General features: G+C 38.2%; 10 protein-coding genes across 31 annotated transcripts; 6 read left to right on the forward strand and 4 right to left on the reverse strand.

Annotated features, from left to right (window-relative positions):
• Positions 1-204: 204 nt before the first annotated feature.
• Positions 205-16361, reverse strand: LOC117402460 (required for meiotic nuclear division protein 1 homolog). 5 transcript variants are annotated; one of them, XM_059024140.1, is made up of 12 exons: positions 16312-16361; positions 14155-14663; positions 13562-13670; positions 13175-13250; positions 13000-13039; positions 12317-12417; positions 11823-11929; positions 9640-9704; positions 8783-8859; positions 4651-4771; positions 4256-4372; positions 205-1702 (listed from the first exon to the last, which is right to left on the reverse strand). In XM_059024140.1, the coding sequence occupies exons 2-12, from the start codon at positions 14632-14634 to the stop codon at positions 1670-1672; spliced, it is 1326 nt and encodes a 441-aa protein (XP_058880123.1). In that variant the 5' UTR covers positions 14635-14663; positions 16312-16361; the 3' UTR covers positions 205-1669. The 5 variants fall into 5 exon arrangements, with proteins under 5 accessions (XP_058880123.1, XP_033859497.2, XP_033859495.2 ...); XM_034003606.2 differs by lacking the exon at positions 16312-16361 and adding an exon at positions 15419-15621 and having other exon boundaries at positions 14155-14273; XM_034003604.2 differs by lacking the exon at positions 16312-16361 and adding an exon at positions 15419-15621.
• LOC117402682 (coiled-coil domain-containing protein 170-like) lies at positions 15585-31033 on the forward strand. 2 transcript variants are annotated; one of them, XM_034004061.2, is made up of 14 exons: positions 15585-15671; positions 18341-18556; positions 19568-19644; positions 20039-20066; positions 21131-21259; positions 21866-22122; positions 22734-22878; positions 23763-23948; positions 24286-24603; positions 26415-26615; positions 27196-27369; positions 28089-28331; positions 28943-29179; positions 29553-31033. In XM_034004061.2, the coding sequence occupies exons 2-14, from the start codon at positions 18449-18451 to the stop codon at positions 29802-29804; spliced, it is 2355 nt and encodes a 784-aa protein (XP_033859952.2). In that variant the 5' UTR covers positions 15585-15671; positions 18341-18448; the 3' UTR covers positions 29805-31033. The 2 variants fall into 2 exon arrangements, with proteins under 2 accessions (XP_033859952.2, XP_033859953.2); XM_034004062.3 differs by lacking the exon at positions 15585-15671 and adding an exon at positions 15834-18239.
• A 1292-nt stretch (positions 31034-32325) lies between these two features.
• Positions 32326-95621, forward strand: LOC117402328 (estrogen receptor-like). Of its 5 annotated transcripts, none has more exons than XM_034003363.3 (10): positions 32326-32498; positions 37743-38192; positions 47387-47574; positions 56097-56231; positions 67548-67871; positions 82681-82819; positions 84947-85080; positions 88001-88033; positions 91740-91923; positions 92259-95621. In XM_034003363.3, the coding sequence occupies exons 2-10, from the start codon at positions 37858-37860 to the stop codon at positions 92392-92394; spliced, it is 1608 nt and encodes a 535-aa protein (XP_033859254.1). In that variant the 5' UTR covers positions 32326-32498; positions 37743-37857; the 3' UTR covers positions 92395-95621. The 5 variants fall into 5 exon arrangements, with proteins under 5 accessions (XP_033859254.1, XP_058880122.1, XP_058880120.1 ...); XM_059024139.1 differs by lacking the exon at positions 32326-32498 and having other exon boundaries at positions 37563-38192; positions 67548-67601; positions 67737-67871; XM_059024137.1 differs by lacking the exon at positions 32326-32498 and having other exon boundaries at positions 37563-38192.
• Positions 95622-97074: 1453 nt separating this feature from the next.
• LOC117402844 (nesprin-1-like) lies at positions 97075-291902 on the reverse strand. Of its 9 annotated transcripts, XM_059024130.1 has the most exons (145): positions 291617-291902; positions 283483-283839; positions 264998-265059; positions 253425-253520; positions 252926-253009; positions 249220-249312; positions 248628-248806; positions 248308-248504; positions 247692-247801; positions 244345-244452; positions 243502-243639; positions 242438-242602; positions 240370-240482; positions 239146-239314; positions 238401-238497; positions 235615-235817; positions 233785-233949; positions 233318-233470; positions 232491-232634; positions 231533-231706; positions 229983-230141; positions 228039-228203; positions 226944-227078; positions 226455-226613; positions 225753-225961; positions 225471-225579; positions 221757-221921; positions 221375-221542; positions 220702-220878; positions 218408-218548; positions 217877-218037; positions 217541-217691; positions 217001-217228; positions 216514-216612; positions 215908-216095; positions 215502-215625; positions 215079-215245; positions 214496-214649; positions 213589-214217; positions 213241-213420; positions 212855-213005; positions 212290-212448; positions 211767-211949; positions 211311-211412; positions 211007-211210; positions 210539-210746; positions 210062-210174; positions 209428-209633; positions 209065-209220; positions 208228-208519; positions 207719-207891; positions 206776-207085; positions 206393-206557; positions 205437-205796; positions 204626-204762; positions 204006-204183; positions 203556-203738; positions 203102-203245; positions 199716-199871; positions 199093-199257; positions 198032-198204; positions 197429-197582; positions 196698-196841; positions 195807-195971; positions 195126-195443; positions 194663-194818; positions 193750-193920; positions 191183-191509; positions 190731-190883; positions 189915-190082; positions 189025-189201; positions 188761-188907; positions 188326-188451; positions 187799-187975; positions 187256-187521; positions 184903-187063; positions 183871-184208; positions 183401-183545; positions 182854-183072; positions 181925-182187; positions 181168-181333; positions 179932-180087; positions 179434-179586; positions 175987-176169; positions 174780-174917; positions 174467-174652; positions 172426-172548; positions 171643-171825; positions 171047-171190; positions 169959-170156; positions 169016-169156; positions 166808-166939; positions 166082-166243; positions 162811-163005; positions 159065-159238; positions 157145-157336; positions 151714-151848; positions 151162-151262; positions 150545-150689; positions 148552-148683; positions 148286-148441; positions 147919-148128; positions 147195-147296; positions 146750-146869; positions 146322-146522; positions 145605-145778; positions 145147-145278; positions 144582-144778; positions 144090-144222; positions 142957-143139; positions 142220-142369; positions 141962-142138; positions 141522-141677; positions 141066-141221; positions 140653-140823; positions 137837-137970; positions 136495-136699; positions 135548-135730; positions 135067-135213; positions 134709-134863; positions 134408-134555; positions 133852-133946; positions 133350-133578; positions 132409-132603; positions 130364-130489; positions 129155-129310; positions 126892-127050; positions 125490-125656; positions 119357-119519; positions 117952-118139; positions 117249-117399; positions 116449-116631; positions 115734-115871; positions 115100-115291; positions 114329-114674; positions 113867-113935; positions 112315-112457; positions 110387-110513; positions 109834-110045; positions 108637-108837; positions 106586-106714; positions 106020-106232; positions 105727-105819; positions 103941-103999; positions 97075-98069 (listed from the first exon to the last, which is right to left on the reverse strand). In XM_059024130.1, exons 2-145 carry the CDS (start codon positions 283547-283549, stop codon positions 97829-97831), a joined length of 26382 nt encoding a protein of 8793 aa, XP_058880113.1. In that variant the 5' UTR covers positions 283550-283839; positions 291617-291902; the 3' UTR covers positions 97075-97828. The 9 variants fall into 9 exon arrangements, with proteins under 9 accessions (XP_058880113.1, XP_058880112.1, XP_058880111.1 ...); XM_059024129.1 differs by lacking the exons at positions 283483-283839; positions 291617-291902 and adding an exon at positions 266375-266667 and having other exon boundaries at positions 151714-151845; XM_059024128.1 differs by lacking the exons at positions 283483-283839; positions 291617-291902 and adding an exon at positions 266375-266667.
• Positions 291903-292030: 128 nt separating this feature from the next.
• LOC117402665 (myc target protein 1 homolog) lies at positions 292031-304320 on the forward strand. 2 transcript variants are annotated; one of them, XM_059024142.1, is made up of 2 exons: positions 292031-292565; positions 302726-304320. In XM_059024142.1, the coding sequence occupies exons 1-2, from the start codon at positions 292457-292459 to the stop codon at positions 303250-303252; spliced, it is 636 nt and encodes a 211-aa protein (XP_058880125.1). In that variant the 5' UTR covers positions 292031-292456; the 3' UTR covers positions 303253-304320. The 2 variants fall into 2 exon arrangements, with proteins under 2 accessions (XP_058880125.1, XP_033859926.1); XM_034004035.3 differs by lacking the exon at positions 292031-292565 and adding an exon at positions 300607-300777.
• A 12501-nt stretch (positions 304321-316821) lies between these two features.
• On the forward strand, positions 316822-398561 carry LOC117403345 (tubby-related protein 4-like). 2 transcript variants are annotated; one of them, XM_034005423.3, is made up of 15 exons: positions 316822-316884; positions 318180-319943; positions 356673-356801; positions 363576-363737; positions 365912-366092; positions 368994-369128; positions 369324-369490; positions 381370-381594; positions 382210-382444; positions 390833-390977; positions 391927-392071; positions 392414-392507; positions 392901-393044; positions 393424-396752; positions 397037-398561. In XM_034005423.3, exons 2-15 carry the CDS (start codon positions 319692-319694, stop codon positions 397151-397153), a joined length of 5460 nt encoding a protein of 1819 aa, XP_033861314.1. In that variant the 5' UTR covers positions 316822-316884; positions 318180-319691; the 3' UTR covers positions 397154-398561. The 2 variants fall into 2 exon arrangements, with proteins under 2 accessions (XP_033861314.1, XP_058880126.1); XM_059024143.1 differs by having other exon boundaries at positions 316875-316940.
• A 5792-nt stretch (positions 398562-404353) lies between these two features.
• Positions 404354-441884, forward strand: LOC117403028 (transmembrane protein 181-like). Of its 2 annotated transcripts, none has more exons than XM_034004857.3 (17): positions 404354-404563; positions 417951-418054; positions 419611-419675; positions 420179-420269; positions 422142-422263; positions 422525-422644; positions 425136-425216; positions 426317-426416; positions 426980-427110; positions 427498-427589; positions 428647-428704; positions 428952-429054; positions 429160-429211; positions 429707-429789; positions 433602-433691; positions 437763-437829; positions 438346-441884. In XM_034004857.3, the coding sequence occupies exons 1-17, from the start codon at positions 404433-404435 to the stop codon at positions 438428-438430; spliced, it is 1575 nt and encodes a 524-aa protein (XP_033860748.3). In that variant the 5' UTR covers positions 404354-404432; the 3' UTR covers positions 438431-441884. The 2 variants fall into 2 exon arrangements, with proteins under 2 accessions (XP_033860748.3, XP_033860749.3); XM_034004858.3 differs by lacking the exon at positions 404354-404563 and adding an exon at positions 412961-413084.
• A 103-nt stretch (positions 441885-441987) lies between these two features.
• LOC117403030 (dynein light chain Tctex-type 1-like) lies at positions 441988-445140 on the reverse strand. Its single transcript, XM_034004859.2, has 5 exons — positions 445010-445140; positions 443923-443964; positions 443663-443786; positions 442965-443042; positions 441988-442708 (listed from the first exon to the last, which is right to left on the reverse strand). Exons 1-5 carry the CDS (start codon positions 445076-445078, stop codon positions 442638-442640), a joined length of 384 nt encoding a protein of 127 aa, XP_033860750.1. The 5' UTR covers positions 445079-445140; the 3' UTR covers positions 441988-442637.
• Positions 445141-471057: 25917 nt separating this feature from the next.
• LOC131737219 (hormonally up-regulated neu tumor-associated kinase-like) lies at positions 471058-511467 on the reverse strand. The gene is made up of 10 exons (XM_059024780.1): positions 511459-511467; positions 510318-510392; positions 484202-484494; positions 482934-482989; positions 481730-481868; positions 480278-480405; positions 477495-477630; positions 476549-476726; positions 475400-475634; positions 471058-472567 (listed from the first exon to the last, which is right to left on the reverse strand). The coding sequence occupies exons 1-10, from the start codon at positions 511465-511467 to the stop codon at positions 471795-471797; spliced, it is 2022 nt and encodes a 673-aa protein (XP_058880763.1). The 3' UTR covers positions 471058-471794.
• A 48762-nt stretch (positions 511468-560229) lies between these two features.
• LOC117402732 (T-box transcription factor TBX18-like) lies at positions 560230-571216 on the forward strand. Of its 2 annotated transcripts, none has more exons than XM_034004153.3 (8): positions 560230-560359; positions 564508-564682; positions 565290-565391; positions 566007-566178; positions 566785-566952; positions 567243-567307; positions 568895-568989; positions 569381-571216. In XM_034004153.3, exons 2-8 carry the CDS (start codon positions 564549-564551, stop codon positions 570094-570096), a joined length of 1452 nt encoding a protein of 483 aa, XP_033860044.1. In that variant the 5' UTR covers positions 560230-560359; positions 564508-564548; the 3' UTR covers positions 570097-571216. The 2 variants fall into 2 exon arrangements, with proteins under 2 accessions (XP_033860044.1, XP_033860043.1); XM_034004152.3 differs by lacking the exon at positions 560230-560359 and adding an exon at positions 562817-563280.
• Positions 571217-576716: the final 5500 nt, after the last annotated feature.

A 576716-nucleotide genomic window follows, 5' to 3' on the forward strand; every position in this document is an offset into this window, starting at 1 on the left:
GTAAACTTAAAATTCCATAACAACATCTGATTTAGTCTTTAAAACCTACTAAAGATATATATATATATATATATATATATATATATATATATATATATATATATATATATATATAAAACCTAAAGATATATAAAGATACCTACTAAAGATATATATCTCCTAGGGTCAATTTTTTTCTGTGAATAACACAATTTAAAATAATGCTATATTTGATGGGTTTATTTCTGTAATTGTAAAACAGAACATACACAGGACATTATTGTTTGCATAACAGACTTGATAAAAGTACAGAAATTGAACATATTAACTTGTATAGTAACACTTACAGGTGGTTTCACAGACCCTAATTAGAACTGATCTTGCTCTAAAGGTAGTCCAAGACATTTACAATGGAAATGTACACAATACATCTAAAATGAAAGCTCCATTTATATACTTACCCTCAATATTAACTTGTTCTTGTAGTCAGTGTCAAAACACATTGGTTGTGTTGCTATAGCTTATAATTAGGGCTTCCAATTTTCAGTTTTAACTGATAAAATCTGATAAAACACCCCCGATACAAAAAAAATGAAATTGGTGGATAGCCAATAAACACCGGAAAACAGTGGAAAAACTGGAAATTCACTTCGCATTGACTTTACCCTTTTCCCATTAAAAAATAAAACCTACTACAAAAATAATAATAAATACATTTCCCAGTGCTGCTGGGCAATGTCCCGCCTTCTCAACTACTGAATGACAGCACATTACTACATTTCTATTCCGTTTGCTAGATTTAAAATGAGACTACAATCAGGAATGGAGGCTTGTTAGCGGGATTTAAAGCTGTATTACAGTTAATATACGGAGGATTTAAAACAGAATTCTGGCAAAATGTACAAATATGCCTACACACAAAATCCCCAATAGAATGTGCCCGTGACCATGTGGAATTCATTGTGGAAGACAGCAAAGGAAAGAAGGTACAACTTAAGTGTGCAAGTACTGTTGAGTTACTACTATACATATTTTGCTAGAAAAAAAAGCCCAAGCATTTTGGAAAGTAACCGAAAACACTAATTTCATACAGTATGTCAAAAATGAAAGCCCCGGAAAAAAAAAGATTTACATAAAACTCGAAAATAGCTAAAAGTAAGCACCGAAATATACAATTAATAAAAAAACAAAAAGCAGAAGCCCTAATTATAATCCACCTGGGAGTACACTAAACAATAACAGTGTATGTGTAACATACATACAATATCCTGTTCAGGACATAATAATAACTCAATGCAGGTGCTCATGTACAAGTTCACCAAAATCTGACAAGCTGTTAAAAATGTAAGCTGGGAATGTGTATGGGTGACTCTATGTTATGCTAGTCCTAGATAATAAATCCTCAGTGGGGAATAATTTCAGATCTAAAGTGTATTTTAGATTATTCTAGCTATTAATCAATTTCAGCAGAAATAATGTATATTTCACCAAACAGTATTTACTTTAAGGTGAATAAAAAATAAAACCTTTTTTTTTTTTTTAAATAGCTTCTTCATTTTAATGAATAAGTTAAAGTCATAAACATCACAATTCCAAAGCACTCTCTGAGTAAAACTATGTTGACCTCTGAATCACAAAAGTCATTTTTTCCACTGTTAGTGCAGCCCTTTATTAACATGTAGACTTCATTTCAGAAGAGTACTCTCGCAAGTTCAAACATCACCTGGAATAAGAAACACAAACTCAATGTTAGTATAAGGCATTTTGCTGCATGTTCCGATACTTTTTATTGTCTGTCATATGTTATGAAAGACTGAGCATAAGAATCGAGACACCAAAACAGCATTATTACCATACCACATGCCTAAGATGAATAGCGAAACACTTTGTATTTTTTTTTTTTTTTTACCAAAGATTTAAAAATTATGTCCAGAGACTGGTGCTTAAAGACTAGAGAACAGTCAGTTACTTTTATCCAGCAGGAAATACCCACTATGTTAATTATTATTACTGTATATATGGACTGCATGAAATTAAGCTGCTTTTAAAGTGGGCACCAAGATTTTAGGTTTAATGAACATCTACTGGTGGGATAATGACAAACTTAATCCAGTTGGTTGAGATTATATATGGAGGCTGATGCGTAGTGCAAACAATTGCGGCTGCAAAATCCAAATTGCCTAGCGGCCAGGCAATTATTTTGCACTGCGGCCTATGTAAGCTTAAGAGCAATGCAAATTACTGAGCATGCATGAATAACGAGCTGCGATCATGATAATGAGGGTTGCAATGAGTGCCACCTGTACATCAGGCTATTTAGCGGCCGCACTTTCAGCCCAGAGGTGAGGTGAGTTAGGAGTACAGAGAGCAGTAGGTGCTGTATCAGATTTGTGGAGGACAGAAATCAAAACAAACAAAAAATGTCAAAGGAAGGGCAGCAAAGTCCTCTTGGCAGACAGAAAAGAAATGTTTTCTGAGGAGGAGCTGAGAGTCCTTAAGGCTGAGGTGACTCAGCATGAAATTGAGTTATTTGGAAAAGCCTCAGCCAAACATCAGTTATGCTACCAAAGAGGACATCTGGTCCTGTATAGTGGAGAAAGTCAATGCTGTCTGTGTTACCAGGAGGACAGTCAACCAGATGATGACAAGGTGAAATTCAGCTATTAGGTCTAGGATGACCTGCGGAGTGAGACGATAACGGCTTACAAACGCATCCCCTGGCATCCCAAACAAAGTGACCCTGAGTTTTAATATGCAGGGTCTTCTCTGTCTTGCCCTTCTCCGAAGGTTTTCCTGCCTTTTCTCAACAAGAGCCAAGCGTTGCTGCATCAGGAAGTGTAGCGCAGCAGCCATCCTGAGGCCAATGACAGGTCTCTGGAGGTGTGTGGGTTTATATAGCTCTTAATTACTTGCTTCTACAATGGTTTGCACTTTGTAAGAGGAGGGTCAGCAATTGACCAAGTGCAAGGCAAAATCCTTACATCTCATTATAATGTTTGCACCTGCTTAGTATTCAAGGTCCCAGCCCAATTCCAGGCTCTTTTCTTCATTTGAATACACTCTCAATATCATTTAGATGGATTAATGATGGCAAAGTGCTAATTTGATAGTAGGTGCAGAACGGCAGGTGAGAACCATTCTTTACATACGCCACGATTTTGGCCGCAATATGGGTGTTTTGCAGCCACAAAGCACTTTGCACATATCCTTACATCAGCCCAATGATGTGTAAAATGCCCCTATATATGGTTACACAACACCCTGTAGAGTTTACACTAAACACATTACTCATCTTTCACTCTGGAGGGTCTGACAACGAAAGATTAGCTTATTTTCATCATTGTGTTTCCAGAACATCAACAGTCCAAAGCACCTTTGACCATTGTTCCATAGTCCAATTTCTGTGTTCTTGTGCATTTTTTAGCCTTTTAGTCTTCTTCCCCTTTTTTAACAGAGGCATTCTTACTGAAACACATCCTTTAAGTCCTGATTTCAAGAGTGACCTTCGTACTGTTGATTTGATGGACAACGACACCTGTGCCTTCTGCCAGTTCTGTTCAACGCTTGTCTTCTTTCTATTCCTTAAGGATATTAAGGATGAGAATTGCTCATCCTTGTTAGACATCTTTTTGGGTCTTCCAGTCCTGGGTTTGTCAATTACAGATGATGTTTCTCTGTACTTGTCGATTATGCTTTGGATACCACATCTTGAAAATCAAGTGATGCGACCTATTTCACTCAATGTTTTTCCTTCTTTATGCAAGTCAAGGTTGTTATAATAGTAGAAAGCACTGGTGGAGGCTTTGAGTAAATTGTTGGTGCTCACAATGCATCAGAGTAGAAAAATCCGACATGTCTAAGACGTTTGCACAGCAATGTATAAAAATAAAATACATTGAGAATAGCAAAATAACCTTTTTTTGTCACTGTCAGCCAGTTAAGTGTTCCTGCTTATAATACAGACAGTGAAGAGAATTCTAATTGTCCATTCAATTTCTAAGACTCGTACTGTACATGTACGCCTGTAATATGAAAACCTGACATGCAGGCCAGTTATTATTGTTTTATTATTATTTGTTTATTTAGCAGACATCTTTATCCAAGGTGACTTACAGAGACTAGGGTGTGTGAACTATGCATCAGCTGAACAAGGAGTTTAAGTGACTTGCTCAGGGTCACACAATGAGTCAGCCGGGATTTGAACCGGGGACCTTAGGGATACAAGCCCTTTTCTTTAACCACTGGACCACACAACCTCCTTAGTTGTAGGGCTCACCTCAATAGTAATCAGTATTACAATCATCCACTCCAGCCGCAGGCTGTGCTTCTCACTCAGGTGGTTCCTCATCAGGTCAGTCAGCTCCGTGCAGTGCTGGAGCTTTTCATTCATCACCTGAGGAGCGAATGCAACAGCCTCACTAACAACCCCACAGTCACCACAGACTGGTGAACTTCAAATGGAAAAAAACTGAAACAAGCAATTCTACATCTCACACAAAGACCTGAAACGTTTAGCACACATTCATTATTTATGTATTGTTAAACTGGTTCAAGTAAGTAATATAGGGTACAGATTTCGGACCTGGGTGACTAGAATTGGTTACCCCTTGCATTGGTAATTCAAGTTACCAGATTAAAGTGTTAACTTTGGAGCACCTTCCTTGTGTTTACCTTTACTCTGCGGTTGATGCTCAGGAATTGACAGGTTTTGTCATAGAGCTGTTCCAAGTTTTCTCTGTCCCAGTAGAAGTCAGGGGTAATCAGCAGGTCGGAGCTCAGGTTTATACAGTGCCTGCAAAACAGTGAGTTCCATCTCCACAGGAGGTCAAAAACACCACACCACCACGCCTGCACTGAAAAATGAAACTTGGCAGTCAGCTATCAAGCAAAGTTTCCATAACAGAAATAGTTAGTTAATTACTTCAGTAAACGTTTTATTTGTATAGTATTTGTACTAATATACACCAGTGCATGATTTGTTTACATCAGCCTTTTCTATCAACAATATTTAACAACATCAGTCTACCTATCTATTTCCACAATGCTATCTGAAAAAGGCGGAAACCAAAACGTTGTATCAAATCTTAGTTTTTTGACTAAATTGCTTGAATGAGTTGTTGCTGATCAGTTACTCTTGCATCTTTCACAAAATAATATATTGGTAAAAATTCAGTCTGGCTTTAGAATCACACATAGCACTGAAAATGGTTAGGATTGTAAATGATCTCCTTCTGAATGCTGATGATGGTGCTCTTTCAGTGTTGGTTATATATCAGATCGTTATCAATACGTGTCCTATGCTGGTCATAATTCTACATATACTCGTTTTGTTCATGGAGTGCCACAGGGTTCTGTCCTTGGTCCTCTTCTTTTTAACATTTGTATGCTGCCACTGGGTGATATTATTCGAAAGCATGGGGTTCAGTTCCATTCTTATGCAGATGACACACAGATCTATTTAAAAAAAAATTCGATCACTGATACAGTCCTATCTGCTTGTTTGGCAGATATTCAAACCTGGATGTCAAATATTTTTTTGAAATTGAACGCTAGTAAAACTGAGCTATTGGTTACTGGATCTAATACCCATCTTAGCTCTTTTACTGGGTTTTCATGCTCTTCTGGTGACCGCCTTGCAGATGCCTCTTTGTTAGTCTGCCGCTTAGGTGTTCAACTTGACTCAAAGCTTTTACTTGAAAAACATATCTCTTCAGTGGTAAAGACAGGGTTTTATTATTTTTAAAAAAATACCAGAGTGTTGTTTTCTGCCCCCTAGGGATGCTGAGATTCTCGTTCATGCATTTGTTACGTCTCGTTTGGATTATTGTGATGCTCTTTTTGTTAATCTTCCTGCTCGCTCTTTACATCGATTGCAGAAGGTGCAAAATGCAGCAGCAAAAGTTATTACCGGTACCAAGCGGACAGAACACATTACTTCAATCCTTTAGCATTTGCATTGGCTTTCTATCCAGTCCTGTGATTCCTTTAAAATATTATTGTTGACCTACAAGTCTTTGCACAGTCAGGGTCCTAGTTATATAACAGGCCTTCTTAGCACTTACATCGTAGTTTTAGCTGTATTGCTCCTTTTCTTTGGAACTCACTACCAACTTTCATTAGAGAATCCACAACAGTAGCCAAATTTAAAAATACCCTTAAGACACACTTATTCTCCGCCATATTTTTTTACTCTCTGACACTACTGCAGTCTGCACTGTTTATTATAATAGACTGCACTTTTATGCTGATCGATTTTATCTCTATATTTACCTATTGTATTGTATTTTATTTATTTATTTATTTATTTATGTATGCATCTATAGATTTTTTAACTGATTAATTGTTATTCATTGTGTTTTGTGATGTTGATTTGTGTTTGATTGTTTTGTTTTGTTCAGCGCCTTGAGGCACCTAGGTGTGAAAGGCACTATCATGAATTAAAGTTATTATTATTATTATTGTTGCCACTTGCAAGACCTTTCACACTGTCTTCTTGTGTAAAAATGAAGTACTGGACCACAGATCGGTTGCAAAAACAGGGCAGTGCCTGTGTATTTATTTATTTATTTATTTATTTTTTCGCACTGCAGATCCACAGCAATGCTACCAGACCTATAGTGCCGGAGGACAACACAGATCTGACGGCTCCGCTGCAGAGCCACAGGCGCCCTATCGGCCACAGGGGTCGCTGATGCGCGGTGAGCCGTGGATTCCCCTGCCGACCTAAGCCCTCCCTACCCGGGCAGCGCTCAGCCAATTGTGCGCCGCCCCCTAGGAACTCTCGGTCACGGTCAGCTGTGACATAGCCTGGATTCGAACCAGCGATCTCCAGGCTATAGAGCACATCCTGCGAGGAGCGCCTTTACTGGATGCGCCACTCGGGAGCCCCTTGTATTTATTTATTTACATAAAATAAATCAAACAAAAACAAAAACCTAACTCCTTCCAGGAGTTCTAACTAAACTTTGCAAGTCTTTAACTATCACCGGACAGCTAAGCTGTTTACCGGTCGCAAACACATACAGTATACTTTTACAAGTATATAAAAACACCTTACCTACTCTTAAGGTTCCCCACAGGTCTCTCCCCAGGCCTTAGCCTTAACACAGACAGCCTCTTCATGTGCTGCCCTGCTTATATACACCTGCCTAAATCACTAGCAGTATGTCAACTAGTTCCTAGGGTATCAATTTTAGCTGAATTAACCAAATCTCCTTACCAGATTTCTGAGAAAGGAAAAAAATACTCAGCAACGTGTTTAACTATTAAAAGTGCAAACTTTGTTCACGTGTTTCTTTAGAAAAATCTAAATATGAGGTTTTTCAGCATTGTGATGTCTAATCAATAACAATTTCAATATTTTTTAAAAGTACATCCTTACTTTAACTTTAACTCAATAGATATTATTATTATTATTATTATTATTATTAATAATAATAATAATAATAATAATAATAATAATAATAATAATAATAATAATAATAATAATATTATTATACCACACATTTTGTCACTACGTATTTGTATTTTTGAAGTTAAGGTTGAGTATATTATTTGATTTTGTATACTATTCTACACTGCTGTTTTTAAATGTGGTTAGAAATAATTTTAATTATTAGATTAAAATGAATGATGAAATTTGTCTTAAGTAAGTCACTTTCATCAGGATTAACACATTTCTTTAAAAGAAAGTAACATATTCAACCAAATCAAAGTTTAAGGGTTATTCAACCAAATAAAAACATTATTAGGGCGCAGTGAAAGGTAAGCAAATATAAAATAAAACTCGTAAGAAATGCAATGTTTTGTCATCTGTAATAAATAGCTTTATAGGAAACAGAAAACATTCTTTCCGCCAAAAAATGTCAATTCTTATAGCCTATCCTGCCACAAATGACAGACTTTCCTCATATATATATTAAAGAATGTTTTACACCGGATTAGGATTAGGACGCATTTAAAGGAGAGCAATACATTAAAACTGGTAATATATGAAATAACATGCTTTCTCACAAAAGGAGACAAAGAACTAAATAGCATTTGAAAACAAAAACTAGTAACTTCAGTAAAATTACAGTCATAACAGCAAGTTTTTACAGACAGAGCTCGCTTCCTGATTTCTCTCTGTCCACAACAAGGCAGGCTGTCTCCGCCTCCTCTACACTCCCATTGGTTAGAATCACTGCTGTCTCAGCTACCATTGGCCAGACAGAGTTGATCGCAGATGAATTTTTTACAGTTTTACAACTTAAATCGTGCAGAATTTAATTTTTTTATATAAAATTAAATCAACCAATAGAAGATCTGCATTTTCTCTGGGTCAGTCCAATCATAAGTGAGCAGAGGCGGGACATACAACGTTGAAGGTATTCTCTGTTTCAGTTGAAGGTCTTGTTAGTAAGCAATGGGAAAGTCAAAGATCTGCCCTGGTTTTGCAGCTGTCCAATCATTAGTGAGCAGAGGCGGGACATAAATATGCTAGGGTAAGCAGTGTAAGAATAGCTGAATTTCGCGCGATACTGCTAATATTATAGAGACCGTTATGGAGAATTATATTGAGAACTTTGAAGTAATATTTACAATTGCTTTTTACAAATTAAAAAAAAGGGAGGTATACATGACAAATACCCGAACTGACACAGGACGGGAAGGGATATACTTGCCACTTCCAACATTCAAATTATGAAAGGTATCCGTGGCTTACCAGTAGCTAGATAGATAGATAGATAGATAGATAGATAGATAGATTGTTTTAAGGGCAGCGTACGCAATAAGAAAAGGCATTGCCCATTTTAATTTTTACCTTAGTGCAAAGAGTTCTCCAATCTTTTGCATAACTTCTGCCCGAGACAGCTTTACTCTTTTCCCTGATTTCAGCATCTTTAAAGAGAAAGGAAAAAAATGAAAATGTAACAAGAAATTAGCAAATGGCATCAATAATAAATAATAACGCCCCTTGAAACCTGCATGCCATTACATCACTTTGTGCCTGTCCTAACATTTAAAAGCAGCTAAAGAAAATACAATCCAATCTGTTAAACAAAGTTAGGGCTTGTGTAGGTCTTGATCTCCAGCCAGCCCTTTACTCACATACAGTATATGCAGTGCATGAATACTTGTATTCACTTTAACAAAGCTAAACCATGTCTATCTTTCATTAAAAAGAGTGTTTAGAAGTATGACAAGCAGTTGGCATTTTGTATGATGGTACACCACAAATTCTGTTTAAATTAAAAATATAAAAATGTACTCTCACAAGATTAGCTGCTGGTAAGTGTAAAACACTATGTGGCAGCCTATATTGGGATCATACAACTATTTCTAGCTCGGTTTTTCAGCTGGTTGCACTGTTGGGGGTGCTCATAGCCTTGGAGCTTTTGGAGAGCACTGGAGCCTAGCAACCAATTTTGGTTCCCATGGTGATTTTCTTTTCCTAACCAAAAAACTATTATCCCCACCTTCAGGGTGTATACAGACAGAGGCAGCTCTCAGCACAGAGTGGCGTGTACTTCTTTCTCAGTACTTAATCAAAATTCCTCACAAAGATGTAGGTAGAGAAGCCCTGAATACATTCTGTATTAATTGCAGATTGTTTAAGCATTTGTTTCTGCATGAGACTTCTCCTGCAGGCAGTAGCTGTGTGTGTATCCCTGGTCTTACCTCAGGAATTGACTGAATAGACTCCACAAAGTTATCAAGCGACACCTCCCAGATTGCTAGCTTCACTATAAAACAGACCAGAAATAGTAAACAGCAGTTAAGAGTTGGGATTTCTACTGCAAAACAAAACAGAACCAACTTGAATAGATGGTTTCTCATTTCACTTCGACATAAAAAAGGAAAGCACATGCACGAGGATAAAGAACTATGTAGAGTTCATGGGGATATATGGGTGGAAAAAAACATTTTTCCTGATCTCAACTATGCTAAGCTTGAGAGTTCAAGCTTGTTATTCCTGTGGATTACTGTAAAGCCAAAGAACAAACTCTGTCAGATCCTTCCTAAAGCTCAGACTACAGCTACCATGACTGCACGCTGCACTTTTCCCAGGAGAAATCACACAAGCTTACATAGCTTACCTCTCTTTCTCTGCCCCACACACACAAAACCATGCAAATGAGAATGGTTCTATATGTGTAGGGCAGATCTTAATAACAGTGCTCTAAAAAAATACTATAATGCCAACGCTCAAGGTTATATTTTATTATTATTATTATTATTATTATTATTATTATTATTATTATTATTATTATTATTATTATTTTATTTCTTAGCAGGCAACCTTATCCAGGGCGACTTACAATTGTTACAAGATATCACATTATTTTTACATACATTTACATTATTTTTTACATACAATTACCCATTTATACAGTTGGGTTTTTACTGGAGCAATCTAGGTAAAGGACCTTGCTCACAGCAGGAGTGAGGTCAGCTGTATGGAGATCTGCTTAAATATTTAGTATTTATATTTTTTATATTTAGTATTTAAACCTTACTTAAAGAAGTGAAAATAAAACAATAAGCATAACAAAATTTAAAAACAAAATGAATAAACATATCTTTATCAAAAACCATACAGTGTGTGACATGTTTCAAAGGCCTGAGCAGTGGCCAAACTGACTCATTTCCAATGTTCTGTTTCCTCCTGGGCTGCTGCTCCTGCATTGCTGTAATGCAGAGACTTACCATCTCTATGGTTACCACAGTACTGAATATCATCAGATACCTTGAGGACACACTGGTTTAGTCTCCCAGTATGTATAATTCTGAGTAATACCAGTGCACATCCATTTAGATAAAAACAAGCTTGTTTAGAATTATACACAGCCGATAGCTGTAAGCTTTGTGCATTTCCCTTGCAACTCAAATACAACCATCTGAGCAAAAGAAGGCCGTCAAATAATAACCAAACATGGTAATATGAGGGCAGTACAGTATCTACAGTGTTGTTCAGCCTCAATTTCACTTCCAATGGCACAGTTGATGTGAAGAGGAAAAAGTTACACTGCAGATTTATCCATCTCTCAATTACAGATTATGAGGTAAAACTTACAATGCATTAAGTTTGAGAAACACGTGTCTACTTGACTTAGTTTGGTATAAATCTTACTTTATCATATGGAAGGTTCATATTTGCAGTGAGGATGTGCAGCAGAACTGGGGTCAAATACAATTGTAATTGTGTCATTTCTAATTCATTTTAATTGTAGTCGAACCTTGGAACACATGTGTAATTGTAATTGTAATTAAATATATATTGATCAATTACAGGTCAGTTATGCATTTATTTGTCATACAATCATTATTCTTGCATTTCCAACCACTTTTAGTATGCTTCTCGTGATTAATGCTTGGTTATGTACAATATTATTATTATTTGTTTATTTAGCAGACACCTTTATCCAAGGTGACTTACAGAGACTAGGATGTGTGAACTATGCATCAGCTGCAGAGTCACTTACAACTACGTCTCACTCGAAAGACGGAGCACAAGGAGGTTAAGTGACTTGCTCAGGGTCACACAATGAGTCAGTGGCTGAGGTGGGATTTGAACCAGGGACCTCCTGATTACAAGCCCTTTTCTTTAACCATTTCTTTAACCATTATTTACAGCCTCCTATAAATAGAGTAAACATGTTAATGTGAGTAGTTGTTTATATAACTTTTTAGTATATTTGTAATTATAATTGTAATTACTGCAGCATAATTGTAACAAATTGTAATTGAACAAAATAGCATTGGAATTGCAACTGATTATAATTATAACTGACCCCAGCTCTGGTTTGCAGAATAATATGTTTTAATTGTAAAAAAAAAAAAATCAGAGGAGATAAACGCACCAGACAGTGAGAGTGCATTTGAGAAGGCAAATTTCTCCAGGACTGCCTGGTAAGGTTCTAGCTCCGAGTTCAGTAGGATATCTCCGCGACATAACTTTGAGTTTCCCCTAGAAAAAAAAAAAAAAAAAAACATGTTAGATTTACCTGCTGCCATCACAATACTGTCCATCAAGGTGACTTTTTCATTTAATATGTTTCGGAGCAGGGCCAGCTGGAACTATTTTCCCTCAGAAATGAACAGAATTTGCTGATGTGCACAGTAAAGAAACTGGGTCCTTATACAAATACCAGTACAGGGTCAGTTCCTAGAATTTCCTCAAGAGGTCACTTCTGCACACGTTTCAAAAGTGCAAGTCTGAATGAGGTATTCCTATAGTAGAGAGTACTAAATGCTGCCTGAATGTAAGTTTCCATTTACCTGCTCTGTGTATAACTGGTTTTCTTGTTGAAGTGGCACTGTTATCAGAGCAGAACTGGAAGTCACAATAACTTACTCTCCTACTCTGTAGTTTATTTCCTCATTCTCCCAGTGAACCAGAGCAACTTCATAGGGCTGGATCTCATGGCTTTCCAAGATTCGCATCACATGTTTTGTCTGAGGGAAAAAAAATAAAAATAAAAACAGGAAGTCAGATTTCAGGGAAGCTTTGCTCTGGCAAATCTATATAACCTGTGATATACAGTCCAAACAGGGCTGTTCCAAAGGCTCCCCTAGACAGCCCAGCAAAGCAGCCTGTCGCCAAATGACTGATTCGAATGACTTTTTTTATTACATTTTTTTATTAAAAAAATAAAGACCAAAACACTTGCCATGTAATAGACTGCTCACTTGACAACAATGTGTAATACATTCAATCATTGATATCTTTCTTACTCTTTCTGCCAGTGCAGTACAGTGAAAAAACAAAACAGTATTATGACAACAAATTGAATCAGAAAACACGCACTCTAGGGACCTAACTAACATGTGTGTGTCATTGCATTTCATCTCATTAATTTAATTGGATGTGTTGCTGTTGGGTTATGTTTCTATGATGCATCCTTTCAGATCTATTCAGGACACATAAATATAAACAAACTACATAATTACCTCTACAGTGCTCCATAATTTGGCACTGTTACTGACATTCCATGAATTGCTGTTTTAAAATAAACAAAACACCTCTGTTAAACATACCGTTTTATCTTCTACATTCCAGAAGACGACAGACCCCTCCCTGTGTCAGTAAAGAAAAACATTATTAATAAAGTTTTGTGAATATATCACAAAAATGGTTGTGCCTAGGTAGTTAATCAATTAGTGGATTGGGAACCTCTTTAATAAACCTTTATAATAAAACGATTCGGCCTACCTGAAAAAGAAGATTATTCCATGATCGTTTGGTTTTGAAGCCATTTCAGTACAGACAACAAGTACATTTGAAGCATCTGGAATTAACACACACAAACTTAACATTACATTTCCTTTTAGAGGTGATAATACACCACTGCATTTGAAATGGGTCTATGAAGACACTCGACCAGTAACTGTGCTGAAGCTTGTGACACAGAGTTTTTATCCATACAAATGCATGACGAGCATGAGTGTTTATCATTCATTATTTAGACCAGATGAGCTGATTTCTACAATACGATACTGTTCTCTTTTGAAACATATCTTCTAATATTGGCAGCCAGCTAATGCCAGAAGGGCATTGTAAAATCACCCATTATGAAAGACATTACTACATTAAACTTACCTCTGGGCAGGTCTGTTATTTCATAAAATCCACTGGACACCAGATCATGGCACAATGTTGCCAGGTGATACTGATCTGCTGTTGCGTAAGCAATGCACTGCATCAGGTCCTGTACAAATATTAAATAAAGTAATAATCCAATGGTACAGATAATTATTTTGTAGAAATGATAATTGATTTGAAAAAAGGGAGTACTTAGTATGGCAAAAATAAATAATGAGTTTGGTAAATAATGGGAGCATTTTGCAGTAACGCTAAAATAAACGTGCATTCTTTTAAGTGGAAAAGTTTGTCAAAGAGTTTTTAAAGTTTATTTTAGTATTACAACATATACTACCACTGACTGTTTTTTTTAACTTGGTAATTTATCAGATCAAAGTCTAGTCTTATGATCTGTGGAGACAAGGCATAGGAGGTCAAAAAACATGCAACAGTTTTATGCCCAATACAATTATTTTGTTTCTAATTATTTGATAGAAAAACATTTCTTTGCATGGGGCGTTGTCAGCTGGTTAAAGGGGATGAAGTTAGGAGATGAATTCTGGAGTGCATGGCTCCACCCTTGCAAGACTCTGTATACTGCAGTCATGTACCTCTGTTTTTTCTAGAGGGGGCTGGTTAGCTCTAGATGGCTGCTTGGTCCTTGGTCCCTTTGGTGGTCTCTTCCCTGGCAGCCCTGCTTGTTTCGTAACCAGCCTGGTCCCTGTGGATGCTGAGTAAAACCGCTCCAGTAACCCTCGGTACCTTGTGGACTGGATGCACGTTTGCCATTTATCCGATAAACTAGCTGAAAAACCCCCACGAGTACATTTCTGGAGAGCGCCAGTGAATGAGTTTGGTATGGAATACCGTTGGTTTATGCTCGTCTGAGAAGAACACCTACTCACTTTGTGTAATTGTGATGTGCATTTCTGTGTTAAATGTACTGCATTACACAATGAAGGCTGGCTGAGCTTCCATTGTTGAACCTTCTGCTCGCTACAAAAAGTCAATAAGGTCTGCTTGCTCCTGGCTGTGCCCTCAGTGAAGAGCCTAATGAGGGCTCTTTTCATAGGGAAGTGTTGAAACCACATTGGGAGGACTGACACTCGAACAGCCTTACCTAAGGGATGGGGAAATATTTGAAATTAATACTGGTCAACTGCAACTATGTAAGCTTACACAAAGACCATTCTTACTGGAATATTAAAAGTATTTAAGTTAGTTGAATTTAAATACACATGCAGGTAAGAACATATTTGACAAATACAGTAGTAATACTGCCTTTTTTTAGGGGTGTCAAGTCCCTGCAAGTAAAATTTCGTACTTCATATTTAAAAATGAACTTAATATGTTCTGCTACAGTACACACTTTTTTTTTTTTTTACTTTAAAAGATGTAGCTAATCATTTAACATGCACAAAACTGCGAGAGCTTACAAAAGTACACTTTAATAAAACCTACACATTTCAATACGTTTTATATATTAACTAAAGTTGAAAGTATAATTATTCTCCTTGACGTGTCTGCTTGGAGCAAATACAAATCCCTTTTTATTAATTATATTAAAGAGAGTTGTACTTGCTCCAAAGCGGAGGTCAATCACTGAAATGTGGAGGTATATTTTCCAGTTTGACAAGGTCAAGTGATCTGTGTGCATTGTAATAAATAAGCAGGGTTATTACCACATATTGTCATTTGGTATATATCTGATGCAACTGCCTGGAAAGTACAGTTGCTAATTTACACAACAACAGTGTCTCAAGTTAATCTTCGCAAATGTCACAACCGCTGTGATCAGAATAATCAGTGTAATAAATAACGACAGACCCTGTATTGGTGAATTAATATTATAAAACCGAGTAATGGTACCGATACCTGTTTATTTCCTTGATAAAATAAGTTAGTTGCTGACCATCGCTGTCATCCTCATAAACGACCCTTTGCACCCTGCATTCCCAGTTCACATGTAGTTTGTTACTCCTGTACGTGCGTTAAACGTATTCCGCACTCATGTTATTAACAATAAAGTTGTATTGAAAGATTTCGTTTTTAACTTCCTGGTTGTAAAGATGGCTTCCAATGTTGTGATACAAGCGGGTCCCGACTCTATTTCTGCCAACTATAAAGGGTCTGTTTGCTAAATGCTTGGATTTGTATATCTTGAATGCCTACAGTTTAGGGAAAATAAAACTTGTACGGTATCTGATTTCTAAAGTGATGATTAATTCATTCATGGTTCATTCAGTCAGGAGGCTGGGGAGTCAATAACTCTGCACGACTGGATATTAATGTTTTCGCTATTGTGTTTTATGGTCATTTCTGGTGGTTGTATTTGCATAAGATTTGCTACGTATGGCTTTGTTGAATTACGCAGTTTAAAATAACTGCCATAACGATCTATTACAGACTTCAGTAATGTTAGCAAGTTTATCAACGCAAGAATAGTACTAGTAATCTGTACAATATAATTGGTCGTTTCTATCATCCAATATACCGTACACCAGTGTATACATTTATTGAGGGTATATTTTGGCTTGTACACGATTCCGGTTTTGGTTTGATAGGCAGGAAGTAATCTCAATCCAGGAACAAAAAAACCAACAACAACAACAACAAAACGATTAGCACTATTGGACTTACCCTTACCTCGAAGATATATAAAGATGTCCAATGCTGAGACAAATGTGCAGTCTCAACATATACATTATTACCCGCATTTCTACAAGTTCGTCGTTAAAAAAAAAAAAAAAGAATCCTTGGATACTTACTGGTCGTTTCTCAAAAGCCTCCCAATGATAAATAAAAAATAATACTATTAATAACTGACCATTGGTGTAATGCAATTAATTATTTTGGGTATGAAAGTCACTGTCACTTTTGAGTAACTGTAAAATTTCCCATGCTTTTCTTCTGGCTTCACACTGCACTTAATCGCCCTTGGGTGGCATGGGGGACATTTTGAGGGAGAGCAGTATTTAATTCAGATCCCCATGGTTCTGTGTGTGAATCTAGCATCATGTATTGAATGTGGTGGTTATTTTTCTACATGCATTATACAGGCAACTAACCATAAAGCAGAAAGCCATTAAGAACAGAGACTGGCAAAGTCATGGCATTGTTCTTTTAATCTGTTCGGTTCTTTGTTGATTGAGCATTAAAAGGTCAATTATTAAGTTTGAGTCCTTTCAGTACTCACCAATGCTTCCTGAACTTAATCTGGCCTCGACATTAGCTAACTGTTACCTAAGGTTTAAATTGGAATTAACTGTCCAAGTCATAATTGACGGACTAAAGTAATACAATGGAAAACCAAGATATATTCTTTAAAACCTTGCAGCCCTACCAAGTAACACTTTAAACTATGTATCTAATTTACTGGCAGATCTTAAGGTTCCTGGTGGTATTCCTTTTGATAACCAGACGATAGTTGCTGCTACAATTCAATTATACAAATAAACTGTTAACTCCCAATATTGCACTGGAAGACAGTCTATTCTCATAACTTGTTCTAAGTATACAGTTTTTCTCATTAAAGACAATTTACGTCCGTGAACACGCAGGTGATAAGCTGTACAACTGCAGCTGCATTCTTCCTAAAACAAGCTCTGTATCTAGGTGAACATGTACTGACTTTGTAATTTGCATGTAAACGTACAGGTGCATGCATTATTAAATGTTTACAGATTATTAAAATGCTGCCCCTTTGTATTTATCAAGTTTCTATCAACTTCTGTCTAGTTTTAAATAATCTGTGAAGAGTGACATCTGGGTTATTTGAATGGCAGTACACATTTAACATGTTTATCTGTGGTACACCTTTGCCATTTTACTGATAGGAAATAATTAAATGTATATGTTCATTATCACAACGAAAATAAAGGCACTTCAATTTGACAGTTATTGGTGATATGCACATGAGCATTTGAAAAACTGCACTTAAGGTTTAATTTATTACAATGTATTTATATTTTACATACACCTAATTGTTAAAAACACACTTTGACGTGTTACACTCACATTCATAACATTGTCAGGTATCTCTGGAACCCAGTCCTGATATGAATTCAGTGACGGCATCATGGGATACTGGCTCTAAACCTGGAAAGATTAAATACATGACTGCCATTTACTGGGCTTGTAACTACCACTGTCTTTTGGTAAGAGTGTCATATTATCATGTATAAATCATGTCAATTTAAAAGAGTAATAAAAGTAGGTCCAAAACTGAGAAACTTTATTTCTTGGTATAGGTAAGATTGTGATTTAACAAAACAATACAAAAATAATCATGTTTTTAACTATGGAACAAGTATGCCCCCTGCTGGTGACAATCAAAATGTTTTGGTTTTTTTAGTTTTTTTTTTTTACTGATTTTCTTCCGGATACCCAGCAGGTTTATGAAAAGGAGTGTTGAGAACAATCCTTTGGCTGTACAAATTCACAGTAAAAAGGGACGTATTTTTGTTTTTTGAACCTGCTCAATATGAAATTTCTTGATCACATTTTAATCTACAAATTACAGTGGATCACTGAGCATGAATGTCGATATTTACAAACCTCAAATCCACATGTTGCAACAAGTTGCATACTGTCTGCACACACTATGCAGCAACCAGTCGTGTGCTTTAGGACATCTGTCCCAGATGTTCTGTACCAGTAAACGGGGTATCGTGCATTCAGTGTGCAACGTGGAAAAGTAAGACCTTTTTTTTTTTTTTTAAAGCATTTAAAAGTTTTTAAGTTATTTGACTCCTCCCCAAACAACCTCTTCAACCTTCCTGTTTACATGTTGCTTAGGAACTGGACCTAACACGGCAGCGCTGCTGGCACACCATTCTAGAATACCTTGGCTTTTCCGCGAATATCACATCTTTACAACGTGATAAAACTAAATAAAATACAACAATGAGTAACCATCGTCCAGATTCAGCTTTAAAACTGATCGATGTTAGCAGAAACGATGCATTTCGATCCTTCTCCCCGACGTCTTTGAGCAACAGGGCGGTAAATGAGGTGAGTTTTCTTAACACTGATGAAATTCCCAAGCGTGTAAAACACTTGTCGTAGTTCCATTTACTCATATAGTCATGATTTAATGAAGTAAAGTTTACCCATAGAATTGTTTTTGTAATTGCATTTTTTCCCCTCAGACTTCATTAAGAACATGGGCTACATAAAGTCATATGTTTTTCTGAAAACTAAAAAAAACATACATTTAGTATGTTCAGAGATGGAAATAACCCATTCCAGGTTTTACTAGGAGCTTGGTAAGTCACAGTGTGTATAGGTAACAAGCTCAGGTGTGTCTGATTAAACTCGTCCTGAAACCAGGAATGGCTCAAACCGCTATGCAATGGGAGTCTTATTTCCATCCCTGAGCATGTTCACAGCTTAATACCGCCAAGTCATTAAAAAATAAAAGTTTAAGTCACCCAGTGATATAACTTTTATTTACCACCTTGACCTTAATGGCAAAACAGTCAGCAGAATTAAAAAAGACTAGTTCATAGTGATACTTAAAACACATTCCAAATACTGTCTTCTGACGTGTTAATAATATTACCAATGCAATTTAATAATGATCTTTGAAAATATTTGCATATCAAATGCAAGTTTCCTTCACGGTTTGTAATGTGACCCAATGCCTACTACCCTTTAAGTATATCTAGAGCACTTACTGAAAGTATTAGCAACAAGGGCTGTTCAAAATAGTCAAGTAGGCTTGTCCCTATTAATGCTTTATTGCTGGGAAACAGGGAGTTTGGATAACCACAGCACCAAGCAGTATGGTATATGGTTGACGTTAAGGGGTTAACTTTATCAACTTATACCCTCCTACTACACCTATGATAATTGACAATACCTGGCTTTGAAAGATCTGTGTGGAAATCCAAACAGTAACAGATGTGCTTTAGGATGAGCTAATCACCAGTATGTCAAACTGCTTGTAATTGTCATCGCTACCCTACTACAAACTGTAAACTTGATCTAATAAAATGGATAGTGACCGCTGTGTGTTTTTAGCTTCAGGAGCAGATAAGTGTTTTGAAGAGACAGCTGGAGGAAAAAGAAGAACTAATATTGTCTCTTACTACTGGCAGGTATTTACATTTTTAAATATATATTTTTTTAAACCCATAAAAAGTGTCCAGCTGAAAAAGATGCACATGTTCACAGATTGCTTTTTTTTTTTAGAATTGGGTCCAGTACAGTAGTTGCAATGTTGTATTATGCATTAGTTTGCACTCCATCAAACATGTGTGGCATGACACTGCTCTGTCTGGTGGTGTTTTTCTTCTTAACACTGTACCATGACACCAAGAACAAAACAAACCAAAAAAAAAACAACAACTGTACATTTCAAAAGGTTGTATGCTTTGCACTAATAATAATAATAATAATAATAATAATAATAATAATAATAATAAAAAGATTTGTACAGATGTTATTAAGTTCTATCATTTTTATATTTTATGTTATTTATTTTTCCTCTAGAAATGCAAGTAGACCTGATTATCAGAAGGTAAGTGTGCTGTTTACAGGATGATTCATTGTTTCAGCCAAATAAATATGCACCCCAAACCCCTTTCGACCAGGAGAAATTATTTAAAGGAACCTATCTCTCTGTCCATTATTGGTGCACCTTGCTAAATAAGTAGTGAATTTAATTGAGAAATCATAACTAGAACAACCCCCCCCCCCCCAAAAAAAAAAACAACCCAAAAACATCAGGTTTCACAGACCCTGATTATAACTAAACTTGGACTAGCTCACCGAACATGGTAATATTACATAGTCCAAAATGAGTGCTGATCTGTGAAACTAGTCACATTTTGTTGTCATTTGCTTAAATTAGATCCAATTCTAAACTTTAAATACAAGATACATTTTTATTATCAATTCAGACAACATCAAAGTCCACTGCTTGACATTGAATCATGTTTGCTCTGATAGCATATTCTGTGTATACAATAGCTTTCTAATGTTGTTTGTTTATATAACATTTTGAGTTGCCAGGAATCCAGAATGTTTTCATTTGTATCCACCACAAACATTCAATGACGTGTATGCATCTTCAGAAATTGTAATGATTTTTAGGACAATAGTTTATTTTTTGTCTTGGAAAAACTTAATAGTGGTAAGGCCATTCCAAACAATCACTGCTGTCCAGGTCCTCTTAGTTCTTAAAATGGCAGTTAAGTTTTTTTTTTTTGTTTTTTTTTTGCAAAGATGCATTCCAGAAATTCCAGAATGATTATAGAAAATAAGTTTTAAGATTAACAGTGCAACACTTACAGACAATTTAAAAATAGCAAAAAAACAAAAAACACCTTAGAATGCTATCACTAGAGTAGGGGGTAGCCTAACCCTGGACCAGGAACAAAATGGCCAGTTATAAAATAAGCAGTTTGGCTGAAGCACACTGAGTCTGCCCCAATGTGGCTGTGCTAGCCCTTGTTTTTAGAGATTAGCCAGTGAAAGTCCTATCTTCAGTATCAGATGGCCAAATGTTGGATACCACAAGTTATTCATGTACTGTGTCAAATGTCTGTGTATGTTTGATTTGTCTTGATTTCACTTCCATAGGAAGCACCTGATTCTTTCCTGGACATGCCTGTCACTCGGGAACACCTGAACTGCTATCGCCTGGCGGCTGAGGCAGTCCGCAGTGAGCTGGCCGCCCTGCAGGTCAAATATGAATGTGCTAGCACAGAAGTAAGATACTTTTTCTATCAGGGGTGCTGTGCCAAATGATAGAACTACTTTTTAAATTTGATGTTAGATATTCCTCTCTTGATAATAATCAAAAGGTGCAAAAAAGGTGAACTCATTAGGATTACAAAGTACTTGTCTACCATAAATTAACACTAGACATAAAATCATTTAAAATGTACATGTTCCTTATTCCAATGTAAAAAAAATAGAAACAGTATAAACAATTAAAACGAACATAGATACATTAAGGGAGTTTTAATGTTTGGTTGCTGTCGGAGTTTATAAAGTTGGTTGCTGATTTTGTGATGCACGGAGCTGGATTTTGTTGTACACTTACATTTCATTTTGAATTTCTCTTTATTCTTTGGTTTGTTGTTTAAAGCATAAAATACATTTTCCAAATGCTGACATCATTTTAAAATACTTTAATCTACTTTAGCTTTTTAAAATCAATGACACTCCAAATCCAGGTTCTAAGTGGATAAGCTATGAGATATTTCACCAGTCCATCATTCCATCTCCTTTCACCAGTACTAAAATTCAGCAAAACAAAATTACCACTTTGTATGGAAAATATATGACCCCCAGACTGGTTCTCCTTGACAGCTCCAGGAAGTTAAATCCAGGCTGGCCTCCAGAGAGGCTTCAGTCCATGAACTAAAAGGGGAGATGGAGAGCTATAAGGAGAACAATGCCAGACAAGCCTCCCTGATTAGCTCATTGAGAAAGCGTGTTCAAGAGATGGAGCAAGAGACTGGAGCCATGGCCTCTTCCAAGAACCATGCAGAAATAAGTCTACACACTGTGTCCAAGGAGAACAGTGTGCTCAAGGAGAGAGTGGAGGAGCTGGAGGGCAAGCTACGGTAAGCATATGGTGTTACTAACACCATAAGGATACAGATTATTGTTGACTTTTGAATAGCCTACCCATAAGAATAGAATGTAATCTAATTCATCCAGATTCCAATGGAATAACTATTTTTCCATTTGAAATTGATATCAATACACATATATGTTTGGATTTCCTGCTGTCTAGATTTAATATCATTGTACTTCAGCACATACAGCATTATCAGACTTCAGCTTTTACGGAAATAGTAACCGTAATATGGTAGTTGGATCCCCTGGTAGAAGTTATCAGAGAGATGGAGGTCGTCTTTAAAACACCAGTCAGGTGCCCAGGTTTATTTACTCTTATTAACACAATCACAAGCATGGTATCCTTTGACACGATTCAGTCTTCCACAAAACAGTCAAAACGAAAACACCTTAATAAATTCCAATTAACAAAAGGTTGCCATGCATAGGCAATGTGCTATTCTCCTAAAGAGGCATCCCATAGGCAGGAACACTCTCTACCTCATATTTCACAGTTTTCTTGATACAGTACCACACTGGTACTGATATGATACATGCGTGGATGTTATTACTTACATTTATAAAAACATATTTGATGTTTGATGTCCTTGATCAGAAAGTACATCAATGAATGGGATGACACAAAGCAGCAAGCTTCCAGCAGTGAGAGGAAATACAAGGAGTTTCTTGTTCAGCTTGCTAGCAGAATGGATGTTGAATGTAGAGGGAGAGATGATCCTCAGGACTTCATAGTTTCCCAGGTAACTTCATAACTGATTTATTGCCCCATTGTATTTGACTTGTATGTACTGTGTCAGGGTGAAAAGCCCTGAATGTAAAGTGTGCGTGTGTGGGAATGTAAGGTTGGCAGGGATGGGGTTAAATCTGTACCTGCCAGCAATCACACTCCCCAATTAACACTCAATTACCTAATAGGGGAATGACCACATATTTAAGGGAGGAGAAATCCTTTGTCTGGGAGTGGGTGTATGTTTGTACTAATAGTGAAGGTTCATGCCCAGCCTATAGTGCATGTTAATTTTGTTTTTTTATTATTATTTTATTTTGGCCCTTGTGCCTGTTTATTTGCTCTAGTTGTATTTGTATTTTGTTAATAAACAAGCGCAGCAGAGCTTTAAACTGCAGCTTCTTGTCTGCGAGTCTCCAGGGGGCGCTATCCCACTGCAGATTAAAGAAACACAAATAAAACATGAACAAAAAAAGGGCCAAAACAAAAGGTTGAACAAAACAAAAATATGCACCTGAACCACAAGCATACACCCAAACACCAACTCGCTCCAAACTCCCTCTCCCAGAGGAAGGATTTCTCCTCCATTAAATACATGTGGCCACTCCCCAATTAGCACTCAATTACCTAATTGGGGAATGGCCACACCTGTGATTGCTGGCAGGGATAGATTTAACTCCATCCCTGCCAACCTTACATTCCCACACACGCACACTTTACATTCTGGGCTTTCGCTCTGACACACATACATTTGAATTTTATTTATTGCAATTCTGTTTTTAAAACAATTTAACTATTTAGTGACAGAGCTGTGTAGCAAGTAAATGCATTTCTTGTCATGGCTTTGCTTATTAAACTGTGTGCATTTTCTTTGTTTTCCCTGGCTTGCATTTGCAGCTTGACAAGTTGTATAATGAAAACACTCGACAGAAATGCAGGATTGCCAGCCTGGAGGAGACTGTGGCTGCCCATGAGGTGGAGTCCAAAGCCAGCAGGGAGACTGTTATGAGACTGGTCTCTGAGGTGGGCCGGGAGCAGAGAGCTGCTGCTTCCTTCACAAAGGAAGTGGAATCTCTGCGCCAGGTACAAGCTGCTGGATGTTCTCTGCTTAATATACCAGTACAGTATTACACAGCTGAATGACTGCTCTGCATCCTATTCAGTAAGAAGAATTAGGACAGGCCATAAGAATTAGGACAAATAATAAGAGCTTGCTAAAAGCTCTCCTCCCCTCACAACTGTAATATACCAAAGTGTACTGAAGTTCTCTTTTTTAAATTGATCCTTGAACAATGCTTGAAACCCCACTGATTAAAAGGAAGTATATTGATGTAGCCATACAGCTACACATAGCTAATGCTAATGATGCTTGTTGTGCAGGGAAAATAAAGGGATATTCCTTTCTCTCTTTGTTTTTCAGGAGTTAGAAAATACGATACTGGCCAAGCGAAGCCTGGAACGTGAAAACCGAGCCCTCCAGGAGAGGCTGGAGGCCAGCAGGCGGGCCTGGGAGGCCTCAAAACTTGAGCTGGGTACCCTGGAGAAGCAGTCCAAAGAGCTGGACGGGAGTCTGCGCAGCAGTCTGTGTGAGGCCAAGTCCAACCAGAGCCTGCTGCAGGCTTTCAAGGAGGAACTGGCAGCGTTGCTGAGTGGGCGCAGCGGGACAGTGCACCCCACAGAGGAGGCCATCAAAGAGAGGATCCAGGAGATCTGCAGCAGCAGAGAGAGCCAGAAAGAGGTGCGGCTCTCCCATTGAAAACCAAATAGGCAGGAATGAAGATCACACGTAACAAACTGGGGTTGTATATAAACCAGAGAAGGTGGTAGAAGGTGGTGCTTATGTTATGTATATACAGTTGTAGTCAAAAGTTGACATACCCCAATGGAAATTTAGAGTTTCTAGAAATTTCTCGAAAACAAAGAATTTTAGGAAAAACCTTTTGTAGCAAAAGTTTTGTTTTTGTATTAGGGAAAAAAAAATTACAAGAAATGTCTAGATGTCTACAATTATTTATTTCAGCAATTGTTTTGCAAAACTCAAAAAATGCTAATTCAATGGTATTCATACCCTTTGATGCTATGATCAATATGATAATGCAGAACCTAATTCTAGAAAAGTCTAGAAAATGCTGGACTGTAGGTGAATATTCTTAGATAGTATAAAAGGGTTAGGCGTAGGATGATTGCTGTCATTACCAATAAGTCAATATGGTACAAATTAAAGAGCTATCTGAAGACCTTAGGCAGAAACTTATTTATTGTCATAAAGCTGGAGAAGGATACAAGAAGATTTGAGTATCCCAATTTCAACTATTGTTTCTATTATCAAGAAGGTTCATAAAAATCCGAGATTGACTACCAAAGATGAATTGGCTGCAAAACGGCATTTGAATGATGGATATGAGTTCTGGTCAAAGGTTTTGTGGAATGATGAAACAAAAATCGAGCTATTTGGTCAGGTCACGCTGATAGTCGTTACATTTAGAGAAAGTCTGGTGAGGCGTACAAAGAAAAGAACACCATACCTACTGTCAAGCATGGAGGTGGTAATGTCCTTCTATGGGACTGTTTTTCCTCTAATAGTACAGAAAATTTATTTCCAATACATAGTCAAATGGATTCCATAGCATGCCAAAAGATATTTGCCAATCATCTGAAACCCTCCACTACAAAACTTGGTTTAAAGCGCAGCTGGACATTCCAGCACGACAACGATCCAAAGCACACATCAAAATCTACTTCAGAATGGTTAAAGAAGAATAAAATCAATGTTCTGGAATGGCCCAGTCAAAGTCCCGATCTAAATCCGATTGAGAATCTTTCATATGAGTTGAAGAAGGCTGTGCGCAAGAGAGTCCTTGGAATTTGAATGAACTGGAACAATTTTGCGTTGAAGAATGGTCAAAAATCACTAAAGAATCATGCCAAAAGCTCATTGACAAATATTCTAATAATTTAAAAGAGGTTATTATTGCTAAAGGTGCCTGAGAGAGAGAGAGAGAGAGAGAGAGAGAGAGAGAGAGAGAGAGACAGAGAGAGACAGAGAGAGAGAGAGATCCAAAATGTCATTTGCACTATTTTTTCTAAAAGGACAAAAATATCAGTTGAACTTGCAGGACCTCAAGTAAACAACTCCGGATTTTAACTCAAGTGCAAAAACATTTTTTTTTTCCTTTTCAGAAATATGGTGCTAATGCGTAAATGGCTTTGTGCCATCATCTGTAAATGCAAAATAAAGGAAAAACATTTATTTCTTGTCCAAAATATGTTTTGGATATAATAATAATGTTACCAGTATGATGTTGATGTTGTTGATGTTACCAATAATGGTACTGTAGTTTAACTAATTCAGATACACATTAGTTAAAAGCTCCTGAACACAGTAATTTGCCATGCTTATACCACGGTTAACCATTATCTTTAATTATTATTATTTAAATTATTATTATTATTATTATTATTTTTACACTTGTCTATGTTTTACTATGGTCTGACACATCTAAAGAATCTAAAACGATCTAAAGCTGAAGGAGAGTTTTGTATTGTTAGAGCCTTTCTCAGATGGAGGTGAAGGCATCTCGACTGACTGACCAGTTGGAGAGGCAGACAGAGCTCCACGAGGCCGCACTGCAGAGAGCCCGACAAACCGAGGAGCAGCTGGGCGAGATCCAGGAGAGGCTCAGTAGCATGGAGGGAGAGCTGGTCTCTGGAGACGTGTTCCGGGATGGCCTGAGCCATGAAAAACAAAACGTAAACATGGAATATAGCTACTTACTATAGTAAAAACTGAGCTGCTTTTTATCTTTTAAGAACCTGTTTCATGTTCCTATTTACTCGTTGTTCCAGTCCTTTCGGCCGACAGTGAATACAAGGTTGAACTACCAGATGGTGACGTTTAGACCTGTTTACTGTTATTACTTTGTTGGGCAACTTTGGTCCTGCAGAACCCTTTCTCACCAAGTTTAACAAGTACAATGCAGTTGTTAACTACTTTAGGACCTGAATAGAGGTTTAAGTGTTCAACTAACAATTAAGAACATGGTTGAACAAAGACCTGGGCCAGTGTTAGAGTTGCCCATCTTTGCAGTAAGTCAGAAATGTTTAATTGACCTTAAAATTGTCTTTTTACCATTTTCTTTTTTTGGGAGTGTTTATTATTTTTTTTGGAGTGAATTTAATTTTTTGCTTTTCAGTATCTTACACCGTGAAACAAACGAATGAAGACTCTGGAGGGAACATTACGTTTTGTTCACAGACTACCACGGCTCAGAACTAGTATGCATAAATAGTGCAATTATATTGTGGTCAGTATGTTTCTTGCTTATTCTAGTATATGCGATTTCTGGACGAGCTCTCTGAGAAGATGAAGCTGGACAGAGTGGTGCGTGATCTCGGCTTTGACATGAGGCTGGATGCCATCCAGTCCCGGGCTGAGCAACTGGTCAAACTAGAGAGTAATGCCGTTGTTGAAAACAAGACTCTGGCACACAACTTGAACAGAAAGGTATGACACCTTTAGTGTGTTTCACTGTGTATTTGAATTGTACAAGGATTTCAAGTAACACCTTTCATAGAACCCTCTCAAAGACTGTAAAGCTATATATCTAATATCGATATAAAAAATGCATAGAAAAGAAAGGCATATTTAAACAAATAAAATAATGCAGGGAAAGTATAACCTTCACCCCTCTCAGAGTATAACCATGCTGAACAACAGTTTCTTACCTTGTTATAGTTTTTTTTTACACTGAATCTGGTGAAACCAAATTTTCTTGTCACAACACAACACAAGTTTACTTTCTCTGTTACAGGTAATGGGACACCACCTTAGCCTACTTGTGTTTTATCCTTTAAATGGGAAACTATGTGGGTTCAGGTGGGGTCAATTTACCTGTAACACAGGACATTAAAGAACAAAGGAATCACTTTCATTAAACTCACAGTGTAGTTTTCAAGCATGATTTAAATACACATGCCTCGTAAAAGTTTACCACGTTCAATTAGCACTGTAATTTTGCAGTGCTTTTCCCATGGTTATACTATGAATTTACATGGTTTGTCATGTTTTTAATATTCTTTTAATACACCTCTCAGGTGGGGTGGGGGGTTACAATGTTTACCTGTGCTTTACCATGCTTTCACTGGGACTTTGCTATGCTTTTACTATGGTAAACTTTTAAATGAATAGTACGTGTTCAGTGAGCCAACCGCTCTTTGCCCTAGCTAAAGACTCAAAAGGAGCAGCTGGAGAGCAAGGAGCTACACATGGAGCTGCTGAGGAAGAAGATCGCCCAGCTGGAGGAGGAGAAGCGGAGCCGCACAGCGCTGGCGGTGGAGCGCGACGAGGCCAACCTCACCGTCAGGAAGCTGCAGAAGAAGGTGGAGAGGCTGCAGAAGGAGCTGGGCGCCACCCGGCTCTTCAACACAGACCTCAAATCCAAACTCTCTGATACCAACGAGCTCAAGGTAAGTCTCACCTCTCTCCCAGGTGAAGGCTATCATGTCCCACCTGCCATCTCCAAAGCAGATTTGTTTCTGTTTTTCCTTTTTATTTGTAAAAGTCTTATTGACAAGGACATGAAAGGGAAGTGTTAAGTGGGAACTGAATTTCAAGCTGATGACTGGCTGACCATTAGTCCTCCACTCTAACCTAAAGACAATGCTGCCTAATGCAGTTTGACATGCAAACAATTTGCCGTAACTAGAGGCAGTCCAAATCTGCGGGACAATATATGCAAAAAACTACATTTCGAAGGAGACAAAACATCGGTTAATTTAACAAAACTAGAACCCAGCCACTAAGTTATACATTTCAGGTCACCATAACAGTCTGTTTATGATAATTATGATGACGATGTAGGACTGTGAATTCTGCAGATTTGGACTGCCTCAAGCCATAACCAAGGTTTGTGTTTGTTTTTAGTCAGGATAACTTCGGCTTGTTTCAGAAACTGATGTTATTACAATTGAACTGTCATTCATTACAATTGAACTGTCCAAACACAATTGTATTGTGTCACCAGTAAGGTTACAATAATAAAAATATGTGTTTTTAATCATTTGCCTTGCTTGTACAGATTAAAACCTTGGAACAGAATAAGACCATTGAGGAGATGAATAAGAGTCTGGACAAGGTAGAGAAGGTGAAGGTGAAGATGGAGAAGAGGCTGACGTCGGTGAAGTCAGCACTGGACTTCACTGAACACGAAGCCAAAGAGGAGAGGCAGCGAACCCACAGTCTCCTGGAGGCTGTCACCAGTGAACTGGCAACCCTCAAACACACCATGGGGGAGCTGGCCAAGAGGGAGAGACAGGTAAGAGGCACATACACACAGCAAGACCGGGGAAAACGTATATAGTTAGAAAATCATGGAGACAAGTGCATTGTTTACGTATGGGTAGCAATGAGGTACAAAGCAGTTAGTATGGATGTAGTATAAACATAGCAGGGTTGGAAATAAAGCTTCCATTGCGTAACACTGCTTAGCCTGGGGTTTAATGTGAGCTTAATTAGACACACCTGAACTGGTTACATGGTGGTTAATTAATTTCACAGTAAAACCTGGAATCAATCAGTCTTAATTCAATCCCTGCCATGCAGTTTAATAGTACTGAGTATTATAATCATACACCAAAAATTGCCTGTGAAAATGACAATAGCGTTATGAGGTTCTGTTTTTGTTCCAGCTGGTGGACTTCCGTCAAGTAGTGTCTCGGATGCTGGGCTTGAACGTCAGCACCCTGGCCCTCCCCGACTATGAGATCGTCAAGCGCCTGGAGAAGCTGATCCAGGGCCGCCACTCCCACGGTGTGGCCTGTCTTTGCCTGGATAACTCCCGGGAGCAACTCAACCAGGATTTCACAACCAGATACAATCATGCCAGGGGAACTCTGACCGCTCCTTCTGCTGCTGATAAATTTCACAATGCAGCCTCCTGAGGGCACCAGAGTCTTGTGCTTAGGAAATGCTGTCTAATTCCTTTCACAACATATACTTTTTCTATTTAGGTAGTTTAATTAAGGCATGATATACTGTCTTCTGTTTAGCAATTTGGGCAATAAGATTTGATTGTGTTGTGTTGTGCTGTGCAGACTGAAACCCTATAAAAATATTTCAACATAGTAGGATGAGAAATATGGAAGTTGGTCAATGTAATGATTGTACTTTAGTATAAAAACAGTATGTTATATTATAAAAGCTAGGTGATATTAAGTGCCAAAAAGGTCTGTTGTCATCTTAGGTTGGCTATAATCACACCATTGCCAAAAGTGACTCCTCCTGGCAGTTGATGGCACTATGGTTGTGAGCTTACAAATCCAGTCTAAATTTAAATCTGTTGTATTACAGAACTTTAACTTCAACAATGTTCTTTGTGTTAATAATTAAGTTGTGTATGAGCGAACATAAAATTCAATTAAGTATTGATGTATTGCTTATCAAATAATTAATACATTCCACAGTAATTAATGTCAAACACTAACACAAACCTTAGTTCATCATTAACAAGCGCTTATTTTTTTAAAGATCACTGAAAAGGTAAAGAAAAAAAGTTCAATAAAATATGCAACTAATAAACAATAATGCTCCTGTGGATATTTAACATGTGTACAGTGCCTGTGTCTCCCTTACCTGGTTCTATCTGCTCTGTCCAAACAGGCACCCGGTACATTTTCCTACAGTAGCTGGTTCTTTTTTAATATACCGGAATACATAAGCAAAGCATTATTTATCAGTGTATGAACAACAGTAGAGTCACTCGATTGTGAAATTATATTTAGTCAAATTACTGGGTGATCTCTTTGAAAATCAATACAAATCAAAACATTTATCTTTTCATTTCGTAATGTTTCATGTACGAAAAATGTAAAGATGTATTACAGGGCCATATCCACACTTTGAGGAATTATTTTGTTAAGGTTCCAACAGTTTTATATACATCTGTGACATTTATTCTAACAAAATAATGTGCCCTTAAACTGTATATTAAGTTAAACGTACAAATATTAACTGTGCAGTAAGATATATTATGGAACTCAGAATTTAACAAATAAAGGAAGACACACCTATTTCAAATCTATTTTCATTCAATTTCCTGTTCTTAATATTGCATTAGAGAACATGTTTATGGTTTCCAGAGAAAATGATGTAGTAAAGACTTTTACACTGATTCCATTGTGGTTTTTGCGGATGTTGCATGAATAGGTTTCTTACTGCTTCAATTTCCTTGAAATACAACATCCTCCCTCCTTACATTCCTGAAGCACTTTTGGGTGGGATGCAGTGAAATTATTTGATCTTGCTACAGAAGTTCAAAGTCAGGGGAAAGTAGGAGTGTATCTTTGTCGAGTGCTTTTTGCAAGCAAATTTTAAAGCAAATTAAAAATGCTACTTCAAAAATTTGTACAGCATTTTGCAATGTTTGCAATTCCTTTTTAGGTTTTTTTTTACAACTGTGTTATGCTGTGGTGTCAATAGTGATGCAGCCTAAGGAATGATGCTACAGGCAGAACACATATTAGTGGTTTGTTAACGGATCTCTGGCTGGCTTGGCAGAAACTGAAATCTCAAAGTTGGTGAGACTTGCATATTGCCACTACTTGTGTAACCCTTGCTGTGTCGATAAATAGAGAGCACAGCAGTCCCATACAGTCCTACACCTTTCAGAAAGTCAACTGTCTCCTTCCCCATAGAGTCAGAAATGTAATAAACTTCAAAGGCAGCATCTGATCATGAATTTGAATAATTAGATCAAATACAAATTTAGTTACAAGTGAAACAAGATTTCATTCATTTCACATTTAATTTGGTCAGCATCAAGGTGGTCAGCATCCATTCATTCATTTATTCATTCTTTGTTACTTCATGCATAATTCATTCCTACGCACATTAACTTAAGAAATGTTGTTTATGTGTCCAGAGAACTTGAAGGTCCAAAGTGGGCACAAATCAGTCCCACCAGCATTACAAGTTGCATGGAACTTTAAATGAGGCGCTGGAAGGGGAAAAAGATGATGGAGCAGAAGTTATAGAAAAGGGAGATAGAACTTTTTTAGGGAGAAATTACTTCACATTTAGTAGGGTATGGTTTTAGAGAAGTCAGTGGAATGGAAGTTTAATCTTGGTTATGTTTCCCAATAGCCTGAAACAGAAAAGCATTTTTTTTTCTTCTATTACACAATTCATTCTTTCTGAACAAAGCCTGCTAATGATGAATTAAATGCTGACAATCAAATCCTGCTGCAAGCTGAATGGAGGTTTCAGGGTGAAAAACTATTTGTATGAATAACCTTTGAATCGAGTGGAACATGCCATGAAACGTTGCACTGTTAGAAAATCTTATCGAAATTTGTGCTTGCGTATGTTGGCTGCCATGTCTTGCATTGACCTCATTTATTTGCAGTGTTACTATGACCTGTTATGTGACTGTCTGTATATACATAATCAAACCTTACCAGATGCTCTTTTATTTACCTGTACTATTATTGCCAAATTGGGCTCTTCTTTGATCCAGAGATACAAGGGTTTTTCACTGGAACATGCTGCAACTCAATATTAACTGAGGAAGAATCAGCGAAGCCCAGACAACCGATAAACACAGAATCCATTTTAATAAACTTAAACCATTTGACAAGGTAAGCTTTTTTTGTCCTGATTCTGTTACTCTGTTCTCTTGTTTGCTTCATGTGTACTACGTATTGTCATACAAGGGATTGTTCTTTAAGTATCAATTAAAACATTGACTGAATCCTCGAAGGTAAAAACACCCATTACAATTATGAATTCAATAAAAACAAAAACAAACTAGAAGTTGCAAGCAACTTTATGGCTTCCAAGGAGTTATTGTGAAATTTAAGCATTTTGATTGGTTGCCATCCATTGGTTTATGCACGATATATACAACTAGAGCAATGCTGAAATCTGATTAGCCCACGGCAGCCATGTTTTTTTTTTTACTGTAGCAACTCCATTTGGGCAAACTTTAAAGAAAACCATACTTGGATCATGTATGCCAAGTTTTGCTTCGATCAGATTAGCGGTTTTGGAGAAGACATTTACGTGTTAATTAGGTTATCCAACATGGCCGTCATACCACTGAACCAATCAGCTTTATTTCTTGGACATAAAGCTGCATCTTGGACAATCCCTAACCATGTATACCAAGTTTCAGAGCTCTGCGATAAGTGGTTTCCGACATGAAGATGTTTGTAAATTGTCCAAAATTTGTTGTAAAATCCAGTATGGCTGCCAAACCATGTGACCAATCGCGTTCATTCAGCTGTGGACATTAGTTCTCACTGGCGCCTACAACTCTGAAATTTCAAGTTTTAAGAGTTTGTTGGTGAAAAAAAAAATAATAATAATAATCTTAACAACAACAATAGGCTTCCCAGCCATGGGCTTGGAAGCCTAATAATGACTACTTAAAAGCCCCAACAATAAAAGACTCACTTATTTATTTATGGTTTGATAGCTTGATTGGGTGAGTTGTCCCTTTCTTAAAAAATTGCGCTAATGATGATTTTGAATAAATAGGTTTGTTCTAGCCAATGTAAATGGTACATATCAACTTATCAAATAAATATAATTATCTGATAGCTTTACACAATCTTCTGTATAGGGCCAAGTTAGAATAAATGTGTAATGTTTTTTGTTTTGTTTTTCATGGTTGTGTGAATGATCAGCTGTGTGGACTGCTTACCATGGGACAAACTTGAAATAAAATACTGTATTTTAGTGGGTTTTATCCTATTAGATTAAATAAAAATGTATTACAAATACATACTTACAATGAGAAAATGTCAAGATGACAATTCAAATGACTAGAACTCCATAGTGCATCTGTATACATGAAAAAAACAACATTTTAATAAGTGTACTGTCTGCAGAAAGGCTGCAAAAAATAGAAAACCACTTATCTTCTTTCTAAATATATTCCAGATCAGCCAAACAGAAAAGCAAACCATGGTTTGAGCAGGCATTAGGATAAACATGCTCACTGAAAAAATGTATCTCCACATCGTACGTACAAACTGTGATCATCACCATGAATTCCTGTAATACAATACTGTGGGGGGGGGTGCCCCTGCCCCTGCCCCTGTGCATATTTTTGTGTTATATGTTGCGTGTGGTGTGTTAATGTTGGTGTATAGGTATTGGTGCACGGGATATAATGGGGCTATGTAGCACGAGTGATTTAAATTATATAGTTGCATTTAGGCACAAGGATGCACAATCACTTCACGTGCAGATAAAATTACCATGTGAGCACGGGGAGTGCACAGATTAGTTCACGTGCTGGGATTCAAGTGAATAATTAATTAGTAATTGAATCCTGGCACAACTGTATATACAGATGCACGTTTAACTCACTCGGGGTTGTGTGTTCGAGAGAGGAGAACGGGAGAGAGAAAGTAGCGAGTAAACTTTAAAAAGCTAAAAATAAACAATTGCTACGCATGCCAATTTAAACTAGCACGATACTTGTTTGTATTAGTGTTTTGTCTGTCTATTTAATTTGGCCAACACACTGTTTGTTTTGTTAAGTGTGGTCTGTTTTGTTCATCCTTTTATTTTCTGTTTAATAATAAACAGCACAATTCACTCACCACTCCCAGCCAGCCTGTACACAAATACGCATGTCTGAAAAAACATTTATGTTACTAATGCTCATGTAGCATGCACACAAACATCCTATGAAGTAGGAGGCAACATCCATCAAAAGATTAGCCCAATTTATGGGGCAGCAGTGTGGAGTAGTGGTTAGGGCTCTGGACTCTTGACCAGAGGGTCGTGGGTTCAATCCCCGTGGAGGACACTGCTGCTGTACCCATGAGCAAGGTACTTTACCCAGATTGCTCCAGTAAAAACCCAGCTGTATAAATGGGTAATTGTATGTAAAAAATAATGTGTAAAAAATAATGTAATTGAATGTCAAAAAATAATTTGATATCTTGTAACAATTGTAAGTCGCCCTGGATAAGGGCGTCTGCTAAGAAATAAATAATAATAATATTAATAATAATAATAATAATAATAATTTAGTAATTACTGGTTGCTAACACTTGCATCAAAAGATTTTATAGGTTAATTAAAACTAATTAACATTTTAATGCTCCATCCACATTAGCATTTAATACAGCACTGTGAGGGAGGAGACCCTCACATTTGTCTCCGTATGTATCTGGACATTTTCTGCAAATTGTTTTTTAACTGTTTGTGTATTGTGTTGCTGAACCTTGGATCTAGTTAGGAAAATAATAAAAACAAAATTCACTTACCTGGTGTATCAGGATTGGAGGCCTGTGGTTGGGAGTGTCCTGAAAAACAAAAAGGTATAAAGGCTGTCAGTTGGTTCAGTCAGGATCTCCTTTTGTGTAGATCAGAGGGCAGTTTTGCAGCTCTATGGTTGGACTGAGTTATTGAAGTCAGTACCTGTGATTAGGTGACTATAAATAGTCATTTTTTGTGTCCACTTTTTCTTTCTTCAAATTGTTTGATATTTGGTTCAATTAGCTTTTTGTTTATCATTGTTCTTAAATAAAAATAATTGGTTTTACACCAAACTTCTCTGTGCTCTGCGTGCTTCCCTGCGAATCAACACCAGCCGCTGGCTGCACTCTCCAACACACAAAGGATTACATTTGTATTAAATTGCACCAGAGTAGGTGAATCATAATCCATTGCTGTTTCATTACTGTGTAACTCTGTCGTTGGGTCATTTCTTAAAGGGTATGCAAAGTGCATGTGAGATTTAGCAGGGATCTGTTATTTTACCTTTTATTGAAATGTATAAATCTAATGACTGTATTACCACTCCACCTTTGATGTCCATATATAGTTTTAACATTCAAAAGATTGCACCTCCAACATCAGCCTGACTCCTTGCTTCAGCACTGGTTGAGTTCTGAACATGAAGATGCACCAGTAGTTTGGATGTCTAGAGTTTCTGATAATAACACTATGACACTGATGAAACCCATAACCACTGAATCTGTTCAAAGAGGCTTCTATTGGCTCACAATGGCTCATCAAACAAATGATGTCCTGTGAGCTGGATTCCGTAGTGTTTGGTTTCTAATTGGGGTTACTTTGGGTCAGTCAGCAGGGATGTGGATGATTGGGATTGGTTGTCCAATGTGCCTGGCGGTTGATGCCAATTAAGGGGCGGGATGTTAGGGTGGTATAAAAAACATGCCAAGTGGTAAAGACGTGATGGAAGTGGGGCATGGAAAATAGGAGTGTGTGACAGAGTGATTCTGCCCACTCCAAGCAGCCTATAAGCAATGGGTCTCCTCTGCTTTTTATTAAGGATGCTGAAAAAATAAGTTACTGAGTTGGGTACCAATGCTCTACAATACACATGCTCAAAAGTACATTTTGTCATAAAAAGTAAAAACAAGAATAATTAATTTTAAAAAAACATAGTGGAAATAAAAAGCACATATGGGCATGTGCAGGGAGAAATAACATCAGTTACACTGCTCATGAGTTTAATTTTTAAAACTCATGTTTTAGTGTAATGCTTTTTCGTAAACTGAACTAGCAACATATCGGTAGAATGAAAACAGCGCTTATTTTTTATATTAGATGCCATTGTTATGAAAGAACCACTGATTAACAGATGGGAGGGTCTCTTAATCAAGGTCTTTTAGAGCTGAAACCAATCCAAGTAACAGAAAATGGAGATTCTGTGCCCAGACAATCGCAGCAGCTTTTGTTTTGTTTTCATTTCTGATAATGAGCCAAAACAGTCTTATTATGAAATATATTAAAGCCGAAATTTTGTAGATTCAGTTCACAGTACAGCTGATTCAGTCTGAATGGGAGTCAGAAATCTCTATTATTTTGCAGTGCAATTTGCAATTTGTTATGCAGTTTCACTTATTAACAGAGTGTTGCTTTTATTACTTTTATAAGGTAGGCAGTAGTTCTGGGTTTGAATCCTACCTCTCCCTGTCTTTTTTTAGTATACATTTTTTCATTAAATAACTTTTTAAACAGCCAATGCATGCCTGAAAGTCAAAACAATTATAAAACATTCAGCCAAATATACATTTTAGTGTCCATAACAAAATACACCATTCAAAAGCATACATTGCCTGTGTTAAAATTATATTTAGGGAGCGCTAGGCTCAAATGGGATGATATAAATAGAATCAATTTAGTTCAGTCTCAAGAAGAGTCAAATTAGAACAGCTGTTCTTTTAATAACCTATATACAACATACATGGTACACAAATCTGTTTTCAGAGACAGCTTCTCAATGCATAGAGGTAGCTTTTGACTGTTATATAGTACTGTGTGTACAGCTGTAAACAGCTATTTCTGGAATAGGTGTAGCCCCATTCTGTTGGGGAATTGTCTGAGAGAATGGGTTAAACCGAAGACAAAGAAGGGGGATATATTTTATACATTAATTAATCTAATGTATAAGATATATCCCCTTTAGTTTCAGGTCTGCATATTTAATTCCAGAATAAACAGGTCATTTGTGTTTTACTATGTGTACCAGTAGTAGGTTTTAGTAAAACATTCATTAAGCATAAACCTCACCAAATCACGTGTGCCAGAAGTGATATTTTAAACCAATGCTGGTATAACGCAGCCCTGCCTGGACTGTTGCCAGCAGCTTTGTAATGCATATAAGCTCAGATGAGAAGTACTTCAAGTAAAATTATTTTTTTTAAGCAGTTGCCCACTGCATGCTCATTGCCTCCTTTCACAGCAAAACCTGGCTGAAAAAAAACAAACATTGTTAGCAACAAAGACGCTCTGTACACAGTTTTTTGGGGGAAAGGATCATATTTTCCTGTTCCACTAGGTGGAAAAAAAAAAAAAAAACATGGTATTTATCTGTTTGTTCTAATCATGGCCAGGCAGCCACACAGCAAGACCTCCGGAGTACCACCGCACCACAAGATTGAAGCGAGAGAGCTGGAAGCATTCAACAGCTCACCCAGCAACCTGCCCCCTGAGAGAGCCCTGAGCAAGATGTACTTGGAAGAGAGCAGGACCAGTGCTACTGTCAACTATATGGAGAACACGTATGAGTTTGCTGTGGCTGCTTCTGCTGCTGCCCCTCTCTACAACCCCTCCAACCTGGGGTTTCACTCTGCTCCCCTGGAATCCAGCAGCTCAGCCCCCGAAGGAAACCTACATTCCCTGGGCAATGTACCAGTGAGCCCCCTTGTGTTCCTGCCATCCAACCCACAGCTTTCCCCTTTCATTCACCACCATCACCATCAAAGCCAGCAGCTACCCTACTACCTGGAGAATGAACAGGGCAGCTACCGACTAAGGGAAGCCACCCCTGAACCTATTTTCAGGTAAGCTATAGATTTAGATTTGCTTTAATTGCTGTTGGACTCTTTGTTTTGTGCTACTCATGACATATTGTGTTGCACTTTAATTTAAGTTTCTATATCACAGGAAAAAACAAACAAAAAAAAAACAGTTGTGATAAAATATTAATTGCCACTTCTTTTTTTCAGGAAAGACAGCTCAAGTCAACCCCTTTCATTATTTTCCTTATTTTGTCATCACAGTACTTAATACTGTATTACATGATTTAAAAAAAAAAATGAATTGAATGAATGAAAGATGTTAGTACCAAGTGGCTATTGTAAGACAAATGAAAGTTTGCAAAAAATGAAAGTTTCTGACATTCTGGGATATGTACTTTGGAATGTACTTTTTAATCATTGACAATTTTAGTATGATGTCTAACAAAAGTTAAACAAAAATATATATTTTTAATGTGGCTTGAAACAGAAAAGTCCCCAAAGACCAGCACTCAAGTCACATGAAAAGGCTAGAAGGAGGGTTTAATTGATGTGTTGGTATGAGTCATTTTTAAAAGGTAGAATTTGATTAGTCCTGGATTGAAATGCTTACAGTCACTGTGACTGAGAGAGCACACATGCTGTCTGGGTTTGAAAACCACAGTATTCATTTTAGGTTTATGCTTAAATAGTTACATTCACCAGCCTGATAAAAATAAATAGAGAGACAAGTAGATAGATACATTAATAAAATGTATGAAATGTATGAAATGTATGGGGGCATGAATCTTAAAGCATGGAGCACATGTAGGATATACGACCGTGGTTCAAAGATATTCTGATATTATTACAATTTTGTTTAGCTTATTTCTCACCTATACTACATCTTTAAATTCTTACTGGTAATAAACTACATTACATTTGGTGTATATGTGTAGCTTCAGAGTGGGGAGAAATAGATTTTGCAAATATTACTCATCACCATCTTTATCAAGAGCAGTCTTCTTTAGGCTAAACTAAACATCAACAAACATTTTAATAAACACTACACAGAATTTAAATTCCAAACCAATGTACAATTATAAAACATAATGTACTAGGAAGCAATTTGTTTATTACAAAAGATAGAGTAGATTGTCAAAGCTCTTTACTCCAGATTGTTATCAGCAGATTACCAAACCAAAAATAAACTGAGACATGAATTTAGCAGCTTCATTTTTTTTTGTATTCATTGCAGACATTTAAAAAAGTGTTTTGGAGTAAATAGCTTTGAGAGTCTAGTCATATGTTATATGTAGTGTTTGGCGTTTTCGGTTTTTATCTTTAAAAAAAAAAAACAGGAATTTTTCAGAGTTTATTTTACATAAATTAAAATAGGGATATAATCGTTAAAAAAAGTTTTTAATTGAAACCTCGTTAAAACTCAGGGGGGCAGGGCTGGGGGGGGGTCTCAGTATACACACTTTACATGTGCAATATGATGTGTAGCAGTTCTGATTTCTGATTATGTTTATGTCCATGGCTACGAAGAAGCAGAATCTGTGCAAGTCGAAGCCACATTTTCCCAAGTTAGCTGTTACTTTGCAAACATTTGGGCAATCGCTGTACTGACAGAAACAGTATCTACAGAAGCTATGAACATGATATCAGCACAAAACATGCCAAGTTTATTCGCCTTGAAATCATAAAAATACAATAAAATTGAAAGAACTGGGTGGAGCAAGTCATCGGAAGATGCGTCAAAAATCACACTGGACATTTCCATCAATGCGTTCCATGTTAGTTTACCAACTAAAGCACCGCCATTTTCTGTCGAATATTTACGATTAAGATGGTCGGCGTTAGGGGCTCACGAGTGGCGCATCCAGTAAAGGTGCTCCGTGTGGAGTGCAGGATGCGCGCTATAGCCCGGATGTCGCCGGTGCGAGTCCAGGTTATTCCTTTGCCGACCGAGGACAGGAGCTCCCAGGGGGGAGCGCACAATTGGCCAAGCGCTGCCCGGGGGGTGGGAGGGATAGGTCTGCCAGGGTGTCCTCGGCTCACCGCGCACCAGCGACCCCTGTGGTCTGGCCGGGCGCCTGCGGGCTTGCCAGTAAGCTGCATTGTCCTCCAATACTGTAGCTCTGGGTGGGTGCATGGTGAGTCTGCAGTGTGTAAAGCAGGCGGCAAACGGCACACGCTTCAGAGGACAGCGTGTGTTCGTCTTCGCCCCTCCTGAGTCAACGCAGGGGTGGTAGCGGTAAGTTTAATGAATGAGAATATATATGTTATTTTTTTTATTATTTGTTTATTTAGCAGACGCCTTTATCCAAGGCGACTTACAGAGACTAGGGTGTGTGAACTATGTATCAGCTGCAGAGTCACTTACAATTACATCTCACCCGAAAGATGGAGCACAAGGAGGTTAAGTGACTTGCTTAGGGTCACACAATGAGTCAGTGACTGAGGTGGGATTTGAACCAGGGACCTCCTGGTTACAAGCCCTTTTCTTTAACCACTGGACCACAATACGATTTGGTCTAGCAGCTACCATTTTTGAGGTTCTGCTATGGCGCTACGTCAAAGGAGTATAATAATATGATTTTTATTAAATAAATAAATGATGGATACTCCCTGAACGTTTATGAAATATTATTTCAATACCGTGTGTGTTTTCCTGTTTAATTTTTTTAATAAATTAATTTCTTAATACTGTATTTCGCTGACAGTTTATTGTGACATTTTAACTGAAATACTAAAAGCTGTGAGCCGGGTTGCTTAGTAACCGGTTTAGGGGTCCTTCAGAAACTGCTGCGCAAATGTCGCCTTGCTATCATCATCAACCGCACGTTTACTTCGTTTCTTATCAGCAGGGATCCTAGGAATCCGTTTCCTGTGGAATAATAGGAAAAATACAGATTTTCTATGCTGTCAGAGAATTTTTATAGTTTTACATTTACAAAAAACATGCAAAGCTTGTTTATAACCAAATCAATACACTTATTATATACAATCATAATAAAACTGCTTCTGGTGAACGAGACACCCTCACGTCACATTCATGCTGAAACAAAGCTGCAGATTACTTCAGTGTGTTTTTATTACTCAACAAGCTGTTTAAAGATGCTGAAAACAATAAAAATCACCCCTAAAGACTCAATGAGTTTGGCAATAGCCATCCAGGTGACGAAGACTAACTCGAGATATCAATCAATAAATCAATCAGTCTTTATTTTATATAGCGCCTTTCATAGTGGATCACCATCACAAAGCGCTTTACAAGATAAACTAATATAAATATTTTGTTTTGTTTTTTATTATTAGTACACAGACAGCAATACGCAAAATCTGGCACTCCTCATTACTGTATGTTTGTGCAAATGGGTTGAGGTTTAACTTGCTTTAAATAATTAATTAATTTTTGGATACTACACAGCATTTTGTGTTTTGATCGTTGCAGAGTAGTAAAGATGTAAATCTTTCTTGATTTTGTTATTTTGATAGTTATTTTATAAAGTTTTGATGTTGAGTATTTTAGTCCAGGTTTGATAGGACTACGAGATCCTAAAACACTCTTCATTACTAATATTTCAATCCAGAATAAATAGAATTCCAATTATTATTATTATTTTTAAAATCACTGTTGAAGTATTTCTATTGAAGTTTTTAAATTTCTAAATTCTGTGTGTTTACAATAACCCAAATTATAGACTGAACAGCAAAAATGAGGTCATTGGCTTAATTTCTAGGGGCTAGTAGCCACTGGCCTTAAAAAAAACAAAAATGGCCTTGTTTTATAAGTTGGCATCTTGGCATCTCTGTAAATATTATTATTCCACTTAAATAAAGGTAAAGTAAATGCCTAGGCATTTAGAAAAACACAATAGAATAATATATATTTTTTTTATATAATAGTTATGTCTTGTAATATATATATATATATATATATATATATATATATATATATATATATATATATATATATATATATACACACATATACACACATACAGTTAACATTGCAAACCATTGAATACATATAACACTAATAGTGACAGGGAATGGTGACATTTTGGGCTTCATTTACTAAGCGGTGGTAATCTGACCAGAATGAGTGGCAGTTATTTGGCTGACGCTTTTTTCCAAAGTGAGATACAATTATTTTACATACAAATTCTGGTACCCATTTATTTAATGAATTAATTAAAATACTATATACACATTACATTATGTAAAAATATAGATATGTACAGTAGGCTTAAACAGTACAGTAGTACAATCAAATGAATACCTAGCAGGCTTTTTTTTAGTCTATCCTACAAAACAAACCATACTGATGCATTGTAGGCTTCACATTGTTGTAGGATGCGTAGATAATAAAATTTTATTTTAAATTGAAACTAAATTATTTCAGCATATTTTCTTTTTATCTTAGTCTACTTACAATTAGTCCAAAATAAATCATAATGTCGCATTAACATGTTATGGCTATATCACCCCCAATCGCACACAGTTTCCGCCGCCTATACTCTCAGCTTTGCAGCAGCATTCAGTCGACTGAATTTTTGGGTCATTTTTGCCTGCGCAAAATCCTTGTCACACCTTCGTGAATAGCTCATGAATGTATGGCAGCTCATTATCTGTGTTTAACATGCTGCTTTGCATACATAAGCATTATTAATTCAATGCAAATGAGGCGGTGACGCTATTCTGCCCCTTTCATTTTACATCCGCTAAATCCTTGTTTTCGGCACGGAAATGGACAGAACTGCACACTGTAATCATGTTTTGCGTATGGTAAACGCTTCGGAAATGAGGCCCTGTGGCAAAGTGCCCCGCCCCTGTGTGCATTTGTGTGTTCTGTGTTGTATATATGCGTGCGTATGTTAATGTTGGTGTATAGATTGGTACACGGGATATAAACGGGTCTGTGTTTCACATATATTTAAAAAGTGTAGATTTGTATGTAGGCACGAGGAGGGCACAAATCACTTCACGTGCTGGTTAAATGTAATATGTGAGCACGGGGTTGCACAGAATGAATTCACGTGCTGGGATTCAAGTGAGTAATTAATTAGTAATTGAATCCCAGCACAACAGTATATATAGATGCACGTTTTAGTCACTTGTGGTTAGGTGTTCGGTGAGTGGAGAACGGGATTGGAGACGGAGGTAAATGTTAGGAAAAAGAATAATAAGAAGAGTAATAGTTAACGTGTTTTCACTCACCGTGTTTGTTCGTCTGTCTGTCCTGCACCGTCTGTTTAGTGTTTAGTCGTTTTGTATGCCTGTTTATTTTGGCGCAAGTGCCGTGTCCTGTTTTTGTACTGTTAAACCTTTTTATTTTGTTAATAAACGCTGAGTGCAGCCATTGCACTCAGCTCATTATCACAACCACTGTCTTTGTTTGAATTCCTGATTCTGGTCTGACGCCACCCACTCCGGCCGTCTTTATGACACGTGGTGTCTTCGTGGGATAGCCGCGCCTCCAAGCGTCAGACCAGGAGGGGTCTGGATTACAAAAAAAAAAAAAAAAAAAGAAAAAAAAAAAAAGTAAGAGCAAGAAGAGGGATGGGGAGAAAGAGCTGCAGGAAGCAGCAGAAGCAGCGGTCAACCCAACCAGCAGTAGCCACCCCACTGCCACCGGGTTCCCCACCGTCCCGAGAAATATGGGACTGGTTGGTGCACCCCGAGGGGAAAATGGAAGGCTGGAGAGACGGCTGCCGGGTGTTACTGCTGTGCTGAGCCTGGGCATTCCCGCACCAACTGCCCCTGGTACCCCCTCGGACAGCTACCCCAACGATGCCCCATCTGCGGAGGTGAGCACTTCGTGGCCCACTGCCCTGTCCATCAGGAGAGGGAGGAGCAGGGGTCGCCTCAGTCTCCACCACCAGCAGGGGGAGGTAGACTGCTGCTCCCACCGCCCCAACCACAACTGCAACAGCGGCCAGAGGAGCCAGAGAACCTGTTCCCCTGGTGCACCTGGTGCGGAGAGGTGGATCACCGCTGGAGGGACTGCTCCGAGGTGCCACCGAGCTGGTGCGGGCGATGTGAGGAAGGGGGACATGACTGGTCAGGATGCCCCTATGCCAGCTCGCCAGTGCCCAAGCGGAAGGAGCCCGAATGTCCTACGCCTGAGTGGGAGGAGCCTGAACGTCCTACGCCTAAGTGGGAGGAGCCCGAACGTCCTACGCCTGAGTGGGAGGAGCCCGAACGTCCTACGCCTGAGTGGGAGGAGCCCGAACGTCCTACGCCTGAGTGGGAGGAGCCCGAACGTCCACAGCCCAACAGGGAGGAGTCGGGGCGTCCACAGCCCAACAGGGAGGAGTCGGGGCGTCCACAGCCCAACAGGGAGGAGTCGGGGCGTCCGCAGCCCAACAGGGAGGAGTCGGGGCGTCCGCAGCCCAACAGGGAGGAGTCGGGGCGTCCACAGCCCAAAAGGGAGGAGTCGGTGCGTCCACAGCCCAAAGGGAGGCAAGTCGGGGCTTCCACAGCCCTGGGACCCAAGCCACCAGCAGAGGGAAAATGCCTGCTGGTTCAGCCCCAAGAGCCAGAAGGGGAGGAGTTACAGGCTCAACCCCCTGAAAATTTTTGGGGGGGAGAAGGGCAGGATGCTGGTGTCCCCCAGCAGCCTCTCGCTATGCTGCTGAAGGCAGCACGGCGTGCACATGCCCAGCCGCCACAGCAGAGGGAGCCAGCACCGCCAGGAGCAGAGGAGCTGGAGCTGCCTCTACCTCCACCACCTCCAGGAGCAGAGGAGCAGGAGCTGCCTCTGCCTCCACCACCTCCAGGAGCAGAGGAGCAGGAGCTGCCTCTGCCTCCGCCACCACCACCGCAAGGAGCAGAGGAGCAGGAGCTGCCTCTGCCTCCGCCACCACCACCGCAAGGAGCAGAGGAGCAGGAGCTGCCTCTGCCTCCACCACCACCGGGAGCAGAGGAGCAGGAGCTGCCTCTGCCTCCGCCACCTCCACCGCTTCCTCCACTAGGAGCAGAGGAGCAGGAGCTGCCTCTGCCTCCACCACCGCCAGGAACAGAGGAGCAGGAGCTGCCTCTGCCGCCACCACTTCCAGGAGCAGAGGAGCAGGAGCTGCCTCTGCCTCCACCACCGCCAGGAGCAGAGGAGCAGGAGCTGCCTCTGCCTCCACCACTTCCAGGAGCAGAGGAGAAGGAGCTGCCTCTGCCTCCACCACCTCCAGGAGCAGAGGAGCAGGAGCTGCCTCTGCCTCCACCACCTCCAGGAGCAGAGGAGCAGGAGCTGCCTCTGCCTCCACCACCGCCAGGAGCAGAGGAGCTGGAGCTGCCTCTGCCTCCGCCACCGCCAGGAGCAGAGGAGCTGGAGCTGCCTCTGCCTCCGCCACCGCCCGGAGCAGAGGAGCTGGAGCTGCCTCTGCCTCCGCCTCCGCCCGGAGCAGAGGAGCTGGAGCTGCCTCTGCCTCCGCCACCACCCGGAGCAGAGGAGCAGGAGCTGCCTCTGCTGCCCGTACCTCCGCAGGGAGTACGGTGGCCGGAGACCCAGAAAGGGGAGCTGCCGGCCACGAAGAAGGGGGACGAGGTCTGGAGACCACTTTCCCCAGCAGCAGTTTCGCTGCAGGAGTTCTTGTGGCCGGAGCCCCACAGGAGGGAGCTGCCGGCTACGAAGAAGGGGGAGGTCGGGGGACCACCTGCCCCCGCAGCTTTTTCGCTGCAGGACGGGACCAGCATGCTGTCAGCCGTGCCACTACCGGCAGGGGAGCTGACAGCATTTTCAGCCATGGGCCCACTGAAGCCTCCCTTCCCAGCCCGAGACTTTGTCCTGGACTGCTGGGTTTTTAAGGGGGGAGGTGGCCGTTGAGGCCATGTGTGCTGCGCACAAGGGGGGGTATATGTGGCAAAGTGCCCCGCCCCTGTGTGCATTTGTGTGTTCTGTGTTGTATATATGCGTGCGTATGTTAATGTTGGTGTATAGATTGGTACACGGGATATAAACGGGTCTGTGTTTCACATATATTTAAAAAGTGTAGATTTGTATGTAGGCACGAGGAGGGCACAAATCACTTCACGTGCTGGTTAAATGTAATATGTGAGCACGGGGTTGCACAGAATGAATTCACGTGCTGGGATTCAAGTGAGTAATTAATTAGTAATTGAATCCCAGCACAACAGTATATATAGATGCACGTTTTAGTCACTTGTGGTTAGGTGTTCGGTGAGTGGAGAACGGGATTGGAGACGGAGGTAAATGTTAGGAAAAAGAATAATAAGAAGAGTAATAGTTAACGTGTTTTCACTCACCGTGTTTGTTCGTCTGTCTGTCCTGCACCGTCTGTTTAGTGTTTAGTCGTTTTGTATGCCTGTTTATTTTGGCGCAAGTGCCGTGTCCTGTTTTTGTACTGTTAAACCTTTTTATTTTGTTAATAAACGCTGAGTGCAGCCATTGCACTCAGCTCATCATCACAACCACTGTCTTTGTTTGAATTCCTGATTCTGGTCTGACGCCACCCACTCCGGCCGTCTTTATGACAGGCCCTTTGTGTTGTAAAGTTTGTAAGATGCAACAAAGTGTTTTGAGATATTGTTTAAAACTGCATGGAAAAAAATGCATTTGGCTTTAAATACTTTCGGCTAATATGTAGAAAGCAACCCAATATGCAGGTGGTAACAGCTGTGCGACCTCAGTACAGTGCTAGAAAAACTGCAAAAACTAGATGGTTTTTTGTTTTGTTTATGCTGACATTGCAGCTGTGTTACATTCTGCAGATGTTTGATAGCATGCTATCAAATTTGAAGATAATTACCAGAGTGGGTCCCTGAGTGGCTCAGCTGGTAAAAGCGCAGCTGTGTGGTGTGCAGGGTGTGAAGTAGCCAGTCTTCACTGGGGATTCTGAAGGGAGCGTCGCATTGGCTGTGGCGCTGCCGTGGGTTAGTGGGGCAAAACCGTCAGGGACTGTTTCACCTCATCGTGCTACAGCAAACCCTGCTGGCCAGGCGTCCACTGAGCTCCAAAGTGAACACCTGCATGCTGGCCTTTGTCCTCCAGCGGCTGGTAGCTCGCTGACATCTGCTCTCGAGTTCCTGGGTGTAAAAGAGGAAGCTGGCTCATCCATGGGATCGGAGCCACTGAACCTTCACTTCTCCTGAGCTCTGTGGGGAATTGCTGCAGTGAGGAGAAGAATTATTTCAAACTGGGAGAAAAAGAGTATAAAATAGTTGGGAACACTAAATAAAAATAAAAAAGAAGATCATTACTAAAGTAATACTGTGTCGTTTTTGTTATGTTGCAGGCCAAATATGGGAAGCAGATATCAGGGTGTCAGGGAACAGCTCTCCAGCATGGGGCAGAAAGGCAGTCCATCCAAATTGAGCAAGGAGATGAGGTTCTGTGCGGTGTGCTGTGACTACGCCTCCGGCTACCATTATGGAGTCTGGTCCTGTGAAGGCTGCAAGGCCTTCTTTAAGAGAAGCATCCAAGGTAAAAGTGTGTTTATTACAGGAGCTGCATAATGTCTTGCCTGTCCATTTCTGTGATGTTTCATGGTTAGGATTTACTGTTTGTCTAGTAACAGGCAGTTGCTTTTAATTTCAGTATACACGAGTGATTGATCAGCTTTTCTTATATACACAGAGTAGGTTACAGCTACCTTTATTTCTATATACCATGGCAGAAGCGCATGGAAAATGTATAAAAGTAAAGTGAAAGTATAGTGAAATCAGTGTACAATGCAGATAAGCATGGTCACGTAAAATGAATGTAGTGGTGTGACAAGCAGGCTGTAGTGGATGACGTCATGCCAGAAAGAATCACAGAGACAGGCAGTACTGTGTGCAACTGAGTCGCGGTAGCGCTCAGTGTTTTAATAAACAAATAAATAAAAGGTTGAACAAAACACAGGACACGGCACTTGAGGCCAAACAGACAAACAAAACGGATTAACACTAAACAAAACAGTGGACGGACAGACGTGAGTCACGGTGTGTCAAACAAACTTATATTTACTTTTTCCTTAGTTTTACTTTTTATTTTCTCCTTCTCCACACCCATTCTCCACTCACCGAAAACACAACCCCGAGTGAATTAAATGTGCATCTATATATACAATTGTGCTGGGATTCAATTACCAATTAATTATTCACTTGAATCCCAGCACGTGAACTAATCTGTGATTTCCCCGTGTTCACATAATAAAGTACTTTAAATGCACGTGAAGTGAAGTGCAATCCCCGTGCCTAAATACAATTACACATTTTAAATAACTTGTGCTACACACACCCATTTATATCCCGTGCCGCCATATCTGTACACCAACATTAACACACAACACAGAAATGCACACAGGGGTGTGGCACATTGCCACAAGTGGTAATAGGTAAAGCATTGTAAAAACGTGGTTAAGCATGGTATAAGCATGGTAAAAATACAGGGTAACCACTAATCAAACACAAGTTATCTGTTCCAATTTAATACACTTCCACAGCAACAGCTTTTATAGAGGGATGGCCAACTGTCTGCGAGACAATGTACTGCAGGCAATGAAGGACTTGATTGAGGGCAGGTCTGGTGTTGTTGAAAAGTGAAGATTGCTCATTCTAGGGCAATTTCATGGGATTAGATTTTGTAGTATATGGAAAATCTAGGAAAAGCTCACCCACTTGAAAAAAAACAAAACAATAATTATTATATTATACCTATATTATAGTGGTGTGGTAGCGCCACTATAGTTAGAGTTGAGTTGGGTGCTCAATGTTAATTCTCTAACTTTGCACTTTAATAACTTTGGCGGGGTTTGTCGGAATTGCCTACAAATTTGCATGTTCCATTGACTTGCAATGTTGTGAAAGCGTGGAGAGTTTGATGGCGCCACCTTGTGCGGTTAACAAGACTTTTTGAAATCCTCTCAGCAAGGAATCCCACCCCTGAAGGAGTGTGCTAGTTACACAAACTGTTTACTGACTGGGTCAGAAAAACTGTGTGTAAGTGACATCAAGCCACTGTGGGATCTGTAGTTCTGGAGGAGCCTGTAAACAATGCAATCACATAGACACACGCTCCCGTTTGAACTACAGCTTGCTTTTGTTAAAACAACATGACAATACTTTCACAAATGCATCAGACCATCCAATTTAACTAGTCAGTAAAAATTAAAATAAAAAAAAAAAACTGTCAGTCAGTAATACAAGGTGAATGGCAGGCTGGTTCCATGGCCACCACAGGTCCCCCTGTTGATCACTTGAGGCTATTGCGGGCTCGATCCCAGACCACCATGAGCACCTCCTGGTGGTGACAGTGGGAGCGTGCTGCTCATATATATATATATATATATATATATATATATATATATATATATATATATATATATATATATATATATATATATATAGTAAATATGGGCTGGAGAGGAGGGCTATAGTAGAAAATTATTAACCTGACAGGGGGCTATAATGCCCAAAGCCGCAAGAGATAACAATACTCTTCCTGCGGGGCATTTAATATTTCACTATGGCTGAGTCTGCAGTACATATTTCATATATGAATCAGTCAAGAAAATAAGTGAGGCAAGGTTGGATAGTAAATGTGACTTTATATATTTTGTTTAAATATAGCTGATACAGCATACATAAATAAATATTGACATATTTATATTTTGTTTAAATATAGATGATACAGCATAAATAAATAAATAAATAAATAAATAACAGAAATAACAGAAAATGTTTTTAAAGTTCATACCATATTTCTTCATCTCCATCTGGTTTGCCAACTGTTGCATAATCCAGTTTATATCCCGCCCGTCATATTTGTTTTCGTCGAGCTGAATTTGTTTGAGTGCGAGTCTTTGAAACAAACTCAAATCAATTTTCATTGGTAGTAGTGGGGGAACAGTTTACCTAACGAACGTTGTCCGATAACCCTCAGGAAAAATGCACAAATAATAAAAAAAAAAAATCAAAAAAAAAAAATTCTATCTAGATTGTTCTATTTGCATGCCTTTTTCAACTTGTCTGTCACTATCTTTTTTTCTTTTGGAATTGGAATACTGTTGGAATGTACCTGAAGTTTATAGATAAGCTTTAAGTTCAAGTTTGTGGACGTTGTTTTTCACTTTGATAGAAGCCATGATCTGAACTATAGAGCCGGTGTATTGTTAGAAAGTGGTACATTGTCAGAATGTGGTATGCATACCACAACTTGACTCATATAATGGCAGAAAGTGGTACGATGTCATATTATGGTACACATGCAATCAGTTACAATCTGATTGTCTAAAGAGGTACATTTACCATTAATTATACATCATTTTTTTTGCAAACTGGCAACACACAATTCATTTCTCTAAAAAGAAAAAACAATTGCACAAGTAAAATAAAATGTTCAAGACCCAATGTATTGCATAATATAAATATTTGCATACTATTTTCTTAATGATGGAAAAATACATTAAAAACAACGTGAAAGACTGGTATAAATTCCAATGATAAATTCAATTAAAAACAAAACGACCGGAAACAGCATAACGTACCAGATTTAAATGGGCGCTTCCCTGCTTTTTTAGCGGTTGTTTAGGCATGTTTAGCGGTTGTTTAGGCATGTTTAGCGGTTGTTTAGGCATGCGCATGCAAGTGCAGTGCGCCGAGTACCATTTTTTTTATCACATACCTGAAAATAACACTACACAGTAAGAAATTAAAGTTACTTTCACCTCTGACTATAGCATTTACATTGACTTCAATTCGGGTAAAACCTGCCAATCAGTTTTAGACATTTCCAGAACTGTATATATACTGTGTGCTTAAATAGTAAATTTAGTATTATTTTTATTATTTGTTTTGCAAAACAAACGTTATGTTTCACTTTAATTGCATTTGAACTTTTATTAAGTCTGTGATACAATGATGCATTTATGAGATTGTGCTTCAGTTCATTTGATTTCAGATCATTTTTTTATCTTTTCTCTTTTAAAAAGTGCAAAATTCATTAAAAAAGAATACCGCAGGTACACAGCACTATGTACTGATACTGGTGTAGGAGTAAATACAGCAGCACTAATATATATATATATATATATATATATATATATATATATATATATATATAGGAATTAGAAAGAAAAGTAATACATTTTAGTTGTAATGCAGGAGCTGTATGATTATTATTTAAGTTTCTTAAATGCATTTAAGTTTTGGTTGTATGCACAATATTTTGGCTAATAAGAGATGTTGCAGGATCCTGGTCCAGACAGGAAGTTTGGAGAGTGGGGGATGTGGTGTTTTGGAGTGTCAAGCAGAAGCTAGTGTAGCTCTCGCTGTAGCGTTGCTGTTGAAAGGATAGCCCCAGGATCAACTCATCTTCCTCACAGAAGCCCTGCCTGGACCAGGAGACCATGAGTGTTTAGTTGTCTTGCTGGTTGAAGATAAAGAAACACAACGTATATTAAAGAGTTCAGCCTTGCGACTCTTATACCCCTTTCACACAAATGAGTTATGACGGCTTAGAACTGGAACGCTGCATTTTGGTCTGTGTAAATTGCCTATACTGTCACAGGTGGTTCAGAGACAGCACTGAACCATCTTAATTCCTATGTGAAATGCTATGCCAGTACTGATGCACTATAGTGGGCATGGATTGAAAGTCAACATCCCACGTGACTGCATGTATACCGGACGTGTTGGGTGTGTTTGTCGTTGGTGTTACAGGCTTCCATTTTTTTTCAAATACAGTCACTGATCAAGAATGAGGTAGTAATTGTAGTCTGGAATAAGTTAAGGAATTGTCATCTCCATGGGCTAACGAGGAGGTGAAATCACAAATAGAAAGGACTGTGCATGATGCTGTAATTTATGGGCGAATCGTTGTTGCCATGGAAACGATCTGTTGACTGAAAGGTTTGAAAGTTGTACTCACATGATCCCTTTAGCTGTGTGAAAGGGTATTTTAAAGATTATTTTATATGTCTCTGAGACGGCTCAGTGACGGCATTTGTGTGTGAAAGTGGCTTTAGAAACTACTGTAAGAAAAGAAAGGGAGAATAAACCTCTTCTGTGTTGAATTGACATGTCTGTCTTGTCCTTTCATCTAGTCAAACACTGATCTGATCTTCTTCACCATCCTGATCAAGTTGTATCCGCAGAAATAAACTTCAATATACCCCTTAAGTTACGTTGTCTAAATGCTAGTAAAGGTGGTACAGCAAATAAACCTGAGATCGAAGGGCTTGATTTTAAAATATATCCATGTCTTTTTATAATTCCTTTTGTTTTTACCGCACACGTGGAGTATTTTGTAACATATATGAAACTTAGTATGATCATATAAAATATACAATTCAAATATTTGTTCCCTTGTGGACATTTTATAGGAACTTGAATTATAAAGGAAGCACTTGTTTTGCTTATATATGATTACTGAAAGACAAATAGTAAATTCTCTAATTATGTTTTTCAGTTTTGAACATCAATGAAAAATATATTTCAATATAAGTACTTGAGAGGTGAGACACCATAGAGCTAATTTCAGGCTGCCCCACTAGAACTATTTGTTGAAATATGAAAATTGGATTTCCTTCTTTTAGTCTCCAGACATTAAAAAAAGAAAAACACATCACAACTGAAACTAAAAAATTCTGAAATGTATAAGATCAATTTCCTGCAAAGCAACAAAACAGAAAATCTTCCCCAAGGATATAAAAAAAAAAGCAGAACCTATCTAGTTTGGTATTGTCGTGACAAAACCTATATACAAAATAATATAATAAAATAATGTTTTGCCAGGATAATTACTTTGAGATGATGTCATACCATTTCCAAAGGCCCGCTGAGAGCGAACCAGCTGCTGCAGTTTGTATAAAATAGATACCTTACATATCTATTTTATACAAACTCATGATTACAAATACTTTAAGATTGTGAAAGATGTTCTTTTTGAAGTGTTTACCAAGAGTAGAAGATGCTTCTCTGAAGTCACTGTTCTAAATTTGGTTTTATACAAATGAGATGCAAAGACATTGTCAGGTGATCTTAAAGACTACACATTTATAGTATGAATTCATTTTGAGCATTTAAGCTTTAAATGCTCAAACATGTACTTAAACATGTACTTATGTATAATACTGGCATCACCACCTAATCATACCTGTACTCTACAGTACTGTGTACTAAGCATGTTGAACAATAATCAGCATTTAAAATGTTTACAAATGTACTGAATCTGTAGGCTGGGTATAGAGAAAGTTGGAATCATACACATACGTCACAGACTCCATTAACTTATAGAAAGCTGTACTCAAATCAAGTACTCTACTGGAACAATTGCACTTAAATATCCCCCTGTGTAAAGCAGGTTTAACAGACTCGTGTTTGAAGGTATGTTTTCCTGCCTTGTTGTTTCCTGGGAGTCATAATGAAAGGTAGCCAGCAGAGACTGTGAGTTTTGGAACCCATGGTGTAATTGCAGGGATGTGCTGTTAAACTGACCTTGACATGGGAAGGGAGAAGTGGTTTTTGTACCAGGCGTGTACCATTAACATTGAGAAGAGTGCTGAATCATATAATATGGCAATTTGGATCAGGGGAATATGCCACAGGCAATTAGAACACAACATTATGTGTGAAGAAACTGCCAATTCAGGCTGTCTGCTAAGAGTCAGGGACATAATGTAATTTTCCAACAATGCCTGCTTATCATTCAGATCATGCACACTTTTTTTCCACCATTTCATCACTAATAAACTTATTTTCTCTAATTTAAAGAATATCTCCAGTAGAGTCTGTCTGACTCTGTGTTCTGATTAGTACTGACACCTAGACACACAGTGCGGAGAAACCACATGGCATTTTCTTTTATTAATTCTGTATCTCTTATTGGCATTATTATTTTGCAACCCTGTCAGTTTTGATGAAGACTTTTTTGTTCTTATTCATATTTTTTTTACTTTTTACCAGTAGATTTGCAGATTTTTATATTATCTCCCTACATACGATGATGTAGATTCATATTTAAAAAAAAAAACAAAAAACACTATTTAGAGATGGTGAGCTGCTGCTTGTTAGTGCCTGTGACAGGGTAGCATCACGGCCCAGTCAGTAAGCTGCAGTTTAAGTGCTGGTGCACACATTTAACAACAAAACAAACACAAAATCAGGAACAAAATAAACTGTTCAAACAAAAGAATAAATCAATTGTAGGTTGGTCATTAGCCTTCACAACTTCTGGCTTCTTTTATACATGTGGTCACTCCCCAATTAGCACCAATTACCTACCTGGCCACACCTGTGATTGCTGGCAGGGATAGATTTAACTCCATCCCTGCCAACCTTACATTCCCGCACACACACACCATTTACAGCAGCAGGGCTTCTGCCCTGCCACAGTGCCTTATGATTTTTTGAATCGTGCACACTCCCATGGGAAAGAGGCTTTGTAATGTCTCTTTCTTTGTTATGTCCCTATTAATTCTCCCTCACTGCATTCATGCAGTTGAATAATGCGTAGGGCAACTCAATCAAATGAACTGTATTATTTAAATATTTGTATTACATTATTTTTACACAGTTTCTTGATTAGTATTTAGGTATAAAATATAAAAAAACAACTAACTAAAATACATTTACATTGCTTGATGGCACTCATGGATGGCATTCCAAACATATACTGCTGTACAGTAACATCACTTTCAGCCTCTGCCCGTTCGCTACTTGTGCCTCATACACTGATGTTTCCCTATAACCCTTTAATAAAGCATGACCCTGATTTTGACATTGTCTTCATTGCTTTCTATCAGAACTTCTGGGAATTGAGATGACAATCTCAATGGAATCTGTGGAATTTCTTGTATCACGATTCATGACAAAGGGTTTTTACCAAGTATAACAAACTTTACAACCTGTTCTTTTCAAACAAGACTAAAATCTAAGACATTTTTTCTAGGTAGCCAGAAACCCAAGGAGAATCATTGGGAATGTTGGGGGGGGAAATTCATGCTACTGTCCTGCCTTTTTGTAGAGCTGAGTTTAGTGTGACAACTTGACCTTTTCCATTATATCGCCTATGTTATGCAAATAGAGGAGCATGTGGGTTAAAACAGGTTTATCTTGTTAAACTCTAATTAGGGGGTTAGATAAACAAATGTTGAATAAGAATGTTGAATAAGCATGCTTGCTTCAGTATACAATGCGGTCATTAGCAGCTTGAAAATATTCCACATTATATCAAGCTGTAAGCGTTTCAAAACTGTTTTGCAAATCGAATATTCCAGTATGCAAACCAGACTGAGTAAAAAACCGCTCTGGTATTTGATTAGAACACCCAAAAATAGCCCATTAATACTGTTTAGTTAAATTATATTGGATAATAGCTAGATAGCAAATAACAATAATAATAATAATTAAAAAAAAAACTATATACAGTAATGCAAGTCAGGACATCCCCTACATCCTTATTGAATTCAAGAACAGCCAAAAAATAAAAATAAAAATTACTTAATGAATATGTGCAAATGTCAGAAAGAGCCTTATATGAAATACAACTGATTAGGGCGTAGAAGGTTATTATTCAAAAACTCCTTGTATTTTGTGTTTTCTAAACATATTAGGCAAATTACGAAGGGCACTGACAAAATGTCAGTGTTTTTAATGAAAAGTGTTCCTACTATAGATTTATCATTCAAATCCATTCTCATGACTTTTAGTGTATCATCTTCAGTCTAAATGATAGATAACAGCATATGAAACTTGTGCTTGCATGCTACTTGTAAAGTTAATCATTCATTGTTTATACCTGTATGTTTTTACACTTCCAACAAGAGAATTCTTTAAACAGTATCATTGATAAATAAAGCATGTCAGAAGTGAGATAAAAAGGGCTAATTGGGATTCATAGTGGAAGACAACCCAAGGTAAATATGGTACAACACAATATATTCTTTAGTACCACTGTCCCCATCAGGATTCATTGAAATGCTGGCGATGGGGATTTGCTATAGATTTTGAATGCTTCTTTAGGCCTTCTCTCCTTCATAGGACACAATGACTACATGTGCCCAGCTACAAACCAGTGCACCATCGACAAGAACCGGAGAAAGAGCTGCCAGGCATGCCGGCTGCGCAAATGTTATGAAGTCGGGATGATGAAAGGCGGTATGTAACTTGTCATTTGCACCTAGCTATTTCACTCTGTGTCATGCACAGTTGTCTTGTGTCAGGGTGTACTATAGTACATTGAGGTGTTATTTGTTAGAACGTGAGGCATTGATTTTGTGTTGTTTTGTGTTTTCCGCTATTATACGTCGCTATGCTTCGTCTGTGTATTTTATTTAACTCAATTTAAAGGCAAGCCTGTAGAAAGTTACTGATAAGCATGATATATGGAGGTTGTGGGTGTCTTGTACTCTTCTGTACCAACGTTTATGTCTTGTAATCTCTTGTAGTAATATATCTTATTAGCAGGATGTGTGTGTATGTCCATTACATGGTTTGTGAGAATTTTTATCTTCGGAAATTAAAAAGACCAAGGGAGAAAAGGTATGGGAGGATACCAAGCTATACTGGAGAGGTGTTACAAAAAGAAAGAATTGTTGAAGAATGATGTCACCACAAGTTAGGTATAAAAAGACTTATTTAGAGCTTTTTTGTTAGACCCGAGGAAGAAGAGAAACTGCAACACTCTGTTGTCTCCGAAATTGGTAAATATGCCTTCAGGGGGATAACATGTGTGGGATAACATGAGTGGGATAACATACTTAACGGTACTAGTTTCGAATGTGTCTTTGCTTACATTCTAATCCAGTGGTGCACTACTGAAATTCAGGACCGAGTTGTGCTTCGGTAGTTCAAACAATACTGTCACTGATATATGTTTTATATCAACATTAAAATGTCTGAAATACTTTTTAAATTTCGATTGTTGTTTTGATTTGGACTCTGATTTCCTTGAGAACGAATTTGGTCAAGAATTGCCAGTTACCAATCTGCCTACGGCAGCCCTAGGAGGTTCAGGCTCGGCAGCTCTAGGCGATGCAGGCTTTGCAGGCTCGGGCAGGAGTTGATCCATGGGAGGTGATGGGAGCAACAGGTAGTCTCCCTCTTGCGGTGGAGGTGGGAGCAGCAGGTAGTCTCCCTCTAGCGGTGGACGCTCGCCCCTCCTCTTGGGCACTGAAGACGTCGGCTTACCGCTCTTGGGCTGTGGATGCCTGGCCTCCCCCCTCTTGGGCTGTGGACGCTCCGGCTTTTTTAGATAAAACTGACCTGGCCAGGCTTACTGCCAGTCATTTATACTTGCACACTTCTTTTAGCAGTGGGTTGGTAAACTGAGGACCTCAGTCAGACACCAACTAGCAAGGCGTACCCCACCTGGTAAAAATCTCCTCTGTGGGAACCCAGGCAATAGCTGGAGTTTTACTGTTCTGAAGTGGGAAAAGTTCAACCCATTTAGAATAGTAGTCAATGACAGCAGTGTGGAGTAGTGGTTAGGGCTCTGGACTATTGACCAGAGGGTTGTGGGTTCAATCCCTGGTAGGGGACACTGCTGCTGTACTCTTGAGCAAGGTACTTTACCTAGATTGCTCCAGTTAAAACCCAACTGTATAAATGGGTAACTGTATGTAAAAATAATGTGATATCTTGTAACAATTGTAAGTCGCCCTGGATAAGGGCGTCTGCTAAGAAATAAATAATAATAATAATAATAATAATACTAAAAGATAGATGTTGCCTTTTTTACTTCTGGGAAAGGGTCCCATCAAATCCACTTAACTTCTCTCCAGGCTCAATGACTGTGGTGGACTACAGTAACCCTGAGGGTTAATGTTAGCTGGTTTGTATTTTTGACAAATATGGCATTCTTTCACGTTCCCATGTGTCTTTACGAATGTCAGGCCACCATGCTACTTGCAGAATTCTGCGCATGGTCTTCATGCGTCCTAAGTGTCTCCCCAACGGGTTGTCATGATAATACAACAAGAAACCCAATGTAAGTGTAGTAGGGATTACTAATTGAAATCTGTAGCCGTCATCTCGGATGGGGACCTGATGGTAGATCAAACCCTATTATACAAAACTGATATGATTGGCTTCTGCTGGGGCTCATTTCTTCATACTATTTAAAAGAACCCTGATGGTGGAATCCTTGGACTGAGCCGTAGCCAATTCAACAAGGGTCACTGGCAGGTCTGTACTGCCATCAACCCACTTTTTTACACACATGGCTGAGACTGCAACAGAAGTGCCAGGTGTGCAAGACAGGGCATCAGGCACAACATTAATGCTGCCTTTCCTGTACAGGACCGTAAAAGTAAACTGTTAAAGCCTCAGTGTCCATCTTGTCAATCGAGATGAAGTCTTTGGTATGTTAAAAGCCCAGGTCAATGCAGCATGATCACTTACCACCTGGAATTCAACTCCTTCTAGGTAGTGTCGCCACCTTCCAACAGCCCATACCACCTCTAGACATTTTTTCTTGGAAGTCAAATCATTTTTTTCTGCCCCCTGCAGCACTCTGGAAGCATAAGCAATGACATGTTCCTCTTTATCTATCTGCGCAAGCACGGCTCCGAGACCCACCTCACTTGCATCAGTATAGACCCGAAAGGTCTTAAAAAGTTCTGGGTGAGTGTGACAGAGATTGAATGATTCTGGGTGTTAGATCTCCTTCCCGACCTGCGAGGGTGCTGTGTAAAGGGAACAGAGTACCCTGGACTAAATGGCATGAGTTTATTCCCAGGGTTAGGTGGAAGTCGGCCATCTAGAAAGGGGGTGGAGCTATGGTACACAAACTCAATGACCCGGACAGGAAACGGCATGGCATCCGCAGATTGGAGGAGCGGATGTGCTCGTTAACCAAGGGGTCATGGGTGAGGGTATAAAAAGGGGATGTAATAAATTGATCTGTTCCTTTGTAAATGGCTAGAGAAAACCTAAAAGGAGAATGGTGAAAAACGTGAGTGTTGTGTTTGTTTCGTACTGTCTTGCTAAAAACTGTTTGTTTGTTGTTTAGACTACTAACACGATCCGGAGCTGTAGCCAAAGGCCAGCACCAAACCGGACACCAACACTTCCCTTGTTTCATGGAGAACTGTATTTGCACCACGAGCACTAATTCACTCACTAAAGGACCTGTGTATGTGTTTTGTGTTACATGTGGGTGTATAAAGAACGGGACTATTGGTTACAGGTCAAACCCGGCGATTATAAATAAAGTGATACACGCCGCTGTATCACTTTACATCATTATTGTTTTCTGTTTGTTTTGCCGTCAGACTTTGGAAAAATACTATCAATAAACACCATTGCACCTGGATATCGTTGTCTGTCTGTTTCTTCTGCACTGCTGTATTGCCTTCACTTGCACACACTTACCCACTTTGCCACAGTAGGCCAAAACCAGAGGGGCTTGAAACACTTTCTTCAGCTGCTCCAGGCTGGACTGGTAAGCTGTCGTCCATTCCCACTGGACATCTTTCTTCTTTACTCGGTTGAGAGGTGATACAATGTCTGCAAACCCGGGTACAAACTTATGATGCCATCCTGCCATTCCAAGGAAACGCTGTAATTCCTTAAGATTGGTAGGGGTAGGATACTCTTGAATGGCTTTCAATTTGTCAGGATCCCTAAACACACCTTCCTTTGCCACGACATGACCCAGAAACTTTAGGGTGTTTTTAAAAATAAACTTGCACTTGATCTTTGGATTTACTTTCATTATATAAATTGCCACGCCTTTCAAGTGATGGATCAGCTGCACTGGGAGCTCCATTGTCTCTGGATAAGATGAGGGATGCTTTACAGGAAATTAGTAAAAATAAATCTCCCGGCTTTGATGGCATACCCCCTGAGTTTTTTCTCACTTTCTGGAATCAACTGGGACCCTTGCTATTGGGGATTGTGCAGGCGGCTATAGAGAGGGATTCTTTCCGCAGAGATGTTAATACTGCCATTATATCATTGTTATTAAAAAAAGAAAAGGACCCTTCTCTGTGTGCTAGTTATCGCCCCGTATCGCTGATAAACACAGACGTTAAATTGGCATCAGATAATGTTCACCATCTCCTGTATATTATACATTGAGCCATGGATATTGAAGTGTCATTAGATGCTGAGAAGGCTTTTGACTGTCTCGAATGGGATTATCTATGGTAGGTGTTAGATCACAGGGAACTTGGGGCAGTTTTTCAAAATGATTCAAATTGTATATGCAAATCCATCAGCGATGGTGCTTACTGGCACCAAATGCTCTCCGCAGTTTGATATCTCAAGGGGTACTCGTCAGGGTTGCCCTCTCTTTCCGCTGTTGTTTGCTCTTTCACTGGAGCCCCTAGCACAAGCAGTCCGTCAATCTGTTACTTTCACCCCTATTAATATCAAGAATATGCAACACTCACTTTCACTTTATGCTGATGATGTACTATTATTTATTAAAAAATATTTCCCAATCGCTCCCTGTGACAGAGACAGAATAACTCTTGGTGATAAATCTCCCTCCTGACCTGTGAGGGCGCTGTGTAAAGGGAACAGAGTGCCCTGGACTGGATAGCCAGACAATTCATTCCAAGGGTTAGGCAGAAGTCGGCCATCTAGAAAGGGGGCGGAGCTACGGTACACTAAATCATTGACCTGGAAGGGAAACGATATGTCAGCCGCGGATTGGAGGAGCTGTTGTAATGGTTAACCAAGGGGTCATGATTGACAGTATATAAGGGGACTTAGCGAGGTGATCTGTCTAAAAACTGTTTGTTGTTATTAGATGGCTAACACGATCTGGAGCTGTCGCTAAAGGCCAGCACCAAACCCGGACAACATTTCACTTGTGTCACTGTTAACTCTATTTGCACCACAAGCACTATAGCACTCACTGTGGACTTGTGATCGTGTTTGTGTTACGTGTGGGTGTTTAAATATCAGGACTGTTATTTTGGGACCAACCCATGGATTAAAACAGAGCAATACGCAAATTGCACATTGTGTATATTGTCTGTTATCATTATTGTTTACTGTTTTGTAAACAGACTTTGGATTACAAAAATAAACCTCCATTTCACCAGTACTTTGTTGTCTGTCGTTGTCTTGAGCACTGCATCACCCCTACACCTGCGCACTGCAACCACTTTGCCACACGTGGGATAGATCACGCGTCACTAGCGGCGCTGCTAGAAGCGCTGGATAGCAGACAGGAGATTGAGGAAAGACGGAGAGAGGAAAGGTACACGGCGCTGATCGAGAGGGTTGGTCTGGCGATACCGTCCAATGTACCAGCAGGACCCATGATGACGGCCCCAAAGTCAAGGCCACAGCTTACCTGGTCGCCTTTGAGCAGCTGGCTACCACCGCATCATGGCCCAAAGAGTTCTGGGCAAGCCAGCTGAGACCCTGCCTAATCGGGCTACCACTCCCCTTGAGAGGAGGTCCGCTGCCCAGTTTATCACCCCGGGCAGGTGTACCACTCGCAGTGAGAGGAAGTGATCTTGCGCCCAGAGCAAAATCACGTCTGCCTTAAACCTCCTGAAAAAAAATTTGCAAGGCCAGATAAACTGCCTGGTTCCATACCCCCTGTGCCCCCCGGCCCTTCCACACAGCGCCCCAGCCGAGACTGGAAGTGTCCGTGGTGATGACCTCCCTTCTGGTGACGTTGCCCAGCACTACGCCTAGGCATAGATTGGCAGGCTGCGTCCACCAAGAGAGCGCCTTTAGACAGTGGAAAGATACTGTCTATAGGCGGTCGCGGTTCAATGCCGGTTGAAAAAACCTGCTGTTGAACCAGGCTTGTAGAGGGCGCATGCGCAGGAGACCCAAAGGAAGGGTCTGGGAAGCTGCTGCCATCAAGCCCAGAAGTCTCTGGATTGTCACTACTGCCAGTGCTCTGTTGAGCTGAAAAAGCTTCAGACAGACGGCTATTTTCCACACTCTGTCATCCGACAGAGTGGACAGCATGGACCTAGAGCAAAAGGGAGGGGGAACGTGCTTGAATTGCCGGGAATAGCCGGTCTGTACAGTAGTGAGCACCCAGATGTCTGTAGTGCATTTATGCCAATACACCAGGTGACTCCCTGAAAAGGGACCCTGGGCTTGTGGCAGCAAACTGCAATTTGCATGTTGCTTGGCTTGTGGCTTAGCCTGAGGCTTTCGTCTCTGCGCCCGACGGTGGAACTTGTTAAAGTTGCCCCAGTGTCCCCCCGCAGGCTGGTTATGAAACCTGCCTCTGGATTTAGTAACAGCCAGCTCTACCAGTCTGTTAGGCTGCTGGGGCCTTGGATGCCAGTTTGCCACTGGTGTGTGCACTGGGGGTGGCCGCTTGGGAAGCAGATGCACCAGTTCCTTTGTGGACTCCCGTGCGCGGTGAGAGCACTGCAGCATCTTATCCACTGCAGGACCAAAAGTAAGCCCTGGTGTAAAGGAAGCATCTAACAGCGGTGCTTTATCCCCATCAGATACGCGTGTTGGGAAAGCCAAAGCTGTCATCTTGCAGCTACCAGAGCAGCAAGGTTCCTGCCCACAGCCAGCCCATTCAGTTTTGAGATACGGAACAGGTTTTTGTTTACCAACCGCAGCTCCTCCAGCTGTTGTGGTGTGGGTCTGTGACTGAGAGAAAGCCTTCAGTAAACAGGCCTGGTATGCTACCAGAATATGATTGTAATTTCCCAGCCATGCAGCGAATGCACCGGCTGAGTAAACCAGTTTCAGAATGCCTTGTGAGACCTGACACTGTTTGTTCTGGCAGGTAGCATCCTTCATAGGGAGCACTAGTTTTGGCGCCTGCACCAGAGAAGCAATGGCAGCGTCTACAGGAGGAAATTCAGCCAAGTCGAGTTTCTCCGCGTTATGCAGGCTATACAAAGTCCCCATGGACCGACAAACAGCCAGAGCTGTAGCCGGGTGAGCCCAGGATGAATGAACCTCAAAAAGGAAATCGGGGTGCACTGGGGGGCGGGGGACCTCAGAGGGAGCAGTCTCATCCTCAAAGATGGACTATATGCGTGTCTCATCTGCTGCCAGGGCATTTGTAATACCTCAGTGGCCCTCTTAATCAACGGCAGAAGCTCTGCCGACAGGGAGAGAGTCTACCGCCTTAGAGGGGAACTTCGGATCGCCCACCTTTTCTGAGTCGGTGATGGACAGCAGATCCTCCTGCTGCCAATCTATACTTACTGCAAAGGAACAGAGGGGGCAGGCGGAGCAGTGCGCTTGCGCAGCAGTTCAGCCAGTACTGTGCCCTGTTGGGAAATAGCTGCCCAGAGTTTATCCAACTGCTCAGAGTCCGCTGATCTCTTGGACCGGTGACCTTTCTCTTCCTCTTCCTTGAAGAAGGAGTAGGAGGAGGAGAAGGAGAGGCAGAGGATGATGAGGCAGACCGTGAAGGCGGGCTTTCTCCCCAGGTATAGTACACTCTGTATGGTTTAATACCCTCGGTACAGTTTGGTACCGGCCAGTACGGTACCCTCTGTACGGTATGGTACACTCTGTACAGTAAGGTACACTCGGTACGGTTCAATACCCTTGGTATGGTTCAGTACCGGTCAGTATGGTACCCCAGGTATGGTACCCTCAGTACGATTCAGTACCCTCGACACAGTTCGGTACTAGTCGGTGCGGTACCTCAAGTACAGCACCCTCTGTATGGTATGGTACACTTGGTACGGTAAGGTACGGTATGGTACTATGTACCGGTGCAGTAATCATCGTTCACTGTTCGGTACGTGTACCAGGTTGGGAACGGGGTAGGTCTGTGACCTACGGTACAGTTACTGCAGATGCGGTATATAGGGATGCCCACCTACATGGCTTCTGGCAAACCTAACAGCCCGAAGACTGAGGGAAGCCCTAACAGCCATCTCAATGGTGCTACAAGCAGGCACCAAAGCGGCAACGAGATACTGTGGGAGAGACTGCAAGCAGTCTGACCGACACAGAGCTGCTGAGCCCAGCAGCTGAGCTAGTGTATCGGTGTGGTAACCTCGTCCGCTATTAGGTACGTATACCAGGCGTAAACGGGGAAGGTCTGTGACCTGCAGTTACCACAGGAGCAGTATATAGGGATGCCCACCTGTATTGCTTCTGGCCAACCCAAACAGTCTGAATGTATGCAAGACTGAGGGAAGCCTGCAGTTAGAACCCTAACAGCCTTCGCAATGGTGCTGCAAGCTGGCACCAAGATGGCAACGAGACACTGTGGGAGAGACTGCAAGCAGTCGAACCTAAAACACGAGTCTCGGTCAATGCAGGACTGCTGAGCCCAGCAAATGTGTTCATGTTTCCGTAAAAAACAGAAAAAACACACAAGAAAAAAAACTCAAAATGCAATTACAGTTTAAATTATACCAAATTCATTGACAAAAACAAAACTTTTAATTCAACTTCTTATCTAAGCTAAGCAGCCTGTAGAGCGCACAAGTCAGACGACTTAGGTTGCTTGATCCCTGGGAAGGGGCGATTGGAGCTGCAGGCTTTGCATGGGGCACAAGGCCGCAGTGAGACGTAACAAGACAACAGGCCGACTGCCAAAAATGTACGTATAATTAGTAAGACTAATACAACATTAAAAATATTATCACATTTGGGGGCTCCCGAGTGGCGCATCCAGTAGAAGCACTCGCTAGAGTGCAGGATGCGCTCTATAGCCTGGACGTCTCATCAGACCACAAAACCTTCTCCCACATGTGTGCAGTGTCCCCTAAGTGTTTCTTTGCAAAAGCTATGTGGCACATCATATGGCTTTTTTTCAGCAGTGGCTTCCTTCTTGCCACCCTCCCATACAGGCCATGTTTGTGGAGTACTCTTGAAATTGGGGAAAATGTTGACTGTTCAACAATCTTATCCAGAGTTCTTTTAAAGTAATCTTAGGCCTCACAGTGACCTCCCTCAGAAGTTTCCTTAAACCACGGCTACTGACTTTGGAGGGACGGCCTGATCGAGGCAGTGTCTTGGTGGTGCCAAACTGTTTCCACTTTACAATGATGGACCTGATAGTGACCCAAGGCATTGAAAGTTTCTTATAGCCTTCCCCCAATCTGTACCTTTCAATAACATTATCCCAGAGTTCTTTTGGCAGCTCCTTGTTCGGCATGTTTTGTCATTTGCTTCAAATTCACTTCATACAACAGAAACAGCTTGATTCTTCATCCAGGAGTATTCAAATCAGTTGAACTACTGTGATTGGACACAGGTGGGCTCTATTTAACTTATTATGTGCCTTGTTAAGGCAATTTGTTTTACCTGAGCTAATTTGGGTTTGCTATGACAAAGGGTGTGAAGACTTATGCAATCAAGACTTTTTTAATTATTATTTTTAATTACTTTTTGAATATTTCTATCAATTGTTCTTGTATTTTTTAGGCAGTAGAATGTGAAAAATGTTCAAGGGTGTGAAGACTTTTTCAAGGCACTGTGTGTGTGTATATATATATATATATATATATATATATATATATATATATATATATATATATATAGTGATAGGATTGTCGAGGTGGTGTAAATGATTACAATGTCCACAACTGTAATTGCTGTACATTTATTTTGTTAGAAGGTGAAGGTAACAGAAAGAAAACAACTCAAATCTTCACTACCAACCAGTGGTAGCCTTTAAACTGTCTGTGTGGAAATTTAATACTGCCAGTCTGACACCATTACCTCCACCAGAGTACCCTTACCTACAATGGTAGTTGTGTAAGTCTCTGGTGTACCATACCCTTTATTATTCAATTCACACAGACCACTATTTGCACTATATACATTTGGCAGTGTATACCTGACATGCACTTGGTTGGTTTGCTCTTGAGTGGGGTTTTGGAGTCTCTTTGCAACTACTCCGTTGCTTTGTTTAAACCGTAGGTTTTAGGAAGTAATTCTTTGCTTCACTTACTGTCTTCCAAGGAAACCTTTATTCCATTCTGGTTCCCTTGTTCCGGTTACTCCTGCGCTGAGCCAGTCAGCTTTTCCAACAGACTTTGGTTTAACTGGACTTAGAGACTAGACTCCACACTCAAAGGTCCAGGCTTTGCTTTATGTTCAAAAAGACACTTTTTGACCAAACTCAAATTTCCTTTTGTTTAAACTCTCGTCTGCAAACCCCCTCTCACTCTTCATTAACTCCAACCACTTCTCCCCTGTGCAAACTCCCTTTGCCCCTCTTAAAGATGGCCACCTTTCAGATCCGGGTCACAGGTCAATCACAGAATTCTCTTTCTCTTCCTAGATAGGTCTATCATTTCCCATAGCTCTATCTGAAACAGCGCCACCCATCAAAAGTGGTCACTCCATTGCCATTACAACAAACCATATTTTTATAACAGTTGCATCTATTTCAGGTTAAAACATGTATCAACTAAGTATTAGAATTCTCTATATTACAATACAAGACACCCCCACTGTTCTATATTCGTAACATTAGTGATTATAAACCTATTTATTACAATATAGATATATAGATATATAGATATATAGATATAATATAGATAGATAGATATTAAATGTGGTCATTATTTTGACTATATACTGTATATTGTAATAACTAACCATTGGAAGCTTAGGCTGATATTTGGGCTAGGGATTACTGAATGCTTGCTTGCTCTCTCTCTCTAGGATTATTGAATAATTGCCCATTAGATCATTCCTATATAAATCTCGGGTAAACTCATCCAGGCATTGCCATCGCAAACCCAGTTGTAATTCTACCCTCCACCTCCCCAACTACCACCTTAATGCAGGCAGTCCCCTTGAGGTGGGTGGGGGGTGTAGGACATGGCTTCGTCACGGTCCACCCTGCTGATCCTGGCATTGTTGGATCAGTTCCTCTTTGAGAGGGCTGTGGCTTCTTATTCTCCCCTTAACAGGCGGGATCAATGGCTAAATAGTCCATAATCACCTCTCACCATACCCATACAAGCAGTCATGATCCCAACATTGAATTAACACAAAATTAACAACATTTGTTATTGTGTTAGTAAGCTTGTGTACCCACATTATGCTCTCATTGTGCTCTGATTGTTGCAATCAAGCCAAAAGTCAGAGACACAGACATCTCACAGAAAAGTTAAAAAAATAACACCACTTTGCAAAGTTTGTTACTTCAGTGTGCTATTAGTAAGTCTTGGACCATTCAATTAGCTATGTGCTAATACAGACAGAGTACAGTAGAGTAGCTACTACGTTGCAACCAGATTTAATGCACAGATGTTTTTTTTTACAGAACGCATGGTCTGATTGCTTTCCATATAGTAGTTGGACGAAGAATATCTCATAAAAGAGTGGGGCATAAGTTGAGCCCTGAACTAATTCATCATACCCTACATTTGTAATAAACATGGATTAAGAACATTAGTCAGTCAGCTTGAGGTGAAGCTGCAACAACAATGCTTAATATATCTGGATTAGTAAAGTGTATCATGTAGTACTGCTACAACTGTTATTGCTGCTACTCCTATCGCTACTGATAAAATCACTAATAGGTCTGTGTGTTTTCTACAGGAGTGCGTAAAGACCGCAGGGGACGACCCATGCTGAAAGTAAAACGCAAAGCAGGTGAGCAGGATGAGAAGAGCCATGGTGACAGCCATGACAGGCTAACCCTGGCCCTGGAGCCCACACCCGTCAACAATGGGAAGAAGAACTGCACACTGGATCTATCTTTTGATCAGGTCCTCTTGCATTTGTTAGAAGCGGAACCGCCAGAACAATACTCAAAACAGAACCACAACAAACCCTACACTGAGATTTCCATGATGAGTCTACTCACCAGTTTGGCTGACAAGGAACTGGTGCACATGATAGCATGGTCAAAAAAGATACCAGGTAAGTGAAGGTAGATTGTTAGCATCTGTCATTATCATTTGTATGAGCTGATTTCTTTGTTTTAAATTTGTCACTTTTTTACTCCTCATTGATGCAGTACATTTATTTGAAAAATGATCTAGGTAGCATTTTACATTATGAGGAACCTAAAAACGTCATTGTTTTTGCTGGTTTGACTTGAAATCGCTGAATTCGACTCATCTAGATACTAGTGGCTGGCTATTGATTTTGCTAAGCGCAGGTTTAGGGTTGATATAGTTCAGTTGGTATGGGTTGCTTTCTTTAATACCCATTATGTTATTAAAGACTCAACCACCCAACAGCACTGCCATTCTCTAAGTTTTACTGACATTAGATTAAGTTCCTTTCAAGCTATATACCAGTTTGCATTCTCAACCCTCATAGCTGAACTATACTAAATTGACTGCACAGATAAATGTAGGTTCTCAGTGTGATTTGTTTTTGATTTTATTTTTTACTTCTTTTTTATATCACTGCCACAAATAATGATTTCCATTACATGAGAGTAGATGTTTAAAACTTCATGCTGATTTGAACTCGGCTCTCGCCAAGATAAGCACCAACTAAGACGTAGCTTTACAGTAAACTAATGTGATCCATATGTGTCTCCATCCATTTGCGCTTCCTTCCATATGATGATGTAGATATCCTTATCCTTCTGTCTGGTGTTAATGGCTGAAGTGTAATGCTGGCTCCAGGGATCATCTTATTGCCTCCCTAGCGCATCAGCACACACAATGGCTGCGATGCTGGCTCTGGGGATCAACCAGAGTGCGGTCTCCCCAGCGCATCAGCATGACAACCGTCTGGATTGAGCTAAGTAGGGTACATCTCTGGGGTCTTCAAGTGGGCACCTTCCATCCTCGGTGTTTCGTCGACTAGCCCACGACACCTCAAGAGGGCTCGACGGTGATTCTGGCATCCTAGCATCACCCCACTCCGTCCCCCACTCAACTCAGCCCAGCTTACTTACCCGTACATCAGCGTTTCTTTCTTTTTATTGTGCTTGAGGTCCCCAGCCAGAATCTTTCCGTCTCAACCACAGCCAGTTGCTGCTCCTCTCTGCTGCTTCAGATAAGTTCTTCACTGTGCGACGCAACTCTTGGCCACTGAATCCGACGTCTCTGAGAAACCAGGTTGTAGAGTGTGCCACAAATCCTCGACAACCCACCTCCACTGGGTAAACCCAGACTCTCAATCCTCGCTGTTCCGCTTCAGTGGCTAGTTGAGCATACCGCAGTTTCTTCCTCTCATACGCCTCGTCTACAGTATCCTCCCATGGCACTGTTAACTCTATCAGGTGAACAAGGCGTGCTGATCCAGACCACAAGACAATATCTGGTTGAAGGTTAGTGGTGGCAATCTCAGGTGGAAAAATAAGCTGTTGACCAACATCTGCCAGCATTTTCCAGTCTCTAGCAACTTCCAGTTGTCCTGGGTGAGGATTGGTTTTAACACCTTTTCTTGGTGGTTGCTCTCCTATATTAAACAGGTAAAATGTGAAACATAAGCCTTATGTATCTTGTTAGGTTAATATGCACAGTTAATCTCTGTCTAGATTTAATCAAAATATGAGGCTACTGTACTATTTCAAAGTAAAATCCCCTCTGCTCTTTGGGCTCTATCACACCAATTTGAATGCACTGTGAATAAATGTGTTATTTCAGTTCAGTGATTTCAGTAACAACTGATCTGTACAGCACTGGACTGTAGGGGTGGGGCATATAGTAAATGAAAAGACCTGCTAATGGATGTGCCTGCTAATGATTTACTTTTGCATTGCAATAGCTGCCTTGTTTAGACATTTCGAAAATGCTACATTAGTCTTGCTTACCTACTAAACCTACGTTTAGTAGGTAACTCAGTGTTCTTATTATTTATGCCTTTTAATTTATTATTCCAAACCAAGAAGGACAGAAAACGATAGTAAAATGATCACCATGCAGGCACCTTCATTTACCAACATACAGCTCCACCAAAACAGCGACTGTTTTGGCAGCAAATTTGAATAGCATATTGGGAATATTGCACAAGGTACAATATGGGGACTTTTTTTTTTTTTTTGCAGGTACAAATGTTCAAATACTTTCCCATTTATAGAAAACTGATGAGGTCACTCTTATTAAGTGGTTTGCAAGGCTTGTGAGGTATGTTTTAGGGCTGAGTATGCTGCAGACTGGTCAGAAACAAGTCAGTCTGACGTTTTATATATTATTAAATCGTAATTCTGCCAGTTGCATGACACGCATTTACTCAAAAAACATCCAAAATCCCACTGAAATTCTATAGGGTTTTGGCGTCGTGCACATGCCTGGTCTTATAGTCTACAAAATGTCTTAAAGGAATGAAGCACTCGCATAAACTCCTAGTCATTGCGACTGTTGATAATAAGAGTGTATCTCTAGAGAACATATTGTGATGTTGACTGGGGAGGTTAAGCACAGTGTGGTTCTCCTCTAAGTACACAATGACAATAGCTTTAAGCCCTAAATTTCAGGCAAGGATTCAAGTAATTTATTATCCACTATCTACAAAAGGACTGATCTGCCCTAACTGAGCTGTTTCTAATGTTCTATATTGGCACACCTGAGCTAGTTCAACCTGCTATCGTCGCTCTGTCCCTCCTCCGCCACTCCACCAGTATTTATATGTACTCCCCCCACTTGTGATGGACAGGATTCCATGCCAGTCTTGTTTGCCATCTTACTAACATTTCCATGCTCAGCCTAAAGTGACAGGAACAGAACCTGATAACTGAACATAAACTGACTAATTTAGCAGAGTAACTCCCAATTAAGTGGACAGCGTGCTCCCTGGGGGTTGAGGCATTCTTACACCAACCGAATCTGAAAACCTATACCAAGGTTAGGTATTGTCCTTTGCCTCCATATACCCCCGGAATCTGATACTCTAAAAGATCTGTGTATAGATATGTATAATAATGTAAGTGAGACAGTGTGTAAAGTTCCCAAGTTTGTTTAAATTGTCAAATTAAATATGACATGTTTGCATACATTTGCAATGTAACTGACCTAAATTAAGGAAATACACTAAAAATCACCTTAATTTTTGAAAACTGCCCTTAGTAGCACATCCCAGGGCGGATTCAGAGATCCGGTAAATGGCACATAAATGGCCTGAACTAAAATGTTCACAGACTCACAATTGTTAATACTGTGGATGTGAGCGATTTAAATATGTATTTTGAATTAAGGTCAGAGTCCAGGCTCTAATACTAAAGAATCATTGGAGCAGTTAATGAGAACAGAGGGAGCAGGACACTGTGTAAGGGTTTCAGGCTGTGTACTTTTTAATATTTATGTATGTGCAGATAGGCTGAATTATTGCTACCTTAATCTGATCGAGGCAAAAGGTTAAACTGATATTTTTTCTACAGGAAAAGTAGGTTGATGACCTGCACTTTTAAACCACTAAGTATATACACAGAGGGTTCCAGGGACGAAGAATATTTCAGACATTTATCATTACAGTCAGATGTACTTTATACTTCTAAGCAATGAACTAATAGCCACCAAGGAGGCTAAAGGAAAAGCAGACACTGAAAAGAAAAAATAGTGTGGAATAAAATAATAAACATTTTACTGATCTTTGTGATTATGGTCTGCATTAATGCCCGCTGATCAGATAAAGATTTTTTTTTTAGACGTATAGGGTCAGATTCTCAGTCATAAGCATGTTTTTTTTCAGATAACAAAAACAACCCAATAAAGTTACCAACCCAGAAATAAACAAGTCAGACATTTCATTAAGGGGCTTGAGTCATCTAAAGCTGCTTATTATTTGCTATAAAAACGTAAAGTGTTTTTATTTTAATTGCGCTAATGACAATTTAGAGTAAATAACTTTGAGAATCCAGCCCATAGTTTGTTTTTATATCTGTGTTTGTGTCATTTCCCTGCTGAGTGCTTTTTTGTGTTCTCTTGATGTATGCTCAATTTTTGATATCTTTAGAAAGGTCACGCTCATGCATGCTTAGAACATGAGCAGTGAAAACATTTTCCAACTTTATTCACAATGTAGATGTAAGGAATTATGGTTTAGGTGACTGTTTATTAAACTTACTCCTGCAATATTTATTCCTCCTAAATTTATCAATAAAGTATAATCACAATTCAAATGACTTATGATTGACAGGCATTTTATTATACAGAATTTAGAATAAACAATCTGCGTTTACATGAGCATAAGAATTCCGATATCAAAAGTCATGTAAACACAGATTTCGGAAAATGTATCGGAATATTCCTTAGGTCAGTTTTCGGAAAACAGCACCAAGAAATTTCCGATTCAATTCCGAAAACGAATCAAATGTATATCATGTAAACGCACTTTTCCGAAAACTTATTCCGATAGCGTACTGCACATGTGCAAACTTTGACCTTCATTCCTGCACGTGGTTTTAGAAAACAGAGAAAATATTAATGTCAGTCTGCATGAATCCATTTGCTCCGTTATTGAATCATATTTTGTCATATACTTGTACTTGCTAGAACCAAAGTCATTGTATTTTTATCTTGCTCCTAATTATATTATTACTTGTACTGTGATTCTTGAAATGTATTTTTGTTTACGACTGTAAATCGCCCTGGATAAGGGCGTCTGTTAAGAAATAAATAATAATAATAATAATAATAATAATAATAATAATAATAATAATAATAATAGTTTTCAGAAAACGCTTTGTCATGTAAACGCACTGTATGAAACTCCAGTATCACAAGACATTAGAATCTGTCTCGGACTGGAGTCAAGCCGAGCCAGGGGCGGGGTTAAGAATTTTCGTCATTACGTTGTATCAGTCCGTACACTCCAGAAAGAAAACAAGCAACATGATGGGCAGTGAGTGTGACGAGAGAAAAGTACAACCATGGGACGCTGAGGAAGTGCAGGCTCTAGTTTCTCTGTGTACAGATGGAAGTGTTCAGGAATATCAGGAGTCGTGGTCAGAAATGAGAAAGTTTATGCCTGAATTTCTGACGATTTGAAGCAAATCGACATAAACTGCGGGTACGATACACTTAACTCCCACACTCAGAAACACAAAATTCTCCCAAAATTCTCATCCTTGACCTTTATTATATTAATATAAAGAAGGAAAAAGCGCGAAAATAGAACAATTCTAAACTTATTTATTTTATTTCTTAGCCGACGCCCTTATCCAGGGCGACTTACAATTGTTACAAGATATCACATTATTTGTACATACAATTACCCATTTATACAGTTGGGTTTTTACTGGAGCAATCTAGGTAAAGTACCTTACTCAAGGATACAGCAGCAATGTCCCCCACCTGGGATTGAACCCACGACCCTCCGGGTCAAGAGTCCAGAGCCCTAACCGCTACTCCACACTAAAACATAGACTTCTTTTTCCCCCTTCAAGAACTAATTGAACAAAGTCGATATAATCCGTAAATTCAGTGGATTATAAAACCATTCCTAAATATATTTACAAAATATAATGATACAAGATTCAGCTGTACCATTGGTTATAAAATATTACTGACATGACTATGAGAAATATGAGAAATTAATCTCTGCAGCAGCACTGAAAAGTGATGTATTCGTCCTGTAGCTGTTTAAAAGCCATAGTTGTGGTGTAATATTTGTTGAACATTAATTTAGCGTTTTGATATGATAGCTTGTCCAGAATGAGTATGCGAATTTGCAAGAGCATCTTCTGTGTGGCTATTTGTGGTAAAAACGTTTTGAAGAAGTTTGTTGTTGTCTTCTTTTAAAATCATGCAGTGTTGGATTACTAGGAAAGGAAGTAAACAAGATCGAGTGCTTTATTTACGTTTTAACTGGAAACCAGGACTACTCTACACTGAAGGTACTTAGCTGCAATAGCGTATGTTAGGAATATATATTTGTAGAGATGGTTGGGTATGCAAATATTTCAGGTCTCGGGATCGGGTCGGGTTCGGATTTCGTTTGGTTATAATTAAAGTTGTCAGTGGAGATAGAACTATATACATATTCAAAATATGTTTAGATAGTATAATGTTTTTAGAATAGTTTGTTTCTTAAAGGTTCATTTTTAAAAAAGGAAACTTTCATTTAAAAAAAAAATATTTAAGTAACTTAAGTACTTCTGTAAAAGGGAATTATCAGGGACAAAACAGCACAAGACTTTGGAATTGAATAGAGCACTGTGACTGATATTGAAAGGTCTGCTTAGAGATTTAAAAGTGTGTAGTCTTTTTAGGGGTGGGATTTTAGAGAAATATATTGGTACAGTGCTTCAGCATTACAATTTCTGAGAACGTAGCCTTCAGTACTCAAACGCCACTCACCTCTACACACTAGTGTACATAAACCTCCCAAACATTGCCACAAGTCCTCATTTTAAATGCCAATCTACAATTTAGTAAATACTGTTATGTATTTATATGTGATTTTGGGGGACTGCATTTGACTGTTTTAGAGTTTACAGGTTTAATTCCTGGTTTGTTCCAAGGGGAGGAGTTACCTGAACCAAGGTATAAAAAAGGGGGGTGGTTGTAAGGGAAAAGGTTTTATGGTAAAGAGGGATTGAGGGATTGAGGTGAGGGTACTGTGTTAGCGCCCTGACCAGGCTTCCATTCTGGTTTCAGTTTAGAGACATTTACCTCCATTTTTTTTTATTAATTATAAATAGCTGTATTTATTTTCTTTTGAAGTTATTTGTTTTGAGTTAGTGATGTTCTCGTTCAGGGTCATGTAACTTAAAAAAGAAAAGAAAGAAAAAAAAACACGATTGCAACCTTAACTTCTGTTGTCCATCTGCTTACCTGCAATTACATATACGACCACTTGGCAAATCCTTACAGAGAGCAAAACTAATTGTTTCACTATCGCTGATGAGGCAAAAAAGCTGAACTGACAAATCCTCTGCAATATCGTTGACTCAAACTGCGTGTGCTAAGCTACTGGCTTCATATACGTCACAGAATCTCCTCTGATTTTAAATTCCTCAAATAATAAAACATTCTTTGATTAAGTCTCTATCTGAAAATGTCTTATCTTTTTTTGCAAGCAACGAAGCAATGCGATAACTTGACAAAGTCACCACACCACTTTTTGTCACAGCACTCTTAAACACGTGCTGCTGTGAAGCTAGGCCTCTCTTCAATATTGCAAGCTGTCCAACACGTCTGGCAGATCCCACAGGAAACTTTATTCTCTAGTCAGAATGACGAGTTTCATGATGTCGTTAAACATTTTAATCGTTTGGGAACAGACAAATGAAGCAAAACGGCTTCTGGTCTAATACGAAAAATTCAAGTTCCCAGCACTCTTAACGGTTCTTCCTTCACTGCAATTTTTTGTGTATTTATTTCCCTCACTACGTTTTGAAGCAGCTGGTGTGTCTGACTCTGACACCCTTTCCACCTACTCTTGTCACAAATGAATCAATTTTAAACTCACTTTGCTGCTGCTAACTCAAACGTTTCCTGTTTCACTGCAGTAAAAATTCAACTGACTAACGATAGCGCGCACGAACAGCTATCTCCTAGCAACAGACCTTGCAGCAACCCATCACGCGGCAGTCGTTGTCACGGTGAAACTTGACTATTAAAACTAGCACTGTTAATGATAACCAATGTTTTTTTCTAAAAATATAACATCTTCAAGTTTTAACCTTACAAAATCATTGCTCTTTTTTTGGTTTATTTCATTTTAATAACAAGTAATAAATATTTACAAAAATAGGGACAATCTTATTTTTGTGGCATCATTGTTTGAATGCTTTGTAAAATAAGGGACTGGGTAAAGGAAATACACCACTTTGTAGACTATGATATGATTAGAATTTAATAATCTGACCGGCACGTGCAGTGATTGATAAGAAAGCAGAATATCGTAACTTGATTTCCACCAAAAAAGTTAAGAAAAGCCGATCATGTCCAGGATATATATATATATATATATATATATATATATATATATATATATATATATATATATATATATAGAATATATAATTTTTTTAAATTATTATTTTACTATGTGTGTGATTATTTAAAAAGCATATTGCAGGAGCGGTACACTTGTAGTTACTTTTATAATTTCTGGTTACCGCTGTTCATAATACAGTCCGTATGTTGACAAGAGTGGGTTTTAAATCTTTTTTTTTTTTTTTTACAGTGGTTTGGTATAGTAAAGGTGCACTGTGAATCACATGACTAAGAGAGACCCGCCCTCTTTCACGGCTCTTTTTTTTCAACTGCTGCATAAATTATCCTGGGACTAGGGTAGAATCATGTGATTGGGAGCAATAATTAATTCCTGCTTGCCACCAACAGCTTATTTTTCTGCACAGATCTGTACCACCTCAGCGCTAGAGAGTACGCGGCTCTGTATTATAATTCAAACGCTCTGTTTTTTATAGTACAAGTAAGCGAAGTGTTCTTTAAGACAGAGTTGACCACCTGACACAATATGAATGAATAAATAAATATTTATTACTTGTCATGTCGCACGTGCATCAACATATGAAATGAACAGAATAAGTAAGAGAAAAGCAATAGGCAAGCGTATGTTAGTAAACTAGCTGTCAAACTAAATTAACACATCACACCTTAAAAAAATGCAGCAACAGCTCCAGATTAATTATGAATACCTGTACAGGAGCAATATCCAAGACATGCACAGAATTATTTAACAGAATAGTGAAGTAACTCACCAGAACGGAAAACACCAAATTGCTTGGCGACTTGTGTCTGATTCAGGTTTTTTTCAGGACCTCGAACAATTTCCAACTTTTTGTAACAAGAGAAACAGCAGTGCATTTTGCCGTTTGTTAACATACCATTTTGTAGCGATGAGGTGCACTCATAAGAACATAAGAAATTCTAGAACAAGAAAAGGCCATTTGGCCCACCTATGCTCACTTGCTTTGATGCAAGTGTGGTCCGTTAGCACTCAGGAGAGGAAAAACTAAAAAGCCCTAACCAGTTTAGTAGGGGAAATGAAACCTCTGGGCTAAACATGAAAATGGGGCCCAAGAGGAAAACACTTCATGAATATTGTTCACAATACCCTGACCGAAGGCCGAAGTCTCCCGGCAGGATGAAGCGGGCCCGTCTGCCTTGCCTTCCAATGACAGTCCAGTTATGCCGAAGCAGGAGAGGGGCAGACTTCAGACTCTGAATAATAACTGCAAGTTAGTTCTGTTCAACTATCTCTAGTTTTGTTCTGTGCATATTATTTTTACCTGTAAATTTGTGCTATAAAAGTCTGTGTTTATATGCTGTGGTTTCCGCAGTTTATTTGAGACAATTTTTAAATGTGTGTAGTATCTTTTATATATACCTATAGCTCCGCTGTGACCAAATGTTATTTCAATTAGAATGTTGGTAACCATGGTTTTGTTGCATGCTGAATATGATAAAGGGGTTTTGCTAAATGAGACATTTCTAAATTATTTAATCAAAGTTGATCAAAACAAAACAAATGCTATATTACATGTATGGAATGAAAATGTATCTTGCGACATAGCTGTCATCACAATATGGAATGGTAATGTAAGCCTATAGAAAATGTACATTTTAATATGAGTTTTTGTTTCAATATGGTCCATATTCATAAAGCATTTTCAACCAAAATCAAAACTAAGCGTCTGAACTGCCTATAGGGACTGTTAAATTAGCACAGGAAAGACTGATCTGACACTACAACTTGTTTGTGTTTATTTTCCCAATAAGGAAAAAAACTGTTTTATAAATATGGCCCTACATTGTGTTTTCTCTAGATCTCTTGGAAAGCCTGTGAGTCAGGGACATTTTGTATTATACAGAAAAGGCAAATGTTTTATTTATTTACTGTTTAAATTTTCATGGGTACCACTGATTCAGGCAAGTTGCTTATCCCTTGTTTTCATCAGACATGTGAAATGTTGGGTGACGCACACTTTGCGGCTTGAATGAACTGAAGAAAGAATAATAAACAAAAATAAGAAAAACTAAAAATGAATACAACAAGTTTATTATTCTTTCTCCTCTCCCCTTCAATCATGTTTATTTCAGCCTGCATGTTCACTGCAGGGGCATTTCGTCACTTGATGACCTTTGACACCGCGCTTGCGTATGCGTGTTTCAATAACCTAGAGTGAAAGACCGATGTGTGGTTAAAAGTCAATTGGACCATTTTGAATTAAGTGCTCGTTTGCAATGACAGTAACCCGTTTATAAGTAATAAATAAAAGTATGAGGCTTAAGCCAAAATGGGAGGAAGAGTTTGCTTTCACTGAAAACAGTGGTAAACATCTGTGGCTCATCTGCAACAAATCACTTACACACTAGGCGAGCAGCCTCCACAAATCAACACATTTTCATCTGTGATATCATCCTGGATCAGTGAAACAAACCAGCCTTTTTAAAAGCAGGACTCAGCAGTCAGCAGATGCAACGTTCTGCGTTCAGTAAAGAAGCTAATGTAACGACTCAAGCGAGTTTTGTTGTGGCCAAAACGGCCTTACTCAGATTAATGAATCTTTTTATAAAATTGGAGTGGATGCTAGACTAGATAATACATGTTTAAATGTTGTATTGCAGGTCAAACATTCATATTTATGTATCTTGCATCTCGTCATGAGCAGGTACTGTAATCCCTTTCAAAATAGTGCATGTATCCACAAAGCTCTCAAATGTATTTCATAATAACACGGAGCAGTTATGAAACCCGAGCATTCAGATCTTCAAGGGAATAGCTTGTTAAAAATAATGCTTTTTATGTAGTGTTTTTGTGTGTGTGCGAAATCAGCGCAGTTGTATTTTGCTATATCATAACTGAATATATTATTTAACGTACGTAATACATACAGTATAAACAGAAATACAGTCGGCACCGCTCTATCGGGACGACTCGGGAGATGTAAAAAATATCCCGAATAAGCGGCTGTCCCAATTAAATGAAAGGTATTTGAGAAGACCTTAGTCACACTTGTACTCATAATTTACATCTGCAAGAGAGAAGTATTTACTTTTAATTTTTAAATGAAAAAAAGAACGAATTCACATTATGAATAAATGTTAAAATACATTATTTAAATACGAATAATTTTTTTGTACTCCTAAACAAAATGAATCGTTTTTTTTTCTAAATGAAATGAAAAGTAAGTAAATCACATCTTATCACCGAGGCTTTCTTTGCCCCTTCAAGAGTTCAACGTGGTTTACGCAATTTACACAAGTCACAGTATAGTCCCTTAGTTACTCGCGTATTATTGCACTGTGCTACGCGAACATGTCTTGCTCTGAAAAGCGATCTCAAGAACATAAGAAAGTTTACAAACAAGAGGAGGCCATTCAGCCCATCTTGCTCGTTTGGTTGTTAGGGCCATTCAGGCCATCTTGCATAATTTGAAAATACTGTATCCCAATTAAACGACGTTACGTCCTAATTAAACGACATAAATAACATTAGGAAGAATCGTGTCCCAGAGTTATGTCTCATTTAAGCAGAAACCCCGAATATTAGTATCACAATTATGCGGCACCAACTGTAATGGAAAAACACTAGTGTTGCATTTAAAGTTGAATAAACTGCAGATCTACAGTACAATGAAAAAATACACAAACGGTGTAAGGTTGTGCAATGTTCTATCCCCTGTTCTTGTGTGTTTTGCTGTCATCAAGAAATAACTGCGCAGAGTAAGTGCAAGATTTCATTTTAATGTTGGAGAGAACTAAGAAATGTTTAAAACAATGCTAGTATTTAAAATGTCTTGCTCACAAACATTTCATGTTTTACAGTATGTGTCTTGTGGCTCTCGGCCATATAAAAATGTTGGTATGTGTCTGGTAGGTTCAGATTACCAAAAAAATGTAAACTGTGATCCAGCACTCCAGATAAGGTTTAGGACAGTGAGTAATTTACTCAAATTTAGACACTATGGGAGTAAAAAGTATTTTGGGTGAGTAAAATGCGACATTACCTTGAGGTCATGAGTACCTTCACTAAATACAGTACTTACTTCAATGTTAACGTATGGGGTATGCAACTACAACCTTACATTAACTGTAATGTTACTTTGAACAACAACTTCATTTACAATTGTTCTACATGTAGTTAGGCTTTCCTTGTTTTCTTCCTGAAAATATCCAATAATGTCATTTTCACAGCCATTTAGTCCTGCCTTAACAATATTGTAGGCAGGGAAGTTGCTACTCTCATTGTAGTAAGCTACTGTGGTCACTGAGTTTCCTCCCAGTAGTAGTAAGTTGGCTGTTTTTATAGTTGGCTGTAAGTCTTCCTTTCCTCAGTCTCTTGTGCTCTGCCTTTCCAAGTCGAAAGACACGCTTTGATTCTTTTATTTTTTGCGTCATCTATGAAATTGGGCTTAGTAATAGAAAGTCAATGTTTTGGGATTTTTATGAAGTTTTTTCTGTTTTAAATATCCCCGTGAGCCGGAGGTAATGGTATATTTAAACAGAAAAAAAAAACAACTCATAACATCTCAAAATATTGATTATAAAGCTTGCTCCCACATGGCACATGTTTGGCATACTGCTTTATAGGAGGGAGTACGGGTTATAGTAGCTACAGTAATTGCCAAAGAATTTCTATTCCAGCAGGCTGACAAAATAATTTAAATACCACAGGATACATAAATTCAGATCAATCAGATAATTTATAGCTAGATCACTCAGCTTGTGCTGAAGGCCCACAGTCCAGAATGAAAATAATTCAAGCACATCCTGTTACAAACACCGAAAAAATGCTACATAGCATTGAAACTACTGTTAAAGAGCAGAATGTATTTCCGAGAGATTGCATTCATACTGCTACTCAGTATTGCCATTTAACTGATGCTGGTAAAGGAAGACCTACCTAAAACAGTCAAGACCTTTATTTTGCTATAGACAGCCTTGTAGAGTTGTAAGCTGCAGGCTAATTGCACTGTGATTTAAAGACAAGCACATTTTATAGTGGCCTCGGAACACAGTTTCCAATTCTGAGGACATTTGGCACCCTTCAGTTTAAGATTTTATACATTGGCAAATGTTCAACTTTTTTTTTTCTATAGTAGCAATTAACTCAGAACAATGGGGAAAACCTCAAAGACTTTTACATTATTGCCATAAGTATCTTTTTATTATTATTATTATTATTATTATTATTATTATTATTATTATTATTATTATTATTATTATTTTAAGTAATAACACAAGTTACAACACTAGAAATTAACAATATAGGCTAATAATAAATCAGATCCCTTGAATTAAATTGTAGAGTTGTTTATTTTGAATAGTTTTGAGAATTTAGCCCTATGTTTTGCTAATTAGTAAATGTGAATTTCCCCCTTTTCAGCATATATTCCAGTTAAGTTGTAAATTCTCTGCATTATGTCCATGCCAACCAGCAGGTTGGCCATTTAAGTATAAGGGCTCTTTTTTATTACTGTTTATGAAGCCTCTCTTTAATGTTTGCACTGGAGCAGAGGCTTACCCAATATTTCTTTTATGCCAATACTGGTTAGGAGCTGTGTACTAACATTTTAACAGAAGAAATACTAAACAGTATAATCAAAAATGCTATGGAAGGACACATTCCCTATAGGTATGATAGTGTGTTTTTGAGTCATCATTTAGCCTGGTAAGTATTGTTTTGTTTAGTGCTTCATACTTTACAGTTTTCCTGGAAATGGCTGATTTAAATCTACACTGTAGGTAGAGCCATCCTTATCTGTGAAATGAACACATTTACTTCCCAGAGGTAATTTTATTACAATGTATAAAATACGTTTTACATTTATAAGAGAGAAACATTCATGATCATGACAAATTCTCGTGCAATGATTGATCACTGCTGGTATCCCAATTGTCTCCTAAAGCCTCATGAAATACACTTGATCTTTGCTCTTATTAAAATCTCTTGGTGCTTTTCAAAAGAAATCTTGCTCGTGGCAAGTTGTCGATCTTGGCTGGGTGCCCACAAGGATTTTTTATTTTTTTTGCCCAAGAACCTGCTTCATGTACAGGACCTGTACTGTTTAGTTTTGTGGAAAGCTGAATTATGAGTTAAACATTTCATGAAAGTTTGTTGACACAAAGGTAAGCTGAAGTTGTAACATTCCATAGCTGAACTCCATCCATGGGCAAATATGTGTTGTACATTTTTGCATTTTGCCAAAAAAAAGACCAAATTAATTACAAAACAAAAACAATAACCAAGCACATACTGTTTAACTTATGATTCACTTGAATCGCCGTTTTCCTGCTTAGAGACAGTCTCTAAGCACACGTGCAATGGTTTCTTATTAATAAATAAGAAGGTCTGACCTGATTTATTGAGAGATTGTACCTGCTCAATCAGCTACTAGGAACCGGACAAGCATTTATTGGCCGAGTGGGCTAAATGGCCTCCTGTCATTTGTAGATTTTCTTAGTATGTTTTTATTATTATTTTGTTTATTTAGCAGACGCCTTTATCCAAGGCGACTTACAGAGACTAGGGTGTGTGAACTATGCATCAGCTGCAGAGTCACTTACAACTACGTCTCACCCGAAAGACAGAGCACAAGGAGGTTAAGTGACTTGCTCAGGGTCACACAATGAGTCAGTGGCTGAGGTGGGATTTGAACTGGGGACCTCCTGGTTACAAACCCTTTCCTTTAACCACTGGACCACACAGCCTTATGTTCTCTTATATGAAATGATTGTACAATACATGCATTCCCACAGTCAATGGATTTTTAACTAAAGGTGAGGGCCCAGTGGTTTCTACTCATTTATATTTTCCTGTGTTTTCTTAATGCTTTTGCTGTCCTGTTTTTCAGGGTTTGTGGATTTGACGCTCCATGATCAGGTGCAGCTGCTGGAATGCTCTTGGTTAGAGGTCTTAATAATTGGTCTTATCTGGCGCTCTGTGGAATCCCCTGGGAAGTTAATTTTTGCCCCAGATCTGTCCATTGACAGGTTGGTAAATATTGCTCATACACAGTTAAAATTATATGACAAAACATCTATAATAAATTAAAAAAAGGAATAACAAACAGATGGTACATGAAAACAAAGCAGATAGGATATTCAGGGATTGGTACCAATATCTGTTGAGAACATATGGCCAAGTAGGATTACATTTAGAATGCTAGCCCTGTTGATATGAGTGGGTTTGGGGAAGTCCTTTCACTTTTGACCTCACCCAGACTATGTAATACTGTTGTATCCTGGGATGTATAACCCTTTCTTGAATGTACAGTATTCAAACCCTTTTAATGCTCAAGCTGTCTCAAACATGCAGTTCACCCTAAACACTACCCATTTACTTTTCAGACACACTGAATAGTTACAGTAACTGAATCTATCCAATCTGCCATTGCCAGATAGCTTTTTTGCCAAATAAATCTGTTTCTGACAACACTTCTACACTTTGCTAAGCTTAAACAGTTTGTTTGTTGTTCCTTGTATTATGTCAAAATACGGGAGGTGGCATTTACTTTCACCAACAAAATTATGAAACATTAACCCTTTAACCTACAACGGTCTGGTACACTGGAGTTGCCTGAACATTGGCTTGTGAATCTAATCTAAATCTAATTTGGATTTTTTTTCTTTGGTATAGCTGTGTTACAAATATTATTTAGAATGATGTGGGGAGAGAAGATCTGGCTTCTGAATGAGGAGTAGCTGATGGTAGAGAGAGCATTTATAGGGAGGGGAGAATAAACTAGATAATAAAGACTGGGAGACATGAATGTAGATCCTTAGTCAATGACAAGTATTTTAAGTAATTATTTAATATGGTATAATGTTTTCCCTTTTTAATGTTTAAGGTTTACAGTACTGTATTTGTTAATGTTTTCTAACTAAGGTATAATTTGACCAGTGCAATAAATTAGATGTATTGAGTATAAGAAATATGGTACACAACCTTTTTCAAACTGGCAATGCCAGCCACCCTGTAAGATTTAATTAAAATAGCTTTCTCTGCAAACTAAAAGGCTAGGTTTGCTCCCAGGGGTTTTATTTTTTATTATTTCTCTGAAAAATATACATATTGTGCAGGTACAGTCTGTGCTGCACTTTATGTGCCTCTCATCTCCTCAGTAAACACTAGATTCTGACTCATGCCCACGACTTTTGGCAAGAACAGATGATAAGGTTCTTTTATTGACATTAGGGCTACCATTCATTTGGGATTTTTGCCTTTATTAAATCTATTTAGATACTCATTTTCTGATTCCCATTTTTCCTTTATGTATTTTATTACTGTCGTTTGGGGGGGTAAGAAAATAAGTTTCTTGATATATCTAGTGAATAAACCATCCATTTGTGATTACACTTGGTATGGACATCCCTTAGCTGTCCTTGACGGATTTCGTTCTTACGAGTATTAGAATCTATAGTAGGTCATGGTGACCTACTTATGCAGAAGTTTTGACTTGTGATTTGTTGATAATGATGCAATATTTTTGGTCCTTCTATTTTCATGACGCAGTGAACTGGTTGGCTGCCTGAATGTATATGACAACCAGTTTTACCTTCAAAAGCACACTTGGTAAATACATTATTTACTACAAGGTCGGGCTACCCATTTATGTATGATCTGAAGCAGGAGAGTAATCTTGAGATATCTGTCCTGTATCTTATGATGGGTCTGGTTAAAGTCAACCTGAAACAAGCATACAATAGTGGTGAAAAGTAGCCCTACATTGAAACTTTTATCATGTAGTTAAGAATAAACTTTCTAAAATCCCTTAAAATCACTCTGCAAAATAGTATTGAAAACAGCAATAGGGCTTGTATGTGACCTTTTTATTGAGTCCATCTATTAATTGGAGTTTTTCCGTTTAGGGTCGCCCTTAATAGAAAGCCCTTGTTTCCCAATCGCTGCAGAAAATGGGTTTTTCTGATCCTCTCCCTTGCAGCAATGTGCAAGGCAGGTCTCACAAAAAGCTGCAGTCAGCCTAGTGTAGGGAAGAAGTGACACACATGTGGTGGTGTTTGCCAACCACCAGTGTGCACACATCCACTTCTCTTTAGAATTTTGAAGGATGCTATTTTAAGTAGAATATAATATGTTTTCCCCCCTCTTTACCATAGGAATGAAGGGAGCTGTGTTGAGGGACTGGCGGAGATATTTGACATGCTCCTTGCCACCGCATCTCGGTTTTGTACTCTGAGACTTAAACACGAAGAGTATGTGTGTCTCAAGGCTATCATCCTGTTAAACTCTGGTGAGATTATTAAATGCTAAAGCATATTTCCAAAGACGTACAATTTTTCAGATTTTATGACAGCAATCAGAAAATAATGTTCTTAATACAGTACAACACTGACTTTACTTTGTGACCAAATTCAATATTAAAATCTCAGTTTCAAAAATGAGAGAATTCTTTGACAATCAACTTCTCTTTATTGAAAATAAACCTGAAAAAGAGTACTTGGCATGCCGTCTGCAGTTAAATGTTGCTTGCATTTGTATAGATGTTAATTTAAAATGCTATTGAACCTAGGGGAAAGCAGTATTTACATAAAATTAAAGAAAATATCATGGCCTGTACTAGAACAAAGGTTTCTTTTAACTTGATTGCTCAACAAGCAGATAAAAATTGAATTATGCAGGAATACTAATATAAAGTTATATACAGTAGGCTACTGTCTTTTAGTATTTATAATGTCTTACTATTGATTTAAATATTTACAAATACACACATATACAGTACTGTGCAAAAGTTTTAGGCAGGTGTGAAAAAATGCTGTAAAGTAAGAATGCTTTAAAAAATAGACATGTTAAAGTTTATATTTATCAATTAACAAAATGCAAAGTGAGTGAACAGAAGAAAAATCTACATCAAATCAATATTTGGTGTGACCACCCTTTGCCTTCAAAACAGCATCAATTCTTCTGGTACACTTGCACACAGTTTTTGAAGGAACTCGGCAGGTAGGTTGGCCCAAACATCTTGGAGAACTAACCACAGTTCTTCTGTGGATTTAGGCAGCCTCAGTTGCTTCTCTCTCTTCATGTAATCCCAGACAGACTCGATGATGTTGAGATCAGGGCTCTGTGGGGGCCATACCATCACTTCCAGGACTCCTTGTTCTTCAATACGCTGAAGATAGTTCTTAATGACTTTAGCTGTATGTTTGGGGTCATTGTTATGCTGCAGAATAAATTTGGGGCCAATCAGATGCCTCCCTGGTGGTATTGCATTATGGATAAGTATCTGCCTGTACTTCTCAGCATTGAGGAGACCATTAATTCTGACCAAATCCCCAACTCCATTTGCAGAAATGCAGCCCCAAACTTGCAAGGAACCTCCACCATGCTTCACTGTTGCCTGCAGACACTCATTCGTGTATCGCTCTCCAGCCCTTCGGCGAACAAACTGCCTTCTGCTACAGCCGAATATTTCAAATTTTGACTCATCAGTCCAGAGCACCTGCTGCCATTTTTCTGCACCCCAGTTCCTGTGTTTTCGTGCATAGTTGAGTCGCTTGGCCTTGTTTCCACGTCGGAGGTATGGCTTTTTGGCCGCAAGTCTTCCATGAAGGCCGCTTCTGACCAGACTTCTCCGGACAGTAGATGGGTGTACCAGGGTCCCACTGTTTTCTGCCAATTCTGAGCTGATGGCACTGCTGGACATCTTCCGATTGCGAGGGGAAGTAAGCATGATGTGTCTTTCATCTGCTGTAGTAAGTTTCCTTGGCCGACCACTGCGTCTACGGTCCTCAACTTTGCCTGTTTCTTTGTCCTTCTTCAAAAGAGCTTGGACAGCACATCTGGAAACCCCTGTCTGCCTTCAAATTTCTGCCTGGGAGAGACCTTGCTGATGCAGTATAACTACCTTGTGTCTTGTTGCTGTGCTCAGTCTTGCCACGGTGTATGACTTGACAGTAAACCGTCTTCAGCAACCTCACCTTGTTAGCTGAGTTTGGCTGTTCCTCACCCAGTTTTATTCCTCCTACACAGCTGTTTCTGTTTCAGTTAATGATTGTGTTTCAACCTACATATTGAATTGTTGATCATTAGCACCTGTTTGGTATAATTGTTTAATCATACACCTGACTATATGCCTACAAAATCCCTGACTTTGTGCAAGTGTACCTAGAAGAATTGATGCTGTTTTGAAGGCAAAGGGTGGTCACACCAAATATGGATTTGATTTAGATTTTTCTTCTGTTCACTCGCTTTGCATTTAGTTAATTGATAAATATAATCTATTAACATGTCTATTTTTGAAAGCATTCTTACTTTACAGCATTTTTTCACACCTGCCTAAAACTTTTGCACAGTACTGTATATGTGCGTGTATATACACGTCCGCGTCCACGGTGGCATAGTTTGAATTTGAACCGGCGATCTCCAAGCTATAGGGCACATCCTGCACCCCGGAGTGCCTTTACTGGAAGCGCCACTCAAGAGCCCCATAACAATATATTTTTAAACATATCCATTGTTTTGATATTTGTATTCATATAAAGACCACAAATCAACGGAGGGATCAGCAAGGAATTATTTTCTGAAGGTGTCAAACATCTAGTGTTTGTATTGAAATAAAGTGTCACTTGCTTGTTGTAGCAGGGCGATTTTTTTTAATGATTATTGATATTTTGTTTAAGAATTAACTGAGGTGTTGTCTTGGTGGACAAATTACCAAGAATGCTGGCAAAAAATAACATATAGACAATTAAATACAGGTCCAAATTGACCCATTGCCTATAAGTTAGAGATGCCTGAAATAAATAGAAAACTGTTTAAAGAAAACAACCAATACTTTTTCAGTTTCATAGTGTGTGTTTGCTGTTCACTAGCAGTTTTGCATCTTTTAAGAATTTTGACATTATAGCATATTAGTGGCTCACTAGGATTCAGTATATTTTATTACTTTGGTAACTTTCTAAATCTGTCTTTGAATACCATGGTGACAGCCTGTCTGCAGCACCAAGGACACCCACGCTCATGAGATGTTTTAGCAAAACAAAATTTGAGCCTGCCTACCCACAAAGAACTCTTCTACTTTGTGAATTCAATTTAATCAACGTAGCTGTCATTGTATTGAGATCCTTTGCTTCTGGTAGGCTATGACTGTGTATATAATTTGTAGCTTCACAATTGAGTAAAAGTAACAGTTACAATTTAATGTTTTGCAGTTTTGAAGATCGATTCAAGTGGGCATCATTCAAGTGAGTCATACTTTAAAATTTAGAAATAATACAATAATGGACCACATCATTGATCAAATAGCAGCTCTTGACATGGCACCAGAAATGGTTCAAATTGTAACCCTAAGTATAAATATCTACAGTTTTATGTATAACTTGGTCACAGACAAAGGTATTGGCACCCTACGCTTATTACACCATAAATCAGATTAAGGACAAGCATTTAGTAAACTTTAACCACTTTTTAATAAACAAGAAACAAAATACACCAGTTTTAGTAGTTGAACAAATAATCTTAATCATAATACAAGCAAACTTATTTTACTTAAAGGTGTAGTGTAAAAAAAAAAAAACCTGTAGGCTTCTGAACCTCTTCCTCTTATAGACAGAATAAATTACTGGGAAATAGATTTTACAAAACTAATTAATTATTTTGGTTTTAACTCTCTAATACAAAAAACTGTGTCCCTACAGCTGACCACAGCCTAGGCACACCAATAACCAACAATGCCTGTTATAACTCCACCTCCCTAACCAAGGGACACACCCCACATTCTGTCCCTCCTGCCACTGAGTGTAGCCTCACTCTACTTCCCAGATTAACCCTTTCAACACCAATGGGGACCATCACACACTTGTAGCATGTCCTATTACTTCAGAGCACTGGTCTTTGATGCCCCCAAATGTGGCTAAGAATGGCATTGCTGCCTGTTAACTGGCTAATTGTTAAATGGTATGCTATTTTTTCGCTGGTGTTCTATTCAAGATGATCTGCTGGAATTGATCCCAAAATATATTTTAGGGTTTTATGGGCCCGATTTTCGAAAGGGGTTTCATTTTCGGTGGAAATGGCAAAATCCGCAGACGTTTTCCACAGGTTAATCCGTTAAATATCCCCCTATTGTCTAACGTGATCCTCTTTTTTTTATCCGCCGGCGCATCACAATTCATGCATAATTTTATGCAGTTCTAAATGAATAAGTAATGAGCATTTTAAGTGGTTTTATCTGACTAAATAATACTTCAATTGAGTTAGCAAATGCTATATAAACACAATCGAATATTGTACCAAACCAGCATAAAAAAACACAAATGCAAACACAACGGCAAATTCTTTCAGTCTTATCAATCACTTGTTTAATTAGTACATAAAAAAAAAACATGATCGGAACAAATTATGGGAGTTATAAGTTTGAAAGGAGGTATAACTGCAGTGTATGAAAATGAATGAAAACTTTTTTTTTTGGATGTTTTCCCCCAATTTGGACTGTCCAATTATGTTTTGTCCTCCTCACTGCATAGTCCCCACACAGCACAGACGTTCTGAGGGCATGTGAGCGTCCTCCGATCTCACAAGCCTAAAGCCCGAATCACTTTTACACCGGACAATCCAGAGCATAGGTGGGCGGGCTACCAATCCTGGAGAACAAGAGATCAGCCCTGCCTCTTATCCACTCTGAATGTGCTTGGTGTCTGGCCAGTAGGGTTCGCTGTTGCGCGATGAGGAGAAGCAATCCCTGCCGGTTTCTCATCCCCCACCCCGGGAGCGTCCGAGCCAATGTGACGTCCTCTCAGGGTCCCCAGCAAAGTTAAGGCTCTTTGCACAGCCTGGACGCTAACTGGCAGTCCGAGCTGTGTGACTCATCCTGCGCTTCTAGCGGCAGCACTTTAAAGCTTTAAATATATATATTATTTCTTTATTTTTCCTTTTTATGTTATATCCCAAGCCGAAATATGATTGGGTCAATTTACTTTACCCAAAGCTGACCTGAATAAGAACGAATACCAGAACAAGATTTGACCAGCCCTTCGTGTCAAAGTGAGACTAGTTTTTAATTATTTTCCAGGGTAGCCCCAAATGTGTCAAACTATACTTTGGAAATACAAATTAAAATTAATTAAATAAATAAACGCATTGCAGACATATGCTTTTAAATGAAATCATCAAACCATCCGATTTATTTATATATTTCAGAAGTACTAAGTGGGCTACGTACTGTTTACTTGTTAAGTCAACATAGCAACAAGCATAATATTAAAACATTCCAAAATAATAATATGCACTAAAAAAGGAACCGTGCTAAAACAAAATGGTACAGCAAGTAGTAGCGCATATGCATCAAAATACTGAAGATGGTCCTGTGAAGAGAAATGAAAGCTAACTTACTGCAAGGAATGTATTGTATTTATTTTATGTTTATCCACAACTTTAAACACTCAATTATAAATCCTACTTAAAACTTAAAACAACGGTTTACAATTCTATTCAAATACAATGTTTATAATGGTGGATGGTTTGATCATTTTATTTAAAAGCATTTGTCTGAAATGTGTTTATTACTTCATTAACATGATGCTGAAGCTGGCTTCTCATTCGACCAGTTTATTATTCACATCCCAGCTTCTATTTGCGAATATGCACAAATGTAACTAAAATTGAATAAGTAACTGAGCCCTGGGGTATTTCAGGGTATAAATTGCCTCTGGCTGCTTATTTCAAAGTTAATACAAACAAGGGGGGAACCCCTCTACATCACCCATAAGTATTTATCCAAAACAGAATTTGGTGCAAGAACAGCGGGCAAACATGGCACACATAGCAATGTTGACATCGGGTTTAGTGCAACATTTCAAAGTAGGGATCCAGAAGCGGAAACCCTGCGTGTGTGATCCATATGTATTGTTCCTTGTCTAACATGGAATTTGCTTTCCTTTGTTATCTTATCTAATAACCAATTTTTAAGTTTAGTGCTTTCCCCATTTAATATAGCACACACAGACCAGAAAAGGCCCCGATAAATACATATGGATGAAGTAGAGGGGTTCCCCTGTCTTTGCATTAACTTTGAAATGAGCAGCCAGAGGCAATTTATCACCTGAAATACCTGTTAGTTATTCAATTTTAGTTACATTTTTGCATATTAGCGAATAAGAAGCTGGGATGTGAACAAAAAGCTGTCCGAATAAGAAGCCAACTTCAGCATTGTCGAATTAACGTTTTTTTTTTATTATTTTGTAATTTTCCAAAGTAGCCTAGGCCTATAGTTTGACACATTTGGGGCTACCCTGGAGAATAATTCAAATTAGTCTCACTTTGACATGCAGGGATGGTCGGATCTTCTTCAGATGAGCTTGAGGTAAAGAATTGTGTACATTGTAATGTGATAGTATTTCAGCTTGGGATCGTAACACACACACACACACACACCACTTTGGTCTTTAGAAAATAGACATTCTTAGATCATACGTATTCCACCAAAAGAAACAGTCAGAATAACTAATGAATCGAACTAGCGGATAGAGCCACGCTGTGTTTTCTGCTGTTTTAGAAAATACTGAAATTGGTGGGAAAAACAGGGGTGCAGAAAAAAAACAGTCAAAATAATGCGATCCTCTAGCAGATATCCTTTGAAAATAACCCCCTATATATATATATATATATATATATATATATATATATATATATATATATATATATGTCTAATAGCTACTGTATACATCTAGCTTGTCAATGGCTTTGATTGAGAAAGTACCAGACTGAGACTAGTGATTTAAAATCTCATAATTGAATGCATTATAAACAGTGAGCCAACTTGGCATCATTTGTCTCCTTTTGCTAGTTTGTGATGCAGAGAAGAGGTTGTTACAAACTAGTCTTGAAAGCTTCCTTTTGAACTTTCACAATGTAACAAGTCCTGGAAAATGATTTTTTTTTTCCCTGTTTCAGGTGCCTTTTCCTTTCTCTCCAGCACCATGGAGACTCTGAATGATAGCCAGACCATTCAGCTACTACTGGATAAAATCACAGACACTCTCATCCATTTCATCGCCAAATCAGGCCTACCTCTGCAACAGCGGTCCAGAAGACAAGCCCAGCTCCTCCTCCTTCTCTCACATGTCCGCCACATAAGGTGAGCTAATAAAACTAACAGCACTTCATCCATGAGACATCACCAACCCTATAGGGTACATACGGAGTTGCAAGTAGGAGCAGCTGCTTTGAGTTGTTTCTTACTAGTTTTAAAGTACTGCAAAAAATTAATTCAAGATCGATGCTGCAATTTTTGGCCACTTTGTTTCAATAGATATCCTGTCCTACAGTAATATGTGAGGGTTAGGAGGTTAAAGACACTTAAATTACAGAGTGGAGAATTTGGGAACTGTATTGTATCTAAGCCCAGGCTTGGTTTTATTTATTAAAATAGAGATGTTTTTTTAATGCTCTGATGTTGACTTTTCATAACAGCATCAAAGGCATAGAGCACCTGTACAACATAAAGTGCAAGAACATAGTCCCTCTCTATGATTTACTGCTGGAGATGCTGGATGCGCACCGACTTCATTTCCTAGGGGACACTGAGCCGGAGAAAGCAACAAGTTGAGTAAAGGACCGCATTCTCTGCCCATTTCAGACAGAAGTGGGATGAATTTGCACACATAATTGTGAGCATTGCATGCTTGAACCCCAACAGCATGCTACCTACTTTCACAGCAGAGGACTGCATTTCTTCAGCACTGGAGTAAGCACACTCCGGCACTTAAACTGACAAAATAATCTCTTAACGAAAAAGATCTCTTGCAATCCTTTTGTGTGAGTGTTTCAGATTCACAACTAATGCCTTTGAATCAACGAGTGTTTCGCAAAGATCAGCTTCTTTAATGGAGAAATTTCATTCAACAAAAACAAAATGTTTGTCCGGAATTTTAGGTTAGCAATGCTGCGTTTTTTATATTCATAAGTAAATTGATGATACACTCTACACTTCAACATGAAATGTTAATTTGTAATTTTACAGGGATAACATTATTAATAACACCAATACAGTACACAGTGCTGCACTTTGCTACATCCATACCCTTAATTATTTCATTGATCCATTTAAAACTCTATTCAGGTATTAAACCCTTGATTATTTAATCGATAACCTCCAGAAGCTGCTGTGTTCTGGCCCTGGAGCACCGGAGCTGTACACCCCTAATGTAAAGCTTTGATTGGATGAGTAGTCTGGGAAAATGACCGGCATCTGTAGTGTAAAAGACAAAACCAAATAATTATAAAAAAATATCAATGTTGTAGAGATGTCTCTGAAATCACGTGACTCACTTAATAACGAATAGAGTTGCAACTGATCTTTTTGTGTTAAATCAAAACGGTAGCACTTTAAAGGGCATATACATATTTAACCATGGTAAAGACTGAGTAAATTCAAATGGTGATTACATGGTAACTGCTGGTGGACAAATTGTGTAGTTACAAAGTAATTACACCAGGCAACAACATGTTCACAAGGCAATTTCCCATGTAATTGAACACTTGTTTTACCAGCAGTTACTATAAAAGTAGGAGCCATTGGTAATAACCCAATATTACATGGTTATTCTGCTCTATAATCTAAAGTGCTACCAAATGTAGGTAATAGACTACCAGTTTATAAAAAGGCTCACCCCCCCGATTTTGACCACATAAAATAATAAATATTTCATCAGTCTTTGATTACAGAATTCTATACCCAATAATTATGTGTTTACTTGGCCAACCTAGTCATGTCATCTCTCAAGGGGTAGTCTTTTCTATTTTTTTTCTTGGTAATTATATACATATTAACAATGAAATTAATATAACATGTACATTTTGTTAGATTGTTTTGACTATAGTTAAGAATACAATATGTTCTGTACCTTACTGTTAAATTGTATTGCTCATCTGTAAATAGACAGCTGAATGTATGTTTTGCTAATTTGTTAACCGGCCAAAAAAACTAGCTTTAAGTCCTACACTAACTAGTTTTCTGACTAGTGTACAGATGTACACATTCAGACAGTTTAAATTGGTGGGATTCATATCCCATAATCATTGAAGCTTCAATTAGACAGACCTGCCCTTGTGAAAAGTGCCTTGATTTTTTTTTTGTGAAATAAGAAATGTTAGTATTAAAGCAGGCATTAGAAAAGGATGTAGGAATTTAGCTTTCTAACAAATATTTATTATGGGAAATAATGTGGAGGAAACAATAGAATGCCTAAATAAATGGATCTAAAATGTCAAAACAAATAATCACATACATTATTCTGTGATGTTGTACCATTTTATTTATTTTCTTTATTATGTTTTAAAAAATTATGAAAGCTGTCCTACTGTATTTCACCTCTTCATTCTTTGTACAATTCGCATCACTGCTACATTCTCAAGCTTCATATTTTACAGGTTTGTCCAGTACATGATTTCAACCTGAATGACAGTTTTGCCTAAAAGGTTTATTGTTGTCGTGTCCTTTAGCAAAAAATATGTAAAAACATGTCAAGTGCATGAGATTGGAATTAATTAACATTTAAGATACCATGGGCCTCATTTACTCAAGTGCCGGTAATTTGTCCAGAACTGAGGGAGGAAAATTGAGATGACCGCGCATGGCATTTCCCAATGTGTCACGCCCTATTCACGAACTAATTAGAAGTAAAAATACCGGTCTGGAAAATTCTAATTAGCATACAAATTGTGGGTGGCAACAGGTCTGAAGTTGCGCACTGTATTTATTCTATTGACAACAAGTGAAGGAGCTTACTTACTGGTAGCAGTACGGATAAAAATATGAGAGGGAGATAAAAGAAAATATGCGGGTATAATTTACTTTCAATTTAAAATATTTTATTATCTACGCGTCCTACAACAATGTGAAGCCAACAACGCATCAGCATGGTTTGTTTTGTACTGTATTACATGTAGGATAGACAACAACAAAAAAGCCTATTCATTTGATTTTAGTACTGTATTGTTTATGCCTGTTGTACATATCTATATTTCTACATAATGTAATGTGTGCAAACACATTCATGTTATTTTAATACACACACAGACTACCATAAGTGGCCACCAGTGAAAGGGTGGTGGTCAGAACTGGTATGCCAGTTAAAAGAACAACAAAAAAAAGAAAATGACTGATTATGAATAAACCAGCTGTTGGTGTAGTTTAGAACAGATGTTAATAGATCATCAGGAAATGATTAAAAACGGTCTCAGTTTTATACAGTATCAAATCCTTGTATCTGTTCTGGACAAACAGTGAGCCTTTGTTTACTAGAATTGTATGATGCCTTTGACTTATAATAATGAAGGTTACATCAAACAAAATGTGTCCTGAGACCAGCTGCTTTTGCTTTGTCAACAATCAGAAGCATTTGCTGTGCTGCTATCTCAGCTGTAATGGCACAGATAATAATGATGAAAGCGACCAGTAACAGACTCCTGCCTTAATTAGCAGGTTAAGTGTTACATCTTGTGTTCACATTACTGTGTATTGATAATACCTAAACTACCTACTTTTATTACACTGCTTTTGTACCTTTAGCAATGCACTACCTATTGTACGCAGCCTCTTTCAAAACTATGAAAGATATAGTGATGTGCTTTTTTACTGCTAGTGCACTTTTGTGTGAAACAGCTGTTTTTTGCTTTGTGCTAAATTTGCTGGGGAAAACTCTGTTTTTTGGCATATTTGTAAAGAAAACTACCTTAATTTTAAAGACAGATATACTGTAGTATGTAGATTTTACCATGTGTTTTAAATTGATGAACTGAAGTGGAACAAATAAAACAAAAGTTGCAAGACAATCTTCAGCTTCATTATTTCTAATTTGTGAAGCTGAAATTAACCTCAACAGGTATCAAGCTTAAAATGGAAGAGCCTATTGTATGTATTGATTATACAACACTTGAGATTTACAGTGACTACACGTGGGTAACTTGTCATCCATTATAGTATTTACCATGAGAAATCCTTCTCTGGGGTAGGTGTACTAAACTGTTGTGCCTGAAATAGTCGCAAACCAGTTGCAGAAGACTCAGAAGTCTGGGGTGAAATGTACTAAACAAGCGCAATGCTATTTATCACTTTTTAAGGAATGCTTTGCGGCAGCAGTTTCTGTTTGCGGTTCAAGCGTAGATGAATATGTAATTATGGGTGTTTCTGCATACATTCGCAAAAAGGTGGCAGTGCAAATAAGGGTTCTCAAATATTATAATGTACCGAAGCTGCAGGCAATTGCGACACTTACAATTGCATCAATTTGTTAACTTTTGAAAGCTAGTTTTAAACAATCGCAATTGTTGCTGGCATTTCGAAGTCCGCTTTTTCTCGTGCATTGACAGTTGTGCTCAATGCAGTTTTTTAGGCGAACAGCAAAATACATATTTTTCCCTAAAAGTAGGGTGTACTTACAAGCCTTGAAAATAAATATCTATGACATTTCTGGTCTTCCCAACGTGTTGGGAGCCATAGACTGCACACATGTGCCGCTAACCCCTCCAGCTCATTCTGAGCATCTGTATAGGAATAGGAAACTCAACTAGGCCCAGATAATCCCCTCGCAAAATTTGTGCTTTTGCACAAAAATTGATATTTTCCAACACGGCACAAAACCCTTGGGCACTGCGGCCTTTTGCCAGTGTTGCTGAGGATAGGGTACTTAGCTAAGTGCATGTAATGGAAACATTCTGTGCATTGCAAGCCTGTCACGCTTATCGCAAAACTTAGCCATTTTCATTCAAATTTGGCCTTCGGAGCAATTCAAATAATTTTGTGCTTATGCATATGAAATTTGCACACATGCATACATTTGTATCTAATGTTTATCATTATCACAGGCATTAGCATCGCTAATAAGCTAAATATTTAAAGAGCCATCACAGATTCTACGGAATTCAAACAGATGTCTCTATGCTGTGCTGTTTGCTGGGAAGTGAGTTTATGATTTCTCTACTTATGTCTCCATAATTGATAGGTGTCACAACTACGTACGTTACCTATTCTAATTAATTTACATTTTTTGACTTTCTTGGTTTCTGTTACAATAGCATCGTGTTTTTTTTTTTTTTTTTTCTTTCTCAGTATTAGCCGTGATCCCGCTTATCAAACTGCTATTGCTCCGTGTACTGATCTGATTTTTGTGATGTGTTTTTTTGTAAGAACTGTAAGTCGCCCTGGATAAGGGCGTCTGTTACAAGAAAATACACACATATTAACAACAACAATTAATAATATTAATAATCCAGCTGGAATCACCAGTTTTGTAGATTGTAGACTATATATTTAATGCAAATAAACAGTTAAAAAGAGCTAGCCTTAGCAAACTGTACATAGATAAATAACTTTGTTTACATTATTTTGCTATACATCAAATAATCATTTCATTACACAACCAGTGATTTTATTTTTTACATCCAGTTATCAGCGTCAATAAAAAGTGCTGTCACATTTAAACATTGTGCATTTGACTATCAATGACAGGTTTATTTAAAAGCAACGATTATAATGACATGCCAAAAAACATTTTATGTAAAAAAAATAACTGGCATATAAGCTATTTAAAATGTTATATTACACATCATTAAATTATACACTGTTTTGTTCTCGTTCGAATACTGATGTAACAATAATGTACTCTTGTCTTTACTCACTGGCTGAAAAAACAAACAAACACTGAGCCAAAAACACAAAGTGTAAATTCAGTGTGGTACTTTGCACTGACAGACTGTTGATATATTAATAAGCATCTGTAAATAGGCCAATAATTTTTTGGTAAAAAGTATTTCATTTTTTCCCCCGCCAACCACAGGATTACTTTCTTTGACTTACCACTGTCCTGTTCTGTGCCAAAAATGTTGTGTATTGCACCACGTCCATTGTACTATACAGATCAAATAATGATGAATGGTACGTCATCATTCTTACATACACCCCACTGAACTTGACTACCAACTTAGTGGTTGTAAAAAAAAAAAAAAATTTTAAAAAAAGTCCTTAATCTTGAATCAGCATTTCATATTGGAGGGGGGCCGTTTGTGTATCTCAACATTGGGTGGAAGGACCTGGCAAAGTTATTGGACAGGGTGCAGCTGTAGTCCTCCTCTGTCACTGGCACCAGGCAGGCTAAACCAATCAGTAAGAGGAGCAGCAGCTGGAGCGGCAGGGCTGCTCTGAGCACCCGAATGAAGAAGGACTGGGAATGCTGAGGGTGCTGCACCTTAGAAAGGGAAGAACCTGATCCACTTCTGTGAGACCTATTCAAAAAAAAAAAAAAGTAAAAAGGCAAGATAGTGCATCCATATTTAGAAGCATTTCTGAGTGAAGGTTTCTCAAACACCGACCTGCTAAACATGTTTAGTTTCAAGTCCTGATGATTTAAGTCCAGGCTAGTCTATATTATACAAAACATGAGGCTTGGACTGAACTTGCATAGATCAATCAGCACCTGGTCTTGGATATGAAACCGTAGTATCGGAGGGATAACACATGACATCAGGTACACTGTAATGATACAGTAAATATATACCGGTTAATGTAAAGTGTAGCTACAGTACACAATTTCATGTATAATTACAGTGCACTACTGCATCACTTAAAGAGTTCAGTTGTAGACTTATTTTTGAAATACAAGACTTGCATCTCAAAATTGTTAACTGGTGAGCCTTTAAGAATCCCCGGTATCTACACTTGCAAAGTAAAGTTTCAATACATACTCTACAAGCTATATGGGAATTTTTAAAGCCTGAAGTCTTACATTTTGAGTATACAAAATGTTTCTTGGTCAAAGAACTACATCCCATTGATAAAATACGTCTAATCGGGATTAAACTATGAATACTACTCACTGTGGTGTAAATGTCTGACTTGATATAAACTATTACAGATATTTACAAATGCAGTGGTGTGATCTTGCACTGAATCAACAATCAAAACAGCCTTTATATTGTTGTTATAAATATATAAAATACAGATATTTGTATTATTCTTATATCAACACATAGTACAGAGTTTAGTAATATCTTACTCAGGGGGATTTTATCTTCTCTGTTGGCTGTATACTACCTGGGCAATGCATCTTTCATAGTTTGGGAATTACAGTAAAGCTAATTCATTCATAATTTAAAAAACACTAACTACAGTAAGCAATAAATGTTACTACTGTATGCACTGGCTGTATGTGCTGTGCTAACCATCAGACAATTTATTTTATCTAGTATATCATCATACAGTACCACCACTAAATCTAACACACAAAAGCACACTTTTAACTTTATCTTGGCTGAGCTTTTCAGCTGAATGTGTTTCCTGCTACCATTACAACCGAAGGGGTAGGTGGCCCAAAGTGAAAACTCTAACTTGTGTATATAAAAGATAGTTTCATGACGGAATATAATTGGAACCCAGTTGGCTATACCCAGAATAAGTAAGTACTAGGTTTTGGAAAACTTACAAACTTAGTGATTTTATCAAATAACTATCTATATCATATGCAAGTCATGATCACAGGTGATGACGCACCAGCACTGAGCATTTTTACACACTGATGCAGCATTTGTAACTGAAATGTCACTGCAACTACTACACACTATTGTATTACAAAACTGCATAGTGGAACCGAAAGACTACCTGTTCCCAGCTAAACTATACAGATTAGCTTTAAGGTCACCATTAGTCTACAAAATGGCATTGCTTGTTCACAAGCCACTTCATTGTATTTTTTTAGTTAATATAGGGATACCACAAAATACGGTGCACAATTCCGGTTCCCAATGATGTAATTATTTGAAAATGCTGTCAAATGTGACCTATTCCAGAGGGCCTGGATATCCCACTTAAATTATATTTATCGAAGCAAGCATTTTATTAGTATGCTTAGTGGTGTGGTTTATCCCCCAAATTGCAAACAAAAAAGATAATTAAGTCAGTATTGAAAAGACATGGCACATTTAACAGCATCACAGCGTTCTGTGCAGAAGTTCAATAACACCATTCTGAAGACTGCCTATGAATGCCAAAGCTGGGAGTTAATGAGGTAGAGCCAGGAACAAGAGGAACACACAGTGCTTTAATTACACTCTAACTAGGCAGCCTTCCTTCACATCAGATAGGCAGTGTTCTTACACGATGTGCTCACGATGAAGGAATGTTTTGTACTTTATTGCAGCTACTCTTTGTTTATGTCTGAACTTCTGCTTGTTAATGTATATCCCCCTCCAGCCACAGTTCTTTAATATTTTTTTACATTGACCTTGAAAGTCGACTGAAAATGAAGCTGAACTCGTTAAGAACACACCCCTTAGAATCTGGGATGTCAAAACTGCTGGTGGGCCATTCCTGTCCTGTTTTTTTTCTTCTAGCCAGGTCTTAAATGTACTTTCTGTAACTGTACTGCTTTACAGTGTTGTAAGGGAATGTCCAAATTTGCAGTCTTTGATTGTTTGCAGTCTGTGGTGTTTTTTTCAGTGTACATTCTTTTTTAAGCCCCTGGTTGGAAGATCCGCAAGAGTTATTACACTCTTGTCATAGACGGGTTAGGGTTTAAAAAAAACTGAAAATGTGTATGCTTTTAGAAATCAAATACAATACAGCCATTGAGCTGGCTTTTCCATGTCTGTATTGAAGACACAGCCCTCCAGCAGCGCCGTACAGAAACAATCACTTTCAAAATGTAAGTGTCAGTCTTAATGAGAGCCTCAGCAGAGCTCTGAGCCAGCCAGCGCTGCTGGCAGCCTCAGTGTAATTATAAGTGGGGTTTGATTATGCTGTAAATGAGCCGTTTAACAAATTAAAAGGTGAGACTGATTTAAAAAAAAAAAAAATGTAAATGCTTTTATAATTAAAATTTGAAATGTCTTCCTCCCACTTAAAATTGGAATTGACAATAACACATGAAAACATAAGGCTTGGATTGAATTGCTTAGTTCTATCTCAAATGCAAAATCAAGGGTGAACTGAACACATTCACAGGCTTCTTAAAGGACAATGTCCTGTATCATGTTAATCTGCCTAATGTTTGACATTAAAGCTGTATGCCAAATTGTTTTCAGAGCTCAATTTTAGATCTGCCAACAACTGGCAGAAATTGTTTATTAATAAAGCATTATAGTATTATATGCAGTAAATACTGTGTGTTTTAGAGATCGGAAATCAAATACACATATTGTTATTCACAAACACAGAAGCATGGTGGGCTCTGTGAATCCCATCTCCCTTTTCCTAAAAACAAAAAACAAAAACTGTCCTGTGATTTCCATGTCTCTCTTTGTCTATTTGTGTTCCAGATGCACTGCATTCTGAATTAGCACAGGTTTATACCACAGGTGGTGTATCTTCAGGAGCAGCATTTAAGGGACCTTGCAGCTAGCTTTGGTCTCTATGGAGATCTAACTTTATTTGGTTCTTATTTCCTAGCCAGTTAGGATTTACTTACCACACAGACATAATGCCAGTGTGACAAAGCAGATTTCCAGCTGCCTATGTGTGTACTACCTTGGCAGCAGGCTGATCCATGCAGTCTCCTAATCTGAAAGCAACTACAGGTAGACTTTGCTCCCGGTTTCAGCTTCAGTTTTTCATTTTATGCAAAACTGATGCTAGTAACTAGAAACCCAATTCCTAATCTCTAATAATCCCTGGCAGTAACCCCTCACCTCCCCTTTGCTGTATATGCTTTACATTAGAAGATAATAGGAACAGTTTCCAATAAATTCCCCATTAGACTTGAATCCCCTTATTTGCTGAGTACGTTTGTTTACCACCTTTGGCCTAGAGACTGTGTTCCAACGATGTTTGCTGTTCCAGTGCAAGACCAAACACAACCCACTCTGATCAGAAGCTTATATATATATATATATATATATATATATATATATATATATATATATATATATATATAAAGAATACATCCTTGATAAATACCACTTACAAAACCACAAACTATCTTGTGTGTTTGACGGATGCTTCTATTCAGTAAAAGCTAATATTTATTCCACGCTTGTTGGAATAAAGAATGCAAAATTGTACTTCATTGAGAACATTCATATTAATAAAGAGTGTTGACAGGCCTTGAAGTAAGTGCCGGGTTGCCAGCGTTAAAGATTGTGGGCGGAAATGCAAGCTGCAAACAGCTGATAGAGGCTTAACCATAATCTTGCACAACTGTACATTACATATTTATTTAGTGCAGGTCGAAAAAACAAACACAAAGCATGCTTGTTGTAAAAGCAAAGTTAGAAGATTCAGTGGAATCGAAGTGCGTTTTACAAGCTGAGTTAGTGGCTTCAGTATCATCAACAACAAGTGCTTTCAGTTTCTCATTAGGGGTTTGCACATTTATCAGAAATTAAGATACGAAATCTTGGGATAACTTGTTGCTAAAAACATGAAATATTTTATTTTCCTTTTTTTCTTACATGTTTTTAAACAGATTCTTCAAATCTAATGTTCATTGCTGAATGCACTTAATTGCATGTTTGCGGTTCTCAAAAACTGAAATGAGACATTTTAATGTGCAGTGCATATTGTACTGTACATGGTGCTCTTAGTGTCCCTACTTATCTCAGAGTATTTTCATTGTAAAATGTCCTCATAATGGAAAGTTCATTTAAATGGCCTGAATTTTATTGGTCTGAGTGTGCTGCCAGTAAAAACTAGGCTACGGTTAAAAGGAAAGCAGAATCATATTTCTTAGACAGCTTTATTAGGACTGCCACATTGGTTATTTATTACTGGAGGAGATACTGGTGATACTTCAAATCAGTAACTAATACAGAGGTCCGCACTTGTCAGGTCTTAGACGGCTAAACAACTGCACAGCAATGGGATTTTGAGGATCTATGGTAGTTCTAAGAGTGAATTATTCAAATTGTTCTACCCACAGCTTTCCAATACTATAATTTATAAATAAAAATCGACTTTGGCAAAACTTCTTGTAAGTTGACGCTTACTAGATAAAAATATATTTTCACAGTGCCTGCTTGGCAGTATAATGTGCTTAAGGCTTTGTTTATCAGAGCCTACATTCCCAATTTAGAAATTCAAGAATGCCAGCTACGTATTCCTGTTTTTGAGTTGCGTATACATTAGAAGGATCTTTAGGTTTCAAGAAAATATTTACTATTACATTGCATTAATTGTGTTTCTACATAGCAATATTAATACAGGACTTATCAGTGCACATTCAGCGCATTTAGTTTCTAACCTGTATCCTTGCTGGCTGTTTATTTTTACAATCTGACACACTTCAAATCCAACCTATGATGCCCGTTTGGGATTCAATTCTTTCCTTGTTCCTTTTTTAATTCTAGGGAATGGTTGGAATTTAGGACCAAAGTACACCCAGGTGGTTGTTTTTAAAATAGGAGACCTTACTGGTGTGGTTCTACTTTGCAGCTTTAAAAAGAAGATGAAGCATTGTTAGTGACAGAAGAAGGCATGTAGTAACACGTGCATGGGTTCTGTTGTTACACTGTTCATTGCAGACGCATCTGGCATAGCTACTGGGGGGAAAAAATAGTAAAAGAAAGGTAGCATTAGAACTCTGAGGCTGCCCTCTAGTGGACTAATAGAACACTGAAGGAAAGTTGATTATTCTTTTTAAATTATGATTGACAGATACAAGTGTTTGAAGCAGCATTTTGAAAGACAGCAATATAAAAGCAGGCAAGGACTATGGAAGCAGAGGAGAAAGCCTATTGTTAATAGAGAGAAAGACTCTATTTAGTAGAAAGAAACCCATTTATTACCTACCCTCTAGAATAGTGTCTAGAATGATAGAAGATGATGGAATCCATTGCCATGAGCTTTAGTGGTTGTTTACACACAGTCTGTAATGTTTACAGAAGTTAAAAACTCAAACACCGATTTGATATTGTAAGACTGAAAAACAATTACAGTATGAAGGCTACTGCTGAGTTCAGTTGTACGTGCTACTGTGCATATCAAAACAAAATTATCACACCAAATAACTTGTTTTTATCAATCTCAATCAAACCTATGGAGAGTCCAGGTAGTTAAGATAACTGTATGAATGACATTGCAGACATTGTGACCTTGACAAGCCTAAATGGATCATGGCTGAATTCCATTATCTTCCCGGAGTTCTAGAAACCAGGAGAATAAGGTACCTGCTGTGTGGATTGCTGACAAAGGGTCCAGGCTGTGAGAGACTACATGTGCCCCGTGGCTGTTTGCAATGAACAGGGGGTAAAGAAAGAGAATGTTCAGTCCAGGCAAATAAAGACAAGCTACCGATGAAAGAACCAAAAAGGTGCAGCAACAAAATCAAATGAAGGTGAAAGATAACCCATCAGAACAAGGATACTGGCTTTTCATACTGTATAATTCACACACATATGCAGCTTTCTTTTATATACAGTACATAAAATGTTGGATCGTTATAGCAATATTACACAACCCATTAGAGAGTGCTTGCTACCTAATTAACCACTAGATATAGTTAGGCTTCTCAAAGGTGAGGATGGTCAGCGGCAGAGAAGCTCTAAAATACCAAAATTGGTGTACTTGCATTCGACACGGTTTGTGTAACAAGTATATGTGGTAAATTAACATGAGTGTGTTAAAATAAGAAAACCACAAATTGTGTTATCCTTTAACACAAATCATGCTTTTTTAAATCCAACACATTCTGGCCCATATTCAGGAAGTGTAAAGGGCAAAGGAAAATTCAGCAGTAAAAAACACTTTTTTTCCCCTGCTTTTAGCTGCAAATAAGTTGTTGTTTTTTGCTAGTTTTATACCACTAAACAATTTGCCCTTGTAAACAGGGCCCTCTGTGTTTATTTTACCACTTGCTTATTCGAGTTACTGAACCATTTTTCCTAATTAAAGAGCCCATTCCCTCTTCCCCTCGCTGGACCTGCTCTCCTTCTCACACTTGCTTTGCTTGTCTGTCGCTTCGAACTGAACACCCGACTGCTGTTTAGCCAGGCAATTTTATAGTTTAAAAACTTTTAATTAAAATGATTCACGAGTGGAAATGTTACAAAAATATAGCGTTGATTACATGGTGCTTTATGCATAGTTAATTCACAGAAAGTTACATTTTTGCTTCACTATATGAGCATTATAGAGAGGGAGTTATTTTATTTTGTATTTCAGTCACATGTGTGTTATGTGTCGTCCCCCCTCCCCCCACCCTCCTTCCCCATTTATAACGCTCTTCAGGCATAACGCTCATATTGTGTGTCCCCCGAGACCTGCGTAATAGCGAGGGAGCACTGCAGTTATTTGATATCTGCTTCCTACTTCATTTAACATTTTACAGATACCAAAATGTACTTATAGTAAGCTCAGCATTCAATTAATAGTAAAACAGTTTTTTGCTATCTGATAAAAAAAAAAAAAAATAGTATTTATTTACTGTAGTGGGATGAATTAATTTTATTTTTGTCCCTTGATAGCAAAATTGTCAGCAAACATTCGTGTCAGTTTTCTGTCAGTTGTGTGTGTCAACTTGAAAAGCCAGTATTCCTTGTGAATTTTGCTACAAGATTCTACAAGAAACTAGTTAATGTAGCAAAATTCATTAAAGAAAGACACTAGTTAAATTAGACAGAAATTACAGATGTTTAAAACAGGTAATTAAAACAATATATTTAGGAAATAAGGAAAACTGAATCAAATTAAATCAATAGAACTTGAAAAAGGGATAACAATAATAAAAAAAAAATCTCCAGCCCGATATATTTGTCCTCAGTAAGATTTGATGCTGGGAGGAAGATGGGGGAGGGGAGGTGTAGGTAGGGCGGGAGAAGCACTGTGGGCGTCCTTGTGTGGTTGGTTCGCATTGGATTTGCTGTGGCATTTCAGCTCCCACTTGTCTGATACATCTCAACATTTAACACTCCCTCCACACTGAGACATGTTAGAAACGAAGGAATTGTACGTTACCGATCTGCGGCGACTTGGGGTGCTACTGCCGGAGTTGGGGCTCAGGGACCCGCAGGTATCCAGTTCATCAGCCGAAGACCAGGATGACAGGTCCTGGGTTGCACAATAGAGATTAAGATTAGATATGTACAGTGAGAAGTAGACAGTTATTTCTTACTTTGAAAATCTTCCTACCATATAAATAATTGCAAAAACCCCTACTCTTTAGCACCTTCTCTAAACACATGTCAGCCAACCGCTTGATTTCTAAAATCAGCAAACAAATTTGGGGGATCGGCTTTGTGTTGACTCACCGGCTGGCTGCCTGTGATGCCCAGAGTCCTTTCCAGCTCTCTGAGGTCTCGCGTGACCTCCTTCAGAAGGAGCTTTAGACGGTTTCCAATGACATGCACCTTCTCCTTGGCCTCCAGGCAGTCTGTGCCCTGCGTGTTCACCAGCAGCTGGCTGGACATGTCCTGCAGAGAGGCGACCTTCAGCTGGGACTCCAATAACTCTCGCCTGATTTGCTGGAGGTCAAGGGAAGAACACTTGAGTTTTTTTCATTAATATCAGAATCATCTAATATGGGTAAAATGATTAACAACTAGTTTTCCACAAGTCTATAACAATATGCTGACTGTAATAATTTGCTGTTCTTCATCCTTCTTAAGAATTCACAGAAATGCACAGTCAATGTTGAAGAAGTTTTCACTCACTTACTCTGTTTCTGACAAAGCATCAGAAACAGCAACTTACTTGTGAGCTTTAATATCTTTAATTAAATCATCTATGTAAACTGTAACTAATACTGGTGTCTCCTACAACAGAATCCTATACAATTAATGACAGTGTCCAACCTGATCAGCCCCTTTGTGCTTACTATCAGAGTTTTGTGGTGGTCATGGAGGGTGTCTGAGTCAAGGTTGGGATCAATAGGAACAATTTCATTTTTTCTTCTGTCAATGTTTTCCAGCCACAGCAGCAGACCATGACTCATCTCATGGAAATCCTATAGAAAAAGGAAGAGGCTATGTGAGCTTCTTGAGGAGGAATACATTGTCTCTTATACCAAATATAATTCACTGTAGCATGTTGAACATCTGTTGCATTGTTTTTTTTTGTTTCATTCTGTAAGTTACAGTGCCTATAGAAAGTCTACACCCCCTTTCAAAATGGTCACCTTTTGTTGCCTTATAGCCTGGAATTAAAATGCATTAAAATATTTTTTTTTTCATTTATCTACACACACTACCCAACTTCCCATATGAAAAATATTCTAGAAATTTGTAGAAAATTAATTAAAAATAAAAACTGAAATAGCTTGGTTGGATAAGTGTCCATCCCCCCTTGTAATAGTAATCCTAAATTAGCTCAGGTGTAACCAATCGCCTTCAAAATCACACACCAAGTTAAGTGGCCTCCACCGGTGTTAGATTGTAGTGATTCACATGATTTCAGGATAAATTCATCAGTTCCTGTAGGTTCCCTCTGCTGGTTAGTGCATTTCAAAGCAAAGACTCAACCATGAGCACCAAGGTGCTTTCAAAAGAACTCCGGGACAAAGTTGTTGAAAGGCACAGATCAGGGGATGGGTATAAAAAAATATCAAAGGCCTTGAATATCCCTTGGAGCACCGTCAAGACGATTATTAAGAAGTGGAATGTGTATGGCACCACCAAGACCCTGCTTAGATCAAGCCGTAATTCCAAACTGGATGACCGAGCAAGAAGGAGACTGATCAGAGAGGCTACCAAGAGGTCAATGGCAACTTTGCAAAAGCTACAATCTTTTATGGCCAAGACTGGTCAAAGTGTGCATGTGACAACAATATCCCAAGCACTCCACAAATCTGGCCTGTATTTTACCCAAGAAAGACCACCTTGAATCCCATTTGAAGTATGCAAAAAAACACTCAGGAGATTCTGTAGCCATGTGGCAAAAAGTTTTGTGGTCTGACGAAACTAAAATGGAACTTTTTGGCCTAAATGCAAAGCGTTATGTTTGGCACAAACCCAACACAGCGCATCACCCAAGGAACACCATCCCTACTGTGAAGCATGGTGGTGGCAGCATCATGTTATGGGGATGTTTCTCATTGGCAGGACTGGGGCACTTGTTAGGATTGAAGGGAAAATGAATGGAGCAAAGTACAGAAAAGTCCTTGAGGAAAACCTGCTGCCCTCTGCAAGAAAGCTCAAACGGGGACGGAAGTTGACCTTTCATCATGACAACCACCCAAAGCACACAGCCAAAGCTACACTGGAGTGGCTAAGGAACAAAAAGGTAAATGTCCTTGAGTGGCCCAGTCAAAGCCCTGACCTAAATCCAATCGAGAATTTGTGGCATTACTTGAAGATTGCTGTCCATCAATGCTTGAACAATTTTGTAAAGAAGAATGGTCAAATATTGCCAAATCTAGTTATGCAAAGTTGGTAGAGACCTATCCCAACAGACTCACAGCTGTAATTGCTGCCAAAGGTGCTTCCACCAAGTATTAACTCAGGGGGGTGGAGACTTATCCAATTATGATCTTTCAGTTTTGTATTTTTAATATATCATGTTTTTCTCAATAAAAACTTTTTTCCCCTTAACAGTGTGGAGTATGCTGTGTAGATAACTGGAAAAAATCCTCATTTAAATGCATGAAACTCTGAGGCACTGACACAACAAAATGTGAAAAAAAGTTCAAGGGGGTGTAGACTTTCTATAGGCACTGTATATACCGAGGGCAGCCCAACAGAGATAAAGAATCCGGTAGGACTAATGGGAGCCCACTTCTGGGTCTGAAGAACATTTGTCTGTGGATGAGCTGGGATTAAATACATCTGTTGTAGGTCACCAATGCAGCTGTACCAAAAATGCTATTGAGCGTGTTCCTATTTTAGTGAGCACTCCATCGATGTGGCATAAATAGGAAAGGCTATCACTTACATGGCACTGCATAAGTGCGTCCTTCAGCGAGCTACGCCAGTCTTCGATCAGGCTGCCCACATGGTCCCAGCGCTTGTTCATTTGACCCAGTCTCGCCCGCAGCTCCTGAGCCTGAGCCGTCTCCGACTGCACAAACTCTGCGCTGCACAGGTTGATAGACAGGACGATGGCTTTGCGGCTGTCAACAGCTTTTTGAAGCTCCTAAAAGCAAAATAACATACACTATATTGTGGAGTTCCTGTATAACACAGTCAATTCCTGCTACTAGGCATTAAGGCTGGTAATTTAAGCTAATTGAAAAGTGGGAGATGAATTAGCATTCACCATTTAACTGGTCAAAAGAAATTCAAATACCTGGTCAAGAATTGAGTGTTTAATTTAGTGTTCATGTTAATTAAGGATGTATGCCATAGGGGAGTACAATAATATGCAATAATAATTTGTATGGGCAACAGTTTACAAAGTGCTAATCATGTCTGACTTTTTTATAACTGGGATAGCCTAACTGGAACTAATGAAAGATTTAAATAATTAAAACATTGTTCCTTCACTGGTATATTGCCAACTAATTTGTTTTTGCAGAGCACCCAACTCAAGTGTGTACACAGTGAAAGTGTAAAAGAGTATAAGATGCACATTGCTATACATCTGAAAGGAATGCATAGCTTGTATGATGATGGCAGCTATTTTAGGATCTCACTCAAGGTCACTAAGGTTACTAGAGCTCCTCTAATTCCAGTGACATTTTTTTATATAGCTTGTTGATTCTGAACAGTCTGGTTACATTCCTGGCTGCAAATCAGGTTTATGGTGGTTAACCCTTGTAATTTCGTCCCTCCTCTAAAACAATTTCTTAGCTATACGTTGCACATGTACATTAAACATATCCATAAATCATGACAGGCAGTAGACAAACATTATTAATAATGCTAAATTCCCTTTAATTGTAATGGAGTTTTAACACAACACTCATTGATCCTGAAGATATTCATTGACCCTGAGCATGTATCTCTTAAAAGGAATGTTAAATCTACATTTCCTACCCAACCTTATTATGCAGATGTGAGTAACTGATATACAACCAATCCCAATGTATAAACCACACTGCCTTGCCCTGTGTAGGCTATCACCCTGTTTCTGCTACCCTGGTGTCTGTGGCAGTAGTCAGGCAGGCAGGCAGGCAGGCAGGTACTGTACCTTGAGCTTCTTGATCCGGAGCTCGATGGTGTGGATGTCGGTGCTGAGGTCCAGGCGTCGCAGCTGCTCCAGCTCTTCCTCCGTCTCCCCCAGCCAGACCCAGATGTTGTCCAGGTCAGAGTTGAACTGCTGCCACTGCTGGAGGTTCTGCTTCATTCGCAGCTCCTTGTTGAGGGCTTGGGCTTGGATCAACTCCCAGCGCTCAATCACACCTGCTCAGCAAAACCCACTTCATTATTATATTATTATTGTTATTAGTAAGTAGGGTGTGTAGACCTTGACTAAGACCTTTGTCGCGATAATATCTGGCTACTTGTGCACAAGTCAATACTACATTAAAGTGAATGGGGTACATAGAAACATTTAAAAAAACTAAATCTCAGGAGGGCTTGGTGAATGTGTCTGTACTAGTATTCAAAAGCCCCATGTATTAGCTCTCAATAGACTATTCTGCTATATATTATAAAAAAGGTGACTTGATTAAACCATATTAAATGGTATGCTATTTGTGAACAGGTACAGCAATGTTCCATCATAGAGCTGTACACCTCACCTGAGGTCTGCGTTTCAGTGCTGTTTAGGTCGATGAGTCCAGACAGTTTGTCTTCCTCCTCTTTCAGTTCGTATCCGACACGCTTCACTGTATCAATGCTACCACGGCACTCAGACAACAGCCTCATCTGGAAGAGGAAAACACTGAATTAAGCTACGTACTGCATGTTTGCATTTCACAACCCACTGGCCTAGTATTTGGTAACGTGGTTGGCTTTGGATGAGGGTTCAGTTCCTGGCTGGGGTTGCCTTTGCCTATGAGAATCTTAACAGAGAATATCCAGTAAAGACTGGCTGTTTGCCTAGAGGAAAGTCTATCCAACGTGGATAGAAAGGAAACCACCTTGTCGAGTCAGTAGCTCTGCCCCTTTCCATAGAGAGCACAGCTCAAGAGAGCCAAGAAGAAGGTTCATTCCAGGCCATATCAGCAAATCCAGATAACATATCTGGGTCACTATTGTCAATTAGTCCATTTAACACTAGAACTACCGGAGCGGTCTTTTTGGCACATCAGGTTTTTTTAAATGCATTTTTCTCCACTGGTTTGGCAGCTAGGCACCTGTGCTTTTTTGACTCTTCTAAATATATATATTAAACATCTCAGACCATCAGTAGACCCAGGGTTGCAGAAACTTATGGAGATATAATACGTTATACCTAGAATTACCGCAGCTGTCATTTTGACTGTCATAGTAAAAACAGTGGCTTTGGCTTAATGCTGCTGAACTTGAGAGCTTCGCGCTTGTTTTGAATAGCTACAGGAGACATTTTCAGATGTGATTTATCTATCAACAGCTGTTATTTTCTATTTAAAAATACTTATTTTCTACTTAAAATGAATAGACCAATACAACGCAGGACTGCACAGCAAGTCTTAGGCGTGATTATATTGGGGGGAAAAAAAAAAGTTACTGAATAATAGTGTACCAAACCAGCTATTGCAAGACTGGAGACGGAAATTACCATTGAATAGCTAACAGAGTCGAACTCAGGCACAAAATAAAAGGGTAAACAGAAAACACTTGTATAAAACAGTCAAACAAACAAATCTCGGGCACTATTCTCTATTGCTTCACAGAGTGTCGTAAGCTCTCGCTGCATGTCAAAAGTCGTCACCACCCCCAAGTCTCGTGTCAGCGCTCGTGTTGTAACAGGTCTCCCTCACGTGTAACAAGCAGGCTGCAAAAACGGTCACAGACAATATCCTGAAGGAAAACAAACAATAACATCAAAAGGTCTGATTTACAAAGAAATGATGGGAAAATACAAGGTCGGAAATCGGAAATAAAGGTAAGCACTATGTTTGGTATGTTAAAATAAACACACTGTTTTGACGATTTAACACAGAACAGTTTCATAGCGTGCGACACTGCTCTAGTTTTGTACGCATTTTAATATAACGTAAAAAAGACCGCTGCGGTAGTTCTAGGTATGTATGTACACCCGGCAGTTCTAGTGTTAATCCTCGAATCTTAGTTTCCTAGTTGCATTGTCAAAGTTTACAAAGCTTTCTAAATTTACACTATACCGTGAACTTTGAAGTAACTAGGCAATGGGTAGGATCACCATTGTGATTTTTGAATATGTCATGAAGGTAAGTATGATATATCATGAAGTACAGGGATTGTTTATGCAAGTTACACCCATTTCGTAATTCAGTCTCATAGTGTACATGTGTCCATTGTACTGCAGGAGATTGGGATGCCTTAGTCACTTTTGACCTGAATTACGCAACTTTGGGCCATGTTTCAGACCTTTGAAGATTTAATACAATTTAAACCTGTAGCATATCTGCGCTTACATAAGTCCAAAAGAAATCTAGCCATCTATACCAGTAATCTGCTACACTACACTTAGCAGCAAAACACAGTTGCTCAACAAACAAGCACTTTAGGAATTGTGCAGTTTCTGGCCAGCCACAGCACTCACATATCCATTGTAGGCGGAATCCAGCTCTGGACCTGTAGGTGTCCTGCTGCGGATGATGTTTTCGGTCTGTTGCAAATGGAAGCGGCTGGTGTCCAGGGCTTTGTCAAGCTGCCAGATATGAGTTTCAAGGGATCCCGGCTCACCTGTGAATAAGTAAGAATTATTAGAATTAGAAACAAGAAAAAAAAGTTAAGATATATTTTTTCCTTTTGCTTTTATTATTTAAATGTTTAAGCAACTAGTTGTAGGAAGGCATTTTAGAGCAACTTTCTCCACGTAAAAGAATAAAAGCAACAATTGCAGTTGCCAAAAAAAGTTGCCTGAATGTTGCCTGTTTCATAGGCTTCAGAGTACACAGAAAGGGTGTACTAAGTTCACATCCCACTCAGTTATTCTTTGGATTTAAATACACAGTCTTCTAATGTAAAGTACTAATAATGCTTTACCCTGTATCTTTCTAAACAATGGATTTAGGGGAGCTCCCTAATATAATCTGAATCTCAAAACAATAATTGTATGAATATAGTAATTGTTACAGCTGTGTATAATGGTATTTAAAACAGGATTCATTTATCCTACTGTTTACATATCCGCCCTTACTCTGGTCCCACTGCCGTTGGATATGCGATGGATTACTGTACTGTACTCATAAAACAAACATTTGAATTAGCTGCTTTAGTTACATTTCTTTGTAAGCAACCAATCACAATAGTTTGACATGAAACAGTGTATGTGTGCCTGTAAGATAAAGTTTAAAGTATGAGATTAAATGAAATCTCAGCCACTAAAGCCATGTCTGCTGCAAACCAGGCACATTAAGCTTGGCAGCAGAAATGGTGTTTCATTGTAACTTTCTAAATAACGTATCTTTATAAAGGGGCTTCGCTGATTAGTTTAAATTGCATAGCTACAGTATCACCATCCTTACCTGAAGAAATCCCACCTACACAAAGGTAGGAAAAAACACAATCCATTCAAAAGTCTTCTTGTGAATTTAAGACAGCTATGACTTACAACATTTGCGTAATGTATTTCTCGTAACGTACTACTGAACAAAAAAAAAACAAAGTTACCCTTCAGGTTTTTAAAAGAAAAATCAACAGAGATAAAAGATTTACAACCATTGTCCATCACGGTGGTAGTGGATTAGTTCACAAACCATCAAATAATGTGACCCAGTGATAATACAGTAAAAGCTTAACTATAACAAACACACGCAAGCCCATTACTGTTGCCTGCTATAATGTGAAGAACTCAGCTGCTAGTCAGGTATGAGATGCAAACCAGGGAACATACAGTTAACAGTATGCATGCCTGTAAGTGGTTGTTTTTGTTATTATGGTTAAGCATACTTTTATTGTGGTTAAACAGAGAATGTGCTGTTATTTATTTTGTAAGAATGAAAAATAAAATTCCGAAGTAGTAAGTAGGTTGTACAGTAATTACGGCTGTGAGGGTGAGTGATCAGTGAGTAAGTGAATGTTAGCTCAGGCTGGTACCGGCAGCAGCTAAATTGCCTTATTTGGGGCATGCTTTGGCTAGGTGGGCCTACCAGAGGTTGATCTCAAAGTATATTCTGTCAGTTTAACATAGGCCTCTGGGCTCTCAGGGATCACTACATCTGAAAAAAATAAATACAAGCAACATTTGAACAGCTAAAAGGAATGCCTCTGGTATTTCACTCTAACAGAGGGCAAGTCAGGTCTGCAAAAACACATCTATAATCTGTATGAACGGTATACCGGTCGTGTGTAATGTTACTTGCTGGTTAGCAGAATACTATAGTGCTTCACAACTGCTTCAGATGACAAGCATAAATTATTCAAGGCTTACTTCTGAGAACAGTAAAATAGACATGGTGGCAGCGATAGGTATTTGCAGAAAACAGGTGAGTTCAAATTGGAAAATCTCTAAAGTAGATGGCCCCAGGTTGCAAATTAGCTGTGAACTAATGTTCATCAAATTCTCATTGCAACCCAATTCTCCATTAAAGACAATAGCAACGCAAACTGACCTGTGACGGCTGCGGCTCCTCTCAGGTATAACTCCTTGTCGTCTTCCTGGGCGATCTCGTCATCGTCGGAGGCGAGGGCCCGCTGCACGGCACTCATTGTCTCCAGGCCGCGGCTCAGGTCGTAATCATGGTCCCACTCCAGGGGGATGGAGTCCATGCTTGCTGGGGTGTCCCGGCCCGAGCGCTCCACCCGCACTGGCGGGGCCATGGAGGTGGAGCGGCTGGAGGAGGGGTGCGGGGAGAGCACGCTGTCCACTGACTTGTCATTCCAGTTCAGACTGGACAGCTCTGCTGCATCCTCGAAGTCCAGCTCCCGGTCCGACACATCATGCTCATCATCTGTCAGCTGGGGGAAAAATAAATACATGTGGTCAATAACTATTTAGAATAGCTTACTTCAAGTTGTCTGTTTTTGACAGGACATAAACGACTGAAGATTTCTCACTTGATTAGTGTCAATAGATTTATCAAATTGCTTTGCCAATAGGACCAAATATTACAAATACCTACAAATACCAATCCTATAAACCTAACCAGCTTAAAAGTAAAAGAATATTTTAACTATCTAAGCACACTGCTCTGCCTAAACACACTGTTCTGCCTTCATGTCCAGTTTGAATATACAAATATAAGATAATTTGCCAAGGCAGTAAGCTTGGTTTTCTAAGAGGTATAACAGGATATTTCAGATCAAACATTTCTGCTGGCATTGATTTGCATTACAGGTTGCTATGTCTTGTGCTTGTTCTTTGCGGTCAGTGGCAGGCATACCGGCAGGCGCATGAGTTTCTTGTAGTAGCGCTCGACGCGGCCGAACACCTCCTGGCAGTACCGCTGCAGCTCCTCCAGCTCTTCCTCGATGATGGCCGCATCCAGGGGCTCGGTCTTCTCGATCAGCAGCTCACCCTGGTGGACAACCTGCTCAATCTTCCCACTGTACAGAGAGATCTCCTGCTGGAATGCCTGTCGGGGAGTTCAGGAACAAAAAAAAGGCTCGACACACAAAGAACGTGGCCCATTCAATAGCCAAACACCACTAATATTCATCTCCTGGAAGTGAAAATCATACACACTTAATTTGCTGAAAATTCAAATCTAGTGTAAGTACAAACATTTATTTTAAAAAGCCATGCTTATAATGTAAAAAGAGTAACAGTAACATCGGTGGGTGGAGGAATCCTTCTTAAGAAACAGAATCATCTTTGGAAATAGTAAGCCAGAAACTTCAGTATAAAAAATACAAACTACTGTATGCACACCAATGAATGAATAACAGCAAATACTGTACATTTCAATAAGTGTAAATTTTTTAAGTTTCTGTTACTGCACATCTAATTGAATCTGGGGTTGCCAATGTGCAGTTAGCTTGAGTGTGATGCTACTGCTGAGCATGAAGATCTCTTACCCTGAGTTGCTTTATCTTTGCCTGAACGTCGCACTCTGAGAAGTGTTCAATGTTTGTGAGCTGAAGATCCATCTCTGTAAGCCAGACCAGTATGCTGTCCCTGGTCGTCTCAAACTCCTCCCTCTGGCAAATAAAGTGCTGTAACAAAGAGCAGGCATACTTTATTATGTCATACAAACCTAGCCTGTTCAATTTTCTGTTTAAAAAATAAAATTCAGTATCTTAGCATGCTCACCACATACAAACGATATACATTTTAGATCTGTAATATTAAACAATTTGTCCAAGCTAAGGAAAGCTGATTTCACACAGCTGTTCTAGCGACATTACCACTGTGCACTGTAAGTGTGTTTTTACATATATCCATATAAATAATTACTGTACTACAGTTTACCAAAGGGGCAGCAGTGTGGAGTATTGGTTAGGGCTCTGGACTCTTGACCGGAGGGTCGTGGGTTCAATCCCAGGTGGGGGACACTGCTACTGTACCCTTGAGCAAGGTACTTTACCTAGATTCTCCAGTAAAAAAACCCAACTGTATAAATGGGTAATTGTATGTAAAAATAATGTGATATCTTGTAACAATTGTAAGTCGCCCTGGATAAGGGCGTCTGCTAAGAAATGAATAATAATATTAGTCAGTATAAAGTATTATAAGGCTTTGCTCAACAGCAGCATTGCATTGCATCATTGTAGTAAGGCTAGTCTGGAGTACCTTTAGTCTACGTAGGATGGAGGCCACTCTCCTCTGCAAGTTGTCCCATCTCTGATTGCCATCATGGACCATCTGCTTCAGCCTGCAGGAGGAGTCGGTGCGGTTCTCCCGGGCCAGACGGCGATACTGCTTGTTGATCAGCTCCAGCTGGGTCAAGCTCTCGTGGACCTGCCGCTGGAATGCCTGCAACAGCAAAAAACAATCAGTCAGACTGCTTTAGTCCATTGCAATAAACTTGGGATGGGAGGGTGGAACTACAGTCATTATCAATCCCTACTACTTTAAAGAGGACTAGGCACCATGGGCATTATAAAGCTTGTTTCAGGAGATGTACTAAATCATTTTATACGGCGAAAAAGGAAACTTGGGTGACATCACAAAGGCTCAGCCAGGGTCAGAAGTGATGGAGTTTGTAATGTGGCGTCAGCAACAGTTCTATTGAGGGGTCGGCATTTTAAAGCTCTCATGAGGCCACAACTGCTTCCTAATGCCATGTAACTACTTTTTGGCAACAGCTTTTGTATTCAAGGGAGTCTGCATCATACTATTTTTAGGGCAGTGACTTTTGTCAAAATTAAATAAAGCTGTAAATGACATAACTTTAATGAAAATCCGATATGGTACTTTTTTTCCTCATTTTCAAACACTGCTTAAATTTAAGATACAGAAAAGGTGCCAGCCTTTAGCATTTCTCCTAATTTACTAGAATGATGCTTCATCTATTGGACAACTGGATTTGGCTTCTGCATTAGGCTTCTGTCTGGGCTGCCTGATGGATATTATTTGGTATACCACTGTACCTCAAACTTCTTCAGCTCCTCCTTGGCTACAGTGTACAGCACTCCGGCGGAGTTGGGGATGGCTGCTGTTCTCTCTGACGTCTTCAGCCAGTCTTCAAAGCAAGAAAAGTCATCTAAGAACTTCTGCCAAAGCCTCCATGTCTCTTCAATCCTAATTAAAAAAAACAAAAACAATAACAAAACAAAAACAAAATAAAATGAAATCTCAAAAACAATGCATTTTTTTTCTAGTCAACCCACCATTGCCCCCTGCTGGAAATTCTTTAGCTGAATGGCACAGTTACAGTGAAACATTATCTGGTATGTGCACAAAGCATGACAGCACTAAGCAACTGCTGATGTTTAGTAAACTTGGTCCCAGCTGTTCGCTTGAACTGCAGCAGCGTCTGCAGATATACAGATTCAATGGGTCTACAGCAAACGAAGAGTAACATGTTGTAACATTAAACCATTCACCTCCTTATCAAATAAGTTAGTAACAAGCCAATTACTTTAAGGTTAACCACAGACTACCCCTGCTACTGAACAAAAGAAACACCAAAAGCGGAGTAATTTTCATCACTACATTTGTATCACTAATTTGAACTCCCATTCCTACCTGCAGGGTTTCGATCTGGTGTATACAGTTGGTCTTTGTCTCTCAAAGCCTTCATGAATGTGTGCAATGGTTCAGAGAGGGATAACTTAAAGCGCTTTGCCTTACTTGAGTCTTCTCTCCATGGACATGGCACAGATGTTCCTCCACCTCCTGTCTAGGCTGCGGGTAGCTTGCTGGATGGAGTCACACTCAGTGTCGGTGGCACAGGCGTCACAGTCATGCAGGAGAACCTCACACAGGTTCAGCACGGAGGCCACACCGGTGCTGTGCTTCTCTACATCTCTCTGGAGATCCTGAAGACAAGAAAAACAACAAACCGTTTCAGTGCCTTTAAATACAAAAAGTTACATCTTTAGTAACAGACAGGCATTTAAGTGCATTAATATGTTTCTTATCAAGATGAAAAATATATATTTACTGAGTGACTATTTAAAATGAATGTTTTCATACAGTACAAACCTCACTTGAAGCATTTGAATCACTGTTATTCAAATAAGATATTGTATATCGTTTTCGTAATTTTTTTCTCAATAATATTGAACACATTTAGACATCTGACAAAAGCATCACTCATTACCAACTACCCACCATTAACTTAAACTAACAATTTACTAGGTATTAGTTACCATGTTTCTACTATGCAACTCATACTGCTTTCCTCATATTAGCAGTACCATTTTTTGTTTCTAGGTTTTTTCCTTTATAGAGTAACAAAGTAACTTTTCACAGTCTTAACTGATGAGCTGGATGTACTTTCAATAGACAAATTATATCAGGTTCTGACTCAGGTAAAAGTAGCTGCACTGTTATAAAATATTTAAGAAAAGTTGAGAAAAATCTTATTTAGAGCCAAGATTTATTTCTATAAACATTAATATGATAAAAAATAAACATACAAATATATAACGTAGTTCACATGTAAGTTTACTTAAATATTTTTAACAGCACAGTATATACAGTATAAAAATAATATAGAAATGTTTCCATTTTGGGCTGTTACCTGTATACCATTTTAATATAGTAGCGAGAGCACGCATTACAAGCTACTAGTTTTCACTCAATCTGTGCTTTTGTGCCATTTGATAATGCATTCTGGAATATTACATTTCATACATTGTGAAGTGTAATGATCAGTATGCAAGTTTTTTTTTACTGGCTGCAAGTTCTGGACTAAAGCAATTCTCTATTGTGAACAAGGATGAAATACTTAACTAAAAGAGAAGCAAAACCCAAATTGAACGTGACAATCTATCACAATTGTGCAGACTAACTGGTTATAACAATTCCTTTAACAGGGATCATTTTGATTAAAATATTTTATAAAATAGTGAGGGTTTTTCAAAATGTAGATAAAGTAATCTACATAGGGGTCCGGGAGCATACACTAAAAGTTTGCTGTGACAGACGGACGGGCCCAATCAGCATTTATATTTGTACATGTATGAACCCTGTCTTTAGGGCCTCCTTTGCTAGCTGTTATAGATTTGTGTTTGTTTTGCGAGTTCCTTACCTGCTGTTCATTGAGTTTCTTCTGTATCTCGCTGGAATCGCTGGTCTCATAGACAATGGGTTTGGACAGCTCTGTTTCAATATGAGCCAGCCACGATCTCAGATTGCTCATATTCTTATCCAGCTGCTGTACAGTAACCAGGGTGTCCCTCAGCTTCTTCACCCTGCAATGGGGGTAAGGAGGGGAGATGTTAATAAGCTAGTGTACCACCTCCACATTTTTTAATGATAAAGAACTATACAATCACTACCCTTAATTTAGCAAGGATAGTTTAGAAAAGCAGAGTGGATTTAACAAACTCTAAAAGCCCAGTATATATGCAATGTCTTTGTCTTATAAAGCCCAGTATACACACAATGAAAATGTTATATAACATTTGCTTTGTAAGTTTAGGTGTTAGATTTGAAATAACTGTTCAGCTATATAAACTGCTCGAGTTGTTGTTGCTGATTTTGCTAATTGGGGCTTACATCTGAAATAAATTGCCTTGACCTGTATAATGAAAATGACCTTCCTCTCTTCATGGTAATACCACCACATTAATTGCATGCATATGTTGCCACGCTCCTAAACATCACTCTGTGGATAGACAGTTTCTAATTCAACAAACCCTGAAGCAGTCCAACCTGCTAGAATTTGAAAGGAGGCTGCACTGTTTTTGTCACAACAGGCTGATATTAATTACGGTTGCATAAGCCAAATGAGCAGCTAATAGTACTGACATTTAGGTTTTACAGTAATAATCAAATACAAACCATCACAGATAAGTAATTGACATCTACCTATATATCTCTCTATATATATATAGATATATCTATTATTATTATTTATTTCTTAGCAGCCACCCTTACCCAGGACGACTTACAAGTGTTACAAGATATCACATTTTCATATACAATTACATTATTTTTTACACATTATTTTTACATACAATTACCCATTTATACAGTTGGGTTTTTACTCTAGCAATCTAGGTAAAGTACCTTGCTCAAGGGTACAGCAACAGTGTCCCCCACCTGGGATTGAACCCACGACCCTCCGGTTGAGAGTCCAATTAACCACTACTCCACACTGCTGCCCTGGTTATATACAGTATATATCTCAATTCAGAACAAAAGTCTGATAATTCAATGAGAAAACAACCTTAAAAAAAAGTCCAATGTGCCTTACATCAAGGTTTAAAAACAGTAGCACATAGGTCACTGAATCTTATGACGACTGTCCTTCGAATTGTCTTATTTCATTTCACTGCGATTAGGTCAACTGTAATGCACCCTGTAGTACACTCAATTTCATCACTATCGGGTGTACATTATTCCATTAATGCACTACTTTACAAAAAAAATAAATAGATGAACAGAAGTACTGTGTAATGCTTAAGTGCATATGGTATAAATTATATTTTCAACAGCCCGAGCATTGGTAAAAGCCTGTCATGTTATCTTTTGCTGGCTGAACTTGATCTCACGCTTTTTTTACTGAGAACACCAAGTGAAGGACACTTCAAAATATAAAAGAGTACACTTAAAATATTTTTTACTGATTAAATGCTTTTTAAAATGTCTCTTTCCATTATAACATGGACATCTGACTGCAATTACGGTTTTTGATGTTTAGTAAGTAGAGTAGATTACATTTCCATCTTGTTTTTAGGATCTTTTAGATTTGCCTAGGTTTTTTATTCTGTTTTTCAAAATATTTCCCCTAGTTATAGCTGTTGAAGGCCTTCGCTATTATTAATGTAATATATGATTTTTGCAAACCCAGAAAATGGACACAAAAACTTAGTGTAACTTAAATGTTTATACACAAGATTGGATGACACACTTCATTCACAATACAATTTATCACAAAACAAATGTACATGACACCTTCAAAAGGAGTTTATAAATGTTTGCAAATAATTGTATTTATTGTCATCTACTGTATGAATATATACAGTTTCAGGAATGTAAGCAAATGCATTTCTGTACAGTGTCTCAGGGATTTCGAATTGAATTCCCAATGTGTAACAGGGGCTTGACGGATTTAGCATGTGTGTGTCAATTTAGAAAGTCTAATGCAGGACACAGTATTACAGTCAAAGGTGAGCGACCTTAAACAAGAATGGAAACAAGTATGCTATGTCATTGTTCCATCTCATACTATATCTACAACATCAAACTAGACGACTGCCCTTACTTTCATTGAATAACCAAATGACGCTTGCTACATATCATTACTCAAGGTAACATTACTTTAAATAAAACCACACTATTCATTATTCTTTGGGGTTGTTTTTTTTGAGTCAGTACTGTAAATACAATGACATTTCAACAAAAAATAACATGCCACTACCTGCTGTAGCTACTCTATGTCTGCATGTTCTTAAATAAAAGCTAGAAGTTCCAACAGTAGGGCAGTTTACATGACTCTTTGCAAAACACCAAGACATACAAGATACTGCACCCACTTTTAAATGAACCCTTAAGGCATGCCATAATGTATTGCAACACACTAGTAATAGAAAGCACAGGCTTAGTCTAGACCGACTCAAAACACCCAATGTCAGTAAAAAAAAAGAGGGTATAAACTCTCCAAAAAGTATAGCCTGCCTGGACACATCGCAGTCACAGTGTGGAAGACCCGAGTCTGCATCACGGCAACCGGCCATTGTTTCTGTTCTGAAGTCCAGCACCATGGAGCTCAGGTTAAGAGAACTGGAATCTCTACAAAGTTTTGGATCCACAGGCAGATTATTCCCACAAGGCAAGGCAGTCAGAGGCAAATTCTACACTGACTTGTTAATGGCACTCTAAACAAATGTTATTGGAGACAGCCCGCGAGTGACAAGTGTTCATGTTTCTAAATAAAACTTACATTCATCAGCATGTGCTGGCGATCTGGCCTTCCAGGAATGTCAGAGCGAAAAGCGGGCGGAGAGATAAAGCTCCCAATAGCAGGAGTAAGCTGTATGTCCCCGAAACAGCCTGAATAAAATGACTCCTGAATAAACACTACGACTGCTAAAATGCTGTCCCTTCTGAATTTTAACTCAACAAAGCACCAGTTCTCTGGCTGTGGGAATGGCTTCAGTGTGTTAATCTGGAAAGGGAGGCCAGTGATGGTAAACACAACAGCCAAGAGAGCGCAGCTGTCTTACTTAGCTCACTTCCAATCCAACAGCAACAAGGGAAAAACAGTGCTGTGATAGCAGGCCTCCTCACTGATTATTAACACTGTGCTGACACAGGGCCCCCTCTGTCAGGGAAAAAGCAGAGTTTACGTAAACTCTATACTACAATATATTACAAAACAGGGTATGTCAAAGACATAATGAAAAGACCATTAATAGAAGACCATTTTTTTTAAATGTAAGCAATTAAAAAAATGTGGAAAAAAGGCTAAATCCCAAGCAGATACAGTGTAAGTTACACATGCCAGGCCACTGGAAGGATGCAGGACTGTACATGGGATTAACAAATTAATATACAGTAGAACCTGCCATATGCGATCTGATTTGTTCCACGGGTCCATCGGTTATGTGAAAATATTGTCTCTGAGGGTTATGCTACATTGTAGTTGCTTATTGGGGCGCTATAAATTAACAAATGCAGGTACAGCAGTGTGTCTAAAACACCAAAGTACAATACTGCAAAGATAATCAGTAAAAATTACTGCAAAAAATTAAATAAAAAACAAAAGCACTTTAAAACAGTATTTGGCAATTTACAAAACAACATGTTAAAAACAGTTCTTACCATACTTTCTCAGTCCATGTCAAAGTAATCTGATATTTATTTAGTTTTTGCACCAAAAGTGCATGTGTTAACTTAAAAAAAAAAAAAAAACTGTATTTGAAGGTCAGTGATCTCCTTTTTAATGGTACAGTAATTCTATTATTACTCACTTTCTTGTTCTGCTTATGTAAAATAAAAAGTGAAACTGCATTCAGCTGCCTCAGGGTCTGTAACAATACCCTTCTCATCTTTTCTAGCATCTGTTTATCTGCAACTGAATTAACTGTTTTAGACCCACAATGAAATGTGCATTGATCAGTTTTCATCTGGACCGTTCAGTTGGTACCTGAATGTGTAAATGACACATGCCAGAGGTCTATCGGTTAATAGAGGGTATCGTATCGTACAGGATCGGCTATGATTTTACTGTATAGCCATCCAATAAAATCTCCAACGTGCCTTGGGAATTGTTTGTTTAACCACTTCAACACCATAATGTATGCTTGTACGTCAATTGAAAACCCACTTACAGTACCATGCCGTACCTGCGTACGTCAAGTTTCCCATTCTATTCTATGATCGGTTTCTCAGTCAAGCGTTTCAGGTTTCATTCTCTAAAGCAGTGCTAGTACTGTGGAATGTGCAATGAAAGTTGGGGGAGGGTCAGGTGACATTTGTATCCAATTGCGTGTCATGTAGCGATTCCAGTCTAGCTGTGGGCGTTTAGAAGGCTGAGATATATTGCAGGAAGCCATTCAGCTTTTACAAGTATATATATAGTGTTTTAAATTATTTGTTATTTATTTATTATTAGTTTTACTTGTTTAGTTATAGTTTATATAGTTTTTAGCGAAAGCTAAACATGGCAACGTACGTGGTCTTTCTATAATGAGCAACGGGAGTGAAGTTGGTTTAGTGGATTTCCATACCAGCGACAGTGATGCTGACTTATCACTCAGTGATTATGATGAAGAGGATGTGGAGCCAATAACAGTACAAACTGTACCAACAGAAGAACATGCAGCTACTTCACAGGTAAGCCAGCTGCAAACGGGAAGCTGTTTGGTTTGAAATGGCAGTACTGTGACGAAATACTACCAAAACACAGCACTGGGTACAGGCAATGCAGCAGCCAGATCCATCACAATGCCTACGCAAAGTAGCTGTGTACACGCATTTGTGACTATCCCTCCAACACAAGCGAAGCAGACACAGTAAAAAAGGTACAGGGTCTGCTACAAAAATGAAAACAAAAGAAAAGACAAAAGAAAAATGTGCAGTGGTAATAGTCGATAATGGCACACGTTTTGATGTTGTTTGATTTTTATTTGATAATTACTGTTTACTGATTATTATTGTTATTAGTAGCATTTTTGTTTTCATTGTTTAAAAAAATTCTCTATATTGAATATGGGTATGTAGTACACAGCAGCATAAAGGGTTAATGAAAAACACAGTTTTATTTGTGTTTTATTCATCACATGTTAACATTTTATAGCAATTACAGGTTTGAAAACATTATTATTATTATTTTCAAAATCTGATATCTGGGAAGGGGTTTCATTTTTACATCTGGCGCTGAAGTGGTTAATTCCTGTCTCAACCTATTTGGCCGCCCGAAATCCTCCAACAACCAGAGAAAGCAGGAGGTATTTGTTGCCAGTGGCATGCCAACATGATCATGCTCTACAGCTGAAATAATGATAAGAATATGCCAGGTGTCTGAATCCTAATTATATTGGTTTGATGGGTTTCCTCTGAAGGGGTAGGCCAGACAGGAGGAACACTCCTAAACCAGGTTCAGCAGGAGGTGCCTGCAGCTGCTCCAGTCCTTCCTCTGCCAGCAGATGGCTTTACTAGGCTGCTTTGTGTCAAGTAGACAAATTATTCAGCTAGCTAGAGCCTTCATCAGTGTACATTTCGTGTAGAATTTAGGATGTGTCAGGGAATTTAAAAAAATCAAAAATTGCCAATGAATCGAGGAATCCTATGATGTGGCAGGGCATTAGAGGTACTTTGTATTATATTGCACCCTGACAACCCAGCACTGTCCCTTTTATCTAAGGAACTATGTGTGCTGTAGTTATAGCTATTACATGACATGTGCTTTGGTCTTTCCTTGTTTATAAAGTATTTTTTTAAGGTTTAATGCTGAAAATGTATCAGTACATATTTTAAGGAATAAATGAAGCAGCACAAAACTCCCTAACATCATTCTGGAGCTTTGGTTGAGCCCATAGAGGACAGAGCGGTCCCTACTGAGTCTCCAACATCACACTCTTTCTGTAGATTATGACAATAATTGCAGTTTTGTGCTTAGCGTCTGATGAGATTTAATAAGATCAGAATCCAGAACGGTATGATTAGAGACATCCTGGCATACATTGGTCATATTCTAGAGTCTGCATTCCCACCTGGCTCCAATGAGGTCCAGAAGATGCTGCCAGCGGTCGTTGACCTTGCTGAGGTTGTGCTCAATCTCAGCCGCTTTGCTCTCATGACTGGCCTTAGCAAGCCTGTCACCCATCTGCTGCAGCTGGACTTTGTTTTCCTGGGCCACAGAGATCTCCTCTTGATAGTCCTGCAGGACAAGCAAGAAAAGTTTAGAGACAAAGCTGGCCCATTTCTTTGCAGTACTATACCAATTATATCTGTATTGTCCATAATCGCTTAAAGTTTCCCAGTTAATTTTCTAGTGTTTATCCTGGTTTGTATACAAGCACTGCCTGAAAATAAAATGTAGTGCCATGTTTCCTCTGATGATACAGAACAGCCCCAGTAGTTTTTAAGTTCTGACCTTTTCTGTGATGTTATCAAACCCTCCCCCTTCTAAGCATCTGATGTTGTGTTTACAAACAGGAGGAGTGCAGAAAAAACAAGCTTGTAAAATACCCTTTAAGGACCGTGAACATGTAAACACGATAAAAAACGTGCTTCATTTCTTTGACTTACCGGGCCTCCATACTTTGCAGTATAGCGTGTTAATGCATATCACTGCAAAACAGTGAATTTCACTGCCTGCTTGTTTGTTTTTCCGTGTGACATCACTGAGACTGGCACTTCATTTTTAAAAGGACGGATTACAGCAGCATGCAGAAACTAAACATCACATGTGTCTGTCTCATGTGTTTTAATATATATGTTTTTACAACATTTATACATATCAAGAAATGAGTGGATATAAGCAGATAATGTTTCATGAACTAAATCAATCAGGTACGTTTTTTTTTCCCCCTTATTACCGATAATAATGGAATGAAGAAATAAATCGAGAGTTGTGTCCATTATTGCTTATAAAAGACCCTAAGTATATACATTTATTATGGTATTGCAATCACTCATGTGAAACAATGTTTTGTGCCCAAACATCAATATTTTTCAACAAAACTTTCAGGAAGTATTGTAGGTCCCTCAGGTCATAGAATAACATGTTTTTATACATATATCCCTAAGCAGAATACATAATACATAAATACTTTAAAAAATCTTGATGAAAGATTTTATGGTTTCTGGAGTACTTTATAATGTTCCACAGAGTGTTCTGAAAAAAGGACACCCATTCCAAGATCCTGCTGTAAATAAATAGATTATTTGTTAATTTGTATGGAGAGTCAGATACAGCCAAACTGAAAAACGCTTGGCCCTTAAAGGGTTAAATGTAATAGCAGGAGATTCAAATACAGTGAAATGATAAATGACGAAATAGTCATGCTAGGGCTTGTCAAAATTGGTTCATATGACTAAATCCAATATACTAAACTTATTTTTTTATTATCCTGCAGTGCAAATCTTAAAGCAAGGCAGTGCTTTGGTTACCTTCCTGAGTTTTTCAATCATCTCCTCAATGCTGATGTCTCCATTTTGAGAAACCTTGCCCTCCATCTGAGTCAGCCACTCGCACAGTTCCTTGTTCTTCTCATTGAACACCCCCCACTCGTTCAGCTTCTCACTCACTTGCTGCCGGCGTAAGGAGAGCTGGAGCAGACAAAGCACACAAGATGCAAACAGACAGCTCCATGCACCAGTACTCACAATGTACAGTTCCACGTAAACATAAGCCCCATGGGTAAACTCACTCTACAAGCTTTCACATTGAAAGTGTGTTGATGCATCTCCTTGTACCTTGTGTACCCAAATGTATTAAATGATTGCTGTTTTTACTTTATTTTTTCATGTTCAATAAAAATAAATGCATGACTCACTATATATTAAATTGTGCACTTACTAATACAATACTAAAAGGCCAGTTTAAACTGCTTTTAATTTACATTCATTTAATAAAAAACAAGAACAAAACACAGCATGGATCAACACAACCCCCAAGATTTTGAAGTGCGTGTTAGAAAGTTAACACAGGACCTAATCACAGCTGGCAGCATGCTTCAGGAGTCGTACTCAAAACCACTTTATTAAACTCAAAAGCTGCTGTTCTGCTGAGTATAGATGACACGCAAACGGCCATAGAACAAATATGTACCGGATCGCCCCTGCTGATCATTTATTAATATTTAGGGGGTGGGTGTGTTTGTTTTGTTCCCCAATGATTATGAAGCCATATACAACTTTTCAGATCAATTCATAAAGGTTTAGACATTAGAAGCCCCACAAGCTTTCATAGCAACAAACAACCAAACATGAATTCATATAAAAACAGTTAAATATAAGCAAGACATACATGCAGTACTGTACTTCATATGTGCTATATCCAAGGGGATTACAACTACATTTAGAGATGGGCAGCATCCTGCATCTGTATCTACTTGGCAAAAATAAGTTTGTTTCTAATTAAAATCTGTATCATAAATATAAAAGCCCATTATCTGCAAAATAAATAAACACATATATAAACAAACACTTCAGAAACTTTATACATACTTTTGCCTAATGACTTTTGCCAAATGCCTCTTCTGCAGATCCAACTAAAGGTACATCTGCATCATCAAGAGTGACTTAAAATGGCAGCTGTCTTACTGTCCTGTTGTTCCAAAATCTAATTTAAGCACTGAAAAGGTATCAGACCACAAACAAGAACAAAACTGACTCAACCTGCCTTTGTGATTTAATGCATAAACATTATTATTGTAAACTAAACCAAACCAAAAGGAAGAGAATTCATTTTGAAGTGAAACATCAATGTCCAACTGTTAATTGGCACGGTTTCTCTATCAAAATCAAATTTGTGCTTAACAAACCAAATAACCTCCAGCATTAAATGATCATTTAACAACAAACCAATGTCTAAAATGCATAACATTGCACTATGTTTTGCTGTATTATCAGTTCGCTGTGACCCACATTGTAATTTAAAAGGTAGGGAAAGTTGTACCTGCTCTGATCCTTCTTCATCGTGTCTGTAACTAAACCTTCCACAGTAACAAAGTATCTGCTGGTTTCCTGTGGTTACTGATCTCACTCATCACATACCGGAAACGTACAACCAAAGGAGTTGTGCTTTTACAAGCTTACATGTATTTGCATACAGATTTCTTTAACACCACTAGCTTGCATCTTATACTTGATCAGTCTGTTCATAATTGGTTAGAAAATTATCAAACCCATTACGTTTTCAGAATACTGTAGGTTTCATATACATAATTAGAGCAAAAAAGCCATACCAATCTTTAGAACTGTGTCAGCTTTAGAATTCTATAGATGGAAATGTTATAGAAATGTGCAAACATCTGTTGACTAGAAGTTTCATATTGTTACAGAATATACTAAAGACATATCCTGCCTTTTTACGAATACTGTGGTTTATACAAATGCCAACCGAAATCTTTTTTTCTAACGGTTTGTAAATATCTCTGGTTCAAATGCTTTCTTGTGTTTGGGTTACTTTAGTATATGTTTTTGCAGGTATTTGCAGTTAAGCCATACTCAACCTAAAGTCTGAACATATGGGGGATGGAGTACAGCCATTTTGGATATTATCAGTAAACTGTGTCTAGGGTATTGAGTTTACCTTGCATTGTTAGCAAACTTACTCTACATTTGGGTTCTAACAGCCATTCTAAGAACTAGTTTACTGGGTGATAAATCACATTATTCACATTTGACATTGTGCTGCTGGCTGAATTACCTGATGGCAGAGCTCTTCCCACTGTCTGTGAAGCAGCTCGATGCGCTCCTGTAGCACTGACAGGTCATCACCACTGATGTAGCTTGACAGGGACTCCTTCAGCAGGGAGAGGTGAGCGAGGTCCTCTGTCCAGCCATCAACGGTGTTCTCTAACTCCTACACGCATAAAACAAGAAACAAAACAGCAGCAAGTTAGAAATATGTTAAACGCACTTCTAGCAGGTATTTTTTTTTACTGCTGCCTTTTTTACAACTGTCAAGTGTAAAATATAGTTGGCAGTAAATAGTGTGATCTGGCAAAGTTTGAAGGTGGTAAATTGTTCCTTGTATGTGTAAATTTTCTATTAAAAAAATAAAAATACATATAATTATATATGCAATTGAAATACCAGACCTAAAATAGGTATGTTTTTTATATTTCTAAACATATCTAAAGTAGTTAATTTTACTGTTTTCCAAAAACAATAGTATAAAAACAATCCTGTACGACTCAGTTACTAGCAAAACATATAACAGCATATTAATAAACACAGCTTCGACTTCATTTTTTGGCCCAGCATGTTGTGTTAAACACAATTATTTTATTGTATTTGGCAGCTACAAACTGGAGAACAAGAGCAACATGATTATGCTACATTGCCTAAGGCAACCTCTGTAAAGTGATTTTTTAAAATTTCATGTGACTGGGGAATGGGAACAAGCTTGGTGGCTCAGTGGACTGGCAAAGAGATAAGAGGCTTTATACTTCCAGTCCAATCTTGTTCAGTTTTCTAAGCATTTGGCATTACATCTACTGGCCTCAGCCTAGGTGAGTAAAACAGCGCAACACAATTTTACAGACACATAGACTAAAATACTGTTTCTTAAGCATAAGCTGGGGGACTTGTACTGTGGGTGCCTAGACAATTCCATACCTACTCTCATAAGTGTCATGGTTAAATCTGTTTACATGAAATAACTTTGTTACAGATAATAAACGCTGAAATTCTTTTGAAAAATAATAGCAATATTTAACAACCCAGTGGCATTAAGTTCTAAGTAAATTAGAAAAAAAAAAACAATGAAATCTTGAAGTCTTAAATGGGAAGTTTTTTTTAACCACAACACCTGCTTTTGGTTTTGCACATCTCTAATGTTAATTAATATTAATTTAAAAAAATGAAAGAAAGAAATAAAGCTGCAATGAACGCAGGCGACACTTGGCTTTACCTTGCAGCGGATCTGTTCAGTGTGCAGCTCATCGTGATGGTCTGGCAGGGCCTGGGAAAGCTTCCTCTTGAAGGCTCTCAGCTTCTCCAGTGAGTCTCCGATCCCCTTCTCACATCTCTCCCAGTCCTAAAACAGCAAACACTGTGAGCATGACTTTCACAGCATCACAACTTAAAGAGAGCACTTTCAGTCCCAGCAGTAGAAGCAGAAGCTTTGCTCAATATTTCTCAGAGTCCTCCCAGATTCCTTATCTAGTATTCATGAGGCAGTGCGGCAGCAAGACATATATCTGAAGCTGCCTTGCCACTGCTTTAAAAGGTTGCTCGGAGAGAATATGCAGGATTCAGCAATACCTACTTTAGCAGGAAGCCAGCAGCACAATACAGAGCTCTTCAGTTTGCTTTTACGTCACATTACTTCTAGCAAGCAAACAAAGCTGCCAAAGCATGTTATCATGGTATCATATAGCCAAGGGACAGCTTTATATTTAAAGGCATAAAGGAATATTAGTACTTACATAAAGCTGTTTGGAATAGTTAAAAAAGACTCAACCCTTACTGACCTACTACTGACTGATTTTTTCACTTGTATTTATATCTTTAAACTGTATTACACATTATGTTTTATAAGGAGTGGTAACATTGAAAAGTGACACTTCACATATTTACCATCTGTGCCAAAAGGAATTAGCATATAAAGACAGAAATTAGCCTTCAGCCTGCTGCCTGCTGCCTGTTACGGCAGGAAGTTGGCACCTGAACCCTGCACAGGGCTGACACAAGCTCAACTGAAATCTAAAATGAGCACCACAGGGCACACAGGCCACCCACTCCTAAGTCTTGGTGGGAAAAAAAAAAATTCACAATGGAAACTCAGCATGCAGGTATGGGAATAGACAGAAAAGTTTGAAACGTTCAATTCAACGAGGCCTGTGTGTGTTGGGTATGGCTTTGGTACCATGGTAAACGTAGACAGTTATTTTGCAGTAAACCAAACTGTGCTATACTAGGGGGGGTGGGGGTGGGGGTAGGGGTACATTTCTGATTTAATAATAACCAGAAAGGTACAGATTGTTTGGATGTGAATACATGAGACAGGGATTTACATTGATTAATAATCCAGTTGTTAGTAATCTAGCCCAGGCATCCTATACTGTGTTCTCTAATTAAAGCTAATTGTTTTTAATAATAATATAATAATCTTTATTTTTATATAGCGCCTTTCACAGTGGACCACCATCACCAAGTGCTTTACAGAGGTAGGCTGTGAACTGTGCATTATATGCAGTCACTTACAATAGGACATTGATTTAACATCTCATCCGCAGGATGGAGCACAAGGAGGTTAAGTGACTTGCTCAGGGTCACACAGTGAGTCAGTCAGTGGCAGAGTTGGGATTTCAACATTTCCACAAGCATCCCTACAGTTGTGCCAGGGGACTTAATGAAAGTCTGGTTTCTGATTATTCAATGGTTCAAGTCCTTTTGACTCTAAGGGCCTATCTAGCCCCAGTATCAATGCTACTAGATTATATATATATATATATATTATATATATATATATATATATATATATATATATATATATACACACACACACACACACACACACACACACAAATAAATATACTGACTCATTACACAAAGACCTGCACAGAAACATGTAATGGAAAAGATATCTACAATAAAAGGTCCAAGTTACAGAGAGGGATCCAACAAAAAAAAAGTAGTACATCCACTCAACTTTAATGAAATTAAAAACAGGAATTCAAGTTCACCGCCACATTGAGTTCCCTCACCTTAAAACAGCCTCCGTTGAAAGAGGCTGACCGTTTGCACAAACCGTTTTTTTCTATTAAAGACTTCACAAAACGTTTGATAAACATATCACATTAGGTACAGTATATCCTTCAAACAAACTGCATTTGTTTAAAACAAAGAAAAAGAAGACAACAAAACAAGTTTCGTCTTTAAAAAAACGACTTTTTAAAAAGACGTTTCTTTGTCGTCTTAGGCGAGAACATTTCTAGGGTTTAGGTAACCTACCCTGAGTAAGGCTGCCAGCTCTCTCTTGTGCTCGTCCAGGTGGACGTGGGCTGCTTTCCAGCGCTCCTGGATCTCAGTGAGCTCGGTCTGCAGCGTTGCCTCCGCCTCACTGTCCGCTGACAGTAGCAGCAGCTTCCCAGCCTCCACCGTCAGGATATAGCTGCCCTGCTGCCGCTGGAGGACCTTCTCTTTCAGCTACAAAACGAAACAACGTTAGGATCTTGTCAGTTTCTTGAGACACAGGTAAGTTTGATATATTTATCAAACAGGAATGTAAAAAAAAACCAAACAAAAGTAATAATTATGGCTTAATGCTCCTCCCTATTCATATTTTTATTGTCTTATTTAATATCTGAATGAGGGAGGAGGGGGCACACTACCTATCACTCTTGAAATGCTGCTAGATACAACAAGCCCATTTTACATTTTCCTAGTATTCAATTTAACTTACCTGTTTAATGTTCTGTTATTGGTGTATGATTTGCTATTGTTCTTTCTGTTTACCAGGGAAGCATATTAGTGTTGGGTTGCGCATATAAGCTTATTACTAGTTAAATATGGATTTTTCAGGGTTAGATGAGCATAAAATATATGGCTATGTAAGAATTGAAAACCCTTTAATTTAGGGGAGCTCCCTAATAAAAGCTGAATCTCAAAACAATAATTGTGTGACTATAGTAATTGTTACAGCTGTGTATAATGGTATTTAAAACAGGATTCATTCATCCGACTTTTTACATATCCGCCCTTACTCTGGTCCCACCGCAGTAGGATACGTGACGGATTACTGTAGTTACTAAGCATGGCAAATAATGATCTAAATAACAGTAGAAACTAAAATAGATAATCATACAGAAAACACGTAATATGATATTCCACAGATTATAAACTAAATATAAAGTGCCAGAAACAGAAGCCAACAGTGGGGTGCTGATGTTTACCTGAACCTCATCCAGCATGGCTCTGGCCTGCTGCACTGGAACTTCGTCCGGCCCGCCCACTTCCTGGTGTGACACCTCAACCAGCCACTTGCGCAGCTTCTCTGCCATCTCCCTGTAGCGCTGCCACTGGCGGATTAGACTGTCGATGATCCCCCTTCTCTGCTGTGCCCGGCGAATCACACCTTGCCACTGGTTACTCAGCAGAGCCAGCTTCAGTTTAAACTCATCGCTGAACGAAACAGACAAAACAATAGCTCTCATCTATCAAGACATTCGGACGCCATTTAAAACATTCAGGGCTATTTATTAGTGTTTCCACTTTGACTAGGCATATTTCCACACCTAATGGAACTAAGACAGTATCACAAATGTGGCAGCTCCCCCCGTCTGAATCTGGAGAACACAGCAACTGTTTTCTGCCAGGATAACTACTCCAAATGTCATAGAAGCCCCCTAGGTGACTGCTTTCTATGATTTTCCCATGGTATAAGCAGTATTTTACCTGTCATCCACTTGCCCCTGTTCTAGGAGGTGCTGTCCATCACTGATGATAGAGTGCAGGATTTGTTGCCGACTAAACATCTCAGCCTGGAACAACTGCAGGAATAGAATATGGGATAATAGAACAGTAGCATATTTTCTATATGCCATGCTCCAGTGCCACCGCAGGACTGGCTCTTTTAAAAGATAGAAATAGTGCAAATGAGGTTAACTCCCAGCTGTTCTATTCTCAACCAATTTATTTTATGTTTAATAGATTCATTGTTAACACTGTTTATTAGGAATATTGGGAAGTGAATAGGAAGCTAGGTTAGGCACTTGCTCAGGATAACACTTGCTGTTTTCTCATATAGTTCACTAGCTGGGCCCCTAGTGGCTCACTTAGTAAAGGCATTAGGGCGTGAGATGACAATCAAGACTGGAAGCCTACAGTCTGTGAGTCTTGGGAGGAAAGTCATCAGATGTGTGACAGACTATGTGTTGCATTGGCATGGGACTACATTTCCCACAGTGATAAAAGGACTTAGAAATGTTGATTTTGCTCATTTTCTCTTTACCTCATGTGCTCTCTGCTGCTCCAGCAGGCTCTGGTAGTTGCCAGAAATCTCTACTGCTAGTTTCTCTTCTGTCTGCACCAGGAACTCCATCCACGTCTCACACTTCTCCAGGAATGTCTGGTGCTGCAACAGGAATGCTTGGAGCTTGCTGTGTGCAGGGAGAAGTACAGCTTTCATGACATGTGACAAGAAGCAGAGAAAAAAAAAACCTTTGTCTTGTCATGTTCTGGACATCTTTTATCTTTCCAGTTGATAACTCTAACAAGAACACTCAGGAATGTTGCCTTCTGGGCTTCCTTACCTGAATCGCTCTGTGGTCTGGGATGAGGTCACAGACCAGCTCCTGTTGAGGGTCTGCATGCCTTTAATCTGCTTGTCGTTCAGAGGTAACCTGTATCCTAGCTCGTTCAAACGCTCCATGTCAGGGGACATGCTGCTAAAGTTCAGCATCTGCCTCTGAAAGAAATCCAATTTAACATTCATATTTAGCACAGTTTAAATGTCATTATTTCTTTGTATACCGTTTTATTTTAGCTGTAAGGAGAGTGGACATACTATGTTACTGACACAAGGTTTTACAGTATCCAGTGGCAGATGCTTCTATGGAGATAATGCTAACATCCAGGTTTTTAATGTAAATAGTCCTTAATAACTCTCACCTTCAGCTCCTCCATCCTGTTCTGAATGATGGAGAGATCGGTGGAGCGGTTGGGGTCCTGCCCTTTCAGAACATCCTCTGCCTCCACAATCCACCCCTCCAGGTATTCCAGCTGCCTGCTGAAGGTCTCATAGTCCTGAACCCCAGCCTGCTCAACACAGAGAAGAACAGATTAGTTCTACAGTAACCTTTTTAGAAATCTGACTTGACCTACATAGAGATATTTGGTTAAACATAGTGAACACCAAACACATCAATTAAGTCATATTCCTAGTCTTTATTTTAGTAGAATGCTAGGCAAAGATTTACCGGTACATCTGTAGAGCACAAAAAAAATAAGGAACATATATTCTACTGCAATACACCACTTATTTTAAAACACCGTAATACTACAAAACTATATTCTGGATGTTTTTGCAGCATATTTTCTTTGCAGCCTTTTCTAGCGCTCATGCTGTTATCTTTGGAGGTAGAGCACATACCTGTAGTATCCCCTGCTGTCTGGTGAGGGCCTGTTCCAGCACTTTCAGGCGCTGGCTCATGGACATGCGGTCTGACTGAATGGTTGCCACGGCTGAAGAGTCGACCTGCTGGTGGAGCTGCTCCCCAAGCTCATGAAGCACATACAGGGAGTCCTGCACTTCCTTCTGGGCCCTAAGCAAGTCCTGCAGCCAATCACATTGCAGCACAGGGTGAGTTACACTGTATATCCTTATTATTATTATTATTATTAGCAGTAGTAGTAGTAGTAGTAGTAGTCGTAGTAGTAGTAATGTATTTATTTACTTAATGTTTAAACACTGTATCCATTTTTATCCATAGTACAGTACTGTTTCCAAGTGGATATTTTATATTAAAATGTTATGTAAAAAACAACATTGAGACAGTAAAGATTACCCTTTAAATTGCAACTGAGGTATCTGAGTATTGAAATAATTATGTGGGTTTCAGAGAAACTGGTATTGTGACATTGCAAGGTTTTCCTTATTACTAAAATTACAGATAATTATTCTTGATAATATTATGAACATGGGGTCCAGAAAGGCTGCGAACTATCTCCACATTATCACATTATCTGCAGTACTTGGACCACTCAATTCATATGGTCCAAGTACTGCAGCCCTGAAGAGACGGTACTTTCACAAAAAGTAAAGAAAGTATGAATTCCTCTTCATAAAAAGTAACTGCTAAGAAAATAAGGTTAGCAATTACTTTTTATTGTGACAATTGAGACCCAAACCTGATAAAAATCATCGTTGTTGGCTCTTTAACAACAAAAAAATTCAGACTAGAGCCCAGAATCTGACTTAAACAATAAAAGCCCACTCGTAGGCTTTGGCTTACTTTTCAGCTTCCTGGCCCCAATGATTACATTAATTTTGTACTTATATGAGCAGAAGGTATATATCTAGCATTACAGGAAACTCACACTGCATTCCTGAATCCAGGCAGAGACCTCGTCGTCTGCGATGTCCTTACTGGTGGCTGTTTTCAACAGCTCGTTGGTGCGTTCCTCTTGCCGCAGCACTGCAGAGGAGCACTGGCTATAATACTCCTTGTATCTCTGCCAGAGCTGAAGCAGGGCCTTGCTGGAGTGAAGCTGCTCCACAATCTCCTCAAGCAGACAGTTCCATCTATAGACAAACAACCACAGACGTGAGCAGCTGCCAACAAGTATTTGCCTTACAGTTAAGCAACACTTTATAATTGCTTATTATTCATGTAGTTTGTGTGTATTGATTATTGTAAATCCTAAATCATTCACACTGTATGTATGATTTGACTTTTAAATTGTGCAATTCAAATATACACTGTGTAATAATTACATTTGAATAACAGCATGTAGGACCTAAAAGCATAGTAAATTCTGTGACACTGTTAAATTTATTTGCACCTCTATCAAATTTAAATATCTATGTTACCAGTAAAGAGCTTACATTGAAGCACACATCCATACGTTTAAATGGGCATTAAATTACATATCCATGTGATGGGAGATAAGGGTCTTGTGTTGTTACCCAGCCTCCTGACAACAGAGGGCGCTGGGCTAAGCCAAGGATCCCTGTGCAAAGATCACATGACTGTGACAGGAGTCACATTTTTTCCAGAACTTTGTGTGGGGCAACAGTGCAGGTACGCTAACCAGTCACTCAGCTCAAGTGTTTATTAAAAACACCTGCCGTTCGCGGATAGGTGTTTCACGGATCTCAGGGGCAGGGTTTTAGGTAAAAAAGGGAACTGCAGTGTTGTACTTTGGGGCTGGTGTTTGGATTTATGAACGGGAGAGAGTAGAGGGGAGGATTTAAGAACATGATTAACCTTTGGGTATTTGTTTTGGGCTTATTGCAGTCGGGACTTACAACTGAGAAGCGAGGGAAAGGCTGCCGAGTGGTGAAGTCTCTGTCTCTCAACCAGATCCTGTATCTTTTGTGTCTTGATTAATCCTCACGCCCTGACCCTGCACGTTTTTGTTTCATTTTGTTATTGAAATAAAGTCTCACCCTGTTCAGGGGTGATAATACCAAAATACCTGCTTCAAACTATTTCATTTATCCACTCCAATCACAATCCAGGATATACATTAGCATTAAAACAACAAGTCCTCCTGCCAATGCATATTACAGTTAGTTTCTTTTTCACCTGACCTTTTCAGCTATTCAGAGGATTGATAAAAAATACCCAACTGATGCTCTGCTTCTAGCTTCTGAAATGCTATTAATGCTTGTTTGCACTTGACTAGAAATCAAGAGTTGTGACAGCTTTGTGCTCACCTCAAGTTCACATCTTTCAGTGTATTGTTGAGAGTGTCTGAAACAGACGGGTGACACTCTAGCAGCAGCTGGTGGGTCACTGCGCCAAACTTCCTTAGGCTGCTTTCCTGTTTTTCCAGCTCATCCTGAAGATTCTGCATTATCCGAGACAACATACACATCCTTTTTCAATATCAGATCAGATAAATGTTAGTCCATCTACATAATATGTTAGGACTTGATGAACCCACATGAAAAATAACTGCCTTTGAAATACAACCGGTACGTTTACATGGCACAAGTAAGTAAGAATATTAAGTATTTGAAATACTAGAATATTCCTAATGCTTTGTATACATGCAGGCGGAATTCTTTTATTCCTTTCATGTTCTGTGTTTACATTGTAAATGGAATATTCCTTTTATGCCATTAACACATGCGCACCTTGCTTCCCACTGCAAACCAAAAAAGTGCTGATTGTAGTAGAATAGTTTGTTGTTTATTGTAAAGAGCTGGTGGTGTGGACGTATATTTCTGTTATTTGTTTTTTTAGATACGGAATCTGATATTTGGAGATTGTGTAGATGCTTGTGGGTCTTAATTCAGTGCAATGTGTTCACGCAGACATCCACGCTCACGGGATGCACTTTCGCATACTATACCGAGTCGGGGAAGACAAAGAGCTATTACCCATTTTGCTTTTTGCTTCATAGTACTGTGCTTTCAAAACTTTACATCAATGACAAACTTCATCCACAGTTCTCTCAAATCCCCCTTCATGATTTTTTTCCACCATCCTTTTAAACACTTGCACATCTCTGTTTCTTGCCATCAAGCTGTTTTATGACTTTAAAATCCTTAATAGAAGTGATGTCTCCTCATCAGGCCAAAAGTAGCTGCGTTTTCTCGCATGTGCTGTCATGTTATTGCACGTCTGTTGTAGGTTACGCTTCATAGTCGGAATATGCTGTTTACATGATGGAATATATATTCAGATCATTCAGTATTCCGAATACTAAGGGAATATTACTGGCCATGTAAACACACTGATTGAAATGAATTACTGTGGCAGGGCAGAAGCCTTGCACATGTAAATATGTAAATAAATATATATTGTTTTGAATTTAAGTTTGGGAGGGATAAGGTTAACTCCATCTCTGTCAGAATCCATGTGTGGAATGTGGTCATTCCCTAATTAGGTCATTGAGTGCTAATTGGGGAATGGCCATGTGTATATAAAGGGAGGACAAAGCCTTTGTTTGGTGAAGGAGTTTGGAAAGGGAGGGAATGCCAATGCCAATGCCAATGCCAATGCCAATGCCAATGCCAATGCCAATGCCAATGTTCAGGGAAGGTGCTGCTCAACCTGGACAAGCAGAAGCATTCTTTTGAAAGCAAGTATGTGTGTTTTTTTTTTTTTTTTTTAATTATTTTTAGGCTCAGCTCACCGCTAGCACCCCTGCGCTGACTCGGGAGGGGCGAAGATGAACACACGCTGTCCTCCGAAGCGTGTGCCGTCAGCCGCCTGCTTCTTTACACTCTGCAGACTCACCGTGCAGCCGCTACAGCGTCGGAGGACAACGCAACTCTGGGCAGCTTACAGGCAAGCCCGCAGGCGCCCGGCCAGACTACAGGGGTCGCTGGTGCGCGGTGAGCCAAGGACACCCTGGCCGACCTAACCCTCCCTCCCCCCGGGGGGCGCTCGGCCAATTGAGCGCCGCCCCCTGGGAGCTCCCGTCCACAGTCGGCTGTGGAATAGCCTGGACTCGAACTCGCGACGTCCAGACTATAGAGCGCATCCTGCACTCGAGCGAGTGCTTTTACTGGATGCACCACTCGGGAGCCCAAGTATGTGTGTTTTGTTCAACCTTTTATTTTGGCCTCTGTGCTGTCATTTCTTTGTTTTAGTTATTCTTTTATTTATTCTTTATTTATTCTTTGTTGTAATTTAAAGTGCTTTCCCTGGTAGCTTTCCTGATTCTGACGCTATCCTGTCACAATTACCATATACTATTTCAGTACTACCATTTAAATACATTCTGTCAATTACTTTTCCGGAATTGTAGTTACAGTTTTAGTGCTGTTAAACTACTGTTCAATGCAGTTTCATTTTCAAGTTGCTGTGTCACAGACTACAGCTATGGCCAAAAGTTTTGCATCACCCTGTAGAATTAACTAATTTTGCTTCATAAAGTTGAATGAAACCTGTTGAATAATGTTAAAATATGCTAACATATTGAATTACAGACCACTTTGTAGTTTTCCATATACTTAAAGAAAAACTGACAAATATGAAAAATGACATTTCAAAATCTAATACTGTACTATTATTATGGCTTCCGGTAGACTTTTGCGATATCATTTTGTAGTTTTCTTGATTACATGATGTTAAATAAAAGATCAAGATTATGTTCATAAAATGATTTTTTTTTTTTTAATTATGTCTCAATCCTAAAATTCTAGGTGATGCAAAATTTTTGGCCATAGCTGTACATCTGAAAACGTAGGGATGTCTATTAAGACATCTCTTTCACCAGTCAAACATCTTTCTTTTTCATGTGCTCAATATCATGGCAGTAGTCTGCTATGTTCCTGAAATTTCAAATAAAGTTAAAGAAAAAAAACACCACATGCACAGTATTTGTACACTTTGAGTTCACGGTAACAGAGGTATACTATGTACGAGACAAAAGTAAATATTAGGCCCTACTACTGTTAATACAGTTGCCAGCATAATCAGTTAACAAAGAAAGTCTCCAGTATTTCTCAAGATTTTTTTCAAGTTAGTGTTACATTATCGATGAAGTTGTATTTGCCGGCTGTTGCCATGCTTGTACCTGAAGGTTGTCCACCTGCACTTGGACTGCCTCTAGAGAGCCAGTCAGCAGACGAAAGCGAGACAGGGAGTACCTCCCTTCCATCAGGTACCCATTGATCTCCTCTGAGGCCTTCTTGTACACGTTCCACTGGTCCAGCACTGACTTCAGACTTATCTTCAGCTGCCCAATCTAAAAAAAAGGTAATTGGAAAGAGAAACTGCTGGCTTAATTTCATACTATCAAATGTATAGTGAGGTTTGTACTGTAATCAGAAACAAGGACTCAGCGTGCCGCCTCACGTGGTTTATTATACCCATCAGATGCACTAAATAAAATAATTAGTACATCACATTTTTTAATCCCAATTTTGCATTAAATAAACACAATTATCCATTTAACATTGCAAATATCTAGGATTATAACAATAATACCAGGTGATCCAGGTTAGCCCAGCTGTGGTTGAGTCCTTGTAGTGTCTCCATGACCACAGCACATGCTTCATCTTTCTTATTCTGTATCAGACAGCATCCACGCTCCTCCACTTTCTCAACATCCTTTTCCTTCACATTAATCATGTCCTCCAGTTCCTGTCAGAAAGGGGCAAACCAGCAGTAAGTGACTATCGAACTACCTAGATTCACTTTGCAGTTGCACCCTTGGCAAATTGGATATTGACTGCTAAAATATTTGTACATATTGTATGAGATGATAGGACATGCTTGATCAAACACATTTGAAACTAGCAAGTCAACTTACATAACACATAAATGTCTCATCACTATGGCATAAATCCACTACTGTACATATGCTCCTTAGGGTACAGTATGACCATATGTGGTTTTTTTTGTGTTTTTTTTTAAACTTGTAACTAGTATGCAGTCCCATACCTGGCAATCCTTCAAGGCATTCTGAACAGAAGCCAGGTCTTCAATCCTATATTGCTTTTTCATCCTCTCTTCTTGGACATTAAGCCAGGTATTTAAGCTCTGCACACTGCTCTCATAATCCAGCCAAGAGTTCAGTAAGCCATCCAGCAGCTGGATCTGATCAATTCCAAGAGGACAGACATGCATTAGCAGAGAATAAACAACTTAAAAAAACAACAGTGCTAGAGATCTATTCTCTTGCCCAAGCTTCTTACATGTATGCATGCTTGTAGAAGACAACTTTACAAAACAAAAAATACTGTAGTGTATATAAAAGACATGTCTATTTCATGAGCTTCACACGTCCATATGATTTGTTTAAAACAGTGAACTCTAGATTTGGACTCAAGAAGTGGACAGTGTCCAGGAAACTCAGGTTGTGAAGCCATGCTATAGATTACCTTTTCAGTTATCAAACTCTGTAAGATCTGCCATTGATTGTTCATTGCGCCAAGCCTTTCTGCAAAATCTGTTTTATCACTGCGCTTGCTTTCCACATCCTGGCTGCTGATCTGAAGGACTGATTGATTCACAAAATCCACAGTGAGCTGTTTACAGTTCATATCAATCTTAAATCCCTAGAAAAGAAAAACAATTAGCACCATTTAATAACACAACCAATTCAATCCATTGTGATGTCCTATGCTTCATGTAGGTACCTTATATTTTTGCAGGTATTCTTGTATGGCCTGTGATCCAATTACACCTTTGATACTCTCTTCATCGTCTTCAATGGTATTTTCCATCAGGGTGATCCAACTCATCAGTTCTGTGATAGCTTGGCGAGAAGGCAGCTTCTCCATTTGGAGCTGCCAAAACAATTAAAATAGAAAAACATTTAGGGCACATACTGTAAACTTTTTTTTTTGCCTGTGCTCTTCCATTGCATTGTCAATATTAAAGTATAGGCACCAGGACATTTAATGGATTCCCACCACTAGTCACCCCAGCTGTGAATGGCTACCTCATATATATATATATATATATATATATATATATATATATATATATATATATATATATATATATATATATATATAAATGGATGCTATTGTTTTGAACTGGGCCACAGAAACAAGTTTATTTATTCTATTCTAGTATTCTGTCCTATGAGTAGCAAGACTAAGGGCAGGCTTTTGCCTGTTAGGTTTAATGCACTATATTTGGAAAATCAGTAAAAAGACAGACTCAGAAACAGAAAACAGACATAGATGCTGAAATCTAATCACATTGGGATTTGAACTAAATAAGCATGGTCTAGCTGGCTACCGTAAATCTAATAAAACGCAATCACGTTCTACCCATGATAGCCAAATGTATCAAAGAACCTAACAGCACGTGTCACCGACGGTGTTAGTACAGAGTGTGGCTCACTGTCTGTAGTGTATCTCTGTACCTGGTGTAGTTTGTCCAGCACCACCGGGATGCGTGTGAGCAGCTCAGTCCACTGACTGTCGGTCTGAGCCAGTCCTGAGTGCAGCCCTGCCGTGTCCACCTTCTTCAGACGCAGCAGCTGGTTCCCTGTGCTCAGCACAGACGACTTCAGAGAGGACTTGGCGTCCGCTTCTTTGGAAAATACCTGCAAGAGAAAGAATGGGACATAACTGAAGTACTGCTACAAAATATAATAATAACAGACAGCCTCCATACACCATCAGAATAAGTGAGATACCTCTTAAGCGGCATGACAAGCACCATAGCCATGTAATGTTTAATTGCTAGTGAGCCACAAATCAATCTTGGATAACTTAACACAATGTGCCAAATACATTGAAATTACAATAATCTCTAATAATAGCAGTCTCATAGGTTGAGCACTGCACTAATTGTTCCTTCTAAACACAAGGCGGTGATATGTTGATGCAAACCAAACCTGGCATGACACTCTAAGCACTGATTTAATGAGCTGTTTAAAGTCAAGATGAACATGTAATGTTGTGTGTGTGTGTGTGGGTGTGGGTGTGGGTGTAGGAATGAGTCTGCAAGGTATACTGGTAGACTGGAGAAAATTGATTTGAGTGTTCCCTATTGCAAGGGCTAGGAGGAGTCCAATACGGAGTGGAGAAAAGGGGACACATATTGTATAGGTTTATTCTATGGAAAGTACTATTTCATGCATAATTTGAAACAGATGTGAAACATAGCATATATTCTTTAGGGAATTTAGGTTGCGCGTGTTCAGAACCAAATTAATTGTGCTATATAAGAGTAAGAAGAAATGTTGCTCGGGTTTGGAACCAAAGGAACCCCTTCATAGCCTGTCTGTAAGAGCGGTAATTACTATTTTCATCTAGAGAAAAAGTGTTACAATAATTGTGATGTTTCTGTATCTTGAATTACCTGTATTGTCATGTATTTAATATAATCATCTGTTAAGAATAATCTTTTATTAAACAATAAACTGTGTAATTCGAACATTCTATCAAAGTAGAATGGTCTGATTCATTATAATAAATAATAAAGTTACCACACCCTACAGCTGGGTTAAATATATACCTAATTGTATGCACTAAATTGAAACCCACTCACCAGGAATGCATTCAGATGGTCCCTGACAGTCTCCAGCTCTTGTGGAACAGTCGCTGACTGTGTGGTCCAGAACTCCAGGCGATCCAAAGCAGATTGGAGCCACTGATCCAGCTCAGCAGATTCAGTTTGGTACCTGTGCAGCACAGATAACAAACTTTAACCCATTATATCAACAAAATCTGCTTTCTCTTCAGCTTTGTATTATTGCAGGGACACAGAGCATTTTGCATCATGTTCTTATTTCAAAATATAGTTACACTGCTGGTGAGGACTGCATCTTTGCAGGGCTTAACTCTGTTGAACTTCAGCAATTTATAAATAAATCAAACAATAGGCTGTTTGCCAGTCGGAGCAAAAGTATGTAAGGATAAGTACAGTCCAGACTGGGATGCAGAATATTCAGATAGTCTATCACTATTTATTAACAATGCAGTTACTATCATTTGCCACCCAGCATCAACAATTACTGACTAAAATAATATGGAATCAAACCTTGTCCAGTGTTCCAGTATGGTGTCCAGCCTTTGGAGCTCCTTGTTGACTCTGGTGGTGTTGTTGAGCCAGTGCTCTCCCAGCTGAGTCAGCTGGTTTTCCAGATCTGAACAGCAGACAGACATGAGAAGCCTCTTCCCATCATCCAGCACCTGGTACAGCTGGTGCTGGTGTTCTGTCAAGCTTGTCTTCAGTCGCTGTTAACAGAACAAAAAATAGGGTTAATCAGTAACGCCACAGTAGTTTGGGGTATACGCATAATGCAAATTTAAAGCACCTTATTCCAGTGGTAAACTAATTACAAACATATATTGGGATTTTTGCTTCCAACTGATTAGCAGTGATTGAAAGTGTCTTCCATATAGTAGTTAGGTTGGTTATGTAACTGTTTTGTTTAGCAGGGTTCCACAGGAGCATAACTAACAGGCGCAGCCAGTTAGTTGGTTTGAGAGGAATCAGCTGTGATAAGGGCTCAGTGAAAACCTTACACAAAGCTGGTTCGCCATACTGGATGGGTCTCTTTAGGTCATGGCTAAGATTCACCAGTTAATATACACAGACATACCTGATAAAGTGCAATTCTTTCTGTGAGCCTTTCCTCGGTCTCTTCCACCAGCCCCACACTGGGGATGCAGCTCTCCACTGCCTCCAGTTGTCTGTATAGGCATTGATAGTCTTCTTCCAGACGGGTCCATGTCTATAAAACGAGCAGCAGATGGCTATTTTGAAACTGCTTGATTAGGCTTCCTGTTTGGTAGGCTTACTTAGTTGACACTCCTAACAACAGCTTGGAAGTATTCATTTATACATTATATAAATAAACTGCATATCTACTTTTCCTTAGCCACTTACATCAATACTGTAGTTATTGACCAGTTACTGAGTTTCAGTTTCAAATGCTTCATTTATTAATTTGTTATCTTACTTCTTTTTTATTTTGCAGCTACCATAAGTTGTTTATTTGTTTGTTCTTGTTGGATTCTACACTTAGACATAGACACGGATTCCCATGGAAACACTTACCTCTAGAATGTACTCCAGCTCCACACCTCTTTTGTGGGCCTGCTTCAGCACCGCTGCTACCTGTGCCATTATCTCATCGTGGGACTGACACTGTCTTGGTAATGCAAAACTGCAGATTTTTTGGAAGAATGTTTTGGTCAGAATCATGTGGGATTCCAACCCCTGGAAAAATTCCTGAGGAAAATCACAAGTGGAGAAATGTTTACCTATATGTTTGTGTATGTACAGTAAGTATAGCATATATACAGCACATGAAAACCATTAACTGTTACATAAATACATCTAAAAACACATAAAGCACCATCCATTTCTTCTTTCTGTTACTGTCTGCACACCAGGTCATCTACAATTAGCTACCCTTTATTGTGCTGAGCCTTTGTTTTGGCTAATGTCTTCATTGCTGCAAGACAAGGGTCTAATTTATCAAGGTCTTTACTCCACAATGCATTTTGCACCATTTGTTTGTGAATGAAAAAGCAAACTGTTAACGTTACAAAACTGGAAACAGATACCTTAGAGATACGGCTGACTCCTTAGTTACGGTTGAACCTTCTCAGCTGACTGTTACTAGTCTTGTAATAATGTTCAACTTTCCTTTTCAAATTACAATTTGGTGTAAAGACAAATCAGGCCTGAAATAATTTTTTATTTGACCTGTTTTCCTATAGTTTTACCTCAGTATTTACAACTGGCTGTTTAAAATTGGGGATGAACTACCTTGTGCTTGTCCAGACGGTTCTGCACTTCCTCTTTGGACATTGCTATTATTTTTTGGTCGGCAGCCATCTTGTCCTGTGCGGTGTCTACCAGGTCGGCCAGGTCCTGCAGGGCTCGCTCACACTGGCCTTTCAGAGCCAAACTCTGGTTCAGCCCACTGCGGCGTGAGCCGACTGTCAACACCAGCTCCTCGTAGGTGTCCTGTACCCAACACAGCACACACATAATGATTACAATCAAAAGCTATTCACATATTCTGCTGGTGGCCTTTAACCTGTTGGGTTTTAACAGTTTACATTTCTTTTAAAGATCCTTGTCATAATGCAATTTCCCTTTGGGTGGCACTGTGTACTGTACAAAGCAAAGTAAGAAACCACAGCTCAAATTATAATTAATATATGAATGTTTGAGACATATCAAGTAGCTACCTGAAGTTCCAGGAGTTCTTGAACGGCAGGCTGGTCTGGTTGCAGCTTTTGTCCGTGGGTTTTCAACTCGTTGATTCTTTGTTCAAATTCTTTCAGGCTCTCTTCTGACTCTAGAATTGCCTGTAAAGAAATGTGACTGTTTTCCCCCTAAAAAAGCTTTTGTTTGGTTTGTGAACATGAGTTGAGTTGCAGATGAAAAGGCAGGGAAAGTAAAATGTATATTGATGGGGGGAAAAAAAAAACTACAAATGGCATTTAATGCTAGGTTATTTTTTGCTCTGAGTTAGCTAAATAGCTGAATATAAAAATGCACCCTTTTATTGGAACTGAACACACATGCACGAACACAAAACAAGAGAGATCACTACATTTAATGCAAAGAAAAAAGTATAAACAATACCATTCTTTTTGCAAGTAACTATGGCATAGGAATCCTTTTTTTTACCTCCATTTGCTTTGCAGCAGGTAGTTCCATTGCCTCGGCCAGTTTGTGGAGAATTAGGTATTTACTGTCAGCCAGGGAAGTAAACAGCATCTTCAGTTCAGCCTGCAGCAGGATAAAAGAAAATCACAATTTAGTTACACAAGCTCAAGGTATTATTACTGCAAGATTCTTCAGCACATACGGTTATCACAGAACAATTACATTAACTAAATAGTTGAGTGAATATCGCATGTCAGCTGATTAGAATTATGTGTAAAACTTGGGAATTTTCCTGCAATCTGAATTTCTAATGCATTTTCAATAAAAATATTGTTTACAGATCTGTGTCAAAAAAATAGTGTGAGTTATTTGTTTTGCACAGTGTACAGAGAACACATACTTTAACAAACACAATCATACTGTAACTCCAAAATACAATGCATCTTTTTTCTATGATCCCTGACAACTGTACAACATTATATACAGTGGGCAACCAAAGCAACGTGTGGACCCTATTTAAAAAAAAATGTAAGGACAGCTGTAAGGAATGTTTTGTTTAGGAATGTTTTGTTAAATCCCATTTAGAGTTATTCACTCAAGCTTATAGTTAATTAAAAACAGTTTTTGAGATTGTTTATTAATATCCAAGGCAGTGTTTAATTTAAGGCAATGCCTACAAGCACATTCCTTAAAGATTGGTGAGTGCCCCATGTTTCCTGAAAAGGTAATGAGAAGGCTGCCTTGCCTGAAACTGTGCGAGTTCCTGGAGCCTGGTCTTCATGTGCTCACAGCGCTGGCTCACTACCGAGTCAAGGTCACTGAGCCGCTCCTGCAGACAGCACAGGGTCTCCTCAATCACATCCTGGTTCTCACCGCACTGCGGAGCTGCTTGGAGGAACAGGTCTCTGTTCTTGTCCACATCTTCTGTCACCTCTCTAATGTCCTTACTAAGAACCTGCCGCCAGAAAAACACACCAAACACACTGCTCAGAACAGTCACATTATTTACCCCGTTTATGCAGCTATCAGCTGTCTTGGCTAATTTACCCACAAAAAAGCATTAACACTCAAAGATATACAGTGACACATAAATAAATACATGTTTCACATACTTCTTGGTTACAGAGTTGGGTTTCAGCATCTTCGGCAAGGAGCACAGGGCCAGCAAACAGGCTGTTTTCAATCCCATCCAGCCAGCTGGACGAGGCACAGACAGCATTATACAGCCTCAGCTCTAAGTCAAGGCCTTTCTTCTCCACACCTCCAGCCTGGGGGCAGATCAATAAACACAAACACATCTCAGCCAAAAATGCACTAATGGAACTACAGTGAATAAGCCAATCAATAAATAATAAAGGAAAATAAAATGTCACTATACCTGAGAGGACACGTCTTCAAAGGCCTGGTTGAAGCCACTGAATAAAGTCCTAACAGATGATTTATCCTGCAGTGGAGGCTCTCCTTTGAACAGTGGTACAGTAGAAGAGACTCTGCTAGGTCTGTTATAGACCTGTTCAAAAAGACATGTTTAAAACACATAAGTAGCTTAAAACTTATAAGTAGTACTTCAACAAAGTCACTGTCTATTTATAAAACATTAAAGCCTATACAGTATTCTCAGCATATAGGAACACCTCCTAAGAGAACACTTCAGCTTAGGGAACAACCTTGTGGTGAAACAGAATTTAGAAATTGTAAATGCTCCGCCTAAAGGAACAGGGACTTTGCTTAAAAACCTTTTTTGGCACCGATACACCGAAAACTAATACAGCCTCAAAATGGAGTGAAGTAACCAGTGGAGTAACACAGGGATCAGTATTAGGTCCTCTGCTCTTCCTAATCTATATTAATGACTTAGATTCTGGTATAGTAAGCAAACTTGTTAAATTTGCAGACAACACAAAACTAGGAGGAGTGGCAAACACCGTTGCAGCAGCAAAGGTCATTCAAAATGATCTAGACAGCATTCAGAACTGGGCAGACACATGGCAAATGACATTTAATAGAGAAAAGTGTAAGGTACTGCACACACGCAAAAAAAATATGCATTATAAATATCATATGCTAAATAAACAAATAATAATAACATATGGGAGATACTGAAATTGAAGAAGGAATCTATGAAAAAAATCTAGGAGTTTATGTTGACTCAGAAATATCTTCATCTAGGCAATGTGGGGAAGGTATAAAAAATGGCAACAAAATGCTCAGATATATAGTGAAAAGTGTTGAATTAAAATCAAGGTAAGTAGTGTTAATTTTACAGTGCATTAGTAAGACCCCATCTAGAATATTGTGTTCAGTTCTGATCTCCTCGCTACAAAAATAATATTGCTGCTCTAGAAAGAGTGCAAAGAAGAGCGACCAGAATTATTCAGGGTTTAAAAGGCATGTCATATGTAGACAGGCTAAAAGAACTGAATCTGTTCAGTCTTGAACAAAGAAGACACGCGGTGATCTGATTCAAGCTTTCAAAATTCTAAAAGGCATCGACAATGTCGACCCAAGAGACTTTTTCAATCTGAAAAAAGAAACAAGGAGCAGGGGTCACAAATGGAGATTAGATAAAGAAGCATTCAGAACAGAAAATAGGAGGCACTTTTTTACACAGAGAATTTGGGAGTCTGGAACCAACTCCCCAGTAATGTTGTTGAAGCTGACACCCTGGGATCCTTCAAGAAGCTGCTTGATGAGATTCTGGGATCAATAAGCTACTAACAACCAAACGAGGAAGATGGGCCGAATGGCCTCCTCTCGTTTGTAAACTTTCTTATGTTCTTATGTAACCTGAAAACTTATCATCATCAAACTCAAATTCAAATGGCTAATCTTTTCAAAACTGACTTGTCATCACGAGAGTAATCTAGAGCAGCTGCTGCATCTTTTAGCATGTGTAGGGGTGCTGTGTTAATAACCATTGTGCTCAAATTAATTCTCGTATTCATAATTACTATTACCGTATGTAGGGTGCTTTGTTAATTTAGTTTCTCAGTTAGTTATTATTATACTTTAACATACGCTTGCCTATTGTGTTCCTCTTACTTATTCATATGTTGATGCAGGTGCATCATGACATAACTAATAAATACATTTGTATTTATTGATTCATATCGTGATAGGCCTTGGCATATTGCGTCCGGTGGTCAACTCTGTCTAAGAGAACACTTTGCTTGCTTCCCAAGGACTGTTTATGCATATTAACCTTTTATGTTCATAAACAGTAATATAATAATGTTAGAACAGAATTTGATCTACCAGTTTAGTTTGTTTAATTTTAAAACTTCAGTGTTAAGAAAAAAGTAATGCAGAAAACTCATTTGTCAAGTAAGCATCATTCCTTAAAAGTGGGTTTTAAAACAATGTTAAAGTACCGGTTGACTGTGGTCTTGTTGTAGTGTGTTCTGTAGAAGCTGCTGTTTGGTGATGAACTCTTTGTTTAGACTTTCCCATTTTTGTCTCATCTGCTCCTGTGCGGCTAGCTTTTCTCCTTCCTTTGGGACTGATTCAGGTTTTTCACTGTGAAAAGAAAATAACAGGGCAACCTTGTCCACACAGATAGTACCAAGGGGTAGCTACAAGGATGTAGCTGGTGGAGATGGAGGGATGCGAATGAATCAAACGTAATAGAAGGGTCAGTTACAACTATTTATATTGATCTGAGAGGCCACACTTGGATGACATAAATGTGTAGGGGTCAGTCCTTCCTCCCAAACCTACGTTTTTAAACTTCACGTGATGAAATCGAATCCAATTATGCCCTCAAATAATTTGCTATTAGCTGTGAGAATTCTTGTGTACTATACTAGTGAAATAATGAGAAATACTTTGAACTGAATTCCATCCTGTATCCTACAGCTAACACACTACTTTAATGCTCCAGGCAGATTTGCATGTCATTGGCATAAACAGTATTGCTGTTATCTTCCATTAAGGTAGACCTTAATATACAAGTCATTTGCACTTATTAATGCAGGATGGCCCTGCTTACCTGACACCATTCATAGCAGTCTGTTGGGTCAGAAGCTCTTCTCCACGGCTTGCTACTGACTGCAGAAGCTTCTTCTGCTCCGCCAGCTGCTCCTCCAGCTCCTACAGCAAAGAATAGGCACAAAGATGCAGGTGAAGACATTTTACTGCCACAACAAACATGTTTTCAAAAGATTTAATCAACCCCTAACTGCAGGATGTCCCACAGGTCAGCCACCATACTGTTGGCATAATTTCTAATATTAGTTGTGTCTAGAGGAATTAATTCATTTTGATGTGTGATGCACAGATAGTCAATGGGGCTACACTGTATGTCTTATGATTGAGTATTTTAAGTTCTGAATGAGCTCTCTAATTGTCTAATGACTTTTCCACCAAGACCTTACAAAAACGGACACACAGACACCTGCCCTTTGAAGGACCCAGTATTTGCAAACTATAGTACCTCCTCCATACACTGGGCTCTACTGTATTTCTAAAGCACTGACACGCCACTGTACTCATTCACGTATTGATCTGCAGCTCGCTCTGTATAAAGCTGCATCCCTCATACCCTCTGTCTCTGCAAGCTGTCCTGATGCCGCTTGGACCTTGTTGTCCTGGCCTGGGCCAGCCACTCCTGGATGCTGGGGCTCGGAGAGAGGGCAGAGCCCGGCTCGCTGTCCTCCTTCTCTTGCAGAGTGCCCTGCTGGCATAGTAAAGTGGTGTTAGGACAGAGCTTCACTCTGCCTGACACAGACAGGCAAAAAGATGCAGTGTGCCTCTCAATTTGTCCAAGTACTCTGGTAAGTAGAATAAAAACAGAATCATGCTCAAAATATATGTGACAATAACTGCACACTGTTGTTTTATTTTGTTGTTCTAAGGAATGTTTTGTTAATGGCCATTTTCATTTTGAAAATCAAGTTTGCAGTGATTCTATTTTATAAAGCACTGTTTACTCCAAGAGAATGTTTATACTACTTTTCAAAAATAGTCCTTAATGTTTTGTGAATAGGGCCCCTGGAGATTGTTCCACTTTTCCCTATCAGAATAACAGGGATATCACATTTAATTTGAAGCCAAAAAAACACACACATCCAGAACACAATCACTGCAGAAGCTGGTACCATAATCCAAGCTAGTATCTGTGTAATAAACTGCTATTAAAGTCACTGGTATTAGGGTCACTAGCCAAACAGCACTGCAGTTTTTTTCTCTCATTTAATTCCATTCAGATTCATTGAACCATATCAATTTTAATTCGGGGTGCAGTAAATTTAATAAAACATTTGTAATTTGAAGATGTAAGAACATGGGAGAGGTTCAATTAAATTTGTACACAAAGTAACCATAGATTCAAGGTTCCATCAACAACAGGTCAACCTTGTCCACACAGATAGTACCAAGGGGCAGCTACAAGGGTGTATCTGGTGGATAGTTAGGGAGGATTAAACTTTCGTTAAAAAATCATAGTCTACTGTACATAATAAATACTATATAATACCAAAACACAGTTCCTCCAAATATACTGTATTCTATTTTGTTTTTCTTTTATGATGAATCATATACATTTGGCATGCATTACATTGTTATAAAGTACACTGTTGTTAAAGAGTCTAGAAGTTTCAAACATTATTTAGTTAATAATAAACAAAAAGCCTTTTTATAACATGTATTCTTAAGAACGTATGCAGACAAAAAAAAAAATGATACACTTACAAAAAATACAAACTTTATTGGTAATAGGCTCTTCAACAGAACTACAGCATACCACAGTGTGGCGGAGTGTCCCGCCCCTATTTATTATTATTTGTATTTTTGTTTGCGGCGCGGGTAAAAGCGCCGCGTCTTTTGTTATTATATTTAAAAACCCCGTGAGGATGCATGGCTGATCAGCTACTGATTATTTAACTAGCTGACAGTCATGCATCCTTACCAAACGCGTGCAGACTCTGGCCGGGGGATAATAAGATAATTACCAACTAGTTAAATCCCTCGGCCAGAGTATATAAACCAGCAGCACTCTGCACTCGGGGTTGAGAGTGTAGAGGAGAGTACGGGAGAGCGGAGAGAGAAAAAGCAACATTAACAAAACAATTGCTAAGACGTGCTGGATTTCCCAGCACATCACTTACTTGTTTGTTTGTTCATTCGTTTGGCCCTTGTGCCCTTTTGTTTTGTGTTGTGTTAATTTGTTTAATATTTTGTTTATTAAATACGCTGAGTGCACTAACACTCAGCTTCAACCGCCCATCCACTGTTTGGTTTGAGTTACTTCCTGGTCCGTGACGTCATCCACATCACCACTGCGAGCCAGACTGTCACATATGGTGTCCTGCGTGGGACAAACAACGCCTCCAACAGCCGGACCAGGATTGAAAAGTGCGTTTTTTTTGTTTGTTCGTTTTTTTTTTCAAATTAAAAATGGGGAAAAGTAGCCGGAGGAGAAAGCAGCAGCAGCAGCAACAACAGCAGCAGGAGGCGCAGCAACATCAGCCTTACCTTGCCACACTGGATATCTGCCTCACCTGCCTGAAGGGTGAGGAGTGGTGCTTCGCGGTTGGTGAGGTTGGGCACGTGGCACCAGACCAACCCCCTCCATGGCAGGAGAAAGAGGAGCCAGAGCGTCCAGTGAGGGAGGACCTGCATCCTCCAAAGAGGACGAATGCACTCTCCTCTGAGGGAGTCTGGGACTGGCTGGTGGAGCCGGGGAGGGATTATGAGGAAGCCCTCCCTGCAGTGATCAACCTCCTGTGGGCAAGAGATGGGGAGCGCTGGGAGGCCTGGGAACAGCAACACCACCCAGCTTCCCTCCCAGACATCGCAGCCATGGTGTTCAACTACCTGGCTGCGGATATGGGAGAGACCCTGCTGCTGCCATCTCCAGCACAAAAGGGAGAGGAGCCATCGCTACCGTCTCCACCAGCAGAGGGAGAGGAGCCATCGCTGCCGTCTCCAGCGCCAGAGGGAGAGGAGCCATCGCTGCCGTCTCCAGCGCCAGAGGGAGAGGAGCCATCGCTGCCGTCTCCAGCGCCAGAGGGAGAGGAGCCATCGCTGCCGTCTCCAGCGCCAGAGGGAGAGGAGCCATCGCTGCCGTCTCCAGCGCCAGAGGGAGAGGAGCCATCGCTGCCGTCTCCAGCGCCAGAGGGAGAGGAGCCATCGCTGCCGTCTCCAGCGCCAGAGGGAGAGGAGCCATCGCTGCCGTCTCCAGCATCAGAGGGAGAGGAGCCATCGCTACCGTCTCCAGCATCAGAGGGAGAGGAGCCATCGCTACCGTCTCCAGCATCAGAGGGAGAGGAGCCATCGCTGCCGTCTCCAGCATCAGAGGGAGAGGAGCCATCGCTACCGTCTCCAGCATCAGAGGGAGAGGAGCCATCGCTACCGTCTCCACCAGCAGAGGGAGAATGCCTGCTGGTTTCGCCTCCACAGCCTGGGGAGGAGCCCGAACGTCCTACGCCCGAGTGGGAGGAGCCCGAACGTCCTACGCCCGAGTGGGAGGAGCCCGAACGTCCTACGCCCGAGTGGGAGGAGCCCGAACGTCCTACGCCCGAGTGGGAGGAGCCCGAACGTCCTACGGCCGAGTGGGAGGAGCCCGAACGTCCTACGCCCAAGAGGGGGGAGTCGGTGCGTCCACAGCCCAAGAGGGAGGAGTCGGTGCGTCCACAGCCCAAGAGGGAGGAGTCGGTGCGTCCACAGCCCAAAGAGGGGGGAGTCGGTGCGTCCATAGCCCAAGAGGTGGAAGTCTGCGCTTCCACAGCCTTAGGACCCAAGCTGCAGTCCCAAGAGCCAGAAGGGGAGGAGTTACAGGCTCAACCCCCTGAATTTTTCTGGGGGGGAGAAGGGCAGGATGCTGATGTTCCCCAGCAGCCTCTATTTATGCTGCTGAAGGGAGCACGGCACACACCAGCCCAGCCGCCACAGCAGAGGGAGCCAGAACCGCCACAGCCTCCCTCTGAGTGGCCAGCATCCGCCCCATCGCCTCTGCCTCCACCACCACCAGGAGCAGAGCAGCAGGAGCTGCCTCTGTCTCCACCACCACCAGGAGCAGGGCAGCAGGAGCTGCTTCTGTCTCCACCATCACCAGGAGCAGAGCAGCAAGAGCTGCCTCTGCCTCCGCCACCTCCACCAGCAGAGGGTGAATGCCTGCTGGTTCCACATCCACCGTCGTGGGAGGACTGCTTGCCCCTCCCACCTCCACCAGCAGAGGGTGAATGCCTGCTGGTTCCGCCTCCACCGTCGTGGGAGGACTGCTTGCCCCTCCCACCTCCACCAGCAGAGGATGAATGCCTGCTGGTTCTGCCTCAACCGTCGTGGGAGGACTGCTTGCCCCTCCCACCTCCACCAGCAGAGGATGAATACCTGCTGGTTCCGCCTCAGCCGCCGTGGGAGGACTGCTTGCCACTCCCAGCTCCACCAGCAGAGGGTGAATACCTGCTGGTTCCGTCTCAGCCGCTGTGGGAGGACTGCTTTCCCCTCCCACCTCCACCAGCAGAGGGTGAATACCTGCTGGTTCCACATCCACCGTCATGGGAAGGACTGCTCCTGCCCTGCCTCGCACCACCCAGGGATGCCTGCCTCGCATCGCCTGGGGCTGCCTGTTCCACATCGCCTGGGGTCGCCAGGGATCCTGCTTCGCCTGGGGTCGCCAGGGATCCTGCTTCGCCTGGGGTCGCCAGGGATCCTGCTTTGCCTGGGGTCGCCAGGGATCCTGCTTCGCCTGGGGTCACTACACTGTGGTCGGAGCCCCACGGAGGGGAGCTGCCGGCCATGAAGAAAGGGGGGGAGGTCAGGAGACCAGCTTCCCCAGCCGCACTTTCGCGGCCGGAGATCATGTGGTCAGAGCCCCACGAAGGGGAGCTGCCAGCCATGGAAAAGGGGGGGGAGGTCAGGAGACCAGCTCCCCCAGCCGCACTTTCGCGGCAGGAAATACTGTGGCTGGAGCCCCGTGAAGGGCAGCTGTCAGCCATGAAGAAGGGGGGGGAGGTCAGGAGACCAGCTTCCCCCGCAGCAATTTCGCTGCAGGAGAAAGGGTGGCCAGAGCCCCACGGAGGGGAGCTGTCGGCCATGAAGAAGGGGGGGCAGGTCTGGAGACCACCCCCAAAAATTTTTTGGCCAGAGGAGCTGGCCGGTGCGCGGGCCATTGGAACACTACGGCTGTTTGGGTGGGAGGAGGACATCCCACCGTGGCCGCCACCTTTGGCCCGTTGCTGCCCCTGTTCCTGCGCCGGGACTGCTGACCGGGACTTTGGGGACTAAGGGGGGAGGTGGCCGAAAAGGCCATGTGTGCTGCGCACAAGGGGGGGCATGTGTGGCGGAGTGTCCCGCCCCTATTTATTATTATTTGTATTTTTGTTTGCGGCGCGGGTAAAAGCGCCGCGTCTTTTGTTATTATATTTAAAAACCCCGTGAGGATGCATGGCTGATCAGCTACTGATTATTTAACTAGCTGACAGTCATGCATCCTTACCAAACGCGTGCAGACTCTGGCCGGGGGATAATAAGATAATTACCAACTAGTTAAATCCCTCGGCCAGAGTATATAAACCAGCAGCACTCTGCACTCGGGGTTGAGAGTGTAGAGGAGAGTACGGGAGAGCGGAGAGAGAAAAAGCAACATTAACAAAACAATTGCTAAGACGTGCTGGATTTCCCAGCACATCACTTACTTGTTTGTTTGTTCATTCGTTTGGCCCTTGTGCCCTTTTGTTTTGTGTTGTGTTAATTTGTTTAATATTTTGTTTATTAAATACGCTGAGTGCACTAACACTCAGCTTCAACCGCCCATCCACTGTTTGGTTTGAGTTACTTCCTGGTCCGTGACGTCATCCACATCACCACTGCGAGCCAGACTGTCACACACAGTTATTCAAAATAGTACTAGTTTCAGAGTGAACGAATATCTAAGGCTCATACTAATTAATCTTCTGTTTAGGAGTCAGCACAGAGGCCACTAAATGAGCAGTGAATGAAAAAAAGGGGGGGGGGGGCGGGGGCAAGCTTACTTGGATGTTGATCTGCTTATCCTGCAACATTCTCTGCAGTTCCAGCAGGCTGTCCTTCAGTGTGCGGAGCTTGTGTGTGAGCTGCTCGGCCTCCTCCCGGGTGTGCACCTTCCCCTCCATCAGCAGGGTCTCACTGTGCACCGAGAGCTCTGACAGGGACACCACCTTCAGCTCAATCTCCAGCAGCATGTTCTGTAGCAGCAGGAACAGAGAGGCAAACTCAAACATGCTGTTACTGCTGCTGCTGCTGCTCATGCCACTGGCTGTTATACACACTGCCTGAGGCAGCTTCAACGGCAAGGGGGCCTGGGGCCTACCTCGCCCCAGCCAAATTCACAAAGCACCGAGGTCTTCCCATCATAGGGTTGTGTACACTACACCATTAAAGCTCTAGTAGTATAAAATGTTTAGTTTGCCCCATTAAGAAAAAAAATTATAAAAAGTTTCCGAAATTGGAACAGCTTGTACCTAAAAAAAAAAAAAAAAAAAAAGAAAGAAAAAATAGATTAAAAAGTTAGTTTAAGTTAGTCTATCAGCCGCTGTTGTATTTCAGAGCCAACTGTTGCTTAGAAGATTCCTGACCACAATGCTTCTTTCTTTCAGGGCTGGTCCATGACGTCCTCAGACAATGCCTCTGAAAAGATCACTCACAGGCATGCTAGTAATGCTGCTGCTTTCCTGTTTCTAAGCTTGCCTTCTCCTTGTATGTGCGATGAGGCTTCCCTTTCCCCTCCTTCCCCAACTCGGAACCAACAGACTGTTGATCAGCTAATGCTGTGACTTCCAACGACCCTGATTGCTGCTGAATAGCCCTCAGACATCCTAAGACATGTACATAATCTTCTTAAGAAGGCACAGGAGCTTAAGAGCCAAGCTACTGTAAGGCTTGTTTAGAACAGCCAATACGTTTGTTTATATGATGATGCACCATGCGTTGTCATCTGCAAACCATGATACACAGAATGAACAGAAACACCACACAATTCTAGTGATCTACTCCTTGTGTCGTACACAGCTAATCTGCTCACAAAGGAGTTTAATTTCCCTTGGCAACTATTTTGTAGTGTACAAAAGCTTGACTGTGTGAATGAATGTGTCAGACACCAGGGGGAAAACTGGGAAAATGGAGAAAATAAAGGAAACCTTTCCCGAGGAACAAAAACATGTTTAAACTTGATAATTACTAAATAACTTTTATTTACAAAAACTGCAAATCACTTTTTTAAAGAAATGCAATTGAATGAGCTTACTCATATATCTTTTGGTTAAAAACTGCAGCAGTTAAAGATATTAACATTGATAAAGGCATGAGATGAAATGTTTTACATTAATATCTATGATTGAGTGTTTTTGGAAAGTCATTACATTATATTTAATAAGGATTGTGTCTCATTTAGTTTGTTTCAAATTAATGTTAAAACTATCTACCGAAGACAAATGAACAGTTTGGTTGATCTGGGCAATTAGCTATATCTTTATAAGATAATATTTTCAAATTTAATCGAAATCAGTAAATTTTAATAAAACCAAAAATAACCAGGATAATCTAGTTCTACTTACTGTATTGGTGAAAATCTCTATATAGCCTGACTACGCAGTAAATGGCATACAAAACTAGTATGTAGTCTTAACCATTTTAATACAATTAATAAGGGGATCAATAAATCACCCCTGGGGATGATTAATATAAAGAGTGGCGGTATTTATTTTCAAAGCTTTTTATTATTCATTTCTTAGCAGACGCCCTTATCCAGGGCGACTTACAATTGTTACAAGATATCACATTATACATTATACCACTAAAATAAACCCCTTTCTTATTTAGAATGTTCTGCAGCATACAGCAGAGCTCTGCCCATTCTTTCTGCATTCCACCTCCACATTGTTTAGTATGAGGGCTCCTTGGTAGAGCTGCAGTACCTGGCAGTCGTTGAGCTGCTCCTCCATGTGCATGTGCTCCTCAGCTGGCTGCAGTGCTGTCTTTAGAGTGGCCTTGGTGCTGAGGAGCCAGTGGTCGAGATCGTCTGCCTCGCTGTGGCACCTCCGCAGGGCCTGCTCCTGACGCTGCTCCTCCAGCTGGTCATTCAGCTTCTCCTGCAGGGACAGTACATACAGTCAGAACGGCCTAACACAAATTAAAGGGGGTACAGTAGACTGCAGGTGCACACGTCAGGGGGAAAATTAAGAACATGCAGCCATCACTGAAGAAAAGGCAGGTTACAAGCAATCACTAATAGCATATATGCACTATCCAAATGGAACTGAACTGAAGAAAATGTTAGGTTATTATCATAACCCTGGTTCCCTGAAATAGAAGTGTAACCATTACTGAATGGGTATTTACTTCCTAAAGACAGGACACCTGAATAAGATATAACAAAGCTGCTCAGCCGAGTCTGTGACGCAGTCATACCCGCCCCCGAGGATATAAGGGACTGCACGCACAGATCTCACCGTCATGTTTTCTGCAAGCCTGCTGCAATCATGGATGCAGTGACCTTGAAGGTTAATGGTTACATTTCTATTTCAGGGAACCAGGGTTATAATAATAACCTAACGTTCCCTTTTAAGTACGAAATGTAACCATTACCGAATGGGTCAGTATACCCAAGCCGTCACAAGGGCCTTGTGCGTTATCATTCGGAACCCCAGTAACAAGTAGCTAGGGCTAAAAAACTGAGGGAGAAACTCACCTCTATGCCTGTGTTGTATGGGTAGACTGAGAAGCCACCCTTAACACTCTAGTTCCAAAACTAGAGTTTTGAGGATTCACGACATTAAGTCTGTCCAACCTAGTAAAGGTATGGAGAGTAGCCCACAGTGCTGCATTGCAAATGTCCTGACAGATGCACCCTGGAATAAAGCCCACAACGTCGCCATGCCCCTGGTGGAATGGGCAGTGAGCTTTTCTGGAGGGGGCAAGTTGGCTCGCTCATAGGCAGTCCTCCTTTGCGTGATCGGGCACCAGGCAGGAAGAACATCTGCCGTGCTTGTCCTCAACGGTATAGTGACTGTAGCACCGGGTCAGTACGGTACAGTACCGGGTCGGAACCGGGATGGTTCGGTGACTTTAGCACTGGGTCAGCATTGGTACAGTACTGGGTCAGAACCGGGGCGGTACGGGGCCGCTACAGTATGATACCGGTGCGGTAACCTTGGTCCCAGTTCGGTACGATATGGTACCGGGTCGGGAAAGGAGCGGGTCGGTGACCTCAGTACTGGTACAGTACGGGTCCACTGGTTTGCAGTTACGGTGGGCAGCACTGTACAGGGATGCCCTGCCCATCTGTGCAAGCTATTGGCAAAACCACTCGGTCAGTACTCAAGAGACTAAGGGAAGCCTGCTTGTTACAATGAACTAATAGCCCTCGTAATCGTGATGCAAAAGCTGTCACCAAAACAGCATCAAGATGCTGTGGTAGAGATTGCAAGCAATCACAATCCAAGCAGTCCCTTGGTCCTGCACAGGCCTGCGGTTAGTCTCTGTGAAAACAGAAAAACAGAATGAGATTTCTCTCAACAAAATACAGTAATAACAATTACTTTAATTATACAAACTGTCTTGTAATTTTGGCCAAAGCCAAAACGAGAACTAAAAAACTCCAGCCAGAGCTATTGCAGCCTGGGGGGGAACACACAGTCTGTCGACTTACGTTGCTTGATCTCTGGGAAGGAGCGACTCAAGCCGCTGGCTTCATACGGGGCACAAGGCCACACAGGGAAGTAACAAACAAAAGGCTGTAGTGCACAATGACGCGTAATTAGTAAAAACTAATACAGCGATTTTTAATATCACATATAATTTTTGTAAAAAATCAGAATAAGTGCTCCTATCAGGTCAGTTCTTGAAAGGAAAATTGACGCTGAGATCTGTGAGCGCAGTCCTTTGTACCCTCAGGGGCGGGCATGACTGCGTCACAGGCTCGGCCGAGCAGCTTTGGTATATCTTATTCAGGTTTCGGGTCTTTAGGAGGTAAATAGCCATTCGGTAATGGTTACATTTCGTACTTGAAAGGGAACTAAAGTTTACATTGATATACAGTATGTAACAGATTATGTTGGACCTCTCTCTCCCTGTCAGATATAAAATTGATAAGCATACAAAAAATGTGTATTAATTAAATTTTTGTTATAGTAACTGACACTATTTATTACATATGGGATGCAGTAACTTGAATTTAAAGTGTTTTCTGTTTATTATCCAGTATATAGAGTATACAAGACTGTAGACATATGTACATACCAATACACACACACACACACACACACTAAAAAAAGAGTTTCTATAGGAGAGTCTCTTCTGTTCTGCTGGAGTGACTTCCAGGATGTTTTGACTCATTTCCTTAACTCTTCCCCACAGCTGGTGAGTCAACCCATTCTGGGGTCACTGCATTCCTAGCAGCATTGAAGACAGGAAAGCAACACTAAAAGACAGGACAGCCTCTACTAAACATCAAACTGCTCACCAAGGTGCAAACTTCAGAATACTCTGTCAAAGCCCATTTTTCAATTTCATCTCAGATTTTATTCAATCATAAGACTTGTAATTTCCCCATCCCCTGGCATATGATTAATAGTTTTTCAAAATATGTAGTTTGTAGGGTGCAGAAGAAAATTGGCACGTCTAGTGAGGGAAATCGCTTCTTACCTGTCTAGTTAAGAATAAATCCGAATTTGTTTTTGCAACTCCACAAGCTGTCTTGGACTGATCTTTGCATTAACAATCTTTATGGACATTTATACTGTAGTGTACTAAGTTTAAGTCATTGTTACAAATACCACATTGTCTATACATTCTAAATGTCATACCCAAGCAGTAGACAACTAAACATGTGGTATTATCAAACACTATGAAATCTGCAATACTATACCGAACACTTCATGTTCATGGAGTTCCTTAATGTTATTGCTCAAGACAGCTTGGCTTGTCTTATCTTGAGTTATTGTTTCTAGTGATTTACTACATCTTTTTATATTAAAATACTCACCTACAGTTATTAAAGGATGCAATTTCACTATTTTTCAGTAGTGGGCTTAGCTCACCCTAGTACAAGTTGCAATTGTAGATAGAAAAAGCCCACTGTGGAACAGAACTTACAATGCTCAAAGAGGAGAGTAGCAAAAGGCTCAGAACTTTGCTGAAGTGACCATGCTGCAGCATGCTTTTTTATAACAGTGGAAGAACTGTCATGAAATGGATTTGTGTGGATCTACATTTTTGTATCTCCAGGAACAGCTTTGTGTCCTGTCTCCTGCAGTATAGGTGCTATTACTTACTTTCAAACAAGTGATGTGCATTCATTGTTATACATACCAAACAGGGTTTATAAATCCTGCATTTATCTGTAGATGTGCCAATACATGCATTGTTTTCCTATTGTTCAGCTCTGTCCTTAACAGTTCTTCTTTCTCTTCCGTATTAAGTAGAACGTGCACACTGATTCTAGAACGCATCCTGATTCACATTCTGCCTGGTAAGTTAAAACCACTGGTACCTTGACCTAGAGTCAACTTATACTGTAAGGGGCTTTAGCCAGTGCAGGGGAAAGGCCATAAAATAAATGAAAGAAAAAAAGAATAGAATGAACAAAAGCTTGACATTAGAAAGTCAAGTGGAAGGAGGATGCAACAAACAGAGAGAAAAGCCCACACGCCCATGTTTTTACCTCAAGAAGCTGTTGTTGCCCAGAGGCCTTCATTCTGATGGTGGCCATCCTCTCTGCCAGGACTGTCAGTGTGGACTGCATGGCCAGCTGGTTGGCTGTGTCAGTGTCCAGGGTATCAGACACCAGCTCCTCTGCAAAGGAAGTCTGCAGCTCATTGATCTCATCCTGCAGCATCAGGATCTCGTCCATCAGGGCCTGAGCAGGGCCATGAAAAGCAGGTTTATACAGAACACAACAAAGGAAAATCAGTCATACTGGATGTGCTCACGGAAAATCAAAGGCCTTGAAAATCAACTGATGGGAGCTATTTCACTCAACAACATATCGAAATGTTGGGCAGCTGGCTCTTTTGAGCTAAAATTATATATATATATATATATATATATATATATATATATATATATATATGTGTGTGTATATATGTGTGTGTATATATGTGTGTGTATATATATATATATATATATATATATATATATATATATATATATAAGGTTCTTCCACCAAGAACAAGTAGAAGACTTGTGAGGAAGGTTAATAACAATCCGAGATTGACTGCCAAAGATATTCAAAGTGAATTGGCTGCAAGTGGGACTGAGGTTTCCATTTCAACCATAGGTCGAGTATTGCATGGTGAAGGTCTCATTGGTCGAATGAAACAAAAATTTAGCTATTTGGTCACACTGATGGTGAAAAACTGCTTAAAAGCCAGGAAACTGCTTAGAAACGAGGACAAAGGTTACGCTCTGTACCAAATAGCAACCAGACTATCTTCATTACTCAAGTGGGGCATGGTTGTATCTTTTGCTGTTCTTGCGTTAATTAAAATCATGTCATTTCGAATGCCTATTTATACAGATTCTTAAATCAACTCATTTTGGCAATTTTAACTCAACTCAAATACCAAACACTGAGCACCTAGTGTTTTAATGAAATCACTTGACTTGAGCTCAGTATTTTGTTATCCCAAGGAACAATACTACTCAAACAATCAACAAACCTATCTGCTCACTATTTAAAATGTAAATAACATTATGTATGTGCCCAATGAGCTATTGATGCAAAACTTAGACTGTTGCGTTTTCACTGCATCAGTATACAGTTGTCAACAAAAGTTTACATACCCCAATGAAAATTTATAATTTTTAGAAATTTCTCGAAAACAAATAATTATAGCATAATAGGGTTAGGCATTGAATGATTGCCGTCATTACCAGTAGGTCAATGTGGGAAAAGGTAAAGAGCTATCTGAAGACCTTAGGCAGAAAATTATTTATTGACATAAAGCTAGAGAAGGATACAAGAAGACTTCCAAGCACCTGAGTATCCCAATTTCAACTATGGTTTCTATTATCAAGACGTACAAGACTCATGGTACTGTCACAACACTCCCTTGGTCTGGAAGAAAGAAGGTTCTTTCACCAAGAACAAGTAGAAGACTTGTGAGGAAGGTTAATAACAATCCGAGATTGACTGCCAAAGATATTCAAAGTGAATTGGCTGCAAGTGGGACTGAGGTTTCCATTTCAACCATAGGTCGAGTATTGCATGGTGAAGGTCTCATTGGTCGAATGAAACAAAAATTTAGCTATTTGGTCACACTGATGGTGAAAAACAGCTTAAAAGCCAGGAAACTGCTTAGAAGCCAGGACAAAGGTTACGCTCTGTACCAATCCTGCTTTTTTGCCGAAGACTATATCGGCATTTCATGTTACGTTTGGAGAAAGTCTGGTGAGGTGTACAAAGAAAAGAACACCATACCTACTGTCAAGCATGGAGGTGGTAATGTCCTTTTATGGGGCTATTTTTCCTCTAATGGCACAGGCAATTTAGTTCCAAAACATGGTACAATGGATTCCATAGCATACCAAAAGATATTGGTCAATCTGAAACCCTCCGCTACAAACCTTGGTTTAAAGTGCAAACGGACGTTCCAACACGACAACGATCCAAATCACACATCAAAATCTACTTCAGAATGGTTAAAGAAGAATAAAATCAAGGTTATGGCCTAGTCAAAATTCTAATCTAAATCCAATTGAGAATCTTTGGTATGAGTTGAAGGCGGCTGTGCAAGAGAAGTCCTCGGAATTTGAATGAACTGGAACAATTTTGCGTTGAAGAATGGTCAAAAATCACGAAAGAATCATGCCAAAAGTTTATTGACAAATATCCTAATCATTTAAAGAGGTTATTATTGCAAAAGGTGCCTCAACTAGCTATTAACCCTTTGCGGTCCATTGTCGGACTGGGTCCGACATTGCAATTATTCCTCACAGGTCCTTTGTCGGACTGGGTCCGACAAAGGACGTTATAGTAATAAAATAACTATCAGATGTTATAGTAATAAAATAATGACTTGGATCGCATTATTGAGGAGTTTGGTGATAAAACGAGTGATCCGGAGATGATCGATCGGTATGTACGACTATTATTATTATTATTATTTATTTCTTACATAGCTGAACGCTATAGCAAACAAAAGGGTGGGGCGGGGCTGGAGATGCCTAGTGTGTGCTTTGTTGATATGCAGGGCCATTTAAACCCGTTTGACTGTGAAAAAAAAAACTTTTGAACAGCGCGTATAAAATTAACTGCGCGTGTGAAAATTAATTAGACCTGGCGTGCCTGATGCGCGATTAATAAATGGACCGCAAAGGGTTAATTTAATTTTCCTTGTCAGGGTACGAATACTTTTGAATTAGCATTTTTGGTGTTTTCCAAAACAATTGCTGAAATAAATCATTGTAGACATCTATTTCTTGTGACTTTTTCCTCATCCACAAAAGCAAAACTTTTGCTACAAAAGATTTTTCCTTTAATTATTTGTTTGAGAAATTTCTAAAAATTATACATTTCCATTGGGGCATATAAACTTTTGACTACAACTGTATATATTTCAGGCCATTACAAACCATAGCCCACAAGAAAAACAACTGTAGTGATACAGCAGTGAATTTTCTCTGCAGTTTCCCAGATGTTGATTTTATATACAGTAGCTACACAGCAATCCTCCTAAGGAACAATGCTATTTGTGTTTTGCCTTGTAACAAGATCACTAGTAGCAGTGCAATGGCATTATGGTACAAATGGATAACTTTTGTTCAAACCTACTTCTAACTTTAACAGATAAATATAAATATAAATATATATATATATATATATTATATATATATATATATATATATATATATATATATATATATATATATATATATATATATATGATTTAAATGTTAAAATACGTCAGTAAAATAAAAAAACAACATCTCACCTGGTGTGCTGCCATCTGGCTCTCAGGAGTCTTGTCGGCTTCCAAAGCTTCATTCAGTTTTATTTCGATAGACTCCATCTTTGTGGATACTGACTGAAGTGAGTCCTGGAACTGCTGCTGGTGTTCAAGGGCTTCATACAACGTTTTCTGTGTTTCACTGATCTGAAAAAAAGATTGAATCATGTGAAAAAAATTGCCCTGTTTGTGATCAGACAAAATAAAAATGATAAAAATAAAAAATGTCTGCATTTCTCCCTTTTGTATGCTTGCATTAATTTATAGAAGAACATACTGTAAACTGTAGGATAGAAACATGCAATATAACACACAACTTTAGGTCTTGAGTAATTCAAATAATATTCTTACATCATTTTTCATATGAATTTGAAAAAAAAATCATGACTTGTGGATTGTCTCTAAAAACAGTTAAAATAGTAACATACTGTTGAATTAGTAAATATACAGGTACTAGTTACTAAGTTTGAAAAGAAAGGCACAGCTGCTTTAGATTTCAATCAGATTTCTACAATAGCATACTGATTTCAATACAGCAACCAAAGGCACACTGTACTGTACTGAGTTGTGCTGTAGCTAGGATGCCATGCTAATTCCTCAAAGACATTAACAAACCATGACTCAATAAGTTGTGAACAAATGTACTTCACCAGCAGCTGCATGTTGTTACAAAACTTTCCTGCAGGCTCCATGTTGCTGTGTGAGACTTACCACATTCTTCAGCGTCTCCCAGGAGCTCTGGAGGTCATCCAGTTTGGCAACAGCAGCGGACTCCAGTCCAGGTTCGCAGAGCTCCCGAGCCGATGATCTGCTGGGCTGAATCTCAGCAGCTGCTGTCTGCAACTGTTCAGCAGATAAGACTTGGTAATATGCAATGTCCTATAAGCATGATACACAACATTGCACTGAACGGTTTCTCAGAGAAGAGAACATATTTGATGCCAGGGAATTCAGTTAAACTTTTTTCATACACTGGCCATGACTGAACCAACAGGATTTTTTTTTAACCCTGAAATTGCAGTACTGTATTTGGCTATGTCCTTACTGTCTAACTTGAAATACTTGCATACTTTTCTTATTGTTTTGATTTAATACACAGTAATTGGACTGATAAGTCTGTCTTAACATCCCAGAACAAAAATAGAATAACAACAGTGGATATCAAATATGCCATTGCGTGCTGTGGTAGTCAAATTGATTGCGGAACATATCTGTAAAATTTGTCACAGATATGGCATATTAACTGCATTTGCTGGAATGACCTAGTAATATAACTTTGGTCTGATTATTTGTCAAGTATTCAGGATAAGCCAGTTAGATCAACATTAGAAAAGGGTTATGCTAACTAGCTGCAGACACTTTGTAATGACCTTCAGATGACATACAGTACAGTCATTATGCTTATCTTTCTTGCCTGTAAAATGAAAGAACTACATTCGCCAAACTTCCTTATATAATAACGACTTCTAATCGATGATCATGTGCATCCCTGATGGGACTTTCCAGAACTTACCTGTTAACACTGATCTCAAAGACAATTAGGCATTGGTCCTTTTTAATAAAACACTGATCTGTGATAGGGCTGACTGGTGTGTTAGTAATCAGTGTACAACAGAGGGTGACATCCTGTGTCAAAAAGCATTGCCAGGAATGTGTAAACCATCCAATAGTTCAGAAGTATACTGGTTAGCACCTTAAGTGCTAGACTCCAACAACCCAAAAGATCTTAAGAAAAGCTGATTTCATCTTTGAAAACTATTTGACATCTCTCAGTGATACTTCGGCTTCCCTTCCTGCACATAATGTGAATGCCACAAGTAGTCCTATTAGTTATAGGAAAATGTTCTGCTAAATCTATATCCATTTTGTGTGTGTGTGTGTTACAATTCAGATACACAAACTTGCTGTTACAGATGTTAAGGCTGACATACGCACCTCTAGTAATTCGTATTTAATGTAATTTAAAACTGTTAGTATGTGTAGATTTCTAACAAAGGTAACAGTATGTATATGTTTTGCTGGCCTAAACATTTTGATATATATGTTGGGGGGGGGGAAAAAATCTAAATAAATATTGTGCCTTGTTTAAAGAAAGTGCTGCATAAATAAACAAAGCCCTTTTAGCATGACGGATGCTACATTAGCTGGATATATTAGGACTCCACAGAGCTGAAAGGCATTGTTGTAAGAGGGTACTCTAAATGTAAAAGGTTTTCCAGTGACTCATGTAGTACACTCTTACACTTTTGACTGTTACAGCGTGTTACCAGCAGCAGAGTTTTGCATGAGACATGCTTTCCATAGTCAAATGTTCAAGTCTTTATTAAATAATCACACAGACAATTAGGCATTTTTAATGAAATGATAAGGAGTTTTTTAAACCTGAGGGTGGTAAATAAGTGAAAGGTCCCTTCGCAGTTAGGTACAGTACATGTCCAATTTCCTGTCAAAATACCTAAATATGTCAACAAACTGAATTCACGCATTGTTCAGTAAAACTTTTTTTTTTTTTTTTTTTACAAATGTTATGAATTCTGGTAATGCCATCCTTATATCAAAATAAATCCTACTGGCTTTGCTTAAAAATGAGAGCCTTTTATATTCTTCTTTCAGTTAGTTGAAATAATAAACATTCCTTCTCATGCCAATATAGGCTTACAGAAGGGTCACTGTTAAAGGTGCCTATTCTTGTTGTGTTGCCATGCAAAGGGGTCTCTTGACTGGCTTTGATAAAACGTTTTTTTTTTTTTTTTTGTTTTTGTTTCTGGCAAAAGTTCTTTAACAGCTGCTGTTGTCTATTCATTTCCAATTTAAGCAGGGGCTAATGATGTGACTGTTGAGGGTTGAGCTTGAACACTGCCGGTCTGTCTCATGCAAAAACCTGTAGGCAGGATGATACAAAAGTCCAATAGGTGGTACCTGGTTAACAGAAACATCAGTATTAGCCACAGGTGAGGGGGAACGACAGGTAGGTGGGGAGGAAATCTCACTGTTGGTCCCCTCCTCCCCAGACTCCTCAGTGACAGGTGAGAGTAGAGTGTGACAGCGACCAGTTGTCATCTGACACAAGGAAGCACATCGCCCACACATGGAAAATGATGGCAGGTTAGAAAAGAGGAAGACGTATAGCATAATCATTAAGATGATCAAGCAATAATGAGCTGTTTAGCGGTGCAATATTAGATCAATATAATAAAAATTAAAAAATGTGACTAAAGAGTTTTTAACTCCTGATAACACTATTCAAGCAGCAAAACTGTAAAAAAAAAAATCATTTTTAGTTCTTTGCTGAACGCAGTATGCAACTAGGTTATTGGTTTATGAATACATTCCAATTTCAGTAAAATGTTTTTCTGCATGGATTGTTACACCTTTAAAATACAGACTCTTGTGAATAAAACAAGTGTGACAGAAAAATCTATTTTGATACTTTTTTTAAAACTGCAGTTGCCTCTACATCACATGTGATAGGCTATACCTGCTGGGGATGTTATAATGCACTGTTTGCCTTGCACGTCATCAAATCTGATGCCCTGCCATGCACTTGTGTTTTTAAATACACTGATCCTTCTAAAACAGGAAAAGCATATAACTGTATTTCCACCCAGAGTGTATTTAGAAAGAGTCTGCATTCACACCAGCTCTCTGAAAAGACCAGCCTGACTGTGTATACTGCACAAGCAGTGTTAAAGCAAATAATACTCAATTTCAGTGGCAGTCTTCATTGGAGAAAAGGCAGGTGGTTTCAGTTGTTTGTTACAGCAGTGAAATGTATTAGTCGAGCAAGCCAGAGTGCAAAGTCCATTAGAGCTGAGGAAATGCTGTACAAGTACCAGGCAGCAGTAGCAGCTGGGGAGCTTACCATCACCACAGAGGGATTAGCAGGGGAATGAGTGGGAAGGAGCTCAGCATCAAACTCGTCCAGCCCTTCTGAGAGCCCTTCCTCCTCAGTCACAGTCAGCAGCATAGTGGCATGTTTGGCTTTCATTGTCAGCATCTTGCAGTTGGAATTCAGGGAGGCAATCTGCTCCTGGTAACCTTTGATCTTCTGGGCCAGTTCCTTCAGGACAACAAAGCAGCAACGACAGTGACCGAAAGATAAATAAAAGCGGGGGGAAAAAGATAATTAAAATAAAATACCACAGATCAAGAGCACTATGAGGAAGAGGAGTTCATCTTGCTGTTTCTGAGAAAGCCTTGCCCCTCTGTCAGTGTAGCAGACCAATGAGGTCCCAGCTAGAGCTCTGACAGAAACAGCACATCATCAACAGCACCACCGTTGGTTTTCAGCTGCAGACAGGATGTTTGGCTGTAAGACTGTGAGCACAGGCAGAACAGTAATCTCACTGCAGTGTCTAAACCACAAAGCAAAGAAACAGCACGGCCACAGGAAATGTGCTTCAGTAGCCCCCTCTCCTCTCCTGTTACAACAGATTCTGAACAAAGGGGCTGAAAATCACAACCCCAAGGCCACTCTGTCAAAGCTAAGACCAGCACAGCTATCTCCCTGCTTTTAAATGGCGTTAGGCCCAGCCTCCACAACCTCCCCTCCAGATGGCCAATGCCATGATAATTAGGTCATGTGATGACTGAAACTGTAAAAAATGCACTGCTTAGCTCTCTGAAGAATAAATACCAATGAGCCACAAAAACAGTGTGCCCCAGAAGAAGGGTTGTTAAACAGACATAATTTAGGTCAAACATCTGAATCTTAATGAGATTTGACAATTTCTCTGGTTCAATTTGTGGGTTCTTTGTCTGAATGACCTTCTAGAGTCGGCATGTTTACATTAAAACTTGTGTCACACAGATTCTGGCACATATAGTAATTAACATATGACTTGTTCACCATGGACCAAGGCAGTGCAAATTCTATTGTAAAATAAAAATGAGACTAAAAGCCCTGGAACAAAAATTCTTATTAAAATGATTAAATCAGAATGTGTTTACCTCATGGTGTGAGATCTGAGCCTGCAGCTCCTTGATGTTACTGGTTGAAACAGGTCTGTCCTGGATGACCAAGTAAGCTTCTTCAATCAGCCGCTGCAAATGCTTCACCTCCTGTTCATAGTGCTCATACTGCACCAACGCCTCCTGCAGAGAGAACATTAGAGAAGAATTCAAACACGCTTCCCTCCCTACACCCTGCTGGCCAATCTGCCCGCTCTTGAAGGAAATATAATATTGAACGCAATGCATTCTCTTAAGAGTTGCAAACAAGGGTCTCTGCTTCTTTTGCAGAACAAAATAAATTAATTATAAATCAATCATTGTAACTGTTTTGGTTGCTTTCCTTTGATTTAACATTGTCATACGTATTTTATTGTGTATATTAAAGAAAACTATTTATGACACATTGCTGCATCAATGGGGTGATATTGATACAATACTAGAAGGTTTATTGGATTTTCTGTAATGCACACATTCTATTTTACTTACAATGCAATTGTGGATTTTTGTCATTTGAACACACTAGTCAGGTACTGTTATAATTCGAACTGGTATTGTACTGTAGGTGTTGGTAAAAGTGGCAGGAGTGAACCCACCTGCAGTATGTTGCACTGCTGGATAGCGGTGTGCTGCAGTCGACTGGCTTCCCCCTGCAGTCTCAAGGCAGTCTGACAGATTGCAAGGTTAGTGACCACCTCTTCAGGGATTCGCAAGGCACTCTGGCATGCCTGCACTGCCTCAACCTTCTGCTTAAATGTCTCCATTTCAGTAAGCAAACGCTAAAAATCAAGGTAAAGATGCACAAACACTATAGTGAGTCTTGTACATGCAGGTATCTCAATACTGATTATATGTTTGCACTGCTCTTTCCTCATAACCCAGACATAATTAGCTGATTTATTTTAAAGGCCGTTTAGCAGTGCTGAATAATGTACATCAATTTATCTTGTATTAATTTCCAAGTTTTCTGGGTAAGTAGGTGGACTTTAAAAGCAGCTTGTTTTCTTCCATTTGTTGCGAATGCTAACAATTGAAGATATCCTGTATCAGTACTACAGTAAATTAAACAGACACCTTGCACTAAAGAATGTTATTTACATAAATGTATCTACAGGATGTAAATGTATGGATTTTTTGGTATCAGAATGTTTACTGGTCTACGTTTCCTGTGAAAATCAGTAAAATAAACAACGTTTACCTTTTCGAAACAGGAAATTTATCAGTAAAAAAAAAAAAGAACCATAATTATTTTCTACTTTATAGTTAAAGTTCAATTGTTACTCAGTGATATACTGCACTAGACCCCCTTCTAAGTTCTGTTGGACATTTCCTAAACCAAGAGTACTGACAATCTGTATTGGGCTTTTTAGATACAGTACCTGTCTGTGAGACAGTTGCTCCCTGAGGCTCAAACGTGCCAGTTCAGGTGAGGTCAGGGTAGCCTGGGCTTGCTCCAGAGCAGCATGCAGTGCCTTTACTTCAGATTCAAATCTCTCCATGTCCTGGGAACCAGTACATATGATTAGAACAGGATGTATGTCTTGCAGCATTGGTCTTATGAGACAACTTACTTTCAATAAACAAATATACTTTCTAATGCACAGAAGGCTATCTGGTTAAATATTCAACTTGTATGTTTTTTAATCCACAGTTTAAGTAAGCGGAAAGCATGAGCACCATATACGTCACCCAGAGCTGCCAATGTATAAATTGTATAATGTATACTACAGTGGAGGCTCGTCATAAGAGGCTTCTGCGGCTAAGCCTACACGTTATTTTGTAAAAGTAAAAAAAAAGTATTTTACTTTTAAAATAATTGCAGTGCAATAAATCATACTGATCTGTGACAGCCGTGTATCATGGGTGGGTTTTGTTTAGCCTCTAGCGTCTGTTTCATGCATTTTCGAATCTCACGTCATGCTTTCTATTGTATTGTTATTGGCTAACAGAAAAACTTGACAGAATCCCACCCATTCTGAGTTTTCTGTAGCCTCAAAATAGGTGGGGATTATGTGTGTATTCCACCAATCACCCTCTGTCTGTCAAGTTTTACTGTATTTGTATTGGCTACACAATACAAGTTTGTGGCTAGCCGCCACCACTCATAATTAGACTTCATCTTGACGTGTCTGTTGCCAGGCAGGGTATGGGTCACGTGTGGCTACTCCCTTTCGAAATCCATATGCAGAACATAGTTGTATATTTTTTCAGTGAACGATGGCTGCCGTCGAAAACATTGTAGATAATGCTTAAAACAAACAATCAAAATAGAAAAGCAATCATGGCTTAGGGAGAACTAGAGCAATGTATCAAACATAAACTTACTTATCTCTGTACTTTGCAGATTACCGTAACTAAAGTAAGTGCAACATATATACATATAGCCACTGAAAATATATTACAAAAATAAAAATAAAATTAACTACAGCATAACTACAAAAAGTTATTGTTTACACTTTTTGTCAAAGTAAAGAATATCAGAAATGTTAAGGTTTCAATCTGGGCTATCAATTTCAGTCTATTTGTGTGATATGGGTGGGACCAACCAGTTTAGGACCAGTCTTGGGTAATCTGTGGTTGTTGCCTGGGACAAAGTCCATCAGGTGCCAAAGCACCAGGCACAATGTCAGTGCTCTCAGGATCCAGGAAGTCGGCTTGGCGGGAAACATGAGGCAAGTGCCTCTGATGTGTCACATGGAATACACCTTCTGACTCTCTGAGGTGGTTGTCAGGTGGCAAAACAGGTGATGCAAGCCTTTAGGCTTTACTGACGTTTTTGCAACTTCTTGAGCCATCAATTTGTCCAAATGAACAATGAGTTACCCATCGAGGCTCTAGAATCATTAAATAAGTACAAACGTTTCTTTGACACTGAACACTTGAAAAGTGAGCTCATAGTATTCTATGCAGACAACGTCTCCAAGCTGGTACTGGGGATATTTGCTCTCTCAATACTTCAGGCAAAACATTTTGGACAAAGCCATGTTCCAGCTTTACCGTCTGATGTGTCTTGTAGCAATTAAAATGTCATGTGTAGCAGGTGGCTAGGTGTCAATTGAATAATTCATAATCAATTAACCCTGGTCACCTGCCTGGAAAGCCAGACCTTTGCTATGTGCTGTACCAAGCAGTGTTAGCAATCTGAAAACCTTACAACTGTGTGTGTAACCAGTGTGAGTGGACCAAGACCAAGGATCACTGCGTGTTTAACTGGGATCCTTGGTATACTTTAAAAAGGGATTCATTTAGTGGGATTCGAATCCCACAAAAGTATATTTAGTTTGTACAGGAACAAACCTGCTGTGTCCCTCTCGTTTCTTAGAGGATACCCACACCGTAATCAAACAGCCCTGTTACAACTGTAAACAGTGAATCAATGACCATGACCCACACAATACATGATTACTAAGGCTCCAGTACCTTGGCAGCATCCTGCAGGCTCTGAAAGTGAGTCCGGAGCCGCTGCTGCAGCACCTCAGTCTGCCTGCTGAGCTTGGACACCTGCTGAGACATCCCCTGTGTATGATACACCTCAGAGAGGTACTCAATCTTCTCACTCATGGCCTCCAAGTCGCTGTGGATCTCTCCAGACTCTTGCAGCACAGCCTGACAGGGGAGAAACATCACACACACACCTCATTAGAAACACCACCAGGACTTTCTAAAACAATAGCTAATATAAATGCACTTGGCATGCTCTGCAGTGAAAAACCTCACAAACTTGCCACTGTACCTGGTAAGTCCTCAGCTGATTGTGAAGCTGGGAAGCTGAATTCCAGATGATGTGGATTTTCACAAGGGCCTCCGCCTTTTCTGACCACTTCATGATAAATTCAAGCATTTCGTTGAAGTCTTCTAAATGTGTAGCAGCCTAGAAAGATCAGACAACAAACATACTTAGATGAATGCAGCCTCATCAAGTCTACAGAAGTGTTCTAGCATACAAAATGTACACCTTGGACTCCTGGGCAAAGCTTTGGGGGAGAAAAAAGTTCTGGTAAGGAGGCTGTGTGGTCCAGTGGTTAAAGAAAAGGGCTTGTAACCAGGAGGTCCCCGGTTCAAATCCTGGCTCACTGACTGACTCACTGTGTGACCCTGAGCAAGTCACTTAACCTCCTTGTGCTCTGTATTTCAGGTGAGATGTTGTTATAAGTGACTCTGCAGCTGATGCATAGTTCACACACCCTAGTCTCTGTAAGTCGCCTTGGATAAAGGCATCTGCTAAATAAACATAATAATAATGCTGAAATTAACCAAGCTTGTTTTTATTATGTTCACATTTCGTTGACGATAATCCTTGTCTAATAAAAATGGATATTATTTCAAATAATCATCAGAAAACATTGTGGAAGTGTGACCGTGCAGCATGTGGAGCAACACTGAAATTGCAGGACAACTCCAAATTCGGTGCAATGGTGATTTATTTACCATTTAAGTTGTGACATGTGAAAACACACACAAATTCATAAACCAAAAATACAAAACAAAAACCTAATTCTCATTAGAGTACTAGCTAGACACATTTTTTCCCTTTTCCTACTTACAGGACAGCTAAGCTGTTTACCTGTTCGCTCTTCCTCTCTCTGTTCACGCACCACCTGTTGACCTCCTCCTGAACACCCAACCCCACATTGCAGGTGATCAGAGTTTATATAGCCGTTCTTAACCAGGTAACCATGGGCACCTGCTCCAACAATTACCTGGCTAAATACCAGTTTGCATCCTGAGCCAAACCCATACCCTAACGCCCTCCACTGGTTACCTGGTACTGCAGTGGGGCCACTTTAATAGGGAAAGAGCTCTGGTCATTCACACACTTTACCACAACATTTACAAGTAAAATACCATTTACTGATGCTTTTGTTCAAAGAAATGATGTCCTATAATGTGGTAAGTGTACCTTTTTAAAGAAATGATGTCCTATAATGTGGTAAGTGTACCTTTTTGAGTTGTGCTGTTCTGTATTCAGCCAGCCTGTGGGTATGATGGTGAATCTCAGATAGCTTCCCTATGGCATCACTCAGAAGTTTGGACATCTCTGGGGTTTGCTTGGCAAAATCTTGCACTGAAGCATCCAGTTCAACTAGTTTAATACCACAGCTCTCAAGTTCCTCACACAGACCCTAAAACAACAAACCAAACAATATTCACATAAAAGTTAACACTTTTATAAAAAAATTAAATGCATTATATATATATATATATATATATATATATATATATATATATATATATATATATATATATATATACATATATATATATATACACACATATACATACACCTGTTGGTAAAGAGCTTGTACAGTGCATTTCTTTGAATAATTGTATTTAAATTTTTTGCTGAAGATTGTATTAAAAAAAAAAAAAGCTTCCTGCTCCAAACATACTACCGGTATGTAAAACCCACAGAGAAGCTTTGGCTTGTAAAACAAATGTACAGTATACTGGCAGGGAATCAATCAGTTCCCAGTGACTTTCTCTCTGACAGATTACACCTAATTAATCTATCTGGGTCACCTCTGAAGCAACAGATGTTATTGAGCTAAAGCTTAGCCAACCACATAAAGACGTGCTCAAATTTGTTGGTACCCTTACAGCTCATTGAAATAATGCTTCATTCCTCCTGAAAAGTGATGAAATTAAAAGCTATTTTATCATGTATACTTGCATGCCTTTGGTATGTCATAGAATAAAGCAAAGAAGCTGTGAAAAGAGATGAATTATTGCTTATTCTACAAAGATATTCTAAAATGGCCTGGACACCTTTGTTGGTACCCCTTAGAAAAGATAATAAATAATTGGATTATAGTGATATTTCAAACTAATTAGTTTCTTTAATTAGTATCACACATGTCTCCAATCTTGTAATCAGTCATTCAGCCTATTTAAATGGAGAAAAGTAGTCACTGTGCTGTTTGGTATCATTGTATGCACCACACTGAACATGGACCAGAGAAAGCAAAGGAGAGAGTTGTCTGAGGAGATCAGAAAGAAAATAATAGACAAGCATGGTAAAGGTAAAGGCTACAAGACCATCTCCAAGCAGCTTGATGTTCCTGTGACAACAGTTGCAAATATTATTAAGAAGTTTAAGGTCCATGGAACTGTAGCCAACCTCCCTGGGCGCGGCCGCAAGAGGAAAATCGACCCCAGATTGAACAGAAGGATAGTGCGAATGGTAGAAAAAGAACCAAGGATAACTGCCAAAGAGATACAAGCTGAACTCCAAGGTGAAGGTACGTCAGTTTCTGATCGCACCATCCGTCGCTTTTTGAGCGAAAGTAGGCTCCATGGAAGAAGACCCAGGAGGACTCCACTTTTGAAAGAAAAACATAAAAAAGCCAGACTGGAATTTGCTAAAATGCATATTGACAAGCCACAATCCTTCCGGGAGAATGTCCTTTGGACAGATGAGTCAAAACTGGAGCTTTTTGGCAAGTCACATCAGCTCTATGTTCACAGACGAAAAAATGAAGCTTTCAAAGAAAAGAACACCATACCTACAGTGAAACATGGAGGCGGCTCGGTTGTGTTTTGGGGCTGCTTTGCTGCACCTGGCACAGGGTGCCTTGAATCTGTGCAGGGCACAATGAAATCTTAAGACTATCAAGGCATTCTGGAGCGAAACGTACTGCCCAGTGTCAGAAAGCTCTGTCTCAGTCGCAGGTCATGGGTCCTCCAACAGGATAATGACCCAAAACACACAGCTAAAAGCACCCAAGAATGGATAAGAACAAAACATTGGACTATTCTGAAGTGGCCTTCTATGATTCCTGATCTGAATCCTATCGAACATCTATGGAAAGAGCTGAAACTTGCAGTCTGGAGAAGGCACCCATCAAACCTGAGACAACTGGAGCAGTTTGCTCAGGAAGAGTGGGCCAAACTACCTGTTAACAGGTGCAGAAGTCTCATTGAGAGCTACAGAAAACATTTGATTGCAGTGATTGCCTCTAAAGGTTGTGCAACAAAATATTAGGTTAGCGTTCCCATCAATTTTGTCCATGCCATTTACATTTGTTTTATTATTAACAATATTATGTTGTCAGTTTCAAGTTATTTCAGAGAAAATTGTGCATTCTTCGTTTTTTGTGGAGGGGTACCAACAAATTTGAGCACGTCTGTACATTGTCATAATACTCCGACACCGGAAAATGTAAAATACCTATGCAAAACACAGATAGATAGATAGAAAGACAGATGGATAGATAGATAGATAGATAGATAGATAGATAGATAGATAGAAGTAAATATATAGTAGGGCTGCAATGAAGGGTACATTTTGACCTTCGAAGGTTCAGAATTTGCATATTTTACTGGTGATGTCACCATAGCTGCTAGTTTATATTTGACTGAAAATCCTATTATTTTATAGGTAATCCATATAAATGGAATAAAACATTTACATGTATTTTATGAATACATTATATAGAACATGCTTTTATAATTTAAATAAAAATAAACACGTTGTTTATTTACACGTAATTGATGCTGCTTGCAATATATACAGTAAGCTTGCATTGCAGCAACACCAACTGCAGCGGACTTAGGAAAAACAAAGCAGGTTATCAGTCACAGTCACATTTTACTACTACTAAAAATATTAACAATAATATAACAATAATATGAACTTACACTTGTCAAGTGACCCCACAGATTGGCTATGCCTCCATGATATGAGCTGCTTGCACAGCTTGCAGTCAGCTTTTTTTTTGGTTGTCTGGCCATTTAACAAAAAATCCTAAACAGCAGAGGGGTTTCGAGACATTTCTTTCAATACAGCTTACGCTATACAATGCTTTGCTGTCGAGATGGCGAATTAAGAAATTAAAGGTTTTGCTCTGGATAACACGAGCTGGAGGGGGAGGGGTGGACGGTACTCAGTTTTCAAAATTAAAATGATTAGTGTTAGTTTATATTTTGTATGTTTCAAACATATCTTACACTGTCCTGTACACTAGGTAGTCAGTACATATTGCTTTGGCATACTATACCTTACTCCAGACACGGCAGCGGCGCCATATAGAGTTGCTACGTATAACGATTTGGTACAATGGTAATGGATTTTAAAAGACAACTTTTGTTTATGCATTATACAAATCAAAAGATTGAATTTTGCATGTGAGTGACATTTAACGTGTGATTTTATAGTATTAACACACTGTCAAGCAGTTTCTGTTAACAGAAAAAAAAAAAAACACGCGTGAATGCAACTTGACGAACCTTCGAAGGTTTAAAACTACCTTCGAATTCCTGGCTAGCGAACGAACCTTCAGACCTTCTAACACAGCCCTAATATACAGATAGATGTATATATGTATAAAGGTAGACAGACAGACAGACAAACATTGTAAATAGCACAACAGTTCTAACAAAATGCTTACGGTTGTTTCCTCTTTAGCCTGCATAATATCTGTTGTTTTCTCCTGGAGTTTCAATGAAATTATCTTCATTATCTCTGAAATGTCTTGGATTCTTGAACTGAAGTCCTCATTTACAGCTCTGGTTTGTTGGATTTCCCTTTCCCTTGTTTGGACCTTAAACATTAACACGCCACAGCATTTTCAGTACAAAAAAGATAACACATGATTGACCGTCCTCTACTTTTCGGTCTTCAAACATACATGCATATGTAAACATGGATTTGTTTAAAAGTCATACAAACTTGTGACTCGAGTAGATAAGTCTGCTGTGAATATGCTTATTCAAAGGTATGGTGCCACCTACTGAGGCAAGGTAAACCACCTATACAGTTAACATGGTCTGCTTTCTCGTGAGTGTACGTACACAAGGCAGATTCTAAGTTTCAAATTACAGTTAAGTAGAAGCGTTAACTTCTGACTTGCTGTTTACAAAGGAAATGTAATGACTACTGATTATACCTGATCCTCAATGGACCCCAAGGACAGGGTCACCTCAGCCAGTTGCACAGACATGTCTGAAGGCAGGATGGTGTACAGATCCATGTACTTGTTCTGCTGCTGATCTGCAACCTTTTCAATAGTCTGATGGTGAATGATCGCTTCCCTGAGCTTGATCTGGAAAACATACATAAAAGATCAAGCACCTGTCAAAATGCACAGCATGCAGTATACTTATTATGCATCGATCCATATTTTAGTTTTAATACACACTGGTTTTAAATGATCTCACTACTACAGGGCTTAAATTGGCAACAAAAAAGGCAAGGCCAAAATGGCCTTCAGTTCAATAAATTTGTAGAGGGCAAGGCCGCTAAACTTAAGTCAAGGTCAAAGTGTAGGTTGTGTAATTTTGCTTAGGATTCATATATAAAGCAAATTATTAGCCACAGAAAGAAACACAGTTTCATCTAATAATATTTATTTATTCGGAAAGTGTTTTTTTGGTTTTTTTTTTGGTCAACCAGCAGCCTAGATTTGAGCCTATGGGATTTGTGCAATTTTAATAGCATACAGGTATATTCTACTCAGTTTAACATAAATAAAACTCAAAAATCGTGTTCCCGTGTGTAACATAGAAGAGTTGCTGTGTTGCATTTATGGATGAACTGAAAAAACAAAAACCTTTATCAGAAGATGAACAAATAATGACAGTAAACACTGCAATACAATGTAGAATAGTATAGACATTATTACGCACAGTAGAAATCCATGTGCTTGAAGGGTCGTGTTCGTTGTTTGTTGTTTTTTTTCTGCTGATACGACTTATACACGCTATTCGTGTTACTGTTTTGATCCAAACACTTCCTAATACAGGCATCTATAATTGCTATAGCTGAAAGGGCATTGCGGCCATAATGGCCGTGAATAGACATACACTCTGAGGGGCATTGCGATGACTGAGAAGGGCACCCACGGCAATTGCCGCATTGCCACTGTACGAGCCCTGCTACTGGCAATTGCTGTAGGGGTTTTGCAGTCTTACCCTTACTTACCCTGACTCCCATGCTGCCAGTTAGGAGCTGCCCCTTACAGTTAATTCCAAATAACTATTGATAGAAACAATTGGTTCCATATCATTGCATGCAAGTGACTTGGTCCTTGGCACTGCAATCATTGCATGCAACTGAACTCAATAGTCAGTAATCATCTAATGTGATTTTTAACATAAATATAATTTTAGCTTTACAAGTGTACCTCTAGTTCTTGTAGCTGAGCATCCAGATCTACTGTGGGATTCAGAAGATACTCCCGTGTGTCCTGGATCCATGTCTTCACTGTATTTAGCTCATTTTCTACATCTTCACGTTCCTTCAGTTCCTGCTGGACCAGCTTCTTGCTCTGCCTCACCTTCTGCAGAATGCTTTGAACACAAGGCAACAGTTTTTCCACATCACACTGATGACATACAACAAGTCAATAGCTAGAGGATGGCACTATGTCTCAATGCAGACTGCCTTACTGTGCTACATCACTGCATTCTGTTGCCAGTTCCAATTCTGGCAGCAGACTCAAACTCATTACTACAATGCCAGTATCTCTCTTTCAGATGAGAAGGGGGCATTTGAATAAACCCACATTATTTTTTAGCATTATTGCCATGTCTATTTTTGCCATTTTTTAAAGCCATTAGTATTTACTGTAAGATACTGTACTTTTCACAACAACATCCCTAAATGTTAATAGTTTTTTGGCTTTGGCATACTTTAGTATTCAACAATCACTTATTTAACACATACATTTGGCCCCACATGTTAAACAGAGCAAGGACAATATTATTGTATTGTTGCATGGGAAATACATATTTGAGATGGTGTTATAGTAGAATTTTGGTGTGTTAATGTCACACTATGTGGCCATGAGGTGGCAACCACCTTTGCTTGTCCTTTTATCTTTAGGAAAACAACTAAAGTTTTTGGAGATTTTTGATACAAACATACAGTCACTGGCTTACTTTTCATATCGATCCTGCATGGCTTTGATTTCCTGCATGCAGGGCAGCTCCTCCTGGGAAGGCGAGGGGATCTCAATGTCTCGGAGAATGTTGAGGGCATACTGCCTGAGCAAAGCCTGTGCCGAGTACTCTCGCTCCACCTCGTTGCTGAAGGAGTCATGGTTTTCCAACAGCTCCAGTAGCCCTGCCTTGGAGGCCTTCTCAACCGAGCAGTTTGGGAGCCTATCCTGTAACTGGTCCAGAGTCACTGTCGCCTTCTCCATCTGCAAGACAAGAAGCAGAACATCCCAAGGTGGATTAACACATTCTGGAGGCTTGCTGGTCTCAACTATTTGCTGCACTAGCTAGTCTCCGTTTGAGATTTACATAAATATCTGGGGTGGTGAGAAAGCTCAAATTGCATAAATCTCATACAAAGACACATATTTGATATGTTGTGTTTATATTGTTTGTCATAACAATGATATTTGCCCCCCATTTCTACCATCAAGAGGAGAAAAAGACCTTGTAGAGCCAACGCTAAAGCAAATTTCTTGCGTCAGCTTAAATTCTTTCCCCTTATTTTCCATGCATTACTTCATTTCCATGAGCTTCACTCCAAAAAACATCAATGCTTCATGTTGCCAGATCTAATAATATACTATAATATAATAGTATAATATATAATATATTCCTGTAATATATTGGATAGTGGAAATATCCAGGAGCCCAAACAAAGTACATGATAAAACATTTTTCCTGCCAATGTAGATTACAAGTCCCGGAGAGTAGCATTTAATTACATCATCTTTGCAATGATTTACAGACTAAATTCTCTTTTGGCTTCTCTTGAGCTATTCCAGTTTATTAAAAACCCAATTTAAGCCAAATTTGGTTTTGCAGTTTTTTTACTCCAGCACACTACAAAAACACAGCACTCCCATAATTACCTTATTCCTGAAACTTTTCCATTCCTGATATGTATCTTCCAGAACTTTCTCCTGACCTCGTGCCACGCTGCGCAGATGGGTCCAGCGCTGCCATACGGTGGTCATCGACCTGCTGATGGTGGCTTTGCTGGCATCATTGCCTATCTGTTCAAGCTGGGATGCCTGCTCCTCCAGCCCAGTAATTGTTTCATGGAAGGCATTCACCATGGAAACCAGAGACTTAAAAAACAAAACAAATGAATACAGAGGAAACTCAGTGCTGCAATACTACTGTTAAAGGAAACATTTCTGTTAACATTTTTAATTGTGTTGATAACAATCTCTATAGCACAAACTTATTACAGTTCTAGAACAAAATCCACTGTACAACAGTTTGCCATTTAACCCACAAGAGAGGTATAGGTAATGTAGGCTTAATACAAAGCATGACCAATGAATATTTCAGAAGCTACTTATGTTTAATTATAATTACTAAGAGGTTGTAAGAAACCGGTCTGGTGACCCGATATATTAGCAGAAATCAGTTTCAGTGCTGAAACTTCTATACCTTATGGTTTTTGAGTTTTTCTTCAGCTTCTTGACTTGTAGCTGACCTGGCTGTTGAAAATTCAGTTAACTTTCTCTCCACCTCATTCATTAGATCAATGATCTGCTGTCTGGCCGTCTGGTAGGCATTCCACTGTGAAACACATCTGAAAAAAAACCATAACAGTTATTGTAAATTTCTCTTCTGTGATGGGAGTAATTTAGGAGACAAAAAACACATCATTGTAATAAATAGATTGTGCACTCCAAAGCGAATGTCCAACTCCAGCCTTTAACCTGTGCGTGTCTTTAATTGTGGATTGATTGAGGCTCTCTCTTTGGCATTTTTCCCCAAGGATGTTTATGATTATAAATACAGTGACATCCATGTATTGACACATATACTATGTAGGCTGAAGGATTTGAAAGAAAAGAAAAGGAAAACAGTATATTCAAAAGCTGTGAAGCAGTACCTCTTATGTGGTACAGTACCTGTACAGAATTTCAAGCTGGCTGTGTGCTTGCTGACTGACCCCTACTCCTCTGTGCTGCAAGGATGTGACAGTCTGTCCTAGCTGCTCGTTCACAGTCGCACTCATGAAGGGTTCCAGTTGAGGTAGCAAAGCCTCTAGCCCCTGAAAATGACTGAGAAACTGAGCCTCGGTGCTGAAGAACTCGCTGTGATGCTTGTGGGACTCCTCAGAGTTCTCCACGTCAAGCCCATTGCTAGCCTGCTGCAGCAGAGCACCAGCATCCTCCAGCCAATCACTGGCAGACTGTACTGTTGAATGGTACCTCTGGCACAACACAAGAATCTGCTCCAATGTAGTCTGTAAAAAAATGTGTAAAAAACAATTCAAGGCAAGAAGCTGTTACTCATATGTGAGACTGAAACAGGAAGTACCATTAAACACATATATGGCACTCTGGCAAGTATTTTAATAATTTATTTGACAGTAATATATGTTTATTTTTTTATTTTTTAACACCAGCAGCGGAGGGGGCTAAAACTGTACCATAAACAACAAGTATGAGTACTCAGATAACTGCCATACGCATTCCAGATACTTGTTTATACTCAATACTCGGCACACCCCTAGTAAATTCTTACTTTGCTTTACTGTACTTTTTTACTGTAACATGCCTTGCTAAACAAGGCTATGTTTTCACCATGGCATGCCACAGTCAACTTTTAGAACAGTAACTATGTAGAATCCAGACTTGTTAATATTTCTAAATTTAGAAAACTCTTGGGACAATATATACAATTATGATATAAATTAAGCTATAGATCAGGACCAATCACAAACAGCCCTTCTTGAGTATAATGTGGAACTGTTTTTACTGACACAATCTAGTTCAACTGCCATGTACAAAAGTAATGTTTGCTATAGATGTTGTAGCTAAACATTCTTAACATGCTGTAATAAAATTGTCTTTCACATTTTCACTAGTGCTGTTTAAAGATAACTTACAATTGGTGATGGGGGTAGGGCTTAATTATGAACACAAATCTTAAATCACCTGCTTGTTGTTCAAAGCTTTTTGAACATCTGCTTCCAGCTTTGAAAGCTGCTCAAGTGTGGTTTCCACATCGCTGGGAACAAGCTCCTTAGCTTTGGTATATTTCTGCGTTTCCTTGCAGCTCAAGGCAGCCATTATCCGAAGCCTTGACTGCACCTCCTCCTGTAGGATCTGGAGTTCCCTGATCTCTTCTTGTATCCTCTGGACTTTGACATCCAAACTTAGGGGAACACTTAGCTCATCCCTGATCTGTTGCAAGCACTCTAGAGTTCTGCAGATCTCAGTCTGGAAGTCTTTGCTCTGCACAAACCGGCTCTCACATTCCACCACCCTCTCCCCTACAGTGGTCTGCAGGGACTTCAGCTCTTCCTGCCTTGAGGTTATCTTCTGCCTGGTGGACTGGTAAGCTGCTTGGTCAAGCTGAGGGGACAGAAGCTGAAGTTGTTCCAAAATACACTTCAGTAAAGAACTGGCGTCTTGAACACTGCCTGCCAGAGCAAGGTAGTTTTTGAGCTTTTCTTCGGCAGGTAGAGTCTCTTCATTTACTTTGACCAGCTCTTCCTTAATGGCCTTCAGCTGAGTTTCCAATTGCAAAGTCATGGTTTCGTGGTCTTGGAAAGATTCTAAGGTGTCGCCCAAACCACTCACTCTTTGTTCAATATGCCTCTTCAGTCCATTATAAAGGCTCACAAGCTGAACCATTTCTTCTGGTAGCCAGGGCTGACCTGTACTCCGGAAGCTCTCCTTCTTCTGATTTAGTTCATTGACAGCTGGCCCTAGGTTGGTCACTTCAGCAAAAAGAGATTTATAATCACTCTGTAGTTTCACAATATCTTTGGACTCAAGGCTAACAGGACTGTCGGTCATGCTGTGCAACTGTTCTTCCAGTTCAGTCAAAGCCTTTTTTGTTACTTCTATGAAGGAGGCATACTCCTTCCGGCTGAGAATTGCCTGTTGAATTTTCTCCCTCTTTTCTTTAGCTAAAGCTAAAATACTGTTGTATTGTTGAGGCAGAGCGTTCAGTTTGTCATCCAAGTAAGAGTGATCCACTTTATTGAGAGAGGGAAGTATCTCTTGACCAGTTCTCTGCACAATAAGCAGAAGATTCTCATATTCCATGGCCTGCTCTAATATCTGTTGGTACTTGGCAAGCTGGGAATACAGCTCTGAGTCTCCATTCATGAGGTTAATTTCAGGGAATGTGACAATATCCACCTGTTTCAACCACTGGCAAGTTTTATCCAAATCCATCTTAAAGTACTTCCTGGAAACTAGCACTTTTTCCAGCTCCTGCAGCCTCTGGGTGCATCTCTGTAAAGCCACCTCATAAACGTTTTGTAGCTCCTGTAGTTTACTCAAAACGTCCATCTTCTCATCTTCTGTTGTGTCTTTCATCAGCTCCCTTCCTTGAGACCACAGTGAGGTAAGCTCACTTTGATATGCTTTCAGATTGCTGTGAACTTTCTTGCAAATCCTAATTTGTTTGCTTAAGTCATCTGGCAAAAGGGCAATGTGCTCTTCTGACATGGCCTTCATCTCATTCTGCTGAATGCAGATGATAGCTTGATGTGTGGCCAGCAGGAACTGTGTTTTTTCAGAGAAAGCTTTGCTGAGATACTTCTTCCGTTGGCCAACTATGTCACTAAGAGACACAACTTCACTTTGCACATCAGAGATTAAGTTTTGCAGTCGTTGTCGTTCATTCAAGCCAAGGTTTGCCATAACTCTGTCTGCATCTGCAATTGCTGCCCCCAGGAGCAGTTGCTTGGACTCCAGTTCACTACAAATACTGAGATGATCAAATAGGAAACTCTGAGCTAGTTCTGGAGGGGGACTCATCTTCATGGCTTCAGATAAGGCAGGTTGTTGTTCCTCTGCCCATTCTCGAGCCTCCTTCAGTCTGGTCTCCACTTGGCTCATATCCTCCAGGGTAGTCATAGAGTCTTGGATCTTCTTCACGATCAGGTTCTCCAAGTGGGCCCAGCGCTGCTCAAAATGACCAGTTTGCTCCTTCACTAGCTCTTTATCATCTAAGGTCAGACGGTCTATCACTTTCTGTCCATGATCTTTCAGATCATCAAGTGTGCACCTCTGCTCCCCCAGGGCAGCTGCTAGTTTCTTCAGGGCCTCTAGATATTCTGCTGTGCTCTCTGTGTCGGTTCTAGAAATAAAGTTAGTAAAAGATTGAAGGCTACAAAAAGCAACAGAAATAAATGATACATTGTTCTTGGTGTAGTAATTTAATAAATCAGTAATGTACACTCAATTGTAAAAGTGTGTTTAATATACAATTTGCTTGCTACACAAAGTAGGGGTAGAGCAGGAAAATGTTTGTTTCTACAAAGGTTTTTACCTGGCCAGGTTGTCCCATTCTTTAGAAACCTTGTCAAAGAGCACCTCTACAGCACTAACGCAGTCGTGGTAGTCTCTGGTTCTCTGGAAGTCTCCCTCCCTCTGCGATACCAGCTTGTTCAACTGGTGGCAAAGCTCCAGCCACTGGTTACTCAGACGGCCGATCTCTGCATGCTCCGGGGACTTCTGTCCCTCAGTCAGACTGTTCACTCTCTCTGTCATCCTTGTGATGATCACCTGCTTCGCCTGGAGCTGCTGACTGAACTCCTGTTTGGAAAAAAGAATAGTCTGTAAATACATTAAACAATGTCTATATACTGGTGTTGGTGGCTAAGTGGCTTAGTCTTTCAGTGAATTCCTTCCAAAGAAAAACTGAACTATAAGATGAGGTAACCTTGATGCAATCATGAATAATCAATAGTTTTTCATCAAGTGATGTACAGTTGCCTCATGTGTACTGAATCACTTCCCAGTATATACAAGCTCTATTTCATGTTTAGCCTTTAGGTCTGGAACTTGTGGAATTAGTCTAAGGGATCCATACCTGCACTTGTAAGAACATATTGTGTGCTATCTTGGGCTCTAGCTCTGCTGGTCTCCTGTTGAGGTTCTGCAGCTGATGCTCCATCTCCTGGAAGTGGGCTGTAAGCTCTGCTTTCTCCTGTTTGATTTCTTCCCATCCTTGGGCCATCTCTTGAGTTCGGGACAAAATTTCTTCTATCTAAATAAAATACAAAGAAAACACATTACAGCTGAGTTCAGGACAATATCAATTGAGATTTACTTGTAGTTTTCAAGGGGTCCTCCTGGAATACAGAAGCATCACTTATTAATATGCAGTTACTACTATAACATTGATATTCAGTTACTACTATAAAACCATTCAATAAAATTGTCTTTTTGCAATGCTGTTGTGAGAACAGCCTTAAATACACCGATGTCTTGAAGTTTCAGCCTGGACTATTTTCTAAGTTTAACGTCATACAATTGCTACAGCTTTGGCTCTTGTATGCTAATAAATAATTGCTTAAATTAATAATGTGGGCTTTGCAAATTGCTTTATAGTCCTACCATCTGCTTTATCTGCTGGATTTCTGCTGCAGTCCTTCTCACAGATTCATCTGAAAGGTCACACACTGAGCAGACAAGATCTAGGTATGTACTGGCTTGTTCCTGTAGTGCTCTGTAGTGTTTTACCTTTGAGAATTAAAAACAGAAGAGAACAGAATATTTTCAAAAATCGATTTAATCCAACATAGTCTGCTAGCTCAAATGTCTTATCTGGACATCAGCTGTTGCTTCATTCCATTACAGTGTAGTCCTCCAGTGAGTCTCCAGCTATGACTTCCTATGTCATAATACAACACAGCACATCCCCAACACTGCTGCAAACTGCACTGCAAATATGTTATTTTATTTCTAACAAACCTATAATTGCATGCCAAATGTCATTACAGCTTTGTCAAAGAATATTGCAAGTATTTTGCATGGTTTAAACTTGTTTACCTGTTTCAGTGCCTCTTGCAGGCTGAAGGGTGGCTGAGTGTGCAACTGTAGCTCCTGCTGGACAGTGGAAAGCCAGGTTTGGCACTGCTGTAACGTATCCTGATGGCTAACATGCTTCTGAAGCTCCCGATCTAGTCCCTGGTATACCTACAAAATGAGAATCACCATCATAATTGAGTGTACATGACATAGACACTGAAGACTGCTGAGAAACATTTTAATGGTCTACAGTAGCTACTAACAAAGAATTGCACTGGTACTTACCCGCTGGGCTGTGCTACAGATGGCAGAATAGCTGTCTCTAGTCCCCTGTTGATGGGCTTGTATCTGCTGTCTGATTTTCCCTTGAAGATGTTCTGTATAGCCACCGATAAGGTCGTCTCCTTTATCCTTCAGACTTGTCAAGCGCTCCTCAAAACCAGCAATCTCTTCCATTATTGCCTGTCGATTTAGATAGTTTGAAAAGCAAACTTTTATTGTAGTTTCAGAATTACTTCTTCAACTAAACTTTTCAAATTGTTTACAGAGAGCTGAACGGCTACAGGTACTGCAGTACTACTGTGTGGTCCAGTGGTTAAAGAAAAGGGCTTTTAAACAGGAGGTCCCCGGTTCAAATCCCACCTCAGCCACTGACTCATTGTGTGACCCTGAGCAAGTCACTTAACCCTCCTTGTGCTCCGTCTTTCGGGTGAGACGTAGTTGTAAGTGACTCTGCAGCTGATGCACAGTTCACACACCCTACCTAGTTTCTGTAAGTCGCCTTGGATAAAGGCATCTGCTAAATAAACAAAATAATAATAAATAATAATAATACTGCTGTATGACACAAGGAACAGGGGTCCCCCATTCAAGAAGTGAGCTTTACTATATTAATTGGGAAATGGGCAAGTGCAGTTTTCAATTGAGCACAATAGACTTCATGACTTTTATTTTACTGTGTTTTTTTTTTTTAATAATTTTAAATTAGTAATGAAAACTCAGTCATCGAAAATATCAATTGTATTTACTCATTCAAAGCAAATTAATGTTATATTTTTCTAGATTCTGTGAATATTTCAATTGCTGATCTTGTATATTTATTTTAAAAATAGTACAAAGATTTAATCAAAAGTGCTCCCTTATTTCCACCCCAGACCCTTCTCGCTGTTCTGTACCTTGTGCCTGGCCAGCTGCTGTGTGGCCATCTCCAGATTGCTGTTCTGCATGGAGTCCGAGGTGACCAGACGACTCGACATCTGCAGCAGCCACCTTTCCACCTCCTGCAGGTCGCTATTGTAAGCCTCGTGTTCCTTCACTTTCGTCACAAGGTTCTGCACATGTGTCTAAAGAACACGAGCACACACAGGTTAAAAACAATAGCAGATTTATTTTACCCCTGATTTTCTTCCAAATTGGAATGCCCAATCACTTTTCCCCTCACTGCAGCAATTCCCCAGGTGGCTCAGGAGACCCAAAGGTTCAGTGGGCATCCTCCAATCCCACGACCAAGCCAGCTTCCTTTTTCACCCAGAAACTTTACAGCGGATGTCAGTGAGCTACCAACCTCTGGAGGACAAAGCCAGCCCTGCAGGTGTCCTCCTTGGAGCTCACTGGCTAGCTGGGTTCACTGTAGTGTGATGAGGAGAAACAGTCCCTACCTGTTTTGCCTCTCTAAGCCACGGGAGCGCCAGAGCCAATCGACGCTCCCTTGAATCAAAAGGAACTGTTCATAAAACATAAAACCTACTGTCATTGGCATTAACAGCCTAGAAGAGTTTCATGAAAACCACATGCATTTTGGGTTCTGTTTTAAAAAATCATTACTATAAACCAATTTTTTTTAAAAATATTTACCCATACAATATAAGAAATCCTGCTACATGTATAACAACAGTGATGTAAGCTACGGATGTGGAAATAAAGGTTCATGTTTTCAGCATCTCAGTCTGCCGTCGCATCATTCCACTGCTTATTAAACTGAAGCTTCTTACCCTAGCAATATTGCACAGCTCGTGATATTCAGCCTGAAGTTTATTCATGTTGTTGCTGACAGAGGGATCCCGGATGGTGTCAAGCAGGGCCTGCCCCTTTTCAATCACTGACTTGACTGAAGACTCATGGGACAGGACTGTCTGCTGGATAGTCTGGAAACATAAAAATGTGTTTAGGACATGGTGCACTCCAACAGTTAATAACAGTTAATAACATACATCCACCGCAACAGCTGTAAACACAAATCTAGAGCAATGAAGTAGATTACCAGCCTGAATGGTAAGTGTGCCTACTTAAACCATACTCTACACTGAAAAAGGCACTAGCCAAAACCTTTTTTGTTATAGTTTTACCTTAGCTGGAGCCACTGCCACTTTCAGTTTTAGACAGCACAAATACTCTCAAACACACCAAAGAAATTCAATGCCTGTGGCTCATTCCTCTTGCATACCTTGTATTTTGCTAACTGAGCTTTCTTCTCATAGAGCTCCGTTTTGGGCTCCACAGGAGTGTGCAGTAGAGTCTGGGTTTCCATCAGCCACTGTGCCTGGCCCTTGTACTTGTCCAGGAACTCTTTGGACAGGTGCATGCTCTTCTCCAGCATGGTGTACTCTACCCGAGCGGCTCCTATCAGCTCATCGAGCTGGGAAAGCTGGGTGTCCACTTCTTGCCTCAGTTGCTCAGATTCTGCTTCTTCCAGGTAGGCCATGGCTTTCTCTGTCTTCTCCCTGGTGGCTTTCAGGAATCCGTGACCCACCTCAATATCGCTCTGTAACAACTGCACAGGCAAAAACACACTCATTGTTTACACGCAGCGTACAATATATATATATATTTTTAATATATATTTTTAATCTTTTTGCTTTAATATTTTTTTAATCAATGAATCATCAAATCACAATTTGGATCATATCAGTGTATTGGTTTATTCTTGTGCCTAAGAGGACACTCGATCTACATGTCTGACTGCTCATATGATTTATGTTGGCAATGCTTCATAACTGAAGAAGAATTTCTTCTGGGTCTCAGAATTGCAAACATTCAAAGAATATCCATGTTCCATCCATCCATCCATTATCAATAACAAGGCAGGACTACACCGGAAATCGGAGTGCCTGGCGAAAACCCACGCGAACACAGGGAGAACAGGGCAGCAGTGTGGAGTAGTGGTTAGGGCTCTGGGCTCTGGACTCTTGACCGGAGGGTTGTGGGTTCAATCCCCAGTGGGGCACACTGCTGTTGTACCCTTGAGCAAGGTACTTTACCTAGATTGCTCCAGTAAAAACCCAACTGTATAAATGGGTAATTGTATGTAAAATACTGTAATATCTGTATAATGTGAAATAATGTGATATCTTGTAACAATTGTAAGTCGCCCTGGATAAGGGCGTCTGCTAAGAAATAAATAATAATAATAATAATAATAATAATAATAATAATAATAATAACATGCAAACTCCACAGAGACAGACACCCGAGTCGGGAATCGAACCCAGGACCCTGGAGCTGTGAGTTATATCTAAGGTCTAAACCACGACGGGCCATGCAATTACCACGATATATACCACGCCTGGGGAGGCCTTTAACCACCCCAGAAGTGGTATATATCATCGGAACCGCACAGCCCAAAGTGGTTTATACCGCTTATAACACAGGAAGAAAAATAATTAAAATAATTAAAACACATTTTAAATTAAGACAAAACCAGGAACTTTTATTGTGTATACATCCACAGTGTAATGTAGTCCCAAATTTAATTTAATTTAATTGTTCTCTTATTAAAAATAAATTGCACATGTTAGTTTATTGTGAATTTCTGCATCGAAAGTGTCATCTCACTAGAAACTAGAGGACTGAGCACAAGCTGTGATGATGGGCGGAGTTTCTAATAACACTAAGGAAGTAAAGGGAGCAGCTGCGATGGAGACCGAAGCTGGATTTTGAAGTGAGTTTGTGAACTCGTTATATGCGAAACACACATATTCTAGTACGTTTTCATCCTTTTGGATCTCAAAATATGTTTTTGTTAGTTGTCCAAGTTGTGCCAGATTAAGTTGACGATCAAAGCAGACTTTACGCACCAATCTGACTGCGGTGTCAGGGGACAGCACCTCAGTTTCCCGCAGATGCTTAAAATCCAGGCCGATAATTCAGGGTGTGGTGTCTGGCCTTGTCGTTACCTGCTTTTCTAAGAGTTTTCCTGAGTGACAGGAATACATTATTGCTGGTTTTAAACTCTCTGTCAGCAGAGATGTTAAAACTTCTACTGTTAAAATATGTATTTAGTCCAGCTCAGCGCTATAAAACTGGAGACTGAATACTGGTCCTCAGTTGAACTTCTTGCACTGGCATAAAATTCCCTTATGTTGTTGAGATTTTTTTGACTTATTTCCATAAAATTAATGTCTATATTTTTTTTCTTTAAGTACATTAACCAGCCCATGCTGTAGTTTTTTCAATCTTTGTTTTCTTCTATTTCATTTAGCTGTTCCTCATCTACTGTTATGTGTCTACTCTTGCTGTTGCACTTATTTTATTATTTCTTTCCTTCAGATGGACTGCTTTCTTCACTCAGAAAGTTGGTGTTGTACCAGTTATGTGGCGTTTCATCCCCAAATATATTAAAGGAAATAGGTGAAAGGCCACTCATTTTTGGCAGCGGTTTTGTAACTAATAACAAATAAAATGGCAGTTTGTCATGGAATTTAGAATGTAGTGGTGCGTAGTGATGTATTTAGTGTAAAGCGGCTCATTAGTATGCAAGCCATGCTATACGCTATATTTACGCATGGTCATGTGATGCTGTTTAACCAAATCAGAGGTTGTTATTTTTCCAAGCCGTGTTATCTCAAATATAGCATATATATTTTTTTTTCATAAAATATCTGAAAAAACCTATAAATATTTCTTAGTCTCTGATCAAATAACTATACTGTACTGTATGCCGTTTTCTATAAAAACACACAGGATACCCAAAAAGAACAGGAATAAACCTCATCTCTGTTATTTATCTCTCACCTCCAGTTTCTTCATCTTGTTCTCCATGGCAACTCTGTTGACCACGTTGATGCTGACTGCTATGTTTCTGAAGTTCTTCTGAGCTGCACTGAGCCAGTCAGTGTAGGAGTTAAAGACTGTCCTTGCTTCCTCGATACTTCTGATTTCTTCTTCAAGCTGTTTCATTGTCTCCTAAACAAGTAAACATAATTATACTATATATATATATATATATATATATATATATATATATATATATATATATATATATATATATATATATATATACACATACAGTGCCTTGCAAAAGTATTTTCAGACCCCTGACCAATTCTCTCATATTACTGAATTACAAATGGTACACTGAAATTTCATTCTGTTTGATATTTTATTTTAAAACACAAACTCAAAATCAATTATTGTAAGGTGACATTGGTTTTATGTCGGGAAATATTTTTAAGAAAAATAAAAAACTGAAATATCTTGCTTGCATAAGTATTCAACCCCCACACATTAATATTTGGTAGAGCCACCTTTCGCTGCAATAACAGCTTTAAGTCTTTTGGGGTAAGTATGTACCAGCTTTGCACACAGTGTCGGAGTGATTTTGGCCCATTCTTCTTGGCAGATTTGATGGGTTAACTGCCTGGGTTTGACAGTTTAACCCTTTTTCCTGCTTGCAGATCAGTGAACTGTTTATGTGTGTACTAAGGTGTTTATTAGGATTGGATAATATGCATTTTCAAATTCCTTTGATTTTTTTTTTTTTAACCAGATGAAACATTTCCCTCCACACTACACCCAATAATAATTGTGTTACTATCCCTTCTAGATCCTTGATGCACCTGGCAGCAAGGTGTTCGTTAAAATCTCAACTAAATGAACAGCAGTCACGATATTTTGTCTAAGAGGATGACTACAATAAGGAATTTACCAGTAGATGAAGCAGGAGAGCCTGGTATCTCGTGGTGAGTTGTGTGGCACGGCTGCTAACCCTGCTGCCGATGTGGGTCTCTTCCAGGACCTGCTCGGCCAAGGCAGTGACACCTTCCACTTCATCTTTATACACCAACGTCTCTTCATGCCAGCTCTGAACATGGGCAGAGAATAAATACAAATGCAATTAAACAACTCCTTGTTTGATTGCATTTACAACCAGAGCACAACATAGAAACTTAAATGTTAATTTAGTTGATATTGAGTCAACTATCAACTTTGACTCTCTACTGTTTTCATTTTTGTTTGTTAAACCTATAACGCTACCAAACTACTCTTAGTGCAAACAAAAAAATCGAATTACTAATATATATGGCTCAACTCAACAGTAGCATTAAGTTTAACCCTGAACAAAGAAGTCTGTACTTCTAAATCACCTGCTTGGTCTTGTTTTCTCTTACCTTCAGCATCTGCAGCTGAGCCTCCTTGGTGGCTCTATCGGAGCGCCTGTCTGTGCGGATGTTCCCCTTGCTCTCCATGTTCCTGAGCCACGCATCCAGGTGCTGGAACTTCTGCTCCATCTGCCGGAGCTTGGTGAGTATGCCATTGAGCTGGGCCCTACTCTCTGCCAGCCTTGCCTGGTACACCTGCCAGTCCTGCTGGACCGTCTCCAAGGCGCGGTTCTCTATCTGAGGGACTCCCCAGGGGATCACCTGCTCCCGACTGCCGAGCACCGTGTTCAACAGGGCCTGCCCCTCAGTGCATCGCACCTGAAGGTTCTAAGGCAGAGGAATGAGAAAGGAAGTTTTGCTCAGGATGACAATAACCTAATGTAATCCATGTATACACTTGCAAAACTGCAGATCAGTGGTACAGATAACAAAGTGTAGTTTGAACATATGTAAATATGCACTCGATTTTGTTACAGCCATAAATCCCATCATAGAAGTGGCGTGGACATCTCTGAATCCAATTTTCTTTTTTTCATTGCTTTATACACATTTCATAAGTCATAATATTAACTAATAGGCAGATTGGTCATCATTTCTGAAGGTAAAAGCAAAACTCCACAGCGGGGGACTGCATGCTTTTTCAATCTAAAGATTTTTAACCTAGTATGGTAATTCGACTTTAGCTCTTACCTGAAGCTCCTGCAGTGTATTTTCTAATGTTTCCACATCTCCCTCTATCTGGGAGTAACATCCCAGTCTCTCCTGCTCCTGCTCCAGCCAGTCCTCAAACATGTGAAGACCTCTCTGGTATTCCTGGTGGGCTAGGACCAGCTCCTCAGCTTTAACCACTGACCCCTAAAGAAAACAACAAATCAGTACGTTTAGCACCATTGTGTTTGTTAACAGCTTTTATGATGACCTATAGTACTACTTCTGTAACTTAGTTTTATTAGAAGGTGCTTACAAAGTACTGTTAGAATAGTTGATTGTGGTATACAACTGCAATATCTGGTAAGAAAGCAATAAAACAACAGGGTGTTTAAATGTGATCCAATATCTGCACGCTTATAGATATCAAAACACTATATTTGAACACCCTGGGAAACAGCCTTGGTGCTTAGATTTTCAACTGGGGTATGTTATTGAACTTTTCACAATGGGGAGTTTTTACCACATCTGATTTTGAAATGTATCTTGCATTCATTCAAATCCAACAACAGAATAACTGAGTGAATGGCATGGATCCAAACTAAGTAATAGTGCAGCTTGATATAAGGAAAGTAAAAATGGCCATAAACATCTCATTCAGTTATTCAGCCATGCTCATTCATGGAATAACCACAGTACTCCATATGCATTGTACAATAAAGGAAAAGCATAGACAAACATGGAAATAGAGCATCAAAACCACACAACTACTGAGACAAACATAACAAAATACATTCATGACTTCTCAAAAAGCTAAAAGTAAAAATACCTGAATGAATACAAAACACACATTTAGTTTCTAAAACCACAATGCTCTGTCAGTTAGTAATAATAGTACTAAATCAAGGATAATAAAGATCATGGTTTAAAAACCTTAGCCTTGTCTTTGACAGTGCTGTATCGCTCCTGAAGATCCTGAATCTCCAGCTGGGTTTCGTAGTGTTGAGCCATACTGGAGCCTTTCATGTCAATGGTTTCCAGCAGACTGTTATGACTCAACACTTCTTCATGTAGTAACTGAAAAAAAAAATTAGCTAATGACAATTAGCTTGTCATTAGCTAGACTTAAAGGTATTTTCTTTGAGCTCAGATCCCTATTAAGAGAATGGAGCTCTTCCTTGGTTTTTTATTATATATTTCATATAGTCCAGTTCAAATGATAATATCCTATACCATTTCATTATCTATTTTGTAAATTATATGTGTTGTGGTGTCAGCTTCCAGCTGGCATGTGCAACATTCTCTTTTTGTCCTAAATGTTAGCAGCAGAGACAAAACCGTGTCTGAAAATCAGCTCCGGCCTGCCACCTGCATAGTTGGTAAACAAGGAAGAAAGTTACGTTGCAGATATGTATTTGTGAATACAGTAACTACAAACTACCTGAAAAATAATGACAGTTAAAACAGAGCACAAATACAGACAAATTGCTTCAATATGATAAGGGCAGCTCATCATATGTAGGTATTAAAGGAGGTTACAGATATATATTTTTAAATCACATCGGAATGAAAAAACAAATATACCTCCCTGTCACTGAAATATTTATATTTTAAACAGAAACATCTTGAGTCTCTGTCACACACTTTTTTCAGTTGAAACAAACCTTGGCTTTGCCCAGATTAGCAGTTTTGTCTCTCATCTCTGAGTACTGCTTCTCGAAGCTGCTCAGGCTCCCGTCCACACGGTCCATCCAGCTGACAAACTGTTGGACATCCTCCTGGTAACTCGTCCACTGGGACAGTGCCCCTTCAAGCTGGCTGCATGTGCAGAGTCAGATTATTTAAATTAAATTACATTTGGTTAATATTCCAGTGTGGATTACAACTGAATTACCTTTTAACTTTACTAAACTACAGTAGCATTTAATTACTGATCCTATTTTTAAATAATAATAAAAAAGCAGTCACAAGTTAGCACTGATTACAGATTTAATATGAATAAGTGCCATGACTATACAGTATATTTGCAAATTTGAATTACTGTCACCGAGGAAATATTCTGAACACTATTGTTTTCCATTTTTTAAGGGAAAAAAACTACAATTACAAAAATAATAAGAAACAACATCAAATTACAGTGCAAACTGTACATTTCTTATGTTTTCCTTTCTGAAAACAATTACGATAAGGAAACAATTTGAGAATTTAGCCCATCACAGACAAATAATAGTCACCACAATGTTGCATAATGATAGCTAAATAAACACCTCTTGCATAGAATAGAGGCAGACAGAAGGGAGTCCCAGGAGTCTTTGATATCCTGAATCTGCTTCCGGAGAACTGGGACTCCTTCCTGTGAGGTGTTTCTTTGGACTGATTCTCCACGTGTTAATAACATCTTCAACTGGATCTCCTTCTCCTGTCTTGCAGCAAGCAGGGCCTGACATAAAAAACAAGACTCTTAATGTTCAAAATGTTCACAAATAAGCTGCAGTTTATAGAACTGTAGTACATTAAGAACTCTTATCAAGAATAATTGTGCAATAGTACTGTAGTTATTAAATACACTTCACAAAGCCTGAAGCTTGTTATTCACGGAAACATTTATTTGATGTAAATCTTGCATGTTGTTTTATTGCTTGTGTCCGAATTTGTTTTCAACAAACTATCTATATTGATTTCATTTAGAAAAAAAGGTCACTGCCTTGAGCCCGGGACAGACAGCCGCGGCACGGTGCAGCGCGGCATGCAAGGCATTTTGCCGCCTGTATCGCTGCCATTGCTTTCATATAGTGTTGGATAGATCACCCTCTTAGACGCAGATAACGCTGAGCGGTACCGCTCAAATCGAATCCAGAGTGAATACATTACATATCGCTTTGTAGTCTTCCAAAAATTGAAAAAGGTGACATTTCGAAATCTAACATTAAATACTGTACTACTATTGTAAACTTCTGAGATACCATTTTGTAGTTTCTTAGATTGCATCATGTTAAATAAAATCAAAAAATTATGTACATATAGTTTTCATTTTTCAATTATGTCTGCATCCTAATATTCTACTAGGTGATGCAAAACTTTTGGTCATATATATAAATTATATTTGAGTACATAGCCTACGGTATGGTACTGACAACTACTGTACCGCGTAGTGCATACCGCTCCTGTGTGTCCGGGTGCAGACTAGCGGTATCACACTGTGAAAATGCCCGGCGGTGCCGCGCCACGCCTGTCTGTCTCGGGCTTTAATGCAGGTCCATGACGAAAAGCTGCATTTTCTTAAAATCCTTGTAAAATATACATTGTATGATGTGCTTCCGTCCTTTACCTCCAGTTTTGACATCCTGCTGTCCAGAACATTTTTATCAGCAGTGGGGCTACAATATGACACCAGCATGTGATTGGCATCAGCCACCCAGTCCTGCAGCTCCTTCAGGCCCTGGGAGAAGAGCTGGTGCTCGGACACAATCCGCTCGATTCTAGAAGCCTTTTCCTGCAAACACCACAGCACATCTCACCCTTACTGATCCAACATCAGGCAAAACTTTCAGGGTAATGCTCCATACCTATTCTAATATGGCAGCAAGCACTAAACTATTACAGTACAGTGCATTTTGATGACAGTACTAGTAACCGATTAAGTATCCTAGACACCTCCTATTATTGTTATAGTACTATAGTAAGGGCAATGAATTTTAATTATTTTTTAAAGGCTTCTTAAGCATTGCCAGTTTTGTTTTACATCAATATTTCGTTCAATCAACAAGAACAAAACCAATAATATTAATACCCATATAAAAAAATGGCATTCTTTTTTGTGTCAGTTAAGATTAAAACAGTAAAACACTAATTAAAAAAAAAGATACACCAAAGTAAGAATGAGATCTTTATAACAGGTATGGTAAACCAGCACTTCACCACAAAGGGTACCGATTAGGTAGACACAATTACCTTTGTCAGGTTGCTTAAAGCTAGATACTGTGCAGACAACTGAGACACTCGGTGCATAAAGCTTTTGCCGGCTGCTTGTCCTTCCCAGAGCTGGTGAGCCTTTTCTTTCAGCCTGTTCAGCTGAAATTCCTGACAGGCTATTTCCTCAAGGACAGACTGTAAAGCACAGGCAGGTTATAACAGAAGCATGCCACAGAGAAGCAACAAACCAAACGGTATATTAAAGGTGATCAGTACATAAGAACAAAGTTAATTTTGTTAATAATGCAAAGCAAAGCGTTCAAGCAAGGCGCTGCAGCTGAAGTGATCCAAACATACAATGCCTTATCTGTCACAAACCCTTTGGAACCGTTAAAACATTGACAGGGTTTTATAGAGCATTAAAATACTGGCAACATTTATAGCACAACAAACTGTAAAATGACAAAAGCGTGTTGTGGTTACCTCCTTGGATACTTAAGTAAAAAAAAAAACAAAAAAAAAAAAAACGGAATGTGTCCTTAAACAGGCACAAGAAACCAATAAATACAAGGATAAGATTTAGTGATGAACGTATGACAATGCAATAAAGGACATGTGAGCTTTAACCCAGATACTGTAATAGGTCAAGATGATGGAGATGACACTTAAATGCACATTTGATACATTTAGGAAAGTGTGCAATAATTCATTTAGTTAAAATGTACCGTAAAAACCATTGTATAAGTCAATTTTCTAGGCATTTTTGCAGCGCCCTTAAAAGGGGAGAGCAACTAATACACCAGTACGATGTATGCGCCAGTGTGTCTAATATTAAACTACTGTACCAGTGCCACAATGGGATTACTACAGCCAGGGGTATGGCTCATACAAACTTAACTGTCAACAACCCGATTTATTTTTTCAAGATTTACAGCATTCAAGTCATGTTGCTAGGTAGAAACACAAAACCACTGTTCGAATTAAAAGTTTTAATTTGTTACTCGCAATACTCAGTCATTTTGAATGTTAAATGAAAGCTTTCAGACTCTTGACTGACCTCTCAAATGTCACAGCTATACAGCTTCACTGTTAACACAATAGCTATCAGCCTATGAATTTCCTTATTCCCTCCCTCCCAAGCCATTAATTTGTCAACATTCAGACTGAACCCGCCCCCGGGATCCGTAGCAAACAGCTATGGGTTAGAAAGCCGAGTAGTAAACTTCAAGTCTTCTGTTCGTTGTAACTGCAATGCTATAATAAGGTGACTTGAGAGTAGGACAATCAGACAAACAACAAAAATGCTACTCAACATGTTTGAAATTGAGCGTTGTTGAACTTGGGCAGCAGTATGGAGTAGTGGTTAGGGCTCTGGACTCTTGACCGGAGGGTCGTGGGTTCAATCCCCGATGGGGACACTGCTGCTGTACCCTTGAGCAAGGTACTTTACCTAGATTGCTTCAGTAAAAACCCAACTGTATAAATGGGTAATTGTATGTAAAAATAATGCAATATCTTGTAACAATTGGAAGTCGCCCTGGATAAGGGCGTCAGCTAAGAAATAAATAATAATAATAATAATAATAATAATAATAATAATAACTTGCTGAAATACATGTTAAATCGCAATGCTGAAAAAACAGTACGTGACGAGACGAAAACAAAGACAAACTTAAAATGGTGAAAGAAAAACAAGCTGACAGAGGAGGAAAGTGCTTATGGTCCGATGTAGAAACATTTTGTTTGAATGGAGTGCTTTGAATGACTTTAATACATACTGTAACTTGTTCTATATGTCAGTGCAACGCAGTGGTACACTTGTAAAGTATGTGTATGGTTAGGGTTTTGATCAACAAAACAAAACGAATGTATTTGTACAGCTGGAAATTGAATGCAATTGTACTGCACTGTATGCAACAATAAAATGTTTTGTTTACTGGTTATTAAATGATTAGTTTCGTTTTTTGGGCTTTTTTTCTTTTTTAATTGATGCAAGCAGCACTGTTTAATACTTTTCTTTTAAATTTGAATTTATATAACACATTTGTAAAAGCCAATGCAGCGGGAACTATTTTCCAAGTACGGTTTTGGAAAGAAATATAGAAAAGCAAAGCAAAGAAGATATGTTCCTCAACTTGTTTGTGTACTTGATAAGCTAAAATTAAATACCGGTAGGTTAATACAGATGTGATGTGGGATGTATAACTTGATTTTACACTCTATTAATTATTACTTTTTAAATATTTTGAAACTTAAAAAACATTTCTAGCAGTTTAACTAAAAACGAAAAAACACTAAAAATATTAATGGAATAAAATGTTACAAACAAGGTTTATTTTAAAACTAAACCTGTGTATCTTTGTTTATTTATCAGTGTTGCGCATGTAGGAAACAACAAAATAGTAAAAAAAGTATTTTAAAACACAAAGAAGGTGTTTTCCTAAAATTGAAGTCTCAAAAAGGGGGGGAAGAGAGTTCAGTTTTACTCCAGTGCGACCTATGAAATTATTTTTACGGCAAGTTGTGTGTAAGGTGTCTCTTATTGTATTTTATCAAAAGGATCATATCATATTTTATATAAATAAACATTAATCTATCTTTACTATTTTCACCTGAAGAAGAGACCTTTGAGGTCTTGAAAGCTTGTAATTAAATATTATTTAGTTAGTTCAATACAAGGCATCACATCTCCTTCTCTTAATCTATCAAAAGAATCGAAATTCGAAGCTAGTTGGTTCTGTTTGCGTAAATTGTGCAAATTGATGTCTCTTAAAATAACAGCCTAAACACCACATATTAACTATCATAAATCACAAAAAAATGCTAGCCATTGTTCAAGGCAAGACAACCCTTTATTCCATATTAATGCTCGGATTCACGATTACTATCACTTGAATGAAAAATATGTTTTTAGTGGAATTTGAATGATAATGCTTGTTGGAGCTGGCTAAGATAATATGGTAAAGCTTTATATTGGGTGGCATAAATTAATATCAAATAGATATGCAATTGCATATTAAATTATGCTAAATTAATATTTAATAGATATGCAATTGATATGAAATTTTCATTCAGTTATTCCTTGTTACTTTCCATTAACATTTAAGTCAGATTAACTGTATTTTCAATTAAAAACATGTAAACAATGGGCAATTATTACATATTTTCAAGGGTAACAAAACGTAATATAAATGAACATGATATGCAATTACATTTTCAATCAAGATTTAGCAAGAAACCAGCTATTGCATATTTATTAAATATTAATTTAACATTAATTTAATATGCAACTGCATATCTATTTAATATTAATTTATGCCACGCAATATAAAGCGTTACCGAAAACATTAGGTTGCCACTCGTGACATTGTGAAACGTGAGATCTGGTGTGGCAGACACTATCAGGAGCACCCCTTGTTCGATACCTGCAGCTTGTGCTGTTCCTGTTTCTTGGCTTGGAGGTTGTGGAGCCGGGCGCTGCTCTCCTGCACTGCTGTCTCTGTGCCGTTCAGCCACTCCTGAAGAGGCTCTGCACTTGTTTCAAAGTCCTTCATCTGGGACAGCAGATTCTGGAATAACACATAGAAACTGCAATCTTCACTAATCTTCACGCACCCCTACACCCTACCAATATCTTGCCAGATAGTTAAATGTAATGTTTTACAGACTTCATTTATCAGCATCAAGTGAGGACACTTTTTGTTCACACAGCATCAAAAACCATTGGTAACACAATCCTACTATTATATTGATTGCTTACAACCATGAGCCACCATTAACATACAAGGCTGCCTAGTAAGCAAAAATCGCTTGATACTGTAGATAGTGAAATGATGGGACTGAATGAAGTCCCATCAGGAAAAACTGTCAGCGCTGTACCTGTAAAGCTGTCTCCCTTTGATGCAGACTTGATAAAAGGTTCTTCCAGTCTTCCCTGGCACTGGTTACTTTAGCTTGAATTGTCTCAACTTTCTCTTTGGGTAAAATACCGCTCAGCAGGTCTCCACTGAAGAAAACAGCATTCACTTTGCTTTGTCCTTGCTCTCTGTCAGATAGGAATTCCTATAGTAAAAGAAAAAATTGACAAAAGATATTGGAATTATAATACATTTTCTTTGGATGTTATTGTAAAAGATACTGTAAGGATATAAGCATGCGATAGTTTTACTAGGATGAAATAGATCTTTGCATCTAATCCATGCATACTGTATAATAAACCAATAGTGGTGCCTAACCCTATATGGAAGTGAGGTATAGCTGTGTTTTGTATGAGGAAAAGTTGTCTTGCTATGGCTTGCTGTATGTTTTATGGTTTATGTCAGGCTTTACCTGTATTTTCAGTAAGCTGGTAGATGCCTCATTAATGTTCTGAGGGACGTCAAAGCACTTGGCGGTGGTGATTTTGGCGCTGACAAGCCACTGCTGAAACTCTCTGAGAGAGGAGCGGAATCTCTGCTCCAGGAGCTTCTCTTTGTTCTGACGCTCTTTAGATGCTTGAAGACCGAGACTGCCGGGAAAAGAAAGTGACAGGGAATACAAGTTCATGAGGCTCTTAGTGACACAAACAAGACTTCCAGTGAACAAATATCAGTACCATATTTAATGTGCTGAATGTTAATGCAAGCTGTGTGCAAATGATTTGTAAAATCATATTCAAAATGAAACAATAAAATCTACTATATTTAATCTTAGTAATTGTTTAATTATATTTAACAAAATGCTTTATGAAGACCAGGTGATTTTAGCATTTATTCTTTACCATAACAAATGATCAATAAGCCACGAACAGGCACTGGAAACTAAAATCTAAAAACATGCGTATGTAACCTGAAACAAGTCAAAGGTTAAATTAAAAAAGTGTTACAAATGGAAAATTATGAATCAAGGAGCAAAAATAGATCATTCTGCCTTAGCTAAACTGCTGATCTTCTCAGCTGGGAATGTGTCACCTGTTGTACTCCTTAATTAACGCAGACACTTTCTCTGAATAAGAACTGAGATCTCTTGAGAAGCGGCAAAGATCATTTAATTGAGTCTTCAGGCGGTCTGACATATGCTCTGCCTTCATCAGAGCATCCAATGTGCCCTGTCAACAAAAAAAGCAGTAGGCTGTCAAACAAAAATAGGTTACCTGAACAGGGAGGTAACTCTGTCATTAATCATTTTGGTTATGTTTGCTACGGTTACAGTACATGTAGAATACAGTTTTTGCCTAAAGGTCAGAAAAGTGCTTCTAATAATATGGATGCACTATACACAACACATGCAGAATCTGGTATACTGTATCTAGTTTAAATTCAACCTCACCCCAAAAATAAAGCTTTATTAGACAAGTTTTGTCCATGTTTAAGTAGAACATTTAGACAAGTCATGTTTTTTTTTATAAAGTTGGCTCAGACATGTTTAGTTCTTTTGGAAATGCTGCCAAATATATTTTTAAGGAAGCAGGTACTGTAATTTATTAACAACAAGCAAAGCTGTAGGCAAGACAATAATTAATTGAAAATCTGTAGCAGTTGAAAAGCCATTAAAATGAGGGAGGAAAATATTTTGATTTTTATATTCATAAAGCATTAACGTCTTAGTAAATGCACAGAACTGCAATGGATTTACAACCATGTTGATACATTCCTGAATTCAAGAAAAATACCCAACTGTAAATTCTCACCACATGGATAAACATTGCAATGCATGTGTGTTTAGAACAAGTACTGGCTTTTGAGAAAGCAAATGCGTACAACAGGGAGGAGCTCCTCCTACCTTCACTATTTTCCATCCCTCTACCACTTCTTCGTTGGTGTTTTTGCACTCCTCCACTTGGCTCAGCTTCTGTCCCCACTCTTTGAGGTGGCTGCTGAACTCTTGCAGGTCTCGCTCCAGCTTGCTGGCCAGAGCTGTGAACTCCTGCTCTGAGCTGGCCACCTGACTGAGTGTGCTCTCCAGGCTGCCTTGGGTCTGCATGGTGCTCTTCTCCCACTGCACCCAGTCAGACTGCAGGGCCTCCACCTCCCTGTCTATCAGCTCGCAGCCGATTCCTGCCGTGTGCTCCTTCACCACTGCAGCAAACTCCTGCACTCTGTTTAGACGTCCTCTACCATTCTGTCTGGAATCAATCAGTTCCTGCAATGGAAAGTTGCCATGGTAACTAACACCATCACAGTGTTAAACAAAAGGCTAACTATTTTTCTTAGGAAATAATCCAGGTTGATGATCTGCTTTTTAACTGTCCCATATGACTTTACAGTACTTTTTTATTATTATTATTATTATTTTTTTTATTATTTTTTTTTTATTATTATTTTTATAATGCCCACTGCTATTGGTCACTTTCCCAATGCATCACAATATTATTCCACAATGTTATCTTTGCTGAACATTAATTCAGTCAAACTCACAACTGCATTTGCTTTGTGCAATACCAGATGTGCCTCAGTGTGCCCACCCACATACACATGGCACATTTATAATTTGCTATATTTTTTCGATCCCAGATTAAGAGATGATAAAAATTCAACACACACTTGTGGGTTATCTCAGTCACTGATGTAGAGGAAGTGTGGATTTCCCTTATTTTTAAGTAATGAACAAACATGAAGATATCATCCACAGACAGTAACACACTATTAAAGACCAAATGTAAGGGGTGAATGGCTTGTTGTGTGACACTAATGAAAAACAGAGGAAAATTCAACACAAAGATTCACTCTTTGCCTTACCTGAACCCTGGTCAGTTTTCTTTGTACAGATGTGGAATCCCCAGACATGTCTGACCAGCGCTGAAGCTCTTCCTTTGCTGAATGCAGCCAGTCTGTGAACTCGCGGACTGCTTCATGATAAAGGCGATGCTTATCTACTATATCCTCCAAGTTTTTCACTTTCCCCTGAAACAAAGAAAGACTAATTAAGTAGTGAGTTAGTCTAGATTTTGGGCTCATCCCTCTGCTAGCCTTTGAGTATCTTCGGAAAGTCGTTTCTCCTGTGTTGTCCTCCCTGAAGTAGTCAACTATGTGAAGAAACATAATACAGTAATGCAAACTAGTTCTGAACTGCACTTCTACACCCTATTTTATATATAAAAAAGGAAACTGAATTATATTACCTTAACTACTGCTGTGATGTCCCCGAACTGCGCCCTCATTTCAGTCTGCGCATCTTCCCTGAAAGAGGTGTCTCCCGTTTTCTCCAGCAGCTCTCCGGCCTTGTCTGACAGGCGACTGAAGGCCGCTGAGTGGTTCTCCACGTCAGCCAGTATAGCTCGATTCCGATCCAGTAGGGAGGCTTTTTCCTTGAGCCCAGGCTGCAGCTCCAGGTGGGGAGCCACCTCCTGCTCCACAGACTCCAGCCACTGCTGCAGCTGGCTCTCACACTCCAGGTAGCTGTTCCACTGAGCTACTGTCCACTCCAGCCGGCTGGAAAAACAGAAACACAAACAAACATGGGGGTCAGCAGATTTTGATGGGTGTTAAAAATAACTGCTTCCAGAGTTCAGCATTATGAGACCTGTAAACTTAAAAACTGCATCTCCATATTCAGCAGTGGAAAATGTATATTTCCTTTGATTCTATAACCATTAAGTAAGTTTGATGGTTTAGTGTCTTGGGATCTTTAATGCTAGTGAACAGAGAAACAGGACACCACTGGAAAGAAAATGCTGAATGTTAGCTATGCTAATTATTTTATTGAATATTTCAGGAAAATAAGCTGAGCTTGGACTGCATCTCCTTTGTCAAAATAAAGGGTACCTGAGATTCCACCAAGCCTCTTGTATGTGGGCCAGTACATGTAATGAAATATTGGTGCTGGTCAGCAGGGCAGGGCAATTTCATTTTGATGAGAAAAAAAACACCCAGCGTTTCACTTTGCTACTAATCTTTTGTATTTTTGATTATTTAGCTCCATGAGATGTCATGAATGGCAACACTTTGAAAAAGTTTGCTGTTGTTAAGGTTTGTGTGCAGGGACATGGATCCTACAGCAGCTGCTTTTCTTTTTGCACTTTTCAATGAAGGGAAAAAGAAGAGCACAAAGAATTGTGTCTGTACCTGTGGCAGCTCATAGAGGCCATGATTACATTGACCCACACATCCTTCAGAGTCTGCAGCTGGGAGAGGATCTCTTTCTGCCCCTCTTCATTGCTGCTTTTCAGGGTTTGTTCCCCTTTACCAATGGCCATGTTTATTTTCACTTCGCCTTCACCTTTCAGCAACAGGATTTCCTTTAGAAAAGCAAAACAAAAAATCATTGCTGAATTGAATTCATGAAAACATTTAACCAAGGCAACCTGTGTTACAAATAAACTGTTGTAATGCTAAGGTTTGATTTATCAGTAAGACCATTTTTTACTACCAACAAAATATTGCAAAATGTTGGCCTTCAAGTGTTTATCTAGATGACAAGATTTCTATTCATGTGTTTATTTCTTTAAAAACTGACTACTGCAACAGATTCATTAATGTGCTTTGCCTGCTATCATCTCTAAATTACAGGCTGTTCGAAACGCTGTTGCTTGTGCTGGCTAGAGTGTATCTGCTTGCTGTGCTTCACACTGTACCTGCACATGCACAAGCCTCTTCTCCAGGGATTCTTTGCTGCCGGTGGTGCTGTCGATGACAGCCAGCCTGTCTTGCACCTCTTCGAGCCAGGCCCCGGTGCTCTGCAGGGTCTCCTCAAAGGCCTGGTGTTCCTGTAAGGCCACCTGACAGCCACGCAGCCTCTCTTTTACCGTCTTCACCAGGATCTGGTAGCTCGACTGGAGCTGGGAAGTGATGCGCACCTCCCTCCCATCCCCGCGTCCCGACTCACCAAGACCTTGAGACTTCTGGCACAGCCGCTCAAACGAGTCCCTGTGGAGAGCACAGGCAGGAAGGAAATATTAACCATTGGCATACTGGGCTTCTGTTCATTGTTACATTATCAATAGGTTTTACTCCAAATTGTTATACCACTTTTTTTTTTCAAGCAAGGAAAAAACACCAATTACAATTTCTAAAAGGAATGAGAAAGCTCCTAAATGAGTTGTTTATTTCTGGTTTGGTAACTTCTTTGGAGGAATGTTCTGAAAAAAAAAATCTTACAAATGACAATTTGGATTTAAAAGCTTTGAGAATGTAGCCTGTATTTCATTTCATTCAGTTGGTGTTAATTAAATCCAAAATAAAATATTGTTCCCGAGTCACACAATTACCATAAATATTCGTAGCAGCTAAACTGTTAATTGAATTCTTGATTACTGGACTCTTGCTACCCTGCAGTCAGGTTCATTTGTTGTGCATGTAGTTTAAATTAATTGTTCTGTGGTGTTTAAAACAGAGAAGGTAGATTATAAAAATAATCGACAAATAGGACATTTGCAGCTCTTGGTACACTATGTTTTCTTCAGAGTGGATACCTTTCTCTGAGCAGCTCTTCATGAAACTCCTCCACCCTCTCTACCTCGACCTTCTTCTCAGGAATGTGCTGCTTACACTCTCCCAGTAGCTCTGTGTTCAGCCTCTCTTCCATTTGTCGAACCCAGGAGCTCAATTTTTTCAGCTGATTGTCAAAACTGCAGAAAAAAAGTAGCAGTACTTCTAAGGACAGACTTTTTATAAACAAGGGCCCTGCTGTATTATGGCAATGGAAACATAATTTACTAGAAAAAGATGGTTGGAGGGATCTATGTCAGGTCTACATAAACAATAAAAATAACGAACGTGTGTGTCGAATATGGCAATTTCCTGTCAAACAGATTCTGTGTGGTTGCCTCCCTCACCCTGTGAGCTCTGCAACACTCTCCTCTTGGGCCTGCTGGTTCTGTCTGCACTGCTCCACAAAGCTGTCCCACTCCTGCTGGCTAGAGGACAGTTGCTGCTGGATGTGACCCGCGTTGGGTTTGGGTAAATGCAGTAACAGCTTCTCTCCATCCTCGCAGACAAGAGTCAGCCTTTTCTCTCCTTCATCCACGCAGCTCAGGGCTTCCTGAAGGACACAGCATTGACAACAGCGTATACAATCCAAACCCCTGACATATACTGCAATGACTAAGGAAAGTCAGAGACTACAGGAATCATTACTATTTCTGTCCTGAGATATATAGTAGAGAAGTTACTGTCTACACAAATGAGTATGGTTGTGCCTGTTTATTTATATTTTTAAACTGTTTCTTTAATAAATTAAGTATGTTAATTTATTTTGGCAGCTGTTTCTAAAGAAGCCAATAAGAGTCTGAAACTTCATTCCGCTCATGAGTTAATGTTTTGTGAAGTTGGTGCAGTAATGCAATTAAGAAAAGTATCTACAGCTGCAAAGCAAAAGGGTCAACTTATACCCAGGCATACTGAACACAGGCAGCTCTAACACCTGATTCCCACCTTCAGATTTCCCAGCTGCAAAAGCAGCTACTGTACCTTCAGTTTCTGCAGTTTTTCTTCCATGATACTCAAGTCGCCAGACCTGTCAGAGCACTCTCTCACTGTATCCTTAATGTCCGAGAGCCAGTCATGAAACTTCTGGACCAAATCTTTCCAAAGGAAGCAAAACAATTCAGAGAGGATGTTATAATTGCAGAACTTAGAGGCACACTGCAAGAACACAGGCCTACAAAGGCGATTGTAATGTCTAAGGCTTGTGTGGGTGTGTCTGGAATGCATAAATTGTTTCAGATTTTATGTGGGGCCAGCTGACCAAAAATATTGCAAAACACTGACACACAGTAAAAAAAAAAAGAGAACTGGTACCTAAGCCCTAGTTTTGGTCTTACACTTCTTTTGTGTGGGTTTTAATTCACATTGGGGGTATATTTAATTAAGGTTCAGTACCCTAATGCATGCTAGAAACCCTAACCTGTTTTCTTTTCTACGCCCCACTCTATGACATGATCTCACCATTGAAGTGTTGTTTGAGATTGTTGTGGAGGGTACTCAGAGATTTGGAAGCCAGCTGGTTCACAGCTTCGTACTTCTTCATTAATTCAGTGACCGTGCAGCCCAACTTCTCCAGCTCACTGGAAGGGTACTTCCTGCACAGACTGCTGAGGTTCTCCCGGGCTAAGTCGATGCTGCTCTGCTGCTTTTGAAGTTCCTGCTGGATATCCTGTACAAAAGAAGATTGATAACATGTTATAAATCACAAATCAGACTTTTACACACTCTTTCACAAAATACTGTACAGCATATTTTTTATTATTTCTGTTCTCGGTTACATTTGAAATGGATTGTTTCATCTAAATCCTTATCATAATATTATTCATATTATTGTATTGTGGCATCAATTGTACTTTACATTGACATTCCACTCAAGACATGAAGGTAGACAGCAGGGCAGCGATGGTAAAACGAATGCTGAATTCATACCTTTACTTTCCTGAGATCCTCAAGGTCCGTGCTATGTGGAGAGGAGGAGAGAGACAGCTCCGCATTACTCAGCCAGGCAGTCATCTGAGAAATAAAGCTCTCCAACTGCTGCTTCTGAGAGCTGAAATCTCTCAGTGTCCTTCTGGCTATTTCAGACATCTCCTGGGCATGGCCAATTTTCTTTCTTAGACTGGCTTCAATTACCTGAAGGAGAAATATTCCTACTTAGTACAAAAAACGGCAGTACTGCTGGATTCAAACAAGCACAGGTGATGAAGACAAAAATGAAGTCTGTAAGAATTACCTGCAGCTCTGTAGGAGGTTCCTGGCTCTTTGTTATTTGCTTCAGCTCTGATACCTTCACATTCAGTGTCTTCAGACTGTGTTCTTTACTCTCCACCTCAGACTGCAAAAAATATACATATTTATAATATGAAACAGGAGTTCCTCATTGAGGTAATAATGCTTAATTTCTCCAGGAAAGCTGATCAAGGTAAAGGTTTGCAATACACACCTCAGTATTAAATCTGAATCTCTGGTGGGAATCTGAAACAGATTATCTTACTGAAGCTCTATACTGAGGGAGTCTCAAACTGGTGGTCAATTGCAGTGCATTTTAAATAACGCAAATCTGTATCTAGATGTATTTATGTGATATATCAGTTATGGGTATATTAGGGGTTTGTGGCCAGCATAAATTACTTCAACAGGGGTTGACTTAGAAATAGTTGAATTCCTCCCATTTGAGGTATAGCTTTACCTGAAACTCTACAAGTCGTGACTCCATTCTTTCACTGTTATCGAGGTTGCTTAAATTTTCACTGAGCTCTGAGATTGAACTCTTAGACCACACATCTATTTCATCGCTAATATTCAGGACATCTTCCCACAATGCCAAGCTGACACTGAGATGTTCAATGTTGTCATCGATTCTTTCAGACACCTGTTTCCAAGAAAAATATATCAGACTGCTTTGTGCATAACACCAGCCACAACTATTAAAACACTGAATAGTGCTGGATTAAGACATACTAAAAGAATCATTTGAAAAGAAACGTTTGTCATTGCATTACATAAAAAAACAGACATAGTACCATCTCTACCATTGTATTTACCTTTTCCTGGTCTTTTAACCCCAAAAGTGTCTGCACTACTGACTTGATATCTACAAACATTATTTAACCAATTCTACCATGTTATTGAGTGACATAAACGAGCAGATTATTGCCTCAATTGCTTTACATTGTTCAGTAGTGTTCAATGTTATACCACTCTAAGCTTACATCGAGCCACTGATCCATAATAGCATCCATGTCCTCTCTCACGATCATGGGATCACAGCCTTGAATCTTCTTCAGGTCGTTCAGAAGCTGTTTTCCTTTGTTAGTGAAGTCATCCAATTCCTCTTGTCCTCCACTCATTTTATTCTTCACCACTTCATGCTAGAAAAGATGGCGATTAAGATTGTGAGAGAAAGAGAGAGATTACCAAATGAGTAGTAGGGGGCTGTGCTGAAATTCAACTTTGACAAAATTTTGACGTGTTCTATGTCAAAATCCCATTCTAAAATTATGCAATTATAATATTTGGTCATGGGCTACTGGCATTGGGCCTAACCATAATAATGCTGTTCTCTAATCAAGGTTTTTAAAACATTTCAGCTTTCAGCTGATAAAGTCCAGTGCAAATGTGAAGCAATGTGTATTCTCATTTGTTTTACATCACCAATAAATAACAACAGGCACATGCTCTTTGTTTATGGCATGAACTAGTAGTTAAAGGTTAATTAAATTGAGCCCAACCATTTTTCAAGAAGGTCCACATTTTTTTTTGGGTATGTTTGCTCACCCTTGATAATGTTCGCCTGATGTCTTCTTGGTCCTTTAGTGCAGATTTGACTTCAGCAACATTTTCTGCACTTTCTATGATTTTGATAATGGTAGATTTCTTGCTCTGGTATTCCCTCATGCGATCCATCAGCAAACAGCATTGCTCTTGGCTGCAGTGGGGTTGACAGAATACAAGGGGACATATATTACCTGAACACAATTCATTAGAGGGATATTAACCTTACATAAACCACACATATTGCCATCCACAATGTGGTTTTATGGAAAATACACTTGTAACATTATAATTCAAATGATCTGTCTGTAATGTATTTATTTTTTGCAGTTTCTTAAAAGAAAGCAAACCCATGTTTCCAATTGTTTTTGTCATCTTTGTTCACTTACTTTTCACTGATGAGTGTCTTGGTGTCCTCCCAGGTGACCTCCAGCAGACCTATCTCCTTGTCGGCCTCAGCTGCTAATTCAGTATCCTTCTGGGCCAACTGCTTGGCTTTATCCATTAACCACTGCATCTCGTGCTGATGGGAATTCAACTCATCCTCCAACTGGTTGAATACTCTTAGCCTTCCAAGTCAAAAAACAAGGTCATGTATGCTGATCACAGTTACTTTTAAATGGGAAAAAAAAACATTATATGTGTGTGTGTGTGTGTGTGTGTGTGCGTGTGTATGTGTTTACTGTAGAATACTGGGTAATGCAAGGTCTAGCAATATTATGACAGAAACTCTGTACCTTTGCTGTAGAGCTAGGAGGGTGGGTTCTTTCAGCCCTTCTTTGTCAGCATTTTCCTCAATGTCTTCAATACTCTTTAGCAGCTGCTCCTTGCGTTCCTTGAAGGAGTTCCACAGGGCTCTGACAGCCTCAGCCTCACTTTGTTTGGTGCCAAGCAGATTTTGAACCATCTCCAGTTCTGCACCCAGGAGATCAGCCAAAGCCCTGCAGGAGGTCCTGTGTTCAGCGCTGTCCTCTCTAATGTGGTACTGAGCTTTGCTGAGGGCTCCATCTAGATTGACAGACAGCGTTTCTAGCTTGTGGATGTCAAGGACGATATCCTTCAGATCCTGCTGCAGGGACTCTGCCTTCCCTTTGTCCCAGTTGCTGGCGGACTCCACGGTCTGCTTCAGCCGATGAAGCACGTTCATCGCAGCTTTGCGGGTCTGCAAGAAAGCCTCCAGGTCCTTCAGGACCTCTTTTCTTCTCTCCACGACCTGTTCTGCCTCCCTGAAGAGCTGCAAGCAGTCCTCCTTCCTGACCTGGAGGGGATGGTAGCCATCAGTGTTGCAGGCAGAGCACAGGCTGTCCACCTGGTCCTGCAGGCTCTGCTTCTCAGCAGCTTGTTTTTGGATCGCAGCTGACTTTTCCTGAATAAAAAAAAAAAATGTAACCCAAACAAAATTAGTTTGATGTTTTATTTAATATTTCTTTTATGGCAAGCCTCCTGCACTGCCTTGAAGGGCATACAATCACTTCACCCTTCTCAGAATCACAAGATATCGATATACTCATTAAAGATACTGCGGTTGTGATGGTGGTTTGTACAACACCAGTAAGTGTATAGCAACAACAGCAACAACAACAACAACAACAACATAATACCGCTACACACAACCACATAGTTTAAACTTTAGGAAATGTGTACCTTTATTTCATGGAACGCAGGCTGTAGATCTGCTGTGTTCACCTCAGAGGTTGACTGGAGACCACTAAGGAACTGCTCGATCCAGTAAGAGCACTGGAGCAGACTCTCATCAAACTGCTGGAGCTGGTTAAGTTGTGATTGAAGTAGCAGCATCCTTTGAAACAAAAAAAAACAACAATAATGAACAAATAAATTGGTTAGATTATTAATGAACAGTTCTATGCTTCAGATCCGGTTCCGTACTTATTTTAAATGAAATTCATGTCATAATTTTTTATTAAGACATTTGCAATATTTGGCCACCAAGTGGCGCCAATGTATAAATGATCAGTTATTATTATTATTATTATTATTATTATTATTATTATTATTATTATTATTAAGCTCCCATTTAAAATAATAATAATAATAATAATAATAATATGTTTTGTTAGGTCTAGGTTATGTTAAGATTGTCAATGTTGTTAATTAACTACTTTTTCCCCCAAAGGTGGTGCTAATTAGTATAAATACATTGATAAATATGGCTTATGGTATTGCTTCTGAGGCCTGAAACTACAGTGGACCATTCTTTTAAACCCACCTCTGTGGTATAACTTGACTCAGAGAGCACCATCTCTTGTCTAGCTGGTCCAGGTCCTGAGTGAATCCCTTCACCCTGCTCTCGGAAGCAGTTGGGAAAAGAGATGTTGCTAATGTCACCAGGCTTGTGTAAATTGATTCATGGGAAGAAACCTCTGTCTGCAAATCCTGGAAGAGGAAACATGTTATTACAGAAACACAGTTGCTACAGAGACATAGAGGAAGGTGACAATTGATAAAAATCTTCCAAGATCATTTTTTAGAGGTGCCAAGACAAACAAGAGGGTTCAAATATTATTTCAATTATATTTAACAGAATTGCCATGGCACCATACAAACTCCCAGCCTATACCCAAGCACAAAGCTTCTTGTGTTTTAATTGAAGTATATGAAATTGTAAGTACATGTCAAAGATGTCATTTACCTGCAAGTTCTGCACTTCACTTTGCAGTTTGGCTCGGTCAGCCGAAATGTACTGGGCCTGTGAGTTGGCTGCTGTCTCACTTCTCTCCAGCCAGGACACAAAGGTAGACTGTTCTTTTTCATATCTGTATACAACACAGAAAACACACCATTGTTTCACTAACAAGGCTCTGGGTGCAGGGAGGAAGAGAAGTACAGTAGTACTGCACACTTGCATACAGTAAACTTGGTGTTTATAAATGTTATAAAACTCAATCACTTATTTACTCCTAACTGCATTTTCCTCCTTTAAAAACTGTAATTTATTTGAACACAAAGCATTTATTAATTAGCCAAGTCGTCTTCTTGGCCTCGTCTAAGTAGATACTCAATTTGTATTTAAGTAATGTTAAGGAGTTGTCCCTCACTTTTGCCACAGGGCCAGCAGGTTCTCCAGTTCAGTTTGTTTGTGCTTGGCTTTCTGAAGCCCCTTCTCATAGTGCTGCTGTAAGAACACCACCTTCTGCTCCGCTGGTTCTCTGTCGCTGACTTTACGAGCCCCGGCTGAGAGGGACGCCAGGCTGCTCTTCAGCTGCTCCACAGCCTGAGTCAGATCCTGTTGGAAACACAAAAGCACGGGCTTGAGAGGAAAACCACATCCTGTCGAATGTGCATTGCATATATCAGCCTATACCAGGCATGGGCAACTCCAGTCCTGAAGGTGCGTTCTACACTGGGTTTAACACGTAGAACAAGGTCATTAACTGCTTTAGGACTGGTATGATTGTTTAACTGGTACAATGGACAGAACAAAGACCCACATCTATGTTTACTGTAGAGTGGGAAATATGCCAATTTGCACACAGTTGCCTATACATGCCACACCGGCATGAGACACAGTTAAAAAAGATTATTCTGCATTACAGTATTGTACCTGTGACTAAACAATTTTAATCAGTGACAAATTACATTGGGTTTCAAATACTACACATTTCAGTATTCATGTTACTTATACTGTGCAACCGATTTCTTACCATGTGTTCTTGAAGCACTTTGTATGTCTCTGTTACTGATGAACAAGAGCTGATAGGGCAAGCCAGCTTATCTTCAAGACTTGCCAAAGACTGCTGAACCTAAAAACGGGACATTGCATTATGTTACCCTTAAAAAAAAACATACCCTCAAACACATGAACATCCAAAATGATTAAAATAACACCTGTACTGTATGCATATTTATTTTTAATTCTTATGTGTGTCACTGTCCAAGGTACTAACATTATCTGCACTTCCTATAGTTCATTGATCAGAACTAGACTCTGGACCCACTGAATTCAAATAATAACACAACAATACGGAAGTGAAAAATGAAGGCCATATTACCGGTATTACACTGGACTGCAAATACATTTATATTTTTGACAGTACTTTTCTAAATAGGACATTTGATTAAAAAAAAAGACAAATATGGATACCTAATGTATATAACTATTTTGTAAAAATAGTTAACTCTTGTAAATACCTGTTTGAGACTGTCCTGGAACTTGTGCTGGTGAGAGGCCTTCTCCTGCAGGACCCGCTCCAGATGCTGGGTGTGTTCTTTCAGCTCGTCCCAGTGTCTGCTCATCTGCGTCAGCCTGGATTTGATACGAGCTGCTTCTCCAGAGGAAACAAACTGGCCTAAGGCCTGGGACTCCTCCTCCAGCAACTGGATTGCCTTCATCTTCTCTTCTAGTTCTTTACTGATAGCCTGTAATTGCAAGCATCTTTCACTGCCCTTAAATCTTCAAATGTCAAATAAATATAAAAGGAGCCACGTGGTCGGTAAAATGATCTCATATTAAGCAGTTTGGACTGTTTCTCTTGTTTAATAATACACTCTACACAACCCTGATATGGCACACTACATTGGTATATCATACTGTTATGTACTATAAATATCTCATCGCTACGCATCTTTTGTCAAGAAGTATAAATCCATGAAACATAAAGCACTGCTTGTTCAATTAACTATTTTACAGGTTTCACATTTTTATTATGTTTAGTATTCATAAAAGTGTACCTTAACTTTGCTGATCTGAAGTTCAAGTGGCAATGAGGAAGAATTCACATCATCAAGCTCCTTCTCTTCTTCAGAAATCCAACAAGAAAGAGCCTCAAAGTCATTGCCAAACTGGTTCCATTTGATTTTCACCATTTCCATTTGCTTAATACTGAAGAAAAATAAATAAATCAATAAAACGTGTGAAACAAATAAGCTTGTGTCAATATCGATCACTAACTAAATGTGTTCTGCTACATAAATAAGAAAATATTCAACAAAATGTGATCCTGGTCATTATTAAAGTAAATCAATATTTAACAGACAGACACACACACACACAATTATAACACTTACTCTTTCTTCAGACTGTTTCCAGCTTTATTCACTTGCTCTTTGATGCTTGTTGCTTGCTGCTGGAGTAAAGCCTTGTTCTTGGGTCCCAGTTGTATTTCTGTGGATTTCTTCACAAGGATATCTACTTGAGCTGCCTGTATCTCATTTACCTGTATGTGTTCCTAGATACACAAATTCAATAAAGGGTGATTTTGAGCTTGAGCTAAATCTAATGTTTAAAAAAGCTTGCTTTCAACACAAAAACTATTAAAAATATATTATTTTAGTTTCCAAACATAAATGCATACATACTATTTGGTGTCTGATTTTGGTGTACATTAACTTGCAATACTGTTGTACAGAATGCTGCCTTTTAATTGTGGATACAAAAACTTCAAACTTGTTATTAATCTACATTTTATATCACATTTCCATTCCACATTGTTTCTATATATACAATAGTTACTGACCCCAAGCATTCATGTTGAAACCATCAACCACAAAGAGAACTCAGGTTCTAAAGAACATGCAGAACATTCATTCAGCATGTACCTTGGTTTGCTCTAGCTCAGCAGAAAGACTTTCCAGACTGCTAAAGGTCAAGTCCCGCTCCACATTAGAACCAGCCCTGTTCAGAAATTCCACCACTGCTTCCTTTTCAGTGTCAAACTGCTGCCACTCGGACAGGGTCATCTGTGTTGGGATAAAAACAAATGCATATAGAAGTATTTAGTAAACACTGAAGCTCACTGGTGTTAAAGAATAACAAACATGGTTTAAAATATTTTAGAGTTGCAGGGGTTAGTTTCTTCTTATAAAAGATTAGGTTCCTAAAATCCTCTCCCGCTAAGCAGAATGTAAGATTCTGCAGTCAGTACTCTTTAAGAAATAAAAACCAGGAATGAGAAACAATTATATTCCATTCAGGATCATTCTTTATTCTTTTTGTAAATATGTAAATATCATCATTTCTAATCATACAGTATTTTAACTATCTGAATGAAAAAATGTTCCCACTGTTGTGTGTGTGTGTGTGTGTATAGACACACACACATACACACACACACAGCATAGGCAGCAGTGTGGAGTAGTGGTTAGGGCTCTGGACGCTGGACCGGAGGGTCATGGGTTCAATCCCAGGTGGGGGACACTGCTGCTGTACCCTTGAGCAAGGTACTTTACCTAGATTGCTCCAGTAAAAACCCCACTCTATAAATGGGTAATTGTATGTAAAAATAATGTGATATCTTGTAACAATTGTAAGTTGCCCTGGATAAGGGCGTCTGCTAAGAAATAAATATATATATACACACACACACACACACACACACAGTCAACCCTCTTTATACAGCCTGGTAAGGGCCATGGGCAAAAATGGGCAATAAGCGAGGGTGGCATTATAGTGAGGGTCAAAAAATAAAAACACACACATCCTTCTATTTTTGCAATAAATTAAAATGTTTTTTTTGTTGTTATACAATTACAGTATCTTCAAGCCATTTTAATAAAACATTAATCTTTTTTAAAACTACAGTAAGAGATGATAAAACGTCACTAGTAGACCTACTTTACAACATTAGGTCTACTAGTGTCGTTTTATAATCTTTTCCCATCTGTATGAAACATACATGGTTACTTTTGAAGAACTGTTTATACTTAAAATAAAAAAATAAAATAAAAAATAAAACACTTATTTAGTGTCAAATCACTGTAGTAACTGTAGTAACTGTAGTAACTGTAGTACTGGTCATTTGAACTTTAGTGTTTGTGAAACGACTGCAAGCTTGCTGAGTACTATCCCCCATTGAACAATGCCATCTATTTATTTTATAAAGCAATTTAAGCTCAACAGCATTCTTTTTTAAGCAGTTGACTGTAAAACTGATGTTTTAGTTTAAGTCAGCCTTCATGTGTGAAAAACTTGCACGTAAACAAACAAACCTCTTTCCGTACCTTTTTTTTTTTTTTACTGTGGTTTATAAAAGTCACTTATTTTAGACTGCGTCAAGCCTTTTTCAGGTTAAACAAATCGACCCGTTCCATTAATGTAAGCCATTTGTTTTTATCCATTACAGTGTCTCCAATTGTCCTTCGATTAACAGCATGCCTCACCTTGGTTGAGAAAACATTTCAAAACATTTCTGGTGTTAAATGTAGGGTCGACTCGCCATTTTGTTTGGGAGCTGGAGTGTTGATGACATTGGTATGAACGTTCAGTTAACAACGAATTCGGAAAGCGAGTCAAAGGTTAACTGCATAACTTAGGCCATGATTATTTCGCTGGCGCTACAATGAGGGAAACTATTATGCTTATATTTACGTATGCTTGGCTGGGGAAGTTGGCGGATGGCGGACAGCGGGGTGGTGATATAACGGGTACAAACAGCACTGTTTTTATATTGGTGACATTTGTTCAGAGAGAATAGCTGGTGATATGCGAGGGTTGCGTTATAAAGGGGGGCGGTATAACGCAGGACAACTGTACATTATACATATATATATATATATATATATATATATATATATATATATATATATATATATATATATATATATATATACACACACGCATACACACACACACACACCGGTAGATTAGGAATGAAGCTGCTTACAAGTTCACAAAAAATTAATATTATTTCACACCACGGATATTAACAGCATGGAAATGTCAAAAAGTCAAACTGTAGAAAGTTTAGAATGAATTATTTCCTTGAAACAATATTTTACTCATGAATCACTGAAAGTATCCTTGAGTGTATTAATTACATGAAAGTAAAGACTGTCATGCACATGTCCCTGTTATCCCCTTAAGTACAAAAGTTGAAAGTTGAAATCATTCTCACCTGAAGGCTCTTCACCTGCGTCTCCATGCTTTGCTCCATTTTAGTCAAAGCGCTCTCCAGATTTTTAAAATCGGGTTGAAGTGAACTGGCCAGCCCTTCCTCAGCCTGCAACTGCTGGCCATGTGCTATCTGCTGCTGCACATCACTATTTCTCGCTCTCAGTCTCTTCATCTGTTGCTGTAGTCATTAATAAATAACAGTTGGTATATGTCATCCACAAACAGTGATGGGCTTTTATATGTGATAATGCTTGATAGTCTCAAGTCTTCAGCATTATAAGGGGCAAAAGGAGTTAAATAGTGAAGAAGCGGGTGACCAATGCAGCACCCAACCTTTACTGATGTTTTACCAGGAAGCAATAACCATTGCATGTGAAGGGGGTAGCTATAGTAGGTGTGTAATAAGACTTGCTCCAGCAGAATTCTAACTGCTGAGCTGCAGACAGCGAGGTAGAGCACAGCTACCCAGTCACTCAGTGTGATCACAGAGGCAATGCTTCTGAAAAGCAGTTCTTACTGCTGCTATTAATCAATTAGATGTATTTAATCTGTTTCTTTTATCCAATTGAAGTGTTTGGACAGACAGTGGGGAGTTCACAGTTTTGTTCTGCCTATCACATAGCAGATGCTCGCAAGATTATCAGAATGCTGTCCACTTTGCACAGCGCCCCCACCTGGTGAATCAGAAGCAGTTGCTGAGCCTCTTGCACGCTCTCCGAGTCCAGGATCTTGTCAGCCTTGGCCTGTGCTTCCTTCTGTCCTTGAACAAGCTCCTCCAGGGTCCTCTTCACTTCCTCTTTGAACTGGACATAGTCGCCTACAGTCAACACCACCTTCTCAGTCTGAGAAACACACAAGACAAGGCCAAGACGATTACACAAAGAGGAAAGACAATGGGATTATTCAGCAGATCAAACCACCTTTTTTGTTTGCATCATGGACCATGTATTTTAATATGTAGAATAAAATATAAGGTTGCTTTATTAAATGCGTTGTGCTACCGTACAATAAAAACAATATGTTTGTAATCTTAAATTAAATCAACCACTAGCTTACCCCAGCAAGTGAAGCTAGAAGTCCCTTGAAGTCACTGGAGAGCTTTGTCAATGCTCCTTCCTGCCTCTTTGCTTCATTCTCAGAAGAAACCTCTATTAGCGTGGACAGTCTAGACTTGAGCCAGCTGAGGCTGCCCTCCTTTTTCTCTGCATCTTGTCGCACTTCCTACAAGAAAAGAACATGAGTCAAACTTTTAACTTTTGGATTTGTGACATGGGCTATTTAATGCAAAATAAGAGCTTTGGTCTGTATCAATAGGCCATATTCACAAAGCTGTAATTCATGAGTCAAAGTCTGTTTTTATGAATACAGTTCATAGTCATGAAACTGTTTTAGGCCATTGGAGCAATTGGTCTTATTATCTGGAAAAGAAAAAAAGTTATATAACCATAATCTGGCAGCCATATTACATCACAGGTTTATGGTTTTAAATGCAGTTCAATACATGCTTTTTAGCAAATTTTACAAGTGTGCATCAGTGTCTTTCTGTTGTGTTAACAAATAGTACAATATCTGTGCCAAAATTCAACACTGTTTAACAAATATGGAGGAACCTTTGTAATTCTAGTAATACCCTTTATTTATTTATTTTTGCAAATTAAGCCATTCGAAAGGCTAAAGATGCCAAGTAATGTTCCCTACATATCTGCAATATTTTATTAAAATGTTCACACAGTATTGTGGGTTTCAGACAATAACCACTTAACCTCAACTTTATAAATGTTTATCACTATTGAAATGTGTACAGGAATCGATCCATGTGAACAAGACTATTGCATTTCAGTGGCTCAGTCTGGACAATAAGCTGGCAAACTAAAAGTAAGCAAGGTGGATGTATATATATTTATGCAGTGTACATTAATTGAGTACCATAAAAAACGTTGTATAAGTCGATTTTCTAGGCATGTTTGTGGGGCCCTTAAAAGGGGGGAGCGACTAATACACCGGTGCGATGTATGCACCGGTGTGTCTAATATTAAACTACTGTACCAGTGCCACAATGGGATTACTACAGCCACGGGTATGGCTCACACAAACTTAACTGTCAACAACCCAATTATTTTTTCAGGATCTAACACAAAACCACTATTCTAATTAAAAGTTTTAATTTGTTACTCTAAATACCCTAAGTCACTTTGAATGTTATATGTAAGCGTTCAGACTCTTTCAGACTAAAAACGTCACACCTATACTGCTTCTCTGGTGCCGTTTACATGCACAAGTCATGACAGTTTTCCTCACAACGTTTTTGCCATACTTTTCAGGAAATGCGTTGCTATGCAGTTATGATTTAGGAAAAAAGAAATTGGCCGTACCAACGCAGATTACTCAAATCATAGCCATTTAGGGGAGGGGATATTTAAATGTCAGTGTCTGCTTACTAAGTAGGAAAAGAACGACTCTGAATTTCGTGAGGAGAGCTTCATGTGTTGCCATGAAGATAAAAACATTTAACAAGAGAAATGAATTCACGTGTTGTCACACACATTCTGAATTACTCCGCACATTAGCTACTTATTTGTCTGGTTACCTTTCCAACACACACACTCAGAAACAAGTCTTACTACTTAGAATTTATATTTGTGTGTGTGTTTGTGGAACATATAAAAGTGAAATTTCATTAACACTAGAACCGCTTTTTACAATACATGTTTTTATTTTGAATATAACCTACAATGTTCTATTTTTTTTATATGTGCAAGCCTGTTGTTATCTCTACTGGACCTGGCAGCCCTCAATTCCTTCGTTTTGTACAAGAATGCACCAGGGAAAATATCAGTAGGAGTGATTTCATCTTGAAACTACATTTTATGTGTGTTTGTCTGTGTGTTGGGGGGGGGTGGGTGTATGTTTTGTAAGGCCTTTCTGATGGAGATTAGGTGAGATTAAGTCAGAAGAACAGGGTCTTGACTGCTGAAACCTTGTGAGCCACAAGCACGATTCCTGCTCCTGTTTACATGGGTTTTTACAGTTATTTTTATCGTGAGAAAGCGACTGACCCTGCCCTTAAAGTCACGCTGCTAAAAGAACGTCCTTTTGCTGTTTCACGATGTATTCGCATGACAACGTCACACGGTCATGACTGTAGAGTCGATTTTCATGTGCACGTAAACCAAGCCTCTGTTAACACTAGCTGTCAATCTCTATGAATTTCCTTATTCCCACCCTCCCAAGCCATTGATTTGTCAACATTCTGACTAAACCCACTCCTGGGATCCGTAGCAAACAGCTATTGGTTAGAAAGCAGAGTAAATTTATCAAGTTTGAGTTGGTGTGGCAGGAATAGGGGGAGGAGTCAGGCGAAGCACCTGGCTCCAATTTGTTTTAATGGGGCCCTGCATAAAGGCAGGGGAAACCCTGTAGTGAGGGCTGCTGTGGTGAAGGCTGCGTACAGCCGTGAGGAGACCTGTGTGGTTGGGATCAGCAAAAGAGACCTGTATTGGATTGTGTGACTGGGAAACAACTTAGCAGTCTAGTGTTAAGTTGGGATTAAACAGAAAGAAAAAAAAAGTTTAGTTTAGCACTCCCGGTTTTGTTTTGTTTGTTTATTTTATTGTGTGAATAAAAGTGTGCAAGTACACGCTGAAAAAGAAGAATTGTTGTGTTGGGTCAAATAACTCGTGCGCAACAAACCCGAGAGACACAGGCTCGGTTACACTGGATATAGTAGGACCGTCAGACAAAAAACGAAAATGCTACACAACAGGTTTGAAATTGCGTGTTGTCGAATTTCCCGAAATGCATCGCAGTGCTAAAAAAAACAGTACTTGGCTGGAGACGAAACAAAGACAAACTTAAATATGGTGAAAGAAAAACAAGCTGATAGAGCAAAAACGTGTTTATGGCCTGATGTAGAAAACACTGTTTGAACGGAGTACTTAGAATGACTAATACATAACATGTTCTACATGTCAGTGCAACGCAGTGGTACACTTGTAAAGCATGTATATAGTTCTGATTAACAAAACAAAATGAATGTATTTGTACAGCTGGAAATGTAATGAAATTCTACTGCACCGTATGCAGCACAAAGATGTTTTGTTTACTGGTTATTAGATGGTGCACTGTTTAGTTTATTGTTTTTTTGGTTTTTTAATTGATGCAAGCAGCACTGTTTAATAATTTTCTTTTAAATTTGAATCAATACAACAAATTTGTAAAAGCCAATGCACACACACACACACAAGGTAAACGAGCAATGGCACACAGCATGCAAACTGACAGAGAATACAGTACATAAACACAAATGCATGGATCGCTACAATATCTATATTTTATGTATTTTGACATTTAAATTTACTTGAACCAATTATTTAGAAATTTTGAAAAACTGAATAGTTTCTAGCAGTTTAACTAAAAACGAAAAACACTTTATTTATTGGTGTTGTGCATGTAGGGAAAAAATCTATTGTAAAAAAAGCTATTTTAACTATTACTAAACTTGAAGTCTCAAAAAGGGGGGGAGCAACTTTTATGCCGGTGCGACCTATAAAACAATTTTTACAGTAATTGAACAAGAATATTGCATAGAGAAAGAGTAATGAATTTTGTTAACAACCACATGAGCTGGAGAAGGTCTAGCGTAGATACTGAAAGTGTGTCAACCACAGATTAGGCACGGTACTAATTAAAACAAATCAGTCAAGAAACAAAGATGCTAAGCAACAGCGAAATCAGATCCAGGAAATTAAACAGATGGGTAACTGTATTCACCTCTATTGTAGATTTGACTTGTCCGTACTTGCTGGGATCATTGGCTCTATTTTTCAACAGCCTTAGTTGACTTTCCTTTGCTGAAAGCCAAGCTGCAAGCTCAGAGAATCTGCATAAACAACAACAAAAATTATTTTAGCACAGCCACCACTACTGGAATAATGTACTGCAACGTACCCTGTCCTGTTCAATGTTAGCAGAGTGGAGAGGGTCTCTATTAGTATCTGTGTTACACAAACACTTTGAAAGACTTAAAATATAAATTGAACATGGTTCACTTACCTTGTGTTAAACTCTTTCCACTTGTCTGGATGCTGTCGCAGTTTCTGGTGGGTGCTGTCAATCTGGGACTTCACATCTGTCAAAGCTTTCCTGCACCTCTCCAGAGTCTTGTAGGCCGGGTCCTTCTCCGGGAGTTTCTGACAGAGTTCATCGGTCAGCTGGAGCCTCTTCTCACAAAGCTGCTGCGGCCTCCTGCCCCCAAAGAAAGCCTGCACACAACAAGATCAGGTTTGCTAGCTGATTAATTCAAAGAGGATTCAAAGTGGGTACACACATTTAATGAGCAGCATCATCCACTTGACATTTATGTGGAAATTTCTCTACCATACACCAAGGGGGAAATCAGGAACCATAAAGAAAACATGTATCTTCAAATGACATTTTACCCATTTTTGTTTTTGCTTTTCCTAAACTTTTTATGTTATTTGAGTTTTATATATATTTTTTTTCATATGACCTGGGAGCGTTTTGAACTCCAAGCTCCTTTTTCCAGTCGAGCTTCTTATTTCTCTTCCATTTCTTAATTCTAATAATGCTACTGCACATATTTCAGCAATGGAACTCAAACGATTGAAGAAGTTGTTGAAAGGGTAAGGAAAGTGAAAGAACTATTAAAATATAATTTAAAGCAACTTGCTCTTTAAGAATAAATAAGAGGCCTTGAATAAAATTCCTTGAAGGGTCTACAGTGCCAGCGCTCACCCTGTGCTCTTTGATGACCTGCTCACTGCCAACAGCAGGGAGAGCCTTGTTCTCTCGAGCTAGTTCCGCTCTGCACTCCTCCAGGGTGCCCTGCAGTCTGGTCTCCTCAACTTCAATCTTCAGATGCAGCAAGTGGTAAGGGGTTTCAGTCTGGAGGTCCTGTAGTCCGAGAAAAAAAAAAAAAAATCATGAACTGTTACTAGAGCTGGTCTGAAATTATCAAGGAATCCCACAAAATTCTGTTCCTGACGTTGCACCAGAATATACTTCAAAATTCAAAAAATATACCTTGATAATTGCAACCATGCAGCACATCCGGTTAAGGACATTTTCATTATATCAAGGCACAAAAGTGAAATGACTGATATTTATTCGCTTTATGTATTCAATTCTAAATATGTACGGTCACTAGTGGCCAAAGGAATGGAAGGCAAATATGATTTTTATTAACGCAGCTAATAGGTTAAATGTACCCTTGACTGGACTGACCTTCCATTGTTTGTGTAGTTTCCTGACTGTTTCCTGCAGGCTCTGCTGTTCCTGTTCAGGCAGAATATCAGTCAGCTCATCACAGGCCTTCAAAAATGTATTCAGGACCCTCTGATCTAACCGGCTGAAGAACTCCTGCAAAGACGAAATCAGGAATTGAAGTCAGACAACTAAGGTAAAGGTGTATTTTACTGTATTATCATGCCTCACAAAAAGGTCTACCCAGATGTAATCCTTAATTTAACATTTTGCAATACTAAGACTAGATTTGGTTATGTAGGTTATTTTACTTTAGTTAAACTTCCCTGTTTCCTTGGTTACTTTAAGTGCCTGCATTCACTTCACTTTTTCCTGCAGTGTCCTCAAGCAATATGTGTGCTTACTCAGTTACCTTTTGAGTAGCAAGCTGTGACTCTGGTTTCCATAACAGACATCGACAGGCAGGTGCAAGTACCACTGGAGTATACTACTAACAGATGTTCAAAGCAAATATGATGGAGCACAGTAGTAGTACATAAGTGACTTATTAAAAATCCATGTCCAAGCACTGAAAGGCTACTACATGGCACATTGAGTGTACAGTACTTGGCAGATCGCTAGTATAAAACCTAAACCTCCCAATTTATGATTTATCCATCCAGAATCTGTCTGGTTTCACAGACCCACACTAGCACTATTTTGAACTTCCTAAAGTAACATTAGGTAGTCCAACATTAGTGTTAATCAGGGTCTGTGAAACCAGCTGCTAATCTCATACATATTGTAGCGATCTCGGTTAATGCAGGCAGGCGCATTAGACAGGGCGAGGCAATCCACACACAGGCGGGAGGGGGTGCGCTGTACAAAAGAGCCGGCTCCTTTCCAAGGAGCATATATCGGGCTTATGTCCCAGAGTGTGACTACGTCACCTGCCAGCCCTGCTGCTGCCTTCCCCGTGCACGCTACAATATGATTCATCTTCTAGTTATTGCTTAATATCAACCTCAAGTCTTTCACAAACAAATGGGGCAAACCTCTAATGGTGGATTTTTAGTTGAAGCAAGAAAAAACTAAATATTCATTCAAACAAAGGGCATATATATTGGTTTTCCTTACAGTATGTTTCTTTAGCAGTTCTTCTGCATTTCCTTTTTCTTTCAAGGATGTCTGAGCTATGTTCAAAACCTTCTCGAGTTCTATCCTGGACTCCTCAAACCTCTTCATCAGACTGCTGTTAGCTTCGATATGCTTCCTCCATTCACCAGCCTCCTTTATCATGCTCTGATGTAAAGGAGAAACAGAAACAAAAATGGATACGCAGTAACCTACACAGTAAAGATCAGCTCACAACCGAGACCACTCTAGCAGCTTCTTTCAATAAGGATCTTTCTATTATACACTTCATTATTATATATTTTTATTGATTTTAGCTGCATACCACTATGAAATCCGATACAAAAGCTCAGAGGATAATGCACATGCTGACGCTTTATCTAGATAACCCTCCACAGCCTAGCTCAGTATATTGAGTTAGGCTGTTACAGCTAAAGAGGTAGCTACTGAAACAGAAAAAGACCCATTGTTATGTAAGGTTAAATACTACACCCTGATGGGCTGGCCAAATAATATTGATGGGGATCAATTTAAGCCATATGCCGACAGGAAAACAGAGAATGGGTGTGTATTGTGGGGTTAGAGCAATAATTCCCAAGTGTTTACAATCTCAAATGTTGACTGAGTTGCACGAACACCATCAAGGTATAGTAAAGATGAAAATGTTAGCTCAAAGTTTATTTTGGTGGTCAAAATTAGATGCTGCTATCGAAGCCGAATGCAGTAAATGTGAAACGTGCCAAAATAATAGAAACTCCCCAGCTGTTGCACCGTGCCACACTTGGAAGTGGGCAAGCAAACCATGGCAAAGGCTGCACATCGACTTTGTGGAAAAAGAGAAAAATATGTTTCTCATAATTGTCGATGCATACCGGTACTCTAGATGGCCCAAAGTTGTGCAGACACAGAATGCCACTTTGGCCAAAACAACAGAAGTTCTGAGAAACATGTGTGCTGCGTATTGTCCCCTTGAAGAAACAGTGTCAGATAATGGTCCTCGTGCCTCAAACGGAGCTGCAGAAAGGTTGGTACAAACATTTAAAAGAGCTTTTGAGAAAAGTGATAAACCTTTTTACAGATCTACACCGCAGCTGACTACATGGAAAACCCTGTCTGAGTTGTTTTTAAAAAGACAGCTTTGCATTCGGTTTTCACTTCTGAGACCGGACATATTGCAATATATGGAGCGCAGACAGAAAAAAAACAGGCGGAGTTACAGGGCACTATGACTCGCTTGTCTCTTAGAACTCTGCTCCCCAAACAAAGCGTACTGGTAAAAGATTACAGGGGAGGAGGGAGGAAATGAGTAAAGGGAAGAGTAGAAAAGGTCTGGGGTCCAGTAACATAGATGGTCGTAGCAGGGAAATTGGTAAAGAAACATATAGACCAATTGTGGATTGTAAAAGATAAGGTGCAGGGGGTGGATGAAGGGAATGAAAAAGAAAGTATGTGGTCTGATGATGACGAAATTGTAAATTCGGAGCTATGTAACCCTGATATTTCTGTGTCTGAAACTGTGCCTAATGTGGAGAATGAAAATTCATGATTGTGTTCAGAGGGTTCTTCTGCTTTGTGAACAGTTTTACAGGGGAGGAAATGTTTATTGCAGCCTATTCAAGGCAAAAACAATATTGCTGGGTTTGCTGTGCAGGTGGACATTTTGTGCTCAGCACGTGTTTAGAATTGTCACTATGTTTAATATGTGTGTTTGCATGCACGTGTACTATACATGCGCATCTCAGGGTTGTAAATCATCTTGTTGTGAGCCCACGAGGCAGTTGAGATGTACTGTGGAACAAAGAAAGACCACTGTTTGCTGAAAGGACTTGGAAATACGAATATGCATTATGCTGTAAAACAATAAAGCGCTATTGCATTAAAGAAACATACGCTTATCACCACCCACATATAAATGCCTGTTTGTACGATTACACAGTAGGTGCTCACCTGTAAGGTGGCCTGTAAGTCAGCAGTCCTCTTCTGAAGCATAGAGCGATCAAAATGCTGCAGAGTCTTGCTGCTGGAGAGCACGCGCTGAATAGACTGGCTGTTCTTCCCAATCACAGCTAAGGATTTCTTGCAGTTTTCTTGGCAAACAAGTAATTCCTGAAAAAAGGTGTATTACTTTTTAGCTTGCATAGAAAAACATGCATAAGATGTTTTTTTGTTTTTTTTTTGTCTTCTGAACAGTGGTAGCTGCAAATACAACCATATTTTAATCATTACAATACATACCTAAGTGTACCAAGGTTATGAAATTGTGTATGTGAGTCTCTTTAGTGTCTTTAAAACCTTAATGAGTACAGTAAGTAGCTTCAATGTTCTTGTTTTAATGCTTCTCAGTTCTGCTGCTCCAATATTTAATTATTATAATTGTCTCTAAATATGTTTTTACCTGGCTTTGGGGCCACATGATTTGAAAAGAATGAAGAAGACTGTTTAGTGCCAGAAACTCTGATTGCAAACATCAGTACAAGCAATTAAAATGACACCTGACACTACTGACTCTGTAATGTTTGAGCGGGATAAACAGGAAATGCACCGGTTCCTATGGGTACCATTTGTTAAGAAACAACAGGACTCTTGTAGGTATATCAGCTTCCTTCATTCATAGAATAGTTTTATATTACTAACATATACTGCAGGACAATAAGATATAAATACATGATTTGGTCACATAGATTTGTGGGACCTCCCTTTAAATGGTAATTTATTCTCATTGAGTAATATCCTAGTAAAACCTTTTTAAAAATAGGGAAATCAACAAATATTAGTCACTATTAGCAAATTATAAAGTAGTAATTTTAAACTGAGGATAATTAGACAAGCAAACCCAATAGCCCAGAGGGAAGTACCTCTGTGACAGAGAGGACCCTGTCGCTGGTTCAGCTGCGCTGCTGCTTTGGTAAAACGGAAGGCTTGCCCAGAGCTGAGCTGATTGGGAGGTCCTGATTGGCTGGGGGGCGTGCCTGAGGCGCTTACGCCTGTTTAAGAAGGCAGCAGCACCAACGTTCCAGGCTACTGCACGGCCACAGCCATACAGACAGGTGCTGAGTGAAAGCTTGTTGTGTTTACATTGAGGAGGAGAGCATCCACTCCATGGAGAGAACTACTACACGAAACCCTTCCACTCCAAGACTGTGCTCGTGAAGGCATTGCGCAGCCGAGGCTGACAGAAAGAGGCTGGAGTTGCCAGGAGGATGCAGGGACTTCACTAGGTCAGTTTAGAGGACTTGATCCCAAACAAGTATAGAGAGGTTTCGTAGTGTAGTAGGTTCCTGGAGCGGGGCGTCTCTTTTCGTGAGGCTAGCACTCGCCTTTGTTTTGTTTTGTTTTCTTTATTTATTAAATCCGGCGCTATGATTACCATTGTTGGTGCCCTAGCGTCGAGGCCTGTGTTATCTGTATGCCTGTGCGGAGTGTCAACACCCACTGCTCTGTGTCTGATTCAGTATTATTCAGTGACGATCCATGTATGTAACATCCCTGGTCCTCACCTGACACTGCTGCTTGAAGTCCCCAGGTACTTGAGCCTCGGTGTCTCTACCTGCTGTGATGCGGCTGGCCTTCTCCAGAGACTCATAGAAAATGGTGATCTGTTTCTCTGTTTCCTCCAGTGGGGAGAGCAGTGACTGAGAATCACGCAGCAATGGCAGGTATCTCTCTCTTATCTGTCATTAAAAGAAACACAACTCTCTCATCCATTGGAATAATAAATATTATTTTCTAATGTTAAGTTGCTGCTATATAATAACTAAAGCTACATACGTTTCTCAGAAGAGAAAAATAGATACTGTACAGTTGTAGTCAAAAGTTTACATACCCCAATGCAAGAAAGGATGCAGTGAAATTTAGAAATATTAATCAAATAATATGAAAAAAATCCTAAGGCTGGAGTTTCAAGAAAAATAAATAACAAATTAGTTAATTTACCCAAGTAAGCAACAGATCTTACATAAATCTTTTTTTTTTTTTCCAGCTCCCTGACGTTACTTTATTTCTGAATTCACGTCAAATACTGTAGCATTAACTACGGTAGCATTAACTACCATCTCCTTAGATTGACCACTGAGCTGGTTACTCTACACATATACCGGTTATTTTATAGATTGACCACTGAGCTGGTAAATCTACACATTTACTGGTTAATCTATAGATTTACCGATTTTACACATGAACCGTAACATTACACATATACACGCGTCTGAATAGCACGGTTTGTCTTAAGGGGCAATAAACTGACTCTCCATTGTAATTCAATTAAGCTCCTCCATGATTCTCTTCTGAGTATAGCATTGATTGCATGTTTTATATTTACACAATGGCCAAACACAAATGAACAATCGCCTTTCTGCCACTAGGTGGTGCTGGGGCACAATTCTATGACAAGTTTGTAAAGTACAAGAAATAGCTCCCTGGTGTTTAACCAAGCAAAAATGTGTCTCATTCCGATACCTTGCTCAGCTGCTCCTTAATTCCTGTCATAGTAGCAAGCATCTCGCTGGCCTCCTCTTGAGGGGTGTCCTTGTTAAGGAGCTGAGCATTCCTGGTGACAGTCTTGTACTGAGCTTCCATTGCTGGAACCTTCTGCTTGATATCCTGTGGCAAACAAGGAAAAAGCCAACTGCCTATAATTCACATTAATTGAACAGAAGAGACCCGCATTTCTGTTTTTATGTCCTGGTGTCTGTATTTACAGTCTGTACTGCATATCACAATTTTGTTTGCCCTATATCTTTTGCAGAGAACCACTTGTTCAATTGGGATTAAACTAGCTAAGGACCTTTTATAGCACAGGTTAAAGAATGTATCATATAATCTGGAGATATATGGGGGTTGTCTGTCTGCATTGATGTTCTTCAGTACAAGTTATTGATTGTATTCTTATTTATTATTATTATTTATTTCTTAGCAGACGCCCTTATCCAGGGCGACTTACAATTGTTACAAGATATCACATTATTTTTTTTTACATACAATTACCCATTTATACAGTTGGGTTTTTACTGGAGCAATCTAGGTAAAGTACCTTGCTCAAAGGTACAGCAGCAGTCTCCCCAACCGGGGACTGAACCCACGACCCTCCGGTCAAGAGGCCAGAGCCCTAACCACTACTCCACAATGCTGCCCATTGTATCAGAATAATAGGCGCTGTCTGTCCATCCAACTGACATGTTTATATGTAGATCATGGTAATGTACTGATAGCCCTAAACTGCACTTTGCCTATGCCTCACTGAATGACATCACATGTTCTCCTCAGTCATACTGTACTGTACATACCTCTACATCCTGCACAAAGGTCCTGACATTTAAAAAGGACACATCCAGGGTTTCTGTCATTTTTTTGTTTGCTGTATCCACAAAGGATTTCAAAACAGAAATTCCATCCTGATAGTCGTTCCTTATTTTGTCCACTTCGTCAGCTCTTGCATACTGCAGTTAGAGGAATGATAGAATTGATGTGTAAACTAGAACAGCATGAAACAAGTTTTCGGAACAACCCTCATTCCTAGTTTATCATACACTTTCAATTTAACAGTCATTTTCCACATTGTTCATTATTACAAATAAATAAGTGCCACAATCATGTTATATAGAATTTCACATTACAGAATATTTGGGTTATATAGTGTGCAGTGCACAACACTGTGTTATAGGTGTGTTGATTACTTCTGTTCAATTAATAATTAAAAATAAACCATGATAAAGGTTATATCTGTATCATTAATAGGACATATAAATCTTACTTGTTTCACTTTCACAAATAGCTCCCTCCATCTTCCATTAAGTAACAGCAGTTGCTGCTTAAGATCCCGGGAAACAGTTTCATCACAGGTTTCAATTAGAAAATTCCCTGCGTCGTTCATAGCTGTGTGCTGCATGATCCAGTGGGGTAAATTTCTGAAAAAGCCCTTTAAAAATACATAAATCAATCAATCAATAAATAAATAAATAAATAAATAAATAAATAAATGAGAGAGAGAAAGAGAGAGAGAGAGAAAGATGTAGTCAAAAGTTTACATACCCCAATGGAAATTGATCATTTTTAGAAATTTCTCAAACAAAGAATTTTATGAAAAATCTTTTGTAAAATTTTGCTTTTGTGGATGAGGAAAAAAAAGTTACAAGAAATAGATGTCTACAATTATGTATTTCAGCAATTTGTTTGAAAAATTCATACTCTTTGATGCTATGATAGTATTGTCTACAAGGTGCTAGGTGAACATTCTTAGGCGTAGGATGATTGCTGTCATTACCAATAAGTCAATATGGGAAAAATAAAGAGCTATCTGAAGACCTTAGGCAGAAAATGATTTATTGTCATAAAGCTGGAGAAGGATACAAGAAGATTTTCAAGCATTTGAGTATCCCAATTTCAACTACTGTTTCTATTATAAAGACTCATGGTACTGTCACAACGGTCCCTCGGTCTGGAAGAAATAAGGTTCTTTCACCAATAACAAGTAGAAGAATTGTGAGGAAGGTTAAAAACAATCCGAGATTGACTGAAAAATATATTCAAAGTGAATTTGCTGCAAGTGGGACTCGGGTTTCCATTTCAACCATAGGTTGAGTATTGCATGGTGAAGGTCTCAATGGTCACAGGCCAAGGAAAAAGCCACTTTTAGGAAAACACCACAAGGACAATCGCTTAAAGTTTGCAAAACGGCATTTGAATTCTGAGTTCTGGTCAAAGGTTTTGTGGAGTGATGAAACAAAAATCGAGCTATTTGGTCACGCTGATAGTCGTTACATTTGGAGAAAGTCTGGTGAAGTGTACAAAGAAAAGAACACCATACCTACGGTCAAGCATGGATGTGGTAATATCCTTCTGTGGGGCTGTTTTTTTCTCTAATGGCACAGGAAATTTTGTTCCAATACATGGTAAAATGGATTCCATAGCATACCAAAAGATATTGGCCAAGCTGAAACCCTCCGCTACAAAACTTGGCTTAAAGCGCAACTAGACATTCCAACACAACAACGATCCAAAGCACACATCAAAATCTACTTCAGAATGGTTAAAGAATAATAAAAATCAAGGTTCTGGAATTGCCTAGTCAAAGTCCCGATTTAAATCTGATTGAGAATCTTTGGTATGAGTTGAAGAAGGCTGTGCACAAGAGAAGTCCTCGGAATTTGAATGAACTGGAACAATCTTGCGTTGACGAATGGTCAAAAATCACTAAAGAATCATGCCAAAAGCTCATTGGCAAATATCCTAATCGTTTAAAAGAGGTTATTATTGCTAAAGGTGACTCAACTAGCTATTAATTTCATTTTCCTTGTCAGGTTATGAATACTTTTGCATTAGCATTTTCTGAGTTTTGCAAAAAAATTGCTGAAATAAATAATTGTAGACATTTATTTTTTTTCCTCATCCACAAAAGCAAACCTTTTGCTACAAAAGATTTTTCCTATAATTATTTGTTTTCAAGAAATTTCTAGAAATTATAAATTTCCATTGGGGTATGTAAACTTTTGACTACAACTGTATATACATAAATTATTAGAAAAAATCCAACAAAAAATATGTTTTTAAGAAGACACGGTTAATAAAGCAGGTATCCTCTCACCCGCTTGGCATTCTCAGGCTGGTTCAGCTTTTTCTCTGCATCCTCCAGCCAGGCCTGTAAGCCGGCTACTGTGCTGCTGTACTTGTCCCAGTTAGAGATCACCTCTTCCAGCATGCTGCGCACACTCCGAACCTCTACAGACAAGTTCCTCCACTGTGCCGCTGTGTCATTCAAGAACTTGCTCAAGCCTTCCGCCTCTTCAGCTGCAAAAAGATATGGAGTTTAAAATAAAAATTATAATCACGTATCTGAATACATGTAGGAACGACAGTATATTGTCTACAGCTTAATTTCTTTAGTGATCATTTTTTGGAGGAACACAATACGTTTTATTAAACGGTTAGGCTATGCGAACATGAGATAGAGGTTTTGTATCATAATTTTGGTTCAACTGCCAGCCTTTAAAACAACCATTTACTCACATGTTCACAATTCAAAACAATAAGTAAATACAGAACAATTTGATCAAAGTTGGCTACAAACAAAAACATTTAAGGATGGAGTTTCTTTACGTCTTTCTATAAAAATAAACTGCATAGTTCAATTTGTGTTAAAACACCGTTTATCACACGTGAGGATGACCTGGTGTAATAAACTTGTGATTGTTATATATTTATACACTGAAGCACATAGTATGTGATATTTTATCAATTCAAATCTGACATAAGGAGGTTGGTTTCCATACAGTTACAAAGGCCTCATTGTTGAAAGCAGTATATTGCATTGTATTGCTAGGCATAATGTATGTGCTTTCCAGTACTTTGTCATTTTATTCCCATATACAATACTTTACCAAGGATTACAACTGTACCTTTTGAATCCTTCTGTATTTTGATCAAATAAAAAGAAAAGGGTAATCTAGGTATGTGGCAGGGTGAAGGTAAAAAGGTGGGGTAAAGTCTGGCCCCTCGACAGGTGGTGACGCTAGAGCCATTAACCCACAGGTCCACATCAAGACGGAGCATACCTTAAGTACAGTGGGCTTGTGGTGGCCATCTTGGGAAGGGCAATCACCCAGGTGTTTCGAGTTGAGCGTCCGTCAAAGCCAGTGTTTTTCCATAGAGATAATCGCCTAGCGATTGGTCATGGAGGATTGACGGGGCATGGTTTGGATCAGAAAAGGGAACTGTGTTTGATCAGGAGGGGGCTGGTGCTTGGGGAGACGAGACGAAACAGGGACGACAGCGATTTCTGTTTTGGTTTTAACCCGACATGTCTGCCTGCATTATTCCAGCAAGTAGGGAGATGGAGAAGTTGTCTGTGGACCACAGCACGGTCGGAGAACCAAGCAACAATGTCGCTACTTGGAGCTGGCTGCTGGGCTTGTGTGAGACTGCAGCGGACGCATTTTTTTTAAAATGGTACTACTGCACTATAAATAATAAATAGATAATAAACCGTGCACCATGTTGTAAATAATATTCCAACAGTCTTTTCAGTTTGGCCAGTTGACAACACATACTTAAAAAATGGAACGTGTATTTGTGGCGGAGTGTCCCGCCCCTTCGTATTTGTCATTGTTTTTTATTTTAAAAACCTCATGAGGATGCATGACTGATCAGCTACTGATTATTTAACTAGCTGACAGTCACACATCCTTACTAAACTCGTGCAGACTATGGCTGAGGGGTAATAATTAATTAACAGCTAGTTAACTCCTCAGCCAGAATATAAAAGCTGGCAGCTATCTGCGCAAGGCGGAAAGTGTCAGAGGCGAGACGGGTTTTGTGGAGAGAGATAGAAACAACTGCTAAGCGTGCTGGTTTTCACCAGCACGATACTTATTTGTTTATTTGTTTGGCCAACATGCCCTTTTGTTTGTAGTGTTTTGTTTTGTTTAAATCTTGTTTGTTTATTATTTAATAAATCACTGAGCGTCGTAGCGGTGCAGTTTCACCACCACCATTAACTGTTTGGTTTCTGTTTCTGGTCCGTGAGGTCACCACCCACACGCCACTCAACGACAGCTAGGTCACATATGGTGTAAGAAGTGGGATAAACAACACCTCCAGGAATGCTGGACCAGAAAAACAAACGGGCGGGACACTCCGCCACAGTATTGTACAGTGATTTTGTTTGTAATGTATACAGTCTTGTTTACAGATTTAAAAAATATTTTTGCTTTACTTGTCCTTAGGTTTTAAAATAGACGTTTACATCTGACAGGATTAGAATATCAATTGGTCAAAATGCAATTCTGTTAACATTTACTGTGACAATAAATCCACACGGTTATTCGGAAATCAATATGTTTGTAAATTCATATGAAGTATATGACAGGTATATTCTGTTCCTGTGTCTATCTCACAAACTTCCTAAACACAACACTTTGGAAACTGGCAAAGTCAATTGAAGCATACAGAGCTTGATGCTCAGTTGGATAATTATTGAAACTGAGCCCACCACACCTTTACTATTTCTGCTGCCAGTTGGTTGATTGCCACTTTGAAGAAGAGTTCCAGGGAGTACATTACAGGGATTAGCATCTCAAAATGTATATTTTTAAATCTATTTAAAGCAAATCCAACTTTAAAGAAGAGCTCTGGCTAACTGCTTCTAAATTGTAATTCCTACTTACTTGAAGGGCTGCCAATTGCTCACTGACAGGCAAATTTAAGCCTATTGACCACAGGCAACAATTTATCTTTGCTGTCTGTATTAAATACTGCCAGAGAGGCTTAAGGCCTATTGTTTCTTACAGCCAGCCATGATGATTAACTGATATGAATGAGCTTACAATAAATTATAATTAATGAAATTTCAGGGAGAAATATGCAAACTCTTACCTGAGCCATCAGATTTTATATATACTTCAGCTGTCTGTTTCAGAGTTTGGTATGTAACTTCATACTGTTCAAAGAATTGGTTTCCTTCAATAAACAACTATAGAAAAAAAAAATACATATGGTTGAATTTGAATACTTAATAGACATGCCAGAATTAGGTTTAACTGAGGAATGAGACCTAGTTTAAACAAATGAAGCAAGAAGTCACTTCATTTTGTATTGTGTTATTACAATGCGGTTTTAACACCAACAAAGACTTGTTATATGTTTGTCACTGTATATAAACTTACAGTAAATCTGCATGTGTAAAAATCCACTTGACCCTGCCTTTTTTAGGACATGGGTTTACAACAAACTAAGTGCCAGTGGGTGTCATTTTATGTTACTTAAAGACAAACTGTGCTAGTATATCAATAGCTTCACTGTAATATGAATTTCAAGTTAAAACAAAATGTGTCTGGTAAAAGATATATGATTCTTAAACTCCAAATCAATTCAATTTTCAAAGAGAAATACCTTTGTATTACAATACTTTTCAAAAGCTGGTTTCAGTGTTAGTCTGGAGGTATGTATATCTCGACCATACATTCTATTTGTAATTTATATTCATAAAAGTATTCAGTGAAGTCTGTTGTGAAATTACTGAAATCAGGGCCGGTGCTAGGGGTGGGAGACATTGGCTGCTGCCTAGGGCGCAAAAAAAAAAAAAAAAAAAAAAAAAAGAGATACTTAATTTGTTGCTTACAATGTAGTTTTGCAGCAGTAGCTCCACTGACTCTCTTCTTCCATACTTGATGATCCAGGATTTCAGTTTTGATTCTGCAAGCATCAGAAAAGCCAGCAGGCGATACTTCAGTTCCCAGAATTCTAGTTTAATCAAATGGATTTGCGCCGTTGAAGCTACAAAGTGAAATCTGTTGAAAACATTAACAAAATGATCAGTTTCAAATTTGTGTCATAAAACAACTGTATTCAATTAGTTTATACAGACCACTTGTAATTTACTTCCATCTGACTAATCCCAGATGAAGACTGCCTGACTATTCCCACATTCAACCACCTTCATTGGGGTTATTCTCAAAATTCTCACTTTTGAAGGTGAGCTCTGCATGGAGTACATGTGTGGCTGAGTGTAACTGCTAGATATCTTATGTCAGCGTGAAAACTCTCAGCTAGTACCGGCACACTAAGGAAACTTCTGGGTCACTTCCCAGTGCTTAATTTGTGCCGGGGCTTCCTCTGGGCTTGACGAGGCAAAGCACCGGCACCTCTTACGTTATGAAAGTTTAAAAATCTCATACCGTGTTTTACTCTCAAACGCATGCTGTTTAAGAATTTAGCATTTACAATCCCGAATAATATAATACACCAACGTTTTCTTAAAATTGAGCTCTAAGAGAGACTGTCCGCTGCCAGCGACGTTACTGTTGTTTTTTGGTACAAGGCAGCTGTTTAACGTGGGAGCGGAGGCGGAGTGTTGCTCTGCGGTTGCTTGTGTGCTGGGATGAAATAACAGAGGAGATGCGTCTCGACACAGGCAAAGACAACAGGGCAAGCCTGAGATAAGGGGGATTGGTCTGTAGCTGGAGAAGCAGAGGCTAAAAAAATAAACGTGAAGTCTCTAATGAAGTCTCTAATTATTTTTTATTTTTTGTCCTGCTGTTGATTTTAATTTTTCTTTCTGCGCATACTACTACTTTGTATATGATGTGGAATGCATGATTGTAACTTGTAACACAAGCAGTTTAGTACTCTTTCAAATAAACTTGTTATGATTTTGAATGTGCAGTTCTTAAGAACGGTAATATTGTCACTGTTTGCGCCCTGGCACCTCTCTGTACAAATTAAGCACCGTCATACCTCCAGGTGAATGTAAAGTGCATTGAATGATCAGTTAGAAACAGGACTAGAAGATGTGAAAGGTATCATTAAGTTGTATCATGTCACTATGGAGTTGTGCAGAACCCACCTCTGTGCCATGTCTTCTAGCTGCTCTGGGGGGATCGGGACTCCATTAACTGAACCAGACCTGTGGATCTGCAGGAATGGCTGCTTCTGCCCCTCCAGGCCTTTCAACACCTCCTGAAACAGGAAGTCCATAACTTTAAAACACTCAATACAGGTACATTTATAAATACTAAAAGAAAAACTGTGAAACCAGAAAATACAGAAATAAGTTTAAGTATTTCTAAAATTAACCAGCTATTTAAATAAGCACTATGGGGTAGATGTACTAGGATGGGCCAGTCACAGCGCAAGCATACCTGCATTTTGCATTTTCATTTGCATTTTCATTGCGACAATTTGCAACGTATACATTTTGTCGTATGTACTAAGAGAAAATATGTTAATGACAAGAGCCACAATATACTAATTAAAATATGTGTTGCATCAACTTAGCGCGATCTCTAGCATTGTGAGAGTTGTGCAACATTTGTTTTCGAATAAATAATAAAAGCCAATTTATTCCCAACAGATTCTATAGTGGAACCCCCACCTTCACCCCCAAATAAAAAATATGTTTCTATCAAAAAGCTTTTCATAACCACACAGAAGCCCTTCGCTAAACTGAACATGTTTGTATGACATAAAAAATACAATACAATCGCACACATACATTTATAGTGCTCAATGTATTTTAAATGTAAATGATTGCGCTGAAATAACACTAATGTGTTTTGGATAGGCTACACATTACTTAATGAAAAAATATAAATCTGCCAGTAGGCCTGTACAGTATACAGTACAGTAGTAAAATCAAATGACTACCTAGCGCACTTTCTTTTTACTTTAGTCTGTAGGCTACCGGTAACACAAAATAAACCACGCTGCTGCATTGTACACTGCAAATAAAAGATTATTTTAAATTGAAAACAAATTTCAGGCTTGTAAGTATACGCTGCTTTTAGGGAAAAATTGTTATTTGGGTGTTCACCTCAAAAATGCATTGAGCACAACTGGCAACGCACAAGAAAAAGCAGGCTGGGCAATGCCAGCAACAGCTGCCAGTCCCCTGAAAGGACCCAGAGGCAAGATAATGCAGGGTGGACAATAGTTTGACCACTGCAGGGATAGCATGGCTTCTCTGGGTGACAGGCTCCAGGTCATCTTTTAAATCAGACAGCAGCTCAAGAATTTGGTCTTCATTTCAATCGAAGAGGGTTTGTGACTATTGCGACAGGCGCAACACTTTTATACATCTAACCTTTAGTTTCCCATATATCAATCTCAATACCTGGTCCCAAACTTCAACAAATGCTCAAAGTTTGTTTCTTAAACTGAACTGGAATATTTGTGTTACACTTAAAAGACTTTAAATATTAAGCAATTATAAGTAAAATAGACTTTTTCAAAATGTGATGACTGCAAACGACTTTGTTGAAAATATTCTTGTGGCAGGGCAGAGCCTTGCTTGTAAATAGTGTTTTGTTTGTATGTTGGTGGTGGTGGTTGACAGGGGTGGGGTTAATTCCTATCCCTGTCAAATACATGTGAGAATTTGGCTGGAGCCTTAATTGAATAATTGATGATTAATTAGGCTCCAGCCATATGGGATATAAGAGGAGAAAATCCTTTGTTTGAGGGAGTTGGTGAGTGAACACTGTGTTGTTTGTTTTATGTCTAGAGGGTGAGGGTGAGGGTGAGGGTGAGGGTGAGGATGAGGGTGAATGCCCAGCCTGACATAGTATTGTTTTGTGTTTATGACTTGTTTTATTTACACTGTTTATTCTTCTCTGCGAGCAGTGTTTTTGATTAATTTTTGTTTAATAAATGTGCGCCCTAGCGCTTAAACCCGCAGCTACTGTCTCTGAGTCTCTTTAACCCTTTGCCATCCTGTCACAATTCTATATAAATATTATGTTATGTCTAACTTCTGCACATCAAAGATATACACAAGTGAATGCCTTATGACTTTTTCATCATGAAGTACTATACCTTCTGCTATGATCTTGCAGCAGCACTAATATTGGTTTATGTACTTCCATAAAGCTGATTTAAAAGGCAAATGCAGGGAATTACAGCTATGATAGATTTACCTTGTGTTGCTGGAGTTTCCTGTGGATAATGTTAGCTGTCTCCTCGTGGGCCTGCTGAACTGCAATGTCCTCCTGCAGGGCCACCTCTGCCCTGTGCAGCCAGGCTCCAATTGCACCCAGGGGTCCAGGCAAAGACTTATCAAGCTGAATATGCCACTCTAACAGCTTGAGAAACAAGATCAAAACACTGCTTTAGGAACTTCAATTACCCTGATGCCTTGGAAGCACCAGAGATGTTACGTGATGTTAACAGGAGATAATGAGCTCAGATGTGATGTAAAAGCATTTGAATCTCTTCAAAACATATTCACAACAAATGATGGAAGGGGGTTGTCTTGACTATGTTCACACAGTTAGTAAAGAGGCACATCCCAGCAGAATGTTAAGCACTGCTGAAAAATGCAAAGCTCATCAATTAACAAAACGTCATTTGTTCTCTTCCTGGCGAAGGGTACGTTTTGATTCTTCATTGGGTTACATGAATAAAAAGATTGTAACTGTATAAAAAAAACTTGCAAAATTAACAATTAGTTGCAGGTTTAAGATTCTTGCTGGTTATACCTTAACATTATTTTATTTCTTGCTGAAAATCTGCCTTCAAAACTTGCTTTAAAATACAGCCTAATGCAGAATAGATTCTAAAGTGTAAACACAAGCATGTACATGCAGATGTGCTGTATTAATTTCCAAATCATCAATCTTTTTAGTGAGGACAAACATTAGTGTATCTACTGATGCACTGTATCTTAGTTTAATTTTATACTAGGCACTAAGAAACAATGACCCAGATTCACAGAACATTAAGGACTTTTTAAAGGAATGTTTTGTTAAGAGCTGTTTTTAATGCATATTTCAATTTATTAGATCACATCTGCAGTGTATTCTTGTTTGTCAAAGCATTGTTTAACTTACTTTATAAGAATGTTCATAACACACTATTAAAAAACAGTTCCTTAAAATAACTCCTATATTCAAGTGCATTGCATCACATGAAATCTGAAATAACACAAAATTTAAAAAAAATCCTCACCCTTAAAATGAAAGGCAATATGACATGTCCTTACCCTGGCAGTGGCTTTCTCCCATGCCTGTTTCACCAAGGCCTGATCCACTGACAGCTTCCCCTCTCTCTGTACAGGCTGGATCAATACCTCAATATGCTTCTTTTTCATCTCATACTGAACTCTAAATCTCTTGAATAACTGAAACATAATTTGCAATTCTCAATACAAATACATATAGCATGCAAGATAACACGTACATGCCAGTCAGCATTACATATTTATAAAATTAATACATATTTTGTATTGGTTATTTAGGTTATTTATTCAATTAGTGTTATACCCACCTTTAACTATTAAACACTCAATAAAGCTGAATTTAGAAACATTCAAAGAAACGTAATAAATTCAATGAAATGTTTCGACGAGATTAGCCAAGCTTAAAATTAAATAAGTAATAAAAAGAGTAATGCATATCCCTTTTATAGATGTCTTGTCAAAGTAATGAATTTGAACTTACAACTAACTTTATATCTGAACAGTAGCGAGCCCAACTTAAGAAGTAGTTGAGATATAATGTTTAATGTTCTCATTTAAAATTTGTACGGATAATGGGATCTAATAGCAATGTAAAACTGAGTAAAAGGTTTCAGCAGTTAGGGGCCACAAGCTTTTGAAGAGCACTCCCTGTCTCTTCCATCATACTCCAACATACCTTTAGGGCCTGGACAGACTCATATGTCTGAGGTTGAACACTGTGTGACTTTCTTTGTAAATAACATGATTTTCTAAATATTTGGCCTATGATTCCAGGCTTTCTACAGACACTGTATTACAAAAAATTGAAGTTGCAGTTCAAATATTCTAGCAAAGACTATTTAAGGACCTCTCCCCCACCAGCCTCACCTGGTATTTCTCCTGCAGACTTCCTTCAGACACCTGTGCTCTGCTGAGCTCTCCTTCGTACTGTTCCAGCCAGGCCTTGACCTCTCTCAGCGTCCGCCGGTCCTCCTTCTAGGGGACAAGAAACAGGAACACATTGCTAAGGGCTAATCATACCAACCAGAACCCTACAACATTCACACCTGTATCACTATGTACTTAAACTGTTTGAAAATCATTAAATACTGGGGGGAAGCACTACAAGCAGACATCTTTCAATACCATTTTAATGTTGTTTGTCTAGTATTATTCGAATTAATCATTAATATTTGTTGGCTTTTATAGCGTTCTTATATTCTAGGAAAACAATTCCTCATGCACAAGATACAAGAGAACACAGATCTTGCAAGCTACACAAAGGCATAGTCAATTTTGTAAAGACTGTTCGGGAGTTACTCCAATAAAATAAAAATGCAGCACTGTTTAAATTATAATACTGTTTTACTTGTATTATAGGTCAAACTTAGTCATTTTAGCACACTGTTGATTTAAAAAAATAAAAAAGACCACTGGGAAATAATTTTAAATATTTTAAAGTCCCATGTGGTATAACAAACAGCAATAAGTGTTATTTTAAATAATATACCATTAATAACTGAAAACGTTCTGACCTTCTTAGATCACCTGTTCAATATTACCAGGTATTTATCTTACAAGATTCACAAAAAGGCACTTCATTTAAATCCCTTAAACTGTACTATTCTATAGTAATTTCCCAGTTATAAGGGTGAAATATGTCAGATACCTCTAGATGACGTTTGAGGTTTTGATGGCTTATAAAAACCCATCTTGTGCTGTTTTAACCATCTATAGCTCCTGATATAAAGCTAATGTGTAAAGAAATATGTATAAAACAAAATTTTTTGGCTAATTCCTTCCACAGTTTTTACAAAGCCGTTAATCAAAATGTTTGTCTACTTGACTTGGGTGTTGATTTGCTGAACTTATACTCTGTCAGCGTTAGCCACCCCTGGATTTTATTCGAACATTTTACAGCACTGGAGAATTGCCTTGGATTTCACCACACACCTATTAATAGGTGGTTGACACAATCCAGGTTGATGAAATTGTCCATTTTGTTTTTTATAAACCATCTGAGTAACCAGCATGTGTGTTTCCATGTTCATTGAAGTACAGAAAACAAAAAACAACTTGTATGACACCAAGAGGATAGCATCAACAATCTAATACTATTGAGCTCTTTTTCAGAGCCTGTCCTCCAGTAAAACCCAGTATTAGACGGTGGAGAGTGAGGTGAAATGAAACTATGAAGTACCCTACCCACTTATTACCAGTGATTACACACTCCCTATCTGCAGTAACTTTTTTCCCCACAGTAAGTGAGACCATCAACAGTTCCACAGTGTGGTATACGTATTACAGGACCCTCCTCAATATTCCAGGCTTATATCTGGTATTATTGTTAAAGCCTGGATGTTATAACCTTTTTTTTCAGTTTATTTCTTGTATGAAAAGCAAATAAAAATACCAGCTTGCCCCAGTTTTACATTTTTATATCTGTGTCATTTCAGAAGTGCCTGGATACATCAGTTACCTGCGAAACATGCCGTCGCACATAACTAGCATTTGCTCTATGTCTCGAGGACTAAGATCAAACTGGCAAGGAAAGCAAGACACAAAGTAGAATGCAAACATAACACAGAACACACATTAGTTGAGAGAAAGACGTGCAAAAAAAGGAAATGGTCAGCAAGCAGCACTGCAGACAGACACGTCACAGCATGACAGACGGGCTCGATTCTGAGCTTTCACACCTTACCTGAAGCTTGGGAATAGAAATTGCAAAAGTTGGAATGGAACGAAGTAGCTCCTACCAGCACAAAACAGACAATGGACAGAAAAACAGCAGAAGCGTATGAGGCGCAGCAGAATGGTGGAGAAAAGTGAAGATTAAAACGATTCCTTGTTTAGGCTGGAACAACCCATTTTAATGAAGTGCAGAGGTAACAGAAAATGTAAAATCGTGTGCAATTATGTTGCATGGCGCTAAGAGTTGCTGATTTTTTTAAAATCATGTCACATTTTTTTCAAATGAAATACTAGTTGTAGACAGATGACATAAAAATGGCCACATATTTATCGACAACATTAATTTACCTACAGTCCCCATTTAAATGCAAAACTGAAATAATAAAATGGTGTCACTGACATTAAAAGACTGTTGGTAATTGACTAGTAAAAACATGTTACGCAAGACAGGTAAAACATGCCAGAATTATTTTCATCCCTAAGGTTTATACATTGAACTACTGTAATTCTTTTGTGTTTTACTGAATCGTCACACAAGCACTGTTCTGTCTACAATACAGGGAGGCTCTGCCGAGCAGTTTTGTTAACAGCTACCAATGCAAATCTAAGCACAACAAGACCATGTAGAATTACAGCAACCAAATATAAAAATTGTTATAACATTTTTTTTAAAGAACCAAAAAAGTCGAATTATCTATATTAATCTCAATTATTTATCAGTTGTTATAAAAATGGATGTTCAGTAGGTGTCTCCATATTTTAGTTAACCTTTTTGTAATTGAGTACCTTAAATCAGAGAACCTGTATGGTTTTCTACAGTGTTGTGACAAAGCATCTCTGTACACAGAAATGGAAACGGAGCACTGTGATTGGCTCAAAGATGGCGAATAATGATGACTTGATTTATAACATATAGTTTGAAGACTGACAGTACCGTATAAGAAAATGATATGACATCATTAATATGGAGACTCAGGGTCAGTATGTATGGTAACATGTTAACTGAAATAAAACACAAATGGCTACATAATAAAAGGCCTATTAATAGCACAGGTGTCTCGATCTGTTTTATTTTTGACACCATTTTCCTCTTTTCCGCTGCTTATCATATTGGACTGTGTGTCTGTGGTATAGAAAGGCACTTTGATTATACCAGGTTTATCCAGAGATAGTCAAAATAAGTAATGATCAGCATCACCAAGCAGCATAAACAAGCAATGATGAAGCAACATCATGATCTAGAAAGCCGTTTGCACATGTAGCCATCCCTTTAGCTCAGTTGTTTGTTGCCATTCTGGTAAGACCAAGGTTAGACTATACTATTATATAATGCAATTGTTGAAGAATCATTTCTTGCTCTAAATATGCAAAAAATGACAGAAATGGGTTAAAATTTATTAACTATAAAATTGCAGTATGTCCTATTAGACTGTCTAAGCAAGCAGTAAATAAAACCACTCTAGTATTATTCATTATACCACATCAATTACACTAAATCAGGCTCAGAAATAGTCTATTAAACAAGCTGTAAAGAAACCTACCTCTTCACCTTGCCCGTCCGTCTCGGTTTTATGGGGGTCTGGATAGTGCTTTAAGAACTGAGCTATATATGTCATGATAGACTTCTCATCTGGCTTGTCAACGTCCACGTCTGGAAGACAAATCAAAATAACTCTCGCTGTTGCTGGCACTATCATTTAGAGCTTATATATGACTTCTTGTTTTCTTTTGATTTTGATTGACATCTTATATGCATATTCTAATTACTCTATTACTAATTAATGTGTATTTTTGCTCTTATTTTCTAATCGATTATTTAAATATTCCCCATGCATGTCATATCTGCACATCCCAACCTGACAATCATAACAGTTAAACCTTGTGCCTCAGTCGTAATAGTATGTTTCAAACAACATCATTGTTTAAGTGCAAAAGAAGGATCTGGCACTTTAGAATTGACTATGGTTAAAAGCCATTTATAGTAATAAAAAGTCAAGATATGAATTCTTGCTCCAATTAAAAAAAAAAAAAAAGAATAACAAACAGATATGGGATTACAATAGACATTTTCCACTGAATAGTGATGGCCTGAATTTTAATGGCGGTTTGTAGTGTAAAGTACCTGAAAAGAGTTATTTAATCCAATAACAATCATACCTTCAGGATCAAGCAGGCGTGGGATTCCCAGATCCTTTTCAGCAATAGTAAAGGCATCTTCAAGGTTCTCTCTGTTGGTTTTCATCCTCACTTTATCCATGTCCACCAGGTCTGGGCGGATTGCGTAGATCACAGAATGAAAGACAACACCACTCCGCCAGCTCTTCCCAAAGTCTTTCACTTCGATCCCCAGTCGTCTTTAAAAGAAACATAGACACAGGTCAGCGCTGTAGACAGATTGACTTTTTTAACTTCCTGTAATGGGCTAACAGTTCAATTCTATGACCGAGACAACCAGAGATGAAGAGCACAGAACTTACTTTGCGGCTGTGTATTGCACCCATTTCAACAGAGCCTTCTTGGCAGTCCCTTGGAACTTAGTAATGACTTTTCTTTTCACAGGTGGGCTTGCAGTCTCAGAACTGGCCATGCTGTCCACAGATGAGGTGCTGCTAGACAAGGACTGCAGCAGGGGTAGATTGCTGGTCAGTTCTTCAATCTGCAGGAAAAAGAACACACACACATCGTTAACAGAAAACACTGGGAGTTAAGGGAGGCAATTCTCTCTGCAAGAACTGTACATCACCATAAACTACTGATCACTTCTGAATTCTACATTACTTCTTCAACTCTGCAGCACCAAAAAGGGAATGGGGCAGACAACATTTTACATTTGATTTAAATAAGCAAACTCCTTTTATGATACATTTTACAACAGACGTTTGAATCGGAATTGGATGTTCATTTTCACTGTGTTTTATTATTATAATTCAGAAAAAGGAAAATAAATTAAAAGCAGTATTTGATTAAATCTATAAAGAGAGAGCTTTACAATTAAGTCTTAATATAAGTAACAAACAACTAATTAGACTAATTTTTATTACATAGTAAGCACAGAGAGATATAATTTACCTGGAAATACAATATGATGGTCCATATCAAACCAAGTACTATTGATGGTCTTCCGTCAACAATGTCTGTTGAGTTTATGTTGACTAATTTGATCTGTAAATCAGACATAAAAAGTATTATTTATTTATATTCTTTCTAAGTCTAGCATTACATTGTGTTACTTCTACCCTGCATAGAGTAAATCAGAGTTTACATAATGAGATTCTTCATTTCTGGAATATTACATTTCTCATGTTTAATAACATGTATGTCCTCTATCATCATTTACCAGGTGTATTCAATCTATATGAGTTATAACAATACATGTAAGATGTATTGGACCTGTGTCTATCACTTTAAATAACTTTTAGTACTTTTTTGGCATTTTTTGTGCAAAACACATCACACAAACATTCAGATAAGATCAAATTGTTTTACCTGGAAAAGGCATGTATAACACTATGAAGTTTAAACTATGGTACCTGATTGTTAATCAGGTACAAAAAAAAGAGGGGAACCCAGAGGCTCCCCTAGTAAAAGCTGGTGTTTGGGAAGCAATATGAGTCATGCAGACGTGGTTTGAATGTCACTCATGCCAAGTGGACAGTTAGCTGGGGACCCACAGGGAGTTCTGCAATAACCTTTGCACTCCTGCAGAGTTAAGGAGGAAAGTCAGCAGGGGCCCGTTCACTCTAATTAAAAAATATTCAGAAAATGTAGATGGAATAAAGTCCAGCATTCCTTAGGCAATTCAGCAAGGGGCTATAACTTTTTTTGACAATAGCACATTCTAGTATTGTATGATGTTTATGAAAATTGGTTACAACAATAATACAAATACAGTCAATTTTCGTTAATACGAATTTCAAGGGAACAGCAAAAAAAAAAAAAAAGGGTCTTATCAGTAATTCATATCATCAGTAATCTAAAGCCAACTGCACACCGTCAGCTTTTATTAAAGTTACAGTAACACTGAAATCTAATTTCAATTACAGAACTATTAAAAGTATTATACATTTTTAAGGACTGTGCGTTTAATTGAAAATATGTCTAAGTTAACTTAAAAAGAATACATTACAAATGAACTGTACTTGAAATCATAATGTCCCATTCTGATCAAATATTTAAACCACAAAGACAAGGCGTTATTGAGAAAATCAGAAACATTGACGACTTGCTGTTCATAACCCTGTATTATTGTATCCTGTTTTTTCAAAATGGTTGACAGAGTGTTCGTGGGAATGTTGAAATCTGTAGCAACATTTTCTTTTCTTGTACGGTGGTGCATTATTCATTCATTTTTGCGTGAGAACTATGGCAACTCGAAATATATCATAGGCTCTAGTCCCCAAACAGCATTAAAATATACTACAGAGGGGATAATGTAGATGCAAGTTAATACATTTCTTAATATCCTTTCCACTCAGCGGCTTGGACGTTTAGTTTTATTCACATTTTTCTTCCCTGGGACGGCTCCAAAATAATTTGCACTAACAGGAAATTTGTGTTAAGTGAATTCATATTATAAGAAGTAATTTCCAATAAGTAACTGCTAAAATGAGTCTAATCTGAGTTTGTTTTAACGAGAATTGACTGTAATTATTATTATTATTATTATATATGTACATTATATATATATATATATATATATATATATATATATATATATATATATATATATATATATATATATATATATATATATATAATTATGGAAGAAAAGAAAAGCCACTGTAAAGTTGTGAAGTCAGTAGTTTAAACTAACCGGAGATCCTCTGTATACAGACTTTAGACAGCATGACAAAAGAAAAAGGTTACAGGTAGAAGGTTAATGACTGACAGTTCTGTGCCCTAATGGCAGGAAATTACAACCACTATTTTGGGAAGCCACTGGCCTCACATCCCGCCCAACAGATAACCCCAGTGAGTGAAAACAATCCTATCATCTGCTTCCAGTCACCCAGTCAGACAGGATTAAAATCTCACAGAAAAGCACAACAATTTCAGACATGTGCAGTTAACTCTAACGGAAGTTAGGAAGCATTGGCTTTGAATTTCAATTGCAGTAAAGGACAAGAGTGAGGGAATTTATTATTATGTGTAAGGATACGATTTTGTCACTGAGGCCACGGAGGTCATGGAAATCGTGAATAATGGAAATGGATGTAAAAACACATTTGGTTAGGCACTGCTTTTATTTCCTTTAAAATGCAGTATGTCATGTACTGAAAATACAAACATGCGAGTATCTAAATTGTTTGGATGTGTATGCACACAGCATTTACGTGTAGCTATGTAGATCAGCGAATGAGATTTGTATTTTGTAGCTGTGCGAGCATGTAAATGAACACAGATCGTATGTTATTGCAAACTCTCAATTGTGATCTTAACATACAGCGCTTGTAAATGTATTTTTTGAAACAAATAACTGGGCTTGCATCTTCAAAAAATATTAATGAAATTTCTTGGAACTTTTTTTTTAATACAATGTAGCTATAGTGTACCAAGTAGTCTGTTGAAAATAAATACTCACTTTCTCTAAAACTAAACATTGCTAAACAAAACACTTTATATTGCCGTTGAACATCTTTTTTTATTTCCTGCAAACTGTAGATAAAACGAGAGGTGTATCTGTTTCTGGTCTTTTTTTCTGATCTTTGTGATGCCCCGTTTCTTGGACACGGTGCTGCCTGTGTGATTTGTCCTTTCAACTCTCTGTTTTTTTTATTTTTTTATTTTTAAAGGGGCAGTGGTCTGTAGGCTACTCAGAAACAACCAATTTAAATGTCTCGTTCTTATTATTGAAGAAAAAATATATAGTTTCATTTTGAACACAGTAATAAAACAATTATTTGACATGCTGATTTTGTATATATATATATATATATATATATATATATGCACATTTACGTTGGATGCGCCCATAGATATAGGAACACAGTCTATTTCAGACACCGTCTGTTTCGCTGCGCAGCCGGTGTGAAAGCCTGCATCGTACAGTATTTAAAAAAAAAAAGAAGAATGTTACGTTGGTGTGAAAGGACCTTTAACTAAGTTTTGTACTCTAAAGTAACATTTAAACTTGTCAGCAGTCAAAAACAATAGTCTTTTTATATTTGTGTTTTTTTGTGTACTTTTTAAAAGCTCCTGTGTATGTTATGTAGCTAAACCTACATTATTTGGTGGCCTTTCCATGACATTTCCGTGATTTTTTTTTTTTTTTTCCTGCAACTCGCCTGTGAAATGTACTAAAAATCACAGTGGCAAAATCGTTTCCTTAATTATGTGTCAGCATAGAACCAGGAGCTGTATTTCTTAAATTGCACTGTGTTGGGCTGGTTAGTGCATTGTGTTTAAACTTGCCTTTCATGGAGTCTGAAGAGGTGATCTCCAGGGCATCCATAAGGAAATATTTCTTCATGAAGATTTATAAGATGTTCTACAGTTTTACAAGGAGCCTAAACCATGTGACAACTGTGCAGAGTAGTACATACCTTAATTCCCAAGGATCAATAGAAGAGATGTGATACAAAAACACAAGATCCATACAGTACAAGTTTAATGCCACTATAGTCAAAAAGTACAAACACTTCCATTTCATAGCTTTATTGATGGGTGATCTTTCTTTGCAATAAGTGTTATATCGTACAGACCCTTAAACTTAAATTCTATAATATTATAACCCGCTGTATGCGTTTCTTGTTAACACAAAATAAAAAAGTGTTACCCGTCTGCCCTCCAGAAACTTCAGAGCTGTGCCAATGTTGGACACCCAATGTATCCGTCTCATCTGCCGGCCCTGCTCGCAAGGCTAAAACGATAAAACAACATCAAAGTTTGCAATGTGAACTGTATCATAAAGAAGGCCGAGCAATAAATGGCAGTTTGATTGAAATACATAGAATACGATGGCCTTTAGTGGCAACATTATGATTTTCTGCCCCTCAGAAATGATATTTTGTTTTAATATCACTTGTAGGACATCTTGAATGCATGTAAAGGCTTATCGCTTGAAGGGAATATAACTGGGCCCCAGATGGAAACAACATTTTTAAAAGTTTTTTTTTTTTTTTTTAATGTTTTGTCAAGTGCCTTGAAACATTGACTAATTGTGAATGTATAAATGTCAGATGGTGTTGATATACTGTAGTTTCAGCAAATCGTTCCCAGTGTATTTGCATGATTAACTTAAAACAAATGGTTCCGCATTATACAATTGAACTTACTAGTTTTTGTCCTGACAGAACCTCAAGCAGGGCAAGCAGCATCACTCCATCTTTAATGTCTTCAAATAGTTCATTCACCACCAAAGGAGGCTGGCGCTGTAAATAAAATACAAGACTGTCTAAACCAAATTTAAAACTGTTTTATTGGTATGGTACTAGCAAGAAACAAGCTAGTTTTATACCACTAAAATGTAATATAAATGGTGCCAACATAGTGTACAGGTACTACTGTATACTTCAACTCCTGTAAAATTGTACAATAAAATATCCTCCTCCTAAAACACAGTCCCACCCTTTTATCTAGGCATTGCAGTGTTTATAAAAACTGTCATTTTCCATTATTAACTGCCAGAGGTAACAATAATGTTTCCTTTGCATGGATGATAGAATGTTTCCAACATCTACAAAGATAAGAGACAATCACAGAACATTTGTTTATAACGCCAAGTGCCTAGAAGTTCTGCTTTTGGATGTTTTCATTTCACAAGCTGCATTTATTCATATCTAGCAGTAGGGTGAGTAAGTGTGTGTTTGGAAAAGAGGAGACTAAATATTTGGGTTACATGTTGGGTAATGGCAAAATAAAGCCTATTGTAACCAAGGTCCAGGTGCTCTTGGGTGTGCCAGTACCAAAGACAAACCACCAGGTTATGTCAGCGTTGGGACTAGCAAGTTAAGATGGTTCATTCCGGACTCTGTAGCAGTTCCCCTCACTGATCTAACCAAGAAAAATGCCACAGAAAAAGTAAAATGGACTGCTGACTATCAAGGGGTCTTTGAGAGGCTAAAAAAATGCCTGAGCCAATCCCCTGTATTAATAAACAGTTTTTTCTGAGCCTTTCATCTTACAGACGGATGCTTCGGTCATAGGGAAGGAGTGCTGGGCGATTAAGTGGGGAACGGATGCTTTTTGCTACTATTTCCTGAGACTCGTTGCTACCTCTCTTGCAACCCTACTCCTTTTGAGTTGATCAGCAGCAGGGTAAGCTGCACGGCAACAGCAATTTTTTCTCGGGGGGGGTGGGGGGAGTGGGCAGGGAGAGGACGAGTGTCACAGTGCCACTCTGGGGAGGGGGGGGGGGGGGGGGTGTAATAGGGTGAAGGAAGATGGAGGGTGGAAAAACTGGCCTCCCGAAAGACTGAGGCGCTAGACTGACAGACGTAACCTCAACAAGATGGCGCATACAGTAGGTTTAGAGTCTGGTTGCGCCGGCCATCTTGGGTAGGTCAGCTTTACAGGTGTACTGAGCTCCCTACTAGTTAAGACCGAGGTTTCAGCAACAGCTTATTGAGTGGCGATTGGCTGCAGTGGATTAATGGGGTGGGGCTTGGTACTTATAAGGGAACTGTGTAGCTGAGTCTGCTAGTTCAGTCGTGGAGAGTTTGGTGCAAGAGCGTTTGATACGGGAGCGTTTGATACAAGCACAAAAGTAAGCAAACCACAGAGGTTTTTACAATTGCTGATTGCCTTTTCCAGGAGGACTAACGCTGCCAAGGACACGCGAACCAAGAGGGTTTAGAGAGTAGAAGAGAAACAAAATCCTAAATCTGAACAGGCAAGGCCAAGACGGCAAGAGACTGCAAAGCAGTACCTGTGTACACTGTGTCACTATAACTACCTGTGTACACCACTGTTTGTAAATATGTGTGTGGTCACTATAAACACTTGTCTTGCACTGAACTCCCAGACAGTTATTATTATTGTCACACTCCCCGCAGGTCATTACATTTTTTTTAAGTGCTCTTTTTCTTTGTGTCGGGTTTGAAACATATTTTAACGAAGCCAGTCATAAATAAGCTCTATATAAGCTCTAAAGGCTGGAAATATGTATTAGAACAGTAATTAATGTTTATGAATATAACAAAACACTGCAATCACATATGCAAACACTATTTTATGTAAATATTTCTAAATACTGCATTAACAAATGGAGCTGTGGCAATAAAGAACAACTTTATCAATATCACCGCAAAGGCAATCACTACACTTCTTAGTTGGTCAGTGCTAACACAATTCCGCAAGCACTCAGCTAAAAATCTCAGCATGAAAGGGTCAGTGCAATCCAGCACAAATGGAAAGCACTTTGCTCTTACATTTGCATTCACCAAGGCTAGCAGTTTAACATCATTACACCTAGTATGAATTTTGAACCTGGGAAGTTGCAACAAGCCTGTGTCCTGTGAACGCAAGATACAACAAGGGGTTAAAAGAGTTAACAAATTCATGAGATACAAAGGATCTTAAAAGTCATCTCTAAAACAGACAGGAAACCAGAGTAGAAATATCAAAACCAGACTGACGTGGTCCTACTTATAACACTCGTGCAGCAACATTTTTAACGATCTGGAAACAACAACATTTTCAGGCAGGCCAACAAAGAGCACATAATCATTCCTAGAAGAAACAAAAGCCTGTGCCAGTTTCTCAGCATCAGGAGAGGACTAACTGGATCAGAGCTCAGCTATATTTCTAAGATGAAAAATTCATATTTTGAATATTTGCCTCAAAATATAACTCATGATTAAAAACAACACCCACAGTTTGTATTTTTAGATTATGGTTACTAAAAAGAAAATGTCGAAATGTGACATTCTAAAACTGAACAGGAAATCAGGAACATGTCAGCAAGACAGATAGTTGTTCTATAAAGGTAACTTTCAAGACTGTCAAACCATTCAAAGTTATGCTAGTCTTGTCAGTCACCGCTAAATAAACGAATTATTTAGCAAGCAGACTAAGACTGGAAAAAAATACCCCACCCTCAGGTTTAATGTCTGGCAAATGGACAGGCAAAATCACAGGAAAAACCCAAAACCTACACTGGGATCTTTGACCCCACTTTTGCATGGCCCCAGTAAACAGCAATCTGAATTTACAGCATTGTTAGTTCAGCCTTTGAATCAACACTCCCCTGTCATGCACTGCTAACTGCAATTGCAAAACAGCAGCGAGAGCAAAATGAAAATGCAGGGGCTAGACAAAAAGAAATCACCTTCAAATCCTAGTCAAAAGGAAAGCCAGGACAGCATTGATTCGACAAGGTAAATCTGCAAGGTGTTGATTTGGAGGGATACGTGTCCATACCTCAATTATTAGAATAAGTAAATTGCAACAGGGAGATGCAGCTTTTACATACAGAATACAGACCAGAATGAAGGATAGTCCACTTATCGTAAAGGGTATATATATATATATATATATATATATATATATATATATATATATATATATATATACACACACACACACATACTGTATATATAATTTTACATGTCAACTTTGAAATGATTGTGTGTTTATTAGTTAGTTAGACAGGTACACAATTATTACTGCACTTATCTGTTGTCTCTTATCTGTTTCAGGTAATCAATACACACAGTACTTGTTGGCTCTTTTAGCAATACCGACACACAGCTTTGCTTGCTGAGCAATGTACTGTAGCAATAGGTTCTGTACTGTCCACAAAGGGTGGTCTTCGATGCCCTTCTGCTCTCCATCTGTGAAGCCTGCATTTCCCTGCCCATTGCACAATGATATGTACCCAACATAATCTCAATATGTTACATTACATAACAACTGCTCTAGAGCATTACAAAGTGCTTTGCAAACCAAGTGAACAAGCACACCCAGTGAAACGACAATGAGCTCTGCAACATCAGTCATGATAGTGGTTTATTAGACCACTGCAGCAATGCAGAGCACGGCCCAGTACAATAAAATTATGTTTTTCATCCTACACATTCCGAGCACAGTTAGATACAAACTAGGTTCCTATTCATTTTCAAGAAAATGTGTTAAAAGAAAGCAGATCATGCCTGCCACCTTTCTCAAGGTGCAGTGCGGGTGGTAATAATGATCTCTGTGCAGATACTAGGATACATTCTTCTCTGGATGCATAATCCCTACATCCTCCTCTATAAGTCTAATTTAATCATTCTTCACCAATAATCACACTACCCACTTTGTAAACAAGATTAGACATGGGCTAGAATAGAGAATGATTCACGGTTATTCCCTGGGTAAGGACTCTGTGTTGTCAGTAAAAGTGCATGGCCATACAGTTTGCTTGGCTTGCACTAACACTAACTGCATTACAAGATCACTAGATTTTGAACACAGTTTGCAGTGTGCACATGATAGGCAGCATTCAAATTCTGCTGGCAAAAACTTTATACTTTTTTTACATAGAGAAATCCATCCTAAACCTAAATAAAAATGACTGCACTTCAAAGCATATGCTATATTAAGTTGTATTACATTAAGTTGGATAAAACGTAATCCCCTTAAATATAGGCATACAATGGTCAGTAGATGCTGTATTATCATCATCATCTTCATCATCATCATCATCAGTAGTTCTTGCAGCCTACTGTGGAAGAAAAGTGCTACCGTGTTAACATAACATTATTCAGCGGGTTAAGGGTGATGCAAAACTTTTGGCCATAGCTGTACATATGTAGTAAAACTGTTACAGTCATGAAGCCTTCAAGCATTATACCGCAGTGCTTTATTTGTACAGCTCCTAATTTTTACTTAAAAAAAGTCAGCGACTAAACTGTACTCTAGTACTGCTTTGGAACTACAGTACTGCAGCTTATTAGGCAGCATTGAGCCATATAATTGGCTAACTATAATTAGGGCTTCTGATTTTCGGTTTTAACCGATAAAACCAGATAAAACACGATAAAACACCACCGATACAAAACAAATTAAATTGATGGATAGCCAATAAACACCGGAAAACACCAGAAAAACTGTGGAAATGGTTAATCTATTCACGTTGACTTTACCCTTGAACCATTAAAAAAAATATAACCTACTACAAAAATAATAATAAATGCATTTCCCAGTGCTGCTGGGCAATGTCCCGCCTTCCTGACTTTAAACCCGCCCCAACTACTGAGTGACAGCACATCCCTACATATGGAGGCTTGTTAGCGGGATTTAAAGCTGTATGACAGTTAAGATACAGAGGATTTAAAACAGAATTGTGGCAAAATGGACAAAAATGCCTGTACACAAAAACCCCAGAAGAATGTACCCGTGACCGTAGGGATTTCGTTGTGGAAGACAGCAAAGGAAAGAAGGTATAACTTAAGTGTGCAAGTACTGTCGAGTTACTACTATGTAAATGTGCTTACTGTACAGCTGTGGCCAAAAGTTTTGCATCACCCGACATAATTAACTAATTTTAGAGGCTTGCCTATGTATTCCCAGGATGTCAGACTACACTGTATGGTATTTAAATTAGCCATATTCTTCTTGAGTGCTGTATATACACATCCTAGCCTTTTATTTAATGTAGTATGCCTGGATTTAATGTATTTGCATTGTTTATTGTACTGTTTGTATTTAATGTACTATGCCCTGTATTTCACTGTATTTAATGTATTATGCATTGTTCCTCACTATCTTGTAAAGCACTTTGTGCTGGTGGTCCACTATGAAAGGCGCTATATAAAATAAATATTGATTGATTTATTGATACCTTTTCCTAGCCTTGTTTATAACTGGAAAAGTGCACTGCTAATTAGTAAATGTGAAATATTGTTTAAGTTGGAAATAGTTTAGTCATGTAATACAGAATGGTTTATTTTTTTTCTTTAAGATGGCCCTGCAAATCTTTTGAAACACTGATATTCATTTTATTACTGGTAGTGTACATGTTTACAAACAAATGAAATGTGGCTGTCTATTTGTAATGTTTCCTAAAAGGGTTTGAATCTACATGTCTAAAATAACTTCCTGCAGTTGCAGAATCTGTTGTAGTACAGCATGTTATGTAGTGTGTCCTTAAAAGCCCAACAGAAATAAGACAGTCAGTCTCAATTGGCAGTCTAGGCATTTCAATGAACCACCATATGGTTTTTTAATGAAGGGATAAGCATGAAATGCAAAAAATTTTTTTTTTTTTAACGCTGCTGCAGTGCAGACAAGGAAACATGATGCATTTCATAGATGGCACTGTAGTATAGTTTATTTACCACCGAGCACACACAACATTGAGTTACGCTCACAATATTGATTAGTCTTAATTTAGGAAGAGGACAAAAAAATCTATCTATACCCAAGAAGTAACAGGAGTCTTTATAATGTATCATTTTTATTATTATTTTATTTCCTTAAAATGTTTTCTGTCTGTGTTGGATTACTAATACTAAATCAGTAAAGCTTATGTTAATTTGTTTTCCTTATCTGATGGACAGATTTTAACTACTGTAGAATGAAAGAGGATCATATCTCCATTTCAAGGAATTGTAATTATATATCACTGTTTAGGTTTTAGTATGTAAATGGATTTTTTAAAAGTTATCCTAAGTCATCCAACACATCTCAAAGTCCCTCAACAGTACATGTTTTAACAACTACTTTTCTACATACTTTCCTACATATAGTATTAACAAGAACAAACATTCTAAGGCACTCATCTCCCCATCCCCCCTGTAAGGTATAACGGTCCAATTTGTGATGGAAGTTATTTTATACATAGTGTTATCTAAATAAAACAATGCTAATTACACAGATATAACCCAAACTGAGTTCACTGTAGCCAGTGTCAACTGTCAAACAAAATTATTAGGTGTGTGTAAAATAAATAAATAAATAAATAAATAAATGTCCATGTGGCTGGCAGCTCAAATAAGGTCCGTATCAAGGATACCTCTGGTTTAAATAAGCGTTAGTGAGCAGGGTGTAGGTCACGTGACACTGGAAATCATCTAACGCAAACAGACCACACTAGCAGCCGAAAAAAACGCAACAGTAACTAGCATCCAGCTGATCAGTGCTATTGATTGCCTGAATGTAGTCTGCGAAGGTGCATGGCAGTAATTGCAGAATTATTTATATATCCCAAAAGCTTACATTTTGATTTCAAAGTAAACTGTAATCTGTATAATCTGTAAAACAAAACTAAATAATAGACCATTTAAAAAAAAAAAAAAGTACTGATGCGTGCTCTACTCGTATCGAATGTGTCTCGTTGTTATGGAAGCAGTGTGGCGTAGTGATTAGGGGTCTGGACTCTTGACCGGAGGGTCGTGGGTTCAATCCCAGGTGGGGGACACTGCTGCTGTACCCTTGAGCAAGGTACTTTACCTAGATTGCTCCAGTAAAAACCCAACTGTATTTATTTTTGTATTAGATTATTCCATTTTGAATACTTTGTTACAAAAAGCAATATGAAAAATGAGAAAACAAGTCTGAATCAGTTTTTGTATTTTAAACTCAGAAATTGGAAAATGAAAAACGGGTCGATTTTTGTTTTTATGAAAAGCCGAAATAGAAAAACGAGTCGTTTTCTGGTTTTCCGATTTCCGATTTAGAACACAAAAACGATTGGCCGGAATGTACACGGACCGTTTAGAGGCATTTGGTAGCAACTGTTACTTATTAATTTAGGGCTGGTAGATTCTAGGGCTGTGTCCGAAGGTTCGTTCGCTAGCCAGGGGTTCGAAGATTGTTTAAACTTTCGAAGGTTCGTCAGACGGGTTCACGCACAGTTTTTTTTTTTTTTTTTTTTTTTTTTCTGTTAACAGAAACTGTTTGACAATGTGTGAATACTATAAATTACACATTAAATGTCACTCAGATGCAAAATTCGAACTTTTGATTTGTATAATGCATATTACGTAAACAAAAGTTACTAAAATCCACTACCAAATCGTACGTAGCAACTCTACATGGCGCCGGCTGCAGTGTATGAAGTATCCAAAGCCATGGGCTCTTATCTCTAGGCTGTATTGCTTCAGTAAAATATGTACTGAATACCTAGTGTACAAGACAGTGTGCTATGGTAGAATATTTTTGAAACATACAAAATATACGCTAACACTAAGAATTTCCAAAACTGAGCACCACCCACCCTCTAGCTCGTGCTCGTGTTATGCAGAAGCACAATTTCTTCATTGGCCGTCTTGACAGCAAAGCGTTGTAGCGTGCGTAAGGCTTAAATTGTATTTGAAAGAAATGTCTCGAAACCCCTCTGCTATTTGGGATTTTTTTTTGTTCAATGCTAATACTACCAAAAGAAAACTTAAATGCAAACTGTGCAAGCGACTCGTATCATCATGGAGGCACAACCAATCTCCGGGGTCACTTGACAAGCGTAAATTCATATTATTATTAATATTTTTAGTAGTAGTAAAATATGACTGATAACCTGCTTGGAACGCTGACTGTTATAATAACGCTGTGTCCGCTGCAGTTGATGCTGCTGCAATGCAAGCTTACTGTATATAAGCAGGCTCAATTACGTGTAAAGAAACAACGTGTATTTTTATTTGTATTTAAATTATAAAAACATAATTATTGTTCTATATAAAATTTTTAAAATGCATGTGAATGTTTTATTCCATTAATATGGATTACCTGTAAAATAGAATTTTCAATCAAATATAAACTGGTATGGTGACGTCACCAAAAAATATGCAAATGAGTACCATCGAAGGTCCCAACCTTCCTTCGGTAATGTGTTCCGAACCTTCGGTCAAAATGTACCCTTCGTTGCAGACCTAGTAGATTCTGACATTTACTTTTGTTCTCTCTAGCTGTCATTAAAGCTGTAATTAGCATCGTTAAACCATGGGCTGGATTAAATCGAGCTCAAATATTTTGTAGCTCTAATACATTCCTTAATGAAAACTAGTGGCTTTCCTCTCACTGTTGGATGACGTAGTCACTACACTACACACCGCTGATTTAGTAAAATACAGATATTTTGTCTGGGTACACACGGCTTGTTAAACAAATAGCAAAAATGTAGGATTATCAAAGAAATAACTTTATGTATTAATTGGCTGATGTGTTTGCAAATGGGCGCTGTTTAAATTGCAATCCGCTATACATAAGAAATAGTCTTGAAGCCCAGGTGTTACATCTGGATGAAGAAAACAACGCCAAATCAATGTGTGTCAGAATAATGCACAAAAATTAAAAGGGCATAATAATAGGAGCATGCTATAGACCGCCAAATTCAAATGCCGAGCAAAATAATCTGTTATACAACGACATTAGAAATGTGTGTAGCAAAGGAGAAGCCTGAAGCCATACTAATGGGATATTTCAACTTCCCCCATATAAAATGGGAAAACCCGGTGGGGAGCACAACGGACGAAATTGAAATGGTGGAAATGACAAATGACTGCTTCCTAACGCAATTTCTCAAGGCACCGACTAGACGGGAGGCATACCTTGATTTAGTCTTTTCAAATAACGAAGACTGAATAACTAAAACAGAGGTCAGAGAACCACTGGCAAACTCAGACCACAACATAGTCTCATTTAAAGTGATTTTTAAAACCAAAGAAGTAATGACTAAAGCTAAGGTTTACAATTTTAGGAAGGCAAACTATGAAGGTATGAAACAGACTAACAGAAGTAGATTGGAGTAAAATAGAAAAAACATCCACAGAAAAAGGATGGCTGTTTTTAAAAAATGTAGTACTAGAGGTGCAAAACAATTAGATCCCAAAAGTGGACAAATCTAAATCTAAAACATAATGGCCAAAATGGTTTAATAGATCAATTAAAAAAAAATATTCAGCGATAAAAGGCACTTTACAGAGTGTTTAAAAGGGACCAAAAACAAAGTACACAGAAAGAGTACTTGGAACTGCAAACACAAGTCAAAAAGGAAGTTAGAAAGGCCAAGAGAGAGATAGAAATCAATATTGCTAAGGGGGCTAAAACCGAGAGACAGGGATCAGTATTAGGTTCTCTGCTATTCCTAATCTACAATAATGATTTAGATTCTGGTATAGTAAGCAAGCTTGTTAAATTTGCAGACGACACAAAAATAGGAGGAGTGGCAAACACTGTTGCAGCAGCAAAGGTCATTCAAAATAATCTAGACAGTATTCAGAACTGGGCAGACACATGGCAAATTACATGCAATAGAGAAAAGTGTAAGATACTGCATGCAGGCAATACAAATGTGCATTATAAACATCATATGGGAGGGTGACAGGCTGACTGAGCGGTGACGTCACGGCAGAAGCAGGAAGGGAAAAAATACTGACACCAGAGAGTCCTGCAGGTAAAGTGAAGAATCGGCTGGCTGCCATTTTTTTATTAACAAATACAAAAATAAATCAAAAGTTTAAACAAAAAGAATCTCGAACACAAAATAAATAAATAAAACACAGGTCAGGCTGAGCTGTAGACTTCACTGATCCTGTATCTTTTTAAAGTCGTTTTTCTCTCAGTTCTCTCCACTCTCGCTCTCTCCTCTGAACTCCCACCCCGAGTTGGAGAGCTGCAGGCTTTTTATAACAGGTGACCATCTCCCGATTAGCAACAAATTAAATCACCTAATTAATTCGGGAGATGGCCACCTTCTGCATGAGTTTACTAATTACTGTGTGGATGGGGCTTCCCATCCACACTACTAAATAATAAACAAACGGATACGCCGTCATTTAAAATACAAAACAACCAGTGCTTCGCCGTCATAAATATAATACAATAAAAATAAATAAACAATACAAAATAAACACAGGGGCGGAGGGGGACCCCACTCTAAAATAAAATAAACAAAACAATGTACAGGGCACCTCGCCCTGTTACAGGGAGATACTCAAATTGAAGAAGGAATTTATGAAAAAGACCTAGGAGTCTTTTTCATAGATTTTTTCTACTTGAAGCCATTACTAAAAAAAATCATGAATTCCAAATACAGTACTAGTAAAAGCCCACTACTGGAAATTATCGTGCCTTACTGGCCTGGGCTGTTGCAGTAACAGGATAGTGAATAAAAAAAAGAACACGACAGACAAGACAGCAGCACTAGAAATAAAGAGTTAGATGACGATTTCTTTGGTTTCATTAAATTAAAATAAGTGGCACACGGAAAGTGGATTGGTCCTTACTACTAGTAAAAAGAAACGCAGGAAGGCTAAAGGTTTGTTTACTGAGAAATATATCTACATATGTTAACAGTTAAATATCCTTTATTCTCGACTGTTTTAAATGTGGTTCTGGAAGTTACAGGGATTTATTTTCAATGTTTTGTGAAGCACAGTTGTCATAGCGAAACCAGCTGCAAGGTCAGGACACATTTGTAAAGTAAACGCTGCCTCTCCCATGACAGTGCTTGGTGCTGATACTATCAGTGATAGGTTGAAACAATGAGAGCCTGCCCTCGCATAGCAATGCATAGTGCTAATTTGTTGAAACACTAAAATGCCAGCACCCACATACAGCAATACTAATTGGATGAATTGGGTGCTGCCATGGTTGAAAATATTTCACAACCATCTGTTGAATTGTGGTAGTGACCAGAGAACCAAGTTTCAAACAGTTTGTTCAGTCGTAGATTTGAAAACATCTCAACTACAAACCTAAGCATTCATAGGCTAAGGACTTAAACATGCCAAACTTCAGAAATCAAGATTTTGAATTAGTATGGTCTTACTCATTTGAATGGGTGCCCATTCTGTGTCCAACAGCAAGACAACATATACATTTCCCACTAAAATTGGCCTTTAGAAAAACTAGGCCAGTTTATTCTAGAAGCACAAGTCTAGTCATCAGTCTCTGAAGATAAGGAAATGGAAATATAATTTTACTTTACCTTTGCCAAATGGGAATTGATCCATTTAGTGAAAGTTCTTTTCTGCACTGCCTCCTGTTCATCTAAAAATAAAACAGCAGCCAGGGTAAGACATTGTTTCAGGATACCAAAGGATTACATCTTATTTTGTCAAAACAAAGTAGATGAAGTGAAATAAAAAGTAGCTTAAAATAAAATACAATGTTTGTATCACAACATACAACATTGATCTTGACTCGATGGCAAAAACCGTTGCTCGATTCTGTATATTTCTTACCTTGATTCCATAAAACATGTAACCCACAACATTCATGTGCCACTATTAGGTTTCTCACAATCAATTCCAATAACACAATTTCACTTTTGTGGTTACTATGAAACCCCTATTAAATGCTATTGATGAGAGAGAAATATATGATCATAAATCTTACTAAACCCGGCAGACCGTCTCACCCAATCAGATTCTGCGTAGAACTGTCATTATGCTACTGTAGTTGTCCTTGAAAGATGACCACCATTCAGATTCTTGAAACTCTCACTGAAACAGTGACTTAGTTTGAAGCAGATCAAACCAATGTTTGAAAAATGTTTCCAAAAACAAAACTCTTCTTTAAAAGAAAAAAAAAATATCACAATAGCATTAATATTCTTCCCAGTGGACACTACCGGCTAGATGATTGACCTTGGGGGTCTTATATCAACAGCAGATCTTAATTGCATCATCCCAAACTCAATAAATCAAGCCTAGTGGAAACACTATCAGGATTAATACTGAGTTAAATGATGGGCAGTAATGTGCTTCGTTCCACTGCTGTTTAAATAATTTGGGGGAAAAAACCCTTATATTCCATGCAGATTCCATGGAAATACTCTATATACAGTAGGCTAATCTTTTAAATGTGAAGAGGTCACTTGAACAATCTGGTAGTAAAGAGCTATGCGGTGCCTCAATACTGGTGAACCATTAAAGCAATGCACGAAAAACCAGAATGGATCCTCTACCCCTACTATGCATGCAAGTCACATCTCTCCACACTGTTAAACCAACATGGGTGACTGAGCTGAGACCTTCCACTAATAATAATTCCTAGGTACAAGGTAGAAACAGCTTCACTAGTAAAAATAAATAAATACATAAATAAAAAAAAACCTGATGAGCTAGTAGCCATTTTTTTCCACAAAAGAAACATGTTAACAATAAATCAAGAGCACTACATTAGTGTAAACACATACAGTTATGACAGAAAACAACTACAGCACTGTAGCTTATAGGGTATACTATATATATGATGAACAGTCTGACACATAGGAAATGCTTATTAAGGCTTCTCAATTTTCAATGCTTGCACAAATCCCCAAGGGGGTTTGTGTTCTGATGTCTAATAGTGCCCTACTTACCATGCAGATACTGAAAAAATCCTGTCACCAAATTAAGAGAAGAAACATTTTTGCTAGGAATTTCCTTATAGCGAGCCATTATGTGAGATGTGTTGTTCTGCAGCAGATCAGCCCATCATGTGTGTTATCCTCCAGGTAAGAGAGATAGCCATAGAAAATCCTTTACTTGTCTTCAGAACATAAACTGTTAATGTGTTTCCCAGAAACAGCAGATGAGATGCTTCCACTGTCATCCTTTCCAGTGGAAATAAGATTCACATGTACTGGTCGAGAGATGTTTATTATCCTTTCCAAACGTTTTATGTATTTTTCTTTTACATCCTGCAAGAGAGAGCCAGCTGTGCTGTGTGGAACAGCCCCACTGTTCTGACTACCAGCATCCCTCTTAGCTGGAGAAATAATCTATTTCCCAAAGCCCAGCCAATCAGCAATGTGGCATTCTGTGATGTCAGAGCACTGGAAGAATTATCCCCATTTGTTGTGAGTGGGGACAGCCCAAGACAGTGCACTCTCTGATATTCAAGTAGGCAGTTAAAAAAGGCTTGTGAAAGGACATCTACATTTCCAATAACAAGCTCATTCTTTTCATGTACTGTATTACTGTATGCAAGTAGTCAGTGGCCTGACAATGGTCTTTAATCCAACTGTATCAGGCAGCTGTGTATTTTGGAAGATTTATTTTCTATATTCAGTGTTTCATTATTTATTTTTGTTATACAATGTGCTTCATTTTGCTGCTGATGTTTCCTTATTGTTGTAACCAACTGGGATTATAATGTTACTTTTTTCTTTTCTTTTATTCAGCACAGATTGTGTCTAATAAAGGCTCCGCTGAGGAAAAATCGCTTTGTTTTCATTATATTTTCAACCAGATTCTACTGTTACATTTTTGTTTATTATATAGCAAATGTAACACCAGGCCCACGCATGCAGCCAGAATAGCACTTACTCAATGAGATATGCCTGCAGGGTTTTAAATTGTTCTGAAGGTATACATGATCATTCCTTAAAGATTACCTCTACTAATTACTTCAGGAAAGACGGAAGTCTGATGCAAAGTCATCACTTTGTTGACTGTACCCTGTGAAACATCAGTAACTTGTGCAGTCGTGGATATGGAAACACCTGTTAACTATCCAGGGCTAAAACAGTATCAGCCCTTCACACCATTCAGATCTGATGTGTTTCCATTACTGGTGGAAATGGCTTGCAATATTATACAAAATCATCATGTCAAATAATTGTTTTATTACCGTGTTCAAAATGAAACTGTATATATTTTTTCTTCAACTGTGTCCAAGAAACAGGGCATCACAAAGATCAGAAAAAAAGACCAGAAACAGATAAACCTCTCGTTTTATCTACAGTTTGCAGGAAATAAAAAAAAATCTATCATTGAGCACACGTATGGGGTTCCATTTGCATAACAAATGATTTTGTCATGCAAGGATAGACAGAATGGGTCCCTACGGGGTCTGCAGGGTGAGTTATGCAATCAGGATCTTTCTGGTTCGAATCCTGGTTGTGGAAAATTGTTTCTGGCTAGTACACTTCTTGTACTTAAGTAACCTCTACTTTGTAAAGCACCCCATGAGTCCAAAAAATAGATTTCCAAGGCTGGGCCCTGGTCTCCAAGAAGCTTGGTAACATGATACTGTTTTCAGATCTTTAAATTGGTAAGTGGGTTGCAGCAGGATATAAATTAGACATTTCAAATTGGATGGATAGCCCATTCACACAAAACTGTTAGTTACATAATACATATGTAATATATATGGAGTATACCATGCATACAATCCGTGCATGCATTAAACACACAGCAGTGTTTTCTACACAATGAATAATGAAGGATCCCAAGGGACTTGGACTGGTTTGGCATCCCATTAGGCCACACTTTCAATCTGACAGAACAACACTATAATAATCTACTACTAAAGAATGCTTCATTTCTCGGCAGAAGCTATTTATTTAACTGGCTTCTTACTCTTGCCTTTTAAAATGGAAACGCAAAATTTTAAAAGATCCCATCAGTTTTGCTATTTTTGGCCCTGAAAAGAATGACCTTCATTGCATCCCAGAAGATTTAATAAAAAAAAATAAAAAAAAACAGTTCCCGCAACAAATGTCTTTATCTCGCTTCGATAAAGCCTTTTTGGCAAATGTTCATCTGTGCCTTACGTAATGTATGCAGTTAAAAAAAAAAAAAAAAAACATCACTCAAAGGGTGGAAATAGGAGAAGGTCAGCTTTGCTGTTTTATACCTTTTTAATAATGTAGAATGTAGATATTCAGAAGGAGAGCAGTGCCTATGAGTAAATACCACCATACCTGACATTTAAATTGAGCAAAGAAACAGTTGGTCATTCCAAAGAGCTGGATGGAAAGTGAGTTGAGTTTAATGAATCACACGGGCAGATTACACGGTTCATGATTCTATCATTACCTTTTTTCTAATGCATGCCCTAAGTCTGTCAAAAACGACACGCTCACCATACAACAGTGACCCCTGTAGACTGACCTCTTTAAAGTGCCCCTTTTTAAATCCACTTAAGTACAGCAATATTTAGCCCCAGCAGACCTTGTTTTCAGAAATCTCACCATTTGCTCTGAATCAGCTTTTTGTTTCCTTCTCCTTGACATCATTCAGCAACAATGCCAGTCGCTGAAGAGGCAGCTCTTTATATAGTGATCACACATCCTGTGTCAAGGAGTTTGTGAGGTTATAGGCTTATTGCTCCTTACACTTTATCATATTCAAATTAACAGTGCATTTTTATGTTCTGCGCTACAAACTATTGTGTAAATTATTTAAATTTGAAATTATAAATCGAAATATAAATGTTAAAAAATAAGAAAAAATATTCTGACAACTTTAGAAAACAAATAGTTACAAACTATGTTATTACATGTTCTGCTTAATTTAAAAAAAAGGCTGCCAAGTAAAAGGCATGATATTATTATTATTATATTTTTGTATTACTTTTTCAAAAAAATAATAATAATTGCCAACACACTCAAAGGCTAGGATAACTCGACAGCAAACTGAGGTGTGTGCAGCATTTTACTGGTGGTAGATACTGTGGCTGTGTGCTCAGGTAAAATCACAATCTAAGAAAATGCAACATTTGACCAACAGTTGCACTGTGTGCAATGCATTCAATCAGCTAACAGTTTGGTTCGCCTCTGTCCAATGCCTAGAATAGCTTGCATTTATAAAACCAGCATAGCGCACCAAGTTTTCAGCTTTAGCAGCAAGTGAACTTAGGAGGCTGAAGTGCCTTTATTCTCATGTGAAGAGTAATGGACTGCCAACACATTCTGGGAAAGCCTAGCACCGTTGAGACCATCACAATTAATCTCATTGAGAGATCAAAAGGAGATTCCCCACTAATGCAATCAGATTTTTTTTTTTTTTTTAAAGTCTGCATTAAGTATTACATGGCAATGAAGGTCCACAGTCTTTAGTCATCATTTAAAGTGAAATCACACTTTTGTGAACCTGTCAGCGGGGCAGTAAGAAGAATAGCCTCAGCAAATGTAGTTTTAACAACCAGGTCATCTTTATAAAGAAAAAGAGGGAGAAACACAAAGCACTGCAACTTAAGCCTTTTCTTCATTGACTAGTCATGTAGTAACATGTTTGCCAAACAATAAAGGAGTCTTGGCAGGTACACTACGCAACAGAGCAAGAGCTGAACAGTGACACCTATTGGTAAATGTGCAGAACAGTAGCAGTGTGGAGTAGCAGGGGCCTGGACTCTTGACCGGAAGGTCGTGGGTTCAATCCCAGGTGGGGGACACTGCTGCTGTACCCTTGAGCAAGGTACTTTACCTAGATTGCTCCAGTAAAAACCCAACTGTATAAATGGGTAATTGTATGTAAAAATAATGTGTAAAAAAATGTAATTGTATGTAAAAATAATGTGATATCTTGTAACAATTACAATTACAACAATTGCCCTGGATAAGGGTGTCTGCTAAGAAATAAATAAATAATAATAGTAGATGTTAAGAAAACACACCAATACCCACTCTAGGTAAAATTAGCTAATTATATATATATATATATATATATATATATATATATATATATATATATATATATATATATATATATATAATTCCTACATTTCTATTGGAGACTCCGCTCATGATTTAAAACGAGATTACAATCAGGAATGAAGGCTTGTTAGCGTGATTTAAAGCTGTATTAAGTTAAGATACGGAGGATTAGAATTGTTGCGAAATGTAAAAAAATGCCTACACACAAAAACCCCAGAAGAATGTGACTGTGACCATATGTTGTAGTTGTATTTCTGTATTGTTGTGATTATATATATATATATATATATATCTAATTATCTAAATAAACATTTGAGATGATTCAACAGACAGTGTTATCAAAGTACATAACATTTTAAATTGAATTTTATCTGATTTTTACCATTTATATTATTCGTTCAAATGAAGACACAATCTCTTACATATTACCGTAATAACTGAATCATTTACCTTTTATCTTGCCAAAAGAAACACGCTTCCACTTCAACATGTTGCCTCCTATTCTCACACCTTTATCACGATCTCTGTCCAGCAACTGTTCTTATTAAATAAGAGCCTAAAGCAAACAGGGAGGTCCTTACCAAGGAAACCTGTAACCAAAACTCTGTCTTTTAACCATTGCTATAGCAACTCTCTGTGCCTGCAGTCCTATTATATATATCCAACAGCATGGCTTCCAAAGCTGGGTGATCTAGCATGGCAACAAGAAATCTCCTCTCCCCAGCACACACAGTGCAACAGTTAGCTCTCTCAGCACCACATTCCTATGCAGCATGCAGCATGACTCAAAATCTTGTGTTGAGCATTAGCATGTACAAAATCTATCTATCTATCTATCTATCTATCTCTATATCTATATCTATATCTATATATATATATATATATATATTCTATGTTACCATGGCAACAGACCCCTAAACTGGAAAAGATAAATTCTAGTATTATTTACATTTATACGTTAGAACATGGCTAATATTTTTTTTCATATTAGACATGTGCATTATGGCTCAAAACCACCTCCAGACATCGAATTAGCGCAGCGTTGTTTATTTTAAATTGTTAAAAATGGCTGTGGCACTTAATTGAGGGCGGCGTTTATCAGAAATACTATGGTTTTTGAACAATGCAGTATTTTATTACATGATTTAAGACATTTTAGAAGCGGTGCCGTGACAGCCTCCGATCTGCAGCAATATACTCTTGTGTGTTTTGTGTGTGTGCAGGGGGGGCTACTGTGACTACCTTTACAGGATCGACTATATGGGAAATCCAGGGTATTTTCACAGGTATCCCTCATGTTTTAGCACCACTCAAATCTTTTTCTGATCCCACATACTAAATGTCCTACTACCAGGTAAATAAAAAAAAAAAAAAAAAAAAAAAAATTATATATATATATATATATATATATATATATATATATATATATATATATATATTCACCAATAATGTGAAGTATAAAACTTGATATAACCACCACTACTAGTACTATCACTGTACAGCTACTGTTTTCTTTTTTTCTTGACATACTCTGTTAGGGACCTGTGAACAGGCTGGCTGTAGGGGTGACGTCAGGCCAGAAAGAAACAGACAGACAGTAGTGGCAGGTGAAACTGAGACGCTGCGGCGTTCAGTGCATTTAATTGAATGAAGCACATAAAAGATTTAAACAAAAAAAACAGCACACGGCACTTGAGGACAAAATAAATAGACAAAGAAAACGGACAAACACTTAAACAAACAGTGGACTAAACAGACAAACAAACACGGCGAGTCAAAATAAACAAACAAATAGCAATTGTTGTTATTATTTTACTTTATTTTACTCCTCCTCTCTCTCCCGTTCTCTACTCACCGAACACCCGACCCTGAGTGAATGAAACGTGCATCTATATATACTGTTGTGCCGGGATTCAATTACTAATTAATTATTCACTTGAATCCCAGCACATGAACTAATTCTGTGCAACCCCGTGCTCACATATTATAACATACTTTAAATGCACGTGAAGTGATTTGTGCCACCCTCGTGTCTAAATACAATTATACATTTTAAATAACTCGTGCTACACAGACCCACTTATATCCCGTGCAGCAATATCTATACACCAACATTTACACATCACACGCAACATATAACACCGAAATGTACACAGGGGCGGGGCACATTGCCACAGGACCCTGTCTGAACTGTATGAGCTGGGAGTTCAACGACAGACACCAGCGATCATGACTTCACATGTAACAGACCACCTGGGGACAAAAATGTGTCCTCTTTAACTTAACACACTGTGAGTCTGCAGGAGCAATGCGAGATACTGTACATTGGTAGCTGTCCACTCAGGTAAATGCAGGTTTATCTGTAAGGATATTATCTGTAAGGATATAACAAGGCCTTGAAGTTTTCTGTTTCTTTTACAGAGAAACCACAAATGGTGACAAGACCAAACATATTTCATTGGGATATCCTGCTGCAAGTATAATCCAATCTGAAATATGACTTAAGCAGAACTAAAGCATTATAAAATCTGGAGACAGAGATGAGATCGATTCGTCAGCCATTCCTGGCAGCACCAGCATATGCTGCTGACACATCCTAAGGGTGCTTGTTAAGGTAGCACCTCCTGAAAATCTACAGCCTTTACAGTTAGTTCTAGTATATAATAATAGATGATAGGGTGTGTATACAGTATACATCTATTAAGAAAAAAGATACATTTTCTGTCAATTAAAAAAAAAATCTGTTTTAGATAATATATGGATTTATATAGAAACAAGAAGCAACTGACCTTATCTTAACACAAACCATGCACAAGATAACAGAAATATCTCATCCAATATTGTCTTTGCCCAATGACATTTGAAGCCTCTAAGGCAGGGGTGCCCAATCCTGGTACTGGAGGGTCGGTGTCCCTCCTGTTTTTTTTTTCCAGCTGTACACTAAATTAATTAATTTGACCAATTAAGCTTCTAATAAGCACTTATTTGGTCAAATTAAGTAATTTAGGGTACAGTTGAAACATAAACCATGAGGGACACGGGCCCTCCAGGACCAGGATTGAAGACCCCTGCTCTAAGGCATGAATTCAACATTCATATGTTGGCTAGCTACAGGAAAAATCCTTTTATCACAAACCATGAAAATATTCACAGTAAAAGATCACAAAAATGCATGAATAATGTATTTCTCTTATCTTAGTTTTAAGTTGTTTTTCTAATATTGTTAAGTGAATTTGTTATTTTGTACTGTACATTTTACAGTATTATTCTAACAGATGATAACTTGGTGTTTTCAGTGATTCTTTTTTTTTTAAAGAAATAACTAACAGACTTTTAAACCTAAAATAATAATCAGTTGTGCTACACATAACTTCTATTATGCCAGTACCAAGATACGTACCAAGGAATGGCAACAAGAGGTAATACCAGGCAAAATGTTCTGCCGAAGGTTGCGTTGTATGGCACGTTACTAATTATTCTTGTTTTATTCAAAAGATAAAAGTGCATAGTCAGGGGAAAAAGTTTAGAAGAAAATCTAAAATATGAATGCGTTTATTATACAAGCAGACCACTCTGTACATAAGTAACAAAGTCAATAAACTATTTCAAGGCTTCCCTTATATAGAACAATGAACACATTTCTTTCTTTGTTTCTGTTAGTACATGCTTTTAGACAAAACTTTCAGGAATATAATCCTCTGTGGGCCCTATTTTGAAGAAAGTGCAAAATAAACAACGGGTAATAGTGCAAAATAAAAATAGAAAGAAACCATTTAGTAGCAGGAAGAAGTAGTTAACGTATTGTTCTTACTGCAGTTTCTTGCATATTGTTAAAATAATGTTATCCTTCTCTGAAAATGGATACTTGCAAAGTATATTTTTCACAATTTTTAAAGTAATATTGTAAAATTTGGCACCAAAGTATAATGCCAGCAGAATATCAATCCGAATGTACACTACTTAAATCAGTTGAAACCAAGTGTGACAGGAGGCAAAGTGTTAGAAACTCCCCACCCCTTGAGAAGAGAGAAATGAGGGAGACAATACAGATAAAAAAATATATATATATCACAACAATACAGAAATACAACATATGGTCACGGGCACATTCTTCTGGGGTTTTTTGTGTGTAGCCGAATAATATAAATGGTAAAAATCAGATAAAATTCAATTTAAAATGTTATGTACTTTGATAACACTGTCTATTGAATCATCTCAAATGTTTATTTAGATAATTTCATAGAATAAAGGGTAGGTTTTAAAAAAAAAAACATTAAAGATGTTTGCATTTAGATTTGTTACAGTGTATGTGTATGTGCGTGTATATATGTATCTATATATATATATATATATATATCACAACAATACAGAAATACAACTACAACATATGGTCACAGGCACATTCTTCTGGGGTTTTTGTGTGTAGGCATTTTTTTACATTTCGCCACAATTCTGTTTTTAATCCTCCGTGTCTTAACTGTAATACAGTTTTAAATCACGCTAACAAGCTTTCATTCTTGATGGTAATCTTGTTTTAAATCACGAGCGGATTCTCCAATAGAAATGTAGGAATGTGCTGTCACTCAGTTGGGGCGGGTTTAAAGTTTCAGAACTAATCAATGATAGACACAAGTCAGGAAGGCGGGACATTGCCCAGCAGCACTGGGAAATGTATTTATTATTATTTTTGTAGTAGGTTTTATTTTTTTAATGGGAAAAGGGTAAAGTCAAAGTGAATTGATTAACCATTTCCACAGTTTTTCCGGTGTTTTCGGCTATTAACCGATTTCATTTTTTTTCGGGGTTGTTTTATCGGTTAAAACCCCAAATCAGAAGCCCTATATATAATTAAAAAATCAGCTACAACGCTTAGAAAATAAATGCAGACTAAGCTTTTTTACAGATACACGTTTGTCATAAAATTATAATACTGAAATTTGCAAAGTGCAAATTTCAGGATTATAATTCAGTTCAGATTACTGGGGTTTGAATTAGAAAATAGTCTGTATTGTACCCCATTGTTGTTGTATTACTAAATTACTCTCACAGGTAGTATCCATTCTACCGTTAAAATGTGAACTTGCAAATGTAGAGACTAAAATGTATATTACATTTCAATAGTAATACAGAATAAATTAGGGATGAATAACATTGTAAAGGGGGTTTCCAGTGTACACTTTATTTCCAGCCTATACACTGGATAGCGTGTTAATGTTTTAAGAAGTCACCTACAACAATTGTGACGAGCATGCTTGTTGTTATCAAAAGAAAAACCTTTTAAATCCTGTAAACGCCTTATAAAAAAGCACCAGATAAGACCTGCATGTGTTTTCATAATGCCCAAATACTGGAAATTACTGAAACTATATACAGCACTCAGATTGTTTATTTTTAGAAATATGGGTAACATGCCTACCAAATACAATTCAATGAAGATCATTAACAAACAACAATCAATCAGAATTACAGTGACTGTCACAGGCAGATGGTGTTCTTATTTTACAACAATAAGACCCATGTGTTCTGCATGTTCTGGTTGTTGAAGCTTAATAGTATGGGGAACCAGTAAATGTTGCAGATATATTTTTAAAAAAATCATCACTAGTGTTTAAAGAGAGTGCCTAAAAAAATTGGCGCGAAATGACTACACTGTGAAGCAGAATGTGCTTGTGGTTTTCCTTTACTTCCTGAGAGAAGAACCATGTGTGTCTTCGTACCATAACAGCAAACTTCAGTTTCACACTTGCACACTTCAGTTCATCACAGTTTAGAGTCTCTACTTGAGAAGATAGTTCCCCACTGCTCGATGTCTCTACCACGTCTGAATCTGAACACAACCTCAAGGTGTGCAATACTGCAGCTTATAAAAGTTCATTTTTAAAACTGCAAAAGCAATGATGTATATTTTGTGCATGGACAGTTTATATGTTTATAGTATATTGTGAGAACTTTAAAAAAGAAAGACCATAATTATTATTATATATATATATATATATATATATATATATATATATATATATATATATATAGCTATAAACAAAGGATGCATCATCAAGTGTACTGTAATGTCTTTTTTGTTTTTATCCTAAACTGGGTGTACCCTGTGTTAACTAAAGTGCATAACATTCTAATATTAGATCTTTATGTTTATTTGGGATCTAGTCTAATCGAGTTTTCTTCAATGCTGTTGTTGTTGGCTGCACATCTTTATTGAAATGTAAAGCAAGGGCAGCATTAATGATGAAGAAGTTGATCATTTTGTAGAAGTGCCTGAATCTGGGCTCCCGAGTGGCGCATCCAGTAAAAGCACTCGCTAGAGTGCAGGATGCGCTCTATAGCCTGGACATCGCCGGTTCGAGTCCAGGCTATTCCACAGCCGACCGTGGACGGGAGCTCCAGGGGGCGGCACTCAATTGACCGAGCGTCGTCCGGGGGGAGGGCGGGTTAGGTCGGCCAGGGTGTCCTCGGCTCACCGCGCACCAGCGACCCCTGTAGTCTGGCCGGGCGCCTGCAGGCTTGCCTGTAAGCTGCCCAGAGCTGCGTTGTCCTCCGACGCTGTAGCTCTGAGGCGGCTGCACGGCGAGTCTGCAGAGTGTAAAGAAGAGGGTGGCTGATGGCACACGCTTCGGAGGACAACGTGTGTTCATCTTCGCCCCTCCCGAGTCAGCGCAGAGGTGGTAGTGGTGAGCTGAGCCTAAAAAATAATTGGGCGTTTCAAATTGGGGAGAAAATAATAAAAACTAATTGACAATGACTAAATTTTAAAAAAATAAATAAATAGTGCCTGAATCTCACTGCAGCCACATGTGGCTTTATGTAAAACTCCATCCAAAATATCCCCTTCAGCAGTATTAGGTAGAACTAGTTTTCAGTTTTAGTTTTCATGAGTAAGGAGCTAGTGAAGGAAGCCATACTTGTGATCTATGTTGTTTAGGTTTATAATTACACTATGATGTTGCTTGGTACAACATATCATTTTGTTTCCACCATAGGATAGTGAAGTTAAATTTCCCTTTTCCTGTCTCCGGATATTGTTAGTAATTGGAAAGTGGCTGTCATCAAGGGTCCTATTACTGACTGTGACAGGGTAGCCGAGGAGTGATGACATTCCCAGACCAGATAGCTGACAGTGAGACACACAGACAGGTGAAAATTGCTGTTGCTCACCGTTTTTATTGAAACAAAAATAAAATAAATATTTAAAGAAAAACAAACACTCACAGAGCAAAATAAAAGGTTGAACAAAAAACAAATCACAAACACAAACTGACACCAAATAAATACTGTGCTTCCTGCTCGCGTAGCAATTGCTCATCGGCAATCTACAATCCTCTTCTCTCTAGCAGGGTCAATGGGAAACGGATTATCAAGTGTTTACTAGTCAGTTATAGTATAGGATCTTATGAACAGTGGCCAGTCCTATTATAATCCGCACTTGGGCCAATTCAAAGACTCTAGTGCTGCCTCAATTTCCTATTTGCTGATAATTTCATTTATTTTTTAGACTACAGGCCCCTAATGAAACAGCAACTTAAACTTAAACTTAAAACACAAAAATAAACTCAAGCTTTAACTTCATGAAACATTTTATGGATAGGGCCCTACAGTATGCTCCCATTTTTCTTTAAATGAACAATTGGTCAGAAGCAATTATTTTTAATTTTATTAAAAGACACATCATAGTTTTCCTCAGTAAACTAATTTAATTATACTATGTTCCAGGGCAGATTAAAACAGTTCTGTGCTGTTTTATTAAACACAGTTTTCTTTTGAAAATCTGTGGCGCCACAAATTTTCAGTTTAATATTTGTACATGTGAATGTGACATCTAGTATTTTAATGTTCATCCTGTGTCGATCAGTGATGGTTAAAGTGTGTGTTTCTTTATAGGTGGGTAATAGTTACATTTTACAGAGACACTTTCACTAATGAATTTCATCTTATCTTATTTACAACAGAAATTCAAATATTCACTTTGTTTTGAACATTAAAAAAATGTGATGTTCGTCCCACCACTTGTATTCATTATACATAACTTCAGTGATGGACAATACGTGGAAATGGTGCTGTTTCCTCTAAGTGGAAGGGATGCTTTCTATCAGCACAATCAAAACCAATTCTTGATTTCCTCCTAACGATGTCAACGTAACATCAACCGATGCAAACACTACCTTTTGTCGGACACCTGCTTCCTTCCTTGTCTGAATCAAGTAAGCTTTTTTGTACAGGTGCGGTACATGAAAAAGTTAAAAACCTGACATGACATTACTACAACTTCTTCTAAAATGAAACGGGAAATTGTGTGCCCTGACGAAAGCAGACCATGCACGAAATGCTCACCACTAAAACTACTAAAATCAAATCAGCAGGTTCACAGGGAGGAAGAAATGGACAATTAATGTTACCCACCTGAATGACTTACAGAGCTTAAAAGTGACTCCTTGCAAAAAATCCACAAACATAAACATGCACTAATGCAGTCTTGTTATTACGGCCATTACGGTACGGAAATTCATTTGCCATTAAAAAAAGTAGCAGATTACTTTTCTCTTCCTTGCTAGCACATGTGCAAGATGACTGTGCAATGTGATTCAGATAATAGATGCTCACAGCTATCGCATTAATAATATTATAATAATATCCTGCTTACTGGTTTTGTATTCTAAAGAAAAATAAATGGAGACCCATCTTGGGATATTATTTGGCATATATCAGTGCATATAACTTTTTAAAAGTGCCATTACTCGGTGAATCACAATTCATTTTTATCCTACCCTTATGAAATTATGTTCAATGACAATGAGGTAACTTTACAATGGTAATGCTATTGGTAGAATGGTACAACTGTATATTCTGATATTACAAAAGGTATGAACTAACAAAATCATCCTTGTGACAGATCACACTATGCTATTAAAAGCTGTAAGCAGTATGCTCTTTTTACCTCCAAAAGATTTCATATTTCATTAATTAGCATATTCAGAAAGACAAGGTTGATGTTACCATAGTAATCCCTTGCCCTACACTCATCAGTTTGCTCTAAATCTTGTATGTATGAATTGATTTACTTATTTTACCATCATCTGATGTTTGTGATGTAGTTAGATTATGAGCTCAAAATGATTATCGGAATGGAGCCTGTTCAGGGTTCAATGAACACTGAAATCTCACGAAAACACACTCATCTAAGTTTCATGTGGTTTAAGTGTTTGTTTCTAAATATAATACAGTGCTGCAGAAGTGTTGCTACAGTAGCTATTGCAATTTCTTCCTTCTTTTTACTCTTCAGACAACATTTTACAGTTTTAGAGAAAAAGCAATCAATCTTATAGACTGTATGATTGCATTATCTTTATGCTCTGAGATTAATGAAACTATTTTCGCTTTCCACAATCCATGCATAGCTATTTTGGCCACCTCTTTTTGCCAGCAAACATTTTGTTTTTTGTTGAGAGTTTAACCATTTCAGCAGTTCTTTTTCAACACTGCAGTCCAATTCACCACTTCTTGCTACTTCTAGTCACTGCAACAGTTGGGTTTGCTTAACAGTTTAAGCAAGCATTTTTTTCTTCCTGTTATGTTGCCTTTTAAAACATTTTACCCCTGAATTAATTTAATTTTAAAGCACCATGGAGTCTTTGAGGCCATGTTCCATGTTAATATTACAAATTGTGAAACAAACAACTTGAGAGACTTCAGAGATGCGGAAATAAATGACTTGGCTCTTTGGTTCCAGTTTATCATCTTTTCTTACTCAGCTAACCTGCTGTGAGCTACAAATCTTGCCATATACTGAACCCCCCGGAGGACAGAGTTCAGTCTTTTCCACCCCAGTTGATTTTTCCTCCCTAGCCCATGGGAGCTCCAAGGCAGACGCAAAGCTATTTGTTTTTAACTGTGAACGTTTTTAGATTGTAACCACTGCCCCTTGAATACGAGTAAGCAAATTCTCCAAGCCCTTTCAAAGGTTAAGATTAAAGTGTCACTATCAATATTTATAAATGCTTCCTCTCCACATCTGCTTTATACCCTGCATAGAAAGTATAACAGAAAGACCACCAAGGGGGCTCCCGAGTGGCGCATCCAGTAAAAGCACTCGCGTGGAGTGCAGGATGCGCCCTATAGTCTGGACGTCATCGGTTCGAGTCCAGGCTATTCCTTTGCCGACCGAGGAGGGGAGCTCCCAGGGGGTGGCGTTTTGGAGGACAGCGTGTGCTCGTCTTTGCCACTCCTGAGTCAGCGCGGGGGTGGTAGCGGTGAGCTGAGCTAAACAAAAATAATTATACACTATTAAATTGGGGAGAAAACACACCAAAAAACAAAACAATTGGCGACTACCAAATTAAAAAAAAAAAAATTAAAAAAAGGAAAGACCACCATACTCTCTGTTAGCAATAATATTCTACAGCCATATAAGTTCACAAAAAAAGCAATTGTTTCTCAGTGGAAGGGCAGTTCAAAATAGTCTATTTTCCACTTTCTATTTAGGACATATAGGACATCAGGAGAAACAACTTTGGACGTATTCAATACGCAGGAAAGCATTAGTGAATATTGATAGTCCCAAACTCAGGACACTTAATAACTTTTTGAGTTCTTGGGATGTTTCCATAACAGTACTTCAGGGGCAATGATGTCATCATGCCATTTTTTTTTTTTTTTTTTTTTGGAACAAATAGGATTCACTTGGTATATGTTTAGTCACACAAATAACAGAACCCAAGTTCACATTTACAGTATTTACTTTATGTTATATATGCAAAATTGAGAACAGAAAATCAGAAACCATCAGTATCATGCTCAACACTTTTTTGTGGAACTAAAGTGAGAAGTGTTGCATTGTTATAATGTAATATACCTCATGCAGTAGCAAATGCTTTTAAATTCTTTAGTTTTTTTCAGAAGATATAAATGCTGTAAATATTTAAAATGTATTAAAAGGTAAGTTGGCTAAAGACATGACCAATCATGGATGTATGTTGTTCATTGGTGAATATTTTTTCCAAACCCGCAGTGCTAATTTTCAGAAGAATATTTATAGAAGCAATGCTATAATCACGCAGGGTTGTAATAATGTGAATGCTCATCTTTGTTATTCAAAGTTGATCAGTAAAGTCAGTGCTTAAAACAATGTAAACAAAACATAACCCCAAGTTTTTTAAGCCCAAGTTTTCAAACGTGTTTCTTAAGAGTAGCAAGCATCAGGTTAAAGCCTAAAGCCAGTCTCTTAGGAACCAAAGGCAAATATTAAAAGTAACTTTTTAACCAAGCTGTTAAGAAACAGAGCATATGATAACTCAAACCAGTGATGATAGCCTGTCATGCCTTTGGCTTCCTTAGCAGCCAAAGTGAGAAGTAAAATTAATACAGTGCAAAGTATCCCATAATAATAATAATAATAATAATAATAATAATAATAATAATAATAATAATAATATCTCAGATTAAATACAGTTATTAGTCTTAAATGTGCTTCATGCTGCAGGATTCTTTGCACATCTATTGGCCATATTCCGCTGTTTTTGTTGTTAACATGGCATCCAAGTAAATCATTGTGTGGACTTTTTTTTACCAAAGCAGGAGAAAATGGAATTTGCAAAAACTCTGCCAAGGAAATATTTCATTCAAAGGAGGAAGCACTAACACACTTACTTAATGTGCTCCACAAATATGTTTTATTTAACCCAAAACAAAATAGGTAAATGTTTTGTAAGTGTGTGAGCAATGTTTTTCACATACTGATTTAATTTTGTACTTTGCACCTTACGCATATTGGAGTGCGTATGCTTTTTTCTTATATAATCTACTTCATTAAAAAAAAAAAAGTTTACGTTTTTCAGTCTGTTTTCTGTGGTACACTGCTCACAATACTTTTTTTATTTATTTGTTTATTTTTTATAATTAAAGGCTACGTATTTCACCTTTTTGGTAAGAAACTATATCTTCACAATAAACTGTAGATAAAGCATTCCGTATTGGAAGCCACACGGTTATTATTATTAATGGATCACAGAGTTATCACTGACAAACCCAACAGGGTGTTCCTGGATACAGTAGGGTGTGTGTGCGTCTTCACTGGAATAAGACTCAAAATCTTCACTGGAATAAGTTCAGAATCTGTACTGCAGATGACTGTTGCATATCAAATGAAGTGCCACAGCTTGAAAATTGGATCTGAGGTGCCATACATCTAGTTTGTGTACTGTACATAAAAGCTATTTCAATACGCAGGCCCGGCCAAATTGACTGCCAGGGACAGGTACTATCTCAAGAGCATTAAAAGCATGAAAGGAAGGCTTTGATCCAGGCAGTTCCAAACAATCACTCATTAACCCTGTAATGCCCAAGCATTTTTTAAATGAGAAAAACGACTTTATGCAAGTAACTAGATTTCGTTACTTGTACAAAACAATTACCCCCCCCCCACCCCCACCCCCACCCCCACCCCCCAACCCCGACCCCCACCACCCCCCCAACCCAACTACAATAATGCCTTCAGAATAAAGATGACCTTCATCCTTCATATATGTAAGTGTGAAATGATTTGAGCCAATAAATCTGTGTCACGCTCTGATGATAAAATCGAACAAATGCACTGTTGTTTGCAACATACTATTTTAAAACAATACAGATTTACAGACTACGTTTAATAACAAATACATTAGGAGCATCAACCAGCTGTCTACATAATAAAAAATAGATGTCCTTTTTGATTCTAGATTGTATCTCGTTCTCTTTATATATATATATATATATATATATATATATATATATATATATATATATATATATATTTGTAGCAAACATAACTAGGGAACAGTATGACAAAAAGTGCAGAATATTATGTTGTCATATTACTGTATATTATTCTTAAAATATCTATTATTACTACTTAAAGGCATTTTAGTTGGGTTTAACATAATGGAATGTTTATAAGTAAATAGTACAGTTATATTAAATTAGGAGTAAAAAGAAAAAGTAGCAAGAATAAAATGAATTAAACTATGAAATAAGAGTGATACTACAGCATATACAGTAGGACATACCTTGCAATTTTTGCATCACATTGGCAATATCTCTGGGGGATCTTCCAAAGTTTTTAGCTGTAGCCATGGTCCTCCCTACAAATTTGCAATTTGTCCTCTGCAGAATTCTCTCAACAAACCAGAGGCTGCAACAGACAGGATGAAGTATTTGGACTACTTCCCTGAAGAAGGCATCCTTCCTTAGCTGCCTCTTTCTCTCTCTCACAAACCCTCACACACTTCTTTCTTCCACAGAGAAGGCAGGGCTTGAGTCACAGGCGCTTGGCATCCAATGAGGGCACAGCTTTCACAATGCTTCTCTGATGTCCTTTGCAAATGAACGCTGTCCTTTTTTCCCCTCAGTGACCTGACAGCTGCCTAAAAAGGAAAGAGGCAGGCGTCAGTGTAATTTTGCATAGGTCTCTAGTACATGGCTGAAAACTCATCCCCTGATTAGTCCATTCTTTTGAAGCAACAGCCACAGCACCAGTATATATATACACTACCGGTCAAAAGTTTTAGAACACCCCCATTTTTCCAGTTTTTATTGAAATTTAAGCAGTTCAAGACCAGTGAATAAGCTGAAATGGTACAAAGGTAAGCGGTAAACTGCCAGAGGTTAAAAAAAAAAGTTTAGGTTACCAAAAACTGAAAAATAATGTACATTTCAGAGTTATACAAAAAGGCCTTTTTCGGGGAACAAGTAATGGGTTAACAACTTACAGCTGTTCTGCAGCAATGGAAGTAAATTAAGCCTTGAAAGTTGATGCTAACAATTCCTACAGGTGTCCCAACTTTTGTTGATTACTTACAAACCCTCTGTCTGTATAAAAGCAGTGTTGAAACAGACTGTGTTACTACACCCTCTTGAGCATTATTTGGACAGTATTGTACTGCAGGAAGTAGTATATTGCTCTCATAATGGCGAGAAAAAGGCAATTAACAAAGGAAGACAGACAGACCATTATAACCCTTAAAAGTGTAGGTCTTTCCTTTAGAGAAATTGCAAAGAAAGCCAAGGTGTCAGTGAGTACAGTTTCCTACACCATCAAAAGGCACTTGGAAACTGGAGGAAACTCTGACAGGAAGAGGTCTGGCAGACCCAAAGCCACAACAGAATCAGAAGACAAGTTTCTGAGAGTCAACAGCTTGCGTGATAGGCGGCTCACAGGACAACAGCTTCAAGCACAGCTTAACACTGGTTGAAGTAAGCAAGTCTCAGTTTCAACTGTGAAGAGAAGACTTCGAGCTGCAGGTTTGACAGGTCGAGTGGCAGTAAGAAAGCCACTGCTAAAATGGCAAAATAAGAAAAAGAGGCTTGCCTGGGCCATGAAGCACCGCCAGTGGACTACTGAAGACTGGAAGAAGGTCTTATGGACCGATGAATCAAAATTTGAAATCTTCGGTTCATCACGCAGGGTTTTTATACGCCGTCGAGTAGGTGAAAGGATGGTTCCTCGGTGTGTGACACCAACTGTCAAACATGGAGGAGGAAGCGTGATGGTCTGGGGCTCTTTTGCTCGATCCAGAGTCGGCAACTTGCACAGAGTGAGTGGCACCCTGAACCAAAACTGCTACCACAGCATTTTGCAGCGCCATGCAATACCCTCTGGTATACGCCTAGTTGGTCAGGGGTTCATCCTACAGCAAGATAATGACCCAAAACATACCTCAGAATGTCAGAACTACCTTAGAAGAAAAGAACAAGACGGTAGGCTTCAAATCATGGAATGGCCAGCACAGTCTCCAGACTTAAACCTCATCGAGCTGGTTTGGGATGAACTGGACAGAAGGGTGAAAGCAAAGCAACCTACAAGTGCAACACATTTGTGGGAACTTCTGCAACAGTGTTGGGAAGAACTTTCCGAACAATATTTGATTTCCATTGTAGAAAGAATGCCACGAGTGTGTTCGGCTGTTATATCTGCAAAAGGTGGCTACTTTGATGAGTCAAAAATTTAGATTAAATTTTGTTAAACAAAACGATTCCATGATTTCTTTTTTATCTCCAATTGTTTATTGATTTCTTTTTTTATCTCCAATTGTTTATGAGGTGTTCTAAAACTTTTGACCGGTAGTGTATATATATATATATATATATATATATATATATACACACACACACAGTGCCTTGCATAAGTATTCACCCCCCTTGGACTTTTCCACATTTTGTATTGTTACAACCTGGAATTAAAATGGATTTAATTGGGATTTTTACCATTTGATTTACACAACATACTTAACACTTTGAAGGTGCAAAATATTTTTTATTGTGACATAAAAGTTAATTAAACAAAAAAAAAGACATCTGTTGGTTGCATAAGTATTCACCCCCCTGAGTCAATACTTGGTAGAAGCACCTTTGGCAGCAATTACAGCTGTGAGTCTTTTTGGGTAAGTCTCTACCAGATTTGCACATCTGGATCCCTGCAATTTTTGCCCATTCTTCTTGGAAAAATTGCTCAAGCTCTGTCAAGTCGGATGGGGACTGTTGGTGAACGGCAATTTTCAAGTCTTGCCACAGATTCTCAATCGGATTGCAGACTGAAACAGGGTTTCCTCTAGAATTTCCCTGTATTTGGCTCCATCCATCTTGCCCTCAATCCTGACCAGTTTCCCAGTCCCTGCCAATGAAAAGCATCCCCATAACATGATGCTGCCACCACCATGCTTCACTGTGGGGATGGTGTTCTCAGGGTGATGAGCAGTGTTGGCTTTGCGCCACACATAGCTTTTTGCGCTAAGGCCAAAAAGTTCAATTTTGGTCTCATCAGACCAAAGAACCGTTTTCCACATGTTTGCTGTGTCTCCCACATGCCTTTTGGCAAAATCCAAACAGGATTTGATATGGGTTTTTTTCAGCAATGGCTTTCTTCTCGCCACTCTTCCATAAAGCCCAGCTTTGTGGAGCGTCCGGGTTATAGTTGTCCCATGGACGGTTTCTCCCATCTCAGCTGTGGATCTCTCCAGCTCCTTCAGAGTTACCATTGGCCTCTTGGTTGCTTCTCTGACTAATGCCCTCCTTACCTGGTCACTGAGTTTTGGTGGACAGCCTTCTCTAGGCAGAGTCTCGGTTGTGCCATATTCTTTCCATTTTTTAATAATAGATTTAACGGTGCTCCGGGGGATGTTCAAAGTTTGGGATATTTTTTTATAACCCAACCCTGATTGGTGCTTCTCCAGAACTTTATCCCGGACTTGTTTTGATAGCTCCTTGGTCTTCATGATGCTGTTTGTTTAGATATGCACTCTAACAAACTCTGGGGCCTTCCAGAAACAGGTGTATTTAATCTGAGATCATGTGACACTTTAATTGCACACAAGTGGACTCCATTCAACTAATTATGTGACTTCTGAAGGCAATCTGTTGCACCAGAGCTTATTTAGGGGTGTCACAGCAAAGGGGGTGAATACTTATGCAATCTAGACTTTTCAGTTTTTTATTTGTAAATCATTTTGAAAAATATGTAGATTTTTTTCCCCACTTCGACATTATGGGCTATTTTGTGTAGATCAGTGACAAAAAATTCTAATTAAATCCATTTTAATTCCAGGCTGTAACACTACAGATTGTGGCAAAGTCCAAGGGGGGTGAATACTTATGCAAGGCACTGTATATATAGTGACAGAGTTGGGGAGGGTATGTGCAGAGAAGAGTCTCTGCACATGGGTGCAAGTGTGTTTGGGTCTGTGGAGATGGAAAATGTGTTTAATTGTTCAATTGACTGATTGTGGTGTGATTGAAAAAGTGTGGAATGTGTACTGGTGGTAATTGAATGATTGACTGCCAATTACCCCCGGTAACACCCTATAAAAGGAACAAAGGAATGAATGTTTGCTGAAGGTTGTGTAGGAGAGTTAGGAGTGGAGAAGGAGTGTGCAGTGAAAAAAGTGATAGCTGTGCTGTGTGTGTGTTTAGAAGGGTTTTTGTTCAAACTGTTATTTTGTTCCTGTGTTTTGTTTGTTTTGTGTTTATTAAAAGAGCGCAAAAAGTATTAAATGGTGATTAAGAAACTTATCACTTATATTAGGATAAAATTTGTTAGATGAGATCGAAAAAATGACAAACTGTGTTTTAGAGCAGGTGCAGTGACTTTTTATTGTGCTGATTAACAATTGACATCACAAAGATGCTGCAAAATGATCTATCGATCTTGGGCAGGTGTTGGGACTCTTGGTCTCCCAGTTCGTGGCCTGTCATTGACAGAGCGTGTCTGGTTATACCGTCTCGCCAGGTTTGAAATTGCTGGCTGTGAGCACCCAAGACAGCGGGCGACAGTACGTTGCCCCAGTCTAGCCTCCAACATGCCGGTTGCACGAAGGCGCTGCTCTCTTGACATACGTGGCATATTGTTTATTTTTTTCTGTGATTTTTATTTATTGCTTTTATTCAAGCTTACAATTCAACAGCTGAAACCACTCCATATCTAGTGTCCAATCAACTGTCTCACTAATTAGGTGATTAAGTGCATATGCTTCAGTCATAATCACTCAAGCGTGTCATGGTCAAGGATGAATGACCGAGTGATTAAAAAGAAACCAAAAACATTTGGTCAATGTCCATCATTTATATACCTTTTTTTTTCGAACATAAATGTGTTATACAAATGCAGAGGGTATAAAGTATTCTGTAAAACTGCACATGTGCATTTCCTGTTGGAGTTAAATAAAAATCTTAAGATCTCTCCTAGAAAATTTGAAATACCTTTTTCTATGATACAGTATTACAAATATTTTTTTGAACAATTATTGCTACATCCTTTACTTTTTCAATACTTTTGTGTAAGAACTTTCATATACTGTAGAACAGGGTGCGATTTGTCAACGTCATTCAGTTGCTGTATTTCAAACTGTTATTTTTTATTATCATCTGAAGTGCTTACTATACTAAAGAAAAAAAAAGAAAGACAGGACACTAAAAATCCATAGCAGCTTTTTTTTTTTTTTTTTAAACAGCCCCAGAGCCAAAGACTGGAAATTGTAGCACCAAATCCCCCCCCCCCCCCCCCCCGCGCCCGCCCGCAGATTAATGCCAACAGTCCCTATATGGACGGGACAGTCCCAATTTCCTAGCAAATGTCCCGCGTCCCAATGCATAGGAAGAAAGCCCAGAGATTTACCCATAGAAAAAAAATCATTTATTGTGCACAGTAGAGTTAGTGAAAACCACACGCTGTGCTCTCTTGCTCTCTGTACGACAGACACATCTGCTGATCACTAACTTATACAAAGGCAAGAATGCTTCATTATGTCTATTTTTACAGTCATGATGGTCGTGTGGTGTTGAGTTGGGGGGTATGTCTATTATATGATAATATATATGATCAGCGTCCCGCTGAACAGTTTCCATATGTTGGCAAGTACGACCGTATGCATAAAAAATAACTGCATTTATCCTGAATGATGGCAGATTTGGCAGATTTGGCAAATGTGTGACTCCTAAAGATTTTTTAGCAGTTGATTCGGTATAAATAAATAAGTAACTTAGTGATTCTCTTAACTGTTTAAATTGTGTACTACAGATGTATCAAGGCTTGTCATGATGTTTTGTTGTTTGTCTATTTTGTCCCCCCCACTGGAAATTTGACAAATCGCACCCTGCTGTAGAACCATCACAATTTAGCTTGGAATGGATGTATATAGTTAACAATAACCTCCACAGTGTTTTATTCTTGAGCTGACAAATAAATCTAATAACTAATTAAGTATTGAGCCAATAATTTGCTTTAAAAGGGATCTTGATTTATTTCCATTGATTGATAGCAACAGCAGGATATATGGCAAAAGCAGAGGCATGACCAATGAAACGTGTGATAATCTCAAAGTGGAGTTTGAAGAATATTTACATTACCAACCTATTAATGAAGTAAAAAGTATGCAAACAAACTTTCTAACAAAATTGCTGGAAAAATGTGTTTTAAATGTTATTTTTGTGTCTTACAAACAGCTGTGAAATTCTGTCAGTACTCATCGGTACTACTTATTTTAATGCCAGTACTGGGATGCATTCCATCCACTCACAGAGTCCACAAGTGCAACATTTCTCAAATGCGTTTTGATTCCGCACAGTTCAGTTCATGCTGCTTGCATTCTGTTTCCTCATACTGCTTCTGTTTCTGTGTTATTGGCCACCATTAACATCAGTATAATCACTGCATGTTGATTGGCCGAGCTTTCATTCTGATCAGATTTCATTTTTGCTGCACATGAATTTGAAGGCAAAAATCCACGTCAGTGTCCGCCATAAATTACATAGTTGACAAATATAGAAATAATTGTCACAGCGCGTTTTGCCTTGCACAGATTTCATTGCCAGAATTTGCGCAAAAGTTTCTAAAATGGCAAGTGTGGGACAGTAGGGATTAACATTAAAAAAAACAGGATCAAAAAAGTGCTGCTTCAGATTTGGCGAGTCAGGGATACAGATGCAGATGTGCTTCACTGTAATAGAGTTGCCAACTGGCCCCATAATTCTGGGACACTTTAGACAGGTCAAGTTTTTCAACTCACCTCTCTAAAAGGTAAATTACTTGTGCTCCATCCTGCGGATGAGATGTTAAATCAATGTCCTATTGTAAATGACTGCATATAATGCAGTTAAAAAGCCTTACCTGTCAAAGTGTCACGGCAATATGGGGCCAGTTGGCAACCCTGACTGTAATAAACCAAAAACGGTGAGGTGTTTTTTCTTTGTACAATGCCATCTTTTCAAAAAATATTGAAGAGTTTATTTAAGTTACATCTGAGTTTTCACTTGTGTGTACATCTAAAAAAAAAGGCATAAGTAAACCACAATAATGATATTACTTTATGAAAATGTGTATTTTGCCACTTTGGTTATTGTGTAGAAACCACAATGCCAAGGATTAAAAATAAATAAATAAATAAAACTACTTTTATACTGTTAATGCCTGAAATACACTCATCTTTTTCTGGAATAGTTCACGGGAATTCATCTAAACAAAAACACAACAGAGAAACACACAGAATATACTATTGTAGGATAAGTAATAAGTAAAAAATAAATAAATAAATAACAGGGACATATGTTCTAATCCAAGACTATCGTAGCATGGCTAGGTCCTGTTGTAGATGAGTACCCATGGTCTGGAAAGTATGGGGATGATTTCAGAAAATACTATGGAGTTTAAAATGGCCAAGTCAAGTACATCATTTTTTTTTTTTTTCTTAAGAGTAGCGCCTGTTGTGAATTGTTTGACTTAAGCCTTTTTGTATCATTTTTTCATAGCACAGTTGTTTTTTTTATACCATTTTTTATAAATCATCCATTTTTTAGGATATCTTGAAACAAAACTCCCTCTCTACAACAGTTACTGCATAGTGTAATATTTCTTAATGCTTGTCATTTAAGGTTTAATTTAAGTGTTATATTACACTACATCACAGTGAAAGGCCTACATGCAGAGGGTACAACGGTTTCAGTACTTTCAGCTTTTTTGTTTAGAGTGAATTGGTTATATTTTATCAGTTATTTTGTAAGGCTTATTTTGTATTCATAAATTTTCACTCAAATTGTCTAGTTTGTTAATGTTTACACCCGGCTGCGCATATACCTGCACTTTTTTATTGCGAATTTCACCACTGCATGCAAACATAACTTCACCGTAAAGTTTTGAAACCTGAAGACTTATTCTCCTGCACAGCAACATCCTTTCCCAGTACGGAGATGCATTAAAACAAAATAATTTTTTAAAAAAAATAAAAAAACGTGCAACGATTACAATTCAGACATTACATCGGTATTTTCTTTAGTCGGTATAGTGCTAATATCGACTGACATCCTCTGATGTAATAATAGGCATTACAAATTGAACCATCCACTAATAACACGTTTTGTTTTAATGCATGTACAAAAGCAAAAGGTTGCAAAGTTAAAAAATCAGTTCATAAAAATGCTATTTATCAAGCAGAGTTCTGCCTAATTTTCATAATTCAGAGTGATAAGAAAATGCAGCTACAAAGGAAAAAGCATTTAAGCAAGAAAGGTAGTGCTTTCATATATATATATATATATATATATATATATATATATATATATAATTAAAGCACTACATTTCTATATGCTATATATAAACATACACAAACAACACGCTGCCTACGACTTTTTTTCAAACGTAATATATTTGGATCTTACCCGTGGAAGCTGTTGTATGAAGAGTTTTCAGAAAGCTTGCAATATTGTAGCAGGAAGGCTCTGTGGTTGCTGTGTTGCCAATGGTAACACAATCAGACTGAACTGCATACCCACATTGCTTAAGAAAAAATCAACCTGCTGTGTTTTTAATCGGAATATTTCACGCAGCCGCAGAAAATATTTTTTAAGCTTCGTTTGTTTTCCTGTTGTTTTTCAATGTAATTGTGTTGCCTAAAACCGCTGCTTTCAAGTAATACAAGTTATCTAGTAACTACTTGATGATGGGTAGCTTGGATTGGCCTTCAGTTGGGAGGAGTCTAGTGTTAGTGTATCAGTCCTTTTCACCCGCCCTCCACCAAAATCGTACTCACTAACAACAGATGAAGGAGGAAATATAAAAAGGTCTATTTTAGAGGGAGTGAGAATGCTGCCAGTCTCTGATACTGATACCTCGCACTTGGGATAGAATCTTTAGCGGTACACGGACCGGGCCGCCATTCTGCCTCTTCCAGAGGGAGTATGCAAACGATGGAGTTGTGGTGAATACGATAAGAAACAATGCAGAAACAAGCATCCACAACTCACACCAAAAATGCATTGTTTTTAATGTGTTTAGTGAGACAGATAAAAATAAATGTTAATAGGCCCATGTTTAAATCTGGAGCCAGTTTCAAATACGTTTTTGATTAGAATACCCGAGCTCCCACTTCTATTTGAAACAATTTTAGAACAATTGTTATAATAATGGTCTGATCTAAACTTGTGCAGTATTTTTAACATGTTTTAACAATAGTGGTTCTTAGTATTTAGTTTTATATTGCACCAATTGAAATTTTGCTGATGATAAGCTTTAAAATGCAGAAGTCATTGCCCAGTAATCAAATACCAGTGACTTGTTGCTGGAAGACTGATGAAAGATGCAACCTTCTCAGTGGCCACATCCTTGATAGTAAGTTAAATTTCATCCTGCCTAACTCACTGCTTGCTTCTAGTGGATTTGTCTTGCTATACCTGCATTCAGTATTTTTAGTTTTTGTTTATTTTTGTATGTATTATTTAACAGTGATCACTGATTGCCCAGTTGGAGTACAGCTGCTCCTATTGAGAGAACCTACTGTCATGCCTCTTCCAGGCTCCTTCCTCTTGGTCTTTTACAGCACACATCATATTGTCATATCAGCTGTTTTGCATAATATTACCTCACAGTCTGTTCATTTATTTCTAACAGTGCACATAATGTGTGAAATTGTTAGATTACCAGAAATTATGTACAGTACATGTTGATTATATAATTGTCTTTTTAAAAAATACGTTTTCTGTTAAGTACTTTATAGCATGTCGGGTTGCCTGGCCTCAGAGTAGCCCTAGCATTCCCACCATTCATGTATGAGTATACGAAGATAGTTCTATTTGCCAGCATCAGCATTGTGTCTGAATCTGTTGCAGTTTGAGCTCTCCGTTTCTCTGCTCCTCCTTTTCTCCAAGTACTTTGTCACATAATGTCCAAAATAACGGTATACTTCTCTGGTATACTTCTTCCTCATATCTTTTCTACATTTATGGCAAACATAAAACAGCATACAGTGCATATATTTATCAAGTAATACAAATAGTGGATTTACTTTATAGCAAATCCTACCCAACTGAGCATACATGCTATCCACCCGAAGCACGTATTAGAATGTAGTTTGTGAACGATGGCCCCATAATTTAAGTCATAAAAAGACAGTGGGATTGTGATGCTTTTATCCACATCACCATTACTTGACCTCGCTTAGAGAATGCCTATTGCTTTTATTTGTTAGACTTTCCAGTGTTATAAGACGAATAACAATAGTGTCCCCTCAAGTGGTGTAAACTGAAGCTTCTCACATGACCATCTATGAAAACATTTACGATGGATATTGTCAGTCACATTCAGATCACCTGCTCATGGTGTCATGGGATCAGGTTTGTATAGTTCTAGTACAAACTGAGTTGATGCTTTTCTTCTAAGGGAATTCTTTAAATGATACAGACACTGACCCTTGGTTTTGAAACTGTTTTTTTGTTTGTTTGTTTTTTCTCCTGGGAATGGTACAGCGCCCAACAAATACTGTATATCCACAAAAGCAATACCGGTAATTCAATGTGATGAAACTTGCTCTGGATATACTTCAGCTCAGGTTAATGAAAGTACTGTATTAGAATCAGGGGGTATACAAGGGCATCTGTCCATTTGTCCCTATGTCACATTTACAATTTTGCATACAATGGATGGAGGTGCACACAATTGCTGTACACTAGGTTTTAGTGCGCTACTATGTAGTGGCATTGCTCTAGTTTTGAATGTACAGCTGTTCCAGAGTGTGCATGTCACTGACATGCTTGTTCATTATAGTGTTACCAATATATTGAAATAGCTTGTTTACAGTGTATTTAAGATGCACACATCTGTGGTTATAGGATGGTCTTTCAGTCTTTTATTGGAAAGCCAGCAGAGTTAAAATGACCCAAGCTGTTCTTACTGCTCCAACTGTTAGTTTTTCAGATATTGATCAGAAATTCACATAAACTACTGCCATCTGGTGTAAAAAAAAAATTGTTATCAGTATTCATTACTATCATCTGTTTCTTAAGCTCATTGAGTCAAACCAACAGGATGATACATGGGTTACATATTGTTTAAAATGTTGTATCTCACAGTGCATTTTTGTACTTCACTAGCTTGTATGTTGAACCAATTTATTTATTAAAATACTGTGACACATTTTCAGTGAAGAAGTGCCCTTAGCATGTTTCCAAGAGCTTTGAAGTTTGAATATATGAATGAAATGGTGGATTGTTTTTCTTGTAATGTTTTAATCGGATTAATGTTATGAAGGTTTCTTCTCAATCTCATTATCAGTCCAGTCCCACATAAACATTTGGGGGATTTTGTTACATCTGGGCGTTTCTCCAATAAAGTGTACTACAGGGATTAATCCAGGGAACAGAGAGATCCAAATGTAACAAACAGACTTGAATGCTTGATGAGAAATGCCAAATAAATATCATCAGTTATTTAACTCAGTCATGTGGTTCTTTGGCTTTGCCATCTGTTGTACTGCAGATGTTACTGAGTTTGTGTAGTTTTGACATTGTGTGAATGAAAATATTTAGTAATACACTCCCCTCCCCCACCAGCTATAAAACTTGCCAGTGCTGTGAAATATATCACATGTAGGGTCTATGGAGGAAAGGCGTCAAAAAGTAAAACTATTGTTATGAGAATTACAAGGTGGCAACAAAAGAAAGCAGTCGATTGCAATTCACATCATTAATAACCAGTATTTGCAATATTTACAACCTTGGACAGGATGCAATCATAAAACATTTGAAATTGATTGTGAAGAGGCTATCTTATTGTTAGAAAGCAATGAGTTCCAGAAATTAGAGGCCTGCTTTATAAAGGTGTGTTGGGCCATATTATATCGCAGTTTAGGGATATAAGAAAATGAAACTGGCTATTATTCTCCAGTCTAAACCAACCTAGATATATATAGAGTACACAGGCATGAAATCTGTAGAAAATCACAATTGTGTGGTGGGATTGGGGGCTTGTTTAAAACTCTCTTTGCCTACTTTTGATTTGTTTTTAATCATCTATGTTGGATTATTGAAAGTGGAACTAACATAGAGAAATTAGCGACATTAATTGTAGGTGAATAAAACACTCCCATATATGCTTTGTTTAATTAGAAAGAACATTCCTTGGTAATTTAAGAGTAATCAGCACAGATGCAGGTCTTTATAAAGTGGTTGGCTGGGGCGGGTTTTTATATGCGTGATTATATACTATAACAATGAAAGGAAGTCCCAGCCTAAGCGATCACCTCCCAGTGGAAAGAATGTTCACTTTTTACTTTTTTTTCACAATTAAGGGATTTCTTGTTCTACTTCTACTTTTATTAATACTAAGAATACTTTCACCATAAGTTTATTGCATTTGACTTAACAGTGGTATAATCTTTGATAATCTTTTTGAGTTTTTTGGTCTATTTTTGTTAGTTTTTTTATGATGATTTATGAATTCTACCCTTACATCATTAAAATGTATCTTTTGTTTCCTGAGTTCAGTGTGATTTCAACTTTGAGTTACAAGCAGATATTTTTTCCATCTGATTAGATGGCAGTTTATTGACTGTACGTTTCTGCTTTGATCGGTTAATACAGTGAGTGTGATGTTAAGCCAATCAAAGGTGAAGCAAGATTATTTTTCTCCCAATAAACTATACACAACACAAAAATCATGAAATGGCATTCAAAACACAAGCGCGCATAAACAAGACTTTCATTTTTTATAATACTTTCATTTAAACAAAATCTTAGGAAACATTGCAGAATTTGTACACTTCTGGATTTTTTTGAAGTTTTTCTTTTTTTTAATGTTAACTTTAGTGGGGTTCGGGCAGAGTTGTAACGAGTCACCAAAATTGGGACTCGAGTCGAGTCATTGGGGAGTAAAGACTCGAGTCGAGTCTTTGACATGCCAAGCTCGAGTCGAGTCGAGTCACTCGAGTCACTAAACTGCTCGAGTCACTTCGAGTCATTAGTTCTGAACTTCTGACAGTTCAAGATATCTTGATTTAATCAGATTAGTTTTACAGGAGAGTAGCAATCTATACATAAAAACAAAAATCTGTTAAATACAAAATTAGGATGCACAATAATGTGGTCATATTTGCCCCACTTATGTTCACCATTAAAAGTTCACGGTTTCTGCTTTGTTTTCGTCTTTTCCATTTTAGTGAATTTGATTCCTTGATCTATTTATAAGCTCATTTTGCCACTGTATAAAGACCCCTTTCTCTGTGCTTGGGTTGGGTGTTTAGTAATGAATGATACCATAAAACAAAGAACATCTCTAATATTTTCTCACTTCTCAACACTGACACCCCCCCTTATAGTTTTGTTTCAGATACAGTAACCAAATGAAAAGAAATTTGGTGGCACTTAATTTCATGTTGAGATATTACTTCAAGTTTTTAACACATAGGAGACAAATAGAAAATAAAGAAAGTGAGGCAATTTTCTTTATATAATTCACAGGTAACATAGAATTTGTACTACATATCTCTCCTCGTAGTGTAAGCTGAGCTATGGAGTGTCTTTTTCCATTAAATGTCAACAAAACATTTTTAAGTAACAGATATTGTTTCACAAAAGCACAACACATAATATAAAGGTGTCTGTTGGAGTCCTAATGGCATAACAAAACATAATACTGTACTGCAAAAAGTACAAAAACAAATTGATCTTTTTTAACTTTCTCTCCAGTCACGTCTTATACTTAATATACATAAAACTTTAAGTTAAAGTTTTATGTATATGTATACTAAAGTATAAGACATGACCAGAAAGAAAGAAAAACGTTTTAAGCCTTAGTTAAAGTCTTTAAGTTCTTCGTGTGGTCAGAGGGAACCTCCGGCCACACTATTCTTTCGTCGCTCATGTGCTATATCTTGCCTCAAGAATGAAGGCTCTGCCTTACTTCCTCCTTTATCCTCCCGGGACGTGGCCCTCATACTCTTAGTGTTCGAGTCCCATAACCAACAATTATTTGTGTTTTTTAGATTCTCTTTTCTTCCTTACATCAAGGCTTCGTATTAGCCGTTCCATCGAACCCGGGGTCGAACCCGGTCAGTAACTGGGACCCAGTCGTGAGGCAACGCCTATAATGAATCTCCGAGAAGTCAGAGGACTCTGTGTTTTCAGGGGCCCGGAGGCCGATAGGGCTAGCCTTGACTCCATAGGGAAGTCTCTCTCGGTTGTAGTCCTGGCCCGTCCTTTTCTCTCCCCCCTGTTGTAGTGGCTGAGCCTCCAATCCTAAGTTTCCAAAAGCCTTCCTCTTGCAGCCCTGGCTCCCGCCCCGTGAAAAGCAATTTATGAGGGAGATCATATTTAATTTTTATTTAAAGCGGCTTGTGCTCAATTTTCTAATTATTATTCCACAGCACATGACATGAAAATTGAAGATGTATTGTATTTGATTTTACTGTTGTGGCATTATTCATTTAGGAGTGAGTGGAACTGTCTCTGATTTATTCAGTGTTATCTAGATAATCAAAGAATGACATGGCTTGTGTCAGCTAGAATATAATAAGAGTTGACCTACCTCTGGCGCCAAAAGTGTCTGTGCACCATAGGAATTACTGGGTTATCCAGCAGTTTGAAGGACTGTATGTTACCTAGCCCCATGTCATAATGATGGAAGAGCATGAAATAAAGCATTAAACATTTCCTGGTCATCGTGAAGTTTACACATAGTCAGTGGTTAAAGATTGTTGGGTTGGGTTGTGGTAGCCATATCTAAGGCAGGAAGTATAATTATTCATTGAGTCTTGCAAGTTTGAAGTATCTGGTTTTGATACAAGTACCTGTAAATCAGTAGCCCTTGTTATCAAACTGGTCTTAAATGGTTTAAGATAGTATTGATATATTTATTAATCTGGTTTCAAGAGGGTTTGTATGTCTACAGATAAAACTGAGGACACTAAAGCAACTGTATTGCAGACGGCACAGAAGGCCCATGTATGAAATAATTAAGTTATAAGAGGGGACACCAGTGTTTTGCCATGTTTGTTTTTGCTTCCTGGCAATGTGATTGGGACCTTCCAGCTCTTTTGACTTCTATGCTGAACAGTGAAGTAGGTGGAGTCAACAGAGATGAAGAGTCAATGGTTCACATGATTTCAGTAAGCACAAAAACATGCAAGAAAAACCCAAAACACTGGCTTGCAAGCATGATTTCAAACAATGATGCAAAATCAAACAATTCAGAACGATTTCAAACATGTTCTTTAAATTGACTTGAAAAGGCAGTGGGCTTTATTCATTATTCAACTGCCAAATAGCATATATACAGTGCCTTGCGAAAGTATTCGGCCCCCTTGAACTTTGCGACCTTTTGCCACATTTCAGGCTTCAAACATAAACATATGAAACTGTAATTTTTTGTGAAGAATCAACAACAAGTGGGACACAATCATGAAGTGGAACGAAATTTATTGGATATTTCAAACTTTTTTAACAAATAAAAAACTGAAAAATTGGGCGTGCAAAATTATTCAGCCCCCTTAAGTTAATACTTTGTAGCGCCACCTTTTGCTGCGATTACAGCTGTAAGTCGCTTGGGGTATGTCTCTATCAGTTTTGCACATCGAGAGACTGAAATTTTTGCCCATTCCTCCTTGCAAAACAGCTCGAGCTCAGTGAGGTTGGATGGAGAGCATTTGTGAACAGCAGTTTTCAGTTCTTTCCACAGATTCTCGATTGGATTCAGGTCTGGACTTTGACTTGGCCATTCTAACACCTGGATATGTTTATTTGTGAACCATTCCATTGTAGATTTTGCTTTATGTTTTGGATCATTGTCTTGTTGGAAGACAAATCTCCATCCCAGTCTCAGGTCTTTTGCAGATTCCATCAGGTTTTCTTCCAGAATGGTCCTGTATTTGGCTCCATCCATCTTCCCATCAATTTTAACCATCTTCCCTGTCCCTGCTGAAGAAAAGCAGGCCCAAACCATGATGCTGCCACCACCATGTTTGACAGTGGGGATGGTGTGTTCAGGGTGATGAGCTGTGTTGCTTTTATGCCAAACATAACGTTTTGCATTGTTGCCAAAAAGTTCGATTTTGGTTTCATCTGACCAGAGCACCTTCTTCCACATGTTTGGTGTGTCTCCCAGGTGGCTTATGGCAAACTGTAAACGACACTTTTTATGGATATCTTTAAGAAATGGCTTTCTTCTTGCCACTCTTCCATAAAGGCCAGACTGATTGTTGTCCTATGGACAGAGTCTCCCACCTCAGCTGTAGATCTCTGCAGTTCATCCAGAGTGATCATGGGCCTCTTGGCTGCATCTCTGATCAGTCTTCTCCTTGTATGAGCTGAAAGTTTAGAGGGACGGCCAGGTCTTGGTAGATTTGCAGTGGTCTGATACTCCTTCCATTTCAATATTATCGCTTGCACAGTGCTCTTTGGGATGTTTAAAGCTTGGGAAATCTTTTTGTATCCAAATCCGGCTTTAAACTTCTCCACAACAGTATCTCGGACCTGCCTGGTGTGTTCCTTGTTCTTCATAATGCTCTCTGCGCTTTAAACGGACCTCTGAGACTATCACAGTGCAGGTGCATTTATACGGAGACTTGATTACACACAGGTGGATTCTATTTATCATCATTAGTCATTTAGGTCAACATTGGATCATTCAGAGATCCTCACTGAACTTCTGGAGAGAGTTTGCTGCACTGAAAGTAAAGGGGCTGAATAATTTTGCACGCCCAATTTTTCAGTTTTTTATTTGTTAAAAAAGTTTGAAATATCCAATAAATTTCGTTCCACTTTATGATTGTGTCCCACTTGTTGTTGATTCTTCACAAAAAATTACAGTTTCATATCTTTATGTTTGAAGCCTGAAATGTGGCAAAAGGTCGCAAAGTTCAAGGGGGCCGAATACTTTCACAAGGCACTGTACTTTGGATGAACATACTAATCTTTAATTGAAATTATTTTCTGCCAAGTAAGATTATGTTCAGCAGTTGACTATAAAATGAAAATTACAGGGACCCTTTACCCTCAGTTTCCTAAAAAAACTGTCAAAATCTTTCATTTTAAGCAGCTAATTGTAATTTTGAGCTTCAACTTTCACCACTAATTTGCATAATCTGAAATATCAGATCATAAATACAATACAGAGTACGTCTTTGTACCAGTAATCTCCAATGCTGCAGTTTGTTTTAAGAAGTTAAAATTAAACTTTTGATCTAAGCAGGCCAGTTTAAAATGATGAAGTCATTTCAGCATTGTTCTTCATTAATTAAACTTGAGGAAATGACGAGAAAGGAAACTATTCCATTTATCAGGAATTCTGGTTCTCACAGATAAGGCTGTCCTTGCTAATTTGAGTAGAAAAGCAGGAAATGTTACACTGATGTTTCCGTTTTGACAAACAACAGGGTTGCCTTTTGTAAAGAAATGTTTTACTGTTTAGCATTACTATAGGGAACAAGCAATAGAGAAGTGTGGACTGCATGTGAATTTCTCTACTCTTCTCGTTTTACGTATCTCTGTGGATGTTATGGATACCAATAACACTGAATCCCAACATTATTTGACGCTGCCAGAGAACTTCTATGGTAAGATGTATCACTCATGCTAGTAAGCTTTAGCAAAATGTTAAAGTAACATTAAAAAAAAAAACATTGACTATATTTTCTCCTTATTATCTTGATTTACATCTAAAATGTGTAAAACTAAAAGCAGTTAACTTCACCACATGTTGTTACTTGTCTGAAATGTACTGTGTATTTAAGAATGTTATATAAGAAAACAGAAGACAATGCTGGAAAACAAATCTGATTTATCAACAGTACAATACTGTATTGTGTAGGGGAAAGGATGGGAAAAATCATTAAGCCTTGTTTTATTCTGATAATTATTTATTTTGATATTTATTTAGAATACATATAATATTGTATATTGTGTATGATACCAGCTGATATCCACTCCGTGTGATTTTGACCTTGACTGGGGTGAAAACCAGTATGTGTCTTACACAACCTATACTACATTCTTTATAATATGTATAATAAGCATTTGTTTGTTTGTTTTTAAATAAGAAGAAATAAATAGAAAACGAATCATAGTGTAATGTAATTTCCACCTGATACAAACTGTCTGATACAAGCTGTCTGTTATAAATAAAATATAAATATCAGGGTCTCTACAATATATGAATAACTTTATAAGGCAGGCTACCTCAAATGTATTAATCTTATAGAAAAATATATATATATATATATATATATATATATATATATATATATATATATATATATATATATATATATATTCGTTTTTTTTAAGTAACGATGATACAGATTTGAGTAATGTGTATGAAATGGTTATTATTTGATACACTAAGTTAGAAATTAAAGTAGCATAATATGTATAAAAATAATCCCTGTATACTTTAATGGAAATATGTGAATACTAAAAAGAAAAACACTAAATGGCTCACTGCCACCTGGCGTTATTTTTCACAACTACGTGTGAGTCAGATAATGCAAGTAAACATTTATGTCATGTTCAAAATATAACAATAACACATAAGGAAAAAATATGTTTGCTGTATTTCTGAGTTTGAACAGTAGCAACTGTTTATTTTAGATAAAAAGTAATTTGCACAATAGTAGAATGAATAACATTTGTTCAGAAGCCTTCAGTCCTTAATGCCATGTAGTTTGTACTGCAAAAAAGCTAAATAATAATAATAATAATAATAATAATAATAATAATAATAATAATAATAATAATAATAATAATAATTAGTTCTCAATAAATTAATCTAGACTGATCATTTTTCAATTAATAAATTAATTGAAAGCAATAAAATGACCCACTTGTTTTAACCACTGAAATGTTTTTGTAGACATGCATAGTGCCATTGATCACCTGTCATTTAAATGGGGTATTTACCTTTTGATAGTCTTTAAATTAAGTTTACAATGTCTCTGAGAGGTTATGGGTTGGGTTGATCTATTGAACTATTTCATTGCCCTGATGACCATTGACCTTACTGTTCTTCATGTAGTGAAAATCCATACTTATCGTATCAATATCAAGCTTGTTTCAAGGTATTTTTATATGGGGAATTTGTTCTGAACTGGTAAGGTATACTGTACTATTTTTGTACTTATTCTTTAGTATTACTACCTCTTTTGGAGATATTTTAAAAAATCTTGCAAGTGAAATGAATAGTACTATATTTTTGATGATCAGCCCTTGTAATATAATTAGGGCTTACTGTTTTTTACCTTATCACAGTCAAAAATATTTAGGGCTTAACAACTGTAATTACAAGTTCAAGTACTGTATCTGTTTATGGGGTCGTTATCTGTGGTTTCTTTCAGAATTTGGTCATCTTGAGCTGGAATTCCTCTTTAGGCTGCCAACAATGAGTAATGAGTAATGAGTAATGAAGCACAATGCATGTGAACTAATGAATGCTAAATTATTTGGTATGAGATCCTGGGCAATATACTGTTAACCACAATATTACATATGTAAATATTGTTTCCACAGATCATTTAATTCTGTCCTTCAGCCTGTCTATGGTGGTGGGCCTGATGATCGGTGCTCTCATTTGGATCCTCTTGACATGGCTGTCTCGGCGCAGAGCCTCGGCCCGTATCTCCAGGCGAAACCCCAGGCAGTCGCGGACCTCCCCTCACAGCCTCCTGCACAGCCGTTCTGGGTTCTATCGCAACAGCAGCTATGACCGGAGAAGCAACAACAGCCTGGCTAGCGCAGCTCTCACTTTCCAGCGCCAGGCCTCTCTGGAGCAGGCTGATCCATTTGCCCGGAAACCCAGCTTCAGGGCCTCGACATTTCACCCGCTACTTCAGTGCAGCCAGATCGCCCGTGAGGCCGAGGAAGGCAGCCAAACAACACTCCCGAGAAGCAACGCTGGCTCTATGGTCAATGTGGGTGGTCTGGCCCGGCCTGACTCCTTCTGGTCTAATAGCAGCCTGCGTGGCTTTCACGCCACACAGACCCCACCGCCTGCCTATGAGACTGTTATCCGAGCTTACCAAGAGACTTGCACTTGAGTTCCTGTAATAACTGAGAGAGAAAGAGAGACCAAGAGTGAGAAAGAAAGCATCACTAAATGTATTTAGTCCAGTGACTTGTATGTTATGGTATCATGGAAAGTTGAAACTTGACTTAAATTACATCAACCACTTATTAAAGCTTAGAAGATTATACAATAAAAAAAAATACTTTGTAGAATGGGATATGGTATGTTTGTTATTTTGGTTGTATGTGTTCTTGTATTATAATATGTTTTTTATAATAAAATTGTAATGTCTTGTTTTTGAGAAATATCAGTGATATGTAATGACAACACTAGATGCAACTGTTTTAGTAAGTTGATAGCCCAGGTGGATGTTTTTCAGGCACCTCCCTGTCCTAGTGTGCCTTATCCTTGTGCTGCTCTGAATGAGACAGTTGTTCAGTCTTATGCATAATCATAACACTGCCAGCTAAAATGACAGTCGGTGCAAATGTTTTTGTTTTGAGTCAAAAACACCAGAACTCAGTTTACAAAAGAACTCCAAAACTAAAAATGACTTTTATTCTATACATTTCTGTAATCATTTCTGCTTACTGTGTAAAAAATGACAATCTTTGATTTTTTACTTCTTTTTGTACAGATAAGGTAAACTACCAAAGTAATTCCCTCTAATAAAGGGGTTGTATTGTGAAAAAGGTAAACAACGTCTTTATTACTGTTTTAAACATTTAATCGTTTTAATTAGGAACGCTTTGATTATTCTGAACAAAAATGGACATTCTGTCTGAATATTTAGCAGTCATTAACTGTGTGGTGGTGCCCTCTAATGGAGCTTCCAGGTTGGTGAAGTTATGTGGTTTCTAACTTAAAAGTATTTGGAAAATCTACTATCTTCTGTGTATACTATTGCTTTTGACAACCAATTGATTTAATGTGTCTGTTTCAGTAATAGTATATCTTGGTTTCTCTAATCAGGGTGCAAAACTTGTTCTCAGCTCACTGGCATTGTGTTGCTGTAGTACAGGATGTGCAGCCATTGGTAAATGACGCCTTTGTGTAATACTGTAATACAGGTTGCTTGACATTAAAACACTGGTAAGGGTATACTGTACTGTTTTTGTACTTATAATTTAGTATTACTACTTTTGGAGACAGTTAACATTTTAAAAAATCTTGCAAGTGAAATGAATAGTACTAGTTTTTTTTGATGATCAGCCCTTGTAATATAATTAGGGCTTACTGTTTTTACCTTATCACATTCAGAAATATTTAGGGCTCAACAACTGTAATTACAAGTTCAAGTACTGTATCTGTTTATGGGGTTGTTATCTGTGGTTTCTTTCAGAATTTGGTCATCTTGAGCTGGAATTCTGTTTTAGGCTGCCAACAATGAGTAATGAGTAATGAAGCACAATGCATGTGAACTAACGAATGCTAAATTATTTTGTATGAGATCCTGGGCAATATACTGTTAACCACAATATTACATATGTAAATATTGTTTCCACAGATCATTTAATTCTGAACTTCAGCCTGTAATCCCAAGACACCTACCTCACAAGACAGGTGTCCCAAAGCTCATAACCCCTTGGTATTATATTTCTGAAAAGTTAAATGAAGGATAGACAGCCTAAACATATTAAATACATTTGCTGTGGATTCCTGGAGTTACATTTTAGAGCACAAAGATTCAGCATAGATATTTTTGATCATCTTCGTTTTCATAATATTATGGCAGCGAGCCGTTGGGGCCAAGCGTGCTCACTCATACCACATGCATACACACAGACACAACACAGGACTGCAATTTCATCAATAAGGCACTATGTTAAACAACTATTTACATTGAATACTCCCAACCCAGTCCATGACACAGTCCATGACACAGTCCATTCTGGTGCAGATACATGGCATTGTGGCTGCCCTGCCGCTACATTGCCCCCCGCTGATACACTTCCCGGCCCGGGAAGAACTGACCTGGTCCTGGTCTCGGAAGCGATGGGGCAGTCAGATCCTACAGCGCAGTCTGGAACTGGGGATTGGTGAAACATTTCCCACACGCGGGGAGGGCGGTAGGGTAGGAGCTGCATCCTGCTTGCACTGATGCTGCAGACGTGTCCGGGGATGAAAAAGGGGTGCAGCAACTGAGGGTGCAGTGCCGGTTCTCTGTTGGGGTCTTCTGGCTCTCGCTCTGGGCTAGAGGACAGTAGCAAGAGCAGTAGGGCCAGACTCGTAGCTGGCCAGAGAGAAGAGTGTTACACCATACAATGACGAGTATCCAATAGCTTGACTATACACCACTTCCCCCAGTCACTGCAAAACACAGCAGGGTCCGCGCCATGGACTGTCCAGCTTTGGGCAGTGCCCCTTTCTCTTCTTGGGATTATAAACCCAGACCAGCTCACCTGCTTGACTCCCGACCCAGTTTGAAGCTCCAGACCCATCGTGAGCAGCGCAGGGGTGCAACCTGTTGACTCCTGCACTACTGTCTGATAGACCAGGAGTATCAGTGGCAGCTGGTGGTCCCAGTCCTTTTCATCGCAGTTGGTGGCAATGGCTAGCTGAGCAGACAGCGTTCTGTTGAAGCGCTCTACCAAACCATCACTCTGGGGGTGGTGTGCATCTTTTTAATGCTCAGTAGGTTACATACCTCAGCGAGGAGCCTCCTTTCAAAGTTCCTTCCCTGGTCAGAGTGTAGTTTCAGTGGAATTCGAAACCTGGAAAAGAGAACCCCTCTGAGTGCAGTAGCCACCATGCTCGCTTCCTGGTTTTGCAGTGTGTATGCTGCAGGCCACTTTGTAAAGAAGTCCATTGCCACCAGCACAAACCTGTTGCCTTCTTTGGAAATTCTGAGTCAACATAAACTCCTAGGTCTTTTTTATAGGTTCCTTCTTCTAATTCAGTATCTCCCATATGATATTTAAAATGCACATTTTTACTGCCTGTGTGCAGTACCTTACACTTTTCTCTATTAAATGTCATTTGCCATGTGTCTGCCCAGTTCTGAATGCTGTCTAGATCATTTTTAATGACCTTTGCTGCTGCAACAGTGTTTGCCACTCCTCCTATTTTTGTGTCATCTGCAAATTTAACAGGTTTGCTTACTATACCAGAATCTAAGTCATTAATGTAGATTAGGAATAGCAGAGTACCTAATACTGATCCCTGTGGTACACCACTGGTTACCTCGCTCCATTTTGAGATTTCTCCTCTAATCAGTACTTTCTGTTTTCTACATGTTAACCACTCCCTAATCCATGTGTATGCATTTCCTTGAATCCCTACTGCGTTCAGTTTGAGAATTAATCTTTAATGCGGGACTTTGTCAAAAGCTTTCTGGAATCTATATAAACCATGAGATATGCTTTGCAATTATCCATTGTCGATGTTGCATCCTCAAAAAAATCAAGCAGGTTAGTTAGAAACTATCTCCCTTTCCTAAAACCATGCTGACTGTCTCCCAGGATACTTTTACCATATAGGTAATTTTCCATTTTGGATCTTATTATAGCTTCCATAAGTTTACATATAATAGAAGTCAGGCTTATTGGTCTATAGTTACCTGGTTTGGTTTTGTCTCCATTTTTGTGGATCGGTATTACGTTTGCAATTCTCCACCCTGTTGGTACAACCCCTGTGTCAAGAGACTGTTGCATGATCTTGGTTAGCGGTTTGTAAATAACTTCTTTCATTTCTTTGAGTACTATTGGGAGGATCTCATCCGGCCCAGGGGATTTGTTTATTTTAAGAGCTCCTACTCCCTTTAACACTTCTGCCTCTGTTATGCTAAAGTTATTTAAAACTGGATAGTAACAGGTCAACATGTGGGGCATGTGTCCATATCCTCCTTTGTAAAAAATTATGAAAAGTAATCATTTAATATATTTGCTATTTTTTTTTCTTCGTCTATGATTTTGCCATTTGTGTCTCTTAGACATTTAACCTCCTCTTTGAATGTTCTCTTGCTGTTACAATATTGGAAAAACATTTTGGAATTGGTTTTAGCCCCCTTAGCAATGTTCATTTCTATCTCTCTTGGCCTTTCTAACTTCCTTTTTGACTTGTGTTTGCAGTTCCAAGTACTCTTTCTGTGTACTTTGTTTTTGGTTCCTTTTAAACACTCTGTAAAGTGCTTTTTTTTTGCTGAATATTTTTTTTTAATTGATCTATTAAACCATTTTGGCCATTTTGTTTTAGATTTAGATTTGTCTACTTTTGGGGCGTAATTGTTTTGCACCTCATTAAAAAAACAGCCATCCTTTTTCTGTGGATGTTTACTCTATTTTACTTCAATCTACTTCAGTTAGTCTCTGTTTCGTACCTTCATAGTTTGCTGTTCTAAAATTGTAAACCTTAGCTGGTTCCCTCTCCTCGATTTGGGAGAAAGGTGAAGGCGGCCCAGGTAGGTTTCTTCCCCACAGTGGGGGGGGGTACGACTCTCTAGGACGGTTACAGACCTAGTGTTCCCTGGTAGTGCATCCTCCATAAGGACCTGTGTTTGCGAGAACTTGAGCTGTAGTGTTCGGGGGTTGGTGATCACGTCAGTCTGATGGGACTTGTTCCGTTCTCTGGTTATGGGCTGCGGGGGTAATGGTGGTCCTTCATTTTCTGTGATGCGGTGACAGGAGCTCCCATCCAGGCGTCTCGCTCCTTCTGGTCTCCAGGGCGCTCTCACGACCGGTGTAGCCTTCAGCCAGCTGATCACCCACTGCTCCCAACCGGTGCTTCCCCTTCAGCTGATTCTCTCACTTGATCCATTACTAGCCAGCTAGATTTCTGACACCAATGTGGCAGCAAGCGGTGGGTTCCATGGAATAAATGGACACAGGAGGCAGTGTGCAGTCCAAAGGCAGTTAAAACCACAGTTTATTAGCTCTTAGAGGAAAATGGATAGCTCAGACATGACACCATGGGACAGAGAGCCAGAAGCAGAAAACACGCCACACTTTATACTCCCACCATGGGCTCCCATTGGGCACCCTGGAAAGACAGACATTGGCATACTAAGCGCCCAGTCACTCACACATGCACTTATGTACTGCATACACTCTGAGAGGGAAGGGGAGCGCCGGAGCAGGCAAGGTCACCATACACAAAAGAAAGAGAGAGAGGAAACACGAGTGCATGTCACCACTTAGAGCCAGACTACTCCATCTGGTGGAGAAACTACAGGCACCAGGTCCCGGTAAAATATGGGAGGGAAAACTACTTCCAACACTTCAGGTACTGTATAAAATATTGTAGGATTCTTAACAATTACCATTAACCTTTTCCTTTCAGGTTCGTCTATGTAGGCCCACACCATGGGCTTTGAACAGGAGAGACAACACAGGTATGTATTTTATAAAAACAGTGTTTTTATTAAATATAAAAACAGGGAATTAGACTTTAAAAAATGAATAATAAAACTTGCACACAGAGAGAATTAAAAAGAGCTGAGAGATGAAAGAAAAAAATCCAAAGGCTGAAGATGATAAAGGAAAACGATTTTCAAAAACATAAAACAAACAAAAAAAAATGTCCAATTGCTGCTGGTATGCAGCCAGTCCTTCAAGGTTAAAAGAAAAAACAAAAAAATATGCTGATCTTCTGCACTGTTGTTTATAAAAGACAAAGAACACTGCAACCAACCACGTGGCACTGTAGTCTGCTTTCAGCAGTGGGGGCTTAAATGGGGAAGTAGCATTGGTTATTGAAGTTGTGATAAACTGTAGAGTAGGAAAGCAGCGTTGATCCTAGTAGTCTGGTGCTCCCAGCACACCTGCCTGACACAAGCACACTGGAAGATGAAAACAAAACAAAACAAAAAAGTTCACAGCAAAATCAAAAGTGTTTGTAATATAAAAAATGCACAGCAAAATAATCCAGAACTGGTCAGTGTACCACAACAAAAAAAATATTCATAAAATAAATAAATAAATAAAATGTCTTAAAAAAAATGCAAACAATCACACAAGAAAAAGAAAAAAGAATCCAGCAACAATAGTTCAGTCTTCTAATAACAGCGCTCCTCCTGCTTTCAGGTTATCGGGTTCTCTGCATTCCGTGTCCTGCTGGTCTGTCTTTCTCTCTGTCCATTCTTTGTCTGTTCCACGCTCTCTCTGCTTCCTGCTCTGCTCTTCTGCTTCCTGCTTTTTTTCTTCCTCTTACTCTCATCTCTCCTTGCTCTCTCTACTCTTCTCTCCCCACTCCATTGGCAGCGTAATTGACAGCTAGTTAGCAATGCGCATTCTGCACGGGGATTCCTGCCGGGACGTGACAAAATCAATGAGTGCAAACCAAATAAAATCAAAAGAGAAAAAACGCATGTGAAAAATAAAACACAAAACAAAAGAAAGAAAATCTTAAAAATAAAGTGGAGATATAGAAAAACGAAAGATACTACGTGAGCAGAAAAAAAAGAATCAGTGATTTGTCATACCACACTCATACACAGACACAACACAGGACTGCATTTTAAGGCACAATGTTAACAACTATTTACAGTGAATACTCCAACCCCAGTCCATGACACAGTCCATGACACAGTCCATTCTGGTGACGATACACAGCATTGCAGCTGCCCTGCCACAACAATATTTAATTAATAATGAATTAATATACTGTTATATATGTTCTCGTTAATCCTCTACTGTCCTTTATGTTTAGAAAATTATTTGCCATGCTTACTATTCCAGCAAAAATGCTTCTGGAAAGACTCTTCAGGGTTGATTGCAGGGAAGCATATTATAGAAAAGAGGTTCCACTCCAATGAAACTGTTAAGACTTGCATGGGGAAGGGAAGTGTGATATGCCTAGTCCTGGATAAATAAAAATCCCAACTTTTTTGTAATTACACACAAAGCAAAAAAGTTTACAGCACCCGTGTGGCCTCAGTATGGCTCTCTGGATTGTGTCTAACCTCTAATACACACTGGCACTGTAGAGCGGTGTTGAGTGTGAACTGAAGCAAGACTCACAACTTGTGTATTCACACTTACCTTAATGCATCTTTCACTGTGACAGGCTACTGGACTAACAAATTCATCTCCTGGGAGTTTCAAGTCTGCATTAATTAATACCGGAGTAATTTGGCCCCTCCTTAGCGTGTGTAAACAAACCAAGCCATGTTAAAAAATCTATTTTGATTGTGTATCTGTCATGCATGTAAAATGTACTTCACACAAGTACAGATCAAAGAACTGCACTTGCAGATTCAACTCCAGATTTAGTGGCTACACTGAAGAAAACTGAACTGCATCAAATCTGGGATTCGTTTCTAGTGTGAACAGAACATTGAGCAAAGCCACATTAACTACTCCCGGATTTGATACCAAACTCCTGGATATTTTTGCTCAAGTGTGAAAATAGTCCAGTAGTCAGACGCACACAAAGACGCAATAAGGTAACTGAACAAAACAGGTTGTGAGTCTTGCTTCGGTACACACTCAACGCGGCTCTAAAGTGCCAGTGTCACACCTGGTGCACCAGACTGTAAACACAAACCCTGCAACAATCTGTCCCTATGTAATATATGTGTTAGAAGGGCAATGTCACTGCTAACAAAGCGGATTTCATCTCTGCCTTTGCCTCCCACCTCTCTCTCGATTTCCTTGCTCTCACTGAAACCTGGCTGTCCCTTGATAACACTGTAACTCCTGCCGCCCTGTCATCTCTCTACGTCCTGTCCCATACCCCGTGTCTCACTGGACGGGGAAGTGGGACTGGTCTTCTCCTCTCTCCCTCCTTACTCTTTTCTGTCCCCTCCGACCTCTCGTCACTCTCTGTTAACACCTTTGAATTTCATGCTGTCCAACTAACCTCTCCCTGTCAACTCCTGCTAATTGTACTGTACCGTCCCCCTGGACCTCTCACTCACTTTCTCAATGAACTCGACTATCTCCTGTCCTCACTCCCCTCTCTGTCTACCCCAACTGTCCTGTTAGGTGATTTCAATATCCATCTCTCCAACCCCAGCCACTCTGCCGGATTCCTCACTTTACTTCACTCCTTTGACTTATGTCTCTCTCCATCCCCCCCTACCCACAAAATAAAACAGTTAAACAAAACAAAATCACAAACACAAAAATAAACAAAACCCAGGTCAGGCTGGGCAGTAGCCTTCACTGATCCTTTATTTCTTTAAAGTTTCATTTCTCTCTCGCTCCTAACACCCACCTTGAGTGCAGAGAGCAGAGACCATCTCCTGATTAGCAACAAATTAATCACTTAATTAATTCAGGAGATGGCCACCTTCTGCACGAGGTTTAAAATTACTGTGGATGGGCTTCCCATCCACACTACCAAACAAAAACAAACATTCGGCTATGCCGTCAATACATTTTTATAAATACCAAAACAATAACAAAACTGGCGGCGCTTCGCTGTCATATATAAATAAATCATAACGATAATAATAATAATAATAATAATAATAATAATAATAATAATAATAATAATAATAATAATAATAATAATAATAATACAAAACAAATACAAAATAAGACAAGGGCGGAGGGGGAAACCCCGTTCTAAAAATAAATAAGCAAAACACTGTACAGGGCTCCTCGCCCTGATAAAACCCTGGATTGGCAAACTCGTTTTTCTGAGCTACAAGCTACATGGATGGAAATAAGACTTTAGCAGTTTGAGGCATTTCAGGTTTTACGAGCTGCGGGCTCGTGTAGAAATGTACCAATGAAGCAGAAAAAAATATATATATGCTTTTCTGCTTCATCAAAAGCCTGCAGCTGGTAAAACCTAAAATGTCTCAAACTGCTATGCAATGAGTGTTATTTCCATCCCTGTGCTATATGTATTTCTGGCAACTATTATTATACAATACACATGTTCTAGACAGATTACAAAAAAGACAGACTGGGGTTTTTATTTGTTGAGCTCTGGTGGTCTGTTTCGTTACGAATTCATGTAAATTGTATTGTCCTATAGTTCCGCACTGCGGTTGTTTAATATTATTTGAACAGATATGACAGTGCGATGACATTATGTGCTGGAGAAAAAGAAACACTATCTTGAAGCCTTTCATTTGCTGTGAGTGTAAAATACCGAAGCGTTCCCTTTTTTCTGCTGATCTTTAAAATCTGCTTTATCTGCTGCATAAATGCAGGGATAGGCAGTAATTATGCTGAGCAGCTTCTCAACAAACAGCCTGTCATCCATTTTTAGCATTCTATCACTTAGCAACAAGGTCAGCGACGAGGTCAAAGTTCAGTTGATTTGAACTCTCAGCGATGCTGCCAGCGACTGTCGTTTTCGAGCAGGGCGATTGTCGGGCGACACTATAAACTGCACAACGATGCGACAGCGATGATCGCTGGCCGCTTTGCTCTTTAACAACGGTCAAGCGATGGAGTATAAACTGGCCTTTAAGGCCCTTACACACCAGACGCGACGCAAAGAGTGACACGACAAAGTGACGCGAGAAAATCAATACAACCTATGCTTTTCAATAGCGCTCTTCACACCAAAGGCATCACGACAAGCTACGTCACCGCGACACAAATTCCAACTCGAGCGATGAAAAAAAATAGAACCTTGTCCTATTTTTGCAAATTTGTCGCGCGACAACTACACAACTGAGCAGTCAGAGAACAGCTTCATATCATGTGGTTTGAAATCAAGCCCTATTTCATTTTCACTCAAAATAGAGGAGAAGATCATACATGTAGTATCTAATTTCCCTGACCTTTTTGACAAGAGTCAAAGCAATTATAAAAACACCAAAGCCAAAAACGTAATATGGGAGTTGATTTCTAATGATCTGGCATGCCTGGTTTGCATAATTTCATACAGCGAATTTGTCATGTTGTCCCAGTAAAAATCGCATTGCGTCTGGTGTGTGAAGGCCTTTAGAATCATCTTCAAAACGGCAAGTACTACCGTTATCAGGAAACAGCCCCCAGACTGAGTCAGTTTGAAACGGACCCAGTGTGAATGCAGCCTATGAAACCAAAGGAGAATGGTATAAAATATAAATACATAAATAAATCAATAAATAAATAAATACCTGCACAGTCACACAACAGATCATACAAAATAAGCTCAAGTGCAAATCTGAATTGTATAATGTAACATTTTGAAAGAAAAAGAATAAGATGGCATACCAAATGCTTTTCGTAAATCCTGACAAAAGAAAACATTGTACAATACTGGTAAACGGTGGATCAGGGACAGAGAGGTGATGTTGTTAGTTTTTTATTTAGTTTTATGTCGAACAGTAGTTTAAATATATACTTTTTTTTTTTTTTTGTCAAGCGCGGAGGAAGAGTTGAGTTACTAGAAATAAGCGCTCATAGTCTCAATCACCAGTCCTTTTTTATTGTTGTACTGCCATGGCCTGAGAACTAGCTACCGTAACTGTAATAATGAATGCAACAGTGGTTGTTTGATATTTTATTTCTTATTTTTTTGTTAATCTATTCCTTATGAATGGTCATTCAGCACTCTTTACACTCTTTTCTAGGATGGCCTTGTCTTTTTTGTTATTAATTTCTCTAATAAATAAATGGCTAACTCATATTTTTCTGTTCTGATTTTTTTTTTTATCTTTTAAAATAACTTTCTACATGCATGAAAAATAATGATGGAAGTATATCAAAAGGGTGCATATTTAGACAGTACACATTAAAAAAAATGTTCAATTGATCCACTTCATTAGGAAAAGCATACAGTTCTAAACTTACCACTACTGCTGTATTTGTTCTGTTTGTATGTCAGGATCAGTGCACTTGTTACAAACATTCCCAATGGAAATGGTAAAACAGTATCTCTGTTTGTGTTCTATGACTATTGATAATCATCTCTTTTTATTAAATAATCCTTTATTCCATTTACGTTTCTCTAGGTAGATTTAAGTGCTCACACAAACAAGGGAAGATGGCTAATGTTCTTCAAGGAGTTATTTTTATTATTTGTTTATTTATTATTTGTTTATTTAGGAGACGCCTTTATCCAAGGCGACTTACAGAGACTAGTTCTTGTTAAATAGTATGTTTTTAGTGCTAAATTGAATGTATCTGTGTTATATTTAGTAATTATCCCATGCACTGTGACGTGTGGCTTTGCGTTCAATTTTATTGATGTGTACTGCTGGTATTTTAACCTTTGCTGTAATTCAGTGAGTCTCCTGTCCAGGTTGTTAAAATATAAAGGAGGATTTTGTTTGGACTTATCTGGCTACATTTTTGTTCTTAAAAGAATATTACTGGTACTAAAATATATTTATAATGTGAATGCAGTTTGTTCTTAAAATAATGTTACTGGTACTAACATCTACGTATAATGCAAATGCAATTTGGTATTATCACTACAGGAAATGTATTTGTGTTTTAAGAACCAAACATAAATCAACACTGAACAAATTTAAAATGAACTAATCTTTAAAATACATGGCATAGTAATAACTGTAAACTGAGTTTACTGTAAAATGACTGATGGAGTAGTACAGTAATTTAAAATCTGCTTGAGAATATTGGAAATGCAGTTGCCCTTTAATTTTTATTTTTTGCTGTGGATATTATATCTTTATAAAGCATAATGATCATTTATATTTTTTAAAATATCATTGCTTAAAAGTAGTGCTGTACCATATACATAATGTATTCAAAGCACTGACATGTATGTCACAATAGATTTGATTTAAAATGGTAATTTAAAAGTATTCCAGAAATCTATTTGTTTATATTGTTGTGTATAATACAGTCTTTTCAAGAAAAGTAAATAAAACTGCCGTTTTTTTTCATGGAATTGTATTTAAGATGCATTTTCCAAAGTGACACCCTTACTTCATGACATCAATTAATTCCTTAAATATCCCCAATTTTTCTCTCCTGCTGTAGTTTTCCAATCAGCCCACCACCTCTTCTAGGAGAAGGCAGACATTATGTTGGTCATTTGTCCTGTCTGCTTTTTTAAATTTTGTTTCTCTTGTTTTCCCATATTGAGGCAATACTGTGGTTGGTGCTCCGAAAATTTATGTTACGATCTGTTAAAATAAAATCATTTTGAATCTACTTTTAGTTGTTTTATGCATGACCCAATATCAAATGTTATTAGTGGAAAATTATGAATTTAACTCTAAATGGTAATACAAACAGCGGTGTCCTTGTGGAGGTAGGGGAAGGGAGAAAAGCAAATAGATTGTCATCATTTTTGGGATGTTATGTTATGACATGTCATGAACTTATTGCATACATTCCTTATCAATATATGTAACTTAAAATTAGATTAAGAACTAAAATATGTCCCAAAGAATGGGGGATGTAGTTCATGGTGATTTCATCAGCTGCGGCTTAAAGTTTATCACAAGCAACATTTTCGCTTGTTTCTTTTTTCCTGTTGCAGATCTTTTTGGGAGCATTTTAAATATTTGCACACAGTATTCCTGAATAAAGAAAAAAAAAACTGTAAAAAATCAAGAGATTCAGCACAATGAAAAGGGGGGCCTGAGATAATATTCATCATAACAATGTTTTTCTATACCGTACCACTGCCAATAAATATACTTTAATAATAATAATAATGGTGATGAAATTGCCCAAAATCAATGAGACCTCTCTTTTGGGGTGGGTCAGTACAATATAATATAGTTTTTTGGGGTGTGGTCCACCAATCAGTCTGTTAATCATAAATACTTCTGGTACAACATTTTATTTTTAGTGAGGGATTTAGTGTTGGATCCAAAGACCCCACAGTGAAATTTATACTGCCTACAGTAATTTTTTGTCAAATGTTACACCTTGCCACATTAGTAACATACTTATAAAGCATTAAACAAAAACATATTTGTCTATGGTTTATAACATCATCTATAATACTGTAGAGTATTTATTCTCTGCTATCCAAAGAGACTCAGAATTCAGGTTGATTATCAGCTCCAGATATTTTAATCAATGCATGCAAGGGAAGACCCAGCACAGAATCTTAGAACAAGTGGGGTTACAGTGGATATTTATACAGGATTTGTTACAAGCTTGAAGATAGGGTGTGTCTGGTGCTTTTTACAGCTGTGATACCAGAAAGTTCAGTAGGACAAGAAGATAGGGTATAGCCCAAGATAGGATCAAAACAGAGCCAGTGTTAGAGGTGACGGCCTAGGGGTTGGTGTAAAGTTGTTCAGAAGCTTGAGGGTTAACTGTTACCCTAAGCTGATGTAATCACTGTCTGCTATAGACTGAAAGGCATTTCATATTCAGTTAAATATATATGGTCAGAATTCAATCATTTTCCTCTTCAATACCTTGTTGTATAAATTCATGTTAATTGAATATTTCTGATCCATGCACTATTAGAAACAACACTTCTGCTTACCTTAAAACAACAAAGAGGATTTTAAAGATTAATGTTATATACAGTAGACTTTTTGTGTTCTACATCAATGATATTAGCAAGGAAAAAATTGGCATTATAAAATACAAATATTTTGGGAGAATCAGTAAAGTTAAATAATAATGGTTAAGTAAATGTATGATATAATGTTAAAGTGTTGGACAATTATAAGCTGTAGCTTAATACTGTCAAATGTAGACCTTATGCCTGAGGCTGCAGTAAGAGATGCGGACAGACAGTGCGGGGGGGAGAGAGGAGAAATTATACAACCAAACCTAGTCATGTGATGGCCACGTGACACTGGAGTCAGGCCCAGCAGAGTGGCAGCAACACAGAAGAGGTAAGATAAGAGGCTGATTATTAAATAAAGGAAAAATAGCGAAATTTGCAAAAAAAGTAAGTTTTGCAAGGAATGTTTTAATTTACAAAGAATTTCTCATATATGTATAATTCATACGTTTAGCTAGACCGGTGCATTTCTCTGAAAAATCCAATGCATACCGTAACGAGACATACAAAAGAGAAGAGGGATATTGTACTAGTGTGTGCATAACATATCTTGTGTGTATACATTTTTATTTTTTAAAATTTTTTATGGCAACTACATTTTAGGTTAGGTCGTTAATATCTACCTTTAATAAAAATTGTTTTTTAACGATAATAATGTTAAGTTATATGTTTTTTTGTTTTTTTTTTAATCAGAGTGGTGATGTATTTTACAGGTGTTGTCTTATCGCATAATGTGTATGCTATCGAAACGCCTTCCCAATCAGTCTGTATATAGCGGGTACCGTTATTTCTAATAATTTTCTATTTTTCGAACACAGAAACCAAACCTGTATTTCCCAAATTCAAGCACAATATGTAAGCAGGTGGTATACAACAGAGTCGTGCGATAGACTATACATACAGTAATTATAGTAATAATTTTGTGTGTGTACAGACAATATGTACAGTAAGTGTAGTGTATGTTTGGGGTCTTCGGTGCTGCTTTTGGAAAGGTATATTTTTCAGCATTTTATTGAAAAAGAGCAAAATAGCACATTGATAGATCCAGTAATACATATGGTTTTGTAATTCATATGTTTTAAAATATGTGGGGTTTTTTTTATTTAACTGTTTATAGCGTTTTAGGAAATCAAATAATGGGCGAAAAACACATTAATTGGGAATAGTGCACAGTACAGATACACTGTAGACTTCACTTCAGTACATCAGTTAGTTCCCTTTTACATTGTAGTCTTCTTCCGATAGTGAGCTATTGCAGTCTCGAGACATTTTTACAATATAATTAAGCCCAACTTAAATTCGATGTTGTTTTCGGATACGGACGTTTTTATTGTAAAGAGATTAAGTTAACCTGGAAGTGTGATGCGTTTGACATGCTGTTGTACTAGTGTGATAACCCCATTTACCAGGACTTAAAAATCAAACATTGAATACAAATTCACCAAAAAATATACAGTGCAAATAGTACTCTCAAAATGTGTGGTGATGATGGCTTAAAAGTTAAATGGTGATCGTGTGTGCATATGGGAGATACTATATAGTGACAATACAACCTTTTAAAATTGCAATACTTGATCATACACTACTCAGTATTTTTGTAATGTATTTGCCTCGGTTGTTTTACAGAAACCTGGCTGTTGCGTGGGATTCCCGACGTTGATTGGTGGCTGGCAGGGTAACGTAATGACGTTGCTGGGAGAAGGCCCCCCCGCCCCCACCTCAGATGGACAGTTGATAAAGAGAATTCCGAAATGTTACAGACGGGAGATCAGAGTTGAAGAGGAAACGTTTTAAAAAATAATAAACTAGCGGGTGTAAACATAATCGGATCCCACTGAACACAGACCGTTAGATATTGAATAACAGATCTAACAGCCAAGCGAGAACCAACACGGGGAATTACTATCGGACAGCTGTCGTCTACTGAGATTGTCAAAGATTGGTTGAATAGACGTTTTTGGAGGAGATTTTCAAAATCCTGCACATATAATACATAGCGACCAATCGTCATTCATTGGTGCTATATTGTATGCTATTTGTAAAAAAGATTTGGAGGCTGCTTGCAGTGCAATGGGAATAATGGATCAAGTACAAGGCAAGTCATGGAGGACAAAGTACACATTATTAGTGATGTCAAATTAAGATGATCAGTTATCTACAGGAGACTCACTTTGCCTCCAGCGAATTCAAGTCAAATCACGTGTGAAATTGGTGAGCTGAACAAAAAAATCGGAATTGCAGGCTATTTACAGAACGCAGTTCTATAACTGATGCTGTTGGATGTACTGCTGAGGGCATCTGAATGTTATTTTCAGTCATTTTTTACATTTCAGGATTCATTGTAGGTAATTATATAATTCGTGCTGGATTCTCTCCCAGGCTGTACGGTTGCTTTTAGTGCAGCACGCTCCTGTTTAATGAACCATGCTACACTGAGTTTAAACCCGAACAAGGGAAAGGAAAAAAATGACAGAAACAAGCCCAGTGGTTGCTTATTTCCCTTCGAATTACGATACATTACTGGACAACAGAATCTCAACTTTAATTTCACGGTTGCAGGGAAACAGCGTTCTAACAATCTAATGTTACATTGAAAAACAACAACAATATGTTAGTTAAACCAGAAGGACTTGTTTGTGTGCCTTTTCATGTATGCGATTTTAATAGTGGTTTATCTTACGTGAGAGAAACTATACCTACAGTAAAAAGCAAACCCACTTGCTGAATTAAATCCTTTTTTTGCTGTTTATTTTCTTCTAAAGAACAACTTGTTTCTTAAGATCGCACAGGCACTTCATTTGGATTTTTTTTGTCACTTCTGAACTTGGACGTGCACCAGTCAGATGGTCGTAATGAGGCAGTTGTCAGACTTGGTATAATCCTTGGGAAGACAATAGGTTTACCTGACGGGGAGGAGTGCGCATGTCTCTTCAGGAAACTGGAACAATCACTACCATGCCCATGTAATGAGCATTTGTGACTTCACCATTCAGTGGATAGATTTTCACAGTAATTGTTAGGTTCATATTTCTAAAAAAGCCTAAATAAACACCACCACATCCAACAATAATAATACAAATAGTACAAAAACTGAGACCACCTTTCCTACCTACTTAAACAACTATATTCTACAGCAGGATGTTTGCTGCCGTGGAACATGGTCCTGTCCTTTGCAGCGACTCTAACATCCTATGCCTTTCTTGGAAAGGCAGAGTCCCCAAGAGCGAAAAGGAGAAACCGGTATGCAGGAGACGCTACTACGAGGAAGGGTGGCTGGCCACCGGGAACGGCAGGGGGGTTGTTGGAGTGACATTCACTTCCAGTCACTGCAGAAGAGAGAGGAATACGCCGCAAAGGATAAATTTCAATTTAAGAGGACACAATAGTGAGGTTAGTGTTTTTAGATACCATAGTGTATATTTTTAATGTCTTAATTTACATTAAGGTCTGTGATGATTAAATAGTTACAAAGGTAACGCGAGTAAAGCAGTAAGCTATTATTTTATCATGTTTGGTGAAAAATACGTGCAGCTATGTTAAGATATGCAAATACGTTTGCGTTCATTCTCTTGTACAAAATAATAGAATAATTGTGGCTTTGGGTGTGAACAGAATGCTTTTTTTAAATTTGGTAAAATTATCTTTCATCAACATTCGAATAAATATAGTTTTACAGAAGCTGACCTACAGTACTTGGACCAGTAGAATTAAATTAAAATGATTGTTCAGTAGACACCTTCCCTAAGTTTGATACAGTAGACATTTTAATTTAGAATGCAGGATCTGATATTTTCATTGACACATTTCAGACTGTTATAGCAGATCTAAACTACTAGTAATGTATTATATGTTAATATTGACACCAATGGAAGTACTGGTCTGTCGTTTTAATTCGACGCCAAGTACACTACACTTAAAAACATGAACAGTTTAATAATTTTGATGATACAAAAGTTACATTAATTATATAATCAACTTGACATTTGTAGGACTGTTTTAGGCATTCCTTCTTAATGGGTAAATAGTGTTTTTTTTTTTTTTTTCTAGAATCCATTTGTAGTATGGCAGTGATGTTAAAATTATACTTTGTAGTCATAGTAACACAAAATAGCCTGTACACTTAAAATACTAAATTGGAAAAACCCCTGACACCAGACCGCATCACTAACACGTTTTTATATTACATCCAAAAAAGCAATACCAATATCTACAGTAAAATATCTACCACTGTATGAACTCAGCAACTGGAAAAAACAAAGACGTAAGGGCTTGTTGGACTCCCAGAGGTTCAAACCAAATGGGGTTACATTACAGCCTTGTTTATGTACAATAGTATCTCAAGTGTACATGTGTTGTGGCACAGATTATACTTTGCTGCATCGCTTTTTAATTTTTTTTTTTATATAGTACTGAGAAATAGTTTGTTACGATGTCTGAGAGTTTACATAGCGAGATCATTGTTGTGTGTCATTTCAATTGATACTCATGGAAGCAGACTAATACCACGTTTCCACATAGCCCGGGTACGTGCTCGAGTTGCCCCAATCCCCCCCCCCCCCCCCCGTCACAAAGAAAATGCAATGCAGTTTTGGATTTATACTTTTAATTCCAAAACATATTCAAATGAATGTTTACTTAGAAATATGTCTGCTAAAACAGTATCTCTTAGAGTAACTGGTTATACTAGCATCTACATTGACACTAGCAAGCACTGGTAAAATCAGCTCCGTTTTATAGTGCAGAACTAATTTATTTTAACGTTTTGTTTTGTTTATGGACTTTGCTATACCAGCACGGTGTGTGTCTAGTAATATCTACAACGTATCAAAAATACAAGTTAACCATTGTTACAGACTTTGTAACATGTGTAGCAAACAATTTTAGCCGTTACTTAATTAAACCCTTGTAAAACAAAACAAAACAAAAAATGCTTAACATAAAAAATAACAGCCCTACAACAGTAACAGGCAGTTTACAGTGCCTCTGGGTTTCTGATTGCATCAGATCAATTCCAGATTTTTTAAAATTCTTTGATGGAAATGTCCGTTCTACTTTTTAAAAAAAAAAAAAAATTAATAAAAATATAGTCGTTGCCAATTATTTTTATTATTTTCTCCCAATTTAGAATGGCCAATTATTTTTTTTTAAGCTCAGCTCACCGCTACCACCCCTGCACTGACTCGGGAGGGCGAAGACGAACACACACTGTCCTCCGAAGCGTGTGCCGTCAGCCGACCGCTTTTTTTCACACTGCGGACTCACCATGCAGCCACCCAAGAGCTACAACGTCGGAGGACAACGCAGCTCTCGGGCAGCTTACAGGCAAGCCTGCAGGCGCCCGGTCAGACTACAGGGGTCGCTGGTGCGCGGTGAGCCGAGGACACCCTGGCTGACCTAACCCTCCCTCCCCCTGGGCGATGCTCGGCCAATTGTGCGCCGCCCCCTGGGAGCTCCCGTCCATGGTCGGCTGTAGAATAGCCTGGACTCGAACTCGTGACGGCCAGACTATAGAGCGCATCCTACAATCCATGTGGAGCGCCTTTACTGGATGCGCCACTCTGGAGCCCTTATGTCCGGCCTACTATTAATGTTTAAGCAAATTGGCTTTATTACTGTCGTTCACATATGTGATCTGACACATTATTTCCCTAGTCCAGCGCTTCTTTCCCTGTTCTGGAAACCAGTCTGTCAGAGGTATATGTACTGCATGAAACAAATGCGAAAGAATATCTAGACAGATTTATCTTTGAAATCATTGACAGTTTGGCTGTAATACCATCTGCAGCGAATGCACGTCTTGACCTTTAACTCGCAAGTATTTCCTGCTCAACTCACGTGATAACTCGAGTAACTTGGAAAACCATGGAAATGCCTCCTTTTTCACATCAACTCGAGTTAAGACCAATTCGAGCGCACTCAAGTAGTCTCGATTTGGCTGGCCATGGAAATGAGGTATAAGGCGTCGTACACACACAGCCTAAATTCGGTTGCGAGTTCATGTTTTTGCTCTTAATACGGTTTAAGTACACACACAGTTCAGTTGCAAAAGGCAGCGACAACAGCACTAGTTAATCCTGTTCAGAACAAGTAGCGAGTTATGTTATTAATTCAGTATGTTTACTTAATGCGCAGCAACTGTGTGTGTGTATTAAAACTGCACTAAACAACCACAGTAGGAGCTCGGTGGATTTCTGTGCAAGTAACGAGGCCATCGTTTATTGTGTTTATAATCCAAACTTACTGTGCCTTCAATAACAAAGTCCAACAGATGTATAAACAGGTGCGTTGAACTTCAATATTCGCAGATAGTTGATATATGGAAGAATCTGCACACTGAAAACCATGAAGTGGCATTAGGAATCTGTATAATGCCATCATCTGTGTGTTTTGGCACTCCAGGAAAGGTCTCAGTAAATGACAAAGACGAATATACAAGTCCTTAGACACGCGTACATTTTTAATCCAGTCATTTGGAGACTACTCAAGTCGTTCCCACCAGCCTTCTGGTCAGAAGATCGCTCAAATGTTTCGATCTACCGTCATGGTACTGCAGATCGTCGCCACTGTATTTAGCAGTGCAGAAAAAAGCAAAACGGTGTCTCCGCTGGTTTTGCAGAAAAGAGCATAGCTGCGCTTGACAAGCTCTCGATCTATTACATACTGTACTTTCTTCCAAAAACACAGCCTCCATGCTGCCGCCACGCAAACCTAACAAATGTCGTGTAATGGTGGTGCGAGTTCAGTGGTTTGTTTAAACAGGGAGTGCACTCACTTAAGTAATGAAAGGCGTGTGTGTACAACAAGCAACTGCAGCGAGTGCAATTTGTTAATATGGCTGTCGCGCGAACCGCTGTGTGTGTGTGTGTGTGTGTGTGTGTGTGTGTGTGTGTGTGTGTGTGTGTGTGTGTGTGTGTGTGTGTGTGTGTGTGTGTGTGTGTGTGTGTGTGTGTGTGTGTGTGAGGCCTTGGCGATTAAACACGAATTACTCTATAGTGGTTCCTTGCATGTTTCGATGGTATCATACACATTATTTATAGTTGTACCTTTTCCAGTGACTACAGTATACTGTAGGCCCTAATCTATGAAAAGCACAGATCTGCTCTGTAAATGGGTAAAAACCCAATATGGCTCACAAAATGCTTACAAAAGGTTGACTTTGGATTCAAAACTGCATGCTTAATGTATTCAGCCTTAGTAATAATTGCAAACAAAAACATATGTTTATCCAGTAAAATGTATACTTGCATACATAAACTTGCAATCAGAACCCTCCTGTTTCATGGGAGAAAGCGATGTGCCTAATAAAAAGGTAGGATAATATTTCTTGACACAGTAAATTCTTTATTCAGTTGCAAGTTGCACAGATTTATCTGTGCTTGAATTTAGGAAATCACATCCAAATTAATGGAAGTCAGTCGTCATAGACATTATGGCACTGGCTCACTTGGCCATCTATCGTTCAAGGCTGTAATTGTGTAGCTTGAGCCCATAGCTTTTATACTACAAAGGATATGGGAACCTCCAGCAGTGTTAAACTTAATCAACTGAGCCTCAACACTGGCAATAGAAAAAATAAAAAAAATAAGAAAACAAAACACACACACAATGGTTCTTGGATAATTACTAGTCAGTATATACAGTAGGCATGTCCCAACATGTCTTCAGGTGTTTGGTATGCAAATTTTTTTTTTAAGCAAAGTGCTGAGGTACCCTCGTTCTCCAGTCTAATACAAATTCTAAATAATTTTAAAAATAACTTTTGATCTGATGTGGAATTACTTGGGGCAAGAACGATTAACAGAAGAATCACTTTCCTTCACAACCTTCAACATTACATTGTTTTCCCTCCGAAAACAGAACAGTTCAAATCCCCATGCGATATAAAAGTCTCTTTAGTCTGCCAACCGAGACAAAGTGGATGCCCAAAGAGAATTTAACCTGACAAGGACGTAGACAAGCTTGCTTGTAGGAGAAGCTTGTTTGTGCAGCTGTACTTTTCATGTCCTTTTTTAAAGTTTTAATTAACACTGTGTAAAAACATGGTTGATAAGCAATTACTATTGCTGTGGTGTTTTTTTTGTAACTCATACTGTAGTTACTTGAGCTTGTCTTCTGTCAACTGCAAAATTGCTGGTGACAACAACATTATGGATTCTGTAATGGGAGTCTGCCCATTTGAGTTTTATGTTTTATTAGTCAGCACTCTAAGTAATAGACTATTCAGCCTGATTGAAGTATTTAACATTGGAAAGCCAATAAAAAAAAAAGCATGCACACACAGTATATTTAATTAGTCGAGTCGTACTATAATAATTAAGTTACAGTGCCTATAGTAAGTATTCACCCCCCTTGGACGTTTTCACAGTTTGTTGTGTTACAACCTGAAATCTTGATGCATTTAAATTTGATTTTTTTTTCCCCCCCGTTATGTCTGGCGCAAACCCAACACATCACCCAGGTAACGCCATCCCTACTGTGAAGCATGGTGGTGGCAGCATCATGCTATGGGGATGCTTTTCATTGGCAGGGACTGGGAAGCTTGTCAGGGTAGAGGGCAAAATGGATGGAGCTAAATACAGTCAAATCCTTGAGGAAAACCTGCTTCAGTCTGCAAAAGACCTAAGACTGGGATGGATCTTCACCTTTCAGCAGGACAATGACCCCAAGCACACAGCCAAAGTGACAGTGGAGTGGCTTAAACAAGAAAACGAATGTCCTAGAGTGGCCCAGTCAAAGCCCGGACTTGAATCCGATTGAGAATCTGTGGCAAGACTTGAAGATTGCTGTCCACCAACGATCCCCATCCAATTTGACAGAGCTTGAACAATTTTGCCAAGAAGAATGGGCGAATATTGCACAATCCAGATGTGCTAACCTGGTAGAGACTTGCCCCAAAAGACTCACAGCTGTAATTGCTGCCAAAGGTGGTTCTACCAAGTATTGACTCAGGGGGGTGAATACTTATGCAACCAAGACATTCCAGTTTTATTTTTCATTAACTGTTGTTTCACAATAAAAATTATCTTGCCTCTTCAAAGTGTTGAGTAGGTTGTGTAAATCAAAGTAAAAAAAAGTCATATTAAATGCATCAAGATTTCAGGTTGTAACACAACAAACTGGAAAAACGTCCAAGGGGGGTGAATACTTACTATAGGCACTGTATCTAATTTGGTCAACAAGCTTAGCTGGTCTAAAACTTACAGGAATGTGAAACATTGCAATTCCAAAGATCTGCACCATTTTGTACACCTTATGATGCAAATGTATGGTTATATCTTCTGTATTTTTTGAAGGCAATTTATTTTTACAGCATGGGTTATTTGTAATGGTACAACACATCAATCCAACAGTCTGTACTTAACAGGCAAGAACACCAGGATCAGGTGTTCCCCACAGGACAATCATTGTTATTTCACTAGTAGGTTGTTTTTTCTATGTATAAATTGAATCCGAGGATAGTACCAGTTTAGTTTTTCACTTAAAACATAACATTTTAAGCTATCCTAAGGTACAAAGTACTTTTATGACCTGTACGCTTACATGGGCTTCTTTAGCTTAGTTCAGTACAGACACAAGTGTGTTTAAACTGGTCTTCCAGGCATGTTGGAGCATGTCTGGTGTTGCAGAGAGCAACACCTGACTTGTGTGTTCTAATAGTAGATTTTTTTTTTTTTTTTTTTTTAAAAACACAAATTTTAAAAAGCCAACATTTTCAGGCATTCCTGATAATTTCTGATACTGTTGGTGTTTATGTCTGAATCAGTTTAATTTGTAACTAACTTCAGGACCTTTTCCACTGTCTCTCTTATATATAAAAAAAAACACTCTCACAACAGCAAGTGAAATGAAACAGGACTGTACCTGTATATTTATTTGTTTCCATAATACAAAACTAACAAAACAAAAGCCTAACTCCAAAGAGTGCTAAACTAATACCGGACGACTACGCCATTTACCAGTGACCAAAAACCACAACACTTATACACATAAGCATTTAAACACAGTACCTTCTCTTAAGGTTCCCACACAGGTCTCTTCCCAGACCTTAGCCTTAACACAGACAGCTATCAAGCTCTTCTGACCTGCTATATATACACCTGCCTGCTTGATCACAGGCAGGTGTCCCTCATTAACTTTTACAGCCAGGTGTTTCCCATCCTGGCCAACACCAACCCTGTGGCATTCTGGGGGATGTATTCCAGTTATCCTCCAGGACTACACCTTTCCTCCCCCTACTCTGCCACACTATAAACAGAAAACTTTCCAAAGTTCAGAGTGTAATTTAAGTTACAAAAAGCCAATGATAGACAAAGAAGGAGATGTGATACCTTTTATTGGACTAACTAAACAAAAAAAGAACCACAAATTTTCAAGACCTCAAAGGTCTCTTCTTCAGGTGAAAGTAGGAAAGAGAGATTGATGTTAACCCATTTTGAATCACTACAATTCTAATGTCAGGAAAAATGTGTTGAAAAAAAAAACAGGATGAGTGGCTGCATAATAAACAAAGACAAAATAAATGAATTATATGAATAAAATGCAAAAATGGTAACAGTGCAAACTAATATAGGGAAATAAATAATAGTAAAAAAAAAAAAAAATATATATATATATATATATATATATATATATATATTAGCTCAAAGTATATATATATATATATATATATATATATATATATATATATATACACACACACACACACACACACACATTAGAGAGTGACATGAAGACGGGACTCCCACGGTACGGGAAAGAAATTGTGTTAAATTTTGCAGGACGGGATGGTACAGGAGTGAAGCTCATGGGAACGGGCGGGACTGGGAAATAAAATAAATAAACCTCTCAGGACGGGCAAGAACGGGATTTAAGCTTCCGGGAATGGGGAGGAACAGGACTACTCTGCCACCAGCAGACAGGAAGAGTGTTTTTTTTTTGCTGTTTAAAGTTGTAAGAGCCTATGACATAGAATTTGACTGTTACCATAAGCATACGAAATAATATTAATAGGTCTCACTTGAATAATCACATTAATTTTACCAAATTATGTTTAATCGCGCTACAATGAATCAAATAATACCAGGAAATACAAAGAGGGCGATCTCTAATTCCTGGTGTGGGGCCAGACTGTGACCTCAGGCTCCTTGCATCTGCCAGTATGGCTGACAGCGACATGACAGTGAAAGTGATAGTAGGTTAATTTTATCAGTTTCACACACCTCTTACGAATGTGAATTATGTAGTGATGGATCTGATGTAGAGAGAGAAAACAGGGATTGTCTCCCGTATCAATTAGAGCCCTATGCCTCTGAATCAGAAGGTTCAAACTCGGAGAGAAACTCCGACAACACCAACGCAAACGAATCAGCGTCTTGGCAACACGGAATAGTTAATAAAAACCCTTACGTTTAACATAGATTGATACTTAAAATATTTCATATTACCCATAATTGTTTAGTTATGTCAGTCCTTTAGTTAACAATATTCATACATAAATATTGATACTAGCAGAATAACTGAACGCTGTGGATTGCCACTGGCATGTATTTAACATATCTCTCTCTATATAAATATGTGCAGTATATTAAGGATGTGCACATTTTCGCTTTTTATGATTATTACGCCTAATCATAATTCACAGATGTCAAAGGCTACGATTTGGCCGAAGCAGCTACTATTTTTTTGAGGTACTGCTTCGGCGCCACGTTGAAGGGGTATGTATAATACTACGATTTTTAATAAATAAATACATGATGGATACTCCCTTAACGTTTATGAGATATTATTTCAATACCATGTTTTTTTGTCGTTGTTTTTTTTTTTATGAATTAATGGTTCGTTATACTGTATTTCATTGACAGTTTATTGTGGCTTTGACATACTAAAATCTGAGCCGGTTGCTTAGTAACCGATTTAGAAACTAAAACTGACACACAAAACTTTACACACTTGTTTTTTATATTACCGAATTTAAATTACATCATTATATTGCACATTGTGCTAAGAAAGACCCTGTGCTTGCACTGTATTTCTTTCTGAAAAAACAAAAACTAAAAACAAATTACTAGTAATATACCGGTAGTGTTTAGTGCAAAACCCTAATTTTATACATGAATACGAAAATATATGTATCTCCAAATAATAGTTGATCTCTGTTTATCACGGGATGGGACGGGATTTTTTTTGACAGGACAGGATGGGACGGGAATTTAAAAAAAAAAAAAAAAAAAAAAAAAAAGTTACGGGACAGGGGAGAAAAAATTTGGACAGGAAGGACAGGATTGGAAATGATGACCCTTTCATGGGATGGGATGGGACAGGAACATTTTTCACAGGACAGGATGGGACATGACTGAAGTTTCATTCCCGTGTCACACTCTAATATGTATGTATATCATGTATGTATATCACATATACATTCATACATCTATATTATATATAGTGCTGGGACAAATATCCGAATATTCAAATGCAGTCGGATACAAAATTCAGATGTTCTTATTCGCTAGAAATTACAAAAATACCTTGCACTTATTTACCGCCTTGCCAAAAGTTTCGCTACAGTTTCAATCATGACAAATGAAAAAGAGCTCTGTGTGATATGCGAGATTAATATATTAAAGAAAAAAAACAGGATTAACACAGCAGCTCTTGAGCCTCTATTTAAAAGTTTTAGACAACAAAAAGTAAACAAACCAGATTATGCGCATGCAAGCATGCAAAGCGTTGTGCTGCTTTAGCGCAAATGAGAATCTCATGACAGAAAAAAGGTAAGCACGTCATTCTGAAATGACTCGCTTAAACAATGCCCAACTTGTTGTAAATGTTGTGTAGTGATTATTATATGGATTGTATACATTATATATTTTTTGTTTGTGACTTTTGTTATGTGGAGTGTAATAAACGAGAACCAAAACGGTGAGTTTTTTCCCCCCTTCATTTTACAACACCATTTCCACGTTTTGTTTTATTTGAAGTGTTTAAAGTTAAAATCATTCTTTTTGGTTTTGTTCAGCTACAGTAAGGCACAAGTAAACCTTATGTTATTACTTTATGAAAACCTGTCTATGGCCACTGTATACTGTGAAGAAATGACAATGGCAAGGAATACCAAAAGTAAAAAAATATATATATATATAGATATATTAAATGCGGCAGAGGTCGTGCTAGCCTTTAAAAATGTGCAATTGTAAAAAGCATTCCATCTCAATTTGCATTTTCAACCATAACATCTGCATATTGCATCAACATAGTTACATTATTTTCCAATGTAACTATTTCAGATTAACAAAGTTACCATGAAACGTTTTCTTTTGAAAATCCCCCATTCACGATGTAAAAATCAGTGTTCTACTAGAAAATGTAAGTCTCTGCGGGCAGCTGTCAGCATCATAACTATTTACAGTTTTGCTGATTTAAAAGTTCTTTAAAATTTCCTTTTAGCACCGAAGTTAAAAAATGACTTGTGCTCTTTCCGAATCAAAGTCTTAATAATTCTTAGGAGCTTCTGTTGAAATTGACATGTTTTAGATGATACTCACATAAACGAGAGTGCATGCTGGTGTGCACTCTGTTCTGACAGCTAAAACCCCATTCTGCTGGTAGTGGTACACAAGATACAGGTATAGTAATTGCAATTGATGCAAGTTTTGTGAAAGCAGGAAAGGTGGTCTTAAACCATGATTTTTGAGTATGTGTTTTACTTGTCCAAATTATTGGCTGAGACTGTCAACAGGTAAGATGCTCTGATACAGATTACTGAGTCACACTAATACCAGGGACGTGCGCAGTGCTACATGGGATACAGGGAGCAGTGGAACCATTTTTACACGTTGCATTGCATAAAACTGTTGGATAGGGATGAAAAGGGGATCAGTTGTCTTTTACATCTATGTTTTAGAAACACACTGCTGTTATTTTTTAGCGTTTTATTAAAATGTCCAACGTATATGACACAGAATTCTGCGTAAACGCGACATGTGAAATGCGGTGTCAACTTTATGAACTATTTAATTCGGAAATAAACAAAACAATGTTTAACTTGGGTCTACACAATGTATTCTTTACTCCTGTGATAGTTTTCTACTTTGACATGTTACTGTAACGTTTTGCTGTAAAACATGGGCACACACATGGTCCTGTTTTGTGTGTTTTTGAAAATACAGAGAATGGTTAGGCATGTTGAAATGGTTGCCAATAGGAGTACTGGTAATTTTGTTACTGATGGTGTGTCTGTGTAGATTCATCCTTGTCCGAAGATGTTATTTGGTTTCTCCTGTGTAGGTCCCATTGGAGCATTTGCTACATTTAATCATGCAGATTATGTTTTTGGATCTCCAGGTAAATGATCCTTTTATCTCCAGTTTCCCTTGTGTTGTGAGGATAGTCTTCTGCATAGAGATATGGGGACAGGTTTTACATCTATTGCAGGGTTTAGTTCCATTGTGTGAATTTTCAGGTCAGTTAGTAGTTTATTCCGGATGATAAGATGGGACAGGTTATGTGGTTGTCTGTAGGATAGGAGAGGTGTTTCCAAGAAAATATTGGAGAAGGTGAAATCTTCAGCTAAAATGAGGTGTAATTCTCGGATGATTTTGTGGAGAGGTCATAGGGCTGGATTGTACGTAAAAACTAAGGGTACTCTATTAGACTCTATTACTTTGTATTCCAACATTTTTTCTCTTGGTATTCTGATGGCATGTTCCATTTGTCAATCTGTTTTGGAGAATATCCTTGTTGGATATTAGTGTTTGAACCACTCAAAAATCTAATAGGCCTAAAGAAAATTAAATTAAAACCAACGAAGTAGACCACTATTTCACTAGCTGTGCTATGTTTCAAACTGTTGGCGAACAAGATATTTTTGATGGAATTATGTCTATTAGCGGTTCACTATAAAAAGGAAATGTAGACTACATTAGGCTACATTTAACAATAATAATAAAAGAGGTGTAATCAACATACAGCATGCATTAGTTAGAATAATAATCGTGTATCGGTTTAAAATTAAGGTGTTTGCTACAAATGAAAAAAGAAGGCAGGCAGGCAGCTGCGGAGATGAATGTTTATAGCTTATAGTTATTCAGTAGCTGTGAGATCAGTAATAAATATTTAAATATCAGTATTTCTATTAACTGAATTATATTGACCTGGATCAAAGGAAATGTGTCTGTTAGCTAAATCTGTATTTTAAATTTTTTTTCATCTGATGTTTACGTTCCTTGTTATTGAAATGACGGTGCAGTGATACAGCTGCTAGTATTAATTACAATAGCAGTATCAGTAGTATCCTTACATAGAATATCGTCATTAATTTAAATATATTTAAAACAACTAGTGGGCCTAATTCAAATTCGAACAATTGATACACCTTTTATAAAATACAGATATTTATTTTTATACCCCGTTCTCAACAACCATAAAACCATACAACTGTATTTGACAATTAGTGACACTATTACACTAAAACAATATTATGGTGTAACCAAGGCATTTGTCAACAATTTACAGTATCCTTAATGTTAGTTTATTCAGCCTCCGTATATTATTATTATTATTATTATTATTATTATTATTATTTTTATTTATTTCTTAGCAGACGCCCTTATCCAGGGCGACTTACAGTTATAACATCAGTCGACCTTACAGTTATAACATCAGTTGCCCTTACAGTTATAACATCAGTCGCACTTACAGTTATAACATCAGTCGCCCTTACAGTTATAACATCAGTCGCCCTTACAGTTATAACATCAGTCGCCCTTACAGTTATAACATCAGTCGCCCTTACAGTTATAACGTCAGTCGCGACTGATGTTATAACAAAAGATGCACAAATCACATCATTTTAGTCTTACCTAGGGTATTCTCTACTGATATCCTGCGTTTGTCATGTGTTTGTAGGGATTTTAAATTGAGATGATGTGAAAATATTCGTAAGCTGTAGTTTTCTTTGTCGTATTCCATAAGCACTATTTGTAACTCATTATTTGTGCTAACTCCACAAGGGGTCGTCATTTGCTTGTTTTTCTGATTAGTTCTTCCAAGCCTAGAGGGATTTCACCACTTCGTTCCTTGATCGCCCTTCATGGATTAGGAGGAGCTGATGCATAGTTCTGCTAAATGAACAAATAATAAATAATAATTACCGTCTGTCTGTTACTGTGAGATATCAATCTCCAGACTAAGTGTTGCTCTCTCTGCATGGGGGCTTTTGTCAAATTTTTTTGAGTTGTGAATCGGGATATTGACTATTAGTTAAAAGGAATTTAGAGGTCTGAAATATGCATATATACATATATGAATCCAATTGCTTCCCATTCATTACTAAATGGGGATGGAGAGTTTGTTTTTAATGTTATGTTGTAATGTGGAAATAAGCTAAAAATAAATAACTTTCATTTAAACTTTTGCTGTGTTTTAAATAAATAAATAAATTGCAGTACCCTTGTCTCCCAAAAGCATTCAATGGAAGACCGCAGCGGCCCCTGCTGTTATTTTAACCCATTTTCCCATTTTCTTTTGCCAACTGGTGGCAGGAATAATGAAGTGTTGGTGATTTAAAAGTTTTTTCCAAAAATTCACAATTGGTTCCATGCGACTGTTGCGACAGGCAACACAGGGGTAGGAACATGTGGATCCCACTGTACAACAAAAAACACAAAATAACTTGGATGGTTGGGTTATTGCTGTAAATAAAATAAACACAATTATGGTTTATGAAAAATGGCTTTCTTTTATTTATTTTAATTTTTAATTGTTAGTGCCATGTTGAATAAAGTACCCTGACCTTCAGGGCTTTAGAGTTAAAATAAAATAAAAGTGGTGATTAATAATTTGCCATTGCTCTATTTGTATAGCTCTCTTGCAACCAAACTGCAACGTTAAAAAACGTGCTACTTCACAAAACATTGCCTACATTTTTGTTGTGATGTTTGAGAGCTGCTGCTTCTGTTATGTTGGGAACCAAGTAACGTTCCTGATATGTTCAGCACAAAACATGACTTAGTGACATTTGACCTCTAATGTCACATGATCATACTGCCCCACACTGTGACATATTAAATAAAAACACAGATCTTGTTCAGTGCACTGATACCACTTTGGTGTTAAGCCAAGGTGTAAAACTTACTGTCATTTATAATAATAATAATAATAATAATAATAATAATAATAATAATAATAATAATAGTCAAGTAAGTTACATGAAAAACAGCCTGTATGATTTCATTTTACCTAGGACTGTGAAAATCTGAAAAATGGAGCTCAAATTCCACACCCAACACATTTTAGTTTTGCAGCAAACTCACTACCAGGAAAAGTAAAATCTGCCATAGAATCACATACCGCTTGGCACGTTGGGAAATGGGAAAGGTTTCCTTGCTACATGTGTTTTTCCCATAAACATAACTTTAGCTCAAACGCCTTTATGCTGCAATACAGTTCTGTTATGACTTGTTTACAGCCTTGCAGTTTCACATTTAAATTGTTGAGCTATTCGGTTATATCGCAGAGAAATCCCAACTCACACAACCACTTTGCATCTGAAAGCTCTCTAATTTCTTTCCATTTATTGTGCATGAAAAGTTATTTTACTTGATGCAATTCAATGAACCTTGTAAGTACTGCACCATGGCTAAGACAGTGAACTCCGGGGTGGTACGGCAAATCACCATATTGAGCATTGAGCTCGTCAAGCAGCTTTTGGAATTGCTGTTGATTCAAACCTTTCACCCTGAATGTACAGTTTTCACAACGTGACCATTATGTGATCAATTTTCAGCACCTTCCCACACAGAGCTTCCTGGTGTAGAATACAGTGGTAAGTTGTAAGTGTCACTGGACAATTCACTGCCTGTAATTTTTTGCGCACCAAAGCAACAAGCCCATTTTTGTCACCACACATGGCAGGCGTTTCGTCTGTTGTCAAGCCAACTAATTTCTCCCACTGTAATTTCATGTTGTGCACACTCTTCTCTAGCTGTTTAAATCTATCATTAGCTTTGGTAGTGCCGTGCTGTAACAGGGAGAGACCTGGACTGGCCGTCTGACGCATGCACGATGCTGCAGGAAGGGGGCGGCAGTCCCGTGGGTTCTGCCTGCCAGTCACGGTGGTGACACGGAGAGGTGGGGAAGAGGGTGTGTGTGCTTTTCCCCTCTCTGAGTGGCTGGGAGGCGGACTTTAATGGGATTGCTAACCTATAAAGTAACACTCTGTTGTTTCCTCAGATCTGCCCCTTTAAACTGGAACAGCGAGCAAGGCGGTCTCGCTTTGACTACCGAAAGACGGGAGGATAACAAACGCCCGGAAAGAAAAATCAAAGAAAATAATTTTAAAGAAAGAAAGGGAAAAGTGGGGGATCGTTGGGCAGCCCCAGTATTTGTTGTACAGGGAGACAGCAGAGTGTAGGACGGAGTCCCGGGTCGTACGGGTAGCGGCGACTGGGGAGATTCACGCTGCGAAGTGCAGCACATTTATTTTGTAGTGTTTCCTTACTGTGTTTTATTTTCCCTGTTTCTTTTTGCCTTTTTCGTTTTTATAATTTGTGAGCACCTGCGAGTGCCGGACTGTAGCTGAGTACCCTGCCGTGGTATTCCCTGTTGGTTCTGGATACCATAGCTGGTAGCCAGACCACGGACCACAAGCGCCCTCTACGGGCTCAGAGAAATCAGTACACCTCACCAGAGTACAAAAGAAAATAATAAAACCGAGCACCTGTGTGGTGTTGTCAACTACCATTTCTGTTTCCCGTGTCAGTGAATACCCGCACCCTCCCACACGTGCCTAGTGGCAACATCCAAAAGCTCTTCGGTAATAGTGAAGTCTGCATCAACAACAATAGATAACTGAGCGATATCACTAATATCTGTGCTCACGTCAACAGCAAGAGAAAAGGCTACAGAATCGCTTGCTTTGGCAGTGAGCTGATCTTGAAGATCGGTAGCCAGGTCATCCACTCTTTCAGCCACGGTGTTTCTTGAAAGATTGACATTGGGAAAACACACTCTTTTTCTTAGGACAGACTATTTCTGTGACTTTAAGCATGCAGTCTTTTACAAAAGCACCCTCAGAAAAAGGCTTTGACAACTTTGCGATTTAGCTCTGACACAAGGTAACTTGCCTTTACTGCCGCATTACTTTCACATTTTGCCTGTTTAAACATGTTCTGCTTTAAGTCATGGGTTGTTTTTAATTCGGCCACTTTTTCTTGTCTTTGCTTTCCTTCAAATTTGATATATTTTTCTTTATTTGGTTTCATAGTGGCACTTTACATTGAATTCTTTTATCACCACATTACTTCCCTTACATACGAAGCAAATTGGTTTTTCTTGCTGTTCTACAAAGAAATATTTAGACTTCCACCTTTCCTGAAACAATCTGTCTTCCTTCTCGATCTTTCTTTTGTTGGACATTTTGAGAGTTTGAGTTTTTTTATTTGGTTTGTTTTACTACTGGTGTTATCTTTTTTGAGTCAGTACAATGTGTAATGGAAAACACGCCTTAAGCACCAAGCGCGAGATATGATTGGCTGTCTCTCTCTCTGTCTTCTGCTTCTTTGTCTCTGAGTTTCCTGCTACTTTTCTAATGGCTGATGGGATTTGGAGTTCTTGCTTGTAATAACCCAATAGACGCAAATTTCTTACAGTGTAATTGGGCTGGGCCAAATTGTGGGGGCCGGATAAAGTACCTCTGAGGGCTGTATTAGCAAGGCTGGGCTAGATGTCACTGCAGAAGAGTCATGGTGGGCATAGCAGTGTTTAAATATAATGTGTTTTAATACATTGGATTTACAGCCTAGCAAACATACTGCGGTCAACTGTTGAAATTCATACCCATAAATGCAAAATTCATCATTTGCTAGTCAGATCATTTTCAGCCCTGACAGTTTAAAAATGGTGCTGTTAATGAATTCTGTCAGGTTATGATTGATGCTGTAGCTCATTGGCATGATCTTGATGCCTTTATGTGACAAAAATGTGCCCTTTCTCTGTAAACTATTAATAGACTGTATTCACAAAGCATTAGCAGGCCAAAGAATGCATCCACTGCATTTATTGGAACATTACATCTTTATGAATGTAGCTCATAAATGTGTATATATATATATATATATATATATATATATATATATATATATATATATATATATATATTATTTTTAATCCATGTACTGTGTTATTTAATCACATAAAATTAAACAACCCTTGTAAGCAACGCTCCAGATAAGTTACTAACCTGCACAAATCTGTTCGTAAAGTACATTTTCCCTAAGGCCTTGTATCAGTTTGGCAGTAAACGGTGGCTAGGGGATAAATGTTTTTTGCACTTCACATGTACTGTTGCAGTGGTGAGAGATAATCCATGGTATTTCTGGAGTGTTATACAGGGACATCTTTAAAAGGTGTGTTTACATAAGGCTGCTGTAGTTAATTTAAAAAGGGGAGGTTTTTTTACTTTTATGAACTATTTAATTTGAGAATAAACAAAACAATGTTTAACTTGAACTGCTATTTGGCATCCGTTGTTTTGTAGTTAATTCACTTGGGTAAAGTAAGGCCAACACAATGCATTCATTACTCCTGAGATATTTTTCTACTTTGACATGTGTGCAGGTGCAGGTGCAGGTGATCAATGAACAGACGGACAATTATAATCCAGGTGCAAAGGTTTGTTTAATGATATTCTCATGTCCAGTGCCTGACGGCAAAACAAACAGTAAACAATAAATGATGTTAAGTATACAGCAGTGTGTGTTACTTAATTTGTAATCCCCGGATTTGTCCCGAAATAATAGTCCAGTTTTTATTATACACCCACGCAAAACACATACACAAGTCCGATAGTGTGTGAATTAGTGCTAGTGGTGCAAATACAATTATGTGTGATACAAGTACAGTGCTGTTCCGGGTTTGTGCTGGCCTCTGGCGACAGCTCCAGAACGTGTTAGCTGTCTAGTGATAACAAGCAACAAATAGAACAAACAAACACTCACGATACCGATACACAAAACACAGGTCCTTCCGAGTCACTTTTCATTAACCAAAATGAAGGAACAGATTACATCGCTTCGACCCCTATGCCGTCACTCATGACTCCTTGGTAAACGATTGCAGCCGCTCCTCCAATCCGTGGCTGCCACATCATTTCCCTTTCGGGTCGATGAGTTAGTGTACGGAAGCTCCGCCCCTTTTCTAAATTACTGATTTCCTTTTAATCCTCGGAACGAAGTGCCAGGCCAAGTAGTCCAGGGTACTCTGTTCCTGTTACTTGGCGCCATCACAGGTCGGAAGGGAGATTTACCACCAAGAATCATTGTCTTTCTGTCACAGAAAGGTGTCCCTAATGGAGGCAAATCCTAGGGAGGAACTACCCTGCTACAGTCTATTAAAAGGAAATAATGTCAAGGTAATCTCTGCAATTATCTGTCTTCCTGTCACACATTTTGTACTACAGGTTGTTATATTTACTACTATTTGTTATACTTACTGTAAGGCTTTATAAACACCACTACTACTACTAAAACCAACCAATATGTTAAATTGCACAATAAAAGTCCTGCAATATCTACTAGAGAGCTGTTTATTATAAAACGTGTTACACTACAAGACAGCCACGTATAGGTGCAGTTGTGGGGAGAGGAGGGGAAGAATTAGAATGTGGCTATGGACAAGTTCTGCAAGTACAGTATACTCATATGGTACCGTTAAAGGTGAAACAACTTCATTAATAAAATAAGTCACTTCTAAGCAAAATTTCCAACTTATGGGCCTTAGTCCTTTCTCATAAAATATCACACATTAAGTTAGGACAAGTCTATGAAGAGTTATTTTTACTGCCCAGACTCCATCCCAATGCTGTAAACCAGACTTAGTGTTAGTGCTTGGAACTGCACACTAATTTGTTACTGGAAAACAGTTGTTCTCCAAATAGATGCCTTATTGTGACCACACATTCACCTGGACAAATACCAGAGGGAGAGGAGGGAATTTATTCACAGTTGTTAATAACATGTCAGAACATGCTACTGCAGGCAGTGTGATTACCCCCCAATATAATAGCTAGAGAGGGTTCAACTCTCAGTATCAAAATACAATGCAGCAGGTTGATTAATTCACACCATTTTGAATACACTACTGCATTGGAAGCAGTTGTTCAAGAACAGTCCTGACTCTTGATGCCAATTTATTGAAAAGAATAAATAAAACATTAGGACTACTTTAGCAGGCTTGGGAAGTGCTGTATTAAGAGTAAGGTGTGTCAGGGGGCAGCCATGAATTTACTTTTTTGAGAGGGTTGAGAAGGAGTGTCAACAATCAAAAGCCATCCAGACCTAGCCTTGGTGCATAATGTCGGCCCATTCTATACACCTCATCTCACAATCTCACATCGTGTACAATGACAAACTGCCGTCAGATTGGAGGGGCTTGTCATAACTCCTGAGTACTACTGTAGACTGACCCCGGTTATCTAAAATGTGGACGTCCTACACCATTCAAAATTCAACTCATGTTGCCCACAGTACTAAACAACAAAATGACAAGACTTTTTGATCTTGCTAGCACTGGATGTGTTTTAATAGTTTCTGTAGCTACGCAACTTAGAATCGAGGCCCACGCAGCAGAATTGCTTTTCCGTATGTGGAAGATGATTTGTTGATACAGCTGCTACATAAATGTCATCTCTTATGCAAATGTCACTATATACTGTAGCACATACACTTGCATGAAAAACTGTTGAGTCAATTATTTCATCACAGAGGAAGGTAATTAAAGTGTAGGAGGACGTGGTCTTCATTATTCAGCGCAGAGACTCCAAGCTGATCACAAAAAAATCCTCCACGGTAAATTTTATTTTGAATCCCCCTGTGAGGTCTCCTTGTATATTAAAGCACTTCCCCCTGGTCAGTGGCATGCTTACTGCCTATTATTATTATTATTTATTTCTTAGCAGACGCCCTTATCCAGGGCGACTTACAATCGTAAGCAAATACATTTCAAGTATCACAGTACAAGTAATAATACAGTTAAGAGCAAGATAAAAAAATTGGATTGGGCAAATGCCATTTGGAGGCTCTCCGCATCTGAGGAGGGAAATACATATTTATTTTTCTGGGGCTTTTAGGGGGTCATGTGACTTTTTTTTGTGTGTATATTGTCACTCCTATTGAACATGTAATTTTAGATATTTGCTGTAAGGGTGTTGTTCTCTTAGAACATGAAAGGGGTTGAAGCCACTCATAAACAGCAATCCAGGTCATTACTGTACTATTTCAGTATGTCATTGGAGCTTGTTTTAATGACAACTGCACAATGGAAAGTTTATTTGTAGACACCTTTTTTAACATTTCAATATCACTTTAAAATTGTAGTTATTTTACACTATAGCCTACTTGGTACATTATTTCTGTGACATTTTTGTCCAACCCACACACATTTAAAAACATTTTTAAAAATCTGTCATCCTGCAACTTGTTTGGTCATACAGTATATGGTCAATTATCAGTGGTCATTAATCTATCAAGTGAACATGTCAAAAACCTACAGTTTAACCAATACATGTTGTTTTGAAGTGTCCAAAACTCTACAGAGGTACCTAATTGCTTTTTTATGTTTTTTTTTATTTTATAAAAAGACATTGATGAAAATTTGTATTTGTCATCCATTTTCTATTTGTACTAGATGTTCCTCTCCTGTGTGCTGTTGACGCATGTTGTTTGCTTGGTGTACTATTCCTTTTTTTCTGCTTTGTCAAAGGAGACAGAGTGTTCCAGACATGTTATGTAGGGGTATTGTATCTACTGTAATCCTCTTCTGAGTCACCATGGGCACAGACAAGGCTGTTAGTTTGAGTGTGGCAGGCTTCTTCAGAATCCAGCATTACATTTTCCTAAGATTGTCTATATTTACAAATTGCATTGAAAAGGACTTGAAAAGTTTGTATTCCAGACAGTAATTTCTTCAGTTTAAGATTCTTTAAAGCTAAGGGTAGGGGGGGGGGGGGTTAGATGAGCGGCTGGCGGCAGTGGCAAAATGTTATTCTTTTTATTAACCTTAACACACACACACACACACACACACACATATATATATATATATATATATATATATATATATATATATATATATACACACTACCGGTCAAAAGTTTTAGAACACCTCCATTTTTCCAGTTTTTATTGAAATTTACGCAGTTTAATGTCTCAATGTACTCTGAAATTAAAGCATAGAACAAATAAACAATTGGAGATAAAAAATAAATTCATGGAATCCTTTTGTTTAACAAAATGTAATCTAAATTTTTGACTCATCAAAGTAGCCACCTTTTGCAGATATAACAGCCGAACACACTCGTGGCATTCTTTCTACAATGGAAATCAAATATTGTTCGGAAAGTTCTTCCCAACACTGTTGCAGAAGTTCCCACAAATGTGTTACACTTGTAGGTTGCTTTGCTTTCACCCTTCTGTCCAGTTCATCCCAAACCAGCTCAATGGGGTTTAAGTCTGGAGACTGTGCTGGCCATTCCATGATTTGAAGCCTACCGTCTTGTTCTTTTCTTCTAAGGTAGTTCTGACATAGCCTGGAGGTATGTTTTGGGTCATTATCTTGCTGTAGGATGAACCCCTGACCAACTAGGCGTATACCAGAGGGTATTGCATGGCGCTGCAAAATGCTGTGGTAGCAGTTTTGGTTCAGGGTGCCACTCACTCTGTGCAAGTCGCCGACTCTGGATCGAGCAAAAGAGCCCCAGACCATCACACTTCCTCCTCCATGTTTGACAGTTGGTGTCACACACCGAGGAACCATCCTTTCGCCTACTCGACGGCGTATAAAAACCCTGCGTGATGAACCGAAGATTTCAAATTTTGATTCATCGGTCCATAAGACCTTCTTCCAGTCTTCAGTAGTCCACTGGCGGTGCTTCATGGCCCAGGCAAGCCTCTTTTTCTTATTTTGCCATCTTAGCAATGGCTTTCTTACTGCCACTCGACCTGTCAAACCTGCAGCTCGAAGTTTTCTCTTCACAGTTGAAACTGAGACTTGCTTACTTCGACCAGTGTTAAGCTGTGCTTGAAGCTGTTGTCCTGTGAGCCGCCTATCACGCAAGCTGTTGACTCTCAGAAACTTGTCTTCTGATTCTGTTGTGGCTTTGGGTCTGCCAGACCTCTTCCTGTCAGAGTTTCCTCCAGTTTCCAAGTGCCTTTTGATGGTGTAGGAAACTGTACTCACTGACACCTTGGCTTTCTTTGCAATTTCTCTAAAGGAAAGACCTACACTTTTAAGGGTTATAATGGTCTGTCTGTCTTCTTTGTAAATTGCCTTTTTCTCGCCATTATGAGAGCAATATACTACTTCCTGCAGTACAATACTGTCCAAATAATGCTTAAGAGGGTGTAGTAACACAGTCTGTTCCAACACTGCTTTTATACAGACAGAGGGTTTGTAAGTAATCAACAAACGTTGGGACACCTGTAGGAATTGTTAGCATCAACTTTCAAGGCTTAATTTACTTCCATTGCTGCAGAACAGCTGTAAGTTGTTAACCCATTACTTGTTCCCTGAAAAAGGCCTTTTTGTATAACTCTGAAATGTACATTATTTTTCAGTTTTTGGTAACCTAAACTTTTTTTTTTAACCTCTGGCAGTTTACCGCTTACCTTTGTACCATTTCAGGTTATTCACTGGACTTGAACTGCTTAAATTTCAATAAAAACTGGAAAAATGGGGGTGTTCTAAAACTTTTGACCGGTAGTGTATATATATATATATATATATATATATATATATATATATATATATATATATATATATATATACACACAGTGCCTATAGAAAGTCTACACCCCCTTTCAAAATGTTCATCTTTTGTTGCCTTATGGCCTAGAATTAAAATAGTTTTTTTTGTTTCATTTATCTACACATCCTACCCCACAACTTCCAAGTGAAAAAAATATTGTAGAAATTTGTAGAAAATTAATTAAAAATAAAAACTGAAATAGCTTGATTGGACAAGTGTCCACCCCCCTTGTAATAGCAATCCTAAATTAGCTCAGGTGTAACCAGTAGCCTTCAAAATCACACACCAAGTTAAGTGGCCTCCACCTGTGTTAAATTGCAGTGATTCACATAATTTCAGGATAAATTCAGCAGTTCCTGTAGGTTCCCTCTGCTGGGTAGTGCATTTCAAAGCAAAGACTCAACCATGATCACCAAGGCGCTTTCAAAAGAACTCCAGGACAAAGTTGTTGAAAGGCACAGATCAGGGGATGGGTATAAAAAAATGTCAAAGGCCTTTAATATCCCTTGGAGCACAGTCAAGTCGATTATTAAGAAGTGGTAGGTGTATGGCACCACCAAGACCCTGTCTAGATCAGGCCATCCCTCCAAATTGGATGACCGAGCAAGAAGGAGACTGATCAGAGAGGCTACCAAGAGGCCAATGGCATCTTTGCAAGAGCTACATGCTTTTATGGCCAAGACTGGTCAAAGTGTGCATTTGACAACAATATCCCAAGCACTCCACAAATCTGGTCTGTATGGTAGGGTGGCAAGAAGGAAGCCATTACTCAAGAAAGCCCACCTTGAATCCCGTTTGAAGTATGCAAAAAAACACTCAGGAGACTCTATAGCCATGTGGCAAAATGTTTTGTGGTCTGACGAAACTAAAATGGAACTTTTTGGCCTAAATGCAAAGCGTTATGTTTGGCGCAAACCCGCGCATCACCCAAAGAACACCATCCCTACTGTGAAGCATGGTGGTGGCAGCATCATGTTATGGGGATGTTTCTCATCGGCAAGGACAGGATAGAAGGGAAAATGAATGAAGCAAAGTACAGATAAGTCCTTGAGGAAAACCTGCTGCCCTCTGCAAGAAAGCTGAAACTGGGACGGAAGTTCACCTTTTAGCATGACAACGACCCAAAGCACACAGCCAAAGCTACACTGGAGTGGCTAAGGAACAAAAAGGTAAATGTCCTTGAGTGGCCCAGTCAGAGCCCCGACCTAAATCTAATCGAAAATTTGTGGCATGACTTGAAGATTGATGTCCATCAACGCTCCCCAAGGAACTTGACAGAGCTTGAACAGTTTTGTAAAGAAGAATGGTCAAATATTGCCAAATCTAGGTGCACAAAGTTGGTAGAGACCTATCCCAACAGACTCACAGCTGCCAAAGGTGCTTCCACCAAGTATTAACTCAGGGGGGTGGAGACTTAGCCAATTATGATCTTTTAGTTTTGTATTTTTAATATATAATTTTTTTCTCAATAAAAACTTTTTTCCCCTTAACAGTGTGGAGTATGGTGTGTAGATAAGTGGAAAAAAATCCTCATTTAAATGCATGAAACTCTGAGACACTGACACAACAAAATGGGAAAAAAGTTCAAGGGGGTGTATATGTTTTATAGGCACTGATATATATATACAGTACTGTGCAAAAGTTTTAGGCAGGTGTGAAAAAATGCTGTAAAGTAAGAATGCTTTCAAAAATAGACATGTTAATAGTTTATATTTATCAATTAACAAAATGCAAAGTGAGTGAACAGAAGAAAAATCTACATCAAATCAATATTTGGTGTGACCACCCTTTGCCTTCAAAACAGCATCAGTTCTTCTAGGTACACTTGCACACAGTTTTTGAAGGAACTCGGCAGGTAGGTTGGCCCAAACATCTTGGAGAACTAACCACAGTTCTTCTGTGGATTTAGGCAGCCTCAGTTGCTTCTCTCTCTTCATGTAATCCCAGACAGACTCGATGATGTTGAGATCAGGGCTCTGTGGGGGCCATACCATCACTTCCAGGACTCCTTCTTGTTCTTTACGCTGAAGATAGTTCTTAATGACTTTCGCTGTATGTTTGGGGTCGTTGTCATGCTGCAGAATAAATTTGGGGCCAATCAGATGCCTCCCTGATGGTATTGCATGATGGATAAGTATCTGCCTGTACTTCTCAGCATTGAGGAGACCATTAATTCTGACCAAATCCCCAACTCCATTTGCAGAAATGCAGCCCCAAACTTGCAAGGAACCTCCACCATGCTTCACTGTTGCCTGCAGACACTCATTCGTGTACCGCTCTCCAGCCCTTCGGCGAACAAACTGCCTTCTGCTACAGCCAAATATTTCAAATTTTGACTCATCAGTCCAGAGCACCTGCTGCCATTTTTCTGCACCCCAGTTCCTGTGTTTTCGTGCATAGTTGAGTCGCTTGGCCTTGTTTCCACGTCGGAGGTATGGCTTTTTGGCCGCAAGTCTTCCATGAAGGCCACTTCTGACCAGACTTCTCCGGACAGTAGATAGGTGTACCAGGGTCCCACTGTTTTCTGCCAATTCTGAGCTGCTGGCACTGCTGGACATCTTCCGATTGCGAAGGGAAGTAAACATGATGTGTCTTTCATCTGCTGCAGTAAGTTTCCTTGGCCGACCACTGCGTCTACGGTCCTCAACGTTGCCCGTTTCTTTGTGCTTCTTCAAAAGAGCTTGGACAGCACATCTGGAAACCCCTGTCTGCCTTGAAATTTCTGCCTGGGAGAGACCTTGCTGATGCAGTATAACTACCTTGTGTCTTGTTGCTGTGCTCAGTCTTGCCATGGTGTATGACTTTTGACAGTAAACTGTCTTCAGCAACCTCACCTTGTTAGCTGAGTTTGGCTGTTCCCCACCCAGTTTTATTCCTCCTACACAGCTGTTTCTGTTTCAGTTAATGATTGTGTCTCAACCTACATATTGAATTGATGATCATTAGCACCTGTTTGGTATAATTGTTTAATCATACACCTGACTATATGCCTACAAAATCCCTGACTTTGTGCAAGTGTACCTAGAAGAATTGATGCTGTTTTGAAGGCAAAGGGTGGTCACACCAAATATTGATTTGATGTAGATTTTTCTTCTATTCACTCACTTGCATTTAGTTAATTGATAAATATAATCTATTAACATGTCTATTTTTGAAAGCATTCTTACTTTACAGCATTTTTTCACACCTGCCTAAAACTTTTGCACAGTACTGTATATATATATATATATGGCTGCGTCATTTCTTGACTTTGTTTTGAAAAAAAGCTTAGAGAATCTACCCCTTTTAAAGTGCAAATAGTCAAAACCCTTAACTTTTCAAAATGTCATGACCATTTCTAAATGCCCTAAGCATAACTTTATTAACAAAATCCTACTGTTGCATTGTTAATAGTATTGATTACAGTATTTGAAAATCCATTCCATAGCAAATTTTTGTCTGTGGACTGGAGAGAAGTGTATTGTCACCTTCAAGTCTGCTAGAGATCTCTTAGGGTTGCTATAATTTATTGCATTGGGTGACTAAAAAAAGGCCATGCAGAGGGGTTATCTGGGTTTTAAATTATCGTAACAGTTAACACAATGTTGAGCTGCATATTAATAAAGGTATTGTAGAACATTTCTGAATATGAATTGAAATGTCAGATGAGATCATCTGCTCCATTTGCAGTAAGACTGAGACATTTAACATCTAATCTTTTATAGGATACTGGTTTTTAAATACCTATACCACTCGTAACAATAATTATATAAATGTACCGATACCTGATTACTGAGATGAAGAAGAGGTACAGTATATTTGGGAATTACCTGTCTAGATTTGATTAACATGGATATTTGTTATGATGTTCTATTCCAAATGTGGTGGAAATACTGTAATATTGTGTTTATTCTGTAGCTCCCACAGATGACAAGCCCCCATGTCAGTTTTCAATACTCATTTTAAAGCTAGCCTGTGTGCTGTTGCTAAGAGTAACCACCCAGCTGCTCATTTATTTTGTCAATTTCCATGTAAAAAATTGGCTTTTTTTGTTCAGATTTTCCATCATATAAGCAATTTAGACAATTTTCAAAACAATGTTAGCCTTATTTTTAAAAATACACATGTTTTTTTTTTATTGTTATCTATATTATTTCAATAGAACTTAAATAACAAAATAGCAATTTGTTTACAATTGTAGCATTATAACAATATAAATCGCAAAATAACAATTTTTTTTTCCAATGGCAGCATTACTTAAGTATAAATAACACACACACACACACACACACACACACACATACATATATATGAGAAATTCAAGAACGAGAAAAGAAGAGAAAAGGCCATTCGGCCCACGTGTGCTCGCTCACTTTGGTGCCAGCATGGCCCGTTAGCTCACAGGAGAGGAAAAGCAAAAATAAAACCCTTACCAGGTTAGTAGGGGAAATGAAATCTCTGGGAATCCATGGCTAGACAGACTGCCCTTCCTCCAGGCAGCTATCTAAAGGTCTTATTGTGGTTATACAATATTGTTCATGACAGCATCCAGTCTATTCTTTAAGGATCTGATAGTCTCTGCTTCAACAACTTTATCCAGCAGCCTTCTCCAATGGTTCTCCACCCTTTCTGTGAAAAAAGCTCCTTCTCCCCTCAGCTCAGAATATGCTCTTCAGCTTCTACCCGTGGCCCCTGGTTCTGTTCTCTATGTCCTGTGCTCCCTCGCTTTGGTGCCAGCATGGTCTGTTAGCGCTCAGTAGAGGAAAAACAAACAAACAAAAAAACCTTAACCAGGTTAGTAGGGGAAATTAAACCTCAGGGAATCTGTGGCTAGACGGACTGCCCTTCCTCCAGGTGGCTAGCCAAAGTCTTATTGTGGTCACAGAGAGGGTTATACAATGTTGTTCATGACAGCAACCACTTACTGTACTACAGTACAGTAGATCTGCAGTGTTAACTATAAGTGATTGACACGTATTGCCAGGACTGTTCTAGTTTTCCCAATCAAGGTAAAATGACCCCCAAAGTTAGAAAGCTTGAGATCTATAGCAGAAGCTTTACTGCATTCTCCTGAGTTTAACTCTCCTGTTGATACTTGCACTTGTGACTCCGTGCAGAGGATCTTTACTACACACTGTGAAGCCTTATCAGATGATTTATGGGCAGTCGTTGAGATGCTCTATTTCCAGATGAGACAGCTGAAGATTTGTAGGCCAGCCAGGTAGGAGGCCTGTACTATTTATGGTATTGCACTGCAGCTCCAGTGGTACTGTCACAGAGAAATTATATCTCTGATTTGGTTGAAAATGCTTATTAACCTTTTACACACCCTGGGGGCATTACATGGAAATGGCAAGTTTGTTGACTATAAAAAGGTTATGATAAATATCTTTAAATAGTCTTATGTTCTCTTGTACGATTTAGACCTATAGGGGTCTATTCATAAAGGGTTAATGCCTGTTGAAATGAGAAAACAGGAGTACGTGATTGGATTTCGTACGCCTATTTAATGGTAGTTGCTATTTATAAGAGATAATTCAGATTAAAGCAGGGAATCAATCGGGCGAGTTTATGTTTATGATTCAGTGAAAGTTTCATGCCGCATTGCACACTGTACACAGAATGGTTTTGCTAGCATGGTACGCCACATTTTCATTTAGAGATATCTCTAAATAACTTCCTGTTAATTGAGATATCTCTAAATCATTTAGAGATAGCTCGAAATGAACAGGACGTAATTTCAAGATATCTCTAAATGACTTCTTGTGAAAATGCTGTATGTTTTGAATGGAACAGGAAGTTATTTGGGGATATTACTAAATGATCAGGAAGACCTTTTGAGATATCTTAAATTGAATTTCAGATATCTGAAAATGATTAAAATACCTCAAAAACATTTTGAGATATCATAAAATGATTTAAAGATATCTGAAAATGTATATTAGATATCTAATTTAAAGCTCCATTTAAATATATCTGGAAAATCATTTTTAGATATCTCTAAATGTATTTTATATATCTTTAATTGATTTAGAGATATCTATACATTAATTTGAGATATCGCTAAATGATAATTTGGCTTGCCATAGTACCCCACCATTTCTTTTTTTTTTTAAGCTAAAGATATGCTTACTTATTTTATAGTTTTGGCTGATTTGGTCAACCTATACCCTGCTGGGATAAGCCATTCTGTAACTATTTTATTTTTATTTTTTATTATTATTATAATTTTTTGGAGAGCATTATACACCATTGGGGAATTGTCCTGCTTTGCACGAAACACCTATCCTTCCTTACTGTAGCCTGGGATTAATCCTAATAAAATACAGCTGTGAGTTATCCCAGCGAGGTACAGTATAGATGATTAATGATTTCCATTACACGAGAGTAGATGTTAAAACTTCATGCTGATTTGAACTCGGCTCTCGCCAAGATAAGCACCAACTAAGACGTAGCTTTACAGTAAACTAATGTGATCCATATGTGTCTCCATCCATTTACGTTTCCTTCCATATGATGATGTAGATATCCTTCTGTCTGGTGTTAATGGCTGAAGTGTAATGCTGGCTCCAGGGATCAGCTTATTTTGCCTCCCTGGCGCATCAGCACACACAACGGCTGCGATGCTGGCTCCGGGGATCAACCAAAGTGCGGCCTCCCCAGCGCATCAGCATGACAACCGTCTGGATTGAGCTAAGTAGGGTACATCTCTGGGGTTTTCAAGTGGGCACCTTCCATCCTCAGTGTTTCGTCGACTAGCCCACGACACCTCAAGAGGGCTCGACGGTGATTCTGGCGTCCCAGCATCACCCCCCTCCGTCCCCCACTCAACTCAGCCCAGCATATTAACCCATTAGTCTGCCCAGTCTGGTTTTTAAAGTCATATACGTTTCTTAATGGCAATCTACTGTATCCTGTGAGGAATACCTTGTAGTCAGTTTTGCATATTTGTCAAACAACTACTAATTGTTGACTGAAGTAAATCTGCTTTTTTCAAAATTTTCTTGCAATGAAATAATGATAGCAAATGTCAGCCTTACACTATATGTATGGAGAAGGGGAGGAGAGCTAAAAGATGATCTTTTGTTTCTGCCTGTACCATAAAAATGGTGTAAAAAAAACAAAAAAAAGTTTAGACACTACAGAAGCTATTGTTTATTAGAAAGACCATTTTTATTTCTTTAGTCTAAACCTACTGTCTGACCTTTAATTACATATTGCAGCATACAGTATTCAGGTGTTAACCTGCGAAGCCTTAAAATGCTGCTGAGCTGGAATGAAGATACTGCTGTCCCATGCATGCTGGTGCCCCTTTGTCCACCTACAAATCATGAAGGCTGCTGGACTGTCCTGCGCAGCGATTTTCTCTAATTGAGTTCAGCGGTTGATTGATGTCATGTCAGAAAGAAACTACCTCTTAAACAGCAGTTCCTGGGCTGCACCATAATAAACGCTGTCATTGCTCACTTAGTTTATGGCTCACAGACAGGAGAGATGCAAGCATAGCTTGCCTTTGATTATAAACTGCAGCTACGTATGCAAGATGCAGAAATTTCAGCAGCCAGTGTACCCCCAAGTATTCGGTTTTGAAAAACCCTTTTGGGATTATCCCGGATTCCCAGAGTGAAGGTTTTCTGCAGAAGATAAGAGTTTTAAAATTAATCATGAGTGAATGTACAGTGTTAATACTGAATTAATCCTGGGTCTCTACTCAGTCTTGACTCGAGCTAATTGCACAGTTTACACGGTAGGTGATTTACTGTTTCTTTTTTGTGATAATGATAAAAACGCCTAAGGTCATTATCCTCTTTTAAGTATCTAAAGCTTTACAGGGACGTGCAAGATCACACAGGCCTAACTACAGTATATGGCCGTGATGCTACCAAACTCTGCTTAACACAATAGTATTTATAGTACTTTCTGCAGTAGATAAAGCTTGGTCATGCCAATGATTGTACTATGTATGTATTACTACAGTGTGATATTCAACTTTAACCAGTTCACAAAATCTCAAGCTTTTACAGTACTTGAGCTTGAATACAACATTTGTCAGTAGGGCCTAATATGATGTGATAAGATTATATATTTTTTTTAAATATTACCTTGCTAAATTAAAAAACAATCTGTGTAGCATTACCTTTATTTTCATAAGAATCAAATTATTTTTGCCCTTCAGAGTAACAGACTTTTGTAAATTGTAATGCTTACTGTGAGGAAAAGACCTTCAAGTGTGTCACGTGACTGTGAAACAATAGGCTTCAGATGACTTGTGTGTAACTCCACTTTTAACCTCCAGTTTTCTAATCACAAGGACTGTTGTTGACCAAAGCATTTATGATTTCCAGCAATATCAGTGACTTTTGATGGTACAGCATCCTATCAAAATAATGCTTTTTGACAACTATTGGATCAATCTTTAAATACAGTAGAGCAGAAATGTATTGTGGTTCAACAGTATATACAGACCTTTCCCTGCTTTTGTAGCAGTGTGCTCTTTCTCCTGTAGCATTTTTCCCCTCAATCTCAATATCCTTATCACATTCGTGCATTGCCACTTCATTCCAACCCTCAATTTTTAGATCGTTAACCTCGTCTTCCTGATCTCTAGCTGTTTTGGTTCACACAGTATTTACGGTCATTCTCCATTATATTTATAAAATCTTTTTTAACCATACTGTAACTTGCCATATGTTTTAGACTTGCCCTTACTTTTCTTTATTTTAATATGCTTGTGTCAGTGGTTTCCGACATTGTGGCCAAAAAATGCTGAGTATGTAACAAGTACACCATTTTGGGCATATTCCACAACGTTTTTCTATATTTGGAAGAATACTGCTCCGTTATTGAGAACAGCACTGAAGGATACTGGGCAAGAACAGAAGGCGGTTCTTAAGTATTACTATCATCTGCCCTTGATTACTCTAGGTAAGTTAAAATTACTCTTACGTGAGTCTTGGCATCTCATGTCCAGCCCCCTTATCTCCCATTCAAAGCCATTCAAACAGCAGGCATGGAGAACCTGTAATTCATTTAAGTTTTCAATGATAATATTTTTTGTAACCAGCTTTGATATTTGGAGGAACCTTGATGTTGTTCTTTTTGATCCCTGTATCACTTACAGATTTCAAAGTATGCCCTGGAAATCCTCATACGAACCCCTGTTAATTTGTGCTGAACAGATTTTCAGTACTGCCTGTAGAAGTACTGTAAAGCTTCACTGCCTGGATCTGTTAGGATTATGCATTCTTGAATATAGTAATTTGAATTGACTACATTGTACTGTAACCAGCTGCAGATAGAAGAACCCATTCCACAGGACATGTTGATTGGCATTGTCTGCAGTCAAGTCTCTATTACTGTAAATCTGGATTAACCACGGCTGAAGGATTAAATGGATCTGAAGGAAACATTTTAACTTCAACTTCTGGCCTGTTGGGATACCAGGTGGCCAGTGGTATTTGTCTTTTGTGTGTTTGCAGTAGCCTTGGATGAGTGAAATCTGTGGCAAGTTTTTCAAACTGTTTGCCGTAGGTAACTCCTGACCTTTTTAAATGTACTCAGCACGGTACTCATTCCGATTACTTGGCTATTTTCTTGGTGCCTAATGAAGATGAAGAAAAGTGTTAGGATTGACATGGTTTGATTTTAATATATATATATATATATATATATATATATATATATATATATATATATATATATATATATATATATATATATATATAAAATTACAAAAGCATGCTACACATTTATTTAAAATAAAATAAAAATACTGGTAAGTAATGTTATAATACATGTATTTATGTATCTGCTTTGCTTGTTTTTTTCTCACAACTTACAGTACCAGGACCGCTGTTTTTTATCTGGTGAGATCTAATGTGGTAGGTCCAGGGGAAAAAAAAGATATTCAGAATATACAGTAGTGTATATTACATTGTACAGAACTGTCGGCAGATAGTCTTTAAAAATAAATGTAAAAACAATTAAAATTGCACTGATACAGTTCTTAAATTGGTGACGAATAAAAAATAACTGAGTGTTTGTGTAATTTGTAATTTTATTGGATGCAGAGCTCCAAAGACAACATTTACCCGCTAGATGCTTTCAAAACAAGTCAAATTTTGCTGGAAAACCACCAATCTTGTCAGCACTGATCAAGGGGGAGTAGCCTAAAAGTCACATGCGAGACACATGCATTACCTTTTAAATGTTAACTCAAGTTTAACGTACACATAAAATGTGAATTTGTATAATTTGTTTTAGAAAAATCAATATTTTAATTGGCATTTTAATTGTAGGACTACACCACTGTATGTAAGGTTGATGGTACCGCCAGCATATTTTCCTTCAGCCTTCCATAAACAACATACTGTAATGTTTGATGCTATACAGCCATCCCTTTTAGAATTTTTTTTATTAGGAAATGATTCACACACTATGAATCAGTAAATATGTATTACTTGTCATGATGCATGTGCATCAGTGACAAGGAAATGTTTAGAGATGCTCATATCCTTCTCAAACCATGAGTTGTTTTGCTGTGTGCTACAGTGGAAATGTAAGTTTCCGTGTCCATGTCAAGCTGTGTTTTCCGCTTCACAAATCACTTGCTAGTAGCTTGTCAGGAACTTTTCAAAGTAATGTGTAACTTTTTTCAGTCTTGTCAAATTTTAACATGGCATACTTTGAAAAGTCATGTAGTACTTGATAAAATAGACAGGGCATATTTCCCTGATAGACCAGTGTGTTAATCCAGGAGCTAAATAAGACTGTCGGGATACAGGGATGGTGACGTGACCTTCCAGCTGGTCGTGCTCATCATCACTGCTGGCTTTTGGTGTCAGATTCAATTTGATTAAATAAGAACCAAACTAAATTTGTATGACAAAAGAGGGGCAAGATAAAAAAAAAAAAAAAAAAAAAAATAGTTCACATGGCTTGTCGACCTGTATACTGTATGAACATAACAGCTTTTTCTTTTTCATCTTTATGTGAATTCTTAATAATTTATAAATGCTGCCTTTTTATTTAATGGACTAGGGAGATTTTACATTTTGGGGAATAATGTCTAAATATTAAAGTTCTTTTAAAAAGCTTGTGTGTGTACTGTATGTATTATTTTGTATTTGTATTTGTTGTATTATTTAAAACGTATAGTTTAGTTTGTAATAACACAATACTTGGTTATTATTGTTTTGGCCATCGTGCCGTTTTCTTTGTATTGTTTTGTTTATTTATCATTAAAACGCGCAAGCAGCGCATTCATACCTCAGCGCTGTCTGTGTCTGTCTTCTTCCGGGTCTGATGTCACACCACCCAGCAAACCTGCCACAAAGCTATACAGTTTTTAGCATTTCGTAATGTGTCAAATTCAAAATATATTTTACACACAAATAGCTTTGGATTCATAACTCAGTATGACACCTTTCCATGACTACTCTATGATCAACTAATGGTGTTCATTGCATCACTGAAGACTCATATGGGGGATTATGTGTAAGGCTATAATTTTTTTTATATAAATTTAATTGTTGCCAATTATTTTTATTAGTTTCTCCCAATTTGGAATGGCCAATTATTATTTGAAGCTCAGCTCACCGCTACCACCCCTGCGCTGACTCGGGAGGGCAAAGACGAACACACACTGTTCTCCGAAGCATGTGCCGTCAGCTGACCACTTTTTTTTTTTCACGCTGCGGACTCACCATGCAGCCACCCAAGAGCTACAGCGTTGGAGGACAACGCAGCTCTCGGGCAGCTTCCTGGCAAGCCCGCAGGTTCCCGGCCAGACTACAGGGGTCGCTGGTGCGCGGTGAGCCGAGGACACCCTGGCCGACCTAACCCTCCCTTCCTCCGGGCGGCTCTCGGCCAATTGTGCGTCACCCCCTAGGAGCTCCTGTCCAAAGGCTATAATTTTGGCATAGTGATTTTTAATACATTTCACTGGCAATTTGCAGAAAACAAACAAAAAAATGAATTCACAGAAAGGTCACCAAATAATGTAGCTTTAGCTACATCAACATACACAAGAGCTTTTAAATAGTACACCAAAACCAATAATATAAAGACTATTGCTTTTGACTGCTGACAAGTTTAAATGTTACTTTAGAGTACAAAACTTAGTTAAAGGTCTTTTCACACCAACGTAACATTCTTCTTTTTTTTTTTTAAATACTGTACGATGCAGGCTTTCACACCGGCTGCGCAGCGAAACAGACGGTGTCTGAAATAGACTGTGTTCCTATATCTGGGCGCATCCGACGTAAATGTGCATATATATACACAATCAGCATGTCAAATAATTGTTTTTATTACCGTGTTCAAAATGAAACGGTATATATTTTTTCTTCAATAATAAGAACGACATGTTTAAATTGGTTGTTTCTGAGCAGCCTACAAAGCACTGCCCCTTTAAAAATAAAAACAAAGTTTGAAAAGTCAGATCACACAGACAGGCACCGTGTCTAAGAAACGGGGCATCAAAAAGATCAGAAAAAAAAGACAACAAAACAGATAAACCTTTGTTTTATCTACCGTTTGCAGGAAATAAAAAAAAATATGTTCAACAGCAGTCTGAAGTATTTTGTTTAGCAGTGTTCAGTTTTAGAGAAAGTTTTTATTTTCAACAGACTAATTGGGTACACTACATTGTATGAAAAAAAGATTCAAGAAATAAAATGTAAGTATTAATTAATATTTATTGAAGATGTAAGCTCACTTTTTTGTTTAAAAAAATAAATTAACAACTGCTGTATGTATGTGAAGATCACAACCGAGAGTTTAGATTTACATGCTCGCTCAGCTACAAAATATAAATCTAATTCGCTGATCTACATAGCTACACATAAATGCTGCATGCATACACAACCAGACAATTTACAGATACTTGCATATTTGTATTTTCAATGCATGGCATAGTGCATTTTTAAAGGAAATAAAGGATGCGCCTGACCAAATGTGTTTTTACATCCATTTCCAAGATTTCACTGACTTTTGTTCAAATTCATGATTTCCGTGACCTCTGTGACGAAATTGTAGCCTTAATTATGTGTATCTACAGTATCTGCTTGACCATGGTAACCAGGCTCATCAGTGAGGCTGACTGGTTGCTGTATGATACCCTTGGGTGTATTTTTGCTGGCCATGAGATGACTTCGGGTCCAAACCATACAGAATTATGCTGAAGACAGATTCCTGAGGTTGCTGCGTTTTTATACTTTGTGCAACCATGTTATCATTATGAGTCATATGACCTGACCAGATAGTGTTCTCTACCATTGTGCAAGGGCAGGCCCAATATTTGTTGGTTACTATTGGTCCCTAATATATCAAGACTTCAACATTCTAAATATGTACTGTAGCTCATATTTTGTTTGCAAAGGGAGGAAGGACTATACTTTAGCACCTACTGGTCAATCAGATACTCAAGTGTTTTTAGTAATGACTTTTCACAAGGATTTACACTTTCTGAACAAAATTCACATGCAGAACAAAAAAAAAGGAGAATACAGTGCTTGATAGAAACTGAACAATGTGCCCCCAGTTTCTAAGAAATAAAATCAGGCTTACTATACTTGACTGGTATACAGTAATTTGCTTTTGAATGGAGTATTAGTTTGGAGATTGAGGGTTGTCATAGAAACAAATAAGTCTATGAATAGTCTTCACAAGTTCCTTCGTGCACATGTAGTTGGAACACTTAAGGCAAGCTTTTAAAAATGGAGAGGAACGTGATGATCTTGCTGTGTGTTATAAAAGAATAACTGTTCATTTGATTCAAAAATTATTTCAATACAAGTCTGGGTGACAAAAACACACCCTGAAACCTTTGTAGCCTTCTTGCTTTTTTTTAGGGTTTTCATAGCGTTCTCCAGTTTGTTTTTTTGTTTGTTTGTAACCCTAAGGTCTGATTAAAAAAAGGAGTATGGCTTTATGTCCCTGATTGGGATGTAGCCTAGCTGCTTTAAAGAATTGATACTCTTTTCATCAGTGAAAATAGATCTTCATAACCTAGAATACACTTTATAATGTATGGATGTCTGTGAAAGCTTGTAACTTGTATAACTTACAAACTATTTGTTGGGTGTTTTAAAAATGTGTACATGCCATTATGGCGGGGAAACAAAAGCACCACTGCAGATTATTGTATACAGTAAAAGTGTTCCCCAATACAACCAAAACTGTTAATACTGTAGCCCTATGAGCATACCCATTTATGAGCCAATGCAATAATAACGAATAAAAACAAAATCATTATAAATATACCACCTTGCTGTGCAGTATCTAGTGAACTGTATTATGCTGTTGAACCAACATACTGTAATATGTGTTGTGTGTTTCAGGTGGTGCTGGTCCGATGGAATGAGCCCTTTCAGAAGTTGGCAACCTGCGATGCTGATGGAGGGATATTTGTGTGGATCCAGTATGAGGGCAGATGGTCAGTGGAGCTGGTGAATGATCGAGGAGCACAGGTAAGCTCAAAATGTAGTCTCCAAAATGTCTACAATAGAGAGGTAAACATGCCCTGAAACCTTTCTAGCCTTATGATTCTTTGGAGATACAAATTATTCAGACTTTTATTCAGCTGCTCAGTGTTTGTTTTATAAGTATGATTCGCACAGGACTACAAATCAGGTGTCCTCAGAGTTGGTCAAAAGTAGAGGATGTCTAGTGACTCAGCAAAGATGGTAGTGCAGTGAACATTAAAGATGACTTTGGCTCATCAGTTAAATCACTGTGTATAGCCACATCTTCAAGCAGTCGTAGTAGGCCTTCTAGTACTTCAGGTTTGAGAGCCTCTGGAACCCTGTCGTCTTTTGTAACCCAAACAGATTGCTTAAAGCCTGAAATAATATGGGCATTAAACGTAATTAAAAACCACTACTCAAATCATGTGAATATGATGTTTCAGCAGTTGTTCCCAGACAGTGAAATAGCTGAATCATTTTCTTGTGGAGAACGAAAATGTGCTTGCCTTTGTTATGATATTGCTCCCTATTTCAAGTCAGTGTTATCTGAGCAAATCGGCAAAGCAGATCAGTTTGTGTTGTTATATGATGAGAGTCTGAACCATAAATCTGAATCTAAGCAAATGGATGTGCATGTGCGTCTGTGGTAAAATGGCAAAGTAGCCACAAGATATTACGGGTCCCATTTTTTAGGCCATGCTGATGCCAACACCATGCTTAAAGTTTAGTACTTATGCTGAAAAAATCAATCTATGCAACATTCTTTAGCTGTCTATGGATGTCAAAATGTAAACTGGAATTTTTTTTGATTTGCTTCAAAATCAATTAAAAACAGACAACGTTGTTAAAAATTGGGAGCTGTGGACTATTGTTAATGAAGCTTTTAGGGATGGTTTTCTTGCGTGTAATTGGGAAATCACCAAACTACTATCCAGTATGTATTGGCTGTTCAAAGATACCCCTGCTAGGAGGGAAGATTATACCACACAGGTAGTTTTCCTTTTAAATTTTGTCAGCATAGACTAGAAAATGTTCCGGTAGCAGAGAGAGCACTTGAAGTTTGGCCTAATGTCACTAAATATGTTAAACAGGGGAACGAAAAAAGTGCGCTGATCCGAAAACAAAATCCTTTGAAACAGTGATGTACAGTGACAACCTGGCTACTGCTAAAATCAGTTTTTTTCTGTCTGTCGCTAAACAATTTGCACCATTCCTTACTGCCTACCAGACTGATAAACCTATGCTGCCTTTCCTTTGCGATGATATGCAACGTGTTATTAGAGGACTGATGCAAAGATTTGTTAGATGTGATGTACTTAAAGAAGCCACAAGGTAGAATTGGGCTTTGTGGCAGACAGCGTTTTACAAGATATGTCAATAGCCAAAAAAGTCAGTGAACTTAAAGTGCTTGAATTTAAAATGGAACACAGAACTGTGCTGGCTATGATTGTGGAGAAATTACTAGAGAAATCGACGATCAAACATGCTCTTGTGAGCAGCATGTCTGCCCTAGTTCCAAGGCTTATGTCCTCTGCTAGAGATAAGGGCTGCTAAAATTTGAAGAAAATTTTGAAGATCTTAGTGGATGCCAAAAGAGTAAGTGTGACGACATACTTCGCCAGTTCAGAGATTTGATGGAAGTACAGCAACAGAGTCACCTGCAAGATTCAAAGAATATGAAATGAATGACAGAGTTGATGTCCTTCTGTATGAACACATGGCCAATAATCAATTTTTAACAGATTTGTGGAAAGGTATTCAAAACTTGCTGCTTAGGCAAGACTAGGCAAATGTTGAGCGAGGGTCTTCGATGAAAAAGGAGCGTGAAGTTGAAAACCTGCACAAGGAATCGGTAGTATTGCAGCGTATTATCCTCGATCACATTCAGTCAGTTTGTGGCATACTAAATGTGCAAATCACAAAACAGCTTTGGCACTTTGCGTCGGGTGCTAGACAAAAGTAGATGGCACATCTCGAAGAAGAAAAGAAAAAAAAGGAGCAGCCATGTCAGAAATGAAAATCGGTGATGGATGCGATAGAGGATCTCAGAAAAAAGAAAAGGAGAATGGAAACGCACATTGCCAGTGGAATAAAATCGGCTGATGAATTTGCTGAGAAAGCAGAATCAACAGGACACTTGATGTGGATTAGTAAATCCAACAGCATGAGGAGAACTGCTGAAGAAGAAGAGTGTGACCTCACTTTCCTTCAAGATAATGTTGATGAACTTCTGCAAACATAAAAAATTATAAGTAAATAGCCAGGTAAGATTGTCAGTTAATATTTTTTTAATAGAATATACAGGTGCACTCCACTTCTAACGAATCCTGTTAGAACGGAGTTCCGTTTACATATTGAGGGGGTATGTCCCTGCCAAACAACATGGGTTTTAATGGGGAATTACTCTGGTTAAAACAGACTTGTTTATAACTTATATACTGTTTAATACATACAGTTTTCCTGTTCCACAGGCAGGTCTTTTGTGTTTAATACGTACAGTTTAATACATACAGTATTGTTTAATACGTACAGTTTTCCAGTACGACAGGTAGATATTTTTCGCAAATAAGGTAGGGTTGTGCAATGATACCGATATATCGGTATATTGCGATATTCAGCAGGCAAAACAATAACCGGTATTTTTGGTTAAACTGATTCAGGGAAACATCTACTGGAAAATGTTGGCTATTATCTTGCAAGATAATCACTTCCAGTGAGAACTCGTAATGCGAGCAGTGCTAACACAAAAAGAAAATATGGTAGAAGCACACAGAGATTTTGAGCTTCTTAAATTCTGCAAAGCAAAGTCACATGTGTGGAATCATTTCCTAATAAAAACGTCTAAAAGGGATGGCTGTATAGCAGGGGTACTCAATTACATTCTCTGGCGGGCCAGATAAGGCAATGTCCAAACCTTGGGGGGCCACAAGGCGCTCAAGATGTGTGTACTGGTGGGGGGTTGTTTAAATGGTCATGAAAATCTGACTATCCAATCACACTTTGCATATAGTAGCAGAACTTTACAACACTACACTGGCACCAATCAACTCATACATCTCAGAAATAACTACTTACAATGCCATTTAATAATTGGATTATGCCATTTTCCTGATATTTTTCTGACAATATTCAATGACACCATGCAAACAAATAATTATACAAATCCCACTGTAATGCTATTAAAACAGCATGTTATTCATTTTAATGTTATTAAAACTAGAAAATGTTCTGAAAGTGACTGTGCAGCAAGCATTCAAGTTAACTAATGAACGCACGTCAATTGGTCACTTTATTTATGTTGTATAAGTATCTTATTAAGTATCTGATTAAATGTGTAGCACGGTGTCTAAATATGCATGTTCTAACTCCAATGTGTTTAAATGTAAATGAAAAGTTTCTAAATTAAATACATAGCATGACATTAACCAGGGAAAATAAATTTAAGTGCATGTCCAACATGCCATCTTTGAGAGGCGTGGCGTAGGTACATTTCTTACTGTTTTTTTAAGCCCAAATGAAAGATCTTTGACAGGCTTGGTTTCTTCTTCCAATTTCCTGTGCCTGAACAGTTATCGGTGGCTGCATTACTATTTTTTTCCTAAAAATACTTAGTTTATCATATGAAAAATAAAGAAAATATAGACATATGCACTTAAGTTTTTCATGTATTTCTATAATAACGCCAAACTGTTTTTCATTTTAAAACATACAGCAGCCCCACTCCCCAGGCCTTTCTATAATAAACTGTAGACAAACATCTGGTGTTTTGCAAGATTAAATAAAAAAAATTGCTCTGACACCAGGTCAAACGTAATAGGTTAATTAATCATATACCTTCATACAATACCTAAGCTAAAGTACATTGCTAACGTATTTAAATTAAATGAATACAAAAACTACTTTCACTTTCATGTTCTAATCACATGCTGCCCAATTCCAAGCTAAATCGAACGAAATTAATTTCCTATTTATCCTAAAACTATATGTAAAACTGTAATATTCCAGAATAGGTTGTGAAGGCTTTACTTAGCTCCACTGAATTAACTGTAAAGCAGAGGATGTCAAACTTAAAATTATACACTTTTTCATGTGTGTATTTCAGGCAGTAAAAGTACAAAAGTAGACATCGCTTTTTTCTATTTTTTATCCCTGCCATTGTAGTTTCTTCGCAATAAACAAAGTGACAAATTGCATATTTTCATAAAGTATTGTAATAGCATTACTGAGTTGTTTTTTTTTTAAGCTGTACACACAAGTAAAAACTGTCAAACTTAAATAAACTCTTCAAGAAATAAATGTGGAAAAGGGATCAATTTTGGTTTTCGTTTATTACTCTCCTCATAACAGAAAATAGGATCACAACAAAACAAAACGTTGATCACTATAGGTAACATTTCATTTACATTGCTAGTCTTGAAAGTGTGAAGCATTTTTGAGTGATGTGCATTACCTGCATCTGTATCCCCTGATTCTGACACACTTGCCAAATCTGAAACAAAACTTTGCTGATGTTGTGTTAATGCCATTTTAGACACATATGTGGATTTTTGCCTTCAAATTAATGTGTCGCAATGTTTGCAAGAATATTCCGATAGTTTATCTGCACAAAAGAACAAAAGAAAATAATATTACTCCATACCGCTGTTTTCATATCGCACTAACACTAAGCTAAATGGGCAGAGCCAAAAAAAAAAGCTTGTTAGGGGAAACAAATACCCAGTAGATAGCGGCGACATTACAATCTTGTGTATCAGCAATTTCAGCTTTTGTAATGACGGACAGCTGATGCTCTACGGGCCAGAAGGATTGAGGAACCGTGCTGTATAGCATCAAACATTGCCGTATGTTGTTTATGCAAGGCTGAAGTAAAATGTACTGGTGGTACCAGCAACCTTACATACGGCAGTGTAGTCCTACATCTTAAAGTACCGGAACGCCAATTTAATTGAAGATTTTTTAAAAGAAATGATACAAATTCACGTTTTATTTGTACATTGAACATGCGACTTTTAGGCTACTCCCCCTTGATCAGTGCTGTCAGATTGGTGGTTTTCCAGTCAAATGTGGCTTGTTTTGAAAGCATCTAGCGGGTAAATGTTGTCTTTGGTGGTTTGGTTATTTTTGGGTATTTTTATCATCCGTGTTTTTTTCTATTCCTTTCGATTATGAGGTCATCTCCAGAGCAGAACTTCAATCACCACGATGCCCTTTTTTTACGAATTACACAAACGCTCAGTTATTTTTTATTCGTCGCCAATTTAAGAACTGTATCAGTGCAATTTTTATTGCTTTTACATTTATTTTTAAACACTATCTGCCGACAGTTCTGGACAATATAATTTTACACAATATTCTGAATATCTTTTTTTCACCTGGACCTACTGCATTAGATCTCATCAGATTAAAAACAGTGGTCCTGGTACTGTAAGTTGTGAGAACTGCCATTATAGTTTTAGTTATTGTGATACAGCTGGGGTAACTACAGTTGCAGTTTTGACTGTAAAACGCTTGTGCATCGTAGCATGACATTATTTTTTGGTCCTGAAAATGATAATGTGTGTGGCCATGGAACTTGCTTGAAAGTCCTTGTGTAAGGTTTTATATAAATTGTAATAATTTTATGTGCCCCTTTAAATGGTAAACACGTGAGAAACTCTGTCTCCTGAACATTGTATGATTTTCCTGTGTTTTAATGTAAATTTTTATTTATTTTTATTTATTTTTATTTTTTTTAATATACTGCTTAGCGTTGTCCTGTCCTTGTAGTTATGTAAATTTGCACCTAGTTTGAGGTGCCTCCAGTCTGAAAGTCATTATTATTATTATTTATTTATTAGCAGACGCCCTTATCCAGGGCGACTTACAATTGTTAGAAGATATCGCATTATTTTTACATACAATTACCCATTTATACAGTTGGGTTTTTACTGGAGCAATCTAGGTAAAGTACCTTGCTCAAGGGTACAGCAGCAGTGTCCCCCACAAGGGATTGAACCCACGACCCTCCGGTCAGGAGTCCAGAGCCCTAACCACTACTCCACACTGCTGCCCCCATGATAAGAAACTATTTTTTTATGACTCAAAGAGCAGTTGTGACCTCGGGCGGATGACTCTTCATTATGCATGAGTTGTTTCTACTTAAAATATTAATATTTAATCATAGGTGTGAACCATAATCAACCCAGTAAAACTGGTTCTAATCCACAAACTACTGCTAGGAGTGGCGCGCTGTGCCTCTGTTGGCGCATCTCAAAGCGCCTGCTGGCGCACCTCTAGTGACGGGGGAGCCAACTGTTCATTGGTGAAAGTAGGTGATTTCCACTACCTGTGGGATGTAACCTGCCCTGAATATTAGTCTGTAACTTGTATTTCGTTGCTCAAGATTCCATCTATCGAGACCTGTAGATTTTTACCTGCAGCTTTGCAGCTCGATTACTACCTGTCGAGACCGTAATCACATGCTTCTGTACTGTCTTTGGAATTGCTTTGTTCCTGAATTAAACTCTTTTGATTGAAGATTACCTGAAGAAGACTGACTTATTATTTTTAAGAAGAAAATAAACCTATTATTATTACACTTGATTTCACTTGGAAAAATAGCGTACAAACCCTGTCTAACTGCTTTAACTTTACCCATGCTGCTTGTTTAGTAGATACTATGTTAACAGAAAAAGCTTTCTTGAACAGTGATACACATTTGTTATATCGTAGTGCTAATTTGAACATAATAATCGTGGCACAAATTGGTTTTAAGTTTTGCCTTGGTTTGTTCTGAAGGTGAGCGACTTTACGTGGAGCCATGATGGGACCCAAGCTCTTATTTCATACCGGGATGGCTTTGTACTGGTTGGGTCGGTTAGTGGACAAAGGCACTGGTCTTCAGAGATCAACCTGGAGAGCCAGATCACTTGTGGAATATGGACACCGGATGACCAACAGGTACTACTTTTTCTTCTTTTTCTTTTATTAGGGACACCTTTTGATCACCAGGGACTTTCATAATTAAAAATGTACTGAAACTGTTAGAACCCTTTAATTCCAGGGCCACAATTTATCTACTGTGATCCAGACACAGAGATCAGAAAACATTCTCCATCATGTCTGGTGGTATGGAAACAGGGTATAACTGCTGATCAGAGCTGTGTTGTCCACATTAGTAAAGATGAACTGTGATTATGGTCTTTCAAGAAAGATTTGGGATTGTAATGTAAATCTAAATGTCTTTTCTGAAACATGCAGCCCCCATCAATATGCATAAGTGACGTATCTATATAAAAAAGAGAATATCTGATCAAGGCATAATAAAATTAATGAAACAACGAGAAGATATGAACTACAAAATATTTCAACTAATATCTTTGATCAGTTTTTGTGGGAGTTTTTTAATCTGATGTGCACAGACGAAACGGTTGGTAGCTATAGATAAGGGATTTTAGGCAGGTGTTTAATGGTTGTGAAAGATTTCTGGTTTAATCAGTTTACAGCTCATTTAACCCTGTAATGAGGTACTCAGATTTATCTTTTTTTTTTACGTGACAACATTATGGCTAAACTATAACAGAGCTGTTAGTCTGAATACAAATGCTGAAACTCCGGGCTGAAGTAAATGTAACCCGGGAAAGCTATATTTAACTAAATGTGTCGTATTTTGATTACATTCTACTGTATAAATTAAAAAACAAAACAAAACAAAAAAACACTGTATTATGGGTAATGTAGCATGTCATTAAGAGCCATAGATAATTCTGTTGGGTTGTGATTATGTTTTGCTATTAGGGATTTTTATTTGTTATTCTGTATTATGCCAACAGCTGGACTGTGTGTCTTATATATATAAAAGCATAGTTAATAAGTAGAGCACATACATTTGAGTTTATTGATGTTGTCTGGTGGATTAGAACATAAGAAAGCGTATGTACGAGAGCTCATTCTGCCCATCGATGCTCCTGCATTAGTTTCCATGACACCACGAACACAGCACTGACTCATATTTTGATAACTTGTTGCCTGACATGGAGCAGGCAGCTTACATTTTCTTTTCCATTTTCTTTTTTGTTTTCTTGCCTTTCTATGATATTTGCAATCCTTCCTTAGTTTTAGACAAAATGTCAGTGATGCTGTTCTAAACCCAAATCATCAGATTCTGTTAATGATTCCTGTGTCTGAGCTAACAAGTACAGTACAGAAATGAGATATAAAGTTAGTGTTACGATAATACTGTTAAATTGACACATCTAATTATTACTCGACTAGAGGCAGAAGCTGCATTTTCTAAAAACAAAGCAGGTTCAGTGAGGGGTCAAGATTGGATGCTCCTGGTAGCCATGGAAACTCACTATGAAAGAAGAAGTGCAAGAGAAATTAGAAGTAATGGAAACATTTTCAAAACAGTTTAAAGCACTTTCCCAAGGTCATACAGAACAATTTAACAAAACTCAATATTCAAACAATGGCACTCAAATATAATAATGGTAAAGGGAAAGTGAAATAAAACAATGTTAGAATGTCATTTGAAGCTACTTGCTCTTTAAATGGCAGCCATCACTAGGTGGTTATTATTCTTACTGGCAAATTCAACATCCAAACAGACAAAGGATTAATTTCCATTTGTTGTATTAATGATGACTACTGGGTGAGTTTCTAAATACTAGGAATGGAGATACTTGAACAACCATTATTCTACTGTATGTCTAATTGTACTATTGTCTAGTTCTTTAGTACATGCATATTCAAATGAGATGTGCACAACCAGATTCCACTAATGTGTTACAAAAATAGACTTAAGAAGGCTGAAAACACGAACATGCATTCACTCAATCTGTGCTTTTTAAAAGGTGGTTGAGGAGTCACTCGTGTGAGCCACCAGGGCCAACAGTGTGCTGTTCAGTTTAACCCTTGGTAAGATAAGCACGTTTTGTGAGGGAGATGTGGGTAGCCTTTTACGAGCAGAGATTTTCAGCTAGGCTGCACTAAAAACAGTGCTTTCTAAATAGAACTTATGGTGTTTAGTGACTGGAAGGAAAAACATGTTTTATTTGCTGCACAAAGTCTCCAGATGACCCCGGTGATCAGGCTTCCAAGTGATAGCTTGGTCTTGTTGTCTTCCCCTACAGGTGCTGTTTGGCACCTTGGATGGCCAGGTGATTGTGATGGACTGCCACGGGCGGATGCTGGCTCACGTGCTCCTCCACGAGTCGGACGGCATTGTGAGCATGTCCTGGAACTACCCCAGCTTCCTGGTGGAGGACAGCAGTGAGAGTGACACTGACTCAGATGACTATTCCCCACCACAAGGTATCATGATGTGTTTTTATTTATTTATTTATTTATTTATTTATTTATTTATTTATTTTTAAATAGCACGGTAGGTCTAAGTGAGTACAGTTGATGGGGGTTGAAAAGCAAGGATGTATTTTAGAAAAGGTATTGCTGTCAGGGCAGCACCCAGCTTTACATGGTTCAAAGAGAATGACAAATGTTTGCTTTTGTTAGGGCATAGCTTGTGACAAATTGATTAATCTTAAAAAATAATAAAAATAGCTCCATTTTAGGCAACATGGAAAGATTGGAAGAAGCTACTGTAATGCTATAGCGCTGGAAGACACCTGACAATGTCACCTTAAGCTATAATTACAGGGTTCTGGTAGAAAGATACTGCAACAAACACATTATTCTTGGCTGAACTTGTAACTTCTGCTGTTGTAGGTGACTGGGCTGTAGCTGAGCAGTATTCATATAATTATTGTTTAAAGAAAGAAGTCACTAACAAGGCCAAAAAGACCTCTGATTTACTTCACTTTGCAAAACATACAATGCAAAGAAAATCCTGATCCTTATTCGAAAATATGCACAAAAAAAGCCAATTAAGATTTTTTTTCATTGTTTTTATTTACTGTTATCAGTTGTCCAAGATCAGTGCTAATCGGGGTCTGTGAATCTGGCCGATTCATCTAGCCGTTACAAGGATTTAATTAAGTAACTGTGAGAAGGTGGTGAGTGGTGAATATCAAATAATACACACAGTACACTGTAATACTCCCAAAACAGTCCATGTTTGTTTAAATGATTGAATTATTTACAAAAGAAAACTAGTCCAAAAACACGGCGGGTTTCCTCCGTGCACGAAACTGTGCATTGTGATGGGGAAGTGATCCGAGTGCCTGTGACAGTTGCATTTAAACGGTGAATCGTAATGGTGAGCTGGTTCCTAGGCTGCAACTCCTGATCTCCGTGCTACGCATCTGCAGAAACAAAAATAACAAACTACAGGCTCCGGCTGGATGATTAGTTTCATCGTAAGAGGGAGTATCTGCCCGGCACCAGCCTTTCTCCAATCGCTCCCTGCCCTGTAGCCGATCGCAATAGATTTGTTTCGTGTACGTGCAGCTACGCGCTTCCACCAAGATGACCGACTTCGGGTTTCTGCCCACCGTCCCGCAAGGCTCTGTCCTCGGCCCCCTGTTATTCAGTGTTGATATGTTTCCCCTCGGCCACATTTTAAGGTCTCATGGCATACGCTATCATTTTTACGTAGACGACACTCAAATCTATATTAATTCTAAACCTGATATCAATGTTGCTGCCTCTGCCCTAACTGCCTGTATCTCTGATATAAAAAATTGGATGTCGCAAAATTTTTTACATCTTAACTGTGACAAGACTGAGGTAATGCTGTTAGGTACTCCCCGCCAGCTAGGAAAAACCAATGCTTTAAATCTGTCTGTTGATGGAACATTGCTAGAGGTCAGTTCTAAGATGAAAAATTTGGGGGTGATTTTCAATCCTGGGTTAACTTTTGAATCGCATGTGCTGAATACTGTCAAGGTTTCTTTTTTACACCTTTGAAATATTGACAGACTGCGTCCCATGCTTTCTCTACCTGCAGCTGAAAAACTGGTTCATGCTTTTGTTTTCTCCAGGATCGATTACTGTAACGCCCTGCTTGCTGGGGTGTCTAATAGCATCCACACTAAAATTCAATTTGTCCAAAACTCTGCAGCCAGAATTTTGTCTCGGTCCCGCTGAAGAGATTACGTTATTCCTGTATTGGAGGCCTTGCACTGGCTGCCTATCAGATTCAGAATTGATTTTAAAATTTTAATGCTGACATATAAGGCTCTTCATGGGCTAGCTCCGACTTATCTGTCAGATCTTTTATCTTTTTACACTCATACTTGCAACCTCCGCTCTGCTGCTCTCGGACTGCTGTGTGTCCCGCCTGTTCGCCAAATTATGGAACTCAATTCCACTAGAGATCAGGGACTCAGCTTCTTTGAGTGTTTTTAAAGCTAATTTAAAGACTTACTTTTTTAGAAAGGCGTTTTTATGATTTTTATGATTGTTTTATTTCCTTGTGCTTTTTTATGTATAATCTTTTAATTTTATTGCTGTACTATTAATTGTGAAGCGCTCTGAGATGATTGCTTTTAAGGGTGCTATGCAAAATAAAGTTTATTATTATTATTATTATTATTATTATTATTATTATTATTATTATTATTATTATTATTATTACCGTGAAGCATACCGTCCACCTTACACAGCGCCCTTTCTGGTCAGGAGGGAGATTTACAGTTTAGACTCTTTCTCTCTTTGTCACAGTAACAGCTAAAATCCAAGTACCACAGACAAGAGGAAGGGGGGCGAGGTCAAAAAGTTTGAGAACCACTGGTCTAGAGTGTAAAGCTTAAGTTAGAGCAGAGACAAAAAAATTGAAATATCTGAAATGTAAATTAAAAGAATACTCAACACACAACAAGAACAGTTTGGTGTTTAAGACTAAGAAGCGCAGCCCCAGGGTTCACTGTGCACTGTTAATGACCTTGCACACACTCACTATACATGTGCAAATCCCTTATTGCTGACAGGAATGTGTCCTTGTTCAAATCTGCCCAATAATAATTTAATAATATGTATATTGATTGTATTCATTACATACTGTATAACTTGTTCGATGCAAACAGCTTTTAGTTTAGCATTTATATGAACAGCTAATAATGAATAGCTTGGAACACATGTATATATTTTTCCATAAATTTAGAGGAAAACATTTAGTTAGGTAAAAGGGTGGAGACCTTTCTGACCCTCAAGAACTTCTAGTAGTTAAAAAAGGAACCTGACCCAGTTATCATCTCTTATTCTGGTGGAATGTTTATTTTTTATCATTATTAATGGAATGGTTATTTGATTTCCTAGATGGTCCGACTGTCTATCCAATTCCAGTACAGAACATGAAACCCCTGCTAACAGTCAGCTTTACGTCCGGCGACATCAGTCTAATGAACAACTATGATGACCTGTCTCCTGCTGTTATCCGCTCAGGACTGAAGGGTACGTATATACTACAGTCACCAAAAATAAATAAATAAATACATTAAAAAAAAAAAAGACTGTTCAGTAAAATTAGACTTGATCATCTTTAACCATTCTTGCCTATCTGTGTCATGAATACACCTACCGACTGTACTGAAAAAGATTTGGTAAGTGTTTATGTTGTTTAAGTTGTTTCTCTGTGTTTATTATCAGATGTCGTTGTTCAGTGGTGCGCACAGGGAGATCTTCTGGCAGTGGCAGGGATTGAGAGGCAGAGCCTTCCAACAGACCCCGGTTGTGCCCACCTCTTAAGGAACGCGCTTGTTAAATTTTACAACGTCCGTGGAGAGCATATCTACACACTGGAGACCCCAGCCCAGGTGAGAGGGGATGCTCTTAGGGCACAATTGACGGAACAGAATTTTTTACCTCGTATGATAAACTCCACTCATAAAGTGAACTCCTGGTTTCTATGTTGCTTGGGTCAGCAGAACAAACCAATCTCTTACACAGAGATCATTGTGATACAATCATTTTTTAAACAACTTCCTTGGAAATACTTGTTGAGCCTACTAGGTGCACCCTCTTGAAACAGCACCATCTTGTGGGGACAAGCTCTTTTCTTTCAAATGTGTTAATAGTGTGTATAATTTCGACAGATGATATCAATATTATTTTTAAGTTTTTTTTTCTATCTTTATCAATTTAAAATGGTGACAGTTGCGCAATATTATGTGTCATTTTTTTTCAGAAACCATAAAAACATTTAGCTTTTTCAACAGGCTATACAGTCAATTATCCAAACTAATTGGGACCGATAGTAGTTTGTATAATCGATTTGTATGGATATTCGAACAGGTATTAACCCTTTGAGTAGTGAGTTCTAAAATGCACTGCCGGTCCTACGGGAGTGAGTTTTTTTTTTCTACTGCATGTGCTTGATTATTACGAGTACAGCGTACAAACAAGCTGAAAACTACATGTTTGTATGTATGTAATGAACACTGACAACATACAGACAAATCATTTTTACCACAAATAAATCAAACAAATAAATATGTTTTACTTTGTCATAGTGAAAGGTTTTGACTAAAAAATAACAGGTAGACAATAAACAACGGGTTGGAACAACCACAACAACACGTCCTAACAAAAAAAAAGGGCGAGAGAGAGAGAGCGACATGAATAAATCATATCCGGGTATGTACATATGTAGAAATGGGTATGTACATATACCCGTGTACAGGTGTAAACGGGTACATGTACACACAAAACTAAAAACCAAAATCATTGTTTCTAATACTACATAAAAAGAAAATATAACACTACTTCCGCTATGACGGCTGCATTGTACTCTATGGAGGAGCGTACGCGTCTGCCAGCTGACTGTGCCTGCATCCAGGAGCTGTGTTGTAAACAGACTCGGTTCCATTGAACACTATTGTGTAAACACATGTAAACTGGTACATACAAACCTGTAAAACCAAAATGTTTTTTTTTTTTTTTCTAATAGTAATATAAAAAAGAATATATAACATACGTTTCATATTAGGCACCTAAGTTGTTATCCTACCTGTCATTTCAGTTTGCTGTATGCATCTGAGTGCAGCTTACTGTATTCCAATCAAAATGACTAATTTCAAGATTAAATATTTCCTTCTGATATATTCCCAGTTGCATTTGTGGAACAACCAGCGAGGCTTTCACTAAGTTTGCATCTTGACAAATCCACAATCATAGCAATCTCTGTATCGTAGTCAGTCTACAAACAAAAATAAAAAATAAAAAAACACGTGTGCTAGGAGGAGGGGGAGTTTCTTGTTTGCTGCATTTACAAAAATAAAAAAAAGTAATATCTTACGTTATATTAAAAAAAAAGCCATGTATTGTAATGCATGGGTCACATTGACCCATGTGGCGGTTCTAGGTAGAACTGTTTATAACTTTATTATTTTTGCGATTCTGGCTATCAAACGCCGTCTGGATATTTAATTCATATATTTAGGAAACGTAAAAAATGGACACACACATACGATTTACAACGGAAGAGTAATTAACATTTTAAATCCAAAATGGGCTAAATTGACCTGCATGGAGGTTCTAGTGTTAACACCTCCAGTTAAGGTAATGAAATACTGTCATTAAACGTACCATATACCAAACTTTGAAAATCATCAAATAATACAATTCGGTACAACTTTGACACATTACAGAACTTTAGGAATCATTAAACTTAAAAAAAGAAATTCAGTAAAATGTTTCTATACTTTGATCTCCAGCCCTTACTGACGAAATCAAGAATTTCCTTAACTGCAACAATTTAAAGCACTCCATCTAAGGTTTAGGTGGTCTGAATAATTCTGTAACTTTCATTTGCCTCACTCTGCTGATCCTTTTTTTGGCAGCTAAGTCTCATAGCCGTTTTAGCAGCAGAAGCGGTGTGCGTTATACACCAAAAGTAATTTATCATGCGATTACAGGTGCGTTCAGTTGATTAAACAGTACGGTTGATCAAAGATCGGATAATTAACTCTCTACTGCATATATATATATATATATATATATATATATATATATATATATATATAATTTTAAACGTTAAGTATTTTCTTATTACTGTGTTATTCTATGACCTGAGGGACCTTAGAATACTTCCTGAAAGTTTTGTTGAAAAATATTAATGTTTGGGCAAATTACTAGACATTGTTTCACCTGAGTTATTGCAGTGCCATAATAAACGTTTATTCTTATAGGGTCTATAAGCAATAATGGACACTACTCTCGGTTTTATTTTCTCAAAATAAACATTTATAAATAAAATAGTTCTTAAATCCATTATTATCAGTAATAAGGGGGAAAGAACCATGTTACACAATCACAGTCCTTAAAGGGTTAAAGTTAAAGTTTTATAAACTGGTAAAACACAGATTGTGAAGATCACATGTCATAATTTACACAATATCATTAAACAAACAAATCATACCTGTTTTAAGCATTCATTTGCTAGTCAGTTTGTAACAAGCCTAATTCAAATGTCTGAATCACAGGATTTTGCCCATAAATTTTAGTTCCCACAGCTAGGAAGTTTGGGCAATAGAAATTTTTTTTCGAAAGCTCTCCAAATTTGAGCTAATGTCCTTATTGTATTACAAAACATTGAGCTGCCCAGGCCCTGGGGTTTCATCAATTACTAAAGATAATTTCTCACCACTCAAAAGATCTTTAATTGCAGCTGGTGGATAGCAAAGACTTTCTGGGCAAGTGTGCACTGCCAATGCATACTTGCGAAGCATAGCTAATAAAAAAAGCTTGAACCACAGACAGCATTCATTGGAATCGCCTGAAAGGACAACGTGCGTACCAGGTCGTGTGGAAAATCTACAACTTCTTCCTCCTTTTATTATTATTATTATTATTATTATTATTATTATTATTATTATTATTAATAATTAGTCATTTAGCAGACACTTTTATCCAAAGCAACTTACAAAGACTAGGGGGTGAAATATGCATCACAACAGCTACTGCAAAGTCACTAACAGTAAGACCTTGGTTTTACGTCTCATCCGAAGGACGGAGAACAAGGAGGTTAAGTGACTTGCTCAGGGTCACACACAGTGGGATTAAACTGGGAACCTCCTGGTAACAATCCCCTTTCTGTAACCACTGTCCCACCAAGCCTCCTTTTGGTCTCATTCTTCCCAGACAGGCTTCCATTGAAGCCTGGGTTAACTTTGCTTGAGTTTCTTTCAAATTCATGGTCAGGGTATTCACTGCAATATTACTCCAGTGATTTTCTTTTGTGACCCATTATTGAAATAGAACAACAAACGTGGCCTATATTACTGTACAGTGCTGTTGAGCCGCCTGCCACAAACGTAATTGCGTTTATGCTCTTCCTCAATTTTGACCCCACTTTAATGAATGCTGCATAAACTATCTGCAGCTCCAGTCCGCTAATGCCAGAGCCTAACTTTTAGCAGATCTGTAAATACATGCTTTATGCAGCATTCATTACAACATGTTTTATACACATTAAGGTGAGACTCGCAAGCAACATTTTTCTTAATTTATCAATTAAATCATTTATATGTGAGCAGTGAAATCATCGTTTACTGTAATTTACCGCTAAAATCAAATCATTCCAAGCCTATGTGTTAATAATGTTTTGAAGCTTAGCTTAGCTTTGGGAATAATAATAATAATAATAATAATAATAATAATAATAATAATAATAATAATAATAATAATAATATTTTTTTTGTATTTGACTTGGAAACTGATTACAGTATTTCTAGAAAGCAGTAATACACACATCCAGTATTTAATTTAAAGTCTTTAAGTACAACAAGATTGTATATTTTTCATTTTGTTTCTTGAAAGGGTATTTTAAAATGTTTTTCATGGCCAGTAATACGAATACAGCAACATTATGTTAATGATTCTCAGTTAAATCAACAGCCACATATTAAATAAAATTAATAAAAATCCAGTAATTGTTTGCTCATTTGCTTAAAGATAAGGTATTTTTTCTGTCTAGCGGAAATTGGTGTTTATTGTGTCACTTTACCTAGCTTCACTGTTTCGTTACCTAGCACCGAACTGCAGATAAGTTAGAAGTAATGAGTGATAAGCAAAAGAAAGTGCAGCGCTGCATGTCACCTGAACCCACAGGCACAGCTGCCGCAGTTCTGATAACACAGGGGAGTACACTAACTGCTGTGAAATCTCAAGAAGAAAAATGGCATAAACAGCTCATCAGGGTCGATTTAAGATGTTGGTATAGACATTACAGCCGAGATGACCAAGCAGAAGAACAACTTCTTCTTATGTATTTCTTAGCAGATGCCCTTACCCTGGGTGACATATGGTTGTATACAAAAAATACATATCAAGAATTACAGTACAATTAAGAGCAAGATACAAAATACAATGACTTCAGTCCTAATAAGAGCAAATACAAAACACAGTACGATTTGATGTCGGGGCAGTTCAAGAGCAGATAACAGTGTTGATATTTACATCAGGGTTAGATACAAGTGCAAGTGAAATACAAAATACTACAGATTGGGTTAAGTGTAGGATTAAATACAGTAAAATAGGGAGCAGATAAGTGCAAGTTAAAGTTCATTAAAGGCTATATTGTCCAGAAGGGAAGAGTTGAGTTTGACAGGTGTTGTCTGAAGACGTGTGTCTTGAGAACATAGTTAGAGTAAGAACACAAATAATTGTTTAAATGTGAACCGGAAGACCTTCATGGCAGCATAGATTGTTCTGGTATTCTCTTTCTAGAAAATGGCTTGCATACATTGCAGTGGCAGTGTTTTTTTGATATTACATATAGAGATTGAATAAAATACAGAAGCCAACCTGATTGCATAATCCCCATTACATGATGGTTCAGAGGTTGGTGACCAGTCATAAACCTTTACTCACGCAGCATCGCCCACCTAAATTTGTGCTAGTGCTATCACATCAAAACAACACATTCATTGATAATGACGGTTGTAGTCTGAAAACTAGAACAATATTATATCCACTTAGTTTCTTAGTTTATAAATAAAACAAACAAAAACCAACTCAACTTCAAGTGCTGGAAAGGAACACGATGTTCTGGCATTGTTGAGATAGTTACAATTTAAATATAGCAGTGCTCAAGACTCACGACTCAAGACTGGTGGGCAGGGCTATCGATCCTGTGTTGGATGGCAAGTTCTGTATTATACAGGGATGATTGAAAATAATAGAATTACAGTATGCACTCTTTAAAACTCTAATTTTAGCTTAGGGACCCACAAATACAGAAGGCATAGGCAATGAGTTCTCAAGGTGAAACGGGTTATTTTTAATATTTAATTTCTTACCTGTTTATTGTCGTATTTGCGTGTTCTCTGTCATTCCCTATAGTTTTCAGCTTGGATTGATATTTAACAGGCTTACTAAATAATGTTCTATTTCAGCCACTTAAAAAGCTGCGTTTCTGAAGTGAGATGGTTTAAGAAGTGGCCTTTAGGGATGTGCAACTGTAACTGTAGATGGTGTAACATTTACCTTTTTAAAAATGGTGTTATTACTGTGTTTGTTCGACCTTAGTACCACACAGTAAGGTAATGGAAAACAATAGCTACATAATATACCAAACCCAACTGCATTTATAGTTTACATCATTAAGATGTATAAGTTCTGATTCAGCTACTGTACTGTAAAAAGGTCCTTCCCCTGCAGATCCTGCTGTATCTTGAATGAGTGCAGATGTACTTTGTTTTAGTGAGTTTGTAGGTGAGATTTGTAAGTGTGTGTGGCAGGATTGCACAGTGTGACAGAGATCGAAAGATTCTTGGTGTTAGATCTCCCTCTCGACCTGTGAGGGCACGGTGCACGAGGAACAGAGTACCCTTAATTAAATGGCACGACAATTTATTCCGTAGGGTAGATGGAAGTCGGTCATTTAGGATGGGGGCGGAGCCACGGCACCCAAGCTCATTGACCTGGACGGTAAGCGGCATGGCATCCGAGGACTGGAGGAGCGGATGCGCTCGTTAACCTTGGGGTCATGGGCGAGGGTATAAATAGGGTCATGGCTTGAGTGATCTGTTCCTTTGCATATGGTTAAGTTAACTAACCGAGAAGGAGCCCGTACTGTGAATAAACCGTGAGTGTTTTCGTGTCTGTGTATTAACACTGTGTGTCTTGTGTGTTATTTGTCACTGAAGATTACTGAGCACGATCCGGAGCTGCAGCCGCAGGCCAGCGAAAAACCCGGACTTCACCACGCACCTTTCCACTACAGGAACTGTCTTTGTTTTCACCACTAGCACTAAAATCACTCACTGTCTAAATTGTGTCTGTGTTTTGTGTTTTGTGTTTTGTGTGGGTGACGGAACGGGACTTTGGGTTACGGGTCAAACCCGTGGGATTACAAACCGAAGTGATACACACCGCTGTACCACTTCCAACACTGTTATTATTTGCAGGTTTGCCTTAAGGCTCTGGACATTTATTAAATTAAACACCCTTGCACCTGTACAAACGTTGTCTGTGTGATTACTGTGCTCTGCACTGCACTCACCTGCACGTCTTTACCACTTTGCCACACACAGTCAGAAATATTTTTGTTGGGTTGATTTGCTGTTGGAAAGAAAATCATTATTTACCCTTGCACTTGGAAGCAAAGCATTTTGTGTGTTTGTCTTTTGAATAACTGAGTTTCCCGTAAATGAATAATTTATAAGTGAATGCTCTGTTTAGTCTAGCAGCTCATGATGAGCCAGAAACACTGTACTTCAAATGATGACTGAGCCAAAGCAGTTACTGTGAGATTTACAGATTCACTCTGCCTCAGTCATCTGAGTTGAAGTTTCAAAGAGGAGATGTCATAGATGGCTTAAAAGGGACAGAACAGGGGCACACAATAGATGGCTTTTGGTTTAGTTATATTGAATGCGAGAATGTACAGTTCTCATTCAGGTACGAAATGTAACCATTTCCGCATGGGTATTTACCTCCTAAAGACCCGGAAACCTGAATAATTATACCAAAGCTGCTTGACCAAACCTGTGACACAGTCATGGCTCGCCCCGTGGACATAAGAAGACTGCGAGCACACATCTCAGTGCCATTTTTCCTTTCAAGACTAACCTGACAGGAGGAGCCTGGTATCAGATAAGTACTTGTTGATTATGACTGTATAATTTTCGCTAATTAGTGTTTTACATAATTTATGCAATAATTTATTTACGTTGCAATAGTTTTTTTTTTTTTTTAAATAATTACGAGTATATTGTGAACTGCAGCCTGTTCGTTACGTCCCGCAGCGGCCTTGTGCGCTGCGTGAAGCCAGCAGCTTGAGTTGCTCCTTCCAAGGGATCAAGCAACATAAGTCATCTGTCTTTGTTCTCCCCCCAGACTGCATAGCTCCAGCTGGAGTTAAATACAATTCTCGTTTTTAAATTACGAAACGTTTATTTTGTGAACTGTAATTGTGTTATTGTTTTCTGTGGAGAAACATTTCTCTCCTGTTGTATTTTCTGTGTTTTTTTTTAACAGAAATACTCACACAGCTGCTGGACCAAGATAAGTGGTTCGGTTGAGATTGTTTGCAGTCTTTCCCACAGTATCTTGCTGCTGCTTTGGTGACTGCTTTTGCATCAGCATTGCGAAAGGCTGTTAGTACCTCTAACAAGCAGGCTTCCCTCAGTCTTGTGTGGTGGTACTGACCAGGGGCTTGCACAGGTGGCCATCCCTGTACATTGCTACCCGTGGTAACTGCGAACCGGTGGACCCGTACAGTACCGTAACCAAGGTCACCGACCCGCTCCATTCTCCCAACCCAGTACCGAACCGGGACTGAGGTTACTGCACCGGTGCCAACCCGGTGCTAAAGGCACTGAACCTCCCCAGTACCACCCCGACCTGGTACCGTCTCGGTTTCCGACCCCATACCGTACTCACCTGGTGCTAAAGTCACTGAACCGATATCGAACCAACCCAGTACCGAACTGGTTCCGACCCGGTGCTAAAGTCACCGAACCGGTACATAACCGACGCGGTATTGTCCCGGTACCGTCCTGGTTCCGACCTAGTACTGTTCCATACTGGCCCAGTGCTAAAGTCACTGAACCGATCAAGTACCGTCCGGGTACCGACCTGGTTTCTACCCGGGCCTACAGGGCCCGCTACCGACCAGTGCTTACGCCCCTGGTCCGGTACCAAAACGGTCTTGTTCGGGTCTTGGCCTGACTGGTTGCTATCTATAAGCAGATTGAGGCAGCACCTGTACGTCTGTATACTGTAAACTGCATTGCTTGCTTCTTGCATCATGCCTGGGTTTTATCCCTGCGACACATACAAGGGCAGTCTGCCTGTTAAGGACAAGCACGGCAGATGCTCTTCCTGCCTGGGGCCAGAACACGCTAAGGAGGCACTGGTGAAGTTTTGTGCACCTTTCTCTAAGAGCACGCTGGAGAAACATCTCTCCCGCAGCTCTACAGAGCGCTCTGCGTTCCTTACTCCTGCACAGCGCTCTTCCCCATCACCCTCTGTTAGATAGGTGGTTGCATCTTCACCTCATGGCTCTGTGCCAAGGGAGACCGGATGACGCACCTGGGAAGGTAGCCTACGCAGGGAACTGTCTTCACAGTCTTCTTCATCTTCCTCTGCCTCTCCTTTTCCTCCCCCGAGAAGAGAAGAGTCGCCTTCCAAACGATCAGCTGACTCAAAGCAGATGGAAAAGCTCTGAGCAGCTGTTTCACACCAAGGAACAGTTCTAGCAGAATTACTGCGTGAACGTTAAACGCTGCCTGACCCGCCTGTCCCCTTGGGGCCCCAAGGGGCTACGAGCACAGATTGGCCACAGATGAAGGGGACGAACAGGACCTGGCATTCCCCTCTGAGGGCGTGGAGTCAGACAGCAGTCCTCTGCGGTTAAGCTCTCCCTATCAGCAGAGCTTCTACCGCTGATCAAGAGGGCCAATGGAGGGCCAATGCAGTCTTGCAAGTGCCCTGGCATGCACAAGACAAGGCACAAGACAAGGCAAGACAGTCCATCTTTGATGATGAGCCTACCACCTCCCCCGTGTCCCCCCCAGTGCACCCAGATTTTCATTTTGAGAACCAGTCGTCCTCGGTCATCAGGCTACAGCTCCTGCTGTTTTCCCGTCGGTGGACACCCTATATAGGGTGCATGATGCTGAGAAGCTGGTGGAGGCTTCAATTGCCGCTTTAGTACAGACGGTTATGTGACAGGGTGGCGCAAGGGATGAGGCCCAGAGACAGACTGCAGTTCAAACAAAAGACTTTTATTAAATAAAAAACACAAAATAAACAGGCACGAGGGCCAAACAAAAGGTTTTTAAAACACAAACAATAATCACAAAGTAAAACTTGCAAAAATAAGGCTTCCAGGCTGAGCTTTGCCTTCACTGGAATACAAAATTTAAAAAAGCACACAAAGAAAAACCCAGCAAGCAACAAAAAAAAACAACAACCTGCTTGCTTCCTCAGCTACCTCTCTCTTACTGAGGAGCTGAGGCCTCCTTTTATGTCAGGTGGCTGGGTGCTAATTGATTACTAATGATTCCCACCTGACACAATAAACCTGGGCAGGGAGGATAATTTAATCCCACCCATGCCAATATTTCCAAGGGCAGAGCCCTGCTCTGCCACAGGGTAATTTAGCGCTCCTGTCCAAGGATGCTATGTGTCCGAACAAGCAGTGCAGGGTCTCAGAGGTGATCCTCAAGCGTTTGCCGCATGGCTGGACAACTATAATAGTATTCTGGTAGCCTACCAGTTCTATTTGCTGGGGTCCCTCTCTGGCAGTCACAGGCCCTCACCACAACAGCTGGATGAGCTGGTTAATGAGAACCTGCTTCATGTGTCAAAGCTCAACGGGCAGGCTGTAGGCAGGAACCTGGCTACGCTGATAGCTACATGTAGGCAGCTCTGGCTTTCCCAGGCACACAGAAAACCAGGGCATACCTTTGGTCCTACGGTAGACAAGATGCTGCAGCACTCTCATCGCACGCGGGAATCCACAAAGGAGCTGAACTTAATCAAAAACATACAAACAACCTAATATGTCAAACTGTTCATGGATAATAAAATATGTTGAATATACTGTAGCTTAATGCTTTATCGTTCAGGCCCGTAAAAAAAAGAGGGTGCAAATCAGTTGAATGTCTGAAATTTGATTTATATAAAGTGGAGTCTGATAACTCTGTGGGTGCTCCAGGGCCAATAAGATATTCTTATATTTTTTTTTTATCATGCATTTGCCTCTGTGTAGTGTAGAGTAGTCCAGTATATTATTTAGTGGACGGTTCGGTACTGTACATACTCAAAAATGAAACGAAGAAACCAATCTATAACGCATTTCTTTTAGAAGAAGCCAACTCTAGGTATGAATGTTTAGTGATTTTATTTCTTCTTATATCATGGTAATGCCTTCCCCCTCCCCTGATATAGTGATTCATAGCTGTTAGATTTTAGTACTTTTCATGCATAGTATTTTTGATGCCATGGGCTAGAAGAATTGGAGATAATTCTATCCATAAATTCACTGTTCGACGACAGCAGTTTTAAAAAATATTTGTTTTCCCAAATGTTCTCTTTAGAGAAAAAAACATCCAAAGAGGTACTGTTTTTCATACTGATGTGTAGAAAATGTGTAAACCAGGCAGCTGAGTTTGCTTTTTTATGGGTTTCATTCGGTTTGACGCTGAATCCATGATTTCGTACGTTACTTACTGTCAGCTTCATAAGAAATTGCGACACTAAGAGAAATAAATTCAGGCATATCTGGGTTAATATTGTGGTTCATGAACCAGGGATCCTAGTTTTCCGCAATAAAAAAATAAACAAATTCTCAGATTTAAAAAAAAAATACAAATCCGCGTTATTCTGCAATTTAAATAAAAGGCTAAAATTGCCTGTTAAGGACAAGCATGGTATATTTTTACATTCCAAGGAGGTTAGCTCACCAGTGCCATCAACCAATAATATAAACAAATTGTACTTTAAACACTACAAATACTTCTGTGTAAAAATAATAAAAACCCAGAAATAGTATTGATATTAGTTTATCTCCGAGCTAGTCTTTGCTATCTGGATGGCCAAACTCATTGACCCAATCTTAGGGGTGATTTTTTCTTGTTTTCGGCATCTTTAAGCAGCTTGTTCAATAGTAACAATGCACTGGATACTGAAGTAAACTGCAGCTACGTTTCAGCGTGAATGTGACAGTGCGCCTTGTTCATCCTTGACCTCTGTACACCAGAAGCAGTTTTATTGAAAAGTATGTTTACTTAAATTTAAAGCAACATTGTCTGTGTTGATGATTAAACTATATGATAAGTGTATTGATTTGGTTCTCAAACAAACAAAAAAATGCCTTGCATGTTTTTTGCCCCACCCCAAGTGTAGAACAAAAAATTCTCCGACGCATTCCGCAGCAAACGGATTCCTATGATCCCTGTTCATGACCGTGGCTACCACTGTAGGTAAATGTTGAACATTTCTAAATGTTTTGTAAGAAATGTTCTCCCTAATTGCCAAGATGGGAAAAACAGAGTACCCAACTTGCTGTTTCTAGCATATGCATAATATCAATCCAAAATTCACGCTCTGTTTTGCTTGACAAACTAAGAGATTTTCTACCTGTCTGGAGGTTTTAAAAGCTTCCTTGAAAGCACTGGCAAAATTGTGCAATCGGATCAACCAATATGATGCATAGTGATGATATATGATTGTCTCTTTGCAGCGGCCCATAACTACAATATGCTGGGGACACAGAGACTCACGGCTGTTTCTGGCTTGTGGACCGGCGCTGTACGTTGTTCGGGTCGAACACAAGATCGCCAACCTGCAACTCCTGTGCCAGCAGGCCACAGCTAGCGCTCTGCATGAAGAAAAGGATATCAGCAAGTTGACACTGCCGTCCCGCCTCTGCTCAGACCTCACCACTGCCTTCATACCAACAATCAAGGTACCAGCAACTCGCTTCTTTTATGCCACTTTTTGCAAACAATAGAATAGGATACCCATCGGTTTTAGTCATTGATAGAACTCTGTATATAAGACAAATTAATTGAAATGGTTTAATTAAAGATTATACAAAAAACATGGCTAGCAGATAGAAAGTACAACATACAATCGTGCCTTGCTGCAACGGGCAATACCATACTCCCAAACTAAAAGCTTAAACTCGTGAGTAATTTAAACAGGTATTTCATTTTTAAAATCACTCACTGCAGACGTGCATTGCTATAGACTGGTACTCAGTTGTAAAGATGATGGAAATGCAGCTTTTCTTGTTGTGAAATTAACACATTATTAACCGTCTTGTTTCATTTAATACCTGACGTCAAAATATCATGTTCAAAGGAATTACTCTGAATTTCTAATTACCTGCATTTAATATTCATGAAACTGTCATAAACTGTTGTCTGTCTTAAACACTTCCTGAATTAAATAACTAACTATTCCAAAAACATTTTAAAAAAGGTGCTCTCCATCTTCAAATAAAAGATCTCTGGTGCTTGATGAACAAGTCATTCCTCTTGTCTGATTATCAGAGAGAACACTCTCTTGCTTATTGCAGCCTCCCATCCCCGACACAAACAATATGCGGGACTTTGTGAGCTACCCAACAGCAGGGAACGAGCGGCTGCACTGCAGTATGAAGCGCACAGAGGACAACCCCGAGGTGGGTGGCCCGTGCTACACACTCTATCTGGAGTACCTGGGCGGCCTGGTGCCCATTCTCAAGGGAAGACGCATCAGCAAGCTGCGCCCAGAGTTTGTCATCATGGATCCCACGACTGATGGCAAAGCCGGTAAGGTGGTGGTGCAGTTATTACAAAGGAGACACATACTGTACTGTTCATCCAGGCACACAGAACCTGCTTTTTTGAACAATGTAACATTTTAATGGAAGAGGATTATTAAGGTCTTTACACCAAAATGCTATTTTCAACATTTTTTTATGACAAAAATGTAATGTTACAAAACAAGTAACCAGCAACCCCGATTTATTGAAGGATTTTCTTTAAAAAAAAAAAAAAAATGCATTTTGATGTAAAGATCAATATATTTGGCTGTTTTTTTTTGTTTTTTTTTTACCCCGCAAAGTATGGCGTAATAAAATAAGATATTGTTCTCAGTATTTAGGGGATATTGAGATTTTATACCATTAAGACTTCAAATACTGCAAATACTCACCTGTATGAAACTCTGCTTAGGTTCAGCTAAGGTGACTGAGGTAGGTGGATTTGTCTTCAAGCACGTAAAGCCACATATTACATAAGGAGAAGATGTTTAATACAGGGTGTTCTTGGGGGACCATTGTAATCAAGCATGTGACAGAATGCTATACAATCTGTGACTTGTTTGTTACTGAAAATTGAGGGAGCTTTCGTTTTTTGTTTCACACTGGAACCGTCCACATCTGTATTTCACTGTTAATGACATAAATAAGTTATTTCTTAAATCATCTTTATAATTCTAGTATTAACCAATTTTGGGCTGGATAGTCTTAGATTTCAGTGTTTCTAACTTTAACAGTAACATATGTGTGTGCTGTAGTAGCGACTCCTGACTTTAATAAGTGGGGAGGCTAAATATATTTTTTTTTATACGCAATAAAACGTTGCACGTTTCAAAAGGTACTTCGTAATTGAATAAGAAATGTAATACAGTAATATAGTATAAGCAGCACACAAGGCAAGCAACTGAATATAACAAAAACATCATGGACTGACTTGATTGATGAATCTTGACTGATGTAATTTGTAAAAATAATATTTTTACAGCCTGTGGAAGATTTTTGAAATCACTGTAGCCCACAGAAATCCACTGGGAAGATGAAGAGCCGGTTTGAAAAACCAAACTGCGAATACTCGCAGTCAACCATTTTGTTTTTTCGTACCATGAGCAATTAAAAAGGTTCCTGTTTAAGAAGGTCCAATTTAGGAAATAGCGTATGAATTTAAAAAATCTACAGTGTACTGTGTGGAAATTGAAAATTAAGCGAGTAGCCCACGTGACCCATAATCTGCCTGGCAACAGACACGTCAAGATTAAGCCTAATTATGAGTGGTAGAGGCTAGCCGCAAGCTTGCATCGTGTAGCCAATACAAATACATTAAAACGTGACAGACAGAGGGTGATTTCAGGTGGAAGACACAGAATCCCACCTATTTTGAAGCTACATTAGCCAATAGCAATACAGTAGACCTTGGAAAGCATGACGTTGAGTAAGCTTTTTTTTAACTTTTACATAATTACATATAGGCTTAGCCTCCATAGCCTCTTATGACGAGCCGTCACTGTGTGCGTTAGTGTGTGTGTGCATATATATCATCATCTTCAGCCTTTTTCAATCCACTGCTGGATGAAGGCCTCCCCAAGATTCTTCCACAAAAGCCTGCGTTCCTCATCCATGTTGCTCTGGCGTGATTCCTAATTTCATCTTGCCATCTTCCTGGAGGTCTTCTTCTGGGTTGCTTTATATCTCTTGGGATCCAGTCTAGTATCTCCTTGGTCTAGCGATGATCTGTTCTTCTTGCTACATGTCCGGCCCACTGCCATTTCAGTTTTTTCGCTCATATAATAACATTGCACTTTTGTTTGTGCTCTTATCCATTCCTTCCTTTTCCTGTCTCTTCTTGTTATTTCTAGCATGCATCTTTCCATACTCCGTTGAGTCGTTTGTCATTTTTGAGTCTTTTTTGCATTTTGCAGGTTTCGCATCCGTAAGTTAGCACTGGAGCACGCATTGGCCGAAGACTTTCCTCTTGAGGCATAAGGGTAGTTTCCCTTTCAGAAACATGCTTAATCTTCCAAAGGCACTCCAGCCCATTTTTGCTCTTCTGTTGATTTTGCATATTTGGTTCTCTGTTGCCAAAACTAACTGTCCTAAGTAGTTATTGACTTCTTCAAGCTTGATCCCATTGACTTCAATTGCTGGTGGTGTGGTATATTTATTGAACATGACTTCAGGTTCATTTTCAAACCCGCTTTGATGCTAGCCTCGTGTAGTTCTTATATTGTTGTTTGTAATTCTTCTGGGCACATTGTAAATATGAGGATGTTGTCAGCAAATCGTAGGCAATTCAAGTAGGCTTCATTGATCTTCAGCCCCTTATTTTCCCAATCCAGTGTTTTGAAAATGTCTTCTAAGGTGGCGGTGAAGAGCTTTGGGGAAATTGTATCTCCTTGATAATTTTGTCGTTGTTTTTATGGAGTCTTACTGTGGATGTTTCATTCTTGTATATGATGCTGATCAAGTCTCTGTATGCTTTCTCAATTCATTGTTTTTTTCAGATAGCTTAATACAGATCTTGTGTAAACAGAGTCAAAGGCTTTTTCATAGTCGATGAATCCCAAGCAAAGTGGTAGTTTGTACTCTTTGCTGGTTTGAATCACTTGCCATACAACTTGAAGATGATCCATTGTGCTAAATCCACTCCTAAATCCTGCTTGCTCACTTGATTGTGCCGAGTCAAATTTATCTTGAAGTCTGTTGGTGAGTATCTTGGTAAAAATGTTGTATATTATAGGAAGTTAACTATAGGTTAATAGGTCTGTAGTTCTTGAGGTCTTCTTTATCTCCTTTTCTGTAAAAGTATCACCGATGCGTTGTTCCAGTTGTTTGGCACTTTCTTTTGCTTAATACAATCTGTAAAAATACTTGACAGTATTTTTGTCAGTTCTTCACCTCCTTCTTTCACAATGTCAATCGTTATGCCATCTTCTCCAGGTGCCTTTCCTGTCTTCATATGTTTGATAGTATGTTTCACTTCTTCCGGTAGAACATCTTCCTTGGGTTGCATTTTTTCCATCTCGTCTTCATCATCTGCTATTGCTCTTTTCATCTTGATATAATTTTCTGTAAAAGTCTTCGATTCTCTTCAAAATCAATTTGCGGTTCTTGATGACAGTCCCGTCCTCTTGTTTGATTGCTAAAATCTTTTTTCCCCGACAATTAGTCTTTGTTTTGCTTTCTTCATGCTTCGGTTGTTTTCAACAATTTTCTCTACCAGCCTACAGTTGAACTACCGTATATCCTGAATAATGTGCTTTCTTACTGTCTTGCAGAGCTCAATGTATTCAATCTTTGACTTCAGAGCTTCTGTTTGTTTCATTTCCCTTCTTTTTTTTTCATGAGGTATTTTGTCTCTTGCGTGATCTTCTGGTCGCATTTTATACTCTGTGTTCCAGCGATGTGTTTTGCTGTTTCTGCAGTTACTTGCGTATTGATTTTGTTTACCTTGATTGCTTCATCTTTTTGCAGATCTTGAAGAGCACTGAATATCTTCTTCAGTTCCAGTTGAAACACCAGGCTTTGCTTCTGGAGCATTTCTCCGTTGATTGTGTTGGATTTTGTCATCACGAGTTTCGCTCTCTCCACTGCTGTGTTTAGTTGTATTTTGCATCTTACAAGTCTGTGGTCACTTCCTGTGTTAAAATTGTTTAGCACTGAGACATCTTGTATGGTGTTGATGAGTATGTAGTCAGTTTCATTCTTCACTCCGTTGGGTCCTCTCCATGTCCATTTCCTGATGGTTTTCTTCTGGAAGAAGGTGTTCATGATGAATAAGTTCTTGTTCTCTGCAAATTTGACTAGTCTGTCATCCCTCTCGTTCCTGTCGCCATGTCCAAATTTGCCAACCGAATTCACGTCTTCTTGATGGGCTCCTATTTTGGCGTTGAAGTCACCAATGATGAACTTATAGTGGCTCTTCCTATTTTCGTGTAGTTCTTGTATTTCTTCATAAAACTCTTTGACTTCTTCAACCGAATTGGATGATCTGAAGTTCATACTTCCTTGAAACTTTAACTATCAGTCTTTCAGACATTTCTGACACGCTGTCAATCTCTACTATGTTATTTTTTATTCTCTTGGATGACTCCAACACCTCCTGTTCATCCATCTGTAGTGCCTCAGTAGAAGAGAAGATGTCCACTCTTGAGTTGTGTAGTCCTTCATCTTTCCGCCATACTTTGCTTAGTCCTACGATGTCCCACTTGATTCTTCCAAGTTCTTCTTCCAACTCTTGAAGTCTTGCTTCACCTGAAAGAGATGTACAGTTGTATGTGGCCGGGTCAGTGTTCTGTGGCAGGCTAAAATCGTAACTCAGTGATTCTCAGCATGCTGTGCCTTCATGTCTACCCGGACGCTGCCTTGGTCGGTGGCAATCCAGCCTCTGAGGAATGAGGGCCATGTTTTTGTCTGCTTTCATCATGGGGGTGTTGAGAGGAATACTTATGAAATTAAGAGTATGAAATTAGGAGACTGAAGTTGATGACAAGCAATTACCCTACTGTGGCAGGGTGACGTTGTGGTGACGTCAGGCCAGAAGCAGGAAGGGAAAAAACTGACACCAGGTAGTACTGCAGTTAAAGAGACGCGGTGTGCACCGTTTTATTTTTAAACAACAAAAATAAATAAAAGGTTTTAACAAAAACAAACTTCCTCAAAGAGCGAAATAAAAAGATAAACAAAACAACAGCATACCAGTGATTTCACAAGCATTAAAATCCTGTATCTTTCTAAACAAGGGATTTAGGGTAGCTCCCTAATAAAAGCTGAATCTCAAAACAATAATTGTGTGAATATAGTAATTGTTACAGCTGTGTATAATGGTATTTAAAACATGATTAAATTATCCGCCTAGAAAATCCTGCAAATCCGTACTAACTTCATCCTGATTGCAGCGTACCAAACAGATGATCCCGGTAATTGGTTTAACTGATCAGAACAAGTGGAACAAGTTAGACCAATAATGGGGACTAACCTATGGCTGTGACCAAAAGATTTGCATCACCCTATAGAATTAACACATTTTGCTTCATAAACTCGAATGAATCCTGCTAAATAATGTTACGTTAATATATTGAATTACATACCGCTTTGCAGTTTTCCTTATACAGTAATCCATCGCGTATCCAACTGCAGTGGGACCAGAGTAAGGTTGACTATGTAAAAAGGTGGATAATTTAATCATGTTTTAAATACCATTATACACAGCTGTAACAATTACTATATTCATACAATTATTGTTTTGAGATTCAGCTTTTATTAAGGAGCTCCCCTAAATCCCTTGTTTAGAAAGATACAGGATTTTAATGCTTGTGACAGAGTAGCCGTGTGGGTGTGTGCGTTCGCTGCTGAGTGACAGGCAGGAGATCGGACGGAGGTTGAAGTTGATACGCCCTGTAGGCGAACGGGATTTACTTACATATCAACACACTGAACAGCTCACGTGACACTACCAGCAATGGTAGCGCACAGATCACATATAACACAGTGTATGAAAAGTTTGGTAGGATCTACAATCTGTGAACTAATCTTCTGTGTTCAATAATAAACTAACGTTGCTGAAGAGCTTGATCATGGCAGATAAACCGTGACGTGTGGATATGTGACATGTGGATACGCGACAGATTACTGTACTAAAAAAAAAACTGACAAATGTGACATTTTTAAATCTAACATGAAACACTGTACTACTATTACGGCTTCCAGTAGACTTTAGCAATATCATTATGTAGTTTGTTTGATTACATGACATTAAATAAAATATCTAAATTATGTTCATGTAGTTTTTATTTGAATTATGTCTCAATCCTAAAATTCTAGGTGATGCAAACCATTTGGCCATAGCTGTATAAACCCTTCAGTGTCAGATAACTATATAAAGGGATGCCTGTACAAAAGACACATTTTTATTACATCAAATATATTTAATTCAAAATAAATGTCATGTCTTATTGTGCACCTTTAAAACTGACAGATCATACTTGCATTTAAGCTGCCAACACTGCTGCATAGGCACAGAGAAGTTTAATTGTGTGATAATGGACCATTGGTTGTTATAGTTAAAGCATATTAACTGAAATTGTATTGCGTTAAACTAAAAACGGTATCAAAGGTACATGATTAAAAAGCTGATTTTAAATTTAGGGCATATATATATATATATATATATATATATATATATATATATATATATATATATATATATATATAGTGCCATTGATGTTTTCACAGTTTGTTGTGTTACAACCTGAAATCACTGCTGTTATTGCATGCAAGGGATTTGCGACTAAATACTAGCTTTTATACTTCCTATATTTGCTTTAAGTTGAACTGTCCCAATACTTATGCTCACATAAAATGGGGGGATGGAACTCTAAAAGTGCTGTTATTCTTAGTTGGTAAAACATGTATGTCTTGAAACCACCGGAAATAAAAGGTGACATTCTGTACTTTTGCCTCATATTAATTTTTTACTCGTATTTTCATAATGCTTGAGTGTACAGCAAAAATAGCAATTCTGACTTCACTGTACCAATACTTATGGATATTATTATTATACTGTATATTATTATTATTTATTTCTTAGCAGACGCCCTTGTCCAGGGTGACAATTGTTACAAGATATCACATTATTTTTACATAGAATTACATTGTTTTGTACACATTATTTTTACATACAATTACACATTTATACAGTTTTTTTTTTTTTACTGGAGCAATCTAGGTAAAGGTAAAGTACCTTGCTCAAGGGTACAGCAGCAGTGTCCCCCACCTCGGATTGGATCCACGACCCTCCGGTCAAGAGTCCAGAGCCCTAACCACTACTTCACACTGCTGCCACACTGTGTGTGTATATATGGTGAACAGGATGTCATGAGCCAGCTCGATTACCCAAAACAGTGCAACAACATCCAACAAGTTGTTGATGTCCTCTCAGAACTGACCAAATAAAATTGCAAATGAATGTATTGATTGTGTTTTATTTGTTTGCATCATTAATATTTAACACAACAGCAAATCCAACACAATTTAAAAGAAAGGAGAGAATCTCTGACAGCACGAGCCTCCTCAAATCGCTGCTGTCCAATTGAAACTGGCGGCTGAGGTAACCTTCAATTGCTAAGTCTGCTTATAATGCGGGCTTGGGCTTGTTTTTTGAGAGTCGCAGGTTTACATTTTACAGTGCCGCTTTTTTTTCTTGTGAGACTTGGCAACACTGGTAAGCTTCCCCGTCTGTCTCACAGGCAGCAACTGATTCCACCTCATTTTGTTTTTGACAAGAGTTTGTGCAGGATACAGCAGGCAGTGGCAATTTTGGGAACTAACTAATGCTGCACTTCATCAGTCCATTTCATCAATATCTGCCAACTCCCTTTCAAGTGCCCACTACCCGTATTTGCCCAAGCGTGGTGTTGAATGCTTCCTCAGCAGCCGTCAGCCACCCGCCGGGTAGGGTTTCTAAGCCAGGGAAGTAGTATACGCAGCATCACCTGATTCCCCTATATGCTGTATTGCCTGAATGAAAGGGAAATATATATAACATCTCTGCCGGTTTTCAGCCATGGTGATCTGATAATTTTATACCTCAAGTTAATTTTTAATTTATGAGTTGTAAGATAAATTAGTTGAAACAGTATTCACTACTATCGACATGACACCCCACTAATGACATTTGGAAAACAATTTGGGCAAGAGTAGTAAAACACATTATTAACCAGTCAGGCACAAGGTATTTTGCTTTATTACAGCAGCATAGATTCACTCGTGTACCAGTTCTCTGCACATGGAAACCACATTTTCACAAAATTTCACTAGTAATCTTCAAAAACAGCACAAGTACTTTACGCATAGCTAATTCACATATCACCCCCCACCTTTCCCATTCATTTGCATGACGTTGGGTGAAAAGCCCGGTTTTCTCAAGTAAAGTAAACTGAGCGAACGGAAACCCCAAAAAGCATTTTACACAAGACATTTTTCTCGTGTAAATGTCTCGAGTTAAAAAAAAAAAAAACTTGCATGGAAACCCCATGTTTGAGGGAAAGAACAATGCCCTCTGCTGCTTAATTCAAGAATTGCTGGTATAGTAAATAACCAGTTAAACTGAACACTAGCAGTACAGTAGATTCTTGCTACTCCTTGTTCAGATTACTGATTTGTTCTGAGTCAAGATCATATACCGTATAATACTAAAATACCCTGCCTAGCATTTGATTTCTGTTTCAGAAACTCTCTTTACTTTTTGAAATCAAATTAGTAGTAAACCTTTGAAATAAAATGGTGACAGCAATACCTATCTGATATAAATATACAAGAATGTTTTGTTTTTTTTAAACTGATCCCATAATCCCATTTGTAAAAAATGCAGTCTTCTAAATTTAGGTTTGTCTCATTTCTCTAGATGAGGTGTATGGAAACAGCATGATTTCGTCCATGATCGACAGCTGTAACTGTTCCGACTCCAGTGATATCGAGCTGAGCGATGACTTGATTTCAAAGAAATCGCCAAAGACATCAAGAGGCAGCAAGTCACCCAAACTCCCCCGGTACAGCACGTTGTTTTTTCTCACTTCACACAAGACGTGGAAGTGGCATGGACGGCTATATGGTTGTCATTATATCTGTCCGTACATATTATTATTATTTATTATTATTTATTTCTTAGCAGACGCCCTTATCCAGGGCAAATACATTTCAAGTGTTACAGTACAAGTAATAATACAATAAGAGCAAGATAAATACAATGACTTTGGTTCAAGCAAGTACAAGTGTGACAAAATACAATTCAATAATACAGCAGATAACAGTGACAGTGACAGTTACATCAGGATATGATTAATTACAAAATACTACAGATTAAACACTTGGTAGATTACAGTACTCTGAAGTACAGGATTAAATGCAGTAAAATAGGGGGCAGATAAGAGCAAATAAAGCGCATTTAAGGAAGGGTGATAGTGTCCCAGGGGAAAAACAGAGGAGTTCTACAGGTGCTGTCTGAAGAGGTGAGTCTTAAGGAGGCGCCGAAATGTGGTCAGGGACTGGGCAGTCCTGACATCTGTATAGTTCTACACTGATTCATCACATTTTCCAGGGGAATGTGATAAATGTGTATCTGACGGTATACTTGCAAATAAAGGAAAATTACTTTTCTTGTTTATTCAGAGCACCTATGCTGTACAGACAATGGATTAACCCATACTATGCTTTGTTATCATGACAATAGGCATTCTTTTTAAGTTTTGCATTGACTACACTATTAATTTATAAAGACTAATCAGACTCCACTGGTTAGTCATTGCCTACTTGCTCAGTGTGATTCAATAATAAGGATGGGAAGTGAGTGCATGTGCATTTTTAGTTTTCAGCTGGTAAGGAGCAGCCATTTTACTGAAGTAAAACAGTCAGACTACAATATTTAGATAATTTTAAGATAGTTAGGGTAGTTTCATGTTATTGAATTTTTAGGACAGGACTTTTCTCTTTTATTGACAGGATTAATATAGAAGCTAGGAAATCTCCTAAGCTTTCCCGGGCTACACAGGAAATTTCCCGGTCACCACGGTTACCAATCAGGAAGCCTTCTATTGGATCTCCCAGTCTGGCTCGCAGAGAGTTTCCTTTAGAAGATATTACTCAGGTATGTTCTACTTTATAAATATGCTTAAGGCATTGGCTTGCATCTATTCTCCTGAATTATTAGCCCAGTCTCATTATAAAGCTGTGTTTAACTTTAACTTTCACTTTGCTCTAAAACAGTACATGGATATTAAAGAACTTGACTTTATTTTCACTTTGACTGGTGAAGTCCATTTAACCTGTCACCTGACTGTAGACAAGTATTAGAACGCTAGCTGAAACATTAAGCTCTTTTTTAAAGTGGAGGGCAATGGACATCTAGTAGAATGGGGCAAAAACACACCAGATATTCTTGTTTTTACGTCACTTTTCTATTTGTAAAATCATGTCTTTATTTTTACAGCATAACTATCTTGCTCAGGTCACTTCTAATATCTGGGGAACAAAGTTCAAGATTGTAGGACTTGCTTCCTTTCTACCAACTAATCTTGGTGCAGGTAAAATAATAATACAAGGCTTTTTTGTTATAATCCAGCTGACATAATGTTACATGGGTTTATTGCACTTTAAAATGGTGAATTATCTTAGCTAACCATAAACCTTTTAAATGCAGAATGCATAACTGATTTGCTGTATAGAACTGTTGCCTTCTTTAGTGCTGTGAATCAAACCCTGTTCATGGTTGAATAGCTTTAGAAATGGAAAGGGGATAGCCAGGTTAGTACTTGTAGTAATTTTAGACTTGCTGCTGGCCTAAATAATCATTCTGGTTAAATCTACCATCTCCAAAATCAACACTTATTAGACAACTTATGTGTGAGCATTTTAATACAAATATTGTAGACTAACATACTTCCTACTTCGACTGCAAACCTCTGATTTCCCCCCAGTTATATACAAGACAAGCTTGCTGCATCTTCAGCCTAGACAGATGACTATTTACCTGCCAGAGGTCCGTAAAGTTTCCATGGACTACATCAACCTTCCTGTGTTCAATCCCAATGTGTTCAGTGAAGATGAAGATGATTTGCCAGGTAAGTAGATTTAAATCTTCTTCCATGAAACTTTCTAGTGGCTATAACAAAGTGGTACAGAAGGTTAGGGCTGGAAGCCTAGAGATCCTGAAATCTGATCATGGAGAAGTAAATGTCTAAACATAATAACATGCTGTACGTAAAGAGTTGCACACAGAATAGCATGTTAATGTTTGACATCAGTTAAATTCTGAATTAATGAGTTTTATTAATAGTACAGTGTGCCCCCTATATAATGGTATGCCACCTTATAGTGCTAAATGAGTGGCATTATGGGGCAAATGAGAGCCACCGCAATGGTTTTGCTGTATAAAGCGCTGCCTTATACAAGAGGGAGCACTGTATGATCTATTATTTTTTATTTTTTATTTTTTTACAGCGACTGGAACTTCTGGAGTGCCTGATGACAACCCCACCTGCACTGTAAACATTCCCATTGCTCCTATTCACAGCTCGGCTCAGGCCATGTCCCCAACCCAGAGCATCGGGCTGGTCCAATCCCTACTAGCCAATCAGAACGTCCAGCTGGATGTCTTGACCAATCCCACTGCCACAGCAGCAACAGCTGCCGGGGTCTCTGATCACAATCAGGACAGAGGGATGGGCACCCAGTATCAAGTGCCTAACAGGTACTCTAACCCTGGCCAGGTGATTTTTGGAGGGCTGGAGATGGGACGCCTACTTGTTGGTCCTCCACCTCCTCTTCTCCATCCCCATCCACAGCAGCAGCTGCCACCACTACAGCCGCCCATGCCCTACCATCAGCCTTCCTATCAGCCTTCCCATCAGCCTTCTCATCAGCCTTCCCATCAGCCTTCCCATCAGCCTTCTCATCAGCCTTCCCATCAGCCTTCTCATCAGCCCTCCCATCAGCCTTCCCATCAGCCTTCCCATCAGCCTTCTCATCAGCCTTCCCATCAGCCTTCCCATCAGCCTTCCCATCAGCCCTCCCATCAGCCTTCTCATCAGCCCTCCCATCAGCCCTCCCATCAGCCTTCCCATCAGCCTTCCCATCAGCCCTCCCATCAGCCTTCTCATCAGCCGTCCCATCAGCCTTCCCATCAGCCCTCCCATCAGCCTTCCCATCAGCCTTCCCATCAGCCCTCCCATCAGCCTTCCCATCAGCCCTCCCATCAGCCTTCTCATCAGCCGACCCATCAGCCCTCCCATCAGCCTTCCCATCAGCCCTCCCATCAGCCTTCTCATCAGCCCTCCCATCAGCCCTCCCATCAGCCTTCTCATCAGCCTTCCCATCAGCCTTCTCATCAGCCCCCCCATCAGCCTTCTCATCAGCCCTCCCATCAGTCCTCCCATCAGCCTTCCCATCAACCTTCTCATCAGCCCTCCCATCAGTCATCAGGGCTAAACCATCAGCTACAAGGGGCGATCCAGCTACCACCCTTAACTACAGAACATGGGACAGACAGGGATCACGAGCACCTCCAAAAAAACAAGCCTCTCCGGTCTATACCCCAGCTGGCTGAAGGTGATGCTGTTGTCTTCAGTGCCCCTCTGGAGATCCAGATTAGCAAAATGAACCCTCCACCGCCATATCCTGGCACTGTGGCAGCAGCAGCTGCTGCTTCTGCTGCTGCAGCTGCTGCTGTAGCCGCAACTGTGGCCAATAACAATGCAGCCCCTCCTTCAGTGGATCTGTGCCTCAAGAAGAATGAATTTTCCCTGTACCCGGCAGCCCCACAATACCACACCCCTCTAGGCTATGAGAGGATCACCACCTTCGACAGCAGCGGTAACGTAGAGGAGGTGTGCCGCCCCCGCACCAGGATGCTGTGCAACCAGAACATGTATACTCTGCCTGGCCCAGGCAGCTCCGCCACGCTGAGGGTTACCTCTTCTGTTGGTAAGAAGGTGCAGATTCCTTGTGCCGCAGCCACCCTCAACCGGCTCAAGGTGCCCCGCTACTCCATCCCCAGCGGAGACCCGCCCCCTTACCCTGATCCAGCCAACCAGGCTGGGTCAGGGAGGAGCCCTGGCCAACGCATTGACAGCAGCCTCATTCACGCCACACTGCGCCGCAACAGCAGGGAGGCAGCCCTGAAAGTTTCCCAGATGATGGACACACAAAGAACTCTCCCAACCAAATCCAAGGTTAGCAGTGGTGCAGTGGCAACTTCCTACCAGCAGAGGGTACCCACAGCTTTATACACTTGCAGTCAGTGCAGTAATAGCAGCAGTAGCGGAAGCGCTAGTGGCATCGGTGGGGGAAACAGTAACAGCAACGGCATCTCAGGTGGGAGCATCGTTCGTCAAGATTTGCCAGCAGGTAACAGTGGCCAACACAGCACTGTTATAGTCCATTCCAACAGCACCTCACCACTGGCTTCTCAGTCGTCGTACAACCTGCTTAGCCCCCCAGACAACTGTAGGGACAGGACAGAATATATTAACTCTGCCTTTACAGAGGATGAGGCCCTCAGCCAGCAGTGCCAGCTGGAAAAGTCCATCCGGCACCTGAACATCAGTGAGGTCAGTCTGACCATCAAGCGTCCCCCAGCCTACCAGTGGGACCCCTCGACCACTGAGGAGATCTGGGTACCCCAGGACCGATCGGTGCTGAATGCACCCCCAGGAGTTAACAAACCCTCACCTCTCATCCTCAACCCAGCCCAACACTTAGATGTGTCCCGTCTGCCATTTGTTCTTTCCCCGAAATCCCCCACCAACCCCAATGCTACTTTCCAGGCTGGTTACCAGATAACCTTTCCCTTCCCACCAGGTGCAGGTTATGGTGGACCTCAGTTGCAGGCCATGCAGCCAACTCCACAACCTTGTTCTCCCAAGGAAATGGCGGCACCCGTCCCTTTCACTCAACAGGAGCCCACAATGGTCTTGCTGCCCAGTTACCCGCCTAACCTTGCCAACCTCGCCTGCTGCCCACTGCCACCCATGTACCCAGGTGGAAGTGCCTGTGCAGGTCTGCAGCTGCCCCCCCTTGCCTTGCACCCTTGGAACTCCTACAGCCCATGCCCACCTATGCAGAACTCCTCTGGAACGTTGCCTCACCCACCCAAGCCTCACCTGGTGGTTGAGAAGCCAGTTCTTTCCCCGCCTCCCTCTGCAGAGCTCCAGAACCACATGGGCACCAGTGAGGCCATGGCAGAGGCAGGGGACAACTTCCAGGAAGTCCTGTCTCTGGCAGAAAGCCCTATCCCACAGCGGGCAGACAAGTTTAACAAGAAGAGCCGAAAGAGGCTTGACAGCCGGGCAGAGGAGGGCAATGTGCCAGCCATCACAGAGGGCAAGGTGAAGAAGGAGACCCGGGCCCTCAGTGACTTCAATTCCCTGATCTCAAGCCCCAGGCTGGGCCGGGAAAAAAAGAAGCCCAAGAGTCAGAAGGAGCAGCTTAAGTCCAAAAAGCTGAACAGGACTAATGAGTTCCAGGACAGCTCGGAGAGTGAGCCAGAGCTCTTTATCAGTGGGGATGAACTGATGAACCAGAGCCAGAGCAGCAAGAAGGGCTGGAAGAGCAAGCGGAGCCTGCGCACGGCCAGTGAGCTTGATGAGTTCAAGTGTCGCAAGGCCAGCGAAAAGGAGGACCGTGGTCTGGGCAGCCAGGGCTTTGTCTACATCATGGCCAACAAGCAGCCACTGTGGAACGAGGCTACACAGGTCTACCAACTGGACTTCGGAGGAAGGGTAACACAAGAGTCAGCAAAAAACTTCCAGATTGAGCTGGAGGGAAGACAGGTATGACAGTAATGAGGGTTAACTCATCCAGAAAAATTCAAACCATTCCAGAAAGATGTAGTTACTAAATAATGACACGGCAGAGCTAAAATATATGGAATATTAGTTTAGCTAAATATGTTAATTTAATGTAAATTAGCTTTTTTAGGAGAATAGCAAATTGGACAAAGAATTAGCAACACATAATGAAATGAAATGTATTAAACATACAGATAAAGAGAATAAAGACCTTTTTTCTAAATAGTGATTTTAATATACAGTTGCATGTCTGTATTCTTTTGCAGGTGATGCAGTTCGGAAGGATTGATGGCAGTGCCTACATCCTAGACTTTCAGTACCCGTTCTCGGCAGTGCAGGCCTTCGCTGTGGCCCTGGCCAACGTCACACAGCGCCTCAAGTGAAGAATAGAGCTCAGAGAAAAGCTTTTCTTTTGAATCTCCTGATAAAACTGATACATAAAGTTGTTGTTCAGTGTGCAGTGTAAGCAGTTTCGCCATGACGGCAGAGTTGCAATGCCGCTGGCTTCCATATGTTGGAGCCATATTTATAGTGCTGGCTGGAGAGAAGAGTGGAGACAGTGACCTGGGGGATCATCTTTGGGTACATGGGCTTCGCTTAATGCGGTTGTTCTGCAATTGTATGTGCTGCTCTAGCTATCAGAAGCTAGTAGAAACAGTGTCCTCTTTACAGACTGCCTTATATCACTTTTGTTGTTTCCTTTTAATACTATTTCAGTCCAGTTTTTAAACACAACAGTAATACTTGAAAATTATATCCGGAAAAGTAAAAGCTCATTAGCTACAGATTACAGGTACTACCCAGCACTGAAATATATAGCTGTAAAAAAACAAAAAACAAACAAACAAAAAAAAACATTCATAATAAGTTTTAAGTATTTTTGGCTCAGCTATGAACATTTTTAGTGCCTAATGTAGTGCATGTATTAAGGACTGAAGCAGGCTACCTTTTTTTTGTTTGTTTTTTAATGTAGAGACTAAACATAAAACTATGTTTCGGTCATTAGCCATGTGATTTTTGAAAATCGGGCACAGTACTTGAAATGGAAGTGTCAAAATGGAAAAATTAATACATCCTTGATTACTTAGAATGATTGACCATTCTGAGACATGCATTCATTTTGCGAATCAGAAGAACCTGTTACAGTAATGTGATGTTAAATCTATTTAAATGTACATATTATTATTATTATTATTATTATTATTATTATTATTATTATTATTATTATTAGTAGTAGTAGTAGTTGTAGTAGTATTATTTATGTAACATTAGGTCATCTTTGTACCTTGTTTACATTGTTGCTGAGATGTTTATTGGGTTACAGGTAGCCACATTTAAAAGATAACAGCTTTATTAAGTGTTAAATAACACTATGTAACACAATTTTTGTTCCTGGGTAGTAAGTGTTATTTCCTAATTGCTTATGCCTCAAAAGTATAGAAAATGGCTATTATTCCCCACAAACTTTGCTTTTGTGACCAGGACAGTGATATTTTGAAATTTACCTATTTCCAATGAGAAAACGGGCGAATTTGTGTCTTTTCGTTCACATAAAGTCAGAAAAAAACAACATATGAATCCAAATTAACATGTATTTATACTAAAGTAATACAAAAATGACTACAAAAGATTTAGAAGTGAGTAGTTTTTCGAGATTTACGATTATACTGTAAATCACTTTCACGAATCAGCCCCCAAATGTAGTCTCCCATCATGTTCTCGTTATACTGTCCTTGGTAGCGGCGTTCAAAGTCCAGTATATCCTGGTGGAAGCGCTCGCCTTGCTCCTCCGAGTACGCTCCCATGTTCTCCTTGAATTTATCAAGATGAGCATCAAGGATATGGACTTTGAGGGACATCCTACAGCCCATTGTGCCGTAGTTCTTCACCAGAGTCTCAACCAGCTCCACATAGTTTTCGGCCTTGTGATTGCCCAGGAAGCCCCGAACCACTGCGACAAAGCTGTTCCAAGCCGCTTTCTCCTTACTAGTGAGCTTCTTGGGGAATTCATTGCACTCCAGGATCTTCTTTATCTGTGGTCCGACGAAGACACCGGCTTTGACCTTTGCCTCAGACAGCTTAGGGAAGAAGTCTTGAAGGTACTTGAAGGCTGCCAACTCCTTATCTAGAGCTCTGACAAATTGTTTCATAAGGCCCAATTTGATGTGCAGCGGTGGCATCAGCACCTTCCGGGTGTCCACCAGTGGCTCCCACTTGATGTTGTTCCTCCCCACAGAGAAGTCGGTCCACTGTGGCCAGTCCCGCCTGTGGTAGTGCGCCTTGGTGTCCCTGCTGTCCCAAAGGCAAAGATAGCAGGGAAACTTGGTAAAACCGCCTTGGAGACCCATCAGGAATGCCACCATTTTGAAGTCTCAAAATGCGTCTGCCGGATGCTTGCAGCCTCTTGATGCCATCTCAGAAAAATGCAGATATGTATCCACTTAGGCAGCTGGAACTAAACTGAACTGGTGGGCTTAAGGCCCCTGTATTTATACTACTATTTATATTACTGGAAAGTTCTAGAAAGTTCTAGAAGTTACTCCAAGTTTACTCAGCACTGAATCTATCTGGAATGTTCTGGAAAATAGGTAAATTTCAAAATATCACTGTCCTGGTCACAAAAGCAAAGTTTGTGGGGAATAATAGCCATTTTCTATACTTTTGAGGCATAAGCAATTAGGAAATAACACTTACTACCCAGGAACCAAAAAAAAAAAATAATTTGTTACACGGTGCTTTATATCATTTTTTTCTGTTTCAGGTTTTGAGATTGCTTTAAATGTTAATGTTTAAATTTCAGATTGAGAGTTAATTATATGTATTTCACAAAAGAAAAAAAAGAGAACAATCGAAGTTGGAGAATGTGGCACCACTCTGGTACCAGTTTGCTCAAGTACAGTGGGTGCTCTTTTTGTGTCACTTCTGTGAAGTATTCATGCAGGCATCCATTTCTGGCTACACGACTGACACCAGTGTCGCTCCCTAGTGTTGTGTAATCAAGGTACAGGAACATTGTCTTGTATATTTCACCTGCCACTTCATACATTTTTATAATGTAAATTGTTGTTACATATTATTCAATTAGTATAAAGTTGGAAAGTGGAAAGAGTTTTCACAAACATGGCAAACAACACTTTTAAAACTGAACTGATAACTATGTAAAAAAGATAAAAAATGGTCTGACATGTAAAGGAAAGCTGCTGAAGGACAATATTAACTGAAATCTGCTGAGGAAGTTGGTTACTCATAACTAATACAGATCGTTGGAGTTAAAGGTGGACCAGATTACACATTTTTACCCATCATATGCAGAAAACCTGTAAGTTAAACTACATTAAGAGAGGTCTATTAGCAAGAACTAAAAAAAGTAGCATACTTATTTGGCAGAGTTTTCTGTAACATCATTAAAAGAGAATGCAACCGCCTGACAGTGTTTTGAGAGGGCTCTTACATCTACCTGCATTTTCTATTTGTAAGCCAAACTGGCTTGGATCCAGGCTCTGTTACCACTTTTAACTATCTAACTTAGATAGTCAAGACATCAGAATTGAAAGACCTTGGTTTGACCTACCAGAGGTTGGGATTGTTCCAGTTGTTAAACATCTACCTTAAATAGAATTTTCAGTTTTTGATCAGACAGCTCTCAATGAGCTTTCAATGGTAGAAAGCATGCTTGTATGTGATGCACTGTGTTTACAATCACCTCTGCCCAAAATAGGATGTCAATTATATTCTAACTGCAGCTGTTTGGTAAAATGTGCCTATGCACCTTTCATTTTTAGGGCTGGTATGGGCATTATGAAGGCTGCAGTGCTATATATACACCAGCCTTGTTCATGGACTGGAGCAGTATATGGAATGGAAATCAAATGCATTCAAATCAGATCATTTAACAACAGCAAAGGGACATGAGTTGTCAAAATAAAGAGCTTAGAAATGTGTTGATCAATATTTGTCCTCTGTATTTCCTGACATCACAAGAGTAGTTTTATAACTGAATGATACCAGCTCTTCAGATCTGATGGGTTGATGAGTTGTATGAGTTCTGCTTCAGGCAAAGCAGAAAAAAGCTTGACAAGTCTGTGTCAAAATATTCTGCTGTAATGCATTCTGAAGCTGACCATTCTGCTTAAATAACTGCAGTCAAGGTGGACTTGAAGCTTTTATGTGACGTATGTTATATTAGAAAAGAATGTAGACGATCAATCCTGTTTATGTATATATTGCATAGTGTATTGAGTTTGACAGTTTTTAGTTGTGCAATATTTTTTATTATTATTTAAGAAAATAAGACAGTGTTTTTTTTTCAAATTTGATTTGACATTTCTTGACAGTCCTTTTTACACAGGTTATGTATAAAAAAATGTGGATTAAGGAGGTTAGCCCATCCTTGTGTTGGTGGTTTATATAAATTTGCTTTATTTATATAAGAATATTTGAAACTAACCATTATTATTTTTTGGATTAGCTGGGAAGTTGTTCTTTGTGCCCAATGTATTGTGAGGAGGTCGATGTTGAGTGTTATGCAAGAATTATTTGTAGTGCAAATGAAAGGAAATTGTATGTACTAAGTGGTTGAGTATCGTAGCTTGTGTCGTAACACAGGTCTTGTCTGTAGAGTTGATTAATTCTGTTGGTGTTATTTGTGCAGGCTCTGAACATTTTTCTTTCCACAGCATTTGTTATTTTCTGTTGTTTTTTATTTTATTTTTTAATTTGCCTTGTCAACATGAACAGCCTCTTAAACAGAGATGATACAGTCCTAATATCTGTATGCTTTATTAAAACAAAACAAACCACACCATGTTGCTTAGTACTAATTTGGTCTTTAGAAGTGTCATGATTTAACTTTAACAGTATTACTTGATGTTCTAAACAGGTATCAAAACAGGTTTTTCTCTCATTAACTTAAGCATTAACCACATTTTCACAATGCCTATAATTTTGCTTTAGTTTTTAAGTCTTTATGATAACTCGTACTACCACACAATCACTTAGAACCCTAGAAACATTGCAAGACGCTGTTTTGACAAATGTGCAGGAGCACCAAAACATTGGTTTTGAATAAGATAAAGAAAGTTCTGATATGAAGACACCGAGTTTCTGATGTTTCTCTTTATCTAGAGATATGTGTTTTAAACCTGAATTACTACACCTTTTAAGATGCTCATGAAAATGAGTAGAAAGTGGTTTCATATCAGTTGTCTAGGCTACAGTGCTGATCGGCACTGCACTTGGCTTTTGCAGATTCCTGTGAATACATGAGGATAAGTGTAGAATGGAATTAAGCTTTGTGGTGATAAGGCATGGCATTCATATTTTATTCTGTTTTTTAAAACAAACCTTTTTGTTTTAGAAAAAAATCGTGGGTATGTTTCTGATTAAAAAAGCCACTGGCATTTTCTTGCATTTGTTTATGAATACATTATTTAGTAATATAACTCTGAACATTGTTTAATTTAATCAAAACGGTGCTTTTGTGTTTATAAAGTACATATACAGAGGAATAATAGGTTTTTTTCCATTGAAATAACTCTTACTAATATTAGGCACTTGCCAGTGCTATTATTTGTGAAATGGGATATGTGTTTACTTGACACAGATTGGATTTCTTTGATCATTTTTTTCTGACACTATTTTGCAAGCCAGTTTTCAAGTGCAACACTACACTGCCCTGTTGTTACCATTCCTTTTTTATTTTTCAAATTCCTTAAATGATACAATTACCACTATTGTTACTGGTTTGTTCCAGGTTTTTGTAATGTACTGTAATGAAATGGAAGCAACAAACTGCCCAGATTTTTTTTTTCATAGAAAAATTGAGTTGTGTGAGTTGTCCAGCTGTTGCTTAATAAAATTTGCAGACTGAAAAATGTCCTTGTTCTCGGTTCTCATTTTATTAAAGTAAATGACTATTGGGGAATTCATCAACTACTTTTTAGGATTGCATACATCATGGGCTCAATTCCAAAGATGATAACCTCAGTCTGTTGATTTACTATCAAAAAGAGTGCAATTTACTCTGCAGTCTCTACATGTTTATCACACTTAGATTTTTACTTACATTATTACTTTGTGATAAAACGTGGTTGCAACATTCTTTTCCACAAGTTACTGAGAGTCTGAATTTGTGGATAAATGTGACTGTCACATTATGGTTGTGGATCATGGTACAGTATTAACTCACAAACCACTCCCCCTTATAATTCTGGACTTTACTGTTTGGGTTACCAATAGTGCTACAGGGAAACGATTCTTTGCTGTCTTGATTCCTTTCACAGACAGAGAAAACCGACAAAGGAAGAGGTTTAAGATATGTCAAATATGTTTCCCTAAACAATTTGTCATCTTACAGAAAGCAGCACCCAAAAACCACACAACCCATGAAAAACCCAAATGAATACTCCAAATTTTACAGCACATTAAATAATCATGAATACACTGAGGATTTGTAAGCGCTTCCAATAACACGTACACGCTTTTGTGTAAATAAATGGGTAATAAATTAGGAGGCTGTGTGGTCCAGTGGTTAAAGAAAAGGGCTTGTAACCAGGAAGTCCCCGGTTCAAATCCCACCTCAGCCACTGACTCATTGTGTGACCCTGAGCAAGTCACTTAACCTCCTTGTGCTCTGTCTTTTGGGTGAGACATATTTGTAAGTGACTCTGCAGCTGATGCATAGTTCACACACCCTAGTCTCTGTAAGTCGCTTTGGATAAAGGTGTCTGCTAAATAAACAAATAATAATAATAACACTCACTTAAATAATTCATTGAAATGAAATGCTCAGCTTGTGTTATGTAATGTATAAAAGCTCTGTCTCCCGGTGGAAGGAGAAATAGCAGAGCTAACCATTTATTTTAGAGGCATTTAGTTATATATTCCCAACTACTGGTGCTTGTTGTGTTGTTGGTGAATATCATTTGCTGATCTCCAGAATGGCCCACCCACGATGATGTTTTTTTTTTTTGTTTGTTTGTTTTTTTTTTTAATATAGTATGCTATATGGTCCCTTGAGACATTTATTTGCAGCTTCAGCTGCAAATAAATGTCTCAAGGGACCAAAGACTTGCACTTGAATATTGTACCTTATTGAAATTCAAGTTCCCTGCAGTTTAATCTTTATTGAACAAGCATTAACATGCCCCTGGGTACATAGAACTTCAATTAGTGGGATTAACATCCTGACATATACTGCTCAAATGTAGGTAGGTAGGGGGTATCAACCAAAGTCTCTTTCTTTTCTGGTGACTAAACACAATTTATCCTGCCACCACATTATACACACCTGTGCTGCAGGCATCAGGACCCATCTGTATAGTCTAGTCAGAGTAGGATCAGCACATTTGTCTTCTACACCTGCAAGAAAAAAAAAAAAAAAACTGGTTGATTTACCAGTGACAGATGATTTATGGCCGTGTCGACCCATATTCTCAATAGTGCTCTAGCCTTGGTGCTGAAAGATGCAGTGCTGAGAAACAACGCAGGTGGCACTGTCACGCCTCCCCTATTAAAAAAGAACAACACAAAGAAAAAAGGCAGCTGCTGCTTTTACATCATTGGTAAAGGAAATACGGCCCAACACAAACAGAATAAAAAGATATTCAAGATCGGCATTTCCAGTAAATAAAGAAATAAAATAAGCAGCAACATTAATACATTATGGACTCCGAGTATCCTGTCTATGAAATTCCCCTGTACACCGAGCTGAAGTACTTCTGTAAAAAGGTGCATGAAGCCTATAAAGAATTAAAGGAGGACCTAACACCGTACAGAGATGATCGATATTACAGGTAATAATACAATATAAGCATCACCCAACAAAGTAAAGGTCTATGTGTTTGCTTTCAAAGATCAGAGATTTGCTAAAATTCCTCTCATGCTAGCCAGATTGAACCAAATCACTCAGAGATGCGCCGTAGGCTAGGATATTGCAAACCCCTGCGTAATAAAATCTGTTCAGGCTTCTTGTGCACAAAATCATACCAAACAAAGGTAATTATAGTAATTGTTTGAACTGTCTTGTTTTTGTGACCTCCATATTACCTCCATTCTGTTTAGATGCATCATTTAAATCGCTGTTTTAAGAGATATTGAGACATATATCGAACAAAAGTAATAGGAAGAAAGGGAATGCAAACAAACGAAATTATATTATCTTGGAATTCAGAAATACAGAAATCTAATAATGCAACTGAATAAATGATGGCAAGTTTTTCAAAATGTTCCCTGCGTGAGGTTAAATGACTGTGGGGATTATATATATAGTTTAATCGTTTAAAGCCTCGTCGATTTATTCGTATACATGCCTTAGTACGTTTTATATAATACACCACACTGTATACTCAAATAGACGACTGGGGTGTATGTGACTGAAACTGCTACACTAGTGTTTTTAATAACGGTTATTGTTTTAAAGTAGGTATTTGATATGAGGTCTATCTTTGCAGATTGAGGTCTCACATATGCCATGAGCACGACCACTGAAAAGGAAAACATCCCTTAAGTAATTTTACAAAACCTGTGCATTCCTTTTCCATCTGGTCACTAACTATTAGATAGTGAAAATGATTCACTGAAACAATGGCGTATCTAAGGAAGATGTGGATCCCCTCATGCAGCACTATTATGATATAATAAAGCAGGGGAGTGCGAAGGAATACAAATTTGACCGTTTTTGGGGGGTGAGGTGGGGGCACATTAAACACTAATATATATATATATATATATGTGTGTGTGTGTGTGTGTGTGTGTGTGTGTGTGTGTGTGCGTGCGTGCGTGCGTGCGTGCGTGTGTGTGTGTGTGTTGATATGGTTATATAAATAAATAGCATTACACTCACTCGCCATTTCAATGAAAGTCCATACGCTGTGGAGCTTTTAACACTGAAACATCTTTCTGCAGTTGCAATTGTAACAGGCAGCGTGGCCAAAAGCACCAGTAGGTCCAATACATCAGGATACTTGATTACCACTGAAATATTACTTATTAAAGGTAACCAAGTAGTAACCAGTGGTAACTGTGCAGCAATTGAGCGATCGGGTTATGACGGAAAAACACAGGAGTAGTAATGAGCAGGAAATGAGTAGTTGTGTCAGTAGTGACTGTGTAGTGTGTTTTACTACCTGGATTGAGAAGAAATACGTAGTAATTCAACAACACAAAATCTATTAGCTGTTGTGTAGTAACATTAGTTATTTACCCAGTTCAAGTAGTAAAACACTAAACAGGCACTTCAGTTTTCAAGTAAATTGCATAAGAGTCAGTTAGATGTCATTGATTACATTAACTTTATTGTAACATTATACATTACTTATCACGGATTTAGTACATTACGTTTATTTAGATCATGTATTTATTTATTTATTTAACATAGCGTTGACAAGGCTGTTCACAGCTTCATTGTATAATGATAAGATGTCGTTCGCCTCCGCTAACAAGGTGGCAGCAGTAGTTTTAGTGGTTATTTGCATTACGATTATCAGGTCACTCGTTATCTCCAGCAACTTTTCAAAGCTGCGCTGCGATGTGCAGGATCTGCACAGATTTCAGCAGGTGGAGCTGAGAGACATCACGCAGCAGCCCTCGAAGAACGTGCATGTCCTTGAGTCTGTGCAGAACTGTGCAGATCTGTGCAGAACTGCGGGAATCTGCGCTATAAGAACATGACCTAAGACATAAACCCGATATCTGCTCCTGGGAGCATGAGTATATCGGTGCAGAACGAAGGCTCACACAGGGTAGTGCTGCGTGCGCAACCCGTAATTTATGTTGTGCTTCATTCACCCGCAACATCCCTATCACGTGACCATAAACAGGGCGTGGGAGGGGGAGAACACTGAACATAGTGATTACACTGTGATTAATTGGTGATCCACGGCCAATACCCCACTAACCTTAGGCTTAGGGTTAGGTTATTGTTCTGAAATAAACGTTGTTTTAGTACCTACATTTATCACCCTTATCATGTGATCAGGCTATAGCGTATAATGATGACATCTATTACGAGTTCCACACGCAGCACTACACTGTGTGAGCTTTCCTGTGAGAGACGCTATGCGAGTCTGCGTTCTGCAGCAATACCCCTCTCCCTGAAAGCGAGCCTGGCTCTTTTGTACAGCGGTATCGAGATTATGCTTCAAAGTGGGAGGTCCCGGGTTCGCGTCTGACCTCTGCCTGTGAGAAACTCCTGCTTGCAGGAACCGAGGTTCGCCACAATATGTGTGCTTTGTGAGAAACATGTTTATATAACTGTCATTTTTACAAACATTGAAGCATAATACTAGTTTTATGGTTAATTACTTGAAAAAAGCACAATATCAAAAGAAGACAGCTCTGAAGTGAAAAAAATAGATAAATTAAAGTTACTAATCTCTTCATAGATATTTTTTTAACAATCCAGTAATCTCAAGTGGGTCATTATGTAACAGATACATTAACATAGTATTATATATGCTTTTGGACTACAGATTGGGCACAGCATCTTTAGTCTTTTTTTTCACTCTACCCCAAGATGGTTTATTACTATGTGCTTCTACTTTTGTTTTTAAATACATTTTTAATAAATACAGTAAGAAACACATTTATACAGGCCTTATTACTACACTTATTACTACACATTATACTACGTAATTTACTACTTGGTTATTACTGCGTGCAGTAGTAATTATGTGGTAAATATAAAGGGAAATTGTAATAAACAAGTAGTAGTAATGAGTAGTAATCAGTTTTTTTTTCATAAGGGATGAGTTGACTAACAGTGTTTAAAAGATAACTCCATATCTTATGTCCTACAATACTTATGTCCTACATTACAGATACAAGGAACAGTAAACTAAACCATGTATTTCCCCCTGCAGTGAAATAGCCCAGTGTTTGTCAAAGTGTATTTTGCAAATACAACTGGTAACTTTAACAGGAAACAAGCATATAGAGCAATAAATTAAGTCACATCCTTGCTTTTTTTCCCCAAGAATTACAGTGGCACCAATAAATTGCTTACTGAAAAAGAAAACCAAACACATGTGCGTCATAGCTGATTTGATCAATAGAAAACATGCCATATTGGCCTCCTCTTTTAGGTATTTTTGTTTACATTTGGTTTTATAGTAATGAGAAGCTTACTTTACTGCCAGTTGTTAAAAATATATATTACACTGAAAAAACAGTGTTCAAGATAATTATGAAGGCTAGACTATGAGGGCATGTGGAATTTGTTTAGATAATCAAATTTAATTTCAGATAATCAGGTTTAGAAAGTGATGGATATATTTTGCTTTGTTTAAACAACATAAGGCTAACAATAGCAGCAGTGTGGAGTAGTGGTTAGGGCTCTGGATTCTTGACCAGAGGGTCATGGGTTTAATCCCAGGTGGAGGACACTGCTGCTGTACCCTTGAGCAAGGTACTTTACCTAGATTGCTCCAGTAAAAACCCAACTGTATAAATGGGAATTGTATATAAAAATAATATGTAAAAAATAATGTAATTGTATGTAAAAATAATGTGGTATCTTGTAACAATTGTAAGTCGCCCTGGATAAGGGCGTCTGCTAAGAAATAAATAATAATAACAATAGCCGAGGCATTTTCTGCACATAAACGTGGTACATTGATTTCTGGACAGATGCAGTATTATCCTCCTGGTAATATTTTCAAATAGATTTGTGACAGGTGTGTGCACAGTCTGATAGTTGGCAATTCGGTTAGGCAATGTTTCATGTAACTAGGTGTTCAACAATGCCACTGGGCTCTTAAACAAGCTAGAATAGCCAACCTGCCTTACTTACCAGACATTTTGATAATGCTTCCATCTCCATGTTCTGCATATCTAAAGGGTCTCTTTTTCCTCTAGCCTGATGGCACTGCAGTTTTCTAAATGGAAAAGCAAGTATTATCTTGGAAAATACTGTACTACTTTGGTGTAACTAGGACAGCTTCTCAGATGGGGCTGCCAGGGTGGTTGTGTGTGGCCTCAGCAGACTCAAGTGTATTCCCTTAATGAACCTTTCAGTGGAATAACTGCTATACTGCTTTCATTATCCCATGTCATTGCTGTAGTCATAGACAGAAAATTATGGTTACTTTTTACCTTATTTTATCCAGCCATAATTAACTAATTTAAAACCAAATGCCATAAATACTGAAGAGTATGTTAGGAGGCATTTATGTTTTGAATACTATATGTCATCATTCAGGATAAGATTATGCAGTTAATTCTAGTATTTGCATACTACTGGAATTAACAATTTTGGACAGGATAATCTTAACACCACAAAAACCAGGCTACTTCTATAACTTTCTCTGGCTTCTTAGAAGCAAATTGTTGTATAGTAGGCAGCATTTTTGCTGTTATGAATAGCTCTGTGCTGTATCTATCAATCTTAATTTGAGCTACTTCATAAAAAAAAAAGAAATCAAAGTACCACAAGTTGGGGGCTTAGAATTAACCATTTTCTGACTGTAATATATAATTATAAATATGTTGTATTGCATCTTCAATTCCGCTGTGAAAGAGCTGGGGGGAGGAATAGGGTATTACTGCAGCCTGCAGGTGCTGTCTCATAGCGGAAGCTGAAGTTGTCACATGGTATGTAGAATGTAGTGGCTGTATGTAGTGGGCAGTATGGCAGTTGTATAAACAAGGAAGTAAAGCTTAAAACTGTGACTTCATTAATCACCAACAGAAATGCATTCATCGTCACGCTAATTCGAAAATAATATGTGTAATGTTAAAATTCGATTGCACTTTGGTATTTAACGAGGTAATCATTTTTCATCATATGTCATGTTTCAAAAGCTTGCGCTGGTATTTCATGTAATTGCTTTTAACGTATGCTTGTTTTTATCTAAATGCATTTTGTACCATATATTGTTTGTTTTTGTTTACATTCTCTGGCGGATGCTCCTTTGCTCCCTTACCAAAAAGTACTATAGTATACTATAGTACTTTATAGTAATACTATAGAACTTCATAGTAGTACTATAGTATATTGTAGTACTTTATAGTAATACTTTAGTAATGTATAGTATTTTATAGTAATACTATAGAACATCATTGTAGTACAATAGTATATTTTAATACTTTATATTAATACTGTATGTCATAGTATTTTGTAGTAGTACTTGAAGTACTACCTGTACTTTAATGCACTTCTTATTAAGTGTTTCTAGGTTACCTGCAAACACCTCTACACCTTCTTCTACCTCATATACAAATCCTTCACACCCTATAGCTCACGATCACCAACTGCAGCACACTTACTGGTCAGAATGTTTACATGTATGAAGAAACACATGCACAATTGCTGCTGGAAATGCATTTACAGTCAAGTTTTACCTTGACCAAGGACATTATGTCAACAAATCTCCCGTTCTCTAACTGACCTGCATGGTTGAGTCTCTTGGTGGCTCTAGTGTAGTTCACAGAATGATACAAAGTGTGATTAACAACAAAGGGGGAAAAATATTCACCCGTTGTATTTATTAAGATTGTATTGGAAGCATGTTCTATAGCTAATCGATGAATGACAGAAATACCATTGTTAAAACCACTTCCCAGGGGCATGATTTTATGACCTGTGATAGTTGGATCCAGTTTAAAATCTGGAAGTATCCTATTGAATGCTCAAAGAATATTTGCAGAGGCCTTATACATACACTTTTATGCTTTCCTCGGTAGACTATTAATAATAAGACATGCACTGCAAATCTGATGAGGGAGATACTAAATTAATGAAGAAGTCCTCTGTTGTTCCCTTCATATGAAATGCAGACACACACCATGCTGGACCCCAATCTGTGCAACTATCTGACAGGTGCAAAAGCAGGTGTATAATGAAAGACACATTTTCTAAGTCATAGAGCATTTCCATTTTTTTTAACACATTTTTAAGAGCAAAGTAAAATGCTCTCCACTCAGATGCTTTCCAAAATGTTCTTTGCTGTAAGGAACGAGGTGTAGGTGTTATTTCAGATAGAAGTCTAACGTTTACTAACATATTGTCTAGTTTCCCCATATATCTACATGAAGAATAAGGTTTTGATGAGCTAGAATGATCAAACCAAAGATTAACTAACTGCCATACAACCCCTAGCAAAACACAGAGCATGTAATCAAGAATTATATAAAAGTTTGGAATGAACATCAAACCACATCAAGGCCCCTTAATTCCAAAAAAAAAAAAAAAAAAAAAAAAAAAAAACCTCATCACAGATATGAAATGCATGAAAGCATTTAGGGAGTGTGACTAAAACCCATCTGGTACCGTCCGGTACTGTCCGGTACACCGTCGGATACACCTGTAGTCCCATCCGACACCACCCGATACACATACGAATACATATTAATAATAAATAGCTTCTTACAGATACAGATGTATATTTATGGATTATTTTACATAGCCTAGTTTTTGCAGTGGCAGAATTCAAGTAGGAACATTGCGAACACTAGCTGTTCATGGTTCTGAATGAGAGGTAGATGAACCTACTTATCTGTTTACATAATAATTAATTAATCTGTAAATATACATCTCTGTTATTTATTATTCATATTTATTCTTATAAATATATATATTTAAAACATATATATATATATATATATATATATATATATATATATATATATATATATATATATTTGTTTTAAATGACACCATTTTTAGTAGGAATCAATATATAACATTTGCACAATTTTATCAAATCACGTCAATTTAATTAGGCATGTTTTATTAACGATGGTTTGTAGTTGATTCACTGTTTGATTTATCACTTTTGATTTAATGTTTGTCTTTTTGATTTTACACAATGTATAAATCACGTTTATTTTTGCAAATTACTTTTGTCACTATTATTGGATTAGCTACTACAACACTTCATATTAGCTGCTCATGTATAGTTTACTTTGAGTTGCTGTGATCACAAGTTTTTGAAGATTCTGTTCAATGTGAATTAAAGATTGCTAAATTACAAGCTTGGTTTCTCACACAAACTAAGATGTATTAATAACAGTCAAAGTTGTTATAATAGTGGAAAACTAGTGGAGGCTTTGAGCAAATTGTTGATGCTCATAACATCCATATATTGTAACTCCTGAATGTGTCTAAGACGTTTGAACAGCAGTGTATATAAGAATGAATAACAATAAATATGAATCATAAATAACATCAGAGATGTAGGCATATATCTACAGATTAATTAATTAGAAAGACTTCAATATTATTTTTAAGACGCAAAGGCAGACCTGTCAGGACATTTTTAACAGGAAAGCCTTTTTCATAAAGGCAGCAATGGTGCTCCCGCTTGCAAGTTCAAGCATGTATCTGGCTGTGACCTAGGCTAAAAACTAATAGTATTAGTAATACAGTTAGTAGTCTCTTGCTTCAGACAGTTATGCTGGTGTCACAATGTATGACAACAAGGAACCTCCAATTAAGTGTGACGCAAGGTCACAAAGACACACACACATGCACCTAAATACACACACACACAAACACACATGCTGATATGCTGACAGCAAAGACAGATAGAATGAACGTATAGAATGAACTAAATCTCAAAGATGAAATATGTGATACATTAATAAAAGTTCTGAACATAATGTTTCATGAAAAATCTCTTTTTGAGAGTTTTTGTTTTCTTTTAGTTGTAATAAACCATTATGGCAAGCAATACTGCATTGCACATTACAATAGAAATTTAATTCTAATAGTAATTGTAGTACAGTACAATAGTACAGTATTATAGTACTTTATTACTATAGCATTTTGTAAGGGCTATAACGTGTGCCCGATTTAAACTGACTGTTACAACCAGTGTTGCCAAATCTCACGAGAAAAAAAGTGAGACAAGCCCAAAACAAGTCCAAAACAAGCGCAACCCATGTTAGAATATGGGTGTTTATGCAAATTACAACTCGCGACTCTCAAATTCCAGCAGACTTGGCAAATGGGGGTTACAACCCCCCCGCATCCACCAGAAAGCAGGATGGTATTTGTTTCAGTAGCCCTTCAAGACTAACATTTCCTTCGTAGATATATGTGACAACTTCAACTTCCACTATGAGACAGCAGCTGCAGGCTGCAGTAATACCCTTCTCGGGGGGAACTTGGGGAACGGCTGCTGCAGTGAAGCACTCATAATACTTATATAAATACTTGCCCCTCCCTTTTCTGTCTGATCCCTCGTCACATGATTTGAGTGTGACGTTACGGTGCAATCTATGTCGCACCGAATGAGGTATGCGGATATGAGCTGGCTGTGTGGGAGTGAGTTTGTCTTCGGGTTTCAGCCTGATTCTAAAGTATACCATGGATCCGTAAGTAAATGTTTTTAGTAATGTCTGATAATCTATAAATTACATTTTGAGAAATCATCGATGGTCTGCGTTCCAATGGTAGCTGGTTTAGTGTCTGATTTAAAAATAAGGGTCCTGACCTACTTCTTCATGTGTGAATTATTTTAAGTTATACTAGCTCAAGTATACACACAGTACATTACAAGCATGCGACTGGTGACTGGTGGTGTTGAACTATGTACAAATACAAATACGTTGACACAGTGTACCCAGTTAGACACGTTGCATACAGGATTCAGTTGTAGGACTGGACACACACTGTATTTGTCTACACATTAAATGTCTTCAAAAAGATACATTAGTAGTAATGACTGCCAGTTTAGGGACAATAATAAAAACAGCATTTTTAAAAACAGGTATTTGAAAAGTAAATGTAACCATTAATTGACATGCATTATTGAAGAAGCTGGAATTCCCGAAGTTGAGGGACTGACTGCCTTTACTTGTCGCTGAGTGCTTTGAAATCCAACAGAAAAACACATAAAAAGGCCACATAGGACAAACAATCGTGCAAACAGAGCAACCAGACACATACATACACATTTTCATTTTTCCTTTCAGTGTAGTTTGTAACACATTTGCTAGTAAAGTTAAGTAACATACTAAGAGTACAACTATAATAAGTAATACTTGGAGATATTCAAATATAAAAATAGCTTCTGCCTGTTTTTTTCACCCACTCGTTCTCTGTAAGCTGAATTCAACTGATGTACAGGTGTTTTAGTTTGTTGCATCACAGATATGAAATCATTGCCAACTACAGTTAGCACTCGGTTATACGACACTCAGAGACACGTCAGTCGCGTTTTACCGTCCTTGCATTAAGAATAAAATCAATCCCCATTATATACATGTAACAAATGAATGCACTTGCCCGTCACAGGCAATTTCCGACTCTGTCACCAGTATTCTGATACAAAGCCCATCTCTTCAATGTTACAATTGACTTGTTTAACTATCACAGCCTGCGTTTTTTATTTTGTTTTATGTTATTGTTTTTCTTTCTGGCATGGCAAATCAGTCTGTCTTTGTTGTGCACTGCAGTTACACAGCGCTTCCTCCAAAAACAAAGTGAATGAGACAAGGCACGGTAATGTAAAAGTCATAAAACAGTTTTAGATACTGTAATGCATTTAAAAAAAAAAAAGTTGCTTTTTTTCATTTGCAAGGAACTGTGACATTAGGGCCTTATCGAGCACTGTATTCTACAATTTTGAAAACTGACTGGATACTGTTTTAATTATGGAAACTTTTTTTTTTCATTAATCTTTTGCTAAATTGTACTGGCTTTTACATTTTAAGCAGTTCTGTGCATGGGTGACGTTTTGATTTCATTTTGCTGTTGGGTCGTTAATGGAGAATTTTACATAGTGCTACAGTACGTACCGGATTTAAAAGTATGTACAGTACAATGTCGCATATCTGACCCCCTGTGGACTGGGGTATAGGTGGATATGTGAAAGTCGGATTTGCGAACATGTATATAAAATGATATTTACACATGCATAAATAGGTTAGTGAACAAAAACAACACTCAAACTACTTTAAACACGGGGAAATTCTTTGCTTTAAAAGTAAGCAAACGTAAACGAGAGCAATTAGGCAACAATACACAGTGTTGCTATACGGTTTCCTATAAGCCATCTCCACGCAAAGCTCCCTGTTCTGCTTTCTTAATATCTCTGTCACAGTACTTTGCGTTCTTTCTTGATGTTGCCAACAGCCGATAAGAAGCTCGGTTTAAATATTGCTTCGGCTGTTTTAAACAAACGTCTGGTAAGCATTGCGTTTTATGAAGCTTGCTTTGCTTAATCCAAATGCATTTAAAAGCTACAACACACTGCCAATATCTGCAACCGTGTGCTCCATCATATAAACACATTGAACAAAAAAAAAAGAGTAAAACACAAAGCTTTCTCGACTGGTGTATTGAAATGTCACTTCTACACACAGCTGACTGACACACGCACACAGCCTGCCTCTCTTAAACGGGAACGCACCAAAAGGCTGAATGCTATAACGCTTTCTTTCTGTTTCCATCGCGGACGCTGCACTTGCTGCCAATACCATTACTCTCGTAGCCTATTTTTAATATTTTATTTATTTATTTATTTATTTATTTATTTATTTATTCATCGAGGTGGTTATGCGACGGTCAGATATGCGACGTTCCACTGTACTGTATTACAGTCCACGTGTCCAGTCGTCTCTTGGCAAGTAATATTTTCAGAATCATATATTTTTTAATTAAAATGCTGCTTCTCTTGAAAATATAGTACTGTACCAACAAAACAAACTACAGTATCTAAATGGAAGCCTGCTTATTTTAAAACAATCTTTTTTGGGAGGCAACATTCTTTCCCTGCACTACTCGAATTAATAAACACATAAACACATTGCCATGAGATTTACAGTCTGTATTTTATTTTAAAATAATAACATTTTGTACAGATAATCTCATTTCATTTCTATCATTATAAACATATTTGTCAATTTTCATGTTTTAAGTTTCACAAATCGATGGATTGTGCATGTCCAAAAAATAATCAATATAGCGTTTAAATCTGAAAAAATACAGTACTGTGCAAAAGTTTTAGGCAGGTGTGAAAAAATGCTGTAAAGTAAGAATGCTTTCAAAAATAGACATGTTAATAGATTATATTTATCAATTAACTAAATGCAAGTGAGTGAACAGAAGAAAAATCTAAATCAAATCCATATTTGGTGTGACCACCCTTTGCCTTCAAAACAGCATCAATTCTTCTAGGTACACTTGCACAAAGTCAGGGATTTTGTAGGCATATAGTCAGGTGTATGATTAAACAATTATACCAAACAGGTGCTAATGATTATCAATTCAATATGTAGGTTGAAACACAATCATTACCTGAAACAGAAACAGCTGTGTAGAAGGAATAAAACTGGGTGAGGAACAGCCAAACTCAGCTAACAAGGTGAGGTTGCTGAAGACAGTTTACTGTCAAAAGTCATACACCATGGCAAGACTGAGTACAACAACAAGACACAAGGTAGTTATACTGCATCAGCAAGGCAGAAATTTCAAGGCAGACAGGGGTTTCCAGATGTGCTGTCCAAGCTCTTTTGAAGAAGCACAAAGAAACGGGCAACGTTGAGGACCGTAGACGCAGTGGTCGGCCAAGGAAACTTACTGCAGCAGATGAAAGACACATCATGCTTACTTCCCCTCGCAATCGGAAGATGTCCAGCAGTGCCATCAGCTCAGAATTGGCAGAAAACAGTGGGACCCTGGTACACCCATCTACTGTCCGGAGAAGTCTGGTCAGAAGCGACCTTCATGGAAGACTTGCGGCCAAAAAGCCATACCTCCGACGTGGAAACAAGGCCAAGCGACTCAACTATGCACGAAAACACAGGAACTGGGGTGCAGAAAAATGGCAGCAGGTGCTCTGGACTGATGAGTCAAAATTTGAAATATTTGGCTGTAGCAGAAGGCAGTTTGTTCGCCGAAGGGCTGGAGAGCGGTACACGAATGAGTGTCTGCAGGCAACAGTGAAGCATGGTGGAGGTTCCTTGCAAGTTTGGGGCTGCATTTCTGCAAATGGAGTTGGGGATTTGGTCAGAATTAATGGTCTCCTCAATGCTGAGAAGTACAGGCAGATACTTATCCATCATGCAATACCATCAGGGAGGCATCTGATTGGCCCCAGATTTATTCTGCAGCATGACAATGACCCCAAACATACAGCGAAAGTCATTAAGAACTATCTTCAGCGTAAAGAAGAACAAGGAGTCCTGGAAGTGATGGTATGGCCCCCACAGAGCCCTGATCTCAACATCATCGAGTCTGTCTGGGATTACATGAAGAGAGAGAAGCAACTGAGGCTGCCTAAATCCACAGAAGAACTGTGGTTAGTTCTCCAAGATGTTTGGGCCAACCTACCTGCCGAGTTCCTTCAAAAACTATGTGAAGTGTACCTAGAAGAATTGATGCTGTTTTGAAGGCAAAGGGTGGTCACACCAAATATTGATTTGATGTAGATTTTTCTTCTGTTCACTCACTTTGCATTTTGTTAATTGATAAATATAAACTATTAACATGTCTATTTTTGAAAGCATTCTTACTTTACAGCATTTTTTCACACCTGCCTAAAACTTTTGCACAGTACTGTATGTAAATATGATAAGTGGCAAACTAGGTTAGCAACAAGTACATGCTTGACCAAAGTTTCTAATCTTCTGTTTTAAAAAAAAAAATGTTATTATAACTTTACTAGATTGCTGCATTTAGCCTAAATGTCAGGTTCATACATAAAGAAAGCAGTGTCACTTATTTGCTAATTTTCAAAAAACAAATAATACCTTGTTTTAAAGATTCATCTGTGCCTTGGGCTGTCACTAAAAGCCTGGTGTTTCGAGTTTGACGTCGTCATTTGTTTGCCAGAGGCTTAGGGCAGACATTTCTGGGTTTCTTTGTAACCAATTGAAGATCCTGCTTTTTCCCCACAGCTAGCCAATCAGAAGTTATAGGGGGTGGGACGTAAACTTTTTAAAATGTTTGTGTAGGTGCTAGACTTCCGCAATTCAGTTTTCAGAAACTTGCGTGGCTCTCTAGAGTGTCTTTATTGCCACAGAACGAACATAGAAAAGAATAAAATAAAAATAAATAAAAACTCTTTGTCCAATGGGCAGAGTATAACAGCAAAACTTGTCCCTTACACAAATTTTGTTGTCCCGGGTTTCGGGCGATATGAATTGCACACCCCTGTGGTGGTATAATTCGGTTTAAGTAAAAACAATTTAATTCGAGCATTCGTCTGACATGGTGGTCTTTTGTGTTTGTTTCAGGCTGGCGCCCATGCGGCTCTACTCTCTCTCCAAGCGGCACTTTGTCCTGGTTTTTGTCGTTTTCTTCATCTGCTTTGGGCTAACTGTTTTCATCGGTATAGCAGGTAAGATGCTCTTTTATGTTGTGACAGTTGTAGATAATAAGCCTGATCTACAGGAATTTCTGCCTTATATGATATTACTCCACAGGTGTCATTGTCCTTCAGTTCAACAGTATGAAGGTCACTCTTGAAATCAGGACTTAAAGGATGTGTTGTAGTAAGAATACCTCTGATAAGCAAGGGGAACAAGACTAAAAGGTTAAAATCTGCACAAGAACACAGAAATTGGACTATGGAACAATGGTCAAAGGTGCTTTGGACTGTTGATTGATGGACAATGACACTTGTGCCTTCTGCCAGTTCTGTTGTCAATTCAAGACTTGTCTTCTTTCTATTCCTTAAGGAATATCTTCAAGTATTGCTCATCCTTGTTAGACAACTTTTTGGGTCTTCCAGTCCTGTTGATGCTCATGATGCATCAGAGTAGAAAAATGCAACATGTCTAAGACTTTTACACAGCAGTGTGTGTGAAAATAATTTGTTATTTTCCTCATCTTGGTTTGACAAGTTTTCAAACTGTCTGGAAACGAGTGGCCATCGCACTGATAAATCAGTGAAATTGGCGAGGTATCGGATTTGTAGTTTTTAATGTTTGATTAACAGTGGGCAGTGGACAGCAATAAACTACATTCCCAGAGTACATTATGATTGAGCTATAAGAGTTTAAATCTGTGTATTATTATTATTATTATTATTATATAACGTGTTATACTTTCAGCTAAAGAGAAATTCACGTTTATTTTTTATAGTCAACCTTTAGGAATTTCAAGTGGCACACATGCGCCTAAATTAAAATTTACGTTCGCACAAGCAACTTTTTAGTTGCAAATGCTACCGAATTAGTCGCACTTAACCCTGTTATGTTGTTTTGTTTCTGATTTAGTTCCTGAGATGAATAGTCGCCACAGTTATTATTACTGAGGTGTTACTTATTACTGTGTGTTATTGTTTTCTGTAAAACATTGATATCCTGTCAGTTAAGAAAAGGCTTAATGCAAAAGCTTGTTTTAACATTGTCTTTATTACGCTGGCGAGAGACCCGCGCTTACAACTGTACTGTCATATTTTCTACATTGTCTTTAAATTATTCAAATTAATAAATCGAAACCCGGATAGTATAAAGAGACTGTGGTAGCGTCTGGTAATTTAAAACCCGGGTTTTCAGGTACCCATGCCGACCTCTAATATAATCACACGTGTAAATTATTATACATGACAGTTATTTCTTTTGGTGACAGAGTATTTGTCAGGTTGAGATGAATTGATATGTTTTCCCACCTCCACTCACTTATGATTGGACTGCCATGGAGAAAATGCTATTGGTTGATTTTATTTTATTTATATATATATATATATATATATATATATATATATATATATATATATATATACATACACACTATGTGTATGTGTGTGTGTGTGTGTGTGTGTGTGTGTTTATATATATATATATATATATATATATATATATATATATATATATATATATATATATATATATATATATAAAAAATATATTAAATTAGTATATTAAAACAATTTATTGTTTTTTCACACAGGTCCTAAAATCATTGACGAGTCAACACTTAATGTGTCCAAGCTGATATCGAACAACACTTTAAAGGTAAGACTACACTTTGTAGCTATTTAATAATGTGCTTAAGAGTGATTCTGTTACTATATGAGATGTGCGTTCTGATTGTCAATATGTCTAGAACTATGCCAAAAAATGAAATATACTATTGGATCCCAGGAAGTGCAGATCATGACATTGATCATTAAAAAACACTATTGGTTTTACTACAACCATAAATGTTATGAGCAAATATTAGTGGAGAAATTGCATAGTTATTCCTGCTAGATGATATTAACGCAATACAAAAGTTGTCAAGAAGATTTCATGCGGAAACATCAGACATTAGGAATCCCAGTTTTTATTCAATTTTCTTCCTTTTTACTGGCCATAGTGGTCCTTAAGCCCCTGTCTGGCAACACTGGATCCTTATCAAGTTCCCTACTGAGGCTCCAGCAGCTAAATTCATTATAGTCTTAAGGCTCACTGCAGTTATGACTGAAGTGGTATGAACAATAAATAATAGCTAAAATATATATATATTATTCTTTTAGACGGGTCCATTCCATCTGAAGTCACCACCATTGTCAACATATAATCAGCAGCTATGGCTCACTTGTCTAATACAGCTGAGTCAGACCGATGGTAAGTGTTTGTGGGAGGGCGAAATCCCTGCTGGGTTGAAATATGTGTGTGTGTGGAATATTGGGATTGGCAGGTAAGGGGCTAAATTCCTCCCTGTCAAAACACTTGGGAATGTGGCTGGAGCTACAGATGTTTAAAAAAGGTTATCACAGGTGTTAATTTAGAATGGATGTTGGTGATAGAGGTGTAGGTTCGTGGTGTGTTGCTGTCATGTGTTTACATCCATGGGTTTTTGTATAGCATTTTGTTTTTGCCTTTTTGTTTTTGTTCATATGTTTTGTTTAGTTTTTGTTCCGTCTTGTTTATAAATAAAAGTGCGGCTTTCTGTGTCTTGAGTCCCTCCCCCTGCCAATAACATCCAGGCTGTGGCGCTACCCTGTGGGATAGTGCCCTTAGAGACTCAGACCAGGAACTGCAGGTTTAACAAAAAAAAAGAAGGAATGGAGCGGAATGAAAGCCTGGAAGAGCAGCAGTACCGGCTAAAGAAAGGAGGGTCTCCATGGTGCCTCGCCTCCTGGACGTGTGCCCCTACGAGGCCTACTATCGGGGTGAGGTGAGCACGGCGGAGGACTGGCTTCTCTGGGGAAAAATCCAACCCCAGCCACCTGCCCAAAAGAGCCAGAAGAAGGAAGCGCTTCCATGGTGCCTCACCTGTGCAGAGTCCGGGCACTCTACAGGGTGCTGCCCGTTTTTTGGGTGAAAAGAAGGAGGTGCCGCATGCCCAAAAGAGGAAGAAGGGAGTGAAGAAGGCGTGGCAGGTCCGGGAGGTAAGCGAGGGAGGTGCTGCCATCCCGAGGGCCCAAGAAGGGAGAGTCGTCTCTGACTGCACGTCTGGAGGGGCTAGCGTTGCTGCCAGCATTGCCGCTGCCAGCGCCGCCACTGCTGGAATACCCTGCGCCCCTGCCAACTACACAGCAGGAGGGCAGCTGAGATGCCTACCTCGAGGTCTCAAGTTGGTTCCCTGCCTGGTCAGCTACCCCCTCCAAGAGGAGGAGGAGGAACCACTGCCGGAGTGCCCCGTGCTGCTGCCAGCATTGCCGTTACCAGCAATGCCACTGCAGGAGTGCCCAGCGTCGCCACGACTGGAGTAAGGGTTGCTGCGGCCAGAATCAGGAGAAAACGAGCCACCGGCTATAGAGAGGTGGGAAGAGGTGAAGAGACCATCGCCACCCCCACACAGGGGGGGAGGAATGTGGCAGGGCGAAAACCCTGCCTGGTTGAAATGTGTGTGTGGAATATTGGGTTGGCAGGGAAGGGTTTAATTCCTCTTGCTGTCATGTGTTTTACGTTTGTGAGTTTTTGTGTAACCTTTTGTTTTGGTCCTTGTGCCTTTCTGCGTTGAGTCTCTCTCCCTGCCAGTAACATCCGGGCCGCGTCGCTACCCTGTCGCAGTGTTCTAATGTCTCGCTGCCATGGTAGAATTCGCTGTGGAAATTCAGAAGTTCACAACGCTTTGGGAGAGGCAAGATTATAAACCAGAGCTGGAATATCCAATAGCTATAGCTACACAGTAGGACAACAGTGGTTACTAAATAGTTGCACAAAAGGTATATGTGTTCTCTGACTTCAGTAAACTAAACAGTACTGTTTACACTTAGCCACTTATCTATTGTTCCAAATTCTCCAAGAAGCACAACCTGCAAAACAAACATTCAGACATTGCTGAAACAGTGCTCTCTATTTAGTAAGCCATGCAGCTTGTACAGTACTAATGTAACTTGGGTACATTTGTAACAAAGCAAGCAAGTAATTTACTAAATTTAATTTAATTTAGTGTCTGATATCTCCTGAGTTTAGTAGTAGTAAACTGAATATGTACAGGTGTAAATGTGGGTGTTCTATGTTTCACTGTATGTCTCTTCTGCATTCTAGGTATTGAATTTTCTAAAGAGGTTGATATGAAAGTTGAAATAAAAGGTGTAATGAACGATGCTAGTGTGAGGAACATCTATAACAGTGTTCATAATCGTAGCAGATTGCTTCACTGTGGTGCTGTAAGTATTACACAAGCTTATAAAATCTCAGTGACTTTTTCCTAAATTTTTTTTGGTTGTGTTGAATAAACCTGGCCCTCAATGTAATGCAGCAAATCAAATACATTTTCTTCAGTGCAATTTTGTGTCCCATTATAGAACTGTATTTAAAAGGTACATGCATTGATTGTTTATCAGTTTCCTTTGGGCCTGAAAGAAAATCTGTATTAATTTAAATAATTCAAGAAATGTAACATTCATCTTTCCTTTGTACATTTTCAGACATGTGATGAAATCATTGTGGTACACCTTGGGTATCTAAATTATACACAGTATCAGATAAACATTAACTTCACGAAACTCCAGACAATGAAATACAATATTAATGAGATAATCTTCACGGTAAGTACAGAATTTTAAAATAAAATATAATAATAGTAATTCAAATTACATTTATGGAAATAAAAATTATTCTAAAATGATTCAACAGTGGTGGATCCTGATACCACGACCATAACTGCTGTATCGTGTACCTCTTTACACATGGTTTTAATTGTATTTCGTGATGTTAATAAGAGGGTCAATAAATGGGATTTAGTAAGGGATAAACAACGATGAGTGTTGAATTACACAGATTCAACACTTGCCTTTGTTTATGCTACTTAAAACATTTCTTCCTAATTGATACTTGTTTGGTAATGAGATTCAATTGATGTTAATTTGTCATTGGATTTGGTTTTTGCTCTTTTGTTATGCTTGATTCAAACAGTTAAAATGTTTGTCTCTCATATTCTGGGAATGTTGTCATGAGTCCCACTTACACAGACAAAAGTAGAGAGGACTATGTTTTAGATGTAGAAATGGTATTTGCTTTTCTGTTGAATTGTTCTGACTGTGGTTTCATTGATGAATCAACAGTTTTCTGTAGAATTGTAGCACAAACTGGATTTATTAATCATATCTGCCCCACACACTCAAAGCCACGCAGCCACTTTGAATTAGAAGATTCATAGAATTAATCGATCAAGATTGTGACATCACAGAAATGTTTTCATTACAGATAAAACCCCTTTTTCAGGAGGATGCATTTGTTGGGCTTCCTCCTGTCTAAGTTGGAGATGAAGATTTCAGTTAGGCAGGACAGTCTGACTGATGTATCCTCTAAGATAAAGTTTTTTTTTTTTTTGTTGATAAATTGATTAAAATTGTATGAATTTGATTAGTAGCAAATAATTAATGATGTAGTGGGGGATTACCGTTCATTTAATTAAAATAATTATTTGTGACATGAAGCTTAAAGTTATGAAAACAAAATATTCTACAAAATACTTTACCATAAAAACTTTGAATAAATCGATTTTGTAGGTGTTTTTGCGGAGCCCTTAAAAGGGAGGAAGCGACTAATACACCAGTGCGATGTATGCACCGGTGTGTCTAATATTAAACTACTGTACCAGTGCCACAATGGGATTACTACAGCCATGGGTATGGCTCACACAAACTGTCAACAACCCGATTTATTTTTTTCAGGATCTATGGCATTCAGGTCATGTTGCTAGGTAGAAACACAAAACCACTGTTCTAATTAACAGTTTTAATTTGTTACTCTCAATATCCTTAGTCGTTTTGAATGTTAAACAGAAGCTTTCAGACTTCTGACTGACCTCTCAAACGTCACAGCTATACTGCTTCACTGTTAACACAATAGCTGTCAGTCTCTATGAATTTCCTTATTCCCACCCTCCTGAGCCATTGATTTGTCAACATTCAAACTGACCCCGCCCCTGGTATCCGTACCAAACAGCTATTGGTTAGAAAGCTGAGTAGTAAACTTGTCAAGTCTTCCACTCATTGTAACTGCAATGCTGTAATAATGCAGGTGACTTTGAGACTGGATAAAGTAGGACAGTAAGAAAATAAAGAAAATGCTACTCAACAGGTTTGAAATTGCATGTTGTTGAATTTGCAGAAATGCATGTTAATCACAATGCTGAAAAAAGTATGTGACGAGACAAAACAGAGAAACTTAAAATGGCCAAAGAAAAACAAGCTGATAGAGGTTTATGGCCTGATTTGTAGAAAACATTTTGTTTGAATGGAGTGCTTTGAATGACTTTAATACATACTGTAACTTGTTCTATATGTCAGTGCAACACAGTGGTACACTTGTAAATGTGTATGGTTAGGGTTCTGATTAACAAAACAAAATTAATGTATTTGTACAGCTGGAAATTGAATGCAATTGAACTGCACTGTATGCAACACTAAAATGTTTTTTTTTACTGGTTATTAAATGGTGCACTGATTAGTTTTATTTTATTTTTTTAATTGATGCAAGCAGCACTGTTTTAATACTTTTTTTCTTTTAAATTTGAATAAATACAACAAATTTGTAAAAGCCAATGCAGCAGGAACTATTGTCTAAGTATGGTTTAGGAAAGAAATGTTCAGGAAAGCAAAGAAGATATGTTCTTGAACTTGTTTGGGTACTCGATAAGCTAAAATAAAATACCGGTAGTTTAATACAGATGTGATGTGGGATGTATAACATTGATTTTACGCTCTGTTAATTGTTACTTTGAAAAATGAAAAACAATCACTGTAAAATTAATGGAATAAAATGTTACAAACAAGGGTTATTTTGAAACTAAACCTGTGTATCTTTTTTTTTTTATTAGTGTTGAGCATGTAGAAAAAAATAAATTGTAAAAAGTATTTGAAACCTAAAGGTGTTTTTTTCTAAATTTGAAGTCTCATAAAGGTGGGGAGCGACCTATAAAACGATTTTTGTGGCAAATGGCTCATGTATATTTTGACATTTTAAAATGCAGAAGTAATTGATCACTTTTTATTCACATTACCCTTTTGAATTCATTGTTTTTTGCCCCTGCAGTGGAAGGTCTACAATCCCTCATTTTCTCAAGTTGAAATCTGGTTTCGATTTGTTTTCGTGGTCTTCACATTCATGGTTACAGTAAGTATAAAAAAATGACAAATGTACAGTTTATTTAAAAAAAAGAAGAGAGATTGAAAACAGTGGAGCATTTTATTTTTTGATTCCTTGATCTCAAATACAGTAGCCATATTGGTCCCGAAATGTAATGCATACAAACATGTAGATATTGGACAATACAGTCAAGTCTAGTACTAGCATTATTGGTCTGGGGATGTTGGGGATACACATACACTTATTCCACAGCTAAAAGAGTAAGTAGTGGGGTTTCCGAAAAATATAGCGTTATAGGTCGCCACGTGTTGTTTAAATAATGTACAGGTCGTTTCTTTTCATTGTTAACATCCTGACAACTTTTTACACTTTGAATTTTTAGAATCTGTTTCAAAGCTATTTGAGATCTGTCCTCTAAGTCACTCCAGGAAGAGTGATTTAAAAAAAAAAAAAAAAAACATAAGTGCTTTGGCTTTTCTGTTCCGTGCCACTTCATGGATCGTTATTGCTGTGTTACCTGTTTAATAATGTGGCAATAATCATTACACTATCAGTGCAGTGCCATTTTGTAAATAGCTTTGAAATGGATTTAAAGCTTTATGTATAAAAAGTTAACAATGAAAAGAAAAATTCCCGGTACGTTATTTAAATAAACAGTTGTAGCAACATTTTTTGGAACCCCGCTACTTACTCTTTTTAAGGTAAGATTATTGGCTTTTCTAGGGTGTCTGGTTTATGATGCCATCTTTAAGGAATGATCTTCTGTATTAGCACCCCGCCCCGCTGACTGCGACACCATACTGATTGTCCAATAGAAATCCAGCATTGGGTGATTTCTCTCTAGTGCAGCCCACAGTGATCCTGCCTACCAGATTTAACCCATTAGTATCCTCAGAGGCACAGACAAAACAAAGTAATGCCTTTGAAATATTTAAATAAAAGAATGTAAAAATCCAAAGTGATGTGTTATATATATATATTTTGTTCATCAAGAAGTCCAATAACCTAAATTTAACAGTTTTTTTGTGCCTTGCACAGCAGTAGTTTTTGGTAGCCCTGTAAAGTTTGTACAGAGTTAAGAGCATCCCTGTAATGTCTGTCTGTCTGTCTTTCTTTCTTTCTTTCAGTGCTTGTTTGCTCACTCCCTCCGGAAGTTCTCCATGAGAGACTGGGGAATCGAACAGAAATGGATGTCTATCTTGTTACCACTGTTGCTGCTTTATAATGGTTAGGCACCATTCTCCTTATTTCAGGCTTTCAGTGTTGAATGTACGCTTTTCTTTTGAAATGCCAAATTTATAATGTCATTGTTATGTAAGCTCTGGGCAAAATGTTGAAATGGGTGTTCTTCACTTTGACCTGTGACTTGAGATAGATTCCATAAGATCATGTGCCAAATATACCACAGAAGTATTTGGTACACAGCTTTATTCTCAGATGTTTCTCAATTGAGTCAACCTGTGTTGCCCAGTAACATTTTTGCCACACTGTTGTAACCTTTAGGCCTAGGCCATATCAATGAATCCCTTTTTCAAGTTACTGCATTTACACTTGGTACTGTTTTCTATGATTCAGACAAATCCCATTATTGGTGTTGTCCAGAAAACACTACCCATCTCACTGCTACGTTGTTCTAACCACTACATATTAATGATCCAGACCTTTTTCAAATATCCGTTGTACTTCATGTTTACAAACTATTCCATCAGAGATGCCTTACCCTTGATTTTTTCACTGACACCACTGTAACTGTGCTGCACAATTTCTAAAGCTTTTGTGCCTTGTTTTAGATCCATTCTTCCCCCTCTCATTCCTGATGAACAGCTGGTTTCCAGGGATGCTGGATGATCTTTTCCAGGCTATATTCCTGTGTGCACTGTTGCTATTCTGGCTCTGTGTCTACCATGGAATTCGGGTTCAGGTAACGGAGAGACATTTTTACATCTTTGTCTCTTTGAAGGTCAGCATCTATGATAATAAAGCAGAATATCTGATTCAGCTGAAGTCTGTTTTAACCCTCGGGTGTCAACCCTGGGGTCTCTTTAAGGCAGTGAATAATGAAGTAAAAATATAGTTGCCAATCAAGGGCTGAAGAAACTTTATTCTCCCCCAATGCTGATAATAAAGGAGATATGGTGCACAGATTGATACAGTATATGTGCACTTTAAGACATTGATAAAAACGTCTTGTGAAAATGTTTGTCTAACAGTTTCTTTTTAGTACTTCTGATAAATTAAACTAGTATAGCACCTTCATCGATGTGCAAGGTTTCCAAGTTGATTATTTCAACTTGTGTTTCTTTTTTAGGGAGAACGGAAGTGTTTGACATTCTATATGCCCAAGCTTTTTATTGTTGGCCTTCTTTGGTTATCTGCTGTAACTCTTGGGATATGGCAAACGTAAGTAATATAGTACCTAAAAAAGCTTTTTCTTTTATCAGTGTTCAAATAATTTCTAATACTCTTTAATTTAGAATTTGGAATGTTTATTACTAGTATATTTTTCTTAATATACATACATTCAAATTTAAATAAACAAAAATAGTTATGCCATCAAGTTTCCATACTGAACGTTGGGCAGCTGTCCCTACTGAGCAAAAAGATTACTTGATATAAATATATTGTATTTATATTATTATTTTGACTTTCATGGTCTTGAAAGCTAGTAATTTTATATCATAGGTAATCTATTAAACGATTTAAATATTAGTACCAAATTGTCGACATTATGCACCATTACTTTATAGAAAATGACCTGAATACATGTTTTTTTTGTCTTTTGCTTTCACTAATGTTTGAATATACTTTTTACTTTTCCCTCTAATGCTGTAGCCTCCATGGTTACTAGACTAGTTCCATTTCATACACTCAAAATCACTAGTGTATCTTCAGTGGTGTAACAGAATAATTTGATTGGATAGAAAGATTCTTATGGTGCATGTAATCAGTAATGTTATCTTTTCATATATCCATTTTACTTTTCAGGCTTACAAACCATTCAGTCTGATATGAGACTTGCATTTCTAGTTTCTGTTTGTGTTCTAAGTTCTGTGATGAAAGGTGTGTGTGTGTCTGTGTGTGTGTGTGTGTGTGTGAGTTTTCATGCAATTCAATACTGGTCTGACTTGCCCAGCTTGTTTGCTCGATAATCACTGTGGGTCAGGTAGCTTGCTTCTGTTTTGACATCCTCTTCAGTCACTTAACTGGAGGTGAATAATTATGCAAGCATACTAGTTGTACTCACTTCCCCGTGAAGATTTAGTTGATATAACTGAGACCGTTACAGTACAATAAGTGAATCTAATTAAATAAGTCATGCACATGCATGTGAGTGATGTTCAGAAAAGTAAACTATAAACTGCTTTGAACTATAAAGCACATTTCATATGGTAGAAGACAAAGGTTGGAGGGCATATTTTATTAAATGTAAAATTGTTTATTTTTCTCCCTTTTTAAGAGTGAATGAGCTGCATGACCCAACCTATCAATTCAAAGTAGACACTGGCAATTTCCAGGTAAGCAGTGACAACGTATTTTAAACGGATCATAAAACAATATTCACTTATTATTATATTAGCTGAAATTGTATTATTTCATTAAATAATGAAAAGTATTTTTTTTTTCTGTGAACCATTATGGATGTGGATTAAAAAAAAAAAAAAAAAACTTACCAAAACGTCTTCATAAAGTTGCTTTTAATTGAGCTACAGGTGTAGTTGTAATCTACATGTTTACATTCTTTTTTTTTTTTTTTATTTGAAGGGAATGAAGGTTTTCTTTCTGATTGTGGTCTCCTTGTATATTTTATATCTGATCTTCTTGATCGTACGAGCCTGCTCCGAGTTGAAAAATACGACATACATCGGTAGGTTCTTTTGATTTTTGTTTTGACTGTATCATTTAAAAGCAACATGATTTTGTACTTCTAATGTTATTGTTTTTGTTTTTGTTTTGTATTTGCTACTTCCAGATCTTAGATTGAAGTTTTTGACTGCATTGACGTTTGTCGTGTTAATTATCAGGTAAGAGTGCCACACATTTACACTCGCAAAGAAATTATTTTTTTGTTTTACACAGTGCATATCTCTTTCAAAAGAATAACTGGATATGCTTTCTGTAATGCACTATTACTATCACCTTTAATTTTTCTACACATCACTTGATTACAATACACTTTTGATGCTACCATATTGCAAGCAGTGGGTATTTTTGCAAGCTTCTGAAACTACTTGTGGGATTCTGATGGTTCTACAAAACAAGCTGCCGATACCATGTCTGTATCCTTGCAGTTTTCAGCATTTGTTTGATCACATCCATTACACTTAGTTACTATCTGAAATGCTTGACTGTAGTTCCTTATAAGTTTTACTTAAACCTACTTTCATTTAGGTTGGGCCTCTACAAGACTACATGTGTAATACTAAATGTGCCCTAAATATAGCCTCTTGTTCTGCAGTCTAGTAATAGTTGATGAGGCTGTAATGATGCAATCAGTTTTCAATTTCTTAATTTTCCAGCATCACAATACTCTACCTGAGGTTTGGATCAAAAGTTTTGCAAGACAACTTTGTAGCTGAGCTGTCAACCAACTATCAAAACTATATCCTTTCAAGATGATAATCAGAAATACCTGCTGTTCTAAATTCTAAAGTCATTTTTGTGGTTGTGTTTGAATATTAACGAGCAAGTTGCTTCAAATGAGAACTTTTTTTCACCTTTTCCTTACCTTTTTTTCTGATATTTGCAATTGTTCTGAGTAGTTCTGAATATGAACTTGAGTGACTTAACCCTTTTGCGGTCCATTTATTCAGCGTGTCTCAGGCGCGTCAGGTCCAATTTATTTTCACACACGCAGTTTATTTTAGACGCGCTGTTTAAAAGTGTGTTTTTTCACAGTAAAACAGGTTTAAAAGGCACTGCATATCAACAGGAGACTCAGTACTGCATCTCTAGCCCCGCCTCACCCCTTGTTCGCTGTATTTTTCACATACGTCTTCATAGTCGTGTATACCGATAAATCATCTCCTGATGACTCGTTTTATCACCAAACTCCTCAATGATGCGATCCAAGTCATTATTTTATTACTTCAACATCTCCAAAAGCTCTGCAAATGTCTGATATTCTTTGAGCGCTGGATGCGGAAGCAGCTATCTTGTTTGTTTACGTCCGTGTTATATCTGCGGTGCCGGGGCTATCTGTATTGCTCAGATACGCCCCCCCACCTCCCCCTCCCCTTTGTTTTTTTTTTATTTTTGTTTTTATTTTTTTGGGGGGGCCTTTTCTCAGCTCCTATTGGTCTCACTCAGCCATTGAATTGTTTTCTCGACTTTTTCTGGAAAAAAAACGACTAGGGACCTGTGTTTTTACGTCTTTTTGATGATGTCGGACAGGGAAAGGAAAAATTGTAATGTCTGGCCTGATCCGACATAAGACCGCAAAGGGTTAAAGGACGAACTATGAAGAAATGTCCCTACGAAATGGACATGGAAGTTACAAACTGGGGCAGTGCTTTGATCTGTTTTGAAAAGCCCCACGACTTGTCGAAGTTGCCATAACTTCTATTTTTATCTTCTCTTGCTCCTTCCAGTTATGGCTACCAGTAAGTGTCCTTTAGTTTGACCCCTCACTGAAAACAATTTGTTTTTCAAAAGAGATGGCTGCAGGTTTATTTGAGTAATACTTGGATGCGTCAGTTTAATTATCATGACACTTAGTCCACACAATGTAATTTATCATCCAGTCAGTGTTAGATCAAAATCTGATTGTTTTGGATTTTTGTTATTTGATGGGTCAGTGGTCACTACAGGTATAGATTGAAATCCAGTACCAGAATGGGAAGTGAAATGAGTTCTGGTATCTTCAGTACGTTACTGAGCTTTTCAAAAGAGTTCAAAGCACGTTCTAGGGATGTGCACGACAAATATTTTGACTATCGATAATTCCACAGCTGTTGAGGTCGACTAATCGAATAGTCGCCCCCCCCCCCCCCCCCGCCTCCCATTCAAAATTAGACGTACATTAAATGCGAAATAATGCAAAGTGACAATTATTGCAATTGCAATAAATTCTGAACTTTATTTTAAAATACTTAGCTAACACAACAACTTTAACAACTTTGTTAAATAAACATTAGGCTATGTAAAAAATACCTTCCTATTAGGAAACATACAGAAATGCCATAACAGCAGCAATAACATAAGCATACCGTCAACTCTCGTGTGAGACTCTCGTATTTTGCAAGCAAGTGTTATTTTTTTTACCGATATTGTCACAAGCTTTTCCGTTAATTACAATTTCAAATGAACTATAAAGGTTGTGACAATTAAAAAAAAAAAAAAAAAGTATAATTTTTATTCAATTATTAATTTAATTTTCATTCAATAATAGTTTAGCAATGTGAGCTGCGAGGCAAATGCCTTAACATTAGCATCCTTGTGGCAATAATGTTTTCCGGTCATAACAGCGAAATACAAAATGCATTAGACTATCTAGCTAGCTAATTTATACAATCCACTTAACTAAACGATTTACTTTTCCTACGTTTTCAAACCACACACAACATATAGACTACCGGTCTACGTTAAATCAAATCGGAAACATACCTGTGCGTTCGAGTTCCAGTGAATAAAAAATAAATAGCCTGTATCGGCAACAGCTTGCTATGTATGTAGCTAGCTTAATAATATTAATAAATAAATGAATGAACAAAAAGGCCTGAGTGGCATTAACGCACTAGCCTTCCATGGAAGCAAAAAAATCCTAACTAAAACTTTAGGAATAGTTAGGCTAGCAATGTCCATTATTATCATCATTGTTCACTTATTCTTGTTTAATCAGCATGTCCATCAGGTCCGGCAATACTGCAGCAGACGGTGCTCAGGCAGAGTTGTTTGTTTTTGTTTCAACTTCAGAGCCTCAGTAGCTATTGCACTGTGATGAAAATGCGACACAAGACGGCTGGCCGCACCGACTACATTATGTATGGCACCAAGTTTAAAGCCATCGTTGAAGGCGAGCTGCAGAGTGTGTGCAAAGCACAAATTCGAGTCCCATTCAACAAACTCCGAAGATGATGTTGCTGGCATTGTCGTGAACACAGGCAGTGATTTCCCCCCTAGTTAAACCCGAATGGTCTACAGCGGTGTTTAACACATTTGCGAGATTCTCTGCTGTATGCCTCTCTGGCGTGGCGCGAGTCTGTAGAACTACGTTTTTCATTTCCCAATCCTCGATGAAATGACAGGTTATTATGACGTACGACTCGGTATTCGGTGCAGTCCACGCATCTGTAGTAATCACCACCTTCTCAGCCTTTGACAAGTTTCTGCGGACAGACGCTGCTGAATCGGCATGCATTTTTTTCGAGTCGAGTTCCACAAATTTCATCAACTCCCGAAATCCCTCACCTTCAACAAACCTTATGAGAAGCATATCCTTTGCCACCATATTAGCAATAAGGGCTGATGTTTTTCAGCACGTACGACGTTGTCACACTGACGAGGCCTCACCGCAAAGGATGCAATGGCGGTTTGTTGCGGTCCTCTTTTCTTTTCTGTCGTTGCTAGCGTCACAGAAGGGTGTTTGGCTTTTAAGTGGGTTAACATACCAGTTGTAGATTTGTGGTAGTTTAATTGCACTGCACATATTTTACACTTAACAGTGTTTTCATTTACTTTGTCAGAGTATTTCTATGCAGAACTTTTCTGTGAGTAAGCCATCGTTAGCCGAGGTACGTTCTAGTTTAGCCAATCACAGACAAGAAATAACAAATCCCACCCTCCAGTCAATCTTCATTACCGCTACATAGAGAGCCAATCAGCAGTACAGGCTTTAAAATAAAATCAATATATACATTTTTTTTTTTTTTAGCTTTCGAATGTTGGATTCACTTGTCGATAGGTGCCATCGTTATCGAATAGTCGAATGTTCGACTATTCGGTCTCACCCCTAGCACGTTCTCAGCTCATATGAAAAACATATATAAAACTATCTGAGCAGCTGTACTCGGAACTACTCACGAGAATTGCAAATGCCATGAAAAGGTAAGGGAAAGTAAAAACAAAAAATGGCAAATGGCATTTGAAGCTGCAGGCTCTTTAAGGTAAGGGGATGTATTTCCTGCTTGTGAGACTCCTGTGAGCTGCTGTTTAGTTATGGCTAATCATAACTGTTTATTAACGGTTTATCATAAATGACTGGTTTTAGAAACAGCCTATTGTGTGGTTTTTTTTTGTTTGTTTTAGCTCTTGGGTTATCAGCATTTTTATATATATTTTTTCCTGACTGGCTATTAAATTGTCATCTTTTCATTCTCATTTTGGATAGCATACAGATGTTTTGACTAAGTAGTGTGGCTCTTGTGAGAATGCTTTAATACTCTTGTGTAAGATATTCCTTGACTCTGTACGCACCAGCTGAATTTTTATCCTTCTATGGTTTATTGAACTTTTACCTCTACACGTTGGCCTTTGTGTACTCTCCTTCAAAAAATGCTCGATATGGTAAGTTACATGTCCCTGTTAAACACCGTAAGAATTAGCCATTGGTTGTTGTGGTGGGGTAGCTTCCGCGCCAAGGCTGGTACTGGCAGGAAGGAGACGCAGAGACAGAACTTGCAAGAGTTAACGTTTTGGAAAATTAATAAACAAAACACAAACAAACAGGCACAATGGCCAAAACAAGCAGTTTAACAAAATTATATATATATATATATATATATATATATATATATATATATATATATATATATATATATATACACCCTGCCACACTGCCACCGTTATCTTTTGCTCTTCTTTCATTTTCAGCCACACTATGGTATACACGTTTCGAAGACTTTAGATAATTTGTCCAAACTAAGTTCTTTCATTAGGTATTGGAGTCTATTTTAATGATCTAAACAGTCATGTATAGGTGTTTATTCATGGGCTTGGTTTCCCTGTATTTTTATTGTATGTAGTAATGTTAATACTACGTTCCCTCTAAGACTTTCATTTAGTTAGCCACTGTGGCTAAAGTAACTTAACATTTTTTAGCCACACTGGAAAAACTTAAGCCACTTAACAATACTGTAAACAAGTTAAACATACTGTTTCACAAGAGACTATTTTTTTTTTTTACTATTTTATTTGAAAACACGTAGATCTTTAAATGTCAGACCGTACCCTTTACAATACACATAAACAGTATATTTAAAGTGCACTATAACTCTGATTCCCATTTAATAAATGCCAAACTTAGTCCTGCATGAAAAAAACGTCATTTTACAGATTTCCTAAATTCTGAATAGGTTTGCATAATCCTTTACATTATTTTGACTGACGCGGTTTTCTTTCCACTGCAGGACAGTGCTATTAGTGTATGTTAATATTAATGCCTACCTGACCAGCCGCAGCTCTAGTTACACAAGCTTGTACTAATGTGATTAATAATATCAGTAGGATTGTACAGCCACTACTGTGTTTTAAAACTTTTTTTTTTTACTGTGTTCTTTCACCTGGGACTACTGACAGTAATATTGCACCGATTCTGACATTAAAACTCAATATATCATAGTGAGACAAATCCTTCTTTTTAAAATAATAAATGTGTTTATTTTTTAATTAAATTGTTCCTCTTTCAAATCCACTCTGTTACTATTTCCAAAATATATTTCAACACATTTTAAAGAGATAGCAAACAAACAAATAAATAAATAAATAAATAAAAAACTTAGCTGTGATCTTTTGAAGCTGTGTGTTTCTGGTTTGCCGTCTGTGAAAATGTTCTTTCGGGACCAGAGGGTATGTTTGAAACCATGACTGCTTCATCTCCCTGTGACTATCACGGTCATATTTTAGTTATGTGTACATGGTTGGTATTCCTTGGGCTACATCTTTCGGAACATGATTCTGATCATTTGTCTGTACAATTGTTTATAATATATATATATATATATATAATACAGTGCCTTGCAAAAGTATTCAGACCCCTGACCAATTCTCTCATATTACTGAATTACAAATGGTACATTGAAATTTCGTTCTGTTTGATATTTTATTTTAAAACACTGAAACTCAAAATCAATTATTGTAAGGTGACATTGGTTTTATGTTCAGAAATATTTTTAAGAAAAATAAAAAACTGAAATATCTTGCTTGTATAAGTATTCAACACAGCCACCTTTCGCTGCAATAACAGCTTTAAGTCTTTTGGGGTAAGTATGTACCAGCTTTGCACACAGTGTCGGAGTGATTTTGGCCCATTCTTCTTGGCAGATTTGCTCCAGGTTGTTCAGGTTGGTTGGACGACGCTTGTGGACCGCAATTTTCAAATAGTGCCACAGATTCTCAATGGGATTGAGATCAGGACTTTGACTGGGCCACTGTAGGACATTCACGTTTTTGTTCTTGAGCCACTCCAATGTTGCTTTGGCCTTGTGCTTGGGATCATTGTCCTGCTGAAAGGTGAATTTCCTCCCAAGCTTCAGTTTTTTATCGGACTGAAGCAGGTTCTCTTGCAGTATTTCCCTGTATTTTGCTCCATCCATTCTTCCTTCAATTTTAACAAGATGCCCAGTCCCTGCTGATGAGAAGCATCCCCACAGCATGATGCTGCACCACCATACTTCACTGTAGGGATGGTGTGTCTTGAGGCATGGGCAGTGTTAGGTTTGCGTCACACATAGCGCTTTGAGTTTTGACCAAAAAGCTCTATCTTGGTCTCATCTGACCACAAAACCTTTTCCCACATCGCAGCTGGGTCACTCTCATGCTTTCTGGCAAACTCCAGACGTGCTTTCAGATGGTACTTTCTGAGTAACGGCTTCTTTCTTGCCACCCTCCCATACAGGCCAGTGTTATGCAGAGCTCTTGATATAGTTGACTGGTGCACCATTACTCCACTCCCTGCCACTGAACTCTGTAGCTCCTTCAAAGTGATTGTTGGCCTCTCTGTGGCTTCTCTCACAAGTCTCCTTCTTGTTTGAGCGCTGAGTTTTGAGGGACGGCCTTTTCTTGGCAGTGCCTGGGTGGTGTGATGCAGCTTCCATTTCCTGATTATTGATCCAACGGTGCTCACTGGGATATCCAAACACTTGGATATTCTTTTGTACCCTTTCCCTAATCTATGCATTTGTATTACTTTATCTCTAACTTCTGTAGAATGCTCTTTTGGTCTTCATTTTCCTTCAGATTCACAGCCTGACCAATGATCCTTCAACTGTGGGGTTTTTATCCAGAAAATGTGACAGCAACTTTAATGGTTCACAGGTGGAGGCCAATGGTAAGGTAATTGTGTCCTCGTTACGGCAATTTCTTTCATCGGTGTAAACTGGGAGCGTCCACAGCACAGGGGTTGAATACTTATGCAAGCAAGATATTTCAGTTTTTTATTTTTCTAAAAAATATTTCCCGACATAAAACCATAATTTACAAGCAGCGCTGTTCGCTGACTGTTTCTAATTAGAACCTCTGTCCTCCTGCCAAACACAATGTTTGTGGCATACATTTTACGTGAACAAGCTAAAGGGCTTTGTAATGGGGGTGAGATCTGTGCTGACTGTCTGGCACATGCGTGTTACTGCATGAAGGGGGCAGGAGCCTCATAGATCTGCCTGTCAGTCATGGCAGTGACACGGAGAGGTGGGGAAGAGGGTGTGTTGGCTTTCCCTCTCACTGAGTGGCTGAGAGGTGGGTTTTGGGGGATTGCTGACCCTATAAGATAACGCTCTGTTGTTCCCTTGGCCTGCCCCTCTAAGACGAAATGAGCCAGCTGGCGGAAGCTCTGCTGCCGGACCGAGCACGGCCAGAGAAGAACAAGTACGCCAAATAATTAAATAAAGGAAAAAAAAAGGAATTTTAAGGAGCGGGGAAAAACTTGGCCAGAACCCCGAATAGTACAAGCAGGTTGAGGGAATGGATGAGCATAGGACGGAGACCCGGGCCATGCGGATAGCGACGGTCGGGGTAACACTGGCGAGTGCAGCACCTTTTATTTTGTAGTTTTTATTACAGTTTTATTTAACCTTTTTTTTTCGCCTTTTGTTTTCATTATTCTTTTGAGCACCTGTGCGAAAGCATTGGACTGTATTGGTATTACTGTGGACCTGACTACTGTTGTCGGTATTCAGGCCACAGACAACAGTGCCCTCTGCGGGCTAAGGAGAAAATAACTCCAACTTAAAGAAAATAATAAAACGGGGCACCAATGCAGTGTTGCAAATAAACCGTCTGCCTCCCATGTGTCAGTGAATTGCCCACCAACCTTCCACAGGCTTTCATTGGGCGAAATGAAATCAAATTAAACGGTCTGTATTGATTCATCTACCAGCACACGTTGAAAGTAATCGTGCTGACAGTCTTACACAAGTACATTTTTCGAAGCCTTCGCCACCGTGGCGAACTTGGTAAAAAATAGTTGAGCCACAAGGGAAAATGTTTCGCTTGTGGCGAGCGGCTAGCGGGAACGTAGTAATAAAACAAAACTGTGTTGCAATAAAATATTAAATTTTATATTTGAATTTAAATTAACAAAAAAAGATGTTCCAATGACTACATTTTGTCAGTTAAACTGTTGACCATTGTTCTTTGTAGATTCCGAGTTGAAGGACAATCCAGCCTTTTCTATGTTGAATGACTCGGATGACGAAGTTATTTATGGGTAACTATTCTGGTTTCATTTAGAAGCATTTGATTTGTTTATTTACTTATTTGTTGGTAACAACTTAAGTTTTATTTAATAGCAAGACACTATTCACAATGTGCTTATTAAGAATGACACATTTTAAACTATTCATATTTCATTATAGAAGCTGTGTAACTCTAAACTTATATATACAGGGTGCTCCAAAAGTCCTGGCCCATAGTAGTTGGTATATACTCTTCATGGACCAGGACTATGAAACATCCTGTGTAATCCATTACGGTTGTCTTCCATTTTATTTCTTCAGCTGTAAACAGCAGCTGTGAAAGACTGGAAGTTTTGGACGATCTACTTTGTATTTTAAGTTCTGTTCTTAAGTTGTTTTGGTTTGCAGGTGTTCCTGCAGCTCAAAATGGAAGAATAAGACCAAAGGAAACAAAGCCAGTTTGTTCCCTCAAGCAGGATGCTTGCCAGGGTTTGAATTTTTCATTTTTTTCTTTGTTCAAGTAACTCAATTTTTTTTGTTTTTTTAAGGAGTGACTATGAAGAAATGCCCCTACAAAATGGACGTGCAATAAAAGCTAGTACCAAGTATGAAGATGAGACGGACAGCGACTGAGGTTCTCTTTATTTCAGTGAAAGCTGGCAGCAAACTAAAACCAGTGTAAATATTACATGTGTACTACTGGATTGAATTGTATTTTATTTAAATGTAAGTGGGATGCTGATGTGGTTGTTTTTATTATTAGTACAGTCAGCGCCGCCTAATCGTGATACTGGTAATCGGAATTTCTGCTTAAATGGGATACAACTATGCGAGACGGTTCTTCCCAATGCAATTTTATGTCATTTAATTGGCATACAGTATTTTCAAATAGATGAACGGAGATCACTTTTTAGAGCAAGACAGGTTTGCGTAGCACAGTGCAGTGAGTGTGTGATTACGCTGTGACTTGTGTAAACCACGTTGAACTCTTGAAGCTGGAGTTCTGTGTGGTTTCTCAGGCAGCTGTTGCAAGAAAGTTGTCATGTCAACAAGTGCCTCGCCTTGTGATAAAATGTGATTCCATTATTTTTCATTTCATGTAGAAATAAGAAACCGATTTTGTTTGGGATTTAACATTTAATCATAATGTTGTGATTTCATTCTTTTTCTTTTCGTTTAGAAACAAAAAAGTGTGACCTAAGATTGTCTCAAATGCCTCTCGTTTTAATTTTTACTTCTCCCGAAATGTCCCGATAAATTGGCGTCAACTGTATTATTATTATTTAGAAATCAAGTGCTACTTAACATGATTGAAAAGAACAGTTGGAGTTGTAATTACACTGCTGCACTAGGAGATTGTGATTTGATTTTGCTACCAAACATTAACTTCAGTCACCAAGTTACAAGGAGTGGTAGTTAAGATTTATCCTACTGAAAGAAATGAATAAAATGCAATAATTTTTTTGGGATAAGAAACCCCTTTACTTTGATAGCAGTGCTGTTTTGACTACAGAACAACAGAATCAAGGGGTATAAAGGGAAAAAATATGATTAAAAATAATCATTTTTAATCATAATTTATAGAAATGCCTAGAACGGAAAAAGCATTACAGATTTACTTTTAAAATCAGTGTGTAAAAATAGATGTCTTATTGTCTATTTAAAAAAAAAAACACAACACTTATTTTTTTTTTTAAGTTTCAGGTGTATTATTTTAAAAGTTGGCAATATATACTCTTCACATGCCCTTGATCTTAGATAGAGCAATGCATCTTTACTCAGAAATTAACAGGGAAAAGAGTTATGAAAATTCCCCTTGTACAGTTGATGTAAATCTGTACACATGTTTAAATCCATTTTTTTATAGCTTTAAATTGCACTTCACTTTTTGATATATTCATGTTTGCTTTCTGATTTGTCTTAGATATTTATATATAGTTTTAAAGTAACCAGTGAAAGTGTTTCCCAATTTGTAATTTTTTATTTTAAATACAATTTTAGTTTTTAGTTGGCACATGCTAATTTATCAACTTTACATTCCATGTTTAATGCTGAAGCTACTGACTTATCTTTTGTCTTAATGTGTATTTTCTGCATTGCATGATGGTACTTCTACATCAGATTACTGTACAGTTCAAAAATTGTATCATGAAAAAATAGTTCTCATATGCTGGTAAGGCTGAAGTTAAATAGCTGTATTTTTCTGTTAGGATTTGAAGCCAGGCAGTCAGGCTTTTAAAAAGGTGTTGCTATGGAGAACACCAGAAATGTGGGCAAGGAGGACATTGCATTAGTAGTGGATGAAAAGTAATTTTATTTCAGACATTGCCCATGTATTGTCATCGTTCTCTGCATTCAGTCTATGTCCATAGCATATACACATTTTCAAGGAATGAAACCATTTATTGTATTACATCATAGCAAAATCACACAGTAGTGGAAGGTTTGGTTTAAGATAGAAGTTTGTCAATTTTTTTTAAAACATTGGGCTGGGCTGCAGGTATCGCTTGGTTTTCAAAAAGCTGGCAGCATTCAGTTTCTAGGGACTTCACACACTGTAAGGGCAGCTAGAACTGTATCAAGGCAGTACAAAATAACATCCCATATGTGAACGTATTGAAGTTGTTTTCGTTGCTGGAGGTTTTTTTTTTTTGTTTATCCCATTGAAGTGAAGATTCTTGTGTTGCCAACACCTACCTTCTGTGCTGCATCTTCTTAAACATAACTGGGGCCCTCTATCCAGTTAGAATAGATGACATGCTGCTGTAAAAACATCACATGCTAAAATTTGTTCAGGGTAATATGCTTTGGCTTGAACTACTTATACTACTAAATAAAGCAGTGTTTTTGACTGAGACCTTGATATTTTCCAAAATAAAGCATGGCTTGTGCTCAAATAAACATCTGCCAAAGGCTTTGAACTATTTTCAAAAATCCTTTCTTTAGACCCCCCTGGCGCTGGTAACTCTGACAGACCAAACTGAATATATGTTGGAAAAAATATTTGTTCCAACATTGTTTAAGTGAATGATCAATACATTTAACAATATGGTTGATCACTGCTTTTTTAAAAAAACAGCAATGCAGTAGAGAAAGCTTTCCACCGATTCAAAATGTTTAAATGCCAAATAGCAACTGCCTTGATTTATCATTGGTGACATTATTATTATTATTATTATTATTATTATTATTATTATTAATAGACCAATTTTTTAAGCTGGGTAGGGTCTAGAAACAAAATGTTCTGGATTTCTTTAGTTGGTTGCCAAGATTATACTCTTTTCATAAAGTCCATATTATGGGGAATTGAACCCTACATTTGCTGTATTAGTTTTTATTAATCATTGTATTCAATTAGAAGAAACAGATTTTTTGTTACATGCAGGGATTGATCCTTTTCATGTTAACAGCTTATGTAAAATTATGTGTAAACAGATAGCATATCTGCACAATAATTCACAATTAAAGCTGCACACTTGTGCATAAATAGCACAAAAACAAAATAATCAACAGCTTTTGCTTTGCTTTGTGCTTTGTATATGGTACATTTAATCATGACATGAAACCATATATAATTACCAGACTTGTACATTTTTTATTAATTTTTATTTGAAATGTCAAGTGGGTGCCAATTGCCTAATGTACAGTTCCAAATGACAATGATTGTGTTGTATGTTTGCTTGGAATGAATCTGTAACTCATCTAGGAAAATGTAAGATAACATGAATGTAGAGTTAATATCAAGCTGTACATACAGTGCAAGTTAGCTCAGTGTGTACAGTATGGAGGAACCCTGCTTTTACATTAAGTATTAATAAATTGTAAAGATGCTCTCTTCCTCTTAAGAAAAACACTTTGTAAATGTTGTAGGCAGCAGTATTACTATAACAAGGTAATCCATTCTCAAGTCTAGTTGCTCTAAAGACAGGGACTCTTAAAGGGAAGATTGCATGTTTAATAACCAGGATGCCATTTTATTAAGTGGGAGGAAAAACTAATTGTTGGTTCACTTACAAGTTATGGAAAGGATAACTAAATACAAATCACTGTGGTGTTCAGGAAATGTTCATTAAAACGTCTTTATTTATGTATATTTGTTTTTATTTTGTATTATAATGGTACAAATGTGCTGCTTAATTTCTCAGTGGGGAAAAAAATGTCATTAGTTCAACAAAAAGGACCACTGAAAATGACCTTGAACTTTTATTTGTACAATATGCATGGGTGAAGAAAAACTAATGTGTGTCTATACAGGACCAAACATAACAAATCTGAGATACTGCTGCAGCTATTACAAATGTTGTAATGTCATCATTATGTTTCTGAATACTTTTACATTACATACAAAAATACGTTCACGAAAAATAGGCAGTTAAAAAGTGGGAAATCTTGTTCCTGTTCAAGAAACAAAACACATTGTAAACTAATTGTGATGTAACTTGGCACACTAGTAGATTTAAACTTTTATACTTTTATCAATTATTTTATAGATATAGATGATAGAGTAACGGTGCAGGGGATATGTAAAATAATATTCAAATAGGTCCTTAAGTAATTTTTGTTGGTAGCTATTTAAAAAAAAAAAAAAAAAGATGTAATAATTTATTTAAAACGACGTAAGATAAATTAGAAAAACACAAAACATTTCAGTGGTAAACATTTGAAAGTGCAGCATGTTACTGTTTTCGCACCTTCAGAGCTTGTGTTGAATTTTGGTCACAGTTAAAATACACAAATAACACTTACAAACACACTGAACACAGCACACATATAAATATGTACTTTAAATTAACATAACCACTGGTATTTGTGTGAAAAATAAACTAACAGGATTTTTATTTTATAGAGCTAGTCCAAATACACTGACAATACAGTACATAGATTTATTCTCCCATCTCACAGTGCAGCTTCCTGCAAAATAGAAAAGTTTGTTAAAAAGGTATCCACAAATGTATTACAAACACTTTGACCACCCTATGTCAAACCAAAAATAAGAAAAGCCTGTTGAATAATTTCATCCCAACCTTTTAAGAAATGTCCCAGGTGTCAATATTTTCTTAAAGTCCTCTTGTTAGCTATCCACAGGACCCACCAACTCCTAATGAAATCTGCACTATTCTAAATCAATCACATATATTTTAGCCAGGTCTACTTCCCCTCAACATACCGTCAGTGGAATTGTCCCAGAAGCAGGAACTAGCAGTCTGAAGCCCTGCGCCATTCTTCTGCATGATGATACAAGTCACTGTTCAAATAATAAATCTATATTATTACATAGTTTCTCAATTTGACTTTAAAACCAGTTTTTACTTATTTAGAGAGGCAGTGCTGTGTTGGACCATGTTGAAAATGTAATCTCAGTACTGTTTTATAAAATATTATCGGCATAACAAAACACCAATTGGACACAAGTGGACCATTTTTTTAAATTTCTGTTTTGCTTCCTGAGCTATAACATCTTGAAGATGTGCTTTATAACCTCCTGCTGCTGCAAGTAGTAGTATAACTATTACAGGCACAGCTACAAGCATGTTGTAAGGGCAGCGGAAGCTTGTGTGCTTACTGCTGAAACAAGGGGATTATTTTAAATAAAGTTCATAACACAGAAAGCTGAACTATAGAAGAATGTGCAAAATGACTGTAGGACACTGCAGCTTTAATAACTATTGTATGTAAGTTTTATATTTTACAATAAATAATGTGCATAAATATACATTGTTTTTGAGCACCCCATTTCCTTTACTTACACAAACTAAGGCAGTTATAAACTATGAAAGGGGAAACCGTCATACCTAAACATCATACTGTACATTCCACAGCAATATATAACAGTTACTATATATGAATTCCTCTCTTAATACTCACCAATATATTTAAAAGGTTTGCCTAGTTTTGCCAGTTGACTTAGGCACTGCTCCACCACATTTGATGTCCATTGGTTTACTCTACTATGCGTGTAAGCATTTCCTCCAATAGCACCTTCAACTGACTACAAACAAATGAAAATGGGTAACTATTTAACTTCAATATAATTTTCAACAACAAAAAACACTATGATCATTAAATAAAGAATACAACAAATCTGAATCAAGCAAGAACATTTTTGTAAGCAACTTAGCCCTTACCTCTTTGATGATGGTACTAACTTCGTCAACAACAAAGGTAGTCTATTAGAAACAAAGACAACATTTGATTTTGATTGATGTAATTTTAACACAGTAGCAAAAATGAAAAAAAAAAAAAAAAATGCAGGCTATTCTACACAAACTGCTTTTTGCTTAACCCCGTTTGTAAAGTGTTTTTGAGATTCAGAAACAAGTCGGGGATGTCCATGCTGTCACACCCGGCTACTTGAATGCCTCGATTACAAGGACGTCAGAATATCAAAGAATTCCTAAAAATTCAAACATAACTGACTAATTTGTAAACGAACAAAATAAACTGTAACAAACTTACTTTATGTGATAATTAAATTAAATTAAATCAATTATAATCAATAATTCAGAAAGATCTTACTTTTAAAAATGTGTATTGGGTCTTACTCCCCTTGCCTGTGCCAGCACCGAGTTTGAGAGTGCTCTCCAAGGTGTTTCGCGCTTAGCTTGATTTTAGTTTACGAAGCCAGTGCTTTCATATATCAATAATCCTGACGTGTGCAACAACCACTCACTTACAGTTGTTTATTGAACACGTATCTGATCACATGGTATGTGTTTATTAATGATTTAACTAGCGAATCGCATGTATACCCCACATCTTCAGTGGCGTAAGTACAGTAAAGAAGACGTATGTAAAATAAATCACATCGATTTCTCTTTTTTTTTAGCATAAACTGAACAACATTTTATTTTTAAATAAACTGTCCAGTTTATTATTATCAACCTGACAGCAAAATATTGTGTAGCAGCAGTTCATACAAAAAAAAAAAATGCGTTTGAACTCCTAATTTACAAAACAATGGCAATAAACCTAGGAGTATGGTTTTTTTTTTTTTTTTTTACCAAACTTTCAAAAGTAAATTGATTTAATAACACTACACTGTTAATGATTAAAAATAATTGGGACTTTAAAAAACAAACCAAAGCCGCGCGGTGCTGTATGAATAACCGTATAAAACTATAATGAAACAGCAGGGTTTGTGTTGTTTGAGTCGATTTCTTTTCATTACTTATATTTAGAGTTTCGTAAACCGGAATGTCACTTATTGTTTACCTCCTCTCCAGTCTGAAACTCTTCCATGTTGCTTCTGTTGCTGCTTCCCGTGCTCCACTTAATGCGCATGCGCACATCTGTTACTTTCCACTCCAACAAAGGGTACCATGTGATCTCTCTATCTATGCCACTGCTAGGAGAGGATGTCGTGCAAATCCCAAATCGGCTTGAGTAGCTGCAACTCACCAAGGTCAGAAAATGCAGCATCATTGTACTTTGCTTCAAGCAGAGGTTATCGCTTACGGCATTTTCGGATTGTGCAATGCAGTCCAGGTAGAAAATGTTCTCTAGTCTAATGGTATTAATAATATGTACCGCTAACTGCCTCGACCAACATGAAACTGGGGTCAAGTATACCTGCCAAATGTGCTTTGTATTCCATTGTAAAGTGACTTCCTGCTGTATCTCCAGGCATAAAAAAACAAACGAAGAAGTCTAACCTGTTGTTGGTGAATAGGCAGATTGTGTAGGGATTTTTGATAGTGGTAGAAAGTTTGATAAATGGATGATAACACTATGTAACACAATTTTTGTTCCTGGGTAGTAAATGTTATTTCCTAATTGCTTATGCCTCAAAAGTATAGAAAATGGCTATTATTACCCACAAACTTTGCTTTTGTGACCAGGACAGTGATATTTTGAAATTTACCTATTTCCAATGAGAAAACGGGCGAATTTGTGTCTTTTCGTTCACATAAAGTCAGAAAAAAACAACATATGAATCCAAATTAACATGTATTTATACTAAAGTAATACAAAAATGACTACAAAAGATTTAGAAGTGAGTAGTTTTTCGAGATTTACGATTATACTGTAAATCACTTTCACGAATCAGCCCCCAAATGTAGTCTCCCATCATGTTCTCGTTATACTGTCCTTGGTAGCGGCGTTCAAAGTCCAGTATATCCTGGTGGAATCGCTCGCCTTGCTCCTCTGAGTACGCTCCCATGTTCTCCTTGAATTTATCAAGATGAGCATCAAGGATATGGACTTTGAGGGACATCCTACAGCCCATTGTGCCATAGTTCTTCACCAGAGTCTCAACGAGCTCCACATAGTTTTCGGCCTTGTGATTGCCCAGGGAGCCCTGAACCACTGCGACAAAGCTGTTCCAAGCCGCTTTCTCCTTACTAGTGAGCTTCTTGGGGAATTCATTGCACTCCAGGATCTTCTTTATCTGTGGTACGACGAAGACACCGGCTTTGACCTTTGCCTCAGACAGCTTAGGGAAGAAGTCTTGAAAGTACTTGAAGGCTGCCGACTCCTTGTCTAGAGCTCTGACAAATTGTTTCATAAGGCCCAATTTGATGTGCAGTGGTGGCATCAGCACCTTCCGGGGATCCACCAGTGGCTCCCACTTGACGTTGTTCCTCCCCACAGAGAACTCGGTCCGCTGTGGCCAGTCCTGTCTGTGGTAGTGCGCCTTGGTGTCCCTGCTGTCCCAAAGGCAAAGATAGCAGGGAAACTTGGTAAAACCGCCTTGGAGACCCATCAGGAATGCCACCATTTTGAAGTCTCCTATGACATCCCAGCCATACTCATCATACTTCAAGGCGTCCAGCAAGGTCTTGATGCTATTGTAATCCTCTTTGAGGTGCACCGAGTGAGCCAAGGGAAGAGACGGGTACTTGTTACCATTATGGAGCAGCTATTTATATTACTGGAAAGTTCTAGAAAGTTCTAGAAGTTACTCCAAGTTTACACAGCACTGAATCTATCTGGAATGTTCTGGAAAATAGGTAAATTTCAAAATATCACTGTCCTGGTCACAAAAGCAAAGTTTGTGGGGAATAATAGCCATTTTCTATACCTTTGAGGCATAAGCAATTAGGAAATAACACTTACTACCCAGGAACCAAAAAAAAAAAAAAAATTGTTACACGGTGTAATTCATTCTGTACGTAGGAGATTTCATTACACAGTGGTACCTGGTATATCTTAGAGCAATAAAAAAACAACAACTATGTATCTTAACCTATTCTTTAAAACAGCACAGCTTTATTATTTTAACTACTGTAGCCTGACAGTATTTAACATCTTTATTAATGGTGTAGTTGTATAGATGCACACGGTTCTGTTAACATGTTTATTACATTTTGCCATTTGCTGTTCAATTAATGCCTTACTGAAAGTAAATTGTTACTATAGTCAAACACAATGATACAAAAAGCATGCTCTTAATAACATTTTATTGTAGATTGTAATTTAATTTACCAAACCAGTCTCTGTACTAAATGGTAATTCATAATTTGGAGGGTATTAATAAATGCTCACTTCAAAACTTGACCATATGCAGACAGGGAATATGTATTTTAGGGGTTGTATTCCTCTGTTGGAGAAGAAGTACCCAGCAACAATATAAAGCAAAGATTAGACCAGGCAGGTTTCTCATTGTGTCTGTCAGTCATTCAGTAGGAACAAATGACTGTAGTCAAGCCATGTAAATTTAAACAACTTTTGTCTGCAGCCTGTGCCGTGGAATTCACGTCCTCTTCCCTCCAGTTATCTCACTTCCTGCTGGAGTGATGTCAATAGACACATGTGTACCAAGTACTTGAAAAAGTGAAACTGAATGCCAAACCATGTGTCATATTGTATCTTGTTAATTGGTTAACTGTTGATACATGCTATGATTAATCACAACAGTAGCCGTAATTTAAGACACAATTTCCAGCTTTTGAATATAAAACATCCCATTCGCACCAGTTAGTGCCAGTGGGTCCATGTCAGTCATATGCATTTCTGTGCAGGCTAATACTTTATTAATAGAGCCCTTGGCTACCATTGATCTAATCTGCAATCAATTGTGGATCAGGAAAACCAACTGTCAGTCAGTATCAGTACTCGCCAACAGATGTCTCTGTGCTCACATCCATTAACTTGGAACAATTCCTAAACAACCCTTTCCTTGTCAAAATGTTTTCCTACAAGGCTCAGTCCAACCGCTGACCTCATATTTTCAATTATCTTGTGACTTCAGCACGGCACCAGTAGAATACATTATTACCCCTCTTTCCACAAGTACTTGTGCAGTTGTGCTCAACAGAACAACATTGCTTCTATTTATTTATTTATTTATTTATTTATTAATCTTAGGACCCCAGATGAGGGCGCTCTATGCAAATGTATAAACACATTTTAGTAAAGATTCAAGTCTATTACACAATATTTCAAGATGAGAACATCATTTCTTGAGTTGCAGGTGCTATTATTGCAATATATATATATATATATATATATATATATATATATATATATATATATATATATATATATATATATATATATTACCCATCACTAAATGTTATGCATACATAGTTGTGAAATAAAAAAAGAACCATGTTGGAAATTAAAGCAATAATGCCATGCATTGCAAATACATTATAGCCTCCACAGTGAGCCATGTAATGAGCAATTATTAAGCAATCATCCCATGACATTACTTTAACCATTTCAATGGCTCATCCTGTTATTACAAAGTACGTAGTAGCAGATTAATAAACCGAATGCTATAGATAGGGACTGACATTTATTTAACCCTTACATCCTCGTGAATATTTTTAACAGGATTTTAAAAGTATGTTTTTCTTTTTCAATATTATTTCAGAGAACTCATAAGTACAAATACATTGTTTATAGGTTTAAATTTACCAGTACACTTTTACGCAAATCATTTGTTTCACACTCTCGAGACTGTGGAAGAGATCCAACAACAGGACAGAAAGTCGAAGGGGAGCAGAGTCCCCTCACTCGATCGTTCCAAACCGGCTGGTCTACACCACTCTAATTGTAGTGACAACTATCTGGCTGGGATCAGAAGACCCAGTTGCAGGAACTGCTGTTGGAGTACAGGGACAACTACGCAACCAGCGCGGAAGAGACAAGTCTCACCCACCTAGTCCAGCGCACAATCAACACAGGAAGTGGCTCCCGTTAAACTGAGGCCTGGATGGTTACCACTAGCCCAACTGACACCATCGAAAGGCTGTTAAAAGATATGAGGGAGGCGGGGCTGATCGAACCGTCGGACAGCCACTGGACGTTGCCAGTGGTGATTGTCCCGAAGAAGGATGGCATGTGGCGACTTTGTGTGGACTATCGCCGCCTGAATCAGGTAACAAGAAAGGATTCATACCTGCTCCCCTGTATCGATGAGTCGCTGGACCTTGGTTCTCCTCCATCGACCTGCGGAGTGGCTACTATCAGGTAGCCCTGGCACCTGATGCCCGACCAAAGATAGCCTTTTCCACCGGCAGGGGGCTCTGGCAGTTTAGAGTCATGCCCTTTGGGCTGTGCAACGCCCCTGCCACTTTTGAGCGCCTTATGGAGAGAGTCCTGGTTGACATACCACCGCAGGACTGCCTCGTCTACCTGGATGACCTGCCACTTTCCAGGCTGCCCTCAACGCACTTCGCAAGGTCCTACAGAGGGTGACAGCCGCAGGGCTGAAGCTGCACCCAGATAAATGTTGGTTCCTTCAGCAGGAGGTGATATTCCTTGGCCATAAATTGGGAGGAGAGGGCATCAGCAACTGAGAGGATTCCTATGGCTGGCCAGCTACTGCTGCCGGTTTGTCCTGAACTTCACCAGCATCGCCGCCCCTGTATTCAGCTCCTGAAGAATGGGTGGGCTTTTGACTGGACGCCGGCTCAAGAAGAGGCCTTCCGCACATTAAAGACCGCCTTTACACAGTCACCCATCGTGGCAGGCCCCCAACCCCCACTTGCTGTTCACATTGGACACGGATGACAGCAACGATGACATCGGAGCTGTGCTGTCCCAAGAGGAGCCGTCTGGGGAAAAGTGGTGGCATACTACAGCCGTTCCCTCAACAAGGCTGTATGATGCTGGAAGACTGGAGGCGGTTCCAGGCTGAGGACCCTGACCTTCGACCAGTGCTGGTGTGATTCCAACTGTGCCAAACACCCGAGTGTAATACGGTACTAGCCCAGTCTAAAGGACTATGGTCACAGTGAAAGGGACTGCGAGTGCAAGTGACGCTAGAGGGAGCCAGCCACAGGAGAAGACTGGTGGCAGGTAGTGGTACCCAAGAACCTCTAAGATCGGTAGTATGGGCATACCATGGAGCCCTAGGAACCGGCCATTTTGGGGTGACTAAGACGTTGCGCCGGCTACAGCAGAGTTTCTACTGGGGTCGTTGTTGACACGATATGGAGGATCATTGCAGATGGTACGACGAGTGTACTGCCCGGAAGGGACCATCGACGTGATGGGTCTGTTCTTTCATTCCGAAAAGGGTAACCGCTTTGTGTTAGTAGCCATGGACTACTTCACAAAGTGGCCTGAAAAATACAGTGGTCGAAGCGCTGTTGGGGTGGGGGGGCGGTTCTTCAGCCAGTTCAGGATCCCCCAGGAGCTACATTTCGATCAAGGATGTAACTTTGAGTCTCGTGTATTTATTCAAATTATTGCCATTTGACTCATAAAATTATAGTGCTTTATAGTTTGGTTATTTTATAAGCAATATTATAAAAAAATACTGAAGCAACTACAAATTTAAAAAAAAAAATACCTGTTGCAGTAAATACATAAATAATGATGCCCTTTACACTTACTTTTGTTATCTTTGTGATTGGTCATCGGATAGTTGATTGCTATTTTCTGTCCCTTAGTATTAAGATGCAATTCACTAGCTTTAAGTTGCATCTATACATTGTACACTAGCTTTAAGTAGCATCTATGGGTACCTAGCTACGAAGGGAAAAAAAGTCTATACCAGCGTATCTGTATTATTTGTTGAACTCGTATGGACTACCGATATACTGGTTCATCTAACAACAATAACTATATACCACATTCTACTGACAAGAGCCTTGCACTGTCACTGCGGGATTCACATTCAGGTATTGTTGTTTGTTGTTATAGAGAAACGTGGGCGAGTAGGGTAACCTGATTTACTAATATTTTAAAGATGTACTGTCTAAACATTTTGACTGGATCATTTTTCTATCATTAGTTTAAAGTGCTGGTATTTTAGCTCTGTTCTTGGACTATAAGGATCAGATTTGCTGAAGCTACGGTTCTGTAGGAAAACTTGTATAAGGACGTGTATATATATCCTTCGGATGAGACGTAACTGCAGCAGCAGTTGCATAGTTCACCCCAATTCTCTGTCGTTTTGGATAAAAGCTTCTGCTAAATGACTAATTAATAATAATAATAATAATAATAATAATAATAATAATAATAATAATAATAATAATAATAATAATAATAACATGTATAATAGGTTTATAATAACTATATATGCAGTCAGAAATGTTTAGCAAAGAATACAATAGTACACAACGCTTTTATTGAGGAATGTTGTTTTTTTTATTATTATTATTTGTGTAATGATGTCTGTTTTTATTTTTTCCCCCCCCATTTTTTTTATTTTGGAGGGCAAATGAGTCAGGCTGCACTTTCCTTTAACTCATCCTAAAAAGTTAATCAACACAGTTTAAGAAAGCTGTACTGTATCAGTAGCCATGCAAGACCAAATTGGAAGTCAGACACATTTAAGTTAACCCTCCCGTATTTTAATATTAATTAGGTTATTTGCATTTGGAACGAGAATTTCTCTGGCCAAAAGAAAACATCATGAAAACGCACACAACCCGAAAGTACTACCAAAATAGAGTAAGAAAAAGGTGAGACTTATTTGTCTTTTTCCGTGGAAATTGCCCCAATGACTAAAATACTAACTAAAAGTTAATAGGAGACAACATGAATTAAACAGTGTCAGTGTACAGTTCCACTGTCTTTTAGCGTTTTGTGTGCAGGTGACCCCACGCCTGGTCTGAAACCTTTATGCTGTCCTGTTGTGTTCTCTTAGAGTGAGCTACTTAATTATAAATTAATATCATTGGAAACCTGATGAGAGGCATTAGTTCACAGTTATTATTTCCCTGAGAAACATGAGTCATGAGTTGTGACTGGTTCTACGTCAAAGGACCTCCGATTTCATACCACGACATCTAATAACCACACAGGGGGACTGATGCAGTGTTTAACCCTCTCTCCCTTCAAAATTGATAATGAAACAGTGGCTAAAAAAACCTTTCAAAATAGCAGTATTGACATTTTATTATGAAATATGCATTTCCTAAAAATGTTGCTTACAGACCAAAAACAAAATACTCCCATTCACACATGACCTACCTTTATTTCCCAGGGGACAGAGTTCCAATTATTTATTCATCACTGAATTGTATTTGTTAAACAGCACAGGTTTGACTGATAACGTGAAATATGGAAATGGTTTAAAGTTTGTGACCACCAACAAGCACAGTATTCAGATATCTCGTTAGATCTGATAAACTTACAGTATAGAGTACATTCAATAAGACAAAACACATGTAAGTGTTGCGAAGTCCATCTGAAATGTCAGAGGATGCCATTTGTTGGACACCAGTCAGTTTGCCATAGGAGATGATTTGACAGTTAAGATTAGCCCATGTTGACAGCAGAATGTACGTTAACTGTATGAACAGAGTTCAGCCTGTACTGTATTTTGAATTCATAATGCATGTTAAAATATTGAGCCAAATGCTGAAAGCTTTTTTTTACTCCAAACGTCATTAGCACACATTTTTGTTGTAAGGGAGTCCTGTTTTTCTTAAAATGGGGTCTCATTTGGATAACAGAATAAAACAAATAAACAGGGGTGACATGCAAATGATTTTGTTTGAGAAGTGAAGCTGAAGCTACATTGATAATAGCAGTGCTGGTAGGTAGGTATGGGGGTGTGACAGCTGAACAGGCAGTTTCACCTTTTCCAAGTGAACATCTTTACCACTGTACAACATGAAATTATCCCTTTGTACAAGTGGTTTTAGAGCTTGATCCATAACCCAGCCTCACCTACATAGGGCAGCATAGAAAATAAAAACGTTAGTGATATTTACTTAGAGTACGTTGCTGTCATTGGCATTTTTTTTTTAACATTTGCCTAACTGTTTTACAGTTTTTGCGATCATCCTGAGTGGCTCTGGATTATGTGGCTCCAATTGTTTAAATATAATTCTGTATGTGCCTGGTTTTGAGCTGATCCTAAATGCTGGGACTAAACAGCCTTCCTGATTTCATTTAAATAATGTGCCAATGTTACAGTGCCTTTCAACTCTGCCAGCCACATCTCTGCATTTAATACCTTTGTACAGTGTATGGGTTACCCTGCATCTCATTTTTAGGAGCATTCTGGATGGAGTGATTTGACCTACTCATCATGTTTCTCCTGCATTTCTTTTTTTAGTTCTTATGACTCCCTCAGTGTGATAGCATTACTTTGATGTCATGTCAAGTCCCGAAATAGCTTAAGAATACTAAAGATGGACAGTGTGAGTACTGTATATCCAATAACTGCTATGGTAGTCCCTCGCTAAACCGGACATGTCAGAAGACAGACCGATTGTCTGAAATAATGAAGTGCCCAGTTTAAAAAAATAAATCAATAAAAATCGCACACAGATACATTTATAGTGCTTAGTTTATTTTAAATGTATAAATCATTGCGCTGAAATAACATGAATGTAGTACAGTATACAATACAGTAGTAAAATTAAATGAATACATAGCACACTTTCTTACAGGCTACCGGTAACACAAAATAAATCATGCTGCTGCATTGTACAATGCGAAAATAATAAAATATTATTTTAAATTGAAAATAAATGATTTTAGCGTATGTTCTTTTTTACCTACCCTACTTAGCAGTGGCGTAACTAAGGGGGTGGTTTTAGGGGTTTGAACCCCCCCCCCCCTCCCGTAATTAATTATTCAGCAAAAAATTTCCATCTACCCCCAAAACAAAATCCTGGCTACGCCCCTGCTACTTAGTACACAATTATCACAAAATAGACCATGGTGCAGCATTGACATTATATGATACTATAGATAATTTATTAGTGAGAGATTACTGTGATGTGCATTCACTTTGTCTTGATATTCACTGTCTGAAACACAGGACTCAATTCAAATAAGACAATGGTTTATATTCTGGTTGATGTCAATTTAATTAAACTAGAATAATCTATATTGTAGCAATACAATACTTCAAGTAAACATTAATTAAGAATTAAAAAACTATGGTAAAACACCCTGGTATGAAATTATCCAATTGTCAGATGTAAGGAAGAAAGAGTATTAAACATATCGGGGGTTATTTGCAAAGGAGATCCACTGGAGGGTTGCATTATTTTGACTTTTTTTCTGCACCCCTTGTTTTTTCCACAGATTCAGTATTTTCTAAAGCTACGGAAAACATCTATCCGCTAGTTTGGTTCATTAGTTATTGTGACGGTTTCTTTTGGCGGAATACATAATGATCTAAGAATCAGTGTCTATTTTCTAAAGGCGAAAGTGGTGGATAATGTAAACTTCCACCAGTTAGCTTTCTGCCTGCTTCAGCACGGTCAATACGACTATCCGTCAGTAAAAAACAGTGACAGCAAGTCAGACCGAGTCTCCCTGGCATGTTAGAAGCAGATATGTGTGTGTGTGTGTGGGTGTGTACTGTATTACGATCCCAAGCTGAAATACAATCCCGTTGTGTCATCTGTATAAAAAGACAGACTGGTCAACCCAGAGATGCAGATACACTTCTAGTTGATGGTATTTAAATGTATCCTGGCAAGGGTCTGAAATCATTTTGAAGTTGGCTTTCCATTATGGTCTCAGATCCAATGACCTTGTTAAATCCTTCAAATGTTATTTAAGTAAAACACAAAGTGATTGGCACAGAAGGTTTCTCACAGGTCACTACAACTGAAATCACAGTGATGTGGACAGCTAGGAGAGTTACCCTCACAAGCCAGGTCCTTGTTTAGCTAAAACAACATTGTTTTCTGTAGCTGCAACTAAGTAAGCTTCTCATGTTTCTCTTCATTTCAAAGCTTGTTGTTGAAAAATGTAAACTCGCTGCTCTTGTCTTGACAGTCTTGTAAATTATTGTGTCTCCCGTCACATGTTAGCAAACAATTAAATAACAAAAAATGTATTTGAAAAGTTGGCAAACCTAGTAATATGTTCTAAAATCAACATACTTTCACTAAAGTCAATATAAAATGGATGCTAGTCCTTTGGAATGTAAACAATGAAGATCAAGTCTTTAGCACCATTCTGTAGGACCACAGGGTGAGTAGACCAACTGCCTCAGACAAGTAAAGGCATGCCCCAAGGTCTGCCAATGACACTTGTGCACTGGTAATAACTTGGACAACTGGTATATTGATACAGCTGGGAGAAATCAGCTGCTGAAGTGTTGAGTGGTTCTTTAACTTTAAGCATTTCATAATTGCCAGATTATTGTTTTACAGAAAGTTCTTGAGACACGCAAGTGTACCCAGAATGATTTATAAATTGCCATGGTTTGCAAGTGTGGTAAATTGAAATTTCCTGTTAACCCTTTGACGCCTAGGTAGAATGACCATATTTGGGCTTGAATATAACCGTTTTGTGTTTAGCGCTTGTAATTTGGCAGCCTTACATCAGAAATTAAAATCCAATATATCTATAGAAAGGCCTTTATTAGCTGTTTCCAATGATATCATGTATTTTATTGTGAATACTGTTCACAATAACTGTTCCGATATAAGTGATAAGTTTCTTTTGATGCTCAGTATATGAAAGAAAGACAAACCAATCAGGAATACATAACCAGTTAGGAATACATAAAAAGCTATTTTGAGAATGCAAAAAAGCATATCAAACAATGAATACTGTAAACAATGCTCTTACTTGACAGTGGAAGTGCTGGGCTGGGGCTCATCTGGAACGACTTCTTTCTCTTCATCTCTACCCTCTTCCATCATCTGCTCCTCATCCAGCTGGTCCTCCTCCAGTGGATCCATCCCCTCGTGGTCCTCAAGGAAAAGGGTGTTGATATCCTCGAGATCAAGGGCTTCTTCCAGCCATCTTTCAAACCTGCAAACTCCACACCCACACACAAAACAATTCAACAATCAATCAATCAACCAATTTATTTTGATATAGTGCCTTTCATGGCAATGCTATGCTAAAGCACTTTACAGGAAAAATACAAATTACAATGTCATAACAAAAACTAAAAACAAGATTATAAAATTACAAAAATGATTTACCTCTGAGTAAAGTAAGATAAGCTCAATCAGAGAAGACAACAAATCTGCAAGACATGCTATTTGTCATGTGAGTGTTATCTGTGGTTTTAGGTATTCATTGTGATGGAAAGGTGCTTGTGCACAAAAAAAAGAATATATTATTATTCAATATTTCAGCATTAGGCTAATGGCTGATTATTCTATTTATCTCTGATGAACAATGCAAAGTCATGGAACATATCTTCTAATGCTAATGCAAAACAGACAAAGTAAATTTAAACTGGAGTTAGTTATTTTACAGGCACATAGATTACTAAGTGTTGTCTATGTGTATACCTGTATCAGTTTTTTTTTCAAATATAATGTTTTTATTCAAAGCTCCAACAGTTCAACAGTTCTCTTCATTTTTGTAGAAAACCATTATCATGTGCCAGTAGGGACCTGCCAAATTCTGATCAGGTTGTTGGTGTAGCCAGCAAACAGCGTCTGTATATCTGTATCCAGTGGTGTAGTGCTATATTTATAAGTGAGGGGTCGCTATTATCTACGCCCCGCTCTCTCAACCCTACCACACCTGTTTCCCCATAAACTCAACAGAAATGCAGTTTATCACTAGTAGTTACAGTATTTGAAAGGGCTAACAAGTGTACCAATTGATTACAAATTCAGACAATCAGGTATTGAGGTATTATTGTAAAGCAACTAGACTTACAGCTATTTATATTAAATAAATAAACAAACACTACATATTTTCACAACCAGTTTCATACACTAATACACACATGATTAAAACACTGTCATTATTATTATTAATCCTATGTGCAACACTCCCTCACTCCCCCTTCTCATATATTGAATGGTTTGGTCCAGAATCAACTCGTCTCATTGTCTTATTGCAGGCGCTTAAGAGCGAATGAGACTGAGGTTTTGAAACAGAAGTGCATCCGTTTGCAAAATAAGATGTGTAAGGCCACAGGTACCCTTTATTTGTTTGTTGCAATTGAGTTGTATCTTTTAAATAAATGTTTAGCTTATTTTATCTACATTATTTCTTATATATGGGTCTAAAATAAGAACTGTCCCAATTATTACATCTAATTGTAAAGCATTAATACAGGTTCCCTTCTTATTCACACCTGTTGTTCCAGACCAGGCACGCTATATTCAAACTTTTTTCATCATTTATCTCTCAAGTGTTTCTTATGGTTATTGTATTCTTTGCTTATTTGTATGGGTCATACACATGTATATCTCCATATATTAATAGGAGCAAAACAGTTCAATATTCTACATGTGAAGTATGGAAGCGGTGCTCTCCGTGCCCAAGAGAAGTGTGGGGGGGGGCGGTGCTCCCCCACGATCCCCCAGCACTACACCCCTGCCTGTATCAGTACTAGTAGTACAAAATTAAATAATAAACCTGATCTCAAATAAAATAACAAGGAAAATAAAATCAAAACACCCCCCCCCCCCCATGAAAGCTACCTCCTTGAAAAGGTTTAGATTCCTTTGTTTTAACTAAAACAAGAATAGGAAGATGCTGCGTCACAAGAAAAAAAAACCGCACAAGCAACACAAAATATCTTACCTTTGTTAAAAAGCAATACACTTGCTTTTCTTTTCAACAGAATGTATAATGAAACAAAAAAAGCAGGCTAAAGTGATTATGAGGCACACCAAATAGGAGTTGACTATCAGACGCCACAGCTCACAACAAAAACAACTAACAGTTGCAAACAAGACACTGCAAGAAAAAAAACTTTTTTAACAACAAGAAACTCGAAAAAATAACTTACCTTTGTTAAGACATGTATTTCTGATAATCAAAAAAAGTGCTTGTTAAAATGAAATGTGTATCCCTTTAAGCAGCACACACAACTCATGGGAAAAAGCCATTCAAGGCGATTGCATTTCAACAAAATAGACAAAGCTTATGTGTGCAAAAAGTTAATTAAAAATACTTTTTTTACACACACTTTGGAAGTGCCATCTGTGTACAAACCTGTACTGCTAGTACTATACTATTAAATCAGATTTATGGGGCCATATTTTCAAAGTTTTTACTCTAGCTCCTATTTTTTCTAAAATGGTAAAACACCTGTTTACAGAACTAGAACCAAACAAGTTTTATATTTCAAGTTCACCTAAGCACTTTAAAATCGTTTTGTTTTTATTTTGTAACATTTCCATGTTTTTTTCTCCTTTCAAAAAATAAAGAAGGGAGGGAAAGCTTTGAAAATATGATCCCCTGATCTAAAATAAAAAGTATACAAAAAAACACAAAAAATATCTACTGCAACTATATTATTTTAGTTGAACTAAAACAGGGAAACAAGGTCTTTGTGGAATTTAAAGACCTTACAAGTAAAAAATAAATAAAACCCTGTCTGTTTACAAGATGATATATGAATGCTTTGTTTTCAAGAAGTGTAGTAAAACAGATGTATAGTACAGCAACTAAAGTTTTTAGACACAAACAAAATTGCTGTTCGTGCGAGTTAAAGATAAGATCCCAAAAAACGCACAAAAAATAACTAAAATCCAACAAAAAAACACCTTTAAGTAAATGATAAACTAGTTGTTTTTTCTTTGAAAAATGAAAAATAAATTAGTTGCACGGTCAAGCGCACACACAATCTGAAGGACTAGCCTTGAAAAAACTTTTTTAAAGATATATTTTAAGAAATAATATTATTTTAAAAAAATTGTTAGGAAATCACTTTTTCAAAGTTAAATTAATATATCTCCTGAAAAGAGTTTGATTCTGAGCCCAGCATTCTGTCTGCAACACAAAATGACACTTAGTTCCACTTTGTCAGAGACTGTGTCACACTGGTCCCTCCTCTTTCCCCCTTTTGATTGGCTATATCTCTAGGCTTGAGATTGACAGTCATTACTTCCCTATTGGAACCAAGAGCTGATTCAATGCATTTTTTTTTACGTATATTTATTTTCCTACAAATAACCAATAGTAAGAAAATAACTTGTGTATTACTCGTAAAAAAAAAAAAAATGGCTATACTCATTACGGATATATTTGTTTGAGTCATTACTCGGCACACCCCTAGACACATCTGTTTCCTCTCAATGTGGTGGGAACTATGCATCCTTGTTCATGTAATAATGTGTATACATTTTACAAGACTCTTATTGTTTTAAGAGTGATGTCTTGTGCATTTTTATTTATTTTAACTGCAAAAGATGTATGGCTTGTTGGTCTTGAAACAACACTTCCACATTTATAATGTAAGTTGCCACTGAGTTATATTACTTTGCACTTGAGTTTATTTTTTTTATTAATGACAGGTTGTACACTGACTGGCCATAAAAGTATTGACTTGCTACCAGCCTTTAATATGAAGCATTTTTTTAGTTGTCACAATAAGTTGCACATATCTGCAAGCTCAATCTGTCATAACCCCATCGCAACCGTCATCCAGAACTCTGCTGCCCGCCTGGTGTTCTCTCTGCCTCACTTCACCCACGCTACTCCACTACTCCGCTCACTCCACTGGCTCCCGATCACCGCTCGCATCCAGTTCAAGACTCTTGTACTAGCCTACAGATGCCTTGACCAGACTGCACCCAGCTACCTCCAGACCCTCATCTCTCCCTACACCCCCACTCGACCTCTCCGCTCCGCCTGCACTAGAAGACTGGCTCTACCTCCGCTACGCTCCCCTGCCTCCCGAGCCCGCTCCTTCTCCACCCTTGCTCCGCAGTGGTGGAACGACCTTCCTACAGATGTCAGGACTGCCCAGTCCCTGACCACATTCCGGCACCTCCTTAAGACTCACCTCTTCAAACAGCACCTGTAGAACTCCTCTGTTGTATCCTGGGACACTATCACCCTTCATTTAAATATGCTTTATTTTGCTCTTAACTGCCCCCTATTTTACTGCATTTAATCCTGTACTTCAGAATATTGTAATCTGCCAAGTGTTTAACCTGTAGTATTTTGTACTTAATATATCCTGATGTAACTATCACTATTTAATCATATCCTGATGTAACTTTCACTATTATCTGCTGTATTATTGAATTGTGGTTTGTCACACTTGAAAAAAAATAAATAATAATTATTGTATTTCTTGCTCTTATTGTATGACTTGTATTGTAACACTTGAATGTATTTGTATTTGCTTGCGATTGTAAGTCGCTCTGGATAAGGGCGTCTGCTAAGAAATAAATAAATAATAATAATAATAATAATAATAATAATAATAATAATAATAATAATAATAATAATAATAATAATAATAATAACCGAAATTGTAATTTCTTCCGGTGGTGGTTTTCTATAAATGTTTCCAATGAAGAAACACTCAGGAGGCTGTCTTGATGGAACTACTGGGCTGAGGGACAAGCTTTCCTGTGATTGTTGCTGAATAGTTGCACACAACTCTCATAAAGGTCTACTGGATCACATGACATGCCATGTGACCCCATACATTTCCATACACAGCAAATTAGGGTATGTTCTAATTTTGCTTGCATCCTTTTGTCCAGCCAGTTTATATAGCTTAAATGCATGATGTTTTTGTTATTGCCTATATTGTTTAAATTATTTTTAAAATAAAAAATGTATTTGAAATTTAACCATGGAATTATCAATGTAGAAAGCAAAAATGCATTACACAATGCACCTAAATAAACAGATAATTGTAATAAAAAAATTAAAAAAATAAACTTTTGAAAATGTTTGTCTCCAACTAAGTTTCTTTAATGTTTATTACCGGTAGTATCAGAGTTCAACAGCTTATCAGCCTTTTACCCTAAAAACAAAACTAATAGATAGATAATTAGTTACAATTATACATGTAATAGTTACTTAATAAAGCAAGTTTGCATAGATCGGTGAACTGTTCAACATTGGTTATATTAATGTCTTTAGAGATCTTATAACATAAAGTGTAACCATGCTTTTAAAATGCAGCGATGAATTTAGTAAAAAAAAAAAAAAAAGGTAATAATAAAAGTAATAAAAACTAATGATAAATATAAATTGATTTGACAAACACCTACTTGCTCAAACAATGCCTTAAGTATAACAGTACTGTGTTGTTCTTTCTGGTTGGCATCTGTATATTTTCTATTTGTACTGGAATTAGTTACAACAGGAGTCCCAAGGCCAAGCTCTCCTATAAAGTTTCCATTTATCCATTAGACGTTTTGAATGCTTCATGTTTAATATTTCATCCTTCCCAATGAGAATTCATTATGTGCTGTCAGCGTGCTTCATTGCTATTGTAATGAGTTTTCAGCCCTGTTCCAACAAGTCTCCCTCAACAGGCTACAGTTAATGATTTGCCAGAAGTGCCAGTGAGGCTTGTAATGGTATTTGCAGTGCTTTATAGCTTCCATAGACAAAGCAACAATAGCTGAGCATCTCGTTTGCTAAGAGATAGGAATTCAAATAACTAACCAAGCTCTCAGGCATTTACTGTAATCATGTCAGGGCTTGCAGAATATTTCACTAATAGTATCCCAAAAGGATTAAGACTCCTCTGTCAGTCTAAGAAACCAAATCAGCATTTATATGTCAATCCTATCACTTATCTAGTGTTTTCTGGCAACTGTCATACCCACAAAATATGGAGATATTCAGTTGGATTCACAAGGCTTTAACCCATGACTCGCTGTTCTCTTTATTTTTTTTTATGGATTGTACTGTATGCATGTATGTACAGTATAGAGCAGTTTCAGGAACGTGTAATGTAATTTATCAAAACAGCTTCTTTAGATACCATTAGATAAGCTTTGTGAACAGGGCTCATTAAAATACTAATTCTTTTTAAATAAAACAGATGTATCACCCACACAGATCATATAATCTGGAAAAAGTTGATGGAAAAAGCACCAGTATTGAAGACTGCATAAAAAATGGGAATGCTGATGCTGCTATGAGACAGACAGGGGAAATAGGTCTAATGGACAAAGTATGATGTATTGAAAAGTTACTTATATATAAAAAGACTGCATTCTCCTGTTTCCAATGAGAACTGAACCCCTGTAGCTATTGCCTATGCTTGGCACCCTATAGTAGTGCTAGAATCTTGTTGACCATCGCATTGTTTGGTGGCTCCACATGCTGCTCTACAAAATATATTTTTCAGAGCAAAGTAGCTGTGACTTTACTTCCTGTATATAAATGTTAATGTAAATTGTTAAAATCATTAATAACATGCATGTTTAAAGAAAGCATTTCATTTCTCTTTTATTCTGAACACTGCATCTGTGGAGTCTGCAAATATATATATAGCCACCCTATCCACTAGATGCTTGCTAGTGGTAGATATGTAATGATGATAGGTTGCATTGTTTTCTCTGGACAGAAGAAAGTGCCTTTCTCAGACTACATACAGAAATCAAGGTCATAAATTGCCCTCTGTCCCTAACACAATACATTATATTTTTTATTGCTTAATTAGGTGTAGCAATACATCACCAGTTTTCTATAGATGATGGATTTACGATTGTATTGATAAGAAAGCTTGATAGAAGCATAGTCAGTAAATCTCATATTAACAAAAAAAACAGACAATTAACTTTCTTCTATGATCCTTTTACATAAAGACATAAAGATATAAACTATCTGGCACTGCTTGCGTTTTAATGAAATTGGTAAAAGTGTATTTCTGTAACCAATGGATAAAACAATATATGTACAGTACTGTGCAAAAGTTTTAGGCAGGTGTGAAAAAATGCTGAAAAGTAAGAATGCTTTCAAAAATAGACATGTTAATAGATTATATTTATCAATTAACTAAATGCAAAGTGAGTGAACAGAAGAAAAATCTAAATCAAATCCATATTTGGTGTGACCACCCTTTGCCTTCAAAACAGCATCAATTCTTCTAGGTACACTTGCACAAAGTCAGGGATTTTGTAGGCATATAGTCAGGTGTATGATTAAACAATTATACCAAACAGGTGCTAATGATCATCAATTCAATATGTAGGTTGAGACACAATCATTAACTGAAACAGAAACAGCTGTGTAGGAGGAATAAAACTGGGTGAGGAACAGCCAAAGTCAGCTAACAAGGTGAGGTTGCTGAAGACGGTTTACTGTCAAAAGTCATACACCGTGGCAAGACTGAGCACAGCAACAAGACACAAGGTAGTTATACTGCATCAGCAAGGTCTCTCCCAGGCAGAAATTTCAAGGCAGACAGGGGTTTCCAGATGTGCTGTCCAAGCTCTTTTGAAGAAGCACAAAGAAACGGGCAAAGTTGAGGACCGTAGACGCAGTGGTCGGCCAAGGAAACTTACTGCAGCAGATGAAAGACACATCATGCTTACTTCCCTTCACAATCGGAAGATGTCCAGCAGTGCCATCAGCTCAGAATTGGCAGAAAACAGTGGGACCCTGGTACACCCATCTACTGTCCGGAGAAGTCTGGTCAGAAGCGGCCTTCATGGAAGACTTGCGGCCAAAAAGCCATACCTCCGACATGGAAACAAGGCCAAGCGACTCAACTATGCACGAAAACACAGGAACTGGGGTGCAGAAAAATGGCAGCAGGTGCTCTGGACTGATGAGTCAAAATTTGAAATATTTGGCTGTAGCAGAAGGCAGTTTGTTCGCCGAAGGGCTGGAGAGCGGTACACGAATGAGTGTCTGCAGACAACAGTGAAGCATGGTGGAGGTTCCTTGCAAGTTTGGGGCTGCATTTCTGCAAATGGAGTTGGGGATTTGGTCAGAATTAATGGTCTCCTCAATGCTGAGAAGTACAGGCAGATACTTATCCATCATGCAATACCATCAGGGAGGCATCTGATTGGCCCCAAATTTATTCTGCAGCATGACAACGACCCCAAACATACAGCGAAAGTCATTAAGAACTATCTTCAGCGTAAAGAACAAGAAGGAGTCCTGGAAGTGATGGTATGGCCCCCACAGAGCCCTGATCTCAACATCATCGAGTCTGTCTGGGATTACATGAAGAGAGAGAAGCAACTGAGGCTGCCTAAATCCACAGAAGAACTGTGGTTAGTTCTCCAAGATGTTTGGGCCAACCTACCTGCAGAGTTCCTTCAAAAAGAATTGAATTTTTCACACCTGCCTAAAACTTTTGCACAGTACTTGTATGTGTAATAAATGCTGTCTTTATAGCCAAAACTACCTGCAGTATTAACATAAAGTAAAAAGTGCTCAGGTTTAAATTTTAGTTCCAGCTTGCTGAATTAAATTTACAAACTTTATTGGGAATGGACCTTCCACTCCTTAAAAATACCTGAAGGTTTCTGTGCTATTCATTTATTGTATTTCTTTTATATTATGAATATCCCAAAGGAGTAAGACAAGCCCCTTTGACCTTTGTGGATTAATGTTAACATTTAGTACATTTCGACTGGAAAGATCAAAGGAGGCAACATTTTTCACAAGGAGATTTCATTGTATAGTGAATGCAATCATTACCAGTGATTATTTTTGCAAATACTCAAATACAGTGTTCATTTTTACCATAGACATGTACCACCAGTGTATAGGTAGCAGTTGTCTAGTCGAGCTAGAACTTACATAATTAATAGGCAAGCTAAGTCAAATGACTCATCTCTCCCGTACAACTGTCTGATTCAGTCAGTAGTCCTCTTGATGCATCGAAAAGAGCATTAGGAACTTTTTATATTACAAACTACTTCTTTAAGAAGGCTAAAAATGCTGACAAAGACAACAGAAGCAGTGCATCGACTACGACTGTGGACACAAACACAAACGAAGACACTGACACAGACACGTAAGGCTTCTGACAAGATGAGAAAGGCACTTTGCGGAAATACTTGTAGAAATTTGATAAACACATTAGCTATCATATGTGTTACTAGAAGTTCAGTGTACAAATATAATGTGAATTCGTATAATAATTTTTTTTAAAGAAATTCAATATTTTAGTGCATAGGCGCCATCTCCGAAGCACTCATGGGGACTAATACCGTCTTGGGAATTTGAAGACCTATGTTTTAGTGGCGTTCCGGTACCTTCAGATTTAAGACTGCACTGTGTAACACAGGCTAGACCAACAAAGTGCTGTATTATTGTAAAAGCCAGCACCATTATGCATGCTATAAGTGTAACAGGTGGGACTCATTTTGTGACTGCTTAACAAGTGCTCATTACCACTCTTTGTGCACATAAGCTAGCGTCTCAGCTTGCTCGGTGAAAAGCATTCATTTTTGTCGCAAGCCGGGGTTGCTAACTACTGTTTGAAGCGAGTCTTACCTGTGTTGAAGGGGTGTTCCAATGTCTCAGTACAATATCTGTTTTATTTTATTTTAAACTGTTTGTAATCACTGCTATAACCACTTACTGGTATTTGTAGGTTAAACTGTGCAGGACGGTGCCAATGTTGCTGTGCATCGAGGTAATTTGTACAATATCTTAGTTAATGTGGGGTGAGTTAAAGAGGTCCCGAGGTAACCTGTTTTAAATGTAGCGCTGGCATTGCTATTAATTGTCATTTTTGTTTTTGCAGACGGAGCAATTGTAAGCCTTTTTTAATTTTTCCTTCGACCTGTGACCTTGCCAAGGTCAACCTAAAGTGAGAAAGGGACCTTGACCAGAAAAATCACCATGGTTGCAATTTAGATGCTACCATCATGTGTAGCACCTCGTTCTACTCGTGTTGAATAGGGCTTTTCTGAAATTCTAGGAGCACCCTACTCACTTCTGGCAAACTGCCAGACGAGGGGTAACTGGCGAGTTTTATTCGAACTTCAGCCTAACCCTTTACCCTGTAGGGGATGTGGGTCCTAAAATGTAAGTATTGTTGTAAGACCCTTAGGTACCAGTCTTCCACATTTGGTTTCAAGTCCCACCACTGGTCATTAAACCCCCTTGAAATTAGAATTTTTGCTATTTATACCAAGTTTAGGCTGAAAAAACTTGCGTGGGGGGACTCCAAAAAATCACTTAAAGATATGATAGATGTTGATGAGATCTACAAGTATCAAGCAAAATATTATGGTATCCGGGGATTTTGGATTTTTGGCAGATTTTTGAAGTTGCATTTGTCATGCATTTAAGCATTGCTTATGGCCACTTTGGTGAGGCTAAAGTACCACATAGTTCTATCCAAACTGACTATTTCTTCAACTTTGCATTCTCTGAGGATTGATCTAGAGGAAAAAGTAACAGTATGTGCTTCCACTGGCACAAGCTTGGAGCTGACGGGTTATGAACTTGCATGGGACTTGGGACTTGGGACTTCTTTGTTACGATGACACATTTGAAACTACCAAAACCTCACTTAGTTGGGTTTTAAAAACTAAATTCACGGTTTTTCTTGAAAAAAAAACCCATCCCTGTTTACCAAAAAAATAAATACATAAATAAATAGAAAATCAAAGTGAAATACAGGCTAGTCATACAAGGACGGTGATCTCAATCAATGGAGGCCTATATGATCTTGCAGCGTCTCTGTTAGCAAATAAACAATTTACTTTTAACTTTAATCTTGAGAATAAGGATTGGGTTCATTTTTAGGGCAGTAAATGTGGTAATGCGGTGATATAATGTTATTAATGGAGATTGGGAACAGATAAAGAAAGTGAAACTTACCGCATGCTGGGTGTCTGATTCTGTGTGTGTGTGTGTGTGTGTGTGTGTGTGTGTGTGTGTGTGTGTGTTTGGGAGGTGTGTCTCAGTAAGGGGGCGCGCGCGGTATAGCAGCCCTAGATATAGTCAGAAGAGCGCGCGCTCACCATGTTATAGATGAGAGGGAAGCATTCAATCGGAAATAATGTTTATTTGTCCAAAGAAGTACCACTCCTATAGGAAAATGTTTGGTATGACATTTTGTGTTTTTAGAAAAAGAAACAAAGAAAAGAAAAACTGAAATGCTGCATTTAAAAAAAAATGTTTTGCTGGTATTAGTTGTTTATCTTTGTTAATTTGGTATGTTCTGGGGGGGGGGGGGGGGGATTGGTGGTGTTGTTACTGAAAGGTATAAATAGCCTGGGTCAGCCTTGCCAGGAGAGTCTGTGAGACTGCTGTTACCATTTACAGAGCTTAGTGGGATCTGTTTACCAGGTTATAGCCGCTTTTGAATAGCCAGTACTTCATTATTTTTTGTTTGTTTTTGATTTTATCTGTGATACCACTGTTATTCACAGTTAACCACTTGTTCTGAGGTTCTTGCACTGCACTGCTAATAAAATATATCCAGCTTGGCTAAAAAAAAAAGAAATACTTTTTGTCTAAACTTGAAGTTTTTATCTTCACCCGCACACCGGTCCCTAACACATACACTTACTGTGTATGGATCCCTCACCAAAACAATTTGAAGAGAATGACATGTCACCAAAGAGTTCTTGCAGAGGATATAACTTATTTTATGAAATGATGATAGGGGGTTCTTCCGTGATTTTGTATTGCTCATACACAGTAACTTGAGAAGTGCATAGAGAGTTCAATTATTTCAATCTCTCTTCGCCATTTCACACTGCAATGATATCACAACAGCTAGTTAATTATTCAGGAAGTGTTCAGAACCTAATCAAAGATTCCTTTACAGCTGAATTATTAACAAACATGTATTTTTTTCTGTTTTAAAAAGCCTTTAGAAATGCAGGTGAAGGTTAGTATAATGGATTTAGTCGTATGAACCCACTTATTAATGAATAGCGTAAAATGTCTATTTTCATAATTTCACTTTATTTAAATCTCGCGCTACTTCATTCAAAAGAAAAAGAACACACAACAGAAATTAATTTGCCACTGAAACAACTTAGAGAGCTTCTTTCATAAGAGAGAGGCGGGCCTCACATTCTTGCATCACGCGGGTTCTTCACCGAATCCAAAAATCTAGCAAGGAGTTGGAGCGAGATGCTCTTAAGATAGCAGGTTTCTTTAAAACATATTTATTAACAGCCAGGCAACATAATTGTACAGAAGGATGTTTTTTCCCCTCAATTGTACAAACTTTGTAAATAATAGTACTAGCTGTCTACAGACAGTATGGAACTGTCAGAGTTCATGCAACAGAACATGGTACTATAGGAGGCTGTGTGGTCCAGTGGTTAAAGAAAAGGGCTTGTAACCAGGAGGTCCCTGGTTCAAATCCCACCTCAGCCACTGACTCATTGTGTGACCCTGAGCAAGTCACTTAACCTCCTTGTGCTCCGTCTTTCGGGTGGGACGTAATTGTAAGTGACTCTGCAGCTGATGCATAGTTCACACACCCTAGTCTCTGTAAGTCGCCTTGGATAAAGGCGTCTGCTAAATAAACAAATAAATAATAATAATAATGTTAGATCATAATAATCATGCATGTGTGTATATATATATATATATATATATATATATATATATATATATATATATATATATATATATATATATATATATACATTTTTAAATATTGCACTGGCTTCTTTTATATATCTATGTGTTACAGGCAAAGCCCAAAATACAGATTGCCCAGTTTCAGGCTTTGCCTGTAACATATATACCCATACACTTATAAAGAAAATGTAAAATGGCTAAATGAAAAATAATACAGAAAGACAAACACATTAATTTTCAAGATAAATTGGCAGTTGTAGCTGATAAGCAGCCCTTTGCAACTACTGACAAATTTATGTGCTGAGTTATCAGAAATTATTAACAAGAAAAGAAAAAAAAGCATCTACACTAACATTTCAAGTCATGTAAATACTACAGCAATACTACAGTTAAAAAAAATAAAATAAAAAAAAAAAAAATGTTAAAATAATCCAACACCAATTACAGTATTAGGAGACATTAAAAAAAAGACTAACTTTTGATTCAGTCTTTTCACGCTTATGAAATGTGTCTTTTCATTTGTCTGTTTGCATTCAGTTTTGTTGTTTTTTGCATCATTATTTGCTGTTGGTGTGATTTTTTCTTTCTCAATCTAGATTTTACAAAATCTGAAAGAGTCATTTTCACAATTTCCCTGTTTGCAATGGTTGCATTCCTAATAACGATGAGTAGCAATACTTCCAAAAATCATTCCTAATTTCAACGATGAGGGCTAGTGACGTGTTACGCTGGCTCAACACTGACTCAACAAACTCACCGACTCTAACAGCTGGTGAGCTACTCAACAAAAAAGATGGTGGCATCCACAGCTAGCATCAAACTGTGCTACAGAGCATATCGGCTTCAAAACGGTAAATGTTAAAAAATACAAACAGACAAAAAAAACATTATTTTAATTTATAAAACAGTGCAAACTGCAACAAAGTAGCTATAAGACATTATTTTTGTAAAACAGTTTTATTGTATAACATTAAGGGAGAATTAGATACGTTTTAGCATATACCGGCACTGAGCTCCGAAAAAGTCTGAAATGCAACTTAAAATCTATTTCGAAATACAGATGGACCAAGTCTGGGGCATAGTTGCAGGCTTTTGCATGTGTCTCTGCATTGTGCTTTGTATCAGTAAGCTGCCATTATAGAATCTTCTTTGTCAGATATTTCTATAATTTTTTCTCTGCATAAAACTGCACAGACAACTGCAGCAGCCACTGCACTGACCTCCATTAATCAACAAAGCGTTCCTAAATACCTAGACATGTTGACCTTTCAGTGACATTTTTGTTTACTCAATGCTGAAAACTACTGTTGAGTTTAGTTAGGTATGCACCCAATTCCAACATCAAATGATTGGAAGGGGGTGGATTTGATGACATCACAAAAAGGGGAAGAACTTCAAAACTACTGGTGCTGTTCCGTACAATCAGACAAAACATTGAACCGAATTTTATTTTCAGGCACTGCTTGTATACTAATCAAGATTCACACTAGAAAATGAAGTTTTCTATGAAATTTTTATACTTTAGAGTTCATTCAAGTGTATGGTTTTAAAAAATATATATATATATTTTTTTAAAAACATGTGTTTTAACTTTGTAACCGAAAACATTAACAGTTATAATGGCGTCTTGAAACCAATGATGTTTTATTGATTTAATTTTATTGATGTTGACAGGTAAGCTTTTTTTCTACTTAATAATTGTTTTTAACACATTTAACTGGATTATTTTTCAAATCTCAGATAAGACATTTGTTAAAACCAGTATTACATGTGTATGTTCATTTTTGTTGGACTTTAGCAACATTATTCACCTGAAGCCGATTTGTGCTGCCAAGCGCGATCATGAAGTCACCAAAATAATTTCTGAATACTCAGAATGCCCTCGGCTTCTACCACCGTAAACTGGTTTTGAAATTGGAGTTCTGTAAATATAACAATTATGAACCCTGCTAATCTAGGATACTAACTAAAAGCTGCATATCTTGTGCAACAAGTGTTCTACTCTGGTACTAATTAAATGTTTTGTTGTTACTGGCTGTTGTTGTTTTTGTTGTTACCACAGAAAAATGGTTCTCAGAAAATCACTTTGGCACCAATAAACAATAAACTGTGGCACCACATGATGCTTCTGTAACATGAGCTAAAAAAAAGTAAAAATAAAAAATAACAGTACTGGATTACTTTTGATGGTTTTACTGATATATTTTTGAAAAGCCATAGCTATATTACATATTGCACCATTGTTTTCTAAAAAAAAAAAAAAAGTAATAGAAACTATCAACATATTTTAATATTATTTAAAGTGTCAATAATTTGAAAAAGCATGTCACCAAGACCTACATCCACAGTTTAATTCAAATCAGGACAATTGTGTGCCAGAGCCTTGAAAAAGCAGTTCACCTTGAACTAACATATGATCCCCTCAACAATATCCATTCATGGGCAGTTTTGTTCTAAAAAAGGCAAGTCAAGTAAATACTGGAATTTGCCAAAATGTTTGTCTGCTTACTCCGCCGAGCACATTGAGGCTGTTTTACAGCAATGGTAGTTTAAATAAAAAAAACAAAAACACATTTTATTATGTAACAGTAATTTTACAACAAAACACATTTATTTCAATAATACAATTACAAACATTCATTACAAAACTGTAAACTTTCATATTTACATACCTGTAATCTTTTTTTTATTTTAAATTATATTTATTTATTTATTTTTACAGCATTTATACTTGTTATCAGAAACATCTGCAAACTACTTCATGTTATACCTTGACAGAAGGCAATGTAGATTTTCCTTTAACCATACAGTAGGTAAAAGTGAATGCCTTAAATATTCAATACATAATAAAATCCTTTCACAAAAATATGAAATAAAAAATGATACCAGATTGTTTGGTTATTATTTAAATAATTAACTAAAATGTGTTGCTTTATCATTAGTTCTCATTTTTAGTAAATGTTAAGAATGAAATACAAACTTTGGCACATACATTTAATACAGCATTTTGTACATATCACTGCATGGAGTCACCCAATAACACATCTCTAAGGGCTACAAACATGCATTACAATTAGACTAATTGCCCAACATTATCATATGAGAGCACCCAAATCAGTCCTACATAGTCTTTCCATCTGCAACTGAATTCATTCTGTTCTGATGTGAATTAAAATAGCCTTGTAAATCTATTACAGAATCAATGGTGAGAGCAGGCTGTATTTCTTACTGCGATTCATATGTGTATGCCAGTCAGATTGTATTTCCTTTATGACTAAAGAATTATTGACCAAAGAAAAAAAAAAAAAAGTATAATCAGCACAAATTAAAAATTTGCTGCTGCTACAGTACAGTATGTGCCTACGCATTTTGCAAGTGCAGGTTAAAACCTCAGATTCCCTCCCCCGAATCTCATTCACCCAAAATCCATTCTTAACAACTCAGTCTTCTTGTCAGACTTGGACTGGAAGGGTTGAGAGAGTACTGGCAGATTCAAGTCAGCCCCTTTATGAGTGTGTCTGATCTGTATGGAGTGCCTTTTGACAATGTTGTTATTGACAGGAGCGCAAGTCTTCTCTTTGGAATGACGCAGGCTTTTAACAATCAGTGCTTGCTGACGCGAAGAAGGAAAACAAGGAGGTCTTGAGCCATTGACTAGGAATGGAGGGGAATCATTGGTTGAGTGTCTCGCTATCCCAATCCATGTGATCTTCCTGGAGATACTGTCCCTCAGTGCAGTCTGCCTCAGCTTTGGCAAAGGGGACAGCTGAGATGAATCGATTGCAACAAAATGGCGTCCTTCCTTCTCTTGGCAACGCCAAGCAGGAGACAATCCCTTGTCATCCATCGCTTGAAGAATATCCTTAAATCTTGTTTCCTGTTGTGGTCCAATGCAGTGAGCTTTGTTCTCCAGCACCAGTCTAAGCGTCTCGTTGTCCGTGGGTGATGTTTGAGGTTTTGAAGTTTGTTCATTTTCTTGATATTTTATTGGCTCCACTGGAGTATTCTCAAAGGCAGTAGTTATTTGCTCCGGAAGCTTTGCTGATTTGCTGGCCTCCATTGGGTCAATGTTTATCTCAACCTTTACTTGTATATCCACAGCTAGTTCTCCAGGCTTATCCAAAACATTCTTCCCAGAACACTTTGGTGGTGCAAGATGGACAAGTTCTCTATCAGCAAATTTCGAAACTGCAAATTGAGAGAGTAAGTCATAAGGCTGCTAAATGAAGCTAATCTAATCGGTCAATACATTTTACTAGGTCAACAGAATACACTACGTTTCAGTTTCATTCAAACCTTAATTTAACAATTTCATAATAGTGTACACATATTAATTGAAAAACAAGAATGTATCTGAGTAAAAGACAAACAATACAGAAATTCAAAAAACAGATAACCAGTGCAGGCACATGCAGATGGTCCTCATAATCCCATTATATGCGCAAGGTTAAAGTCAAATGCATTCTAAAACTTCTATAGAAGGCTAGGTGTAAATTAAAATACAAGTTTGTTGTAGATCGGTGAAATATCAATACAGATATTGTGTTTACAATGTAGATTGTGACAGACATACAGACGTGGGTCAATGCAATAGTTATAAATGAAATGTATAATTTACATTTGAGTAATATTTAACTTACTAGATACTGTACTTTATGGAACACAGATTCTATCCATGTAACAGTTTAAATGTATATATATATATATTATAGTGATAGGAGTCGACTGTGGGCATTTTAATATAAATTAAGTGTAGCAACATTCTATTCGGCTAATAGTAAAAAGTGTTGTTTAAATATGTATGCACACCAACAGTATGCAGAACAAAGAAAGTGAATGATATGTTTAATTTTTGGTTAATAATATTAAAAGTAAAACCATTAATAACATTTTTACATTGTTTGAAATATGCTGATCATAACAATAGTGTTATTTTTCAAAGTCATCTGCTATAACGTTGCAACCATGTTTGGCATTTTCAAAAACGAAAGACTAACGTTGACAACAGTGATATGATATTGAATGCATGTTGTTTTGGTTTTACATGTTGGAAGTTAAAATCAAATGGCATTTAACTAGCTTCCCTTGGCTTTTTACCGTGGGAAGTAGTCTGCTTTGTGTATTTCCTGTATAATAGACAATAAGTTTTACTTTACAGCCCAGCGTTACTTGAAGGACTTCTCTAGTCTCTACAATGTGTTTTGTGCACTCGCATTAGGCGGATACATCATAAGGTAATGTTTTTGAACTGCTTAAAGTGAATGAGTGCATGTACAGGATACAAATATTCATATCAAATCGAAAGTTTATCAGATTATAATCAATCGGAAATGTCTATAGGAGGCTAGACTTGGTGAGGATTGGTGCACAATTAAGGCAGTTATTGGACTCACCCGGTATACTGTGAAGGACGGATGGACGGATGGCCAGACAGACAGACAGACAGACATGATCAGCGTATAAGGGTCCCCATTTTTGAACAAGGACCCTAAAAATGTACTTCCCTCTATATGTACTCGATTTTAGGAGAATGTATGCATTATACATATTGTATAGGTTGTTTCTATACAAGGTATGCATTATTATTATTTATTTCTTAGCAGATGCCCTTATCCAGAGTGACTTACAATTGTTACAAGATATAAGATTATTTTTACATACAATTACCCATTTATACAGTTGGGTTTTTACTGGAGCAATCTAGGTAAAGTACCTTGCTCAAGGGTACAGCAGCAGTGTCGCCACCTGGGATTGAAACCACAACCCTCTGGTCAAGAGTCCAGAGCCCTAACCACTACTCCACACTGCTGCCCTGCATTATCGTATAGATTGTTGTTTTTGATAGGGTAATATACAAGAATTGTATATGATGCATACCAGAATGTAACTCATGGCTGCTAAGCATGTGTCTTATACACACAGAGCATGTTACATTTTTAACATGAGGATATCCTCTTGCAATCTTTCATACAGTATGCTTGCAATAAAAAAGCATGCCGTTGGTCTACAGAGGTTATTTGTTGGTTAACATTATTGATTCTTATATTAATCAGGAGTAACTTGGATCTCTCTCTGGCTTGTACCGTTGATCTAATTCATCTATAACGATTCTGCTGAAATTATATTATTCAGATGTATTTTTTAGTCATTTGAGAACTGTGCACCTGTTCTTAAATACTGCCTTAAGTTAAAAATGCAGTTATTTATTGGAAGTGCAATTATAATGTATTGATCATTGTGTTTTAAATGTGTGTAATACATTATTCTATGTTTGAGTCTTCCTATCTTTCCCCCTTCTTGTTCTTTTTTTTGTCCTCACCCTCTCGTTTAGGTACTCTGTCCTTGGAAACTTTGTATTTAAATTCTTTAAATATGTATTACATGTGCAATTACATGAATACTACAGGCAGCATCGTGTCTGTGTTAGAGTAGGAGCAACTCTGATTAGAGATGATCTTAACTGCACAGGCCAGCCTGTGGAAATCCAATTCCATTTTTGTACTGATTGCCCACAGGACTACTTTGAATTCCTGAAGAGCTTAATTACAAGGTGTCCCATTATGAATTAATCACAAAAGGGGTAAAATGGCTCTTTTGTACCATCTTGTTAGGCAATAGCTTCTTTAACATTGCAGTGCTTGTTGTGTAACATAAAATACTTTAAACAAGCTAACTGAGCAAAAGGAAAAATCCCAAACATACCCCTTTCTCTTTAACAAAATAGAAACATCTGAGGTCAGTCTGGTTCAGGGAATATCAACCACAGTGGTCTTATTTACCCCTATTTTATTAAGTCTATTTTTACACCAGTAGTTGAGATTAACCATGCTGCTATTTCTTCCACTGGCTGGCTTCCCAGAAATGTATGCCCAACAGCATTTAGATGACCTCCATCTCTGGTGTAAAACCAACCGTGGTTCAAAAGAGCTAAAAAAACATTCCGGTGTTAGTCATTATCCCAGACTAGGTCACCCTGGAATAGTTTTATAAGACAGGGCCCTACAGTCCAAGTCACATTACCTTCAGGAAAGTAGCTTTCTTTGTTTTCCAGTGTGATGGCAATTTCCTCCTCAGTTATCACTTCAGCCAGTGCAGGAGCTGAGGAAGGAATATCTGTGTTCTTCTCACTGTTCTTCTGGTTTTCTTGTGCTGCCATCTCAGTCTTCATTCTACTGCTCTGGGTTTCAGCTTCATGACTGGGGTTCCAGAACGGTTTGTTGGTTTGCTTTGTGCTCTTTTCTGTGATGGTGTCCCTCTGAAAGAATTTTTGATGATGGGACATGTGTAATAACAACTGAGAGGATTACATAGCAGCAGATGAAACTGACACTAAAGTAACCCAATACTGTACATTCAATGCATCAATAATCTGACATACACTTGGAAGTCATTTCAGTTTGATAGGGAGCATCTCAACAAGAGAGAATCCCATAGAACACACATACAGTAAATTGATGTTAGAAATGGTATGGTAGACAACCCCTTCATGAAATGTGTTTAAAACCTACATGTAAAGAACTGAAACACATAGAATGCTGTACATGTGTTTGGAGCTTTTTGGCAGTATTTCCCTTTACTGTAGGCTCAGCAAAAAGAGCCCTGGTGGCTCCAGTTTCTACAAGCATGGGCAGCAGTGTGGAGTAGTGGTTAGGGCTCTGGACTCTTGACCGGAGGGTTGTGGGTTCAATCCCCAGTGGGGGACACTGCTGTTGTACCCTTGAGCAAGGTACTTTACCTAGATTGCTCCAGTAAAAACCCAACTGTATAAATGGGTAATTGTATGTAAAAATAATGTGATATCTGTATAATGTGAAATAATGTATAATGTGATATCTTGTAACAATTGTAAGTCGCCCTGGATAAGGGCGTCTGCTAAGAAATAAATAATAATACAAGGATTAGAGTAGAGTTTATGTACAGTATGTATATTTCTATAGTTTTTATTATTGGTATTAGTAGTATATATATATATATATATATATATATATATATATATATATATATATATATATATATATATATATATATTTCTTATAATAGCTGCCCTTTCACAGTAATATTTCTCCATCACCAACAATTATCAACCAAGTATAATAATATACACACCTGAATCCAAGGGCATTAATGTATTCAATAAATTATTACATATCATCATTACAATACATTTACCTTCATGGTTTTAAGGCCTTTTTGGTGCCTGATCAGTTTCCTTACAAGTAAGCAGTAAGCTGCCATGATTGAAGATGGGCGGTTGTTGATTAATGTGTTAATGATGTCTGAAAGGCTGAAGTCCAGATTTTCTGTCATGTAGTTTAAAACTGCAGAATTGAGCTCATCTGGACGGAGTCTGGAACAGAAGTTTTCAGTAAGCGATTTTGTTTTGTGGCATAACATAGTTCTGTGGAGCATCTGATTAGCTTGTCCTGATTAATAATCTGGGCACCACAATAAATGTCCTATCATAGGTTACTGTGCACAGTGGGCATCCATTTAAATGGTCCAGATTACATGTTGTTGAACTCTGAAAGCTTTTAAAGTGTTAATAAGAAGATAAGGAAAACATTAAAGAGACTTGAATGCATTGTTACATATTTGACTTTCATAATTTTGCTACACAAAACAATATGATAAAGCTTTATTCTCAACATTGTATTAAAATTTAAATTATCCAACAGCCCATGTTTTACTTTCTGAAATATTTACAGTACTCCACAACACCCACTAATTTCAATTAGCCTGAAAAATAAAGGTTTCACAGTTGTAATAATAACAAGCAAACAACCTACAGAGAAATATTATTTTCCCGTAATGACAGGTAATCATTCCATAAAGTACACACATAAAGTGCCTAACTTAATTAACTATTCACATCTTTCTGGACCATATGGAATGCACACCATTGTGAAACAGAGAGTGAGCCAAGGACAGAGATATAAAGAGACAAGCTCTGATCGTAGAATAGAAGTGGATCACAGCCAACAGTACAAATCAGAGCTCCAGCCTGAGCTCGTTGGCAGCACTAATGATAATCTGGAAAAAATATTAAAAACATGCATTTTATAAAACAATATTCCCGAGAGCATTCCTTGTTCTCTGAACTATTAATACATTGTACCTGTTTTTGTAAGAAACTGAATTAAGGGGTCTCTTGATATAGCCATCGTTTAACCATTTCTCTTCCATAGCCTCTTTAATATGTGGCCGTTTGGCAGGATCGGGCTCAAGGAAAGACATCAAAAACTGCATAGCCCCTGTAAAGGACACAAAAAAGGATTCCTCACACATACTCAAACCCAAACTACCTACTTCATTGCCTGCCTTTTTCAATAAAAGTGGTTTGTAGATAGATGTTACAATACTTAAAGATATATGTACAACTCTAAAGTGTGACCTATGTATGTAAGATATGCATCCCCAGTGGGGGATAATAGTCACAGACATTTTTAAATTAAGGGTCCCAAATTCACATTCCCAACTGAACATTATTATCGGAATATACAGTAGATTTGCAGCTATAATTTCCTATGTAATTATTGATAACACTTGTAACATTAACACACTATTTTGTTTTATCCAACTGTTTTTTTTTTTATTATTATGACAGGACTTCAGTCAGGTGCCACAAGTATTGGATGAACAAAGTGTGAAATGTAATTGGTTTGAGTTCCTGTTTGGGAAAGGCCAGTATAGCATCGCTCAGTGAGCTTGTCTGGGAAAAGGCTTTGATGAAGTGGGTGCAGCACAGTAGGAAGAAATCAGTGAGGTAAACCCAGGTCATCTGATAAGCAAGGTGGTGCTGTACCAGCTCAGATATCGAGTTATAATTATCTTGCTGTCTCAAGTCTCCCTGGTCAGGTTTCTCTATCAGGCTTGCTGGACAACATGACGTAACCCATGAGACCAGTGTGACACCTGTGAGAGTCTGAACTCAGGAACCTTGACGTCACCACCCAGACTTTAACCCTTTTGAAATTAACCCAGAGGGAAATTCACTATTATTCTTGCCCTCTTCCATTTCAAACGATAACACCCGCAAACAAGAGGTACTGAAATACAGCTATGACCAAAAGTTTTGCATCACCTAGAATTTTAGGATTGAGACATAATTAAAAAAATAAATAATAAAATAAAGAACTATATAAACGTAATTGAGATCTTTTGCTTAACATGTAATCAAAGAAACTACAAAATGTAATAGCAAAAGTCTACTGAAGCCATAATAGTAGTACAGTATTTCATATTGGATTTTGAAATTTTTCCATTTTTCCATTTTTTTCAGTTTTTCATTATGCAGTTGAAAACTACAAAGCGGTATGTAATTCAATATGTTAACGTAACATTATAGAGCAAAATTAATTCATTCTATAGGGTGATGCAAAACTTTCGGCTATAGCTGTACATCTCCACAGATTTTGGTTATCTTTAGGCTTGCTACTTTTCGATATTAATCGGTAAGCTCATTAAACGTCTAATTCCCAAAAAATTTGAGTTCGACTGAAATAAATTTATATACGATAAACGTCGGTAAAACCACTTGCTATTTTTTCTTTTCTTACCAAAAGTAATCATTTAAGAAATGATCTCTAGTTTGTGTAGTTTTTATACTTACTGTCTGTCCCGTCTCCATTCTGCTCTGAATGGCTAGGGGTCACTGTCAGTCATCTCAGTGGTCCGTTAGTACTGTAGTTTCACTGTCACTGTCATTTCACCCTGTTCTGACAGATCTCGTTGACTGAAGCAGTGCTAGAATGCTCTCATTCGTTTAAGTGATTGTCAATCATCAAGACCTGCATCGACTGTGCAGCTACAGCGCCTGTTATTCAAAGCTCCTACTTTGAAATTAGCGGGTTAAGGTGTAGGTAAGCTTTTGCTATAGTTATACAGTAACAGTTACTAGTTTGATTTGAAAATGCAGTGCAAGAGGGAAAAAACTTAAAGAATATTGAGCACAATACCCTGACCGATGGCTGAAGTCTCCGTGGCAGAACGAAGCGGGCCTGTCTGCCATTGACTCTGAGTCCAGCTGTGCTGTGAAGCAGGAGAGGGGGTGCTCAGACCGATTAATATGTTAGTTCTGTTCAACTATCTGTTCAATGTTTTCTTCTGTGCATATTATTTTTAATCTTAAATTTATGCTATACAAGTCTGTGTAATACAGTTTTATATGCTGTGTTTTCTACGGTTTATTTGAGACAATTTTTTAATTTGTGTAGGATCTTTATCTTTACAAGGTATAGCTCCGCTGTGACCAAACGTTATTTCAATTAGAATGTTGGTAACCATGGTTTTGTTGCATGTTGAATATGATAGGGGTTTTGCTAAATGAGACGTTTCTCAATGGCATAAAAAGTTTTTTTTTTCTTTTTTTAAAGCATAAAGGTTGATTTCACACATTCTCTGCTTGAATTAAAAAATAAAGATTGAAAAAAAAACAGTAAATTATTTCTAAAATAAACATCGAATAGTAGCAAGCCTAGTTATATTATATTTGAATGTTACCTCAGTTTGTGGTTCTGTTTGGACTACTCGACCTCTTAAAAATATCTAAGTGAATTAAAATAACTATTTGCTTATTTGTTGTTGTTATCAGGGCTAACACAGCAAACAATAGCATAGAAATCACTCCATGGAAGTATGCTTGAGTGTCTTGAGTTTGCTTAAATCAAAATCTGCAGGAATCCTGGTACCAGCACCACTGCAGATTAGGAGAATTGTATTATTTATGGGAAATCTGAGATCACAAGACTGAGGAGAGGGAAAATGGCAGAGTAACACATGATTTACTCCAGCTCGCCCTGCATAATCATTTGACTTAAGTAATATTGAAACAATGAAACCACTGACATAAGAGTCCTCTCCTCAAATTAATAACATTACTTTAAGAATGTGCACATTTACCTTTGCTGATGTCCGGTGGCATAGGACTGATTTCACCGTTGATCATCTTCTGATGCAGCTGTTTAATGTTAAATGGCTCCACAGTAAAGGGCAAGGTGCCGGTCAGCATAGCGAACATGCTTACACCACTGTCAACATCAAACACAACAACAAAGATTACATTTATTAATAATCTAACAATAAACATGCGCCATATACTCAGAATATAAATAGCATGTTTATTAGTTGTCAGTGTATGGTTAACAGTGTATACTGTATTTCTTTAGCCTTTTTAGCTAGTACTTACACCTTCTGCTAGATGAGTAATATGGAATACGTTTAACAGAGGTGAGAGTAATTTTGATCAATTATTTTCTTAATGTATTTTTCATTTTCTGTTTTACACTAATCTTAAACATATGCAATCTCATTGAAAGTCAACAGAGTATCAGAAACATCAGGTTGGCAGTGCTTCAGCACCCCTGTATAAATGGTATCTAAGCCACACACCCCCACCAAGGTTACTGTATCTTGAACCACGATGCTATAACAAAATGTGTTGTACAGCAATCCCAAGATACAGTATAGCCTTCAACTGCACAGCCAGTCAAATGTGGTATGACCTACATTCACAGCATGTGGAATAACTTTTTGTATCAATAGTTCGGCCAAAGTTTCAAATTCAAGAAAGTGATTCAGACGCTATAGATTGAATTAGCCCAACCAAGACAGAAAGTAGGTGGCAATATTAAAAGAAAAATGGTATTATAAGTTTCATTACACAATTCTAAATATTGTTAAAATGTGAGGATAAAAAATTTAATTAGCACATTTTACAGTTGTAATGCAATTTGCATATCCAAATATAGCACCTGATACTGTTTTGAAAGTTTTTAGTAAAGATAAAGCAAGTTAGGAATTTAGCTTTTCACTTTTTTACAGTAAACTGGAATCACCCAACTGATCTCCATAAATGCTTAATAGCCACTGGGATCTAATATTTTATGGGTATCAGATTGCAAACTCATCTTTATGAAATAATCATGGCACAAGGGGAATTGGCCTGGCCTACTTAAATACAGATTTCATTTTATTTAACCCTTTGCAAGCAACATTAATTTACAAGCAACATTAATGATTTACTCCAGTAAATATGATTCGAGCCAGCCTCGAGTGGTCTGAAGCAAACTGGACACCAGAAACCTCTGCATTAACTAGTGTGTAAACCTAAAGGAATGTCTAACGGAAATCCAATCCGCTCTTCATTAAAGGAACAGCTGAACTTTCCATTACCCATAAACCAATCCAATAAACGTTTGGAAGTGAAAGAAAAGGGAAAATAGTGAGGTGACTGCTACGGAGTCTACACGGCCGCTTGTATTAGCAACACACATTTGTTACTGGCAAATAGCTATTTTCACGACTCTTCAAGACAGCAAACTGGCTCTCTTTCCTGTCCTGTCAGCTACTTACATTGACCACACGTCTACCTTCGGGCCATATTTCTTATGAGCAAGGAGCTCTGGGGCAGCATAAGCAGGACTCCCACACTGTGTATTTAGCAGCTCCAGGGATAGGTACTCTGGTTTCAAAGTGTTGCTCAACCCAAAATCTGTGTAAGCAGAAGGAGAACATGTAGGTGCATTTTCAAGTCCATTCGGCTACAGTACACATACACAAGCTTGACCTCTGATGCCATTTTACACTTTCTTGCTTGGTCAGGAACACCTTATAGTAAAGGTAGTTTATTCCATTGTAATTATGCATGCACAAAAGATTTCCAATAAATACATACTAATTTAACTGTCATGTCCGTCACCCCCCCGTCCCCCCCCCCCCCCCCCTGGATTTCATAGCCTCATTTCATTTCTCAAATGCTTTTGTATGTTTTATGGTGTATGGCTGTGGTCCATATTGCAGACTAAATGAAACCTCGCTCATTGTTGAAGGCATACACGGAAAAACTCCATGGCAACAATTAAAATACACATGAACCTGTGATGCTTCTGTACCACAGTGCATCATGGGGAAACCCCAGAGAGGTATATTTGTAGATGACTAATGAAAAACACTTTCTAAAGCACTTCTTACATAATTATATTGTTAAAGGAGATAGATCTTTCAGAGTTTGTAGAATTGAAACAAAAGGATATACTAAGATCAGGATTAAGTGTTTCCAGTTGAGCGATAGTAGCTTAAGTTTTTGATGATGTGATTGTATGTGCTAGCTAGATTTCCAAAAATAATAATATTTAACTGTGTATCCAAGGAACACAGTTAAAAGTCCTATCCTGTTGTTTCTTGAGTCCTAGCCCATTGGCTTTATATTATGTTTTTAATTATGATTTCCTAATTCTGTTGTCTACTCAGTTTTCTAATGACATCATGTTTTTTCAATTTACCACACAAGTCACATTAATATATTTCCTGAAAACCACTTTGCTTAAAAATACAAAAGTTTTCAGTGCACTCCCAGATGCGGGTTTCTGAACCACTGATATAGTCTTCCATTCAAATCCTGGACCTTGTTCAATTCACTAGGGAGCAGGTTTTATAAAGGTCTTAGATTTGAGTGGACAATACGTGGATTCTGTTGCCAAGTTTTTAAATTATGAGGCTGATGAAATAGGCCATTTCCAAAAACTGAAACAAAAATTGATCCAAGATCTATACATACCAACAATTTTTATGTTGTTGTATTCATCCAAAAGAAAATTTTCAATTTTGAGATCCCTGTGAACATAAACGAGACAACAATAAATAATAAAAAGAATAATAGTATAAACAAACGAAAAAGTTAACTTTAAGTGAAACAGATTTAAAACTGTTAACAAGATATACTATATTTCATCAAGTTTCTTAGTATACATTTCTTGTAATTGTACTATATCTTTCTTCCACATAGCAAGTAAACACATTATAGAAAAGTGTCAGCAATCATAGCATCAAGGGAATTGAATAGCTTAGTTTCTAAATACTGTTCAGTTGAACAGATTATGCAGTAGAATTTGTGACCAATTTAAGGTGATCCTGTTCAAAATAAACCCTGATAATGAGCACCGGCTTTTACTTTAGGAGGCTGTGTGGTCCAGTGGTTAAAGAAATGGGCTTGTAACCAGGAGGTCCTCGGTTCAAATCCCACCTCAGCCACTGACTCATTGTGTGACCCTGAGCAAGTCGCTTAACCTCCTTGTGCTCCGTCTTTCGGGTGAGATGTAATTGTAAGTGACTCTGCAGCTGATGCATAGTTCACACACCCTAGTCTCTGTAAGTTGCCTTGGATAAAGGCGTCTGCTAAATAAACTAATAATAATAATAATAACTTTAAAATATAAAATGAATATATAAAATGAAAATATGTTTAACACATCAAACTGATAAAAACAAAATGTGGGTACAGCTCTAGTTTATGGGTTGCAAATCCAGAATTATTTTTGCTTAAATAAATATACACTATTACTGAATCGTACATAAATAACATCTGAGTACACCAGTAATGCATATCCGTTGCATTGCTGTAAAGCACAATATTGTATGTTTATTTTTTTTAAAGGAAGGACTCTATATTAATAACACAAATTCAATTTACACTAAGTAAGCATTAGTTAAATCCAATTAAGTTTCACATGAAGGGGGCTAAGTAAGGGGCAACCCACTTTGGATGCAAGATGTCAAATCCGGATCAGGTCATAAAATAAATGAATGCCATTGGACATTATTTAAATTCACAAAGCACAAATTTGCACAATTGTCAGTCTCTACTTGAGGGGGACCAAGGACTGAATGACTAGATGAGAAGATATTACAGTTATAAGGGGAAGTTCTATTGGTAGCCAATGTTCTTCATGCACACTAAATTTCACAAAAAAAAACAAAAAAAAAACTGCAGCTCCAAAACTAAAATGTGGCCAAAGAGTATTCATTCTCCGACAAGAGTTTTGCTACCTGTGTACAATGCCATGGCGGTGCATGTGCTCCACAGCTGACATGATCTGCCTGGTGTACATTCTGACCTCACTCTCTTCCAGCTTCTTCCTGTCACAGATCTTGTCCATGAGGTCCCCCCCCAGGCACAACTCCATCACCATGTAGTAGGAGTTCTCTGTCTCCAGCGTCTCATACAGCTGCACGATGTTCGGGTGCTTAATCATCTGGTGAATCCGGGGCTCCCTTTTCATGTTCTTCAGAACATAAGAGTCCTGTTTCGCTTTCTTCTTGTCAATCACTTTTATTGCCACCTGGGGATACATTTTTAAGTAATGTTACACTTAAGTAGTCTTATTGTGATGGGGTGCAGCCTATTTTGTGGTGGTTCTGTGTTTTTGTATTGTTTAGAGTGGATGTGAGTGAGTTTGGGGTGTGGTTCAGTGAGGAATGTGTGGAATGTGCCTGGGCTAATGAGGTGCGAATTGCCCAATTAGCCCAGGCACCTGTATAAAAGGGAGTGGTTGGGTATGTTAGTAGGTGAGTGTTTGTAAGGAGGAGAGTGTTTGTAACTGTGAGACGACGTGAGAGAGAGAGAGAGAGAGAGAGAGAGAGAGAGAGAGAGAGAGAGAGAGAGAGAGAGAGAGAGAGAGTGTGAGAGAGAGAGAGTGTGAGTGAGAGAGAGAGAGAGAGAGAGAGAGAGAGAGAGAGAGAGAGAGAGAGAGAGAGAGAGAGAGAGAGAGAGAGAGAGAGAGAGAGAGAGAGAGAGAGAGAGGTTCTTTTTGGTTTGTTTAAAGCCTGTTTTCTGTTTGTCTTTTTGGTTGGCCATCGTGCCTTTTTATTTGTGTTTTGTTAATTAAAATATTTTGGTTTCACTGCCCTTTCTGTCTCTGAGTCTTCCCTCTGCTGCTATCCTGCCACACTTATACAGTTGGAAATGTATTTGTTTGGTAAACTATTGATGGTAATGACGCAATTAAGCAAAGCGGTGGTTCTGGCAGGGAACTCACTTTAACCTTAGATCAAATCATGTAAACATCATTTGAGGTGCTTCCAATACCACATCAAATCGTCAATTGAATAGAAAGTTCTATATTTGTTCTTCGATAAACAATACATCCAGTGCTCGTCAAGGAAAAGATTTATATCTTACCTCAATCCATGACGTCCCGCCTGTGCGCCAGAGTTTGCCTCCTCCTACCCAGCCTCCACCTGCTTTTTGGCTTCAACTAACGGGGAGGGCAGCTATCCTGCCCCCCTGCCCATGGCTTCCCTATGGTCAGCCTCTCCACTTATCTGCAAGCTCATTTATGGGCAGGGGTACCTCGAAAGGCGAGACCAAAGAATGTAGTGTAAATATAATGTTGTAGTGTTGTCTACTCTTGTGAGTTTCCTGACTGAACTGTTGTTACTGTGGGTGAAATTCATTACCTAGGGAACAAGCAGTTTTGTTTTTGACCTCACAAACCAGTAATCCTGGCAAACCTTCTACTTACACATGAATAATGTCTTCATGCTAAATGATACCATTTAATTTACTCTAAGTTACTTTAATGCCACTTGTTGGGAACTAATAGCCCTTGTGCTTCAATAATTTTGTTCATTCCTTCTTTATTCTCCTATGCTTTACAGAACAGTGCCTGAGTGCAGTAACAGTGACTGAGCTGATCCTTGACCTGTCCCCTATAACACAGTTATCTACAGTTACCTTAATTATTGGCATGACAGTGGATATTAGGAAAGCTAATGTGATAAATATGTACTATATGATCTGTATCCTGGTGACACATTGTGACAGAAATAGAATGATTCTTGGTGGTAAATCTCCCTCCCGACCTGTGAGGGAGCTAAGTACAGGGAACAGAGCACCCTGGACCGGATGGCCTGACAATTCATTCCCAGGGTTAAAAGGAAGTCGGTCATCTAGAAAGGGAGCGAAACTCTAGTGCACTAACTCATCGACCCGGAAGTGAAATGATGTGGCAGCCACGGATTGGAGGAGCAGCTGCAATCGTTTACCAAGGGGTCATGCGTGCCAGTACAAATAGGGGATGGAGCGACGTGATCTGTTCCTTCATTTATGGTTAAGGAAACGAACCGGAAGGACCTGTTAAAAATATTGTACGTGAGTGTTTCATCTCTAATTGTTACTTGTTGTTATTAGTAGACGACTAACACGTTCCAGAGCTGTTGCCAGAGGCCAGCATGAACCCGGACATCACTACACCTGTGTCACAATATATATTGTATTGCACCACGAGCATTGCAGCACGCACCCAGTACTGGTGACCCTGTTTGTATATTGTGTGTGTAACTGGACAGTGTTTATTATTTGGGACTGCAAACCCTTTATTTTGAACAGTGCAATACACATTGCTATGTATTGCGTGGGATTATTAAAAGCCTTTCTAATTGGATTATCACTGTCTTGTCTCCTGATTAAGCACCGCATCACTTCTGCACCTGTACACTGTTAACCACTTTGCCACACAACATCCATTAGATTTGTAGGGAAGTAACTTCAAGGCAGTAGTTCTCAGCAACTGTTCCTGGCAACCACAGACAGTCCTTTTTTATAAATTATTTTAATCAAGACCTACATATTAATTTGAATACACAATCTTTTGTGTGTACAAGATAGTGCACACAGCATTTGAAATCTTAAGTGTGGTAGTTGTTATTCAAGGTTAAAATATTACTAAAGGGCATACCAGTACTTATTAATTCTTCACCTGTAATTGTTTTCATAAACATTGAATGAAAGTATTAGTAACTATGATACATTGATTCCTAAAATGAGAATATTGAGCTTATACAGTTTTATCCTTTATTGTATTGAATCATATGTTCATAAAAAAAGCTTTGTAGGCAAAAGTTCTGGCTTGTATTCCTCACTTTTATATCAGTGTCTGGGTATTTTTATTATGTTTTAATTTTGTATGTTTTACAAAGATAACTTGATATGCTGCATATTGTTCTCAGGATAACCCCCCTATGACAGGCAGTGCTAGGCAATAGGCATTTAAAATGATATACATATGCAATAAAGCCCGACAGGGTGTCCATATATGTCGAATATATATGGACGCCTTGGAGCATTGTGCAGCATGAGACAAAGTTGAGTGCCTCCAACCCCTGAGAAGTCTGTATATTCGACGTATACAGACAGCTTGAAGGGCCTTATTGCATTTCTAATCCAGGTTAAGCAGTGGATTTAAAAAAATAAATCATAAATCATGTTTAGGGCAAAACATAATTTGTTTTTTATTAAATATCCCTATGCCAATAAAGTAGTTCCATGTATAACTGAACTACACACTAAGTTAAGCTGAGTAAATTAATTTAATTGAAACATGCAAAAGTAAATGCATCTTTATTTTTGTTACTGTGTTGAATTGCACATTGCCATTGAAAAGAGTTGAGACAACACTGAGTTAAATGTTGTTCCTCCCTGAGTTAGTTTTTTGTTTGGTCCTGAAACAGCGATTTAAAAAAAAAAAAAAAAGTTCTGTTTTGCTATCTTCCAGTTAATTGAATTGTTCTTTATCCAAATCGGCATGTCTGCTTACTACTTTTGGGAATTATTATGCTGGTAATTGGTCACTCAGTTTTATAGTTACTGTACATCTGTAACTGTGAACAAGATGGTTACAGGTACTTTAAATTCTGTGAAGCAGCGCAGTGATTTCAAATATGTGACAAGGCTCCACCTGGCCGTAGCCATCCAATATACGGACAGCTGGAACCTAGCTCGCCGAATCAAATTGCTCGCTTCATGTTCCATTGCCAGACCTGGATTATAAACATGCATATACCAATACTGTACACATTAGAACACTGTAGTATTATATTTTAAAACACAGTATCCATAATATTCACTGTACTGAATATAAAAATGGTATTGTAATATTGCAGTATATTTTAAATTAGGGTAAGACATTTTGGGATTTCATTAAAGTTACAATCTTGTAATAAATTCAATTATGAAAATAAACACTACTGTAGTTAAGACATTATCCTAAGCATTTGTCTACTTGACAAAGTTTCATTAATTTATGACTGAGTCTGTAAAATCTCTACTCATCAAGAGAAGTAGGTTATCAAAGTACTTAAGACACTCCTAACTGGTAAGTGCACATCTAGTACAAGTTTAATATAAATAATATGAACAAATTATTTGAAGCATATTGATGTAGTGATGCCTGCTTTTTCATATGCAAAAGACCAGTACCTTACTGATATGGGTGTGCATTAGACAATTCACATGCTTTGAATGAAGGTGTTTGCATTCTGCACACTTTAGCATGATGAAGAAAAAGAATCATGTAGCGAATAAGATTAACTAACAATGCGCGAAACTGGAGAAAAATCACTTATTTTATCAAGCATATTGAAATTTATTGAACATCCATCCATCCATTATCTGTAACCGCTTAATCCTATAGAGGGCTGCGGTGAGCCAGAGCCTAACCCAGCAGACACAGGGCACAAGGCGAGACTACACCTTGGACTGGACACCAGTCCATCGCAGGGCAAGTAAGGGGCAATTTAGAGAGGCCCATCCTAGCCAGCATGTCTTTGGACTGTGGGAGGAAACCGGAGTACCCGGAGGAAACCCATGTGAACATGGGGAAAATATGCAAACTCCACGCAGACATACCCCTGAGGCCAGAATCAAACCCAGGACCCTGGAGCTAACCACCGTGCTGCCCTCATTTAGAGAACAAGTTAATATAATTAATTCAAAATGAAAAGAAACCAGTTATTAAGAAGAAAATAAAATAAAGGAAAAAAACCAAGCAGCAGCTTTATGTGCCAATAAAGTAATACTCATTCCTAATTATTATAAACTTTGAAAACAAGCTCTTTTGTGTATATTGGGTGTAGGTGTAAGACAATATTTCCAGTTATAATTTAAACAGTATAATTTATAGTTAATACTCTAAACTACCAGCAACCTGTTCAGGCCATTTACTGCAAGTATCTACCTTTGTGCTGCTTTTTTATCTCTCAATCTGACTTACACAAACTTTGAAATATTGAAAACAGTTCATTAGTGTCGAGCCCTTATAAAAGAAAATATAGGACTTTACTATTTACTGGTAACATGGCATCGAATGGTGCATTATCAAGGGAGCAGTCTTAACTTTTTGTATAATAATATGTGTGCTAAAGCACTTCAACAGGCCCACTGGAAATATTCCAAAGTTTAAATCCATACGCTCAAGGAAGGAAGTGTCTAATATGCTAAAACACCACATTCCGAATGATTTACTCAGTTGAAATTACCTTCTCCCCTGTGCTGATATGTAGGCCCTCCATCACTTTGGCAAACGACCCTTTGTTGATCATCTTGCCCACCAAGTAGTTCCCAACCCGTTTGGTGTGTGAGAAGTTCTTCACCACATCCTGGGGAATCTTACTGAGGCAGGCTGGCACCTGATTTTCCCTGCCCAGTCTTCCCCAGTCTGGAATGATTCTCTCCAAGTCCCCAGTGTCTGTTATGATACCCTCCAGGGCTGTCTTAATTGCTGCAGGCATTGTTATTGTTTAACTAACTCCGTGGAGGCAGACAGGGCAGCAACTCCTACAGATGTGAATGAAAACGGTTTGCTCTGTTACCTCCACTGGAAACAAGCACTCATCAAAGGCAGATCTTCCCTCAAAGGACTGCCTCCCAGTCAATGATTTCTGTCTGCAGGCAAGCTGGTTTGCTCAAGTAGAACCAAGCAGTAGATAATTAACCAAACCTGATACACACTATGTATGAGTGTCCTGGAGGTAACAGTGGCAAGCAAGGATATTCTATACTATTATTGTCCCTGAGTACATCACATTGCTTTACAAAAAGGCAGCTTGGGTACAAACTGAAATATACTTCTCCAAAGCTATTATCATTGCAATATATTTCAGGGATGCAATTTAAGAACTACAAAACTAATATGTTTTAACATAAATTTAAAAGTCTTAAAAACTTTTAACAACCTTATTAATAAACTTGAATAGTGAAAATAATCTAAATTATACTAACCAACATTAGTGTAATATAATCTTCCAAGGTCAGGCAAAGTTTATACATCTAGTATCTGTAACAGCTGTTACATATCTGGAAGGGACACCAGTTGCTGTTTTTTTTTTATTATTAAATTATTGAAATTACATGACATGGAATTTTTTTTTAAACACAATAAATTATTAATCGAGTTGAAATGGAAAAGGAAAAAAGTCAACACTTGATGGACAGTTTTCAAGTTAAATTCATTGAATAGAAAATTAATAAATGAGTGACAACAGTTGAATGAAACACTAACTAATGAGCTTGTCGTACTTTGTGGATAGCTTACAGTGTGATGAGCAGCAGTCATTAGATCCTGCTTCATTGGACCTGTGGACGTTTTGAAAAAACTGAGATAAAGAGCGGATAATTTTGGAGCAACATTATGCTTTATTTATTTCCTATCTACACTAACTAAATAATGTCCGGTCAACCCATATTGAAACCCCGTGATTACCATTCACATTATGAACTTGATGTCATGCATTTCAAGAGAAGTAACAGTGACTACATTTACGTTCCTACCTTGTGAGTTTTGCATGAGGTAATGGAATGAAGAACATTCGGCAATAGAGAAACTGGAATGAAGGATCGCTGCAAGGATATATTGCAACTGTAAAATGGATGTGGTTTTGGACAATTCCTGAGGATGTTTTCCTGCCGATTCCTGGAACTGGGTTTTACGATTGGAAGAGTCGAATCCGTTATGTGAAGGTAAGGGACAACATCGATTCAACCAAACTAAAGACAAACAGTAATTCGATAGCATGGCAAGACTGAGTTTGTGAAACAGGTTTATGTGCCTTATAGGTTAATGGCAACTTGCTGGTAATAGGCTTGTAGATTAACCAATGAATGTACTGGGCACTTGTACTATAGATTTCCTGCCTGAAAACCTTGCAAGCTTTATATTTGCTTGTTCAGTTACAAAAAGCCACAAGTAAACCTCATGTTATTACTTTATGAAAACGTGTCTATGGCCATGGTTTAATTGCGAAGAAACGGCAATTGCAAGGAAAAAATAAATAAAATGCAGTGTCAACTTTATGCACGATACTGATGCACAATGAAAACACAACACTCAGGTCTAATGGATATGTAGCATCAGAGTGGGATATATAATAATATAATAATATAATATAATTCTGTGTATGAAATTAATAGAAATGGAGTGGAGTCCTAAGCCATTCTCTGTGTCTACTTGGTTTCTGGTCACAAACTCCCCCACTGACAAAGAATGCTTTTAAAAAAAAGTCATAAACTAACTGCTGGACAAGTGTTTGATCTTCCTCCATCATTGAATGAATCATTTGTTGCCAGTTATATCTTGCACAAGACTTTGACAACTCGGACAGAAAACATTCCATCTCATAAATCCAGTCGACAGGGGCGAAACAGCGGATGAGAACAAGGGGCTGTCTAGGAACGAGAACAACCTATAAGAAACACCCCACATGGACTTGGGTACAGCCCAAAATAAACAAACTGACCAATCACAGGATGGAAGTGAGAATCACAAAAGCAGCCTTTCAAGTGGCTTTCAAAGGACGTGCTTCCCACACTAAGCAAGCTCTCCACACTAGAAACAGGGCTCCAGGCAAGAAGCAAGCTCCACACACTAGAAACAGCACTCCAGGCAAGAAGCAAGCTCCCCACACTAGAAACAGCGCTCCAGGCAAGAAGCAAGCTCCCCACACTAGAAACAGTGCTCCAGGCAAGAAGCGAGCTCCCCACACTAGAAACAAGGCTCCAGGCAAGAAGCGAGCTCCCCACACTGGAAACAGCGCTCCAGGCAAGAAGCGAGCTCCACACACTAGAAACAGCACTCCAGGCAAGAAGCAAGCTCCACACACTAGAAACAGCGCTCCAGGCAAGAAGCAAGCTCCCCACACTAGAAACAGCACTCCAGGCAAGAAGCGAGCTCCACACACTAGAAACAGCGCTCCAGGCAAGAAGCGAGCTCCCCACACTAGAAACAAGGCTCCAGGCAAGAAGCGAGCTCCACACACTAGAAACAGTGCTCCAGGCAAGAAGCGAGCTCCCCACACTAGAAACAGCGCTCCAGGCAAGAAGCGAGCTCCCCACACTAGAAACAAGGCTCCAGGCAAGAAGCGAGCTCCCCACACTAGAAACAGCACTCCAGGCAAGAAGCGAGCTCCACACACTAGAAACAGCGCTCCAGGCAAGAAGCGAGCTCCCCACACTAGAAACAGTGCTCCAGGCAAGAAGCGAGCTCCACACACTAGAAACAGCACTCCAGGCAAGAAGCGAGCTCCCCACACTAGAAACAGCACTCCAGGCAAGAAGCGAGCTCCCCACACTAGAAACAGTGCTCCAGGCAAGAAGCAAGCTCCCCACACTAGAAACAGCGCTCCAGGCAAGACTCGAGCTCCCCACACTGGAAACAGCGCTCCAGGCAAGAAGCGAGCTCCCCACACTAGAAACAGCGCTCCAGGCAAGAAGCAAGCTCCCCACACTAGAAACAGCGCTCCAGGCAAGAAGCGAGCTCCCCACACTAGAAACAAGGCTCCAGGCAAGAAGTGAGCTCCACACACTGGAAACAAGGCTCCTGAGGCAAGAGAAAGAAAGGAGTGCTGAGAGGAAGTGGCTCGGAGCTCGGAGGAACGAAATGGAAGCTAAACTGCTCTGAAGAAAGTTTCTGAAGTCATGGGAGCATTCACGGAAAGCAAGGATGAACCAATGTTCTGAAGAATGGCTAAAATCACGTTCTGAGAAGGCTGAAATCAGCTTTGAAGAGAGACCTAGCTCTTTGCCCTACAAGAGACTGAAACAGTAAACAGGACACTGTCTTGATCTGAAATCGGGTCTTGGTTTCCACGTCGCTCCACGAAACGGATGGAAGCATAGCCAGCAGCTGGGCCTAAGGTCATGTACTAGCCGTACAGAAGAATTACAACGAGAACACTTCTACGAACTACATAACTTTCCAACTGCAACGCATTATCTGAACTAAGTTACATCTGATCAAATGAACTATTTCCAGTTGGAAAACTGCCGACAACAAAGATAATGCTGCAAGACTGAGAAATCAACAAGCTGATCTCCATTTGAACAGAACTATTTGTTTATTGCGAGCCGATGAAATACAATGCATACTTCAAGCAAAGTACCGTCTTCTTTCATTAGAACTTCAGAACCAGACAGAGAGTTGCAGTGTTCATCAACAAAGCAGATTGACTTCTTTGTTGAAAATCGATAAGTATTCAGCATATTAAAAACTTTATGACATGAGAAATTAACTATAGCAAATGCTATCAAGTTAGTGGATAAATTGTTCTAGGAATAGAATATAACTTCCTATTTTAGAGTGTGCAAGAAATGTATTTTGTTTGTTGAAATGTGCAACTCAAATGCAAAGAATATGATCATTGCCCCATTTCTGAGTTTATTTGAATATATAATCAATTGAGGTTGATAACATATTATTAGTTTGGTAGCTCACGTCTAAACTAAATAAATTAACACGGTAAAACTAATTTGCTAACTTAGGCCCTGGAATGTTGGACTCCGTTCTGAATGGGAAGTTGAATTAATTCTCGTGCATTTTGATATGAAACATGATCGATTACAATGAGAAACGAGTACTGAAAATACTAATGCAAAGTAGACAAAGTAGAATATAGCAGGGATTTGAAACACAGTATCTGTCTTCACTGCTTGAGATATTATGATTTCCAAGGGGCTACAATCTGTCTTAAAGGTAATTAATAAACTCACACAAACACATGTTTTAGACATTTTAAGCCAGTGTAAAGGCCCAGAATGTTTGGTTGCCAGACTAGATGCTAGAGGAGCAATTAAACCATCAAAACCAATTAATAAAGCAGCAGGGAAAGGCAATATTTTACAAATCTTTCCATTCTTTCGCATTCTGGCAATGTAATCTCCATGTGCAGTTTTGACAAATACTAACTTTTGCTGATTTTAAATCATCTTTGAATGTATATTTATTCTCTGTACAGTAAATGCTGGTAAATGTGGAGTTCAGTTGAATGTAAGCTTTGGTCTATTGATGTATTTTTATTATTGTTCTGATTTAATAAATGTATTTGATAGCAGTAACCAAATTGTTGCAGACTGACATTGTCTTACTGTCAAATAAGTAACGGTGATGATTAATTGTGTGCAGAGGACATAGTAACAGGGTTTTCAATTACTTTTAAGGTTTGTAGCACTTACAAGGTAGTAGGGGTCACCAATCCCATTGTGGCGCATACTGCTGATGGGGGAGTGTGTCCCACTGGGACATTGTCGAAAAAAGGGATTCTGGCACAATTTTGGATGTTTTAAGCATGTGCTAGACTAGTAATGGTCTGCTTGTAGTGTCTGACAAAGTACTCCACTAGTGCAATGAAGGAGTTTTATTTCAGCACCGCTCACAGCAAGACAAGATCAACCAGAAGAAAAACTGACTTTTGAAGCATCAAGGCCCCTGCAATACAAGACAAGAATGTGTGTGGAATTGATGACCGCACCTTTAATTGTGTACAGTTGTAATATGGGAAACAGAATGCTGCAGCTCCCATGCTCAGCGTTAGAAAGGCCTGATCTGACATCATGTAACACAGACAGCTCTTATGATTACATGTTACTGTTTATTTTTCAATAAAAACAAGTTTAATTTGCAGCATGTTAGTTCTGCCTTTGTCAATATTAAATGCACCACAGAAAGCACATTGTTGTATATTTTTGATATTTTTATTAGCGCAATCTGAGAGCCATTTTAGTGAATGGTAGTTTATTTTACTGCAGTCAAGTAAGCTGCAGTGTAGGACCATAAGAGCATTTAAAGGGTTAAACTTTGCTGTAATGATCTAGCATGAAAAATAAAGCGAGAAGTTTGTAACAGTGTAGCTTGGAAAGAAATAGGCCCCTGGTCACTGTAGTAACATCTGATACATTTTGGGGGGAGACAGGCCCTCCCAAATTCCTGAAGCCTGGAATAGGTCTGTGAATCAGTAAGAGAGAGCAAGCATGGATGCACCTGGTCAGATGTTGGCATAATTTTAATTAAGGGAGAAGATGTTCTTTGTTCAAGTGAATCTGTTTGAAAAAAGGACACTGCTATCTAGGAAGCAATGTCAGAGAAAGGAAAGAGCAGCAGACAGCATACAGTCAAATGTATAAAAAATATTTACAGTAACACAAAACACTAAAAACTGAAGGAGGGGTGGGGGCAAAGTGGCATTGTGCATAGAGTGTCAAGTGTCAAAGCGGGATTTTGTTGTTATTATTATTATTTATTTCTGCCTGGTTATTATCACCGCCGACTTGTCAGAACCCACTTAAAGTCGGGCATTACTGTATTTTTTTCAATAGGCCTACTGGGGCATGGTGATTTTAGAAAAAGTGAGTACGTCATATGTTTGAAGTAGACTGGAATTCTGAGTGCTTTGAAGTTGCAAATGACATAAAATGATAAAGTCTAACAAACAAACTAAAACAAACTGAAACTTTTGTTAAAGTTGCTTCAGTAATGTGTTTTATTAATTTATACTCACCTGCTTCTTTTTTTCTTTCTTTCTTTCTTTCTTTCTTTCTTTCTTTCTTTCTTTCTTTCTTTCTACATAATATCTGAATTTCATAGAGTAGGTTTACTAGGCATCGAATATAGTTTTACCCTCACTTTCTCACAGTCAAGAAGTGGGGACAATACCATGATAATTTTTATTACACTTACTGTGAAAGAGTGGGTCTCTCTCAGGGTTTATTTCAATCTGTTTAATGGTATATGTAGCAAGTTGATTTCTTCACATCATATGTGCAGACACAATTAATTCTTTTTTTGGAAGCTCTTCTTTCAGTCAGCAAGCAGCGACTGTTCCATTAGGTCATCTTGGGGTAGATGTAAGCTTAAGAGCAATGCAAATTACTCAAAATGCACAAATAATGATCCGCAATTATGATAATGAGGGTCTCAATGAGAGTATCGGTCTACTTAGTGGCCACACTTGCAGCCCAGAGGTGACGGAGTTAGGAGTACAGAGAGCAGTAGTCGCTGTATGACGTGTGGAGCACAAAAATACAAACCAAAAAAAATATGTCAAGGAAGGACAGTAAAGTCCTCTTGGCACATGGAAAAGAAAACAAAAGAAAAGTTTTCTGAGAAGGAGCTGAGAGTCCTTACGGCTGAGGTCACTCAGCATGAAACTGAGTTGTTTGGAAAAGCCTCAGCCAACATCTGTTATGCTAGTATCCTCAGGAAATTATATGTATTGGCCTGCCGTTTTCAGTATGATATCCAGAAATTTGCGTAGCACTCTGGAAAAGGTGGATTGGGCTATCCCTCCAGACATTCCAACTGTGGTCTGAAAGGAACCAGAGGCTAAGTAGTGCAGAGAACACAGCACTTTCACATGTGCAGGGATAGCGGTCCCTAGATTGATGCTGGGGTCTAACTCATCCCTCAATTCAGCTATTAGGTCTAGGATGACCTGCGGAGTGAGACGATAACGCTTTAGCACCACATCCTCCGGCATCCCAAACCTCTGAATGTGTTCCTGCCTCTCCTCAACAAGAGCCAAGTGTTGTATCATCAAGAAGTGTACCACAGCAGCCTGAAGCCAATGACAGGTCTCTGCAGGTGTGTGGTTTTATACAGGTCTTAATTACTTGCTTCTACAACAGTTTGCACCTTGTAAGAAGAGGTATAAAGTTTTTGGAGGGTCAGCAATTGTCTAAGTGCAAGGCAAAATCCTTACATCACATTATAATGTTTGCGCCTGCTTAGTATCCAGATCCCGCCCAATTCGTGCTCTTTTCTTCATTTTAATGCATTTCAATACAATTTTAATGGATTAATGGCAAAGTACAAATTTGATAGCGGGTGCAGAACGCGAGGTGAACCCCATTCTTTACATATGCTGCATTATGGGAGTTTTGCATCCACAAATCAGTTTTGTGCGTATCCTTACATCTACCCCCTAGTGAGAGGTGCTGAAACTGTACAGGTAGCTGTTCTCCTCAACTGCTTTCCATGGTGCTGAACCAGCCAAGTGACACATATAGGATTTCGTCTCAATCTCCTGGGACGTGAGGTGAAAGAGACAATCTGGACCATCTTTATTTTAATTTCTATTTTAAGTCCCTAGTGCAGGGCATTATATTTTGTTGGGCAGTCTGTTCTAGTTGTGCCTGCTTGCTGAAATAATCCCACCGAGAGCTTTGTTGATCTTTCTTTCTGGCATACACATGCCTCTACTATTACATATACTGTACATTGCCACTTCGTTCTTTGTGTGAAAAAATAAAGTGCTGTCAGAATTCTACACATTAACTACAACAAAAAAGAAAGCGTTAAGTAAGGTCATTGTATAAAGAAATCTCTCTTTCCTCACAGAGGGATGTCTTTCTGTTTCTTATTTGCTCTGCAATGGCAGGAGATCACAGCAAATTCCTGAGCTCCTGCTCAAACAATGTTATTAATGGCTCGGATCTTCTGAAGACCAACATCACCCACAAACCCAATGCCTTCTCCAACAGTCCACCCTGTTCTCTAACAAACCCAGTGTGGATCAGAAACATCAAACAACACACAGTTGCCAGGATCAAAGAGGTATTTCAGTCCTTGTGATTAGTTTAACAATCTGGAAGTATATGAGAGGCATAGTGGTTGAATGCATATATATATATTAATACCCGTGACCTAGTGTTAAATCCAGAGTCATATAAAATCACTGCAGTTGGAGTGTAGCAATTCTCAGATAAGGTGTTAACATGCCACCTGCATTCCCTGGTCTTGAATTAACCCTTTGCTCAAAACTAGAACAGTTCATAGGTTGAAACTGACAAGAGTTGAATTGCCAATGCACAGTAGTACATCATTGTGAAGATACAGCTCAATAAATCAATTGAACCACCTTGGGTTTAACAAGATCTCCCGAGTCAGAGTATATAACCCAAGTTTCCTCAGTTAGAACCTATAACAAGCTAGCAACAGCTATTTTTCACAATTCAAAGAAGCCGCATAGAAAAAATGTGTACATGCCACAGGAATAAAAAAGTATTTAATATATATATATAAAACTTCCAGCAATATTTTCTTCATTTAAGGTTTAACACCAATGTCAGTCTTTCTAGGTGATTCAGTGTGTTCTCTGGTGTTATTTGGTTTGATGTATCTTAAAACCTTAAAACATTTCTTTAGAAGCCCATCACACTTTCTTATGTTTTTAAATAACATGCAATAACATCTACAAATTGGTTTTAGCAGGCACAGCAATTCTATTTCACCTGTAACAAACAAACCAAAAAAACTATTACAGCTTAGAGCAGTGGTCTCAAATTGGGGGATTGTATTATGGGGCTGGGGGTTTGGGAGGTGTTAGAAGGTTCAGGATTTATTGTTTTATTGCAGTGCATATCTTAACCTGCATACTGTATAACTGGCAGATCATTTATTTTGGCTTTATTGGCAGTTTTGGTTGGTTCGCCAATAATACTTCCACCGATCAGAAGGTTGCATACAGTGTTCATAGCGATCCCTCCCTCTGGCAGACTGGTATGCAGAACAGGTTAAAGAAGTGCTGAAGAATGTGTCAGATGTCAAAGTGGATATGAGAATGGCAGTGATGATGATGCCAATTTGCTTGAAAACATTAAGTGTAGACCGTCCATTTCCATAAATGGATTTTAAAAATCTGGAATTGATCTGATGCAATAAGAAACCCAGAGGCAATGTAAACTGCACCTGCTACTGTAGTAGTACTGTTCTTTTTTATGTTAAGCATTTTTTGTTCTTTATTTTTAACAAGGGTTGAATTAAGTCTTAGTTAGAAAGTTAGAAAGTTAGAAAGTCAGTAACACAATGGTTGATTGTTATTGTCGATACCACTACAGTGAGCACTCGGATATATGACACTCACTAAAATGGCAGTTGAAAAACACACTCAACTAAAATGCCTCGTTAAAACCCATTATAAAAATCCCAGTAAAAGAGCTCATTCTCTAGAAACATTAAAATACTAATAAAAACAATCAGGATAAAACAGGGTTAAAACTAGCATCAAAGGAGTGATGAATGTCAGTGGGAATAAAATGGCTGTAAGTGCACACTATGAACTCCACTTCCCAGTGCCTCTGTGCCTCCAGCCAAGTCCAAATCCAAAAGGATTTCCCAAGCTGCTCTCAGCTGTGGCTGGTCCTGTCTCGTCCTGTCTCTTCCAGTTCCAGTATCAGTTCCAGTTCCTCATCAGTCTTCCGTTTGCTTCTGTTGTGCTACTGCTGTGTGCCTGCTTATAAATGGTGTTAAATCCTCCCCTCAAACCAACCCAAAAATGCACAGTCAGTTCACTAAATTAGATCTTTGTACCTGACCATATGGCAGCACTTCACCTTGCCTGCCCAAACAACAACAGTTCCCAGCAGCCTTTACTTCCAGAAGTCCTTCACTTCCTATGGTCCCCTTCTCACAACCCCATGCTCCATACATAAACACATTCTCCGTGTCAAAAGAATAAGTTCCACTAAAAATATATATGTATAAACATACTCAAACGTAAATAAATCATATAACGAGTGCAAAACAAGTAAACACACACACACACTTATTTACAATGTGACAAAAATAATAATAGTGTTTATCTGGGGCGTTACAAGGGGGCCAATGTCACCGTGTGACAGTTACAGCGCTTCCTCCAGTTTCACTGATGAAAATGCAGAAAAACAAAGTGAACAAGACCAGCTACTGTAATGTAAAACAGTGTCGTTATATCGTTCTGAATTAAAATACTTCTGTTGAAAATACAGTACTGTACCAACAAAACCAACTACAGTACATCTAAATGGAAGCCTACTTATTTTAAAACACAGTCCTTTCAGCTATGTATTTTTAACATTGTATCTTATTTTGTGTTCCCTGAAAAATTGACAAGGGTTAGAATGTGCCAAAATTAAATAATTAGATATGCGTCACACTCTTTTAACTGTCATTGAAGTCCAAATTTTATAGGGTCGGATTTGTGAGTGCTGACTGTATTACTGAAGACAACAACTTTTTAAAATTGTTTTTCCAATAAAGGCATTTTATAACTACAACAGGGAAACAGCACAGGGCAGGTTATTATGAAATTGAAGTACTCATCACTTACATCTCTTTATTGCTTAATTAACCCTTTAAGTGGGAATATGCCCCTTTTTACTTTCACATTTGTTTGACTAAAATGGTTGCAGGATTCCTCCAAGGTCTCTCATTTATAACTTCAATTATACTCTAGATGGCAGGGAGATATATAAGCCAATAAAAAGCTCTCCCACATAGATGTACCTTCAGTGGAGAGAATTTTATGTAGAACATACAGTACCTCCTTTTCCGATTATTTTAATACAAAATCAAGGCAGACCTTGAATACTCATAGTAGTCGTTATCTTTTTGGTTGGATTTGCTGAATGACTTCAGTGATTGATTAACTAGACCGGAGGCTTCATTACTTAAACCAGAACTAAGTAGACAGGTGGATAGTTGTTTTTATTTAACTGCAGTCCTGCTTTTGCAATTAACTTAAAAGCTGGTGGAAGAGTACATTCATAAATTAAAAACGTATAAAGTTTCATGACAATTTCATAAGCGATTATCCAGATATATGCTAGATGTAAGTGTGACATACAGACAGATTGATAAACGGATGGACAAACATCCTAATATTCTCAAGAACAGGCTACATAATATGATAAAATTGGATAAACAGTTTTCCAGATATATGCAAAGAATGTGTGACAAAGGTGTATGAATGACAGACACCTCCCTATATCAAGGACACAGATAACCAACAGTGATAGACAAAGTGATTCTTGGTGATACATCTCCCTCCTGACCTGTGAGGGCGCTGTGTAAAGGTAACAGAGTATCCTGGACTGGATGGCCTGACAATTCATTCCCAGGGTTAGGCGGAAGTTGATCATCTAGAAAGAGGGCGGAGCTCCGGTACACTAAATCATCGACCCGGAAGGGAAACAATGTGGCAGCCGTAGATTGGAGGAGCTGTTGTACTCGTTAACCAAGGGGTCATGATAGATGGTACAAAAGGGGGTGGAGCGAGGTGATCTGTTCCTTTTGTAATGGTTAAATGTGAACCGGAAGGAGAAACCTGTGTTGTTATCATGAGTATTTTGTTTGTTTCTTGACCTGTCTGAAAATACTGTTTGTTATTATTTAGATGGATGAAATACGATCCGGAGCTGTCGCCAAAGGCCAGCACTAAACACGGACAACACTTCACTTTATTTTCACAATAAACTGTATTTGCACTACAAGCACTATGAGCACGCACTGTGGACTTGTGTTTGTGTTACATGTGGGTGTAAAAGAATGGGACTATTATTATTTCGGGACCAACCCGTGGATTACAGTAAAGCAATACACGCCGCTGTATTGCTTATCATTATTATTTACTGTGTGTTTTGTGTCATCAGACACTTGGAATTAAAATAAAACATCATTACACCTGGATTATCGTGGTCTGTCTGATAATTGATCATCTGCACACTGTTAACCACTTTGCCACACCAACACATTATTATATTATTATATATTGCAATTTAATAATTAGAAGATGGGATGGGGTTGAGTCCAATGTAGCCTCATTCTTTTGGAGACGATGTCAATCTCTGTCCTAGAGATAATTACTGAGAGACTGGATCTGGGCAATCAGGCTGTATTTTTTAGTCGTTCCTTCACCTGCAGTGCAAGAAGCAGAGACGTAAACATCCAGCCAAGTAACGTTTTGGCTTTGCTAGACTACAGCCTGGCTTCAGAGCAACATTCTGTCAGGCCTGGAACAGAGGTCCTGTCATCTTTCAGTACAGTTGTATGAATTATACACATCACCTCCTCTCAAATGAAGCGAATCTAAACTTTTACTTTGGGAAATTACAGCTTATTTGGTTAACTCTTTGATCTCAGCCTTACTTCCGCCTGTTTTTCACTGTTTTCAGTTGTGTAACTACTGGATAGGTTGTGCTGCATGCATGTAACATATCAAATGAAAGGGCACACAATTTCCTTTCATATTATATAAATTGCAACAGGATCAGACATAATATATGTGGTAGAGATGAGAATATATATAACGCTTTTCCAAAAAAAATCATGTTTGGTCACTGCTATATATTTTGTAAACATAGATGGCTCAAAAAACACTGCACCATTGAACTTCAATATTAAATGAACATGGGTAAAAAAAAAGAAGCAAACTGTGTGAAAAACAAGTGTTTTATTGGCACTTTTACCAATCACAACTATCTCTTTTGCTCTCACTCTGTCTCTCTCACTGGTCTGTAGCTTCTCGAGCAACCTAGCTAGGCAACCAAGACAAACCGCATTGGAAACGCCTAAGCCTGCACTTTCAGAAGATATATAATCAGATTGGCTGAGCTTTGTATTATTTGAGTTACAGTATGAGTGAAAGCTGAGATTCTAAGCTTTCCAACAATACAACCCCCTTCTGTCTGGCTGCTAAAATGACGGAGTAATCGACTCCTATGCGGGTGACCCCTGTCACATGATGAGTGGCTTACCTTTAGGCGATCGTAGCGGAATACCACATGCCAACAGTGAATACGTCATTGGAAAGCGCCGGGTCTGTACTTTTTTTTTTTTTTTTTTTTTTTTTTTTTTTTTTTTAATTTAGTCGTTGCCAATTAGTTTTTATTATTTTCTCCCCAATTTGAAATGCCCAATTATTTTTAGGCTCAGCTCACCGCTACCACCCCTGCGCTGACTCGGGAGGGGCGAGGATGAACACACGCTGTCCTCCTTCAGCCGCCAGCTTCTTTACACTCTGCAGACTCACCGTGCAGCCGCTTCAGAGCTACAGCGTCGGAGGACAACGCAGCTCTGGGCAGCTTACAGGCAAGCCCGCAGGTGCCCGGCCAGACTACAGGGGTCGCTGGTGCGCGGTGAGCCGAGGACACCCTGGCCGACCTAACCCTCCCTCCCCCCAGACGACACTCAGCCAATTGAGCGCCGCCCCCTGGGAGCTCCCGTCCACGGTCGGCTGTAGAATAGCCTGGACTCGAACTAGCGACGTCCAGGCTATAGAGCGCATCCTGCACTCTAGCGAGTGCTTTTACTGGATGCGCCACTCGGGAGCCCCTGGGTCTGTACTTTTAAACAAGCCACGTAGGTGGCTTTTATGTTGCCTGAGTAATATTCACGTAAAGTTCGGTGCCTATGGGGCTGAGTTTGACACAATCAGCATGAAAGATAAAATATTCTGAATTTGTGAAACAGTTTCCAAAGGTTTAAGATGGTGCAGTTTCTGCCATTGCTGATACAGAAAAGGTTTAAGCAACAGTGGTGGGCACCAGAAAAGCATTATTAACATACTTCATTTAGGCAGGTAATTCCAACAATTTTAGAAACCCAATTTGAAAGAAGGGTTCTATTTACAACAAGGTTCTGGAATTTTTTTTTATTTAATTTTTTTTTTATTCCAAAACGAAATAGACATTTGTCAGGGCCTTTTCTGGAGACACATTAATGAGGTTAGACCTGGTGGTGGTGGGGGTGTAGATAAAATGCTTAGCAAATAACCTTTTAATATTGTGGAATTTCTTGAATGTTTATGAGCTTGTCTTTGTTGTTCTAAGCCAAAGTATGAGAGCGAATCAGAGAGGTGAGATGCGGACCCACCCATTCAGGAGATGCCATTAAATCACTACCCATTTTTTCCCTTGAAAAAAAAAAATCATTTCACCAAAACATTTCTTAAAGAAGTTGTTTTTCCTGCTTGATGTGTGATTTCATGCTTACATTTTCTCCTCTAATGACACTTTTTACTATGTATTTTTATTGCCTCCACCACAGGAATCCAGAAGGGCTATATTCATGTGTAACACTGCCTCCATGTGGCAACAATTAAGACTTCATTAAAAATGGTCAGCCACATTCTGTAAATTATGTACCCCCTTTCCCCTGCAAGCAAGATTAATGATATGAAAATTTATTTACAACAATAAAAACTATTTACACACATCAGAAAGAAACAGCCACTAAAGAGCTCTATTCACGGTGTGATGTGGCAAGTGTGAATAGGTGGTTGGACAGCTGTTAATTTTCCACTGACCACATGCTGAGCGCCTTAGGTCTACCACAGGAAACGCTGAGAGGTACTCTTGTCATCCCAGTTCAAAATAACACGCCTTTACTCACTAAAAAATGTAAAAAGCTGACATCTGAGGGAAAATCATGTACTGAGTTGAAGTTTGTGTGATTATGTGAAGATAATGTGAAGGAAAAGTTCTGGGGTATGAAGCAGTAATTTCTCCCCCCCCCCCCCCCGAAAAATATGTTAATGTTTTACAATGAAAAATGTCTAACAAATTCACTATTTCCGGGTTGAAGTTGTTACTGGTGCACATCCCTCGTGGTCATTGTTAAACATACTTATTCCATGATTCAAGCCATGAATGTGGTCATTGTTTATAAGGTGCGTGTACAAAACTATGTGCATGACAAGAAGAGAATACACTATAGTGCTCATTATTAGTATTGCACTTTATAAAAATATTCATATGCCAAAATTTGGTAAAGATCACTGCTGCATTAATATCTAAACATGCAACTTGTATTTTTGTCGCAAAGACTAAAGCCTGTTTTCTTGTGTCACTCTAAAGCTCAATGAATCAATTGGTTCGTGGGTCTCTGGCTGATTCTCACGTCGTCATTAATGTTACTGCTGTAATTATGTTTACAGACAGTGGTAGGGCTGCAAAGCTAAAAAAAAAAAAAAAAAGTATGACACAAAGCATGTCAATAGACAGATCTGTACTTCAAGTACTGGTACATTTAGTCTTGTTGTTCAAAGCCTTTGAATAAAAAAACATAGATTTTTTGTTTTAGGTACTTTTTACATTTACCTAGCCTAGTTTTTTTTTTTTTGTTTGTTTGTTTTAAAAACAAGTAGCTGCTGTTAAATGATAATTTAAAAGATGTTTCTGCCTGTATTTTTTTCAATAATCAAGCACCATACATAAATCAACCTACTCCAACATGGAATTATTTAACATACAACATACACATGGTGTGGGTATATACCTTTTAAAATGTACAGCTTTATTTTCTGTCAGTTTTTGGTGGGGAAAAAAGGTCCTTTCATAATATATTCCAATAATCTTCAAAACACTGTAAATACTGTAATTGTGGTTATCTTGGCAGAAGGCCCACAGGGAGCGTTGCATTGGCCTTTCTACTGATTTGATGGGAAATTGTCTGCAAATATGTCACCTCATTGCGCTACAGCCACCCCTACTTACCTTTTACAGATGAAGCCAGGATGAGACTTGCTAAGCTAAACTCCATGGTTCAGTAATTTGGTGGTGAGGTGACATTCAAACTGGAGAATAAAAGCAGGGTAAATAACTACAAATAAAAGTGTGTACTGTATGGTCTGAATAAGTCTAGAGGCTAAATACTCCAGGACAGGATTAGGTTGGTGCCAGTCATGAACACTGAAAAAACGTGTTATTTAGTTTGTGTAATTACACAAGCCAACCCATGATTAAGAATGATAAAATCAGAATGAAGCATTTCTGCTCTTAAAATAATCCACTGGAGTTTTTTTTTTTTTTTTTTTTTTGCAATTCATTGTGCTGTCAAGTTGTTTCCTCTTTGTGTCAGAGAGCTGTTCCACTCAGTTTATTATGGTTAAGGCATGATGACACTGCTGATGTGTCCCATGTAGAGAACACTTCTTTTGACTGTCAGGCAGTGATTTATGAAGACACTGGGCAGGGCAAAGCTTCAACTACCCTCAGACTGACAGCATGTAATAGACAATTAAAAGAAATAAAACATTGCATATGAGTCTTCATGTTGAGTTACAATAATCCCTTAATTACTTTATATTAAGTTGATGTTTTCTTCAATTGGTTTCCCAGATCAGATATAAAACCAAATTCAATGACTGTTTCTTGAGGCCTTATAAAGGAAGGGGTGTGGAGAGTGTGCAAGTTTTATGAGGTCACAAGGTGCTTAATGTTTTTCAGAAACTTGCATCCGGCATTGATTAGAAAACCCTGGCCATTATAAACATTATAAATATGCAATATGTTTTGAAGATTGACTGTTTTACTTTCTTTTTCCTTTTCCTGCATGCACCCCACTGATAAAGACATAACAGCTGTACAGAACATGGTCAGTTCTATTTTCAGTCCACTCTAGGAAATGTAGGGATTAAATCTGGATACAGAACATTATTGTTTAAAAAAGCTTACAAGTTTACATCAGAGAATTGGCCTAGTGTAAAACATCTATCAAATGTGTTCTCGAACGTTTAATATTGCACACAAAGTTAAAAATGCTAAATGGATCTAGTGAATGACATTTAGTTTTATCTCCAAGACCCCTTTTACAAAACTATTTAAACTCATTGAAGCGTGTTTTAAAGCTACCTTAAATTGAAAACCTTAATACGAATCTACAATACAGAGTATAATTGAGTATTTCCTATTAATTGACAGTTCTTAAACACATAATAAACACTCATTAAAATGTAAATCTGGCCCTACATTAAGTCAGTCAATAATAATAAAGCTTTACAATTAAATATGTAATACAAAAGGAAGACTACCTAATCTTCCCACAGGCTGAATGTAGTACATATTCAAATACATTCCAGGAATACAGATTTTTATCATTTAACAAAGACCAGAAAAACAGTGTTGTGTTTAAGACAGATATATGGCTTTTTTGTGTTCTCAATCTTGATGAGGGTACTGATTATGACAGTTGGCCTTTAAACACTACATCTCCAGAAAACCAACCAACCAGATTTAGAGAATATTTGGTAAATCTCAAGTGAGGTATAGAAACACATCAGCTAGTGCCTTCATCAGTGTACCTTTAGAAGGCACTTCCTGAAATGTTTGTCTACTTGAATTAAATCTTATATGTTTCACCTTACAGTTTTTGATTGTGTTTTTGAAGTTATGGGTGAAGAGATATATTTGAACCAAGTAGCACAAAAAAAACTACTGAAAAAGTATTAATGTCTGCTTTTGTGTTATGAAGTAAAATAGGTTTATAATGGGGACGTCTTTGTATAACATTCATAAATTTACAAGACAGTGTTAATGATCAAAATATTTTAATAATATATATAGCCCTTCCACACACAAAAAAAAGCGTGTGGATGTAGACCTTTATAAATGCAGACAGCAGCCTCTTAATTGTAGTGTAGGGCTTCTGGCTGATATTTTATTGTGGATTCATCCTCGTGCCACAAATTGATTTAGAATCTTTCCACTGTCAGCAGGACACACAGTGAAAAATAAATCAAACAAACGTAGGACTTAATACTAAAGACTGAAATTCAAGAAGTCTAATTGCAATAACCAAGAAGGAACTATTGGGTTCCCACTTCCAAAAACCTAATGCAGAACTTATGTAGAAAAACGGTTCTGTTTTCCAAATTGAAATGTGAAAGAAATGTGTTGGAAGGTGATGACAGGAATGAAGTGAACCAGTTGTTTCCTGATCCTGGTGCCAGATGTGTCACATACTGAGCTAAATAAATCTGTTAGAAATTTATATTTAATAACTTAAAAATGCAGGGGTATTATAAGGGCTCATTAATGCTGGGTTTTTCCTTGTGCCAGACAAAAAAAAAAAAGAGTAATTAATCCAGGATGCAAATACTATGTTATTATAGGAACTAGTGTTTTGCTTCAAAAGGAAAAAGAGTGAAGACTTTGGGTGCCTGCAAGTTGTAAGTGACAATCTGAAGTCGTGGGCCAATCTTCACAATACCAAGTCATTAATAATGAGCATTTGCACTCCCCTCAGAGCAAGATGCCATGTTGAATGCAGTTATTGTGTAGTGCTAACATTGTCTAATGTATTCAGTGCATGTAGCTATACTTGTTGAAGTTCATTTTGGGACTTTTCAGAACAAGTTTCAATGTGTTCTAGTAACACTAACTTTCTATTTTTTTCTTGCCAAAATTTGTTTATGAACAGACTGGCAATGTATAGGATAAAATGCAAAGTGATCAGTGCAAGACAAACATAGTGCAGACGTTTCAGTCACTATGTGCTAAGAAAGCATGTTAATTTAAGGACTCCTTACTAATTTCGTAAAATCAACAAGGAAAACAGAAACAACAAAAAAATTATATATATATTTATTTTCTGCTTGTTGTTATACTGCAACACAGTACAGAACAGAATTTGTTAAAAGTCAACCCAATGTTCCTTTGAGGAAGGGAAGTGGCTAAACTAAATCAACCACATCAAATGGGTTATCAGGGTCTGAGGTTTCAGCTGTTATTCTTCTATGTTTTTTTTGTTTTGTTAACAAATAAAAATCAGAAGAATATGAAGCTTGCTTGCTGTTGGAGTCAGAAAGGCATGTAAATGCCATTCCAGAATGATAAATGGCCACAGTAGACTACTATTGTGATGAATGACCAAACCAAGAAAAATAAACTGCTGCTAACATTTTAGTTAGAACTCCACTTAAAACATGTCGTGCCACACTGCTTTACTGAAACTAAATATTTTCCTTTATTAATCACTGTTGGATTATTACTGCTAACTGATTAACCCACAGTGGCACCAAATATGCATGTATGCAATATTATCTAAGGCTGTATCAGGAGCATGTTGCTATGGCTTCTACAGTATAAGTATGTGCTATGATTAGCAATATTGGTGCCTCAGATTGCTGGATAGTCAGATTTTTTTTTTTTTTTTAAACTCACAAAAAACGTTATTCACAGCATACATCACAAAAGTACATTGAAAAAAGTTGTACTAATATATATATGAAAATAAGTTATTTATAAATGTGTGGTACTACAGTTTGTAATACAACATTTCTTCCTCATAATAGCACAAGTTTCCTTGTGTAAAATATACCCCCCCCCCCCCCCCCCCATGAAAACCCTACGGCAGGGGTCCCCAACCTGTCGACTGAGAGATACTGGTCGATCTCAAAGCCTTACAGAGTAGGTCGCAAAACATTTCTCCTTTTTAAAATGTATGATTTATTTTACTGTTTACTTTCTCAAGTTAACCCTTTAGAGCCCAAGCTATTTTTGCCTGTTTTTGTTTTTACTGTTGTTAGTTTTCTGGCTATACTTATTTAACTATAAAGGTTACAGGTAAATGTCATACATCTTAAAAAAAAAAAAAAAATGTTATAGTCTGTCACTCACCCTGTTTAGTACAGATAACAAAAACCACAGAAAAAGAGAAATGTTTTTTAGAAAAAAAAATATTGTTTATACAATTTATTTTAGCATGGCCATTTCAAATCTGATACTGTACAATGAAACTTCAACATGTAGAGAGCATTTTTTTTTTTTTTTTTTTTTTTAAACGGGATAATAAAGGAATTATGGCCATATAAAACAAAAGCAACCACAATAAACTTAACAATTGAAAAATGTGCAAAAGACAAAATGAATATTCACATTATTTGTCCCAGGGACCCTGATCGTGTGGTGCAAGATGGAGCTATTTAATATGAATATGACAGAAATGAACCAAATATGGTTCATTCTATTTGCTCAATGACCATGCATGCACCATTACCTAGACATGGTATATATTAATATGTACACGCTGTTGTATTGTATTGTATTGTATTCAATGCAAACACATCTTTATAATATCAGATTTTTAATAACATATATATATATAAAAAAAAACTAATATATATATATATATATATATATATATATATATATATAAAATACACATTTATTACGGTAAATGGGGAATGTCCATAATTGCTACACTGTAAACAATCATATTGTTTGTGTGTTTTTGGTTAAATATTATATAATGATAACATATTTTGGCAAACAAAAAACAAAATGCAACTCCGCTCAATATTATATTTTAGATATGGTGCCAACCATTGCAACCTAACCCTAACAGCTGACTTGTCTCGTGCATCTGATCCACAAACACAGAAACCAAATAAATATTTATCAGAAAATAGATCCTTGTGCCTTCGATGTCGCCATTTCTCATTTTTTGTAAAAAATTTTGTCTGAAACAATTTGTTTACTGCACCGAGGTAGGTCTGTCTTACAGCGCAGCAACAAAACACTCACATTCACGACTCTCTTCTGACACGCTCCAATGCCGGAAATACACAAATGGGACCGTGTTTTGAAGCTCTGACTGCTCTTTTTAAAAGGTACTTAGCCAGCACGGCTGTCTCTTACAGTGCCTGAGTAAAAAGATTTAAAGGGCCAGGTCGTCGGCATGATTTTTAACATTAGGCGTACCCGAAATTACTTTGAAAACTGTGTTTGTTGCTCTCTTCAGTTTGATGAATCGATCGATATTGTAGACACATACAGATGAGTGTACTCATTAGAATGGTTTTTGATGACTGGCGTGAAAGGAGGAACCACTGACAATAATTCAGTTGAAGGAAAAAAAAGTAGCACACAAGATATTTATGCTGCCTTTAAAAAACACTACAAAAATACATTAGAACAGATAGTGTTCCCTTTCAATTCGAAGACGACCACCAACATTATGTATGGGATATTCCTGCCCTTGAGGTAGGTAATGCTGTGCTCTCTATACAAGAGCTGCCAAAGGCCCCTTCCTGGGATGACACACTCGGTCCCGCCCACCGAGGGTATAAAACTGTCACTCACAGGAAGATCTCCCTCTTTTTCCCTCTCAAGATGGTACGGTAAGACCTCTGTGTTTAGCTGAGCGTGTTGATAGGAAAGAGCCCCTCGAGTCGATTTGTCAATGGGTTTGTCTAGCAGTGCAAAAGGGACCCTCATTTGTCCCATTCCTGAATTCACGGCATCATACACCAACAGGCCCTGTATGGAAAGGTTTTGAACATGAATGATGTTATGAACTATTTTTTTAAAGTTGTAAATTAAATTTGTTCAAGGCCACTTCAGAGAAGACTATTCAAATAACCAAATTAATGCACTGTATGGTGACCTACTGCTGCACTCAGAAGTGAGGTGGTTAAGTAGGGGAAAAGTACTGCAACAACTCAAAGATCTTCTACCACAAATAAATATTTTCTTAGAATCTAGAAATGAACACTACCACCAAGTTGCTATTAGAGCTGACTTTTCTGACTGACCTGATGGCAAAGCTGAACGAAATAAACACAGAACTTCAAGGAACACAGAAAGACATTACTGAAAAGATAAGTTCAGTGAAAACCTTCAAAGAGAACTGAAACTGTGGATAAAACTACTTTAAAAAAAGGACCTGAAACATTTTCCAAACTTGAGTGAAGAACATAAAGGCACAGATATGTCATCTTTTGAAAAATACACCTCTCACTTGGAAAAAGATTCTGGCAGAATTTGAAAGATGTTTCACTGATTTCAAACAGCTGGAGCTGGTCGCCATGTTCATATCCTTTCCATTCATGACAGCTGATGTTTGTGAAACTGCAGAAAAAATTGGGTCAGTGTTTAATCTTGACAAGGCGGGTCTTGCAAATGAAATAACCATTCAAAATAGCATCCAACTAAAATGCAGAGCTCAGATGCTAATTTTTGGGAACTGATCAGTATATCAGAACACCCAGAGATAAAGCAGGTTGCACTCTGTGTAAAAGCATTTTTTGGTTCCACTTACAGATCAAGGATGACAGACACTCACCTGAATGACTGCATGAGACTTGCTCTCACCAAGTAAACCCCGAACTTCAACAAACTGGGTGATGACATGCAGTGCCAGCCCTCTCACTAATGATAAATTTCTCTTCAACACTTACATTAATCATTTGTTGATTACAGCCTATAGGTAGATCGCAAGACTCGGTAAATCTAAGGTAGTTCCTCATAAGGAAAAGGTTAGAGACCCCTGCCCTACAGAATTAAAATATGAAACAGTTTATATGTTGCAGGCATTTTTTTCACGTTATTATCATGCTTCATATTCGCACAGTTTTCTCAAACCACTCAAATAGGACAAAGCATATGAACTATTAAATAACTTCTTATACTTCATTTTTTTTAATGTATTTCATTTTAAATCCAACAGATTTTTACTGTCTTAAACTACATATTTGAAGAAACAAAAAAGACACTGAGCATGCCCTCATTTCACATCCTCATGCTCAAATCCACATTTTTAGTTTTGTCTAAATACACACAAAAAATTACAACATTTCATTTTGGATTTTGTTTCTCTATTAAGTGTAAGAGCTTTTATGAGAGATGTCAATGAAGAGTCCAATATTTCTGACGGATGTGCCAAACGTACCCAGTTTAACAACTTTCCGGGGGGGGGGGGGGGGGGGGGGGCTGGGGGGTGAAATGACTTTTATACTTGTTAAAAATTCCCTGAAATTCTTAGCTTATGGGCTGTTTTCTGTTTTGTTTTTTCTCTTAAACCATCCTGCATGATTTGTCAGAACCGCTCGAAAATGAAGTGCTAACTGTTAGGTTTTATTGAAAGGAAACAGAGTGAAACAACATATGTACTTTTTTGGCAATAAAGGCCCACAGATATGTGGTGTTCCTTAGGGTAAATTCTTTGTTATGAATTACAACCTGCTTACTGATGAGTTAATAAAAAGTGTACCTGCTGAGCCATTAGGTTTTTTCCACTCAGTGTATGCAGTCAGTTTTATTTAATTGATGTGTGCAAGTTTAAAGTTTAAAGCGCTTTTTAGTGTGAAGAAATATGTTCTTAATTTCATTTTGTTTTTTCAATTTCATTTGGATATTAAAGTAGCTGCCAAAGTTAACAGTCCTTGAGCACGATTACTGATTTGGGGTAATGGAACCTAAGATTTTGGAACAATAATATTAAGAATTAAGATGTGAGGCTGTGTGACACATTAGCTCTCTCTCTCTCTCTCTCTCTCTCTCTGATATATATATCTTGAAAGACATATTTGAATCACATGCCGAGTACAGCAGTCATTAAGTGGCTGCTTTTCAGTTACAGCCCTGAGTAGTCTTGGATTTACAGTAATCATGGCTATCTATTGTTACAGTAGTGAGGAGGGGTCTTGCACAGCATCTGTAGTATGTGTTGGGTCACAACTCAAGTACCTAGAGGTTTTAAATACTGTGTCTTCACATTTTACTACCAATGCAATTATTGACAAAACTACAGATTGAAAAAGGCAAGAGTGGAATCAAAGATAAACAGACATAGCTTGAATGGTTTCTCAACTGCTACAGGCATGTTTAATAAAGTCATCAAGCATGGGTTAGATAAAAAGCTGTGTGTATAAGATCATGGGAAAGTGTAATGAATCTCTTTGGGCCCCAACCCCTTTTGGCTACAGCAGCTGCCAGCTGGAGTTAAATGTGTTTGACAATATGGGGTTAGGAGAACTTAGATAAAACTGAAACCAGATGGGGAGTAAGGTGGCACTTCAGCTTTATTTAGTTTTTTTTTCTTCTTCTTTATTGTTACACACCAGCATCTGGTCTTGCAGGGGGGCCACTGCATTTTCTCATTATTATAGTGTAATCCTGTTAATTGCACACCTCATTTGCCAAAGAAAATTAGCCAATTAAACTGGACATATATTTAACATGGTACATTGTAAGGTTCAAAAACAAGTTTCTTCTTCAAAATGAAAGTCCTGACACAAAATGCTTTCAAACTTAAAGAAACTTTTTTGTATATTTCAGGATCAACCAGGTAAGACAGCTTGTAGCTAAACTGGCAGGTTATTTTACTGAAGAGCACAGTTCTTTCTCCAGGACTCGAATGTTGGTTGTGAGTAAAGCATGGCTGTTTTGCTTGAGAAAAGACTGACCAGAGGGCAACCAGACTCTTTGAAATAGGGTGGGCAACAATGACAATAAGAGAGGAGACAAATAATGTGCTGATCAGAGATACAAAAGACTGCTTCAAAGGACAAATCAAAAGTGGGTGAGGTACCAGTGAAGATATTTTAGTCACTTCAGGACAAGCAATCACCACCTCCTCAAGACAATGACTGTGAGACCACCCTTGCAATTCTCCCAGGACTTGCAGTATGCCGGTTCACATAACCCCCAAAATACAGTCTGGCGCAATGACTCCAAAGAATAGCCTTTATATAGCATTATGGGGACTGTTTCCTTTCTCTTAGAACAATCTCGAGTGCTCCCACAGTTGTAAGTAACATGGGTGTGGTTCAATGAAAGTGGGTGACACATATTATGAGCTTTCTGTATTTCATAACTTTCCGGGAAATTCCCTCCCTGTTGCTTCATGATGTCTTCTGGCAAGATATGTCTTGGTGTGACAGGACGGTCGAGTGGTGACGTCCCCAGATCAGGATGCTGACTGACACATACACACAGGTACTGCAGCTTGAAACGCCGGTGCGCATATACATATATATTTTTTTAATTATTATTTAAAATAACACTTTTACAAAAGAACAACGCTAACAGAGAAAACTAAAAAGGTGTAACAAAACAAATCTCGATCACAAAAATAATACCTCCACCAAAACAAGTTCCGTGCTGGCCTTTCCAGCATGCATAGCAATTGTTTACTTTCTTTTACTTTCTCTCGTCTCTCTCGCTCACTTACCTCTCTGTACACCCACCTCCCCCCTCTTCGGCTCGGAATGCTCAGCCTCCCCCCACTTAGGCTCTGGACGCTCAACCTCATACCTCTTGGGCACTGGAGATGCGGGCTTACCCCTCTTGGGAGCAGGACTTCCGTCCCTCCCCTATCCATTGACATGTGTTTCAAGCCTGTACTGCAAAGTACTGTGGCTCTGCAAGTCATCAAAATGAAGTGCTTTTTTATCGTGTTTACACGATCGTGGTCCTAGAAGCCCACTTCAGTATGATCGCGTTGACACGATCCCGGTCCTTAAAGGGTTAAATGATATTCTGTAAATTGCCTATCAATCAAATCTTGAAAAAACCCATGAACTTGACATATTAACACATATCCACTGATGTACAGCCGCCCAAGCCGTGAGGTTCAGAGTTACAGATATATATATATATATATATATATATATATATATATATATATATATATATATATATATATATATATATATATATATATATATATATATATATATATATATATATATATATATAAAACAATAATGAACATTTTGTATTAATGCCTTTGGGAGTGCTGATATTACCAGTCCATTATTGGGTCTCAGATGAATGCTGTCACATCCTGTGGAAGCCTGAGTTGTTGTTACTGGGAGAGCTGAGTCATTTCAGTTGATTGTAAAGTTGAAGTGGTGGGGTTGTAACACCTTGGCACCACAATTAGGCAGTTTGGAAGGTTCCGTACCGGTCTTCATTTTTGTTGACATTTGTAGTTGTAACAGCTGTGTCCACTAGTAGCAGTATTGTCATTCGCCACATGCCATTCTGAAAAAGTGTAGTATTTATTCTTTGTCAATATCTGCTTTTGATTCTGGTATCTTTTTAAGCTGCTCAATATGATACCACTCATCCACAGGTCTGTCTCCTTTATAGTTTCTCCTGTCCTATGAATTTTCCTTTTTGTCTTTAAACCTCTATTTGACCACAGTTTTACCAAATATGTCCACTACAGCATATGGGCATTTCCAATTGGCTGTCCAACAACCCTTGTGCTTGTAGTTCTTTACCATGGCCATGTCTCTCAGTTCCCATCTCTCTCCCCCTTTACGGTTTTATCGTAATACATTTTGTTGTACTTCTGTGTGAAGATATGCTAATCACTTCAGGACACAATCACCACCTCCTCAAGACAATGACTGGGAGACCACCCTTGCAATTCTCCCAGGACTCACAGAATGCTGGTTCAAACAACCCCCAAAATACAGAGTGGCGTCATGACTGCAAAGTCTAGTCTTTATAATAATTCACACATTATAACTTGTCAAAAATATCCTTACAACATATTTTTGATTCTTTATTTCCCATGGCATTCCAGTAAACATGGGAACTTCCCATTCCAAAATGTTTCGGCTATAAAATTTATTGTGCAAGCAACTTGACTTCTGTTACTGCAGCTCCAAAATCTGCTTCCCCTGAGCCTCAAGATAATCCAAAAAAGAGGACTGCCAAAACTTGCACCTACTCCAGAAAATCAAGTCCCTCATTTGGGTTCCCCCAAAAGGCCTCAGAATCAGTTATTCCCCACTAATAATAGCACCATCCTTTCATGGAACAAATCGACAACTGTTCCAAAACATTAGGAAACAAATCCTCATCTGCAAAACTGGAAGTCTCATGGTCCGTCACGGATGTCGTCCCTGTCTACACCCTCACAACTTAGGTTCCTGCTCCTTCCACTAGATCTCCTTCATCCCACTTGCTGCCGCTGTCTCTGCTGAGTCAGAAGCTGAATCATCTCAGGTAATCCTCTCTCCCTTACAGCCTCCCTTTAGCCCATGTCAAGGAGCTAGTTCTTCTCCCACCTCAACTTACTGCTGCAACTGTGCGAATTGTCTCCGATCCACTGCTCAGGACATTCCCTCAGAATCGGTGCCGGCACAACAGCAGCTCAACATTGCATTCTGCCTCACATGATCAAAATCCTAGCTTGCTGGACCAGTGCTTGAATTATGGGACAAAAAGTGAGCCCTAAATGTGAGCCAAGTGAGTTAGCACAGCCAATCAATGTTGTTATTATTATTATTATTATTATTATTTATTTCTTAGCAGACGCCCTTATCCAGGGCGACTTACAATCGCAAGCAAATACAAATACATTCAAGTGATACAATATAAGTCATACAATAAGAACAAGAAATACAATAATTCTCAAGTGTGACAAATCACAATTCAATAATACAGCAGATAATAGTGAAAGTTACATCAGGATATGATTAAATAGTGATAGTTACATCAGGATATGATTAAGTACAAAATACTACAGATTAAACACTTGGCAGATTACAATATTCTGAGGTACAGGATTAAATGCAGTAAAATAGGGGGCAGATAAGAGCAAAATAAAGCATATTTAAATGAAGGGTGATAGTGTCCCAGGATACAACAGAGGAGTTCTACAGGTGCTGTTTGAAGAGGTGAGTCTTAAGGAGGCGCCGGAATGTGGTCAGGGACTGGGCAGTCCTGACATCTGTAGGAAGGTCGTTCCACCACTGCGGAGCAAGGGTGGAGAAGGAGCGGGCTCGGGAGGCAGGGGAGCGTAGCGGAGGTAGAGCCAGTCTTCTAGTGCAGGCGGAGCGGAGAGGTCGAGTGGGGGTGTAGGGCGAGGTGAGGGTCTGGAGGTAGCTGGGTGCAGTCTGATCAAGGCATCTGTAGGCTAGTCCTCTCAGACTTCAAACATTTACGTACTCGAGAAAATATCTATCAATACAATACTAAAAAACATAGGTCTTTAAGGTTGGCAATGTTGCAACAAACTGATAAAAATGCATAAATAAAAATCAGCCACCCTCACAGTTTACAAACACAAATAATCAATGACGCTCAAGTGTCAAAAAGAGAAACAATTGCGACTGAAGATTGAAAGTATAATAACGTTGCTTAGAAAGGTGGTTTAAAGTATTAGGATTCCTGTATTTTGGATGCATTATGTGTTCTTTAAGGTTTAAGCTTACCTTTCATAACACATTAACATTAATAGACTGTTATATTCTTAGAGTAAATACGATATTACTAATTACCATTGACTTAATTTAATATATGAATTATCCTGCTTGTATTACTGATCCTCTTGATCATATAGGAGGCTGTGTGGTCCAGTGGTTAAAGAAACGGGCTTGTAACCAGGAGGTCCCCGGTTCAAATCCCACCTCAGCCACTGACTCATTATGTGACCCTGAGCAAGTCACTTGTGCTCCGTCTTTCGGGTGAGACGTAGTTGTAAGTGACTCTGCAACTGATGCATAGTTCACACATCCTAGTCTCTGTAAGTCGCCTTGGATAAAGGTGTCTTTGTCTGCTAAATAAACAAATAATAAATAATAATAATAATGCATCCAACTCTTAATGTACAAAGAAAGACCAAAAAACTTAAGGGTAGATGTACTAAGATGGGCCAGTCGCAGCGCAAACATACCACAATTTGCATTTCTGTTGCAACAATTCACAAAGTATACATTTTGTCATATATACGAAGAGAAAATATGTTAATAAAGAGAGCCACAATATGCCAATTTAAATATCTTGGCGAGATGAATTGCAAATTTTTTGAAAAAATAATGAAAGGCAGTTTAATCATAGTGGGGCCCCCACCTTCATCCCAAAATTCAAAATGTGTTTCTATCAAAAAGCTTTTCCTAATCATACAGTAGCCCCTCGCTAAACTGGATATGTTTGTCCAACATAAGGAGGTGTCGGGTTTTAAAAAATACAATAAAATCGCACACATGTACATTTATAGACTCAGTGTATTTTAAATGTATAAATCATTGCACTAAAATAACACTAATGTGTTTTTGGTAGGCTACAAATTACATTATGAAAAAAATATAAATCTGTACAGTACACCGATATATTTTTTTTGTAAGGTCTTAGTCCATAGGACAGAGTGTACTAGAGAGAAAAAAAAGAGGCTATTCCGTTTGCACCTGCAATCCCTGTGTCTGTCCGTTTATTCTGTTTAAATAAAAAGCAAGAGAGACCACGTGCCCTAGACCTCTACTGCTCTCTCCTCTGCTAAACACTCCTATTTCCAATCTATTATCCAATCCTCCACTAACAACCCCCGGAAACTATTCTTTGCCTTCTCCTGCCTCCTCTGATGACTTTGCCTCTTTCTTTTCGTATCCGCATACTCTTTAACACCTCTCCCTCCACCCCACCCCCTCCTGCTCCAACCCCAACACTCTGTCTCCCCTACTAACTCACCCACCTTCTCCTCCTTCTCTCCCCTCTCCGACTCGGACCTCTCCCTCTTCCAGGGCCACAAACCCACCACGTGCGCCCTGGACCCCCTCCCCACTCACGTCTTTCAAGCTGCTGCTCCTGCTCTACTTCTCTTCATCTCTTCCCTTCTCAACACCTCTCTCCTCTCTGGCCTCTTTCCCTCAGCCTTCAAGCAAGCCTCTATCACCCCCCCTCCTCAAAAAACCCTTGACCCCACCTCCCTCCAGAACTACCATCCTCTTACCCTTCCTCTCTAAAACCCTTGAGTGGGCAGTACACCACCAGCTCTCTGCTTTCCTGTCTAACCACTCTCTGCTCGACCCTCTCCAATCTGGTTTCCACTCTGTTCACTCCACTGAAACTGCTCTCCTGTCTGTCACTAACTCGCTAAACTCTGCCCGTGCTGCCTCTCTCTCTCCTCTGTCCTAATTCTCCTCGATCTCTTTGCTGCCTTTGACACTGTCGATCACTCTATTCTACTATCCTCTCTCGCTGACCTGGGAATCTCTGGCACTGCTCTGGCCTGGTTCTCCTCCTACCTCTCTGACCGCACATACCAGGTAACCTGGCGTGGCTCAACCTCCACACCTCACCCTCTCTCAACAGGAGTCCCCCAACGATCAGTCTTGGGTCCTCACCTGCTCTCTCTACACCCGCTCCCTGGGCCCCCTCATCGCATCCTATGGTTTCTCATACCATTTCTATGCTGACGATGCTCAGATCTTCCTCTCCTTCCCCCCTCCTCTGACCCCACCATCCCCTCCCATATCTCTACCTGTCTGTCTGCTATCTCCTCCTGTATGCACTCACATCACCTCAAACTCAACTTCTCTAAATTCTTCCCCTCCTCATCTTCCCCCTCCTCTGATCTCTCCATCTCCATTCCTGTGGAATCTACCACGCTGTCTCCCTCCTCCTCAGCCAAGAACCTTGGCATAACCCCGGACCCCTGCCTCTCCTACTCCCGCCTAGACTACTGCAACTCCCTCCTGGCCGACCTCCCTGCGTCCGCTACCCATCCGCTCCAGCTCATCCAGAACTCCGCTGCTCATCTGGTGTTCTCTGCCTCGCTTCTCCCATGCTACTCCACTGCTCTGCTCACTCCACTGGCTCCCGATCACCGCTTGCATCCAGTTAAAGACTCTTGTACTCGCCTACCAATGCCTTGACCAGACTGCACCCAGCTACCTCCAGACCCTCATCTCACACTACACCCCCAACCGACCTCTCCGCTCCACCTGCAGTAGAAGACTGGCTGTACCTCCGCTAGGCTCCCCTGCCTCCAGAGCCCGCTCCTTCTCCATCCTTGCCCTGCAGTGGTGGAACTACCTTCCTACAGATGTCAGGACTGCCCAGTCCCTGACCACCTTCCGGTGCCACCTCAAGACACACCTCTTCAGACAACACCATTAAAACTCAACTCTTCCCTTCTGGACAATATAGCACTCTGCCTTTAATGCACTTTAACTTGCATTTATCTGCTCCCTATTTTACTTATTTAATCCTGCACTTAACCCAATCTGTAGTATCTTGTATTTCACTTGCACTCGTATCTATCCCTGATGTAAATATCAACACTGTTATCTGCTCTTGAACTGCTCCGATATCAAATCATACTGTGTTTTGTATTTGTTCTTATTAGGACTGAAGTCATTGTATTTTGTATCTTGCTCTTAAATGTACTGTAATTCTTGATATGTATTTTTTGTATACAACTGTAAAGTCGCCCTGGGTAAGGGTGTCTGCTAAGAAATTAATAATAATAATAATAATAATAATAATAATAATAATAATAATAATAATAATAATAATAATACTGTGTGTTAGAATGATTTGGGTAATGACTTGATTGTTAATTGTTCGTAATTAGCCCCTGCTTAAAAGCAGCAGAATCCCTGTATCCAGTGTGGTGTAGTGCAGTGGTTTTCAACCCCAGTCCTGGGTACCCACTGTGTCTGCTGGTTTTCATTCCAACTGAGCTCTCAATTACTTAACTAGACTCTCAATTGAAATGATAATTTGCTTAGACCCTTTTAATTGTTTTCAGCTCTTAAACAGTTGCAGAGTTCAAGTTAGCTATAACATTTTAAAATAACATGAACTCTGCAACTGTTTAAAAAGGTCTAATTAAACAAATTATCAGTTTAATTAAGAGTCTAGTTAAGTAATTGAGAGCTCAGTTGGAATGAAAACCAGCAGACACAATGTGTCCCCAGGACCAGGGGTAAAAACCAGTGGTGTAGTTGAAGGTGTACTACTGCGGTGGAGAGGTTTGGTGTGTTTGGAATGAGTAAAAACTGTGTTTAGAAAACGTGTACTGTATGAAAATGTGCAACTGTGTGCTGTAAGTACGATCTGCACATCTAGTGTTAATAAACACTGAAATACAAGACACTGGTAGTTAGGGAACAACTTCAAAAGATTAGTTAGACTTTAAATGGAAGATAGACTTGTTTTGTTGTAACTTTTATTTGTGACAATAAAAAAAAACCTTTGATTTATTGCAATTCAGCGTCTCCAACCTTATTTGTTTGTCTAGCAATCTTGCACCCTGTCAGCAATGCTACCACAAATATATAATAATTTGAGCACTCTATGGACTTCCTCTACTTATGAACTCTATCTAAGAAACAATGTCAAATTCATTATATTCTGTTTTCCATAACAACCTGAACCAATTAACTAAACCAAGTAAGAAGCAGATCATTTAGGCCAAGTGTTGTTTAAATAGAAGCATAAATAAGAACAACAAATTATAGTAAGTTCAGTGTTCGTTTATATAATTTTTTTTTGCTCATTTTATTAATGACAGGTACGAACATCCCAGTTTTCTTCTGCCACCCCGTCTACAAAATGTATTATTAAATGTATTAAAATTTATTATTTAAAGACTTTTGGTGGCCATTTTAATAGGATATAATTAAGTCCAGATGTAACAACAGTGGAATTTAATGTCGCTGTGTTAATATAATGGGGTAACTTGCAGAAAATAGCATGCATGCCCACTCCTTTGTAGTTTATCACTGTTACATCCTAAAGGGTCATTAAGGGTATCCGTTAATTACACAGTTCCACGCATACACTGAAATGGTTGTGGTCACTTGGTTTAAAAACGTACGCTCAATATCTCTTTGTTTTCTCTCCAATAATATGTGGGCATGAGAGCCAATCTGGAAATCAGAAGGCATGACTGTGAAGACCACATTTGGAGAAGATTGCATCCACATTTTTTGAGTGCTAATGTGCTAATCTGCTGCTTACTTGATCCAGATGTATTACACTGGGCATAAATGCCTTGCTACTTACAGTTTCTCATTGGATACAATCACCTACTGAGCTCTTTTATTATAATAAGCTTATTATAAACCATTTAATAAATCATTAGATTTTTATAATGCACACTTTTAAGAACCATTATTAAATACCTGAAACCCCAGATATAAATCTAACCCAGTACAAATATCTGATCACTGGCATCGCAGGGCTGTATCTGAAAACTCATCCCCAAAGGTTTAAACCTGTAACAGACACAGCTCTACATACACTTAATACTTTACATCCAGAAACCTGATGAATCAAATTCACATAAGCTTTCCAATACAACAATTTACCTTTTTGCTGCCTCTCAGCTGGCCCTGCCTGTGTAAGAATTCCTTATTTATGTTTAAAGTAGGATAAGCCGTGCTGGTCCACATAGCTATTTTGTTTTGTATTTGTATTGTAATCTTATAGTAGTAATTGTGCATTTTCAGATATCTGAACTACATAATTTGAGGTCCATTAACTCTGCCTGAGGTCTGTTCAGAATTATTATTTCACAGCATTGGTTGACTAGCTCAAATAGCAAAGTCTGAAGTGTCACCATAAAAATCATAACATAAATCTCACGCAAAATAAAGTACCTTGCTGTTTCTCTGTTCTTTTTTCTGCGTTCCATTAATTATGCTACAATACAGTGTTGTGCATCTGTCTTCTTAATTATAATTGGGGGATAACTTTGAGGCTGGTTAAGTGCACAAGGAAATAAACCAAAGGTTTTGGGTAGACAAACAACCAAAACCTTGTGGAGGGCTGTTTAAACTAACAGGGAGACATATTTTCCAAACAGGTTTCAGTAATTACGCAACAAGTGTTTTTAATATACCTTTAAAAAGTCAATTTTGTTGATGTGATGTGATTTGAACAGTAGAATCTCTGATTGAACTAGAATGGAGTTTTAAAGGTTTAAATAAAAAAAAGTGTATTTCATCACAATAATGTATATCCATTTGAAATATTTTAAAGAAACACCAATTTATTATTTTCAACAAGCATAGATGAATATCAAATAAAAGTAAGGGGCAGTTTCCGGATACATCTGTATACAAACAAGTATTTTGTATTGACAGCTATTTTGAGTCACTGTATCGCAGGACACACTGGCTTGGAATCCCTATAAAAGTCAGTGGGACAGTCAATTCTACTGATGTAAATATCTGTTAAAAAAAAAAAAAAAACATTAAAATGTGATATTTATAATGGGAGCAACAATAAAAAAACTACAAAAATCTGTAAATTACATGACAGATTTTCTTTTTCAGAGAGCCTCAAAATCTGTTGAATTTATATCCGCAACCATTGCCATCAGATACTGGAATGTAGTCAAAATAATAACCCCAGAACTCTATTTAATATGTCAACCTTTTGATGTTGAACTCTTCCTCTTCAATTCTCTTTGAATTCAATGGAATGATCTCAATGTTGTAGCCTGTACCCTTGGGGCAACATCTGTTCAAATGTAGTCATTTCAAAGCACTGTCTTAGGTTTAACTAAATAAACCTGATACAGACAAGTCTGTATTTCAGGTGCATGGACCACACACACATACAGATAAAGAAAAAGATGAATTCTTTCATTCACGTCTGACTTGCTTCAGGCAATGCAATGCAATACAAAATTATTTTAGAAGATGGTTTTGCATTTTTGTTTAATAAATTATTAACATATGCTTTCCAAACTAGATTCTAGAAATCTAATTAAAAAATGGCAACCTAAATTATATTAGAATTATAAAAAGCCAAAAGCTAGCAAAGGAAATCAGAGCAGACATTTCTGATGCAAATTTCACAAAATCCTCTGAAACTTTCTCCAAAAGTTCCAGATGACATGGCACAGCTTCTAAAAATGTGCTTGAAAAACTTGAGGCTTAAAATGTATAGTGTATCTGTTGGATATTATACAGAAATAAATAATTGCCTGCCAATCAAAAAACATATATCCTAGGGGTGTTCTGTAACTAGTTTCAGTGAATGAACTTTGCAAACAGGATAAAATGTACACAAGTGTACGTATGCACATACATATTTCATACTTCACATTTTTAATCTTTCTGGAAAACTAACTGCTTATCAAATTGCCATGAAACTTGGTGTTAACATTATGTATCATGAATGATTGAGAATATCAGATTATTTGGATAGGGGGTAGCAACGGTTTTCAGGAATAAATTAATATTTTGAGAATGCACTTTTATTTTGAAAACAAACATCATACGAAGTAATGTTTTCCTAGTTATTATACAACAAGTGTTCCTATATTTAAATGCTTACCTGAAAAACAGTAAATGCTAAATTGTGAATATTTCGTTTTTTATGTCCACCTATTAAATACATTCTATTTTCACCATCAGTGAATTATCAAACAAAATAAAAACATAAATAACTGTAAAAATAAAAACAGACCCATGAATTGTCCCCATTTTGTACTCGACAGAGTGATCTTTAGCAGAAATATTTCTGATCTTTAATGCACCTGGTGTCTTTTTCGTTGAAGCAAACTAAACCAGCTGCTAGGTTCATAAATGCAGTGTAACTGGTAGTGCGTCAGGAAGGCAAACATTTGTTGTAATTATTTTAAGTGATAAAATACGTATATTTGCACTATTCTTTCAGAAATGGGAATTTTCACAGTTAACTACATATTATAAGGCAATTGGTAAATTTCAAGTTAATCGGGAAATCAGTGAAAAAAATACAGCTTTAGTCATTGATGATCATAGGTATGTTTTCAGCCATCAAAGGCATGGAAAGCTGGTTCAGCGCATTTTTCCCCCACTGTGCACATGTTCCTTTTGTCAGAAAGTGAGGGGGCCATTGTCCCCTGCAACCCCACCCCTCCCCTCCCCAGCTCCTGTGCCCCTGATCTTAGTAAACTACTATTAGTTCGAAGTTAAGAGAGAAAAAAAAAAAATTCTGAAAAAAGCAATAACTTACAAGCTTTATAAAGGCTTTGTGGGAAAACTGATATTTATGGAAGCTTAGGTATGGCAAGGCATACATTATTTCTTACATGAATTTCCGAAACCTTTAAATGCCTTTTGTTCAACTGTTTGCTGACATTTTGTCTCTCAATGGCACCATGCAGTCAGCATGAGGTGTTTTGGCATTACTAAACCAGTCCACTTTCCAAATCTATAATTATTCCAAATTAAAGAAGCCGCCTCAATTTATTTGTTTCCAAGATGTTTAGTTGAAGCACTTTTCATATCTCATAAACTGCTCAGGATATGTTTGAAATTTGAATTGTCACAGGCTATTAACTATAAATCTTGTGTATATATGTAGATACATTTTTTCTGACAATGAATTCAGTACACTGTTGGGCGGAAGCCATTTTCATTTCCAATGCCAGCTGCACTGCTAAAAGCCTGAGCCCAGGTTTTGACAAAGCAGGTGAAAAATGGTCCTCTATGACAAAAGTTTATAAAAGTTCTGGTTTCATGTGGGTGCTAGTTTTAATGCACAGACTGGCACAATAGTCTTCACTGGCTTCAGTGTTCAACATTTTCAGCAGACTTTTTTTTTTAATTTAAATGTTCTGAGGGCATGTGAGCGTCTTCTGATCTCATAAGCCTAAAGCCAGAATCGCTTTTACAGGCGGGCGACCGGACCACGGAAAACAGAGATCAGCCCTGCATTTTATTCACTTTGAACATGCTCGCTGTCTGACCAGTAGGGTTCACTGTTGTGTGTTGAGGAGAAGCAATCCCTGCCGGTTTCTCATCTCCCTCGAGCGTCAGGGCCAATGTGACGCCCCCTTTGGGGTCCCCAGCAAAGTTTGGCTTCTTTGCACAGCCTGGATGAAAACTGGCGCCGTCCAAGCTGTGTGACTCATCCTGTGCTCTCCGCGGCAGCACTTCAACTGGATGAGCCACTCTGGGACCCCATTTTCAGCAGCATTTTCTTAAGCCTCACACTTCAATCTGTGTTCAGTAATTTAGTTGTGATTGTGAAGTGATGCGGCTGTGACTCACTTTATCTACAAGCAGAAAAGCAAAGCTGTTGCAAAGCTTTTTGTTATGTGTATATATATATATATATATATATATATATATATATATATATATATATATATATATAACAACTCAAAAAACATATAGGGGTAGATTTACTGTAGATCGTCTGTTGCAATAGTCACAGACCAGTTACATCCATGTCGGGAAGTCTGGGGTGAAATGTACTAAACAAGCGCAATGCTGTTAGTGACTTTTTAGGGAATGCTTTGCGACAGCAGGGTTTTTTTTTTGCGGTTCATCCATAGATGAATATGTAATTATGGGAGTTCCTGCATAAATTCGCAAAAATGCGGCGGAGATAGTACAAATGACGGTTCTCAAATATTATAATGAGATGTACTCAAGCTGCCGACAATTGCAACACTTACAATTGCATCGATTTGTTAAGAACTTTTGAAAGCATGTTTTAAACAGTTGCAATTGTTGCTGGAATTTCCCAGTCCACTTTTTCTTATGCGTTGCCAGTTGTGCTCAATGCATTTTTGAGGTGAACACCCAAGTACCTAATTTTCACGAAAGTCAGGGTGTACTTACAAGCCTTGAAAACACTAACCCCTCCAGCTCATTCTGAGCATCTTATAGGACCATGATCTATTTTGTGTTAATTGTCTAGGCTACTAAGTAGGCCAAGTTAAAACTAATTTAAAAAAAAAACACTACAATCATTTAGTTTCAATTTAAAATCTTTTGTTCGCATTGTACACCCATTTTGTGTTACCAGTAGGCTAAAGTACTGTATACTGTGTAGGTCTACTGTACAGATTTATATTTTTACATAATTTAATGTGTAGCGTACCCAAAACACATTAGTGTTATTTCAGTGCAATGATTTACTTTTAAAATGCATTGAGCACTGTAAATATATGTGTGTGCAATTTTATTGTGTTGTTTTTAAACCCGACACCTCCTTATGTCGGACAAACATGTCCTCATTTTATATATATATAAATGCAAATTGTGGTATGTTTGCGCTGTGACTGGCCCACCTTAGTACATCTACCCCTTAAGGTTTTTCAATTGTGTTTACACACACACACTAGGAAGCGCAGGTCACTTGAGATATTAAAAGAACTGTGTGGAACTTCTGATCCTTGATTCCTGAAACAGACCTGGTTTCACTGCCAGGCTTGGCAAATCATAAGGGGGAAGAAAACTGGCAAAATTGAAGACTTGGCAAATTCTGGAGTAGCTTAGGTATGTTTTCAACCTCATTGAAATGTTATTTGTTGGAATAATCAGACTTTATTTAATAGGAGTTTAATGACTGAAACTATATGACCATTGTACTGTGGGTTGTAATTTTGTATAATTTTTATTTTATTTTTATTTAGTATGCCCAATTACTTTACTCCTGATTTTTTTCCACAATTTGGAAGGTCCAATTATTTTTTTCTCCTTACCGCAGCAATTCACCACACAGCTCAGAAGATCTGATGGTTCAGTGGGCATCCTCCGATCCCACGACCAAGCCAGCTTCTTCTATTACACCCAGGAACTCGAGAGCAGATGTCAGCGAGCTACCAGCCTTTGGAGGACAAAGGCCACCTCTGCATTTGTCCGCTCTGAACTCACTGGGTGCCTGGCCAGCAGGGTTCGCTGTAGCACAGTGAGGAAAAGCAGTCCCTGATGGTTTTTGCCTCCCTAACCCACAGTAGCGCCACAGCCAATGGCAGCGTTTACATGCACAAGTCATAACAGTTTTCCTCACAACCTGTTTGCCGTACTTTTCAGGAAATGCATTGCTATTCAGTTCTGATTTAGGAAAAAGAATCGCCCGTACCAATGCAGATTACTCAATTCATAGACATTTAGGGGAGGGGATATTTAAATGTACATGTCTGCTTATTAAGTAGGAAAAGAACAACTCTGAATATCGTGAGGAGAGCTTAAGAAGAACATAAGAAAGTTTACAAACGAGAGGAGGCCATTCAGCCCATCTTGCTCGTTTGGTTGTTAGTAGCTTATTGATCCCAGAATCTCATCAAGCAGCTTCTTGAAGGATCCCAGGGTGTCAGCTTCAACAACATTACTGGGGAGTTGGTTCCAGACCCTGGAGCTTTATGCGTTGCATGAAGATGAAAACATTTAACAAGAGAAATTAATTCACGTGTTGTCATGCACATTCTTAATTATGCCGCGTGTTAGCTACTTGTTTGTCTGGTTACCTTTCCAACACACACACATGCACACACATTTTACTACTTAGAATTTATATTTGTGTGTGTGTGTATGTGTTTGTGGAACATCTAAGTTACACTAGAACCGCCTTTTACAATACATGTTTTTATTTTGAATATAGCCTACAATATTAATTTATATATATATATATATATATATATATATATATATATATATATATATATATATATATATATATAGCTGTTATCTCTACTGGATCTGGCAGCCATCAATTGTTTTGTACAAGGTAGGAGAGATTTCATCTTGAAGCTAGCCACAGCGCTTCAGCAGAAACATTTCGATTAGAAAACTGCAAAGCTGCAGCCAGGCACACATGCAAGATAAATCATATGTTACTTTCGTTTTAGATTAAAAACTACTTTTGTTTTTACAATTTTGTATGTGCATGTACCTGTTTACACACTAGTTTCTTTTGAAATGTTTATTGTATTATAGTTTTTGTTTATTTTTGAAGTAGTGCTTTATATGTGGTAAGTTAGAAAATAAACCCTTTTATATTTCATTGTTCATTTAAATATGGTGTTTCGGCTGTGCAGACGTTTGCTGACGTGCTTGAATAAAACTTTTGCGTTGTATCCGATTGTCTTTCATTTTAATAATGATGGTGTTTAAAATGTACCAGCAGTTGTAGTATAAGTATAACCGCGGCAGTTCTAGTGTTGAAGTAGTCCATAAACGTACAGTGTGTGCACGGGTGTGTGGTTTTTTTTTTTTGGGGGGGGGGGGGGGGGTTGTATGTTTTGTATGGCCTTTCTGCTGGAGATTACGTGATATTACGTCAGAAAAAACGGTATCTAGATTGCTGAAACCTCATGAGCCACAAGCACGATTCCTGCTTCGGTTTACATGGCTTTTTACAGTTATTGTCAGTTAGTGAGAAAGCGATTGACCCTGCCTTTAAAGTCGCACTGCCAAAAGGACGTCCTTTTGCTGTTTCACAATGTATTCGCGTGACAATGTCACACAGTCCTGACTGTAGAGTCGATTTTCACGTGCATGCAAACCAAGCCAATGTGACGCTGCCTTCGGAAGCATCAGTGAAGACCGACGACTCCGCACAGCCAAGACTTGAACCAGCATTGTATGACTCACCTTGCACACCACGTGGCTGTGCTTTTACTAAGTGAGTCACTATATGAAAAAACTATAGAACACTATATGCAAGTATTCAAGTGAATTACAAAAAATACATTTTTGATTGAAAAATATATATATATTTTTGTCATGGTGTTTCTCCAATGTAGTTTTATGTTTTTAAAAAAAGTTTTATTTACATTTTATAATTGAATGTCTGAAGTTATGGATTAATAATGGACATCAAAGTTCCCATGTAGGATTCTTAATCATTGAGAAACAGACCTTGTTAAAATGTTTTTTCTGCTGGTCCACTGAAAGTTTCTTTAATATTTTTGAGGTTTTAGGACTAAGGATGTGATTAATTAATGTAATCAGTTTTAAAAGAAGTAGCAAATGCAAAAAGCATAACAAAATGATCACACATTATATGTTATGCTAAAACTCCTAAAATTGCCAAAACAAAAATGATCTTTATCATTAAGGGTGGGCCCATGTTCTTATTCTCTAAGTAATTGTCTTTAAAAACTTTGAAGTTGTTGGGTATGACTTAAATTGAATAAAACGTGTTAATTACTCAACACAAAACAATGTGGTCCCTCGGTTTCCCTTGTATAAACAACTACTGAGTATCTATAACAATCTGGCAGTGTTATTTAATAAGAACCTGTTGTAATTAAACTAACTAAAACTAATTTATAAGTCATTATTTCTCTTACTTTTCTTTTATCCTTTTGATATGAATTTTTTTCACTTTCCTTAGTTTTCGCAGAAATGCATCATTTCTGCAATGACTTGTGGGATTCTAGTCCTGTGCAAGGTGTTATCCCAGATTAAACAAAGAAATACATATCCCAGTTTCCACAGTGGTAGCTCGAGTTTAAGGAAAGGAAAGGTCACGTTTACATGACGGATAACGTGCATTTGCTAGTTATTTTCAATGTCAGTTTACGGCCTCGGTATGGCTGTAAATATGTCAGCTTTTAAAACTCTCAATGCGGAAGTTAATTGCCATTGATTAGTTCTCAATTGTTAAAGTGAGGGAAGGGCAGATTTTCTTATTTTGAAATCAACACATTAAGAAATAGGTGTGTTTGGATTTATTTAATATGTGCCGACAAATACAAATAAAGGCAATTACTTGGAAAATATGAGTATCAGCACACCCCTGCCCAGATGGTTTGAATTTAAGTAAATAATTATAATGAGTACTTATTGTATGTGCTATGGACAGTTGCCAAAGTAGGGCAGCTTCCAAAGAAAATAAAGAAGTTAACTGGAATGCTGGTCCAGACTGTTTTCTGTGGATGGGTGAGTGTGGTGGGTGTGATGGGTGTGGTGGGGTATCTCCCTTCCTCAATAACATTTGGGACAATGATTAATCTGACTGAAATTATTATTTATTAATTCATTACATTTCAAATCAATAAAAGAAAAAGAAAACAACATTGGTTAATTTAAAATTATAGAATTTGCAACTTGAATTAAGAACCCATCAATGAATGGATCACCTAGAATTTAATCACGATTTAAAAAGAACAAAAATATATATATATTTTTATTATTATAATTTAGATATTTTATTTATCATATAATCAAAGAACCTGCAAAATGATATTGCAAAAGTCTACCAGAAGCCATAATAGTAGTACAGTATTTCATGTTAGATTTTGAAATGTCACATTTTTTAATTGTTGTCAGTTAGTATATGGAAAACTACAAAGCGGTATGTCATTCAATATGTTAAAGTAACATTATTCAGCAGATTTCATTCGACTTTATAAAGCAAAATAATGTAATTCTATAGAGTGATGCAAAACGTTTGGCCATGGCTGTACATACAATCTCAACTCTACAAACGAGACTGTCTTGTGGCTGATAACTGCAGACTCTAAACTTGTGCTACGCACTGAGGCTGGGAAACGGCCAAGATTGACTTCAATCGAATCTTACATGTAAGTTTTATTTTGCTGGTTGTACAATCACTGTCGCAGGTCTGCAGATTTTAATGTCAGTTTGCTGGTCTGACCCGTGGTCTGAATTATCACAAGAAACCTTTTCTATTTGATCAGTGATGCACAGTCACGTAATTTTTAATACATCACAATCTGCCCAAGATGCAATGGCCTCAAGATAAATAAAAAGAAATGCCCACTGAAGCTGAGTGTTTCAAGGATTGCCGGTGTAGTATAGTGCAGCCCCGCTCCTGAGAGTCTATTCCGTGTGTTGAATTAGACTGTACGGCTACTATAGCTGTGACGTAGAATAATAAGGACAGTTCAATAGACTCAGGGTTAGAAGCCACATGTACAGGAGTCTGTTCAAATAAATATGCATTCGTTCTGCACTGCAATCAGTCTCTGTTTTGGATTATTACAGCCTGGCCCTTTGTAAACTGATCAAACTTCGCAAACTGTCCATAATAGCAGTAATCATGTGGGATAGCAAGTCTTTTAAATATGACAACTTGGGGGGACATGTATCAAGCGTTTGTGACAGCATTAAGGCCATAGCGCTAAGTTTACACCAGCCTTAAAACTGCCCCCATGACACTCTTGGCAAGTTATGGCTGTGTTAGCACCGTCAAAATGCGCTCTGCTGTGCAATGCGCACCACCGTTCATTAGCCATGCATTTTAAGGCGTGTCAAACCTTAATTATATGCATGGACAAATTATAGGTGAGGCTCATTTGTAAATGAAATCTGTGATATTAAAAATGAGATTTTATGAAGCGGCAAAACAGCAGCGCTGGCACTAAAAGGGTCCACAAATAAGACTGATTTCAAATTGGTCTTATTTCGGCGCAAATAAAAAGTCAAAAAACATGGGAAATTGCATTATGGCAGCAGTGATAGGGGCCCGGAAAATTCACGGTATTTTTTAAAAGAAATTCACGAATGACAATAAAATAATAATAATTAAAAAAAAAAATTCACAGAATGTCACGAAACCGACATTTAAAAAATAAAAAACACTCACATTATCTATTTACATTATATTCTACTGATGTAAGTTGCCCAACTTGTGTTATCATTGATAGTTCATCAAAAACATCACCCAAAAACCAAGGCTAAAACATTTTATCATTTAGCCTATACTCAACTCTAAAAATGTACATTGTAACTCGATTCGCTATTGAAACAAACTTTAAAAATGTAACTTCTGTTTAAAATAGTCATGTTGGCTACAAAAAAAAAGTAAAAAGCAGACAAAATAGTTAAAAAAAAAACAAAAACAAAAAAAACCTTGAATGACAAATTCAGCAACATTTTCGAGTTTTTTAAACCTTTAAAACTTATGTTGACACACCAATTTGATAGAGTAATGTATAGCCTATTTTGCTCCAATCCCAAACGTTAACTTCAAACCTGAAATGACAAAACCAAGGCTGTGTGGTTTTCTTTATTCACACTGTACAGTAGTATGCAGAAACGTCATTGTACAGTATGACTCTCGCCAGTCAGTCGGCAGGGCTTCTGGCAAATATTGTAAAGAAACGCTATACAAAATAAATTATTATTATTATTATTATTATTATTATTATTATTATTATTATTATTATAGATTGTGAATACCCTTACTATTTTTGACGGTAAAGCAGGAGACTGAGAGATAACAATTATTAACAAATACTTGATAATAAACAAAGTTCCTGTCAGGGCCAGGATCACGCCACGTAAAATAACAAATGCCAAACCTCAATGAGACGGCTGCACTCAACAAACGTATGCTTGCAGCGCAGAAGAAACTTTCCCGCCGCCATATTTATAATATTTCTTATTTTAAATTGACGTCTTGTCTAAATGAGACGCCAAAGGTTATTGGCTAGAAGCGATTACAAGCGAATACGTTGTCATGACAAGCCACTAATGTAAAATAACTAGCCACTAACGTAGGAAATACGTAGCTTGTGTCATTTTTTTAGAACATGTACCGATTAAAATTGGTAAACGTAGTCATGGCTGTGCTCTGATTGGTCCAAATGAGTACGTGTAGCGACCCAGATGACCTTCCATATGGCAGGACCGTATATAGCTACTGTAGCGCTGCTTCTACTTGATAAAAGTATGAAATCAACAGGGGAGGTGAAGAGTACAGTAATGTAAAATACTGAAAGGAAAATAAAATGCATATTTTTCACGGTAGGCAGTCAAATACACGATTTCCATGAAATTAGTGATACAGTGAATATTCAGGGGCATTACTACGACGGAGGGTTCAGGCTCCTTACTCCTAACTTTCCTGAACAACCCAGGAACAGAGGGAGAGTACTGAGAAGAGGGAAGAGTATTTAGGGTCTGCATTACCCTTTTTGATCTCCCTGAGGATGAAATTATAAGTCAATACTGGTTATTTCATTATGTACAATTGTTTGTACTGGTCGTATAATAAACTTGGTTCATTATATCCTTTTCATTATGTATATTTGGTTGTATCTGTAATAATAATAATAATAATAATAATAATAATAATAATAATAATAATAATAATATAATAGGCTATAGTTAAGACACATCATTGTCTCACCAAATGACCTACCTATTGTTCAGTTGAGGTAGTCCATTTGGAGGAGAGGTGCTATTTTTCAGATTAGTCTGTTAGTCTGTGCTACCGTAGCCCATTTCTAGGGTTTCAGAATGGAATTTCCGCATTTAATACATTCGGGATGGGGTAAAATTTATGCCGTGATCGAGCGCTACTTTACACTCCGCCAATTTAGCGCTGCGTCGGTTGGTCGGTTGATATTCATACGTGTCCCACCATGATGTTAAAAATATTAAATTAATGATACATTTGTGGAAAAAAAATTCTACCATTACATTTATAACTACTGCCATATGTTTCTTTGAAGATTAAAAACACTTCATTTAAATGCATTGAAATAAAAGGGGTTTTCAAATCTTAAAAATTACAGCTAAAGCTTGATAATAAATAATGTACTTAGTATTAAATTTTTAAAAAAAGTTAACATTTTGTACCTCTTGTCTCTCAGTTTTCTTAGTCACGCACTTTATTTCACTTTTTAGAACTAGCTTACCAACAAATTAACAAATGCTGTACATGTTTTGTGAATGGTCATTTAATATATATTGTAATTAAACTATAGAAGGTTTTTCAAACATTTAACTTTATATAATTCATTTTTGTGAATTAAAAAAAAAAACTATTTTAAAAGATGAAAGTGGAAAAAGACCCTAAACAATACGTCTGCTTTCTAATCATGACATAGCATTCACTACCATATCGTTATGCACTTGACTAACATTTTAATGTGTATTTTCCATATGTATACAGTTGTGTTGTGCTCACTTAATGAGTCTCATGTTTACAAAGGTCCTCCTCCACCCACCCATTATATTTATGTAAAAATATTTTACTAATAATATCCTTCTGCTATGCAAGCAAGTGGTAATGAAAAAAATACAGATAAAGTTTTAGCTCGTAAAAAATTGGTTTTGACAAGCACAACTTACCATGTAATGCTAGTGGTTTTACTTTCAAAGCCCTTGTGATCAATTTGTTGACATTGCATTTTATATATATATATATATATATATATATATATATATATATATATATAGATATATAGATATATAGATATATAGATAGATAGATAGATAGATAGATATAAATAAAAGACACATAGCACATAAATCACAAGCAGACTATGCATGGCAGTTTTTATTTGGTAGGCCTAATTCAGCCTAAAAACGTGTAGTTCTATCACCAAAAACGTCTTCAGTTCTGTTTCAATTTAGTTGAAATATAACTACTTAATGTGACTATGGGAAATGAAGGGCTACATAATAATTTAAGACCAAAGTTCTGATGTCCAATTCTTCCCTGGGGTTGTTTCTCTCAATTTAAACTGTTGGCAAAGCACAAAAATGTCAAATGAATGTCATTTATTCAAGGTAAGGTTTTTTTTTTTTTATCTTGTAGAATATCTTCACAGTTTTACATATTAGTTCTCAGTTGTATTTATAAAATATTAAACTGGTAATATACTGTACAGATTAGTATACCGTTTTTTTTTGGTTTGTTTGTTTTTTATTATTGGGACTTTAGTTGCTGTTTTAGGAGACTTCACAACAAACCTGTCTGGGCAGAGGGTGGGTATCATTGCATTTTAATTGAGTTGGGGCTATATTAATAATTCTAGAGTCATCCGTTGTTGTAAAATATGAAGTGTAATGAAGTTAAATTGAAAAATATATTTGTGACATATGGTATAGTGAAATATATATAAAATTAAATAACATATATAAAAACTTACTGTTAAACCATATAGTAGAGCACAAAAGCACAGCACATTGTACTGATGCAGTTTAATGGAGTGCTGCACGCAAGAACTTCCATTTTTGGGTACGTAATTGTACTATTCTACTTTAAACCTTTCCTCGCCAAAAAAAAGGGCAATTGCTAATTACTAGGATATTACTACAGTTCTCAGTCTATAAATTAGGGTTTTATCATACATCAACACAGGTTGATTCCTGTTCATAAGTGTGAAAGAAAAAGCTGGCAATTACTTACTTGCTATTAGGACACAAAGCTATTCATTGCATTCATATTATGAATAATAATAATAAATGTAACAGTAGATCAGGGTGGGAGATAGCACCTGTGGGTGATAGAGGTAACATACACACACTGGAAGTCCATACACAAATAAATGCTGTTCAAGCAGCTTTTCTTTATTCCCGGTCTGTGACTGTTTAAACAAGGGGTATTTACAGGGGGCTTAGGTCGGCCAGGGTGTCCTCAGCTCGTCGGAGGACAGCGTATGTTCGTCTTCGCCTACCCGAGTCAGCGCGGGGTTGGTAGCGGTGAGCTGAGCCTAAAAATAATTGGATATTCTAAAATTGGCAACTACTTAATTAAAAAAAAAAGTCATCTGATGTCCTCAGGACACTTACTAGTGGATATTCCTTTGTGCTGCAGGGGTTTATTATGTGATCCACATTTAATATATAACAAAGAAAGAAAGAAAACTTGTTACAGTTTCTAAAGCAAAAATGATTGAAGTAAATCAAAAAATTGTGTTGGCTCAAACTTAGAACATTGCTAATGTGTTGTTGTCAAACAGACACAAGCAGGATAATTAATCACAGCACCCAACACCTACATCAGCCACAGCTGCATGTGAACAAACTGTTTACTTGTGACTCACTCAAAAATGTGTGTGGTGGGGTCTGGGGAGTATAACAATAATAGACCAAGTCCTGGATTTCAGTGCAACACAAGTATTTATAATGACAATACACATATTTACAACCACTAGTGTACACAAGTATTTACACCCACACACATATTTCTAACAATGCCACACAGTCTCTTGCCTGTCCAGGTCCAGGTTTCAATCCTGGGCCACGCTCCAAACCCCCTTGGTTCGCGTGTCCTTGGCAGCGTTGGTCCTCCTGGGAAAGGCAATCAGAAATTGTAAGACCTCACTGATTTGTTTGCCTCCAGTGTGACTCACTCTCACACCAAACTCTCCCCAACTGAACCAACCAATTCAGTTACACAGTTCCCTTATATGTACCAAATCCCCGCCCCATTAATCCGCTACAGCCAACCACTACTCGATAAACTTGCTGAAACCTCTGTCTTAACTAGCAGGAAACTCAGTACACCTGTATAACCGACCTCCCCAATATGGCTGCTGCAACTGGACTCTATACCTACTGTTTGCGCCATCTTGTTGAGGTCATAACTGTCAGTTAGCCTAGTGCCTCTGTCTGTCAGGAGGTCAGTTTTTCCACCCTCCATCTTCAAAGTAAACACAGTGCCTTTTCTTTTTAGACATCTGAAGAAGGGCTTTTGCCCGAAACGTCCTGAAAATAAAAGTGCTGGACAGGCCTGTTTGCCTATAATTGTGGCTAGCATGACTGCAAGAGGAGACCTCAGTGACTTTGAAAGAGGGGTGATTGTTGGAGAGCGTTCGGCAGGAGCTTCAGTGACCAAGACAGCTCAACTTGCTGATGTTTCACGAGCAACGGTGTCTAAGGTGATGTCGGCATGGAACTCTGAGGGGAAGACATCACCAGCAAAGGGCAACAGTGGGCGGAAGCACATACTCCAGGATCGTGATATCTGTGCATTAATTCAAAGTGCAAGGCAAAACAGGCGAGCAACTGCAGATCAATTGACTACAAATTTCAACCTGGGGCGCGAACAGCCAGTTTCATCAAAAATGGTCCGTCGAGAACTCCACAGAGCAGGATACCATAGTGGCCCAACGCCCTATTAAGTGACTTTACATTGGTGTTTCCATTTTTTTGTCCACTATATATATATATAAAAGCTGGCCACAGTACAAATATTGTAGAACCAAAAGTTCTGGTCATTATACAAAAAACAAACAAACAAACAAAAAAACATTGGAAATGTTTACCTCATTGGGCCTGATTTAAAGAATGATTGTAGAAGATGTCATGCAAAACACCCAAATGTAATACCTTGATGCAGCTAGAAGAAAATACAGGTACCATTTCTTTGTATTGATTTTTTACATAATGATACAGACAGAATCATCAATGAGTTACTGTAGCAACCTATACTCGTACTACCTTAAATTTGAGATCTAGTGAGTTGCCAGAAACAATTTTCGCTTGGTCAGTACGTGGATGGTGTATCTCTTATGGAACACGTCCAGAGCTGGGAAATTGGTGTGGTAAGCTTTGCACTATCCTATTTGAGTTACAAGAAATGTTGCAGCATACATTTCTATTAAACAAATAATAGAATTAAATGCATTCAAACATAATAAACACAATATGCTCCAGCTCTGATGTTAGCAGGTGTTCTGTGCCTCTGAGGGTGCTTTTCTTCAGGTGAGTTATTAAACTAGTGAGCCACTCAGGGCCGAAGATAACCCAAGGTGTGACCTCACACCTGGGCATTTGTACACTTGCTGCTTATGTTTGGTTTGTAAAGCCACACAGTCTGCCAGTGAAGCAGGAGCCAATTGATGATAATTAGGCTCCAGCCACATATATGTTTTTGGGTGAGTGTTTGTTCTGTGTTTATTTTGAAAAACTGTAGTGTAGTGAAGGCTAATGCCCAGCCTATTTTGTTTAAAACTTTTGTTTTGGCCCTTGTGCCGTTTATTTTGTTCTTGTTTATGGTGTGCAGGCCTGTTTTTGTTTAACCTTTTATTTTTGCTCTGTGAGCAGTAGTGTTTTCTATTTTTATTTTTTGTTTGTTTATTGCAGTGCTTAAACTACAGCTTCCTTGCCTCTGAGTCTTTTTCCCAGCCGATACCACCTGGGCCCGCAACGCTACCCTGTCACAATGGTACTAGTTTAATAGTGCTTAATTCTGATCAGCAGGAAAGGAAAGACTAAAGGATCATGGAGACAAATGAAAAACAAACAGGGAGAGCTGTTAAGTTAAGAACTTTGAGTGCAGGAAACCACAGGGGGACTCTGGTGAGGCAGATTGAATTTCAGACTTTCAAAAAGAAGACTAGAATCTTTTTTGTAAATTAATTCCACACTTAATTTTTGGAATTCTTTCTTATTTTCCAGGGCCAGACCAAAAGTGAGTCAGAAAGATGCAGCAGGAAAGTAGCAGCCAAGTGTAAGGCACTGAGACACTTCACTCTTGTGCTTTCCTTTCATATGCAGATGGAGAGTGTTATTTTTTTTGTCATTCCGTGAAAAAAATCTAGGTTTCCTTCCTTAACCTTCATCTTTTATTAATCAGACTGTCCACAACAGTCCCAGAGGGCCTGACAGATGTATAAAGATGTCTAGAGTTTCATGTAACTTAAATACTCAGAACTAACAGTTCTTCTGGCTTAAACCATGTACCGGTACTGACTTTACTGTCAAGTGATTCATTGTTTTGCATTGCACTCGTTTATGTTCCATAGATAATCTGATTTAAAACCACATCAATTTTGTTCCAATTTTACAAAGGTAGTTGAATTCTCCCAGTTCTGTTCAGTGTTGTAAAATGAAATCACTCAACTGTGTATTTGATTGTAAAGGCATTGCATACTGGTTTAAAAAAAAAAAAAAAAAAGAAGAAACAAAACAAAAATCAGTGAATATCCAGTGAAAATGTTTAGTAGATTATATTTTCAAACACTGGTAGTAAATCTAAAATAGGCTACCCTACTCGTCCACATTTCCCACTACATAATGTTCTTAATAATAATAATAATAATAATAATAATAATAATAATAATAAATCCAAATTCTGCAGGGACAGTGTGACGCTGTCGCCAGTAGAATGTTGTTATATTTTATGTTATTGGGGATCCAGTATACCGGTCGCAACAAACTCTGTATATGCTTATCCACCTGGGCATTTTTGTAACTTTCTTGAACTTGGTTCAGTAAGTCTTGCAGCAAGCTGCTGTTACGCCTCATATCTTCTTTTTGAACAAATTTGTGGAACCAACAGTTTATTTTTATTTTTCAATTTTTCATTCTTGCGATACAAATCTTGCCCTATGAATTTTTTTTTTTTTTTTAAATTTATTTATTTATTTTAATTTAGTCGTCGCCAATTATTTTTACCCCGGTTTTCACCCCAATTTAGCATGCCCAATTATTATCTGTATCCCCGGCTCACCGCTCGCAACCCCCCCGCCGACTCAGGAAACGGAGGCTGAAACACGCGCCCTCCGAAACGTGCTCCTTCCAAGCCGTCATTTTTCGCACTGCAGATCCACAGCAATGCTACCAGACCTATAGTGCCGGAGGACAACACAGATCTGGCGGCTCCGCTGCAGAGCCACAGGCGCCCTATCGGCCACAGGGGTCGCTGATGCGCGGTGAGCCGTGGATTCCCCTACCGACCTAAGCCCTCCCTACCCGGGCAGCGCTCAGCCAATTGTGCGCCGCCCCCTAGGAACTCTCGGTCACGGTCAGCTGTGACATAGCCTGGATTCGAACCAGCGATCTCCAGGCTATAGGGCACATCCTGCGAGGAGCGCCTTTACTGGATGCGCCACTCGGGAGCCCCTTGCCCTATGAATTAAGTTTCAGAGATTTTACTTCAACTCTATACACATTCGCTCAAGCCTGGTGCTGAGGTCAGTAGCCTGCAGCAATAATATAGGAGACCACTGGCATGAATTCCCTTGCTATGGCCACTTTCTATAGCGTGAGAAATGTGTGTGATGTGTGTGTGTGCTGTGTTGCATTCTCATGACAATGGAAAGAGAATTTGGAATTTCTAAACTGCATGTACAGTAAACCAAGCCTGAGTTACATGTATCTTTAAATGTGTTTCTGCATTTGGATTTTACAGCACTTACCTGCCAATAATATGAAGTATATTCAATTGATCTATGTGGCGGAGGATCTAAATACCTGTTTAAACAATTGATGAAGTAAAAATATGAAACAAATAAAGAAAGTTCATATTTTAATGACTTAAATGACTGCAGTATTTTAATCTGCCACTACTTAGATCAATTAAGTAGACCCCTTTGTGTTTACAAACACGTTTTAAGCATATGTTCACTTCTCATTTTACTGTGGGGTCTTCAAGAATTGCCTTTGGGAGTCTTTGAACCCCACAACCCCTGAAAAATAAGGAAAGAATGTGGCTTGAATATCAGGAAGGTAAAATATACAGTTACCTATAATGTCTTAAAGAGGTTGAAAGCAAACATTTGTGATGTAAACTGTGGCAGAACATAACATTGCTACTCTTTTTAATAATAATGCTGATGGTGTTTTCCCCCACTTAATAACATTACTACATTGCCCCCTTTTCTTTTACAATTATCCTTAGAATTGTATTAATACCTAATGGTGCATATTAGTCATAGATATATTATCAATTGATTGTAAACTATGCAGCCACAGTACAAATGTCAAATTTAAGTTTTGTAATTTTTTTTATGACATGCATCTATACATACATAAATACATACATGCATACATACATGCATACTGAAAATGTGTAAAACGTGTCAGCAATCTGACATGCATACAAGCATACTTTTAAATCATTTCAAATGAAAGACTGCTTCTATTCATCAAAATAAATTATTTTATCATTACATTTTATTGCCCAGTAAGTTGGATATGTTTGTGCCACTTGTGTTCTGTTTAATGTGAGTCATGTCCCATGAGACTGGAACTGCGCCAAAAGTGTATCTTTGATACCCAGTGTCCACAAACCAGGTTTTCATTATGCTATTATGCCATCCACATTCACGAGGGGAAAGGCCGTTGAGAAACCTGCTTTGCTTTGAGATAATTTTTTCTTTTCACAAAAAAATAGCCTTTTTTTTTTATAGAACAGCTCCAGTGTGAGAGTACATTGATATTTTTGGTACAGCAATATGTTATTGCAGATGGTCCTGCATCAAGCACATTTTGAGAACAGATCAGACAAACTATAATTTAATTATTGAATAACTGCAATATTAGAAACATATTTAACCATGTCATGTGTCAGGTCATCTTAAGTTACAGTTAATGGAAGATGAATCTTAGACAGTTAAGTTCATTTCTTAAATGCTGTAAGGTTAATGTGATTTGGGTTTTAATAAAAAGTTGGTGTCTTTTTTGAAAAATCTTACCATTCATTCAAAAAATATATGATATTAACTATTCATGTGGTCTCAGACAAAACATAGACTGATATAGTTACGAAAAACTGATAAAGTTGCCAGACTTTAATCTTAATCCATGGAGCATTCGACATGAGGTTGGTAGTTAGGTGCACCTATTCAAATAAGTTATTATTATGAATATGTTATTGTCCTTTACTTTCTTGGTTTCTTTAATAATTAGACATTATGCCATCCCTGATGGGCTCAACCTCAAAAACAATATATTTCAATCCAAAATAACACACTTTTTTCTCGTAAAAATGGCACTCACGCACATTTTTATAAATCTTTATGCAGCTACCTTGAAAAAACTTGCCTGTTATAGTTTTGTAACTGCCCTTGGTACTTGAGCTCCTGCCAGTCTTCCCCTCTGCACTTCATTAAATTTGAGACTCAAGTCTTACTTTATAGCCCAGTTATGCAACAATTGCAAAATAGTGTATGTTCATGTTTACTGCATACACTTTTAACCAGTCTTTGGTTAAGAGCCTTGTATTTAATTGGCTGAAATGGCACGTCATCCATTAAAGATTTAACATGGAAAGAGTGTAATTGCTTTCATTCAAACATTTAGGGAATAATTTATCAAGTGTTATAATATACATAAATAAGACATTTGTTTGTGCAAGGCGAAGTTTGTGATTATGTCCAATTAGATTGTTAACATTGTCCCTTGACTCTACTAAAATGCTTTTATTGTTCAAAACCAATTTAAAGATAAACATGTTGACATTGTAAAATATTAAGAAAATAGATTGCAGTGGAGTGGAGCCCCTAAGATGGCATCTGGACCCCGTGGAGCCCTCAACAGTTGCAGCGCGTAGCTTGCAGTGGGGTAGTGCAGTCACGAACCTGGAGAAAGAACAGAAGAAAAAGAAACAGACTAACACACCTTATGGGTGAGTGGTGATACGCGCGGCCTGCTCAACAGTAAGACCAAGGCCTAATGGAGGAAGTGCATGGTTATTTATTTTTAAAACTGGAATGCAGTAGAAAGAGACACTTGCCAGCAAGCTGAAGTGTTGTCTTTCTTTTTTTATTGTAACAGTAAAAACAATAGTAATCAGTGGCCTGAAGGGGCGCTAGGCCGCACACACCGAGTGGGCATACTGAGGTCCTGAGGTCGCCCAGAGCCCTGAAGTCAACAGCAGTTGCTGAGCGAGGCTGGACTCGCTGGAGGGTCGTGTCTCCCGTTTCTCCTTTTTTTTTTTTTTTTTTTTTACAGCTGCAAAGAGCAGAGGAAAAAACAGAACGAATGTGCAGCAAGCTGCAGAGGTTAGAGAGCAGGCTACAATCGGTGAGCGATGTAGGCTGATGAAGAATGTTTTTTTTTTTTAAACGAAACACAGTTGTGTATGGGTTAGCTCAGCCTTCAGTTGTAGAGTTTCTGATTCCTTGGAAGTGGCGAGCCTACTTACAGCAATTAAATGCAAGGGAACTCACAAAAACTCAAAGAAGGAGCTCTAAAGAGACAATCACAACTGGAAAAAAGGGTTAGAGTGATACTCACTTTACCTACCTGTCTGAAAGGCAAAAAAGACTGAGATCTCCGCTCAGTGACTATTTATTACCTTGGTGTTGTGTTGTAGACAATCAAGACACGTTGGTGAAGTATAACTTATTTATTCAACAAGTCGATAACACTAGCAGTACCTGCTCTTACTCTGTACAACTTCCCGCTTTTTCTCTACATCCCCTGCTTATATCACTACAGCACAAGCCTAATCACAGCGCCATCTATTGACGCTTTTAAGGTACAACACCACACTTGGTGAGGCGGCAGCTTTGATATAAAATGCTCAGTGAATACCTGACAAACAGGCATATCCCAAAAATATTCAATTTAGCGGTCATCTTCGAATTGAAAGGGAACCAGTTAATACTGCTCCCCTTCAGTTCCCATTTATCCCAACAGATGGCGCTGCTTTGGTGTCCCATTGTGTTCCCCTCATGAATATAAAAATCAATTAATTAGATCAATACACACTTACCTAGCTGCTCTTTTGCACAAAGAAAGATAATGTACCGGGATCTAGAAAGTCTGCTGATGTTTGCTTCAACCTCCACTCTTAATATTGTCAAATCCACAAAAAATGGTGAATATGCATTTAGTGCCAAAATATTCTTATGGCTGACAAAAACTTGCTAAACCTTTACTAAATCATCATGTTAAAAATAACGCATTGCTGAATGAAAACACACAAAGTTGGATCAGGCGTTCAGAGTGGTATCCATACAATATGACATTTTGTTTAGAACTTTAAGGGGATTCCTAAAATTAGTTTCACAACTTGTTTTCTTTTTAACGATTTGATTAGCAAGCTGTTCTCTTCAATTTATATTCAAGACTGTACTATCTATCTACCTATCTAACAAAAGTCTACCGGGGGCTATAATAGTAGTATAGTATTTTATGTTCGATTTTTCACATTTTTCCATTTGTCAGGGTTTTTTTTTTTGTTAAGTATATGGAAAACTACAAAGTGGTATGCAATTCAATAGGCTTCATTTGGCTTTATGAAGCAAAATGTGTTAATTCTATAGGGTGATGCAAAACTTTGGTCACAGCTCTATGTGCTCTTCCTTTTATTTATTTATTCATTTTTTTTACAAATGCACTGCACTTTGTATTGTGTGGTTTATATAATGTCCTAATAGAAGCTTTTGTTACAATGCACATTTAGACTATAAACTGAATAATTTGACGTTTTGACATACTGTACTGCTGAGATCAAACATGTTTCCAGCGTCCCTGAAGTTTTCTGTCTCCAGCAGCCTGTCTGCCCTGCTTATCCTTGTGTAGGAAGGGTTATTTCACTGTCAGCTTCAATGACCATTTCCTTTGTTGCAAGATGATAGAAAGCAGTGCTTTAAGTCCATGAAAAGTGATAATCATGTTGGGAAGTATTAAGCTATAGTTAGGTGCTACTGTAAAGGCTGGTGATCAGTTCACCTCAGGTTGCCCTCAGGAGGTGGAATAATTAGGGTTTATTCATTTCAGTTTATATTTTGGTTTTATTTAAATATTTTATCAAAATTGTCTACATATCTTTTCCTGTAAATGTTGTCTCTTTGAGGTTGTCCTAGATTTTCATACCCTAAAAAAGTTCTGCTACAGAAAGTTTGAATACATTCTCTGCTAGTGAAGAACCATAACTACAGTGCCTATAGAAAGTCTACACCCCCTTTCAAATTTTTCACCTTTTGTTGCCTTATAGCCTGGAATTAAAATGCATTAAAATAGGTTTTTTTTTCATTTATCTGCACATCCTACCCCACAACTTCCAAGTGAAAAAAATATTCTAGAAATTTGTAGAAAATTAATTAAAAATAAAAACTGAAATAGCTTGGTTGGATAAGTGTCCACCCCCCATTGTAATAGCAATCCTAAATTAGCTCAGGTGTAGCCAATTGCCTTCAAAATCACACACACAACAATATCCCAAGCACTCCACAAATCTGGTCTGTATGGTAGGGTGGCAAGAAGGAAGCCATTACTCAAGAAAGCCCACCTTAAATCCCGTTTGAAGTATGCAAAAAAACACTCAGGAGACTCTATAGCCATGTGGCAAAATGTTTTGTGGTCTGATGAAACTAAAATTGATCTTTTTGGCCTAAATGCAAAGCGTTATGTTTGGCGCAAACCCAACACAGTTCATCACCCAAAGAACACCATCTTTACTGTGAAGCATGGTGGTGGCAGCATCATGTTATGGGGATGTTTCTCATCAGCAGGGACCTGGGCACTAGTCAGGATAGAAGGGAAAATGAATGGAGCAAAGTACAGAGGAGTCCTCGAGGAAAACCTGCTGCCCTCTGCAAGAAAGCTGAAACTGGGACGGAAGTTCACCTTTCAGCATGACAACGACCCAAAGCACACAGCCAAAGCTACACTGGAGTGGCTAAGGAACAAAAAGGTAAATGTCCTTGAGTGGCCCAGTCAGAGCCCCAACCTAAATCCAATTAAAAATTTGTGGCATTACTTGAAGATTGCTGTCCTTCAACGCTCCCCAAGGAACTTGACAGAGCTTGAATAGTTTTGTAAAGAAGAATGGTCAAATATTGCCAAATCTACAGTACTGTGCAAAAGTTTTAGGCAGGTGTGAAAAAATGCTGTAAAGTAAGAATGCTTTCAAAAATAGACATGTTAATAGATTATATTTATCAATTAACTAAATGCAAAGTGAGTGAACAGAAGAAAAATCTAAATCAAATCCATATTTGGTGTGACCACCCTTTGCCTTCAAAACAGCATCAATTCTTCTAGGTACACTTACACAAAGTTAGGGATTTTGTAGGCATATAGTCAGGTGTATGATTAAACAATTATACCAAACAGGTGCTAATGATCATCAATTCAATATGTAGGTTGAAACACAATCATTAACTGAAACAGAAACAGCTGTGTAGGAGGAATAAAACTGGGTGAGGAACAGCCAAACTCAGCTAACAAGGTGAGGTTGCTGAAGACAGTTTACTGTCAAAAGTCATACACCATGGCAAGACTGAGCACAGCAACAAGACACAAGGTAGTTATACTGCATCAGCAAGGTCTCTCCCAGGCAGAAATTTCAAGGCAGACAGGGGTTTCCAGATGTGCTGTCCAAGCTCTTTTGAAGAAGCACAAAGAAACGGGCAACGTTGAGGACCGTAGACGCAGTGGTCGGCCAAGGAAACTTACTGCAGCAGATGAAAGACACATCATGTTTACTTCCCTTCGCAATAGGAAGATGTCCAGCAGTGCCAGCAGCTCAGAATTGGCAGAAAACAGTGGGACCCTGGTACACCTATCTACTGTCCGGAGAAGTCTGGTCAGAAGTGGCCTTCATGGAAGACTTGCGGCCAAAAAGCCATACCTCCGACGTGGAAACAAGGCCAAGCGACTCAACTATGCATGAAAACACAGGAACTGGGGTGCAGAAAAATGGCAGCAGGTGCTCTGGACTGATGAGTCAAAATGTGAAATATTTGGCTGTAGCAGAAGGCAGTTTGTTCGCCGAAGGGCTGGAGAGCGGTACACGAATGAGTGTCTGCAGGCAACAGTGAAGCATGGTGGAGGTTCCTTGCAAGTTTGGGGCTGCATTTCTGCAAATGGAGTTGGGGATTTGGTCAGAATTAATGGTCTCCTCAATGCTGAGAAGTACAGGCAGATACTTATCCATCATGCAATACCACCAGGGAGGCATCTGATTGGCCCCAAATTTATTCTGCAGCATGACAACGACCCCAAACATACAGCGACAGTCATTAAGAACTATCTTCAGCGTAAAGAAGAACAAGGAGTCCTGGAAGTGATGGTATGGCCCCCACAGAGCCCTGATCTCAACATCATCAAGTCTGTCTGGGATTACATGAAGAGAGAGAAGCAACTGAGGCTGCCTAAATCCACAGAAGAACTGTGGTTAGTTCTCCAAGATGTCTGGGCCAACCTACCTGCCAGGTTCCTTCAAAAACTGTGTGCAAGTGTACCTAGAAGAATTGATGCTGTTTTGAAGGCAAAGGGTGGTCACACCAAATATTGATTTGATGTAGATTTTACTTCTGTTCACTTATTTAGCATTTTGTTAATTGATAAATATAAACTATTAACATGTCTATTTTTGAAAGCATTCTTACTTTACAGCATTTTTTCACACCTGCCTAAAACTTTTGCACAGTACTGTAGGTGTGCAAAGTTGGTAGAGACCTATCTCAACAGACTCACAGCTGCAATTGCTGCCAAAGGTGCTTGCACCAAGTATTAACTCAAGGGGGTGGAGACTTATCCAATTATGATGTTTCAGTTTTGTATTTTTGATATATAATTTTTTTCTCAATAAAAACGTTTTTCCCCTTAACAGTGTGGGGTATGGTGTGTAGATAAGTGGAAAAAAAATCCTCATTTAAATGCATGAAATTCTGAGGCACTGACACAACAAAATGTGAAAAAAGTTCAAGGGGGTGTAGACTTTCTATAGGCACTGTATATAGTAGTGTACAGTATACCACTACATGTTTGAATACCGGTGAGAGGCCAATGCAATTTTAAATGCACAACTTAGTTTCCCAAGGCAAATCAAAGACTATAATAACTACAATTTAGTAATCTGAGATATTCTGACTATATTTTTAGATATTTTGAGGCTACAATCTGGCATATGTCCTGTACATGTCAGGGTATATTCAGTTTTTTTCCCCCCTATTAATTAGGTTTCGTGTAGAAAATCAATTTAGTCAAAGTTTATAAAGTTTTTACTATGAAACCAATGATTTTATGTCAACTATATCCATGCACCATTCCTTAATTTTATGAGCTTACTTTGCTGATATTCAGGCATATGGGTGTGTGAACATAGAATCTGAGGTCTGCAGTGTCCTGCAGCACAAACCCACAAAAGCTTTATAGTTGTAGGTCTTAATAAGAACAGTCAGTCCCTCTGAGGTCTGTGGTGTATTATTATAGCCAATTATATGCTTTAAAATGTTTAAAATAGTAATTGGTGCTGGTAATAAAAACACACATTCTTTAAATAAAATCTAAATACTAGTCTACAATCAGCATGCTGTGCCTCAGTCATCTGAATGCATGGTAAAAAATAAAGGCTTACTATATTATTTTTCACAAACACCTTGTTTCCGCCAGGCGTTCAACTCAAGTTTGTCCTGGGCTGAACTTGAGTGATTCCATCTGCCCAAATGTTTGAAAAATATAGCTAGCAGCACCAACAAATTATGGTTGGAACAGAAATGAGTCCTTCCATACAGAAGTTAATCTTCTGAGTACAACTAGAGAGGCAGCTTGTGTCTTATGTTCAACACAGAGACATAGCAAACTCTAAAGCTGAAGTGCCTTATAAATGACTTCCTTTCAAATAAAACTACTTACCTTTATATTCTTGTTGACATTTCTTGTTTTAATGTGCAGGGAACAGGCAACCACCAAATTATTATTTTTTAATATTTATTACACATTTAAACTAAAATATTTGGAAACTATGAACAACAGGAATAAAAAAGTGAATGAATTAATTCTCAGTTTTCAAAGATCTAAGAGAATGTTTATTTATTTATTTTTTTGGTGAATAAGGCCCTTCATTTTAAATGGATTGTTTTATTGGTTGCTAATTTTACCCAAAAAATATATTTTACCAAATTTATGAGCGGTCGTTTATAGTTCTTATAAAAATCTATAAGTTAAAACATGTATGCTTCTATGGTATTTGAAACAATTGAGGATGACATGGCAGACATTTTAAATACTTTTGTCATACAGTATGTCACCAACACAGTACTGGTTTCAAATGGAAAATATATTTTGTAAATTCTCTAATGCCAATGTTTAACTATGAACCACTGATGACTGTTGTTTATGGCAAGCATGTTGCAGTGAAGTCTGTTGCCTAAAATTAGCTTGCTAACTATGAAGAAAAAAATCTAACAATATTATATTTCTTGTGACAGGCTAAACTCCAAAACTGTTTAAAAAAATAACATTTCAATTCCTTAATCAAGTCAATCTAAAAACACTTTTTCATAACTAATTACAACCTGATGGGTTATAGTAATGTACAGTGCCTTGAAAAAGTCTTTCAAGCCCTTGAACATTGTTCACATTCTACTGCCTAAAAAATACCATTCAAAATGCATTAAAGTGGGAGTTTGTTTCACTGATCTACACAACATCATCTACACCTTCAACGTGAAAGAACAATTATAGAAATATTCAAAAAGTAATTAAAAATAAAAAAACCAAAAAGTCTTGATTGCATAAGTCTTCACACCCCTTGAGTCAATACTTGGTGCAAGCCCCTTTTGCAGCAATAACAGCCATGAGTCATTTTGGATAAGTGTCTACCAACTTAGCACAGCGGGATGGTGCAGTTTTTGCCCATTCTTCTTGGCAGAATAGCTCAAGCTCTTTCAGGTTGGCTGGGGATCGTCTGTGGACTGCAGTCTTCAAGTCTTGCCACAGATTTTCTATATGATTCAGGTCCGGGCTTTGACTAGGCCACTCGAGGACATTCACTTTCTTCTTGCTGAGCCACTCCATTGTTGCTTTTGCTTTGTGTTTAGGATCATTTTCCTGCTGAAAGGTGAATCTTCTCCCGTCCCAGGTCTCTGGCAGACTGGAACAGGTTTTCCTCCAGGATCTGCCTGTACTTTGCACCATCCATCTTTCCCTCGATCTTCACAAGCCTCCCTGTCCCCGCTGCTGCAAAGCATCCCCAAAACATAATGCTGCCACCACCATGCTTTACTGTACGGATGGGGTTAGCAGGGTGATGTGCCGTGTTTGGTTTACACCACACATATCGCTTAGCATTGAGACCAAAAAGTTCCACTTTGGTCTCATCAGACCACAAAACTTTCTCCCACATGCGTGCAGTGTCCCCTAAGTGTTTCTTTGCAAAAGCTATGCGGCACATCATATGGCTTTTTTTCAGCAGTGGCTTCCTTCTTGCCACCCTCCCATGCACGCCATGTTTGTGGAGTACTCTTGAAATTGTTGAACAGTCAACATGTTCCCCAATCTCAGCCAGAGACCTCTGTAGTTCTTTTAAAGTAATCTTAGGCCTCACAGTGACCTCCCTCAGCAGTTTCCTTAAGCCACGGCTACTGACTTTGGAGGGACGGCCTGATCGCGGCAGTGTCTTGGTGGTGCCAAACTGTTTCCACTTTACAATGAACCTGACAGTGCTCCAAGGGATATTCAAAGACATTGAAAGTTTCTAATTAGCCTTCCCCCAATCTGTACCTTTTAATAACTTTATCCCGGAGTTCTTTTTGGCAGTTCCTTGTTCGGCATGTTTTGCCATTTGCTTCAAATTCACTTCATACAACAGAAACAGCTTGATTCTTCAACCAGGAGTATTTGAATCAGTTGAACTACTGTGATTGGACACAGGTGGGCTCTATTTAACTTATGTGCCTTGTTAAGGCAATTTGTTGTACCTGAGCTAATTTGGGTTTGCTATGACAAAGGGTGTGAAGACTTATGCAATCAAGACTTTTTGGTTTTTTATTTTTAATTACTTTTTGAATATTTCTGTAATTGTTCTTTCACGTTGAAAGTGTAGATGATGTTGTGTTGTCTACTTTAATGCATTTTGAATTGTATTTTTAGGCAGTAGAATGTGAAAAATGTTCAAGGGTGTGAAGACTTTTTCAAGGCACTGTACATATGTATACATTTATAAAGCACAATATAGCAACTTTAATATTAAGCACTGCATGCTGTGATAAGATCTGAGTTGAAACGGTACAAATCCTTAACGAGTAATGTTGGGTACTAATACTGGAGCAGTACTGTTAGCTTGCCCTCCATAGAAGTTGAGAATGAAAGAAAATGATAGCCAATAAAGACATTATTACCAATATCTCAGCTAAATATGTTTATATGAAATATGTTTCATACAAAGCCTACAAAATGTCAAATATGTAACTTGCATCTCATGAGACCATACATTTGTGCCGGTGTTACATAGAACCATGCCTCCCCGTGGAACCATGCCTACCCCGTGGAACCATACCTCCCCATGGAACCATTCCTCCTCAGTGGAACCATGCCTCCCCATGGAACCATGCCTGACAGTGGAACCATGCCTCCCCCATGGAACCATGCCTGCCCGTGGAACCATGCCTCCCTCATGGAACCATGCCTCCCCTGTGGAACCATGCCTGCCCATGGAACCATACCTCCCCCGTGGAACCATGCCTGCCCATGGAGCCATGCCTGACAGTGGAACCATGCCTGCCCGTGGAACCATGCCTCCCCCATGGAACCATGCCTCCCCTGTGGAACCATGCCTGCCCATGGAACCATGCCTCCCCTTTGGAACCATGCCTGCCCATGGAACCATGCCTGACAGTGGAACCATGCCTGCCCATGGAACCATACCTCCCCCGTGGAACCATGCCTCCCCCGTGGAACCATGCCTGCCCATGGAACCATGCCTCCCCTTTGGAACCATGCCTGCCCATGGAACCATGCCTGACAGTGGAACCATGCCTGCCCATGGAACCATACCTCCCCCGTGGAACCATGCCTCCCCCGTGGAACCATGCCTCCCCCGTGGAACCATGCCTCCCCCATGGAACCATGCCTGCCCGTGGATCCATGCCTCCCCCATGGAAGCATGCCTCCCCCATGGACCATTCTTGCCCATGGAACCATACCTCCCCCGTGGAACCATGCCTCCCCCGTGGAACCATGCCTGCCCATGGAACCATGCCTCCCCTTTGGAACCATGCCTGCCCATGGAACCATGCCTGACAGTGGAACCATGCCTGCCCATGGAACCATACCTCCCCCGTGGAACCATGCCTCCCCCGTGGAACCATGCCTCCCCCATGGAACCATGCCTGCCCGTGGATCCATGCCTCCCCCATGGAAGCATGCCTCCCCCATGGACCATTCTTGCCCTGTGGAACCATGCCTCCCCCATGGAACCATGCCTCCCTGTGGAACCATGCCTCACATAGCTCCTCCCATAAAAGGTACAATGTCTTACTGTACTGGTATGCACATTTTAAAGGGTTATTACTGATTTTAAATGAAAAATCCTCTTGGACCCCCAAAAAATCTGATAATTGGATTTAATTCTCCTTTGAACAATTGATAATTGAGAGACCCAATGAAATCAGTGCTTACATTTTAGGAAACAGTAATAACCAATGGAAAACAATGTACAATGTAATGTACACAGGGTTGCAAGAGGGTGTAAAACAAAAGACAAGCCAAGGCATCTGAACAGGGTTTGGTCCCAAATGGTTTGGATTAGCGTAGGCTAATCTAACAATTCCAAAAATGTATCACGCTGCAAAGGGAGCAACAGGTTCCACTTATAAATATACCCTTAAGGTGCATGCACTGTAATCTGCAATAAAAGGTTTCCGTGGAGGAGGCTGCATGTGTAATGCATGAATATATTAGTGTGCAGCCTTTGTGTGGGACTGCAATCCAGGTGGACTTTCAACCTGCCACTGATTTTAAGGTATCTATTTTTAATCCCTATTAAAATGTCAGTGTTTTCAAAGAGGTTGTTTTAGTCCACCAATACTGAGTCAGTTTATTCCCAAAGCAGAAAGGCAGTATATATATATATATATATATATATATATATATATATATATATATATATATATATATATATATACTACCGGTCAAAAGTTTTAGAACACCTCAATTTTTCCACTTTTTATTGAAATTTACGCAGTTTAATGTCTCAATGTACTCTGAAATTAAAGCATAGAACAAATAAACAATTGGAGATAAAAAAGAAATCATGGAATCGTTTTGTTTAACAAAATTTAATCTAAATTTTTGACTCATCAAAGTAGCCACCTTTTGCAGATATAACAGCCGAACACACTCGTGGCATTCTTTCTACAATGGAAATCAAATATTGTTCGGAAAGTTCTTCCTAACACTGTTGCAGAAGTTCCCACAAATGTGTTGCACTTGATTGCTTTGCTTTCACCTTTCTGTCCAGTTCATCCCAAACCAGCTCGATGGGGTTTAAGTCTGTAGACTGTGCTGGCCATTCCATGATTTGTAGCCTACCGTCTTGTTCTTTTCTTCTAAGGTAGTTCTGACATAGCCTGGAGGTATGTTTTGGGTCATTATCTTGCTGTAGGATGAACCCCTGACCAACTAGGCGTATACCAGAGGGTATTGCATGGCGCTGCAAAATGCTGTGGTAGCAGTTTTGGTTCAGGGTGCCACTCACTCTGTGCAAGTCGCCGACTCTGGATCCAGCAAAAGAGCCCCAGACCATCACGCTTCCTCCTCCATGTTTGACAGTTGGTGTCACACACCGAGGAACCATCCTTTCGCCTACTCGACGGCGTACAAAAACCCTGCGTGATGAACCGAAGATTTCAAATTTTGATTCATCGGTCCATAAGACCTTCTTCCAGTCTTCAGTAGTCCACTGGCGGTGCTTCATGGCCCAGGCAAGCCTTTTTTTCTTATTTTGCCATCTTAGCAGTGGCTTTCTTACTGCCACTCGACCTGTCAAACCTGCAGCTCGAAGTCTTCTCTTCACAGTTGAAACTGAGACTTGCTTACTTCGACCAGTGTTAAGCTGTGCTTGAAACTGTTGTCCTGTGAGCCGCCTATCACGAAAGCTGTTGACTCTCAGAAACTTGTCTTCTGATTCTGTTGTGGCTTTGGGTCTGCCAGACCTCTTCCTGTCAGAGTTTCCTCCAGTTTCCAAGTGCCTTTTGATGGTGTAGGAAACTGTACTCACTGACACCTTGGCTTTCTTTACAGTTTCTCTAAAGGAAAGACCTACACTTTTAAGGGTTATAATGGTCTGTTTGTCTTCCTTTATTAATTGCCTTTTTCTCGCCATTATAAGAGCAATATACTACTTCCTGCAGTACAATACTGTCCAAATAATGCTTAAGAGGGTGTAGTAACACAGTCTGTTCCAACACTGCTTTTATACAGACAGAGGGTTTGTAAGTAATCAACAAAAGTTGTGACACCTGTAGGAATTGTTAGCATCAACTTTGAAGGCTTAATTTACTTCCATTGCTGCAGAACAGCTGTAAGTTGTTAACCCATTACTTGTTCCCTGAAAAAGGCCTTTTTATATAACTCTGAAATGTACATTATTTTTCAGTTTTTGGTAACCTAAACTTTTTTTTTTAACCTCTGGCAGTTTACCGCTTACCTTTGTACCATTGCAGGTTATTCACTGGACTTGAACTGCTTAAATTTCAATAAAAAACTGGAAAAATTGGGGTGTTCTAAAACTTTTGACCGGTAGTATATATATATATATATATATATATATATATATATATATATATATCGTATAATATATACAATATTAAAAATGTACAATACATTGAAATTAGAAACTTTGTGGGATGTGTTTTCTGATCTTATTAAAGAGAGTATTTTAATTCACATTAACTACATATGGACCTATGTTTATGTTTTATGTTGGTATTTTTTTTATTCATAAAACATGTTTGGCAAGATTGTTGACACAATCAAGTTTGGCAGCTGTATTTCTTTTTCCTTTCAAAAGTTCCACATGTTGATTAATATACCGTAAGGTTTGGGCTCCACACTGGGTGGTAAGCCGTCCAAAGGAAATGGTGTAAAAAGAAACGTAAATAAATAAATAAAAAATTTAAATTCTTCATAAAGATTTTTGTATGTCACAATTAAGTAGCATCGTTCCAATGGTTATACCGCACAGATATTCGGGACTAGATTCTCATAGCTCTTTAGTCTTAATGATTTATTTCAGAAAGGAAATAATTCAATAAAGTTACTAAACCTGATATAAACTACACTTTGATTTAAGGGCTTGTATGTAGTATAAGGAACTAATGAAATAAACTAACTAATTTTAAAAAAAAATCGTTGTTCTTGTTAATTCGGTGAAATAACAGCCGGAAATGCATACAAAACTACAATACTGTTATTCCTATGGTGTTTCACTTAAATTCATTATGAGTCTGTAGCCATTTGTTTTGTTTGTGTTACTATACAAATAATATTAGAAAATAACTACAAAAAAGAATAGTAGATATTCCTACTAAATTCTGTTTTAGAGTGTCACGGTGCCACAGTGTGTTCTTATGTAACAATCTATTTTAAATGGTATGCTTACTTAAGAATTGTAGTGGTTTATTATTATTATTATTATTATTATTATTATTATTATTATTATTATTATTATTATTATAAAGGGACATTTTGACATGTCTCAAATTCGAATTTCTCTCGATGTATCCTACAGAAAAAAATTACACCTAATATATATATATATTACGCTAAACTAGAAAAACAAGTTAAAACGACGGTTGTTACACTAATGCATTGCTATGTATGTTATTTATTTCGTTATTTAGTTATTTATTTATTTACTGCCACTAACATTGCTAACAGAGTGTTGCTGCATCAGTCATGTACACTCGGGTAGGCTGAAATACACAAATATAATTGTTTACTTAATTTAACAGTGGAAAATAAAGCTTCCCACAGACATTAGTTAATTAGTTTTAATGTATTTAATTTATGATGCTACCTGTAGTACAGGACCGATGAAAGGCAGAAATGTATATAGACAAGAAATTATGGATATCGATAAAAACATTTAAAAGTCATTAACAGGTGCAATCTCTCTCTCTCTCTCTCTCTCTCTCTCTCTCTCTCTCTCTCTCTCTCTCTCTCTCTCTCTCTCTCTCTCTGCCTGCCATGATATATCTTCACAGCTGAGTGCTTCACGTTAATCGAGCGCTTACAAGTTTCAATCTCGATGAAAACCGGCTTGCAATACATGTCATGCAGATGCACACAATGGCCTTCTGTGGTATTCATGGGAATCCATAAAGTACACTGCAGAAACAAAGTGGCTTAGTTTGCGAAAAATACAATGTCATTGGAAAAGCAAACGAAACAATACGTCTGTTCGACCCCTACTGGTAATGTTGACATCTTATGCAATTAATGATTACTATATGGGTCACAACATTAGGTCTTATACTTCAATTTGGATGTATGCATGTACTGTATAGTATTTGGTACTGACTAGCTTATTTTGGGAAATGAATAAATGAATAAATAAATAAATGGGTTGTGGACTTCATCTCAGAAAGGAATATTGAGAATGTATACAGCCTAAGTCTTTATATATATATATATATATATATATATATATATATATATATATATATATATATATATATATATATATATATATATATAGTTAGAACAACTTTTAAATCTATTAAAACACAAAAAAATATTTGTAGTTCAATAGTTGTAAACTGTGTGATGTGGCGTGCATGACAACATATATAGTAATGCTGTAAATTGTGGTCAAGACATAAAATTCTTTATCACACTAATGAACATAACCTTACGTGACTGAGTGGTGGTTTTGACAACGTGTACCATTTTTACTTTACCTAGATTGCTCCAGTAGAAACCCAACTGTATAAATGGGTAATTGTTTGTAAAAATAATGTGATATCTTGTAACAATTGTAAGTCTCCTTGGATAAGGGCGTCTGCTAAGAAATAAATAAATAAATAAATAAATAAATAAATAAATAAATAAATAAATAAATAATAATAATAATAATAATAATAATAATAATAATTTTTGCATTGGACGAAATAGTGTTGACGAATGCCATCGATAAAAGAGTATGTTCGGTGTGTATCCTGCTTAATAATTATTCACATTTCTTGACCAACATTCATAGAAACCACAATCACAGCACAACATTTGGCTGGTGTGAAGTGTAGTCCCCCACTCGACTTGTCAATGCATCTGAACCTCATTTTCCATACACCAAAGGTTCGTTCAATGATGCATTCAAGTGAGGTTGCTGAATCTTTACTCAGCAGCATTGCGGGGATTCAGAATAGGATGAGGAGATACGGTCGTAAGGGGTATCCATTGTCCCCCAACAACCAGCCGTCGCCAAATTGCCCGTTCTTTGCTGCCTGGGATATCGCGGAATTGGACTATATGAAGGCATCGTGGGTACCCCCCGGCCGCTTTGCCACAATGTCCGTGATAACACCCTCGTGATTGCATATAACCTGGACATTGATTGCTGAGTAGCCTTTTCTGCTGACGTACATAGGCTCATCTATCCACGGGGTTATTATGGGAATTAGTGTACCATCAATTGCCCCAATGACCTGTGGGATGTTTGCAATGGAATTGAATCCTCTGTGCGTGTCATGAACGTCTGCCTGTGTTCTCGGGAACCTAATGTACTCAGGTGCGTGCCTAACAAGTGCTGTCGTTACTGCTTGGACGCACCGTGATACAGACGCTTTGCTGAGTCCCAGCCCATCGCCTATGGTTTGGAGAACGCTACCTGTGGCATAGTACCGCAATGAACACAGCAATTGCACAGCTGGAGTTAGTGCATAATTGCGCTCAGTGCTCCTCCTCAAATCCGGTGTGATTAACTCCAGTAAAGTTAGGATTTCATTCCGTGGAAGCCGGTATCTTCTAATGATTTCTCTGTCACTAAGGAAATCTAACGGGTTTAAATTTGTTCTTATGTTGGCATTAATTCTTAACAATCTACTGCGCGGGTGGCGTCTGCCAATTCTGTGAATCGCAGCCATACTGCCAGATACAGCACGAGGAAATGATCTCGCAATGCATTTATGTACTTTCACGACGCACTTATCTCCTTACGATTACAGCAGATCACTCGTAGGCCTACGATGTTGTTCACGAACTACTTAACTAACGACAGTGTTTGGGAAACGCATCAGATTTGACACGTTGCTCATACGATGGTGTTATGATGTTCGTATGGCTTAAGATGCTTTTGGGAAACGGCCCCCAGAATAGGCATGGGCCTTCTGGAAATCCCGACCCCTGCAGATGACACAACTGTAATAAATATGTGATCCGCACTTAGGCAAATAAAAACGTGGGGAACTGGCAACAAGGTGGTTAAGGACTGGAGCCATATTTAAAGTGGATTACATTTCTCAGTATGTTCAAAGTGAATTATTTTCTGAACCTTTTACTTACTTCTTATATCTGCTCCCTGTGTTGCCACTTCCTCAATAAAATTATTGGAGGCCTTCCATCTTGCCATTAGCACTTACAAAAGAACTGTTAACAATATGTTAGCCAGACACAGAGATTTTATAATTTATGTGTCAACGAATCTTCAAAGTCCAGACAGAAAAAAAACCAAAAACATGATTTTCTGTTTGGGTTATTTAGCTTTGAAACGAATGTGTTTGTTTCAATCAAAGGTTTAACGGATCAGTTTGTTATATATACAATGTACATGACACATGGCTACATTCACAGATCGAACACGACATTGCTTGAGATACTGAGGCGGTATACTTCACTTTCACTTTCTTCTTTGTGACTGCTTTGAATTGTATTGTGAGCCGTCATTGAAATTGAAAAATAACTACATTGCAGAATGAAATTAAATGCAGTCGTGTGCCACATAGCTACTTAAACGGACCAGCACCTATTACATTGACGTATTTGGGAATAGGTGGAAAATAAGGGGCTAAGCAATTGAGCTGGGAGAATAGAGGGGGACAGAAAAAGCAAAACATCCAGCTCCTTTAGAGTCACCCAAATCTTGTCAAAAAAAGGTAAAGGTTTATTTAAATTTAAGATATATTTTTTAAAACATATACATTTTCAGAATCAGATAGGAAGACGCTGTTAATTTTGCAAAGCTTCTTTCCTTTTACAACAAACAAACAAACAAAACATCTTTAAACACCCTTAATTCAAAATGGTACAGTAGTTTGTTTCTTTAACATATTTCGCCAATACCAACTTTTATTTAAGGAAACAAAACAGTAGTCTCGTCCCGTTTGGAAAATAAATATTGAAAACATTACATTCTTCTTATTTTGAGTATTTAATCAATGTTCTTCCATAAACAGAGTTTATACACATACAACATAGAAATAAACTGCAAAAGCATAGTCACAATCGCCATCTATTCTCATTTAGAAATAATATATGTTTGCCCTTCCTTTTAAGTAACCTACTGTTTCAAAATTAAAAGGAACGTGTCGGTTGTGTCATATTTTTGGAGAGAATACCCCAGTATTCTTCTGGCATAAGAATGTTGAATTTTCATATAGCTTTCCACCTGGAAGCTCCTGATGTTTGTATAATTGTTTTACATCTGAACAGTTTACCAACAACTTCGCTTACCAATGCCTAAACGAACATCATTTTTTTCATAGAAGTCGCAAATTTATAACATCTGCTATCAAGAGAATTTTAAATACATAACTGCACCATTATTGCGCACATTGATTTGCTAACAGTAGATGGCATAGTGCTCCTACCAAGTGCTTTAAACTTCCAGTGTCTGTAAATCCTAGCTACCTAACAACCAGCAAGGTGAGGTACGGTATTATGGTTTGAATAAAGCATAGGCTACTTTCCAAATAATTGGCTAGATACACCATGCATAAGTGTGAAACGTTTAAAGAATACATGCACAGTGGTTACTTTAAATAACACGTTTCATGAGGTTCACATGAACACATATGTTTCCTGTTTAATACACGTGAGATCAGCCATCAGTATATATTGCCGTTGAGCAGGTTACGTTAGAAAATTTGACCAACAAAATACAGGATACAGGGAAGTTGCATCGGTCTGGATGAACATAAGGTATGTGTAATTATGTGTAAGGACAGCTGGCTAATTGAGCTTATATATATATATATATATATATATATATATATATATATATATATATATATATATATATATATATATATATATATATATATATATATATATATGGGACGTTTAGTGTCACCACTGAATTGTCTTGCTCTGAACTCAGAAATCTAACCCATATCTCATGCATTAAATTATATAGACCTAATATTTTTAAAATAATAATTTTTGTCCAATCCTGCAAGAATTATGGTTCCTACCTATTCTAAACAGCATAAAGCAAGGCGCTTGATTAGGAACAGACCATACGGTACAGTTGGTTTTATATGTATACAGTTTAAAGTGTTTAAACCACACATTTGTAATAATGTGATGCTTTTATTTTCTAATCGCTAAAACGGAAAAGATGAGCATCCAATTTTAGATTCAAGAGTTGTAAACAGCACGCCTCCAAAATAGTCTACTGAATAAGGATGAATGGATGTTCTTGGCTAATTTGAGTAACTGCACAATATGCCTATTGTGACAATTAAAGTTGGCTGATGTTAAGTATTTTAATCATTTTAAATGTAAAATCAATACAATATTAATAATATTTTTGGAGAAAATGTACAGGTTTTCTTAATTTAAAAAAATAAAAAAATAAAAAAAACTTGGGTGAGAAAAAGGAATCAATATATACCTTTAGACTTTCATGATAAATATGTATTTTGCAATAGGATTCTATAGTTTAACGTTTAAACGGCTTGCTCAAAAAGTGCGTTTTTTATTTGATAAAACAGAATATCCAATTACAACAACGTTATTTTCAATTTAAAAGTGAAACAAAACATTCAGATATTTATACCTGACACATTTCGTTTTAATACCTTAAAAATATTTTGAAAGCACGGATCATTTATAATTGTTAATTAAACGAACATAATTGCAAAATGCACTTTAAAATGTCCAAATTAAACAACAAACCCTATGCAAAAAAAAAAAAAAAGTGTTGACCTGTATTCGATCGTAACGCTTAAAAAACAAATAAAAAACGGTTTTTTTTAAAACACTAATGAGACAAACATAATATTGAAAATAACAGATATGCATTTAAAAAATAAAACAACAAAAATATTGGAACAAACAGTTTGTTTTAATTTCCAGAGAAGACGTTTAATGTGGAAAAGGAGACAAAACAAAAAGAGACATCATGTTTACAATAATTTCTATTTTATTTTAGACCAAATGTAATAAAATAATAAAATGTGCATGCAGGCAAATGAAAATACAATTCTGAATTTATACTATTTCATTTTAAAAATGTGGTCATTTCTGTCAAAAATAGGCTACATTATAATTTGTTGGAGGGGCAGTTTATTAAAACTGTCACAAAATATGACTTTGCTCTGCAAATTACAATAAATCAATTTACCAGTAAATCTTTGTCTCATAACTTGTGCAGTCTGTTGGTATGAGGGAACCCCATGTAATCACTCCAGTTATTAAATAGGCACCATGAGTTGTCATTTGGGTATTTTCAGTATTTGTGATTGTAGGATTTGAGTGTGCGTGCTTGTTTGTATTTCACTTTAACAAAAAGCTTCACATTTTACGGTAACTATAATAACACGTGTGCCTGTTGCTGTTTTTACACGAGTGGCAAAGTTAATTGAAAAAATCTACCAGAATGTGCATCTGATCATAATGCAATTAAACAGTTATAAAATTCTACTTATAAGACCAGTTTCAGTTCACAGTTAATCAAATGAAAGCCTGTGACCTATAACACTTTTCTAGTTCGGTAAAAAAAAAAAAAAAAAAAATAATAATAATAATAATAATAATAATAATAATAATAATAATAATAATAATAATAATAATCAAGGAATTCGTGAATTGAATGGATTACGATATAACTGTCAGAGTGGTGCACATATATTTTATTTGCAGGAATTGTTAAAGAGAATTAAAACTTAAGCGTCTTTTACATGACTTAATTATAGGCCTATATCAAAATCAGTCCCCAGAGAATGCATTCAACGTTTGAATGACATGACGTTATTGTTTATAAATAGACTGGGTTTTTTTTTTTTTTTTGGCATAGCCTAGTACAACCAGAAGGAAATTAATTAACTTGCACTATAAACTACAATATAGTATTCAAATCTCTGAAGGTACTTAGTTTAAACTTTAAAAAAATAATAAACTGACTTTGGATGTAATTGAGGAAATAAGTAAATATTCAAAACATTTGAAACCTCTGTGTGAAAATGATCGCAATGTTTAAGAATGGCTGGAGCTCAACACTCCCGAGCTAATTCATTCACCGAGCCGTCACTTCCATATACGGCAAGATGGTCCCAGCACAGGGGCGAGATCGGGCGTTAACATTGGCTAGGTGTCCCGTGATTGGCATGTCAGATCCGCCTCCTTGATTATTGACACTCGATCAAATTCCATCCACTGCTCTGCCGTCTACAGTGCTGACAGATCAAGGCAACAAATTTCAATTGCTGGTCCCAACATTTTCTTGCCCGCAGAGTGCTTGCAACACATGTCAGTCTTCCCGGCTCAGTAAAAGTTAGGTCTCTCTTTCAGACCAGAACAAGACGAGTGAATTAATCGCAGTGCTGGTGGATGCACATTGAAAAGTACTGGGTAATTCTTTTTAACTTGACAGTTCTTACGCTTTCTGGATTGTGGGATGGCAGAGAAAAGGAGATCGCCTTGTACAATGAGTTTAAAGGCTCATGCTTTTTCGGTGGAAGCCCTCATTGGGGCGGAAAAGAAAAGAAAGTTGGACGAGGATAGCGATAATTGTTTTGAGGTGAATGAAATTTCGAATCAGGACGAGAGCATGCAGAAGGACGAGAGGAATTGCTCCAGCCAAAGAGGCTGTGAAATTGACTGTTCAAGTGACAGATCCCGTAAGTGTTATTCCCGATTCATTAACACAAATACTGTGCTATACAGGACAGAAGCAGATCCCGTCCCCATGCTGCTGTCAGAGAATTTAACTTCTTCTGGTCTGTCCGTTTAGCATTTCATGTTCAACCAATTTTATTTTCTAATGCAAATGTAGGCCTATTGTATTTAAAATAATAATAATAATAATAATAATAATAATAATAATAATAATAATAATAATAATAATAATAATAATAATAATATTTTTCCAATTGCAAATATTTTAATTTTTCTGTAAGAAAATAACACATTAAACATCACGTATAAATGTCTTAAACTTTTTTTTTTGACAAGCCCTCTTTTTTTACTCTATTAGCACAAAGCAAATATTGGGTTCTAGCGTAATATTGTAGCGTATTATTATTATTATTAGTAGTAGTCGTCGTAGTAGAAGTCGTAGTAGTCGTAGTTTTACATGTATTAATATTCTTCATAATACTACAACTAATAATAATAAAGGTGGATTCTAAATGAGAGAGAACACTAACAGATATTCTAAAACCATCATTTAAAAACTGTTAATCCTAAAATTCAAACCACATTTTGCTAATATTTCGCTTTCTTTGCATTACTACGTTCTGCCAAGTATCCTTTCATTTTCTCCTCATTTAGTGTGCTGTTCATTATTCACAATCATCACTGCAAGGCTTGCTTGTACCCTAACTCATCACTGCAAGGTTTGCTTGTACACTAACTCATCACTGCAAGGCTTGCTTGTACCCTAACTCACCTCTACTGGTGACATTAATGGAAATATGTTTGCTGTCAATTTGATATTATTGTGAAAATCCACCAGACCGCGCTTTATCATTTGTACTTAATTTTTGTTATTTCCTTTACTATTACTTTTTATTACACTAACTGTTTCACATAACTGGTAGCACAGGGACCAACCCCGCAATTGACAAAGATCCCAAATAAGGCTAAAGAGTTAGATTATGGTTAATTTAGTTTTACAAGTTTCAGATTAACTGTTGTTCAATGGGTAGACCTGGGACTTGCCTGATACTGTATTTATATGGCAGTATATTTGCGTGTAACTTGAACGATAAGAAATGCAATTGCAAAGTAATTTAAATGAGACACAAATGAAGAACAGTAACTCTGTACCTTGGCAAATTGGCCATATAAAAATGTTTATCGTTTTCAGATCGAAATATTCTCTTCCTTATTTCTAAATTATACAGCTGAGTGTGACGATGTTTTGTTGGAAAGCCCTTCTCCGTCAATGTCAGCGCCTCCAGTGATACCTTCTCAAGGTGGTCCTGGCGCTGCAGAGACCCAAGTGGACCTTCAAGGAGCAGATCTCTGGAAGCGGTTTCACGAGATCGGAACGGAAATGATCATCACTAAAGCTGGGAGGTCAGTTAACACAATTTACACAATTTAACATCTATATATATATATATATATATATATATATATATATATATATATATATATATATATATATATATATATATATATATATATATATATATAACTCGTTTGTAAATAGTTCTACATTAGTTAGGATAAATATATAAGCGACAGATAGAAATATATTAAATATACTAGTTCTCCATGACGCCACGTTGTTAAAGGATATATTTTATGAAATCCATTTTCCACTGGATACAGACGATCACATTTTGGAAAGGTTACAGGCATTTGGAACAGGACCAGTTTATTAGAATTTACAAAACACTTTGATCAAACCCACATGTTAATTTTCTACTAGATGAAATACAGCAGGTTTTATTAAATACTTTTGTAAATGTATTGAAATCTGTCAAACTTCTGAACCGAAAAACACGATACGCACCACAAAATGATGAGTTAAAATCTTTCTAACTTAACTGTCTAAATGCATTGAAATATATATATATATATATATATATATATATATATATATATATATATATATATATATATATATATATGAATTGTGATAGGATTTTGGAGTAATATAAACTAATTTTGTGATTAGGCGGATGTTCCCAGCAATGAGAGTGAAAATCTCGGGTCTGGATCCTCATCAGCAGTATTACATAGCGATGGATATCATCCCAGTGGATAATAAACGATACAGGTAACCATTCTTCACAAATTATATTTGTGTACATCACATTAAACGTTAGATTTTATATTCTAGTAAGGAAACACGCCTGATGATGATGAGGATGATGAGGATGATGAGGATGATTATTATTTCTACTACTACTACGACTACTACTATATTTCTATGTATTATAGCATATTGTTATTCAAACACAACACGCAAAATAGTGTAGAATTGAAAATAATAAATCATAATGTGTACTTCATTAGACAGGTAGGGCTTTAAATGATTACAGATGGCTCTTTTTAACTTTAGTAATAATAATAATAATAATAATAATAATAATAATAATAATAATAATAATCAGACACAGAATATTATTATTATTATTTTCCCCAACAATTTTTTGTATCACATAGATGTATGCCTACACACCAGTAAAACTGGTATACTTTTGAATAATGATTTAAAAGTGGCGGTTGCCATGATGTGTATGCCATTCAGAAGCTTTTGAATACGAACCAAAGTAGGCTACTGTAAACACAAGCAGCATGCAAATATTTATGGAGTTTTCAAGGAGTAATGTACGACATTATCAATTTGCTTTATTTTATTTTAATGATTGATTGCATTGTATTTGTTCAGGTATGTGTATCACAGCTCTAAGTGGATGGTAGCTGGCAATGCTGACTCCCCGGTCCCACCTCGAGTTTACATCCACCCTGATTCCCCAGCTTCTGGAGAGACATGGATGCGACAAGTCATCAGCTTCGACAAACTCAAGCTTACTAACAACGAACTCGATGACCAGGGACATGTGAGTACTTAATAGGCATTTTACAGAACTACATTAATCTGGTTAGTTTTATGCTACTATTAAAAGTTATTCTACGTTGACACAATGAAATAGGTGTGACATCTGCACATCATAGACCTTTAGATAGGCGGTGCTTTCTTGTAATTGAATTATTAAAATATCACAACAAAAAATGTAACAACGTTATATGATATCTATCCGTATATATTATATTGCCTTTTATATATGTAGTGGTTTTAACAATGTTTTGGTACCAGGTTAATGGACTGCGATTGGTCTCTATTAAAAAATAAATAAATACATAAGGGCAGCAGTGTGGAGTAGTGGTTAGGGCTCTGGACTCTTGACCGGAGGGTCGTGGGTTCAATCCCTGGTAGGGGACACTGCTGCTGTACCCTTGAGCAAGGTACTTTACCTAGATTGCTCCAGTAAAAACCCAACTGTAAAAATGGGTAATTGTATGTAAAAAATAATGTGATATCTGTATAATGTGAAATAATGTATAATGCGATATCTTGTAACAATTGTAAGTCGCCCTGGATAAGAGCGTCTGCTAAGAAATAAAATAATAATAATCTAACATTAAAAAAAAATTGTTGTTAACAGATAATCCTTCATTCGATGCACAAGTACCAACCCAGGGTCCATATTGTCCGCAAGGAATATGGAGAGGATCTCTCTCCCGTAAAAGCTGTTCCTGTTGGTGAAGGGGTTAAAGCAGTCTCCTTCCCTGAAACATCTTTTACTACCGTCACAGCATACCAAAATCAACAGGTAACTTTCGAATAACCCTAAGCGCTGGTGATTCACTTATAAATTCACCATTATAATGTGTTGATCCTATAAAACCAGGTTGCAGCTGTTGCATTCTTTACCAACACATATCCTCACAATAAAACTTTTCGCTTAAACCACATAGTTAAGGTTTGCTATTTCTATGCAGACCAACACTATTTCATTGCTTTGGTTGGTGAATAGGAGTGCATTACAAAATGACTTTTTTGTATGTTTAAACTCTGTAAAGTGTACCTTCTAAAATGCAACAAAACAATCTTTATTTGCAGATCACCAGACTAAAGATTGACAGAAACCCATTTGCAAAAGGATTTCGCGATTCAGGTCGTAATAGGTGAGTTTCATAGACGTCTTATATTTCAAATGCTTCAGGTTTTGTAGTCTTGATTTTATATATATATATTATTATTATTATTTATTTCTTAGCAGACGCCCTTATCCAGGGCGACTTACAATTGTTACAAGATATCACATTATAAATTATTTCACATTATACAGATATCACATTATTTTTACATACAATTACCCATTTATACAGTTGGGTTTTTACTGGAGCAATCTAGGTAAAGTACCTTGCTCAAGGGTACAACAGCAGTGTCCCCCACTGGGGATTGAACCCACAACCCTCCGGTCAAGAGTCAAGAGCCCTAACCACTACTCCACACTGCTGCCCCATATATATATATATATATATATATATATATATATATATATATATATATATATATATATATATATATATATATATATATATATATATATATATATATATATATATATATATATATATATAGTGCACACAGTTAATAATATTTACAGTTTATATATATTTTTTAAAAAACAGACATATTTGAAAAACGAATTAGTGTATTTTAAAAATAAGTCTGACGTTTGTGTGAATTTAAATTGTTGTTAGACTAAACACAGTCATTATGGAATAAGTAGAAAAACTATTAAATAAAGCACCAGATGCAAATAAACAGTGTAACAAAAATATTAAATAACAGCTTTCAAGGTTGTTGGCTGAACATGGAATCGAGTCAGGGTCCCATTTAAGTGAAAACCTAACATGGCGTGAGACTTCACCCACAATAAAGAGACTTACTATCCCAACACTTTACTTTCCCTCAGGTAGTTTTATAGAAATCATTAGGTTTGTCCTTTGCAGAGGAAAGGGGAATTTATGTGCTGCAGAATAAGGTTTCATTCCCCAGTAAGGCCCTTACGCTTGACCCTATAAAAGTTTAACTCAGGAAGGTACCAAAAATTCTCCTTTTAAATATTACAGGAACGTTTAACCAGTTTGCTAAGTAAACTACACCATTTGATAGCACAAGCAAAGTTGGTGATAAAATAGAAAGAAACATTCAAGACATCTTGTATAAATTATCGCCTTAGCTACACCCCTCCAGGAGGCGACTTTTATCTCCACGCTAACTAGAAGCAAAAAGCTCCCATTACTTGAGAAAATGAAGCTGATTTTTTTTTTTTTTAGCTCAAGTCCACCTAATAAATATTTTATTATGGCTTCCTGCAAAATGGCTATGATCCCTCTATAAAATCAGTGTGAAAGCAATTATATCAGAACAGAATGTTGGCAGTTACAAATCAGACCCAATTTTATGTTTTTCATTAACTGGTCTTTATTAGTATTTTCTGTGCAGCTTTTATAGAGGCTTTGTTTTGTTGATTAGGGGCTTAGTCCGGTGATAATGAAAAGCTTGCAACAGTTAAAAGCAAAAAGTTTAAAGTAATGACGCATGTCCTATTTGTCTTAAATCTGAATCAGTGGCATTTCGTAATTGTATCATTATATATTTCAATTATAAATATGTGGGTGATTCATTAAAAATATATATCTCACTTCAACATATCCCCTCATGATAAAGATTGTAATCATATGTACTTTTTCTTTATTTAGAATGGGCTTAGAGGCTTTAGTAGAATCCTATGCATTCTGGAGACCCTCACTGAGGACTTTGACATTTGAGGACATACCTGGAATCGCTAAGCAAGGTATTTAGAACACAGTAAAATATATTGGAAAACATATGAAGCTGTAATACTGAACAGGAATACTATAATACTTACTGTACTTTATTTAATTCTAAGATAAACATTCTCAAAACAAAAATACAATTAATTAATATACAAATAATTAAAAAATATATATTTTTGTATTATTTATTGAGAGGTACTACTTAACAAAATGGGATCCACTTGGATTTTGTACAGATCTGAAGGCAAACACACTGTCAGTGTAGCTAAATAAATCTACTAGCTACAGATTCTCATATAGTATGTCATATAGTGTTCATTATAAAGTAGCTATACTACTAGTAATTCATCAGATAAGTGCAATCAAATTGTATGGAATTTTATAGTTGCCATTCTTTTTTTGATGCAGGGTGCCCAGGATCCCCCTCTATTCTCCAGAGCACTGCAAGCGGGGTCCCCTCTACTCACGCACACCTCCTCTCTGGCTCGCCGTGTTCCTCCCCTTCATTTCACCTGGGACCCAACAGCAGCCAGCTCTGCAACCTCAGCCCTGCAGATTACACAGCGTGTAGCCGCTCAGGACTGGCTCTGAACCGGTATGGCAACACCCTCGCTGAGACCTATAGCAGGCTTGCTAGTCCCACCAGTGACACCTTTGCTCCACCTAGGACTCCTTCCTATGTTGGGATGAACAGCGGCAACATGACCATGGCTGGGAGCGATGGAGAAACCTTCAGCTGCCCTCAGACGGGTCTGCCTATTCAGATTTCTCGTATGCCCTCCCCACAACTCCAGTACATCATGCCGAGCCCACCAGGCAATACCTTCTCTGCCAATCAGGCACACCAAGGAACCTATAACAGCTTCAGGCTCCACAGCCCCTATGGTTTATATGGATATAACTTCTCCACTTCACCAAGACTGGCAGCCAGCCCAGAGAAAATCATGTCCTCTCAAGGGAGCTTTCTTGGCTCCTCGCCCAGTGGCACCATGACCGACAGGCAAATGCTGTCCACTGTGGAGGGTGTGCACATGCTCAGCAGTGGCCAGCAGAACCAATTCGACTCAAGGACTTTGGGAAGCCATATAAGTTCATCCTCTCAAGTTCCAGCACATACGGTTTAAACATGGACGCTTAGTACTTGTAGAAGTACACTGTGACATTTCTGTAGCAAAAAAATAAAAAAAAAAAGTTTAAATTGCAGCATCTGCTTGTAAGGACTTAATGGAGATTAAATTGTTTTACTTATGAACAACTGAGTAGTTTCAAAGTACATGTAGTAAAGGTAGAGCACTGAGGTGATGCAAGTCAGTTAACATACAATATGGGTCATCATTATTTATCCATTGCCAAAGTGCCCTAGGGTGTTTACACTATGTGACTCTAGACTGAGATAACATGCCATCACCTCCCCTATACAGCTCAATTGAAAACATTTCATTTAATGTAATATATTTATATATATATTGTAAAGCATGACGAAAAAGTCCTGAGTAAAGGACAAAAGCAGTGCCTACACCAAATATGTGTTTACTGTAGCACAAAAACTATGTTGCAGTTAAATATGAAAAGCTTATAATAATGGCACTTGGAATAAAGAGTCAAGAAAAAGAATATGTGACTGTTTCAAAAACATTACACTATCATCTCTCACTTGTGTGCAGAGAGGTGTTTATAATTCCCAAGTATCTTGTGGTTATATAAGCAAAGCGAAAGAGCATCTTACTGTATGTTGTACATGTTTTAAGAGTCAAGACTGTCTTAATATGTATTTTATAGAGATCATAAAATGACACTTAAACCACTTACAAAGGAATACATATATATCTACATATCTATATCTATATATATATATATATATATATATAAATATATATAGATAGATAGATAGATATAGATATATATATAGTATCCTATTACACTTAGGGTACAAAATAGAAGAAATATAGGAATCCATCTTTGTGAATAGTAGTCGTTGTGGTTTATCTTAAAGATTCACTTGTTCCTGTTATGTTTGAATTTTAATTTGTTCTATACAAGATTTTGTGCCATATTCAAAAAGCCATTGTTGTGAATGTACATTTAAAAATATTTTTTAAACAACTCTGTATTTCTAATGCTAAATGTCCTTATTTGTTATCTAACTTTGTGAGTGTTGTCCCCCTTCCCCTCACTGTGTTTAAATCATGCACATTAATGCACAGTGTACTAATGATACCAAAAAACTTGCAATAAAAATGTAAATAATTGATTTATATATGTATATGTATATGTATATATATGTATATGTATATATATATATATATATATATATATATATATATATATATATATATATATATATATACTGTGTATATATATACTGTGTATGTATATATATATATATATATATATATATATATATATATATATATATATATATATATATATATATATATAGTTTGTGCCATCTGCATGGAAAATTTGAATCATTGTAAACCTGCAGCAGAAGTGATAGTGAAAACAGATGTATATATTCTGTACAGGCATAATAGTCCTTTTTTTTTTTTTTACAGTTATAAGTTTCAATGTTACACAGCCCAGATCATGAGACTGTAGATCATTGGAATTGCCAAGCCCTGTTATAAATAGCTTTGTTAGACTGCTTGCAATACCAGCCACTCATCGAGCAAGATGGGCTGAATGGCCTCCTCTCGTTTGTAAACTTTCTTATTGTACTTTACCAGTTAGAACTAGTTCAGTGGGTTAAGGATAAGAGATGAGTCTGCTTTGGGATTATGCAGCAAAACCAAAGCCAATTAAATACTGGCTAAAGGGGATTAAAGATACAAATAAGTTATGATATATGTGATAGGCCATCTTCTTGGAGTATCCCTACTAGGGATATATTTCTCTAGTATTTACTCATGTTATGGCTATTGGCTGTAATGCATTTCTTCCTTGGCCTTTTTTTTAATTTTCTTGCTTGCTGTTCACAGTGACGTAACATTCATTGTTTTTCGGTTGTTTTTGCACACCTTGGTGCTGGCAACAAAAAAATTCAATGCTGGTGAATATATTAAGAAAACTAATACTATTTTTTAAATAGTAAGTTAGCATTTCGAAACACACTAAAGCCCCTTTCACACTGGCACTCCTCCCGACCAGGGTTCTGGCTGCCTGGGTCACAATCCTGCGTAGTGTGAAACCACGTACCTGGGTCGTACCCAGGTTGACCCGGGTTCCAACAACCCACCTATGGGTTGAGCGAGACAAAATGCATGGCGGCTGTTTGTAAGCCGATGAAATAACAAGCAGCCACGACTGCGTGAAGATTTCACTTCCGCAAGGAACATTTCTGTTTATTCTGTTTAGCCATATTTTTGTTCATTGAGACACACCATGAGCCAGATTGCAGCAGGGATGAAGAAACATTTTCTCTAATTAACATTTGGGCCAGTGATTCAATCCAGAGAAGCTCTGATGGAAGCGTCCATAACAAGATGATTCCAGGGACCTTGATACGTACCATTGTGTACTAGCGTCTGTCACACAGGTCAGTCCTGCTTTATCAAAAGCAGTGTGAAATCATGTACCCGACCTGTATGACACCGGGTCCTGACCCGGGTAGGTTCTGACCCCATGCCAGTGTGAATGGGGCTTAAGTAACTCTAAATCCTCTTTAGAAACTGTCAGAAAGCTTTTAGTAATACTAAATTAAAGTTTCATATATATATATATATATATATATATATATATATATATATATATATATATATATATATATCAGTACTTTTTTGGAATAAAAAAATATTAACAATCAGTAAAATTATGTTTTCCTAAAGATTATTCGGTAACACTTTAAAATAAGTGTCTGTTCATGATTATTTCATGTGTATTAGGGGAAATGTTACAAAGTCATGAAAAGTATGTCATGAACTCATGCTTGTGACTTTTGAATTCAATACAAATTGCATTTGAAATCAGTAGGAAACCATGTGTTAGTTACATTGGAATTACAGGCACTTATTTTAAAGTTTTATCGATTATTCAATTGGTTGTGTAGGCATCTGATATTTCTTTTTCTTTTTAAATAAAACATAAGGTAAAGTGTTTTGAAACAGGCAGACTTTACTATAAAGGAGAACAAAGGCAGTATCTAGAGTTACAGTGTTCACACACAACAGCAGAGGAAAATGTTATGATTATTTCAATAAGATGTGGCAGTAAATAACTCACCCTGCTGTGGTTTTTCATTCTGCTTACAGGACAGTTGGAAAGGCAGCAGCTAAGACCTTCTAAATGCATTTTGTGGATCTGCCTCTCTCAGCAGCAGTAGCAGTTCCTGTCCTTTCCTAGTGTGTTAAATTTAACTAGCTGGACCAGAGCAGCAGAAACCCCTCTTGTCATTTTGAAAGTGAAGGCCTTGACAAATGTTGAGCACATAAAGATTCTGATGGCGATAGCAGGAAGATACATTTTTATTTTGGAACAGGTATGAGTGGCTTGCAGCGGCTGACTCGATAGTGACAGACCCCTGCCAGGCCTATAGCCCTGGAACTCCTTCACATGATGTGCCAGTCATTATCAGCAAATCTGGGAAATTAACACTTGCATGTTACCAGGTGCTCGAGTGAGACTTTTGGCACCGAGTGGAGAGACTGTCACGCTATCAGTCTGATTCATCAACCAGGACTCAAGAGAGATTATAATGGCTGAAGCAGGCTTGGAAGGCTCAACATGACATTTTAGACTAATGCTGTGCTGGTATCCTTGCTTGTATCATTATACCGCTGTCAAGATTAAAAAGAAAAAAAACAAAAAAACACTAAAAGCTTTAGATGTATTTGTGTGTAGGTATCTTTAATGTCGTCCTCCATTTCAAACCTATGGCAACACAAATATTTTAAAACAAATCTATGATTCATTATTGTTTTAAGCATTACTATAGCGTTATGGTGTTGCTTCTAACACACAAGGCTGTCTTGTATCTGCACAACAGGGTTAGGTTTTGAGAAAAAACAAAGACCAAACATTATTAGCTCAACAGATGTATATTTTGTTTGGAATTAACATCAACGCATTTGAAATGAACCAGGATATTTTTAGGTGCTAAATATTATCCTAAACATTTTCTTTTCCAATTGCTTTATTTAGTTAACGTTTACCAAAAAAAAAAAAAAAATAATGTATTTGAGATTTTCAGCTGGACTTTTATCCTTTTCCATGTATTTATTTTACACAAAAGTCAAATATTTCTGTAAAATCCAATATCTGTTTAACCAAGTCCTAAACAGTGTACTCAAACTTTTCTGGCTAAAACAGCATTCCCTAAGTGTAGGCAAAAGTCCCAAATCTTTATTTTATTATTTTTTATTTTTTTGTGTTCTAGTTTCAATTGATCTCTTTTTTAAAAGTTAAAACAAATCAAAATCAAATCTGGACTGCATTTTTATATTATTATTCACATAACCCCCTACTGTTTTATGATGCATAACTGGGATAATTGGCAGTTAAGTAACTGGATGCTCCTGCTATCAGCATGGATATTTCCAGCATTTGCTCCAGTATTTTTTGTTCAGCAGGATTCTGGATATTGTTTTGAAGATTTTATGGTGCTTTTTTTGTTTTTACATGGTTGGTTCTGAGTTGTTTTGTGATGTTTGCTATCCACTGATGTCAGTCAGCAAAAACATTAACATTCTGGAAGTGGATGGACAAAAATCCATACCTGCACATGCAAAGTGTGTACTTTATGTCAGAAAATGGCTGTATTTCACTTAATAACCAATGACTCCCAACTCACAACAATGTTAACATTGTTTGTGAATAAAAAAAAGTTGCTTGTTGGTCCATCCAAATTATAGCAAGACAATATCTATTGTGGTGCTCTAAAGATATGTTATTGAACAGCACATGTGGTACTGTCATGGCAATAGCAGCACTATCACTTTGATGCTTAGTCATTTCTGGATTACACTGTTCCATTTTGTTCCAGCATTTTCCAAGGGGAAAGGATAAAATATTGTAATCATTTAAGATGAGAAACCACTAATTTAAAAAAAAGGAAAAGCTTAATAGGTTTAACAGTACCATGTATAATGTAAACTACTTATAGTGCTTTACCCCTGTGAATAAACTCATTTTCAAAAGTATTCTTGATTTCCTATTACAATCCTACCTATTCTCTTTACTATCACTGTCACTGCCTCTGTTATTTGAACCTTACATTTTCACCCTAACATTTAAAAAGTTCCTGATTAGCACCATGCTCTCTCTTATGGAAATGGAACATTATCTTATCTTCATGCTGATTATGTGCACCACATATCTGAGCCCAACCAGAATCAGTCCTGCAGGGACAAGTTTAATGAACACTTGTGACCTGCTATACGGATATAGAGATTAACATACGCTTTCATGATTCTTGATCCTTTGGTGGACATTGTTGAATCAGATTTAGAATGAATTGTGATATTAAATGAGTGGATTCAAATTGGATACCCGGAAAACGTCTTGATATCGTTTTTTTTCTCTTAATTTGGGTTGGTGAATAAGCAGTTGCACAAATCACTAACAGCAATTGCTGAAATAGAGTTCCAATATGAGGGTAAGGAAGGTATCATTAATTATTTTTTTATTATACAAGGCAAAGTTGTTTATTTCTAAAGTTGGGCACAGGTCTACATTACTGACATGGTTGTCTGACAAAGAGCTGGCAAACTTTTAAACTGCCACCTTATCACACTGTATTGCTCTTTTTGGTTGCTCTACAGTGCTGGAGAACAAAATCAGGTCAGAGTGGACTGGGTACAACACTAGAGTCAGGAGATCTGTAACTTTAAACAGACCAGGAATAACTATGTAACAGCTGCAGATAACTGAGTCTATAAATGACTGCATGCAGGTAAGGTAAGGTACAGATAATTAGGCTAATTAAGGTCAGCAGATTAGGAAATTAAGGTTGAGATGTTCAGTTTTACTATTCAGTATTTCAATGTGCTTTGAAACCTTGTGATTGTTTTCACATCCTTCAAGATGATGGAGTGTCATGTATGTATTGTAAATAGGGTGTACTACAAAAGGGCAATATTCCCAATGCTCTTTACTCCACATTTGCATGACTTTTTTTGTTTAAGAACAGTTAAAAAAAATGGATTTGAAAAGAATAGCAGGTACAGTATACCTCTGGTCCAGATACTCCTAGAAAAAAAAACCTCTTGTATTCTAAATATCTACCAAAGGTTGGACTCTAATACAAAGTTCAAGAAAATATGTTTTAAAACAGAGTTTGATGTTTTGTAAATGGTAGATGCATATTCCAGAAATTATATTTGTATGTATATTTTTTTAAAAGTAATCTTTAATGATATTTATGATTCATAAGGGATACTTATGGATGCATAGAAACACGTATGTATTTTAAGAATCTCTGAAACATAGATAATGAAAATAAGCACTGCTCAGCTGTAAAAAAGTGTTAACAAAACACAATACAAACCAGAGCATTTCTGTTCTGTTAGGTTAAAAATAACTAGAAAATACAATGAGGGTTGACATTGTCTAGAACAACAGTATTTCCATTCATTAACTTTTTGCTTTTGTTTTTGGTTTATGTGTCAGTGAAGGCCTTCTGATTTGGTGACTGAGGACAGATGCAGCAAAAGTCTGTGACCTGTTAATGGTTGGCAGGGTATTTGATGACAGTTGCAAGAATCTGATGCTCAGTGGTGTCCTTTACAGGAGTTTAATCTGTGTCATCAAA

The sequence above is a fragment of the Acipenser ruthenus genome, chromosome 5 (assembly GCF_902713425.1).
Source record: "Acipenser ruthenus chromosome 5, fAciRut3.2 maternal haplotype, whole genome shotgun sequence".
NCBI lineage: Eukaryota > Metazoa > Chordata > Actinopteri > Acipenseriformes > Acipenseridae > Acipenser > Acipenser ruthenus.

Excerpts from the sequence above, each read along its gene's own strand:
- LOC131737219 (XM_059024780.1), bottom strand. Across the intron at positions 484,495-510,317 it reads GTCAGAAGAGAGTCGTGAAT|GTGGCAATAAAAGTGATTGA; the intron begins GTGAGTGTTTTG and ends ATGTATCCCCAG. Across the intron at positions 476,727-477,494 it reads TCAGTTTCTTACAAAAACAG|ACTCCGTCCAGATGAGCTCA; the intron begins GTACAATGTATT and ends CTTCTGTTCCAG.
- LOC117402665 (XM_059024142.1), top strand. The coding sequence starts at position 292,457 with ATGATAAGCTTTAAAATGCAGAAGTCATTGCCCAGTAATCAAATACCA. Across the intron at positions 292,566-302,725 it reads CAGTGGCCACATCCTTGATA|ATCATTTAATTCTGTCCTTC; the intron begins GTAAGTTAAATT and ends TTGTTTCCACAG.
- LOC117403345 (XM_034005423.3), top strand. The coding sequence starts at position 319,692 with ATGTTTGCTGCCGTGGAACATGGTCCTGTCCTTTGCAGCGACTCTAAC. Across the intron at positions 363,738-365,911 it reads GGACACCGGATGACCAACAG|GTGCTGTTTGGCACCTTGGA; the intron begins GTACTACTTTTT and ends CTTCCCCTACAG. Across the intron at positions 366,093-368,993 it reads TGACTATTCCCCACCACAAG|ATGGTCCGACTGTCTATCCA; the intron begins GTATCATGATGT and ends TTGATTTCCTAG.
- LOC117402682 (XM_034004061.2), top strand. The coding sequence starts at position 18,449 with ATGAGTAACCATCGTCCAGATTCAGCTTTAAAACTGATCGATGTTAGC. Across the intron at positions 19,645-20,038 it reads TTGTCTCTTACTACTGGCAG|AAATGCAAGTAGACCTGATT; the intron begins GTATTTACATTT and ends TTTTTCCTCTAG. Across the intron at positions 27,370-28,088 it reads CACACAACTTGAACAGAAAG|CTAAAGACTCAAAAGGAGCA; the intron begins GTATGACACCTT and ends TCTTTGCCCTAG.
- LOC117402328 (XM_059024137.1), top strand. The coding sequence starts at position 37,735 with ATGGCCAGGCAGCCACACAGCAAGACCTCCGGAGTACCACCGCACCAC. Across the intron at positions 38,193-47,386 it reads ACCCCTGAACCTATTTTCAG|GCCAAATATGGGAAGCAGAT; the intron begins GTAAGCTATAGA and ends GTTATGTTGCAG. Across the intron at positions 82,820-84,946 it reads CCAGATCTGTCCATTGACAG|GAATGAAGGGAGCTGTGTTG; the intron begins GTTGGTAAATAT and ends TCTTTACCATAG.
- LOC117402844 (XM_059024128.1), bottom strand. The coding sequence starts at position 266,453 with ATGGCTCGCTATAAGGAAATTCCTAGCAAAAATGTTTCTTCTCTTAAT. Across the intron at positions 214,650-215,078 it reads AGTCAAGTTATACCACAGAG|GATGCTGCTACTTCAATCAC; the intron begins GTGGGTTTAAAA and ends TTTGTTTCAAAG. Across the intron at positions 145,779-146,321 it reads ACCGTCTGGACAAGCACAAG|GAATTTTTCCAGGGGTTGGA; the intron begins GTAGTTCATCCC and ends GATTTTCCTCAG.
- LOC117403028 (XM_034004857.3), top strand. The coding sequence starts at position 404,433 with ATGGACTCCGAGTATCCTGTCTATGAAATTCCCCTGTACACCGAGCTG. Across the intron at positions 420,270-422,141 it reads ACAGCTGAGTCAGACCGATG|GTATTGAATTTTCTAAAGAG; the intron begins GTAAGTGTTTGT and ends TCTGCATTCTAG. Across the intron at positions 429,212-429,706 it reads TTTGTCGTGTTAATTATCAG|CATCACAATACTCTACCTGA; the intron begins GTAAGAGTGCCA and ends TTAATTTTCCAG.
- LOC117402460 (XM_059024140.1), bottom strand. The coding sequence starts at position 14,634 with ATGTGGTTTCAACACTTCCCTATGAAAAGAGCCCTCATTAGGCTCTTC. Across the intron at positions 13,251-13,561 it reads AATAACAGACCTGCCCAGAG|ATGCTTCAAATGTACTTGTT; the intron begins GTAAGTTTAATG and ends TGTTAATTCCAG. Across the intron at positions 4,373-4,650 it reads GCATCAACCGCAGAGTAAAG|GTGATGAATGAAAAGCTCCA; the intron begins GTAAACACAAGG and ends TTCGCTCCTCAG.
- LOC117403030 (XM_034004859.2), bottom strand. The coding sequence starts at position 445,078 with ATGCGCATTAAGTGGAGCACGGGAAGCAGCAACAGAAGCAACATGGAA. Across the intron at positions 443,965-445,009 it reads AGTTTCAGACTGGAGAGGAG|ACTACCTTTGTTGTTGACGA; the intron begins GTAAACAATAAG and ends TGTTTCTAATAG. Across the intron at positions 443,787-443,922 it reads TTAGTACCATCATCAAAGAG|TCAGTTGAAGGTGCTATTGG; the intron begins GTAAGGGCTAAG and ends ATTTGTTTGTAG.
- LOC117402732 (XM_034004152.3), top strand. The coding sequence starts at position 563,058 with ATGGCAGAGAAAAGGAGATCGCCTTGTACAATGAGTTTAAAGGCTCAT. Across the intron at positions 564,683-565,289 it reads ATCATCACTAAAGCTGGGAG|GCGGATGTTCCCAGCAATGA; the intron begins GTCAGTTAACAC and ends TTTTGTGATTAG. Across the intron at positions 566,179-566,784 it reads AACTCGATGACCAGGGACAT|ATAATCCTTCATTCGATGCA; the intron begins GTGAGTACTTAA and ends TGTTGTTAACAG.